General features: G+C 36.0%; 23 protein-coding genes and 1 long non-coding RNA gene across 48 annotated transcripts in view; 14 read left to right on the top strand and 10 right to left on the bottom strand.

Moving 5' to 3' along the window:
* The window catches only part of LOC117326103 (40S ribosomal protein S21-like), a 7,052-nt gene extending 3,002 nt beyond the window's left edge, over positions 1–4,050 (top strand). The window contains exons 4-6 of the mRNA XM_033882720.1: positions 2,366–2,437; positions 3,552–3,607; positions 3,973–4,050. Coding sequence (XP_033738611.1) covers positions 2,366–2,437; positions 3,552–3,607; positions 3,973–3,982 — 138 coding nt within the window. The 3' untranslated portion in view covers positions 3,983–4,050. The remainder of the gene's footprint in view (positions 1–2,365; positions 2,438–3,551; positions 3,608–3,972) is intronic.
* Positions 4,051–20,482: 16,432 nt separating this feature from the next.
* Positions 20,483–25,741, bottom strand: LOC117326540 (monocarboxylate transporter 9-like). The gene is made up of 4 exons (XM_033883296.1): positions 25,530–25,741; positions 23,971–24,171; positions 23,159–23,428; positions 20,483–20,562 (listed from the first exon to the last, which is right to left on the bottom strand). The coding sequence occupies exons 1-4, from the start codon at positions 25,729–25,731 to the stop codon at positions 20,483–20,485; spliced, it is 753 nt and encodes a 250-aa protein (XP_033739187.1). The 5' UTR covers positions 25,732–25,741.
* A 5,969-nt stretch (positions 25,742–31,710) lies between these two features.
* LOC117326094 (cell division cycle protein 20 homolog) lies at positions 31,711–38,195 on the top strand. Of its 2 annotated transcripts, XM_033882710.1 has the most exons (8): positions 31,711–32,102; positions 32,723–32,860; positions 33,557–33,759; positions 34,679–34,776; positions 35,083–35,296; positions 36,014–36,139; positions 36,826–37,021; positions 37,334–38,195. In XM_033882710.1, exons 1-8 carry the CDS (start codon positions 32,066–32,068, stop codon positions 37,450–37,452), a joined length of 1,131 nt encoding a protein of 376 aa, XP_033738601.1. In that variant the 5' UTR covers positions 31,711–32,065; the 3' UTR covers positions 37,453–38,195. The 2 variants fall into 2 exon arrangements, with proteins under 2 accessions (XP_033738601.1, XP_033738603.1); XM_033882712.1 differs by lacking the exon at positions 36,014–36,139.
* A 1,601-nt stretch (positions 38,196–39,796) lies between these two features.
* On the top strand, positions 39,797–44,139 carry LOC117326098 (apolipoprotein D-like). Its single transcript, XM_033882716.1, has 5 exons — positions 39,797–39,986; positions 41,367–41,503; positions 42,293–42,375; positions 42,935–43,030; positions 43,886–44,139. Exons 1-5 carry the CDS (start codon positions 39,837–39,839, stop codon positions 44,035–44,037), a joined length of 618 nt encoding a protein of 205 aa, XP_033738607.1. The 5' UTR covers positions 39,797–39,836; the 3' UTR covers positions 44,038–44,139.
* A 14,096-nt stretch (positions 44,140–58,235) lies between these two features.
* Positions 58,236–62,585, bottom strand: LOC117326099 (apolipoprotein D-like). The gene is made up of 5 exons (XM_033882717.1): positions 62,415–62,585; positions 61,859–61,989; positions 59,424–59,503; positions 59,120–59,227; positions 58,236–58,468 (listed from the first exon to the last, which is right to left on the bottom strand). Exons 1-5 carry the CDS (start codon positions 62,553–62,555, stop codon positions 58,332–58,334), a joined length of 597 nt encoding a protein of 198 aa, XP_033738608.1. The 5' UTR covers positions 62,556–62,585; the 3' UTR covers positions 58,236–58,331.
* Positions 62,586–73,588: 11,003 nt separating this feature from the next.
* Positions 73,589–80,834, top strand: LOC117326102 (apolipoprotein D-like). Its single transcript, XM_033882719.1, has 5 exons — positions 73,589–73,909; positions 76,748–76,878; positions 78,422–78,504; positions 79,464–79,556; positions 80,543–80,834. Exons 1-5 carry the CDS (start codon positions 73,790–73,792, stop codon positions 80,677–80,679), a joined length of 564 nt encoding a protein of 187 aa, XP_033738610.1. The 5' UTR covers positions 73,589–73,789; the 3' UTR covers positions 80,680–80,834.
* A 7,676-nt stretch (positions 80,835–88,510) lies between these two features.
* Positions 88,511–122,392, top strand: LOC117326093 (multiple epidermal growth factor-like domains protein 6). Of its 2 annotated transcripts, XM_033882708.1 has the most exons (44): positions 88,511–88,636; positions 91,052–91,282; positions 92,382–92,600; positions 93,875–94,015; positions 94,507–94,641; positions 94,900–95,034; positions 95,437–95,574; positions 96,127–96,261; positions 96,748–96,873; positions 97,314–97,451; positions 98,024–98,161; positions 98,483–98,620; positions 99,061–99,195; positions 99,748–99,882; positions 100,354–100,488; positions 101,007–101,141; positions 101,461–101,598; positions 102,091–102,225; positions 102,660–102,785; positions 103,470–103,604; positions 104,262–104,396; positions 105,083–105,217; positions 105,776–105,910; positions 106,557–106,688; positions 107,112–107,246; positions 107,615–107,761; positions 108,202–108,304; positions 108,707–108,777; positions 110,056–110,375; positions 110,835–110,922; positions 111,283–111,353; positions 111,803–111,839; positions 112,235–112,332; positions 112,658–112,786; positions 113,608–113,753; positions 114,850–114,985; positions 115,492–115,614; positions 116,233–116,332; positions 117,084–117,157; positions 117,599–117,724; positions 118,407–118,526; positions 119,502–119,644; positions 120,583–120,718; positions 121,125–122,392. In XM_033882708.1, exons 1-44 carry the CDS (start codon positions 88,576–88,578, stop codon positions 121,191–121,193), a joined length of 5,718 nt encoding a protein of 1,905 aa, XP_033738599.1. In that variant the 5' UTR covers positions 88,511–88,575; the 3' UTR covers positions 121,194–122,392. The 2 variants fall into 2 exon arrangements, with proteins under 2 accessions (XP_033738599.1, XP_033738600.1); XM_033882709.1 differs by lacking the exon at positions 120,583–120,718.
* On the bottom strand, positions 122,189–129,795 carry LOC117326097 (putative defense protein). Its single transcript, XM_033882715.1, has 5 exons — positions 129,668–129,795; positions 128,246–128,438; positions 126,717–126,886; positions 123,595–123,686; positions 122,189–123,457 (listed from the first exon to the last, which is right to left on the bottom strand). The coding sequence occupies exons 1-5, from the start codon at positions 129,668–129,670 to the stop codon at positions 123,181–123,183; spliced, it is 735 nt and encodes a 244-aa protein (XP_033738606.1). The 5' UTR covers positions 129,671–129,795; the 3' UTR covers positions 122,189–123,180.
* Positions 129,796–136,076: 6,281 nt separating this feature from the next.
* LOC117326091 (trafficking protein particle complex subunit 13-like) lies at positions 136,077–287,497 on the bottom strand. 7 transcript variants are annotated; one of them, XM_033882705.1, is made up of 12 exons: positions 287,439–287,497; positions 160,262–160,430; positions 159,405–159,489; positions 156,740–156,870; positions 156,142–156,214; positions 155,498–155,542; positions 153,452–153,460; positions 149,116–149,246; positions 146,232–146,433; positions 145,594–145,694; positions 141,046–141,199; positions 136,077–137,645 (listed from the first exon to the last, which is right to left on the bottom strand). In XM_033882705.1, exons 1-12 carry the CDS (start codon positions 287,479–287,481, stop codon positions 137,547–137,549), a joined length of 1,242 nt encoding a protein of 413 aa, XP_033738596.1. In that variant the 5' UTR covers positions 287,482–287,497; the 3' UTR covers positions 136,077–137,546. The 7 variants fall into 7 exon arrangements, with proteins under 7 accessions (XP_033738596.1, XP_033738594.1, XP_033738593.1 ...); XM_033882703.1 differs by lacking the exon at positions 153,452–153,460 and adding an exon at positions 152,466–152,486; XM_033882702.1 differs by lacking the exon at positions 287,439–287,497 and adding an exon at positions 177,860–178,062.
* Positions 239,144–267,606, top strand: LOC117326090. 2 transcript variants are annotated; one of them, XM_033882699.1, is made up of 4 exons: positions 239,144–239,290; positions 244,498–247,001; positions 260,690–260,861; positions 265,111–267,606. In XM_033882699.1, exons 2-4 carry the CDS (start codon positions 245,892–245,894, stop codon positions 265,803–265,805), a joined length of 1,977 nt encoding a protein of 658 aa, XP_033738590.1. In that variant the 5' UTR covers positions 239,144–239,290; positions 244,498–245,891; the 3' UTR covers positions 265,806–267,606. The 2 variants fall into 2 exon arrangements, with proteins under 2 accessions (XP_033738590.1, XP_033738591.1); XM_033882700.1 differs by lacking the exon at positions 239,144–239,290 and having other exon boundaries at positions 244,319–247,001.
* Positions 287,498–287,697: 200 nt separating the features above from the next.
* LOC117326089 (E3 ubiquitin-protein ligase TRIM23-like) lies at positions 287,698–301,191 on the top strand. Its single transcript, XM_033882698.1, has 10 exons — positions 287,698–287,775; positions 289,169–289,465; positions 290,423–290,701; positions 291,638–291,820; positions 292,376–292,591; positions 294,031–294,165; positions 295,352–295,481; positions 295,929–296,039; positions 297,006–297,130; positions 297,925–301,191. The coding sequence occupies exons 1-10, from the start codon at positions 287,698–287,700 to the stop codon at positions 298,102–298,104; spliced, it is 1,734 nt and encodes a 577-aa protein (XP_033738589.1). The 3' UTR covers positions 298,105–301,191.
* An 878-nt stretch (positions 301,192–302,069) lies between these two features.
* On the bottom strand, positions 302,070–316,180 carry LOC117326088 (ubiquitin-like-conjugating enzyme ATG10). Its single transcript, XM_033882696.1, has 6 exons — positions 316,037–316,180; positions 307,236–307,328; positions 306,564–306,747; positions 305,872–305,969; positions 302,940–303,040; positions 302,070–302,734 (listed from the first exon to the last, which is right to left on the bottom strand). The coding sequence occupies exons 1-6, from the start codon at positions 316,139–316,141 to the stop codon at positions 302,638–302,640; spliced, it is 678 nt and encodes a 225-aa protein (XP_033738587.1). The 5' UTR covers positions 316,142–316,180; the 3' UTR covers positions 302,070–302,637.
* Positions 316,181–317,188: 1,008 nt separating this feature from the next.
* On the top strand, positions 317,189–426,109 carry LOC117326085 (single-stranded DNA-binding protein 3-like). 6 transcript variants are annotated; one of them, XM_033882695.1, is made up of 21 exons: positions 317,189–317,343; positions 317,801–317,873; positions 318,186–318,224; positions 318,420–318,481; positions 326,172–326,256; positions 340,576–340,617; positions 364,973–365,059; positions 369,446–369,520; positions 387,790–387,867; positions 389,579–389,630; positions 408,558–408,628; positions 408,905–409,005; positions 409,307–409,358; positions 409,945–409,980; positions 412,679–412,730; positions 413,494–413,547; positions 414,290–414,322; positions 416,004–416,080; positions 416,294–416,369; positions 416,786–416,913; positions 423,033–426,109. In XM_033882695.1, exons 1-21 carry the CDS (start codon positions 317,288–317,290, stop codon positions 423,036–423,038), a joined length of 1,335 nt encoding a protein of 444 aa, XP_033738586.1. In that variant the 5' UTR covers positions 317,189–317,287; the 3' UTR covers positions 423,039–426,109. The 6 variants fall into 6 exon arrangements, with proteins under 6 accessions (XP_033738586.1, XP_033738581.1, XP_033738584.1 ...); XM_033882690.1 differs by having other exon boundaries at positions 418,608–426,109; XM_033882693.1 differs by lacking the exon at positions 318,186–318,224 and having other exon boundaries at positions 418,608–426,109.
* On the bottom strand, positions 367,359–406,045 carry LOC117326086. Of its 11 annotated transcripts, none has more exons than XR_004532420.1 (6): positions 399,412–400,666; positions 393,085–393,497; positions 392,799–392,881; positions 379,633–379,747; positions 372,122–372,369; positions 367,359–369,703 (listed from the first exon to the last, which is right to left on the bottom strand). It is a non-coding gene; the product is annotated as an uncharacterized LOC117326086 (long non-coding RNA). The 11 variants fall into 11 exon arrangements; XR_004532425.1 differs by having other exon boundaries at positions 367,359–368,215; positions 368,485–369,703; positions 392,799–393,497; positions 399,412–400,658; XR_004532416.1 differs by lacking the exon at positions 399,412–400,666 and adding an exon at positions 405,385–406,045 and having other exon boundaries at positions 392,799–393,497.
* A 12,352-nt stretch (positions 426,110–438,461) lies between the features above and the next one.
* LOC117326084 lies at positions 438,462–444,018 on the bottom strand. Its single transcript, XM_033882688.1, has 2 exons — positions 443,742–444,018; positions 438,462–440,023 (listed from the first exon to the last, which is right to left on the bottom strand). Exon 2 carries the CDS (start codon positions 440,010–440,012, stop codon positions 438,489–438,491), a length of 1,524 nt encoding a protein of 507 aa, XP_033738579.1. The 5' UTR covers positions 440,013–440,023; positions 443,742–444,018; the 3' UTR covers positions 438,462–438,488.
* A 1,153-nt stretch (positions 444,019–445,171) lies between these two features.
* On the top strand, positions 445,172–452,504 carry LOC117326083 (M-phase inducer phosphatase-like). The gene is made up of 9 exons (XM_033882687.1): positions 445,172–445,808; positions 448,260–448,397; positions 448,800–448,865; positions 449,266–449,410; positions 449,871–450,023; positions 450,477–450,575; positions 451,049–451,170; positions 451,524–451,641; positions 452,087–452,504. Exons 2-9 carry the CDS (start codon positions 448,363–448,365, stop codon positions 452,219–452,221), a joined length of 873 nt encoding a protein of 290 aa, XP_033738578.1. The 5' UTR covers positions 445,172–445,808; positions 448,260–448,362; the 3' UTR covers positions 452,222–452,504.
* Positions 452,505–458,006: 5,502 nt separating this feature from the next.
* On the top strand, positions 458,007–473,483 carry LOC117326082 (N-acetyltransferase ESCO2-like). Its single transcript, XM_033882686.1, has 11 exons — positions 458,007–458,091; positions 458,926–459,016; positions 460,547–460,873; positions 461,520–462,188; positions 463,441–463,525; positions 463,748–463,879; positions 464,261–464,356; positions 465,347–465,424; positions 467,572–467,637; positions 468,788–468,957; positions 470,557–473,483. Exons 2-11 carry the CDS (start codon positions 458,943–458,945, stop codon positions 470,684–470,686), a joined length of 1,827 nt encoding a protein of 608 aa, XP_033738577.1. The 5' UTR covers positions 458,007–458,091; positions 458,926–458,942; the 3' UTR covers positions 470,687–473,483.
* Positions 473,484–484,847: 11,364 nt separating this feature from the next.
* On the bottom strand, positions 484,848–487,347 carry LOC117326081. The gene has a single exon (XM_033882685.1). It carries the CDS (start codon positions 487,224–487,226, stop codon positions 486,459–486,461), a length of 768 nt encoding a protein of 255 aa, XP_033738576.1. The 5' UTR covers positions 487,227–487,347; the 3' UTR covers positions 484,848–486,458.
* A 13,317-nt stretch (positions 487,348–500,664) lies between these two features.
* On the bottom strand, positions 500,665–527,794 carry LOC117326539 (probable ATP-dependent RNA helicase DDX53). Its single transcript, XM_033883295.1, is given in 24 exon segments — positions 500,665–501,149; positions 501,473–501,560; positions 501,851–501,925; positions 503,458–503,565; positions 503,999–504,064; positions 504,218–504,288; positions 506,599–506,658; positions 507,829–507,916; positions 508,495–508,595; positions 510,016–510,157; positions 511,431–511,541; positions 511,810–511,874; positions 512,404–512,457; positions 516,462–516,517; positions 516,968–517,068; positions 517,512–517,593; positions 518,255–518,353; positions 518,609–518,741; positions 518,930–518,985; positions 519,478–519,564; positions 519,779–519,895; positions 520,758–520,872; positions 526,151–526,206; positions 527,268–527,794. Coding segments are annotated over 24 exon segments (2,559 nt in total). The 5' UTR covers positions 527,644–527,794; the 3' UTR covers positions 500,665–500,897.
* A 183-nt stretch (positions 527,795–527,977) lies between these two features.
* Positions 527,978–531,192, top strand: LOC117326080 (MRG/MORF4L-binding protein-like). Its single transcript, XM_033882683.1, has 4 exons — positions 527,978–528,068; positions 529,225–529,346; positions 529,753–529,930; positions 530,532–531,192. The coding sequence occupies exons 1-4, from the start codon at positions 527,999–528,001 to the stop codon at positions 530,705–530,707; spliced, it is 546 nt and encodes a 181-aa protein (XP_033738574.1). The 5' UTR covers positions 527,978–527,998; the 3' UTR covers positions 530,708–531,192.
* A 1,624-nt stretch (positions 531,193–532,816) lies between these two features.
* Positions 532,817–536,607, top strand: LOC117326079 (hydroxysteroid dehydrogenase-like protein 2). The gene is made up of 7 exons (XM_033882682.1): positions 532,817–532,940; positions 533,519–533,682; positions 534,436–534,649; positions 535,203–535,306; positions 535,590–535,691; positions 536,089–536,292; positions 536,506–536,607. The coding sequence occupies exons 1-7, from the start codon at positions 532,924–532,926 to the stop codon at positions 536,574–536,576; spliced, it is 876 nt and encodes a 291-aa protein (XP_033738573.1). The 5' UTR covers positions 532,817–532,923; the 3' UTR covers positions 536,577–536,607.
* Positions 536,608–542,929: 6,322 nt separating this feature from the next.
* Positions 542,930–548,365, top strand: LOC117326077 (phosphatidylinositol-glycan biosynthesis class W protein-like). The gene is given in 8 exon segments (XM_033882679.1): positions 542,930–543,149; positions 544,908–545,312; positions 545,807–545,960; positions 546,360–546,431; positions 546,433–546,614; positions 546,950–547,094; positions 547,654–547,729; positions 548,126–548,365. Coding segments are annotated over 8 exon segments (1,434 nt in total). The 5' UTR covers positions 542,930–542,979; the 3' UTR covers positions 548,356–548,365.
* A 3,561-nt stretch (positions 548,366–551,926) lies between these two features.
* On the top strand, positions 551,927–562,093 carry LOC117326078 (phosphatidylinositol-glycan biosynthesis class W protein-like). The gene is made up of 7 exons (XM_033882681.1): positions 551,927–552,221; positions 558,064–558,468; positions 559,011–559,164; positions 560,006–560,259; positions 560,838–560,982; positions 561,431–561,506; positions 561,860–562,093. The coding sequence occupies exons 1-7, from the start codon at positions 552,052–552,054 to the stop codon at positions 562,087–562,089; spliced, it is 1,434 nt and encodes a 477-aa protein (XP_033738572.1). The 5' UTR covers positions 551,927–552,051; the 3' UTR covers positions 562,090–562,093.
* A 2,930-nt stretch (positions 562,094–565,023) lies between these two features.
* LOC117326076 (hydroxysteroid dehydrogenase-like protein 2) lies at positions 565,024–573,366 on the bottom strand. The gene is made up of 8 exons (XM_033882678.1): positions 573,252–573,366; positions 572,413–572,576; positions 571,431–571,644; positions 569,595–569,698; positions 568,917–569,018; positions 568,185–568,385; positions 566,868–567,068; positions 565,024–566,467 (listed from the first exon to the last, which is right to left on the bottom strand). The coding sequence occupies exons 1-8, from the start codon at positions 573,266–573,268 to the stop codon at positions 566,226–566,228; spliced, it is 1,245 nt and encodes a 414-aa protein (XP_033738569.1). The 5' UTR covers positions 573,269–573,366; the 3' UTR covers positions 565,024–566,225.
* Between the last annotated feature and the right edge of the window lie 3,350 nt (positions 573,367–576,716).

The following is a 576,716-nucleotide window of genomic DNA, read 5'->3' as shown; positions in this document are numbered from 1 at the left end:
GAATTCTCCGACGCTGTTTGGTGTCGCTAAGATTTTGGTGCAAATACAATAAAATCGGGTGTGACATCACATCCAAATTGTGAATTTCATGACCCTGGGGTTTCAGGTTTGCTCCTGGGGAAGGGGTAAACTTAACTCTAGTTTTTTTAGGGAAATCACATTTTTTACTTGTAGTCTAATGTAGATTTGCAGGGATTTTCCTACAATTTTTCAACTGCGTCCAGGGTCCATTGAAATTTGAATTGGGAAATGTCTACACAGCAAAATGTGACATTGGGAAAAATGAAAAATTGGGAAATTCATACAAATGTCAGTTTTTCTTTGATAAATATTGCCTTTATATTATGTTTATTTCATTTTGTTTTTTATTTTCCAAAACTACCTTAATATAGGTCTTTATGCTTTCATGCTTAATCATTCAAAAGTGACTTCAAAATTGGGAATTTTTTCTGGCAAATTGGGAATTTTCACAAGATTTATTAAGGGAATGGGATCTTTTTAGGACCCTGTTTATATTTAAGGAAAATCCCTGATTGGTATTGGATTTCATTCTAACTTTGTTAACATTATCAGCATGGGATGACAGCTCGGTGGTATGCACATGTTGGCCCTGACTGATCCCAGATGGGCAGGGCCAAAAAGGGTTAATTAAATTAACTTAGATATTTCAAAACTCAGGTGACCGTTAAGGCCCATGGGCCTCTTGTATAATATACTACTTGTTTCCCTTCTTTATTTCAATCGCTATGAGTGGTCTTAGTACTTTGATTACTAGTTATGAACTTCTGATGATACATTTGAAATTTGAAAGGCAAAGGTTTTTCTTCCCTTTTAGATAAGGACTGCAATAGGTTAGTCGCAATCAGCTAGAGCACTAGTTACGTAACCTCAGGTGAAGATTTAAGGGGCATCTAAACAGCAAATCCAGTCAAAACATTGATATTTTACAGGCCTATAAATCCCTATTATGGTGCAATGTCACAGAAGTAACATGATGAACTTTTAGTATGTATCATGGCAAACCGTGGGACTTGCTGTTGACATGTAATTTGTTAAGCTGTTTGTAAATTTCAACAAAACGTAAGAAAAATGCATGTTTCAGGGGGACATAATTAACTCATTTGTATCCCATATATTACACAAACTTGCCATGTCGTTTTGCTCACAAGTGTCTAAAGCACAAAATAGAAGCATTGGTTTGACCAGCTTTGACGTTATTATATGTAAAAACGCTGTTTTTATTTTGACCTTGAATTGCAAATGGCGGTCCTGAATGATATCACACAAATATGGCCTATAAGGAGGTATTTAAAACATCAAAAATGCTCTTATTAGACAATATAAAGTATTCTTGAAGTGGCAAGAAGACTGCTTTTATGAAAAAATGTTCAACTGTTGAGTTTGGGGTAAAATATGCCTATTTCTGAAAAAGGCTGCAAACTCACCATTTTAACAAATTGACATTCAAATGTTCATGTTACTATGATGAGTTGTCTTAAAAGTACGATATAGGAGTTTTGTTATTAACTGAAATGCCTTCTTTAAGCCATATTTGTGTAATATTATTCTCAGCTGCCATTTGCATTTCAAGGTCAAAACAAAATAAGTGTTTATACGTACATACAGTAAAATCCAGTCAAACAAATGCTCCTACCCTGTGCTATAGACACTTGTGAACATAACAGCATGGCTGTTTTTCAGGTTTGATCATTTGCGTGACTAAGAATTATTCCATGCCCAATCTTACCACAAAGTTACTCTACAGAAGAAACTGGTAGCATCTATAGCATATTATTGGTGATTGTAAGAAGCTACATGTCCAAATAAACATTTTGGTATGTTACATGACATTTTTTGTGCAAATCTTAAGGTATTTCTTCGTGTTTGAAATTCAACACTATTCTGCTATATAGATGACCCTTAAGGAGCATGTTTCGACACTAACCACATCAGTTGTTTTTTCTCAGGGAGTTTAGAAACAAGTCGGTCTGCTGTCATGTTTTTCTACTTGGGCAAGACAAATTGCTCTGGATGTCATGTGACAGGCCTCTTATTTGTTCATTTAGGTAGTCACCAGCTACAGCAAGGACATGAAATGACACTGGCTGTTAAGGTGGCGATAAACCCATGCTTTTATATACAGACACAACAACAAACAGAAATCTATAATTAATTTAGTTCTTAGTTTGGATATTCACAGACCTGCCTTAAATTTTCCGTTAGATATTTTTATCCATCATCATGATATGATTGATAAAAAGCACTGGTTTTCAATACTATTCATAATGATTGGTCGGGATATGTCACGAATGTACCACCGCTTATAATTTACAAATTAAACATGTATTGATATTGTGGTTTTTAGGTTGATGAGAGCACTGGACGTATGACAGGTTCAAACACAACCTACGCCATCTGTGGCACGATCAGAAGGATGGTAAGTTGTTCCCTGGAAAAAGCACTCAGAACTTTTTTGGGCTGTTAGTGGGCCTCATTCCCAATTGAAATTGTTTCATATTTAAGCCAAATTCCCAAAATTTGCAGTTTACTCCTGAAAAAATCTTTCCCATTTCACAAATTTTCTTCCCAAAATGAGAAAAAAAAAGGCCCTTTCCTAAACCAGAGAGAAAAAGCCCTGGCGCCAGTAAATGAACTCTAGTTTCTGAAATGCAGGGATATACACAATTCAGCTCTGTTTTGGCTGTTACAATACAAAACAATATACATGTATATGTTTCTGTCTTGCACATGCTCCACTCGGATGTATTTTCATAATGATGTGAATTGAACAATGGTAATGTAAACTTTTAGCTCAATTTTTGAATTTGACTAGCCAGTGTGAAATAAATGGGTGTTTTAGCTACTCTCCATGCACATATATTGCTTTAACAGTGTTAAGCATCAGATGATAAGTATCTGATTGTTTCATGATGGTAGTTTGCTGGGCTAATATTAGAAAATAGCTTTGGGTCACTTACAATATATTACATAACAATGTATGGTATGTGTATATATATATACATAACTTGTAGTTAAATACTTCTAATACACATACCAGTCACTGTGAAAGGTGGGGAAGTTCCTATAGTAATTGATGTATGCATATTAATTTACACGGTATCATATTAAATTGATTTCATTTTAAATTGAACTAAGTATTGACTATTGTGTTGCTTGTGTAAACTCCTTTAGTACTTTATATAATTTGCCTTCAGAAAGGTGTAGAAATAAACGCTGATCTAATATGAAATCAAACAAAAATGTACTTGCTCCAGGCGTATAGCTTTAAGATTTTGCCGTTACAAATGAGGTAAATGGCATGGTCAGCTTGATGTGTTCAGGCATATCCTTGACAGGAAATACAAATATGATAAAGATGCTATGTTTCTGACAAAGTATACACTTCTCACAAAAACACTTAAGAAATATTCCTAATTTAAAAATGATTGTTTAAGACTGTCTTCACAATCGGTTTATTGCCAATATCTGGGATAACATTATACATTCACCTTACATTAATACATGCTCATTGAATGTTTTTTCCTTTACAGGGAGAGTCTGACGACTCACTCAACAGGTTGGCCAAGAGGGACAGCATTCTCGCTAAGTAAGTACATTCCAATCACATTCAGATTCTTCTATTTCCTTGTGTTACAATACACATTGGAGAGTAGACATCTTTCTACAGAAGATTACATCGCATGGTATGTCATTAAATAATAGCAGAATGCATTACAGTTACTTAAATGATGTCATTCATATTAAATGATAATCATAATCAACAAGAGAACAGAATTAATGATATGTTGATTCATATGGACTTCAAATATCTCAGATATGATTCTACAAATCAGATTTAAGGGTAGATTATTTTGAATACCTTTGCTTTATAATCCAAAAGTATTTTGAATATATATGATGTCTTCGTTATACGCTGTATTGATATAATGGTGTTTTTTTCTTTTATTACAGGAACTTCTGAGGGATTTGAGTTGTCTACATTTGACTTTTTTCCTGTAAAAACAACTGATTAAAGTCATGTAGGGAAAAGCTGTGTTGGTGTTGTGTATAATGAATATACATTTAAAGCTCTATTACATTAATGTATCACAGTTGCCACTAAAAAACACAACTGTATTTATTTTATAATAAGCCCATGCATCGAGAAAGCCCCTCCGCCATTCAAGTTAGCAGTTAACTAGAAATGCCTGTAAGTACATGTTATTCTATAGCCTATGCCATCTGGGTTTATTGCAAGATAATATGTTTACCAACAGTCAATAAGATCACTAGCGTTTAACAGTTATCAGTTTTCCTAGTCTGTTCCGATACCGTTACCAATTGCTAAAGATTGTTCAATTTATTGGTTGAAACTATTTCAATTTGAACTAATGAAGTGGTTTCGAAGACGCTTTTAAAGAATTTTTAAAGGGTCTTATTATCTACCTTAGAATGTATAATGGAACTCTAGTTCTATGAGGGCTTTCAATAAAATTGAGTTGATATTCCAGATGGCCATCATCAAAAAGTATTTTTAAACTTCCTCTCCAATTTTGCTGAAGCAGTTTGTTAAAAAAAAATGACATTGCTATTTTGAGCTCAAAATTTGCACCAAACCGATTTCATAGAGAATTTAGAAATGAGTGTTTGTCATTAATCAAAAAGCCCATTTTTAGCCCACCATCATCAGATGGTGGGCTGTTCAAATCGCCCTGCGTCCGTCGTCCGTCCCTCCGTCCGTAAACAACTTTTGTTATCGCTATTTCTCAGAAAGTACTGAAGGGATCTTTCTCAAATTTCATATGTAGGTTCCCCTTGGTGCCTAGTTATGCATATTGCGTTTTGAGACCAATCGGAAAACAAAATGGCAGACAGGCAGCCATCTTGGATTTTGACAATTGAAGTTTGTTATCGCTATTTCTGAGAAAGTACTGAAGGGATCTTTCTGAAATTTCATATGAAGGCTCCTCTTGGTGCCTAGTTATGCATATTGCGTTTTGAGACCAATCGGATAACAATATGGCCGACAGGCAGCCATCTTGGATTTTGACAATTGAAGTTTGTTATCGCTATTTCTGAGAAAGTGCTGAAGGGATCTTTCTCAAATTTCATATGAAGGTTTCCCTTGGTGCCTAGTTATGCATATTGCGTTTTGAGACCAATCGGATAACAACATGGCCGACAGGCAGCCATCTTGGATTTTGACAATTGAAGTTTGTTATCGCTATTTCTGAGAAAGTGCTGAAGGGATCTTTCTCAAATTTCATATGAAGGTTTCCCTTGGTGCCTAGTTATGCATATTGCGTTTTGAGACCAATCGGATAACAACATGGCCGACAGGCAGCCATCTTGGATTTTGACAATTTAAGTTTGTTATCGCTATTTCTGAGAAAGTACTGAAGGGATCTTTCTCAAATTTCATATGTAGGTTCCCCTTGGTGCCTAGTTATGCATATTGCGATTTGAGACCAATCGGAAAACAACATGGCCGACAGGCAGCCATCTTGGATTTTGACAATTGAAGTTTGTTATCACTATTTCTGAGAAAGTACTGAATGGATCTTTCTGAAATTTCATATATAGGTTCCCCTTAGTGCCTAGTTATGCATATTGCGATTTGAGACCAATCGGAAAACAACATGGCCGACAGGCAGCCATCTTGGATTTTGACAATTGAAGTTTGTTATCGCTATTTCTGAGAAAGTACTGAATGGATCTTTCTCAAATTTCATATGGAGGTTCCCCTTGGTGCCTCGTTATGCTAATTGCATTTTGAGATCAATTGGAAAACAATATGGCCGACAGGCAGCCATCTTGGATTTTGACAATTGAAGTTTGTTATCTCTATTTCTCAAAGTACTGAATGGATCTTTCTCAAATTTCATAAGTAGGTTCCCCTTGGTCCCTTGTATTGCATTTTTGGACCAGTCTGTCCTGAAAACAACCTGGCAAACAAACAGCCATTATCGTTAAATCTCAAATTTCTTATATAGCTAGGATTCCCTTGTTTGAAAAGTACTGGAGGGATGTCTCAATTTGCACAGATTAGTAAAATGAAGGGAAAAGTAGAGAAAAGATCAATCTGACATGGAACCTATGAAGATCATTCAATGGTGGGCGCCAAGATCCCTCTGGGATCTCTTGTCATGATATCTTGTCGGTTGCATGCTGATATGAAGTTTACTTAAATGAATGACCTTGACCCAATTTCAAAATCGCTGGGTAATATCTATTTAAATCACTAAACGACTTTACCAAAAGGTCCAGAGAGTCATGATATGAGGCCAGTAGAATGAATGACTGACCTAATTTGGATGAAATCTGTTAAAATTGGTATAAACGACTTCTCGTTTGGAATCAGTGGTGTGTCTGAATGTACTAGTATCACTATACAAAGCTAAGTTTGTTTGTACGAATGGTCTTTGCCTAAATTCAAATCCACAAGGGTTTAATTAGCCCGAGTTCCCTCTGGCCCTGACACTGTCTGGTGTCGGGGCCAGAAGAAACTCGGGCTAGGGTTTTTATGTGTTAAATCCTGAGACGATCTCTTCTCAATAACCTGTAACTACTGGAATGAAGAGGAGTCCTATATAGCATCCAAGTCAAATCTAAATTTTCATTAGTTGCAGATTAGTGATAATTAAAATCAAAGGAAAGGATTTCATGAAGAAAATAGTGTCAACATCTTTAGAAAACGTTTTACAAAAACGACATTTAAGCTTACGCCAGCTGCGACGTTCGCTTTTCCATTTCAATAATCAAGATTTTTAGGGTCATGATATTGGGCCAGTACTATTCTGGGGGGGAAGGACTTCCAAATTTGTTCAAATAAATGACCTTGACCTACTTCCAAAGCCATAGGGGTCCCCAACCCTGTGTGCCGAGTATAATGAATTTAATGTCGTTATTATCCTGTATTTGGCCCAAAGGGTCAACTTTGTTAACGGATGGCATTGCAGGATCATTGGTCTTATAAACTCATTTTAACCGAACGGCAATGGATCTATATGGGTGGGCTAATGGTCAAATAAATACTGGTATATCTTGTTATGTGCATCCAACAGTGTCTGAATATAATTTTGTGACCTGACCTTGACCTTTGCACTCTGAAACAAGAACTCGTTTGAGGTATTCTCTTAATTGACCAATGCGTGAAGCTTATTTTAATCCGATTAAAGTGAAGACGTTGTTGGCAAAGATTTCTCGTGGATAGTAAAGGTGACCTTGTGAATTCCACAAATGTCTAATGAAAACAACATGGCGGATTTGAACACGTGCATTTGATAAATTAATGCATAGTTCTGTCAATCTCCTAAGGTTGTATTTTTAAGAGCTTGGAACAGTAAAGTCATTGTTCTAACATTACGATTAATGACCCTAGCAGTATTCACCGACTCCTGAGGATTACAATGTGTTCATTTTGCTGAGACCAACTTTATTGTAAAAATATTGCCTAAAGACGAAAAAAGCCAAAACATAGAGTGGCAAATAATAGTTTAATTTCATCATCATTATTATCAACATCATCATCATCATCTTTTATCACCTTCCTCTCCATCATCATTATCAACGTCATCATCATCGAATTTTATCTTCCTCCGCTTCATCATCATCATTATTATCAAATTGTATCCTCCTTCGCTTTATCATCATCCCTACCACCACGTGACTATCATCATAAACATCATCGTCATTCACATTTAATATATCATTGTTTACATCTCTATTTTTGGTACAGACGCTGCGGGTGTATTTAACCTTCGACTCTTCTTGATTTCTTCATTTTTTTTCTCCTTCTTCTCCCACTTCTCTCTCATTCCTTCCAGCCGTTTTTCTCTATTCTGTCGAGCCCGCTCTAAGCTCTCGTCAGTAGATATCTTGGTGGTTTTTTCCGTCTTTGGAATTCTGGCCAATTTTTCGTTGACTCTTGATCGTTTTTCCGCTGCTTTTAAATCCCTTTTGAGACGCGCTTGTTCAATTCTCTCGTTGACATTCATCTTAATATTAATTTCCCCATTTTCTTGGATTGTCGTTTTCATCATCTTGGCTTCCAAGTGTTGGCGCTTTCGCTTTTCCTTTGCCTCCCTTTTGGCTGCTGCTAATTCACGTCTGCTTTCAGACAATCGCGCCATTTTGCCTTTTCCTCGTAATGCTTCATTCTTTAAGTATTCGGCATTCGCTTCGCGTTTCTGGGAAGGTAACTTAGAAACGCTTTTTGTGGTAAGAGGCGACAAGAGTCGTGGCTTTGAGGTAACTGGTTTTGTGTTGTCCCTTGTATATTGCGGAACCCCAGGCATTTGGCGATAGTCTTCAGAGGTTGACTCTTGTGGGGGTTCATCGTTAAATTTCACCGTGAAGGCCACGCCTCCGGATCCCGTATTAGGTATGATCCCTTCCTGCCTGAGCTGCATTAACACAGTCTGTTCTGTCTTGCGCCTAAGATTTATCATCGGAGTTCCTTCATTTCACGGCTACACCAACAGGGTCTCCGATACGGATTGTTTGTACCTGTATTTGCAGAGTGATGAATGATAGTTAGTTATTTTTTTCAATAAATAGCAAATCATTTAATGATAAAAAATGGCTATATAGAATACTAACTTGAAGTGAATATTGAAAGTAACCGTTTTATGGTATTTGATATAACGGAGTTCCGTCTTTTTCAATACAAGAATTAAGATGTACTGTAATGGTAAAATGTTGTCTTCCCACTTAGCCAACCTATCTTAGATTAGCATTGGGGTAGGAACAATAGAGAACAATAGGCACTAAGTACAGGTAAGACTAAATTCTGTTTTGGAGAAGTCATAGATTCTAAAGTTACCTGTATCACCTGTGCGACGTGTAGTTCACAGTTTTTACATCATACATACTTAAAACGTATATCACAGAAAATTACTTTATTGTCATTTTTTAACTTTAATAATTGAAAAAATAATTTTATTCATTTTTAGCTCATCACCTGGTCCAAAGGATCAAGGTGAGCTTATGTCAATACAGTGGCGTCCGCCGTCCGTCAATTAACACGATAACTTGATAATTTGAAATAAGTGTGGACCTTTTCAATGTCATTTGCCTTTGACGATCTCCATATCTCACAACCATAGCTTAAAATACTTTCAACATATATGCGAGATTCAAATATACTGATAAGTGTAGCTAAGCAAATGTATCTGTTCTATAGGACACTGTCTTGTTGGACTATAGGGCATGCTTTTTGAAGACTATCTTACTTATATTACCTTGGTACGTCTGTGATCCCGTCCGAACAGCGCCCTCAGTCGCCCTCTCTTTGGTTTCTGCTCATACTCGAGCGTCTTAGCGTATGAGCATCCCATGATTAGTCGAGATTAAGCTGCTTTCGTGAAATGGTTGAAACGTACATAGAAACAAGGTATTGTGACGTCATAGTACTTTTGACGTCATAATATACGTAGCAGAACTCTCTATTGCCAAATACTAGGCAGTTATTAAGAAGAAGTTAAAAGTTGACGGATGAACGACAGTTTTGTTCTGCATGTGATCAGCTAATGAATCATTTATACACAATTATCAGAAGATGAATAAGGGCAAATCACAATAGGCTATTTTATACATTTTTATGTTGCTCAGTTTAGACCATAAATGACACGAAATAACAATATCATATAGAGTTTAGACCATCAATGATACGAAATAACAATATTATATAGAGTTTAGACCATCAATGATACGAAATAACAATATTATATAGAGTTTAGACCATAGATGACACGAAATAACAATATTATATAGAGTTTAGACCATACATGACACGAAATAACAATATTATATAGAGTTTAGACCATAAGTGACACGAAATAACAATATTATATAGAGTTTAGACCATACATGATACGAAATAACAATATTATATAGAGTTTAGACCATAGATGATACGAAATAACAATATTATATAGAGTTTAGACCATAAAAGACACGAAATAACAATATTACAATGTATATAGAGTTTAGACCATAAATGACACGAAATAACAATATTATATAGAGTTTAGGCCATAAATGACACGAAATAACAATATTATATAGAGTTTAGGCCTGATATCGGGCTGGCCATTAAATATAAGGAGTCCCTGTAAACGGCCCCGTTCTATCAAGACTGACAAGCAAACTGCCTGTGCAGCTGTTTTTCACAGGGTACCGCAAAGATAAGGAAATGTATTTAGACCTTCTTTTGTTGCGATAAAACACAGTCTTAATTAATTAAACAACAGGAAACTTTGCACTTTCGCGACATCCTTTGCACGACTTGTCCCTATGATCAACGCCATGTCGACATTTGTCGTTCAAATAGGTAAAAGTCGATATCATGAACATCGACTTGTACATGTAATTGTTTTATTTTTATTGCTCTCTATATTGTAATATTTTCGAAATGTGTTTAAGAGCCCCCTCTCTACATATTATTGTTATAATGACATGCAACTTTCCTTCCACAGAGGTTTATTATAACTGATTAACAAACGCAAATATCAAATTCCAGGAACATACATGTGTAACGGAAAGCGAAAGTAGGTCTTTTGGCGGGAAATGGAAAACGAAAGTAGACCTCGTCCGGCAGAAGCTTCAACGTTTCGTCCCAGTAAAACATGTAAAAGACATAGATATCTGTAATCACGTGGTACTTTCGTTAGTATAAATACAGGTGAGCTGAGCAGCTCGGGTTTCATTCTGATTCTGATTTCGAGGAGAGAAGATCAAGCAACGCTGGTAGGTTTTCTGCTGTATAATTATATAGCATAACAATACATAGAAAACAGTGTGGGCCTGAATAAGGCTGGAATACTAACACACTGTGAGGTTAGCGGATTGACAGGGTTACGGTACTGTACTTATATTATCACAGCGGTGATAAGGAGCCTGACAGTTGACTGTTGGTAGTGCGCTGTTGGCAGGTCAGTGTACAGGTAACTCTGGGAGGCTGACCGATGTATAGCTATAGCGGTCGGGTTGTTGTGTATATATGTGCGCATACAGGAGCTCGCTGCAGACAGCAGTGAGAACGGCGGTCGGACGGACTGGTGCTGTATGCGTGGGTTAACATATACACAGACTCTAGCAGAGTGCGTATTGCAGCGGTTTTACTAGTAACGCGGTAGCGGCATTCAGAATCCCTGTTGTTAGTAGTATAGATAATTACGTAGTGGTCAGACAACCACTGGATACAATCATACTCATTGTTTTTACGCCCGGGCGGCGTTACGCTCTTATAGCAGAACACATATATGTATATATTGTACTTAGGGTAATATGTAGTAAATATGTCGAATCCCAAGACGTGACTTGGTAACGAACCCCTTACACGTCACAAGATTTTGGTGGCAGCAGGTGGGGATCCGATAATCTATGTATTTTTTTACCCTTGGCTTTAGATAAAAGCTGTACTTTATATATAATAACAGTGTTTTGCTGTATTGCTAATTGTTGTTAAAATGGCTGAAGGAGGGTACGATAGTAAAGCTGTTGAGGCTGAGATAGAGAAACTTCGTGGGGAGCTTTCTCAAATACTGGATAGCGGTGTAGCAACCAACACAGCGCTCACTACTTCTACACCTTATGGCCCCCGGACCGGAGATGGGTGTAGACAGGAGATGGATAACTCGGGCAGTGGTCGGAAGGACTATACCGACTATTATAGTAGCCCGAATTTCGGAAATTACGATAAGGATGGAGGGCGTGCTGGCCAGTATGATACGGAAATGTATCAAGGAGTTGGTCCTGCACCACAGGATGGCTATCGTAATAACAGTCCTAGCAGGGGCTACCGTGTAGAGCAGCGTACGGATACCGGGAGAAAAACTGTTAATATAAAACCCGCGACGTACGATGGCTCCGGCTCATGGCGCGATTACCAGTCACATTTTGAGGCGTGTGCCAGTATTAACCAATGGACTATGGAACAGAAAGGATTGTTCTTGGCAGTATCATTGAGAGGACAAGCACAGGGAGTACTGGGTAATTTGCCTGATGACCGGCAGCAACACTACTCTGTCCTGATTAAGTCTCTAGAGGACAGATTTGCGCCACCTCACCAGACTGAATTGTACCGTGCCCAATTACGGTCAAAAAGACAAAAAGCTGGGGAAACGTTGCCAGAGTTAGGACAGACAATACGCAGATTAACGACACTTGCGTATTCTACAGCACCAGCGGATGTGCTTGAAACACTGGCCAAAGAGCAGTTTATTGATGCTTTAAGTGACGGGGATTCGCGTATCAGAATAAAGCAATGCCGACCAAAGACCCTGAATGAAGCTGTACAGCTGGCGGTAGAGCTAGAGACATTTAAGCGAGCAGAAAAACGTAAGGATGACGGTACTGGTTTTCTGCGTCAAACTCTTACCGAAAATAACGAGAATGAGGACAGTACGGCTGGTAGCGAGCTGAAGTCCATGATAAAGACATTGACGGAACAGATGGAATCATTGCAGAAGGATGTCTCTAACCTGAAGTCTGGCACCGCTTCTGGAGAACGTAAGCGACCAAGGAAAGAGAACGGTGGTACTAAAGGCACCCAAACATTCCGTTGCTACTATTGCAACAAGGAGGGGCATATCAAGCGCAATTGTCCCAAGTTAAAGAAAAACTCCAACAAACAGGTCCCCGCCACGACCAGTGATAGCGATGATGCACGTCCAGTTGGAGCTGCCTCTTGTACTAAGGAGGCTGGTATGTTCATAAATGTGTCCATTCAAGGCAGTAAGGCTAACCTACTACTGGACACTGGGGCAACCGTTACGCTTATCTCGACCTCACTTTATGAGAAAATGATGGCTAGGCCAGCATTACACCAAGTTTCCCAGACAATCATTACAGCCAGCGGAGAGCCTTTAGATGTTAAAGGCAAAGGTAGATTCTCGCTGAACTTTGGCAACAACGAGAGGATGACAGATGCGGTTGTAGCCAAGATCAACGTTGATGGAATCCTGGGGTTGGATTTTCTCATGGATAATCGTTGCAGTGTAGACATGGACAAGAGTCAGATGATGATGGACGGCGTTATTGTGCCTACCCAATTTCGAGGAAAAGTAGGTTGTTACCGAGTGAGTGTGACTTCTAAAGTGGAACTCCCAGCGCGCAGCGAATTAATAATTCCTGGGCGTATCATAGTGCCCGATGGCACATTGGAACCAACAAATGATCTCGTTCTTGAGGCATCAGAAAGTTTCCTGAAGTCAGATAGAGCACTAGTAGCCAGGTCTCTGGTCAAATACCAGCCTACTGTGCCGATCCGTATATTGAATACGGCTGATACACCACAGACAATCTACCCGGGTACTTGTGTTGCTAAGGCGACAGAGGGAGAATGCTTACAACGGAAGACAGACCCGGAGGAAGTGGGTGAACAGCGACCAGACATTAAGCAGTTGCTGGAACGATCAAAGACTCATTTAAGCGCAGAGGAAACAAGCCAGGCGGAGGAATTATTATTCCGGTACAGAGGTGTTTTTGCCGCCACAAACGCTGACTTCGGACGTACTGACAAAGTCAAACACCAAATAGACACAGGTATCGCGCGGCCTCTCAAACAACCAATGAGGCGCATTCCTGTGCATCAGTCAGAGGAAGTAGACAAACATGTAGAGGATATGTTGGAAAAGGGAGTCATTGAACACTCAACCAGCCCATGGTACTCTGGTGTGGTATTGGTCAAAAAGAAAGATGGAACCACTCGTTTCTGCGTCGACTATCGTCGCCTTAACGATGTAACTGTCAAGGACGCATATCCGCTGCCGCGGATTGACGACTCGCTTGATAAGTTAGCAGGTTGCCATTGGTTCTCTACGCTTGATCTTTACTCAGGCTATTGGCAGGTTGCAATGGACCCTAGAGATAAGCCAAAAACAGCATTTACCACCAGAAAGGGCTTGTTTCAATTTCGGGTGATGCCTTTTGGCTTATGCTGCGCACCAGCCACGTTTGAAAGGCTGATGGAATCTGTCTTGGCCGGGTTACAATGGGACATATGTCTGGTTTATTTAGACGATGTGATTGTTTTAGGTAAAACATTCAATGAGATGCTGTTGAACCTGGAGAGAGTGTTTGATAGATTTCAGGCAGCAGGGCTAAAGTTGAAAACCAAGAAGTGTCATCTGTTTGCCAAACGGGTTGAGTTTCTTGGCCACATAATTTCCGACAAGGGGGTAGAGACAGACCCCAAGAAAACAGAGATCGTGAAGAAATGGCCAGAACCCTCAAGTGTAACGGAACTTCGGTCATTCCTGGGCCTGTGCAGTTACAATAGAAGGTTTATTGAAAACTTTGCGGGTATTGCCAAATGCTTGCATAAGCTCACTGAGAAGGGCAAGGCGTTTGACTGGAGCAAGGAATGCCAAGACGCATTTGATACCTTAAAGAACAGATTGGTGACAGCTCCGATTCTTGGACATCCACACTTTGACAAAGAATTTATTCTGGATACTGATGCCAGTAACAATGCTCTGGGAGCCGTTTTGTCACAGCGTGTTGATGGTAAGGAAATGGTCCTTGCATACGCCAGCCGCACATTGACCAAGAGCGAGAGACGGTACTGCGTCACCAGGAAAGAGCTTTTGGCAGTAGTACACTTCGTGAAGTATTTCAGACACTATCTGTACGGTCGAGCATTCCTTGTGCGCACGGACCATAGCTCTCTGCGGTGGCTGCTTAACTTCAAAGATCCGGAGGGCCAACTTGCCCGATGGCTAGAAGTGTTGAGCACCTACGACATGAGAATCGAACATCGGCGTGGAGTCCATCATGGCAATGCTGACGCCCTTAGCCGTATCCCATGCAAGCAGTGTGGGTATCGTTCGGATTGTGAGGAACAGTCCCGGGGTGTAGTTAATACCGCAGTAGCTGTCAGCAGCAAGAACATTGGACCTCATTCATCGGAAACATCTTCCGTCATACAACAGCGACAGGCAGCCGACAAAGACCTGTGTGTTGTAATAGAATGGCTTAAAGATGGCAAGAAACCATCCTTTGAGGATATCCAGAATCAGAACTTCGTGATCAAATCCCTGTGGTCACAATGGAATCAGCTCGTATTGGATAAAGGTGTTTTATACAGAAGATGGGTCTCAGACAAATCCAATACAACGTTACAAGCGGTAGTACCACTTGGTGAGAGAAGGGACATACTTCAACAATACCATGACGGTAGAACTGCAGGGCATTTAGGAGTTCGGAAGACTCTCTGTAAGATAAGGCAGGGGTATTACTGGCCCGGTCTGCAAGGGGATACTAGGAGGTATGTTGCCGGCTGTGAAATTTGCACCAGGCGCAAAAATCCAGTTCGGAAGAATAGAGCGCCAATGCAAATAGTCCAGTCAGGTTTCCCGATGGAGCGTATAGCCGTTGATATACTGACTGACTTACCTGAAACAGGAAACGGCAACCGGCATGTGTTAGTAGTTGGTGACTACTATACGAAATGGATGGAATGTTTCGCAATGCCTAACATGGAGACAACCACTATTGCGACTCTGATAGTGGAGGAGGTCATAACAAGGTTCGGCATGCCATACGCGATCCATTCTGACCGAGGCGCTCAGTTTGAGAGCAGGTTATTTGCAGAGATGTGCCAACTCCTTGGTACGAGAAAAACACGTACTTCACCGTATCATCCTCAGAGTGATGGTATGGTGGAAAGGTTCAATAAAACCTTGGTGACAATGCTTAGTGCATTTGTCAACGAACATCACACAGACTGGGATGAAATGCTGCCGTACGTGACCATGGCATATCGCTCGGTGGAACAAGAAACCACGGGTTGCACTCCAAATTACCTGATGTTGGGGCGAGAGGTAACAACACCACTCGACATACAATATGAGATGCCAGTAGACGACAAATCCATACCTCAGAATGAATGGGTGTGGACACTTCAAGAACGCATGGAAGAAGCACATCGTTTTGTGAGGTTGCATACCGATGGCGAAATGAGGAGGCAGAAGAAATATCATGACCAAAAGGCTTACTGGAACCAGTACAAGCCAAATGACAGTGTTTTTGTCTTCTTTCCAAGAGTCAAACCAGGCAAATCCAGGAAGCTAACGTCCATGTGGCAGGGACCATTCAAGGTGATTGGGAAATGCACAGACGTTACATGCAAGATACCTTGTGGGTACCGCGGAAAGCCACAGGTTATACATGTAGACCGTATGAGGCGTCATCGGTCACAAGTACTACGCGGCGAGGAGAAAGTTGAAACTTCAAAGCACCAGGCAGATGAGGCCGGGCTTGAGTTATCGGAACACAAAACCGTTCCAGAATGCCAGGACTTAGCGGAGGACACTGATGTCGATACTGTCGTTGACCCGGGACTAAGACCAGAACATGGTCGCCCGCGCCGCAGCAGACATCCTCCGAGCTGGCACCGCGACTTTGTAGTATAGTTAGGTCAATAGAATAGTGTACAAATCCAGTAACAGTTAACAAAAGACATTTGTTTAAGGAGCAAGTAGTCCTTATAGTTGTTTAATAAAATGTAATTCATGAAACTTTCACTTGTTCATAATTGGTATGTGGGGACACTTATACCCGGAGGCGTGGGTAATGTAACGGAAAGCGAAAGTAGGTCTTTTGGCGGGAAATGGAAAACTAAAGTAGACCTCGTCCGGCAGAAGCTTCAACGTTTCGTCCCAGTAAAACATGTAAAAGACATAGATATCTGTAATCACGTGGTACTTTCGTTAGTATAAATACAGGTGAGCTGAGCTGCTCGGGTTTCATTCTGATTCTGATTTCGAGGAGAGAAGATCAAGCAACGCTGGTAGGTTTTCTGCTGTATAATTATATAGCATAACAATACATAGAAAACAGTGTGGGCCTGAATAAGGCTGGAATACTAACACACTGTGAGGTTAGCGGATTGACAGGGTTACGGTACTGTACTTGTATTATCACAGCAGTGATAAGGAGCCTGACAGTTGACTGTTGGTAGTGCGCTGTTGGCAGTTCAGTGTACAGGTAACTCTGGGAGGCTGACCGATGTATAGCTAGCGGTCGGGTTGTTGTGTATATATGTGCGCATACAGGAGCTCGCTGCAGACAGCAGTGAGAACGGCGGTCGGACGGACTGGTGCTGTATGCGTGGGTTAACATATACACAGACTCTAGCAGAGTGCGTATTGCAGCGGTTTTACTAGTAACGCGGTAGCGGCATTCAGAATCCCTGTTGTTAGTAGTATAGATAATTACGTAGTGGTCAGACAACCACTGGATACAATCATACTCATTGTTTTTACGCCCGGGCGGCGTTACGCTCTTATAGCAGAACACATATATATATATATTGTACTTAGGGTAATATGTAGTAAATATCTCGAATCCCAAGACGTGACTTGGTAACGAACCCCTTACACGTCACACATGTATACTCTGGATATGGCCCTCCATATACATCTTCGCTAGCCAAGGCTTCTGATTACGTTACACTACACGAACGTAATCAGAAGCCTTGGCTAGCGAAGATGTCCATAGAGGGCTAACGGAAACCTGTGCTCTTTTTATACACAGGGACTTGATGATGTTGATAGTGAAGTTGATAGTGAAAAAATTGTGTATTGAGCACTGCCATGTATAGAACGAATATTCATACCCTGCCTACTCTGCTCTCCGGCAGACGACGACGACGACCATCTCTCAGAAAGTGTCCGTCCGTCGTCCAGAGCTACGTTATCGCATCTATGCCTTGTAGTTCTACGTTAACGTTATCGCCATTTCTTTATTTCCGGATTTCCAAGTGTGCGCGCTTTTGGTTCCTCTAGTTAGTATTTCTTTGTTGTTGCGGGTAAAAAAGTATTACTGTTGCACTCGTGTCACATGTAAAATTGACCACATACACGGTTAGTTATTCATTTCATGTGTTTATTCCGCATCACATTAGGCATTTGTCCTAAGAAAAGTTAGGCTTCACCATCACATTTTCTCGATGATACGATTTCAAAAGCAATTATCCGGAATCAATTTTTCGAAAAGATTGACCGAACTGACCGCTCAAAACCGATTGGTCGAAATAGAACGTAAGTTTCCTTGAATGAACTGTTTACACTCCTTCTAAATTCAAGCACATTTCAGTGATGTTCCAAACTGCATTAAAAATGGAGATACTAACTCGTATCAGTAGCACTAATATAGCGTCAACATTGATTACAAAACCCCAGATCACGTGATTATCATGTGATATACTACGTACTATATATAATACAAAGAATGTATCATTCACCTTGTTACCTTTCCACGAAACTGCAGCTGTAATATTATGGGAAACTAGCGATTTCTACACCAAGTCACCTTATAATTATAATGTCAATAATTTTTTTAACATAAATGAAACCTACATATATGTATCCGTGCCTCGTGGGTTATATCCTGAAGAACTCATAAACTATATATGGTATAACCAATACTAAATTATCTTGACCCGGTGTTAATTTGGAAATTGACCCTGGTGGAAGATTTCATCGTGAAAAAATTAACCAAAAATCATAAAATGATTTTGGAAATAGATTGCGACCCATTGAAAAATAGAAGTTTCTAGTACACCCTCTCAGATTGAGATTGGACATGTGCAATTCGCCTTTGGTTCGATGAATCCTTGCTTATTTCATAAAAAAAATTGGCCTCATAATCATAATTCCATATAAAAATATTTATCATTGAAAATGTAAAAAATGACATTGGTTTTCAACACAGTAATTAAGTAAAACCCCAAGCCCCCCATCCCCAACCCATATGGGGCGCCGTTTTACTATTTATTCCCATTTGGTGATATCACCTATTCAAATGAGTGATATCACCTATTCGAATGAGTGATATCACCTATTCGAATAAGTGATATCACCTATTCGTTTCATTAAGTGATATCACCCATTCGAATAGGTGATATCACTCATTCGAATAGGTGATATCACTTATTGAAACGAATAGGTGATATCACTCATTCGAATAGGTGATATCACTTAATGAAACGAATAGGTGATATCGCCAATTCGAATAGGTGATATCACTTATTTGAAAAATGAATTGGTGATATCACCTATTAGAATAGGTGATATCACTGATTGAATAGGTGATATCACCTATTCGAATAGGTGATATCACCAAATGGGAATAAATAGTAAAACGACACCCCATAGTATAGGTGATATCACCTATTCGAATATGTGATATCACTTAAGAATTTTATAGAGATATCATCTATTCGAATAGGTGATATCACTTAAGAATATTTTTAAGTGATATCACCTATTCGAATGAGTGATATCACCTATTCGTTTCATTAAGTGATATCACCTATTCGAATGGGTGATATCACCTATTCGAATAGGTGATATCACTTATTTGAAAAAGGAATAGGTGATATCACCAAATGGGAATAAATAGTAAAACGGCGCCCCATAAACCCATCCCACCATACGTACCATATTCCCGTCCGTCTACAGAGATGATTTCTCAGGTTGAGTTACCTCCCATTTTCTTAAAGTTACATTTTGTATTGTGTCCCTTTGGACACCCATTGATTTTCCCTCAATAACTGTAACTATCAACATATTAACATAACTTCACAGACATGTTTATTGTCATGGAGAGCTCAGACAAATTCATACTGAGGTTATTTACAGAGCTAGGACCCTTTGTAGCTTTGCTGGGACAGTTCAATAACTTGATGAATTTCTGACGAATTCAAAACTTCATAGGAATGTTTATTGCCATGAGAGATAAGACAATTGAGATAACACAACTTATTTTATTTATTTTCTATGGAGTTATAGCCTAATATGGTTGTCTGTGCCTTTAATGTTTCCATCTAATAATTACCCACCGAAGCGGAGGGTACTTACATGGGTTCGTCCGTCCGTCCGTCCAGCTGTCTGTCAGACACACTTCATTTCTAGAAGTTTTGTCGGACTATATTTTGCGAAGCTCTGGCCCCTTGTTTTCCGGAAACTTATTTTTTTAGCTGTTTCCGGCCAATAACTGCAACAAATGTTTGAACATTTTTCTCTTGCTTCATTTCGCGGAGCTATGGCCCCTTGGTTACTGGAAAAGCCTTTTTCTGCCGTTTCTGTGCAATAATTGCAACAAATGTTGGGCGATTTTCTTCAAATTTTGGTGACAAGGATAAATGCTTTTTAGTGTAGCCACTTTTGTTGTACTTCATTGTGCGAGGTAATGGCCCCTTGATTAGCAAAAAAGTTGTTTTATGTTTGCTTACACTATGTGGGGAAATCGGGACAGTTGCTATCTAACAAACTTTTGTTATTGTGATGCCATACATTTCCATATTGAAGTAATCGATTTCAGTGTTGTTGGCACTTGGTTTACGATTAAAAAATGTTCGAACTAACCAAATAAAACATCATTACTCTATCAAAATGTAGACATATGTGTTGGGTTTTAATTGTAAATAGTGTACGGAGTGATATGGTCACCTTCTAGCTTCTCTAAATTCTCTTCAGTTCAGTCGGTAGAACGGCTGACTAGTAAGCCGAGGGTTCTGGTTCGATCCCCGGTTAGGGCACACTTCTCTCTTTCCTGTTACACATAATTAATTAATATTTTAGCAAATTTTCAATGGCCCTTTAACACACATTGCTGACAAAGTTACATATGCTTAGATATGCATCTGCGCTTTGCATTGCAGAACACTTGGTTGTCACGGTGACGAGGTCACTATACACGGGTTTTTGTGTGATAGGTAATGTCCTTAGATAAATTTCCTTCAAACTTGATGAAGTGGTCATAATTTGGGTGCCATGGTAACCAAACGAAACCATATACATGGTACATGTATTTGGACGAATCTTGTGCAGACTACTCCTATTGTAAACCAATAACAATTAAATACACAGGTGCATGTATTATTAGGGGCCATATATAAATGGTTTTCACTATCAATTGCCTATTGTTCTGTAAAAGTTGTCTATGAGCTATACATATGTCATTGTGTATACATCCATCCGCATACAGTTTTAGTTTAAAATGCTTTTTGTATATTGACGATAATGTAGGATGATTCTTGTTTGCTTCCTCTTAGTATGGAATAACATCATATTACACCAGAGGGAATGTATTAATTACACTTTTTTATTTATTTATTTATTTATTTAACTTTTCACACCTGCATGGCTTTTCATTTGGTTTGCGTTTAATGATCATGACAACATTTGCATGATGACATGCTTCATTTTACAGGACATTGAATACTGATTTGAAGTGCATAGATCGATGGATACAAAATGGATTTGTTAATTCATTTTCCACAAGTTTTCAGTATCACACTACTTCCATTTCAAGAATAAATTACGACGGAAGACGAACAGCATTCATCATCGACTACGGTCACAGAAACGTTCATTTGACTTGCCTTGCAAATGCAGACACATAGAAATGCATGGTCAAATCACAACTCTACTCGCTGTATCAAACGATATATCTTTTTTTTTATATTGAACACTTTTTTATTCCATCAAACACTTTTCCCTTTTTTGTAATTTATTTTGTGCAATGATTTTCTTGCAAAGTTAGTTCGAAGCATCTTCTTTCCATCAAACTGGATTCAACTTTGGTGACACGGGTGTATCTGTCAAGTAAAATAAACACAAACTTGATAAAGAAGCTGGTACATTTTTCATACAAATAACTTAATGAGTAATATGACCACGAAAAAAAACTGTTGCCACTTCTTGTCAGAACGCTTAGGATGTTTTTGCAGCATTTATGAAAAAGTTATACAGTACATAATATCAAAAATTTATGACTGCCCATATAATACAAGGGCAAAACAAGGTTATACTATAAAACTATATCCCATCCGGCGTCTTCCAACGTTATTTTCGAAATAACTTACTGGTAAATATCAGCCTTCCTCTATGGTGTCTAGAGATGACCTCCTTGTATATAATAGCTCTTCATTTGTTGTTTCCTCTTCCGGATCAACACAAAATGTATCAGATATTTTGAAGTCGATCATCCTATGTCTTTCCCACTCTGAAATTCGTCTGAGTGGAAGGCAGATTAAGCCCCCCAGTACAAGAGAGACACCGCTAAAGTAGAAGGCTGGACTATCATTTCCACTCATGTCAGACAATGCTCCTGTAAGGAAATGCAACCAACGCTCCAGTCAGTAATGAGTACATTTTGTATGTTTAGGGACAATTGCTTGACAATTGGGATCTAATTTCCTTGCTGTCTTCGATATATGTCATGTCCTACTTAAATTTGATCATTTTATAAGAAAAGAAAAAAAGGAGCATGGCATATTGTGTTCGACAAGATTTGACTTTTGCACGTATAAACACCTATTTCGTTTAGACAATGACAGATGTTAATAATATTGAATCAGGGAATGCTTTCAATCAATAAAAATGCTCATATATCTTATTTTTAAGACATGTGATCATTGTAAGAATGACTTTTTTTTTAGACAAGCCGTTGAACTATAGATCTTACCACAAAGTAACTCTACAGAAGAAACTGTTTGTATCCACATCCAGTTATTGGTGATTTTAAGAAACTCTGTGTCCAACGAAACGTACAAGACTAATTTGTTTGCAAATTTGTAGACATTTATTGGTGTTTGAAATTCAATATTATTGTCATATAATGATATAACCCATAATGATTTCATTTATCATGATTCCTACCTGCAATAGGCGACCCAACAAATGAAGATATTGCCATGCTTAATCCCAGAATTCCAAATGAACTGCTGAGTCTGTGTACCCCCAATAGTTCGGCAATAAGTATGCTTCGCAGACAGGCAAATACTGCTGTTAGACATATATACAGTTACAGTGTTTCGAAATATGAACTTATTTCCATCATGCATCTCTTGTTTTCTTCAGTGCAATCACTATTAAACACTACAACGAATATATACATTGCAATTTATCTCAATTAAAATCAGTTAAGATGCAAATAATTGATACATGTTTTACAGGAAACATAAGAATGGGGCACAAATACAAGCGCTCATGATTTTTTTGATCTCCAGACTACAAATATCCAGAATAAAGTAAGGAATTTTGACCTAGGAAGATATAATGTTACCAAGGTCAGAATTGGGATAAAGTTTCACAAGTTGACTGAACGTGACCCATTTCTGGCATCCACGTGCACTTTGGCTTACCAATGACTGCTCCAAACAAGACTGCATAGATTGCAAGGGCAACAAAAGTGGTGTAGAATGGTACGAAACAGGTAAATACTCCACCTATTAACAGGGCAGAATTGATGATTATCAGAGTGTTAGCCCATGGTTTGTCCGTCACGTAGCCAACCAGAACACGTGTAACAGTGTTAGATATACCGACCAATGAAATCAGAAATGCCCTCTGATTGGCAGACATATTGAGATCGCCAGCTAAGGCAGGCAGGAAATTAAACGGAATGTAAAGACCTGCAACAAATCATAAAATATTTATGTATTATGCAAAACTGTCTTTTAGTAGTCATTTAAAAATTTTAAATACTCTTACACAGCCAATAATTAATTGTGTATATTTACTGCATGTTGTTAATGATGTCTGTCTAGTAAAGAAGGAATCACGGTAGCCATGGGTTTGTATATATCAACGTTGCACTTCAACCTCTTTTACCCATCTTTCGACCTATGATACAGAATATGCGTTGACCTATATTGGGAGGAGCGGTTTGGGGTCAGTAAAATACAGAATTGGAAGGAGGATTGAAACAAGACTGCATGTTTTGATATCTACATACCAAGCAGGATGACAAAATGTGATGTCGCATAAATCAGCATTGTTGGACTTTGAAAAAGCGAAAAGTCAAACATGTCTTTGATAGAAGACAATGTATGTTGACAGCACACATAGGAATTCTTTTCAGCTATCTTATCGTTTTGATGACTATTAGTTTGATAAGGTTGTCTGATGTTTCGCTCAGTTCCCAGTGGTCTGTAGGTAGAGGAGAGAATCACACCGTTGAGCATGATAGCAGAAATGACCCACATGGTTCCACGCCAGCCGTATTCTTCCAAAAGAAATTTACCAAGCGGAGCAAATACAAAGTTGCCAACTCCTGCTCCACAAACAGCCAGTCCCATGGCCATGGCACGTCGTCTTTCGAAGTATATACCGATCATTACGATCGACGGTAAGAACATCATACTAAATCCAATACCTGTAAAAATTGATCAAACGATTACACACCTTATATTATAAATGTGTTGTTTGGTATGTTTTCGTATTAAGTGTCCTCATGAACTGTTTTGTATCGATTATACATTCGTATTTTGGATACAAAACGTACCTAACAATGAACGTGTAATACTGTGCTGTATGCCAAGTAACAAAACAAAGGCATGTATTGTCGAAAAAGATCTTTAATCAAATGCCAGTAATTTGTGCTGTTTAATGCATGTATGTTTCTTGATTTTGATATAAATGGAATTACATTTATATTATGTTTCTGTATTTGAATATATATGCTTGACCTCATTAGTTTAATTGTCAAAATACTTTATAATTATTACCCAGCATGTAAATTAGTATATATATACCACATTTGTATTCTGCACAAACTTCAAAGTGTATGCTTACTTGTCATTTCAAATATTTTTAAGTTACGACACTACTGATTAACTTCAAATTTGTAGATACCCGCTATTATGCTGTAAAAGATTATCATGACGTCCAAGTTTTGTGAAAAGGATGAAAGAAAGAGCCCACTGCTAGCGATAACTGCGCCACTTGCTGCCACTCGCCGACTTCCGTATGTGTTGACCAAGCCACTGACAACTGGCCCTAACAAAATGCAATGTGGCGTATTATTTTGCTGCACTTGTGTAGACGTCCTCAAATCACTAAATATGCTGATAGGAAGTTAAACAATACAAACCAAACCAATCAATCAAGGTCCTTACCAGCAGTGTGAATATAATGTCTAATATAATGTTCTATATAATACTACTTTAACCAATGATGATGCGTACAATGTATGCAGTATTGAAAACAAATGTGCTGTAAACTTGGCATGAGACAAACCTATGAGTCGTGTATGTGATGCACTTGTTTTTTTTTACGTTTACACCACGCACAGAGAATAAAGACAACAAACGTAAATAGCATTTCGTGTCATTTTATGTACAGGGTTGACCGAAAGTGACCGGATATACAACTCGGACCAAATTTTAAAGCTAAATTCAGATTTGACATTTTTGTAGATAGTAAAATGTTTTCAAAGTATGGCAGCTTCATTTACTTTAGTTTAGGATTCTATTTAATTTCTTTTCAGATGGAAGGGAAATACATATTAGTATGCTTGAAATAGAACGCTGTCGTCAACATAAAAGGAAGTTGCTGTTAAAATGTACAAATCCACATCTCAAGGTTATCTGTTACTCGCTTTGCTAAAGTAACGTCACCCTCTTATCTTGAATGACACCATTGAAGAAAGACATTATTTATTGGTATATATATTGTAAAAGCTAAAATGAAGAAATGTTGTATGAGATCAAACAAAACAATTGTCATACTCACCAAAAACAAAATAGTTTCCAAGCATTATTGAGCTTAACAGTTGCGTTTTGGCTTTGCTTTCTCCGAAATATCTAAGGAACTCCGGAAAGAAAACTCCAAACGTATAACACACTCCATCAATCAAGAAATGTGACATGAAGGAGGAAAATGTAACCAACCATCCCCATCCACCGTCCGGCGCGTGAACAGTCACTTCTGACATCGCTGATGGACAGATTTCTCATCAAACCTGGTCAACATGATGTTAGATAGTGTACTATATTGGGCTAGAAAAGCACGGGATTAAGATTCGATCAAGAATTCGGCGAACAAAGAAAGAAAAATAAAACCCCCAAAAAACAACAATATGTGAGTTAGAATTAATGTTACCATTCAATAGGATTGTCATCAAACATGGTCAACATGATGTTAGATAACGTTTTGTATGGTATATGATATTGGGCTAGAAAAGTACGGGATTAAAATTCGATCACGAATTTGACGAAAAAAGAAAACAACAATATGTGTGTTGGAATTAATGTTATCATTCAATAATATTGTACAAAAGACATCAATGCTATCAATACTTTAATACTAATTGAGAGCATCATACAGCTGTTTTGTCTTTCTACGACGCGACGCTGATTCTGAACGCCTGAGTTACGTCCCTTTTTACTGTCATGGTGAACCCAGACAAAAAATGGCCGACGTTGTCAGGCCCTAAGGCGGTGATGCATAAACAAATACATAATGAAATTAGTCCATATTAAGGTGATTTGCGAAACCAATAATGGCCTTGTTAGGAGGGCTGATTGATAAGCTGTGAGCCTCATATTGAAGGATTTGAATTTTGCCTGACATCCCCTTCAGTATCTATACACTTTTGCCAGTGGTGTTTAAAGGCCCCAATGTCACTTTTATAGAACTCCTTTTCTTGACTGTTTAGAAAGTCATCCACTGCATGTTAGGGTTAGGGTTAAGGTGCCTGAAATATCTGTTTTCAGTTTTGGAAATAGGTGAAAGTCTGATGGAGCGAGATCAGGTGAATAAGGCGGATACTCAATCCATTTAAATCCACAATCGTGAATGGCAGCCATGGCAAGGACAGACTATTTCACCCTAGCCCTAACCGATTTTGTCCATTTTGAAAAAAAGCCGCTTGTTTTGTTTTGAGCTCTACCTCGTCGATATTACCTGGTAATTAACCAAATGAGACTAGTCCATGGGTACACGGCCCTATATAATCAGAGAATAGTAGGACTTAAAAAGAACATCCTTCAGTACTCTTTCAATACGAGGCTCACAACTTATCAATCAGCCCTCGTATGTTGAGAGGGAACCCTTGTTTCATATTATTGTGTTGTGATGGAAAAGTCCATTCCCGGGACAATTTCATGTATAGACAATGCTATAGTTCAAAGATCAAAGTATCTAATACATCATTATTAATTGAAATTGTTATGTACTTGCCTGTATTCCGTAAATTGATGAACAAATAGCTTCCTCGTGCAATGTGTTACCATGTAGATGTATATCTTCAGGATATTCGTATGTAGCTGTAGTGTGATGTTCCATAAATGTAAACAGTAAAAACGTTATGCGGATTCTCATCCATGCACCTGCATATCATATGACGGCTGTAGGTCAGCGACATGATAAATATCTTTAAAAGACCTTTGATTTTGGCATAGAGTGTCACATGGACGTTTTCATTGTCATAGTTAACATACATTTGTACATGTTAAAGCGGAAGTAAAATCTTAACGCACCTACATTGGAAAAGATCAAGCATATTGATGTGTTAGTCTTCTAACTCCTGCATGAAAGTTAAGCAATGCCGGGTATAGAAAAAGAACCGTGACACAACACAAATATCGTCCAGAGTTAAATTGAACATTTAAAACCAAAAGTATCGTTCTTTTTTGTTTGAAATGTAGACTATTATACAAAATATCAGTTATTTCCATAGACTAATTTTTAAGGCAAGACAAATGCTTGTTACAAGCAAGTTCAATTGTGTAAAAATTTAGTGCATGGCATTTGAAGGGGCACACTGAACGGCATTCATTTTATCAATATTTGAATAATTTTCAATGCCACTCATCAAACTGATTCCATTTTGTAATGCTTCAATACACACATCACAATGAAGTGTTATACTAACACCAATACCATATTTCTGTCTAGAAAATTCGTCATTATTCGCTTTATTCACGATCATTAAAGATTAATATTTACATTTGTCTGGCCTTGTCAGTATATAGTCTGTTTGAGAGCTCTGGCATTGATGTACGTTTAAATGCCATGCATCACGTGCTACACTTATCAGCGAATTAATACAACACGAACCGGAACTACAATATCCAGGATAATTAAGTTTAACGACTGATTATTTTGTCTACATTATTTGTTATAAAAAAATATGCCATTTGCGCAATACGTTGATAATAAAATGATTAACAAAATTGAGTTTTTTTTTTTTTATTTTCCATATACTATTTTGTTTGCCAAAAAGCACACGACGATGTTCCGGCTGTTCCAACGACTGACAAAAAATCTGCTGACTGTCGGTAAGGCGGGAATTATGAATTTTAGATATGAATTATAGCATTTAATTTTTCTTTAAAAAGCAAACAAATCATAATGTGCTATCGCACATTGTGTTGTTTGCTTGCAAAGCTCTGGCATTCAAATATATCATAAATACCATACAAAAACAGTTCAATGCTTAATTGAAACCGCGGAAATTTGTATGATATGTTCACAGAAATGTAAGATTGCAAGAAATTTAGTTCCTAAGAACTAGGTCCGACAACCGTGAAATCGCGAAATATTAGCCCCGTAAAATAAGAGGAATACCACAATACAATTTATTTTGTCTGTTCTACACTGCTATCATGCAGTGCCCACAAACTGAACAATGTATGAATTGTTATAAATGTTTGTATTGATGAGCTGTAAAGCTCAAGGTTAATAAACAAATTGAAAATTGAAATTGAAATTTCTTATGTAAAGCAAAACCCGTGATTGTTGGTTTTTTCCTGACATCCGTCCTCATATGACCCTGACTGTTGGTATCTCCTTGACATCCGTCCTCATATGACCCTGACTGTTGGTATCTCCCTGACATCCGTCCTCATATGACCCTGACTGTTGGTATCTCCTTGACATCCGTCCTCACATGACCCTGACTGTTGGTATCTCCCTGACATCCGTCCTCATATGACCCTGACTGTTGGTATCTCCTTGACATCGGTCCTCATATGACCCTGACTGTTGCTATCTCCCTGACATCCGTCCTCATATGACCCTGACTGTTGGTATCTCCTTGACATCCGTCCCCATATGACCCTGACTGTTGGTATCTCCTTGACATCCGTCCTCATATGACCCTGACTGTTGCTATCTCCATGACATCCGTCCTCACATGACCCTGACTGTTGGTATCTCCTTGACATCCGTTCCCATATGACCCTGACTGTTGGTATCTCCTTGACATCCGTCCCCATATGCACGTGGCTGGTAGTAGGACGGTAAAGCCCTCATTAATTATAGTGTACCCTGTGCCAGCATAATTAATTATAGTGTACCCTGTGTCAGCATAATTAATTATAGTGTACCCTGTGTCAGCATAATTAATTATAGTGTACCCTGTGTCAGCATCAGTAATAGTGTACCCTGTGCCAGCATCAGTAAATTAAAAAAGTGTACTCTGTGCCCCATGTCAACTTTAGTGATATGCACCATGTAACCTGTGCCAGCATGATTAATTATAGCGTACCCTGTGTCAGCATAATTAATTATAGTGTACCCTGTGTCAGCATAATTAATTATAGTGTACCCTGTGTCAGCATCAGTAATAGTGTACCCTGTGTCAACGTCATGAATTATTGTGTACCCTGTGCCAGCATAATTAATTATAGTGTACCCTGTGCCAGCATAATTAATTATAGTGTACCCTGTGTCAGCATAATTAATTATAGTGTACCCTGTGCCAGCATAATTAATTATAGTGTACCCTGTGTCAGCATAATTAATTATAGTGTACCCTGTGTCAGCATAATTAATTATTGTGTACCCTGTGTCAGCATAATTAATTATAGTGTACCCTGTGCCAGCATAATTAATTATAGTGTACCCTGTGTCAGCATCAGTAAATTAAAAAAGTGTACTCTGTGCCCCATGTCAATACTATTATACATACAATGCAGTGGCGTAGGAAGCGGGGGGGCAGGGGGGGGGGGGCAATTGCCCCCCCACTTTTTTCAGTGGGGGGGCAAACATATCTTTTTGCCCCCCCACTTTTTGACATCCAAAATCTAAAAAAGGGGATAAAACACGAATTTATATATTCATTTCGATAAATATCTGTATATTTCCGGACCGATAATGTTTTCTTGAAGGCAACGATAAAAACTTTATCTTGTACATCCGGAACATTCCGACTTTTATACTAGTATATCAATCCTCAGACCTGTGCAACAGCCTGGTAAGTCAATATTTATATCTTTATAAGAAATTTTGCTCAACTTCATCACATAGATTCAATAAGTTGATGATAATTTGTGAAGTTAATTGAGTTCATAATGAGAAAAAAAGACAGAAACACAACATGAAGAAGAATGCGCGGTTTTAACGTGAATAGAGTGATACTTATTACCGACAGGTTCGAGGAAATACAAAAAAAAAATCGGCTCGCGCCTACGGCGCTCGCTTTATCACTAAATTACTGGCCCCCCTTTCGATTGCAGATCTACAGGGGGGCTTCGCCACCCTGGGACCCGCTGGGCGGCCCCCAGACCTCTCGCAAAAAGGAAAAAAAATCGGCTCGCGCCTACGGCGCTCGCATTATTACTAAATTACTGGACCCCGCCCTGGGCGGGCCTGGTGATTCATGTTTTGCTATATTTAATATATATATTCTGATTTGCGTAAATAACTTATTTTGTACTACATAAATTATCAAAACTATCATGGGATGTTGAAATGATAATTATTGGCTAATTTTGCGGAGATGGCATACGATTTGTTTAGTGTGTAAAATTTAAGGTTAAACAAAATTTTGCCCCCCCCACTTTTTGACGACTTCCTACGCCACTGCAATGTATATGGACCGTAGATCAAATACCAAATCCCTGTGTTTAAACAATCTTGGGTGTAGTTTTATCTAATTTGTTGTGTTATTAAAAGTCACTGAGATATATGAGTCTCCAGTTGATCTGGAGAAACCGACTATATGTTAAATATCATTTTTTTATTTATTTTCTTTACGCTACATATAATACATTAATACACATATTCCCCACCCGCCGTACATGCTCTACCTTACATAGGGTACAAAAAATGTATATACAAATATCGGTACTTACCGTTGGTAGTACATGATTATATACAAAAAGTATACACATAGTTAGTTTAAACAATATTTATTCATTAATCAAAATAATCAATGCATATACAAATATTTTTTATGGAATGGGAAAACAAGCTTACCCACCGTTGGTAGTACATGATTATATACAAAAAGTATACACATAGTTAAAATTGTATCCAACTAAAACGTAAAACATTCAGTAGAAGTAATAACTTCACCGCAGTATAACATATACGATAGTTTGTTTAATAGATAGGTTTATATTAGTTAGTTTTTAATGAAAAAATGTAACCATTCCTTTTTTGTGTTGTTAATATGCCGGGATGTATTTCAGCCTCAATTGTGTTACCTTATTATTTTCAAACTCAAATAAATTAAAGTCAGCTATTCAATGGGATGTCAGGTTTATACGACGCAGCGCTTTGTCGTTATAAGCGATATAGAGTGACCGGCGCCATCGATTAGCGCTGTTTACATGTACATGTATCTTTATCATTCAACTTACCAAATTATAATTAGTGTTATGAAGTTATGCATATCAGCCCATCTGTGAATGTCGACGGAAGTCAAGTTTCCCTTTCTGAAGACCCAAACTACGATAGTAAACATATCGGGACTGACTTTTTCTTGTGTTATTTCGGATTCCGTATAATAAACAAAACCTGATATCCTGTCTCGATAAATATTGTTTTAGATGAAAAAAACATCTACTAATATTCGACGTATATGTACACAATACATATATAGTACAATTTGGAGTCTTGCACAGTCAACCTGACTTTGCACGTGCGAGTTGTATTCACTCATCCCACCACGGTATATTTTACCTGACAGGTAAGGACAGGTGAGGACAGGTGTTTTTGGTACAAACAAAATGTACGTGGTTATATTCATTGGTGGAGTATGTGTTTAAACATACAAAATCTATAAACTTGGATATTCATGGATGACAGTGGACTGTCTGTGACGGTTAGGACACGTCGGGTTACGGACGAAATATTCCGTATTCGACAGATTCATTCCATACAGGCCATGTTTAAATGCAGATGCGTCTTATGCCAAGATAATTGCACACCAGGATGGCACAGATATCGTCAGACAGCCGGCTCAACATCAAGATCCCCGTTCAAGATATTACAGAAAATTACTGGATGCTGTTTTTAAGAAGAGTGACCATCGGATAATGGCGATTGCACAACGACCTCGTTCCGGATATTCCAGTAAGTATTTATACAGGGTACAAACACAGGGGCCAGACACGTTCTATTATTATTTACACTTTTTGTATAATAGCATGTCATATATTTGAAAATAGGATATTGTAGTTCACTATCGTCTTAATCTGTATATACGGACCATATAACCACAGGGATTTGGCGTAAATCCCCAGCCTTCGGTCTATATAAACAAGTACAATAATGTATATATTTTTATTCGGGGTCGAGTGTCAAGCACCTGTGGTTAAATGTTCCACCTAATCTGAATGAAAGGCGTTAATAGATTACCAGGTCCTCGAGACTGTTGCATGTACAGTGTACTTGTATGTCGAGCTACAGGAAATGAAGTCCTACATTGATGACGCTATATAGATATTTTATATATCAGAGATCAGCATATTTGAATTTATACAATACTTGTCACAAAAATGCATAAAATGTCAGAATAAAATTTACAGAACACTGTTCAGGAAATATACTGCTCTGCCAAGGATGCCCAATACAGTGTATCATGCATTTACAAATAGTTTGGTTGATAAGCGCACAATGAAAGCAGAGTGCGTTTGTGTAATTAATGTCTCCAAATAAATATATCCGATAATATTCCAGTTTCCCGTTTTCAGGTCCTATGTCTCCAAACCGATCTTTTTTTACTGCCCAAATGGATGACTTATTTGCCACGCCCCCTAGACGGAAGAGGCGATACGTCCCGAAATCTCCAGTCTGTGTAATGGATCTCCCAAAGTTACGGAATAACTTCTGTAAGGGGTTTTCTTGTGTTAAGCTCAGTTTCTCAAAATGTATCAAGCGTTTTCCAACCAAACCTTAAATATAGTTGTAGCTATTGACATCTCAACACACCCTAAAGATTACGTGATTTGGGCAGAGATCTATATACATGTATATACTAACTTTCTGATTTGGGGTAACAAAATAACACTGAACTTAATTGCCTTTCCATTTAACTTACAAATTAGTTAATTGTCAAAAAGGAACAAGTTCTGTAATATTCATCTCGCTGTTCAGAGCGATTGTTTTTGGGGTTTTATTTTTTTTATTTTTTTTTTTTTTAGGGATTTATGAAATTTGCTTTTTGCTTTTTAAATGCAACCGTAGGGCTACAAGTACTTTATAAGCACGGCTTTTTGTACAAGCAAGGTATCTTCTTTTCGAAAAAAAGAAGAAGAAAGACATATATAGTAGATTTTGACTGAGAAAGGGACAGGCGAGATGTCAATTATCTAGTAATTCTCGTCTGATAGCGTTTTGAACCAATATATATTTATATATATACAGAACGTTTTGTATATTACCATTGATATATTTATAGATATTAGATTGTCCGTGGTTATACCGCCATATACGATCCAAGCACTCAAATATTTGAGATGGCTATTTTGATTTACACGTGAATCTAAAACTATATCTAAAACTGCAAATTCTTCTAATATCAACAGTTACAAACAACCTCGATTGGGGGAAATCCAACAAAATTGCTGTGGCACTCAACTTGACGACGTACGTGTGGGATGCCAAGTCCAAAGTCTGTCGAAAGATCCAGCTGACCACCCCTCGTCCCGACCACGACTATATCTCCTGTCTCGCCTGGGACCCTGAAGGGACGCAACTCGTCATAGCTGATAATCTTGGGGATATTACGGTTAGTCATCGATTTAATAACATATTAGGTTACGCGAGACACTGTCTACAATTAACTATTCTAATCGTTCGTTGTCCGTCGTCGTCCGCCGTGCATTTAAAATTTATAATTTCTTCTTAAGAACCCCTGAACCAATTTCATGATAGTGAAATTTTGCAGAAACCTTTCATGACCGAAGGTTAGCAAAAATTGTGAATCATAAGTTTTCCACCTCCAGGGGTCTGATGTGCCGAGGAAAAATAGTTTAAATTGACTGGAACTTCGAAAGACTCCAACTCAATACCTAGATATGCAAGAATCAAATAAGTTTCATAAGCAGAAAGGTCCAGAAAGGTCCCGAATGGAAAAGATACCGGTGATATTTTTCACTGTAGCAGATACGATATACCGTACGCATAATGCATGCATTTTAAGCGGCTTAAGTCCAGGAATTAAATCAAGGATATTTTATAACATTTTAGACGATACTTCTATCGATACTTATACACGGAATTGTCTTCTGTATTACTTAATCGCAACAACAAGGGACTATTTCCGGCAATCCTCGGAAATCATTTCCGAGAATTGCCGGAACTTTTCCCATGCGTATTACTCAGAGGATTTATTATACAGTATACGCATGTTGTTATTCGCTATTTTTTTAATTGCTCGTTAAAATCTCTTAAATTTCTTATAATGTATCTTTAATTTAAATGTAGGAACAGGTGTAATATAATACAGATATTCAGTAAGAAAGGGATGTAACTCATCTGATTTTGTCAAACAAGAAACTTTCGTCTCTATATATTCAGTTGGTAATACATTGTTATCTAGCATAAGGGCCGGACGGATACCCGTGGTAGAATTGTGGACCAGATGGTCAGATATTGTTCATAAGCGATCTATTTCGTCCTATTTATAACTTTGTACTCATACGTAGGTGTGTGACCCCGAATGTTCAGTCATCAACCACCAGACACACCTGAAGGAACGGACAACGGTCAACATCGTCCGGTGGACTGACCACGGGATATTCAGGTGACCAATTCAAAATGTCTGCCAAAATAACGTCACATATTACAGCCAGTGAAATGAATGAATCAAATGTTCTTAAATACAGATGTAAGTTGGTAATTTTGACTATTTCGAAAGCAGTCTCCATGTTTCTTGTTGTAAGTGAAGCAATTGACGAAAAAGAGGAAAAGACGGAAATATCGGTATTTGGAGTATACTTTCTTTATAAGCACCTCTAAAGTATATTTCCGCTTTTCACTATTTTATAAAAAAAAAAATCTCGAAACCCCTTGTTTGGTAGTATACCGAAAATAACTGGTTATGTTGTAGTGGAGATTGTCACGGCACAGTTTATAAACACGACCCCAGGGTGCGGACGGCCGTGGCCCGGCTTGGAGGTCATGACGTTATGGTTTGTGGACTGTCCCAGGGGGCGGGGACACCGTATTTGGCCAGTGGGAGCGGAGACGGACTAGTGTGTATTTGGGACGTCCGATCGTCAAAGGTTTATAAAAAGATTCAAGCTCACACTTTATTGGCAAAGGTAAACATTAGTATAATGTTTGTTATAATTTTATTTATTTCGTTTGTTTACGTAATCAGTTTATGACTCAGGGCGAACCGGAGAGTCAGTCGTCACAAAAAAGGCAAGGCATTCCGAGTGTATCAAAGGTTATCGCAGTTTTGCATTTGACTACATGTACAATCTAATATACTTCGGAATAAAGAACAATTAAAGGATGACATAAATCGTGACTTATTAGCAGTTCAAGCAACTAGATTGGACACCAGAGCCAGTATTTACTACATTCTCAAAAACTGGTTTTGAATGATAGGATTGTGTAGCCTAATGCTTGACTGCTATAAGGCTATACGGTTTTCCTACAATGTGAAAATCAGGGACTAGTTTTATCAATATTCCTTACCTAAGGGAACCCCTTAATCAACAATTTGATCAGAAGACTTTATTAAACGGGTAATATATCCTTTATTACTATAACTTAAAATTATCCAGATATGGATAGATATCTAAATATAGAATTTACCGTGTATAAAGCAATTCTGAACGGAGAACTTCTAGACTTAGGAATAGTTTGTTTGCAGGATTATATAGACAAAAACCTCTATATCAATCAGTTACAATTCGTTGGTTGTTTTTGACCAAGTTGTTACCATTGCATGCCGATTTCTTAAGACTGGTTTGGTTCCGAGTCTTAACGGAATTGGCCGAGCTGTTGCGAATGACCTTTTGACCTTATAGGCGTTAGCATGGTGTCCATGGCGAAAGAATGTGCTCGCCTCCGGTGGCGGCTGTGACGATGGCAATATCCGACTATGGAACATTTATACTGGAAATATGGTTGGTGAAATATCTACACAGTCGCAGGTAACTTGTTTGCAGAAGTGTGCATAAATCAAGAGGCCCAATTGGATTGTATCGCTCACCTACATGTACTACTAATGCAATATGTGGCTGCTAAGCTGAATACGACTTCATTTCAATATAGTTTTATGACAGTAGGCCAAATGTATTGTTTTCGGCAAACTTTGCAGCACTTCAAACCGGCACATTCCTGGCCAATATTATAAACCCATGACTTTGAAGGTCATTCAATTGAATAGACTTGGTATCACTTCATTCCAGCATTCTACAGACCCAATATTATGTTTATGGGGTTATTGGTTATTGCGAAGAAGGCAACAAAGTTTTACACATTTGACCCTAATACATCGACAGTAGGTCAAGGTCATTTATATTAATATATTTATAAGGTGTTCGTTTGATCAAACTAGGTCACCCTTCATGCTACTTTCCCTATATCAGGATCCTGGGTCTCTTGGTAAACGAAAAGAAATAGTTAAAAAAACCAGTTTATACATTTGACGCCTGTGACCTTAAAATTAGGCCAAGGTCATTCATTCGAACAAACTTGGTATAACTTCAAAAATAAGAAGAAATGAACAAGAAATCAATACAAAATAATGAAAAAAGAAAGAATAACGATAAGCTTCATTGAAAAGTACCGTTGAGATGTTATAATCAGCTGATCTTTACAATCTACGCCATGACAGATCTGTGGCTTGCTATGGTCCGAAGAGTACCACGAACTGGTGTCTAGTCATGGATTGACAAAGTCCGAAGGAACTGAAACTAATGACCTCATTCTGTGGGAGGAAACGGACTTTTACTTTGAGCCTGTTGTCAAACTCCAGCAGCACATTGGCCGACCTTTACACCTTGCCATGAGTCCCGACAAAACTCACATAGGTATGACTTGATGTTCTCGGTTTTTATGTAATTTTTTCTCGATACTCAGCTCACTGTCCATAAATATATATTACGATACACATGATGCGTACCTGTACATGAATGTGTAGTCCGTGGGTTGGGAAAGTCCCTGTGAGATTGAATGCTTACCAAAACCGTGACGTATTATAATTATGAAACGATCTACAAGTTCATGAATTGTTCTAAATTATATCTATCGCTAAATGAATTAATTTTGAAATATTTGTATCTTAATAGCTCATGAATAGAAATAGTTCATTTCTTCTTATTATTATTTTTTTTCAATTTCAGCCTCCGTTGGTGCGGACGAACACATCTGTCTGTGGAATTGTTTCCCATCTTCTTCAAAGGACAACCAGACACCCACTAATGTTGTGTCCCGGGTATCATTGGATGGATATATCCGATAGGAGGATTCGGAGACTGTTAATTTTTCTGAAGACTGTTACCTTGTATTACAATGAAGACTCACATAGAAATATATATAGGCGCGTTACAGTAGCTAGCCCAGTATTAATGAACAAAAATGTATTAACCTCTATCTAAATTTTGCAGGCGGCTTGCAGTTCAAATCATTTATTTCTTTCGTATTTCAGATAGTTGATGTATAGGTATTCGAGGATCCACTATACGTTCAGTACGATCAAAACATGCTATTTCGTTAAGTGGTGGACATGCTGTTATCTCGCGGCGGTTGTTAGCCTAATGTTATTGTTATCTCTAGTTGTAGATATATTTCAGTCTATTACTTATTAAAGACCCCGTGTGACTTTCAATGACGTCATTTTATTTATCTTTGCTTGTAGTAGTCCGAACATGTTAAGCTGCAAGAATAATGAATTTGAATTTCCTCCTGGACGCGTGTTTGCTTTGTCTATATTTAATCTAGTCGTCAGTGTATCAAATTATATAATATTATATCATAATTATGAAAACAAAAACTGTTTAAATTTTCAAAACGGAGAGAATAATATTTGCATTATTTGTGAACCTGATGGATATATGCCAGATTGTATGACCTTTCTACATTGTTTGTTAGTCCTGTTGTTGTATTGTTTCGACAGTATCTGTGTTGGTAGAATATTCCCACACGATACCATCTTCACTTTGTTATCATATAAAAGAAATTGCGACAAAATTATTGAGTGTTGTTATTTGTTTTCATCCCATCATCATTAGATTGAGCTTTTTAATTGCCTTTCGTCCTTGGTCCGGTCCGTACTTGATCAACATATACAAATATATGTATTTCAGTATGAGGTACATTCTTGACGTCGCCAGAGGAAACAAAAGTTAATCTTGAGTTTTGAGACAGATTAGGAAAACAAAATGGTCGACAGGCAACCATTCTTTACAGCTGAAGTGTTTTAATCACTATTTTTCGAAGTATTGGAGGAATATTTCTGAAAATTTCGCCTGTAGGTTCCTCTCGTCACTTGTTCTGCCTGTTAAGTCTGATCAGGAGAACAAAACGGCCGCCAGGTAGCCATCTTGGATTTTGACTGTTGAGATTGTTGAAGTACTGGATTGATATTTCTTTTACTTCAGATGTGGGTTCCCGTTGATACCTAATTGTGCCCATTTGATTTTAGGCCTGATCTGGAAAACAAAATGGCGGACAGGCAGTAATCTTAGAATTTGATAGTTGAAGTCATCAAGTTGTTATCAGAAATTTCTTCATAGATTCCATATAGGGTAACGTTTCCATTGTTACCAAATTATTAAGGAGAAGATGAAAACAGATCAGTCTGATATAAAACAAATAAAGACAATCCGGTGGTAGGCACCAAGATTTCTCTGGAATCTCCGAATTATTAGGAGTGGGCCTATACTAACCAGTAACAAAACATTTGTACAGACCGCCATCTTCGATCGCCCATTAGTAATAGTAAGAGAAGAGTCGGAAACCGCTATAAAAATCCGGGGGTTTTATATCGTGTTTAAACAGAGAGAGTTGATTAACGATCAATCAAAAGGAAAAGAAAAGAAAAATACAAATAGATAAAAATCTAAATAGATAAAATGATCACCAAATCTGAAGTTAGACCAAACAAAAATAAATAAATAAAAATGACTTAAGTAATTTCCTGTAATATATTAATTATAAGTACATGTACTGATATATATGTAACTGTTTTGGGTCATTGTTTAAATAAGGAGTTCTCAGTTAGCTTTAATTTTCCATTGATATTTTAAGATACAATGTAATTCACTGATCATTAAAAATGATTGTGTTTATCCCGGGGAAGGGTACATTGGAATAATCAGTCAATATATTTTAATCCGTTTCTGTTCATGTCTACTGTGACAGTCATAGGGACCCCGTCTTTAACATAGATAATCAACAACCAAAAAAAGATAACATACAAAAATGATATGCAAATAATTCAGCATTATTAATTATAGCATGGTTACGTTTTGCGATAGCGTTATTGAGTAAAAAGAACAAACAAAAAAACTTTTCACGTTTGATTTGATAATAAGAGACCGGTATTGCATGGATCATTACAATTTATAGTTTATGAAAACAAGCTTTATTGACCTAGAAATTTCTTTCCAATTCGTCGAATCATTTCATGCAGACGTCTATACATTGGGCCCAAGGAAAATTCCAACTGATGAATAATAATGATAATGGTAATATCACTATACACAATATATTACATAATATCTATTAGCATATTATCCAATTCAAGAAGTCGCGTAATTGATTTACTATATCTATATATGGCTGTACTGAGAGTGTATTTAAATCCTAGCCTTTACACAGTTGTCATTTGCAAGACGGTTGAAGATGGACGTCAAACTTCAGTTACTGGTTATACTAGGAACTGGGTTTTCTGCTACCACAGCAATAAACTTTCCGTCCATGCTTCCCAATCTATCGGATGATGGTCCAGAATGTCCGGATATTCCAGCAATTTCCGATTTCAATCTTAACCGGGTAAGTCACGATGATATATTTTGACTATTATCGCGTATATAACGAAAAAAAGGTATAAATATGTATCTATCCTCAATGTCCCTGAGCCAAAGACACCGTCCGTTCCAAGCATGCATTCGAGTTTAGCTCTTCATCAGGGATGAAACTGTACTTACTCTAGATAAAATTCATTAATAAGATTTCACTCAACCACACTTAGTGTAAAGATGTGGAACACAAGAGGTTAAATTATTAAGTATTAATTAATATATACCCCATTGGACAAAATCTACTACCGACAGGAATAGAGTATTTGTATCCTTAAACTATTTCAATAATATTCATTAACATCCAAATCAAAGTAACGCTTGTCAATATTCTTATACATGTATATATGCTTTTACTTCATTATATAGCCCGTCATATATTTGTGTAAACGTCTCATAGACAAAAGTACATTCATATTAATGAATATCTCATGCAAGCATAACACTTTTCATTATCAATAAACATTTCGGCAAGATTAAATATTCATAAATTATAGTAACATTTCAGTCAAATTCAACACTCATTCATATCAAATAACTATATGAACATTTGTGTCAAATATAATGCTATCAATATTTATATCCATCCTTGTAAAAGGTAACCTCATCAACATTCATTAACATCCAAGTCAAAATAACTCATCAATATTCATTAACATCCCAGTCAAAATAACTCATCAATATTCATTAACATCTCAGTCAAAATAACTCATCAATATTCATTAACATCCAAGTCAAAATAACTCATCAATATTCATTAACATCGCAGTCAAAATAACTCATCAATATTCATTAACATCGCAGTCAAAATAACTCATCAATATTCATTAACATCTCAGTCAAAACAGCCCCGTCAATATTCATATACCAGTCAATATAACATTCATCAATATGCATTATTATCCCGATCAATATAGCATTCATCAATATTCATTGATATACCAGTTACATAACATTCACCAATATTCATTAGCATCCCAGTCATTATAACGGTTATCAATATTCATTAACATCCTAGACAATATAACATTCATCAATATTCATTGATATGCCAGTCAATATAACATTATAACATTCATTAATATTCATTAGCATCCCAGTCAAAAGGACAACCATGCATATTAATTTTAAATTACGTGTATATATTAAGATACAACATTCATAAATATTCATGTTCATGTTCTATAATATTATTTTCATCAGTTATCATTAACATCCCAATAGCAATTAACACTAATTAATATTCATATAAGTCAAACTATATTAATAAATATCCATTTAATCTAATTAAGCTAATTGCTATAAACGCATTAGTCACGATGATATTTGTAATTAGTTTATTTTCTGTATACAGTATGCTGGAACATGGTACGAGGTACAAAAGTTCAACACCACAATGCTGAGTAACTCAAAATGTGCGTCGTATGTCCACGCTACGTCAGGTGATAACGGCCTTACTGTGGATTATAGAAGGGTCGTAACACTCATGGGGTATGTTTAAAATAAGTACAAAAATATCTTTTGTAGGCAACAACTTGGCCGTTCTCACGCCTGGACAGTTGTTAACGTGTATCTTTCAATTCAATTTATTTATTTCCAAATGCAACGCAGCATATATGATAACAAAATATTCATATATACATGTATGTATACATATTGCAAATTGAAAGACAAGGTGCCGGAGGACACAACACAAGCAATATAATTACGACACATAATAATGAATTACATATTGATTTTGAAAACTTGTAACTGATGCAGAAAAAATTAGCATTTACGTAATGGATGCTTATGACGTCATGACAGTATGACGTCATAATTTAATCATGAACTATTCATTATTAGTACATGTAACTACTTCTAAATATACACAAGAACACTATGTATGAAAACTGTGATCTTAATTTCCAAAAAAAACACATTTGATTTACTTACTTACGAGGAGAGGTTTTCTTTCTGCAGTGTATATGAACTGAATTCTCCTGTTGCTTGTGTAGACCCCATGGTCTATTCGGAGCATCTCTGCCAATTCCGAGCTGTTGTGATTGTATTGTGTTAGCTATCGATCGATTAATAATCGCAAATAAAGTAAGCGGAGGAAATATGAAATATTACCTATCACTGACAAATACCTTAAGTGATAATTAAGGCTGACCTGCTGACTTATGCAACACTTTGGACATCTTTATTAAACTTTTTTCTGGAATACTTCCCCAGACACACGTAAGAGTCATTGTCATTTCTCCACTACAAATTGACAATGTTTTTATGATATTTCAGGCGTACTTTTGACGTATCATCGCGAGGAACATTTTCTCGACACGACCTAGAGCGACCAAACCTTTTCAGTGTCGTCATACAAAGTGAGTTTAATGCTTATTTCATAGGCATAACAATGAACCAATTGCAGATTTGCACGTGAGAATCGACTATTCCCCGAATTTCACGCATGTCAACTGTGCCCTTTCTTAAAAAAAACATGATATGTGATATCCTCATTTTTACAATGTAATTGTCAATGGTTTGTGTTTAGATGAAAATATTACTGAACATCGTATCATTCTAATGTAAAGATTTTTAAGGATAATTACTACGTTGTAAAATCAGATACAATCCCTGATGTACATGCTGGAAAAATATTTATTTTCGCGGGGGTTGATTTTCGATGATCTCGTGGATTCTCATTGTTATAACGAGTTTATGTCCACGAATTACATGAACTATTTTATGGTTGAGGTACTACATGTATGGTACATACAGGTAGAGTCACAAAAGGAATTTAATTGGATTTTAAAATTCAAGAAATCAAATGCACTAAAACTAACATTTAATCGACAATAGCGAAATTCAAAACTAACGAAAAACCTGATTTTAAAGTATTTGAAAACTGACGATTTCTACTAAGAATATTCTTTGTTGCAGAGTTAAAGTTCCTGAATTATTTCATTGTCGAGACGGACTACGATCGGTACTCCGTCGTGTACACGTGCTCAAAGCTTCCGGGCCTCCCACGAGTTGGTACGTACATAACTGTAAGGGATAATAAACAAAAACAATGAGGAAACAATATTTGAAATCCGAACTCTCAAGGTTTTGAGAGATGCAGGTTGGTAAAGATAAGGTGAACATTTTATGGCCGACGTCATGATCGCATTTCCTTGTCCTATGCAGATATATCTAGTAGATCCGTTCTCACACTAGTTCTTATTTTGAGAGTATGACGTAGCCCATATTTGACATAGATTTGTTTTGTTCGTGTCGTCGATAAAGCAGAACTCGTTTACCATTGTAAAACACATGCGCCAAGTTGTTCAATATGTGATTAGCTTAATCACTTGATTAGTGAAAATTTCATTTCTCATTTATTGCAAAACCTGTGAGTATATCGTCTCTCAATTTTACCAGTTGGAGGAGAATTAAGAATTACAGAATTTCATAAGTTTTGCCAAGTTAGTTCTATCAGAATTTATTATATAAGAGCTTGAAAAATGTTGTTAAGATATGGTTAGTCTAATTACTTGTTGAACAACCTGGCCCTGGTAATATTTTCCTTGTAAATTTTCAATAGTCTTCGTGCAAATATATACATGTAAATGTTAATACTTTTTTGACCTCGTTTAATCGATTTTGAGTGAAAATAACATTTTTTTAATTACGTCGGCATTCCGTGTTGTTAATTTACAGATAAGAAATAATTGATATATTCTTTGCATAGACATTGAATAGTATATTTGAATTGCTGTCAAATATCTTTAAGATAGAACAGATACGGAAGGAAAGTTTGCATATATCCCTGTCTGTTTTATTCAACTGTTTAAATGCGAAGTTATCAAAATAGTTTTTATTTATTTATCTTCATTCCTTTATTTTCAGAAATGGGTTGGATTTTGTCACGGGATAAACAGTCTCTACTCTCAGCTGATGAAATGTCAAGCCTGTCAACACGGATAGCTGATGTTGGTATCGACACCTCTAGATTCATAACATCCAGCCAGACGTCTTGTGAAGCCAACTTTATATTCTAATCCCACTTTAGACATTATTATATCGAGTTTTGTGTCGTTATTGTGTGTTTTGCATCATATTTAATATATGTTAATGAAGGCATTAAAACCACCAAAAATGTTTGTTATTTTTACTTTTGAAGTTCAATGCACCTAGTCTACTCAGTGGTTGTCACCGACCTGGTTACCATTTTAGAAATGTAACATGACCTGGTTTAAGGCATTAAGTTGACCTAGATTTGCTTTATGGATGAGGTCGATGAAGCAGAACTACAGAAGACGCTTACTCTGCCGGACGACCTGGTCTTATTTTCGAGTATACATGCAAATCTGTATTCACATGTTGACATTTTTGCCTCGTTTTACCGAATTTGAATTAGACTTATGGTTCCGTTAAAGTGTCTCTACTTTCTCTGCTTGTTTTTATTGAAATGAACATTAAAATACTCTTATCACCTAAGGATGACAAACTAAACTATACATTCATTGATTTTTGATTAATTAAGGAAAATGATATGTTAAATCGTGCGTTACAAATTCAAAGAGCCACTTATGGACCAGTAAAATGTTGTTTATTTCCCATTTCGAAGTACCTCTAAAATGTTAGATTCTTTTAAGGTTTAAAATACTCATTTCATTGATATCACATAATACATTTTGAATGGCGTTTGTAAAACTTTCGAGGGAACGATGAAGCAAACAGCTATCTTGGGTTTTGAAGCCAAAGACATAATACCCCTCTTAAAAGTGGTTTTAGGAATAGAAGTCGAAAAATTTATTAAACATTCATTCGAGATGCTTTCGCCAAGAAGGCACACCTTGTCGTGTTCTTTTATCTTGGTAAGGGGACTAAGAAACTACTTAGCAGTATGGCATCATGAATGAATTTCATGGCCTTGGCGTACGTGGAAACCTCCCCAATTGTATATCTAGTTACCTATCAGATAGACAATTCAAAGTCCGTGACGGCTTAACTTTTTTCTGAAACGGCCAAACAGGAATTTGGAGTCCCACAGGGTGGACTCCTATCGGTTACACTGTTTAGTCTTAAGATCAATGATCGTTGAAGGATCAGTATTCATAGACGGCTTCTTGATCTAAGAACATTCATCTGATATAACTACAACTTTAACAGTGTTTAAATAAACTACAAAATTGGCCCGACGAAAACGGCTTCAAATTCTCTAATCTTAAAATGTACATGTATTTCTATCAAAAAACGATAATCACACTATTACATGAATTTAATAGAGTAACATATTAAATTAGGTTATCAAATGTAACTTCATTGCGATTCGGTTCCTGTCATTAGTATGCCGGCTATTTGGTTCCCGTCATTAGTGTGTCCCAAAATTTGTAAAGGAGTTCTCTCCCTTCGTTGTTTACACTTCCGGTGATCAGCCCGACATTTACAAAATTGAAAGTAATTTCAGGGAGTATTGAATTTGATTCCCACCCTCCCTCCCATATTAAATATGTTTTGAATTTAAGTATTACAGAGTACTGCTGTTGTTCTGTTTGTTTTTGCAGTGTCGCAGTCCTCTATGATTCTTCAATCGTCATGCATGGCTTCCTTCCTTACCAGTGCCGAATTGGTAAGCGGAATTTTAGGAACACCTCACATGTTTCCAATAGACTTTGGATTTTTCCTGACTAGCAACAGGTGACTGATCAATTTAATGTTGCACATATATATTTCTTTATTAATGCTATTACCCATATCAAGGGCTTCTGTTCCCAGAGCTCTTGAGGGTTTTTGGATCATAGTAAATCCATTTGGATAATTTTGCTATTACCCATATCATGGGCTTCTGCTCCCAGAGTTCATGAGGGTTATTGGAAGCCATGACCTTTATAGGCCAATTAAAAGTATTAAATTCTTTGATGTCGTTTGTTATTCTTTTACTATTTGATAACCAAATATTACCCTTGATGGCACTGGAATTTCTGTTGTTGAACAGACAAAATTTCAATGACAAAAAAGGTGGGTTTTCCAAGGCGTTGAGCATAGTACAAAACCTTTCCCATTCTGATTGAGGAGTAGGTTCTGAAATCCCTTTGCACATTTTGTGACCACTTATTTGAACAAAAAATGATTATGGTTCTATTGTATATATGCCAACCCCCAGCTCTGTACCTGCAGATGTTTGACCAATTCCATCACCATGGGATAAGTTTAGCCTTAGAAGCTTTCTGAACAACACCTGTACAATGTCTGTACGAGGAAGCAAATGAACTATTGAACTATCCCTTTTTGACAGAAGGAAAAACACTTTACCTTACGTTTTTCAAATTTCCTTCAAGGACTTAACATAACAACGACCGACCTAGCTGAATGTAACATATCCGTCGTTCCACTATGGATAATACAAACACGTGATTTTATCTTCAGGTTACATGAGAGAGGTAAATCAAGTTAAATACCTGAAGAACACAAATCCTCCATTCGGGAATACATTTCGGATTACCCTTCTCTCACACAAATTTACACCGACGTTTCTAAAGAAAGTGAGAAAATGGCTGCAACCTGCAGTAATGCTAGTTCTTGCCCTTCGGTACAACTACCAGACGACGCCTCCATCTTTTCTGCCGAAGCGTGTACCATAGGTTTAGGCCTTCAACCATATCGATGAACACCGTATTGAAAAGGCAACCATTTGCTATGACTCTTTATACGTCATTGAAATTTGACAGTTACGAATTCCTAAAACCACTCATACAAAACCTTGTTTTTAGAATATCTCGTATCATTAACAAAAAAGCCCAACTTAATTTGGATTCCAAGTCAGGTTTCTAGTACTGATATGAAGGTTCTCTGACATTCATAAACGGATATATAGTTAAGATGATATTCAATTATCGATATGATGAAAGATACTCTTTGATGACACTGATAAGCGACATATAAACACAACCATTTATCCGAACACCATAGCATAATCTCAGTGGAGCTGTTCAAATACAAGATTGCATTCAAAGAACAATTTTTGTTTATCAACATTTTCTGGTCCGTTTTAATATATGACTCATTTGTTTCACCTAGAGTTGAGATAACGTTTGCTCTTATGCGATTGCATTTACTTTTCCGAGATAACGTTTACTCTTCTGAGATAACGTTTACTCTTCTGAGATAACGTTTACTCTTCTGAGGTAACGTTTACTCTTCCGAGATAACGTTTACTCTTCTTAGATAACGTTTACTCTTCCGAGATAACGTTTACTCTTCTTAGATAACGTTTACTCTTCTCAGATAATGTTTACTCCTCCGAGATAACGTTTACTCTTCTGAGATAACGTTTACTCTTCCGAGATAACGTTTATTTTTCCGAGATAACGTTTACTCTTCTGAGATAACGTTTACTCTTCTTAGATAACGTTTACTCTTTCGAGATACATGTAACGTTTACTCTTCTGAGATAACGTTTACTCTTCCGAGATAACGTTTACTCTTCTTAGATAACGTTTACTCTTCTGAGATAACGTTTACTCTTCCGAGATAGCATTTACTCTTCCGAGATAGCGTTTACTCTTCCGAGATAACGTTTACTCTCCTTAGATAATTTTTACTCTTCCGAGATACCGTTTTCTCTTCTGAGGTAACGTTTACTCTTCTACGAAAACGATTACTCTTCCGAGATTGCTGGTGTCGTCGCTGAAACTGAAGACGCTATACCAAAACACATGGTCTTATTTATATAATAGATATCTTTTATTTGTCATTTTTTTAAACTTGGTAAAAGCTTTCAACTAGATTTTGTTGGATTCGTTCGAAACGATGTTTAAAAACAAAAGTCCCTGCGTAAATAAGTAATGGTATTGTCTTCACTCCCTGATGCTATTGTAGGTCCTTTTTAAGACAATGAAGCTGCAAATTGCGCATTTTGAAAATGTTTAATGTTACGAAATCATTATGACATTTCTCAATTGTTCTAAATCCATATCGAATTGGATAGCCGTGAACTTGGGTAAAATACTCTTACTGCTCTAGATGCCTTGCGACGGGTCTCATGATGTTGTTTATTGAGGTAGTCACCAGCGACAACAAGGATACCCCCGCCTCAAAATGGCTGTTTACGGGGCGATAAACCCAGCGAGCTAGCAAACAATTAAACAGTATTTTGAGTTTTTTTATTATATGTACTAGAAAAATATAGTCATGAACAGAAATACACACGTCACATGTCCAACACTTTGTATGCATAACATTTCTTATCCTTACTGTAGTATTCAATGTTGAAACTTCCGCATGTTCCTTGAAAGAATGTGATCGTTACACAATTCAAACTTTCCTTTAAGCTGAGCCTCTTGGTAAGTGCTCATTTACAATGATACCAAATAACAATGCAGTGTTATCCATTTGTTTTCGAAATAAAATGTCTAGCAAAATCAGATTAGTGTAAATGCCGAGAGGAAATTTGTCAAATGTAATGCTTGTCAAATGCCATATGCTGTTACATCTCTTTGACAATTAACTGTGTTGGTTTTCACACGAGGAAAGATGATCAAAATTTGAAAGAATTACATTCATTAGTAGGTATATAAATTACGTTCGATGCTATATACAAAACATTTTCATTTCATATATATTAGACCTTTATACATATAAAAATATGATTCAATATTTCAGAGTACTAGTATTACGTTTACAGAGGTATTGTTTGACATTTCTTTCTGTCGTGTGCTTCCAGGTGAATGTTCTTTGCTAAATAGACAAAGTCATGAGTTCTGTATCGACACTCGAGATATTCTAATCTGGCATGGAACTAATTGATTTCACTAATTGACACTGTACATGTGGGAATAATTGACAATAGAATTGTTAAGCGTACAATATACGTGCCTGAAGTCCAATCAACATTCAATTTATACTACCTTGATATTATCTAAAAGAAAACGACGATTCAATACATATCTGAAGTGCATCTATAATATAATGCCCTAATTGAATGCAATGGAGCAATATTTCCATTGCGAGACATTTCCAATTTACCAAACAAGAATTGCATTTCATCATATCATATCTTAAACCTTGGACACAACACCATTTGTGTGTGATGCTTTGTGTTTATTAAATATGATTTACAATTAGAAAAACGCCATTGGCCAATGCTGATAATTTTGATTATGTCTATTTTGATCGATCCTAGAATAGCTGTATGATGCAATCCAAATCCTTTTAGCTATACTGTATCTAAACCTAAATTTGTTTTGAAAGGTGCTTTTACACATCGTGTCTTTTGTCAAATCCTTTGCGATTGCAGGCGATAGACATTTTAATGAACCTCTCAGTCCCCGAGATTTACTTAACCTGCTTGTCACGTTTTAATTCATACATGTTTGTATAATGACACAGCTGATAATTTACAAACATACTTAACGCTTCTTTAAAATCCACTGTTGACAGTTATGAAATATGTTGAATTATCGTTCTTTTGCGCCTCCCCGTCAAAATTTTGACATTTACGTCTATTTTTTTTACGTATATCTCCCAAGTATAAACCCTATAGATCCTTGCCAACAGCAGTATGATTTAAGTTTTTATTTGTTCCATTGTATCTATCCCTAAATTTGTTTTGAAAAATACTAATATATTGTGTCTCTTTTGCACAATCCTCACGATATGCGACACTCTGTATGCTACCAGAAATAGAAAGCTCTGAACTACTGCGCAATAACGACATCCCCAAGAAAAAGGATGTCTCGATATTGCAGCGATGTTTTGACATGATCATGAAAGAGATGAGACCTTGATCGATTCATTGGATACTCTTAGTGTGTTGTTGATCCTGATGTTGAACATTTTAATCAGCTCTCGTAATTGTGCAATACGTACCTATATATGACTACATCAATGTACTTCGATCCAAGTTATGATATCACGTAACAGATCTATAGATCATGTCGGAGTATCGGGTTTTTCATATGACTAAAAAACCAAACTGGCCACAGACTACCCAGTCCGGTTTTGGATGACGAGTACATGTCCTTTCTAGAGACCTGTCTGGCCCCATGGACGTACAGGGTGGGTAGGGCAGTTTTCATCAGAAATACAGGTAAAGAAGGACTCGAACGCTGGTCCTATCACGTCGCCTGCACGCAGCCCATGGCAGCGTAATAGAAAATATAACACCTCTAACTAACCAATAATCGGGTTGTTACGCTCATCGAGGCATGTTGGCGCAGTGGCTAAATAGTTTGATATCTTTCTAGATAACATTTGCTTCCATATTTGTCTGTTTTTCAAATGTAACATTTGGCAGTAATTGCAATATATATATCGTTTTGTGTTGCATTTGCTTACAACAATTTGCAGTGATTCGGTCAGAGTAGGAATGCAGCTGGCGGTGTCCTAGGTAAACAAACATGGCCGCCGACTTCGTTCGTTTTAAATATAATGGCGGCATTCTATTTATCTATTATCCAACGTGTGTTCATACGTCATGTTAAATTCAGCATAATTTCACAAGATCGAAAAAGATGACGGTTCATCTGCAGCCAACAAGACAGTGAACGTGTTTGCAGCGTGTGAAACCGAGCGTTGGTATAGACATTCTATTACATTTTGTATGTTTTCATTTATGCAAGATTCTCTTGTTCTAACGAGTATCATCACACTCATAAAAATAAAATGAACGGCAGAATCCTTTTCATCTTTTGCTTTATTTTCTATGGATTCTTTATCATGTCGTTGATATATGATATGACATCCGGTCTAAAGTATGACATGTAATTTAACTTGATCCAGCGGAACTCGGTGGAGATTGGTGGGTGGCGTTAATGTAAACTTATTTAGGGTGTTGTTAGATACTCTTTGTCTTTGAAAAAACTGACTTCGTATTTGACCTTGCCATAGAGAATTCTATGTATCTCTCGGTTTCAAAAATAACAATTCGGTACATCACATTGATGATTTATACGTTTTATTGCATGAACCGAGATCTTCATTCATGGCAGCTCTGTCGTAGGTCTGCCCTGCAGGTAGGGCGTAAGAATTGTATCTGCTGCCCCCATTGCATGATCGTAAGAGGCGACTAAATTTGGGATCTTATCTTTTCTCTTCTTTCTTAATAACTTTCTTCTTCCTAATGTCTCCCTAGACAATGCCTCACTTTTGGCCTGGAGTTGAGCGTTCGCCCCTGCGAGGGAGGCTTTGGGTTCTGTCCCCTGGCTGAGGCATACCAGAGTCTTTAAAAATGATAGTTGCTGCTCCTGCTCAGCGCTCAGCATATTAGGAGTGGGACGACTGATTCGCCCGTTGTCAGTATAATGTGACCGGATGGGGTGTCCTGCTGGGTGTCTTCGGCGGTATGCTTCAGTGAGGTAGCACTATAAATCGGCAAAAGTTCCGGTCTATCATAAGAAGACTTAACACAAACATACCACAGCCTCCCAAAACACACATACTCACTCACCACACGCATGCATTTCGCACTCACGGGAGGTCGTCCTTAAATGACCTAAGCTGTTGATAGGATGTTAAACAAATAAAACCAAACCAAACCAAACTCTGTCGTAGGTAAAGAGACACTTCCATGGTATAACTAAATCTTTTGAATACAGTAGAATTAGTATTAACTCTCGGATGCCCTTAAGACAGGTATCCTTCTTGAAACAAAACCGGTATCTAATAATATTCCGTTGGAAATTTTGGATGTTACCAACGAGCTTCTGAAACGTGAAATATGTTTTACAAGAAGAAAATCAATGAATTTCATTAGTCTCTGTAAATACGTCTTTGAGTTCCCATGTAAAGTGCCCAGTACTTATTATTTTGACAAAGCGGTACAGGAGACAAAATATTACGCGTAATATTTTGTCTCCTGTACCGCTTTGTCAAAATAATAAGTAAGCAGAAATGCGAAAAAACAGATACAGGTATCACTTGCCCAAAATGCCGAGCAAGTGCTTATATATAGTCCTGCGAAACGAGAGTCACGTGATTATTCATGAATAAACTTCGAGACATTCCGAACATTCGATGTAACCGATTATAATTTACATATTGTTTTACTGTTGATACTGAAAGTTTACTTCGAGTTACGCAGAGTATTCGAGCTTTGAGAGTTCGAGATAGCGATAAAATATAATTATAGATATCTTGTTACAATGTATATAATGACTGTATGTTTCTATGTGATATCCTGTAGATGAAGTCTCTTCAGTATATAGTTTGGTTTGGTTTATTTTATTGAACGTCCTATTAACAGCTAAGGCCATTTAAGGACGGCATCCCGTGCGTGCGACATACATGCGTGTGGTGAGTGCGTATGTGTGTTTTGGGATGCTGCGGTATGTTCTTGTTAAGTCTCCTTGTGATAGTCGGAACTTTTGCCGATTTATAGTGCTACCTCACTGAAGCATACTGCCGAAGACACGCAGTACATAGTTACCGTTGGGATTTACCCAACATAGTAAAAAGCATATGACATATTTTCTTTTAAAGAGGACGATATTATTTCCCTTATCGACCAGTTCCTATTTTGTCTCCTGGAATGTACTTGAAAGGGTCGGTTAAAAACAAACAAGTGTGTCAAAATTTGAAGAAAAATAAGAAAGATAATGACCATGAATTTAATATAAAAGAAACTTTTAAGAAAAAAAAGGAATTTTAGGTAATTTGTGGTATAAAGTAAAATCTATAAATATAATAAACAAGAGGTTGTTTTTAATCTCTTGCATAGGAATTTGGTCGGATCAATATGGCTTGATCTTATGAATCTAATTTGACACCATTTAACCATTAAACCAATTACAGAATATGTTATTAGTTATTAAGGTTTAAGACAGGTGAATTTCATATTTCCAAAACCGAAGCATCGGGAAATATGAAATTCAGACAAGTAGCATGAGATCATATTTTCTGCCTAAAACCTAACTGATTTTATTTGTCATATTGTAGAGAACTATTCCTGAATAAAACTAATACAATTCAAGTAATCAACATTATCTTTTAAAAAAAAAAAAAAATATTTTTTAATGTTTACGCTATGCACAGGTTGCCGAAACGCGTGTTTCAAGCATCCAGAAACATTGGTGACACAGATATGTCCATTTAGTTTTTTGCTGGTTTTTTTTTTGGGGGGGGGGGGGGGGGGGGGGGGGGGGGGGGACAGGAAGAAGCGGTCAGTATTACCTTACTAGGTAAATATGTTATCTGCTTCCAACAATCAGAAATGGCAAAACAAAATTACTGTTGTATGTATCAGGAACGGTCACGTGACCTTGCATCGGATATTGCTCTGAAGAGATCAGTTGTAAGCGAAATTGACAAAAGCAGACTTAGATGAGCACGTGCATCAAGTGATGTACATGTATATATTTGATTCTCTGTGCCTTAATTTAACAATATCGATATGCAACAATGAAGTAGCATTCTGATTCAATATTATTTGAATGATGGCTTTGAATTGATTCCAATGGAACTAAAATACCATCGTGTTTGACTTTTAGCCGATAATTCTTGTACAGTGAGTGCAATTAGTGAATGTTTTGTGACTTACAAAATCTGAAATATTGAAAAACCGGATAACTTTCTGACCGATTAAAAAATCATGGACTAAAGTATCAATTATCCCTTCAGGTGCTGCAAGTAATGCTTTAGTTTATTGACAGGTCTTTATGTATACCGAGTGAATATTTTAAGCTTTTTTAATAAACCCGAACGCAAATAATAAAAAGTGGAACTAACTTATGGTTATTTTACCGAGTTTAAAACATTGCGTTTTTGCTCTCGTTTAATTTTAGTGACTGTCCAAAATTAGACTGATTACTTTAGCGGTTAAGATTTTAGAACCTGTATTTCATTAATGAGAAATAGATAAGTAGATATTTTTAATATACTGTTTCTTAATGAATTACAAAATAGCGGCGACTCTCAGAAGGATTCATTTCGTCTCTTCATTCACGCTTTCGGGACTGTTTTTTACAAGGCCTAAATTTTCTTTAAATATAGTAAATGTGGATAGATTTTTTTTTTTTTTTTTTTTTTTTACTTTTCATTGGCGACAACACCTGGTAGTAGTCGTAGGCGTTTCAGTAATTTCGTTTGCATGTACAATTGGTACGGCGGGTTTATCTTAAAGCGTCTATACATGTCCTCAGAAAGCATGATCAAACGTTAAATAAAACTCACCTGTCTTAAACCTAAATAACTAGTAAAATATTCTGTAAATGCTCATTTTTGCAATATACATTCGAGTAAAATGCTCCTTTAACAGCATTCATGCCAACATACCTTATCAGGAAAGAACAGGAAATACGAAAGCAGAACCACAAGGTATGTAAGCAAACACCTAGAATGCCTGACATTACGTCACACTAGGAAACAAAATTGTTCCAAATAAGGTAATGTCGAAGATATATATTCGCCATCCTCAACTACATCTCTCAGATCGTTATGATGTTAATTTTCTGTCATGAAAATCGTGATAATGGATACATGTCCCTGAATATCAAATCAACTGGGACATACATGCTACTATTCAGAAATGGAAAATTAACAGTAAAGAAATTGAAATCACTATGCTTGCGATTCAGCTTGCATTGTAGTTGTAGGTAAAGATTCGGGTTAGCGACTAACCTTGAAGATTCTCTAGTTTCCTTGAATCTACGTCCTACACTGTTTAACGACATGGAAGCGCTTAGTTATAAAGTTGACACATCGTGAACATGTATGTAAAATTGAAGGACATTGCGATGTCTCATAGAAGCTCTTTGATACAATAAGTAGTGTATGAAAACAAAACTTCATCCAACAGAGGATTGTGTTCCCGAACAAATATTCTCTTTCTTTCACTTTCTTATGTTCACATTTAATCTTTAAGGATAGGAAATTGTCAGCTTCGGCAATGCCAAAAATATCAAATAGTTGAGAAAAACAGGTTGGTAAATTGTTGAATCTCTTTGATAAGAATCATAGGGTAAATTATATTTACGTGACAAAATTTTCAGGGAAACGACTCATTCTTATCGTACCGATTATAATTACCTACAGCTTTTCAAGACATAGTTATTATATTCCTTGTGTAATATTTATGGTAAAATAATTTTTCATCCGTTTTTCTCATTTGTATTATACAGTTAAATCAATTAAAACAAGCAATGTCTTCATGGGAACATATTGTAGATCCTATGCGTTTCATTCAGCAAAGACTAAGAAAGAAAGTGTAAAAAAAATGTAACCGATGTCATTATTTGTATCGGACAGACATACAGGATGGATGAATAAATAGATTCTCCTACATGTGTTGCTATGGATTTTTTCTGTATACATTTAAAACTGAAATGTTACATTTACTAGGTCAGTATCGAACAGAAAATAATTCTGTAAGCTTTGAATTCCTAAATTGCAAAACTAGGTCCTGTGGTATTTAATATGTTGGTGAAACTACGGGACAGCTACCACTGGGAGACACGAATGCCCTAGTTTTTCATATTTTCTACTAATTTAGAATTTTTCACCAATTTACCAAATAAGCACTAATTTACATGTAGCACAGCAGATTATTTTTTCTGATACATACCTAATTATGAAATTCAAGCACTATATTTTTGCCTCAAGCCATAACTCCACACTGAGTACACCATACCATAGACAACCAGAGGAAGATGGTATGATGTTTATTGGCAGTATTGTGCCATATGGTTGCAAAGGCCGCTTGGATTCGGAAGGAACTAATCCTCCCCAGCATGTAAACTAATGTGATGTATGTGTTCACTTCTCAGAGACGATGTAGCCGTGGTCATTGATATAAACACTAGAAAATGACAACAGGATACATTGTTGAGCTCGTACATATAATGACGTTACAGAGTCCATTGGGTGTCCAGCATGTGAGATAATTTGTATTCGTCTACATTGTCAGTGTTACGTACAATGCAAACAACAGGGAGATTCAACTAAACCTGTTCCTGTTCATATTTGGAAATTGGTATGGAGAGGTCGTTAAACTGTTGATAGTATAGCACAAATAAGACATTTTAAACCTACCCGTATAAAAAAAACTACAATGCTTCAGGAACTCGGCAGTTTTTAGAGTTGACTTTGCCAACAACATTGAAGATGCTATTTACATCAGTTATATTCTTCACAATAAGTATGTCCTCGCAAACCTATCTGCGTACTTTCGATACAAAAGTACCGCTCTCATTTTTAACCGTTATTTCAAACCAGTTGCTTCCAAACGTTTCACTTACAAGAAACAGCTGAATTTGGACAACCTTCGAAAATCTACAACACATTCCTGTTATCAGTTCGTCTTTAGTCTAGTTGTGTATGTCGTAATTGGCGACCTTTGCATTATTTAAAATGATAAGCAGAATGCTGAGTCCGAATTACTGTGAGAATTCATGAAATGTTTGTGGTAGTGTCTGCATTTATTCATTTAATCCTGGTCTGTAAACACTACTCTTTTTGCAAAACTAGTTAAGCTTGCTTGATAACCAGGGTTACCCTACTTTTATTTTTCATTTTTCTATTTTTCTATTTTTAGGTTATTTGACCCAAGGGGCCTGAAGTTTGTTCAAATGGATGACCTTGACCTTCATTCAAGGTCACATGGGTCAAATAGGCTGAAATGATAATACAACTTCTTCTCAATAACCAAGAGGCCAAGGGACTTGATATTGGTCCTGTAGTATGCTTTGGTAAAGTGCTACTCAGTTTGTTCAAATGAATGACCTTGCCCTTCATTCAGGGTCAAAGGGGTCAAATAGGCTAAAATGTTTAATTGACATCTTCTCAATAACCAAGAATGCCAGGAACTTGATATTAGGTCTTTAGCATGCTGGGATGAAGGGCTACAAAGTTCAAGGTCACATGGGTCAAATAGGCTAAAATCTTTTAAACAACTTTTCCCCAATAACCAAGAGCCCAGGGAGTTGATATTGGGTCTGTAGGATGCTGGGGTGAAGGGCTACCAAGTTTGTTCAAATGAATGACCTTAACCTTCATTCAAGGTCACATGGATCAAATAGGCTTAAATCGTTTAAACAACTTCTTCTCAATAACCAAGAGTGCTAAGACTGACTTGATATTAGGCCTGTAGCATGCTGGGATGAAGGGCTACAAAGTTCAAGGTCACGTGGATCAAATAGGCTAAAATCTTTTAAACAACTTCTTCTCAATAACCAAGAGTGCTAAGGACTTGATAGTAGGCCTGTAGCATGCAAGGTTGAAGGGTTATCAAGTTTGTTCAAATGAATGACCTTGATCTTCATTCAAGGTCACATAGGTCAAATAGGCTGAAATGTTAAAACAACTTCTTGTCAATAACCAAGAGGCTCAGGGACTTGATATTAGACCTGTAGCATGCTGGGTTAAAGGGCTATCAAGTTTGTTCAAATGAATGACCTTGACCTTCATTCGAGGTCACATGGGTCAAATAGGCTGAAATGTTAAAACAACTTCTTGTCAATAACCAAGAGTGTCAAGGACTTGATATTAGGCCTGTAGCATGCTGGGTTGAAGAGCTATCAAGTTTGTTCAAATGAATAGCCTTGACCTTCTTTCAGGGTTAAAGGGGTCTAATAGGCTGAAATGTTAAACTGACCTCTTCTCAGTAACCAAAAGGCCCAGGGACTTGATATTTGGCCTGTACCATGCTGGGGCAAAGGACTTCCATGTTTGTTTAAATGAATGACCTTGACCTATATTCAAGGTCACAACGGTTAAATAGCCTTTAATGTTTAAACAACTTCTCAATAACCAAGAGTGCCAGGGAGTTGATATTGTATCTGTAGCATTCTAGGGTGAAGGGCTACCAAGTTTGTTCAAGTGAATAACCTTGACCTCCTTTTAAGATTACAGAACTTCAAACAACTTCTCAACATAAACTTCAATGCCAATCAGCGATTAAGGCACATATTGCCACTTTCTATTGGATATTCAATGAAGTACACAATCACTAATAATTTAGTCAGATGACCGTTAAGGCCCAGTTTTTTAAGACGAATTACGGACCAATCATTCACATGCTTGACAGTGAGAAGGATGATGATGTACAATGTTTATATTTATATTGCAACTCTCAGTTCAGAACTAATGCACATTGTCATTTTTATCTCAGAGCTTTGCAATCTTATTGTACCAAGGTTGAAATCGGGTTTCCTTTGGAGTTATATAGGCAAATACTTCCAAAGATTCCAAGTTCATCATTAAACCATATCTTCCTTAACTTGATAATATATGAATACTACTATTGAAAACATGAATAGAAAAATATATATCTATGAATTTTATTGCAAGTATGATAAAACATTTACAGGTTGTTTGTTTTGACTAAGACTGACGTTTAATCACGTGATTATCATACTGTTTAAGCAATACAATCGCTCTGGCTGGTACTCGAAAATTTGCTGAAGTTGATGCCTAATGACGTTGCTGTATTAGACAAGGAAGTCTCATCGGCTGAGGTCAATACCCCTCTGTCACGTGTCATAATCCATGCAGCCTCTGAAATATGGAATATGTTTTTGCAGTAACGTTCAACTACAGTGTAACCTGCTGCCGTAGTGTCCACTTGGCATATGTTAACCCCCCCCCCCTTCGAAAAATTTTATAAACGACAGATTTGACTGTATCAACTTTCGATACTATTAAGGTGCTGATTATCAAAAGTTGAAAAAGCAGCAAGATCTGTCTGTTATATTCAATAAAAAGGTTACTTACTTAACGTTATTGCCACCCTCCAAATGTTTGAGCTTCTAAATGTATTTATAAATCTAAAGTTGAAAACTGATGAACTGTATTACGAGAAAGTCTATAATGCATATGTCGTTTTAATGAGAAGCATTGAATATGCTGTCGGAGTTGTAGCATTTTTAATAATGACAGTGAGGAATTAGATTAGCCACATTTTGAATCCTATCCCGGAGAATAAATTTTGTGGGACTTCATCTTTAATGAATATCTTTCTTAATATTCTAACGTAAAGTGACACACAAATATACACACAAGAGAGATACCATCTAACCAAACACAATTTACACGCCTAGGTCGTATACATACATAAGCTGATCGCGGAATAAACACTAATTATGTGTGTTATTTTGAAAGCTTTTTAAAATGAAATGTATGATTTTTTATGTGAGTTTTTATACTTACCAAGTGCTGTCTCAAACCAAAGGTCTTGGCATGAATAAACCATTGTGGCGTCAGTATAACCAGCGACTACCACAACATAGGTCCCCGCATACACCCAGTTGTCGCCAACTGCATTGAAAATTATTGTCAAAATATTACATGATTTCATCGAAATTCCATAATAATTCAATTTTATAAAATGCCATGTATATTTTGAAACGAATACGTTTGCTTGTTTTGTACATTGCTTACAACTGCGTAAAAGATATTCTTTAAGAAATATCGACATCAAAGCTTTTGATTATAAATAAATCCAACTTAATACTTTTAGTTTTAGCGTCAAACGTCCCCGGTGATAAAGTAGGCTCAAGAACGAGCCTCGTTCTGATCTCCACTGGTCTTGGCCTGAAATATTTGATATTCCATTAAGAAAAGTGAAGATTAAAAAATCAAAAGACAGTATAGACAAAATATATTCATATGTGTTAAATGATCAACAATGAAGTTAGGTCAATTGATACAACCCGAAAGGAATAGAAAAAGCGGCCCACGGGGCCTTAACGGTCGATACAATACTGATACATCGATATTGATGATGTGCAATGTATGCACGATGTATGCACGATGTATGCACGATGTATACACTATGTATGCACGATGTATGCACGATGTATCCACGATGTATCCACGATGCATGTACGGTTTATGCTCGATAAAAATAAATGTGCGATTGTATCGTGCAGATGAATGTGCGGACGATGGAGGATTGAAAAGTGGTGTGTGGTATAGCTGTTCTGGTTGATATAATTTAGGAATTGCGAATAATGTTAAAACGTTCGGAAAGATTTTGATAACATCTTAGATTCTATTTTAGAAAATTAAATGTTTTTATTTTCATTTTATAGCTAGATGACAGCAGGTTTGTGACAAACTGGGCTTCGGTCCACGGTTTTATTCATTATCACTCTCAAGGCTTGAAATGTCGGGATTTATATAGAGAAACCATATCGAATATTGAATATATATACAAGTGCCAACATAATTAACTAGGAAGCAAACGACAAAATTATATAATGCAAACCTTGTTGTGTTGATATATAAATAATATAAGATTGAATTCGTTTACTCTGCGATTATTCCTTGAACCGCAGTAGGATTTAAACTTACGGAGAGGCCAGTTAGGGATGTTGGTGCAAGGATTATAATCTATTGTAAATGAACCTGAATTTACCTGTCTGTTTACCTGTTTTTACCTGTAGAAAGCAAGGAACTGACTTTAATTTGTTTTCTTCAGTCGTGCAAAAATCATTTTTGTTCTCCAAACGGAGGAAGGAAATACTTTCCTGCGACTACAGATATGTACATTCTTTAACACATACCGATGTTAAATATATACGTAAAGATAAAATAGACGCTGTGTAATATTTACCTGTATATGTATTGTAGATAACTAAAACTTCATTTTCCTTTTCATCCAAACACGTACTTAGATTTAATTCACAATCTAAATTGTGATTATAACCTATAAATTCGCCCTTGATACGAAACATTCCGTATTTTTGACATTTCGCTATAATGATCGTCCAATCTTAGGAAACCGCATAAATGTACGATGTGCGATTGTATCACACATTTGTGCGGACAATGTGTCATCAACACAGGTGCGACAACTTGATGAGGCAGTTGGTTGCGTTATACCAGGCTAATGGTTATACTGTTCCTATGTTTATTAAGGCACAAAATAGACTATATATTTGACATACAATATGTAATTGGCATTTATAAAATTCGGTCACTGTGACCTACTTTTTTACTAGAGGTCATTTTTTTCAGTTGGTTTTGTTTTCAATATATCAATACATCATAATAATATTCCAAACATATCATAACCTTTTGTCAAAATTGAGCCGATCTGGAAATTGAAACACACGAACACCCTACCCCCTGCCCCCCATTAAAGCAACATGGGCAATAAAATATTTTACATGTTTCCGTAAACTGTATGATCTTGATCAATTGTGGAATCCCGAAGGCGTCATTGACTCCACGGAATCATTGGTAAGTTACTGACTAACAATTAATCTAATTAGGTTAGACTTGTAATATCTGCTCCTCTACGAAAAAGAAGATGTAGCAATACCCCGCTGGAGGTCATCTCTGCAAGAGGAGCGGAAATTACAAGTCTAATTTTAATTAGATTGTATTAATAATCTAACTCTATTTTTAATGGAATATATATAACCAAAAAAAGAGCTTCCCATATTTTCCTTGCGTCAACATTCATGAAATCATGAAAAACATGAAAGTATCAAAGAATTATTTAAATCACCATGATAGGAAATTTGAAAAAGAACCGACCATGTTGTAGTAATATTTCTTGTCATGGAAGTAATCGGTTCTTTTCAAGAAATGACATTTATTAATACTGCGATATACAAACAAATGTGCCGGAAACACATAACCATAGAAAACTCTATTGTCCAAAATTCTGCTTAAAGAAATAAATATCGCAATTTATCATAGAAGCGGTATTCCAGTCAAATATACAAATTACAATGAAGAAATTAATCAGACTATCTTGTGTGAATATCTGGCAACTAAATCTTCACACGGCGGCTATAAGTGCGTTTTATTAAGTTTTAGTACGTTTAGTTCATAAGAAAATGAGGTCGATCATTTTGCCACTTTCAACACTTTTGTCCAATATATTAATATATGTAATTTGTAAGAAGAATTACAATATTGTACATAAATATTCACCATATCAATTGCCTGTAGAAGATGATATTGAATCCACCGTCATCTCTTTCAAAGAATTTGATCCTTACACATTTTGTATTCTCTTGGAAGGCGAACGTGAATCGTTTGTTCTCGTACCAAGTTCCAGCATACTGTGAATACAATGAAAGTGTGTGCATTTTTTCTGTTATCTTCAAATGTACCAATTTTTTATGATAATCTTATTTTAGCGATTTTAGCACTGAAAGCATTCGATTTAACAAATATGTATACTTTTTTTTATTTTAGGGAACGTATGCACTAAGTTTCCTTTGTGATAACCTGTTTCAATTCAGTTATGAGCTGAACTTTTAATGAAGCAAAGTAAAATATGTTTACAGAGTTTCTGAAATGGTATCGTTTACACGATGATGAGAAGAATATGAATATTTAGAAAACATATCGTAAGTTTAGATAGGCTAAGTCATAAAAGAGAATACAAATTTACCTCATTTGAGTCGATGGTGTTTGAGCTAAGATGAAGATAAAACGTTAGTGAAATTTATACTGTGTTAGAAAATGACCAAACATGACTTACCCTGGAAACATTGAAATCGCCAATGGCCGGGATGGATGGACATGGCGTATCTCGAGGTGTGAAAAAGGCCCTGGTAAGATCAGTTGCTATCGCCACTGACGCGGCCCCCAGGATGATCAGAACACACACGCGGACAGACATCTTCTTCGTCGTGTTTACAAATATCGGAATCTCACAACACGTTGTGTTTATATACTCACGCCAATCGCCTGAAGCAAAAATAGTTCCGTCATGTAAAATAAGGTATACAGCGCATTGGGAAAAGTTTCAAGATTCTGGCTGGGGTTTTAAAATTGAGGTATATTTCATGTTATAAGTAGTTAAATATTACATATGAACGCATGCTCGTAACAAAAAAAAACAGTGGAACTTTTGGTTTGTTTGGTTTGTTTTTGTTTAACGTCCTATTAACATCCAGGGTCATTTAAGGACGTGCCAGGTTTTGGAGGTGGAGGAAAGCCGGAGTACCCGAAGAAAAACCACACTGGAACTACTTTCTTGCTATTTTCGTTTAACAAAGATTAAGCCAAAACAGTGGAACTTGACATCCATAAATTGAACATCTGAATATTCATTAAAATCGTCTCAAATCATTAATCCCCATATATGAATCACACTTACATCAATAGAGTTACCTTTCCCGTAAAGTTAAAGACATTGTGACATATTAAAATCACGATTTTGATAATATCGTTAGACAGAGAAACTGACGAAGCTTTTTAACTTTATCATATAGCTTGTTGTCAGGTATGCCCACGTGACCCTATCGGTTAATTTGAGACAAGATAGTTTATATAAATTACATGGGTAGAGTTCAGCTATTACGTGACTAACATACTTTGCTAAAAGGCAATTATAGGAAACTAACAATTAAGTCAATACTTGTATTTGTAAGTAACGTTGACAATGGTAAACTGAAAGGAGAACGAACGATAGATCAAACACACTGATATTCTCAACTAGCTAATAGCATTAATAGAAATTGACAAGCAATAAGTACAGTATGCTGAAATAAATTAACTCAAATCATATAGCAAAATTACGTAAACAAAGCATTAGTGAAAATATTTGGTCCAGAAAGGACTTAAAAGCATCGTCTATTATATTTCTATCAGTGAAATGTCATGAATTAATAACTTTATATCGCCACTGATTATATCGTAACTGCTGAAGATGCCAATTAGTTTTTGACCAATCGGAACGGTGCTTTCGATTCAACGTATTGATTTTTTGGGATTTTTCGGTTAGCTAGCAAATGCTGCAAATGAAGAAGAACTGGAGCAGTTGTTCAAAGGTCTCACAAAAGGTGTATTAAAAGTTGATCGAGGATTAAAACTCCATCAAAACATCATTATCTTTCTGACATCATTTCCTGAAAATGTGACATTGCAAAAACGTTCATGGTCTTTAGGATTAAAAGATGGTTATTTATAATTCTTCAATGTACATTGAAAGTTTTGATAAAATACTCATTCGACAATGATTGCCTTGAGCAGCCTCTTCACAGTGGCGTAGTCCTGTTTTAAATCGGATCCGACGTCAACATTCTTGCGCTTTTTCGATGCACAGATTATCTCCTTCTTCTTCAGTAAAAGCCTGTTTATGTTAACATGTGTATGAGGAGTATTCCATAATAAAGCTGTATACTATGAAAGAGGTCAAAACGTTAATACAAATAGGTTTATAAATCTGATGGATAAATTGTCTCTTTTTTTATGATGAAATTTTTATTTGTTTTATGAATATCTGCTTCATGAATTAAAGTATTGTAGAATTTGTAAGGGAGAGCAAATTAAAGGGGTATATTCCGCACAAGTTAATTAGGATTTAATATATGTTTTTATAAAACTCGCACAAAAGTATTTACCTTTTCTTATGGTAATCGTACGTTTTAATTTAACATATAGAACTAACTTGTTTAATTTCTACATACATACAACGGCAGCATTTAAATTTGTGATATAATATAAAGATACATATATGTACACTACACAGTTTCGGATGTCATACGGGTACCCACAATTTACATACAAATTATTGATACCTTTTTTTTAATGAACATGATTGACATATAGTTATTAAAGTTTATATCATAGACAATATACACTGTAAGAAGTCAAATATTGGTATATTACTAAAGTTTTTGTTATATAATACATAGACTAAATATTGGTATATTACTAAAGTTGACATATTGGCATATAGTTATTAAAGTTTATATCATAGACAATATACACTGTAAGAAGTCAAATATTGGTATATTACTAAAGTTATTTAAGAAATAATTAACGATTGCGGCCTGAGTTATTAATTAAAATTGCAAAATATCCGAGTCCGAGTTGTATATCCTGCAACAATACACGAGTCAAAGTTGATTATTTCTATTCTACCATGTACTGTTTAGTTCTGAGATCGACCTCTTTCTAATAGAAAAACAGCAAAGAAACCCCGGGAAAACCTTATTTCTTGATTATTGTATTATTTGTTGATGAAATATACATGCAGGCAATACAGTACTACGATCAAGAGCATCAATCATATGGCATTGATTTTGAAAATTAAAAAAAAAAAGATAAAATACCCATTAGCCCACTTGGCTATAGTAACCTTTTAAGAAACGGGTGAATATTAGATATTTAAAATTGTGATAGCCGTGACTCACGCCCGTGTATTATTGGCACGAGCGTGGGTTATTGGAAAATAATACATGGTTTTAAACCAATCAAAACCGGCGTTACATAGCAAACATGGTAGAATGTTATATAATACATAGACATAGCCAGATCGATTTACAAACGTTTGAATAACCGAACAGAATTTTTTGTCTTTATTTCAAAATTGATAAGAAATGAGTCTAACGAAGCTATGGAGACGGTCTCATTTTAGAAAAACTTAAGGTACACAACAGTCAATATTTACAATTTATCCTGTTCAATGATTGATTAAATGATAGTTTATGTAGATATTAGATAGTTACTAACTACCGTAACAGTAAGAACGATACTATGATTTATGACCTAAATCCATGATTTTGTCTGATTGACTTAGAAACCAAAATGTACCTGGACATATTTATACACCAAGTGATGTGCATTCTTGTACTCTTTCTTGCATACTTGGGACTATGTCAAATATTCTACATATTTATGCTTATCTTAATGTTTTCATGTAATGTATTTGCGTGATGGAAGAGGGAGTCTCTAAGCTGAAAAAAACTAATCTAATGCTTTGTCTCCATTTGGCAATAAAATATGTTTCAAGCATACTAACTAGGTTAAAGGTTAAAAAGTATTTTACCGCTGTGGCCATTCGACCATACAACTTATAATCCGTAATTTTGTCTCTATTCTGGAGAAGAGAAACTTATATGCTGCTTATTGTAGTTATGTTACCTAAAACAAAGCCTTAGATAAAAGCTTCTGCAAACGTCCTAATTTTGACGTTCTTAAATTTTAGAGCAAAAGTTAATTAAAACGAAGTAGCGCCAATGCTTATAATGTAAAACACTAACTACCGTTACAGAACAGTAAATAAATGAACCTTCGTACATTTCTTAAATGATACAGTTGATCCGACCCTTTATCGTACTTTTTAATCAATGTATATTCACTTCCAGTATCTCAGTATATCGTGTAAAATGTCGATGAACCTTGATTTATTAAATTGGTTGTATTTAACATTTTTCTTCCCGGATTTGGTGTCAGGGAGACACCTGAATAAGTGATGTACCAGTTAGTGCATAGAATTAAGATGATTTTTATAGGCAAGTCTTATTACTATTTTCATGTTTGTTGTCAATGCTTCCTGGTGTCCATTTTGGTTTCTATTTAACTCCTTTTCCTTTCAGAATGTGGCATTACTTTGGATTGAGCTATATACTGTATAATTCGTAATACTCGCGGGCGATTCAATTCCGCTATATGAGCGGTCACCAAATGCAGCGCAAAAGAACTATGTAATGTATATAGATGTATATATGTATAGAAGTGTTTTCCGTATAATGATTGCAAGGAATGTTTGCGCGAGTTCCGACTGGAACAAGAGAGAAATATTATAACCGAGAAATGAAGTGACTGTCCTGTATTGTTGGTGTATTTGTCTGATGTGCATGTGAAGCTGCTATATAAATCAAAATAATAATGTTAATTCATTTATATAGTACCCTTTTTTTAATAGTTCCCTGAATTGATTCTAAACTAATATCCTCAATCTAAATTACTTGTACAGGCACATTTTCTTTTTAACGAATTTATTTTAACTCGATATATATCAAACTGATTGTCTTTTACTAAATTTGCATTTCCGTTGTTAAAATATTTATCATATTGACCACAAGAAAATGTTCCATCGAATGTTTGTGCGTTGTGTAAATGTCCAGTTAATGCATATTTTGGACCTATGCCAAATACGCGTTTAACTTTGAATGACAGATCTTACAATTGTATAATCAATTAATATATCATATATAGGCCATTATGCGAATCAATTACTGATCACATAACGTCACATACTTTGAAATATATATCCCATATGTCGGACATGTACCTGATTAGATTTTAAGGTCAAGAACACAATGCTGTATTGGTGCGCCTAACACATGAGGATGATCTTTTCTAAAACTAAGTATTCTCCTTTTTTGTTTTTTTGTTTTTGTTTTTGTTTCTCACACTTATCCTTCATCTACATGCGTAAAATAAATGCAAAATGAAACCGCAACCGTTAACGAAATAGCTGACTTTACGAAGCAATCAGAAAAAAAGAAATAGGGCCGTGTGGAGTAACTTTGTTCATTAATCATTGAACGTCAGATTTATATAGTATATATATTTATTTATTTGAGGAATAATGATTGTATTTTTATCGTTTAATGGTGTATAAACTGCATTTTTAGCAAATATTCTAATTAACGCACATTATGTTGAAATATATGTAAAACAAAATGCAGTTTACGTACCAGTAAACGACAAAAAAAGGAAATTATTCCTTATATTTACATTTTTGTAACAAGTGTTTTTTCATGTAATATTGTTAAAATTAAATCGGCATTCTTTTTCCGGCGTTATACGAATAGACGTAACAGCAGGACAATTAATGGAATTGCCAAACAGCTGATTCCAATTCGGCGGGAAAGGTTGTCATATACAGGAATGAACAAAATAGAGTTCCCCAGTAACATCGTTTTTTATTCAATTCTTGTAATCTGTTTCAAACGTTTTATTTCTTTATCGTTATATTTTTGTTAATTCTACCACATTCAATTCGTATTTTATTTGGGAAATCAAAACAGAAACGAAGTTTTTCTTTGCGCATTCACACCAATTCCGCATGTTTGCACCGGTCCGGCTTGTATTTCTACTCCTCAAAATTGACGTTTACACAATTGTAAACCATGTTTTCGTTAGTAAGGTTATGTAACGAACACACACCGGAAATGTAAATAAAAACATTTATATAATAGTTAAGAAAAACACTTTATTTGACAAAAAACAAACCACGACAACCTCGTTTCAACAACACATGGTGCATACGATACATGTATATTGTGCTAATGATGTGTATTGAAATTTTACTTTTATTGATATTCGCCAATTTCATGTTGGAAGCAACAGTGTGGCATTTGCAATGATAGATCAAAACGTCGCCCTTGTGGGTGACCATTGTTCATTAATAAGAATGGTTTCATGAATATCTTAATTTGCTGAATAGTTGATGCATAATTATTATGTATTTTGTCGTCATCGAATACAAAGCGATATAACGTACACAAGTATATCTGCCTGTCGCTTCAATGATTGCATTATCATTGTCAAATTATCTAAAAGATAAACATTTAATGGGTGATGGCAACGCAAAATGTAAACAAATGTCAGTTTGTCACTCAACTTACTTTGTTAGTATCATAAAGCGGGGAAGTGTTATATTAGTATTCAGTACCTTGTATGTCACTCTTAAATTCAATTGAATAGAGACACGGTTCAGAATTTAAACATATACCTAGCGTTGTTTTGAAACCTAACTAATGATTCTAATACATAGATATTAGGAAATTTATTGAATGTTTGGGCTATAGGACGTCTCCATCTAGATTGTTATATTTCTTTTTTTGATGTTTTGAGATTCTTTTGTCGTCTCCTATGATGCCTAAACGCTTGGTGTTTCATATATATGTACAGCATCCGTTAGGATGGTTAAACACTCGGTGTATCATATACAGCATCCGTTAGGATGGTAAAACGCTTGGTGTGTCATAAATAGTATCCGTTAGAATGGTAAAACGCTTGGTGTGTCATAAATAGTATCCGTTGGAATGGTAAAACGCTTGGTGTGTCATAAATAGTATCCATTGGAATCGTAAAACGCTTGGTGTGTCATAAATAGTATCCATTGGAATGATTAAACGCTTGGTGTGTCATAAATAGTATCCGTTGGAATGGTAAAACGCTCGGTGTGTCATAAATAGTATCCGTTGGAATGGTAAAACGCTTGGTGTGTCATAAATAGTATCCGTTGGAATGATTAAATGCTTGGTGTGTCATAAATAGTATCCGTTGGAATGGTACAATGCTGGGTGTGTCATAAATAGTATCCGTTGGAATGATTAAACGCTTGGTGTGTCATAAATAGTATCCGTTGGAATGGTAAAATGCTGGGTGTGTCATATACAGTATCCGTAGAATGGTTAAATGCCTGGTGTGTCATATACAGTACCATGAATAGTAGCAACCGATTCCGTAAGGAAGACAGATAATTCTATAAAAATATTTTGGTAACTGCTGGGCTGTTAGCTTCGCTCACGACGATTAACTAAATTTGACTTTACCGTATCTTACTCTCAATTCATCTTTTGTGTCCTGCACATGATCTCGTTGGCAATCCTCAAAATCTATACTTAATTCGGCATCAGTTCCGCGCTATTAAAGGGAGCCAGGCGTGAACAATTTGCAGCCTCACAAAACAATGAAGATGAGATCTAAACAAGCAAACCGCATCATTTATAATTCATACTTCGATTCAACATACAAACACTTTATTCAAGTTCACTCTTATATATATGTGACAAAGAAATAATTCCAACAGTGTAGACAATGGAAAATGACAATTTTTTGAGGCAATCCAACCCTTTATCAAGACACAAAGAATACAAATACAATCACGTGATATATAAACAGTACTAGAAAATACAATCAGATACAGTAACAGTAATATTGTGGTAGTAGTTGAAAAAACAACCATTAACCCTTCCGCTGGTGTGGGCCGATTGCGGATGCTAGTGTACAGAGCCATATTCTATGATGGAACACTAAGCGACCGACGGCAAAGACATTTGAAAATACCCGCGCGTAATGATGCAAAAATGTAAACAGACGTTTCGTCCCAAAATGATTATATATGGATACAACGTATAGAAACTATTGGACGATATGGCATAAATACTTGATTACAGAACATCATGATGCACTATCGTTCTTGAAATGGTAATGAATATAATATATTGCGTATAATGACTGGAGAACTCTCAAAATATCCTGTAGAGAATCAAATTAGCTAAACTTATATAGAATTTATTTGGACTGTACAAACAAAACAAAACATACATGTATGTAAGTTTGTGGTGGTATATGTGCGTATTTGTAGCTATATAGATTATCTGTCAGCTTTAAATGATTTGAATTCTATATTTTTCTATTGAATAAAATAAACATCATTTCCTTGTTAAGAAAATTGACGATACAACTTATGATGCAGTGGAATTAATTTTGGCTTTACTGAAGTTTTAATTTCTTCTGTAAAGGTGCTAATATCGCGCAGCAATCTTGATCATACATTATATTCTAATATTTAATAACATTCAGCATTTGCTATCAATAACGTAACGTACAAAAATATTTGAACTGATTTTCTCAGTGTTGTAATGTATTTAAATGCGTGTTTTATTTTTAAAAAGCTTCAAAAACAACAAAGAATATCAATATAATAAAAAAAAAGTATTCTTCAAACTCAAAGCCATCGATAAAACATGGAAATAAACATGAACAAATGTAGATTTGCTTAGACACTCATTAAAAGCTCAAGGAGAATAAGACCAGGTGCTCGAAAGAGTAAGCGTCTTTTGGTCCATTGACTACACACATCATAAAAATCTGGATAAAATCCGGATTGAGTCACAATCTAAAATGAGAGTGTGACCACTAGGCATGTCAACAAAGATAAAATATGTCTGACTGTATATCACATAAGGAAATAAGATTTAAAAAAGGATATAGGATGACTACAAAGGCGATTAAACATATTCTAGAACGGGTTCGTGTTAGATGAATAGCCATACATTTCTGTGAAGTCAAAATGTTCTTATTATGCCCATTACAATGGCCGAAGGCAAAAAAAATCCTTAATTGCTCTAAGTGCTGGTACAAAATGGACACATTTCAAGGTAATTAAACTTACATTAACTATTCTCTAAATGTGTTATAATTACATATTTATCATTTTCCTTGATTCATACATATCTAATTGAGCTATTACTATCGGATTAGGCACGTTTTATCACAAGTTATACGTAGTAATACATGTACATAGTACAATATAAAGATGGAGTAACTAGAGTAAGGAAGACAGGAAAAATGTAGAGAGAGAGAAACTAGAGTGAAAAAGAGAGAAAAAAATGTACAGAAAGAGAAAAAAGAGTAAGGAATACGAAAAAGATTAGCAGATAGAGGAAAAATAATAGAGTAAGGAAGACAGAAAAATGTACAGATAGAGAGAGTAGTGTAGGGAAGACAGATAAATGAACAGATAGAGAAAATAGAGGTAGGAAGACAGGAAAATGTACAGATATAGAAAATAGAGTAAAGAAGACAGAAAAATTGTACAGATAGAGAGAATAGAGCAAGGAAGACAGAAAAATTGTACAGATAAAAAAATCGAGTAAGGAAGAACAAAATATAGAAAAGAGACAATGAGAGAGGAAAGTCTCTTTACCACAGGCCTTCAAATCGCTTGCTTTCTTTGACATTGAATGATGTATCGCAATATCGTGAAATACTGGCAAACAAAACTTTCCATAGTCTTGATTACAATAAAAACAATAATGTTCGATATTTGTTGGGTCATTTATGATATCAACTTTGTATGTAAATCATAATTAAAACTTCTGCATGAATACCGTAGCCTTGTATGTAAAACATTTGATCTTTTTTTTCGCACAAAATAAAAATTGTGAAAAGAATCAATGTTACGTTGAATAAAATGTTTAAATCTACATACATATTCGCATACTTTGGGAAGATTCAATACGACGGGCTTAGTTATTATGGACTTTACACATAAGAAAGTTTTTTTTAATCGTTGTTCTTTCTGTTTACGGCCCAGTTGAGTTTCTTGGTAAGATGAGTCTTTAGTCGAAATAGCAGACAAGCCAGTAATAACTCTAGCTGCTTCAAGTGATCTTGTTTGAATTTGTTTACATCTGAGAAAGAGTAATCATCATTCACATGCATATTCTAACACAGGCAACACCACCGCTTTATAGGCCTACATCCTTCAACAATCTTCTTAACTAATTTTAACTTACTCAGCACTGATATTTTTTTCTTAAATGATTTTATTAATTTCTGAAATATACGCTGACAACTTTGTACATACATTAAATATCACACGGTAAGTGCCTATTGTCATTTTCATTTCTACAGATTTAATTGAAATGATGTTATGGTCAAATGGATTGAATAACAAGCAAGTATACATAAATCATTATGTCCTTAGGTAAGTACAAAAATACTATAGAACTTTAGCTAAACATGTTTATAGATATTTTGAGATAAAAATACATACAAAATTGAAATGATAAAGTATTAAAGGGGGTAATACACAATTGCTCACTTAATAAGATAAGCACAATACTACGACAAAGTTATGTAGACCAAAAGATTGATCTTTCAAGAATCGCCAACAGAAAGCTATAATGTGGAAGGCATGCCGGTCCAAAGACAATATATTTAGTATACCTTTATCTCTACTGAGATGCATTTCAATTAAAAAGGGACGAATAATACATCAAAGAAGTTTTATCAGCAAATATACTTAAATATATTCATTCAATTCCTTCAGCTATAAAAGATAACATCGAAATTGGTCGATAATTTGAATCTGAGTGTCTATTTCCCATTTCAAACGAGGGTAAAACAATGTTCTCTTTCCAAATTTCAATAAAAATATCACAGTTCAATGGCATATTACAAAGAAGAGCAATGATTTACATACAGAAGTAGCGATAATCTTTTAACATATGAAGACCTACATGTACATTATCGTGACTAAATACTTTTCGTAATTTAATAATTTTTAATATATCACATATTTCATCACTTCTAACTACAATGGAAAAAAAACTTTATTCATTTTACAACATTTGCGAAACAATGTATATCGACCTATGGCTATCACGTTTATTGACCCGTATTTAAGCCAAATAGAATACAATAGAACTCAATAGAACATGGTTAATTCAATGTTAGCAAGTCTAACTCCTTTTACAAGCAGGAAACGAAATATTGTTTGAAGACGAGGAAACAGTTCTTGGATTCCTTATCTGCAACACAACCACAAACCTGCCATGTATATTTTTAAGTGAGGCTCTGACATTTAGTCATGAAAAAACAGGGTTTTTTTCGTTCTGAATTTCAAACAGCTAGTTATTTAAAGTATAATGGACTTCATGGATGGAATACGCTTTGAAAGCGAAGCTAGTGCATTGATCTCGTTCATACATCCTCTGGAATATTCTTCAGCAAAAGTTATTCATATTTTGATCTTCAAATTTCTCTGGGCCCTCATGAAAATAGCTTATCATTTTCAGCAATGCAAAGATCACAAAAAGTACACAGGGACATTTTGGAGAAGTAACCCGTAGTCCATAGAAATTCAACTTTTGCTGTTTTTTCTTGTATTTGAAAAACAAATTGGAAGGAATGGGATAAGAAACATTCTAGGAAATGACAGTGGTGCCATTATATGAAGGTTTGGTGGTGTATTAGCTTAGATAGACTTACTACGGAGAAAAATAATGGTGTTAATAGCATATACTCCATTGTTAACAGGATACTGTAGGAACGGCAGATGGACTCCTGTAGGTACTTATTCCATCATAAAATATGCAGATGGACTCATGTAGGTACTTGCGTGTGGTCAGCTGAGTTCAAATACGTATTAATGAATAAATTAATATGTACTTGCCCCTAGCAAACGTACACCTATCACACGCCATATAGCAACGTCAGTCGTTCTGACATAGGCCATACAGTCAGGTTGCATTATCCCTCTGCAGTAGCTGGACAAGTTGGCAAAAATTCACAAACTAGCTGGAAAATTGGATCGCCATGAAGCAAATGTATCTCTTCCTGACCATCAGTTTTGCTGTTCTGGCTTTGACAACAGGACAACGTTTACGAGCTAGATGTCCAAATGTCGATACTAAACCAGATTTTAACATCAGCAGAGTGAGTATTCTATTCAATGATAAAATTTCGATTTTCATTTTATTGCGTTTAATCATATTTTATTTGCTTTTCGTCTGGTTTTGATTAGGGAATAATTTTTTATCGTTTGCTGGTGTATAAACTGCATTTTTACAGATATTTTAGATGACGCACGGTAATGCATCATGTTGAAATATTTCCCAAAGCAATGACGGACTCTGTACCATTTCCCACACGGCAGACGACATTTCTGCAAAAACAATCATATATGTTTTTATAATATAGTATTATACAGAAATATATCAATATATCTTATAAATTATTTATCGCATAAATATTTTCATTTCTTTAACTAGATTGATTCAATTTTAATCGCATATTTTGATTTATGACAGACTTGGGAACTGGCTATTATGTAAATATATGCGTATACAGTATATGTAGTTAATGTTATGTGGTCAAATATATATAACAGAATCATCCAAGAGAATATCGCTATCATGCTATCAAAAGTTCAGAACGGTCAGCATTTAACGTCGTTTTGGAATAAGGCCAACATGAATGTCGTCTTTACAACGTTTCCGTCCATGGACTGAGAACATTACTTTCAGTCAAATTTGGTAAGAGGGATCATGGGTATACTGGTAGAAATGCGGTTTCGCAGGGAACCAGCTATCTCCCTTACCACTTTAAGTTTATGTCCCGGTTTCATCAACGAAAATATTACGTCTTTTCTACTAATAATGTTTAATTCCAGAGAAGTTGTAGACGTTACAACGAGAACATTCCGTATATACATCATTAATATAAACCTTATTAAATTCCTTTTGAAGTTAAAAAATGTCCATATTGCATATATATTTGAATGAATGAAACAGCAATTTGACTTCTGTGTTCAGCGATCAGACACTTTCTTTCTTAAAGTAGAAAGGTGTTTATTCAAGTTTATGATATCATTTTAATAACACTGCTGTTCTTTCACTATTTTTTCTTAAAATTCAATGACACGTTCGGTCAGTGATTTCACCCTTTACCAATCCAAATGTATCCCTAGATGTTTAAAAAATATCATTCATTCATCCATTTAATAAAGCAACACTTTATTTTGAATTTAATAAAAACGTCTTTTATCCTGAACTTTAAACAGAACTTTTTAAACAACCCAAGGATGCTTGCTGATACTGCATCAACTGTGTATTGCACTATACGTGTTATGTCCGGTATTTCCAAACAATAAATAACTCATCATCCTTCTTGGATTCTTCAATGAATGTCAAAGGTATAGAAATTTTGAAAGGGGTTCCAAATATCAAGGTCCGTCAGTAATACAGAATAGAGGGGGGGAAATCAATAGATCTGGTCAAATTTGAATAATGCATCACTTTGAAATAACATCAAATAAAACTTGCAGGTATTGGAATGATCCTTCCTTGTATCATTTGTTACAAATTAATTTTGAAGTCTGATAAGGTTTCAACCTCTGAATAGACACTGCTAAACAGCATATATGTGTACTCCTATAACATAAGAGGCCGCTGGTAGCCTCTTATTTTTATCGGATATGATTTTGCCGACTGCGACCTCTTATTTCCGAAGCACTAATTCTTTAATGCAGCTTGCGCCCGAAATCCAAGCGCAACGAAATATGATTGAAAAAAACACATAAGTTGTTGACAGGTCATTACAATGATGTGTACGCATCATTTATGCAATATATATTCCATATGTATATCACTGACACAAATATATGGTGTAATCCGGTGGAACACACAAGATACATGTCCATGTCGTTGTAGCACTTTTCTAGCCGTTTTAAAAATGGCTGCCTAAAGGTTGATACAAAATAGTCCTGGGTATTTCAAACGGAACGAAATGATACGGATTTTGTTGCATTCCACTTGTAGGACATAACTTGTAATCCGTTTTTGTATTAACCGGCAAATCACGTGGTATTTCTACTTTCCCTACCGGCAGTATTGTCTGCTTGAGCTCTGCTTCGCTTCAGAAGAAGAAAACTTCTTAATTTGTGTGTTTGCTGTGAAATTCTTCTCATTTAATCATGGGATTATGGATAGGAATATATATAGGACCCTGTTGATCATTTAAATGTAAGTTGACACGCTATATTTTTTTCAAAATACGAACTTTGAAAATTTCATCGTCAGCATCGGGAAAATCAGCTATGGGCAGTTAGAGGTTACACGGCGCCTGTCAAAAGTATCTCGCCGTGTAAAACCTCTAACATTGTTGTATTACATATATGTGAAGCAGGCCGGGTTTTAATTGTAAATACTGTACATTTAAGCATTGAACGGCTTTCAGTTGGCATTCATAGTCAATATGAATGCCAACTGGACAGAGGCAAATTCCATGAAGCGCTAGCTTCATGTTGAATTTGCCTCTGTCCAGTTGGAATTCATATTGACTATGAATGCCAACTGAAAGCCGTTCAATTCTTATATTTACCATCTGCGATTTTTTATTTGTCATGTGATTTTTGTTTTGAAATTTTCAAATTCAAATTTCCCGCGCTTACCAGTAGCAGAGATCACTTCCTGTTGGCAGTTCATAGGCTGGTGAACACGCAACTGAATTGGTAGGGTAATATAGTGGCAGTGCCATACAATGGTAAATATAGTTGTATGGTCGCCTTCTAGCTTCCGCCTAGGGGGAATTTCCCTTTAGCGCAGTCGGTAGAGCGGCGGACCAGTAAGCCGAGGGTCGCAGGTTCGATCCCGGCTGGCTGCACACTACTACTCCTTAAACTTTTATATATGCATTTGTACCAATATTTTTCGGAATCCCAAAGGCTGCCATTTCCTAAACCACAATTTTGACCTGAATTACTTGAACTTACAGTACGAGGGTGACTGGTTTGAAGATAGGAGATCGGTAACCAGGTTTCAGTTCGGGCTCACATGTTCCAAGGCAAACTATGTCGTACTGGGAAATGGGGATATCCGAGTTACCAACACTGGAATAACTAAATGGTAAGTGTGACGTCACAGGGCTCAAGTAACATCTCAACTATACAATAATGTGAAGTAATTTGGTTTTTCTAACCATGAGCTGAAAATGATGCCATTTTATGTGTATCCTAAGATCGAACCAGGGATGGCATGTTCAAGACGAGAACAGGTTTATCACTAATATACTTAAACATTTGCTTGACCTGAAATCATATTATGACGTCCATAATATAAAATTGGTAAGTGTATCCGATTGAATGAAAATCCCCTGAACAGTCAGACAATGACAATAATGAATGATATCATACCTTATGTGTCACTTCTGTGGAAGGCAACGTCATAGGGTGTATCGCTTCCACAGTGAGACAATTAGTTCCGTCAATGCGCATCTGACTTCTATGGTCGAACTATGTGACGTCGTTAGGTCATGAGGTTCGATCACCTCCACGATTTGTACTCGTAAGGTAATAAAGTTAATCCTTTCCCCTGTAGATAAAAAATGAATTAAAATGATCAATTGCTGAAGTTTCTAGTATATCGGAGATGTTTGGAGATTCAATATATCATATTGTGGCTTTAGATACAATCATAACTTTGCCGACATCTAATGGGAAAATAGCAACTTCAGGATTCGGGAGAAGAGGTTTGAAATTATTCCTGTTCAACACCATTATTCCGTTTGGCAAAAGGATACTTCCTTATTTTATGGCCCTATTGGAAACGAGTTCAATGTATGTTCATATTCAATGTATTCCTACTATATACAACATTACAAAACCAGTTTTTAAACTACATGAACTTTTTATGGTTTGTATCGTTAGCAGAAAGCCCTCACACTTGCGAGATACGTTCAATTTCAAACACTTTTATTGACATTAAAAGTTATGACAAAAGGGATTGGACATCTGGCAGATCCAATTTAAGCCCTCTGTTTCCAAACATATACAGTAACATATTTAGCCTCAAGTTTACAGACGACAGTGTAGCGCAAGGGAGGTAACTCCTAACTTAAAACCTTGATAATCACAAAATATCTGTAGGTACAGAAAATTATTTAGGTTTAACGGACAATTTATTAAACAGAAAATTACGATAACAAGTACATCTCTATATTCACTGTTTTTTATGCAGTACGATTTAACATTAAAGCATAATAATAATAATATATCCATTCTAACTAAATGAATTATACAGGAAATAGGAGAATAGTCGTTTCCGTACATTACCCATACGTAAAAGATCTATCTTTTTTAAAATAATTTAAAATTGTCCTTTTCCAGCTTCTCCAAACCTTTTATTATTTAAAATATCTGTATACTTCTTATCTTCTTTTGTCAAACTATGAAAATATCAACATTAATTTCGCTTTGTGAAATGTATTAAATATATAATTCGACCGCTGTACCTATTATATTTTATCGCAATTAAATATCAAACTGCCAATTTATTTTTTTTTAAATCGAAATTTTCAAATATTCCTTTTCTATTATATATGATAATATAATGGTGTTTTCTATATTTTTCTTTATGAATGGCTGTAAATTAAGTTGATTTCACTTTGCAGGTTTCAATATGCGATCACTGTAACAGGGATAGCCACAGTCCCCGATTCTGGTAAACCAGGCCGACTATCTATCAGTTTCAATGGTAGGTAGAAATTGCTATCACGTTTGACGACTTTGTTGATTCAAGGTTTTCGCATCTTCTTGGGCAATTTGAAAATATCACCATTGTAAGCTTTCTGAGAAATAGACGGAAAACATTAATAGGTGTATTTGTTGTCAAAAATTAAAACGTCCATTACTTCCTTTATATCAACTTCTGGCGAGGTCGGAAAACAACAACTAAATTTACCGTCTAGGCCTAGGCCTACCGTCTTAGAAACATTATAAACAATGTTCGGTGCATTCGAATGAGACGACAATGTTTGTTGCATTCCAATGAGACGAAAACTAGTTTTGTCTCGCCTGCCACGTGTCAATATCAATATAGATAAACCGGATGCTAGTGTGATTTGTCAAGAGAAGGGAGTGAATAAATAGATAAATAAACATCGATTAAAAAAACACCTTTTATCATAGCGTAAAAAAATGGCGACATAGGTTATGTACAGAGTCACATATACAGCAACGACAAGAAATGATAAAATATTAAAATGTTAGCACAGTTACAACAGGTACATACAAATTGTATGTACATATGCCGTTGACAAACGATGAAAATTTAGTAGAACCTAACTTTAATGACACACTTTATGTTCGAGGCAATGTATCAGATTGACAGTGTGTCGGTAACATCAGTGTCGGATTTTTTTTTTTTTTTTTTTTTTGTGCAAAAGCTGCGAAAAAAATAAGATTTATTTTAGAATACTTACTTCAGTTTAGGTTACAAGTACATATGCCGCATTAAATTCTCTCCATTTGAGAATCTATCACCTTCAATTTACGCACTTTTCCAAAGGTTTGTAATATGTCCTAGTATGGTCAGTTGAAGTCACATGCACTCTTGAATGCAAGGTTAAATGAAGTATTTAATGCGGTATGGAATGTTTAATTGATACATTGGAGTGAAAAATATTTATTCTTATGAATTGTCTACACTTGTAGGAGGAGACCCTGGACCTTACTTAGTCTTAGACACGGATTACGATAATTTCGCTCTTGTCTACACGTGTAAATCCTATGGACTCTTCGCCACAGGTGAGACATTTTATTCACAGGTCGCCATCTTGAATATAGATCAATTTCTTCAAATATAATATACAGATTTATTCCCCTTACGGTTTCAAAGGAAGTGATAAATTATTTCACAAAATATTTCATCTTCATTTGTTAGCGATTTATTGAAACAAACTTCAAAAACTTTAATTTTTGAATAACAAGTTTAATTTTTGATATATTTATGATATATGTGTGTGTGTGTGTGTGTGTGTGTGTGTGTGTGTGTGTGTGTGTGTGTGTGTGTGTGTGTATCTTCTTTCGTCATTGGTATGTTTGTTAGATAATTTTGTCTTTACATGTTCATTTTTTGCGTCCCGAAAACTATTATACAAAGATGTTTTAGGACATGATCATGTGGGAGAAATCATTAAAACATCTTATGAGATTTATCTGAGTAGAAGACCGACACTTTAGTTAGGTACAATTTAGAACCACCTTCGTTTTCTTGGTTTTTACACTATCTCAAATAGATTTAGGACGGTCCAATCTGCAAAATTTTCCGAAGATTAAAACTAGCAAAAGGGTGCGTTTGATATATGTCACTAGGGTTTACATCACAATCTGAATCAATGATAATTTTAGGTAGTCAAAGAAAGGACAGTGATAAATACGTACATACCACACAAATAAAGAAATTAATAAGAATATCATAAGTTTATTAAAAGACATTTCAAATAATCATAAAATTAGACTTGATAAAAGATAAACTTTTGTTCTATTTTATACACCTTTTTCGTACTTTTTTCTCGTCTTATATCTTCTCCAGAATTATTTTAATGTTGTTTAAATCTCTTAGCACACCGTGTATGTTTGTGTTTAATGTTTTATTTAAACAATACATATATGCTACCAGATTGTATTTGCATATAGCGACTACATGTATTAAGCGGCCGATTCATATTGCCTCCATTCCCGAGCGTTCGCTATGTTGGGATTTTGAAATATGATATTAATTTTATTTTTAGAAACTTTGTGGGTTCTGAAACGCCGACGGAGCTTTGTATTGCAAGGCGCACTGCGAAGTAGAATCATCGCAAAACTGGATATGTATAACATTTCAATAAATCGCCTCATCACTACCGATGCTTCAGACTGTAGATAGTGACGTGTGCCATTGGGGTTTGGTCTAAAATGATGAAATGTCAGAGAGAGGAATGTTCGGTTCTCGCATGTTTCTAAATCGGAATTTGAATCAGTTTGAATGTTTACATGTATGCGAAAGTAAACAGTTGTAAAATAAAGCCAAGTTGTCATTTATTTATAGAACAATTTTGATCCAGTGATTAACCAAAGTACACAAGATGTACATGTACAATTGTATAAGATATCTTAAATGCTTTATATGTCTTACATCATAAATAAGATATATCTTAAATACTTTATCAGATGTCTTACATCAAAAATAAGGTATCTTAAATACGTTATGAGATGTCTTACATTATAAATATCTTAAATGCTTTTTGATATGTCTTACATCATAAATATCTTAAATACTTCATCAGATTTCTTACATCAAAAATAAGGTATCTTAATAGGCTATGCAATGTCTTACATTATAAATACTTTAGATACTCTATAAGATATCGTTTGCATGTATAAATGAAGGAGATATCTTAATACTTCTTAAGATATCTATAATATATACTTTTTCTGTATATTACATCAAACATCTAATGAAATAGTATATCTGATAAAGAAAAGTGAAAAGGTTATCTAATGATTTTAAAGATCCATAATGTCCTTTCTGAAATGTCTTATATAACAAATAAGATGTCTTTTAAAAAAGAGAAAAGTGAAACAAAAATCTGATATAATTCGTTTGTAATTGCGATTTCTATGATAAAAGATGTACCTTTTTTTTGAAGACACATGATTTGTTCAATGCATTGCATCACATACTAAACAAAATTTCTCGTAAAAGGAAATATTCTGTAGTAATCTTGTCTAATGTGTTAAGTTCTGGGTGAACTTTGCTAAGCATTGCTGTGTGGCACACAAACCGTCTCTAAGGAAACTTAAATTTTTTTCTAACTCTCTAACCTGAAATACACAGTGGTTGATATGGAAGTAAGGGACAGTCTCGAACTAAAAACCCAAAGAGCACTGGACTACAAGGCAAAAAAATTGGAAAACATATTAACAAATAAACAAATAAACATCAACCTCAAATGAAATCAATCGTGTTTGGCGATATTTTTTTTAATATTAATCAAACTGGTCCGACACAAAAAGGTCTTAGAATATCATAAAAAACACAATGACTTGAGAGTATTACCCTAATGAAGATTTACTTCGAGTAACGTACTGAACGTTAATTTCGTGTTTCGAAGATGAGGATAAGTGTGAGATATTATATTGAGAGTCGTTAACCTTGGAATTCGAAAATAAGGATAAAGGGGAGATAATTTATCGAGAGCGTAAACCTTGGAATTCGTAGATAAGGATATAGGGGAGATAACTTTTGGGTAGTTAAATCCTTGGAATTCGTTGATAAACATGAAGGGGAGATAACTTATCGTTAAAGATATAGGGAGATAAATTATTGATAGCGTAAAACTTGGAATTCAAAGGGGAGTATAAAAGGGGGAGGTATAGAAAATTTACTCAAGAAATAATTAACGATGATTCGTGTATTGTTGCTGGATATACAACTAGGAGGAGGATATTTTGCAATTAAATTAATAACGAATGCCGCAGGCCTAAGTTATTACTTAAAATTGCAAAATATCCGAGTCCGAGTTGTATATCCTGCAACAATACACGAGTCAAAGTTGATTATTTCTAATCTACCATGTACTTTTCTGAGATCTACCTCTTCCTAATAGAAAGACGGCAACGAAACCCCGGGACATGTGTCGCTACATGGCTGTTACAATTCACAAGAAACGATAAGGCGCGCGTGCTTATGAATATTCAAAAGCTGACGTCAATCCCAAGCCAGTTGACGCCAACTTTAGAAGAACTTTCGGGGATGTCGGCCAGCAATTCATGTAGAAATGCTCTCCAAAGGTTGCCTGTGGAAATTGACCTTACAACATATTGTTTAGCAAAGTCTGCTCTGGGTTGATAGAAATTAACAACCTGGCAAATTTCTCCGTTGTAAAATACACGGTCTCCGACGTTCAAACGTTTTGGCGCCGCCATGTTTGTTTACAAATGCACGATTTTGGAAAGGAAAGATTGTAACAGCAGTGACTCACGAGCGTGTATTATTGACACGAGAGTGTATTACTGGCAAATAATACACGGTTTTAAACCAAACAAAACTGGCGTTGCATAGCAAACGTGGTAGAATTTGGATATCGGAGATGATGGTAAGACAGAGATAAATTATCGAGAGCATAAACCTAGTATATCGAAGGTGGGTATAACGGGGAGATAACTAATCGAGAGTTTATCTTGTTATTCTTGGATTTCGACGGTGAGGATCGAGAGCATAAACCTTGGATTTCAAACATGAGGATAAAAGAGAAATATCAAGAGTGCATTCCCAAATAACTCTGAACGAACACTTTCGCCTGTGTGTTTTGTCGTACACTATCGCCCTAAGATGCTTAAAATATTTTTAAACATTTCGGCAGACGACCCGAGTAGAAATTGACGAATAAAGGCGGAAGATTCACGTAGAAAAGACGATGAACTGTAACAATCAATATGCTAATTCGTTAAGTAAAAAAGACAGAATGTAGAGTTTGATATTAGATGTAGCTTTTTTCACATTTCTACCTGGACAATTATAAGACTTATCGAACAGGACAAAATACATCCAAGTTGTATCAAAATGGGGTATTAAGAGGTCCTCGGTGCGAGAAATTCGTTATATGGTTTACTACCGACTTACTATTCCGAGCCTGCTATGCATTTGACTAACTCTCTGTTTCCATAGTAGGTCAGTAGTAACAAACCATACAATGTAACTAATGATGTACAGACTGCTACTGAAACTAGACCTATCATGGTGAACGAAACTGTTACGCTGCAAAAATATTCACGATCCATGTAACGAATTGTCTGACGCATATTCTCTTGATGATTTTGATATTGATGGCTCTATCTGATCAAAGGTAAACAATAAAAATACCGTTGATGTGAGGAAAGTCGAGATTTCAAAATGTCCTCGGAGAAAAGCAAACGACTGAATCAATATCTTTCCCACAAAATGCATTTTGGTTACTATTACGAGGTCCTATATACGGCTTCTTAACCCCGTCACAAAAAAACGTCCCAGTCCAAGGGGTGTCGAACTTCGACAGTGACAGCGATTAACCACATATTCGGCGGGAAACAGATGACACCACGGCACATGTGTAAGCGCACACGGTGCTCGAGTGTTCACTTTATTGATTAAAGAACGGAAGATATTAAAGTAAAAAAAACACGTCTAACTACCATCTTTATTTCTGTCGACATGGTGAAATACCATACGGGCTTCCAAATTTAAATGTCAGTTTTCTCGAATTTAACTATTCGGAGAGATGTACATCAAACTTGGTAACAAGTTGAAATGCCTTAACAGCTCGGCCATGTTCGATTTCCACTTTTGCCACCGGTGACCTTATGGTCCGTTTTTTGACAAGAGATACCATCTACCCTTTCCGTGGAATAACTTAATCGGAATATGGCGGGTTTCCCTCAAACATAGTAGAGCTCGACCAAGTTTTTTTTTATTCTTTCAGATTCAACTTGTCATAGAGTTGAGAGTCGGAGGAGTCTTATCACTAATACAATCTCGATACAATGACCTGGGGGTAAAACGCTTCAAAATGTTGCAGTGTCCGTCTGACATTCATTTCTTACATTGAAACTACTTCACAAAATCGAAAGGCCCTAAAATAGTTACATTTGACTGGTGCGTTCCTGTAATGGAACTCAACAAAGTTTGCTGGAACAAGTTATCATCAATCATATTCAATGTTACAACTGTGTAAACACATTCAAGTGGCTTTTGACTTACTTAAATGCATACAATGGACATGTGAGGTTGGTCAGGTCCAAAATTGTTATCTGTCAAAGTACCGTAATGAACCAATTGGAGAACTGAATATCAAAAATAAGGGAAATCCTGCTTGTGATACAATTCAAACATGAAAAAGGAATTGTACAACCATGTCAGCTGATAAAATTGCGCAAGTTTTCAAGCGTTTCAGTACTTTGATTATTATACAACATCCACATATATATTAACCTATATAAGAAAGACACAATTCAAAATATTTGCTGACGGTCAAGGCATTAATGGCATATGCCACTAGAATAAATACTGAGCATATCCATGCACGAAGTTTCAAGAAAAATCTTTCAATAGCTCCTGAGAAAAAGTGGTAAATAAATCTCAATGCCAAATCCAAAAATAATGACTGGCGGCCATCTTGGAAATACGATCACAAAAATTCATACAAAACATGTCCGTGATGTTCCAAGAAGTTTGTTGTTATAGTCACATTTGACTGCATCTGGTTTGTATTTTTAGAAATAAATAGCCCCTACTCTTACTACAGTAGTAGAAATATATAACTATTTTTTTTCTATAAATAATAACTTGAAGAAGCTTGTGGTTTATTCCCATAAACAAACTTCAAATGTCAAAATTCATAATTAAGGTTTGTGGTCATCTTGATAATCAAATCAAGAGAGAAATAGCGTAACAAAATTATTTACACGACTGACGAACTACGGACGAAATGTGATTTGATGATGATGGTTTGCTAAAATTCAGCCTGATCTTCCTTTCACTGCTGTTCTCATAACTGTTTGTCATTTTATTTCCCATGTAAGGTAATGTTTTAAATTTTCATATATTGGTGAAATAAAAATGCCCTAAAATAATATCTCTATTTTATTTACAGGTAAACTAATGTAGAATTCCCCTGTAAACACATAACATTTACTGATATTTGCCATCATTTCAACATTTAATAAATACTTGTTTTTTATTTATTTATTCATTTTTAACAACGCAAATGGTGATGCAAACATCACATGTCCACTTCCATGAAAAATTGGGTTCATCATTTTCTAGACCGTGTTATCTCCCCTTGATATACAATAATACCTTAACTAGGACATGTGGGATGTCTTAATCAATTTGTTTAAATGGTTAGTGGGCAACGTTTCATTGTTTGCTGGAAAGGTCCTTTGAAATGTATTTATATGTTAGTATTATTATTACTCCCAACCAAAACATATTTCAATTAGCCCGGGGGTGCCTAGGAACATCAAACTGAATAATTTTAAATAACATTGAACTTCAGATGAGCAAATGAAGGAATGGAGTCACTAGCAAATAACATATAGTGAACTATTTAGTTGTGTGATCCCTATGAGAAGTTCGGAGTGGTAATATGTTAGGAACTTATATAATTACTTATGGAACAGTTCGCGTATTCGGGAATTTTCGGTACTTTCCGTACTCGTTTACGGGAATCGATTTATATGGGTCGGATATATATCTATGTTCGTCAGACTTGTAGAAGGTCGCCCTCGGCGTGACTGGCCAACACATTATCTTTTTCTTATCGTAAAAATGTTTGGAATGACACGAGCGTGTGTTTCACCCCGGGTGAACAATAACCAGTTGGTATGATGCGGATAAGCTATTTAATTCACTGCTTCCAACGATTCGTCAGACGACAAAATTTTCTGGTTCTAAGAGAAAACAGTTTTCATTCAAACAACATTTATTGCATATATCAAATAATTTTTTTTTTTTTTTTTTTTCATTTCCTTTGGTAAGATTGATCGCCATTGATTTTTAAGTCCTACAGTACTGTTTTTTTGCAAAACAATACCCTAAAACCATATATCTTATGATGTTCTTCCTGCTGGAGTTATTTAATCTTTGAATTTGTGAATAGCATGGATTACCATGTAGATTAAGATACAGTGTAGAAGTCAACAGTTAGGTAGATGACGATATGTAGCAGTCGACAGTTAGGCAGATGATGATATAGTGTGATAGTCAACAGTTAGGCAGATGAGGACCTCATGTAAGGATAAACAGCTAGACAGATGATGATACAGTATGACAGTAAACGATATTTTATTCAGTATTCAACCATATTGCACATAAAAACATCAATGTTGGGTGGTTACCATGCTAAGTAGCTTATATTTATTCTTTTTCCAAAACGTAGATGAAAATACAGAACAAGCGTCAACAGTTAGGTAGAGGCGGATACAGTGTAGGATCAACAGTAAGGTAGATGAGGATACTGTGTAGGGATCAACAGTTAGGTAGATGAGGATACTGTGTACGGATTAACCGTAAGGTAGATGAGGATACTGTGTAGGGATCAACAGTTAGGTAGAGGAGGATATAATGTAGAGGTCAACAGTTAGGTAGATGAGGATACTGTGTAGGGATCAACATTTAGGTAGATGAGGATACTGTGTAGGGATCAACAGTTAGGTAGATGAAGATATTGTGTACTGATCAACAGTTAGGTAGATGAGGATACTGTGTACGGATCAACAGTTAGGTAGAGGAGGATACTGTGTACGGATTAACCGTAAGGTAGATGAGGATACAGTGTAGAGGTCAACAGTTAGGTAAATGAAGATACTGTGTACGGATCAACAGTTAGGTAGATGGGGATACTGTGTACGGATCAACAGTTAGGTAGATGAGGATACTGTGTACGGATCAACAGTTAGGTAGATGAGGATACTGTGTACGGATCAACAGTTAGGTAGATGAGGATACTGTATACGGATCAACAGTTAGGTAGATGAGGATACTGTGTACGGATCAACAGTTAGGTAGAGGAGGATACAGTGTAGAGGTCAACAGTTAGGTAGATGAGGATACTGTGTAGGGATCAACAGTTCGGTAGAGGGGGATACTGTGTAGGGATCAACAGTTAGGTAGATGAGGATACTGTTTAGGGATCAACAGTTAGGTAGAGGCGGATACTGTGTACGGATCACCAGTTAGGTAGATGAGGATACAGTGTACGGACCAACAGTTAGGTAGATGAGGATACTGTGTAGGGATCAACAGTTAGGTAGATGAGGATACTGTGTACGGACCAACAGTTAGGTAGAGGAGGATATAATGTAGAGGTCAACAGTTAGGTAGATGAGGATGAAGGTAGCAGTCAACAGTTAGGGACATGATGAAGCTGAGTAGCGGTCAACAGTTAGGTAGATGAGGATATAGTGCATGTAGATGTAAACAGTTAGGTAGATGAGGATATAGTGCATGTAGATGTAAACAGTTAGGTAGATGAGGATATAGTGCATGTAGATGTAAACAGTTAGGTAGATGAGGATTAAGTTTGGCAATAATTAGGTGGATGAAGGACTGTTATATTGGTCAACAGTTTAGTAGATATAGACAGATAAGGATAGTGTCGTCGTCAACAGTTAGGCAGATGATGGTACATAGTAGCTGTCAACAGTAAGGTAGACGAGGAAACCGTGTAAAAGTTGAAAGTTTAATGCGACTACACTAAAATCGCAAACAAACGAAATTTTGATTACATTTAATTTCCAATAAAACGAAATAGAGTTATTATTTCATTGCATTTTCAAAAGTTTACTCTTGTTTACAATGAAATTGATGATATTGGTAATCAGAATCGGTTTGACCAACTCTTAATGAAATACAATAGTTAGTATTACAACAAAAATAACAATAATAACAACAATAACAATTCGTTTTCTTGTTATCCTCAATTTCTTTAACACTGTTATTCGTATTTTATTTATTTATTTATTTATATATATTTTTTTTTTTTTAATTTTTATTTGTTAAAATTTTTGCTGTTGATCATGATATAAATTAAGATGAAAGGAATGTGTTAACATGATGAAGTGTTTTTCGATAAGGTGAAGGGTATTATAAAATCACAATAAAACTCTGTTTGTTACAAATGTCTCTCTTTATCTATGCAAGTGATCAACTGTAAGTCCTCCGGCCGTACAGGCATCATGACCACCTGTTGTCCGGAGACAACACCTCACTAAATACCCTTGACCAGTGGTCAGCGCGTGAGCGATGGACGCTTTCCCTTTCTTTGTATGTTTGGTGCTTTTATCCACAGTTTCTTCATCTTTCGGTAAGTACTTTTTATATATCTTAATTTCACTAGTATATTTTTAAAACCTGAAATATTTTATAAAATCAATTTTCGACGGGAAATTAGTGAAAGTCGTTTTAATGCATTGTATTGTTTTAGTTACTAACAAAGGGGTCGGTGACACCCTGACATAAAATTAATTTTATGACTGCCTTAGACTGTGAAAACCTTAACGTTACACCTCATGTACTTTTTTTTTTTATTAGCAATGCTTTCACTTATCGATATCTTTATTTCAAAATGTAAAAACGCAAGTCGTGTTTGTTTAAATGTCGATAAGTAATATCGAGTATGATACCTAAAAACGGTATACATAGAACTTTTATTTGTTACAATTTACTTATTATTTATTTATTTATTTATTTATTTATTTATATTGATAGTGAAATGCTAAAATTCATTAATATAGTCTTAATCCCGTCGAAAATATGCAACTTCGAATAAAACAAGGGTGATAACTGACTTGGAGTGTATAGACGATATATTTCCATTCATTCATTCATTCATTCATTCATTCATTCATTTGTTTTCCTTAATTGAACTACCACAGTTAAATGATCATTTCGAGTCAATCAACCGGATATATGTATTTTCGGATTCAGATCACAAACACGTAACGTATTAAGCGATAATATGAATTTCAAATATCTCTAGATAGTTCAAAAGAAGTTTATCATTTAGCACAACTTAGTCAGATAGATTGCGTTTATTAGAATTTGAAAATACAATGTTAACATTAGTGAGATGAATTTCTCAATATCACTATTCTGTTTAAGAGTATTACCGAGTATTACAGATCTAGAGAATGGATTATTACATAATGATATGAGGATATTACCCTGCAGTTTATAATATGTTATTCATATCCCAAATACTTGCATTATATTACACGCGAATATCATCCGAAAAATCTTTTGGTTTTATCTATAAAGATAAAAGTGGTTTCCTCAATATTCCGTAATTGTTGTTCTATTATAAAATGATAATAAACAAGATTTAGTACATTAAGATCATTACTTATGTGAGTATATTTATTTTGACTTGTTTAAAACAGGTAATACTAATTTTAGCAATTTTAATCCGCAATTATATACCCAGATTTTGGGTTTGGTTTGAGAACTATACAACTCCTTCCTAAACACGCGTATCCATGGAAACCTGTGTAAGGTGCGCGCAGACTTCAGAGACCGATGATCAACGATAACGGAAAATGACCGCTGGTCATGCTGGTCAAGTTGGTCAATGTGATCAGTATGGGAGATAGGCGGGTCTGTTAGTTGACCGCTGGCTATCGTTGACCATACGATGTGAATCAAAACTAACCGGGTCGACGTTCTTAGTAGCATTTCACTGAATTTAGATTGTTGTCAATTTACCCTGCAGATATTCTTCATTTCGACATATTACAATGCATATGTAGCTATGCACATTTGGTACAACGGTAATTGGTGTGATATTCTGTTTATCATAACTCAACCCGTCGAAAGCATGTTGAGATGTACATTTTTAATGCAATGGAAAATCAGAAGAAAAACATTACAAGCCTTGCCGACGGCGGGAAATTTGTTAAAACAAAACAATTGTTCCTAGTTACGTTAAAGTTGGAGACGTAACATGTTACCAAATACGTAGGTGTCATGTCAAAATATATATGTTGATTACAATGCATGACAGTCTGTGTATATTGCCAAGGCTATTCATGCGGCCAGGTGGTCCAGTGGTAAAACACTTGCCTTTCACCTAGGCGGCCGGGGTTCGATTCTTCGAATGGAAGTGGAAAGGTATGGGGTCACCTGCCCGACCACGTGGGTTTTTCCCGGGACCCCCTGTTTCCTCTCACAGTAGGATCCTCGCGCGCTTCCATCCTGGTCGACAAGCATGATTAATAAATGTTGATATAACTTGCTTCGATCAATTGTTTTGAAATAAATAAAAATACATAAATATATATAAATGTATATATACAACTTCGAAAAAAACAGGGGCGATAACTGACTTGTACTGTATAGACGATATATTTTCATTCGTTCATTCATTCATTCAGTAAAAATCTATGACAACACTACAACAAGCCTTGATTTCTACTTCCGAGAAGAGTACTTAAATCAAGGCTCTACCCAACCTTTACCCATAAAGTCATTACTAGTATAAACAACAAACGTTACAAACGAACAATAAGAATGGTTTAGTAATTTAGTCAGGGAATGTTACGTACCTGCCCTTGTGCGGATGATACTATAAATAAAGTGGCATTGCGATATTTCATTGTCATATAAGAGATATCCGGGAATATTTATGGTAAGCCTTTAAATTAGGTTATCGAAATTAATGTAATTTTGGAATCCTGTTTTTAGTTGTTTATTGAATGTACATGTCTCTGCCTTTTGTTCACAGTGAATATGGCCTTGAATAAACCAGCCTTTCAGAGCGCGCATGATGGTGTCATCGACCCAAAGTTTGGAACCTGCAATGAAAGCTTTGCCAATGACGGAACAAGATATACCCCCGGCGCTTTATTGAAGTGTGCATGTATAGCAAATGCAAGCAACACCTTCCCAATATGGCAGGTGGATCTAACAGAAGATTCCATAGTTACTCAAATCACCATAGACATTCTGACAAATGGTGAGTAACTTAAACGTCAAAATTACTCTGAATTACATTTCTGTTGCCTATTGTTTTTATCGAGAAGAGAAAAGGATGTTCCCAAAACACCACACGTGGTATCAATAAGGATATATTTACATTTGCTCCGCATTTACCCATTGACACAATGCTAAGAGGCAGTTGCCACCATACGCCTATAACACCCAGTGCCTCAGGCTATAACACCCAGTGGGTCATGTGACATTAAAAAAGGCGGGATTTCTTTGTGCTGGTTCAGTTTTTTTCAAAGTTGACGAAAATAGTGAGACAATGTAAATATAAGTATTGAACAGTAGTTTTAATGTTGTTATAGTCGATATGGCAGCAAGATGTATGGTGGCCAAATGGCATGGGAACCCGTTAGGGTATCCATGCTGCATTTCGACTATAACAACATTAAAACCACTGTTCATTGCTTAAATATCCTTTCACCATATGTGGTACCACCGGGATGGGAAGTTATCCGCATCAACCTTCGCAAAATGCTCACACTTCAGTTCCAGCTAATTATCACACTATTGGATACTTAATCTCGTGCATTGCCAAATCATCGTAAACTACAAATTATTTAAAGTAAAAACAAATTCAAAACTAATCCCAACAAATAGTTTGCAATACCTGACCCTCTTATGAATTATGTACCAAAAGGCAGGGGGCGGTTGACGTATGATAATAGTTTGGAATCCTTTCGGAAACTTACCCTCAAGCATTTTTGGGTGGGAAGCCGACGCCATCGCGGACTTCGGGGTAATATCATTAGCTTCCGACTGCCCCTTCCCTGATGGCGTATGAGCTTTGAATACACGGGCCAAATCGCCAAGCAATGGGGTAGGCAGGCACAACACTTTTTTGAGTCTTAAACGTGATTTAGTTTAATCTTACTAATTAATCATAATTAATGGACACCCCACTCACACGGCATCAGTATCAGATGTTTTCTGTAATGTTCGTTATAATGAAATCTTTTCGAAATAAGGTTAGTTTAATAGTATGGTATATCATGCATCCTTTATACCATTGGTGACATTTAAACTGTCGGCGATGTTGCAAGCAAACTTAAGTCATGTTTTTATTTCAGTTTTTCTGGAAGGCACAAAAGTGTATGTATCTAACTCAGCTGCTGGCTACGAACAGGGCAGGCTGTGCTTCCATCAGCAGACTGACCAGAACAAGAAAAGGACCGTCACTTTCGACTGTCTCACTAGAGGGCGCTACGTCACTTTCGAAGACCAGGTTTCGCACTTGCCCGGAAAGAAAGGCATAATAGCGATTATTTTGTGTGAACTAGAGGTTTATGGTTAGTATATAAATCTCTCATGGACATTGACCTGTCCGTTTTGGGCTGTGGAGTTACTTTAACAAGATGTAATATTCGCGTTTGATTTAATCATAAATATATATACAGTTCCGGTTGTTTTCATGATTTAACTGTATTTAATGTGTGTGTATTTATTTTATTTTTTTACCATTTTCCCTAAAATATAAGGGTCCACATACGTTTTGTTCATGTATACCTCTTAAAGACACCATGTTCATTGAACTCATATCATTCCACCCGAAGAGTTGCGAAGATGATTCTTTTGAATGTCAAACAATCATATATTCACATCCTTATAATATTATTATATTTCTTCACTGGTTTTTCAAATACGCTAGTCGATTTTTTAGTTAAGTTGACTTTCGCCCGATTGAAATTCTACCAATTTGGCCTAAACCATCAGCAATAATTAAGAGAAAAAATCGATTGGCTGTTTGACACCCTGGCTATCAGGGGTTAATGTCTTTAATAACATTTACTTAAAGGTGTCGTTTAATTGATTGTTTGGAAGACAACCACATTCCTTAACTTACATTGCGTAAGAGTACAATTACACAATTTTACCTTATTCCATATTCAAAGGCAAGATTTGTTTTCTATATATAACCCAAACATGAGTGTTTCCTTACAAATAACTTAGATTCAAATACATTTTTCTAGATTTTAAATGAATACTTTATCCCATTATAATGTAGTTTCTTCAGATAGGTCGATCGGTATCTGTGTTTCTTAAGTTTCGGAGGTCAATAGACCGAGCTCAGATGTTGCGTTATGCCAATAAAATAATTTCTGGGTCTGTATTTTTTTTTTTTTTTTTTTTAAATTTTAATTTTTTTTTAAGTGCTTCTATTTGGTTGCATAAAATTGAAATTTAATCCTCTATATTTTGTTAACACTTTTAATTAATTATTTATCAAAAGACAAGACTAAACAGTTGTTTACATAAAGTTGTTTATAAAATAACTCATTCAATAAGTCTACATACTTATGTTTTCACTGTTGTAATGATACCCCGACTGCCTAAATGCATTGACGTGGCAAAAATTCCTAATCTCCGTCATGATAATGTGGACCATCAATGGTGATATTTGTCAAGTTCCATGGTTTCTGTCTACAGCATTTCAATATGATGATATTTGGTCAAATTAAGTGACATCATAATCTAGATACACAATTCCTTTTATAATGGCGCAAGGACTAAAATAACCAACAGATAAGAATATTGTTGACATTTTTTCCTTTTTTTATACTAGGATGTGGCAATGGAACATGGGGAGATAACTGTGATCAACGCTGTCCCGACTACTGCAAAGACGGAATGTGCTTCCCCGAGAATGGCACCTGTTGGTCTGGCTGTGAGGAATTGGGCAAAACGTCAGAATTATGTAATGAAAGTAAGTAGTGTATATATTTTAAAGGCACTGATGTATTCACTTGAAAGTTATTTGAATGTCAAAGCTGAGGATGATTTGTTTATAAGTTGTTTGCTGGTTTTCATTATGACGATGTGACTTAATCCGGATTTGACATGGATTTGAATGCCTGGTGTCGCCACTGAAGCAGAAAATGCTTCCAAACTACCAGTTTCTTCCTGATATGCATTTTGTTAATATACTTCCTTACTTTTAATGATGATCGAATAGAAATTACGGTTTCGCTTGTTTAATGATATTCTAGATTTTCATGCTGTGTTTTGAGCATAATTTAAATTTCCGCAAGCGCCTTTGCCATGGAAGTCGGACCTCGGTCCTTGAAAAGAACATCGAGTTTCTTTCGACACTTCAGGTTTCAGCTTGTACCTATTGAACACTTTAATACAAACATGATCCATCTAAGTTTATGAAATATATTTGTTTTGATTTCATTTGTCGCTCTGAATTTTCAGCTTGTACGAATGAAACGTTTGGACAGGATTGTCAGGGAGTTTGCCATTGCGAGATTGGTACTTGTGACGTCGTTACCGGAGAGTGCCCTTTCGGCGCGTGCAGTGCGGGCTGGACCGGCAGCAACTGTAGCGTTGGTATGTAGAATTTACATGAGACCGTATAAAAGACTCACCGATGAATGAAAACACGTATACCCATATTCTTAGTATTAGTAATGGCGGATGAATACGAAAACTGCATCATAAGCTTTTTGTCCATCTAGAACTCGTCAATTCCAAGACCAAAAGTGTGAAAGGCAATTTTATCAATTAGTTTTAAAGGTGCTTTATTCGAAATTATCTTCCCTAGTTATTTCATGGGTATTGTATGATCTAAAATGGTCTTGTTATCAGTTTGTCCGGCGGGAACCTTTGGACCTTTGTGTACCCAAAGTTGTCGATGTGCTAACGGTACCTGTGACCCGGCCAATGGGACTTGTCCAGGAAACCTCTGTGGACGGGGACGCGTGGGACCTACGTGCAGTGAAGGTTGGTAGCTCTTTCTTCTGAGCAAATTTATATTGACAATATCATAATAGTTACATGACAGCAAAACAAGACTGAAATCAGTCATCATAAATGTTTGTAGATGAATCAAATAATTTCATTATACAAAACTTGTAAATTGTTCTTTACATATTTCCCTGTTTGTCAAATGCCGTTTTATTGAAAACAATATTCTTTTTTTTGCTAATAAAAAGAACACTTTCTGAACATACATACTTCTTCAACGAACTTACAACGATGTTTTGGTAAGATTTAGAGTTCAAGTTAAATTTAAATTAAGCGTTTACAAATCGGAAATAAATTATCGAATTTAAAATTTAGACCAGTGTCTATCCTTTTTGCACATAAACAATTTGATTGATCTGTTTTGAAATCCTTTTCCAGATTGTCTTAGCGGAACTTTCGGATTTGGATGTAGCCAAATTTGCCCCCATTGTGTACAGGAAAGTTGTGAAGCAGAATTTGGTGTCTGCTCATTGGGGAGGTGTAAGATCGGATGGGCCACACAGTTCTGTAATGAGAGTGAGTAGGGTTGTGATAACTTGTGTTCAGACTGACCCATGTTAGTGTTATCAGCGTCATTTAAAGCTTCATTCGACAGGACCTGTGGTGAAGGTTCACTCTAAGGAAACACGTGGGTTTAAGCCCCATGGTTTGAATTTCCTAGAGTTCATAAGGTCACTATTTAAACATTGCCGTAAAATAAGTATATACGCCATTGAAGTTTTGAAAGTGATATTCCTTCTGGTAAAATTGTAAAAAGTACTGATCTTGTGACGAATACACTTTCATTATTTCATTTGATTTTGGCTGCATTATCGCTCGAATTTTTAATTTGATATGAAATGTTTGAAATTCTTAAGACGTCTTCGTTCTGGTAGATCTGGTAGATGTAGAAATCAAATGTACATAGATTCATCTTAATTAAATCATAATATCAGTTTCCAATACACAAACACATTTCTGTTACATGTAAAACAATACAACTACAGTTCTGTAGATGTTATGTCAGTTTACAATGTTGATATTGAGAAGAAAGTGACTATTTGGTGACTTAGGGCCTTCCTATTGCAGGTTGTGCGGTCGATACTTTCGGACTGGATTGTTCTGCATCCTGTAACTGTAGGAACGGGACCTGCGATCCTATCACTGGTACCTGCCAGGATGATCTCTGTCGGGACGGCTGGTTAGGGCCTACCTGTGGTCAAGGTAAGATGAATAGTGTATTAGACAGAGTAAACCCAGATTACTGGAAATGAAACATTCCACAAAGAGCGCTGACGGTTGACAAATTCCGCGATTTGTGCATACGCTTCATATTAAATTATCAATATTTCTTAATAGTATTATAGGACATTGCAGAAGACAAACAAGATTAATTTATTAGCATCTGTCAATACAAATCAGAAGTCATACTAGAGCCAAAATGATTTAAATTGCAGCATACAGCTATTTCTAACTACCTGAAGTGATTAAACCTAGAAGGCGACGGTGAAAAAAATCAAAATAGGTCGAAACAAATGTCCAAAGCAAGAAGGGGAGGTGCAATATAGCAACATGGTTCAATTTTCAACATTGTATTTTAAAAGAAAGTCAAACACACGTGCTTAACCCTACCACTATTCAAGTTAATTTAAACATGGACTGAAGAAACAATAAGACGTTAATCAAATTTAACATGTGTTTTTATTGTAGCTTGTGATCCCGGAAAGTATGGGACAGACTGTTTGAACACTTGTGTTTGTACCAACAGTACATGTGATCCAGTCAATGGAACGTGCTTGTGTCCAGAAGGACGAACAGGACCGACATGTGATGATGGTAAGTACTCTCGTGACCTTTTGTATAAAAATATTGATTTCTTGAATTTTTTCTGTTGAAATATGTGAGACCTTGTCTTAGCCTAAGCCGACCGTTCGCTGTTGTAAGTTTCATGGGACTTTGTCCCAGTCGGACTAAATTCCAAGATATTTAATTTTGCATAACAAAGCCTTTCAAACATTCTGCAATAAACACTTCCATACATTTATTTGAATATATAAATATACACTAGGCATTTATTTTCGCGCTTTATCTTATGACCGCGAATCAAGCGATACAAAATTCCTCGCAGATACTGTTAATTAAACAGTATTCGTCCATGGAACTTTCAAACAGATTGTTTTCGAAATCTTAAATTGTGTTTAAGATACCACCTTTTCAAAACAAATTTATTCAAAACTGATTAATCTCATTTCGAATTTAACTTGTGATGTTTCCAGACTGCTCCAAAGGAACCTACGGGGTTGACTGTGAGGAGACATGTTACTGTCAGGGCCGGGACTGTGATCCTTACAGTGGACTTTGTTACTCGGACGGCCCATGTGAAGTTGGGTGGAAGGGACTGACTTGTAGTGAACGTAAGTATCAAGTGGAACTATCCAGTAAAAAATCATGCAAACACAAGGTGGCATTACGATGGAAGATATCATGATGTAGGTCATTAATTCATTTGTTTATATAAAAATAGCGAAATTGTAATCAAAACTCTCATGATGTCAGTATAGTTTAACTACCGCGTAATTTCCTCAGATGAAGTAAACTAGGAAAGATATCAGCAGACCTTTGTAATTGTTCCAAGTGTTTCACTGACAGTCCAATTCAATTAAGCCAGGTAGCAATTTTAGTGATTTTTTTACACATTTTTCGCTTATTTAAAGAAAAAGCCTACAGCCACTGCAAGTCATCTTGGAGGTTCTTCTTTCCCTTCTGCTTTGGAAGCGCTATCTCAATTGCAATGCTTTCTTTTCTCTCCCAACCTCTCTTCTTTTCCTTAAGTGAGTTTCGCTAGAATTTGTGTTCACTTTACCTTAGTTTGTGCATGAAAGCAAAGGTGAACGGAGCATAGTAAGTTTCTGAGTTTTAAACCCTATCACATGACACGTTTACGTTGTGTTATATAATTACGTTTCTTCATTATTGCATGTTTCAGCTTGCGGTGATGACCGTTTTGGTTTAAATTGCACCCAGGAGTGTTACTGTTTAAACGGCACGTGTGACCACGTGAACGGCACGTGCCCAGTGAGTGCCGAGTGTCGAGATGGCTGGACTGGACTTAACTGTAACCAAGGTACTGGCCTTCCCAAGACGTTACAGTCATTTCAGGAAAATATATCTCGATTTATCGTGTAGTCGATATGAATTGAAAATGTTATCACACTGCATGTGTACCTATGTCAGCATATGTAAGGAATACTCCATCGCAGAATAAATGGGGGAAATTATATTTGCTACAGTTGACTATATGACAATAAGCAGATGAAAAGAAAAAAAAGAATTTTTTTAGAATATACTTTGCATGCAAAGCATCAGTTAGAATATTATACATTCCCCTGTATTTTACTATGGTTAAGATCGGAAAAGTAAAACTCGTACAATTTTTTTTTCGCAGTATGTCCAAATGGAACATTTGGTAGTAATTGCAGTGAGACATGCTTTAACTGTCTCAACGGAAGTTGTGACCCGTACACCGGAAGTTGTATTTCCGGGGTATGTCAGGCCGGATGGCAAACAGAACTCTGCAATAAACGTAAGTTCATAAAGGAAACAAGAACGAAATTAAGCAAATCTGTCAAAATAGTTTATGTATACATGTGTCTTGTTTAAATAGATAATTATTGAACTGCTTTCTTGTTTTCGCGGGCGGATAACATATTGCCTTGAATCCCATGGCAACGGAAATATGACACACGGTTTTGTTGTTGTTTGTTTTGGGTTTTTTTATGCAAAAAATTGAATGAACTTACTTAATTGGGCATACCCATTTTTTATTGTAAACTCTAATTAGAACAGATAAGCGAAATGAATTGTTGCGCCAAAAATTGCAGAAAATTACTGAACACATGTCTATAAAGAGCGTGCTACTAACGCAATCGGAATGGTTTTACCACGAAAAGCACCAACATAAGATTACCGCTAAAATGTGCACGTTTGCAGAATATGGAGTTAATTTTTTTTTCTCATTCGCAGCCTGTGACAATGGTACATTTGGAAACAACTGTAGCGAGAGATGCTACTGTGAATCCAACGTCTGTGATCCTGTCAATGGAACGTGTGACAGTGGGATTTGTCAGAGTGGTTGGCAGGGTGCAACCTGTAGCGAAGGTCAGTTATCATACCGTTAATCACACCTGGTAAATCGTCTCACTTCTAATATTGTGAAATGGATATAATTATAAAGTTTCATTACCATTTTAGAAACATCAAATATAGCTGATTAAGATATTACCAGTTTCACCTTTGTAATTAATCATTCAGAATCAGTTTAGTGTTATTTATTTGATTATTTCATTTTAAAACATATCTTCTGAATGTTTAGTTTAGCGTAAATTAATTAGAGAATAAACTTTTAATCTATGAGCCATATATGCCCTTACATCATTAATCGAATTATCGCGTCTCTTTAAAAAGTAATCCATTAAGCTAAAATATAGTACAAAGCATACACGCATATCATAATTCAAAGAGACCTTCATGTACAATCGTGACTAATGTAATTTGACTTGTGTATTTCCCCAGAGACATTTATTTTTCCTATTTTTACAGAAAAGACAAAAAAAAGGTGTTTTCAATTGAATTTTAGGAACATATCGTGTCATCTATATTTCATTATTTTTATTGATTTATTTTTATTTACATTCCTCGTTCTGTTATTAGCCTGTCCGTCCGGTAAATATGGACCTAATTGTCAGATGGACTGTTTCTGCCGTAGTTTCACGTGTGACAGAATTAACGGGACGTGTCCTGCCGGAACTTGTCAGGACGGTTATCGAGGTGTCTCCTGTAATGAGGGTAAGTGATCTCAGTGTTGGTATTTAGACTACTCTACACGTTCATTTCCCTTTCCTGGCGAGACAGGGAATATGAAATGTGGACTACCCTTTGTTCTTAAAGATGAAAATATTGAATCGGAAAAGAATAAATCTAATATAGGAGCCACAAAATTGTTTGGCGAAATTTCCCTGTATATAGTATATATTTGTAGTATTTGTGCCTAGGTCGTATTTCATATAACAAAAAAAAACAACAAAATGCCCAAAGCTAGTTTACAAATCCTTGGACCAGTTAGTTTAAAACTTACGTTTCTTCCACTGATGCAAATGTAGTACTGTATGTCGTTGAAACAGAAATGGCAGTGCTTGATATTTATATTTTACATTTTCAAGTATATAATGCCCGTTGTATGCAGTGTACCAAGATTGTATATGCACAGTTCCTTGATATAATGCATGAAGATTAAATAACGATATGCTTGCTTTACAGTCTGCGATAATGGTACTTTCGGTGAGAACTGTTCGAGCAACTGTTATTGTGCCGTTGGGTTCTGTGAGCCTACCAACGGTAGCTGTCCTACTGTAAACTGCCAGATCGGCTGGCAGGGGCAGACTTGTAGTCAAGGTAGGTACGAAAGGAAAACAATCTTATGTATTTATCCGGCAAAAAACCCATCTGTATACATCTTTATCCATTGCAGTTCACGAGAAGTTAATACTGTTTACTGTCCGGCATTAAGCCAATACATCTCATGGGCCTATTGCAGGATAGCTACGGTATCTTATGTTTACTATTTCATATTCATGTAAGTTAAATTATAAAATACAGTTAGTACTGTAAACATCTCTATATTAAAAGGAATCTTATTTTAGCGGTTTTCGCATTGAAAGCATTTTTAGGAACTATCATCAAACATTGTTCATATGCCAATGTATGAACATGTAGTGTAAACGTATTTCTGTATTTGCCATTTGGATCACTTATTCGGCAATGTATCCCTCAACCTTGAGCTGGCGATGGAAAATATCTTTAATCTAAAATTTTGACTTCAAATATATTCAACGACTCCTTAATGAGAACTTTTGATTAAACAATCTGGTTATAAGACGCTGTCAATATTCCATTATTTTGTTTCCGTGAAGTTTGTGACAGTGGAAAATTCGGAGAAAAATGCACAGGTATTTGTAAATGCGAGACTGGCACGTGCAACCCGGTTAACGGCACTTGTAGGGATAATCGGTGTGAGGTCGGTTGGAAGGGCAGCACGTGTAGTGAAGGTAAATATCACTGTTATGTATACAATGTATTTGATTTTCTTATATATGATATTTCAATAATTTGAATTTACAATGATATAATACGTAGATCAAACTGTTAAACTCATACTTCAGTTTTCTTTCTTTATCTGGATTGGACGGATACACAATTTAAACAGATGACTGATTTCGAAATCACTGTATTTTTATACAAATATAGATCATTGAATAAAAGAAAATTAATCCAACGAATTTATAAAACCATTCCTACCTTTCTGTGAAGATGTCTATCATTGTATAATTGTCCATTTGATATTAATTTTTTCATCCTTTTCCCCAGTATGCCCCACCATGATGTTTGGTTTCAACTGCACGGAGCAGTGCGTTAACTGTCTAAAAGGGACATGTGACCCCAAGTCTGGTGTATGTACACAAGGACAGTGTCAGGCCGGCTGGCACACGGACAGATGTAACCAATGTAAGTAAAAATAAGTATAAGATATATACATATAAGGTACACATACAGTCGAACCTACCCTAAATGCCATTTGTATGTACAATACCAAAATATGTCCCTCAAAGCCATCCTTCCAAAACAGTCCTTAAAGGTGACAAACAACTGTCTTATATCCTCTGTATAAAGAAACCTGCCCATAAAGGTCACTCATTTGGGTTGTTTTCCAGTGAGCATTTTGTTTGTTCCTTTCTTTCTTGTTTTAATTGTTTGTTTTTGATAGTGTTCTCTTTCTTTATTTGTTTTCTTGAAACTTGAACTTGAACTCATTGAAAATTTAACCCTAAGATATTGGAATGAATTTCTTTGGTAAAATAATAGGACGGGCGTGAAATGGAATATTACGGCGACCTCCTTTCATTTACATTTGTATAGGACCTATTAAAGATTAACGGTAACTTTTCCTAATGCTGCAATATAATAGGAAACATGAGTATAATATAACCTTATCTACAGCTTGTGGGTTTGGAACTTTCGGAATCAACTGTCAATATTCCTGCAACTGTGACACGGGAACCTGTGACAGAATTAACGGCAAATGTCCCGGAAATATATGTAAACCTGGATGGACGGGACCGACATGTAGTTCAGGTAAACACGTCATTATATAAATTCAACAGAATGAACTTCGATCGCAACACATCGGCTAAATCCGTAGGGGTTCGGAGGACATTTATTGAATCGGCCGTGATTATATCAGCTCATATCACACGAAAATATTACAATAGGTTCACAAACAATTTTGTTAAGCATACTACTTTTACTTTGTCATTTTTTGAAAGAAAGGGAGGGATTTAACATTAATTTATGAACAAACATTTCTTTATCAAGTTGTAATTTTATGATAAAATCTGTATGTTGTCACTTTGATATAGCAATTCTTAATAACATCGTCAGCGGCAAATAAGAAAAGATAAAATCCGGATCTTGAAAGACGTATTATTATTAAACAAATATTGAATATTTTTATAATGTATTTATCGATATCATGGAATAAATTTTCTGCGACTGTTTTTATTTCTCAGCTTGTCCCAGTGGAACATTTGGATATAACTGTTCCAGAGCGTGTTTGTGTGTAAACGGAGCTTGTGATACTGCTAACGACTCGTGTATCTGTCAACCAGGATGGCAAGGACAGTTGTGTGACACAGGTATGCCTCTATAGGTGTAATGGGTTAATCTCTACGGAGTAACCTGTTACGACAGACTGTTCATAGTTGGCTTTTCCTGAATTATGTTAATTTTTAATGGAAATTTTCGAAGCCTGCCTTGAATTTTCCTGGTACCCTTTTATATATTGAGTACAAGGAATTCATGTCAAATTCGTTATTTTTTCCACTTTGGTTCTCATTTTCCGGAGCACTTGGTCTTTTCTCCTCTATGTCTATGCAAATATGTCTTTGTTTATATTTTGCTTTCGTTTAATCGATTTTGGGTTTGAATTATGGTTTCGTTACCATGTCGGTATTCTTAATTAACGTGGCATTGCCTGGATGTTACCTAGGTTAAGATGACTGGTGGTGTCAATGTTATAAAAGACGTTTATCCTTCCGGAACACACAGTTTTATTATCCTGTGCATTGTTAATGGTATCCTTGCCTGTAAATTTCTCATATTTCCCATTATTTTATCGACGCTGAGTTCGAGTGACGACTTCCTTTAAACAACGGTATTTGTTGTCTTTGGAAAGCATGTTCACTCAATTCTTCAAAAAAGTATTCATTGAAAGATTGAGTATAATAAGGAAACAAATCAGAAGTAAAAAGTTAAATTTGACGCATATCGGTTTCAAGAGACACGTTAGATTGCCACAATACATTTACATCGTCTTTCAGCTTGCGGCTTCGGCTCCTGGGGAAACAAATGCTTGTCTAATTGTTACTGTGCAACTGGAACGTGCGACCATGTGACTGGTGTTTGTCCCGGAGGTCGGTGCCGTCGTGGATGGAACGGGACTGCGTGTGATCAAGGTGAGTTTTTATAATTCCTACGCTTGTAAACGTTGGCAGGCAAGATGATTGTCGACTCAGTTCTTAAACGCGTAAGTCACATTGATATACATGAAATGTAGCGATTTAAAACTGTTTTTAGCCCCAGCATTAACATTTTTCGGTGGTTCGTCGTAACAAGAATGACCTCTCTTTTACATTTCATCTGTCGGCTGTCCTTGGTTCTTTCCCTAGTTGTACATATTCAATGTTGGGACTGATCAGAACGCAAGAGGACCAACAAATAGTCATTTTGGATTTTGTTAGTTTGAGTTTGTTATCAATATTTCTTACATGCATTCATAAATATCGTAAAATAATGGGCGCCAAAATCCTTCGGAGATTTTCTTGTTAAATTTATGCTGATATAAGAAAAATACAATTATTCCGATACACAACCGCATAATAATACTTCGGAGAATTGTTTCTGTCTTCTGTGCTTAGTAATATTGAAGATTGATCTGCTGCTTGCTTGCAACAAGTTTTTTTATCCGTTGTTGATGTTTTTGTCGTTCCTGTCATTTTTTAAGTTGGCATACTCCTTTACTATTCTAAAGTTTCATTTTTGGTTCAATTACATGACACCGGTTAAGGGTATCTTATAATTCTATCACTGAAAAATACCTTATTTCTATGTAGGCTGTACGCCAGGAACCTTTGGTCAAAACTGTGAGGAGCGCTGCTATTGTAAGGGAGGAGCTTGTGATGCTGTGTACGGAATTTGTCCAACTAATGCTTGTTTGCCCGGATGGAAAGGCATCTCCTGTAATGAGCGTAAGTATCACATCACATGCTCTTTAGAATTACATGTATATGCGAGGGCTTTGCAATATTATTGAACTCTAATACTGTGCAATGACATGAATCATAGCATAATTTATCTACCTGTGAATGTTCTGTTAATACTCTGGTCTGATAATTAGTTTGTTTGAAGATTTATTGTTCATTATTTTTGTTGTATATTTATCCTGGTTCAGCAATTTATGAACAAAGTAATAAGAATTAAGAGTTTCTTTGTAAATAACAAACTAGTTAGTTCTTCTACTATTAATGTTTATATAATCGGTGAACAAATAAATTTAATATGCAGATTATGTGACATTATGCTGTTATTCTCTACAAAACGAAAGTCATGATAAGGTTATCATACTCTCTGCAACAAAATTACGAATTATACTGAAATCAGGATGTCCGTCTGTTTTAAGGGAGCAATGCATCTTTCTTTTTTACCAACTTCAAAAACGTGGCAGTACTTAGGATGATAGAAATAAGCATGCGATTCAAATTTCATAACGACGATGACTTTTCTTAGTTACGTCACTTGAATTATTCACCGCATGTGTATTTATATATATAGGAGCGATAGTAATAAACAAGTGATGACTTGCAGTTTTAGCATGCATCACTTACTAAGGAAATCAATACCTTCAAAATGTTCTACATAACATTTGTCAATTTAGCTTGCTTGAGCGGCACATTTGGTGAAAACTGCATCCAGAGATGTTACTGTAACCAATCCAGTTGTAATATCATCAAGGGAACCTGTCCCGGGGACGTGTGTCAAGTAGGATACACCGGAAATACATGTAGTAGCTGTATGTATATTTAGAGAAACATCGCGTCAGCGATTATTTTGTTTATGTTTTAGTCGGAATATAAGTTTTGTTCGATTATAGAGTAAACAAAGTTTAATAGTCCCAATACATGTACGTTGATTCCTGAATTAAAATCAATCTTGCAAATCCGATTTCCATCTTTGTATGGAATTTTACAGACTTTAATAAATAACATATGATTGCAAGACAAATGATAATCATGGAAAAGGTGAGAATAAGGATATAGTAAGTTGTAGTTTTAGGCAAACCACCCTTTTTACATCACAGACAAAGAGCATATGTTACATTGTTCATAGTATACAATATATCCGTGTTCCGAGAACAACATTATCAATATAGCTTGGACAAGATGGACGCCTAAAGCCCTTTAATAATCAGCATTTTGAAAGTTCATATTTATAAATGGAAGTTAGAGTAATTATTCATTTACGATGGTTTTTCTAAACGTGTATTGACAAGGTGAATAATGTACATTTGAAAAATTAAAATAAAAGTTTTTAAAAGTTTGTTAAAAAGCGTATTCATTTTATTTTACAGTGTGCTCGTCCGGATACTTTGGAGCAAACTGTAGCAGTGAGTGTCACTGTGAGACCGGAACCTGTGACCCTATTACCGGGTTATGTCCGGGAAACAAGTGTCAACCCGGCTGGAGTCTCCCTACATGTAGCGAACGTAAATATTATAGTTTATATACATCTAGTTCGTTGTCTGATATAAAGTTGGGCGTGTTCGATGATCTTTAATATCCCTGGTGGCTCATGTACTCTGCCCTGACACTCATTTTAAGAACCAGGCATTACCTTGATAACAACAAAGACCTGCCATTTTCAAATATTTCTTAGCAGTCGGTATATATAGACCAACGTTTTGGAGAATGTCATTAAAATTCTTAAATTCAATCTGGCAATAATGGTTTATAATAAAAGTTTAGGATCTCATATTACACTTAATAAAAAAACTCAAACTTTTCCTAGTGTAGCTATTTTGAAAATGGGTGAATTTCGCAGTAAACATTCTCAAAAATCTTAAATGTTTACCTGTTAATTATTATGTCCTGAACGTTTGAAAAAGATTCAATCGGACTTACAAAAAGTATATCAACATTACTTATGGATAGTTATCTATCAGGCTACATATCTTCTTTGGATTTTTTTAATATACTGGCCAATCAGTGGCTACCAAACATTTTATCCCTGACTCAACTTTCTATACAAATGGGAAGTTTCAAAGTCTATTTTTCAATTGGATGGTTGTTCCCTAAAATCATAAATACAAGTAATTTTGTTTAAAACAAATACTTTGTGTATTTGTTATTTAGCCTGTCCTAACGGAACCTACGGTGAAAAGTGTAACGGGAAGTGTCACTGTCTGTTTAATACCTGTAACCCTATATCGGGCATTTGTCCTGGGATGTGTGAGGATGGATGGGCCTCGCGTAAATGCAACCAACGTAAGTAAATATCATACTATAAAAACTGAAAAAAATGATAAATGTTTTGAAGTGTGGAAGTGTTTTTTTATTTGTCGTTTACGTATGTAAATATCTACTCATATATGTGTGTATATATTCACTATATGGATATGTTATACACTTGGAATTGTAGCCTATTTTAAAAGTTTCGAAAGTGAAATTCGTAAATGCAACCAACGTAAGTAAAATATTATAAGATACAAACTGCAAAAACTGATAAATGTTTTTAAGTATGGAAGGGTTTTTTTATTTGTCGTTTACGTATGTAAATATCTACTCATATATGTGTGTATATATTCACTATATAGATATGTTATACACTTGGAATTGTAGCCTATTTCAAAAGTTTCAAAAGTGAAATTCATATATGACAATAAATAACAATTGTGTTGACATACACAGCGTGTCAGCCAGGGAAGTTTGGTTTTGAATGTGCCATAACTTGCCACTGTGCCACTGGTACCTGTGACCACGTGACTGGGAAGTGTTTGAGTGGAGGCTGTCTGCCAGGCTGGGAAACAGACACATGCAGCAAAGGTAAATAATCATTATATTTCTTATATTCATGTAAACGTTAACATTTTAATGGTCATCCTAGGCTGATCTTATGGGGCTTTTTTAAATTCAATTATGAACAAAATAATTTCTATGTTGAGATATTGAGAGTCAGTGATTTATATCAAATTGTACGAATTAAAACAAGATCTAAAATTGACTATAATGGATGGACACTTGTTATCGATGACTTTCATTTAGAATGATGTATTTTCAGTACCAGACCGATTTTGAACTAGTTAGTTTGCTAAATTGATCCTTTCACGTCTCTTCAATGTTTCCCGTACATAAACAAGGTCTTAGTTTGTTTATACTTTTTCTAAACCTCTTTCTGTTGTTGCATTTTCCAGTTTGTGACTCGGGTTTTTTCGGTGAAAACTGTGCCAGTGAATGTGGCGAGTGTTCCGGAAGTACCAACTGTCACCACGTGAATGGGACATGTCCTGCTGACCTGTGTGAATCTGGTTGGTCTGGAACACAGTGTCAGACGGCTTTGGGTAGGTAACCAGCTCTAGCTTAAACATAATGTATAATCAGAACTTGATATGAATAATTTATCGTACGAGTATATGTCATTTTTATCGTGAATTACCGTTTTTCAATCAACGCGCATGCTTGTAACGTTTAACTTTTTTCGATTTTGTTTCCTTTATTTATTTGTTTGGTTTGTTTGCTTGTTTTTATTACTATATGTATTTTTGTTTACTGCGCGGATTGCTATACTGCTCATTTAATACGCCGCTGTATCGGCCAACTAAAAGCGACGTTGCAAACGCCTACCTCATTCTTTACGTTAAGGGATATTTGTTTAAGCCAAAGGAAAATGCTTGTTACACTCAAGATAAAACATATAATGTTAAAGATATGTTAAAATGTCGAATTTCAGTTTTTCGCACTTATCGGGCTGTATATTTATAAATCATCTCTCCTTCCGCAGCTGCGAGTGCAGGCGTGAATGTGGCCGGTATCATCGGCGCTGCTGTTGGACTGTTGGTGTTGATGATTGTTGTACTACTAGTTGTACTGTTCGTAGCGCACAGGTAAATCCCTATACATTTTAGAAAGATTTGGTTATCCTGTACTGTGATAATGCGAAGTCATTGCTTAACTCAAAGTAAAAAAATATTTCCAGTAGTAAATATTCAATATCAAATATATTTGGTTACCTCAAATAGTGACTTCGAGATATCGAGATTTGACTTATGGTCTAACATTCTCGAGAAAAGGCGAAACTTTTACGAAAGGAATGGTGCGTTTCCGATTTCACGTTGAAAGGTGGAAATTTGATATGCATTAATGTATCGACATAATCCAAAATTATAATTTTAAGATTTATTTTGATCAATCAAAATGTATATATAAACATATATTTAGAAACATTTGTATTTATATATTATATTTCAATAGATGATAATTTGAATACTACTCTTTGTCTTTTTCAGAAGAGGACGAAATTCAGACCGGGAGAGAATGATGAACTCCATCGCAAATCTTTACGGTGATAATAGAAGCCGTAAGTGATCATTATAAGAGGTGCCATCACCAATCAAAGACATTTTTATCATTATAATATACCGCGAGTATGGACAGAACTTATGAAATGTGTTCTTATTGGTAGTTCTAATTGATTGGTTACATTGACAATATATTTGTGCCATGTGTGTATATATGTATCCTGACGAAGTCGCCTTGTTAGGAAAGAGTATTAGAACTAAAAAGTGATATCGGCATGACGTCACAAATACAAACAATATAATTGAGTTTAGCTTTTTTAAGCGTTTTTGATATGATCATTTTTAACTTATTTGTATGTAAATAAAGAGTTTTCCCCTCTGATCGCTGTTTTGTTATAATGACGAAAATGGAGACCGAAAATAACCAAATGATTGGCATCTCAACCCGATTTTACGTTATAGTTATCTTCAAACGTCAATTCATATAAAATCATAGTTCCACTTAAATCACATTTCATTCAAAAATAGTTTACAGAAAGTTTAATCAACATTACAGGATAGCCACATTAAGCGATTGTTTACGTTTAATGATAATTAAAACGATAGTTCACGTCAAATGACGCTCTGCATTACGTGACAGTTTTTAGAAGATACATTAATGGAGCGATCACATGAAGGAATAGTTCACATTAAATGATAGTTTACATGGAGCGATAGTTTACACTAAGCAAAAAGATTCACGGCAAATGATAGTTCACCTAAAATGATAATTCATATTAATAGTTTGCCTTAATTGTGATGATTAGCATTAAATGAAAGTTCTTTTAAGCGATAGATTACATTAAATGATAGCTTGTAGTAAATAACAATGAAGCGACAGTTGACATTAGATAACAAGTTACATAAAATGACAACGGCATTCAGTGGTAGTTAAGAATAATCTTATATCGATTTGTTTATGCCTGACTCCATTTCATTAATGACGTCAATGATTTTTTAAAGTTTTCATCAACTTACAAATATCTTTATTACAACCCTTACTGCAATAACATATTCTGTTCCCAAATGTTTTTGGGGGTAGCTTGGTTGACTTGTTTGCTCTTTATCTGTTTGGTATTGCGTATTTATTTATCTATTTATTTATTCATTTATCTATTTATTTATTTTATTATTTTAAACCAATCAGATAACTACATTTATAATGCAAGTGTAATTGACTGGCATAAGCTTTAGTTTTAATTCATTTCTATAATATGTAATTAATCATTCAGCAAAACCTTCGAGTACAGTATACTGTACATAAAAAAGACAATTTTGGTCTTTATTGACTTTTCCAGAATCGAGGAACATCTATTATCGTGGAGAAAGTATGGATAGCAATGCACCGTGCTCTAAGACATACCATGTGAACAGTTTGACGCGCAACTCGTTCGATAATGAACTTTTCGTAGACAGCTGTAATGACGCCGTTCCTCGGGAGTTTCGTTCCCTTAACAACTCCAATGAAATGTACGACTGGAGTAGCAACGCTAGTGTGAACGAGTACAATGACTCCACTTCCGGTCCCATTAAATACGATACCAAAATGAAATTACAAGGATTCGAAGATGCAGTTGCTACTAAGAAACAACGTGGGCGTCTTCGAGACGAATATAAGGTTGGTTTCATAGTTGGCCCTTTATTCGTAATTAAGAAGCTGCTACATGATTGTAAGCCCTGAATTTGGCTCAATATTATATATTTCAAAACCAAATTAACATTACAAATTTCGGATATAATGGAAAAAAATCCTCTGACCCTGTTGAATTCGTTATGAAGGTTTACTGTAGTATTCTTGTTTGAATTTTTATCTATTTATTCATTTTCTTTTCATATTTTTGTTGGCCTGTCTAACTAGCTTGCGAACACTTAACTGGTTTAAAAGTAAAAACTAATAGCAATACGCACGCTCTTTGTCCATATGTCACTTCTATGCAATTTCTTGGACATTGTCTGATGTAGATATATAAAACAAGCAATACTAACACTGTTGTGTACCATAACATGTTCACAGGGTTTTTAATCTAACGCATTTGAATTGTCTGAAAATCTATCAAAAAAGAATGTCTCTTTGCAGCATCTACCGACCGGTCAGCTGTTCGTTTGTGAAGTTGCAGAACGACCAGAAAATAGGCCGAAGAACAGATACAAAACAACACTTCCATGTATGTATTGCAGACCTTCAGAGACTTGTTCATGTGTAACTACCGCCCTGGATAATGCTCGCCCTTTGATTTTTCCGCTATGTGAACATGTGCGAGGTTCCAGTAGAGAGTAGTGAAAAAATCGCCACTTTATCAAACACACTCTTTTCTTGTTAGGCTAAAACGGCGGACTTTGCGCGACAGCGAAAATATTCCGTGTGCAGTATCTAACTTTTAAGACAGAAAATGAATGGCGTCAAATTAATTTTATAGAGGAAAGTCTACAAATGTGTGTTTCACCATTTTCTTTAATATAGTTATAGATGTTATGATATCAATTATATTTACATTGGGCAATTAATAGATGTTACTGTGTTACAGACGATCAGTCCAGGGTAATCCTGAGGAACCGACCAGATCAGACGGACTACATCAATGCCAGCTTTGTACAGGTCAGTTCTTCAGGGGAAGTTTGAAAAAAGCCATTATGTAAATTTATATACGCAAATATTGTTCGCTTGTTTAATTTTTTTTAAAACTTTTCCAGGATCTAAGATTTGATAAATTAGCCATCACTCTTTACAATTGGGAAGCAAAGATGTATGCATTGGTTAATAGGAAATGTTTTGAGTACGCTATTTTCTGTTTTGAACCATAATCTACATTAACACGAAAAGGGGCATAACTCGAACAATTTTAAGCAGAAATAAATTATACTAATAAAATAAGACATGAAAAGAAGGCGAAATTACGACAGACAGTGTAAATATTACAGGACGAATAATTCCTTTATGTTTACGAAAAAAATTAATAATATGGTCTCTTTTCTTGTCAGGCTTTAGATTGGTTTTCAATAATTCTATCTAAGATGGTGATTTAATAAACTAATTTTGTTTTACAGAGTGTCGGAGGAGACGAACGGTACATAGCGACGCAGGGTAAGTAAGAAATATTGACTTTGGGATATATATTGTTAATAGATCTGTGGTTTTATCTAAAAAAACACCTTTGATGTAGTCGTTAATTTTATGGATCAAATTATAAATTGATATATTGTGCCTGTAAAGATACTTCATTAGAGCTCATTGTCAAGTAGCTTAACAATTTCGTGATATATGTTTATTTATTTATCATTATTTATTTATTTATTTATTTATCATTATTTATTTAATTATTTATTTATCATTATTTATCTATTTATTTATTTATCAATAAACTATTTTTTAAACTATTTACCATAAATGATGAATGGGTATGCATATTAATTTGGGAAATAATTATCATTACCTATTGATCATTCCCGAAAAATAATTTGTCTTCACAAATTCCATAGGTCCTAAAGATAATACAGTCTGGGATTTCTGGGCCATGACGTGGGAACAACACTCCAATAAAATTGTCATGTTGACTGATCTACGGGAAAAAGGGAAGGTATGATACCTATTTCATTAAAATGTTGAAAATGTTTACTTGTTCAGCTGACAATTCCATGAAATATCTTATTTATTTATCATTCATTCATTATATCATTAGTAAGTTACTACTTTGATGTCTTCATTTACATATCATTCAAATGTTCATTTATTTGTAGAACTTTAAAGAATTCATTCAAAGTGCAAAACATAAAGTACAAAAATGGATCAATGTATTCGGTGCATTCAAAAACTTTTTTCATAACGTAAGAATTTCCTATCACTTAATTATAATTAAATGCATTTTTTTCTTGTCCTGTTTTATATCATCTATATGTTTACAGGACAAATGTTGTCGGTACTGGCCGAAACTTGGACAAGCCTTGACCAATAAGGAGCTGACCATCACAACTGTGGAGGAGAAGTGTGAACTCTACATCACAACGACAGTGATTAATATCAAAGAAGAGAAGGTAAGCTGTGAAGCACTTCATCTATTCTGGCTAATAATGTGGACCTCTGTTTGCCATACCTTACTTTTCCGGCGTTTCATCTATTCTGGCTAATTATGTGGACTTAATTTCGATGTACTTTACTTTTTCTGCATTTCATCTATTCTGGCTTATTATGTGGACTTTATTTCGATGTACTTTACTTTTTTGGCGTTTAAATCTATTCAGGCTTATTTGTGGAGCTCTTTTCGCTGTACCTTTCTTCTGTTATAGTTATTTTCCATATGATGTGTTACTCTGCATTTTACATTTATCTCTAGCGAATTAAGAGGAGTAATTAGAATATCTGTAACGCATCAACAACATTGTAGTATCTACGTCTTATGATCCACACTGTATACTACATCACGTGATATGAAGTCAGACGAGGCTTGTTGATATGCCTAGTGGTTCCGTTGTCACAACCCTAGTTCTCATTTTGAGAATGTGACTAAACCTTGGATTTGACTTTGATTAACATGCTGGGTGTCGTTTTTGTTTTCCTTGTATTTGTTTAAGGAACTGCAAATTTTATGTTAAATCGTGATGTAGAAAGATTGTACAAAAGAAACATATCAGGACCTTTTAAAACAAAATGAGGGTTAAATGCAACAGAACAAAGATTGTTCAAATTACATCTTACAGCTGTTTCGTCCTTCTAAAGAAAAAGTATGTGCATTTACATCATTTTCTTAAAAACCTGCAATCCTTTAACATAGCATATATCAGATAGTTAATTATACACACTTTGCTTGATGCAAAACATATATCTTAACAATACATAAATATATTGAGAACTTCAGACAAAAGAGAAAAGGACTATCCACATGTTCCACTTCCTGGCCTGGTCGGACCATGGCACGCCAAATCCATTCAGATTGGCCCTTTTCCAGCGTCAAGTGGACAAAGGTACTGGTCAACTGTCCGGACCGGTCATTGTCCATTGCAGGTTTGTTTTATTTTCCCTATCAAATATCAAATATGCGTTGTAATTTTGAAAATCTAAAATGCACTAATATAATCTAAAGCTAAATTAACAACGAAAGAATACTGAAATGCCAATAGGTTGCGACTAAATCTAAAGCAAAATGCCGTAAATGTATGTGAAATAGGAACAAGTAGATTACTTTTGAAATAAGCATATTGTTTGCTTTACAAACCGTATTATGATTGACTTGTAATGTCAGTCAAAATAATTTTTGTCAGTAACATTTATTGCGGACAAACATTGTTCATTTCATTGAATGGGATATTGGAATAATCGCAGGACTTTGTTTAAACGGTAATCTATTCATTATAAACAAATGTCAAAGTCGATAGTACATAAATAACAAGGATTCGAAAACAAGTATTGAGTGTTAATTATCTAAATCCATCTCATTATCAATCGTGAATTGGCGGTAGGACATCATTGCTACTTATTTTAGGATTACTTCATCGGTTTCCACAAGAAAATTCATTATAGTTTATTTAAGCATTGATGTCATTTTTATTTAGTTTCATCGGGGTATGAAACAAATTTTGTTTGCAAACTGTAGCGGATTCTTACAGAAGTTTGCAAACAAAATTTGTTTCATACCCCGATGAAACTAAAAAATAATTGACAGCAACGCTTATAATTAATTTTTGAAAATAATTTTCTAATTTAAAACATGTTTTATGTACAATTTTACTGGTTTTAAATGGGATTCTTTTTCTCAAATCAATACGCAACGTCAATTGTCGCATTGTGACGTCACATTTTTCGCGCCATTCTCGGAATTTCTTTCATAGAAGAATGAAAAGAATTTTTCGACCAATCAGATTTGAGTATTTACCATGAAAACAAAGAAAAATAATTATAAAGTTTTGCAATCAAATTGTACAAATGACACGCATGTAAGTAAAACTAAAAATGGATGCAGTTTTCAGTAAATGTCAAAGAATGAATATTAACTGTCCGGCACAGCTGCTTCGTCGGCCTCGGCATTTCATTATCAATCTGTTATCTCTTTTGACACTATGTGTATTATGATTTAACCTTGAAATATGTTTTTCACTTACAGCGCTGGAATCGGCCGTACAGGAACATTTATAGCATTAGATTCTCTACTAAAACATGGAAGGCACCATGGTGTGATTGATGTGTACGGATATGTTGTCAAAATGAGGTCATGTCGTATGGGAATGGTACAAACACAGGTATGGATCATATTAGATCTTTCAACAGAATGAAGCCATCTTGATCTCCGTAACCTTGTAGATAATTATATAATTAACGACTGATTTTGAGTTTAAATGTGTTGATCTTTCTAACTACACGCTAGGTCAATACATACAATATATAAGGTCACTGGTTCGAGTTCTGGTGTACGGTCTCCTTGTTGTATCGTTGAACAAGGTACTGTACATGTACCTCATTCATTATGTCGTGTTACTTTAAAAATTCGCATCTTGGAAGGTTTCAATTATCAAAAAAAAATCTTCCTCATTTAATTAATATATAGATTTATCTGTGTTATAGAAATTCTTGATTGGTATTCTACGAAATAACTAGAGAAAATAGCGGAAAATCAATCTTGTTGATATTTGAATATCCTTTACACATTTCCCATTGTCTTTAGGACCGGTACGTGTAATCTTCATTGTGTTGAAATCGAGAGAGAAGATGCATGTATTTATAATTGGACATTGTGTTTTTCTTTTAGGACCAATACGTCGCTCTGTATGATTCGTTGGTAGCAGCAATCATGTACCCAGATACATCCGTCCCACGGAGCCTCGTTCCAGACGTATCCGAAAATACATTGCGACTTAAACAGGAATTTGAGGTAAGTAACTATCGGTAAAATGAATGTCTGTTTTAATACACTGATTACGCAAAAAATGTTCTTATTAATGATAATAGATTTTTCTTCCTAATATATCTTTAGAAAATTATTGTTCTTTGGATTGAGGGGTAAGCTGTATCTAATATACACAGTAATGGAATGCAATAATTAAGAACAAATTAAAAATCAGTGGTATGCTTGATAATACATTATGGACTTTATTTTATTACATGGTGGCCACTTCGATTTGCAAATAAGCTAAATAACAATGGAACATTGTAACGACATCAAATGAAAATGATGTTGAAATGAGTCACAGTCTTATAGGTGATATTATGATATGTCAATATAAACATTAAGATGGCAGAAATTCAAACCTTGAACTTTCTTTTCGCAATATTCTAACTAGGTCTTTAAAATAATTAATATCATATGTCATCTGTATTTTCGGCAGTTGATTGATTAAACCAAATCATGCAAGATCCCAAATATAGCTTTGACTTTCTACGCCATACACACTTATATACTTATACAACACAGGTTAAAGCAATTACATATATATAGATTTTGTATTAATTATATATTTTGTTTTGTATTAATACGAAGTTGATTTTCCAGGTTTTGCGTAAAAATCGCCCCCAATATGAAAGTACGGAGTATGCGTCGGCATTATCTGTCCAAAATGTCTGCAAGAATAGAAGTATGAAAAGTTTACCAAGTAAGTTGTTTAAGAAATAATTAACGATGATTCGTGTATTGTTGCAGGATATACAACGAGGACGAGGATATTTTGCAATTAAATTAATAACGAAGGCCGCAGGCCTGAGTTATTAATTAGAATTGCAAATTATCCGAGTCCGAATTGTATATCCTGCAACAATACACGAGTCAAAGTTGATTATTTCTATTCTACCATGTACTGTTTAGTTCTGAGATCGACCTCTTTCTAATAGAAAAACAGCAAAGAAACCCGAGAAAACCTTGTAATTTATTTCTTGAGTATTGCATTATTTGTTGATGAAATATACAGGCAATACAGTACTACGATCAAGAGCATCTATCATATGGCATTGATTTTGAAAATTAAAAAAAAAATGGATAAAAAAAAGAAAAAGAAAAAAAGGCGGGCCTCCGTAGGATTCGAACTCGCGTCGTGATAAAAATTTATTGAAGGCTAACCCATTAGCCCACTCGGCTATAGTAACCTTTTATAAGGTGAATATTAGATATATAAAATAACAGCCGTGACTCGCGACCGTGTATTATTGGCACGAGCGTGGGTTATCGGAAAATAATACATGGTTTTAAACCAATCAAAACTGGCGTTGCATAGCCAACATGGTAGAATTATCGATAAAACAACTATTCAATACATTAAGATGTGTCCAGTTCAGCTGTTCCTCAATTAATGGAATGCTTCCCCGACCATTCCCGTGTTAGTATTTATTTCAATATCATATTATTTTCAGGTGATAAATACCGGGCACCCCTGCTTTCCAATGACACCGGAAATAGTGACTACATCAATGCAGTTCTTCTTCCGGTATGTAATTTCCTGCTAACATCTCAAAATAAATATATATATATATATATAAAAGACACATTATAAATGTCTTTGAGACCATTGACCAAGGGAATGCATAATATATTTTTATCTCACACCCTTCATTGACTGCAATTGATAACTGCCGATAGAGGTAACCTGGAATGGGTGTTCCAGCTGTCTATTAGTCATTTTGTCTATCTGTTGGCGAAGCTATGTCCGGCTAATCAGTTCTCTTCATCACATCAATTTTGCTGTGTCCCTCTTCTCATATCCAACATTAACTTTTTGCTGTAAGTATTGTATCGTGTATGTTCAATTATTTCTTACATTGGAGAAGGTTTATTTTAATTGGACTACATCTAAATTTCAAGTAACTGAATTAGGGATTTAATTCGATAAAATTAAGTCGTCATGCATGCACTGTATTTTGTTATCCAGACTTGTTTGGACATGGAAGGATATTTGGCGACACAAATCCCTTTGCGGCACACACTGGTGGACTTTTGGAGCATGGTACATGACTACAACTCAAGGACAATCATCATCCTTGATAAAGTTGAAGATGTACGTAGTTTAATGTTTCTCACTTTAGTATGTGAACGCGTACGGCGTTATATCAGACAAGGTACATGGAGGAAGAAGGCGATGTAATGACATTCGTGACATCCCCATACTCTTTAAATGTCATTGTTATATGACGGTGATTTTTGCCGTTTTCGAATTATTCGAGACCTGTCCTACAAATATTGACAAAATGTAATGTTCACCGTTAAAACAGCAACAGGAGGAAACGCCTGTTATTTTCAAAAACTCCTATATCACAAAATGAAGAAATGAAGGCAAAATCACATAACACTTATTTAATGATATTTCTGAATTAGTCATATATTAACACATTTTTTCTACTTTTGATATAGGTAAACACCAGGATTAATCAACTCTAGAAATTTGATTATCACATCAGCCTTTAGCCTCAGTGATCATGAGATGTCTAGGGTTGATAAATCCTGGTGTCAATCTTATGCGATGTCCATAAATGTATATTGTGATACGGATTTCAGAATTGTAATACGGGTTTCAATTTCAAAATAATGTTGTCTCTTTCGAGTGTTCTTCATATAGATGTATAGCGTCAAATTGCACGTGACAAATAATGACAAAAAACATGTTTTCATAAAGATAGAGGGTTTATTTAGAAAAGTAGTGTCCTTTTTAATAGTTTATGACTTTACATTTTGACCATCAGAACGTGGACATTGTGCCCCTTGGAGAGCCGTTAAGTATTGGGCCATTCATTCTCGAGTCACAAGGACTCCGTCCCTCTGACAGCGGCATCACGGAGATGACTGTATCACTTCAAAAGCAGGTAAGTACACCTTACACGTGTCTCTACATGTAATCAAACTGTCGCATATGATATACTGATATATATGATGAGTGTGGAATTGATCCGTGATGAGGAAGGAGAACTCACCTTTCGATCACTTCCTGTATTTTTTTCACACCTAAACTGGAGGACTGCGATGTTTTCCTTTGGTTTTTGTATCTTTTGTTTACTGATGTTGTATTTCCCAGACTTCTTTTAATTTAGTTAATTATTTACATTATTTCCATTGCCAATACCTATCATGTATTTATGCAGTTATAATTTTATAAAGTTATTAAGTACAATAGTTATTTGCTCCAAAATGGTTTGAAAGTAATTTAATTGCCGAAATAGTATACAGTTATCAAATGGGTATGAGGGCGATAGTAATTTTGTCAGCCCCGAAGCAACAACTGTTGCACGAGGGCTTTAAAATCCATTGTCGGTATCTCGTATAATGCTTTTATAGTGTGTTTGCTATCTCTGTCCGTTAAAAATGACCCGATCTCTACGTCTGTGGCGTTTTGAAAACGCATGTGTTGATCCATGTTTGACAGTTTTGTGAGAGAAAACAAAATGTTAGGCTACCGTCTGCAACAACAAACAATCTGTATCAATTAAGCGCTTGCATGTCGTTGTGTCTTGCAAACGTTCTGACGACGTTACAGCAGGGGTGTGACAGTTCGCCGTGTGACAGTTTGCCGTGTGACAGTTTTTTCGAACTGTCACACGGTGTGATAGTCCTGGAAACACATGCGCAATCCTCTCGAGGCTGATAGTCAAATTATCACATTACTTTTATATAGAGAGAAAAACGTAAAGGTATAATAATTGTAACTACGTTACAGATGTTCTACATGTAGTTTTAACAAAACAATAGTTTTTATTGTTAATTAATATCTATGACAACGTTTCCATTGCTAAACCAGTCTCATCATATCAATATATGGGAAACGGTACTCTTTTTGTTTCAAGGGAGAAAGAGAGCGAAAGGTCAAAGTGTATTTGTCATTTGGTACCGATGACAAAAAAGGCGTCACCTCAACACAAAAGCTGATAAGAGTAGCAGAACTGGCAAGAGAGGACGAAGATGATAGTCCCACCACTGTCGTCTGCAAGTAAGTCAACGCCAGATATTTATTTAGCATAGTTGATAATCTACATTGATCCTAAAGATAAAATATAAAATCAATGATGTGTGGCAATACAACGAGGGAATAGAGCGGTGTAACTCTAATTCAAAATCAATTAAACAAGGGCAAAACCTTCACAGAAACAGTTTGATCCTTGGACCAGGTGTTCCGATAGTGAAAGCGTCCATTGATTCATCATCGACATACGTCATGTAAATCCGGGTCTTATGGCTTCCATTAAATTGTAGGGCACGGGATACCTTGACAGCAGGCTTCCGTTAATTAAATGCAGAAGAGATAAACATATGTTTTAGAGACACTAAAACACGTGAACAAAATATGATAACGGAAAGGCTTACCGAGTATGGTTAAGCACCAGTTGGTATCGCCTTCGGATGTATTTCATGATTTGAAGTTTGTTGTTTAAAGAACTCTTCGTTCGTTGTGATGATCATAGAATAGATAGTGCCATTGTCGATCAAACAGAAACAAGAATTGACGCGGCACATCAAAAGAAAATAGTCAACATTAAACCTCAAAAGTTGCTTATCGCAAGTGATCTGAGAGTTGTTCGGTTATTCCGGTTTCCTCGAACAGTAAGATCATCCGCGCTTTAAAAATTTGAATTACTTTCATGTCCTTGCTTTTTAACACTTACAATAGTTAATTTCTTTAGTTAGACAAATATATCGCAAAAAATCTAAGCAAATGTATCTTTTTCTATCAGTAACCATATTTTATATACTAAATATAGCAACCTGGCTTTTGGCAACGCATATGAAATTTAAAATGAGCCATTCATTGAAAAAATAGTCATTCTTGATTAAATGACCTATTTATGTAACAAAGTCAAGAACATGTAATTAATGTTTTCCATATATGATGTTGCTGCTGAGTAAAGTATATCATTGTATATAATTCAGGGATGGACAAACCAAATGTGTACCATTCTGTGTAATAGCGTCCCTGATACAGAAAGTAGCACTGGACGATCTGGTGGACGTGTTTGATATAGTGAGGGAGATTCTAATTCGAAAACCGGGCGCAATTCAGTCCTTTGTGAGTACGAAATATGTAGATTTAGTTTTGTTTACATCCCTCCAAATACATCGGATCGAAGTGGATGATCTCCCTAAGTTAAATTTATCCAAACCGAATTTTGCTCCGTTATACAAAAATATGAAAATCGCTTTCATATCAAACTTTCTGGGTCAACAAAATCATATAGGTCAAAAAGGTCACAGAAGTCACGTGTCAGTGTAAATGACAAGTGTTACTTTTCGTCAAGGTTGAAATACCATACCATGTGATGGATGTTTTATTTGGCTCTTTTTGATTAATTACTTTGACACATTATATGTGTACGTTTTTAGAACGAAATATCATGAAGGCGATTTTATTTACAAGTTTTTAGTCATGAGTAATTTTCAAAATTTTCTTATATTCTTCTTTGTTTAAATTCCAGGAGCAGTATCAGTTCTGCTACAAGGTTTTGAGCCAGTATGTACAAACGAATAAGAAATCCACTGCCTGAAGGAGCTTTAAAGTATAATGTAAATCATCACATTTTCTTCAATATTGTTTTAAAGTTGTTTTTCGAGTGATATGTTTACGAAATGAATTTCAGAAAAAAACGAAGCTCGGGATATATTTGTTTATTGTTTACCCCGAGAAGACATATTTGTTTGCGGCAGTTCCTGTTGTGAGTCATCATTCGTTGTCAACCGATATGTTATATTTTTGGGGTTATTTAACTTTTTGTCATGATCATATGTCTGTGTGTGGTTTTATAAATGTTCTTTTTAACAGAATTACACTTCAGTTTTAATTGAGTATGAATCTACATCAATTAAATATTGAACAATAGAGATAGTTTTAAAGATACTAACTTACACACAACATTTATGTTACTGTCGTTTTGTTTCACCTTTATTGTGCATATAATTATTTCTGTATTTCATGTAAACATTATTCTGTTGTCCTGACATAAGTCTACACCTACTTTAAAAGTATGTGTGGGCCCCTGGGCTTATAACAAGATAACGTCGGTACCATATATGGTCATATACATATTTTTTAATGTACAACACACTAATTCTTGTTGATACATTTGTATATATACATATTTTTTTTTATTTTGAATGATTTTTTTGTTGATGAAAAATTAATAAAAGATTTGATTTTTAAACATGTATTTCATATGGGATTTATATATCGTGTATGGATATTCTACGATATGCTTTCCAAGAGCAACTCTTCAATTTACGAATAAAAAATGTCATCATATTAATCATGAAATCAGGTTTCATCAGTCATTGGGATTATCAAAAATAAAACTTGTTTTGCATGTTTGTATCAAACTTTTAAAATGCATAATTATGTAAATTTGATTATAATAATAATATATGTAATCAACATATCTTTCATAATAGATTGTTCATAATTTCATTTATCTATTGGAACATCAATATATATCGAAGGCTATCTCATGGTATGGTTCTTGGAGCATTAAAAACACAAATACAGTGACATTTTCCAGAAAGATTGTATTTCATATTTGTAAATACAGCAACACACCTGTATTATGAATTCATTTTTCATTCTCTGCATATCAAATATATACTGGTTGCGTTTATATTGCCTCCATAAACAATCAATTGTGCTGCGTTCATGAATGTAGTCATGTTAGTAACTTATAATGTAAGTAATCAAAAATAAAATGATGTAGTTATATAGGGATTGGATGGCTTTTTTTATTGCGTTAATGTTCATATGAACTTAAGAATACAATGGGACAGAAATATTACACGTCAAGTATTAGTTAATTTATATATGTGTACGTTCAGTTATACATTTTGAGAATAGACGATTCGAGTACACATGGGACTCACATATTTTGAAATCATGAGTACCATCTAATGGTCATGAGTCAAATATACATAATGTTAATGTTGATATATACAATAGCATTATTTCCAATACGACACAATGTATATTTTTTTTAATTTCGCGGGGCCAATGTATCGCGGTTGTCCCATTCTGAGCAATTTCGCGGGTATTAATTTTAGCGCAACACCATATTGCAAACTCTATACCCGGAAAATGTTATATGTCTGATATCGAATCTATAATTCAAGGTATAATTATTTTTCAATGACCGCAAATATAGTAAAATAAAATACCCGCGAATATAACTAACTAGACAGTACGTAAGTTCTTCATGGATGGATGTTTTGACAAATAGAAATGTGTATGTGAACCTGTTAAGCAATGAATAAAACTAACCAGTTGAGAGTTATAGTGTATATATATAAATGCGAAATTAAAATAAATGAACCATTACGATAGCTTATCATTGTGATCAATTTATGTAAGAGAATACATTAATCAAACAGTCTGTTTAGGCAGGATAGAAATATATCTACATCAATTACACTGTCTCAGTACTCTCTTACATGGGTATCCTCTACGTAAATCTCTCGATCTTATAAACTGCAATATCATCACACAATTACCCAAAATTAACAAGTTCCAAGATGATATGGCGAGTTACAGTCCAAGTTAGTATAAATTAACCACCCTTTATCTAGTTTAAATACTTGGATGTCCATATTATCATGGCGAAAATGATTAAACCACGTGACTGTTCCAAGAGCCTCGCTGAGTTTGTACACGTGTCGTCGGTCTGTTTGGTTTGTATCGGAACAGACCTGAGGAGACGATGATTCAGAGGCGTCCAGAATGAAGTTTGACGTCACTTTTGTCCAGAACGTCTTCTGACGTCTGGCAACTGTGGCTCTGTATAGAAGAGAGACAGATATAGTTTGATAGACATTTATATTGTATCTGACTTTGATCAAACCAATATGATATGAAACAAAAAATGTATATGGTTAACCACTATTAAAAGTTATAAAAAAGAATGTGATATTTACCGGAAGTAAATATGGCCAACGGAAGTAGCAGGAGCAGTCCACGTGAACGTTCTGTCTACAATATGTGCATGCGCAATGTGTCCTACAGCGCTCTGAAATAGAAAGTTTGAACTCTAAAGCAAACCTTAGAACAACTTATTTACAAATCATATATTTTAAACGTGTGAGACATACTGTGCTTTTACACAAAATCCCAAACATTGTCCATATATAATGTACCTATGTACAGTTATAGGCCGACGGATGGGAATGCAAATGTTCTACATAAATGTAATTATAATATATGAAACACAGCTAAATAATACTTAATTTAATTTTAAAAGTTACTGCATATTCATAAAGTCTACGCCCCCGCTTGTTCATGTAAGGCTAACGTCATCTGACGGTTGTGTGGTTATATTAAACGTTGGCGTTGACTCAACAACGTTAATATAGCGTTTTGCGAAATGTGTTACACAAGGTGTTAACGTTTGCTTGTTTAATGGTTGGTAGCAGACATAATTTATTCACAGTATCAATACATGTACCAAAGTTCTTGTTACAAACTCACAGTGCTCGCATAGAATCATCTGTTAATTAATACTCTTATGTCTATCATGACCGACCCCGTGGTTTTGTTTGTCCGGAGACCTTGTCATGTGCACTAATGACTTGCCCAATCAAACTCTGTCCCTTATCGCGAACTTTCTCTCTCTCTCTTTTTATGTCCCCATCCAATCACACGAAGACGTGACAATGCCCTATTGTTCGAGCTTCATATCAGGATGGACCTCAGATAATGAGTTTGTCTAACTCTCGAGAGTTTTATTTACTAGAGAGCATTATGTCATGGTTCTAATCTGTTCGAAGACAGTCTGCAACGCCAGATATTTATTGGTCAATAAACCTCTCTTTCTACCCATTATTTGTCTTAATTATCAACACTCTACCTGCAGAAATATTGCTTTATTACTTTAGGGCCAAACAATGTGAGATAACACACCTGTGACGTCACTCCTACCCAGTCCATTGTTACGGAACGTGAGCATACACGTTACTTAAACAAAATTATTTCTAAAACTAAACAACCGCAATAATTACTTACAAGTCAATCAATTGATTAAAAGCCCATGACTTGGTTACAAATGTTGCTAAAGTAATAAAGTAAAAGGTTTGTAATAAATGGTCTTTCTTCTGAAACTCAAAACACCAAAGCAGGTGTACCTCAAGGTTCAATCTTAGGTCCTCTTTTCTTCTTCATATACATAAGTATGATATAGTGAATGACATCCATTGTAAAATAAAAATATTTGCTGATGACACCGCCTTGAATATTATATTTGAAAACCCTACTCTTGCTATTAATTCTATCAAAAACAATCTTTCAAAAATGCGTATGAGGGCAAATAAGTGGTTAGTTAAATTCAATTCCGATAAGACAGAATCGTTATTAATAAGCAGGAAAACTATATCATTAATTTATGCTCATATAACTATGAACAATAGCAATGTATCTAGTGTAAAATTTATAAACATTAATATCTGATGATGGTACATGGCATAACCACGTTGATTATATGTTGAAAAAAATATCACAAAGACTAGCAATATTAAGAAATTAAAAAAAAACCTTGATATGAATTCTCTCCAAACAATACATTTTGCTTTTATTAGACCTATTTTAGAATATCATGATAATGTCTGGGATAATTAACCAAATTATCTATATCAAAATTAAGAAAATAATCAAATTGAAGCTGTAAGAATAGTTACAGGTGCTACAAAATCGTCAAGCCTAAATCTATTGTACATTTTTGTATAAAGATGTGGGCTTGAAAAACTATCCCAAAGACGAAAAAATCACAAAGTTGTACAGTTTCATAAAATGTACCACAAGAAAACTCTATTTTATCTGTCAGATATATTCCCAGGTAAAGTATCAGATAGCCATAGGTATAATATACTAAATTCAAATAATTTACTCTCAATTAATAGCAGGACTCAGTTTTACTTGACCCTCATTTTTAAATTCCTCAATACAGTTATGGAATGCATTACCAGTTGATATTCGAGACAATCCGTCTGTCAGTATAATTAAAGGCTTTTTACAAAAGGACAAACTAATAATCCCCAATTATTTTAACATTGGAAATAGAAATCTTCAAATTTTACAAACAAGATTAATGCATAAATGTAGTGAGCTTAAACAACATTTGTACATAAGAAATCTAGAGGAAAGTCCATTATGTTCATGTGGATTAGTAGAAAGTAGTTGCCATTTTTTACTATCTTGTGGCAATTGCAACATAATCAGACAAAATACCTTATTTCAGCTAGATATAACACGAACTGAAAAAACTTAGCTATGGGGAAATGATACTTACTCAAAACGGAAAACTTATCAAATATTCATGACAGTACAAAACTATATTAAACTAAGTAAACGTTTTAGCTAATATTTTTGAACCCATTAAGTCATCTATCAAATGTATGATTACATACATTTATACACGTATGTAGCTTTATATGGTAACTTTTATTTACAGGCGTCACTGTCGTTTATCTCAACTAACAATTCTATTCACCACATGTATATATGTCTATTGGTATTAATTATAACATGTAAATATTATTATTTCATTTGATACTGAAGTAAGGTGTTCCAGTTCGAAGATTTATATTTGCCTTTGTATGTACATGGGAAAGGAATTAATATAAGCTCTAAGCTTGTTTTCCCATCCCATAAAAATATTTGTATTTTGAGTAATGAATAAAATTATTGTTTAAACTAAAGTAAAGGTTGGTGTGTAAACACTACTTTCTGTGCATGTAGCAAACTTTAATGCTCCAAAACAAAGAAAAAGGTTCGAAAAAATGAAGTTTAATTTTTTTTCTGTTACACAGTCATAAAGAAAATACAGGAACCCAAACGAAATTATATTTCTAACACAAAATTGATAAAAATGAGCAAAAATCAAAAAAATATAGATTAAATTAGAATAAATTAAATGGAGAATGGTACACCAAGTAGAAACATTTGGTGACACGCAGCGACATAATGCTGCATTTTTGTCTTCAGTTTAAATTGTGAAAAATGCATCACCGTAAACCCTAAAACTGACAATATTGCTCGAGATACGTACGTTGCGTCCACCCTGGCAGTGAAGCAGACCAAGGAAGGTTTCACCCAATGGTAGGTCAAACGTCCCCACTGCCTCCTCAAAATGTTTGTGTAAACAGTTGGCTCGCCTCGCCTGCAGGATCATACCTTCAAAAAACTTGATGTCTTCGTTAATCGTTGTGTTTACCATCACTGCAAGATTTAAAACAGATTTTGATCAAGTTAACTGTATAATACGGAAGAGCATTAGGGCCATGAATCAAAAAAAAATAAATTCATTTTTTCGTGTTAATAACTCGAAATTTCGACTTAGTAACTCGAAATTTCGAGTTATTAACACGAAAAAATGAATTTATTTTTTTTTGATTCATGGCCCTAATGCTCTTCCGTATAAAAGCCTTGCGGGCTTATGCTGCCTTTTAACTATGTTTTGACTTGACTATTCGAAGTGCTAATGAGTTTCCTCCTCAACTGTTTTAAGATATATACTCACTACATTTTTGAGATGTTTATGCTTTAATTAGGATACGAATAATAGTATCATACAATGATTAAAACAGTTTCCTGTTTCTTTACTTTATTAGAATAAATGCCATCTGGGATCACTCCAAAAGTTCTTATTTATATTTAAAGCATTCTTTGAAACAGATTGAGAAGGGAAAGCGCCAACGCCGTATTGAATAACATCAAGTAAGTGCAGTGTATTATATATACAGCTTCGGCAAATCTAGGAATAAAAACCACTCTGTCAGTCAGAGTTACTTGTCTCAAAGTGTATATACTAAGTATTTATTGTTCACTGCCGTAAGAGTTTTAGACCTGTGTCGTCACGAAGTCAATTTAAACCCTTTCAACAAATTAACGACAAATCCTGGACGAATATTGTGGTCTTCATTATTAAAAACATACATGTAGCTTTTAAGGTCTATAGATGGATAGTGTATGATAATAGCATATATATATACCTGTGAGGGTATCCAAGGGGTTATTACATATGATTAAAATATATCTAACCTGTGAGGTTTCATGGGGGTATTACATATGATTAAAATATTTCTGTGGGGATCTCTACGGGGTAGTGTATGATAACAGCAAAGCTGTGAGGGTATCCACGGGGATATTACAAATGATTAAAATATATGTGTGGGGATCTCTACGGGGTAGTGTATGGTAACAGCACATCTGTGAGGTTCCATGGGGGTATTATTTGATTTGAACATACCTGTGAGGTTCCATGGGGGTAATATTTAATTTTAACATACCTGTGAGGTTCCATGGGGGTATTACATATGATTAAAATACAATGTATATCTGTGGGGATCTCCATGGGAATTGTATGGTAACAGCAAAGCTGTGAGGTTCCATGGGGGTATTATTTGATTTTAACGTACCTGTGAGGTTCCATGGGGGTATTATTTGATTTTAACATACCTGTGAGGTTCCACGGGGGTATTATTTGATTTCAACATACCTGTGAGGTTCCACGGGGGTATTATTTGATTTTAACATACCTGTGAGGTTCCATGGGGGTATTATTTGATTTTAACATACCTGTGAGGGTCTCCCCGGGGGTATACGTGTCCTTGCTGACAGTGATCGTGTAAGGCGGGTCTGATGTCTGGGCATCAGCTCCATGCACGGGCCACATATCCACGCATGCGCCCAGGGGTGGTCCCATCCCGAACCCTCGGGACGGCATAGGTAGGACACACATTAACATCACTAGGGCCTCGATTGTTATTGCCTGACAAGTCAATCACAAATCACCAATCAATCAATCAATAAATCGATCAACAAATCAGTTAAGTAATTATTGATAAATCAATTATATTCATTTAATATTACAAAATATCCCAATATTAAGAGAGAGAGAGAGAGAGAGAGAGAGAGAGAGAGAGAGAGAGAGAGAGAGAGAGAGCTTGGGATGGCCGTTTCATTTGTTCCTCCATACTAAAAATAAATATGGCGAAAAAGTTTATGTTAGAACACGGCCAGATGTTCTGTATAAAATATGTATCGCGTTGTCAGACCTTTCAAACAATAAATCTGATTTATTTTTGTCTCCTATCTCGTTTTACTCCGATGAGATGTGCACATACATATACTCAAAACCTGTAGTTAGAGTGAAATTATGACTTAGATATTTACTCATCCACGGTGCAATAGTGTCGTCATTAATCATTCTAGGATCGCCTAAGGCTTTACAAACGTACACAAAACGATCTATACAGTAGAAACACTGCCAAGTATAAATATTGTTTTTACCGCAAAATTAAAGGCCTGCGATGTAGGTAATTACTCACACGTTCAAGATATAATGTGTGATTCATTCACAGGTCGTTTGTTATGTCAGCTGTTGTCGTTTATATTTGTAATAATTTCTATTTGCCAAACTTTTACAAAATAACATGCAAATCCACTTTCTCAATTATTTCGATCGAATCGCTTATATTAAACAGTGACCTATATATCATTATGTGATATATATACGTCTCTGTTCTAAACATTCACAATAGCTGGATAAATAGCCATGCTACATTAATATTTACGTCTGTTAAAAGCTTTTTTTTTAAGTAGCCATGTTCCAAAACCAATAGATTCTTTAAAGTAGTTTCTAACTCTCATAGATAATACATGTACTGTACAAAATATATAACTTTTGTAAAGAAATTTCCCCTGTATAGTTGCATTGTAAAATGGTCAAAATAAAAAAAAAAACACATATTCAATAAAATTTATCCATTATAGTGTTTTAATTAATATAAGTACAGTATCAATAGTGAGAGTAGTTAAATTGATTATTTGATTTTAAAATGTTCAAAATCAATATTCATCTCCCGGTTGACACCAATCCCGCTTAAGCTGTCATGCTGAGGGCTGTGTGAGTATAACATCAAAATAACATCATTATGAGGTTAAATAATGTGTACAAAATTCACAAGGAATATACACTACATATAATTAATAACTTACCATTTTTGGATCAAAGTCTGTGTTCGTCGTTTGAAGCAGGACCCTCTGTCCGATATTTCTTAAATCTCAATTGTTTGTGCGCATGCGTACAAAATCTCTTAGAAAATACAGAAGCCCGCCAACACCGTATCCCTTACTATACATCAAACGTGGATTAGATTAAAATTTTGTCCTAAATCATACTATCGCCTGTTCTGTCACATATATATTTATATATATATTATATAAATAAATATATATATATAAATCATTCAATCAAAAATACACAGGTGGTTTTTTATATATAAAAACGCTGTTTTCTTCTTTGATCTGGCGACCGAGTTTCTGGTGACCTCGCCCGAATATTATCGATGGCATGCCCTGAGGGTGTGGTTTATAAATACACATAATGTTGTACCGGTAGGCTGGTTGATGGAAAAGACGGCCAAAACGAAATACACATTAATACACACGTAAACAGTTGTTTCAACTACAGTACCGTATACAGCGGAACCTGCGATTGTGGCTACCTGTCTTTAACGATTTCGTAGTATTTCGGCCATGCCAAATTTGTAGCGATTGAAGTATGTTATCAATATATGTGTTAACAGATTTATTTCCTAACTAAATTGTGTAAAAGCTGTATCACCTTATTCTAATTATACGATATTAAGGTCAAGGTCACAAGGTATTTTAGGAGTCATTTACATTGTAGCTGGTCAAACACACCGGTATACTGCCACCCAAATTTGGACACTTTATTTTACCTTTTATATCACCAGAAAATGTGATTTCTGTATGTTAAAAATCTGTAGGTGATCATTATTGGTACGATGGTAATGAGATGGCGAGAAACAATCGTTGATATCCCCTTAATTACGGTAGTCATGGAAACAAAATAAATGAAGGTATTTTTTAACTGATTTATTCAACTGTAGAATCGTTTCTCTGAAAAATGGACATATCTTTTGTTTATGTCAATATCGAAGGTCCTATCTTTAAAAATCTTTTTGCCATTTCTAAACTTTATCGGGCCTCTGAAATTGGCGTAAATGCAGGACGACATAATCTTTTCTCAAACACGAATATTTGTTCCGAAATTATTGTCACTAGACAGAAATATTCGGTCTATAATCAGTGAATAAAAACCAATTATGTTCGCTGATGTTATTACTGTGCATTGATCCGCGGATCTGTGTCTTGTTGATTTTAATTTGTTGGTAACTACAAGCCATAATTCCTTACACCTAAATATGTTTCCCATTACACAATAACCTAACAAGGGACATACATCACAGAGCTAGGTATTCTAAGTACTGCTGTGATATATTTTGAATTATGAGTGTCTCATTCCTTTTGAAGATGTCTTTAAATAACTACTCCATAGATTACGGCGTCAAATGACCCCGTGATAAATGTGCGAGGTGTAGACTGGTGTGGAATATTACTGTGTAAACGTACATTAAATGGCACTTGAGTGACATATTCATAAGTGAACTTTCTTTATTTAGTTTCCAGGAAATGAATAAATCTCTCACCTTCTACCCCCGCCCCCTACCAAATCACACACATACACTTGACTTCATCCATTGCCCATTCTATCAGTAATGTTGTTATACGAGAGAGAGAGAGAGAGAGAGAGAGAGAGAGAGAGAGAGAGAGAGAGAGAGAGAGAGAGAGAGAGAGAGAGAGAGAGAGAGAGAGAGAGAGAGAGAGAGAGAGAGAGAGAGAGTAGTTGGGTTGGGAGGTGGACAATTTCGTACCAGTATTTTATTTGTGTTATATTTCATTAGAGCATTGTTAAGTATAAGAAAATAAAACTGTTCTGGTTTCAGCCCTGGTCCGTTGGCCTCGGCACAAATCCCCTTCTGTCCTTGAAGTGAAGTTGTTGGAGGCTAACTGTTGGAGCCCCTATATCGCATCTGGCTTTGTAACTTAAAGTGTTCACCCAGGCTAAAATGAGAAACTATGGGACGGGTATTTAATTTCAAATGTGTCCAACTCCAAACTTATGTATTTTAGATTAAAAACTTGCGATTGACGGAATTTGTATGGATACAACCAGAATTTAATCGATGTATCACAATAAAAAATATCATTCAAAATTTGACTATTTGATTAAAATCTTGAAATTAACAATTTAGTTATTTTGGAGTCACATTTTAGTCACATTTCGAAATATTTTAGCTATTTTGGGGGGCATATTTTAGGCGGTTTGGGAGCAAATTTTAGCTACTTTGGGGCATTTCTATGCGGTTTGGGAGCATATTATAGCTACTTTGGGGGAATATTTTGGCTACTTTCGGGGTATATTTTAGCTACTTTGAGGACATTTGTATGCAGTTTGGGGGCATATTTTAGCTACCTTGGGGACATATTTTAGCCACTTTTTTGGGACATTTTAAGGCGGTTTTGAGGCATATTTTAGGCACTTTGGCGACAAATTTTAGGCAGTTTAGGGACAAATTTTAGGCACTTTGGGGATATAATTCAGGTGGTTTGGGAACATTTTTTAGGTACTTTTGGGACATAGTTTAGGAACTTTGGGGGTGTATTTTAGGTATTTTGGGGACATATTTTAGGTACTTTGGAGACAAATTTTAAGTACTTTGGAGACAAATTTTAGCTACTTTGGAGACAAATTTTAGACACTTTGGGGACTATTTTAGGTAATTTGGAGACATATTTTATGAATTTTTGGGGTGTGTATTAGCTATTTTTGGGGCATAATATGTTGGCTACTTTTGGGACACATTTTAGGCAGTTTGAGGACATATTTTAGTCTATTTGGTGATATATTTAAGCTACTTTATGGGCATATTTTTGGCTACATTGGGGGTATATTCTAGCTATTTTGAGGATATTTTTATGCGGTTTCGGGGCATATTTTAGCTACTTTGGGGGTGTATTTTAGCTAATTTGAGGACATTTTTATGCGTTTTGGGGTCATATTTTCGCTACCTAGGGGACAAATTTTAGCCACTTTGAGGACATATTTTAGTCACTTTGGAGACAAATTTTAGGCACTTTGGAGACAAATTTTAGCCACTTTGGGGACAAATTTTAGGCACTTTGAGGACATATTTTAGTCACTTTGGAGACAAATTTTAGGCACTTTGGGGACATATTTTAAGTACTTTGGAGACAAATTTTAGCCACTTTGGGGACATATTTTAGGCACTTTGGGGACATATTTTAGTCACTTTGGAGACAAATTTTAGGCACTTTGGGGACATATTTTAGGCACTTTGGAGACAAATTTTAGGCATTTTCGAAAATTATTTTAAGTACTTTGGGGGAAAATATTTTAGGCACTTTGGACACAAATTTTAGGCACTTTGGGGACATATTTTAGTCACTTTGGAGACAAATTTTAGCCACTTTGGGGACATATTTTAGGCATTTTCGGAAATTATTTTAAGTACTTTGGGGGAAAATATTTTAGGCACTTTGGACACAAATTTTAGCCACTTTGGGGACATACCAGGTATTATAAGTACTTTGGGGACTTCTTTTTAGGTACTTTGGGGATATATTTTAGGTAATTTGGAGACAAATTTCAGGTACTTTGAGGACATATGTTTGGTATTTTGGGGACATATTTTAGGTACTTTGGAGACATATTTTAGGTACTTTGGAGACAAATTTTACGCACTTTGGGGACATATTTTAAGTACTTTTGGGACAAATTTTAGGCACTTTGGGGACATATTTTAGGTACTTTGGAGACAAATTTTAGGCATTTTGGGGACATATTTTAAGTACTTTGGAGACAAATTTTAGGCATTTTCGAAAATTATTTTAAGTACTTTGGGGGAAAATATTTTAGGCACTTTGGACACAAATTTTAGGCACTTTGGGGACATATTTTAGTCACTTTGGAGACAAATTTTAGCCACTTTGGGGACATATTTTAGGCATTTTCGGAAATTATTTTAAGTACTTTGGGGGAAAATATTTTAGGCACTTTGGACACAAATTTTAGGCACTTTGGGGACATATTTAAGTCACTTTGGAGACAAATTTTAGCCACTTTGGGGACATATTTTAGTCACTTTGGAGACAAATTTTAGTCACTTTGGAGACAAATTTTAGGCACTTTGGGGACATATTTTAGGTACTTTGGAGACAAATTTTAGGCACTTTGGGGACATATTTTAGTCACTTTGGAGACAAATTTTAGCCACTTTGGGGACATATTTTAGGCACTTTGGAGACAAATTTTAGGCATTTTCGAAAATTATTTTAAGTACTTTGGGGGAAAATATTTTAGGCACTTTGGACACAAATTTTAGGCACTTTGGGGACATATTTTAGTCACTTTGGAGACAAATTTTAGCCACTTTGGGGACATATTTTAGGCATTTTCGGAAATTATTTTAAGTACTTTGGGGGAAAATATTTTAGGCACTTTGGACACAAATTTTAGCCACTTTGGGGACATACCAGGTATTATAAGTACTTTGGGGACTTCTTTTTAGGTACTTTGGGGATATATTTTAGGTAATTTGGAGACAAATTTCAGGTACTTTGAGGACATATGTTTGGTATTTTGGGGACATATTTTAGGTACTTTGGAGACATATTTTAGGTACTTTGGAGACATATTTTCAAGCACATTGGAAGTACTTTCTGAGCATGATTTTAGGTACTTTTGGGACATAATGTTGGGAAACTTTGGGGACATTCTTTTAGGTAATTTGGGCATATGTTTTTGGTACTTTGGAGTCTTTAAGCATCGTTAAAGGCACTTTTGGCACACTTTTGGGGACATTTTTTTAGGTTCTTTAGGTTGTATTGTAAGTACTTACGGAGCATGATTTTAGGTTCTTTTAATAAGATCACAGGATGACAGATATACCCCAAATATACCTCAAATTTTCCCAAAACGTTAAACCAGTCCTATTTTTTTGTTTCTTTTATCAACCAACCATTACCCAGGTCTCCTAGAGTGTGCCAGAGTAGACTTCCATGCAGGTATAACAATTTACAGCTTCTCAATAATACATCAATGTTGATGGATACTGGTACATTGTACCTCGCAAAGGGAGGTCAGTCTAAGAAAAACAGAATATATATATATCTCTGTACAATTAATATCTGTGGCACCAATGTATCTTTATTACCAATACACAAAGACACACAGACACAATAGATATGATAAATAAAATAACAAACAATCATTCAGCATGTAGTATATAATTTATTTTGTTAATTGTACATTTATCCATCTACAAATTTAATCAACAATTCCAGCCATGATCTTATCAACTTTATCATGGTATTAGGAATTCGTAACAGAAAACCTTGGAAGATATATCATTTTCAAAACAGCAACTGTATACAAATTAAGAGACTGCATACATCCATCATTGAACCTATATATAATGTGTCTGTACATGAATTTGAGCTTTCCTCTGACCTTCACCTTAAAATAAGTCTAGACCCAGGGGAGCTAATTATTATACATTTACAACATGCCAGCCAAATTCTAGTTGACTTTTGACAAACTAATATCTTAAAACTGCACACTTTAAACTGTTGACTTAATGAGCAATAATTTTCCTGATAATTTGTGTTTCAATTAAGAATCCTAAATCGGTTGCTTCTTTTCCAGATACAGAGGATCAGAATGCCTTTTAACATTAAAGTTGAGTATTAATGATGTTTATTTATACAATTATAATGATTCAATTGCACTGGAATCTCTCTGTTTGCTAGTTTGCTAGATTCCTGAAAACATTTACCATCAACTGTGGAATGCATTGTGCATAATCTTGTTTATTTCTCAAAAACAAAACAAACAAATATTTGATAATCATGACAAACATTTCCAATATTGTCATCATTATCTGAATTAAAATACATTTCATATGAAAAGACAAAAAAATGTTCTTAAATACATATAGACAAAACAAATATACATATAATTCAAATTGTACCTATATATTGCACATCTCATTGAAATAGCACAATCGTGTAGGAAATTAATTTTCAAGACTAAGAAAATGCACTTATAGACCTCTGTATGACATCATTATAACTAGATTATTGTATAAATATTTATTTCTTTTAGGTTGTCTGTCTGGATTTTTTTAAAACCCTTCTTAATGTTTAATTGCAGTTAAACTTTATTTTCTTTCTAAACCAAGATATTACCAGCAATTAGACCACTTAGGTTTTATTTGTACTGTTTCATGTCCTATCAACAGCTGTTGTCATTAAGGACCGCCGCCCATGTGTAAGCAGCATATACCTGCAGTGAATGTGTGTTTTGGAGGCTGTGTTATGTTTGTGTTCGTCTCCTGGTGATAGTGCAGAACTGACGCTGACTTTATAGTGCTATCTCACTGAATCATATACTATGGAAGGCCACCTCCAAAACAGGTTTTATTGTATACAGTATACAGTATTTATCATTTCTTGGGACTAAAAGAAAAAACTTACTTTTGAAATGCAGGATGATTATTGGAAGCTTAAATAAATGTCTCAAGGTGTAGCCCTGTGAACTTTCCACACAGAATATATAATTGTAGCATTCTATAGCATATTATCAAATAAATGTCTTTCACACTTATGATTACAATAAAACTTAAATAACTGCAGTTAGTATGCATATCATCTACTCATGATACAAACAAAATTTACACAGAACCTTCCTCACATTGCTTAAATTTACTCTCTCTCCAAAACACATATAGAGCATATTATCAACTTACACATTCTCACAGAAATAGAGTTTACAACAGTAAAATGTCAAAATTTCTACATTCACACGATGATTTCAGTGATTGAAATGAATGAATTGATGAGCAATCTATATACCCTTTATTAAAGGCCCATTGTTCAGATTATATTTCTACATGTACAGATGTGTATCAGAGGTCAAACCTGTCTTGGTACAACCACCTGAATTATACGACTCCCTCTCATATGTAAACCTATTTCCCCCTCCTGATGTTATTTTGCATACTAGTTGCCGTAACCTAGATGAAGAGACCACCTCTCAAATGTGAACCTATTTTTGCTCCAAATGTTATTTACTATATATGTACTAGTAACTTTTACCTGTATAAAGAGACCACCTGTCATATGTGACCTGCAGCCTTCCTAGGAAGGTCACATGACAGTTTTGATTGATATGGATAACTTAAATTCTTATTCAGCAGTGACATCAAGCTACAGGCATAACACAAGAATTGTAATAGGAAAGGAAAAATGTAATGCGAAGACCACAACTTGAACCTAGGGACCCCTAAACTTTAAACAGGCGATTTAACCACAGACCCCCTATTAACTATAGAGGGACGCTCTAACTACGTACCCCAAAAATTTAGACGGATGGTCTAACAATTTGAGCTACCTCCCATTCGGTGTGCAGCCCAGTTCAGTTACACTACATTTTTCCCTCCTTCAACAAAGTTTTTAACCCCAACGACACATGAGACCCTATATCGCCTTCCATGGGTAGTTTAGTTGGGTGTCAAATGAAAATAGGAGAGGAAATATGCAACACCCTAACTGGGATTTGAGCCCAGGACTTTAGATGAACGCTCTAGCCATTTTCGCTACAAGTACCTGGCCGATGATCTTCAACCCAGTCCACTTTCTGCAACAGAATCATACAACCTGATCCATACCACAAGCGAAAATGGCAATTAATATGAAAGAACACAGTGATCAAAGCAACTGCTTGATGTATTATCGGTCCAGTCCATCCAGAATTGTAACTTCCTTAAACACACTTAAATCAGGACACAGATATGGGACAAATCCTGATGTGTCATCATTAATGTATTTGTCAGTTTGTGTATGCCATATGGTGTCGACCCTCTACATCATGAGTGCTGCAGTCACATGTATGCCTTGTGGAACACCAAAGACGGCGGACGAGAAAATATCACTGATTACAATCATTGTACACAAATACTTGTGATAGTTCGTCATGTTCATACGTCCTCTTTAGGAAATTGTCTGTCAACCTCAGCCCAGATATTGTCTGAAAATATAAAACAAGTGTATTATTATGTATAATTACATTTCTAAAATATCTTGTTTTCATTTCATCATTGAACTTGTCCATATGCCAAATTATATCTGAGATTTGGTTTATTTTGATTAACATCCAGGGTCATTTAAGGATGTGCCAGGTTTTGGATGTGGAGAAAAGCCGGAGTACTCCCCCCCCCCCCCCCTCCAAAAAAACCCCACCAGCCTACGGTCAGTACAAGGCAACTGTCCCATGGGTTTCAAACTCGAAACCCTGAGGTGGAGGGCTAGTGATAAAGTGTTGGGACACCTATCTGAGATAACAAATTTGACAATTAAGTAGCAAAGTAAACTGTGACATCACACTGTCGTATGAGACAGTACCAATTATCGTCTACAATATAGTTGGTACAAGTCAACAAAAAGATTATGTTTGTTAGTTAATTTTTGTGTGACGATAAAGTAATATCTGAATTAAGCAAAACGTTTCAGACAACAAAAATTTCCCGTTAACAAATGAATTCTTCTCAAGTCAAATGACAGAAAATTAAGGAAAGAAGGGACACAACTCTAACAGCCTAGGCAAACAATATTGTAATCTCAGCTCTATGAAACTCCTACAGCACAGTGTAACATTTCTAAACTGACTCCTGTCTTATAAGTTTCTCTGTCTACAGCAGTTTGGTTTGGTTTATTTTGTTTAATGTCCTATTAACAGCCAAGGTCATTTAAGGAAGTGCCTGGTATTGGAGGTGGAGGAAAGGCGGAGTACCCGGAGAAAAACCATGGCCTGCGGTCAGTTACCAGGCAAATGCCCCATATAGGTTTCGAACTTGCAACCCAGAGGTGGAGGGCTAGTGATAAAGTGTCGGGACACCTTAACCACTCAGCTAACGTGGCCCAGTATGATTAAGTACTTAAACATATACCTATTGCTAAAGATGCATGTCATGAAATACAAAAACAGTTGAACCTTCATCTGTTTATGCATGACCATGTACCAGTGTGAATTTTGTCTTAAAATATTTTCTGCATAATAACAACTTCTTTTTATGGAACATTCAAAAAATCATCAACATATGTGCATGTATTGTGATTAATTTAATAACAAAAGAATAAAGAACAAAGGCACAGCTTAACATTATTTTTTCTAACATTTTCAAAACCTGCTTTAGATATTTTAGCATTACAACTATAAAGCTGATATCAAATACTCTCTGTTACAGCCTTTTACTGCGCTTTATTATATCTACTTATAACAGATGCAATATTTATGTCTTCAAAAAAGCCCTCCCTTATTGTAAAAGTCTGGTACAGGTAATTATCCTCAAATAAGCCCCCTCGCTTAGTGTAAAAATCTGGTACGGGTAATTATCCTCAAATAAGCCCCCTCGCTTAGTGTAAAAGTCTGGTACAGGTAATTATTCTTAAACAAGAGGCCCATGGGCCTTAACGGTCATCTGACTCAAAATTAAAGACCCTTATACTATTGTAGTATGCATTCTCTGTAGAGAGTAAAGTGGCACTGTTGGCCATGGCGGCCATCTTGGATTTCTGACCGACCTGAAAAATAACAACACTTGGTCAAGACCATCTCAGGATCATTTCTGGTAAGTTAGTCACTGATGGACTTTGAGAAGAAGTTTTAAATAGGTGTTGTTAAAGAAGAACCATGATTGCACAATCATGTTACAAAATGGCCACTGTGGCTGCCATGTCAAAGTTTTTACGAGGCCGAAAAATAAAAACACTTTGTTGGCTCTCCTTCCTTAACATCCACACCAATTTCCAGCTCAATGGCACCAGTAGAACTGGGGAAGAAGTTTAAAATGTGTTTTTCAAGATGGCTGCCATGGTGGCCATCTTGGATTTCTGACTGCCCCGATAAATAACACTTGGCCAGGACCATCTCAGGATCATTTCCGGTACGTAAGAGCAGAATCACACTGGTGGAATTTGAGAAGAAGTTTTAAATAGGTGTAGTTAAGGAAGAACCATGATTGTGCAATCATGTTACAAAATAGCCACCATGGCTGCCATGTTGAAGTTTTTATGGGGGCCGAAAAATAACAACACTTTGTTGCCTCTCCTTCCTTAACATCCTCACCAATTTCCAGTTCAATGGCACCAGTGGAACTGGAGAAGAAGTTTAAAATGTGTTTTTCAAGATGGCTGCCATGGCGGCCATCTTGAAATTTCTGACCGACCTGAAAAATAGCAACACTTGGTCAGGACCATCTCAGGATCATTTCTGGTAAGTTAGAGCTGAATCCCACTGATGGTATTCGAGAAGAAGTTTGAAATATGTGTTGTTCAGAAGAACCATGATTGCGCAATCATGTTACAAAATGGCTGCCGTGGCTGCCATGTCAAAGTTTTTACGAAGCCGAAAAATAACAACACTTTATTGACTCTCCCTCCTTAACATCCTCACCAACTTCCAGCTCAATCGCACCAGTGGAACTGGAGAAGAAGTTTAAAATGTGTTTTTCAAGATGGTTGCCATGGCGGCCATCTTGGATTTCTGAATGACCTGAAAAATAACAACACTTGGTCAGGACCATCTCAGGATCATTTTTGGTAAGTAAGAACTGAATCCCACTATTGGAATTTGAGAAGAAGTTTCAAATAGGTGTTGTTCAGAAGAACCGTGATTGCGCAATCATGTTACAAAATGGCCGACCTGGCTGCCATGTCAAAGTTTTTACGAGGCCGAAAAATAAAAACACTTTGTTGGCTCTCCCTCCTTAACATCCTAAACAATTTCCAACTCAATGGCACCAGTGGAACTGGAGAAGAAGTTTAAAATGTGTTTTTCAAGATGGTTGCCATGGCGGCCATCTTGAATATCTGACCGACCTGAAAAATAACAACACTTGGTCGGGATCATCTCAGGATCATTTCAGGCAAGTTTCAGCTCAATAGCACTGGTGGAACTCGAGAAGAAGTTTCAAATGTGTTTTCAAAATGGCGGCTGTGGCGGCCATCTTGGATTTCAGACCGACCCGAAAAATAACAACACTTGGTCGGGACCATCCCAGCATCATTTCAGGCAAGTTTCAGCTCAATCCCACTGGTGGAACTTGAGAAGAAGTTTGAAATGTGAAAAGTTTACGCACGGCGGACGGCGAACGGCGGACGGCGCACGACGACGGACGAAACATGATGACTATAGGTCATCCTGACCCTTCGGGTCAGATGACCTAATAAGCCCCCTCGCTTAGTGTAAAAGTTAAGCATTAAAGTTTGGGTTTGGGAAGGGCGTATTTCTGAACCACTTTTCAATTACTATTATAAAATTGATTAATTGATTCTGCAAAAATAGAGAAGGGGCTTATTTGAGGGCAGGGCTTTTTGCAGATAAATATGGTAATATGTATTGTAAATTCACAATAGTTTTGGGGTATTACCTGGAGACCTGGAATAGTGGCTATCAGTGTGAGAGTCAGGTCCATGTGTTCATTCTGAGGAAGTTTGCCAAGTTGTCGACCTGAAATTCCACACCAGACCAAGCCAGCCGACGAGTTGTTTTGTAGTACTAAGGTCAAGTCCATAGTCCTCTCACTGTAACAAGGGAGATAATCTAATTTGCTATATGGGCATGTAATGTACTTGTATTAAAAATCAAGTTAATTTTTGTCTCCAATGATTTTCTCCTACAAATCACATCCATATACAATGCATCACAACCTGCTGAGGGTCTTGAATTCTTAAATTCTCTAAAACATTTTATATTTAAACAAGAGGCCCAGGGGCCTTAACGGTCATCTGACTCTAAATTAAAACCCTTATATTATTGTAGTATGCATTCTCTGTAGCAAGTATATAGTGGCACTGTTGGCCATGGTGTCCATCTTGGATATCTGACCGACCCAATAAATAATAACACTTGGTCTGGACCATCTAAGGATCATTTCTGGTAAGTTAGAGCTGAATCCCACCGGTGGAATTTGAGAAGAAGTTTGAAATAGGTGTTGTTCAGGAAAACCATGATTGCGCAATCATGTTACAAAATGGCCGTCATTGCTGCCATGCCAAAGTTTTTACATGGCCGAAAAAATAACAACACTTTGTTGGCACTCCTTCCTTAACATCCTCACCAATTTCGAGCTCAATGGCACCAGTGGAACTGGAGAAGAAGTTTAAAATGTGTTTTTTAAGATGGCGGATATGGCGGCCATCTTGCATTTCAGACCAATCTAAAAAATAACAACACTTGGTCGGGATCATCTCAGGAACATTTCAGGCAAGTTTCAGCCCAACAGCACTGGTGGAATTTGAGAAGAAGTTTAAAATGTGTTTTTGAAGATGGTGGTTATGGTGGCCATCTTGGATTTCGGACCGACCCGAAAAATAACATCACTTGGTCGGGATCATATCAGGATCATTTCAGGCAAGTTTCAGCTCTATAGCACTGGTGGAGCCAGAGAAGAAGTTTAAAATGTGTTTTCAAAATGGCGGCTATGGGGGCCATCTTGGATTTCAGACCGACCCGAAAAATAACAACACTTGGTCGGCATCATATCAGGATCATTTCAGGCAAGTTTCAGCTCAATAGCACTGCTGGAACTTGAGAAGAAGTTTAAAATGTGTTTTTCAAGATGGCGGCTATGGCGGCCATCTTGGATTTCGGACCGACCCGAAAAATAACAACACTTGGTCACGATCATATCAGGATCATTTCAGGCAAGTTTCAGCTCAATAGCACTGTTGAAACCTGAGAAGAAGTTTAAAATGTGTTTTCGAAATGGCAGCTATGGCGGCCATCTTGGATTTCGGACCGACCCGAAAAATAACAACACTTGGTCGGGATCATATCAGGATCATTTCAGGCAAGTTTCAGCTCAATAGCACTGGTGGAACTTGAGAAGAAGTTTAAAATGTGTTTTTCAAGATGGCGGCTATTGCGGCCATCTTGGATTTAGGACCGACCCGAAAAATAACAACACCTGGTCGGGATCATCTCAGGATCATTTCTGGCAAGTTTCAGCCCAACAGCACTGGTGGAACTTGAGAAGAAGTTTAAAATAAGTTTTTCAAGATGGCGGCTATGGCGGCCATCTTGGATTTCGGACTGACCCGAAAAATAACAACACTTGGTCGGGATCATATCAGGATCATTTCAGGCCAGTTTCAGCTCAATAGCACTGGTGGAACTTGAGAAGAAGTTTAAAATGTGTTTTTCAAGATGGCGGCTATGGCGGCCATCTTGGATTTCGGACCGACCCAAAAAATAACAACACTTGGTCGGGATCATATCAGGATCATTTCAGGCAAGTTTCAGCTCAATAGCACTGGTGGAACTTGAGAAGAAGTTTAAAATGTGTTTTTCAAGATGGCGGCTATGGCGGCCATCTTGGATTTCGGACCGACCCGAAAAATAACAACACTTGGTCGGGATCATCTCAGGATCATTTCAGGCAAGTTTCAGCTCAAAAGCACTGGTGGAACTTGAGAAGAAGTTTAAAATGTGTTTTTCAAGATGGCGGCTATGGCGGCCATCTTGGATTTTGGACCGACCCGAAAAATAACAACACTTGGTCGGGATCATCTCAGGATCATTTCTGGCAAGTTTCAGCCCAACAGCACTGGTGGAACTTGAGAAGAAGTTTAAAATGTGTTTTCAAAATGGCGGCTATGGCGGCCATCTTGGATTTCGGACTGACCCGAAAAATAACAACACTTGGTCAGGACCATCTCAGGATCATTTCAGGCAAGTTTCAGCTTAATCCCACTGGTGGAACTTGAGAAGAAGATTGAAATGTGAAAAGTTTACGCACGGCGCACGGCGCACGGCGCACGACGCACAACGCACGGCGCACGGCGCACGACGATGGACGAAGCATGATGACTATAGGTCATCCTGACCCTTCGGGTCAGATGACCTAAAAAGAATGATCACAGTTTTTTGGGTTTTTTTTTTTTGTGGATAAGAAATTCCTTCCTTCTGTTCTGACACTCATGAATATCCATTTTAGAAAGGCCCTCAAAATCAAATTTCAAAATAATTCTTAACAATATTAATTGAAATATTTTAAGACAATTTGATGATGTATTTGGACATTTGAAATTTTCACAAGAACTGATGACAATGACACAGCTGACAGGTATATGTAAACAAGAATGGTACATGTTGTATTCAACAAATATTGATAAGTTTTTTTGTGATTTTGTAGATAAGAAATTTGATGCAAATTAGAATCAAAAAGCCTGCATATAAACATTTTTAGGTTAGAATGCTTTAAGACGATTGTCCCCCTCATAAAATAACAGCCATTTCCTACTGTTGGGAATATTTAATTCTCTTTAACTCGATTATTCTGTAGGGTGTTTACCTAGTGGCCTATAAGCCCGAGATCCATATCCAAAAAATTGTGCAAACAATTCACTAATTATGGCAAACAGCCCTAAGGTTTCAGAAATTTTCATGATTGAAATGACATATGACTTGGCCGAGGCAAAGACAACTGCAAATTATCCAAAAGCACACATAGCACGAAAAAACATCGCTGCAATAATTTTTTCCCCTTTTGAGAAAACCCAGATAATTCATAAATCAGTTTAAATTAACTTTAATCCTGATGAATGTGTGGTGATCTGCCAGACAAAACGAGTTAATGTCCCTGGTGACATTACTCAGTTGTTCGACCAGGTGTGCACACCCAAATAACTTCCAACGTGCATCCAGTTTGATTACCACGGTAGTTTTTCATTTACGCGGCCCACAGTACATGTGGGCTTCGATGACAGAGCTTTAGTGTGGCCATACAAGACACATAAAGTATGTTCCGTTTACACAGATTGAATTACCGCAACATAGATAAATGGCTACCGTGACTGAAACATTACAAATCAATAGTAATTGAAGATATCCTTCGATCAATACTGATTTCACCAAACACAAGTCACATAAACTAAATTACGGCCCGATACCCACATGGTGTACATGTTTTAAACACTTTCATAGTTGTTGTGAAGTTAGGTTAATTTAATTTCTTAAACTGATTTTCCAGCTTTGAAAGTAACTGGGAGATTTGAGATAAATGCCAAGACCAATGTGTCAACACATCGTAAAGCATGGAGGATATATGGACCTACAGTACCAACATATGAAATCTAAGAAAGAGATCTCGAAAGAACTTTCCGGGAAATAGCAATAACATTCTTCAACTGTCAAAATCCAAGATGGCTGCCTTATAATTGGCCATTTTGTTTTCCCTATCATACTTATAACTGAACAGGCATAACAAGAAACAAAGAGGAACATTAACTGAAGTTTGAGAAATTCAAATATCCTTCCAGGACTTTTCAAGAAATAATAACAAACTGTTAAAATCCAAGATGGCTGGCTTATAATCGGCCATTTTGTTTTTCCTGTCAGACTCAAAACTGATTGAGTACAACTAGGGACCTGAGGAGGAGTATGATGTAAAGTTAGAGAAATATTCCTCCAGTTCTTGTCGAGAAATAATGATAACAAGGTTTGTTCACAGACATACGACAGAAGAAGGGACATTCAAGGTATTGTTCACAGACATACGACAGAAGAAGGGACATTCAAGGTATGACAGAATGACAGAATAAGGACATAGGGTCATTTGAACAGCACACCATCAAACATCTCTCTCCATAAAATGATTATTAAAAACATTTTATAAAAATTATTTCCTTTTTTGTCATTAAAAAAAAATTATTTTTATTTCCTTTTTAGTCGTTAAACAAAATTTTTTTTTAGTTCAATTTTTGTAAAAAAAAATTTAACAATTTCTATCACTGAGGAAAAGGCCGAATAAGCCTGTTCTGTTCATTGAAAAATTTTGAAATAAGTAATGTTCACAAGATCTACATGTGGAATTAAAAGAAGGTATCTCAGATTGATAAGAAAAAGTACAGATGCTATAAAGATCATTATTATTTTAATCTACATTTGATTCTTGACAGTTCGTGTGTTTACTCACCAGCAATTGGTAATTCGACAAACGACATTAAATGTAACCTCAAGTTGTACGGTATCCGGCACTGACTCCACTGTCACCCGGATATCTCCGTAGCCTGGGGCCTAGAGATATACATAACATAATGTCTATAGCATCAGGCATATGACAACAAAATCATGCAAATTGAATCTAAATTTTTATCTTTTGATATTTCATATAAAGTTTTCAACTTAGGTTGAAAAGTACTTTGAAACATTAAATTATATATGGACTTATATAACGCAGTATGTTAGAATGAGTTAGCCATTTTAAGTATTTTACAACACATGAAAATCATTCATTAATTTCATAATGCAGGATTTAAAGGGGCTAACTAGAGTTTCAATGGCACCTGGTTTAGCCTGCATATGGACATCTCAAAATATATATGTCATCAGAATGTCTATCTGATGAATAATTTCTACTGACAAAATGATTGCAGCATTTCTGAATAAGTAATTGTCTTTTTTGTTTTTAGATATATGTGCATGATTTAAATACACATTCACATCCTTTATATGTAAAGAAATTCTTCTGTTTCAAAACAGCTAGGACACAATGCATACTTGATCTGGTTTTGAGATGCTCCCTAAACCTATCTGTTAGACTCCATGACTTACAACTCTCTGTAGCTGACTGGTTTGGAGACGACCCCTTTCTCCCATATTGGTTTTCCAGACAATGTCTAGTTTGCCGATATTTGTGACACCCTTGAGGATCTTGCTGTCTCGTGTTCCGTCCTGTTTCGGTGAGAGACAGTACAGGTATTGTCGCGTATCCATTGGATTGAGATAGTTTACCTTTCCAAACACTAGATCAGGGCTAGAATCACATACAAAAATAACAACATTAAACATTAGGGAATTTCTTCCTTCCTTCTGTTCCGACACCAATGAATATCTATTTTAGAATGGTTCTCAAAAATTAAATTTCAAAATACTTCTTAAGAATATTAATTGAAATATTTTAAGATAATCTGATGAAACATTTGGAAGTTTGAAATGTTCACAAGAAATGATGACAATGACACAGCTGACTGGTATATGTAAACAAGAGGCCCAAGGGCCTTAACGGTCATCTGACTCTAAATTAAAGACCCTTATACTATTGTAGTATGCGTTCTCTGTAGCAGGTATAGTGGCACTGTGGGCCATGATGGCCATCTTGGAATTTGGATCAAACCGAAAAAATAACAACAACACTTGATCAAGACTCAGGATCATTTCTGGTAAGTTAGAGCTGAATCCCACAGGTGGAATTTGAGAAGAAGTTTTAAATAGGTGTTGTTAAGGAAGAACCATGATTGCGCAATCATGTTACAAAATGGTCGCTGTGGCTGCCATGTCAAAGTTTTTACGAAGCCGAAAAATAACAACACTTTGTTGGCTGACCTGAAAAATAACAACACTTCCTCAGGACCATCCCAGGATCATTTCAGGCAAGTTTCAGCTCAATCTCACCAGTGGAACTTGAGAAGAAGTTTCAAATGTGTTTTCAAAATGGCGGCTGTGGCGGCCATCTTGGATTTCAGACTGACCCGAAAAATAACAACACTTGGTCAGGACCATCCCAGCATCATTTCAGGCAGGTTGCAGTTCAATCCCACTGATGGAATTTGAGAAGAAGTTTTAAATAGGTGTTGTTTAGAAGAACCATGATTGCGCAATCACTTTACAAAATGGCCGCCATGGCTGCCATGTCAAAGTTTTTACGGGGTCGAAAAATAACAACACTTTGTTGGCTTTCCTTCCTTAACATCCTCACCAATTTCCAGCTCAATGGCACCAGTGGAACTGGAGAAGAATTTTAAAATGTGTTTTTCAAGATGGTTGCCATGGCGGCCATCTTGGATTTCTGACCGACCCGAAAATTAACAACACTTGGTCAGGACCATCCCAGCATCATTTCAGGCAAGTTGCAGCTCAATCCCACTGATGGAATTTGAGAAGAAGTTTTAAATAGGTGTTGTTTAGAAGAACCATGATTGCGCAATCACTTTTCAAAATGGCCGCCATGGCTGCCATGTCAAAGTTTTTACGGGGTCGAAAAATAACAACACTTTGTTGGCTCTCCTTCCTTAACATCCTCACCAATTTCCAGCTCAATGGCACCAGTGGAACTGGAGAAGAAGTTTAAAATGTGTTTTTCAAGATGGTTGCTATGGCGGCCATCTTGGATTTCTGACCGACCCGAAAAATAACAACACTTGGTCAGGACCATCCCAGCATCATTTCAGGCAAGTTGCAGCTCAATCCCACTGATGGAATTTGAGAAGAAGTTTTAAATAGGTGTTGTTTAGAAGAACCATGATTGCGCAATCACTTTTCAAAATGGCCGCCATGGCTGCCATGTCAAAGTTTTTACGGGGCCAAAAAATAACAACACTTTGTTGGCTCTCCTTCTTTAACATCCTCACCAATTTCCAGCTCAATGGCACCAGTGGAACTGGAGCGGAAGTTTAAAATGTGTTTTTCAAGATGGTTGCCATGGCGGCCATCTTGGATTTCTGACCGACCTGAAAAATAACAACACTTCCTCAGGACCATCCCAGGATCATTTCAGGCAAGTTTCAGCTCAATCTCACCAGTGGAACTGGAGAAGAAGTTTAAAATGTGTTTTTCAAGATGGTTGCCATGGCGGCCATCTTGAATATCTGACCGACCTGAAAAATAACAACACTTCCTCAGGACCATCCCAGGATCATTTCAGGCAAGTTTCAGCTCAATCTCACCAGTGGAACTTGAGAAGAAGTTTCAAATGTGTTTTCAAAATGGCGGCTGTGGCGGCCATCTTGGATTTCAGACTGACCCGAAAAATAACAACACTTGGTCAGGACCATCCCAGCATCATTTCAGGCAAGTTTCAACTCAATCCCACTGATGGAACTTGAGAAGAAGTTTGAAATGTGAAAAGTTTACGCACGGCGGACGGCGGACGGCGCACAACGCACGGCGCACGGCGGACGGCGCACGGCGCACGACGACGGACGAAGCATGATGACTATAGGTCATCCTGACCCTTCGGGTCAGATGACCTAACAAGAAAGGTACACATGAATTGATGACTATGTGAAAGGTGCAATCGTATAAGGGAGACAACTTTTATAAACATCAACTACTGACTATATTACCATTCAGTTCACTATATAATCATCAAATTCATTAAGGCTCCCATCCCCCATAGTAAATGTTTAGTAATAAACTATAGGGAGTGCTTATTAACTTTTGTGAACCTTATTGAAAAAATTTATGATTCTGCCAAAATGAATAATGGTGCTATGTGGGGAGGGGCTTATTTGTGGATTTAAATATAGTATTTTTGGTAATTCAAATATTTAGCAACTGAATTAATAAATATGACTTTGGGTAAGTTAACAAAATCGATTTTATTTTAACCGACAAAATTGCACCAATTTTTTCCATGAAAATATGAGACTAATTTTTCATAACACATACAAAATTTTTAGATGAAGTTTATAAACATATGATATATTGTTCGACTTACCACTCCTTGCCGTCAAGATTGTTGAGTTCGTCGGCACTGTACTGTGTGGATGGATCAAGACTTACATGTTCCATGTAAATAGGCTGAGGGGTAATATTCTGAATCTGAGCCTCCAGGTACACTTCATCAGACTGTAAAAACAAGGCATGATCAGCTTGATTCAATAATTCTATAAATAACATAATTCTAAAAATAACATTTTTGGAAACCCCCCAGAGTTAAATATAGATATATGTTTATAAATATGTATTTTATCACAATTACCATTGTGGTTATGTACACTACAATATCATAAATAATTAACTATTTAAAAAAATCAATATTTCAATAATTCAAATTCATATTTTACAATATTTGCAACAAAATAATAGTTGTTAGAATAATCAGTGAAGTGGCTATAGCATGAGTACAGCTCAAAAAAAATCCTCAAAATTTTTCACATTTATGAAGTATGCAAGATAAACATTTAGTATTGTACTTCAAACTTATATTTATGTTTTTTGGAAATCAAAATACCCTGAATGACATCAAGAAAACAATTTAACATGTTATTATTTTCTTACATATTTTAAAAGATAATGATTCTCAAAAATATCTTTACAATGGTTTTAATAAACCTCCCTTTCAAGACTCAAATCTAAATACCGTTAAGTATTTCTGCCAACAGTTGACTTTTGATTTAATAAAACACCCCACATACATAAGTACTATATAATTCAAATGATTAAATTTGTAAATGAAAGCTTCCTTTATTAAATATACTGTATAGTTGTTAATTTTGGTGGTGAATTTATTATTCACTATATTTGTGGTCATTGAATACAGTGTGAAAATACTGCACAATGTTTACAAGGCATATGTTTGTCTGAAATTTTAATAACCGTATAGTAGGTCTAACTTGGACAATCATGAAATATCAGCCCCGCAAAATTAAACAACTTTACAGTATACTGAATATGTATAAAATTTAGGTTTCCTTCATTTATGGAGTACAGTGTATATATATATATATAAATATACTAGGAACTGAAGCGTGCAGAATAGGGACTCGGCGTGAGAAGGGCCACAAGGGCAGGCCTATGATAGGATTTAATTAGGCTGATTTTCCACCATCTTCATTGAGAAGGGCCACAGGGCAGGCCTATGACGGGAAATTAGGCTGGTTTTTCACCATCTTGATTGCTGACTTGCATATTTTGTAATCATTATAATAAATAAATATCCATTACACATTTTGGAAATTAAAGTCATCTTAGATTTTAATTCTCATGTCGAATTACTCCATGACTTTTTCTATTTGCAAAATATCGTATTTATCCCCAAATAAATAATCCCCTTCCCTTAGTGTAAAAAAGTTTAGTATTTAAGTTTGGGAGCAGGTTTATTTGGAAACCACTATTTAGCTATTTTAAAATCAATGATTCTGCAAAAATGAAGAAGGGGGTTTATTTGTGGTTAAAAACGGCAATGGAATAAAGTTGTAGATATTTTTTTCCTTCCTGAGGATGTTATACACTAACTTTACTCATCCTAGATACTCCAGGGGCTATGAGCCAACAATAAATTTTATTTCCTCTGTGACCTTTATGAAATGTATTTGTCTTCAGGATCAATTCCTATTTCATTAACTTTAAACAATTAAGTCCTTCAAACTTTCTACTAAGATTGAATTTCACAAAATTAAGCTTAAAGAAACTCAACAAAAACATAATTAAATGTTTAACTTTCATAATTAGAGTTATAATCCTCTTGTCCTACAGAGCCCACTGTGGCATCTCAAATTTTGCATTATTTAAATATCTTGTGTGATTAATGAGTTTATATATTCTTGTGACTTTTATTCAGAATTTGTTATGTGTAACAATTTAAAAAACAATTCAAAACAGTTTATTCATGATCTCATTTTTGTTTTAATATACAGTAAAACTCACTTGTGTCGAACACGGTTGAATCGAATACATCGGATGAGTCGAACGTTTCGTTCGGTCCCGATTTTTTCCCTTCTTTATCTTAGTAAATTAAGCACGGATGACTCGAACACTGTTGAATCGAATACTGCGGTTGTGTCGAATATATTTTGTGGTCCCTCCCTTCTAAACTATACCAAAATTTCCATTTTTGTGTCGAACATCGAGGCGTCATGCTGTCTCGGGTAAAATTTGCTGGCCTCGCCTGATTGACCGAGTGTGACCGATCAGCCGTAACGGTGTTACCAGAGCCTATTGTTAGTTTCCGGCTGTCGGTTACGCATCATCCCATTGTTTATACAGGTGCTCAGGTGAAGTAAAACATTCAGGTATACATAACTATGAATAAAATGTGCACGTTTTCGTCTACAAACCAATATGTGTTCTGTTTACTGTTTTGATGCACACGGCCGCCGAAAAAAATAAGGAAAAAGTAAACGATAAATTACATATCTTCCATCGAAAAATGCAAAGAAAAAATACCTGTCTGTCATTGATTTATTTATATATGCCTAAATTCTGAATACGACGATGAAATAGTAACAATGATATGCGGGATGTTTTTACTCTGTTCAAAAGATTGTGGCAATGCATGATTATGTAGCCGATAAACACTGACCGCGGCCTTCACCTTTGATACAAAATCAGCACGCGTACGGTCGATCAATTTTCCCGGACTGTTTATTGTTTAATATTGTTAAATTGGAGAACAATATAAACGGATTTTAAGATAAATAATATGAGTACAATATATACATGTACATTTATATTCTTATAATGTATGTAACGTTTCATAGAATATTAAGCTGCCATTTACGACTCCCGTGTGTAAATCGTGTCTATGTCAAAGACTATTTTACGCATGAAGTTTGTTTTTATCTGTAACTGTGCACAATATTGTTTATTAGATAAAGGAATAATTGTTATCATGTACAATTAATCAATTTCTTTGTTATTATTTATTGCTTATTTTCGACTTTGTTATCATGCAAGCACTTGTTCTGCATACAACCGATGATAGTCGGGTATTTTGTCTCCGTATACAAACACGGATAAGTCGAACCATCGGATAAGTCGAATATTTTGTTTGGTCCCGTTGACTTCGACTTATCCGAGTTTTACTGTATATAAAGGCTGACAGGACTGTGGGGTCTGGTTTCACCAAAGAAAATTCTGCTGAATATTCAATATCAAATTTTCATTGTTGAAACCTGTAGGGAACAAAGTGCAATATTTCATGATGGAGACCAGGGGAGATAATCCAGGACAAGTTGGTATGAATGGTGACACTGCTGGGTAGTGGATGGAGTAATTTAAGGAAGATTTTTTTTCTTTATGTAACATTGTGTGATACTGCAAGATTCATAAATTCAATTTACTTACATCTTCAAAACTCCACAGGTCCTTATAAACAATGAAGATTATTTACAAGCATTGGAACCTAATTATTTTTTGTTCATGTCTCAATTAAGTTCATTATATTCTTGAAATGAATTCTTGTAGACAGAACTCTAACTGTAGTCAGTAATATGAAATTTAGCTATAGGCTGTGTCATGTAGGCCATAAACCAACTAAACCTAACTGAAACTTATATTTATAAACAACTTCACAATTTCTGCAAAATGATGAGAGACAATAACTGTATTCCAACATGGTCTTGCATCTAGTAATTTCAGCTTGATTTTCCATTAATGTAGCAGTATATTACCCTTTTTCTTCGATAATCTTTTTTTTTTTTTTTTATAAATATATGCACTTTGAGTATGATTTTCTTCAAATTGGTTATTAAAATTATTCTCTGTGCAGTTTGATAAATGTTTAAAGCCTGATAAATAATGCGTAATATGTTTGAAACAGATCAGCTGGCCAGAATAAGATAAAGAATCTGAAAAAAAATCTTGCAAGAAAACCTACATTACATCTTTAAGTGATTTTTTAACGACTGGAACATGTATGTGAAGGCCATAGGCATAGAGAACTCCAATTATTAGTTGACCTAAAAACAAAATCATTTTTCTAGAATACGAGGACGAAAAACCTACATTGTAAGTGCACTCTACTGTACTTTAACTAGGAGTGTAATGAAAAAATATCTCTGTGGAAATCAGATATACAATTTCTATATGTTTTCCAATTAATGAAAAATATTTCTGTAGGAGATCACTTAAAAAAAAAAAAAAAAAAATTGACACCGGAAAAAATGAATACTGAAAGCACTATGTAAGCTTAATCTGAAAATGAAATGAAATGCATGCAATGTGATCTACAGGTATCAAAAATCAATTTCCTCTGCGACCAAGCATTAAGTAAAGTCAACACAAACAAAGCAAAACAAGAAATAACACAGGGTTAGGACTGAAACACTTACGACATAATCCTGAATGAATACAACATTCGAATGAAATCAGGAAATTAAAAAAAAAATATTTGGTTAATTCACAAGGAAAATATAATTAAATTCAGCTGCAAAACATCACTGTACAGATAAATACACAGCATAGAACAGATGATTAAATTTTTTGCCAACATCACTCAACAGACAAAAACAGCTGACATATATACCATCAAAGCATCTGACATAATGAATTGTATATATTGCAAGCTATAAGTTTTTAATTTCAAACTCAAACCATTTTATAAATTAATAGCATATACAATACAAAGTATATAGCAGGCAATCTTGTATTCTCCATCTTCAAACAAACATCGATATCAAAACATACAAAATGCTACAACTGTTTGAGATCAAAGGGCTATAGTTTTGTGTTTACAGAACAAAGGGCTATAACTCTGTTTTTAGAGAACAAAGGGCTATTACAATTTATTGAAAATAAAGGACGAAAATTCTATTTATACAAAATAAAGGGCTATCAATTTGTGCTTGCAGAGCAAAGGGCTATAACTCTATTTACAGAGAACAATGGGCTATAACTCTGTTTAAGGAGAACAGCGGACTATATCTTTGTTTAAGGAGAATAAAGGGCAATAGCTCTGTTTAAGGAGAATAAAGGGCTATAACTCTGTTTAAGGAGAAAAAAGGGCTATAACTCTGTTTCAGGAGAATAAAGGGCTATAGCTCTGTTGAAGGAGAATAAAGGGCTATTACTCAGTCTAAGGAGAATAAAGGGCTATAACTCTGTTTCAGGAGAGCAAAGGGCTATAACTCTATTTACAGAGAACAATGGGCTATAACTCTGTTTAGGAGAATAAAGGGCTATAACTCTGTTTCAGGAGAATAAAGGGCTATAGCACTGTTTAAGGAGAATAAAGGGCTATAACTCTGTTTCACGAGAATAAAGGGCTATAACTCTGTTTCACGAGAATAAAGGGCTATAACTCTGTCTAAGGAGAATAAAGGGCTATAACTTTGTTTATTGAGAACAAAGGGCTTTAACTCTGGTAACAGAACAATAAAAGCGGCAGGAGACCAGATTAAATTTAAGACTACAAAGAGGTTCTCATGATAATAAAAGATATAATATGCCCTGGACATCATGAAATAAAAAAATAATGCATGGAGTGTCTGTAGAATCTGCACTTTATCAATATCATTTTATCTAAATATATTCACTAGTTTTAAGCAATGAAGCAAGTCGATATACAAGTTCTACTGACCACAAACGGAACAACAGATGGGACATAGATTTCAAGTTTATTTATACAAATAATAGATATATTTATAAAGTAGTACAGGAAAACTAGATTACTACCTTACTAAAAAAATTACATGCTCTCTCTAAATCACTATACACATGAAATGGCATTCAAACTGCCATAAATGCAATACAATACTGTTCAATCTCTGTATAACTTGATGAATAAGTTTTTTTATTTTCAAACCATGCATTTATTCATGAATAATAACATTTACAATTATGTAAATGATATTTTAATTATTTAAAATTAATTAATAATTATCGTTCAGGGATAGTTATTATATATAGAAGGATATAAATTATATAGAAATTATGTAAGGAACAATTGTTAGTACATTTAAGTTTTGATACTCAAACTATAAGATCAGGAGAAGGTTTAGTTTCATGGGGATGATTTTTAGTTTTCTATAAAAAGACAAAAAACTAAACAAATAAATACATTTAACTGGTTAAACAATGGGAAAATATGTAATATTGCTCATATATATATTATATATAAAATAAAACAATTAAAACTAAATAATGATATTAATGTTCTAATCTCACTATTGTCTAGTGGTCCTTTTCATGTTTGAGGTGGGACCGATTAAAACAGACTTAAATGTTATCTTTATCTTGGTTTGAGGATTATTTTCTGAATATGAGGCCTGGGTTTGAATATATACAGGCCTCAGAACAAAATGATTAAAATTTCATAAATAAATCAAGGCAAAGAGAATTAAATAAAAGATATCTTGCTGAAATATTCTACTGCTCACCTCTGCATTGTAAAACTTGGTTTTCACATCTAGTGGTTTCAGCACCTAAACATGATAGCATAAAAGATTGATACATTTTTTACAATGAATTTTAAAATATATTTTTTTTATAAACACAAGGTGTATGTGTACATGAATTTTGCTATGAAAGTCAAAGCCTTTTAAGGGCCTTTATTGTCTGTGTAAATAAGGCACTCTACATTTTTGTGAAATCATACCAATATTAATGGATTAAAGTAAACTAAGAAGTTTTTTTGATAGGATTTGCACAAAGTACATGTACATGTACTTGAAAAAATGACTGTAGAAGCTTATTTGCTGTTCCAGTCTTTGAACAATCACCATTTCATCCTTGTTGCTTGTTCTCAAAGACAACTTGACTTTTCTACAGACAAATTCATTTAAAGAATAAAAATTCAAATCTATATAGTGTATAATTATTCAAGGCTCATTTTGACTCAAGACTTTCTTTAATTTAACATTTTATAAAAGATTTTTCATATTTTTTTTCTAGGCCAACTATTGTTTTTAGGGTTGTTTCAGGGCTTGCACTAACCCAGATATAATTTTAACCTTTTATAAAGTAGGATATCAGTAGATTGTTTTAAAGGATATTTCCAATAATTTCATTATCATCCTCTCACCTGGAACTTGAAGAATTTTCTAAAAGCATTTTTCTCCCCCTGGCTGGTGGTGTAACTAACTGCACATACCAATCTGAAATCAGAAGTAAAAATGACCAATGGATATTCACCTTATATACATGTACAGATTATGATTATGATTTTTATTTTTTTTTTGCTGTGTGATAAAATTCTGAATACAAAATATCTTGATACCATAGTTCAATAGATCTTGCCCAAGGAATTGTTTAAGATTAATTACAAAGTGATACATATTTTTCACATATATTTTAATTTTTTTTTTCTATGTTTGACCTTATAAACAGACATTCTGCTTACAAAAATATCAAAGGGGTTCACTTAATAACAATTTTTATGGACATGTTTCAATGTGAAATCGGGGTTGGATTTTTCTTTTCTTTTTAATTTTCTTTTAGAAAAAGACTGTTTCTATATCCATTATTTGATTTTTTTTCACAAAGAGTTCATTTGACATGTTAATGAAACATGCAATGTTTTTTTCTGTTCTGCCAAGAAAAAGGTGATTGTGTGCTAATAAAGGTATTATTGAGCTCTAAAGTCAATAAAGTAAATATATATAGCTGGTTGTCATACTTACATGTGTGTGCCCAGTTCTTTGACTTCGTGATGTATGACATCATCAATACTATAGTCAGGCGGGAGTTCCATCAGGGGCCGCGACTCTGATCCAGACAACATCAATCTCTGAGAACTGGTCTGGAGGTCGACCTGAAAAACAAGGCAATCAGTCATTAATAATTGAGTAGCCTATCATAAAATTGTATAGGTAGATATTCTACCCAAACATGTAGAATTTGGATTATAGAGTTATATATAAGGCCATTCATACAACAAATTCTGTAGGATTTACACAACTCAATATTTTACTATTATTTCTAGAGATTTCATCCCCTTTATTGCTCATAAAGTTCAAATAATGTAAAGTTGATATCAAATCAAAGTGTGAGGTTTTCTGAGAAATGATATTGTTGTATAGGTTTAATGGCAAATAAGAGCACGTATGGGTACTCAAATGTAACCACGAGATTTACAGTGCACTGGGGAACCCCCACCTGGGGAATTCCCTGCCTATTTTCACCTGTAGTCCTATGTCATTCTATTTTCAGTAGAAAGTGTATATTTTTGTTTTTCAAGTCTTAAGATATTACTATTGAATATTACCAAATATAGGAGGTACTTATTCCATATGTTAATTAGCCAAGGCAATAACTATGAACCTCAGAAACATATTTTCTTTATGTAGTGACTTGGTCCAGGTGAAGCCTTGGCTGATTTAGTCATGCAAGTCCTATACAGACTAAAATATGATTTATTTTTATCAAAACACACAAACGAAGACCATATTTGGAAATAGTATTGTTTACAATAGAATTATAACTCAAAATCAGGCCTCTTGTTGCATTCCCTCTTCTTAACCATTGTTACCAAGAACAATGAGAAATCTTATTTTAATTTCATATGTACTGGGTAGTTTGACCAAAGATCTTGTCTCATATTTGAAGAAGGATCCAAGACCTCAATGGTAAGTTTGTGTAAAAATCTAATGTTCATTACATAAAAATGTCAGTTGCTAGTGGCAAAGATTCCTCTATAACCAACATCTTTTTATCATTTATTTTCTTTGTTAATCCTTAGGCAGGTGATAGCTGATTAAGCATTTAATCGGTAACGCTTACAATTAAGTTCACCTTATTTAGGTACTTTTCCTGTTTTCAAGCACTTTAGGCTCGGATGTTTGAAAATCATGCACTCCTTAATGGCCTGGGAATGCAAGAATCTTGAATCTTTTATTTTTTATTTATTTTTTTTTTTATTTTTTATTTCTTTTTTTTATCAGAAAATTAAAGGACTGCACAATATTTGGAATCAATGCTACTGCAGAAAACAAACCTCTTAAGACAGAGTTGCTTAGGAAATTGATAACATTTATTTTAGGTTTATGATCAAATGCTGGAGATGGGCTGTCATACTGAAGTCGTTAGATGGAAATAGGGATATCCCTGTTGGTTTTTAAAATGCAATTACAAATCTCTTCAAGGGATTTTAAAACTTGACTTGTTGTTCGTTCATTTATCGTAATGAAAAAAAAAGTAATGAAAAAAAGTAATGTTAAAGAAAATTGAAAAAGATGCGTTTTGTTGAAGTTTATAGACAAGGGGAGGTATATGTTTGTTTTTTCTAAACAAATTCAGTGTTTAATTCTACATTATCGACACTATGTCATCTATTAGTGTATCAGAGAGCACATGATGAATTTATTTGAATGCCTATCCACAAGGAATCGAACCTGGGACCTCTGGTGTTCTAGTCTGACGCTCGATCAACCAATCAAGCTAAAATTAGCTAGAATTTAGTAGGGGTGCAAAAATAAATATGTTGCTTCTGTAATGCATTGATTGCTGTCGATTCAACATCACACGGCAGAGATGGAAAACTGTGCAGACAACCCGGAACCTGGGGAAGATGTCTAAAGAGACCAGGACACTGGATTAAGTCAGGTTATCACTCTTTTGCTTATTTTAGCAGTGGATTCACGTGTGTCGGCAGGTAAGGCCTGTGACCAGCAGCTCAGCTTTAGATTTCACACAACAAAGATCTATATCTTTAACAAAATTTGTTGTGACACAAGCGATTTAATGACACAGGTGGTTTAATGACACAGGTGGTTTTTCAATACTAAACCTGTCAATAACATGAGTGGTCTCTTAGATATAGTATCATACTAATCTAAAAAATCGACTGTATATTTGACGAATTAATGCAATCTGGGTGACAGATACATGTACATGGAATCAACATAACAGGCACCATTAATATCTCACTATCTCATTAATGTCACCCATATTGCAATTATATTGACAATAATTACAATCTAACAAGGATTTAATTTTTATATTTACATTTAATAAAATATGTGCTTTCTTTTAAATTTGAAACAATAGCATCTTTAAATCAAAATTCATTTTTGTGACTGATTCACAACTAATCAAATACAAATTACAATACAAATTAAGAATTGTCGTGACAATGATACACATATTGACAAAATGATGTCATAATTCTCAATCATAATCCTTGCTCCTTTTAATTCATCCATAGCTTAACAATGCCATATGTGATCTACTGACTGCATCTATGCACTCATAGATGCAACAACCCACATTAACATTGAGATAATGGGAGAGTATGGTCGCCAAATGTAAATATTCAATTATAAATCAATTTTGCAAATTATGACTCACCTTTAAGACAATATCTTTACAAACAGTTGTACTGTCGTTGTGGACGCTTATGTAACTGGAAAATGTCTCGCCCAGGAAAATATTTCTGTGAAGTACAGGGTATAAAATTTATTACACACTAATTAAATACAGATATCATATAGTTTGGATAATTTCATATATCAATGTAAAATAATTAAAATGATAGAATCTTTCCCTGATGTAAGGTACATATAAGCTGATTTAGACTCTAGGGAAGAAATATGGAGGAAGTGTGACGTCATATATTTCCTTGTTATTTTTCATTTTGAAAATTTTGAATTACCCTACTTTGAATTTTTTTTTTTTTTTTTTTTTTAAGATTTTAAAATTGTAATCAAAAATAAGTTCTTTAAAAGACCTATACATATATGTTTCAGTTGACACTGTTTTTTTTTTTCTAGCCTCGTCTGGACATCACAATTGCTGATTCACTGATACAAGACATCAAAAGATTTAGCATCTTAGACCCCTAGGTTTAGTGAGATGGTACCTTGGTCAGTTCGTTGGGCCAGAAAATAAAATCAAACCGATTGGAACTCAAATTGCTTCATGATATGTACTATGAGGGGTTATATCCTTAATATAACTTGTATATTACAGGGTTATTACTTAAAACATAAAAGGTTTTGTACCCACCCAAAGTTTTAACATAGGGTTATTACTGCAGGTTTATAACCTTGATATAAGTTGTATATCACAGGGTTATTTCTTAAATCATAAAAGGTTGTATACTCACCCAAAGTTTTGTCGTAGGGTTATTACTGCAGGTTTATAACCTTGATATAAGTTGCATATCACAGGGTTATTTCTTAAAACATAAAAGGTTGTATACTCACCCAAAGTTTTGTGGTAGGGTTAATAGGTCACCTAGTCCAAAGTAGGGCACTCCAGCTGGTCTGGCGATATCCGTGTCACTCATCTTGGCGAATATCTCGCCCTGTAAGTCACGCTCATCACTGACCAATGGGTGGTACGGCATCAGAGCCGGCTTGGTCAGCCTCATCACTGTCAATAAACAAACATTGTCATGATTAATAATTTACATACTTTTTTGCACAATTCGGAATAAGTACTAAAGAAATGATGTCCAACCTCATCTTATGCAAAAACTCATAGCATAGTCAAGGGGAATAATTTGATTTTTGAGGTGCTGCGATATAGGTGGCGCTCTAGCACCGCGACCAATTCAGTGTTATATTCTTGACAAGGTATTTGTAATTTGTTTATTTTACTAAAACAAATTGATTTGTTGTTTTCAGTTACTCCCTGTTAAATATATATATCAATATTCATGGAGTACAACTACAACAGCAAATTTGAATCTTTATCTTTGGATCACCAACACATAGTGTATATGATACATTGTGCCAAATATTTGATATAACATAGTAACACAAATGATGAAGGAAGACAACTTTATGACTCGTGCCCTGACCGGGCCTCGAACTCACGATCTACTGCACCCAATCGCCTAGCCAGAAATGCCCGCAGCTTATACCGCTGATACATATATACATTTGTATACAAACGATTCTTGACATGTACCAAACAGGTTGCTCTAAAGTAGGATTTGCATTTTATCGTTTTCTGTGGGAAGATATTGTTGGCATATACATCATTATGCATGATCAACTCTTTTAAACTTTGATAATGCACAAGAAATCCCAGAGGAATCTTGGCGCCCATCATCCATAATCTTTAATGTTTCTATGTAAGCTTTTTCTTCTATTCTCACCTTTCCTCTTAATTATATCTATTCTGTACATTCAAGTCTATATTTAATGAATTATGCGGTAAGATGTTCTAAAATCCATACTGTCGTTAAAAGTAAGAATGTCGTTCAATATATTGACTAAAATAGTAAAGTGGAACAAGCAGCTACGTCGAAATTTCAAATGGCAACAGAGAGCCATCTTGAATATTTAATCATGCAGGTTCAACATGTACATGGCTACTATTGGCCCAGGTAGGACCCGTATGCTTAACATGTCCCTAAAGTTTCAAGAACATCACTTCCACAGTTCGGTAGGAATAGTAGTACATGTATATATTCAAATGTCAAAATTCTAAATAGCAACAGACGGCCATTTTGAATATTTAATCAAGTTCAATACATACATTTAGGCACCTTCAGGCCCAAGTAGGACCGATCTGTAACATTTCCCTAAAGTTTCAAAAATATCACTAATCCACAGTTTTTGAGAATTAGCAGTACATTCAGATGTCAAAATTCTGAATGACACCTGGTGGCCATCTTGAATATTTAATCAGCATGAACATGGCAGCTATATAGGCCCAAGTAGAACTGATGCTTAACATTTTCCTGAAGTTTCAAGAATATCACTTACTTACAATTTGTGATGAAAAGCAGTATTCAGATGTCTCAACTGAAAATGGCACCTGGTGGCTATCTTGAATTAGATCATGCTCAAATGGACTCCATATTGAATATTTCCCTAATTTTCCAGGAAGATCTGTTTTGCTCCCAAGAACGAGTATTAGAATCAATGCATATCTTCAAAATGAAATAAAAATTCACAGCAATTTTGAACGTCTTATCAGATAGAAAATGGTATCTTATAACTAAAACTGTATATAACATGCCCTTTAAGTTTCAGTAAGGTTCTTAATGCTGAGTTGAGATATCCATTCTACAATGGAACAGCTTTTCAGTTCAAGACATAAAATTTCTTTTCAATCAATTTCAACTGTGTTACTCAAACCAATTAAGTTACTAATGACTTGAGGAAATCAATGCTCCAGGATTAAATCCTTAAATTGGAACTACATCTACTGAAACATGGGAGAATTTTTTTCTTTTTCGTTTTAATTGTTACACATTTTCTGTTTCATCATTTTTTAAAATCTGATTATCCCTTGGAACACCTTGGTACAATATACGCCTGTTGAATCCTATTTAGCTATCTTGCAGTGAATTAAAATACCCATCACCTTAAGAAACAAGCATGCTGGGTATTTGCTTAAGCAATAAATGTCCCCTACCAGCCCGCGCTAATAATAGTAACAGTGACCTTGACCTTGACCAAAAACACTGAAACTCTACCTTGATCTGTAGCTATTCATAATGAAGTTACATAACAACTTTCACCAACATACCTTGAAGCATTGATGAGTATAGTGCGGAAAACTGAAAGGACGGACGGGGAGGAAAACGAGGAGTCCCCTCGATTAAGAATCAATGGCAAATTGTTTAATTTTCAGTTTGAGGAATACAAGTGATCAGGACTTAGTCTCCAACTCATTTAACACAACTTGGTGTCATAAAATTCCTATTGAGACTCAAAGAAATCAGAAAACTCTATAGACAAGATTCAAGTAACGGGCACTAGAAATAAACAAAGGGCAACAACTTTTGCATAAACAGTCAAAATAAAACTTCGTCTCAGGGAAACACAACTACATACCATGAATATTCATATGCATACTTAGTTTCAAATAGATCCATCGAAACATGTAGGAGCTAGGAGATCTCCGGACAAACAAAAGTTTATGCCCGACAGATGGACAGACAATGCCATACCATTATACACCCATAAAATTTGATAGGTGCAGGAAACTAAGCTTGCACCAACAGTAACAAATGGTATTTTCTTGCATGCATCAGATAAAAAAAGTGTTTGTCTAACAATTTGAAACCAACCACTCTGGGTTTTGAACGGTGACGAAATAAAAGAAGGCCTTTTTATTGGGCTTTTCATGGATGGCCATAAAAGTTAAATGGTTTGTTTTTGGAAAACAGCGATAGATTTGTAATTTGATTACAGCTCAAATGGCAAATAATAAATGAAGTAAAGACTTTTGACAGCCAGAAAAGACTCTTGAGGCGTGATGTAGGTATGATGTAGATAGAGATTCAAGCGAGATAGCTGTAACATCCCTCAGGCTAACCTCATCACAATGACCATAAAGGAACTCCCTTCTGTGAAACATCACGATTCCATGTCGGGATTTTATCTTGAAGGAGGTGTGAAGTTTGAAACTCACCATTTATGCTTTTTTTTTTTTACACTTTTTCATATTTAATGTTGTTGTGTTTTTTTATGTGTTAAGTTTATCAGAAGAGAATCACAAGGCTCTACAAGACTCCACTGAACATGGGGTTTGAGGTTTATACAGAGACATATCTATATATTCAACACAGTATAGCACAGACCTATTTTTTGATAGAACCTGCATATACCCTACCCTGCATATACCCTACATAGCATATACCCTACCCTGCATATACCCTACATAGCATATACCCTACCCTGCATATACCCTACACTGGATATACCCTACCCTGCATATACCCTACACTGCATATACACTACCCTGGATATACCCTACACTGCATATACCCTACCCTGGATATACCCTACCCTGCATATACCCTACCCTGCATATACCCTACACTGCATATACTCTACCCTGCATATACCGTACCCTGCATTTACCCTAAATACGCAGTTCTTAAGTGTCAAGCAATGTAGGAGATAGAGCCCTGAAAAGATTATGTTTGGAAGGATGGGAGGACCGCGGAGCCTGGCGGAGGACACAATGAAAAACTATAACATCCCCTGAACCCCACCCCTAACCCACCCCCAATGGGAGACTTGAAAATTGCTTGATGCAGGTTAGCATTGTTTAAGGACCTATCAAAAGTTATTGCTTGATGCAGGAGACAAAATATACCTCACACAGAAAGTAGCAATGCACTAATGAACAGATGAACAAACAACAGTAAAACGCCTCTAGTCACCATTATACACAACTTCCTGATAAAGATGTATAAGGCCTAGATCCATATCGTCAAAAAAGTAACACAAAAATTTAAATTCCTAGTATTAAGGTTAAAGTTTGGTCCCTTTGAAGTATGATAAAGAAAAAATCAAAAAGGAAAAAAAATAAAAAATCTCTGTAATTTAAAAGACATTATCATTTCTTAAAAGCCAAAAAAAATGTGTTTCAAAGAGAATTTAATTATATCGTCAATGCAGTGAGTTTTGACGTCTGGCTATCAATTTCCTATAATTCCAGCATCATTACGTCAAAATAGCAATACAGAATCTATTTATATCTTAATCTACGATATTGGTTCTATAAAAGTATGTTAATTGTCTCCGTGACGTCAAAAAGGACTGGTTCTATATAGTGACACAACACAGTCGTTACATATCTTACATTATTTACGAACAGTTTTCGACAACAACACGAAAAAAGACTCCAGCTCCATTGAGCATCCCAAGTGTCATCAAATAGTACGTCACACAAAAACCAGGATCATAGCATCACAGGTTTGAGGTGCCTTTCCATCTGCGTCAGAAACACACAGAGGGTTAAGGCCAACGATATTGTGTGGGCAACAAACGAAGATTGGAACATGTACATAAGAATTTAGTCGATTTATTTAATTACAGCTAACATACTAGTTTAAGAAGCAATTACATAGTACTAAAAGAAACTAAAAACATCTGCTGTGAACGGTGAACATACCAGAATCAATACAAAGTACATATCACGAACAGTTAGCATGACACAGGAGCAGGGTATAGTACATTTGGCATGTGGTACCGGTTACAATGTGTATCGTATGTACTCTCCCCAAGGAGAGGGGACACCCCCACACTATCACGTACTGTTTGTGACAAACAACTTCTGACTAGAAACACAATTCCTGTCTCATAGCTGGGCTATAAACATCTTAGTTTTCTTTTCTATATCGTTAACAAACTTGATCGCTGTAAGCTGAAAATGTGTATTATCTATTAAGCACCTGATCCATTTAAATGTGAGTTACTTCCCTTTGTGCAAATATATTCAGTTTTGCTTCTCTATGCTCATTGCTATTTATCTTTAAATTAATTTGTATGAGAAAATTAGTTTCTTTTTGGTTCTACTTCAATTTAATTCAATTCTAATTCAATTTTGTAAGCAGGAGTTATTTTCTTTCCATTTTGTATTCAATGGATATTCATGTAAGTTATTTCCCTTTGATCCTGTATAAGTGTGACCTAACACGAAACATTTCCCTCAAGTTGGTACAAAAGTGTGTATGAATGTGCATAATACTTTAGTATAGCCCTACAAATTAAAATATACCTAATTATAAGTCTATTCTCATTAAGTGTGAGCTATTTTGTTTGATTCAGGGTGAGTCTGAGTTATTTCCCTTTAAATCTGTTTTTTTTTTTTATTGGAGTAACAGCCCCTGCTTGTGTGAAATGTTAAACGTCGTGTAATGAATATTTCAATGAAATATATAATACAACACATTTTATGATTATTTTCTTCATGCAATTTAAAAAGGAGACATATCTAGAGCACAGGGACTTGACAAGGTTTTTAATTCACACATTGTATACATGTATATGTATTTTGTGATAAAGGATCATGGGTTGAAATTTGAATCACTAGTCCCTGTGATTCAGATCTATATGATGGTACGCTGTACTAATGTTTTCATGCAGTAACTTCCTGCTGTAATTAAAAATTCAAACAATGCTTTATTATAGAAAGAATATGCTTTATATTACAAATAGGTTTCAGAAGAGCACAGGTCAAGGTCATTGCCATGCTAAGGGAATATTGGTTTCTGGGCAAAACCATGAATTCCTTTAAACTGATCAATATAAAACTTAATTCAATACTGAATAGTTCCTTACTAAACACTTCCTTTGTAAACATGCATGCTTATTGCTTTAGATTTCTAGGTGAAAAAAATATCTGTCTATAAATAAACGTGTCTCCATAATCATTTTGAAAAAAAAAAAAAAAAAAAAATCAATGCACATTCAAGAGTATTGTACTTTTCTTTGTGTTATTCAAATTCCTTTGAAACTTTATGTAAAACAGTTTTCATTTTTTTATCCACCCATTGAACCAGCTATTCAAAGCTTTAATGCATTAACATACATCAATAAAATGCTTTCAAATAAAATTCAAAATATCAACTAGCATTGTCCTTTTTATGATCCAAGCTTCACAAATCATTTTCAACATTCGGAAGCTTTAGAAAGAAAATTGTGTTTATAAAATCTGTACGTGACGGCTGCATTTGAGTTCCAAAGCTAAATATCGACAGAATTCTGTCAAAAAACTCCCTTACAAAATTTTGAATATTCAAAACACAGACTATCACCAATGTAAATGACAGTTCCTAGTCCCTAGAATCTAATTATAGTCTGCATGACAAAATCTCTTTCTCTCGGTGCCATATCTTTTATATAATAGACACACACAGAAGAACAGCCTAACTCTTATAAATGGCAAATTCAAGGAAGTAAATTAATGTTTAAATTTTAATTTCTTTTTTATTATTATAATTTTCTAACATTTGGCATTTCTATCAGAATATGAGAGTTTAGAGGAAGTGAGTTTCTCTGGGTGCTCGGACTGTTTCCTCCCACAGTAAGAATCCCTCGCATGCAAATCCATCGAAGCCAACAAGATTGATTGATATCAGTTCATATAACTTGTTTCTGTATTTGTTATAAAATGAATAAAGAATTATTATAAGATAAATAAAACTAGAAAATGTCTGTAAGACATAAATGCCTCCGCTGCCAATTGATACCTTGAAACACAAGGTCAGAAATACACTAATAATTGATTAGGCAATGCGATGGGTCGAGAAGGACATGGGTACATTATATGCCCCCCTTTTCGTGGTGGGGCATAAAAATATTGTAGAATAAATAAAGTTTACATTTTTAAGAAACCTTTTCAATAGAGAATATTCATACTATCAATATACATTTTGAGGATTTGCCAGAAACTGTCTTAGATGTGCTAATTACTTCAAAGTCCTATAAATTGGCATTTTGCTTAATTCCCTCACACCATATTGTATGTCTGTAGACGCTGAAGAAATATCTGTGATAAAGGTTTAGTACTCAAGTACAACCATACTTTCACATACCTTTTTTTTTATCTTATCTTAATATGTTTCACTGTATCTCCCAATCCAGACCAGCAAATTGTACTCTCTAAGCATGCATGGAAACCCAAAGTACTTTCTGGCCAGATAATTGCAACTGGGTGTTTTAAAATGCATTTTCAAAATGGATAAAGTTATTTACGCTACCTTTGAAGCATTTCTCCCAAGTGTAACCAACGTTCATGTAAGATGTTTGGTTTCTTCCACACCTTGTCGGTTTTATTTCCAGCAATACTTACCTTAGGTATGCCTCTCTACTGTCAATTTGTCAAGGCCAAAGTTCTTGTTTACAGCTGGTTGATTTAATTGTATCTTTTTAATATTAATATTGTTATCATCTCTAAACTAGTATGTAAATTACCAACAGCTTATTTATGAACCACTTTAAGCTGACTATTTTAAAAGTGATGATTCTGCAAAAATGAAGAATTAAGGGGGCTTAATACCTGAGACCATGAGCTTATATGTGCAGATTGTGATAGATAGTATTAATTAGTTTAATAGATAATTTACATAAATATCAAATAAATTTGGGTTGTTTGTTTGCTGGGTTTATTGCCCCGTGAACAACTAGGGTTATTTTGAAGCAGGGTCTCCTTGTAGCAGTTGGTGACTACCTCACTGAACAACATATGTGAGGCCTGACACATGCCATCCAGGGCAATAAGGGTAAAGTGTCTTGCCCAAGGACTCAACCACAACAGCACAGACTGGTCTGTTTCTCAGATTTCCAAGAAACACAAACTGACATTGGAAGGGAGCATCGAACCATGTACTTTGGATCTTCATCTGAGGTTACGTAGCCGACGCTCTAACCGACTGAGCTATTATGGTCCCCTTTGGTAAATCTGAACTTATAAACCTGTAAAGTATGAACATTTTTACCAGTAATGTTTCAAAGTCATTTGATTTGCATGCACCAATACTTTTGAAGTTGGACAGTCAAATGAGAAACACTTATCACAATTAAAGCCTTTTAGATATGCTATTAAAACTACTCTTATAACAGATATATATTCAAAGCATTTCTGGAGACAAACTCAGAAATCAAGGACAAAATTTGGAAGATCAACATAGTCTAAATATAGTAAAAAAGATCATGTGTTTGAAAATTATTTTATCTGCAGAAATATCACGACAGAGTCAGACAGTCTGAGCGTTTACTAGCAACAAAGCCATCAGAGTCCATTATCTTCTGTTTTTACTTATATTCTACATGAATTTTTAAGTTCTTCTCAGAATGATCAATGGCACCAAATACAGCTTAACGACTTCTGATACTGGTACTGCATCTTTCAATGTGGCACTGAGAATTTCCTTACTTTTGAAGTTGCATTATAAAAGTTGTCAGAATTATGCCTCACAGCTGATTTTAAAAGTGCATTTTTTTCTCTTTTCATTTAGATCGCTGCATCATTCAAGGGCAATAAGTAATTATAAGTTTTTTAAAGAGAATGTTAGCAAAATAAAAATAACCAAATGGATATTGAAGAATTTTTGACAGCAGTTTGATTGCATTTTGAATTTTTAACCTTCAAAGCTGTCCAAAATGAAATGAAAGCAGAATAAAAAATGATTTCTTGCAAATATTAACTTTTTTTATTAGAACCAGGCATTGAAGCTATGCACAGAATATTATATGCATTTAGAAGATTATTTGAACCATATGTTTGTTCATCAAAATCTGTGATAAAGTACATTAAATTATCATACCTTAGTCTACATAATTCTAGGCTCCAAAGAAGTCAAAAACATCTCAGCATGTACCTTTTGGTTTCAATATCCAACTGATTTTCTTTTGTTTACAATGTAAATTAATACTTATACAATACAGACATAAACATTACTCAGATTAAAAAAAAGTTGTTCAGATATATTTATGTTTAGGTTGTCCAGTGATGTAGCCACCAACTACTACATGGAGACCCAGACTGAAACGAACCTAGCTGATCACAGGGGCAATTAAAGAAACAGTAAAATCTATCTCTTTCATATGTTTATAGATCCAGTGAATAAAATTTTTGATATAGGTTTTCTAATTTTCTTTGAAAGGTCTTAAAAGATATGATAGTCATGTTAAAAATATATGTCCTTTTTCAAGGAATTGGCTCTCAAGTTGATTAAATGAATAAACACCTCCTTTTTTCACTCTAATAATTGTTATTTAAGGAGGCGATGAATTTTTTCTGCCGACTCATTATCATTGTACTGGTATAATTACCAAACGATTCTCAATATACGAAGATTGCATATCTCGGATAATATTCAAGGTAAAGGAAACTTTCATACATTTTTCTCATATATTATACACTATTAAGTTATATAAATTAAAACAGACAATGGTTTTGTGAGAATATATCTTAAATCCTATGCATATGATGGTATTTCTAAAATAACCTTTCTACCTTAACATCCGTATATAGGTAATGTACAAGTGTAATTCACAAATTATGTATTTAATTAATTAACAATAAATATGGCAATCAAACTATGTCTGGTAATAAGCCCATCCACATGATGTTAATGTATTATCCTATAATAGACCAATCTTCCTATATTTTTGTCATATTGTCAATCTGTAGGTATTTTAGAGGAAAGAATAAAGTTAAATTTGAAAAACCACTAAGATAATTTTCCAGCAATATGAATATGACCTAGGTATAGTAAATAATGATCTCCATGGAAATGAAAACTTATATTGTAATTTCAGAACAGCAAACTCATGGAGAAGCAGATCCAACTTACATGCTGCAGTGACTCGTTCGGACATCATGGTACCGGTTTTCAATTGAAGATACTAAAATTGTCTCCAACTAGTTAAAATTTGACATTGACATATATGTTTCGATCTTCATTTAGAACTGTCTATAAAGACATTTCCCAGGTCTTTACATCATTAACACAGAACTGGACTGGTAGAACAAATTCTTCTGCTTCCTTCAACGGTCACATCTGCTCCAGTCTGAACAGATTTGAAATCACTTCTTAGTTGTTTTTCCACAGTTTCACATGATGTCTCTGTTTTGAACAGACAAATTTTTTCCTGAGACGCTCAGTTTTTCACAGAATTATTCTTTGAAATATTGTCTGAGCACCTGACATTTTCAAAAGGTACTTGTGCCTTCTTAAATATGAAAAAGTTGCACACACAATGCTCATCAATCTATATGGCATAATATACATGTCTGGATTAATAAAACCTGCGTAAAGATCCACATCTCTATAGCTGATCCATTACATTGAAATAGCGAATCAACTGTTGTGATTCTAACAAGGTGACATTTCCTTACAGTATAAACGTAAGACACGACACAAAATCTGGATCATCTCCCGCAGGTTTTGCCTTATGTAACAGAGGTCAAAGGTGAACTCAGTACAGACTTGGTCTGAACACCCTTCCGACAAACAGATGGAGATTGATGTTTTATTCAGCGAATGACATATATGGAAGATACAATTGGTAGTATCTTCTCATGCATTTTGTATGAGTATGAGGGTGAATGTGTGTCTTTTTGTAATGAAAAGAAATAGCATACCGACTGCCCAAGAAGCATTTATCATTCTCTTAAGTGGTACTTACTGTCCAGTTCTTGAAATATTCAATAAAAAATATATCTATTGAAGTCAAAACACTTTCAATGCAGGATGAATTTTTTCGATTTGTATAAGATGTTGATGATTTCAAACAGGAAAAATAATTTACGGAGGCGCAATGTATCCCACAGGTCACCTCCTTGTAAATGCCCTCTCGTAATTGACAACCATAGAGTATTGTTTTATATAGATATTGCCCAGACAGAATACGACCTTGACCTTTTCCCACATACCAAAGTCTGTTTTAAGCGCGCTTTGATTTCTTGATCCTTGACAACACAATGAACATTGTCCTCACACAGACATGACAAAATTCAATATAAGCAATGTCCCCAAGACCTTTGTATCTGTCTACATAGAAATATCTCCTGTTTTAGTGCTATAGTTAGCATGATTAATGGCCGATCAATCTAGAGGAGTAGGCTTCTGTGTGTAGCCATCAGAGCTACAGGAAGCTCACCTGGGACCTCTGTGCTACACCAAGACAGCATGACTTACTACACTAGACAGATAATAAACACATATTTCTGTAGAAATGTCTTCAACACAGACTGTTGTCTATGGAATGACTATCATCAGGCTGTCAAAATCATAATTAACCTTTAAGTATTCTAAAATCCTACACATATTAGCAATCAATATCCCAATAGCAGATGACCTTTACTGTTTTGCATCTTATTTATCATTGATGACTAGCTCAATCCTCAATATTCAAACAAATTCCAATATTCCAAATGACCGCACTTCACATTGTCCAAATTCCTGATGTCCTCTAGCATATTTTGTACCAGTAAAAAAGAAACCACAATCCGCAATATTCCCACAAATTCCAATATTCGAAATGGCCACAATTTTCATTGTCTAAATCCCATATGACCGCTAACATGACGTTTCATACGGTATGTTGTGTATTTCTCAATGACAATATTTTTTAATACTCCATGTATGGTCTTTGTCTTCTTGGTCATAAATACCGAATGTCCACTTAAATATTTCACATGAACACTAGCTATCTGAAAGTTCTTATTACGTCAGATGGATAAATTCGATACATCCAAATTTTTTCTTCATTTTCGTTCATTCTTCTTTTTTTGCAGCAACATTCATTAGTCTAAACAAGTCAGACCTCCATGAGAATCTTGGAAATGATTTGATACAAAAGAAAAAATTGAGCAGTTTTTGAAGCACAGTGATATTTCTGTACATTTCAGAGGCAGCGTTCACTGTTTTCACACGGTTTGCATACAGAACTTTGAATGCATGGCTAGCCAAGAAATCACAAAGGTGATGTCTAGAGAAAGACCCGCCATCAAGCAATCCATAACTATCAACTCAACTCTAAAAAAGACGATCATTAATGGGATCAGAACTCGAGGAACTCTTTTCTCATTCATTATTTAGTAACCTGTTCCGACCTTAAGCTAAGAAAAGTGGCCTTTCCTTGCAAAATATCAGACATTGGAAGTGAACCTAAAATTAACCTGGGCATTAGAAAATGAATGTGTTTTATCCGATTCTAAATCAACCTATACTGGCCGTTAATTCTGTGTCTAATGAGTAGCAAAGAGCAATTGTGACATTGACAAAAATGTAATGGAAATGATGCTATCAAGCTGTCACTGAACTACAAAAAATTTATGAACGCAGGATTGCAATGAATGTAACTCAATGATGTGATAATAGTACTTGTTCTCTAAACAGTATGTAGATTAATACCGTATTTATCCGGCTATAAGCCCATGCCTGGTGATAAGCTGGCCATATGTCTATTGCTATTTAGTAAAACTGCAAACAAATGCTATTCAATTATCTAGAAATATATGCCAATGCCTGGTAATAAGCCCGCCGATGTCTATTATTGTTCAGGAAAACTGTGGACAAATGCTATTTATTGATAGGCCTGCCCATGTCTACAGCTGTTCAGTAAAATTGCAAACAAATGTTTTAAACGCTCCAGAAAAGCTTATGTGTTGGTCTTCTAGGATTATTATAGTTATTACAGATTATGTGACTGACATGTTTCCATTGCAGCAATTTTTATGATAAATCAAACTTTATTTATTTTAAAACAATTATTAAACATTACATCTTACATTTCATGTTTTCCTGAACTGGAAACATCCAGGGATTCTCATTGTGGGAGGAAACAGGTGTATACCAAAAGGAAATCCCTGTGATTATAGCCATGCATGTCTTTGATATTTGGCAGGTATTAAATAGGTGCATGGTGTTTAAAATGTGTTGCTACTACTGAAGACATTTACAGACAGGAATTGCACCTCCCCTTCCAGATTTGGACATTTCTTTCTGACTCCACCTGTTTGGGATTTCCTGCGTCACCCCCACGCTAGGTATCAACACTTTAGGCCCTTAGCAACACTGACGAGTCATAGATGGTTGAAACAGCAGTTATATTCATTTTTGCTCTACTGTATCTAACTCTAAAATTATATTGAACAGTGATATTATCATAAGTGTCTTTTGGACAACTCTTTGATTCTTTTTCCAAGAAGTTAAAAAATTATTCAAAATTTATCTGATAATACATCTGTAAATACAAGCCTGCTGGGTATTGCTAAAGCAATACATGTCCCCTACTGGCCCCAGCTAAAAATAGTAACGATGACCTTGACCTTGACTCAAAATCCCTGAAACTCAAACTTGATATGTAGCTTACTGATACTGAAGTTACATACTAACTTTCATCATACCTTGAAGCCTGGCTGAAAAAGGTGTGGAAAAAATTATTTATTGATTGATGAAATTTCCATAAAATTCAATAAGCCCACCTGGATCTATCTCTTTGTCGGATAAACACATTTATTATTTAAATAGAAAACTCAAAGCAAAATCTGAGAATTTGAAGTGTTAATATCTCATATCCTGTTTCAAGGTAAAGCAGTTGACACTTAGAAACTTTAACTCTCTTGAAAACATTTTTTTCCCTGTCATTTAAAATGTCACCCATGCAAGATGTTAAAACCAGGTAGAAACTATCATAATCAATGCATTGTCAAATTGTGCTCTTTTTGGTTGGAGAAAATGACAAAAGTTATATAAACAGGCACAAAAATTAAAGGGAAACAGTTCATACAAATAATTTTCCCTAAAAATTCAACTTTTTTTTAAACGTCTTTGATGCTTTTTAAATTTGATTTTTTTTTCCCGATAGTTTTTAACCTTTTTATAGTTTTCACCTCTTTAAAGCTTTCACCTTTTCATACTTTTTCCCCATATTTATAGTGTTTTTTTTACTGTTTTATAGCTTTTCAACTATCACTAGACATCTCTACACCTATATGATCACTAAGCATCAAAGTGAACACTCTTGTTGATGTCTATGGGAGCATATTGTTTACAATTCAAAACAACCAATCAGATCGATAACACGAAGACGATAGGTGAAGCCTCGATCGTCTTAATCATGCAATCACGGCACGATACAGCTCAATACCTGGTAATATTTCAGAAAACAAGAAACAGCACTTCGTCAATTCTGATTTTCATCATTAGCCTGTTGTAGTGATTGCGTTCAGCACGGCTCAGATTGTGCTATATATATACACTCTAGCATGTAATCAATATTGATTATCCAAGGCTTCATGAGTTGTAACGACCCAGGAACTGCAATCATGAAAATATACCTAATCATGTATCTATAAATTGATAGCCTAATCTTAACAGGTGAACCTCATTAGCCAAGTGCTTTTTACTTTTTAAATCAATATATTTCTGAGATTACTGTAACATCACTTTTCAGGTTGATTGATTCGTAAATATTGATTAGTATGCGAAAGGAAAACAAAGTCATTCAAGATGGAGTTGACTAATGGTTTGAATATCAAATTATCTACAACTTACATGAATAATATGTCTTTTATAGGTTTAATGTACCATAAATACAAAGTTTTTTATGAAGAGGCACAGCGGTCTAGTGGTAGGAGTTTCCCGACTGAAGGGTCGCTGGATCAAGTATATCTATATTCCCTGTGTGTGTATATCTATATATCCTGTGTGTATATCTATATACCCTGTGACAGTATATCTATATACCCTGTGTGTATATATCTATATACCCTGTGTGAGTATATCTATATACCCTGTGTGAGTATATCCATATACCCTGTGAGAGTATATCCATATACCCTGTGTGAGTATATCTATATACCCTGTGACAGTATATCTATATACCCTGTGACAGTATATCTATATACCCTGTGACAGTATATCTATATACCCTGTGTGAGTATATCTATATACCCTGTGACAGTATATCTATATACCCTGTGTGAGTATATCTATATACCCAGTGCGAGTATATCTATATACCCTGTGTGTGTATATCTATATACCCTGTTAGAGTATATCTATATACCCTGTGAGAGTATATCTATATGCCCTGTGAGAGTATATCTATATACCCTGTGAGAGTATATCTATATACCCTGTGACAGTATATCTATATACCCTGTGACAGTATATCTATATACCCTGTGTGAGTATATCTATATACCCTGTGAGAGTATATCTATATACCCTGTGAGAGTATATCTATATACCCTGTGTGAGTATATCTATATACCCTGTGAGAGTATATCTATATACCCTGTGACAGTATATCTATATACCCTGTGACAGTATATCTATATACCCTGTGTGTGTATATCTATATACCCTGTGAGAGTATATCTATATACCCTGTGAGAGTATATCTATATACCCTACCCTGTGAGTATATCTATATACCTTGTGAGAGTATATCTATATACCCTGTGTGAGTATATCTATATACCCTGTGAGAGTATATCTATATACCCTGTGTGAGTTTATCTATATACCCTGTGACAGTATATCTATATACCCTCTGTGAGTATATCTATATACCCTATGAGAGTATACCTATATACCCTGTGAGAGTATATCTATATAACCTGTGAGAGTATATCTATATACCCTGTGTGAGAATATCTATATACCCTGTGCGAGTATATCTATATACCCTGTGAGAGTATATCTATATACCCTGTGAGAGTATATCTATATACCATGTGACAGTATATCTATATACCCTGTGTGAGTATATCTATATACCCAGTGCGAGTATATCTATATACCCAGTGTGTGTATATCTATATACCCTGTGACAGTATATCTATATACCCTGTGACAGTATATCTATATACCCTACCCTGTGAGTATATCTATATACCTTGTGAGAGTATATCTATATACCCTGTGTGAGTACATTTATATCTATATACCCTGTGAGAGTATATCTATATACCCTGTGTGAGTTTATCTATATACCCTGTGACAGTATATCTATATACCCTGTGTGAGTATATCTATATACCCTATGAGAGTATACCTATATACCCTGTGACAGTATATCTATATACCCTGTGACAGTATATCTATATACCCTGTGTGAGTATATCTATATACCCTGTGTGTGTATATCTATATACCCTGTGAGGGTATATCTATATACCCTGTGAGGGTATATCTATATAACCTGTGAGAGTATATCTATATACCCTGTGTGTGTATATCTATATACCCTGTGTGAGTATATCTATATATCCTGTGACAGTATATCTATATACCCTGTGAGAGTATATCTATATACCCTGTGTGAGTATATCTATATATCCTGTGACAGTATATCTATATACCCTGTGAGAGTATATCTATATACCCTGTGAGAGTATATCTATATACCATGTGACAGTATATCTATATACCCTGTGTGAGTATATCTATATACCCTGTGTGAGTATATCTATATACCCTGTGAGAGTATATCTATATACCCTGTGAGAGTATATCTATATACCATGTGACAGTATATCTATATACCCTGTGACAGTATATCTATATACCCAGTGCGAGTATATCTATATACCCAGTGCGAGTATATCTATATACCATGTGACAGTATATCTATATACCCTGTGTGAGTATATCTATATACCCTGTGTGTGTATATCTATATACCCTGTGACAGTATATCATATATACCCTGTGAGAGTATATCTATATACCATGTGAAAGTATATCTATATACCCTGTGAGAGTATATCTATATACCCTGTGAGAGTATATCTATATACCCTGTGAGAGTATATCTATATACCCTGTGACAGTATATCTATATAACCTGTGTGAGTATAACTATATACCCTGTGTGAGTATATCTATATACCCTGTGAGAGTATATTTATATACCCTGTGTAAGTATATCTATATACCCTGTGTGAGTATATCTATATACCCTGTGACAGTATATCTATATACCCTGTGACAGTATATCTATATACCCTGTGACAGTATATCTATATACCCTGTGTGAGTATATCTATATACCCTGTGACAGTATATCTATATACCCTGTGTGAGCATATCTATATACCCTGTGACAGTATATCTATATACCCTGTGACGGTATATCTATATACCCTGTGTGTGTATATCTATATACCCTGTGTGAGTATATCTATATACCCTGTGTGAGTATATCTATATACCCTGTGAGAGTATATCTATATACCCTGTGTGAGTATATCTATATACCCTGTGACAGTATATCTATATACCCTGTGTGTGTATATCTATATACCCTGTGACAGTATATCTATATACCCTGTGACAGTATATCTATATACCCTGTGACAGTATATCTATATACCCTGTGTGTGTATATCTATATACCCTGTGACAGTATATCTATATACCCAGTGCGAGTATATATCTATATACCCTGTGTGAGTATATCCCAGGTCAGTATAATTAATTGACCCGTATCAGTACATTATCAACCCTTGAGACACTGTGAGTATACCCCAGGTCAGCATAATTAATTGACCCGTATCAGTACATTATTAACCCTTGAGACACCCACCTCTCAGTGTACAGGCCTGGTTTGAGTGAAGTTTAGATGGAGTATCTCCTAGAGTCTGCATGCTGTACTCCTCCCTCCCGACATGTAATACACTGCACTGATGGCTATATCCATATAAAGCAACACCAATGTTGTATGTCTATAAACCGCAGTACGGAACTTTCATAACAAACATTTGTTCAATATACACAAGTCCAGTTACAGGATGGCCCATCTGCCAGCATAATAATGATTTTGAAACCTACACTGCTGACAACATCAATATGTTTCAAATTAGGCCTGCTCATGATTATGAGAATGGTGCCGAAGCTGCCAATATAATTGGCACTTGTTTCATATTTAAGGTCATAGGTCAAGAGCTAAGGTCATAAAGTTGTGTGTATATATGTTAGTAAATATAACAAGGTCTTATAACTTGTGTATTCTGGAAAGTTGTACTTGTATTCTAAGCAGATCTACATTATAGTCTAGATGTGTTAGCATTTTAATTAAATTGTAAATTTAACCCTTACATTGTGGTATCAAATCATTTTATAATTGATAGATGTTATAACAGATAACAGCTACATAAATTTAATCAATATTTAATATGAAACAGCTCTGACTCAGAATTGATTTTGTGTAAAACAACCAGGCTTATGAGCCTTAACGGTCATCTGAGTTTTGATGTGAAGTAATTTGCCTACTACTTGCAATATAAATTATTGATTATACTTTATCATTACCCTTATGAACATAATGATGCAAGCCACAAAATTTGATCCCTAATTGTAGCTCCCTTTAGGGTCCAAGAGAGGCAATATTTGATCCTTAATTGCAGCTTCCTTTAGGGTCCAAGAGAGGAAATATTTGATCCCTAATTGCAGCTTCCTTTAGGGTCCAAGAGAGGAAATATTTGATCCCTAATTGCAGCTTCCTTTAGGGTCAAAGAGAGGAAATATTTTATCCCTAATTGCAGCTCCTTTTAGGGTCCAAGAGAGGTAATATAAATAACTTATATAGCAGACCATTTATACTACTATTTTCAGAACAATGATTTGTACAGTAAGGTGGAGGATGGGGTGGAGGTCGGGTTTGGTGATGGGTGTTTGGGGGATGGGTGTTTGGGGATGGGTGTTTGGGGGATGGTGTTTGGGAATGGGTGTTTGGGGATGGGTGTTTGGGGGTGGATGTTTGGGTATGGGTGTTGGGGATGGGTGTTTGCGGGATGGGTTTGGGGATGGGTGTTTGGGGGATGGGTGTTTGGGGACGGGTGTTTGGGGACGGGTGTTTGGGGGAGGGGTGTTTGGGGACGGGTGTTTGGGGGATGGGTGTTTGGGGAGGGGTGTTTGGGAGACAGGTGTTTGGGGGATGGGTGTTTGGGGATGGGTGTTTGGGATGACAGGGGGTTTGGGGAGATGGGTGTTGGGGATGGTGGTTTGGGGATGGGTGGTTGGGGGATGGGTGTTTGGGGATGGGTGTTTGGGGGATGGGTGTTTGGGGGATGGGTGTTTGGGGGATGGGTGTTTGGGGATGGGTGTTTGGGGATGGGTGTTTGGGGGATGGGTGTGTGGGATGGGTGTTGGGGATGGGTGTTTGGGGATGGGTGTTTGGGGGATGGGGTTTGGGGATGGGTGTTTTGGGGATGGGTGTTTGGGGGATGGGTGTTTGGGGGATGGGTGTTTGGGGATGGGTGTTTGGGGGATGGGTGTTTGGGGATGGGTGTTTGGGGGATGGGTTTTTGGGGATGGGTGTTTGGGGGATGGGTGTTTGGGGGATGGGTGTTTGGGGGATGGTGTTTTGGGGATGGGTGTTTGGGGGATGGGTGTTTGGGGATGGGTGTCTGGGAGATGGGGGCCTTTAATTTTCTTTCCATCCCTCCTGTATGTCTGTACATTTGTATGTACCTTACACCAAGCTTTGTCAGCACTCTAACAGCTTCATTCCTTGAGGAATTCTGATCAAACTTCACACAGTTACAAAGAACTATGATATCTAATGACTGATGTCACTAGAGTGCTGACAAGGATCTTCTAAACAGTGACCTTGACCTTGACCCAACAACCTTGAAACTCAAAGTTGTACAAGGTATTCTGGTGCTTTATCATTATGTGAAGTTTGATCAAAATTCCCCAAGGAATGAAGCCGCTAGAGGGCTGACAAATTTTGGTGTTATGTATGAACAAAATGGACAGGGAGGCAAATAATCATGTCGCATAAATATTTTTTATCTGTTTCTAATTTAATGCTGTTCTGTGTCATGAATCCACAATGTGTCATGAATCCAAAAAGAAACACATTTATCTTGCTTGTCCAGTTTTGGGAAGGGTAAATATGACTAATCTTGGTTTGGCATGAGAAGGCTGGAAATATCAGTCTTGGGTCAGTGTCCTCTGGCCTCTTGAGGTTTCAGATATCTTTATTAAACAGGAACCTCTCTAGTACTTGTATCAATAAGACATTTGTGACAATCCTCAAAAACACATACATGCATTATTGACAATTGAACATAAAGATAATGTTTTCCTCTAAATGCTTTTCAGGAGATATGAAACTTATCTATTGAGCATTTAGGTAAATTTGATATATATAAATTACTTCAAAAATTTGCCAAAGCCTTGAAAACTCTTGCACAAAGCATGATCAGCTTCAAACCAAGTAAATGAAACAATTCCAAATTAAAACTACATACATATAAGGTGATTACTATTTCAAAGAAAAACAAATAGTACATGTAAACGAAAATGGTGAACATTTTCAGATTTTTCTCTGCAGTAGCATCTTGAAATGTCCCATTATATACTACTCCATCTTCAAGCATTGCTGCAAACATTATTAGTTGTATTACAAGGGCAACCAGTGGCCGACTGTCACATTCTAGGAAAGCTAAATTAAGAAATTGCTTACTGGATATACTTAATCTGATATAAATCACTTTTTCAAAAAGCCTTTTTTTTTTTTTTTAATTTTCTTCTCAAAAAGATTCCTTTAAAAAACAATTACTGAAAATTAACATTTTTTCCCTTGTCATCACTATCCTTTATCTAAATGTGATGAGCTAGAAAGAATTAAAAGAATTTTCAAACAATTGCGTGTGAAAGGGCTTACAATTTTCATGCTTCCAAGACTCTGCTATTAAGTTGTCTTACATACAAACCTTTGAGAGTGGGTACCATTGTATCCATAGCAACAGTGTATCGGTGATGGCTACCTCTCCATGGCGATGGTGCCGCACGTATCTCTCATAGCAACCAATCTCTCCGAAACATCACTCTCTGGAGTGTTACAATATTGTCAAGTATCCGTGGAACGCTGAATTTGTAACAAGGACAATGTTTCATGCAGAAAGCATATCAGATCATTCAGCTATGGCTCGTTGACATCCTCTTTGACCCATGACTTATGATGGGAAAACGCAAAGAGAAAGTCTACGGTTGAGCACTCGCATACAACGCCCTACTATCACTATAGATATCTGCCATAGTGGTTTCCTTGGAACAATTGACAGGTATCTCCAATGATTTGTATCTCCAATGATTTGTGACTTCCCTATAGGGAACACTAAATTAACTGAAAGGGTTTGAAGCCCTACCTATACACTTTCCTCTGACAAATATTACATTTGTTCTGATAATGATGAATGACAGGTGTCACTGTTCCAATACAGTTTCAATATCAGGTAATATTTCTGTGACACAATTCCTATGAAAGAGGTGAAATGTCGCTGTGAAATTTTCAAGAGACATTGGAGCAGACGGCGTGTCACACACAGCCTAGCTTCTATCATCAACAGTGTAGTTCTGTCAGACGGCCGACCAGCCACCAGGGAGTAATGCATTGCAAATAAACTTCAATCATCTCCTTTTAAATGGGAATTTCAAACAAGATGCCAGCTACACTGGTTATTTAGATTTACCAGAGCATTATTCCAACCAGTATTAATGAGTTTGCTAAATACAATATGGACAGTAGTAATTTAAGATTTGAATGAACTTAAAAAAATATTAGGATTTATATGTATGTAAATGAATGTTGAATAAATACCTCTTATATAAATAGGATTGATAAAACCCACTGACAGTCGGGCTAGAGAAGTATAGAAAAACTGATCTGAAAACCCTTATCCCTTGTTCAAGATCTTTCAAGGAACAAATTCTCTTTAATACTCCTGAGAAAAAGCTGAAAATATCACTTTCAGGGAGTCTCGCTAAGGAAGCCATTTTCGTTCATCAAATAAATCAAACAAGGTAACTCCATCTCAAACTGACAAAAACATGATTTCCTTTGAGTCAGGGCAATCAGATTGTGGATGTATTCTTTACAGAACTGGACTGGGTCGATCCACTGTGAATGACCAGTATAGCTACATCTCTCTGTTACAGAATCGAATCCAGAGGTCCCCGACTTTTGATTTCCAGACTGACTATGGCGCATTTTCCAACTTCAATTACATTTATGTCCCGACAAATTACACCCATGAAAATGGTATGGTGTCTCATGTACCAACAAGTTCAAAAATTGTATTGATTATTGAAGGATTTTTAAGCTGTGGTCATTATGATGGATAATTGTTGATCAGGTCGTTTAAAAGTTTCTTGAATTCATCATCACAGTTTTTTTGATGTGTTAATTGACCTAGCTTCAATGCCAGTCTGATTGTTGAATATACTACCAATTAGTGAAATGTTTTTAGTAACTTAAGATTCTGCCACCTCAAAATCTAATATCCTAACAACAGGAACATTGAGTTGGAATCCATCATCAAAAAATCATCTAAAAACAGTATACTTTCTTCTGTAATTAGAAAAAAAGGAGATAAATTGATATCAGTATGATTAATGGTCACTTAAGTTAATTGCACATCAACAACAAGACTGCAAGGATGACTCTGGACGCATAGAACATCGGTCACTTAACAAATAGGCCACTGACCGGCTCTGGTCATCCCTTTGGTCACTCAGACGATGAATTATCACTAACATTCGTATCTTTCCCTTTTCCATAAAAAGTAGTAGTTGATTTAGCTGTCACTCAGTGAGACGGATCAGCCAAGACATTTAGACCATCTTGGCAAACTGATACGCACAGAAACATAATTCAATAGATCCTGGTGTACACTAAAACCTTTGTCTACGATGATAAACTTGACCAAACTGACCGATAGACAGGCACACACATTACTGAAAATTAATTCATGGTGAAGAAAAAGCAATCAGTCGTGGCGTTGGAAAGGTTATCCATTAATATAGACAGTGCCCGCCACTATAGCAATTTTGCAGCCATGTCCAAATTCGATGAAAACCAGTCCGTTCAACTACAAACAATGTGCTCGGTATTCTGTAATTCTTGAAACCTGGATATCGGGGATGAACAACCTTTCATCCAGAAGAGACAGTTCATGGCATTCCACCAAGATTTGCCAAGCTTGAATTATACGCTGGAATATATCAAACAGTAATTTGATAACATATATATATATGACCAAAACAGGGATTAATGCCTTTCTACCAGGATCTCTTGTTAACAAAGTTCATCCTTAGAGACAGGTCATGGTATTCCACCAAGATTTACTAAGCTTGAATTATATGCTGAAATAATTAATTTTCCATTATTTGAACGCAGAACGTGGCTTTCTGATTGGTTGAGTTTTTTTTTCATACCTCTATGAAAAAAAATCTAAAAATGGCGCGAAAATGTGACACCATAATACGGCCACTGACGTTGCATATTGATTTGTGAAAAAGAATTCATTATAAGATCAGTTAAATTGTACATGAAACATGTTTTGATTTTGAAAATCAATTTCAACAATTGATTATTAGCGTTGAGGTCAATTATTTTTTAGTTTCATACATGTAGGGCAGATTCATACAAAAATGTTTTCATACCCCAATGAAACTAAAAACAATTGACATCAATGCTTAAATATATCAAACAGTAATTTGATAACCTATATTTCTACCACAATACGCTGTGTTATTCCAACCTTAGGCCATAGGTTAAATGTGCTGACTGTTGGATATATGTCTTATATTCCACTAGTGGAATATAACTTTCCGGTCATTTGATTGGTCAAGAATGCGAACTTTGACCCAAACTGTAATTGTTATAAACGTCATTAATAATTGAGTGACTTCACATCACCGGGTCCCGCGAAATTAGACTTGGACAGGTTCTCCGTTGATTCAAGCCGATATATATCATTGTGGTAAGAAACAGGTCACACAACTCGTGATTTTCCTATATGGAATTTATTTCACACTCGATCATAAATTATTTTTTAAAAGTTACAAAAGACACTCAATTAACCTCGTGTCTTTTGTAACTTTAGAAAAATAACTTACTGAGTGAAATAAATTCCAAATCCAACAACTCATTGTGTAACCTCTATAAACGACCAAAACAAGGATTAATACCTTTCTACCAGGATCTCAATCTTGTCAACAAAACTGCTACCAGCTTTTTTAGGGAATTACACCAATATTTAAGGTATACTACATATAAATGAAAGCTTGAAAGTCCAAATGGACACATTTTAGACAAAACTTCAAAGAACTTGTGGAAATCAGTTTAAAAAGTACCTTGACTGAGAGGCACAATTAAGATAAATTTTGATTCAATATTCGAGGACAATTTTGGAATGGTTCCCATAAGCATGATTTCAGTGACACTCAGATTAAGATCTCCGACAAAAAAACTAACAATAAGGTTTTAAATGATGCTGGTTGATGAAGACTATGGGAATGTTTTATGGCATACATCATGATTCTTGAAACTTAATTTCTCAATTAAAACTATACATTAACTATACATAACTGTATAATCCATATTCTCAGTTAAAAAGAGGCCCACGGGCCTGAACGGTCACCTGACTCTAAAGACACTTCTACCATAATACATATTCAGTAGCAAGTGAAGTGGTACCGTTGGCCATGGCGACCATCTTGGATATCTGACCTGAGTCCGAAATAACAACATTTGGTCAGGACCATCTCAGTATCATTGTTATAGTAATAAGGCAAGTCTGAATTGAATCCGACTAGTGAAACAATGAGAAGTTTAGAAAAGGTGTTGTTTAGGAAAACCATGATTGTGCAATCATGTTACAAAATGGTTGCCATGTCAATGTTTTTACAGGGCCGAAAAATAACGGCACTTTCTTGACCTCCCTTCCTTAATTAATATTCCTACAAATTTTCAGCTCAATGGCATATCAGTGAAACTCTTGGTCAGATTATCTAAAATCTATATATATCACTCTTTCTCCAATTATTCCCCTTTAAAACCTAAATTAAATTTCAAAATTTCCGCATTTAAACTATATACAATGTAACTTTATTCTCTTCATTCTCTGTTCAAACTTTATTTACAAATTCTCCATGTTCCCTGTTTAAACCGATACACCATATTTGATCTATTTACGTACTGTGCAAGTTTCCAGACAGGTGATTTATGTTTGGCTGAAATAATAGTGTGCTGCCATAAAAGGAGATTTCCAGATTTGTATCAGTGCAGACGTACCAAAAAACTGTGTCTGGAATATATCTGGAAAAGCCAGAAGATTATAATTGAATCAAACAGTCCACCATATGGGTCCATCAATTTGAACGAAGAACAGTGCATGGTCAAGTCTGGGTTGACTAATAAGATCTTTATTTGAATTTTCTGATCTGAAATGTGTCGGCAGGGACACCCCAGATCTAAATCAAACTGCTGGTCGCTTGATTTGTTAGTCCCAAGGTTGCAGTTTCTCAAACACTTTAGTGTTTCCTAGTTTCACAATTTTACATCAGAAATGCTTTCTTGTGGATTTCTTCTCTCAAAACCAAAAATAACCCTATTCTAGTTCAGTAAAAATAACCGGTGAGATAAAATAGAGTCGGGCACTGCATCTCGCAACCTCAATCATTGAATGATCTGGATAAGAATTCTGTATCTCTTACCAATTGTTGAAGCATTGTTCATTATTGTTGCAACTAACACTCTCTAAATGAAAAGAATGAAAATATTGGACCGTTTCTTATGAACGGTTGAATCAGAAAAAATGATAAGAGTTTATTCTGTAATAGGTTGAATCTGGGAAGGGTTGAATCCGAAAAATGAATGTGATGTGTTGAATCTGATAATGATTTAATTTTATAATAGTTGAATCTGGGAGGGGTTGAATCCAATGTGAATGTGACATGTTGAATATGAAAATGATTGAATCTGATAATGAATCAGAGACGAGTTGAATTTGAGAAGGGCTGAATTGGATAAACCAGCTTATATTTCAATATGCTTCCACTGTTTTTGCCCTCAATGTTGCAAGGGCTTCTTTATGTTATTTTAAAGCTATTAAATTCTCAAGAAATATGTGTCCGGAAATGATACATTATCACTCAATGAAATCAGGAGCTGCGGTGGCCGAGTGGTAAAGGTGTCCTGACACTTTATCACTAGCCCTCCACCTCTGGGTTACGAGTTCGAAACCCACGTGGGGCAGTTGCCTGTGGTACTGGCCATAGGTCGGAGGTTTTTCCCCCGGGCACTCCAGCTTTCCTCCACCTCCAAAACCTGGCATGTCCTTAAATGACCCTGGCTGTTAATAGGACGTTAACCAAAATAGACCAAACATAGGCAAACTGGTAGTAGTGCACAAATATTTTAGCACAAAACATCACATCGGATCAACTGTATATGTTTGTTTGTTTGCTGGATTTATTATCGCCTTATAAACAGCCAGGTTCATTTTGAAGTTGGGTCTGGTTGTAGTAGTTGGTGACCACCTCAATGAACAACATACAGGAGGCCCTTCGTAAGCCATCCAGAGCAATTAGGGTAAAGTGTCTTGACCAAGTATGCAACCACAAGAGCACAGAACGGCCTTTTCTCAGCTTCCAGAGAAACACAAACCAACACGGGTATAAAACTTTGAACCACACACTTCATACCTTCACCTGAGGTTATGTAGCTGGTGCTCTAACCGACTGAACTATTGCGGCCCCCAACAACTGTATTTAGTGTAATTAAAAAATTTTCCAGCCATTTTCCCTTCATCCCTGAGTATGTCCTTTCATCCTCCAGTAAAACATCGTCAAGGACACAGTCCATACAACAAAACAGAGAAGTCAATCATGCTGGTCAGACATTGAGTAAGTTCATGCTAGGAGCAGAAGTAATAACAAGCAAGCAAATCTTCCGTGGAATTATCAAAGTCAGAGCATCTCTGACGCTGTCTCTGTCTTCCCGAGTTTGATTTGATTAACATCAGTTCAGGACAGTTAATTAATCAGTTTGATTAATTATCTGTGTCTGTGCCCTAGAACCTTGCTCTGGACTTTGTATGCACTACTTATGTCAAATTGTGATGAAGAATTGATTCGTTTATGGCCGAATGACAAATGAAATTATTATGATGATGAATTGTTTCGATAATGATTTGATGAACACGGTTTGGTGCGTGTTTGATCAGGATGCTAAATTATATCTAGGTGTTATATCTAACACATGTATGGAAATCTAGATATGGAAGATATGGGTAAATACACAGAGAGATCATTGCATTCCTTTTCAAATTTAAGGTCAAGGTCATGTAATCAAATAGAATCGATAACCTTTATCATTATTATGTTATAAGCTATGAATGATAACATAAAGCTTCTTGGTGATTCAGTGGAATATGTTTCAATAATTTAAGAAAATTAACTGATGCACAATGACTTTACAAGAGGGTCAAGGTCATTTCTTTGAGCAAACAGGATATCGGTCATCCTTCTAGACCTTTATGAACTTTGGAAGTTTTTTTAAAGAAACATATAATTACCTAACTATATAGATATAAACAGTGATATTGAGAAACCTGCCTTTAATGGAATAATTAAGTTGTAAGCATCTAATTCAATATGGAACCAAGATGGCCAATATTAAAACTAGAAAATGTCTTTAAGACATAAATGCCCCCAATGCCACTTGACATCCCGAACAGTTTGTTGAGGATTGCGCCAGCAATTCCCTTAGTTTAGCTAGTTATACATTGCATTGGGACGGGGGGACGGGACAGGACAGGGGGACGGGAAGGGGGGACGGGACGGGGGGACGGGACGGGACGGGACGGGACGGGACGGGACGGGACGGACATGGCTAACACCATATGCCCCCACATTTCATGGCAAGGCATAAAAAGCCATCCAGTAACACAAAAGTACACCAATACTTAAATTCTGCTAATCAAGCACACCCATATCATTCTGAAATCGTCTTCATGATCATAGTTATAGATTTATACAATAGAAAATGATTTTCTGTTTTCAACATTCTACTGGCCAGAGGCGAGGTAAAACTTAAACTTGTGTTGAAAATGCTTTTCAGCAATTTGTAAAAGTACATCTACTTGAGCTCAATTAACTGACTTGCTGAGTTATTTAATTATCTAATTAAAATAGGCATACTATATGTACCATGAATTCAATCAATCGAAAAGGCATCATTTCTATCAAAGACAGCCTTTACTGCAAGCGAAATCCAGAAAACTCAGTTACACCATAGATTGATCTGATTGTAACTCCACTGGCAGTTTCTTTGATTCTGATCCAAACCTCATCTCCAGTATTTAAGTAGACTACCACAAGTCCTCTGCCAGCTCCGGTATATTCTGAATTATTTCCTGCTAATAATGAACCTATTGCGGTACCATTACGGACAATTTCGGAGTACAAATATTTGGAGTATACAAGAACTGACCATGAAAAAACATAGAGTCCATCTTGATGACAGGTGAAAGTTCCGGTGTTTGCACTGTAGGAGCCACCTATGTTAGTGATAACCTTGTCGAAGTGCAATTCCGCTAGATTTCCAAGATTAACATAATCGTGTGAAAGTATAGCATGAAACGCGATGCTTTCAGAAACAGCTGGTAAGACACGTTTATAAGTTTTTTCTTCATGTGAATCAGCAACCTGGTGTTTGTCAGCCTGATGTTGGTTCTTCAGATAAGCAATCTGGTTCAAGTCAACATGCTGTTGTTTTTCATGAACAGAAAACTGATTCTGGTTGGCTTGCTGTTGTTTTGAATCTTCCACAATCTGCTGTTGGTCAACTTGCTGTTGTTTTTGGAGTTTCACAAGCTGTTGTTGGTCAACTTGCTGTTGTTTTTGGAGCTCCACAATCTGTTGTTGGTCAACATCTTGTTGTTTCTGGAATTCCACAATCTGTTGTTGGTCAACATCCTGTTGTTTCAAATCTTCCACTAGCTGTTGTTTCTGGAGTTCTGTAGTCTGCACTTGGTCAGCTTGCTGTTGTTTCTGGAGTTCTGTAGTCTGCACTTGGTCAGATTGCTGTTGTTTCTGGAGTTCTGCAATCTGGCATTGATCAACTTGCTGTTGTTTCCAGAGTTCTGCAATCTTGTGATGATCAACGTGCTGTTGTTTCTGGAGTTCTGTAATCTGCTCTTGGTCAGCTTGCTGTTGTTTCTGGAGTTCTGCAATCTGGCGATGATCAACTTGCTGTTGTTTCTGGAGTTCTGCAATCTCGCGATGATCAACTTGCTGTTGTTTCTGGAGTTCTGCAATCTCGCGATGATCAATATGCTGTTGTTTCTGGAGTTCTGCAATCTGGCGATGATCAACTTGCTGTTGTTCTTGGAGATCTGCAATTTGGTGCTGATCAACTAGCTGTTGTTTTGATAGTTTAACAATCTGCTCTTGGGCAACTTTCTGTTGTTTCTGTAGTTCTGCAATCAGTTTTTTAAGAGTAGCAAATAGAAGTTGGTCTTTATGAGATTGGCTTAACAATAGCTTCAGGATTTTAGCCATTTGTGATGCATCTTCTTTCAACTGATGTTCAAATTTTGGAAGATGTGTTAAATCCCCTAAGTTCTCACTAGGTACAAAGATGTCATGGTTGTGAATAATTTGCCCCAATGCAATAGAAACCAGAGAACAAGCCAAAACTGTAGCCAAAAACCTGACCATATCGCTACTGACCATCAAGTAGAACAGCCAAATATAAAATGTTAGATCATCAAAACAAATGTATATTTAAACAGAAGCTATTGTGTAACATATCTCAAAATGATAAGACATTCATTTGAACAGAAAGTTTTCAGATAAGAAATTACATAGCCCACTGTACGTTCACTGTTCCTAGGCTAGCTTAAACATTTAAAGTCCTTATCAATTGTTTTCACTTACTGACCTCTGTCAGTCAATCGATCTGGAGCATCTAAAAGTGTCTAAAATTATATATATTTAGATATGACATATGTTAAACTTGAAACAGCAGCAGATTAGATGCCTACAGGCAGATATCCGTAGCAAAAATTAACAAAGGGCAATAACTATGTAAATATTGATTGAGATATGATGACACTATCCTATATCAAAATATTCAAATATAAGACATGGCATGTAGTTTGTGATTAAGTTTAGAAGATATGAGGTTGAGAAAAAGTGATACATTGAAATGAAACAGGGCTCAAAGTGGCGTCTATTTTAGTGGCCATGGCACCTTAAATTCACCATTGGTGACCAGTTATTGACCTATAAGGTGCCTGCATGGCCACTGAAAAAAATTGTGTAAATTTGCAATTAGGTTAATCTTTCAAAAGTTTTAGTCAATACTAAAATGAACTAAAGAATTAAAGATTTTTTTTAATGTAAGACAACTAGGTGCGGCAACTAACTTTTCTGATTGGTGCCGAGATCTTATGACTTGGTAGCCAAATAGGCCACCTGGTAATGATATCCACTTTGAGCCCTGTGAAAGGGTGATAACTCTTTACAGTGTTTAATGGGGATGAGAGAAAATTCTATCACACACATGGAGTAGAAAATGCAGCTGGCATTATGGCAAACTAAATTATAGTGAATCGTGGATGTGATGTCATTGCATTTTTTCATCACATGATAAAATATTGTCTGAGTGGGGAATTCCCCAGCCTCTTTTAACATTACGGTTTTTACAGACAAATAAGACAGATGTTTTTTTCTGATTGGAATAAGTTTATTTGTAGTATGTGACAAAAATAATCAAACATCGGTCTGTTCTGTGGACACGGATATGCCAGATTGGCTGGCCTGAGTATGATCAGCAAGCCTTACGATGACCAGCTATACTCTTACATGAGATTTGAGATACATATATCCCTGTCTATGGAACAGACCCACATAAGATATACTCCATTAGTCCTCTTCTTCAGCATCAATGGGGAACTAAAACCACTCCCTTATCCACTACATACATACGTGACAAGAGACGCAAAACATTATTACCAGTTTTATAGACCAGAGCCTTGTCTGACAGTTATCATAATTACTATTATGTCCATCGCAAAAGAACAAATAAGAACAATAAATCTCTGCATCATGACCCAGACGAATTTCACTTCTGGAACGCCTAATGGCCAAAATCTAGGTCTGGTAGTGACCGATTTTGACCCTTTTCGGTCAAGCCAGTGTAGGTATAGGTATACGTATATATATATAAGATGGTCATTTATCATTCCTAAACCAATTACCTTATGTCTGGTAGACCAAAGAATTATGACCTGATGTTTAACGAGGTTTTAACGACTGGTCAAGATATTGTTGTCTAAAGGACCAAGAAAGAAAACATATTTTATTGTCGTATATATATATGTCAGAAATGTTCCGGTTGAAGATGAAGCCAGCAGAAAGGCATGAAGATTCATTTACAAAGGTCGTACAACCAGTTTTTCATTTGATCACTGATTATGTATATAATATTTTCATGATGTTTGTCATGCATTGCTGAGTTGCACCATGGGATTATTTTTTCAGGATGATGTTATTCTTGGGAGACATCTAGAAAATTCTACTACAAGCTTGTTTATGATATCACAATACCTACAAGGTAAGAAAATGTAGATAGAAAAATTTTGAAATTCAAAAATAGCATAAAAATGTTTTTTTTCGCAAATATCACAAAATTTCTTGATTACCATGAATTTGTTTACAAATGTAATTACAAAAATTTTTGATAATCACAGATTTGTTTTTGATTGATATCAAATTGATGAAACCCTTCACATTTTATTTTATTTAAGCTTATTAGCCGAATAAAGAGTTTGAAGACAATAATAAATCTTATATGAAATGAAATTCATTCATGTAAAATACCTTAAAAAATGAAAAATATTTGTCATTTTTTCAGTTGCTGCCAACTCATTATTATCGTATGGACACTTAACATACCTACCGATTCTCAACATGCAAGTGCATTATAATGAGTAATTCAAGGCAAAAGAAACTTTCCTACATTTTTCATTTATAGTTATATAAATTAAAACGGACGATGACTTTGTGAGGATAGATCTAAGATCCTACTAAAGTAAGCATATATTACACTGATAATAATTACCTTTTTTCAACCTAAAAAAATCGCATTTCTCCTGGATTTCAAGAAAGTTTCATTTCTTATGACACATTATACAGCTATATAATTAAACAAAGTTTCTTTGAGGATATACGTTTGATCCTAAGCATTAACCCTTTGTATGACATTCCTGCAATGATCAGCGGAAAATCGAGTCAATATAATGCGTGATTGGTTCACTATATAAGATACACTGTACCTAAATCACGCTACCATACAACCAACTCACACACATTTCTCGTGATGATCTAACAACAGAGCGGCTTTCAATTATATTTCCACACTTTCGACTCGGAGATCAACTGTGTTATGCTCTGTCTGTCATTTATGTATTGTAGTAGGTACTAAAACACGTAAAAATCCATTACTTTTCTATCAGTTCTGTATTTGTAAGACTTACATCTAACACCCAGGAGACATATCTCCATCACTTTGAAAATTAATTCTGTCAGGTATATGATATACCCTTCTCACCTACTAAATCTTTATCGTCAAGGCTCTGCTTTAGAAAACTTTATCATATATCTTAGACAGCATATAAACAACCTGATCTAGAAAAAATTGGGGGGGGGGGGGGGGGGGGGGGGGAGTGGAGGGGGGTAAAAATTGTAAAGGGGCTTCAAACCAATGACTATCAGTTCCTTGTTCCCCTGCGTTATAGCATCCATATTCTTGGACATTGCCCTGATGAGATCTAATTTGTTTGGTGGTAAAAATCTTTAAAGATATTTGTAATTGAACTTAGGTGAAGCAATTCTTGCTGCCAATTATTGTACCTCTTTCTCATAAAAAAGTGTAATTAAAAAAAAAAAATACATCCTAGAAAAGTAAGATGTAGATTATGTAATGTCAACATCGTCTCCTGCTGTCTTTATAGTACATACAACAAGGTATCCCAGATAATACTTATCCTCTCACAAGACTGATTCAAAATTCTATTTATAGTAACAATGACCTCATTTTTGACCCAAGGACTAAGGTTGGTACACAAACTCATACAAGATGTGACAGTTGAACATTTAGCCTCTAGAAGGTTCCTAAGAATTGAATAAAAAGTGAAGTCAGTATAGAGCTAGGACATCAAATTCTATTTATAGTAACAATTACCTTATTTTTTACCCATTGTTTGTTTTTGTTTAAAGTCCTAATAACAACCAGGGTCATTTAAGGATGTGCCAGGTTTTGGAGGTGGAGGAAAGCCAGAGTACCTGGAGAAAAACCACTGGCCTAGGGTCAGTACCTGGCAACTGCCCAATGTAGGTTTTGACCTCGCAATCCAGAGGTGGGGGGCTAGTGATAAAGTGTCGGGTCACCTTAATCACTCGGCCACTGTAGCCCCCTTTTTTATCCAAAGTGGTTGATATATGCACTGGTACACGTGATGGTGGCTGTGATCAAGTGTATATTTGCAGTCTGTAAAGCAAGAATAAAGTATGGTTGGGTTAAACTGTATGAATGCTTCCCAAAACTCACTGCGTATGGGGGGAAACTAATGCCAAAATTTTGCCATAGCAATTAATGATGACATTTATCATTGAGATGTTTTATAAATATTTCCATTAATTTATCTTCAGACTTTATTACCCTTCATTTAAAATAAATAAACTACTCACAGAATATCTTAGATATTCAGTTTTGTTTTTGTTTTTTCTTCCTTTCCAAATCTCATATCTTAAATGAGAAATAGTTTTCAGTCCTTTGTCTTTTCTGGACTCTATAAGTGTTTCAAGTCTGGTAGAATATATGTATATGTGTTAACTCTGCTATCGTAAGGATAGGCTTTTTACCTTCAGCTCTATCGCCATAATTACTTTTAGATATCTATAGTAATAAAACTATCAAGCCCCTCAGAACAAGATAAGATAAGCTCTTTGGAAGTTTTTATAAAGATTTAATGAAAACTAAGTAATGATTCTTACTGTTTTTAACATTGTTTTCGCCCATAAATCCTAAGGAATCGTGGACTTTAGACGCTGCTTTCCTCTTCAATGCCAATAAATGATTCTAAAAGAAAAAATACCCCATAACAAAAAATATACTCATCACGTTACCCAGATTTTTGCTGTTCATTACTGATTAGATATAAGATAGTAAAGATGATGTGTTATGATATAAAACAGGTGAAACTTTCAAATTTAACCTGTCAAGAGATAACTCTGCCAATCAGCCAGGTGGCAGCAGCAGTCAATGGCCTATCATGGCCTCACACCACAATTATACTTCCATTTTGTACGAGAATGTAGTATGTAAGGAAATTTCTGGACTGTTACTTAGTATTTTTTTCTGACTAAGCTGGTGCAGATATGTGAATAATTTTAACATAGATTTGTAGTGCAATATATAATCTAGTGAAAGAATTTTGTTTTGACACCATTTCCATGTTCGTTTGTGTGGCAGGACACAGGGAATTATCTTAGGCTTGAGTAGTAATATTTTGTAATTTTCCATATTTTCCCATAATATGATAGAGAGGTGACACTTAAATAGAAATATCTTCCTTAAATGCAGGTCATAAGATACTTTCCAGCTCACTGTAGGTTCAGCTTGAATATTTCTACAAAATGATATGAATACCAGATAATTTTTTGCAAAGTTTTAAAATATTTCAATTATAATTTTTCTTTGCTAGAATATAGACGGAATTTAATAGTGGTCTGAGGTCATCATGAGAATAGGGGCAGATAACTCCAGACAGAAAACTTACATCTATATCAAAAATATGTTATTTCCTCTACTTGTTATGTATTTTGTGTGTTTATTTCATTTTTCTCGGCAAAGCTGTTATAGGATCGGTTTGCATAATCTATTATGTCATACAGTATCAAAGTAAATGCAGAAATTTTTACGATTGATCAAAACTTTTATATTTCCGATGATGCAGTCAGACAAGCCAAGTGTTTTATATAAGTAATATGGTATTTAAATTAACAGACATTCCATATTTTTTTGTTAAAAACTTCATTTCAGACTAAACAAAATGGCATGACTTTAATTAAATCATGAATTATACCTGAGCCTGTTAATTTTTCTATTCTATCAAACAAAAGTAACCTACATGTTTATTATATAGTAATTTCCTCTAAACAATAACATAATCATGAACAATCGTTCAGGTTAAACTTCAAAATTGACACTACCAAATTGGAATGTCTTAAACACAATTGTAACAGTACTGATGCCTCAAACATGCCGCAACGTAAACAAATGCAATGACAAAGTGTTGAAATCCTGAACCACGTAACTCTTCCAGACCAATAAGAGAAGTTTCATGTTTTAGCACTAAATGTGAATATAGGAATTAGACAAGCAGGTCTAATATAATTACTGTCTTAAGTCCAGCAGTGAGATGATCATGCAATATGTTTTTGTCTAGACAGAAACAAACAGTACAAAATGACGCATCCCATAATGCTTCACATTCCCCCAATATCTTCGAAAAAATTACCAGCACACAACAAAAATTCTTCTGTAAACAACTGGACTAGTGATGGAGTATCCTAGAATTTCTTCAGCTTTACCTTGATATATTTAAAATCATGTGTAGAAAATATTTTTCCAGGTATATATTTATATAGAAAGCAGACTATTTGGCATTAGACACAGGTGGGAAACATATCAAGGAGTTTTTCACTAAAATTTACATGAAATAAAATGGGTTAGGGTTTAATGCAAACTCAATATTTATATACAGTCTGTAAATATGTGACTTAATAAACTTCTAGTCTCCAACAATAATACCTAAATATTGAAACGGAAAAACATATATAGAATATAGAATATTTTAAACAGCATACAATCATTTTACCAAAACCATTGGTCAAGCCACCTCAAGAATATCACAAAAATGCTTCATTATACAGCATACAATAATTTTATAAAAGTCATGGGTCAAGCCACCTTAATGAAATAAACCTACAACACAATGGTTCCTTGCAGGCTAAAATGAAATGATTTCAAATCAAAACAAATAATAGACCTTAATGTTGGAACTGAAAAGTTCACTGTTACTTTAATATTTTAAACAACCATCATGAAAAGACAAACCAAAACCAAGGACCAAGCCACCTTAAGGAAATATCACTACTTGTAATATAACGCTTCCTTATAGGCAATGGCCAAGATCAATGGATCGAGGACCTGAAATAGGCTTGTATAAAAATAGCTCTTGTTCTCAAATGAAACGAGATGAAATACAGGCTTTTCTGTGATCCAAGCATTCCCCATAAAGCCTGGTTACCTTCGCAACTATACACCCATGTATTTTTTTTCAAAATATTTCCAAAGAATAAACAAATATAGATTACAATTTAATGAAAATCATACCTTTAAAATACTGGAAATATGATATCAATTTTTTTTTTTTCAATTTGCTGCCAAAAATCTTATTCAGTTGTTATAGAAACTCACGAAGTCAGAGCTTTGAATGAGACCTGTTGGCTATAAGGATCAGTTGCCCTTTTGTATGGCAGATAATTACTACCAAACCTATATTCTTCATATAAAAATTGCAATTTGTACGCTATGAGAAAATTGGCCTGGTGTGATATCCTATATGAATTATATAAGCTATATGTCAGATACCAGGGACAATTTGTATTCAGATTGCAATATAAGGCCAAACCAACCATGGCTATTGTATATTAGGGTACTCATGTTTTCTTGTCAATGAGTCCGTTATTATATTTCCAGTTCGACCGGAAAGATTAATCGTACAAGATATTTTGTCATTTCCGAACATGTATATTCTACAATACAAAATCATAGTTTATTTGTATTTATTGTAAGAAATCACCATTGTTTTTTTATTACAATACTGGTGTTAATTCTCAGTCCTGATTGGAGGTCCGATATCATGTGACGAGTCTGTAAATCTGATACAGACCTTATTCTATAAATAGAAAAGTGTTACAGACCTCGATTGATGATGCTGATCATAATCAGTTGTTGTACATCACAATGCCCCAACGACATTAATTTCTACTTAAAGTAATCAAATATTATAATCCCGACAATAGTTACTTAACATTTTTCAACAAACAAAAATTTCATTGCTCATGTAATATTAAAGGTAAAGAAAGTTTCATACATATTTTTCATCTCATATTATATAGTTATTATAATAGAAAATGTTTTATGAGGAATTTTAATACCACAGATCATATGTGTTCCACAAAGCAAATTTTTTGTTTTTTTATTTTCTGGTATAATAGAATTTAATTTGGCATTTTTCAGACAGCTGCCATGGTACTCCAATTACCATGGCAATGTCATTGTGTTGTCTTCTGACAATATTGCTAAGAAATACAGAGCCATTTTCCCCATGTTGTGGCTACTTTTAAATAATTAAGAGTTGATCATGTTTATATTGATTTCAAGGCCAATTCTTTGAGAAAAGAAATTAAAAAATGATCACTCATTACAATTAAGGATGACTTCCAAAACGATAAGAAAATTAACATTAGGATGTTCAGATTTACAAGCTTTTTGATTGTATTAACTCCAGCTAACAAATAGAATTAAGTTTAAATTACAGTTCTTCCTTGAAGCCAGAAAAATGTTCAAAAACACAGCATCAATCTTGTGATTCAGAATTACAAAATCAAATGTACAAGACTGAGTGTAACACATAGTAGGACACTATCACAGACTGCATGGGTGTAACAGACAGTAGGACACTATCACAGACTGGGTGTAACAGACAGCAGGACACTATCACAGACTGGGTGTAACAGACAGCAGGACACTATCACAGACTGGGTGTAACAGACAGTAGGACACTATCACAGACTGGGTGTAACAGACAGCAGGACACTATCACAGACTGGGTGTAACAGACAGCAGGACACTATCACAGACTGGGTGTAACAGACATCAGGACACTATCACAGACTGGGTGTAACAGACAGTAGGACACTATCACAGACTGGGTGTAACAGACAGTAGGACACTACCACAGACTGGGTGTAACAGACAGTAGGACACTATCATAGACTGGGTGTAACGGACAGTAGGACACTATCACAGACTGGGTGTAACAGACAGTAGGACACTATCACAGACTAGGTGTAACAGACAGTAGGACACTATCACAGACTGGGTGTAACAGACAGTAGGACACTACCACAGACTGGGTGTAACAGACAGTAGGACACTATCACAGACTGGGTGTAACGAACAGTAGGACACTATCACAGACTGGGTGTAACAGACAGCAGGACACTATCACAGACTGGGTGTAACAGACAGTAGGACACTATCACAGACTGGGTGTAACAGACAGTAGGACACTATCACAGACTGGGTGTAATGGACAGTAGGACACTATCACAGACTGGGTGTAACAGACAGTAGGACACTATCACAGACTGGGTGTAACAGACAGTAGGACACTATCACAGACTGGGTGTAACAGACAGTAGGACACTATCACAGACTGGGTGTAACAGACAGTAGGACACTATCACAGACTGGGTGTAACAGACAGTAGGACACTATCACAGACTGGGTGTAACGGACAGTAGGACACTATCACAGACTGGGTGTAACAGACAGTAGGACACTACCACAGACTGGGTGTAACAGACAGTAGGTCACACTATCACAGACTGGGTGTAACAGACAGTAGGTCACACTATCACAGACTGGGTGTAACAGACAGTAGGACACTATCACAGACTGTGTGTAACGGACAGTAGGACACTATCACAGACTGGGTGTAACAGACAGTAGGACACTATCACAGACTGGGTGTAACAGACAGTAGGACACTATCACAGACTGGGTGTAACGGACAGTAGGACACTATCACAGACTGGGTGTAACAGACAGTAGGACACTATCACAGACTGGGTGTAACGGACAGTAGGACACTATCACAGACTGGGTGTAACAGACAGTAGGACACTATCACAGACTGGGTGTAACGGACAGTAGGACACTATCACAGACTGGGTGTAACAGACAGTAGGACACTACCACAGACTGGGTGTAACAGACAGTAGGTCACACTATCACAGACTGGGTGTAACAGACAGTAGGTCACACTATCACAGACTGGGTGTAACAGACAGTAGGACAGCAAGATACAATGTAGGTGTAACCAACATCATAACTGGTCAATTCTACATCAGATAGGATATTAAACATCAATTATTAACTATGATGAGAACCTTTGATGCAATATAACTGTTATCTGGAGACATCCAGTAATTGTTTTTCTTCAGAAATCAAATTTATGGTACATTGCACTTGTATAGTAAATATACTTTAGTGGGAAATGCACTGAAAATGAACCATTTATGTAGCTTTCTATACTGTATTTATCCTCAAATAAACCCTGTCTTGAGTTTAAATGTTTAGTACCATATTTAACCTCTAACAAACCCTGTCCCTAGTGTAAATGTTAAGCACCATATTTATCCTCAAATAAGCCCCATTCCTTAGTGTAAAAGTTTAGTACCATATTTATCCTCAATTAAGCCCCCTCCCCTAGAGTAAAAGTTTAGTACCATATTTATCCTAAAATAAGCCCCTCCCCTAGTGTAAAATTTCAGTACTTAAGTCTAGGGAGGGCTTATTGATGAACCACTTTTATAGTTTACTATTTCAAATTTGATGATTCTGCAAAAATGAAGAAAGGGAGTATTTGTGGGCAGGGGCTTATCTGTGGATAAATTTGGCATACAAATGATTATATTATAAAAGCTTAAGAATGATTAAATATGTGTTTACAGTGTCAAAGACTAATTTTCTATTGATGTTTTGTCTTAGTGTTCCTGTAAGTTTTTGGGTTTTTTTTTCTTCTAAACTTGCATTTGCCAATTTACCAAAACATGAAGGAAGTGTTGATGTTTTTGATGCTAATCACAGACAATGCTGACAGAAGTTAAACTGCAGGCCTACAGCTGGTAAACAGCTAAGTATAAGATACAACTTTTGACTAAATATCAAGCAAAACTGACGATAATTTTAAACAGATTGTCAAATTATCTACAGAATTAAAAAAAAAAATTTAAAAAAATTGTTATTATGACAAGGAAAGGTAATTATTACTATATTAATCTACAGTTTCAATTTTTTTCATAATTGTGTTTTCCCTTTGTCAAAATATAGTTATAAATCATATGAGTACTTCAGACTAAAATGGTGGTGAGCTTCCTTTAGTAATGATCCGTTCACCCCTATAATTACACAGAAGTTAAAGTACTCCATCAGGGTGGCATTACAATTACAGGCTTCGGTCTAGACGAGGTGCTGATGCTGACAAATGCCAAGACTGGCAGAATAAGACACAAGACTACTCTCCAATCCTTACTTAAGGACGTAAAAATACTACAAATTATTTTTTAGTGTCCATTGTACAAGAACTTGAAGAAGTGATATTTCTTTAAGGTGGCTTTGTACTTGGTTTTGGTTTGCTGTTATATCATGGTTGCTTAAATTATATGTGAACTTTTCATTTCTGATATTTAGGTCTATTTGCTATTATATTAGCCAAGCAGAATAAAAATTCTCCAATCCTTATTTAAGTATTTAAAACATTTTGAATCATATTTTAGTTTGCACTAACCAAAGTATTAGAAATACAGCTGTTCACACTCATATCAAGCTTCATTAATTAATCACTTAATGGTTCTGACACGTGAAAATACTTGTATATTCATTACAAGTAATTAATTTTTTAATACTTCAATGCTACTTGATCAGTGAAATGTTACCAGGTGCTACTATACAAGGCAATAGGAATACAATTTGGCTGACAGATAGATAAAATGTTAGCCGAATGGGTTTCATCAAGGTATTGCATGCTCTTTTAAAGTAATTTGAGAAGGTATGTTTCATTTCTAGTCGATAAATTGAAGCAATTAAGAAACAAATATGCTTCCTAGTATTCCTTCCAAGGACTGCCATGGTGAACAACCTGTTTGGGTTCTTGAAGTAAGACCATTATCTAATATCCTTGGAATCCTTTTCAGGAGAGAGACCAACGTTTGGTTAAGGATCCTTGCAGAGCCAATACCAATACAACTTGTTTGCATCTTGCCAGATATCACAAGAAACCTCAAAACATGTTTGTAAAGGAGACAGTGGTACACAATTATGTTAACTATATACTTTATTTATATTACAGTAATGGTAGAACAAAGCTTTAACAAGCAAACTTGGTATTGCTAAACAAACACAATGTCCCCTACAGGTCTCTGCTAAAATTGAGAGACCTTGACCCAAACACCATGAAACTCAAACTTGATCTGTAGCTACTTATGCTAAAGTTATCAACATTACTTGTAGCATGGCTGAGAAAAGGGCAGAAAACTGAGCTGAGGGACTGACAGACATTTTGGCTTGGTTTGGTTTATTTTGTTTATACACATACGTCCTATTAACAGCCAGGATCATTTAATTAAGGACATGCCTGGTTTTGGATGTGGACGAAAGCCGAGAGTACCCGGAGAAAAACCACCAACCTACGGTCAGTATCAGGCAACTGCCCCTCTTGGGTTTAGAACTCGCTGATAGACAGACGAGGAGGAAACCTATAGTCCTCCTGGTTTCACTGGTAGGGGACTGATAAAGACTATGTTTTTGTTTATAGATATAAAACTTCATAATCCCTTATGGATCGATCTTCTTTTAAATCACTTCAAATCTGCTCAGTTACACCAACAATTCAAAAGTAAAGTATGCAATAAATATCTTAAAATAGAATGTGAATCAACCCTGCGCACGCTTTAAGTTACATCCCCGAATGATAAACAGAAAAGCACGGGTTTGTTTATCAAATGCTGAAAAAATCTCTCTGCCAATCAATGGTGATTTTTCATAGTTGACTCATCTTTTATTTTTGTCCAACAGACTCACGTTGATTATTTTTGTCCAACAGACTCACGTTGATTATTGTTGTCCAACAGACTCACGTTGATTCTGTAAGTCGTAGATGATGTGATTTTGTCTTGTTATTTTCTTTGCTTTCACGGCAGCCACCAGTACATCTGATCGACTTTGAGCTTCTGATGAGTGGTCTTGATCACCAGTCCGACATTCTTCGAAACAAACCAGTTTGCGCATGTGTGTATGACATATTTTCCTCTGCTCATCTACAGGTGTAGCATGGTATTTTGAATCATGGTGAAATGACCCCGGGGTCAAAATACCATTATGGTGAAATGACCCCCCCCCCCCCCCTTCCAAAAAAAAAAAAAAATCCTAACTTGTTTTTCATATATCATTTAACATATTTTTTAATGAAAGCTATATTGTATCAGATAAGTGATTTTGATGCATGTCCTGGGGGGGGGGGGGGGGGGGGGGGGGGTTCACTTTACCATGTCCATTTTTGTGATTGACTTTTTTTTCACAAAATATAAAAAAAAAAAACTTAATTCCTTAATCTATACATTATAACAAATCTAAATTGGCCTGAGATAATTGATATTGATGTGAGTTATGTAAGAAAGGGGGGGTCGCTTTCCCCCACTCCTCACATGACTCACATTAACATCACTTGTTGTTGTTATAATGTTAACATCCAAACATTTTGTAGATGCTTTATGTTCTCACATATAGATAACTGATTGATTAATTAATTGAAATAAATTAATGAAAATTTTGGTAAAATAAGTATCATTCTATACATCAGATCATGAAGTATCAACAGAATTGTATTGGGGTAGATCATTTCAAGTTGTGACAGGTCTATACATTAACAGCAACATGATTTGGATTGGCTTTGGTAAAGTGACCCCCTCCCCCTCCATCAAGAAATAGTTTTTTGCCAAATCTTTCAGTAGTTTACTTCAATTGATTAACTGAATTAATTTTTAATTTAAAAAATAAAAATTCAACACAATATAAAAAATTGTTAACTTAACTTTGTAGGTGTGTGTGGAGGGGCGGACCCCCCCCCCCCCCCCCCCCCCCCCCCCCTCCCCTCCCTCTTCCCCCTCATTACATGACTCACATTAAATTCACTGATAACAATTCAATTCAATTTTTTTAAATGTATAGATTTTTGAATTGAGGTTTATTGGAAAATATTAAGTGAAAAAAATTAAATCCACAAAAAAAAAAGTGACTCCCCTCTCCCAACCTCTCTACAATAACTCACATCAAAATCACCTACCCAAGACCAATTTTCTTGACTTTATTTATGTATATTATAATGAATGGAAGTAAAACAAATAAAATATTGTTAACTTTGTAGGTGTGTATGGAGGGGTGGGAGCGGGGGTGGGGGGTCACTTTACCATGGCCATGGTAAAGTGACCCCTCCCCAAGCATAAACGACTCATCAAAGTCAGACCAATTTTGTTGTTGTTGGAATTTATAGAATTTATATTGATGTCTACTGATAAAGGTTTTGTGAAAATAAGTCACTTACCATTACCAAAATTAATGATAAAAAAGCTTTATCTCTCCATTTATGTTCTCCATCAACTATTCACCTATATTTCACTCTATAGTCACCCTACCCATCGAAATTTGTTCTGTTTATAATGATACAATATTGTTTTAATGAAGATATGTTAAATGATACATGAAAATCATGTTTTTAGTGACTCTAATATGGGGGGGTCACTTTACCATAGGGGGGGTCATTTTACCATAATGGTATTTTGACCCCGGGGTCAATTTACCATGGGGGTCAAAATACCATACTACACCGGTACATATAGAGAGTGGAGCACCGCATTAGAGATTCCACATATGATCATTAGGAAGTTTCCTGGTTTCAATTACAATTGTAAAGACCTACGATATTGATTCTCATACTAGATAACCGATTCTCATATTAGATAACCATTAGAGTATTCTCATACTAGATAACCATTAGAGTATATATTCTATCATTTAACATATTCATGTAATTTTGTAAAAAATTATGTTACTAAAACATAGATAGGCTTTAACTTAATCTCTGTTGTTAGCCTCCCATTGAAGTACATGAGGGGTCTGGCTTAAAGGAGGAAAAAGGAGAACCCACAGAAAATTTGTGTGTCATGGCGCGGGTGATCAATTAACTTTCTGATCAGGGAATCGGACTCCAACCGCCTAGGTAAAAGGCATTACCACTATAATACCTCCCAGCCATCCTTGGATTCTTTCTAGGTTTACAATTCTTTCTAGAACTTTAAAATGTGTCTGTTTATCTCTAGACACATGTAACGGAAATGTATATTTTAAGAATTACCGCCATTGTTGCAAACATGTACAGGTGATGACCTTTGAGTAGTTAATGTTTTAGGAGACCAGAAATTGATACCATAATCCTTTAGGATCGAGACATGCCCCGGAATGTAAAGCATGAAAGGTCAGGCGGATGGGCTTCTAGTCACTGTCGAAAACAAATGTATGCCTTCCATCAATGTCCGCTTACAATGTAGTTTTCTATGTACAACAAGACTACAGAAAGGTCAAAGGTCAAGTGTTGACGCAGTGATCGAAATATTGAATGGATTCCATGTGTGGTAGAAGGTAACAGAAATAGCCTGGTATCTATTTCCAGATTGCAACAATGTAATCAGATCAGAAAACAGATTCAATCTTCATTGACATGTAAAACCTGGTCTCCATGGTAACGTCTGATAGGATCACGACAACGTTTTCATACTTCCTGTTAAACAATATATATATTGTGACGCCTTATATCAGTATTTCACATCACTTTCTTTCTGGATTCTATTTCGATTTTTACATCCAGCGGCAAAATTAATTTCTGAGTATGACAGACCATGCAATCTTCAATTTGGAAGGAAACTAGTTTTAACGCTGATTTTTGACAAAAAGCATATATATATATGCAAAACATATTTGATATCCATAATTTCAATATTCTAAACCAAAGTCCATTAAAAACAGCAACTTAAAATATTGAGTTTTAAGGTACTTTATTTTGTCACATGGAGGTCTAATGAGTCTCCACCATGGCAATTCACAATTGAAAATACGCTAAAATACCCTTCAATTCATGTAGAAAAAACTTCAGTTTTATACTTCACAAGTATCAGAAACTATGCTGCCGTTTTCTCCTGAAAATCATAATGAATATAGTGTTGGAAGACCAATTAACTGTTTCAGTAATTTATCCATAATGAATAAGCTACAGTTGACTGGTCTAATGTTCCAATCAGCTATTACAATGAGTTGGAATATTACAATATATCACATGTGTGTTCAGTGAAAACAGAGTCTGCCGAATTATGACCAGCACATAGGTGCCACCAGAACACTGATTGCTTCATGAACTGTATGTTAGGTGATGCTTGTGTGTATGTGTGATATCAAACAAGTGTAACATTGCTGAAAGACAGAGAAAAAAATCTGCATTGCAATCTGCGTTACTGTCAGGCAAGCCACACAGTATATACATATATACTGTCGCCGTTTTTTTGGTATGCCCCCCTCCTTGACTGGGTAATGTCTGACACGTGTGTTAGGAGCAGCTCCGTAACTCTGAGTGACGAGACTATAATATGAGTGTCCTCCTGCGAAGCTGACAAACTTTTCATTGTCGGAGATTGTGATGCTATTTCTCCGTTCTCTTGTCAACACTCCTTGTGGAAAGTGTGTCATTTGAACTTGGGCCTGGTTTTGATGTCAGAAGGTATATATATGGTATGTATTCGTAATCCATGTTGAAATACTGAAATTTTGACAGATATTCATGTTGAAATATTGAAATTTTGACAGATATTTAGAATCTGTAAGAGAAATGGAGTGTAAATTTTTTAGATTTTTCTCCACTCAACACCATCTTTAGCTAGTGTCAACAGAAATGGTGAATTCAAATCACGAGAAATGTCTTAGAAATGGTTATAATACTCAAACAAGTAATTTAACAGTCAAATGTCAATGATATACTCAAATCATGAGGAATGGTGATAGATAGACACACATACTTCAAGTGACAATAGTGAGAATTGTAAACATCAATAAGTATTTATAAAACATGCCAAATCATATATTAAAAAATATTGATCTACATATTGATTCTTTCATTAAAATGAATAATTTCAGGTTTTTCAAAATCAAACTTTAGATATTTCCATCACAGCATGAAACAGTCTATGAAAACACAGTGATGACAATCATTTTCGAGATATTTTTAAATGCCATTATTTCAGTTTTAATGTTATAAATACAGTTTGTCTACCATCAATTAAAACAAACTTGATATATGTCAAAGTCTATAAAGGTATATAGTTTATGGAGGCCAGACATTTGAACATATGCTTTATTTAAATGGAAGTGGAAACATTTTGGTAAGCACAACTAAAATTATTAGCCATGTACTAGTAAAGCACTTATAACATCTCTAAGTTGTCCATTTGAATAATGAACCTGCAAAGCCCAGCGAAGGGTGAAAAGTGCGATTAAGTCATTTGTATTAGTTTCTATATAACTGACAACAAATGATACACTGACTTTGTGCTGTCATGAATAAATGAATTAATATTTTATAACGTAAAACAATTTTTTTCATAAATAAATACATATTTTTGAATTATCACAGATTGTCATGAAATCAATATTTATACTTAATTTATAAAAGGCCAGTTAGTGCATTGTCAAACTTCGTGACTAAATGAAATGTAAAAAATTATGTACCCAATTAAATAATGCAAAAAAGGAGAAAAGAACAACTACATTTTCCTTTCAGGGCTTTTAAATGAAAGGCTATTCACTAATTTAGCTATAAATAAAAATAATTTTTAATGGGTATAAATTGACCATTATGTTATAAGAACAACAACACATTTTGTGTATGTGTATAGTAATGTATTTCTGCCATGGCTGATGATGAGGGCTGTAGCCAACAGTGAATACCAAAGGCTAGCCAAGTGTCCCCATAGCACACATTGTACCTATTGGAGATTGTTCCAGCTACTTACATCAAAGACAGATTTACGGTGACATAGTAATTGGGAACACACTCATTTGCCTCTCTAAGACAACAGACCCATGTATAGTAAACAGTTCTTCAACATTTTCTACAGATATACCAAGTTTATTGCATGACAACTGTTGTCAACATTTTGTATAGATCTGTAATGAAGACTTTGTAATTTACTGATGGAAGCTAGCATTAAATATTGTCCACCAAAGAATAGTTCTTGACAGGGCAGCTTTCTACAATATGGTCTTTTAAAGCAGCTTTCATTGCATGGCGTCAGTTAATTGTATTGCATGGACAAATATTCCCTGGAAATAATGTCTTTGAGAGACGGCAGTATCACAATTGTCTTTTAAAGCAATGAACAGCAAATCAAACTTAGAGGACTTTCAAGACCAGCTAGTTGACCCTGATCGCAAAGCGTCTCGTATTGCACTGACAGACATCCCCTGGAAATTGTCTGTGAGTGAGGGCAGAGTCTCTTGGTTGTCTTCGAAAGCATTGTACAGTAAATCAAACCTAGAGGACTTTCAACACTGATTGACCTCCTGATTTGTATTTATCTAAGATTGGCAGTCTTCCAATCTCCAAAATATTCAGAATCTCACTACAAGTGATCTTTCATGAAATGTATCAACAAAATATACAAGGTGATCACGCAAGGTACCTGGCAGGTCACTAAACCTTTGGGTGGAGAAAAGCCATGTGGTCATGTAGGCAGGTGACCCTCACACTTTTTCATATCTGATCGTGGAATTGACTCCTGGCCTCCTGGGTGAGCGCTGGTAATTAGCACTATGCAACCCAAACAAAGCGCTAGTTTGATTAGTACTATGCCACCAAACCAAAGCACTAGTGTAATTAGCACTGTGCCACCCAAACAAAGCGCTAGTGTGCTTAGCACTGTGCCACCCAACCAAAGCACCAGTGTAATTAGCACTGTGCCACCCAACCAAAGCGCTAGTGCAATTAGCACTGGGCCACCCAACCAAAGCACTAGTGTAATTAGCACTGTGCTAGCCAACCAAAGCACTAGAGTAATTAGCACTGTGCTAGCCAACCAAAGCGCTAGTGTAATTAGCACTGTGCCACCCAACCAAAGCGCTAGTGTAATTAGCACTGTGCCACCCAACCAAAGCGCTAGTGTAATTAGCACTGTGCCACCCAACCAAAGCGCTAGTGTAATTAGCACTGTGCTACCCAACCAAAGCACTAGAGTAATTAGCACTGTGCTAGCCAACCAAAGTGCTAGTGTGCTTAGCACTGTGCTTATCAAACAAAGCACCAGTGTAATTAGCACTGTGCCACCCAACCAAAGTGCTAGTGTAATTAGCACTGTGCCACCCAACCAAAGTGCTAGTGTAATTAACACTGTGCTACTCAACCAAAGCGCTAGTGTAATTAGCACTGTGCTACCCAACCAAAGCAATAGTGTAATTAGCACTGTGCCACCCAACCAAAGCACCAGTGTAATTATCACTGTGCTACCCAAACAAAGCAATAGTGTAATTAGAACTGTGCTACCCAACCAAAGCAATAGTGTAATTAGCACTATGCCACCCAACCAAAGCACTAGTGTAATTATCACTGTGCCGCCCAACCAAAGTGCTAGTGTGCTTAGCAATGTGCCACCCAACCAAAGTGCTAGTGTGCTTAGCAATGTGCCACCCAACCAAAGCACTAGAGTAATTAGCACTGTGCCACCCAACCAAAGCGCTAGTGTAATTAGCACTGTGCTACCCAACCAAAGCACTAGGGTAATTAGCACTGTGCCACCCAACCAAAGCACTAGTGTGATTAGCACTGTGCCACCCAACCAAAGCGCTAGTGTGCTTAGCACTGTGCCACCCAACCAACACTGGGCCACCCAACCAAAGCACTAGTGTGATTAGCACTGTGCTACCCAACCACCCATGACAGCTGGCAGACAGCCTGTCCTAAAACAAGTTGTTATATACCACCGCAGCTTCAAAAAAGAGTACAAATCAGTGATGATATGGTATCTATTAGAGTAGGGAACAACATAGGTTAACATGCAGCAGTTATGTAGCTTACTCGGCTGTGTATGTCCCCTGTCATGTGTTAGCAGACAAACATATGTGTACAATGTCTGACTGACAAGGACTGACGGGAACACACATGGTCTCCCTCAGGGCTCCCATATCCAACTCTGTTTCCAATATACAGAAGATTCAGAGACACAATGGTTGACTTAGTGTAAACCACTAATATGAAGTATTCCATGGTCTACAATGGATATATATTATAAATCGAGGGCTGGAGACAATGAACGTAATATTCTCTTTAATACATATAGTATTAAACAGCAAGCCTGTAGATGACTCTGATAGCATGATCACTGCATGTAAAGTGTCTTAGAGCAAAAACATGAACGTGTCAATCTTGCAATTATCTTCCCCCACATATAGACTGCAAGCCTCTGGCTGACTCTGAATGCAGTAAGTATTTTACTGTCTTGAACCAACAAGAGGCTTGGCTGATGTAAATAGTAACTTCATAATTGTCTCCAAAGCTTCTTTATGACACTGACTATATGCAACAATCAGAATGTCTTGGTACAAACGAAGAAGCTAGCCCAATGAAACTAAGAGATAATCATTTTGTAATTGTCTACTCCCTGTGCATCATCACAGTACAGCAAGCCTCAGGCTGATTAGTTTATGTAGTGGAGGACAAGTGACGTTATCAAGTGCTTACCACTTGTTGAACAGAATATATACCAGATGAAAGAATTCTTTGATCTTCACACAGGTAGTCCTACAATGACACAACCTATATCCTAGAGTTATCTCCCCCTGATTCGACAACAAGTCTGACATAGTGATTATGAGTGACACTTCATGATTTTGTGCTGGATGTGAGAGAATCTATTATCATTGTTTTATTTTCATTGCACCCTTCACGTCTAGTATTCTATCTTTAATGTCATATGACCCCGTTTTGCTCCTAAATAAGCCCCCTTCTTCATTTTTTACAGAAGCATCAATTTAAAATAGTTAGCTGAATTTAAAGTGTTTCACAAATAAGCCCCAAAACTTTAATTCAAAACTTTTACACTAGGGGATTATGGGGGCCTTATTTGAGGATAACGATACTTTAACTTTTACACTAGGGGAGGGTATTTATTTGAGGATAAATACGGTAATTTAATCAATGTGGTGATAACAGGACAAAAGGCCCATTGGTCTGTATTGCCCACCTAGATTTTAAATTGATCATAAGAAAACTATTCCCATTATTAACCATTTTGATGGCATGGAACCACTGTAGGAACAGGATAAACCTGAGAATTAATCTTGGTTGTCTTTTCAAGTCCAGCAAATCTAGTTTTGAAAAAACATGATTTTCACGGTATGTCCTTTTCTACAGATGAGCTATAAAAATTGATATTTTGTAGGATTTTCTAGAAATATATACCTTCATATCGGCTTAAAGCTTTTTCAATATTTTGGGATTCAGAATAAACAGTTTATTGAAAGAGAAATTATATTTATAAAGAGGTCAAGGTTGTTCATTTGTACAAATTCCACCTCCTGGCCATCCTAATATGCAATATGCCAAATAACATGAGTTAGCTGGGGCACTTGGTTATATTTTGAAGGAAGAAGTCATTTAAAGCTGTTGAAAATGCCTTTGAAATTGTTAAACAGTTAGATATATAATCTTGAATATAAGTCTTAAGAAATCCATCTTATTTCTAATAGCTACATGTAATATGTAAAGGGCCAGTTGTGTGTTCCTCAGAGTTCAAATCTTTTAGATAAAAAATGAATGAATGCAAACATTGATTATTTGTCTTAAAATTATCAGTTCTTTAATGTTAAGCCTGAACTGCAGTCTGTAAAAAAGTCATAAAGCTGAGCCGGAATTTTTGTCCTAATAGACAAATGGATGGGCCTGATTGAAGTCCTGGTTGATGAACTTCATATTGCTTTAACTTGAGACATTCGTCTTTCAAATGCTGGTCAATATAATTTACAGTAGATTTTTGAACCTTTAAGAGTGAGTCAATGATTTTAGTGAATTCCTATATACTTACATACAATATTTGACCTAATGAGCATGCCGTCCACTATAAGTAATTCCTATCTGTTTTCTTATGCCTAAACACCTTATCCAATAGATATAACCAGCCTTTTAAACTATACAACACACAAAAAGATGTTTTTGAATAAGTTTTTCTACTTCTGCAACCCCTGTGATTTCTGTCAAGATATTTTTATCTTATGCCTAGGGCAGTTATTTTGTTAAATATGTTAAAGAAAAACAAAAACAAAAAAAGTACCAGTCAAAGATTTATATTTGGACTCTAAATGGTATCTAAAGAAAATTAAAGACTAATTTATAAGAGTTTCTTCACAGATAAAAAAAAGTGTACTTTAATACAAATGTGTACAGCTCAAGAAAATATAAACAATGATAGTTAAAGAAGATTTATAATACTCTAAACAGTAATTGGACATTGAACTGTCCGCTAATACTTGGACTATAAAGAAACAGCTAAGAGGCAAGACTGCAGAATTGCAGGATTTGAGACACCATCACGGCTTTTTCTGAAAATTAATTACAGTGACCAGTTCCTCAGTACAGTTTTTTTATGCTGAGATCCGTAAGATTTTGCATTAATCAATGAATTTCACAGAAACACAAAGATGTTAACTTGACACAGAGGGCAAGCTAAGTGGTATTTAACTCTTTGCCTGGTGCAGGCAGAAAAACCTTCCTGTGTCAATCTTCCTTGCTGCTGCAGCAGCGGGAGATTCAACTTCATCAAAATATCAAAAGTACACACTTTTTTCTTCTAAATACACAGGTAGTTTTTTTAATTTTTTGCTTACGCAAATTACACATTTTCGAGCCAAAGCCAAGATATTTTATTTTCCACAGGTTATATTTTCACCAACGATGAACAGCCGTACCTTGAACAAAGTTGAACTATAAGAGACAAAGGGACTTGACATGATTGGTTCTAGTGGATTCTTATTACACATCAGTATCCTAGTCTATTGTTATAACTTATACCTGGATATGGTTAAATCTGTATTTCTGAAACTCACTGAGGAATTGAACTACAAACCTCACTGATCTTCACCTGACTGGTTGCATTAGTCCAATCAGATTGGACTTGGGGTTGCATTAGTCCAATCAGATTGGAGCTGAGGTTGCATTAGTCCAATCAGATTGGAGCAAAGGTTGCATTATAGTCAAATCAGATTGGAATGGAGGTAAATGGTTTAGTTCAACCCAATGGGATTGGAGGTTGTATTGTCCAATCAGATTGGACCTAAGGTTGTATTTGTCAAATTAGATTGAAATGATGGTTGTATTGGTCCAATCAGATTGGACCTGAGGTTATATTAGTCCAATCAGGTTGGACCTGTCTCAGGTTGTATTGGTCCAATCAGGTTGGACCTGAGGTTGTATCAGTCCAATCAGATTGGACCTGAGGTTGCATAAGTAGTCCAATCAGATTGGACCTGGGGTTGCATTATTCCAGTCAGATTGGACCTGAGGTTGTATTAGTACACTGCTTGAGCGAGTCCATGGCCCTGAAGTAAGTGGCTCATGTGAAATTCACTGAAATGAGTTATTAGCTATTCAGAAGTGGGAGACATGGATAATAAGACTCCAAAAAAAGGATAATTTTGTAAGAATTCTTATGAATATTTTGATATGATATGAACACCAATATACAAAGAACTATTTATTTAATCACCTTTTCATTATTTCACAAATTATTTCAAAATGATTTCCTAATCATCTATAGCTATGTTGTCTTGTAGACAGACAGAATGTCACCTTGCATGCTGTGATACTCCCAGCCATACTAACTTACAGTATTTAAACCAAAAATAGAATTCATTAGAGATTTTTCTATGGTTAAGCAAAAACATAGCATATAGATACAAAGAGGTCTGTGATATATAATTCCAGCCTTATATATACTGTATATATAACATCACAAATTCAACCATACCATGTCTAGAAAGCTTCTAGATCTATATTTGCATGCTTCTCTTTGCATGCATCGTAATGAAATGAAAAACTGTGGCACCATAACCTTAAATTGTTAAAGACCTTTACTAAAACATGTGGTCTCTGTAAGGCTTCTTGGCACAGACATTCCTACCGCAAATTTGATTTTTATACATTTTAATGGTACGTGCAGTCAAGTCTGTAGTTAAAATTCCACCTTAAGGAAATCCATACCATGCATGGTCTTTCTAAAATTTGTTGGGTGGGTTTGTAACACCAAGGTTATCTTCATTACTTCAAAGAAGGAAATTAACGTGAAGGGGACATTTACGCTAGATTACACGATGGCCATTCTTCCACTAAAATGAAGTAATAAAAGAGGTTTTTATACAAGTTCAGTAAACAACAATTGAAGCTGAAATGAAGAATTTTACAGCAGCTAGACTTTTTAAATAAACTGTGTTATCAACATAAAGTACAAAATGAAAGCAATTTTTTTTAGATTTAAAACTCGAGTAAATGATTGAACAAAAACTTGATATTTTTGGTAATATTGCTTTTAATGATAAAAAAAAACGTTCAATAAGGGTAAATGATACATCTTATTTTCTAAATTCTCCACTTTGGAACATCAAAAAGAATTTGCAAATCTATTGAAATAATTTGGAGGCTTCAGCCCCAATTTAAACCTGAAGACTTAATTGACAGAAACGTTATAGATCGACGCTTATCTCACTTGCTGGCTCTCTGCTTTTGATAAGAAGAAACATTTCTCTTACACAATGGTTCCAGAATCTTAACTAACCACATTCAAATTTCACCCTGAAACAATTTATGTTCCATTCCTGAAATTTAAAACCCAGAAAGTCCTAAATTGAATACAATTTTCTGAACTTTGAGGAGATAGGACAAAACTTTTCTGTCTACAGTTCATGGACCAATTCATTATCTTGAGAGATGTACCGTATTTATCTGCAAATCAACTGATGCCCAGAAAACAGCCATCTTAACTTTGCAGAATCATCAATTTTAAAACAGTAGCCTAAAATTTATTCACAAGTAAGTCCAAACTTTCGTGCTAAACTTTCACACAAGGGGAGGGGGCTTATTTGAGGATAAATATGTAATACAGAACTTAATTTTTACACTAGGGAAGGGATTATTTGAGGATAAATACAGTACTAAACTTTCACACAAGGGGAGGGGGCTTATTTGAGGATAAATATGTAATACAGAACTTAATTTTTACACTACGGAAGGGCTTATTTGAGGAGAAATACAGTACTAAACTTTCATACTAGGGGAGAAGGCTTATTTGAGGCTAAATACAGTACTAAACTTTTACACTAGGTGAGGGGCCATATTTGAGGATAAATATGGTACTAAACTTTCACACTAGGGGAGGGGGCCTATTTGAGGATAAATACAGTACTAAATTTCATACTAGGTGGGAAGGCCTATTTGAGGATAAATACGGTACTAAACTTTCACACTAGGGGAGGGGGGCATATTTGAGGATAAACACGGTACTAAACTTTCACACTCGGGGGAGGGGGCATATTTTAGGATAAATATGGTAATGATTTTTGTACCAAATACGGAATCTGTGTACATTCACACAAGATCACACAACCTAGAAAACATTAGTCACCTCAAATGAGAGACTCCAATATTTGGAAGCTATGGAATATCCATAGTTATAGGGCTGGGAATATTGGTTACGACAAAGGTTAGAATTATCCATGCCTTATAATGATGTGGTATACCTTAATCAATTTTTATAGCTCTGACACAAAACTGGCAGTAAATTTGAAGCGAATATCAGAGTAGAAGCTTCCTCTTTCATTTATCAAAGTGTATGGTTCCCAGATAGTCTCGAAGGAACAAGAGTCGATAAGGTAGACATACAGGCAACATAATATTAACAATTTTATGAAACTGTTTAAATTTGTTTTTCAAGCCAAAAAAAAATCGATATATATTCTGAAAACAATACCTCACAATTAAAATATGCAGGGCTCTACAATATTATTTTTTCACACTTGTCCGTTTGGGCAAGTGATTCTAAAATCTACTTGTCCGACAGCCAAATGCACTAACTTGCAGAAAAATGTTTGCCATTATGATAATCATATTATAATAATGAAATAAATTAAGTTAACTCTTTAAAACTGTGTCAGTTGTCTTTATTTATTATTACAATGATTTTTTCATTATAATATTGCACTTCACTGTAAATGTCATTGCGAAGCTTACTGCTTAATAAGTTCTTTCAGCCAGTGTTCCTGAAAAACACGTACCCTTTTCAACTCATATCCCTTCCGGACCTCTTTCTTTTTTTCGTCAGATTCATGATCAAGTTTTTGTCTCCGAGTTTCCTGCAACGCTGAACCCAAATTTCGTCAAATCCATATTACACCTGTCAGCGTGTTTCCAATATAAACAGTCAGATCAATCTTTGTCATGTTAACGCTTATATATAGGGCGATCTCTTAAATACAAACGCAACAGCGATTCAGATTTTCATGTTCGGAACACATCTGGGTTTACCGCGACCTCTTTGATACAAACGCAACAGCGATTCAGATGATCATATTCGGAACACATCTGGGTTTTTACATAACATACCAATAGCTTACCTCCGTGAATCCAGAATGTGGCCATCGTAGTTCAATCGATCTCTTTGAAGTCACATTTTATTGAAAAACGAAATGAACAACTCTTGAATTTTGTAAGAAAGACATTTTAATCTTTTTTGCCATTTCTAAAAACATAGTTTCTGCTAAAAATCATTTGTCCGAGCGGGCAAGTGAGTATCCTAATGTACTTGTCAGACAGAGATTTGTACTGGTACGGACAAGTCGGACAAGCGTAATTGTCGAGCCCTGGCATAGAACTCTTACATGATCAAACTTAACATAGTAAGATAAATTATCGTACCTCCAGAATGATTATTACTGATTTTCTTCCAATCAGTCTTATTCCTTTATATACTATTGACACTGTGGTAAAAAGGTCACTGAGGTTTGAAATGAGTTTTGGTTACTATCATGAATACAATAAAATATCTCCATCTTTTAGAACTACCCAGGTTGAACATGATGGGCTGGTAAGTCCTGGAATGACGTGTCTAATGCATGGACAGTTTTACACCCCTAGGAGTTATATATTTTCTAAGTTGTAAACATTCCTCACATTTTTCCTTATTTGAGTTACATATTTTCTAACTTGACAACATTCCTCACATTTTTCCTTATTTGAGTTACATATTTTCTAAATTGAAAACATTCCTCACATTTTTCCTTATTTAAGCATACAAATTTTCCTCACCCAAAAAACCGAAAGATAAAGAAAACAATGTTTACGTTTTGTTTTACCGTATAATTCATTATGTTGATAGATAATAACCCCACTCTCTTCTCCAATTACCTTCAAAAATTAAATAGCACTCCCATGAGGATGATGTGGACTTGGTTAACGACTGTAACAAGCCAATATATAGATGCAGCTTATGAAAAATTCACGTTTCATTATCGGTAAAACTCTTGAGAGCTCTATGGAAGACAGCATGACATCAAACTCGTAACATGCAAGGATGGCTATAAGTATCAACCACTGGATAGACTCATTGGCCAAACGCTTTTTCACCTGTAATATTGGTCTCACAGGTGTTTGATACACAGGTATGTGAAAGGCTCCCCATCTATTGCAGTTGTACAGATACCTCACCTGCACTGGAGACTTTATGCATGTAACGATTTGTACAGGTAAGTGAACATCATCATATTGCTGTCCTGTAATATGATTTTATGCAAAAAAAGGTTAATATACTTTGTGTGTACAGCCAAATTTAAATCTGCGACCTATCTTCAGGAAGGTTAAGTTATTATTACCGTAACTACCTCAGCATCAAAACTTCAATTGTGTTATGAACAGTTGTTCAGTAATACCAAGAAAGCTGTGATTGGATCTGGGCTTCCATCGTTTCATTTGTGATGTCAGAACTTCATGACTTTTTTTGTATATATTGTGACATAACAAAAGGTATATATATAAGTGTTAAGTGAAATTATATATTTCATATCAACATCAGCAGAAAAATGACAATTTCTCAGTTTTTAGTTTACAAAGGTGAAATATTTTAGGCTCTTTTCATAAACCTATTAGGTTTAGTTAATATGAAAACGACTACAAGTTAAGTATCTTAGTCTCTTATCACAGATGGTCTCTTAGTACAGGTGGTCTCTTAGTGCAGGTGGTCTCTTAGTGCAGGTGATCTCTTAGTACAGGTGGTCTCTTTAACACATGTGGTCTCTTAGTGCAGGTGATCTCTTATCACAGGTGATCTTTTAGTACAGGTGATCTCTTAGTACAGGTGATCTCTGAGTACAGGTGATCTCTTAGTACATGTGATCTATTGGTACAGGTAGTCCCTTAATAAAGGTGGACCCTTATCACAGGTGGTCTCTTATCAAAGGTGGTGTCTTAGTACAAGTAGTCTCCTAGTACAGGAAATGATGACTCTTTGCACAGGTTGTCTCTTTACACAGGTAAGTCTCTTAACACAGGTAGTCTCTTATCACAGGTGGTCTCTTTAATTCATGTGATGTTTCTTGATAAGCATGGTTTCTTAATACAAGTGGTCTCTCAGTATGCATACAGGTCTCTTAAGACAGGTAGCTTTGTATAGCACTGGTGGTCTCAATATAGAGGTGGTCTTTAAAGTAAGATTTACTAAAACGTCAAATAAAGTGTCCTCGATTGATTATTCCTTGACTGATGATGATTGTACGCAGCCTTTATTTGTAAATGTTAAATGTAAATCATGTCTGTCTTTCCAAATGAGAATTAAAGTATAACATGTTCAAAGGTTGAGAAACTTCACAGAAAAGTTATTCAAATTTACCTAATTTTACGTCAATACCATGTAAACAATGAACATCTGGAGGAGAGTGACGCACAGTTAATTAAAATCTGATATGTATGTTTAACCACAGAGTTTGTTCTGTGTTAGACTGTTATAATAACTACCTGTACAAGTATGTACATGCTAAGTCAGTCAACATTAACATTGGTGATTATACCAGTCAAGTCTCAGTAAACACACTGTAGATCAATGGTCCAGAATCCCCATCAATATATGATAAAGTCATCTCCACAACCAGTCAACCAACTAGAGATCTATATGATAACACATGCTAAACTCGTTAAACTTTGACACAGCTTTTAATTATTCATAATTTTTCTTTATGTTAGAGGACACTGTTAAATAGACGGTTTCATTTCAAATATTGATTTATATGAACATTTGTAGTAAATTTATAATATTTTACTGAAATGTAATTCTTAATCAGATATGAGTATGTGTAATTTCCCCCACAGAAATTCCAGAAGATGGAAAGTGTACACAAAGCAATTTTTTCTCCCCAGATGCAATGTTGAAAATTCAGCATCGCAAAAAAAGTTTAATATTCAAAAGTTACGGAATTTAGTTCATGAAATCACGCTCTGTGTTAGTAGACTTGATCTTTTTATCACAAACCTTAAAGCTTAATGAAAATTTCATGAATACATGAATTAATATGGTAACGACATCATAAGATACAAAATGGAAAATGTCAAAACACCGCATAATGTTTATACACATTCTTATATTTACATGACAGAGAAAATAAACTACAAACGTTAAGTTTAAATTTATTTTCTTTAAAGCTATTCAAAGTGCACTGAAGTAAAAAAATCTCTCATTTCATTTAAATAAAAAAATAAACAACAACAATAAAAGAATAAAAGAGCAAGTGTACCTACAGCTTCATATACTGGGGCAGTATTCAAATATTTTCTCAATAACCTCTTTGTGCTGAAGAAAGCACAATAATTACTGAATGATATTATGTAAGTAATGACTTAGCCAGGTCAGACGAGAAAATTAGTTCAAAAAGTAAAAATTCTAATGAATTTTTGTTAAAGGCATCATCAAGCTGTGAAAATTACATTTCTTTAACCCAATCTGACACTTATGCTCAACAGGTTTTCAAACTTATGGAAGGAAATATTCTAAATATTGATAGCGGAGTTTCGTTGGACTTCCAAATACTGACAGGAAATATGTAAAGAATGCAAGTATGAAATGTAATATCATTTTTTATCTCAGAGAAATAATTGGACATGACATTTGAAGCAAGAGGTCCCCAAGACATGTATTGATTATTATGCAGGTAAAGTAGGTCATAATGTCTCTATGGAAAGGCCTAAAGTTAGGGATCAACATCAGTTATCAAACATACTGACAAATGAAGCCTTTGTGAAGGGTCATAGACAAGGTCAACAGAGTAGGTCATAGACAAGGTCAACAGAGTAGGTCATAGACAAGGTCAACACAGTAGGTCATAGACAAGGTCATCAGAATAGGTCATAGACAAGGTCAACACAGTAGGTCATAGACAAGGTCAATAAAGTAGGTCATAGATAAGGTCAACAGAGTAGGTCATAGACAAGATCAACACAGTAGGTCATAGATAAGGTCAATACAGTAGGTCATAGACAAGGTCAACAGAGTAGGTCATAGACAAGGTCAACACAGTAGGTCATAGACAAGGTCAACACAGTAGGTCATAGATAAGGTTATCACAGTAGATCAGACAAGGTCAACAGAGTAGGTCATAGACAAGGTCAATACAGTAGGTCATATACAAGGTCAACACAGTAGGTCATAGACAACTGGTCAATACAGTAGGTCATAGACAAGGTCAACAGAGTAGGTCATAGACAAGGTCAATAGAGTAGGTCATAGACAAGGTCAACAGAGTAGGTCATAGACAAGGTCAACAGAGTAGGTCATAGACAAACTGGTCAACACAGTAGGTCATGGCCAAGGTCAACAGAACAGGTTATAGACATGTCAACACAGTACTAGGTCATGGCCAAAGTCAACAAAGTACTAGGTCATGGCCAATGTCAACAAAGCAGGTCATAAAATAGGTCACCAGTGAAGGTCATAGACGAGGTGAACTTGAGTTATACCAAAGTCTGCATTCATTATTTGTGACACTCATTAACTGAGAATAGGCTTTTAATGATTATGAAGTGCTTTATAAAATGTAATATGCCACAAATTACTTAAGGTTCAATGATTGCCCAGCCATTAGGATAATCTACCATACACGTACCTGGACATGCTATTAGAGACAAATATGTTGTCAAGTATCAGCTTTCAAGCTTTCAAACTCTATGGATGAAATATTGCTTGATATTATGATATCATAAATTGGATATTTTGTCTGTGGTTATATTTTGGTTTATTTGCCAATGGGCATGAAATGTAGACACACCGAAATAAAACTTCCTTGATTTGACAAAAAAAAACCATAATTTTCTGACACAAAAATATCACAATTTATTGTATAAAGGTAATTTTCCAACTGATTCAGTCTTTGATTCATCACTTTTACATCCTTTTGGATGAGATGGACTATCCTGACCCGATATGGACAGATTTTCAAGCTGACAAATATATACAGAAACATTTCTTTTTGTCTTTGAAGGATGGAGCAGGAATCAAACAAACACTGTCACAATTAACCTAATTTTATCTCTTTTTTTATGGTAACTCTCCTTTATGGGAGACAGATTTAGTACAATGACTAAATATGACAAAAACCAAACCAAGTGTTTCAGTTCCTGGGAACAATTGTGTAGGAGGAAAAACTAGACTGACAGTTATGATGCATTGTTCAATATTGTATATCTTTTGAAACCTTGTCGGGCTAAAAGTGATGTATTGTGGAAAATCGTTCTGACAATTCAATCCATTAGCAAGAAAAAGGTTAGCTGTACTATGCCTAATATAACTTGTTTTTTGTTAAATGTGATCATCTATTTAGATGAAGTATAGCATGCAGTATTAATTTGGATAATGAAGTGTACAATATCAGAGAAGAGAGTGACATGTAGAAGGGCATGGATGGATGTATCAGTGTAGAGTGAGTGAGTGGGTGGAAAAGTGTGGGAATTGGTGGAGAATGAGTGAGAGGTAGTGGGGAGTTGGTGGAGAATGAGTGAGAGTTAGTGGGGAATTGGTGGAGAATGTGTGAGAGGTAGTGGGGAGTTGATGGGGAGTGTGTGGGAGTTTGTGGGGAGTTGGTGGGGAGTGTGTGAGAGGTAGTGGGGAGTTGATGGGGAGTGTGTGGGAGGTAGTGGGGAATTGGTGGAGAATGAGTGAGAGGTAGTGGGGAGTTGGTGGAGAATGAGTGAGAGTTAGTGGGGAGTTGATGGGGAGTGTGTGAGAGGTAGTGGGGAGTTGGTGGGGAATGTGTGAGAGGTAGTGGGGAGTTGGTGGAGAATGAGTGAGAGGTAGTGGGGAGTTGGTGGAGAATGTGTGAGAGGTAGTGGGGAATTGATGGGGAGTGTGTGGGAGTTGGTGGGGAGTGTGTGGGAGTTGGTGGGGAGTGTGTGGGAGGTAGTGGGGAATTGGTGGAGAATGAGTGAGAGGTAGTGGGGAGTTGATGGAGAATGAGTGAGAGGTAGTGGGAGTTGGTGGGGAGTGTGTGGGAGTTGGTGGGGAGTGTGTGGGAGGTAGTGGGGAATTGGTGGAGAATGAGTGAGAGGTAGTGGGGAGTTGATGGAGAATGAGTGAGAGGTAGTGGGGAGTTGGTGGGGAGTGTGTGGGAGTTGATGGGGAGTGTGTGGGAGGGTAGTGGGGAATTGGTGGAGAATGAGTGAGAGGTAGTGGGGAGTTGGTGGAGAATGAGTGAGAGTTAGTGGGGAGTTGATGGGGAGTGTGTGAGAGGTAGTGGGGAGTTGATGGGGAGTGTGTGAGAGGTAGTGGGGAGTTGGTGGGGAGTGTGTGAGAGGTAGTGGGGAGTTGGTGGGAATGAGTGAGAGGTAGTGGGGAGTTGATGGGGAGAATGTAGTGAGAGGGGTAGTGGGGAGTTGCATGGGGAGTGTGTGGGAGTTGGTGGGAGTGTGTGGGAGTGTAGTGGGGGGAATTGGTGTGGAGAATGAGTAGAGGTAGGGTGGGGAGTTGATGGAGAATGAGTGAGAGGAGTGGGGAGGGTGGTGGGGAGTGTTGGGAGTTGGTGGGGAGTGGTGGGAGGGTAGTGGGAATTGGGGCGCATGAGTGAAGAGTATTGGGGAGTTGGTGGAGAATGAGTGAGAGGTAGTGGGGAGTTGGTGGAGAATGAGTGAGAGTTAGTGGGGAGTTGATGGGGAGTGTGTGGGAGTGTGTTGGGAGTTGATGGGGAGTGAGTGGGAGTTTGTTGGGAGTTGATGGGAGTGTGTGGGAGTTGTTGGATTTAAGTGGGGGGGGGGGGGGGGTTGTTTGTTGGGATTTTTTGTAGATTTTTGGGTTGTGGGATTGTGTGGTTGTGGGGTTTTTTGTTTGTTTTCTTTGGTTGTTTTTTTATTTTTTTTTTTTTTTTTTTGGAAGTGTGGGGGTTTGTGTGTTTTTGGGGGAGTTGAGTGTGGGTTGTGGGAGTTGTGGGGTGTGGGGTGGTTTGGGGATGTGGGAATGGTGAGGATGGATTGTGGGTTGGTGATGGTAGTTGTGGGAGTTGTGGGATTTGTGGGGATGAGTTGTTGGGGTTGGGTGGGAGTGTGTGGGGATTTGGTGGGAGATGTAGTGAGGTTGTTGGGGTGTTGGGTTGTGGGGCTTTGGTTGGGTGTGGTGTGTTGGAGGTTGTGGGGATTGGTGGATGATGAGTGAGAGGTGTGGGGGTTTTGGTGGGACTTGTTCGTTGGAGGTGTGGGGAGTTGGTGGAGTGGGAGGTTTGGTGGGGTGGTGGTTGATGTGAGTTTGGGGGTGTTGGGGGTGTGGGAGTGTGGGAGTTTGTGGGAGTGTGGGGGGGGGTTGTTGGGAGTTGATGGGAGTGAGTGGGAGTTTGTTGGGAGTTGATGGAGAGTGTGTGAAAGTTTGTTGGGAGTTGATGGGGAATGAGTGGGAGTTAATGGGAAGTCGATTGAGAATGAGTGAGCAGGAAAGTTAGTAGAAAATAAGTGGAAGCTAATGAGAATGAGTGGGTGTTTGTGGGGGCTTGGTAGATAATGCTTGTTGGGAGTTGATGGGGAGCAAGTGGGAGTTTGTTGGGAGTTGATGGGGAGTGAGTGGGAGTTTGTTGGGAGTTGATGGGGAGTGTGTGGGAGTTTGTTGGGAGTTGATGGGGAGTGTGTGGGAGTTTGTTGGGAGTTGATGGGGAGTGTGTGGGAGTTTGTTGGGAGTTGATGGGGAGTGTGTGGGAGTTTGTTGGGAGTTGATGGGGAATGAGTGGGAGTTAATGGGAAGTCGATTGAGAATGAGTGAGCAGGAAAGTTAGTAGAAAATAAGTGGAAGCTAATGAGAATGAGTGGGTGTTTGTGGGGGCTTGGTAGATAATGCTTGTTGGGAGTTGATGGGGAGCGAGTGGGAGTTTGTTGGGAGTTGATGGGGAGTGAGTGGGAGTTTGTTGGGAGTTGATGGGGAGTGTGTGGGAGTTTGTTGGGAGTTGATGGGGAGTGTGTGGGAGTTTGTTGGGAGTTGATGGGGAGTGTGTGGGAGTTTGTTGGGAGTGATGGGGAGTGTGTGGGAGTTTGTTGGGAGTTGATGGGGAATGAGTGGGAGTTAATGGGAAGTCGATTGAGAATGAGTGAGCAGGAAAGTTAGTAGAAAATAAGTGGAAGCTAATGAGAATGAGTGGGTGTTTGTTGGGGCTTGGTAGATAATGAATGGATTAGGGCTGGGAATGGAGTTGGGTTGGGTTGGGTTGGGGGTTGGGGGTTGGGGGGTTGGGGGTTGGGGGTTGGGGGGGGGGGGGGGGAGTGGAATTGATTTGATAGTGAGTGGAGAGTTGGTAGATAATGAGTTTGGCTGGGAAAGATAGAAGGTTGATCACAAGGTAATGGTAATCCCCTAGATGATGGAGACATGACTGGATGTGGGAGATACTTGATGATGATGGGGACATGACTGGATGTTGGAGATACTTGATGATGATGGGGACAGGGCTGGATGTGGGAGATACTTGATTCTGGTAAAGTGGTTTAAGGGCTCTAGACAGATAAAATCCCAGGGTGGATTGGGAGGGCAAGAGGGGGCCAGGTGAGAAGTGGGGGACTGGACAAGTGGGTGTAATAAAGGATAGACACTGCTGTCTCGATCCATGGGATAAAGACTGGGTATATCCAGGGAGGGGTTGGAAGGATTAGAGAGTATATGGAGTCACAGGCAAGTAGGCCCCTTGATAATGAGGAAAGGATTGTAACCCTGAATTTGGAAGATTTACTACTAAGTTGATCCCTGAATTAGAGGGTGAGGAATCTAAAGGAGAAGATCACATGATGGATGGGGAGCTCGAGGGGTGTGGTGTTAAACTGAAAATTAATCCCTGAAGGATGGGAGAAAACCATAAAACTGATTTACAATGAAAATATAGTGTATATGCTTTACTTTACCAAAACTAACGCCATATTCATCAAGAAAGTCTGCTGCTATAAAGCTTGATGAATTGGTAACAATATAAATGATTATAAATTAATATGTCACAACTAATTGATGACCACTCAGCCAATTTTAAAGAAATAACACTAATATACAGAGAATTAGAAGACATAGAAGAATTTACTGATAAATCGTTACCCAGTCTATTGAAATATTTGTAATATCTATGCCTATTAAAAAACAGTAAAACTATTCATTTCTCTGCCAACTTATAATGATTCAGGCAGTGTTGAAATTGAAGAACTGACTACATATTTAAGATTTTTATCATTCTTCAATGGAAAGTAATATGTGCATATGAATATAATGAAGCCATTGACATATTTGCATATGCATCTTCTTTTTAGACTTTTTGGTGGAAAGTTGTGTACAATATAGGGGCCGCAGTGGCCGAGTGGTTAAGGTGTCCCGACACTTTCACACTATAGCCCTCCACCTCTGGGTTGCGAGTTCGAAACCTACGTGGGGCAGTTGCCAGGTACTGACCGTAGGCCGGTGGTTTTTCTCTAGGTACTCCGGCTTTCCTCCACCTCCAAAACCTGGCATATCCTTAAATGACCCTGGCTGTTAATAGGACGTTAAACAAAAACAAACAAGTGTACAATATAAATATGACTGAGAAGCTGACATCTTAATCAACACATTACATTGTCTATGCTAATACTACATCTCTAATCAACACATTACATTGTCTATACTATTGATTTGCTGAAAATTGTCAATGTAGATAGAAATGTATCAGAACCAGCTGGTTATTTGTAAAATCTGGATATTGATCAGAAACTATCATCAAGGACACAGTAACAGTATATAGGGCTAAGCTTGACAGTTTTATTTTAAAATCTAAATCATATGGCATAAATCATGTTCATTATATATAAACCATCTTTCTCTAGTAGAGTCATCCATTGATTGAGAAGGTGAGAAAGAATTTCTATGATTTAAAATATTTGAAATGTATACTTATGTGATTTGGAAGGGCCTTTTCATAGCTAACAGGTGATTATTGGTGATGGCCTGATGGGGTGTCTCATTGTCTTACGAGCGGCTTGCTGATGGAGAATATTGGAGGAAAACTGATAAGGTATACGGTTTACAGAATGACAAGATCGATGAGTTTGTCAATGAAATCATGGATGAATCCTCTTTGCCCCACCTCTTGGTAACCTCAAATGTTCACGCTGGTTCTGTGATGGATGTAGATATCAATGCCCCTTGACTAAGTGAATCTCAGCCGCGATTCCTTAAATTACAGGAATCCATACTCTCCCTAATCAAATTTTACAACCGTTTAAGAGTTTGAAACCTTATTAGATCAATCGGATTTCATAAAAATTCACAAAACAGTTTGTTACTGATGATTTCGTCTCTTGGGGTTATGTAATTTGAGATACAATGTACTAGGTCTTTGTCTATGCTTCAAACTCTTCCTCTATAGACAAATAGAAGGGAATATAGATGAATCAGAAATTTGCATGCTTTGAAGCAATATTTACTTATAACTACAGACCCTGTGTACAGAAAATCAGATTATAAAGTATAAGAATAATTCACATATCAGAAACTAGGCCTCTTTGACAATCACAAAAAAAATCATTTCACAAACTGAACATGCATTGCTTTTTACTGTTCATTTATTTTACAATAAAAGTAACGAAGATGAAGTAATTTGTTTAATTCAAACATTTAAATACATTTTTCATACACTTAATTACAGCAGCGATCCTTATATTCTAATTGTGACACATGTTAGAGTTATCTCCCTTTAGAAATCTACACAAATTAATATGAGTGGGTTGTCGGTAATTATGCAATAGATTCAATCATCTAAGAATAGTCACTAGTATCAACATATTGTCAACCATCCCAAAAAGTTTAATGATATATTATGTAACTGTTTGTGGAACTCTTATGTGAATATATATATATATGTTACAAAAAACATATTGTAGCATACATCCTTAAAAAAAATCTGCAAATTCAAATTCCAGCATTGTATTAGTGTATCAAAATGTGAAAGAATCTGAAATATTTTGACTGCTACTGAACCTTCTTTTCCTTTAAAAGAATCATTTTTACTTTATTTTTCTGTTTCCAGCTTGGAATAGCCTACATAATGTTTTAAACTTTTACCTTGTCATGGGCCTAAATTCCCATTTTTTTTTCTTTTCAAAGTTTAAACGAAATATAAACATTATATTTTGTCAGGCGATAGAAGTTTATATTTTCTTTAATGACAAGAAATCTGGTCATTTTTTATGCTTCCATTTGGAATTTTTAACATGAAGAATAAGATATTTGTATACAGAGAAATAACAACTATATTAGATCGTATGAAGCTAACCAGGCTTTGTAGAATAGATGTAGAAGTTTCAATAACACCTGACAGCAGTCAGTGATAGAGCTGGGAAACAACAAACTACACTCAATGTGGTAGAGAGCTCTCCCAGGCAGATTTCTCTACATCAATGTCTTGACAATTAGGCATATTCCTCGGCCATTTGTGATACAATATGGCACACAAAAAACACTCGCATATCACAACTAACATCAACCCTATAATCAACTCCAGAAACCACAACAAAACAAGTTCTCCAAAACAATAGATCCTAGCTGTGTATTCAAATGATTGTTGTGCCACATTTTTCATGCTTTGTAAACAAAAGTCTTCTAAAGAAACAACAAACTTTATGGAGGCTGCATACACAAAGTGTGAAACCAAAGTCAAGGCTGTTTTAAGGAACTATATAATTCCACACAGAATAAAATACCTTTTTACACCAACAATTTTTCGCAACACATCTGGCCTCAGACTTTAAATTTTCTTTAAGCGATTTTGATGCCGATTAGTCCACAATTACTTTGACATATATCAGATTATGACACAAAACACAACTTTCATTTAAAATCAATTTTGAATTCATAGATCCAGGATTTCAATGAAGAGTTTTTTTTCCAATTTTTTCCAATTTGGAATAAATGTTGATTTGTTTTCTTTCAATTTCGAATGAAGTACATTTTCCCATATTTTATGTGTCTGTGTAGGAACATTGGATACCCTATGTCAAATTCACAGACTTTCCAAGGCCATTGATTAGAATTCAAGAGCTGTTAATGTCTCTATAGTAAATCTAAGAAATCTCAAGGACATACAGCAAAATTCAAGGGCTGAAATTTCAATTCTATAATATGCACCCTGATATTCATTTCTTTAAGTTTTATTTTCAAAATGACACTAATTTTTGTTATTTAAAATCTTCCAACACTTGAGGGAGGTAGAATTTTCAATTCATTTGTTTGGAATGATTAAAAGTTCCCAACCTCACCTACACCCATCCATTCTTGGTACAATTTTGTGTACTTTATATCAAACCCTTCACACTTTTTGGCCCATCAGACTTCATTCATGGTCATCAATATTTTTGAACTTCATAGTCAGCCAAGCCCTTGTCTTTATTTGTGCTTGTCAAACGCTCACGAGACCACACAGTTCACCAATCTACTTGTCATCAAACTGTCACTGTTTCATGGTCGATCTGTCTCTGGTTATCTTTGTGATCAAATAATCATGAATCCCTTTGAATAGTTTGAAACAATCAACCAGGAACTTCTATCTCTACTTCTATAATTGACCAAAAAACCAGATTGTGAAATTATATACAAGTACTTTTCTGGCACAAAAATCAAAGCTTTTTAACACTCCTTTATCATGTTTTAAGCCCTGTTTTACTCATCAATCAAACTCTATTGAAAACCCAATGCTCCCCAATAGTCTCTAATGTTACACAAACATTCGGATAATAAACAGATAACTTCCTATAATGTAACTCTAGGTTCGTTCCATAGCTGTCAAGCGGTAATACAAATATGACATAAGAACATTCTCTATGTAACCCATGCATTAAGGCTTAGCCCTCACTTGACAGACATTCTCTCGCATTTTCCCTCTCAATCACCCAAGTTTTAGAGTACACGAGTCACAAAACCAAACACCACAGTCCTTGTATAAGTCACACACACACAGAGACCAGTGTAACCATGTGCAGATCTTTGTCTTTTGTTACAATTGGTGCTGGAATCTTTTTGGAAGTTGGGTTCATGATTCATGACTCGGTAACTGTTACTCCACTTGCCCCGACGATGTCGAGCACTCGTGTGTGATAGGCTCATGGTGTGGAACTGCACACGTCACTGTTGGTTGGTTTGATGGGTTATCAGTACAAGGACACAGTGTCATCATTCCACAGTGTCTGCCAGTGTCCCCCTTCACCGTGACAATCAAGCGAGGGGTGTCTCCACTCACCGTGACAACCGAGCGAGGGGTGTCTCCCCAAGCCTGTGAGTGCCCCAGACCATACGTCTACCTGCAGTCTGAAGGATGGGTCGCACTATTGATTACTTGTACAATTAGAGGGCAACGTTTAATCACAGGCTATAGGCCACATCAATATCGGCACTAAACACATGTGCTGAGAAGCAATGACAGCACTGTGACCAGGTTATCTTCTAAGATGTCCTCCGCAGGGAATGACCACGGTACAGCAGGTATGTCGTCAGGCACAAATAGTGATCCATACAACCGATTTAATTAACACAAGATTTTATAGATTAGATACAAATCTCTTAAACAACGAAAATTCTTTTGATTGATTTTGCATTTTTTTTATTTAGATCAAATGGTTTTCTTTCAGCACTGATTTCTATCACTGATATGAAGAGCCAAATATTGATATAGCATTTGCTCTGTTAAAAAGAAGTCATGAACCTGATTTGTTCCTTGAAAAATGATATAAATCCAGTTCCATTTTGTTTTATACAAAAGACTATACATCCACATATGAGATGTTACTAAACATCAATCATTTATAAGACTAGGTTTTATGTGACAATTCATAAACCATGTTTGCAAACAAAAATGCTTGGATTGGAAATTTTTGTGATAGCTGTATTTGTTTTGAATGCTGGATATACCATGTATACAGTTTAATGTATCATTTACACACATTATGCACTGTAGTTATTGACAATATTTACATGGCCACACCAGATTGAATCCTGCTCCGGCTGCTGAGGAGGTAATGTTTAGCCAACTCTACTGTTGTTTAAAAATAATTCTGAGAAGAAAATTGTCAAAATTGTTGCATAACTATTAACTATACCCTCATCCTGCAGAATCATAATGTGTCTATTCGATGAAACAAACTGGTTTAGTCCATTTAAACGTATACTGTACTCACCATATATAAAGGATAATAACAATATTTCATAACTGTCAATTTTTTTCAGAGCAACGTATCACAGCTTTCCTAGTCAGAACTAGAACTGTGATATCAAGTTCTGTGCAACATTGCTTGTAAACCTGCTGCAGTAAACATTTCCATACATGGGTTGGTTTTGTTTCAAATTTATGTTTGACAGTTTTACAACCTAACACAATAGCTAAGCTATAGGCCAATGTACTATGATTGTATGAACCTTTATCTTGGCCCCTTCCTCCCAATCTTGTCCATAACTCCTCCAGACTATGCATCCCTATTTCTTCTCCTTCCTCCCTTTCTTGTCTTATCCCCTATCCATGCCCTATTTCTGCTTCTTTCCCCCATTCCTGTCCAGTTCCCTATCCCCTCCCTTTTCTTCTCCATTCATCCCAACCCCGTCCAATTGCCCCCATCCCCTTCCCTATTTCTGGCCCTTTCTCCCAACCCTGTCCGATCGCCCCCATCCCCTTCTCTATTTATGACCCTTCCTCCCAACCCTGTCTGATCGCCCCCATCCCATTCCCTATTTCTGGCCCTTTCTCCCAACCCTGTCCGATCGCCCCCATCCCTTTCCCTATTTTTGGCCCTTCCTCCCAACACTGTCCAATCGCCCCCATCTCATTCCCTATTTCTGGCCCTTTCTCCCAACCCTGTCCGATCGCCCCCATCCCATTCCCTATTTCTGGCCCTTTCTCCCAACCCTGTTCGATCGCCCCCATCCCATTCCCTATTTCTGACCCTTCCTCCCAACCCTGTCCGATTGCCCCCATCCTACTTCCTATTTCTGGCCCTTTCTCCCAACCCTGTCCGATCGCCCCCATCCCATTCCCTATTTCTGGCCCTTTCTCCCAACCCTGTCCGATCGCCCCCATCCCATTCCCTATTTCTGACCCTTCCTCCCAACCCTGTCCGATCGCCCCCATCCCATTCCCTATTTCTGACCCTTCCTCCCAACCCTGTCCGATTGCCCCCATCCTACTTCCTTTTTCTGGCCCTTTCTCCCAACCCTGTCCGATCGCCCCCATCCCATTCCCTATTTCTGGCCCTTTTTTAATTTTCTATCTCAATTTTGAAACTTACAGGAAGTATATATTTCTATTCTGTAAAGAACATTCCACAACCAATCAAAAATATATCACTCAGTCGTACGGAAAACCAATTCCCCAGATGTAAATTGTTTTCCCTATAATCACATGCATGAACCAGTATAATCTCAGTTTTCATTACAAGGGATGGCACCCACATTGTTATTAATGAGTATCTGCATACCAAACCGATTCTGATAAAAACTTCATAATTCCTTGTCATCTATACCTAGGTAACATAATAATCCCTCGATATCCGTTAAAAAAATATCATACAGACATTTTAATATTACCGTCACCAAACAAATTTATCGTATTGGCTTTATGTCACGATTATATATTTCCAGCGGTACACATCTATTAACGATTTTTTGCAGATTTAATTTGCTCAAGTGGTACATCCAGTTAAGTAAACCAGACTACCTATTGATTAAATGCGGCTTAGCCCAAACAGTATTTCCTGAAAATGATATTTTCTTATTGATCTTCCAAAACATGATATGTTTTAGTAGCACCACATGCGGTGATGCTAAACTTAACACACTTAATGGTTTTCAGAACAAATTTATTTACATTTGTACAGTTTATACAAATTAGAATTTTCCCATCTATAAATAAATCTTATATGCAAATATAGGAATTTCTAAATTATAAAGAAACATTAGCGATCTCTTAGAGTATGAATATTGATTTGTTATCCATGTTATGCCTCCGTGCCAAATAACGGGTTTATTTTTCAGGATTCTTTCAAACCTGGAATTAAGCCCCACTATCATTTCGTCCCTTTCATTTTCTGATTATAAAATTGATTTTTTTTTTGACATCTTTAATGCAGAAAGTTAAACATATAAGGAACTACATGCTTCTGATCCATAACATCCCGCAAAAAAACATTTTTCAGTATTCAATTTAATATGTATATCATGAAAAGTATTCAATGAAAAGCAAGCCCCTTTACTTCCTGGGTGGTTGGGGATGGCACAGTGGTAATACACTTGCCTTTCACCTAGGTGGCAGAGGTTTGATTCCGTAGTCGGACGTGAAAAGGTATGGGGTCGTGATTGCTCAACCATGTGGGTTTCCCCGGGTACTCTGGTCTCCTCCAACAGAAAGACCCCTCACATTCTGCCATCCGGGCCAAAAAGCGTGAGTAATATAAGTTTGTATTACATGTTTCGCAATTATGTAAAATAAAAAAAGTTTACATTTACATTTAATTTCCTGTATTCATTAGAGAAGATGTCCGTCAGTATTCGTATCAGTAGTAAATCAGGACAGCAGGTGAAGGGCTAAAGCTCAAAAACACAAGGCTTCGAGAGATGCAGGTTGATGAAGAAAAAGATGTGAAAATTTTATGGTTGACATCTTGATCTCATTAAGAAATATTTAATCCTTGTGTGAAATGAAGTCAGCCATGTTTGATATTTGATGATATGCCCCGTGCTTCCATTGTCAACAACCGCGGTGGCCGAGTGGTTAAGGTGTCCCGACAATTTAACACTAGCCCTCCACCACTGGGTTGCAAGTTCGAAACCTACGTGGGGCAGTTGCCAGGTACTGACCGTAGGCCGGTGGTTTTTCTCCGGGTACTCCGGCTTTCCTCCACCTCCAAAACCTGGCACATCCTTAAATGACCCTGGCTGTTAATAGGACGTTAAACAAAAACAAACCAAACAAACCAAATCCATTGTCAACAACACTGTTATCAACAACGCTGTTATCAACAATGTTGTTCTCATTTGAAGTATATGACTTGACTCCAATTTTTCCCTATATTTACGTATAAGGCCGTTGTCGATGAAGCAGAAGACATTTATACCCTTCTAGAACAACTAAGCTTCATTATCATGTCGGTATTCTTTGTTGTTTTTGTTGTTTCTTTAAAGATGCTTGGGAAATGGAAAGGTAGAATTTTGTAGGTGACTGAGAAGTTGGTCATGTGTGAAAAGTTTACACACTTGTCCTACACCTTGATGACTACCGACTGGGTGTTTGATTCTGAAATCGGATGTGACAAGATCTGCGTATCATGCCCGATGACAGGGGATTTCTCAGGACCATTTTCCTCTAACAGTAAAAGCCCATCCAGGCTAACAACAGTGATTAATATTAATTGATGTAAATGTTCCATAATTATCTATCTATTTTCTTTTTTATAGAAGGTAGGAAATGAGACCAAGTGTCTCACTGACCAAGTGTCTCACTGACCAAGTGTCTCAATGACCATTAGTGTCTTAATCCAAAGACAATCTTGGCTTGATAGACAGGTTTGAGGTGAAAACTGTTTGAGGAATACAGCTGCTGATTTTCTATAGAAAACTAACTAAGCATGAATTTGTCCAGTTTTTAAATTTTCATGAAAAATGTCCACTCTTGTCCATAGAAAGCAGACATCTGGACTTTTATATTAATGTTCCAAATTTCTCTTATCAATTTCCGCTGTAAGTAAACAATGTCTATGGATATTGGAGTCAGAAAAGTTTAGAGCAAATGAACTTAGAACAAATGTCAGCATTGACATTTGTCCTGAAATGAGTCCAAATTCATAAAAAAAAAATTGTGGAAAATATGTACAACTAGGTACAAACGAAGAGGACTGCCTGTGTACAAGATATAAAGTAGGCACAATGCCCTGGCAATATGCAACATAGAGCCAGTATAATCCTATACCCTTGCCAGTAACAACCAGCATCAACCACACCGACACACTTAATGAGTATTCATCTAAAACTAAAGGAAACAGATTTACGGCATTTAGTGTCACTCTGATTCAGAACTTTGGGGCGTTTTAGGCGACAGTTCAGCATCTCCATGTACCGATACAAGCATCTTTTACTCCCATTCACATGTGGGTAATTCAACTCCTTGAAGTCTTGCCCAAAACATCAGTAATATGGAATTCTGAAAAATGTTTTTGAATTTTAAATATGTTTGGCATTGACTTGTAAGACACAAGCATGGGGTTACATCATTTTATTAGTCAATGACGCAACCAGAATTGTTCATATAAACACCCAACTAGACTAAACATTTAATATAAAGTTGTGAAAAACTCTTTTAGAACGAGCATTTTTTTTTCTTATTGATCTTTTCCTTTAATCAATTATCTATGTTCTGATATGTCTTTCCCTTCAGTCAATTATCTAGGTCACCATGTATTGTTCTGATCTGTCTTTCTCTTCAGTCAATTATCTAGGTCACCATCTATTGTTCCGGTCAGTCTTTCCCTTCAGTCAATTATCTAGGTCACCATGCATTGTTACAGATCTGTCTTTCCCTTCAGTCAATTATCTAGGACACCATGCATTGTTACTGATCTGTCTTTCCCTTCAGTCAATTATCTAGGTCACCATGCATTGTTACTGATCTGTCTTTCCCTTCAGTCAATTATCTAGGTCACCATCTATTGTTCTGATCTGTCTTTTCCTTCAGTCAATTATCTAGGTCACCATCTATTGTTCTGATCTGTCTTTCCCTTCAGTCAATTATCTAGGTCACCATGTATTGTTCTACTCAGTCTTTCCCTTAAGTCAATTATCTAGGTCACCATGTATTGTTCTGATCTGTCTTTCCCTTCAGTCAATTATCTAGGTCACCATCTATTGTTCTGGTCCGTCTTTCCCTTCAGTCACCAAATGTCAGACCTCTCTATTTGATACCGTGAGCTATTTTAAACAGACGACATCGACGGGAAGACCTAATTGGTTAATTTCTAAAATCAACTTACTTTGATTCAATATCAACCAGCTGAAATTCACATATTGTCATGGACAAAGTAAATCACAGACAATTCACCAATTACAAATTGAGGACTTTATAACATTTGTAGAACTCCTACAAGTTGATGAGACAATCTTATTTACTTAGCCAGTTCTTAATGTAATTGTAATGCTACGAAAGAATGTCAAATATACAGACATCAGACAAAAGTTTTTGCATGATTATGTGGGTTAACAACAATATAATCATGCAAATACTTTTATTCCTGGTAGTTCTGCAAGTGCCCTAGTTCCTACCACGATAGAACTGGCAGTAATAAGTTTTCATCCTGCAATAAGCCCACTCATTTCTAACTGAAATTCCATTAAAATGCTATTTCATAATGACCTGCAATAAGCTTCCCACTCGCTATCAACTTGAGGTCAAAAGTTTATATGTCATAAATTTGTTAACCTTTGATAAAAAAGACCCCATCTAGGCTAACAATGAGCCCCAAGACCCCATCTGGGCCAACAGAAGTCATTAAGGTTTGATAAAACAGTGAGCCCCTCGACCCCACTAAGCCAACAGGAGTCATTAAGGTTTAATTGATAAAACAGTGAGCCCCTCGGCCCCTTCTGGGCCAACAGGAGTCATTTAGGTTTGATAAAACAATGAGCCCCTCGACCCCTTCTGGGCCAACAGGAGTCATTTAGGTTTGATAAAACAGTGAGCCCCTTGACCCCTTCTGGGCCAACAGGAGTCATTTAGGTTTGATAAAACAGTGAGCCCCTCGACCCCTTTTGGGCCAACAGGAGTCATTAAGGTTTGATAAAACAGTGAGCCCCTCGGCCCCTTCTGGGCCAACAGGAGTCATTCAGGTTCGATAAAACAATGAGTCCCCAGACTCCATCTGGGCCAACAGGAGTCATTTAGGTTTGATAAAACAGGGATTCTTTAGACCCAATCTTGACCAATAGGAGTCGTTATAGTAATGTTTTGCTTAAAATGTATTGGTCTGATGTCATTTTCAGTATACCGTAATTATCCTCAAATGAGCCCCCTCCCCTCATGTAAAAATTTAGTATTAACAATTGGAGAGGACTTACTTGTGAACCAATCTTAGATTTAGTATTATTTAAAAAAAATAATGATTCTGCAAAAATAAAAAGGGGGGCAGGAGTTTGATTGTGGAAAAAAACGGGTAAGGATTGATAAAAGTTTGGTGCCTAATTGTCTATGTAAATATTTACCATCATGTTTATCAGAGTAATACTACAATTATTATACAATAAGTAATTACGCTAAACCTAATTACAAGTTATGTTAAACGATAATGTAAGGTTAAAAACATTATCCAAGTATGCGTAAAAATGCTGAGATAATAGGCCAGACACGAAACCCTTTGATCCACTGCCTTGCATCAGGAATGCTTGATGAGGGGTATGGAACGGTATATGCAATCTTTTGTAGTATATGTGATCACAAATATTCTGTCCATTTCATGACTATATTGGTATCATTATGGTAAAAGCTATCGTAAAAATGTCATTTTCACCATTCTTAGTTGTCAGGGATACTCAATCACATGTTACTGTGGAAATGGAATCCATTGACCTGGGTTCATAGGTGCATGCTTCTACATGTACCCAGTAATTGGATGGCAAGATCAACAATCTTCATCAATTCATTATCTTAATTCAAAATTTGTATCTCTTTTACATTAACATGTTGTGCTCAAGATGTCGATTTCTTTTTTATATTTTTGTTTTTTGTGGGTTTTTTTTTCTTTTTTTTTTTCCTTTTGGGAGGGGTAATGAAAAAGTTTTGTACATGTATTTTTTTCTCCGTTTTTGTTTTATTTATTTTATTTCATTTATATTTCTCTTTTTTTTAAACATTGAAGTTCATATCTCTCCTCGCAATGACATAGATTATATCTCGATCCTGTCATATCATTAGGAGCTTGCAGGGTCAATGTATTTAGCCAGAAACAATATCATCATGAAAACAGACAAACCCAAGTGTATGGAGGGCGGAGATTTCCCTTTACGGGACAATGTTGGATCTTCCTTGGATCTATACAGATCATGTTGTATCCTTGATTTTTGTTTTTGATGTATATGACCTGTCTTTAATAGGAACATTAAAACAAATTCAGTAAATTACAATGGTGACAGTAGGGAGGGCGGAATTTTTTAATCTTGTTTTTTGGGGCTACAAAGATGGGTGTAAGTGATGAATATGCATACTAACGTTATAGTAATTATTACTGAAATGAAAAATATTCGTAAATTATTTTGTACATCCATCTTAATATTAGTCCCAGTATACCAAGAAATATTCTAATAACAGTTTGTCAGATTGATGAAACACCTGTCGAAATGATGAAAACAAAAAGGTTAATGAAATGAGAACTACAGGTTCTGAACGGCATTTGTATAAACCATAAGAACACAGAATTACAGTCCTAAAAGATCAGATCATCACTGCTTTGATTTCATACTTTGATCTCAATGCGGGCGACGACAAAACGTGTGAGTTATACGTATTGATTAGCTGTATACGATTCATAAAACATCTCTGGAGTAGTCTTTAATTGTTTGATCGTAGAGGTGACACCATCCGCCATTCATCCAACACTGTTTGAACAACAGTTATGCATTAATCGTCCGACAAAAAACATTGGCACATCACTTCGGGCTTCGGTGGTTATGCATTAAAGAGACTCGTTAATGAATGTCTTGGAACACTAATGGTATTTTTGTGATGTTGTTAATTCACCTCGGAAAATTAACAGTGACATTGGTACATAAATTGACTAAATATTACCGGGGTGGAGCCGCGGTGTTTTACTGCATCTATGGTCGTGTGTTTTGCATAAAATATGAAGAAAGAATGATAAGTTAATGGAAAAATAAACAGACTGTGTAAAATAAGAATGGGAAAATTAGATTGTTTGTGGCCAGCTAACGTTCAAGCTACAGTAACTACGTATACCCTGCAGGCTTGACAGTCCGCCATGATGTCGACTCGGATAGTTCGAACGTTCGTCATTTTAACGATTTAGACTCGGATAGTTCGAACTTAGGTTTAATTTCTCAGCATATAATTTCGAACAGTTCGAACAGGACCGACAATATTTATTTAATTTTGTTCGAACTAACCGGAGGTTTACCGTATTTCAAGTGTAATGGTTAAAACTCATTATGAAATTATAATATGTCGGTGGAACTGATCCAAAATTGATGAGCTTTTGTTTCCTGTATAACATTAGATGATAAAGGACATGTCAGGAAAGTTCCATGTTAGATTTTATCAATGCAAGCAGTAATAAAAATATGAGGCATTACTTTTCGTAACCAGTTTTCCACAAAAAACATCAAATTTTATGTGGTATGTGAATTGTTCAATCCGTACCTGGGGTAGATTATGTCTCTCAGTAATTTGTGATCACAAACCATTCTTTGTGGCTGTGTCCATGGGAACAATATTTTGTCCAAAATGCTCTAGATCTCATAGAATGTGACAGGCATGTTGTGTAGTGAGGTAGCCACCAGCTACTACAAGGAGATCCTACCTCAAATTGACCCTTGCTATTCATGAGGCGATAAACCCAGCCATCAACCAAACTTAAAAGTGTAAACAGCATTCAAGCTAACTACACAGGCTTAAGAGCAAGTGTTGTGTGTGGCAAGGAGTATTCTCTTTAACATCTAACCAATAATTCTAAGTGTGCAGCCTCGTGTAGTGAAGGGTTCACTTATAAACTAACCAGACATCCAAACAGCCAGAACTAGTGTGTGTGGGGGTGAGGATTCAGCGACTTAAGATGAAAAAGATTCTACTCAATGCTCATGACTGACGAAGAAAATGTAAATTCATCCCAGTCATACGAAGTATCATATATACTACATATACCACATGGCAAAATAAACATGGCCTGTCCCTGTCCACACTCCCGCTTTGATGATATCTTGCTGACAAATAATGTAAGCCTAAGGATTTTGGTTTCTATTAACAGTTTTTTTTTCTCCCCTCAAAAAGTACATAATTAATGTTCCATATGTGTCTAATCAACACGTTTAGAGGTCGTTTGTAAAATGTGTCGGAGAGTTATCAGAACAGCGCCCCCTGGTGGAAAGGGTGTCCTTTAGAGCCTGTCCAGACAACCTGTATTGCTTCTGAGATGTGCTGCATTTTAAACACCTGGTCAGAACAAAACTATATCCTGCTGGCATGAAACTAATATCCAATTATTACCACAGCTATTCTTGAATTTCGATAGACACTTTCTAAAAACTTGTACATACCAAAAAATAATCAGATATATAATGGACCTAATAACGAGATTTTAATTTCAATCTTACAAAATAAGTAAAGCACATTTAGTTTGTAAGAAAGTATAGCTGTATGATTTTGTATCGAATGTGATCGGGTAAATCAATATTGGCTAGGCAAAATTTTGGAACATTTACCACTTGTACTAGTCTTGACTGAGCAGCCCCAAGTTCCCCCATTACACCAAAGGTTCGGCCAACAGATTCCAACATAGTCTTACTACCATGGTGTGCTTCAGTGCAGCCCAGGACTGGCTTACTTTTAATCTTGTTATAGGAGATAAAACTGGTTTACCTGGACATCTATTTACAGGTGATATTTACAACGCTGGCACAGGTAGGTCTTCTACATCTAATCATTTAATCTATAATTTACACTTAGGAATCCTGATCGATATCTACGAGGTATTTAACACATAGCTTTTTATGATAGTTAGCATATAAATTAACTATAGTTCAATAGTTCTAGGTTGTTTTCCTGGAAAGTTCATCAAGTCATCATTCAAAATAACCATATCATTAATAATAGTAAAATACAAATAGTTAAAACCGAACCTTTCATAGAAATCAGAGTAGAGACATTAGTTGTTCTAGAAAAAAAAAAAAAATTGAATAAAAGAAAAAAAATATTGCTCAAAATTTTTAGCCAACTTTTTTCTTGACTCCAAAACATGTCTCAACATGCAAGTTTGTGGTGTAGAAATAGTCTTTGTCAGTATATGACAACTTTACAGGAAGAATATATTTTCCTATTTTCTATAGTGTATTTGAAATTCTGATTTTGTATTACATTCCCATCAATTTAGTATGTAAAACTGAGCTCAACCCAATTTGTCGTAGACTCGGAGAGGAACTCAAAACGCTGACACTGTGATCAATTCAATGTGATGTTTTATAATTTTAGAACAATGATTTTCTAATTGGTTTTAAAAATAATTAGTTAAAATTTGAATACCAACAAAAAATCTGTGACTATTTATATCAAGTTGTAATATGAATTTTGAAAATGAGCCGCTATAATTCAAAATTCTTAGTGAGTTGTAAAACCATTTCACTAATCTGATACAGACCCATTCTAAAAATAGAATAGGTGTTGTACTAGACTGTACATAAAAATAGAATAGGTATTTCCAGTTAGCAAGTTTTTTAAACCTCATAATCTCAGATTTAATTTTGAAGGCCAGAACATTCACACTCTTTAACTTTGATTGGAAGGAAGACAACAAGTAACATACACCATGTTTATAATCCCATTCATATCTATATATTGGGATTGTGTTTGTTCCACTGTCCTATAATTAGCCCAATGAATGACTGTCCTTTCCAATTGAGACAGACATAATATTATATGGTGGCCCCTGGTCTTCTTGCAGGATAGATATGGTAATCAAAAGATCATAAAATACTATTAAGCCTCATTTTTTACAGAAAAAAAAGAGATTTTGTATTTTTTATACATTTTGTGCAATTACTACTAGCCCAGCTTTGATAATTAGAGATTGGTTTAAATCCCAAATACTATTACCCAGTGAACGGTAATCTGTGATCAATGATGGTTGATAGGGGTATGCAGTATAAAACCCAAAAAAGTTCATTGCAATTTTTTGCTGCGAATACAATTAACCTGTTCTCAAATCCAAAAATTGATCTTTTCCTTTTTTTTAATTTTTTTATTTATTTTTCTTTTTGAAATATATAAATTTTGCTTGAATATACAATATTTGCACAAATACTTAAAATGAACATTCTCACATGTAGGCTCAATTAAAATCAAATGCATGTAACATGAACATTATATCAATATATGTCCCATTATTTGTTTAAACATCGGTGCTTATATTTAAAGTGTTTTAACAACCCAAATTAAAAACCCACGTGGGACAGTTGCCTGGTACTGACCTACGGTTTTTCTCCGGTTTTCCTCCACCTCCAAAACTAGGCATGTCCTTAAATGACCCTAGCTGTTAATAGGACATTAAACAAAATTAACCAAACCAACCTGGGGAAAACCCACATGGTCAGGCAGGTGACCCATACATATTTTTTCACCTCCGATTGAGGAGTCAAATCCCTAGGTGAAAGGCAAGTGTGTTACCACTGTGCTAGGGGCCGTGGTGGCCGAGAGGTTAAGGTGTCCCGACACTTTATCACTAGCCCTCCACCTCTGGGTTGCGAGTTCGAAACCTACGTGGGGCAGTTACCTGGTACTGACTGTAGGCCAGTGGCTTTTCTCCGGGTTCTCCGGCTTTCCTCCACCTCCAAAACCTGGCACGTCCTTAAATGACCCTGGCTGTTAATAGGACGTTAAACAAAAACAAACCAAACAAACCAAACCACTGTGCTACCCGACCACCCAATCACTATCTGATCACATTCAAAGGTACAAATATGCAATGTGTTGTGCTCAATATATGTATATATATATATAATTAAAAGTATATTATGTCCTTGTGATGGATATACATAGTAATAATAATAAAAAACACAAACCAGAAAATCACAAGCGCTTTCACATGCTTTGAGAGCAAGCTCTTCAGGTGTAATGCATATATAGAAATGCCATGGCACACAGTGATGACGTCACAAATAAACCCTTTCATTACACCTGAAGAGTCGCCATGACGCGACGAAAGCGCTAACGGAGAGTTGGTTTTTTTATTTTACTTATATATATATATATATATATACATAGTTCACCTGTAATACCTGCCCAATGCACAGCAACATCAACTCTAAGGCCGACATAAGTACTGGATATATACAGGAGTGGGGGAGGCTCTTGGAATGTTATAAATAGAGTCTTTGAAGATTACTAAAGAATGGTATTATTGTTAAGGCAATATATACCTATACAAAGGAAGCAGGAGACAGCCTTTCTAGAGGCGTGGGTTAGCAATAATACTTTCTAGAGTAATTCTGACGTTGACATAAAGTCTCATTCGATCTGAGCTGTTTATATAAGATAATGGTTTACTGCAATAGAAATGGTTTATGTTTATTCTAGGAAGAATGTCTTTGGAAGCCTTCAATTCAGTATCGCTTTTCATTGTATATTAAAGTGTGTCCTCGTATCTCAAATAACATCTGATTCCTTTTGAAGTTTTAATATTTCAGGAAAATTCCAACTCCTTTGGGACCTTAAATACTTGTGTCTGATAGGTATGACTCCTTTGGGACCTTAAATACAGGAACAGTCAACATTTCATTTCAGGGAAGTCTTTTGGAAGTGCATTAACAGGTGATAAGATTCCATTCCTTTGGAATTGTTGAGTTTAAGGAAAGTTCCTACTCCTCTGGAAGTGTATTTTTTCAGATAATATTAAATTCAATTTGAATTGTTGAATTTCTGGAAAGTTAAATTCCTTTGGAAGTGTAAGTTAAATTCCTTTGGAAGTGTATTTCTTCAGATAAAATTCTTTTAGAAGTGCTGATGTTTCATGGAAGTTCCAACTCCTTTGGAAGTGTATATTTCAGATAAGGCCCAGTTGCTTTGGAAGTGTATATTTCAGATAAGGCCCAGTTGCTTTGGAAGTGTATATTTCAGATAAGGCCCAGTTCCTTTGGAAGCTTATGAATAGGTATTTCTGATATGGTAAAATTCTTTTCAAAGTGTCCACTTCAGGTAAGCCTTCAGCTTAAATGTTTGTTTCAGATTCCTTTATAGCTTCCATAGCTTAGGTAATATAAAACAAAGTTTTGGAAGCATTTATATCAGAAAAGACCACTGCAGATCTGTTTCTTTTAAACAGTAAAGTCTATCATTCTTCTGAAAGTTTATTTTCAGATCAAAATAGCCATTATGTTGAATTCCTTTAGAAGAAAGATATATATTTTTTTCAAATAGAGTTCTATTCCTTAAGAAATCTCTCTTTAAGGAAAAGTAAAACTTCTTAGGAAGGGTAAAATATTTCATATAAGGTTCGAACCCCGGTCTGGCCGTGCATTTTTCCACTCCTACTACATACAGACAAAGAGTTATAGGTACATTCTGGCTGAGTGATAGTTGTATATTGTAGGAGTATTGTATACATAACCAGGTAGCCTTTGAATGTGGAGTACACTAAGCACTACTAGACAGAAAGGAATGTCTAACAGCCTGATAAAACACGGAAACATAAGAAACGGGGAAAAAAGTATATTCTCTGATCAGGCTAATGATTGGTGTACAGGCAGCCAGACGGAGTATCCATCACCTCATACCTCTGGTTTATAGGTCAGGGAGAGAAGATGTAGTAATACGCTGATCAAGGACAGCCTTCATTGTGTCTAGGTGGGGCAGATTCGGGTTCAGCCATCATACTACTCACCAAAATTTATTTGAACCAAGCATGTGGTACAGATATTCTAATACAACACATAGTGTTACGATTCGTGGCCACCTGTTGTGTTAAAGGTGTTCTAATGGAAAAGGAATTTAATGATAATGGAATCACAATATCAATTTGATAAAATAATGTTAATTTCTAATATATATTTATATTAAACATACATTTTTTTCAAGATATATTTTAAATCCCCCCTTTGAGAAAACAACAGTATTGGATCATAATTAAGGACCATGCAGTTGTATAAAGATGACATAAAATTATTTCTCCTGAAATCAAAAACTTTATTTGTTATTGAAATGTTTATCACATTATATTCTATAATAATTTGTGACTGATTCTTTCTTCCAGTTTCAGATGATCAAAAGTGTTTCAAATTAAAGTTTAGCAAATTAGTATCAAGTGAAATATAATCAGTAAATATATCACTTATACAGTTTCTCAGGACCTACCATCAGCTGAAAAGAATTACACCATCAAATCAGAGTCAAATCACCATGAAATCAGTGTAAAATTAATAAACCATCAAATCAGTGTAAAATCATTACACCATAAAATCAATGTAAAATTATTACACCATAAAATCAGAGTCAAGTCAATACACCATCAAATCAGTGTAAAATTAATACACCATCAAATCAGTGTAAAATTATTACACCATCAAATCAGTGTAAAATCATTACACCATAAAATCAATGTAAAGGTTTAGACCATCAAAGCAGTGTAAAAGTATTACACCATCAATTCTGAGACAAGTTACACCCTATCAACTCTAGTATAAAAAATATTTTGAAGAGTCAAAATCAGATCCAATAACATTTGCACACTACTTTACAGTGCACTTCATTTATTCAAGGGAAGTAACTCTAACACAGATATAATTCCAAGGTAGCATACCTCCTTAAGTGGCTGATGAAAGCCTGTGGTATGGCCGATAGACTGAGTCAATGACTTGATCCAACCCCAAAGACAGGTTCCCCATCGAGATCTCACAGGAATCAATAATACAAACACACAACCTCAGAGGTATAACTATTTACCAATAATGAGGTGGTATAGGGTATCGCTAGCTAATTCTACCTTCAACATTTTAAACAATTATGTGTAGCAGTTTATATCTCTTGTTAACCGTTTAAAGTGTCTACCTTAGGTCTGTATTTGCAGATCAGAAGTTTTACAAACAAAGTATCCTTTAAAATGTGATTTTGTTTCATTGCAGACTCTGACCTGAGTCCAGGAATTTACATACTCCATTGGATGTAAGGCTGTGATGCTTCATTCTGACCATGGACCATTGGACATCGCAAACATGTCAACCAACGAGGACAAAACAACTGATTACATGCAAAATACAGTTATATGTCAACAGAAATGTCAACAAATAGTGTGTGTGATTTAAAAGGAATGTACCAATCTCATACTGGAATGAAAGCATATTGTTTGTATGAAATGATTTAAGCAGTAGGTATGAGGCATACTATGGCCCAAATGTATGGAACAACGAAAGTCTTTCAGCTACTGGACTACATTCATTTCATTCAAGTCTGACAACTTTCTCAGCTACTTTCTCAAGGAATATCTGAATGTGACTTGAGCACACGCCCAGGATATTTTTCCTTATAATTAATTGACAGTTTTTTCAATTTGCTGTAGGTCATATATGTAGCCTCAATTCAACTGATTACAAGATTTTTTTCTTTAATGAATCTTTGAGCCTACAGCAAATTAATGATTATCTTACCAATATATGCAACATGCTGGAAGGAAATTACTTTTAATATATTTACGCAAAATTCGGGAAGTCTTCATTATAATGGATGAAACTGTGCGTGCAACGACAATATTTTTCCATGGATTAAACAAAGAGAATGGAATGAACATCAAGTTATATTCTTAAAAGAAATTTTTACGGAGTGATTTAATACAAACCAGTGCTAAAGGAATACAACGTTTATGGATGAATTATGCAAAGTTGAAACCAATGTGATGAATTACTGTGATACAAACTGGAAATGGCAAGCAAATACCTCTGTGATAGCTAGTCAAGTATTGCCACGGAACCATGGTGTGAACAAATGAAATTAATGCAATTTTGTGAATTAATGACCAGCCCGGTTACTTACAAGGATAAAGAGTGTGTATCAAGTCAATAATTGGATATAACGGTGTCAGAGCCCTGCCATTTAATACCTTCGTATGTCCCGACAAGTGCTTATAAATAAATTGATTATAGATTGCTGCAGATAACTTGGGGATACATTACGACATTTTCTAAGTCTACGCCTGTGATTTTATTTATTATACGATGGTTATACATAGTGCCAACCACTGATTTTATCAGTGATCACTAAAGGGAGATAACACACTGTCACGACTTCCCCGCTACATGTAATTCCCTGTTACCGGTGGTATTGAATTGACTACAGAGTTCTCCCATGAGAGAGATTAAAACTGGCCATTATTGATGCGAGTTGACAGGGAGTAACGGAGAGTGTATAGACAAGTTCTAATTGGAGCTAGTGGAGCGGATTGCCAGCAGCCGCAGCAGCAGTATTGATACTGAGGACCAGACTTTAGTCAACCTGTGACTGACAGCTAGTCGTCAGCATAGACATGTCGACTAAACATCTGACTATCATTGCGCTAGTCCACACTGTTTTCATATTCCCAAATTTTCCAAATTTAGTCAATTCAAACCCAGGTATTACTGCAATCACACCTAAACCCCTGGGGGTTGGGGAGAGTGATAAAACGAATGGAAGCGAGTCCCTCCCAGAAACAACAAAATTACAGTCCAATCTGTCAAGTGTACAGGCAGCAAAGCCAATATCTGTGTCCAGTTCCAACGAGTCCTCAAGTAACACAATGACCTCACAGATCCCCTATTCGCTGCTATCTACTCTGCTGCCTGTATCGGCAGCACTGAAGAGTCCTAGCAATTTTACTACAGGCACATTCCAGTCACAACAGCCATTCCTCAATGTGTCCCCAACTCCGGCGGCCAGCCTCTCCCCTCGTGCTGTCAATGAAACCTTCCAGATCTTCCTTAACCCACCATCAATCAATGAACTGCGAGTGAATTCTAATCAGACCATCATCTTCAACTGTACAACTACATCAGGCCGGAGTGCGACGACACGTCAATATGATGATAATAATAATGCTAATACTAGTGCGACGAACAATGGGTCTTCTTTGCCACCAAACCATGCGGACTCTGTCCAGAACGCTGCCACTAACGGCAATGGCAGTGCCCCTGTAACAAGACGTAGGTACCAGGCGGTCATTCAAACCAGCAATGGCAAAGTGGCCAAGTTATACAAATGGGATAAAAATAAGAAACGGAGAAATTTCTATGACAACAGTGATTATCTATATGACAAAATTCGTATGCATGTTCGTCTCAATGAGGAGTACAACTTTACCGTAGAGGCAATGCATATAGGTTATGTGACTATGTCCATAACTCTTCTAGATCTCGACAGTGAACAAACCGCTAAGGAGGGGGCATACAGGGCTTTATCCCATGCCAAACTCGCCATGACTGCTATACGGCCAGAAAAAACGGCAGACTTTGTTTTTGATTGTTCAGCCGCCGCGGTGGCCATTCTCATCAGCTTCGGAATTGGATGTGTTACAGACACAGAGAGTCTAAAACGTCAACTCAAATACCCAATGTCCATTCTCATTGGTGTGTGTTGTCAATTCCTTCTGATGCCTGTGGTAAGTATATATATAGATATAAGTAGCATGACAAAACATAAATCTCGGGGTTATATCATATATAGATAAAAATCAGAATATCATATCAGTGCTCAATTGTATCTAAAGGCCATGATTATATATATATATATTGGTAACAATTCATCAACATATATATAAATCTAAGTCTCATAATATATGATTATACCATATAAAGACAAAAATCAGAAAATCAATTATATCTAAAGCCCATGATTATATATATATAAGTAAGAAATCATCTACATACATATAAATCCGAGTCTCATCACATATGATTATACAGCACGAATACCTGTCGACTGGGCCTCGTAATATAAGGAAATTACATACATACATGATATATAGATAGGGTGCAAGTATGTAATAGCCGATGAAGGGTATGGTTAAGTATAGGGACTATAAGTATATGTTTTGTTTAAGTGTTTCTATTGTAAGGGCATTGGGTATATAAAGGGCATAACAGCCGGACAATATTAATATTGAATATTGGATTCAACATAATGTTTGTTAGAGTATTGTATCATATCTATATTTTGTACCTATTAGTAATTATCAATCGTAACGAGAGTCGGGTCCAAATTTATCAAAAAACTCTTTCGTTGATTACGGACAGGGAGTATCATTAATGAGTAATATTACACAGGTGTGTATGATAGCATTAGCAACAAATACAGTATAGTTTGCTACCAACAAGGTCAGAAAACGACAAGTCAACACATCACTTGGAAAGTTTATACATAAAAATCAATAAAATATTGAATATTTCTATTCTTGTATATCAATGAAATCACCGCCATTACGGATTCTTCGTGAAAACAGATGATATAACCATTTAACTTATTAGCATAACGGGTCATTTAACACTCATTTCAATCCAACGATAAATGATTCTCTATTGTTTACTTATTACATATACTTAACCAATCGACCAGCGGCATACGTTATCATGTCGCATATCCATTCAATCATAAAACCGGTTTTTTAAGCAATGCACTTCCTTAGAACAGATTCATTTTTGTAGAGAAAATCAATTCATATTCTTTAAGTATCATCCTGCAACATTGCCCAATATTTCTTTTAAAAATTTCTTTTGTCCTTTGAAAAATTGATTTCTGAAAATGTACTAACCTAGTCTCATATAGGACCATGATAAAAAAAATATGGCAGACAGCCGTAGCCAGTAATTCTCGATCACAGCTTTACCATCAATTTGCTGGAGACATGAATCAACGATGGCTATATTGTTGACATCAAATTATCAAAACAGGGGAAAAGATGACACCAAGTCAGAATTATGAAGATAAGCGACTGTGGCGGAGTTTTAATTAACCCAAGCACTATTTTTCATGCACGAAGACATATGCTTAACATTCGAAGGGAAAATCACAACAAAATCCAGTAGTAATGTCTGCGATACAGGTATAGTTGTCACTGCTCGAAGTTCCCTTGCATACGTCTGTGTAGCACGATTTCTTCTCTCTAATCGGAATCATATAATCAATAAGTGGTAGGTTGTACAGCTCTGTTAAACCTGCATTGGTAAACAACCTGTCTTATAGAAAAATCGTCACAGAAAATACCTTCAGTGTCACCAAATTTTAGCATAAATTGACACAATTCACAAAAACAAAATGGCCACCAATTATGGATCCACTAGCAGACATTATATACCCTGACAAAATGTTATACGAGTTTACAGAGGAGAGTATAATGTCTGTGTTGAACAGTACGTACAATATAAAACCTCTCTAATCTGACACCCTGTGGAATACAATATCATTGGTCAGGCAGAACACAACGACACACTGACTAAACACTGGCTATCGTCGGTGAGACAAAACTGAAAAAGGGGCGGACTGTCATGCAGGTGCATTGTTAACCAGTAACTAATTAGCTTAAGAACAAAAATATTAATAAGTTATCAGATTAGACAGGATATCATGATGTCAGAATACAATGAGGTCAGATAAGACAGGATATCAGAATACTCAGGGCTCAGTTTAGACAGAATGTCAGAATAGGATGTCAGAATACTCAGGGCTCAGATTAGACAGAATGTTACAATTGGGGGCTCAGTTTAGATAGGATAAGAATAATCTGGGGTAAGATTTGACAGGATGTCAGATTACTCGGGGGTCAGGTTAGACAGGATGTCAGAATAGTCAGGGCAAAATTATACTTCAAAATGATGATACATCTTATAAGGATCTAGGCATTCAGGACCCTGCCTCATTTGGGAATCATCAGATACAAGGATATAGGAAATTTGGCCAGGACAGGAGATGTCAATACTTCTATATTTTACATGATCCTCTGGTTTTCAGAGTTCAAGATTACAAAGTGTGTATAATCTCTTTCCACCATTACTCAACAGTTTTTTGTTTTTTTTTTCTGGAATAAAGATTGAATCAGGAAAGCTCAAGCTTCCTCTTAGAAGATAGAAAGTGAACTTTTCCAGCTCAGTTACTTCCTGAATGAGGAGAAACAGAGTACAATTCGAGTGATGTTCCTATTTTACCGTACCACTGAGGACCAGTGTTCTGAAACCTTCAGTGCAACAAAATTGGATGTCTAAAGGTTAACAGTAGCAACATCCATGCTGAACGATTCATTTACTAATTACCGTATACCTTTCAAAAAGTTTTGAAGTTGCCATGTTAAAAAACTTTTTCAAGAAAGTGAAAAAAAAATTGACATGATAAATTCTTTCCTGTTGTTTATATTTCCGCTGATTAATCCATCCGTCTAATGCCTTCAACAGACAAGGGCTTCATCAACTCTTCTCTACCCTTAGAATTGAAATGAACTGTTCTAAAACAATTAAAATCCAGTCCATAATGAAGTTTGGAGGAGCTACCAAGATTTATACTGACAGATGCACTGTAAATATGTTTCTTTGTTGATCATTTATCTTGAGATTTCCAAAGAACCTTATTGACAGACATATATTCTGACATCTTACATAAATCTGAAGAGCCAACAGGAGATTATTATTAAACTTTTTTTAATATCTATATTAAGACAAAGAAATTGTGCAAACTTTTGATTCATTTCAATTAAGTAAATTGCTAATATCGAAAGTGGAATCATAAAAAAAAAAAAAAATTTCAAGCATTAACTTAAATATATCATACAAATCACTCGTATTTGCAATAATCTATTTATAAAAAAATCCTTTTAATTTGGAATATTTTCCTAATGATATATATCATAGTCATCTTGCATGCATAATGCATTGCAGTAATCAGCTGGCCTATAAATATCACACCTCAGCACCTAATATCATAATATCAAAATACTATGATAACTGTAGGACCAATTACAACAAGTGTCCACTAGACGAAACCCTCACATCATCATAATCACAAACCTATCCCTCTACACCTTTTAGTTCACTGACATTCAAATGCCATCATCACGGCCATAAATGCCAAGGCAGCACTTCCATACAGTAGACTCTCTCTCCTAATCAACAGGTCCTTGAAGCCAAAATTTCCTCTATTCATGCAGTTTCAGCACTTCTTCTTCCGCCTTTGAAACTGGGACAGGTTACTGGATGCATTCGCAATGTAATTAGGATATTTCTTTCCAACACGGACTTGACATTTCTAATCAGTTAAAAAAAAAGTCACCCCTACAGCAGTGCCATAATTATGAAATATTATAGGAGAAAATGATATTTCTGAAAGCCTTTTGATGGATTTTATGACACTATGAATTCCATGTGAATGTACTTTGGTTGTAGAGTGTGATATTTTGGTGACTTTACTGTCACCAACGTACAGACAAATCACTGTATCACTGATGTAGATGAAAAAGACCTGTTGATCTGTTTAGGATCTTGTACATCTACGGGTAACACCTCTGTGTTACATTGCTGTACTGGACAGTGGTCATTTGTCTGCTGAAGGTGTCAGACATTATATAGTGAGGTCACCAAAACATCATGTTCAAGTCCTCCACTGGTTGTGATCATACCGAAGACCATTCACATTCATACTGGACTGGTTTGGCTTGGTTTGTTTTGTTTAAATATCTTATTAACAGCCAGGGTCATTTAAGGACATTCCAGGTTTCGGAGGTGGAGGAAAGCCAGAGTACCCGGAGAAAAACCACCGGCCTAACGGTCGATCAGTACCTGGCAACTGCCCCATGTAGGTTTCGAACTCGCAGCCCAGAGGTGGAGGGCTAGTGGTAAAGTGTCGGGACACCTTAATCACTCGGCCACCGCGGCCCCCCCCGACACATTCACACCCCATTATGAATTTGAACATTATGAACATTTGATGGTTTTCATAATCTTTATAAAATATATTGGACAAGTGAATATTTTTCAAAAGCAGCTAATAGTTTTTACAACACAGTGCCTTGGCCATATGTCATATTGCAGAGAAGAATCTTCTATGCATGGAATCAACTCTATAACGGTGCTTAGTAAAAACACATTTGTCTTTCACCCAGGGCAGCTGGGGTTTGATTCCCCAATTGGACGTGAAAAAGTATGGGGGCTCACCTCCCTGACCATACAAGTTTTCTCCAGGTACTCCAGTTTCCTCCCACAGTTAAACACTTCACACCGCTCCCATCCGGGCCGACAATCGTGATTAATATAAATTGGTATAACTTGTTGTGCAATTATGATAAAATAATAGAATTTACATTTATATGGTTTTCACATATAACCCTCACACTGGGAAAGCTAGACCTAACATTTGGCAAATCTACAAACTTTTCAAATTCCCTTACTCTGAATACTGAGTTAGTCATAAAATTAACAAAATATGATTTCTATAGGTCCCTTGTTGAATTGTTCACTTTTTAATTCAAAGCTGAATGAAAATCAAATAACCTTAGAATCGAGAAACATTTCAATGTTCAAAGACAAGTCAACAAAAATATTTGTTAGCCACTTTCATACCTAGGACTTATAATGGCTCAATTCTTTTCATGACTATTTGCTTAATAGAATTTACCTGAATGACAACAAACAATACGTTGTTTAAATTCATAAGGTTCACATCAGCAAATAAAAGTACACAAAGATATACGGACTTATTTACAAAAGACATTCAATAGTTATTTAAACTCGGTTCTCTTATATATTCAATGCGGCCTTTCAACCATAAATGTAATGTGCCTAACAGGTTAAATTCTTCTTACAAAAGTATATAAATTCAATCAATTATGCTCGACTTCTTCTTTCACATTTTAATTCATTTGAATAGTGACAGTTCAGAATATATACATGTGCTTAAACACTCTTTTGAAATTCAATATTGGAAATTTGGAAATTTATTGAACTATGGGTCCACTTTCCATCCAGATCTTGACATTTTTTTCCGACCTAATTGACTTATCTCAGCTTCCTCCTAGATATGAACACTTCGTGAGGCCCTTAGCATCACTGACGAGTCCAGTAAGAAGGTTGAAACAAACATTCAATTTGTTTTGAGAGGAGCTGACATATCTTGCTTGTCTTTTCTTTAAATCCTTTCAACAAACTACCAATACTAATTGACAGTTATTTACTGTTTAGATACCTGACATAAAGACTTACTTAACTTACACGTCAAGTTTTACTGGTGTAAAGAATCTAAAGATATACACATACATAATAGTGAATGGCACAACAAAATGGCTGACTCCGATCGATTTTGTCCTCCACATATTGACTTAAAACCTGTCAAAATGTAAGTTTTCTGAGTTATGAGATAAGAATTAAGGCTAGGAAAAATATAACTTTTAAGGCTTGTTTTATGAAATTTCATATGAAGTGAAAACTTTTCAGATCCTATATCAGCTATTTCACATGTAAGTGACTAGTATTATTAAGTAAGATAATTTTTCATTTCTGGACATTTTTTTTAACACTATATTTGATCATTATAATACCTACCGAACAATATGATAATAAGCCATGCCTATCAATAAGTCTACTTCTATCAATAAGCCTACATCTCTCAATAAGCCTGTCCATATCAATAAGCCTACATATACCAATAAGCCTTTGTATATCAATAAGCATATGTCAAGCAATAAGTCTATGTCTATCAATAAGTCTACATCTATCAATAAGCCTACATCTATCAATAAGACTACGTCTATCAATAAGACTACGTCTATCAATAAGCCTACGTATATCAATTAGCATATGTCTATCAATAAGCCTACATCTATCAATAAGTCTATACATATATCAACATATATGTATATATATATATATCAATAAGCCTTATACTTATATCAATAAGCCTATGCCTATCAATAAGTCTACTTCTATTAATATAGGTCTACATTTATCAATAAGCCTATGTTTATCAATAAGCCTACATCTATCAATAAGCCTACATATATCAATAAGCCTACATCTATCAATAAGCCTACATCTATCAATAAGCCTACATCTATCAATAAGCCTACATCTTTCAATAAGCCTACATCTATCAATAAGCCCACCTAATATATCTATTACTGTTCTGTAGGCATTATCATTGTTATTTATCTAATTACTTTATGATACAATAATAATGATGATATTTATAATCGGTCTATGACATTCATCAACTGATATTATCTGAACTCGGTGGGACTATACACCAACATTTGATTGCCATGCCACAACAAATATTTAGCAATGCTAGAACAATCAAATGAAATCTGCTGATACAAGACCCTTGAGAAAATAAAATCAGCGCCTGTACATCAGAATTAGAGGCTTTATACAAGGGATGTTTGCTTTTTTCATTGTTCTTGGCAACATTTCTTCAGAGCGTTTACTTGAAGCCAGAGAATGGTGTCAACGACTTTTCTATTGATGATTGAAGGCCAATGCCCCCAGATAAGATTCCGGAGCCTCCAGACAAATCAGCTGGAAACAATGACAATTAATTCCTTGTTCCCACAATTCTTACTAATGTCTGATAAAATTGAGTATTACATCATAACAAGGAGAGTGTTCCCAAAGAAATAGAAAAGTAGTGCACCTGACAACAGAACAGAATTTTTTTATCTTGCATGAAAAATGGTAAGAATATGAAAATTAAAGACTGACTTAAAATTACGTAGTTCAACTGAACATCCCAGAACCTTGAAAATATGTACATCAAATAAAATGATTAAGGCTCAATGCTTAATTTGCCCGATTCTTCTGATTACTGTTGTTATTTTTATTTTACAATTTGTGATTAAATAAAATATACCAGGAAGTACTAAATTGCAAAACATGAGAAAATAAAATACCACAAAAATTGCTGAATTTACTAAAAAAAAAGTAGTTCTGATATGGCTGTCTCAGCCTCCGCAACATACACAATGTACATGAAGGTATTCTATCATTTCATTGGAGCTTCCAGAAGTATCCAGGCAATTGAAAAACATGGTGAAATGCTTTATATAGAAATGGCTCGTAGAATAGCTTCCATGGACAAATCCATACTAGATCAATGAATAAAAACAGCTGAGAGATTTTTTTTCTGGTAATTTTGTGCACATTTCTTTGTGAGATCCTGCATGAGATGAATCAACTCTTCTCATGCACTTAAGTTAATAGCTACCCAGGAACATTAAAGACGTTATACCTAACTGTTTCTCCACAACTTGATGGGGATGAAAATAATTGTACAGTCGCCAGTTTGGTCATAATAGTATACAATACTGCCACCATTAGCTGGGTTGTCTGGCCACCGTTTATGGTGATTCAATCACAATTTTATTGGCATTTTCATCAACGGGACTGCAGATAGAAAAAAAAATCCAATGTAGGAACCAAATAATAGAAGATCAATTTATACCAAATTATTTTCCCATTGATACACAGTAGTATCAGTATAAACTGGGTTTTTTTTTCATCTTCTTTCTCCCACTGACCGATCAAGAGTCCACTGACCCTGAGTCTGTACCATATATCTATATACCATCTATGTTATCTCTCTCACTTGACAGAATTTTGCATCTTGTTTACAGATATCAATAAAAGTAAAACATTAATCTATTAAAATCAGAACAATGTCCAATTGTTCCCTTAACAATGTCCAATTGTTCCTGTACACAAGTTATTGTACTGAATTCCTTTAAGACAACAAATACTTTTTTATGCTACACTACACAGTTAAAACTAATATTTTAGGGGATAATGTACAATTTTGTTTCCCTGAGAACATTTCCAAAGACAAAATTTAGAAAAATAGTTCTGGTCCAGGGAAACCAGAACATTTCTGTAACTCTACATAGGAAAACCATTAATGAACTGTTTTGCATCATGCATTCATTTAAAAAAAAAGTATTTTCACAAAATTTCTGGAGATCAATCGTTACTATTCTAATATTTTTTGTGCATCTGTCACTTCCATTGACCTGTCACTTCCATCTCTAACCTGATTGGCCAGTATCAGTTCCATCTTTCACCTGATTGGCCTATCAGTTTAATCTCTCACCTGATTGGCCAGTGTCAGTTCCATCTCTCATCTGATTAGCCAGTGCCATTGCTATCTCTCACCTGATTGGCCAGTGTCAGTTCTATCTCTCATCTAATTGGCCAGTGTCAGTTCCATCTCTCATCTGATTGGCCTATCAGTTCAATCTCTCATCTGATTGACCAATCAATTTCACCTCTTGCCTGATTAGCCTGTCCATTCCATCTCTTACCTAATTTGTCTTTCAGTTTCACCTATCATCAGATTCACAAATAATTCTTTTTGTTTCCCAAGTGAGTTTTATGATTGTTCCTTGCCTTTCAAATATTCATTTAGCTTAATATTTCACAGGAAAACATTTTATTATAGCTAATGAACATGTCTCAATCTTGAGACCTTTTAACTTCCATCTTTGTTTAAAGGAAATTAGTTAAACTTAGAACCAAGATTCTACAATGAAATATGTGAATGATTTGATTGGAATAAATCAATTTTGTAATATTCATTAGATTCTCTATTCTGTTGTTTATTTACAATGTCTAAAAACTGTAAATCAGGCAAAGTTTACGTGATGTGTGAGTTGTTCACGCCACGAAGGAGTAAAAAGAATTCCGATGTTTCATTTGTGACCTAAATATAGTGTTAGAATCAATAAGAGGCAATCAGTGGTCAGAGAATACGCCTTTCCGCAGTGAGGTGTCAGTACTGATCAGCCTTAAATAAAACATTCATACTCCATCATGAGATGTCCATTATCCTTCGACAGTTGACCCGGCATGCAAGCCCGCGCGAACGAAATCCCGGAGTGACAAACACTGCTGAAACGCTACACTGTAACAATGCCGTCAATAAACATTTCCTGACGATTCTGATTGCCATGAATAAATTTATACCAGAGTTCACCACCTGTGGGTAATAGATCCATCTGGCAGCTATAACATTTTTCTCACCAATAAAACGCTTCATATGACTTGTGCATATTTATAATTCTAAAATGGTTATAGTCCTTGAAGATACATGTACTACATTTTTCGACAAAAAGAGTAATTCTGATCAACTGAAAACAAAAATACACAGGTTTTTATTTTCAAAGAATACCCAAGATTTTTGTATCTCTCTTTTTGTAAATTTGACTTTCAGTCTTATCAGTAATCATTTAAGGACGTTATTATAAAACAATTTCATTTGTTAGTGTTAATTAGATACATTTCTATACAATGAGTGCCCTTTTATACATTTATGTTACAAGCAATGTATACGCAGCTTGCAGTGTAGCATTTGAAAAAAAAGTCCACATGTACTCAGAGTTGTTTGGATACCTATTGTAACAACATAGCCATTTTCTTTTCTTTCTTTTTTTTCTGAAAGCGAATACTGATACTGTCTTCTCAATATAATGCACTTTTGCCATTAGAGAAATACCAAAGGCCAAAACAACAATCAACAGTGCTATAGTAACATTTAGCAGCAGCGAGGGACGTTCTTTGAGAGACCAGATAATGTCAATGTCAAGGACACTGCAACTGATGTTGAATTCAGTCACAAACATAAATAATTACAAAAAAAATGATAAAAACTCTTAACATGAAAACTTCAAGGCCGCAGCCAATCAGATAATTGTAAACATCTTGCTGTATGATGCTTCACAGTGAATCTTAAAATACATCACCGCCCTCCATTATAAAATGTATAATATCATTGATCAATAATATTTTTGATGTAACAAAGTATCAACGTTGGCCTAAATGTTCATTTCAATATTCATGATCAAAATTCAGTAAAAATATTAAATTTTGTAAAATTTGTTCTTTCCTTCATCATGAAAATTCATATGACTGCATGGTTCCTACACAATTCTTGTACATTCTCCCTTCTTGGCTAGCTGACTTAATTCCATCAACAAATTCTTCGCGTTTAACAGTTCATAATTTCTTATCGTGACAATAAAAATATTCTCACTTCAAATACCAATGGGACTTATTGATTATTATATCAAGATTTTACTTTGTAGATTTAGATTCAAATAATTGCTGATCCGAGCAATCATAGCAATAACTACAATTTCTGTATCATTTTTCATATAAAAAACAACGGTCTACCAGGCGAAGTGTCTTCTATAACCAGTAGTATGACTCTAGTTTTACAATCTTATCTGACAACAGAAATCCACAGCGAAGCTTGAGGATTTGTGGCTAGATGAATCAATAAGGAAAGGAACACCGAAGCCTCGGCCATGAGACAACAACGATTTGTTATCTTATCAACTTCTTCAACATTTAATGCTAAAACCGGCCTTACAAGAAATGTGATGATTTTAGCACTTAAACAAAATAATCTTTCCTGAAGTGATGTCTTTATTGTATTTATAAAGCTGACTGATATTGTCTCCATCTTTGAAATCACAGTGTAAAGCCCGTGACTAAGCTCCAAGCAGGACTGTGTACAAGAAGACAAAATTGGAAACTGAAACCATATGATACGTATATACATGTAATGAGATTCGGAACTTTGAATTCAGATGTGTAATGAGAAATATTAGTAACTGTGTATGATATAATTATATATTAACAGTAAGCCTGGAGTGTTTATGTAGAATCTGTGATAAACCTTGATACTTTTACATATTGTATTTCAAGCAAGGATTAAGACATCACAGATTGCATTGACAACATAAGTGCCCTTTCTGACATTGTGAAGAAGGGACGTAATTTCCCTTTCTGACATTGTGAAGAAGGGACGTAATTTCCCTTTCTGACATTGTGAAGAAGGGACGTAATTTCCCTTTCTGACGTTGTGAAGAAGGGACGTAATTTCCCTTTCTGACATCTTGAAGAAGGGACGTAATTTCCCTTTCTGACATTGTGAAGAAGGGACGTAGTTTAAGTTAACTGTGACAATTCAATTTACTCACAGCTTTTATTTTCAATTTGTAAAATATTACAAGGATCGGACATTATTCCAGGGTACCCCAGTACAGGAAGTTGCCATTTTAGTTTGGTGTTTAGGGTGTAAAAAATGTGTAATAGTTCTTGCTTTTGTTTGTTTGTTTATTTTCAAACATTTTGGAGATAAACATTATCTAAGGGCTTCATCTATAAATTTAAATAACAACTTTAAATCCACCTAATATTCAGTTACACAAAATATTCATATTTAATATTCGGTAACACTAAAAAGATTCATATTTATGTAATACAGGCATAAATACTTTTTGTACAAGGCCAAAACCTAATGGTGAATGTGAATAGCTGAAAATGAAAAAAGACAAATTGCCTGTCTTTGCTGTTAGGCATTATAATATGACATAAACGCATACATCACTAATATCCCCAGAGTAAAGAACCATTTCCTACAGCTAATAAATATTTGTAGCCGTGAAATAATGCAGTATCAACATCTGGCATTGCATCAGTTCATTAGAACTCTGCGAATCATCTGTGGCCATTTGTCATATCACTATCATAAACGCTTTATTCTGATTGGTCACATGATGTCACCTGACCAGTTAATACAATTACACTAGTACTACTCATTCGAAATTATGCAGTAAATACTTATGACATTTCGATGCAGCGTATCGCATCTTAAGTCTATTTCATTATATGTTCACATGGACATTTGGTATCGGAAATATCATCAAACATTTAAAAGCTTAAGGTAATTCCCAATAAACATTACCCATGAGTATTGGTACAGAAACGAACCAGAACACTCCATCTATTATTGAAACATTCACTTTATATAACAGAGTTACAAATCATATTTGGTTAATTGCAATACGAAAGTATTTTAGCTTGTTCACCATATTTTTATTACACAATTCAAAATATGATTTAGTATTAATCAACCTTCTGACGTGATGCATTGTAGAATTGAATTAAGATTACATGTAGCTCTTAATAAATATTATTTTCTACAGATCTTCGATAACTGATGTCCTAGCTCAACAATATTAAGTTTTATTACAATTTTTCTTTTTGATAATATAATTGATGGCCACCAAACAAGAGGTCCCAGTTTTACAAGACTTCTTTTATGAGGTCAGTGTTTGGTATTCCTTCACAGAAACGGAAGAAATGCATTTTGTGAAATTGAGGGTATAACCCTTAAATTAACCTTATAAAGGCACAAACAATGTTTTTTACATTTAAGTCTAGAATCTAGTTCATGCCTCTCAGATAAAATTTGAACTCCTCAACAGTGATCTCGTTTGAATCTACAACATATAATTAAGGTGTCTACATGCAGATTCTTCTCAGAAATCTTCCATTACCTCACCGAGACAGCGGGAGCTACAAACACCCTAGCATTGTAGTAATATACATGATAAACGTATTATTGATTTATAACTTTGTCTGCGACATCGGATTAAAATCATATCCTGTCATATAGAACATCTGACTAACACTGGTATTTTCGTTGTGGTACCAGAGGTCAATGTCCAATGTAAAACTGCTACCGTATTTATTCTGCAATAAGTCAAGGGTATGCACACCTAACTTTTGACTCAATAGGGTACACACACTTAACTTTTAACTAGAGACAAAACATGTAAAGAACAGTCTGGAATAAACAACCGATATACGAACAAACTCCTGTGTTGGGCTCCCTGTCCTTATACTTTTAACTTCTAGCTTATTACCTGGGTTTTTCAGTCAGACCTCTTTTATACCATCGTATCTACTGCAGGTTCATCAGGATTCTTACCCCACCCACCCCACCCCCGCCCCACCCCCACCCCTCTACCACCACCACCCCCACAATACACAGGACACACACACACGTACACTTTTAGTGATTCTTGTGATTTTGAATCAGTCAGCAGTTGAGCACGTATAACAGGACAATTAAATAAAATTGTTGATTATTTTGCAGAAGAGCAATGTATATGAGTGGACTTAAATACCATGCAGACAAGCTTGGCTTAATTGTCAGAAAATATGATACCTATAGCTGGTACAGATAAATAAGAATTTACATCTAAATAATAATCATACAATACATCTTCCATAAAACATTGTGTACATCCATACACACTGTGAAACATAATTATTTTTGTGTAGTCAAATATTAGCCTTTCTTCAAATTTGACGAGGATGAAGAGAGCCACCTTCATAGTTTTCTATACAAGACTGTATAGAGGAAATTGGTTTTTCTACGTTACAGACAAAAAGCATGAAAATACGATGTCCACTGATATTTACATCTATTTATTTTCTTAATTTTAGTACCAATCTGTATTTTTTTCTTTTGCAGCTAGCCTTCGGTATAGCCATGATGCTGCCTCTAGAACTAAGCATTCGATTCGGTCTGCTGTGTGTGGCATGCGTTCCAGGAGGTGGGCTTGGCCATGTCGCAGTCGTGGTCAGTCAAGCTGACCTTCCGCTCAGCCTCGCTATGAATCTTCTCAGCATCATTGTCATGCTAGGTAAGATACTCTATATATCTGGCTGGCATCTTAATCATAAAGATGCCAGATAATTCCAAATCAAATATACCATTTTGGCATTTTGGAATCTTTCTAGGCACAAATATCGAAGAAAATACTTTCAGAGAAAACTTTCAGAGAAAGGAGTGACATAAAAGTTTCAAGTCAACAAAGATTCGTTCATCATAGAAGGGATCACTATTTTTAAACATACCGTAATTCATTCATCATGAAAAGAGGAACATTAATTTAAACATAAAATTCAGAAACTTCTTTTTTATACATCATACATCAATTCAAAGTGTTTTCCTCAGTATTTCAGCAGAATCTAACCAGGTCTCAAAAACACAAATCAAAATATGTTTATTGTTTATACACTTTGTCTAGCCAATTCACTACAAATGACTAGATGATTCACATTATGTGATCAATTTAATCCAAGAGACATTTTCCCCTTAAATAAAAATCTTTCTAAAAAAATAAGTCCTTTAAGACAGCCAAAAATGCAACAATGTTTTTTAAATGCCTCTCAAACAGAGGTATATTGGGATCGAACCCAAGATCAATTTGCAAATTCAACTCATGATGGTCTACAGATACTGAGATAAAAACAAATTGTCTCTAGCCAAGTCTAGGAATCAGCTAGCATTTTACCAGGGTGACAAAACTATTTGTTCATACACATCATTAATGGCACAAATTAGAATGCAGGGCTTTTGCACAGATTGCTTGGAGGCTGAGGCAGAATCATACACCACTTGGGGCTCGAAACAGATCACAGCATAAGCTATGCACAATTACAAATTGAAAATGTACATGCAACTTGTCAGATGTGGACAGTTTTGCAATTAGTACTGTATGAGCATGAAGCTATGTGGCTTAGATCATAGAGGAACTATCACCATCTAACGCCCACCTTCCTATCACCGTCAGCATCTGTATCCCATGTACACTATATACATAACACACTTAATTGTGTTAGAAGCTTCATCCACTGACACAAATTACCTCTACAATATATTTGTAGAAAAATAGTTGTCACAAGTAACTTTGTCTGAGTTCTCTGTTGGAAGCATGTACTGTATAGATGTATCCGGAGTTTGATATTACATATACTCCCGACTCTCAGTTTGTGTGATTAAGGTCTTTAGAGACAACTTAATATGCCAAGAAATGTCACAGTCAACAGGAATTATCTCAAAACTATTCGCAGCATTTTGTGTATTAGTTACTGGCATACCACATTACATCCATGACTACATGTTGTCTGTACTTGTAAATATAAATCAATCTGAAACACAGAAGTCTGTGTCGCCATAGTGTTTGTAATTATCCGCCAATATGCAACTGTGTCATCACGATGCTTATAATTTCCATTTTAAAGAAACAAATTCGCATCACTATGATGCTTGTGATCTCCATTAAAACTTACAGAAATCTGTGTCATCACGATGCTTATATTCTCCGTTAAAACATACAGAAATCTGTGTTATCATGATGCTTATGATTTCCATTTTAAAGGAACAAATCTGCATCACTATGATCCCTGTAAGTAATCTCCATTAAAACTTACAGAAATCTGTGTCATCATGATGCTTATGATTTCCAAAGAAACAAATCTGCATCACTATTAGGGGCCACGGTGGCCGAGTGGTTAAGGTGTCCTGACACTTTATCACTAGCCCTCCACCTCTGGGTTGCGAGTTCGAAACCTACGTGGTGCAGTTGCCAGGTACTGACCGCAGGCTGGTGGTTTTTCTCCGGGTACTCCGGCTTTCCTCCACCTCCAAAACCTTGCACGTCCTTAAATGACCCTGGCTGTTAATAGGACGTTAAACAAAAACAAAACCAAGCATTACTATGATGCTTGTGATCTCCATTAAAACTTACAGAAATCTGTGTCATCACGATGCTTATATTCTCCATTAAAACATACAGAAAACTGGGTCATAATTATACTTATTTTCTCCATTAAATCATACCCAAATTTCTGTCACTGTCAATATTGCTTCTGCATCACTCTGATCTATTAAAACTTAAATAAATCTGTCAAAATGATGGTATACATTTTCAGATAATATTTGTAAGTAACCTCAAATAAGCCCCCTCACCTTGAAAATTGGGGACGGTTTATCTTTATTTGATACTTATTCTTTTCAAAAAGACGATTCGGCAAAAATGAAGAAGGTGCCTCAGCCAGGCTTTTTGTAGGCAGGGTCATATTTATTGATAAATATAGTTTAGTATTCAGTAAACAAATAAACACTGCAAACCCCTGTCATTGTGAGTTATTCTCTCCATGAAACATTACTAAATCCTTGTCATTCTAAATCAGAAAGCGGAAGTAGATTTATTAATTTCATTCTATCCTCACTTCCAATGGTAGATTTCAAATTTTACCATCCAGGAGCACTATAAATAATCAATAACATGTTTTACTGTTTCAAAAATGAAATCTTCTAATACTCAGTTGATTACCGGAAAATAATTAGCCACCATGCATATAAAACTACTCCAAGATGGCCATATGTTTTAGCCTGATGTAGAATTACCCAGCCGTCCAGTGTCCACCATGAGTGCCTCACTCTGAAGGTCACTTCAGTCACCTAAACAATAAACAATGCCAGATGGGAGTCGTAGGAAACATCATCCAAAGGCGTAGAGAATGTCAATATTTACAAGTTAATTCTATATTGAGGTTACTAATGATAAGTTTTTATACCAAGGTGTGATCTAAACCTGATGAAGCAAGCTAGCTGGTACGGAAACTGTATTCTACGTCTGTAATACAATATCAAGGTCAATTAATGTCCACTCCTTAATTGCGAGATACTGACCTAAATTTGATATCTTCCAAGCATTCATTTTATATATATATACCCAGATGTCTCATAAAGTTTGAAAATATATCGCAATTTATTAATGGTAGTTATTTAATAATTAAATGAAAAACAATTGTTTTTAATGTGTCCAAAATATTTCAAGGTCAAAGAATACTTTTCAGGAAGTGAACTCATCATGTCCAAATACAAAAAAAGGACCTAATACAGCATTTTTGATTAGCTCATCCTATTTATGGCTTAGTTTTGGTCACTGATGAATCTTGACCATCAATGGAAGAGAGTGTCACACTCATCATTTCATCATATTTATCCACAAGTCCTTGCCAACAAACACGCTCTCTTCTTCATATTTGCAGAATATCAAAAACAGTCAGCTAAAAGAGTTTCAGAAATAAGCCTTCTAGCTGACACTCGTTTTGCTCATGATAGGATTATTTTTTAAGCGTTGATATGAATCCATTTATTTATGCAGAACAGCCACTAATACCCTACATTTAACAGCCAGCTTTTTCTTATTGAATACACATTTGCAGCACATATGTTTTATTTTATTTACTTAATGGATTTTGCATCTTTGAGCATAATAACATGCCTGTAAGTTGGATTTCAACACCTTGCCAGGATCAAGGTCAATGTATTTATATAATATAAAAAGACAGTTACAGTAGTTCATCCAAAAAAATGCCCTTTAGCTTGGTATTTGACAAATGAGAATGATTACTATAAAACTGTCTGAAATTCTCAAAATAGAGTCATAATATGTTTTTGACATAATGGAATTACGATAAAAGGATTGGATGCGCTGACTGCAAAAAGGATGCAAAGCTCTTAAAAGGAGGTGCAGTTATGAGGAAGAATAAGGTAGTATGCTAAATGAGGCCATTCCAACTAGTATACAGATCAAATGTGGAGGTTATATTTCACCATTCCGATATCTCTTATACAGGCTCGGTAAAATAACAAATATTATTCACAGATAAAACCTTGTTACTTTTCTAAAAGGTTTATATAGTTTATCTTTGACATATGTACCCCAGCATTGTCAGCTCAATCTACAAACACATTACAGATTTTATTTACAGTATGACTTCAGACATTTACGGTAGCATAGATCTCTGAAATGAAAAGTTTTAGACTATAAATTACTTAATTAAGAAATAGTCAGGAATAGTAATACCAATGATGTTATAATTTCAATAGGTAAATAAAACATTTATCTAAGATTAATTTTCTGAGCGTCAAGTGCCAATAAGTTATGACACAATATCAATGATTCATATCTTAACTTAAATTGACTTAAATTAAGCAGAATTAAGGGAAGATAATAGAGATTTCTAGCTTTTTATACATCATATTTATCTCAAGTGCAAGATTCTGTTTCTCATGAAAAACTAATTTCACTTTAGGTACAGCTCCAATGTGGATATCTGTGTTGGGACAATACTTTGGACAGAAAAGTATATCAAAGGTTATTTACAACTTTGAGATCTGGCTGGCCTCCACGTTCTTTGCTTACACTGCCGGACTTGTGATAAACCGTTTTAAACCAGGAATGGCGGACGCCCTACTGACCTGGATCATCAAGCCATTCCTTCTTCTCGCAACGATATTATACATTACCTTAGGAGTGTATATAAACATGTACATGTTCGATGATATCAAAATTTACGCTGTGTTAGCGGCACTTCTACTTCCAATTACAGCTTTCGCCATAACCTTTGGTCTTTCAAAAGTGTTTCGCCAAAAACCGAAATTTTGTCAATCTGCTGCACTAGAAACTTCTAGTTTCAACTGCCTAATAGTGCTAGCTGCAATACGGTTTACACTTCCGAAACCTGACGCCGATTTAGCGTCGGAAATACCTATATGGATCATGTTCACAATTCCCGGGATGTATGTGATTCTTTCCGTGATTCGAGTGATCAAAAATTTTATTTCCAATTTTTTGGAAAGTCGAAAGCAACAACAATTTCGCCATTTTAGCATTGCATCAGGAATAGTAAACCAGGCCAACATGGCTGCCTTATCAGCACCGCTATTTGTGACTGAGGTAACGGACGATGAGCAAGGCTCTGTGAGTGAAAAAATCACTGTGTTATAGCATACAAAGTTATATAATGGAGCAGCAGAAAATAGTACGTGATAATGTATCATCTTAGATGAGTATAGACTCAGTGTACAATATTATTAATATATATATATATAAATTCATGAGTGTGTGGATTGGAAACAGATTGTTATAATTTATTCAAATTCCAGGAATAGACGTTGCCATGAATGACCATATTTGGAATAAGTGGTTGGCATGTGATTTTTTTTTTTTTTTTTTTTATCATTTGTTAATGGTATATATGTGCATTTTGATTTCATCAGTATCTTAGTTGAAAACGGGAAAGTTTCCCCTACTATTCCAATGACTGTCAATGTGTATACAACAGATCTGTTATACCTGTTTCAAGCTTCCCAAATACCATGATGATCATGACCTCATTCATAAATGCTCATTATACATGTCATATATATGTCAGAAACCAAAAATTAATGATTCCTCAATGGGCTTGAATTCCTTTTAATTGATTTCTGTAATTAATTAATTTAATTAATGTTATTATGTAATTTCATGTAATTATAAGAGAACGATGCAAAGAAAACTTTATTTTGCCAATAATGTTACCATTTTGTCCATCAGTTTCTATTCAATTTTTCATTTTCTAAAATAAAAAAATTCATTTAAGAGTCGATATGAAAACTCTGTATGTGTGTATCCACTAGTAAAATAAGAAGATTGCCTGTACCATATTTATCCTGCAATAAGCCCAGGGGCCAACACACAATTTTTGACTCAAAGTTCTTAAGAGTTGGCTTATCACAAGCAGAAGATCTATATTACTATATTATAAGCTACCATAAATAGGGATGGGCTTATTACCAGGCATGGGCTTATTATCTTCAGATAAATGTGGTACATGCTATTATATGAAATTGTCCGTTAAATATATAGGTTCATCATGAATTTGTACACATGGAGTAAGTAAATACTATAAAAGTGATATTAGTGTAGAAAATCCTTAGCTTGTAAGCTGTATGTATTTAAATATCTATTTAAATATTTATAGCTTTTTCCTATACAACTGTTTTGTTACATCAATATAAACCACAAAACACAGTGATAATATATCAAGAGGAAGCAATAACAGAAATTTCTTGGCAAATGAAGTAAATCTAATAACAGAATATAATATAATGAGTCCTTAGCCTTGGGTAAATGGTCGGCCCAGAATCGCAACATCAATTAGGTAGAACCCCAGTGCTCTCATACAGATGCTATACCGCCAAAGATGAATATGTTTGAAAGTCTTCAGACTTACTTGGTCACCTGTTATAGCAAAAAGTAGTATAATAACGACACACATTCCCCATTCTTTTGATGAACTACGTGTACCGTAGTTACAACACAAGTTAATGAAACATTTAAATGGCACAAACAAAATACAAGGGATATTTACAGTACATCTGAACTGATGGCATACCCAAAAGGTACACAAGTATTGATGACATAAGACCACAGTACACATAAATTGATGAAACATTAAACAAGTATTGATGACAAAAGACCATGGTACACACAAATTGATAAAACATTTAACAGGCCCACAAAAAAATACTAGGGTATACAGTACACCTGAACTTATGACACACTTGAAAGGTACACAAGTATTTATGACATAAAATCACAGTACACAAAAAATAAAAGGGTATATACAGTACACCTGAACTGATGACACACTTGAAAGGTACACAAGTATTGATGACATAAAATCACAGTACACAAAAAATAAAAGGGTATATACAGTACACCTGAACTGATGACACACTTAAAAGGTACACAAGTATTGATGACAGCACACATCACAAATATGTGAGGCATTTTCCAATGTACACATGGATAATATATTTATAACAATCTAATAAAAGTTGATCAATTTTACATACATATTTTAATTTAGTAATGCACAATTTCTTAAAAATTTGGAAACACAAAATGACTGCAGTCCCACAAAATTAAGTTGATTTTCAAAGGAAAAAATAATTATTTCCTAAAATTAGTAAGAACTACAGCTATGTCAAAATGGGTTCAATATTAACTAATTTTATGGTACTTTACAAACATTTCTGGAAACTTTAAATATCACAACATATCCATATTATATAATGCATCAGTTTACCAAGAGACAAGAACAGCGGAGAATCAATATGTATGCTGTAGATATGGCAGGTAACTGATGTTGTCAATGTAATTAACGTTACACATACAGGCAAACCTTTTCCTTTAAGGACTTGGTATAATGATGTAATTTCTGAAAAAAATCAATATTGGCTATACATTGTAATCAATTTGGGTAATGCCTCTGGTTGGTCTTATCTACTGCAACCATAGGCGAGCAACATGTCTTTTACATGCCGAGAACGATCTATCACTGTAGACACAGACACACAACACCAAGCAACCACTGTCTTTGATAGCATTCAAAATGGCATCTTTTTCTTTACAAATCTGTTCATTTTCATCAGCCATTAGTTTGGTTTTCCAATTTTCCAGATATATTTTTTTTTATCACACAACTACCATAAAATTTATTTCAAGAATAGTCGAAAGCATTTTCATAAAACCACAACCAATCTGGTGTTTGAGTTCAGGATCGACTTCAAAAAGCTTTAGGTGTGAAGATTGGATTCATTTGGGGGGAAAATAGATACAACAGTGACTCAGAAAATTGATTTTTGTCATCAAGAACTCTTCGTTTATGTTGTCTGAAAATTATGATTTCACACAATTGGTGTATTAAATACAGAATGTATAACAAATACAGAATCATGTTCTCTAAGACGTTGACATGACAAGAAATTAAAGGAAGTTAAAAGACAATAATCAGGAGTTTCTCTCCTAAGACTGTTGGTTTAAGTGACCTTAATGGACATGTTTGACTGTACTTAATGCTTAGGCAGGGACTCTTAAGCTTATAACAGGTTATTTTTATCATGTCACAATTAAATGATATCGGTGAAAAAATCTTCCATTTTGTGCCAGTTTTGTTAATGGCTTTTGAAGAATTAATCTACAATGGATTTGGTTCTGAGATGTTCTCTACATGCCAATAACTTTATGGTAAAGGTAAAAATAAAGCTATTGCTCCAAGAAATAGAGAACAGATAAATTGAATCAAGAGTTTGATAAAATGTCTTATAAGTACATGACGAACATGAAATAGGTAAAATTTCGGAAAACATGTGAACATTAGCGAACCTTGTACGGACAGTCTTATGCTGTTGGGACCAAAATTTCACTTCTTCAAGCTTTTAGAGTTTAGAATAAGGAAGCTTTTTGGTTGTGACTGAGAAAATTATTAACTACCCATCCTTCAGGGGACTATATAAATATGAAAACAGAAAATATGTCAATAATTCTGGTCAAGACTAGCGGAAGAATGGCTACTGGCCTTATATGGACTATAGCACAATTTTCAGAACTGTCCACCCTGTTATATACTTCTCACATGACTGCCCAAAATCAACATAACATATATATAATATATTTTTTCTTCTAGTTTGTTTAATTTTATAGTTCAATTTAACTAATTTTGTTTTTGTTTTTTGTAACTTTTCTTTAGTGTTTTTTTTTCTTCACATTAAGGATTGAAAATTGCATGAAATGTAGTTGTCTCCCTTAGCGGAACTCTTCTTAATGCAGCTGTATCATGTTCCTTTTCATATAAAGATTCCTTTGTACTGAGTATTCTACCTGCCTCTGGTTTTAACACAAATCTATGTCCATTGTTTCCTGGGCAGTGTTAGATGCCATAGGCAAAAATTTCCACCATGTGATTTTAGCATGAGGAACAGACCATCACAACCTCTTTTTCACCTTCAGGAAAAATGGCTCAGTCTTGGTAATTTCCCATCAAGGCAAGTCAGTCTGACACCCCAGACTTTCTGATCATGTGAATTTTTCATATGGTAACAACTTTTTCTAGAAACTGCCATATTATGTATTCACTGGATATGTATGCCTATTCAAAATTTGACCATATATTAATTTGTATCATCATATCATATACAAAAAGCTTGCTGGGATGCTAGTTATGTAAAATGTTGCTATATATATAGGTATGTATAATTGAAAACTGAAATAAAATTCATATATTAAAGAGATAAAAAAAAATATACGTAAACCATTTTTTTTTTTTTACTTTCAAAATTGACATAAAATTTAAGAATTGAATGAAAAGAAAAACCAATAAAGGCTAGCTTTTCAAAATACTATGATATGCTTTTCTTTTTTTTAAAGAATTCATTTTTCATGAATGATGCTCGGTTATTGAAATATGAATGATATTTTTAACATTACATCCTCTCATGAGTGCTATAAAACTTGGAGATTTTAAAAGCCAGTCCTTTTTGTTGCATTCCATCATTGACTGTTTGTATAGTGAAACCTGTCTAATTATACTCTTGTATCTGACATCCTGTCTAATCTGACCCCTTCCATTACTTCCTATCTAATCAAAGTGTCGTAATTCTATAAATAGATATCACATAAACCTGTCTTATCTGACAAAATGTTGTATCCTACAGGGTATTGGATGAGACAAGTTTCACTCCAGTAGAATACCATATGTATCATTGTATTATATATATAATATATTATTATACATACAATGTATATACATTAATTATGTATATTATTTAGATGTAAATAACAAAACTGATCTATAGCAACTGTTGAAGGTATTATAATAGTAATAAGAAGTATATCTAGTTCTATATATTAAAATGTTCTTATCCTCCGTGTCCGGTACCTATATATATAAAAATAGCTTATATGTAAATATATATGATCAATGACATAATATTCAGAGTACAGACAAGTGATTTGTCAAATCTTTAAGGTAATCCGCCTGGGCCTTTATCAAGACACAAATATATTACAAAAGCGAACATCACCGACACAGAACAGGAACACATAGTTCTATATATAGGTATACTCAGACAGAAAAACTAATGGTCAGAAAGACTGACTTTATCAATTATCAACATTGTCAATCAACTATATATAGACATGGATGGGCTTATTGTCAGACATGAGCGTATTAATTGAATCAATATGATGACTGGAAAAAAATATTATTATTATTAAAACAGCTTTTCAGATAGATGAGAATAATGATCGATGTACGACCAATGGATGAAGAAGCCCACCCATATATATATATATATTTATATATAAATTACACTTCATTAAAAAAAATGCCACAAATAATATTTGATTGTCCAAGCCACACCACTATGTATTAGCTTTACATATACTGTCTGAAAAATAGGGATATGATATACAGGATGCTCTGTCTAAAACGGACTCTGTCCAATCCAGATATTGTCCAAACTGGCAAACCAGTGTGGCTGATTTATATTATAATATACAACTGTCAACAAACTGGCTAAACTAAATGATCCCAGGAAAGATCAGTTAAGTCAGAAAACACTGTACATGTATATAAATTTATTAAGAGATGATAAGATTACATCGTTATTTGTTTTGTTACATAGCACTGTACTATATTTGTTGAATTAGCAAATTGTGATTGGAGAAATGATTATTAACTGTTGTTATGAAGATGATGAAATGCCATCCATTTGATGCGTGAGCCCACAATGTATGTCAGAGGAGTTTAATACCATATACAAGGATGTGATTTAATCATAAAACTTCTACAATGACTTAACCAGCTCCCCCTCTCCTCCCAAACTCTGTTTCCCCTGTCACCCTGAACTTTCCAAGTTTGTTAAGGATGTATGCATCCATGACTTTTTCTATAAGAGTTCCCTACAAATTGTACTAAACGGTTCAACATCTTTAACAGCAGTAATTTTCTATATAAATAATATTAAGGTATAGAAGTATGCATTGTTATGGATAATGTTTCTGAACAGGTAAGGGGGATAACTCTGCAATGTTATGGGAGATAACTCTTACACAAATCGATGAAAAACAAGATTTAAGGACGACTTTTAGATCCTCTCCCGCTCTACAATCAGATATGTTATATACATAGCAGAATTAAGGAAAACACCCTTTGATACTACTTGTGTTTAACAGAATAAACCAGGGCTGCAAATAGCAACAATTCTATTTAATATAAAAAATTCACTTTTACAGAAATTTAAACTAATTTTACTGATGGTCTTTATCAATCAAATTTCACAGCGATATGGGGACTAAATTATTTTTTCTCGAAAGATAAGGCAAATTAGAAAATTGAATTTGAATTTTTATATACATCTACAACATAAATAAATAAACCAGTTACATGTTGCAGAGCTAAAGTTACCATAAGTTCAGACGTACTGAACAGCGGTAGTATGAATGGTTTGGCCTATATCCACTCTCTTGCCCAGCTTTGCTCCACCCCATCCTATCCCACCACCTCACCTTTATATGACCTTGAGAATAAGAGTCTTTGTTATATATTTATTGATATATCAACGAAAATAACTTGTCGAAAATTAATATAAATGATTATATGTTACTATATTCATGAAGTTTGAAGTAAAGATTCTTATCAAATCATAATCAGTAACTCCCTCGGCAGCCTCGCTAATTACTTTGCCATCCCCTCTCTCATTTAGACCCTAACCTTGCCAGGTATTACATGGTAGTGTGACCTTGACTTCATTGTGGCCATTTTGTTTGTGTATGGATCCTGTGGTCACACAAGACCTTCGTGTTTTAAGTAATGGTCGATTGATCACATCCATTTTTCCTTGTTGAATTATTTGATACAAATGAAATAAAAACCGTAAACAGACAAAACTGTGTTCCTTTTCATTCAGCAAATCAGCATCTAAATAGAGTCTTATTAAATGAACCATGTTCTTCACTTATCAGTTTTTTAAATTTTGTTTTCCTTGTGTTCCTTTGGGATTCATGAATTGTCAAGAAAAGTATCTGAATAGATAAAATTAGGTATTCCAATTCAAATTGATATACCTATCTTACAAAGTCTGAAAGGCTGAAACACATTTATTTTATAAAAAAGATAAATTTCACATGATATTTTGCATGGGCATTGAAATATATGCTTAAAATAAAAAAAAACCACAAAGTTATTTTATTATTTTTTTTCTTTTTAAATCATCAAATTTGGGGAAAGCACTTTAGAATTCTGCATTGGTATATTGGTTTTCGGGGCGGAAATATGGCCCAAATAGGTTTCATGAAGATAATTACAGGTAGATATATATATATTCATCAACAACAAAAGTCCTACTATGCACTCCTGTATAGGGTTCATACCAGTCGTATGAATCTGCTGTACTCATAATGGAGTGCACTGTACCAGCTGAACCAAACCGTTCTCATAGATCCTTTTGTTTTTAAAGTACCTTTCAAATCCAAGATGGCTTACTGAAACTGTGATCTTTCATTTGTCATGCAAAAGTACTTTTTGTTGAAAACGAGATGGGGGACTCCCCATTTGCAGTGAAACTTTATAAATTATATAAGTCAATGTTTCACAGAACTATTCAGGTATTGATCTTACATTTGTTACGTAAAAAAGCAAAATAATCGTTTTTTTTTATGTTTGAAGTGAGCGACGGCTTCCATCTTTGGAACTCGCTTGAATTGTTCAATTGTGTTCCATTATATGATACCGTACCTATTCAATACAATTGGTCCGACCTGATAAAGGAACATACGGCTTTATAAGATATAGGAAATCCATTGTTTCTACATTACTCAATCACTGACTTTGATTGTTAAACAGGCTGTCCCACTGGAGTTCCCTGTCAGAGACAATTAATTTATCAAAGTCGAACATTCATAAATTCCATTTGAAGATACAATTTTATCACAAACCTATGATATTTTTTGCAACATTGATTTTGGGACTGATATGAAATTGAAATGACCTATGTCTTCATTCCCCCCCCAAGTCTCTTTTTGGTGATTGTAAATTAAATGGCATGTGACACCATGAAGCTATGATGTCACAACTGAAACAAAGGGGACCTACAGCCAATCACAGCCCTGCTGGGTTATATATATTACATGCATGTCCACGGAATAATTCATGTCATGGATACTAATGATGTCCCACTGACAACAGAGTAGATACATTGTATGTGACAAATCACGTTTGGAATAAGAATTCATCATTTCAGCTTACCGATGGTCTGATACCTAACATACCCTATCGACACTCAGGTATCACACTTCTCTACCATTTATGTTGACAAATGGACAGAAGAAAGTGATGAGCATTACTAGATGGAATCCTGAATTCAAGTTGTAGTAAGTCATTAAACCTTAAAAACTTTATTTGACACAATTGCGAAACAAGTTATACCAACTTCTATTAATCTTGTTGGCCGGGATGGAAGTGAGAAACTTCCTGGTCAAGTGGTGTCTTACTCAGGGAAAACCCACATGGTCAGACAGGTGGCCCCCATACCTTTCATGTTGATCAGAAAATCAGACCATGCCCCCTCCCCCCTCCCATCCGACCATACTTGGGGATATACATGTGGGAGAAATGTTATAATGGTAGTGTAGAAATTGTGATCCATTATCAAAATGTATATTAAAACACCCAGTTGCAATGACAGTAGTTTAGCTCAGACCTTAACTTTTAAATCTAAAATTGTTATAGACTAGTGTTTCTCCAGGCTGTATCCACGATCCTTCAGTTAAGGGAATTTCTTTCAACTAAAGCTTTCCAATGAGGAAGGCATTATAGGAATTTAGGAACCTCTTTAATACAGTTCACTGCCTGCCTACTGGAAAAATTTAAAGTTAATGAAATCCCTTAATGATTCAGGGACTGTTGGAAGATTTTTATAATTTAATTTTTACAATTGGCCCAGTCAGCTGATAACTCTAAGCATATAGCACAAACTAGATATGGAAGATACATTTTGATACAAGATTGGATGGTCACCTAGGGACTACAGGGTCCCTGTCAGACCCTAACATCACTGAGTAAACCACACGGAATATAATCGAAAGGGTAAATCTGATGACACAGTCTAAGGTTTAGAAGCATGCTCTGGGTACTGACCAATTTTGAGGATTTAATCCAAGATGTTCGGTTGACTAATTTTCTTTGGAAGCAAACACTCTAGTGATATGTGTAGAACATTTTTCATTAATCATTAATTTAATCAAACATGTCTTCTTGCAATCAACATCCAGACTTTTAATACATTTTTTTTCCAATTTTTTAATCAAGAAACAAATTGCATTTTGCAATTTGCGGCTCTCATGACAGTAGAAATGTCCTTGACTGTAAATTCTCGATGGGTTGATGTAATCCAAGATTAGCTTTGCTGAAAATATGTCCTTGACAGTACCTGCAGAAAAAAGGAGACTCTAAAAACACTATTAGTTCTATTGTATTCAATCAAATCCCATTCTTGGTGAATGTTAAATTATCTCTTCATTTATGACCCTCATTCCCCTCCACTTTTAGTCGACCAACATTGTGATTTTCTCTATAAATATATGCAAACATTACAAAGATTATACATTTTGTGGGTGTATACCCGTTTATCAAATATCAAATTTATAAAAAAAAAAAAATTCAATTACAATTGACTATTAGTTTGAATATGAAATTTCTCCTTACATTCTGCTCTTCTTTGAACTGAACAGTATCTAATGATTTCAACTTATAAATTGTAAGGTTTTCAATGTACCACTAACTTGTAAGGTTTCCAGACAGTTTGAAAGGCTTTAAAAATCAATAACCATTGAAAGGTTAAAAAAATCAATGAACAAATTGTAAAGTTTATTTCAGCACACATTGATGTTTAAAGTTTTTAGCACATATTTTGTAAAGGGTTTCAATGAAGATATCATTTATTTTAAGGGAGCACATTAGCATCACTGGTCTCCATCAAATATATTGTGTTAAAATATTTTCATGCAAACAAAAATAATGCAAGGGGCCATTAGTGTATTAGTGTACAGGAAAACGTAAGTGTTCTTTGAAAAAAACATTCTGTATTTATACAGCTTCAATCACAGAACTTCACCTTAGTATTCTGTCATATATCTTTTTTTACATGATTTCTCCATTCCTGAAGGTTCTGACATCTGAGAAACAGCACTTAGAGACCTTCTCACACTTTATTGACAGGGAAGGTGAACTATGTTGTTATAGGTACTCCATACAAAAGCACGAACTGGAAAAAAAGCATACTACAGTATCTTGAGTTACAAATGAACCAAGTTGTTCCACAAAACTGCCTTCCAACATATCATTAGAACGTTACATTCTATATTACATAATTACTGTAATTTTAGAACATAACATGGCTGTTTGTCATGAATCACCAAAAGTAAATAATTACTGGTGAAAAAGGTTACTGATGATAATTACTGTATTAGACCTAATGAGTATAACCTGCCCCCTGTAAAGGCCCACCCCCACGTTTTGTTCAGAAAAAAGAGGATGGGTACACTAAATGAAACATAGAAAGTTCCTGACCTAACTTGGATCTGCCAGTATGATCTTCAGACTTTTAACCAAAGATTCTGGTTGTTTTCGCTACATAATGGTATGCATAAAGGAAAAATAGAATTGTTATTTTTTCCACCCAGATTTCACATCGAAACTTTTCCTTGTACATGGCTTTATAAATTTCACCCCTTTTGTATTTTTGTAAGTGCAGTGAGGTTATTTGGATGTCAAACAAAATATGTTTCAAGTCAAAAAAACTTGTCAAAATAATATCAAAATATAATGATATCTAGGATGAGAAATTTTAAAATTTCAGCCTCAATGGTCCTACGGACAAGTTCATGTTTAAAAGTACTAGTCTGTAGTTAAAACATAGTGGTCCAATTATATATACTGAAATGGTGGCATCTTAAAACATTTAAATGAAAACTGGTAAAGATTACAAGAAAATTTGCACTTTATTGCCTATCAGGTAAGCAAGTCAACAATATCAAATCACCCAGATATCAAATCTATTGGTAAGGCCATCGGACCACTGTTTTTCCTTGCTCCGTTATCAATTCTAGAAAATTCAATATTTTTGTAGCATCTTTTAACATGCACTGGATCCTCAGTCATCCTGTACTACTATTCTGAGGTGAGATTACAAAAGAGCACTTTAGGAACACTTCAGCAGAAGGAGCCTTACTAAATCTTTTTTCAGAACAGTACGTTCACCGATACATAATACATGTATTTTCTGAAGCCTGTGTTGTTTTTTTCTCTCTCTACCAGACAAACAAGCCATTTTTTCTGACATACGTTATCCATCAACTTCACCAACAGACAAATAACTGCATTCACACAAACAAAGAGCTACAACTCCGAACAGGTGACTTAGCAAATAAGTTACTTACATGTTAAGTGTTCATATCATATACACTGAAAAAACAATGCATGTTTGTATATATTTAACTGTAAACTCAATATGAAATTACCGTAATAAAAAACTACACCCAATCGATCAACTTCGCCTGAGAATCTATCATCCAATATAACCATGGAAATGGTACTTGATATTTAAGAGACACTTTCACGTCACTGACTGATCAATCCAACAAACAGGCTAGACAGCTAAAATGTACAAATGTTAAATTAGTTGTACATGTAAATTTTCTTCTTTGGTGCATGTGGCCAATCCTGAATCAGAGGATATTTGGCATAAAAAAACAATTCCTTTCTGCTGCAAATACAGCAAACTTAGACGATCTATTTTCATGTCTTCGGAATACATCTCAGTTTTGGGTGCCTTGCCCTTCAATGAATGATCTAGTATGAAGAATAGGTAATTTGTATGCTATTCATTTATTTTACAACAATTGCAAAACAAGTTATATAAAAATGTTAACTTATGGTGATATGCTTTTGTTGGTCCGGACGGAAGCGTGCAAAAAAATAAGGGAGCGGCATTCATAACACAATTATTTGCAAGTACCAATAAATAAAAAGGGCTGCATTAGATATTCAGTAAAAATATTTTCTTGTTTTTATTTGTTCAATTTGGGTACTTGTAATTGGGTAGTGTTGCGCACCAGTTGATTGGTTCAATTTAGTCACTGGGTCATTGGATTTAGGCTCAATGTGGACGCCAGTTAGTTTTGGCTATACCGTCTGATAAAATTTGCCTTCTGTAATAAGACCTAAAATGGCAGCATCTCTTCATGAAAAGAAAGCGAAATGCTTTCTAAACTAGACCACAGAATTCTTAAGTCCACTCCAAAATTTATTTATAACCCTCTGTAGAAGACGGTGTATATTTCCATAAGTCAATTTGCTAAACTTGATCACGAGAGATTTACATAGCATGCAGGATACCATACAAGGAACTAAAGCCGTAGCATCGGGTAGATTCTCTAAATGAATCCTGAAATCACTAGACAGTCTAAGCTTGCATGCCAATATGGTTTCCGCTCTCAACGAACACAGAAAAATCGTAACAGTGTGGACTGCTCGCTCCTCAATACTGTTAACAAGTCGGCTAAAAATACACCAAATTTGTCTATACAAGCTTAGTTTGGAACGTATTGATCTGAGATCTGTGGTCTGTTGAGATCCCTGGTTCTGACTTGTGTGAATTTGAATGGCCCAGTTGATGATGAGCATTCAAAATACTACAGCGTTATTAACAGATTTTATCGCAATCCAGACATGTATTACAGTTTCAATGACATTTTATTTCTTCTTTAATAACATTTAGATTCCTTCACCAATTTTTTCAACCTTTTTTATGACGATCACTTTCTGAATTGTTATGTAAATATATCATCTGATACTAATTTACTATATGCTTACAGAAACACAACCAAGTCTGTACACCTTGCTAGTCCACCTGCATTAAAAGACCAATTGCATTTAAGAGACCATATGCATAAAAAAAAAACCTTTATTCAAGAGACCACCTGCATTGATTAAAAGATGACCAATGAGTAGATTAAGAGACATGTATTTTACTGCCTATATTAAGATACCTCCTAACATTAAGAAACTCTATATAACGAGACCATCTGCATTAAAAGACTGCCTATATTTATAGACCACCTGCATTAAAAGACCCTATATTTATAGACCATCTGCATTAAAAGACTGCCTATATTTATAGATCACCTGCATTAAAAGACTGCCTATATTTATAGACCACCTGCATTAAAAGACTCTATATTGAGAGACCACCTGCATTAAAAGACTGCCTATATTTATAGACCACCTGCATTAAAAGACTGCCTATATTTATAGACCACCTGCATTAAAAGACCCGATATTTATAGACCATCTGCATTAAAAGACTCTATATTTAGAGACCATCTGCATTAAAAGACTCTATATTTAGAGACCACCTGCATTAAAAGACTCTATATTTATAGACCACCTGCATTAAGAGACGGCCTATATTTATAGCGGCCTGCATTAAAAGACTTCCAATATCAAGAGACCAGGTTAAAAGACTGACATATATTTAGAGACCACCTGCATTGAGAGACTCCATGTATTAAGGAACCATTTGTATTTAGAGTATTTAGAGACTGCATGCATGAAGAGACTGCCTACATAAGAAAACACCTGCATTAATAGACTGCTATATATTTAGAGACCACCTGCATTAACAGACTGCCATATATTTAGAGACCACATACATTAACAGACTGCCCATATATTTAGAGACCACATGCATTAAGAGACTGCCCATATATTTAGAGACCACCTGCATTAACAGACTGCCCATATATTTAGAGACCATCTGCATTAAGAGACTGCCCATATATTTAGAGACCATCTGCATTAAGAGACTGCCCATATATTTAGAGACCACCTGCATTAACAGACTGCCTATGTTAAGAGACCATCTGCATTAAGAGACTGCCCATATATTTAGAGACCATCTGCATTAAGAGACTGCCCATATATTTAGAGACCACCTGCATTAACAGACTGCCTATGTTAAGAGACCATCTGCATTAAGAGACCGCCTATAATTAGAGACATCTCCATAAAGAAACCATCTTAAAACTCTACATTACATTTGTCTTGAATGTTATTGTCTAATGAACCTATATTAAGATATAACAGTGTACTACTGATAGACCTCTATCTCAATTCTTGATTGCTGTTTGTTCATTTTAACTGAACCTGTATAAAGTGACCACCTGTAATATCAGACCACTTTCTGGAATCTTGAAGGTGACCTCTAAATAGAACCAAATGGACTAATACAGTAAACAATAATTTAGGAGCTACAATGAGTGGGTCGATCATCACCGTGGTGTACATTTGTACGTTTAACATTTTATTTCAAGTTTTGTTGAACTGTATCATTTCTTCATATAATTGTACTAATACATTAGTTCGCTGCAAATACTTTGTTCATTGCCTTTGGCACCAAAACAAGATTATACTAAGATATAATATATCACTGTAAATTAGATTTATAAAGGCTGTCAGTGTTAGCAGTAGCCATTGTTTACATGTTGGTCTGCACGAACTATTGACTGTGGGGATGCTGTTACATAAAGCCAGTTTCATCATGGGATGACATGTTTTCATGCATGCAACATCAAAATGCTTTGTAACGTACAACATGCAATATATCAATACAAGCCTAATGGCATTTAAACAAAATACCCCTTTAATCGCTTTTTACTGCTAAAAGCAGTTTTCTGCATGCAAATCTAATCCGTAGTGATTTAATTAGAAAAATTGTTGTAACGTAAATTGTAGTTCTATATTTATTTATCTATTTTATTTGCATAGTCATTTGCGTTAATTTTTTTTTCTTTTGTTGTTGGATTCAGATGATTCTGTCTTATAAATGATTCAATTTCCTCTGTGATTTTGTTCTTAATAAAAAGACTTCAGGTCTGCGTTCAAATTCCACTCTCAACTAAAACATTACTGCATAGTAAATAAGAACACTAAAAGAACTGATACTTGTGGAGACAAAAAGAAAGTTACCAATTCCAACAATTAAAAATTTGATTCATGTATGCTGCTTAACTAACACAAAAATGTCTCCAACAAAAAGCCAGGTATTTGCTGAGAGACAGAAACAAGAAATGATGCATTTTAAGAATTTTCTACCATGACCAAGGACTTAAAAAACTGGAGTTAAAATGATTCCTCAATCAGACATAAAAGGTAAATGGCCCAACCACACAGGGTTTCCTTCAACTATACTCCAGTTTCGTTCCACATTAAGACCCCTTGTGTGCATCGTCCCAGGCCAACAAGAGTGATTAGTGCAAGTTTATATAATTAATTATTACTATATTAATTGCAAAATAATTAAGTTTATAGTATTGAAATAAGATCTATGTAACCCAAGTCTGTTCCACAACATGCAGTTTTGCTTTCTAAGCAGCATGAAATTTGACACTTCTTCTTGTTACATTTCCTTATTTTAATGCTTTTTGATAGAAGAGCATGTTTCACATTGGCTGCATTATTTTACCAAGTGGGAAGTTTGGAACCAGGAAAACAGTCTGTTCCTCGATCTTCATTGAATTGTGAGTGATTTGTGGTTATAGAAAAGTTGGTAGATGACTATTCAGCAGTATAATCTGTCTAAAAATGATCTAACTCAATTCCTTTCGAATCAACTCAATACTTTATGGGGGCCACGATAGCTCAGTCAGTTAGAATGCCAGCCACTTAGCCTCAGGTGAAGAACCAAGGTGCGTGGTCCAATGCTCCCTACCCATGTAGGTATTTTTTGCTTGGGAAGTGGAGAAACAGGCCTATCTGTGCTGTTGTGGCATGACACTAAATTACCCAAATTGCTCTGGATGGCATGCGAAGGGCCTCCAATATGTTGTTCATTGAGGTAGTCACCAACTACTACAAGAAGACACTGCCTCAAAATGACCCTGGTTGTTCAGGAGGCAATAAACCCAAAAAAGAAACAAATAATTCTCTAAGATTTATTCTAAATCTCAATAAATTCTGTTTATCAAATTTTTAACAATTATAGCTGATTCAACAAAAAACATCTGCATGTGCAAATAAACTACTACATTGTAATAACCTAACTTTGATCTAACTTTACATGTTCAGGAGAGGAGACAATAAACAAAAGCCACTGATTTCAATTAAAAATCAATTTTCCTATTTTATTCTAATTATCTTACAGCATCTGCATCTCTAAAAATGCCAATTTATAAGCAACATCATTCCTTTTCATTAATGTATTGTTTTTACTCTCAACTTTTTCACATCAATTTCTAAAAAACAAAATAGTGAATCTTTAAATAACTTAATTGTTTTATTGAATGAGAGTATCATTCTGGGAAGAAATGTATTTAAGTATTTTTTTAAGAACAGAACAGATAAACTTTGTGTTTTTCTCTGAAAACTTTCTACATAATGTAAGGATTTTTTTTACGAATGAAGCTACGTACTTTCCTGACATTAGATTTAACCAAATTGATATTAAGCTGGAAAAGTCTGATAACAACCACATGACATTCTCGATGCAGTATAGACATTTGTCTTCCCCAAATGGTTATATACATTGTAGTGACATTTGACCCAAGATTTACTTCAACACATGATACCGTGTAAAAGTTCAAGGAGTAGTAGTGTGCAGCCAGCCGGGATCGAACCCGCGGCCCTCGGCTTACTGGTCCACCGCTCTACCGACTGAGCTAAAGGGAAATTCCCCCTAGCCGGAAGCTAGAAGGCGACCATCCAACTATGTACAGTATCTACAATTAAAACCGGCCTGCTACACTACTCTCTCCTTCAAACGTGTTCGCCCCCGAACACACCAACCCAGGTTCTATCTCCAAGAAAGTCTCAGTTCATTGAATGGTATGGGTAGATGGCTTAATTTGTTTTCACAAAATACTAGTTATAATGTGGTATATGTCATACTTGTATTGCTATAAATTGTACATGTATCGTGAGTAGTTGTTCACTAGCTATTCGACTGTATCCATCGGCATTTAAACCGACATTTGCCAGGCAACAACCAACGTTACGCATCACTCGTTACTCTCAGGAGTTATCAAAGGTAAAAGATGGTCGGTACGGATACAATCGGCAAAATGGAAATTTTCGCATCTTTTTAATTGGCAATGTTAAAATTTGACAGGTTAAATTTTGGCATTCTATATACGGACCCGCCAAATCGCCAAATTAAAGCCCAGCTAAAATTTCCCGCTAATACGGTACATGTATAAGATAAGAATTCGCAATGTAGATCTAAAATACCATTACTTGTCTTATAGTTCATATGATCTGTAATCTAGCTATGGCATCTTAAAAATATTTTTGAAAGTAGGTTACAGTGATTTACATGGAAAAATTTAAGTGATGCTTTCAAGGTGCTACAGGTGACACCGTTAATCCATCTGAATCCATTCAATGGAGATGACTGCAACACAACTCGAGGAAAAGATGGTCACTATTGGGGATATATAAAGTACCTAAGTATCATGTCCCAGACAATGAAATTTTTTAAATACAGTTCCGTAAGATTTTTTCCCCCTTCATTGATGTTTCAGTTATGTTTTACATGAAACTACCTACTGACCAATTATTATGACAGGAAAGTCAAAAAAAATAAAAATACAAAAGTTTTATTTATTTTCTTTTTTATCTATAATGTATGAAATCAACTCATCATCATTTTTTTCTGTCTACATTTTAATAGATACAAACAAAAGTTTAACCAATATGCAGTCTTCATCAAACTGAATCATATCCATATTGATATAAATGAGTCATGTTTATTCTATCAATATCGAATAAAACTGATGAACAACCACCAAAATATATCTCTTTGAAACAAGCAGCATCCATATCTGCCAAACTTTGGTGTAATATTTGGTCACCTGGCAATATTTTTAGCAACATGAACAAGAAAAATTAAGAATTAATGGGATATGAAACACTAAAACAATATTACCTCCAGAGAAAAAGATTTCAAATTGACGTCAGACCTACGACTTAATATAGCTTGCAAGAGTTATCACCCTTGTGGGCCCTCACGGAGCAATGTTGGTCTGACATCAGGAAAACAACCTAGCAACGCAATGAAATATAAAGGGGAGATAACTCCTCTTTATGTGATAATGAGAACATTTTTAATTTCATGGTAAGGTAATATTTGTCTTCCATTAATCATTCACCTATCACTGCAAGAAAGATAAATGTATATGCCATCACTGCAACAAAGCAAATGGTGTTGGAAAATCACTCATGTCAAATTTCATGATAATCTGTTCATTATTTCCTGACCATGTCATGTCCCCTTAACTAGTTATCTTTGCTCGTCAAAACTGCATGTATGTATACATGGCAACATAAGCTTAACATGTCCAAAATGTGTAGTTTTAAACGAGGGTATGTACAAGTTACCTCCCCTCACAGAAACCAAGCAGAAAATACCAGGCAACAAGCCTAATAATTTGTGCAGAGACAAGTTTGGAACATGTACTTATTGATAAAGCAAGCCATTGTCTATGATTATAACATTTTTTCTATAATGGATTTATCTCAAACAGGTTTTTCTGTCAATATAAAAAAGCATAATCAGGTAACAAATACTACAAGGAAGGAGATAGTGTGTTGTTTGGCTTTTTTGAAGAAATTATTCGGTCCCAAAATTCCTGAACTCATCAGCATTTGTCGTAGAAATAAGCAATAGTTGATTCTCCCAGGAGTTCAGAATGCTTTGGTCCTCACCAAGATTGGCGATGACTGGTAGAGGTAGCTATGCAAAGCACATGGAGCGCCTAAAAAATCTGGTTGTGTTTAGTCATGTTTCCAAATATCCAATAAGAACAATGGCCAGGCTATAATAGTTATCTGGTTATGAACTGATTAATATTTCTGACTAAGTTGAGAAAACTGCGAGGCACTGTGCATGGTGTACAGAGAATGTTCTTTACTCAAGGAAAGATAACTCTTACAATCAGAAATCATAGCATCTAATTTGTACACAGTAAACCATCATAACGATTACTTTGATTTTCTGAATTTACACTGAATACTAAACCTAAAGGTGTATTTTAGCCAATTATACGTCTGAGACTGTAAAATGTATACTTTTACAGTCTACTTTGTCAGACGGCTCTTTCAATAAATGTATTTGCCTTAATTTTTACAATTAAAGGCTTATATTTTGATCAGTCATTCAAACCACACATATATAGCTAGTAAAAATGTATTCAATTCTTTATTTTCATAATATCAATTTAGGAACTTTTGAATAGAATTACTAATTTGGAACAAACCCAATAATTTCATGATGCCAAATAAGACAAAATCTTAGCAACAAAACAAACAGCTTATACTGCGGTATTATAAATTTATGCAGGTAATGCAAATAACATCTCTAAAGATACAAATTCAGTAAAAAAAAAAACAGGTATATGTCAAATAAAGTCTATAACTTTAAAGAGCATTGACTGATGTCAAACTATATACCATAGGGCCAATAGTTAAACAGTTCAAAAGGAGCATTGCAGTTAAAAGTCAGATAAAGTAAATACATTGATACCCTGTGATCAATTGGTGGGGCTCTGATAACTCAGTCAGTTAGTGTGCTGGCCATGTAGCTTAGGGTGAAGATCGAAGATACATGGTTCGACACTCTCTACCCTAATTTCTCTGGATGGCATGTGATGGGCCTCTCATATGGTTTTCAGGAAGTCATCAACTACCACAAGGAGACCCTGCCTCAAAATGGCCCTGGCTGTTCGCAGGGTGATAAACCCACCAAACAAACAAACTAATTACTCTCCTCCGATTCTCCACTAACACCCCACTAACTACCACTCAATCTCCACTAACTCCCTCCCAATCTCCACTAACACCCCACTAACTACCACTCAATCTCCACTAACTCCCTCCCAATCTCCACTAACACCCCACTAACTACCACTCAATCTCCACTAACTCCCTCCCAATCTCCACTAACACCCCACTAACTACCACTCAATCTCCACTAACTCCCTCCCAATCTCCACTAACACCCCACTAACTACCACTCAATCTCCACTAACTCCCTCCCAATCTCCACTAACACCCCACTCAATCTCCACTAACTCCCTCCCAATCTCCACTAACACCCCACTAACTACCACTCAATCTCCACTAACTCCCTCCCAATCTCCACTAACACCCCACTAACTACCACTCAACCTCCACTAACTCCCCACTAACTCCCAGGTGAATGTGATAGGATACAACGAAGGCTTGATATTACACACTGTATAGGTGACAGTATTAGTCTACCTCCATATTATAGACAGGTAACCTACATGACCAATGATGTTTGATAAACATGTTTGACCAATGGTTGTGGCAGGGATGTAATGTTAGCCTAGGTTTTGATTAAAGGACTTGTATGACATCCAAAAAGTGTCATTGGAAAAATCATTTCCAGGTCATGCAGAACAACTATCAAAATGCAGGTTTAATTTTTTTTTATATGATCTGTGCATCATGAAGAATGATAACACCCAGTTACATAATATATGAACACATCATACCATATCTCAATTTTTCTAAACCAAAAGGAATTTATCTCTTCATGTTGCTGAACTGGACTAGGCTGAATATTGATGGCCAAGCCAAGAAGCCAAAATGGTTAGAATGTCTGTCTAAGAGTTTAGAGGTCTGTGAGTTTAAATCCCAACCTGGTTATTATATTTTCCCTGCCCTGTTACATATGGCAATCAACTAGATAACCAAGGAAGGAAGTATAGTGTCACATGTTGGTCTTCAGAGTCAAAGATTTTGTTAAAGGATATAGATAGAGACATAGCAGAACTGGACTGGGCTGAAAGCCAGTGGCTCAAATTGTTAGGGTTCGAGTCCATGCAAATCTAATCATTCTGTATTTATATCCGATATGTTATATTATCAGTTTCTAGAATTAATACAACAGTAGAGAGTGAGGGGGGGATTATTGGTCTATAATTGCTCTGAAAGCCTCTAATGTTGGGACACACATTATTTTATCATCCAGATGATACTAGTCTATAACTGTACATACAAAGAATGAGTTCTTGTATTGGTCACAGTTGCATTTTATAGTATTCCTCTGGTTACATTCTTATAAGAACTAGGATATTGAAACTAAAGGTAAAAGCAGTTTGAGTATCAAGGAGACAAGATAAGTGGTGTTTTCAATTTTTCATAAATTTACACTGTAGATTAATAAATTAGATGACAATATTATGACAAATTACTTTAAGCTTACCAAAAATTGTTACAAGAAACTCAGCTAAGTTAGAATCAAGATTAAGATCTTATCAATATTATCTAAATACTAACTTTCTGTTTCAAATATTTGACATTTGAACAGAATATCTGAAGACCTCTACACATTTGGTGATGCATTTGATTATTAAATACAGATCTCTGGATCCATGCATCACAGACATACATTGTAAAACAATATTGGTCTGTGTGTATCCATACAAGCACAGTTTCAATTAACATATAACAATGTCGATTTAACTGTCAAAACACAGATATTACACACAGTCACATTTTGACAGATGAAAATTTAGCAGACGAAAACTCCCCCGTCAACACAAAAAGACCTTACTGTGGAAAACTGTGGCAGTATATATACCGCCATTGTCCATGTTTGTTGTGGTATATACTGGAAAAACCGCATACTAAATAATCATAAATATACATGAAAAGATAGTAATGAAATCGCCTACCTTTCAATGCTAGTAGGTGCTCTTTTTCTCTTGTGCCTTCCATGATGTCGCATATGATTAGCCCGCATTAAATGACACTTCCGGTTTAAAAACCATTAATAAGAACAAGGATAAAATATTGAATCACCAAAGACTGTATATCGATTATTTTGTGATTTCATTATATACCTTGGTGAACCATTTATTGTTTCTCTTTTACGCTACAAAGATTTTTTCAAATAATAAAATATTTTCTGCTGAAGATGTAAATGTTGATGTGATGGCTTCCGGTGGATTGCAGTCTGTCACTTTTTCCAACTCATCAACATCCTTGCAAAGTAACGAAGAAACAGACAATGTTCGTATATAGCACTTGTGATGCGTTTAAGTAAATACTCTCAGTTATAATGCATAAGTCCTTGCCGAAATTAATTAAATGATAAAAGCATCAATGGTGTGGGAGGCTGGGGCTTGACTCCTCAGTCTTAGCTACAGCGCTGTACAACAAAACAAATATTGGACTATATTTAATTGATAAGGGAGCATTCTATATATATATATATATATATATAATATGTATCAGCATACAGTTATCTGTGTTGATTTTCTTATTTACGTCTCTGATTTTGGTTCCTTTAAATCATCTCTTGCGCACGAGCAGGAAAAGACAAGATAATGTTTATTTTAATTTGTGGAACATAAAATTTTCATTTTCAACCATTATCAACGCAGCCAGGGTTTTTTCTCAGTGGTTTGGGAAGGGGCCATCTTGTCTCAATTTGGGAAATAAATTTGTGAATTGGAAAAGATTTTTCAAGATTAAACTGCAATTTTGGGGAATTTGGCTTAACTATGAAATATTTTCAATTACCGGCCCCAAAAAACATTAGAAAAATGACACCGGACTGATAATCAGCTATTTTGTATGTTGAAGCATCCCATTTTCAATATTTCGTAGGGACAAATGTCACTTTGTTGTATTGTGTATTCTGATGTATGTCCGTTTAATTTCGTCCCTGTTTACAGGGAGTGTTCTCTGTTTACCTGTACAGTCAGTCCATGTGCGTCCAGTATAGTTAAGTCACATGATGTCTATATTTATCTGTAACCTGTTTGTTCGGTTGTATACAGGTATGCTAGGATGTGTAATGCATGCAGGTGTGTCTGTATGTGGAAACGGCATTTTCGCAAGTAGTTTATAAGAGATGTACATGAAGGGAGCGGGGTACTAGAGCCAGACCGAGTAAGACGGTTTACCTTACGAGGCCCAGACTCGACCTCTACTGTATATCCCACTACATGTAACCATGTTAATGAAAGGGGTTTTCCTGTAACACGTCTTGTGTGGCGACGCTCCCGTTGAATAAATGGTAGAAACGATACAAGTCTTGGATTATGATTTGCATCCTACCACATCTGGCGCCCATTTGGGGACTTGGAAATGATATTCATCTCTGCTTGCAAATGTATCCCTGTTACCCCTGGAAAACTCGCGGACGAGATCTTTCCTAAAAGGGGAGTATGTTACCCTGGTAAATACATGTACTAGCCGCAATATATACCGCTCAGCTAGAGAGATCTTCTCTTTGGCTCGATCAGTTGAGCGTAAGACAAAGTAAGCCAAAGGTCCCTGGTTCGATCCCTAGCAGAGGCAGTGATTTGAATTAAATTAATCATGCGCTCTGTTACAAATATTTACTGAATTGTAAGTGAACAAAACGTTTATATTCCTCTTATTTTCTCCTTTTCAGACAATTTTAGAATGTAGGGTGTGTGACGAGGTATTCCGTTTCCAAGGAGACAAAGTGCCACGTCTACTAGTGTGTGGCCACACTGTATGCCACCAATGTCTGACAAGGCTACCTATACATGGATATAACATCCTGTGTCCGTTTGATCGACAACCAACAGAGATTGGTGACTCAGGAGTATGGGGATTAAAGAAAAACTTTGCACTGCTAGAACTGTTGGAAAAACTACAACAAACCAAACAGATTTCTACTAGTAGAAATTTGTTCACAGATGAATGTCTAGCAAGAGAAAAGCAGGTAAAATATATCTATTAGTACTAGTATAACAATTCTTTAATCAGAACTGTATCAAATATATCAGATTTTCCTAAGATTTTATAGATTGACAGAAAAAAATCAAAAGTTCTAAAAACACAACAAAACTGCAATCACAAATCCTATGCTACTTCTAAATATGTTCAGAAACCTGATGGTCAAAATGTTAGCAAAAACCTGTCATCACTAAATGTGTTCAGAAACCTGATGTCATCACTAAATGTGTTCAGAAATCTGATGTCATCACTAAATGTGTTCAGAAACCTGATGTCATCACTAAATGTGTTCAGAAATCTGATGTCATCACTAAATGTGTTCAGAAACCTGATGTCATCAGCAAATGTTTACAAAAACCTGATGTCTTCACTAAATGGGCACAAAAACCTGATGTCTTCACTAAATGGGCACAAAAACCTGATGTCTTCACTAAAATGGGCACAAAAACCTGATGTCTTCACTAAATGGGCACAAAAACCTGATGTCTTCACTAAATGGGCACAAAAACCTGATGTCTTCACTAAATGGGCACAAAAACCTGATGTCTTCACTAAATGGGCACAAAAACCTGATGTCTTCACTAAATGGGCACAAAAACCTGATGTCTTCACTAAATGGGCACAAAAACCTGATGTCTTCACTAAATGTTTACAAAAACCTGATGTCTTCACTAAATGTTTACAAAAACCTGATGTCTTCACTAAATGGGCACAAAAACCTGATGTCTTCACTAAATGGGTACATAAACCTAGTGTCTTCACCAAACGGGTACAAAAATCTGATGTCTTCACAAAACCCGATACCACTAAATGTGTATGACAAACCTGTTGCCATCACAAAATTAAATAAAATTTGTAAAAAAGATAGACGATCTCTTAAATAATAAGACTGTGCATCCACATTAAAGCTAATTAACTTTTTCTTGATGTGGTTTCTTCACAGCATGATATTGGATGTGACGAGGATGAATCCCACACAGCAGTCCTGTACTGTACCGTGTGTAGTACACATCTGTGTGTAGAATGCTCTTTGCTCACACATTCTACACGAACTCTTGCCCGCCACAAACGTGTTCTCATCTCAGAGAAGCCGAAGGAGAATCCCAAATGTGTGTACCATCCCATGCACCTGGTGGAGTTTGCCTGTATGGAGGATGAATGTAGAAACAGTCCACTGATGTGTTATATATGTAAGGACTATAGTCGCCACGTCAAACACAGGGTAAGTATTGAGGAGCCATGCTACAAGGGGAATTCATCTAATATGTCAAATCTACAGATATGTCAAATCTACAGATATAAAGTTAGGGTAAAATATGGTAATGTTACAGAGGGTTAGGTAAATTACGGAAAATTTTTGTAATTTACCCTCTGTAACATTACCATAATTTACCCTAACTTGGTGTCTGTAGATTTGACATATCAGATGAATTCCACCGAAACATTACCGTAATTTACCCTAACTTGGTATCTGCAGATTTGACATATTTGCTAAATTTCCCCTGTAACATTTACCCTAACTTGGTATCTGCAGATTTGACATATTTGCTAAATTTCCCCTGTAACATTTGAAATGTTACAGGGGAAATTTGACATATTTGCTAAATTTCCCCTGTAACATTTGAAATGTTACAGGGGAAATTTAGCAAATATGTCAAATCTGCAGATACCAAGTTAGGGTAAATTACGGTAATGTTTCGGAGGAATTCATCTGATATGTCAAATCTACAGACACCAAGTTAGGGTAAATTATGGTAAGGTTTCAGGGGAATTCAAATATGTCAAATCAACAGACACCAACTAAGGGTTAAATACAGTAATTTAACAGAAGAACTTCAAAAGAATTTGCCCTTGTATTTGGAAAGGGTCGACATTTAGTTTTAAATCTTTTACAAAGTTTACTTTAAACGTTGCAAAGGATGCAAAAGCTTGACTCCTTTACTAAGGAAACCAGTGCTTACAACAAAATATTTAGAAATGAAACATAATATTGTTACAAATTTTCTATCTTCATTGAAAGAAATCTGTACAAAATTCTATAAGTAATGATGTATTTTCTTGTTAATTTTGATGTATTGATTTAATGTGATTTCTATACCATGATGTAAACATTCAGTATAAAATAATTTTCAAGATTTCTACGCAAATATTATTTTAGCATGCATTACTGGAGACCGAAGCTGAGAAAGTGCGATCCTCCATCTCCAATGCTGTTCAACAGACACGCCTGTTTGGGGAGGAGGTTGCAGATACAGTAAGGAAACTACAGACTTGTATACAACACGTGGAGGGGGACACACAGCATATGGTGACTGGGGACGGATCTAATTTGTCAAATAGGGTACGAATTAATTTTTATTGGTGTATTGCTCAAAGTTTGATATGTCTGTTCTCAATCAAAAAAATATGTAATAAGGTAATTCAAACATTAGATCAATACCAGTTTTCTGATTTCCTGTCCGATGTTTAAAAGGAATTTTACACACTAGAAAATATTTTCAATTTAGATATGCTTTGTTAAATGTTTTTCATGAAATCAAAATTTGGAAATTATTATATTAAGGTGAACATTTCTTAATAACAAAAATCACACATGTATATCATTTATAACCAAATTTAAAAAATCTTTAGTTTCTCAACTAGTTGAAAATAATAACATTTCGATAAGTTAAGTAGAAAATATAAATATTGAATATGAATATATTATTTTTATGTCAAAGGTCTGTAAAATCTAGGACTTTGACATTGCTGTCATTAGTCGTATGGTTTTAGTTTTCATTTACGTAACAAAATGTAATGAAGACATAAAGTCATCAGAAGTACTTGAGAAACTAAAAATTTAATTTACTTGGCCTGGCATTAGTTTATGACTAAATAACAATTATTTCTATTTAAGGCACCAGGTACTGCTGACCTATCCCGGACAAAAATAAAGCAATACTTTAGTGAATTACGTGATAACCTCAACCGCCAGGAGGTGGCAGCACTAACCACAGTCGACACACACATTCGCGAAAAACTGTGTATGTTGCGTCAACAACAGGAGGATATGGCGGTTTTACTGTCCCAGATATCGGCTGTGTGTCATCAGTGTGAGGCCACACTTCAACAGGTCAGTGATTTGTTTATCAGTTTTTAAAATTTCCTTAATCACTATACCATTTTTATAGGTAAATAAGTCTTTGTCCACAATTAAGCCACATTCTTCATTTTTGCATCATCTTCTATTTATTTTAGAATACATGTAGTAATTTTAAAGTTGTTCATAAATAAGACTTCCCAAAACTTAGATTCTAAAATTTTATGCTTGGGGAGGGGGCTTCTTTATTTGAGGATACAGTAAAAATTCATACCTGTTCATGTATTTGATTTCTGTTGAGAGTTTCTTTTTATGCATTCTGATACAGAACATAATTTGTTTTAAAATGCCAAGCCCGGATTGAGAAAGTTCCAATTTGACTTCAAACTGTGTTTCAATAATTTTGCAGTTTTGAATAAAATTCTGAAAAAATCTGTATTACGTTTTTCACTTGATAGTACCTATATGTCCTAAATGGATTTTTTATCCAGTGAATTTAAGGTTACAGCTAAGATTGAGTTGATGTTTTTTTCTTCTCTGACTTCCAACGAAATAAAAAACAAATAATAATTTTCATTGATATCTTCACGCTAAACCAGCCTATCGGAGAGCAAAGTTTATTGTGAAACATAAAAAACAATCAACATTAAATATCACTTATGAAATCATCATGTTTTGCCAAGAGATGGTCAATCTGTTCATTGGAAGCTTATTTGTTTAAAAGAAAATTCATAAATGCTCTTGTGAAAAATTTCAAAATTTTCACACCACCCATGAAATATAACATATTCATCAAGAAAACAAAAATATCACCTACAATTTATCAGTTGATGCTGTCAGATTTGGTATTAAAAGGAAATTAGCCTATAAAATAGTATAATATTAAGATTATATAATCTAGGAAAGGTACCACTGTTGTATTCTGCTTATCCCATCCAGTTCTATTACAGTTTTGTGAAAATGATAATATTCCCCCTCTTTGAGTCAAAGATTATTTGTAGATCCCCTGAGCTTTTTACAATGTATCTGATACCGTTTTCATCCACAAATAAACCCCTGCCCCCAAAAATCCCCTTCATTTTTGCATAACCATCAATTTTAAGATAGTAAGCTAAAAGTTGTTCACAAGCTTTAGTGGTTAACTCTGATATGGGGCTTATTTGAGGATAAATACAGTACTAAACTTTTACACAAGGAGATGGGGCATATTTGAGGTTAAATACAGTACTATACTTTTACACAAGGAGATGGGGCTTATTTGAGGACAAATATGGAATTAATCTTTTACACTTGGGGATGGGGCTAATTTGAGGATAAATACAGTACTAAACTTGCACACAAGGACATGGGGCTTATTTGAGGACAAATATGAAATTGATTCTTTTACACTTGGGGATGGGGCTTATTTGAGGGTAAATACGGTAAATTCAGTATGTTGTTGAACGTTTATGATTAGAGATTTTCGGTTACAGGATGACACCAGAGTATTACTGGCCAAGTCAGAGGTGAAGACGCTACTCGATACAATACAAAAACAACAACAACAATTCTCAGAGGTACCCGACCAACTGCCACTGGATCCAACCATTCCAATCACATTTACCAAGGTGAGAGACACACATGTTATCATCTTTCTTAATGTAATATTGTTTATGTTTCTGATAATGTTTACCAAAAATAGTGACCTCTAACACAGCTGGCTTCTAAATAGAGCCTAAGCGGTAGCCCCATAACAGTAGTTTTCATACCCCCGCAACGAAGTTAGAGGGTATACTGGAATCAGGTTGTCTGTCCGTCCGTCAGTCTGTCTGTAGACACATTTTGTCCGGACAACTCTTCCTAAACTGATGGGCTGATTCCAATGAAACTTCACACAAATATTAATGACCATGTGCATGTGCATGTTACTTTCTTTTTCTCAAAATTATGGTTGCTATGGCAACTGGTCACTATAAACAGGTTTTCCGATAAGAACCATAACTTTAAGTTTGTCCGGACAACTCTTCCTAAACCGATAGGCTGAATCCAATGAAACTTCACACAAATATTAATGACCATGTGTAGATGTGCATGTTACTTTCTTTTTCTCAAAATTATGGTTTTTATGGCAACTGGTCACTATATTACTGGGTTATCTTAGTTAGCCTTTAATTAACAGTTCTAATTCACCATTGACTCGTGCAGATTGTGGGGGTATTAGTCAGCCATCCTGGCAACAGTTCTAGTTCAGAATTGATTCTGTGTTACATAGCTTACAACTAGTCAACAACTCTTACTGAGTAGAGGTTATTTAGATTTTTAGTGGCAATGATGTCATAAAAGTTGATGACATTACAAAATAGCAGTCTCTGTTAATGGCATTTGCCCTTGCAGTTTTCCATGGAGTTAAATGATTTGATTTACTTGGTGTAGACTAGTGCTCACTAAGGTGTTTTCACTTTTACATTTCATTTTATACTGCTTTATGTGTGAATAAGATAATAGTGGTCTCTTAACAGAGGCATGATTCAACCTATATAAAGTGTTTTGTGTGGATGCCTTTGTCATATATGGCTGTTGTTTAATATGTGAAAATCGTCAAAAATGAAAGATTTAAAAAAAAAAAAGTTCCAATATATAGCAAATTGTTTCAAAATAAAATTACTGTAAACATCTAGAGGTTCTCAAGTCAATTTCCCTAAATTTTTATCTAGAATAGCTGAGACACATTAAGTCACTCGACAAGTTTTAACTGAATGTACAAGAGTTGTATGGTGTGACACTATGTTTATATTGTGTTTTTTTTAACCCCAGGATAATCGAGTCCATATCGGTCCCAAGATTGAAATGCGCGTTGTTATACTCGGCCTGGATGGAGCGGGCAAGACCAGTATACTGTTTAAACTGAAACAGAATGAGTTTATACAGACCATTCCAACTATTGGTAAGACTACCTTGGATAGAAAACTTAATAAGAACCAGCCTGTACATACTTTGATTTGTTTTCATCAATATCTGTATGCATTTAATTCATTTCATGATGGATGATTTTTACATTTTGCAACCATGTTCATATTAGGTAATTTGATGTTGAGTATTATTTTCAAATGTTTTTAAAAATACAATAAAGCCGGGACGAAGTTGAGGTCAAGGGGACCAGTAAAGTATTAGAGATTTATATGACATACCAGTAAAGAAAACAAACGTTTTATAATTTTTACCATAACAATTATTTTTTTCAATTAAATGAAAATCTTTTTTGCACAGAATTTAGAATAAGAATACAATGCAAAACATTGTGTAATAAACATTGGTCATGCCACACTAATTGTTTTTAAAGTAATGTTGGCTTTTCATTGTCACTAATTTTAACATATTTTCTTTGATGCAGGTTTTAATGTGGAAACTGTTGAATACAAGAATGTCAAATTTACTATATGGGATGTTGGTGGACAGCATAAGATCAGACCTCTGTGGAGACATTATTATTTTAATACTCAAGGTAAACTGTAATACTCTTTCATAATTGCTAATTGGTTGGATGTTAATTTCTAATCATAATTATGCGGGATTATAATCCGTCTGCCATCTTCTTTATCTTCATCACTGTATATAAATCCAATAGTCATCAAACTTGATTCGGATATTTCCTCGTCACCTGAAATAGCGTACGTAAAACCGGTTAAATAAATAAATAAAAAAACTTGATAAATTCTGATTATGCTAGTATACAGGTTCCTGATCAGTAAGGCCAACAAGCTAACTATATCAGTTTTACAATATAAAGTCTACCCTCCATGAAACACTAAATTTTAGATTATTTGTTAGGAACAAACTGAGCTAATGCTGTTTCTCTGGCATTGGTGTCAGGATTGGTGTCCACCCCCAAAAAGCTTAAAAGTTTTTGGAGTAAGTTTTCCATAGACTTAATTCCATGACCATCCAACCTATCATTATGCATATGTGTGATAAAATGAGAATTGAATATTTAAAAAGTGTTTCAAATTTTTCTTAATACTCTGTTTTGAATTTAAGCCATGGGCATCAAATTTAAATTTGTTCGAATTACTTTTAGATGTTATTTCAACTCCACATAATTATCAAATCTTTGTGAATAATTAATTTGACATTGAGATCTTATATCCTGAGATTATAGTCTTTATACATTTTAAAATTGCTGCTGGTGAGCGTCACAATATATGTTCCACTATTAGTTTAACATAGATCCAAAGAAATCCAATATTGAGTCAGTAACAGTCTACCCCATAACAAAACCTAATTAGAATACATATTGTATACCAGTACAATAATTCCATTTCATTAACCAAATGTTACATTCAGAAATTTGAAATGAAAATAGAATTTTCTATTATAACAGAATTTTGGAATAACAATAATTCTGAGAAAATACCTTGTATTATCTCCCTTGGGGTTTAGATTTCTTCATGATTTTGTATCATTTCTCCAGCTGTGATATTTGTGGTTGACGGGAGCAACAAAGGGAGGTTATCCGAGTCCCACAATGAGCTAGCCAAGCTGGTACAAGAAAAGGAACTGAGAGAGGCATCACTATTAATCCTCACTAACAGACAGGTAAGTCAGAAATCAACAAATCAGCATCATGGTAACATTTGTATTGACCAATCAAAACCAAGATTATACTTGTGTCCACTGCCAATTAAAATAAAGATACAATTTTGTGTCTACCAATCAGATTTACTCTTTTGTCAGCGGAGCCGATCTTGTACCTTATTCTACTCCATTTGCAAATATTAAAGTATGATCAGGAACCCAATCAATCTATAAATGGCTTCCTGTGTTTTTTAGTCCCCTACTGGTGAAACCAGGGGACTATAGGTTTCCTCTCTGTCTGTCTTAAACATATAATTGATGTGCATCTGTACATAACGCCAAAGTTTGTCAGCGCTCTAGGAGGTACATTCCTTGAGGGATTATGACCATCCAATGATAAAGGAACATAATATTTCTGTCAAGTTTGAGTTTCAGGGTTTTTGGATCAAGGTCAGGTTCACTGTTACTATTAATAGCAGGGAGTCAGTAGGGGGCATTTATTGCATTAGCAATGCTAGTATGCTTGTTTCTCCTGGTATGACTGGAAGTTTAATTGTATGATATTGTCGGTCTAGCTATTTCTTTCTAATTAAAACACTCTGAACTAGACAAAAAAAATAGCAACTTGTTAAGAATGTTTTAATAAGAAATTTGATATTAAAAATTGATATCTTAGATACCAAAAAGTTATATTGGACTGTTAGCGCTGGAGATTCTAAATAGCCTCATCAGCCAAAAAATGAATCCAATGTCATTATTTCTATGTATTATTATTTATTTATTTTTTTTTTATATTTGTTATTTCTATAACATAGGATATACAGCCAAGTGCGACCATCGAGGAGATCACGGAGACATTTGGACTCTTCAAACTCTGCTGTAACCGAAGTTGGCATATCCAGGCTTGTGATGCTAAGACCGGCAATGGATTACACGATGGCCTCGAATGGCTGTCACGGCAAATGGTGGCTGCTGGTGCCCCGGAGCTGGTATAGTATCAGTGTGGTCATAAATAGGAGTCGGAAAGAAATCTCACTGCTGGTTACAGATGGTTTCAAGTGGGCCGCGTAGCTGAAAGGATACATGCTCAAGAGACATTCTTGCTTGTGAATGAACATAACAACAGGGACAAAATTTGTGAGTTGTTTTTAAAGCGAGTCATACCAACCGGATCAACCCACACTCAAAAGTTTTGTGTAGCCAGTTGCCAGATTTCAATTTTGAAAATTTATCCAATTTTTCAAGACAAGGGTTGATTTAGAAACAAAAATTGTAAAATGCAATAGATATTTCATATCAACTTTGAGGAGAGAGGGCAAGGAACCTGTGAGTTCTGCTGTTAAAAAGCCATCTACCTGCACCTCAAAACATAGTAATCTGTTTCTGCAATATTTTCAATATATCTAAGTTAGAAGGCTGATTTTACCATAGAAATCACAGATACCTTCTATCCTATACATCCAAGTCATGCTTGTTGATTGCAGTTCATAATCTTTGTTGTTTCATCTGGTAAATATATTTATAACAACTGTATCAGCTTGTTTAGTCTAAAATTGTGAGACAATTTTCAAATACTCATGTATAAGGATGAAATATCAACAGCTCTTTTGAAACAGGAGTTCAAAAGATTTACAATTCTGGGGCTAGGTTGTTTTTTTTGTTTTGTTTTTTTTTCTTCCTTTTTCTTTCTACCATTAGAGGCCACTGGCTTACACAAATTCATATCTTGTGTAGACCATCTGTGAAAAGCAGCCCGATGTATTTATTTCATGCTTCAAGAAAACTATTTTCTTGTGATATTTATTTTTTAATTTGGTAAGTGCCAAGATTTTTTTCTGTTAATTTTTGTTTCATAAATGCAATTTTGAGAATTTATTTATTTTGTCATTGTATTTATTAAAGTGATCTTAAGGAAAAGGATCTGGTAGGTGTTTAAGTGAAAGCAAGTTATCTCCAGGACCTGAAATTACAATTAAACAATCATTGAACAATAAATAAAACACTAAAATATTGATGATTTTTCAAACAGAATAACATACTTCGGCTTCTATCTAGGAAGAGGAGTGTAACTAGAGACTACTTCTGAAAATATACTTCTGTAATAGGAAGGATTGATAAAAAGCATATCATTCCAAAGCTAGGCTCAAAGTAGTGAACTAACGCTTTAAGCAAACATCCTACAACAAGGGTTAAGGGAGATTCCCATCACCCTGAGCTAGTAGGGTAACCTTGTACTGAAATTTTATACTGCAATATTTGGAAATTCCAAGTATATATTTAGCAGTAGTTATAAATGAAAGTTCTATAGAAAACTGATCAACACGAAGCAACTTGTCACAAATTTGAAATTAGGGTTCATGCCTGTAGATATGTAGATCTCAGTTTTCAACAGATCTTTCTGAGGCATGTTGGGCTTCATGATACAAATGTATTGATATTATTTTCAAAGTATTCTTGTGAAGAGCAAGTTTCATTAAACAATTTTTGGTACAGTTATTGCCCTTTATATAGCAATACATTGTATTCCAATACTTAATTCATTTCCGGAGATCTTCCACTGGTGTAAAACGCATTTCTATGAAACATGGTATGATTTGTTACCATGACATTAAGTTGTGGTTTCGTTAACAGGATTTTAATTATAAGAATTCCTACTGTTGCATTTCGGTATTGTTAATGCATTTTGGCACAAGAATCTGTCATTTTAGCATTAGAGTGGGTCCATATTGTACCACCCCTCGATAAATCTTGTTTCTATTATGTAACAATAAATATAGTTATACCCTATAGCTACCTGGTACTTTATTAATTATTAATAGACATCAATTATTATTTCATTAATTCATTATTGACTAATAATTAAAGATAAGACATAAAGACAATATTTGTAACTGCTGATGTGATATTAGTTATCTTGTCATCAAAAATACTTTTTAATTAAATTATAAATTAATTTCATCTCAAAATAACTTTTAATAGGAAATCTGCATGGAAGTTTTCATTTTAGATCAGAACATCATGAAAATGAAATTTCCTTGTCTTGTGTTATAAATTTTATATCGATTAGAGACTGATTAAGATTCTTTGCAACAAGGATAACTTTGTTGAAAATTGATTAAAAAATAATTGAAGAATTATTCACAGAGTTAAATTATATACAATTTATCAATGTATTATTCCATTATAGTTACGCTGCAGACTTGCCAATCTTGGAACTGCACACATATTTACTATTGAATTGTACATCAAAACATATTTATTTAAATCAAAAGCTGAACACATAGAATTAATAGTTTTATCTATGTTGTCACTTTGTTTTAGTAGTTTAACTTAGTCAAGCACTGGTAACAATTAAAGCCTGTCTATGTTTTTACGCAATATAAGTTATGACAAAATTACAAAAATATGTTGAACGATAGAATATAAACCCTAATGATGTTAAAATGGAAAGTAGTCACAATCATGTGCAAACTGCTTTGTTTTGAAGAATGGTGGACTGGAGATCAACGCCATGCATCAGAAGCCCAAAGTCGATCAGACATACTGGTTGCTGACCCGAAGGCGAGCACGAGTCTGTTAGATAAAAATTCAAGATGGGTTAAATGTGAAAGGTCACCATCAATTGGTAGTGAATCTTTTGGTATTTGATAAACAAACCAATGCTTTTGTGTTTTATCATCTGGGGATATTACTTGGCACACGCAGGAATGGTTCACGTTCTAGATCTAGGTGTCTATTACTTAACTGATATTTTTACTTATGAATTGTTCATGTATCTGAGCAGATTCTCTAGAGATTATGAAGTTTTAACGTATGAAGTTCAATCTCTATAAACAAAAACATGGAGAGGCTTTAATGGAAATGGATGCAGTTCTAAGACTGAAGTGAAAATAGCTATAATTTCTAGATAGAATGAAGAGATCTTGTTTCGAAATTGAAAATAAAGATCTAATATTTTAGTTAAGAGATGAAGCCTGATTGTTGATGATTGTAAACTTTGTGTAGAAAATATACACTTAGTTGCTAGTTATTGTGTAACTGTTATGTTTGCCTAAATTGTTTTAATAAAATGTTATAGGGAAGAATTGTGTTGTGTTGTTGATTTGTAAAATGCTGATAGCATTACCAAATCCAATGGACTCTAGATGTGACATAGAACAAAGTAAATATACTCTCTATTTTCTCTGCTCCTCTCTCAATGTCCTCCGACATTCAAATATTTCCTCTGCCCCCTCTCCTTGTGTCCACTTCCTCTGCCCCCTCTCCTTGTGTCCACTTCCTCTGCCCCCTCTCCTTGTGTCCACTTCCTCTGCCCCCTCTCCTTGTGTCCACTTCCTCTGCCCCCTCTCCTTGTGTCCACTTCCTCTGCCCCCTCTACCCATGTCCTCTAACATTTAAATATTTCCTCTGCCATTTCAAACAAAGGTGGCAAACTAAGGTGTATGATTAAATTCAACCCAGAGCATTTTATTGAACATGGGCCTGTCTGTCATAAAGGGTTGTTGGAAACATGTCAACAGAGTCTGTAATACTGGGAAGTTGACACCTGCACATCTCTCATTAATGGAGTCTCCATCACCAAGTTAGTCAGCACTACAGTTAACTAACAGACTTTCAATACAAGCTTAGGTTATTTATTTGAAAATTTTATGATACTCACTATTTGGACTTTAAGGGTGTTTTTTCGTTAAATTCCTTCTTGTAAAACTAGAGTAACATGGCTTTTGTTACAAGACATTCTATGAAATCAGAAAAAAAACAACGTAATTCTCAGAAGGTATCTTTGGAAGATTTGTGTAAAGACATTTGCCTGTCAGCTGCCTTGGTGAGGTAATCAGCTCATTCTCAAATCTAGATTCTGACCCTTATCATGTAAGGATTATCTAAATAGAATTTATCTAAATACCTAGCTGGTAATTCAAGAGAAAAGAAACAATGTGCAATTTTAATACTAGCATCCTTTATATAATATTTTGTAAATATAAGACATGAACACAATCCAACAATAACAATACTTAGGAAAAAACAAACGTATATATCACAGCTATATAATATTGAAAATCTTAACGATGTGAAAAATATTTATTAATGCAATCTGAAATGGCACAACAATAGAACCTTATACTGATCCAGTGATTTTCACATTTTACCTACAGGTAACAGGGCTGTGTTAGTGATGGATCTAAAAATAATTGAAATTTTGGCAACAATTTCATTGGAGGCGATTATGAAATGCCATAATAGTTAGGTAAAAATTTTGCCTCGCCTATTCCTGATGCAATATTTTCAGAAACAGTTAAAATTCATCATGCATTTCTTATAATAAGGTGAATTCAAGCCAAATTAATTGAAAATTGATTGGTTAGCACTTTCAAATCAAACTGAACGTTGATGATAAAATTTTGACACCTTTCCAACACTGATGTCCTTTTTGACCATGTTCAAAGTCCATGTATGGTTAGATCACATCTGTTACTGGTCATAATATCAATTACTTCAATTATGGGTCATCAATTAAAAAGACAGGTTCATGGCGGTTTCTCCACGGTCATTTGAGCATAGGTCAAGGGTAGGTCAAGGCCAACTACAGGTCCGACAGCACTCAGCCAGGCAACAATGTAGTTACTGTGGAGACAAAACAACAATACAGAGATTATTTCACTCCATATTTATGTTGTATATCTTTAAGAGTTGTAGCGAATGTTTAACTAGTACATAAAGGGGTATAAAAGTTTGAAATTATGAAATGACAATTTGGAATAGTATAGGCGTCAATCTAAACACTTGTGTAAAGCCAATGAAGAGAGATTGTGAGCTCGTCTCTACTTACCTGTTCTGTCCTGGAGAAGATAGACCTGTCACCTGTTCCATTAGATCTGCAGTGTGACATGGATGGAGCTGGAAGTATGGTCTCCCCAAGATTGGATGTTCCTATTCCAAGTAGAGTGGAACCAAGTTAAAAAGAATATCGCAAAAAGTTTGAGAAGTCTTTTGTAGGGTTAAGAAACAATGGAACAATGGGGTCAACATTTGAATATTATATCACAAAAAGTTTGAGAAGTCTTTTGTATTAAATGTAAAGAAACAATGGGGTCAACATTTGAATAATATATATCACAAAAAGTTTGAGAAGTCATTTGTAGTGTAAAGAAACAATGGAACAATGGGGTCAACATTTGAATAATATATCACAAAAGTTTTGAGAAGTCTTTTGTATTAAATGTAAAGAAACAATGGGGTCAACATTTGAATAATATATATCACAAAAAGTTTGAGAAGTCATTTGTAGTGTAAAGAAACAATGGAACAATGGGGTCAACATTTGAATATTATTTCACAAAAAGTTTGAGAAGTCTTTTGTAATGTAAAGAAACAATGGAACAATGGGGTCAACATTTGAATATTATATCACAAAAAGTTTGAGAAGTCTTTTGTAATGTAAAGAAACAATGGGGTCAGCTTTTAATAATATATATCACAAAAAGTTTGAGAAGTCATTTGTAGTGTAAAGAAACAATGGAACAATGGGGTCAACATTTGCATGTATATATAGTACAGTAAAGTACAGTCAGAGACGTATATAGTACAGTAAACTGCTGTTTGTACTACAGTAAGATTTCCCTACATGGGGGTTTATACTTTCTTTGCTGACATAAAATGTACATATTAACCACAATATATATTACTTTACTGAAAGTAATATTTCCTTTTGTGTGAGCATTGTCCTCTTTCACCATGTTAGCCAGGATTTTATTCCCTGGCTACATAAAAAGGTATCGTCGGCCATGTACAGTTTTGTCTGGGTACTCCTATATACCTTACCTGTGGTAGTTAGTCAAGGACACACCTGGCCAGTTATGATTATGTAACAATGTTAAATGGGGGTGTACCAGGTGTAACTATGAAGTACCTGGTGTTATGGAGGATCAAAGGATTCCCAAGCATCCTGTTTACCTGGAACCAAACACACAGGTATGGACTCACCTGGGCATCCCATAATAGCAATTAACAGTTAGTTCGGCTGAAATGTATTATCTATGTTTCTAATTTTTTCATTTTTAATTTCAAGTACAAGGACATGTAATATTAGTGTTTTACTTTGCTTGCTGATTGAAATGTATGTTTTGAGGTTTTAACAGAGAATTGCTTCCCCACATTTTCACAGGTAAGAGGTACATGTATATACATCTCTGTTTCCCCTCTTTCTACCTGTAGCACAGGGAAATGACTACAGGTAAACCACAGGTAAAATTAATATGGGACAGACTATAATTGGTTTCCCTTTGTTTTCCTATACCAACACTTTTCTTTGAACTTTAAAATGTGGGCAAATGGAGAACACCCCGTTAGTTCTGTGGCCTAGTTTGAGAACACAGATTAACCTGCATCATGTGATTAGTCACAGGTGAGGAGAATATACAAATTTACCTGGAGCATCATTAGATTAGCCACAGGTGAGGAGAATATACAAAGTTACCTGGGGCATCATTAGATTAGTCAAAGGTGAGGAGAATATACAAAGTTACCTGGAGCATCATGTGATTAGCCACAGGTGAGGAGAATATACAGATTTACCTGGAGCATCATTAGATTAGCCACAGGTAATGAGATAGTCTAACTGTAACTCTTAGTTACATGTAGTTGTTAGTTGTAATAATGATTTACTGCCTACATGGCACCTCCTGCTAGGTTTCATTTCACTAACTATATAAGTGAGAAAAAAAAAATATATATATATATATAAGTCAGCGTTCTGTTTGTAATGTAACACCTAGTCCATAGATGTCAATGGACTTCTGATAAAAGTATGGATTGGGTTCAACTTATGGCTAGGTTGGAACGAGGGGTGCTATACCCTTTCTGACAAAGTAGATCAATGTTACGTACAGGTATATATAATGAATAGTATTCTAGCAGGTCAATAATCTGGACACTATATATTTATGTTGACTAATATACGGTGGATATATATAAGTCTCCAGTGGGTGAAATGGGTACAGGACTTCTATAATTTCTGTAGAATATTTCAAAATTTATAGAAAGAATCATGAAAAAAAAAATAATAAAGTGGCCTTTCAAACTAATTATTGGTCATTCTTTGACATCCCTCCAAGTTTTAATGTTCTTTCTCTAATATAAAAAAATATCTGCAAATTGTAGTCTCCTTGTGAAAGGAGGCTGGCAATAGTGAGGGTGGTTAAGTACATTAAGAGGTCCATGGGGCTGTGTTCTCAGAAACATCTGATAAGGATTTCGCAACCAAAACTGGTGTCTGTAATCTCAACTACTTTTAGGTTTTTCCTATAAAACATTATAATGGGAGATACAAAACGTCCTGAAAATCTATCATATACCAAATTCTCATCCACTGGAAATACTGTAAACCTATCTTGACTGATTCTGTTACATTGTTAAAGATAGAAATTTAATTCAATTTTCATTTTCTGAAAATCATTAATAATATCCTGCATACATGTATATAGTTGAGGTAAATGAGGATATTTATTGACCTGAACATTGTGATATCATTCACAGAGGTTAATATGTTAATATACGAGTTAATAAACATTCATTTTCAGTAAAGGTATCATTGTTCAAATAATCATCATTGAAATTAATAATGAAAGCACAGTTCGTTGGAGTATGGACTTGAAAACGCGCATCCCATAATTCCCATTTCTTATTGTGTGCGATGTTTTTGTAGCGAAGAAATACTATAATAATTCATTTTGATTTTGCCGGAGTTCAGTAAATGTGTTAACCTGTTGTGTAAGGAAGGTCCATCTGTCGTGTTGTAGTCGATCCCGGTACACGTCTGGTACACGATCCCATACCTCCTCTAGGCTCAGTAAACTGCCATCTGATTGGACAAGAAATATCACATGATAGGTTAATAAATCTGAATATTAACCTCATAAAGACTTATCAACTTAAAAGTCGAAAGGCTGTAGTAGTAGATGTACAAATTCTCATAGAGTCAATATGTATGTATGTATATTAATAGTTGACATTGTGAAACCGGTTTCTTTATCATGGCAAATATGCTATATTTTAACTTAAGTTAAGTTTTACTTAAGTTTTGCCAAAATTTCCTTTATATTTGGCACCTCATGGATTAATTGACTTAATCTGTTAAAACTAGAAATTTTGAAATGAAAACACATTGGTACATAATTATATGTAACATATTAATATAATTGACATGATGGACAGTGGAGATTGACCTCAGATGTTGTATTAATGTGACGTACATCATTGGAATGTATACATTGTAACAATGTATCTTTTGTTAGAATACACTGCAGTGTAGTGGACTATTGTACAACATTTACTCTCAGACAGTATAGCCAACGGCAGTCACTAGAGCATGAATACAAACAGGTAGAGTGAAATGCATGTACATATTTCGTTTGGAACAAGATATTTTGTATAGTGAGTAGGAAATTAAAATCACCAGCTTTATATACGTTGAAATAAAGGACAGGTACGTTGTAACTTTGGCTGTATACCACATGATACTCGTAGGCTAAGTGAACAGGTACTGTGATGTCACTAGTAGTCTCCCCGCTGGGAGATAAGGTAGAGCTATCTGTCCCTGATTCTAGACGGCCACTATCTTCCTCCTCTACTGTAGTAATCTGGTGTTAGAAAATAAAAGTATAATAAACAAATTTCCACAGAGTTTATACATATTATTTCAGAATAGAGTAAAACTTGTTCAAAAAAAAATCCAAAGGACCAGGGGAAATTTTTCTCTATATCCAAAATTTGTTATATGTTTTTGAAATAAATAAGGTTGAGTCAAATTCTGGATTTTAATTTTAAACATGCTTAATGATTGACAGAATCACCATTTATAGGCTTATTAACAGAATTACCAGGCATGGGCTTATTAACAGAAACACCAGGCATGGGCTTATTAACAGAATCGCCAGGCATTAACAGAAATATCAACACTACCGTCCATTCATACACACTAATGTCCATTCATAAAGACATTACTACAACCATAAATATAACTGTTTTGTATAGACAAACCCATCAACATCACATGAAGTTACATTTTTGTGTTTTATGAAATCTCTTTAACTTGCATTGTCTCTGTCCACAAGTGAGTTGTACTGACCTCATCAGGAATAAATGGCCTACATGATTGGTCAGTTCCAGGTTTGTCCACAACACTGACCCGCTTGTACAGGTAAACCTTCTTCTTGTCACCCTGGAATGGTAAAAAACATAAAATACCAACAAAGATAAGACATAGTAAATTGTTCTCTCTGTAATGTTTAGTTCCTACTGTATTTATCCTGTAATGAGCCCCCTCCCTTAGTGTAATAGTTTAGTACTGTATTTATCCTGTAATGAGCCCCCTCCCTGAGTGTAATAGTTTAGTACTGCATTTATCCTCAAATAAGCCCCTTCCTCTGGTGTAAAAGTTGTGTACCATATTTATCTTCAAATGAGCCCCTTCCTTTAATGTAAAAGTAAGTCCCATATTTATCTTTAAATGAGCCCCCTCCCTTAGTGTAAATGTAAGTAACATATTTATTTTCAAATGAGCCTCCTTCCTTAGTGTAAATCTTCAAATAAGCTCCCCCCATAATGTAAAAGTTTAGGGCAAAAGTTAATCCATGCATTTAAAGCTTAATATTTAGTTAATTGTACCTGTCTAAGGGTATTTGTTTGGTTTATATTTTACTTTTTATGACTCATGAGTAAACTTGAGCTTTTTTGTTTGTTTTTTGGGGTTTTATTTACCATTGACTAATAGAAACATTCGTCCAACATGGAAACAATTACTACACATAAGTATATCTTTACTAGCTGTCAGTATAGTAAGTTTTAAACAAACTCCAAAATTCACTAAAATTTCAGTATTTGTTCCAAAAATGACCAAAACATTTCCACAAAATACTATGGAAGTAGCCTGTATACATTATAGACATTACCATCTGTCAGAAATTGTCCGTCCGTCGTCCAGAGCTACGTTATCGCAGCTATATATACATGTGTAAATATTGATTCATTGCTAAACAATTATCAAATTTTACAAAATCACCAATTTTCAAAATTCATCTAAATGACATTTTACTCAAGAAATCATTTTTTCTGAAAAGTGAAATGAAAATACATCTTTGGATTGATAGAATTTGTTCCGATCGAACTATTTTGTAATCAATTTGAGAAGCCATTAAGATTTAATTTATATCAATTTCTCAAAAATCCCTACATTCCCAGCATCCCTAATTTCCAGAGTCATTGGACCGTAAATTCTGGATAATATTCCCTAAATGAAGGATATGTTGAGATGTCGACTATGTGACCTTACTACAAAAAAAAATGCTTAAATTTAAACTTATCATTTTGGAGTAACTGATCTAAACACAAAACTTTAAAGGAAAATGCACACAAGTAGCCGTCGCCACTGCTGGAAAAGTAAACCATATATAGTCTTGCTTTATGACCCTGTTAAGGGCAAAACAAAAAGAGGGGTATCAAAGAGGTAGAATTTAATTAATTTCAAGTGGTTATTCTAAATTTTTTTTTTTTTTGGTGCATTGAAATAGGTTGTTTTGTTTCCTCAAAGAACCGGCACATTAAAATCGGGGGGGGTAGTATACATGTAAATACAAATATATTTTATCTGAAATTGGTTTTTATATATCTGGATTTTCAGTTGTTTCTTGTCTAGAAAACAAAAAATTGCTGTACTGTACACATTATTTGTTTTCAAGGGGAATAACTCCATCAGACTTAACTATGAAATTAGCCTTCTTGGTACTTTACAGTTAACCATTGCCTTCTGAACAGTTTGATGATAAAAAAATAACCACTTTTTTCTGAGGAATATAAACTGATAATATAAAAAGATATAATGCTATAATATATACAGTATAATAATTATGTAATACATATGCATCTCTGCTAGTATTTTATTGAGCATGACAGATTCTTGCACAAGAAATTACATAAAACTGGTAAAAATGGTGTTTGATCCACAAACTATAAACTTTATTGATTTTACAGCAACTGCAAAACAAGTTACATCAACTTATATTAGTCACTCAGATGGGAGCATGTGTGGGGTGTTACTGTGGAAGGAAGCTGGATTATCAAGGGAAAACCAAGTGGTCGAGCATGGTGACCACTTAATGCTATCAGTGGGTCACCAGTGTGCCCCTTAACCACCCGACATTTGATTCAATGATTTGATGATAACCAGGAGCTAATCGATTACCAACAACTATTTCCATTCCATCAGTACTATGCGACCCCCCCAACATTATATGACCTCCTGAGTACTTTAGATGTAATAATGCTACTATTTTTATTTATTGAAGCTAAATTACATACAAGATCTGTTGATAATATTTCCTCATTTAGCCAAAAACACACGTATTTTCTCCAAAAGAAATATAACAGGCCTGTGTAAAATAACAGCAAGAAAATCACTGCATATTGATCATGATAGTCTCACTTTCATGACTTTCATCGCAGGTGAGAACAGACATGTTTGACCTACACGTAACATGGATTTCATAACTATTTGACATTACTGAAGGGTTTATTCCTGTTTTTCACTAGTGTGTTAATCATGTTGCTTAGTTACTCCATAATAAGCTCACCTGGTCCAAAGGACCAAGGTGATAACTTGAGTTAATATCTGATTATCAACCAAGTTTGAAGAATCTTTTTATGTAGTCTGATATCATCAAGATATCAGTAACTTACAGAGTTATTGCCCTTGGTTGTAACATTATTATTATACATTGTGAACACACAATAATTGGAGTAAAATATCAACCAAGTTTGATGAAACTTTTAATGTAGCCATATATCGTCAAGATCTCAAACGAGTTTGAAAATGGGAATTATTCAACAGTGAAGAGTTATTGCCCTTTGTAATAATATCATTAACAATTTTTTGGTTCACCTGGGCAGAAAGGTAAATCTGTTTAAAATGCTTCTAATCCTGAACTACTAGGTGGATTTTGATGAAATTTGGCCTGGAGAATTATTTAGCAGTGTTTTATGTTGTATAAATGAAGGATGTGACATCCTTAGGGTGACCCAATAGGGTAAATGTAGCAAACAAAATAAAAACTCTTTCTCCTACAAGAATGACAGGATTAAGTCCACCTGTAGTTTGAGAGGCAGTTGAAAAATAGGGAAGTGTTTGTAATATAACTTAAATTAGCATATTTTTCCATAATTTCTTAAATATCCAGGTGAGCGATACCTCTTGTATAGCATAAATATCTGTCAAATATAAACACTTAATTTCCATAAACAGTCTTAAAATATGACATTATGACATGGACAGTTCAGAAACCAAGATGTCATCATAGATTTTGATAGCTATGAAACTAAAAGATATTGACATAAATATCAATATGTCTGTCTGTCAGCCTTTATGATCATATATAATTATTTGGTCTTAATTTAATTGGGTAAACTATTTCAGAAAGATCTTCATATCCTGAGAAATACCAACAACAAATTTCATTTGTCTTAATTCATAATGCCAGTCTATTTGCCAATCCCTCCATCCCCCCGAAAAACATGACTTTACAATACAATACGCCCACTGACATTGCATATTGATTTGTTCGAAAGAAATAAGTAAAATTGTACATAAAACATGTTTCAGATTTTTACAGTTTCAAAAATCAATTATACGCATTGATGTCAATATTTTTTAGTTTCATAGGGGTATAAATGTTTGCAAACTTTTGTAAGAATCCCTACACAGATTCATATAGTTTCCAAAACAGCTTTTTTTTCATACCCCTATGAAACTAAAAGATATTGACATCAATGCTTAAACGAGCATTTCATGTTATACAGTAGATGAGAGACCAGGAACAAAGGGCGATTTGAAAATGAACAAAACATCATCATCATTATCATCTGGAGATTCCAAGTACTTTGAGTCACTGCGAAAATAGCCTTCAAACTTCAAAATCCATGGTGGATGCTTGTTGTTATAGTAATCTTATTCTTCAAATTTATTAAAAAAAGCTACTACTAGAAAAAATTTGTTCTGTATTTAATTTCCATAAAACAGTGATAGCATTTGTAAAGGTGCTACATCTCAGACAAAGAGTATGTATGCTTTATTGAAAAAAATATTAGGCAGTTGTACTCTTATTATATACACTAGCAAAAGTTTTAAACTCCACACCGAGCTTCTAATTTTTTCTTTTATATGTGTCTATATATAATTAGTTGCATATTCTGAAGAAATTCTTTCTTGCTCAGCCTTTATATTTTGTATCTAGCCTCTGGACCAACTTTTAGCGATCATTATTGGAGTGTTTTATTTTGGTGCCGAGATATATTTCTATATTGGTACTGTGGATACCATTTTATGCATTTTTGTGAGAAGAACTGTATACACATCTTCGCTAGCCAAGGCTTCTGATTACGTTACACTCCACGAACCCTTGGCAGATATAGGCGTCAGTTCTGGCCCTCTAGCGGTGATTCGAAATTACCACCCTTCACGCATGAAATTTTTGACCAATCAAAACAAGCGTTACCGATTTACTTCATCGGTGATGTTTACAAACACACATCGAGGTTTGGTGTCATTTCGATGAGATATGTGATCAATGACTTATATGAATTGATCAAACACTGCGAATGTTCCCCCAAAGATTGTGATTTTTGTATTTAGGTAAAATGCCATGACATAGTCGGCAATGTAGCTCTGTACTGGGTGCCGCATTTTTTGTTTACTACGAAACCAAGCCAGAATGTAAAACGCGATTTGATTGGGTGCCCTGGGATTCCAGGGCGCGACGGTTTGAACACGACTATATCCGCCAAGGGTTCGTGGAGTGTAACGTAATCAGAAGCCTTGGCTAGCGAAGATGCTGTATACTGTCCGTGATGTAGTATCAGTGTCAGTGTAACACTGGAGTATCCAAGTTATTTAAAATACATATGTATATTGAAAATCATAAAATTGTTACAGCAAGTGCGAAATTCGAAAAGTTAATATTTATTGAGATATTTTATGTTGTTAAAAAACACACCTGTACGGACTGAGCACTCACAACCTTCTTATAACAAGAAATCTGTGATGTCACAAAGTGAACATTACAGCTGATCGGTACACGTAGTCAGCTATATTGAAATTTCACTTGGGTCTCAAAATCTAGTTGTAGGATGCAGGGCTACATGACTGATATAAGTCGCTAGTTCAAATCCCAGCAAATGAACCATGCTGTATCTTCTTGAACAAGATACTTTACTATATTGTGCTCTATAGTTGTCTAAATGAGTAAGTACATGATAAGGCAGTGCAAGAAATTTTGTAAGCTGTTTGCCTTTGGCAGCCCCATCCCTCGGAGGCCCCAGGAGGGACAGCCGCCACTTTTGTCAAAATCCATTCAGTCATTCATGACTAGTAGCAATAAAAATAGCTTTCCTCTATTTCCCCTGATTTGACCATGCCATACCCCTTTAGTCCCAGGGAGACCTGAGTCACCATTAATGCAAAATCTGTTTCCCTTCCAGGATGCCTCTAACCAAATTTGGTCAAAATCCAGTCCTTTACAACTGTAGAACAATTTAAACCTTTTTACCTATATTATCCCTAATGGACCCCCTTATTTGTTTCCCTTTCCTCAAGGACGCACCTGACGAAATTTGGTTATGAATAATAGCAATTTGAAGAACCTATCTCTATAATCCCTATTAGGGCCCCACCCCTCCAGCCCCAGGAGTCACCATTTATGCAGAATTTGTTCCGCTTCCCCTAGTTTGGTTTTGACCAAATTTGGTCAAAATCTATCCAGTCATTTAATGTGTAGACCTAAAACCAAAAATGCTTCCTCATTGAAATGCAAGACTGGCATGGCATCCAGCCTGCAAGGTTTTAAAAAGAATATAGCACAGCTGGATTCTTCAACTAGATTATCTCCCCCTAGTTGTTTGAATTAACTATCTCTATGAGATCAAAATTATAAGTTTCAATTTGATTTTTGATTTTAATACTCTAGGGATAGGGCAAGTTTAAGTGATTGGTGTAAAGTTCACCTCTGTCTTCCGTCTTTAATACATTGACAGACAAATTATCATATTTCCAATATTTTCAATTTTAACATTTTAGGGATGGGTCGAGTCATTAAACTGCTTTTGTCATCACATTCATAAACGAATGATCATCTTGTCAATCCTTATAATTCAATTTTGAATTTATTTTCAAATGAAATGAAAACTTCTTCCATGAAACATCAAGAGATGTGATGTTTCATGTAAGATAGTAATGGATAATTGATAGAAAATTTGTCAAAAAAAAAAAAGATTTTTTTTTGTAGAGAACTACAATAATACATTTGTGTATGATGTCATCAAACCACAAACCATAAATGGTAAATTTTTCGGCATAGCCGTATAATTTTCTTTTTGTTCCCAGATATGACGCGACAGGTGGCATTACTGGTCAAGATGAAGTATGTGATTGGTCAATGTACCGGTAAATGCAAAATGCAGACATGCAGTTAAAGACGAAACAAAATTAAGATTGAATGCAAGCTGAATCAGTGGATGTATCTATTCAAATGATAATTAATAAAATTAAATTCCTGATTCAAATGCAGTCTTATTATCACCAAAAATTATTCAAACTGATATAATTTTGTTATCCATGCTGAAACTGCATTTATTAATTAGCTTGTTAATTTATTTCACCAGCAGTTTTACATTATAACCACCAGCATTAAAACTATGCTGTTTATAGATATTTCTTGTTAAGTACTAACATCGACAAAATATTTATAATCAATCAAAGGAAAAGCTTCTTAAAAACTAAAAGATTAAAATTTTCAATAGTTTCCATATTTGTTTATTAGGTGCTAAATGTCCGCACAACAGTCTGGATCATAAACTGAGTACCTATGTGTGGGTGTCTATGGAAACTCCAGCCACAAAAACTAAAACACAGGAAGAACAAGTATACAGAAATGAATGAAATACTTGGTAGATAAAGATCCTAAGTGTTGCAATGAGGCAGCATATCAGCTATCATCATTGTCCCCTAAATAATACACTAAAAACTCTCCGGTTTTCCAGGAAGTCGTATATTAGTTGCCTCCTACCACCAAATTGCACCACCAAATGGGTCGTTCTGTGCTGACAGTCATGGTTGTATCCCAGGACAACTCACTTTACCCTGAATGCTCTGGATGGCATGCCATGGGCCTCAAGTATATTGTTCAGTGAGGTAGTCACCAACTACTACAAGGAGACCCCACCCCAAAATGACTTTGGCTATTCACAGGGCAATAAACCCAGCAAACAAACCACCAAATAGCAGTGGGATACTGCAGTCGATCTTCTTCTTTGGCTTTCCGACATCCCCTCAATCGAACATGTCGGAGAAGCCACCCCTGATCCTGTGAGTGGGAAATTCCCCATTTCACATTTCACTGACCAAGTGTATTATTCTATAATTTATCCTAAAAATAGCCCCTTTCCCTAGTTTAAAAGTTTAGTTAAAATTTGGGAAGGTTTATTTGTGAACCACTTACAATTCTAAAATTAATGATTCTGCCAAAAAAAAAGGGGGGGGGGGCTTATTTATGAAGTTTAGTTAAAATTTGGGAAGGTTTATTTGTGAACCACTTACAATTCTAAAATTAATGATTCTGCCAAAAAAAGGGGGGGGGGGGGGGCTTATTTATGAACTGGGGTTTATTTGCAGATACATATGGTAAGCCTATCTTGGGAGAGGAAAGGCATGAATTTAAATTTAAATTGCTAATTCCGCAATAGTCACAATCCATATTATGCACATGTAGTGGTTTAACTGCAGGTGTAATCTTCCATCAATCATATGTTTATTATGTTATCAGAATATTCCTTAAAAACACAATGGCATGTTGTGATCATAAGGCATTCCAAGTTCTAAAGAGATTAGTTGAAAATTAAGAAAGGAGAGAAGAGATAAGTTAAACAAAGGGCAATAACTGTTTAAAACAGTCAAATTGTCGCAGAGACTGCGGTCAAAAACTGACAAAGGAATTTTCCAGACAATAAAGGCGAAGAAAGACAGATGGATGGACACTATAAAAAACAGTTCCCCTGGACAAACACCAGATATTAAGCCTAACATCTATGATAGAGATGTCAATATATTTGCAATAAAAATGTGCATGTCTAATATGCAATTCATCATTGATATGCAGTGTGGTTTGCTTACACCGATTAGTGATTAGGAATTCAAAAAAGGAAAATGTATTATTAATATTATACAAGATTTCAATTTATACTACAATTTTTAATTCATACTAACTCTGAGTTAGTGATAATCATAAAAGTACTACTTTGTATGAATGTTACATTGTTTGTGTTATACATTTTATAGGATTTAATTCAGCATTATAGTCAATATTACATTTGAAATAAGCAACATGGTACAATAAACTGTCAAAACCTGCTAAGCAGAATATATCACTAAATATTTTTGGTAGAAACCTGGATAACAAGCTGTCTGTGTATATTCTGTCCCAGACAATAAACATAAAAATTGGTGGAAAAAAATCTTAAGTCTTGCCTATCGAGTAAGGTACAATGAAAGAAATGAGAATTTATACAATAAAATACGACTAGAACGTGTCCATATCTGCATTGTGATCATCAGCAGAAATGAGAACAATGATGTGCATTGGACCGTGAGTTCCTCTACCGTCACCGCGGGTAAACCACGGTTCTTTTGTTTTTGAGACATTCCCCAAAAAACGTGATGCAGTTCGGAATCTCGAATTTTAAAGGTTATCAAAAGGTTCATCTAGAGAAGTTCCGAAGGAGTGACAAGAGGGTGAAAAGCAGGTACTTCTTTCTCTACCTTGGCGATGGAAAACATCGTCATACAATAGGGAAAAAGTTTATATGGTGAAAAATTGGGTTCAGACATACTATAGATTCTCTTAGTTCCCAGGTATCTCGATTCTTTGCATTCAAAGACAAGAAATGTTGGGTAAAGTACAGGAATTCATCTTCAGAAATCAAACCTGCCGCCATGATGTTAGGAATGGTGTACGTGGGAGGTGTAATGAACAGCGAATTTTGTTCGTTCTGGGGGTCAATCAATGTATCAGTCATCTGCTATGGGCACAACTCTTTAAATATAGTCTAACAACATTTTTAACCACCTCTTATGGTTGTATTTGAACAAAATATAAACATTATATCCCAAATTTTAAATGAAATAAAATAATCTCGGCGCTAATATAATTTTTATATGCGTGAACTGTAAATACGTTTTCCTGTTGGGAGCCTCCCTGACCTGAACAAGTTTCTAGATCCCCATATCTATTGAGCTAAGCCTTGGGTATGTAGGTCACCACTATATCGCTTTATTATTTAAAAATTTTGTTTTAGGCATGTTGGTACGAAATTGTTGAAAATAAACAGTATGTAAGCAAAATATTGTATTTGATATACAATGGAAGAGACCATATCTCCCCAGGATATTCTGGTGTCACTTTTCTCGACGGCAGCGAAAATTTAATTATTGATCGTACTGGAGTCGCAGATCGATGAAGATGCTGAAATGGTTTCGCTCTTCCCTCGAATAACATCCATCTAAAGCTTAATCTGAACAAATCACCTCCTAAAATGACCCGTGAAAGGGGGAAAGAAGCACCAACATCAATATATATAAAAGATCCAAAAATAATTTCCGTTTTTTAATCTGTAACTCTTCATTTCATTATTATGAAATTGTGTAAATATGTGTAATATATATATAAGTATACAAATTATTTACTGATTTTATAACTTTTTTTTCTATTGATGACCATTTTATATATCTCTGTCCAATATCTATTTAAATCGTATAGCATCAGTCTGTTCATGTAAACAACATCAGCATACACCTATGTTCGCGGGGTCAAACAATGCTATCCACGTCCCGAATATTTCTTACTCGAACTTCGTCGGTTGGAAATAAATATATCAGCCTGGTAATATTGGCAGAGAGCCAACCAGTCTTTGTCGCTGTAACGCACAATGTTTCAGTAGACGGTTTCCAGATACCCCAGTGCTACTATAATTAACTAACTAATCGGCGTGCGCCTTTCGACAGCCCTACTTCACGTTTCCACGACTACGGGGTCAGTGTCGCCCTTGATGACTTGACAGGTGCATGGCAGTTCAGCTCCCAGCATGTACGCCAAAGGGAAAGGATCGACTGTACCCTCCGATGCACAAGCAAGAGAAAAGTAAGTGAACTAAAATTATTTTTCGAATTTATGGCTTCGATGGAACCTGTCAATGGCTCCTTTTTATTTTTTTCGGTGAAAAATGGCTGATTTGAGTTTATTTCTGCAGTATTATCCACCTGCGCTTAGAGGGATGCCCCATTCAAATAGAGCTAGAATGGCTGTTCCCGTTATTAAACGTACCCAATCAATGGCGGTGAAATCGCATGTGGAACTGCCCAAATGTAACGTGTTTTTGCTGTATTTATGACCATTTAGAATAATAAAACTACACAGTTATGTAAAATAAACTTGATATAAGCTATATATTACATTTGTTTACCTAAAATGACTTTCTAATGCCTGTAAACTGTTCGAGCCGGACGCATGTGTCGAGCACTTGTCCAGTATGTCCATTGTGTCCGATTGTAAATAAACAATCTGCTCATGCATTTCCTTGTCTGTCTCGTCTTTGCAGGTTAGCCCTTTATGTATACGAATACCTACTCCATGTCGGAGCACAGAAAAGTGCACAGACGTTTCTATCTGAAGTAAGTATCAACATTGTGTCGGTGATATTCACCTGTATGCGCGTGTATACATGTGTGTTTAACCAGCTGATGACTTGTGTATTGTGAAACCGGACTCCAGTGCATGTGTCAATCACATATCAATATGTTTTTCGTGAAAGTGACACACAAGTCATCAGCGTCGTCGGATGTTTTGAATACATTCATTCACATTATAATTTGATTTTGTAATTTAACATCATATCTAACAGTAGAATATGTGTAAATTAAAAATAAACTGGTGTAAGCTAACATACATACTATGATAAAAAGATATTCTGACTTTCGTTTTAGGTTAGGAGTGGAATAATTAGCAAAGACAATGACATGTGGGTATGTAGATTAAACCATCCCACACGACATACCCATTATCTCAATTTGTTAATTCTGATTTTTCAAAAATTTATTCAGTAAAATAAAAAAAAATTGACAGAATGTCTTTACATTTTAACAGTCCATTGTATTTGAATAGATTGAAGTGTTTTACATGCTGAACGTTATTCTGAATATTTGATTTCTTTATTTCAGATACGATGGGAAAAGAATATAACGTTAGGGGAACCGCCTGGGTTTCTACACTCTTGGTGGTGGTGAGTTAATCTTCATTGTTTCTTTACAAACAAAAGATGGGACAATTTAATATCAGGACTCCCAATCATTTTTGTACTTTTAAGATATTTCCTGGCTTTGATTGATAAAACCTAGGACATACAAGACTGGTTTTGATAATCTAAACTTTACTAATTTGTATGTAAACATTTTCCTAATTTGTATGTAAAAATCATACGAATGGTTGGCATTTCATTAAATTATTTTAATCCCCTATATTTTTTACTTCTCTTAAACTCTCTTTTTGAAAATGGAAAATTGTCTTCCTGACACACCACTAGGTCTCAAATCCAGTCCACAACCACATAATGTAATGAGAAATAACACGGTATGAAATGTTGTCATCTTCATTGAGTTTTGAACAGTACGAATCCTAGGCCTGGATATTACGAGTATTATGAGTTTCTTATTGGTTTATGGCCAATTCCCCATCCTACCTGAGTAATGTGTCCATTCACTCAAAATATGGCTAGGTAGGCATGACATCTTGTCGGCGTTGATAGTAAACCTTGGTGCTACAACCCTCTCTTGCCTAAAATATTTTTTTCATTATTGATGACTGTGTACTCTACCCATATCAGTTTTACCCGGTTGACCTAAATAATCCACTCCTGTCATAATTCCTGTTATTCTATAAATATCCCACCTACACTGCTTATCTGTCGGGTTTGACATTTACTTTTCTGTTTCATAAGTCAGAATTTTAGATTTTTCTGTTTCATAAGTGAGAATTTCCCTGAAATCTGAAGGATCATAAAGCATGTGTCACTCAGTCTTTTGGACATGCCCTTGTAAACAACCAAAATGAATTCTTGGGTGACCAAAAATACTCCCAAGGGTCAACTAAAGTCTTGCCTGTTGCTTACCCCCAGCCATGTCAAATGTTTTAATATAAATACATACACTACAATATGTATTTGACGTCAACATAATATACCCTAAATAAACGTTTTTATCTGTCCAGATTATATTGAAATATATATATTGATAGATGCTAATCTATCTTATTGATAGATGCTAAGATATAAATATTATATTGTATGACAACTACTGGTCACTAGATAATAAAATTGGTTAGAACACTCCTTGACAGTTTGGAGGTCCCACATTATGGACCCCGGTGTTGCCATATCACATTTCCATTTCCTGTTCCAATGGTATTCATGTGACCAACCCATGTTTCAAGTAGTATGTGTGCTCCTTGCAAGGGATACCCAGGGCTCCGATAAACCACTCGTCCACTCGTCTTGCCCGGGTCAAAACAGTCAAGTGCCGAGTGAACTGTTGGGTCAGACTCGTCCTAGTGCCGAGCAAAAGTTTAGAACACACAGTAATAACACTGTGTCGAATTGTTACTAATCCAAAGACATTTTTTAAAAAGATTTTAATATCATAATATGTCGATAAGATGAACCATACACATACCTTAGGCTAACGTGACATGTGTTTACAAATGACTTCACTAGTACGGGCCGGGTCGTTCAAACGCTTGTAATTTACTAAAGCATGCGTCTGATAATAAAGCATCAAAGAGATGCTGTTAACAAACCAGTGCGCATGCGGGCGTTTCTTCACAACTTCCTTTACAACAACGAGCGAGCGGCTTGTTGATTTCTTTTTCAAAACAAACACTGACGAACGTTAAATGACGGTAATGAGGAAGTCCGACAAACTAGAGATCGAAAATGACGGTAATGAGGAAGTCCGACAAACTAGAGATCGAAAATGACGGTAATGAGGAAGTCCGACAAACTAGAGATCGAAATGACACAAGTGTTTGGTTTAGGTTGGTTTGATTCATTTAACAGATGGACTGCCTCCTGTGCGTGCGATATGCACGATTGTGTGTGGCGAGTGCGTATGTGTTTTTTGAGGTTGCAGCGTATTCCTGTTTAGTTTCTTTACGACTCAAGTGAGGGTGAAAGGTGAAGGGTAATTCCATAAAGAATGAATGACGAAATCCGACATTTAAGATATCATGAACTGTACTTCTATAATATAAGAGGCTGCTGGTCGGCCCTTTTTCTATCGGAAATGATTTTGCCGACTGCGCTGTGTACATGTAAAACCTATAACATTGTTGGAGTATCACGAACTGTTAATATTGTACAGAGTGCCCCAATCTTGCAGATACTTAGTTGACACTTTTTATAGGTACTGGTTCTATGAGATTAAAAACTAACAAAAGATAATTTTGTGATGTTTTCTTTCTTCTATAACTAAATATATTATTAAGACATGATAAGATGTATGCACTCACACAAGGACATACAATATAAAAGTCTTAACTTAAAACAAGATGAAATCACAAGTTAGCTATTTGGTGCCAAGTGGATTTCAAATAGTGCCGAGTGCTTGTACTATTGTTACTAGGCACAGTGCCTAGTTGTTCTAAAAATTCTATCTGAGCCCTGGATACCTTAATCTTTATGTACATGCATATGAATACCTTCTCCAGTTCTGAACACAGTAAAGTTTATGAATCTAGGTTTCATAATAATATTGTCTTCAGAGGAGAGGGATGAAGGAAATTTGGCTTGGAAAATGAAAACATGTGGTGGACACTAGCTTGTAGTTGTTTGTAACCTGATACCTTACTTGCTTAGAGCATCCATGTAAAGTAAGGAGGCTCTGGGTTGGAATCCTGGCCTGTCCACCATTTCATTTGATGATTAACCAGACGGTTTGCTTTCGTCCACGATCTTGTTAAAGTATGCTGCTCCTGGTTGAATAGCTCTGTCTCACTACATTGAATATATATGCATGTCAGACTTTGAATATTATGAGGAAACCAAGTACTTAAGTCTTGTATAAGGTGAACTTGCATAGTTGAGACCCATTTGTGTAAGTACCACCAACCTCAGCCCAATGGATGGTGTTTGCTTAGCTCAGTTCATGACATATGCCCAAATTACAATGAAGTCCCAACAACAGTTCATATCTATGGTCAGGCATAATCATGGTATTTGTTTTATCCAAGTGACATTTTAAGCTTGTCCTGATCAGTGATTCTTGCTTCATTAAGAGGATGTCATGATTTACAGTCAAGGAAGTTACTTGTTAAGGTTGAAGTAAAAAAAAATCTGGTCTTCTTTTTCCCTCTGTATGATGGTAGAAGAAAACTAATGTTGGTCCTCTGCTGAATAATTTTGTTCTGCCTTATTACAATACTACACACCTATATTTTCCTTTCTGCTTATATGCTTTCTTCCAGATCTGTATAAAGTGTTATTCTGTCTTGTTTAGTTCATGGCATTTCAGTTTGACAACACTTTAAAAGATATCATTGAGTGGCCCCAAAATCTTTAAACAGCTGTTATGGATATTCAAACCTCTGCACACTTTTAAAAAAGTCTTGATGTATGCTATGTAGTTGGTGGTGTATACCTTGAATTCCTGATGTCCAAAACTGATTGTATTCCTGTTGCATTACCATATTTATCCAACATAAGTCCATGTCTGGGATTATTTCAGGATCTAAGACCTTTAAGTAGATGTTGTATACTCATTAATCAGAGTTGGGTACTCTGTATTCCCATCTTAGTCGGTAAGAGCTTGTGCCACATAATCCCAGGTGAAGATCTGAAGTGCGTAGTTCGACACTCCCTTCCTGTGTCAGTTTGTGTTTTTTGGGAGGCTAAGAAACAGGTCAGTTTGTGCTGTTGTGGTTGTTCTTGGACATGAAACTTTATGAAATTGCTCTGGATGGCATGCAAAGGGCCTATCCGCATGATGTTCAGTGAGGTAGTCACCAACTACTACAAGGAGACCCAACCTCAAAATGACCCTGGCTGTTCACAGGGCGATGAACCAAGCAATCAAACAAATATCACTGACATTTACTTGTTAACCTATTTAATGATTTATGCTTAACCAATAAGTAGTATGCTTTGAAGAATCGGTCCCATTCATGTTGTAATTTGCTCAAACTTATTAATGGTTTATGCATTTGTCCATTGGTGGTTATTTTACTTGGTTCACTAAAGAGTACCTGTTGAAGTTTTTAAGGATACATTTAACATGTTTTGTGTCCCATTCCATAATCATGAGGTTGCAAGTGGCCACAACATCATCTGTGAGCATCTTTATTTGTCCAAATTAGCTGTTGTGAAAGGATGTGACATCTTGAACAAACAAATGCCAAAAGTAATAGTGTATCTTCAGTCGAAGTATTTGATGGATTGTGAATGCAGTTGATAAGTGATTGTTTAATGCTCATCCTGGAAGACAAGTCATGCTTTCATCAATTAGCAGGATTTGTTTAAATTTATATAAATGACAGTATTTTCCTCTGTTTACTTGATGGTGCTCACATGGCAGTTTAAAGAATATTGGACTAGTAACATCCCACTACATGATCATATGAGGTGACTTAATATTGGTTACTTTAGAGTAAAAGGACTTTTCTTCTGTATAGAGGACATCAGCAAAGCCCAAATTGATCTGGTGTCTCGAATACACAGAGATCTTTTTTATTTCCTTCCTGCACTAACCTGATTACAATTGGTCCCATCATTTGTGTAAACTTCTTAATTGTTTGTAATGCATGCGTATATGCAGTAAGAGATACATTTGTAGGAGGGTAAATTTACTGGGTATTTTTTAACCCATAGGTCCTCGTGTAACTCCCCAACCCAGTTGATATACATCTTTCAGGTAATGTCTCGGACATGTGTTGAGGACAATGTTCATTTGTAGGTCCTTTGGTATCATCTCGGTCCAGTCATGATTCAGGATGGCATGTGTTTAACTTAAATGGTGCATGCTTAAAGTCAATGGGGTCTGCAAGAAACATGTCTGACATGTCCAGTAAGATCTCATTGTGTCCTGTATAAAGTCCCCAAAAGTTTGATGGAAATAATTATTAGTTGATCCCATGCTCAGTCTTGATGATGTAATCTCTGCTCAGTTGATGGTGTTCAACTCTACTGCATCGATGCTTACAGTGGTACTATCTGGTGACAATCATATCAACCAGCTTTTGGAATTCCATTACTCAGAGCACAGATTTATTGAGAGGAGTTCCGATCTGAAATTAACTGAGGTATATAGATTGTGAAAATTGGTATTCTCAAAATATGGATGAATACAGGACTGCAGTATATGTCACAAAATTAGATTATTTATAACTGTTGGCTCGCACCATTTAACAGCTTTTGACAGCCTTCGAGCTCATGGATGAGTACATCATTGACAGAAATCTAGGATCTGGCATAAGCACTGGAGTTACATCCTTTAGATGCTTTAGATTAGTCAAACTAATATGTCATAGTTTCTGCACTTCGCTCATGTTCGGATTTTGATCTAAGTTTAGATTCCTTCAAGCTGCTGTTATGTCTTATAGACAATCCGGCTTTACATGAATGGATCAGAAATCATCATTTATCTGTTTGGACCAGATCCTTAGGTATCATGATTTAAAAAAGATTGGTCAAGGACTTGAACAGAAACCCCACTAATGGATCAATCTGAATCAAACGTATGACTCAACTGAATATATGACCATTTCTTACCCGAAATCATGATGTTGCCGACTAAATTTTGGCCAGATGCCCAAAATCTTCTGTAGCTTTAAGAACCTAGACAGATGTATCGCTACTGGCCAGCCCAGTCAACCACCAGATCTCTACCTGCTGCAAAGTCAATGTTACACCAAGAAGAAATGTCACAAACTTGATTCCACACCTCAATATTCAGCTCGTTAGCTCACCTGGTCAGAGAGCAAGTGATCTTATGCCATGATGTGTCACCCCTCAGCCTACTTTCCATTTTGAAAATCCAACTCCAAAAAATAAAGCAATATGGCCACCAAGACTCTGACTGATGACAGTTCAGTCGTGTGATGCTGTAGAATAAGACAATATTTCTTAGAAATGAATGTTATAGAGACTGATAGTGGTTCATTTCCAGCTCGAGATCTGCAGATTCTATAAATCCAGAATTAAGCACCGATTTGTGACCAGTGTAGACAACTTCTCAAATATGGTCTACCATTGCCTCAGCAGTGCTACAAAAAGGCCATCTATATTTTTGAGTGTTTCAGCAAAGCAATCTCGAAACTGGCTTGAAGAAAATTTGTCCTGAGTTTCACCTATTTATAGCCTAAAATAATTGCCCAATTGAAAAAAAAATATTGAACCACCTTAAATATGTATGGATATTAATGCGTTTTTGTCCAATTCTTTATTTACACATGTAGCTTAAAGATGATTTAAATAATAGTATATCATTGTTTTTTGTGAAATCATTGTTTTGGTGAAAATTACTTTCCTGAAACAGCTGAAAATCATCTTGATATCTGTTTTCATGGTTGTAATCTGTTATGCAGGATGGGAGGAAAGGCCCATAAAAGCATCAACTGATTTTGATGTAATTTTTCTATTTATTTCAAGAGTATTGTCATTATGATAATCATTTGAGGAAAAATGTGCATATTTGACGTTTGCAGAAAGTGTGCTTAATCAAGTTTTTATTTTTGAAATGTTGTGCAATGTCTTCGACTAGTTTACTTGCCTAGATGCATGTCATTTTGAAGGTACAAGGCACATATTTTGATCACATACCCATCCATTCTCATGATAGAAAGAAACTGTTACTTGCCTGCTAGTATGTCCTATATCATTCCTTCAAGATCCAGCATGAGCATGGTTAAATTAAATGCCTTAGTTGTAAGTCAAGATGTCCCCATCTTGTCTTAACTGAAATGTTTTCAAGCAAATGCTTCAAGTAAATGCCACTTGTTTACTCCCTCAGCAATACTAGACTACACCATGAAGGAAGAATTATTGGTTTGCACTTCAATATGCTCATGCATTACTTTATACAGAGTATATATCTTGTGCTCTGATAGCTACAATTGTCAAATTTTTCTAGGCTAATACCTCTTGGGATGACCAAATGTTACATTCTGAATTTTAGTTTATGATGATGGTCGTTTTATTTCCATGTGTCCCTGTGTTTGGGGCATATTTGGTGTACTATATCTCTTTCAATGACTTCATTTTCCCCTGACAGCAAAGACAAAAATGAAAGTTTAACAACTGTTTTGCCTAATATAGTTGTACAAGAAAGACTTGTCCAAATTTGCAATTTACTCATGAAAATTTCAAAAGTCATCAATTTCTTCCTAAAATGAGACAAAAATGTCCCATTCCAAACCAGTGAATAAAAGCCCTGACAGCGTTTGTTTTCTTAGTCTCTGATCCTGTAATCACCTGAGCTTTTAGACCTGATGTCATGACATGGAGCCCCTCTGATATCTTGAGTATACCAATCCTAAATGGCTGGGTGAATTTTGACCAAAATTGGTCTTGACCATCCTACAATAGTGATGAGGAATCTTTGTTTGTATGAAAGTGCAAGCTCTATCTGTTGAACTATTTTTTATTTAAATTTCTTTGCCAACTGGAGCACCCAGTCTTATTATTAAGATGTTTATGATTTCTTCATGCTTTGCTCTTGTTTTATTGATTTGAAGTTCTTTGTCTTTTTTTACCATATTTAGAATTTTACACTGAAAAAAAATGGCTCCTTGTTTAGTAAAAAAAAATGCTTTCTATACAATTGTCGCAGTAAAACACTGCTGCCGGGATAAAGAAGAAAAGACTTAGTTTTTGTCCCATAAAACTGGTTATTTGAAGAATTCATGCATTTTTTGCTTTTGTTTTGCAGTGTGTTTTGGGATTTATATTGTGCAGCACCAGAGAGGCGAGAAACATGTGATCACTCAAGTGAAGCTAAAGCATTTCATGATTATGTAAGTAATAACTCTCTACTCCCTTGATCTTTGCTTGTCCCCATTCTTCTGAATGAGATAGTAGTGATGAGATATTGGTCACAGGTCACAAATCTGTAGTCGATTATATACTTGTAACATATTAAGCAATTAAACAATTGGCAGTATTCATTGAAAACGATGTCTCTCTCTATTGCATTATTTGTATTATATTTCCTAAGCCAAAAATTTCTTAATTACTTGGAATTTGCGTAGGAATATCAATGAAAATCTTAATAATGCATTTTATGTATCATCAAATAAGCCTCTGGTATAAAATCCAGCATTTAATTAAGTTTGGCAAGGGCTTATTTGTGAACCAGTTTTATGCTACTATTTTAAAATTGATGAATCTGCAAATACGAAGAAGGGGGCTTATTCGCGCATAAATACGGTCGGCTATGAAATCTAAAACACAGGAAAATGTATTGATGATTAGTTATGAAATGTATAATTGATTATTGATGTATGTGATCACTATCTCATCACTATGAATTATTGTATACAAACTTCTGTGTCGTCATAGATCACCTAGAGCGGGATGTTTACATAGTGATGAATGTTTCGCTATATTGTTGATTTTGCCTGCTTTTATTGCGTGAAAATGGCAACAGTTTCTCTATAGTCTAACACTCCCAATAAATATTGAGACCATGTCAATCTATAGGGGATTGGAGAGAAAATGTTGCAAAAATGAAGCAGATGATATGAAAACCAAATTCCCTTGTATTTGCTGCTTTGGTAAAGGTTTAAGTTCAAGTAGCCCATTATAGGCTATGTGAGTGAGCTTATGCAATGTCCATCCTTCCCATCTGCTTCTTTAACATAATATTAATCCACAATGGCAAGGTTGTTGTTTTACCAAAGATGTTTAAATCAAAGTCTTAGGAACAAGACCGAATAGGAGAGGTTTTACCTTCCTTATGGTTGAAGGGATTGTAACCAAATTTGATCAAGGACTTTCGTACATCCGTTGACCAGCGGATTCCATGTTGAAATCCTTCATGGAAAATAGATATAGATCTTTAAAAGCTTAATCTTCCAGCCTTATTAAAGGATCTTGTTTACCTATCACAAAATGGAGTGGTCGGGGTGTGTAGCAAACTGCATACAGCATTCAAATGCCTGGTTATAAAACTACGGACATAGACATTCATGCTACTAATGTTGGTCCTAGGTTCAAGCTCTACTTAGGAGACCCTTGCATCATATCTTTGAAATGTGCATATTTTTGCAAGGCACTGCGAGATAAATCTTATGCCTATAGAATCAGCTTCCTGGTCTCTACAAACATAGCAATTCATATTACGCTGATTAAGACTCAGAACTAGTCTCTTATATATTACATAGAAAATATGCAAGATCCCCACTAAATAGTCAAGATCTCCAATGTTAACATATGCATCCAAGTTGTGAAGACACTGACACAATTGTGGTCAGAATTCAGGTCCATCAGCTCAGCCCCTGCATTGATGTCATAGTCACTGGGTTGTAGCATACATAGTTGGTCCCTAACTAAACCATTTGCTGGGAATGCAAGCTTTAATACACTCATGTTGCCATGGGTCTAAGAGTTTGCACTCTATCCTTTGGAACTAATGCTGAAGTCATTGCGTTTACACTTTTACAAATAATTACCAACATGATTTCCTACAGTCGGTAGTGTCCATTTTGAGAAACAGAGCCCAAAACTGGAGAAGTCTTATTATCAATTCTTGAATGTATTTTGTCAATGATTGTGTACATTTTCAGGTGAGTAATATCTGTAGGCACTTTGGACCTCTTGTTATAAACCATTAGCATATTTTTGAGCATTTGTGGTTAGAATTTAAAAACTGGAGATAGATAGTACAATATGCCTGCAGGTATGATGTAGTGATATTCAGTCTCTAAGTCTTACTGACAGGCAAGAGGATAAGCTTATCCAAGGTCAAATGTGATAACTTCATGGAAATTATGATTTCATTGATATTATTTATTATGGAAATGGGTTATTAATATAACTTTTCCCAAATAACCAGCTAGTCTAAGACTATAGGTCTATTAATGATGCTCTGCCTTTTCAGCTGTCTATTGAGACCACAGGTCTATTTCGGTAATTTACCTGCCTTTTGACAGGTGTGTAACATTAACACAGCAAAGATTGTGAACTAAGAAATCACACTTATAAAGCAAATTGTCAGTTTAAACCGAGTGATAAAAATTGAGACTTTATAGTAAAAGGTTGCCTCCAAGATTGAATGTTGTATCCATGATCACATGTTGTCTCTTGGGTAACTGTGGTGTCTAAGGTAACGGTGTTGTCTCTTGGGTAACTGTGGTGTCTAAGGTAACGGTGTTGTATCTAGGGTTACTGTGTTGTATCTAGGGTTACTGTGTTGTATCTAGGGTTACTGTGTTGTCTCTAGGGTTACTGTGTTGTATCTAGGGTTACTGTGTTGTCTCTAGGGTTACTGTGTTGTCTCTAGGGTTACTGTGTTGTATCTAGGGTAACTGTGTTGTCTCAATATTTAAATTTGTATCTAGGGTTACCAATGTTGTCTCCAAGGCCTCTAGGCTTTCATGAGTACATCTTGTCTCCAGATAGAGTAACATGTAAAATGAAAGTTAATACTTCACATTCGAGTCCTTGTATCAAACAATTCTTGAAATATCCCGACACTTGTATTATGATATTTAAAAGAGGGAAGCTTTATGACATACACTTATAAGGTGACTTCTTAATGAACTAGCTCCTACATGATATTTGGAAAACTCTACACATCCTGATGATACACCAGAACAAGAAGTGCAGAGTTAAGGACAGTCTAGGGACAAAATGGCACAGTGACCAATAGGACAGTCTAGGGACAAAATGGCACAGTGACCAATAGGACAGTCTAGGGACAAAATGGCACAGTGACCAATAGGACAGTCTAGGGACAAAATGGCACAGTGACCAATAGGACAGTCTAGGGAATGTGTAGATTTTCCTCACTAACAGTGATTTCAATCCTTATAAAGGGTTAAAGGGTTTATAAATACTTGTCTTAATCTTCTACAGACAAGCTTCAAAAGTAGGCCAATTTAAGCCAATTACGTATACTGATGCACAGGATCTTTTCAAATAATTGTCATTTGATGAAATGCTTAATTACACCTTGACTAAGACAAAATAATATGACAACAGTCATGGTTACCATGGGTAAAATGTAAGACAAGAAAAGAGTGTTTCAAGAATAAGTACCGTATCGTGATATGACTGGCTTTGAAATATGACTGACACATTCTAAGATCAAACCCTGAAAAAATGGACATCTCAACATTGGTTTTTTATCCTCATTTGGCCGGCATAAATTAATATCCACATGGCAGTTTTGATAAGCCTGTCAAGATGTGTTAATTGTGACCTATATGTATTGTAAAATAATTATCAAAAATGTTCCATTATTATCTATTCTAGAATTTTCTTACCTTTTACACAGACAATCACGGCATTGCAGTATAAAATGAATACTAGGAATTTCTTAACCTAACTATATAGCTACTGTTCAAATAATAAGAATGAATTTTAAAAATGATTATTAACCGTAACAATATCAGCCAGCACCAATCAACGGTGACCATTCCTGGGGAAGTTTATTTGCAAATGGCAAAGGGTAGTCTGGGGTTGCAAATGGTGAAGGACAATCTGTGACAAGATGGCAAACTTTGGAGGCTGGTTGCATTGAACAGGACCTGGTTGATTCTTTTAATTTTATTGTTATAAAACAAATGGATTGGACAACAGATAAGCCTATATAAGTCCTCTCCAATTCTTTTAATTTAATTGTTTGCTGCATACAAATACAAGCATTTCTAAACGTAAACATCTGCAAGTTGTCGGAAGTACAGCAAGCACTGACATCATGGCATACAGGATAATGGGAACTAGTCTTGGATGAGATTCGCTGGTAGTTGCAATAAAACTTAGGACAAACAGGCTTGATACATATTTCTGCTTAAAAGTCCCCTACCGTGGGACTACAGGTTTTCTTCATGTCTGTCTGTCTGTTAGTCCTCCCTCCTTGTTTTCTGCACTTTTCTCACCCATGCTTCAAAGTAGGTTGGTGAAAGTTGATAACTTAAGTATGAGTAGCTACAGATCAAGTTTGTGTTTCAGGGTTTTTGGGTCAAGATCACTGTAACTATTTTTACCTGTGGCCACTAGAAGACATTTTAGCAATACCTAGCATGCTTGTTACTAAGTAAATTAAGATCACTGAATTTGGCTCAAACTGAATATTTCAAAACCGTATAGCAAATTTTGGATATTAAGAAGTATTTCATCTTATCTTTTTGAATTCAATATAAACAAATTTTACTGTATTATAAGAGACTATACTTATCTGAAATTCATGGTGATTTTGTGGTCTACCTCTACAGAATTGAGTTCACCAAATTTGTCAAAGAAATAATTTAAAAGTGTTGATTCGAACCATTTGGTCATGTGTACCAATGCATTGCTATAATGCAAAGACATTTTCTTTTAAAGGACAGTAACATGTTGCAAATCCAATGGTGTGTGTTGTGCATATGCTGCTAAAGCACTTGGTGACCAATAGCGAACCAGTCACCAATCAAGGACTGGCTTATCCTGCTCTGATCATCACTGATCAATCACAGATACCCAGCAAGTACATTGCAAAGAACAAGTACTAGATGACATCAATTGTCACTTGGTTGCAGCAAAAAAAATCATTTTAGATGCCAGAGCCAGTCTTTTTGTACATTCCCAAAAACTGGTTTTGACTGATAGGTTTCATGTCCAATTTTAGACTGCTTTGGTATGACTGCTTCGCTTTTCCTACAAATCAGGGGCCTGTTGGATCAGTTTTCTTCTCTTCAAGTTTCTAACTTGAAATTTTTCATAGGAAAACTTTTAAGAATTCAAGGATGATTCCTGAACTGAGATTTTTTTCCTTGAAATCTGTAATGCAAGAGTTTTTTAAATAACAAATTTCCTGAAGTTAAGGTTCATCAATGAAACCGGAGCCTGAAACCTTGTATCAACTCAAAGGAAATCCGAGATCACTGAAGCCACTTGGTCATTGTTTGTCGTATTCAGCAGCTTTTCCATTGTCTTGTAACTGTCTCAAAGAAATATAGGGATTATAAATTTAAAGAAATATTTTTAAAACTGATTTTAGTGAATTAACTTTATGGGGGGGGGGGGGGGGGGGTATAAAATAGTTCCCCTCTCCCTCCTCACTTATATGTCATTGATTATGTATTTTGTGGATACCAATTCAAAGTCAAATCAATTGTTTTAGTCATAAAGCAGTTATTCACTTCACTGTTTGATTTGAAGCAAGTATCTAGTTTCTACTGTTATGAACCCACGTTGCTGACACATGATCCGTGACACAAAATGAGGGGACAGGTTTATACAGGAATGGCAGTGGAAAGCATTTGTAGGGATTTCTCTGAAATTCCCATAGAATATGGATGGGTATGTAACAGGGATGTGTTATTTGATCATATGTGTTGTATAATCAACCTTTTTCTGGACAAATGGGAGAAAGTATTACAACATTTGTTTAAAAGAGTGAACATTTGGAAAATAAACATAGTAGGAGGGAGGGGGGGGGGGGGGGGGGGGACATGGTGACAGCCAATTCACTGTAGCTCTTTTGGAGTTACAAACACTTCCTGAATTGTAAAAGGTTCTTTTAAAGAGCTAGAAAAGGCTCATAAAGGTTTCAAAATCTTTGAAGGTTTGAAGGCAATATGAACATCGTAGTTTCTTGGGCTTTCCTGAACTTTTGTCACCAATGAATTCTTGTAGTAAGTTATAGGAACGTATTGGGGAAAATGCATTTTAACAGTTTAAATTTAGGTTAGACTTTGATTCTAGAAAATATTGTCAACTTACTAAAATCTCAACAACCTTTCAGATGTTTACCAATCCATCTTGATATCCCAAACAAAACATTGTAGATTCCTTATCCAAGAAAAGTTAAGCATTTTGTCTTGATTGTCTCTAGATTGAATTAATGGTCTTTTGATTTTATAATTGTAACCTAACTGTGACCTTGATAGTACTTTATATATATGAAATCTTTGTTTCTGAGTAGCTTCTCATCAGGTATAGTAAGCTATAGTATATGTACTGCCAAATCTTTGCCTGCTGTGGGTAGGAAATCCTGCCTTTGCTGATTTTTCCGTCTGCCACAGACCATGGGACATCCCACCTCACCTGGATAATTTTGTTTTCTGAATTTCTAAGTATGAAATGTGTTATATTACAACCCATAATTCCTATGGTAGCACTGGCAATGGTCATTCACATTTATTTTTTATAAATCAAAATGTTACCAATTTAAAAGTTAGACAATTTTACTTCACGGACTATAACTTTACAGCATTTCCATAAATTGGACAACAGGGATTGATGCAGCCATTTGAAGGAAAGATACATCATGTCGAGACATTAATATTTGAAGAAAACTTATTTTTATTTTGTAATTAAAAACTGGTGAAATACAGCAATATTTGCTTAGTAGCTAGTGACAGGGAATTACACAGCAGGCAAAGAGTTGATGAAAACAATCTTCTGCACTTCACAATATCATAGCTGATATGATGACATGATCATGTAAATCATTAAAATTTCAGGGTCAAGGGTCAAAGTTCAAGGTCACAGTTCCACAGGTACTTTTATTTGAAGCACGTTTAATAAGACCCTTTTTTTTCTCAAATTTTTCAATAAAAACCAATGGTGGCAGAAATGTCCAACATAATTTTTATTTTTTTTTTATAGAAACATTATTTGCTGCTGCACATCTTTATCAAACATAGCTTTACACCACATTATTAGTGTACGTTATTGTGATGTGATGTCTGTATTTTATCCAAAATATGTGTTAAAATGTCTTTTTTTCAATGTTTCTTATCACCTTCGTTCATGAAATAAATAAATAAAATTCAAAACTTAGTAATACATGTCTTGTAAAAATCTCTTTGGTCTTATAAATATCCTTAATTTTTGTTGAGACAAAAAATGAAAATTTAAGAAATTTCCGTTTTGGTCTGGTAACACTCGAACAGTTTTGCACACACTTAATTGCCATTATCGTATTATACAGTTCATTGATTTATTTATCAAGTTTTCATTCAATCAGTCAGTAAATGTTTTCATATTCGAATTTTGAAAAAAAGGAAATAGTTTGAATAGCAGAAGATGAATAAATACAAATCTGTTCTCCCTCATGTCGATCGTATTCGTGTAACTTCCAAAAAGGAACAACGAATTGGAGTTTTATTTGTTGGTTTAAATGTATGTGTTTGTAAAGTTTCTTGCACAGTGCAGTTTGTGAGCTTAGAAATCTTTGGAGTAGCCTTGTTTATGGACGGCTGCAGTAAGCCACAAACACTTCAATACGTTCATTTAGGGACAGAATATTCCATCCACAACACTATCGGTTTGAAATTTGACATGGATGATCAACCCACCTGTCTGAATTTAATTCTAGTCTGAAGAAGCAATTAAAACGAGGAATTGGGAGACCATGCTACAGCATTGATATACATTTGCTATAATTATTGATTTTTCACCTTTCCAAGTCATTTCATCAATTAAAATGATAAAAAAATTTGGATAGTTCCGAAACAGAAAGAATTCTAGGTCCTACAGGGGTCGACTGGACATTTGAATATAGAATATCATGAGGGAGTGACAAAATCAGTCGGCCGAAAACCACAGGTGGAAACCAGGTGTCAAGATAACCATTGCTTGCTAAAGAGCCAGGGATGGGATGGCTACCTTGTGGGGTGGGGACAGAATATGTCCCAGGGGATGGGCTTTGGGGCTTGGTGTTATATCAAAGTCTGCTCCTACTGTTCCTCCTCCTATTGTCATGGTGTTTGGTTGGAGATGTGTTCTACTGACTGAGGGAAAAAAACTTCTGCACAAGATAACTTGAAAATCAATACAAGGCACTGTAAAGCTGCTGCTAGTTAACACACTGCCAGCGCTGAAGGTTAAACCTCTGGTAGGCAACCACCGGCAACCAGTCCAACCAGGCCACACCAACCTAACATTGTGGCTTCACCATATAATAAAGGACTAATATTTACCGCCAGTTACCTGATCATTTATTGGGTAACCACCAGCAACCAGGCCACAACCACCTTAGACTGGCTTCACCACGTACACAATATAGGGTCAATATACCAGCAGTGCTGATAATTTGGTAGGCAACCACCAGTAACCAGTCCAACCAGGCCACAACCATCTTAGACTGGCTTCACCATTTGATATCAGGGTCAATATACCAGCAGTGCTGATAATTTGGTAGGCAACCAGGCCACAGGTTGGTTGACACAGTAGTAACACACACACCGTTCATTTTGGGGTTCAATTCTCCAATCGGATGAGGAAAGGTACAGTTTTTCTCCTACCCCACCCACCTTGGGTTTTCATCTAGTACTCTGGTTTCCCCCACAATAAGAACCCTCTCACACTTTCAAACAGGCCAACAAATGTGATTAACATAAGTTGATACAACTTGTTTTGCAATTGTTCTGAGATAAACATTATATTCTAACATCACACAAACATTGTAAGGAAGTTTTCTAGACAATGCTTAACTTTACAAGTATACAGGGGCCATATTTTTAAAACTTTTTGAAATGAATCATCTTCATTACAAGATAGGCAATTTATCCCAATTTGACTGAAACACTATTATCATGAGTTACTGTTCCTAAGTATCATAGATAATCTACCATCAACAAGTTGCTGTAACCACAAATTCATTGTTCAGTTCTAGTATGTTTTTGATGCCCAATCAAACTGGACGTACATTCCAGGGTAGCATCACAAAAGGGAGAGCATCCTTGAGGAATTTCCTGTCAATTTTGTGACTGAGTTACTAAAATATCATCTCCATATATAAATGATCGGTGTTATATACCCAATAAGTAATAGTATTTGTAACTTCAGTTTATTACGTCAAATTTATGTTATATACCCAATAAGTAATAGTTTTGTAACTTCAGTTTGTTACGTCAAATTTATGTTATATACCCAATAAGTAATAGTATTTGTAACTTCAGTTTATTACGTCAAATTTATGTTATATGCCCAATAAGTACCGGGTAATAGTATTTGTAACTTCAGTTTATTACGTCAAATTTATGTTATATACCCAATAAGTAAAAGTATTTGTAACTTCAGTTTATTACGTCAAATTTATGTTATATACCCAATAAGTAATAGTATTTGTAACTTCAGTTTATTACGTCAAATTTATGTTATATACCCAATAAGTAATAGTATTTGTAACTTCAGTTTATTACGTCAAATTTATTTTATCAAAATATAATGGAGGTATAAATTTTGGATTACTTTCCGAGTTGATAAAAGTTGTAGATTGTTTTGAAATATTTACATAATTGTTATAGCATTTATTACAATTTCCTTTATAATTGAACATACACAAACATCTTTTACAGTCAAACCTGTCATATGTGACCTTCCAACAGAGGGAATGGAAAAAGTCACATGACAGGTGGTCTCTTAATCCAGGTTAAGGTAGCTTTGTATGGTAATTAGCATTCATGTGAGAAGATATGGTCATATGAGAGGGAGCCACTTAGTTTAGGTGGTCACTAAGGCAGGTTTGACCGTAATTTCATTGAATTATCACTTTGTAATTTCACAGAAATATGTATCTGTTTAGTGAATATATTAAAGTTGATAATTCTGGTCACATTAGTATTAAATAAGATTACAAATACTTTGAATTAGTAAGACTTATCTCTCAACAAGTTGTTTTATCCAACCTAACTCAAAAGGATTACCAGGTCTCAATGTCAACCCGATTCAGTTGTACAAGTTTATATGGGTTAGGTGGTTGGAGCCTGATTTGACCTATTGAGGTACTGCTCATTGAAAAAAAGAAATAATGTTATCAGCATAATCATTCTAATAGGGATTCTGGGCAAATAAGTGTGATACTTGAATCTGTGTTGATCAATGTGACGGATATGTTGTATTAAGATAAAAAGTGTATATATACGCACGAAAACCCCATCGTCTGACACTTTAGAGAATTATATAAATGTGTTATATTTCCTTTGTTCTCGGAAAAAGTTTAAGTAGAATTTAACATGTAGATGCAGCTTTGATCAAATAGGTTTACTAGAAATACAAGGAGAACATTTTGGTTTCTTTATTTTTTCAAATGAATTTATACTAAAAAGTAAAAACCTGATAACATAATCACTAGAAGTTATATTGTAAAACGGAATTTCTTGAAATTATAACTTCAAAAAAGGAAGAAGATTTACAAAGATAGGCTTGGAAAAACAGCTGGTTTCTAATTTTTAAAAGTGACTTAATATAGGTCTTTTTATATAAACATACTTAATCATTTAAAAGTGACTTCAAAATTGGGAATTTTTCGGTGACAAATTGGGAATTTTCACAAGATTTTTTTAGGGGAATGAGTCCTTTAACGGACCCTGCTTCTATTATAGGAAAATCCCTGATACTGAATTTTTGTATAGTGAATAGAAGAAATGTATCTTATACTATATAGTTCTGAAAAACTTCAATTTGAAGTTTTAAGTGATATTTTCTTTATTTTTCAAAGTTTCTTGATTTTATTCTATCTCATTGATTCAGTGTTTACCATATATTACTGTTAGATTTGAAGCAGGCCCCTGTCCCCATGTTGTCAGTGGTATATTGATGCTACAAAAGTAGAAAGTTGTAATTGTGTGTTAGTCATAGTTTGTCAGCTTACAGATGCTACTGCTATGGTTATTAATGCAATTATTATATAGGGGGGGCTCCATATGGGGGATCCTTCTACGTGGGCTCCCCAGTGGGAGGAGAATGGAGAAATTAGGGCACTGCTCTGAGGTACCACAGGAAATGTTGCCATCAATACCAGGATCCAAGGAGGACTAATAAAGGATTCTGTGCTGTTTATTTGGGGGGGGGGGGGGGGCACGCAGGATTCAGATTACATACTATACGGATGTGTCACACAAAGGTCAAGGTCAGGTATCCAAGAGCAAATTCATTTATACCATATTGTGTATGAATATACTTTAGAAACCAGTATTAATCTCAGTTGTTATGTACATAGCTACATTCAATATGAGGTAATTTTCACTATTTGCCGCATATTTTAAATACAGGTCTATCTGAAGGTGAAAGTGCTCATTATCATTAGCAGATTTTGAATAAGTTAATATTTGAATTGCATTACCTACTTGTCAAAATATGTTAAAATTTGATAGAAAACAAAAAACCATATCAGATAAATTTTCTATTTATAGAATTTCCCCCCCTTCTCCATCCAGCACATGTACAATTGATCCGTGACCCTCCCCCTCTCCCTCCATTATTGTCTTGTGTTATATCAAAAGTTCTCATCCTTTTCTCATCATCCATTTCCATTTTTTACCTTTTTGATATCTGCAGATTTCAGAATGAAAATTTATCACAGAATTAAAGATATTTTGAGATGGACAGATAATTATGTGGGAAAGTTTTCAAAAACAGCAATGTCCGACAACTAGTCCAAATGAGCTTGAATAAGCTCTTTGATGGAGGTCAATAAATAGCAGCATGGTGTCTTGTCTTCGGTTTGGTTTTTGTACCAATAGTTGATATCACATTGGCTTCAATGTAAACATGGGACTGCCTGCTCCCTGCTGGGCGGCCATGTCGCTCTGGTGTGTGTGTGAGTGTGTGTGTGTACAGCGTACATACAGCTCAACAGAGCTGCAGGCTTGGTGTTCTTTGTCAGAAGGTTTACAGTAATCAGGGCTACAGTGTGTTATGCCTAGGCCTAGTCAGCATATATATGTATATATATATATATATATATACCTGGTTTCCCTGTTGGGGAGTGCTGTAAGAGAAATCACCAACGACTTTCCCTATTGTCAGAGTTTACCTACAGAGTAAATAAAAGCATTCCTTTGTGATAGGGATCTCGGTCCTTTTATTTATAATTTCAACTGCAAATCAGTATCGGACTAGGATGGTAGAGATTCACCCATGATACTTCTGCTACCAACAGAATTCACCCTTTTCCTGACAAGAGTTTTATGAAACGGTCTATAGTCATTTAGCTTGGGTAGACTTCAGAAAATGCATATAATTATCTGTAGGGCGATGGTGGTCACATGATCATATAAAAATTCATCTTCAAGTCTGTAGTCTTTTTCTGAAGTTCCAATCTTGCTGTATACACTGAAGCTTTGTAAATGGACTGGAGATTTGTCGATGTTTTGGATATTTACACATTCTTCTTCCATTGTCTTACATAACATGCCTTAGCTGGTTTTGTATAAAAATATTTTAAAAAATAAGATTAAAAAATAGTTCAGACTAAGAAAAGTGATTTGAAAACTGAGAAAAAAAATATCAAAGCTGACAATAAAAGATTGATATTTTATGATAAACACAAAATTTTAAAACAGATTTCTTAAAAGATCGTAAAAACAAGTCCTATTCAGAAAGGTTTCCAAGCCATACTTAATGTCTCTGAATGTTTAATAGGTGTGTTACACAAGCCAGGACCCACCATTGTTTACAACCTTCTCCATATGGGCAATGATTGGAGATGAAATATTTAAGATATATGCAGAGAATATCAGACAAAATCAATTCTATTTTCTGCTCTGCTGCCTACGGACTGGTTGTGTAGTTCTATTAATAGACGGTCACCTCTGAATTCATGTCACCTTCCCAAGAACCTGGCCAAACCTTTAATCTGACTACTGTTAAAACCACATAATCAGAAACCCTTTGAATCTGACAGCTGTTATAAAATACTATAACCCTTTTAATCTGACCAATTTTGACTGTCTCTGAATTCTTCATCCTGGTCAAACCTTGTATTATCCAACCACTGTCTAAGACAATCCTCATTTTAATTTTAACAGTTAAGATACAGATTATAATGTTGGAAGTCCATTTTATACAGGTTCTGAGATTGGAAGGTTTTTATGAAAACTAACTGAAGGTCCATTCTACACAGGTTCTGAGGTTTGAAGGTTCTTATGAAAACAAGCTGAAGATCCATTTTATACAGGTTCTGATATTGGAAGGTTATTATGACAACTAACTGAAGGTCCATTCTACACAGGTTCTGAGGTTGGAAGGTTCTTATGAAAACAAGCTAAAGATCCATTCTATACAGGTTCTGAGGTTTGAAGGTTCCTATGAAAATAAGCCGAAGGTCCATTTTATACAGGCTCTGAGGTTGGAAGGTTCCTATGGAAACTAGTCAAAAGGTCCATTTTATACAGGTTCTAAGGTTTGAAGGTTCATACTAAGATGTGGGAAGAAAAGCAATGGATTCACAATGACCCCCAGCATAAAAAATCAACCATTATCACCTCTGTATAAATCTTTAAGAGGTCAAAGTTCACCAGAAGAGAACCTGCAGAACTTTATCTCTGTGGAATAAGGTATAAAAAAAATTACCTCTGTATAATGGACTCTTGTTTTAAGATGGAGGCAGCAAGAAGCATGTTCTAACCTCTGATGAACGATCAAATTTATGTAGGACCAGGAAATTGTCCATTTGATACAATATCTTTTCCATACCTGTGGTCCAGTATGCACTGGTCTGCGTGGGATTTTACAATGCTGACTCAGAGTTTACCAATAATGGTGCAGTTTTTGCAGGGTTTTTGCTTCTACTGTGAATTGTGTGTAAATTTCATAATTCATGCATATCATGTCTGTCTCCAATATGATTCACACCACGCAGTCTTCCATCGGATGTATGTGTCGTTATTACAAAGACTAGGTAAACATCAAGTGACAATACCATTAATTGGAATGTACGAAAAAATTAAACTTGGGAAAAGCATCAATTGATGTCATTGAAAAAGAAATGGAGCATGTGTTTACAAGGAAACATTCTAATAAATGTTAAGGACATAATTTGTCGATTTTGTGTTCTTAAAACTGTAGCATGTCTGTTCTGTCAATATTGTAATCAGTGGAATGAAATTTTTTAAATGAGATGTTATCTTTTCTGAAATCTAAAAATGATTTGTGGTTTAGTAGTTCAGTTAATCGTGAATTATTTGTTTACTTAGTATATTAATATTACATAGGCTTGTTTACTTAGTATATTAATATTACATAGGCTTTGATCACTGTACGTTGAACAATTAAGTTTTTTTATTGAAATGAAATGACAAAATTAACCAGAAGTATATACAATCTACAAATCACTTGAAATACCTTTAACACTATATGACAATATATATGATGCTAATTCTGTGCTTTGTGTTTTTCAGGGTTTTGTTAATTCAGGGTATGGGGTAAACGGTATAGCACATGTAAGTATGACTACACGTACACCACACTCAACACAACACCTGTGTCTTACACACCTGTGTCTAGCAGTACACCTGTACTACATACCTGTATATATCAAAATTGTCTGGCACATGTATACATTGGATCCCAACAGTGAAAACAGGTCTTAACTATCCTACCATCCATCAGTTTCCATGTATGAACTGATATGTGTGTAGATCTTAAACAAGGGTTCATTATATAGAGGTTTACCTGTCTAAAAGGGAGGCTCTTTATACAGAATTTGTTTTAACAATGTCCACTATATAGAGGTTTTCCTGTCGAAAAGGGAGGTTCTTTATACAGAGTTTATCTGTCTGTAACAATGTCCACTATATAGAGGTTTGCCTGTCTAAAAGGGAGGTTCTTTATACAGAGTTTATCTGTCTGTAACAATGTCCACTATATAGAGGTTTTCCTGTCGAAAAGAGAGGTTCTTTATACAGAGTTTATCTGTCGTTAACAATGTCCACTAGGCAGCGATTTACCTGTCTATAACAGATGTCCAGTTTATGAAGGTTTGCCTGTCTTAAATAGGCATCTTGGATTCATAGCTTTTACCTGTCTAAAACAGAGTTTTATCTGTCTTTACCAGGGGTCCAGTATACATATGTTTACCTGTAGAGCAGATGTCCAATATATATACAGAACTTTTACCTGTCTAAAACAGACATCCATTATACAGAAGTTTATCTGTCTGTAACAATGTCCACTATTTAGAGGTTTGCCTGTCTAAAAGGGAGGTTCTTTATACAGAGTTTATCTGTCTGTAACAATGTCCACTATTTAGAGGTTTGCCTGTCTAAAAGGGAGGTTCTTTATACAGAGTTTATCTGTCGTTAACAATGTCCACTAGGCAGAGATTTACCTGTCTATAACAGATGTCCAGTTTATGAAGGTTTGCCTGTCTTAAATAGGCATCTTGGATTCATAGCTTTTACCTGTCTAAAACAGAGTTTTATCTGTCTTTACCAGGGGTCCAGTATACATATGTTTACCTGTAGAGCAGATGTCCAATATATATACAGAGCTTTTACCTGTCTAAAACAGACATCCATTATACAGAAGTTTATCTGTACATATAGCAGAGGCTTAGTAAACAAAAGTTTATCTGTATATAGCAGAGGCTTAGTAAACAAAAGTTTATCTGTATATAGCAGAGGCTTAGTATACAAAGGTTTATTTGTCTATAGCAGTGGTCCAGTATACAGAGGTTCACCTGTCTATATCAGAGGTCAGTATACAGAGGTTTATTTGTCTATAGCAGTGGTCCAGTATACAAAGGTTTACCTGTCTATAGCAGAGGTCAGTATACAGAGGTTTATTTGTCTATAGCAGAGGTCAGTATACAGAGGTTTATCTGTCTATAGCAGAGGTCAGTATACAGAGGTTTACATGTCTATGACAGATGCAGTTTACAGAGGTTTTACCTGGCTAAAACTGTGATCCAGTATACAGAGGTTTTACCTGGCTATAGCTGTCATCCAGTATACAGAGGTTTTACCTGGCTATAACTGTGATCCAGTATACAGAGGTTTTACCTGGCTATAGCTGTCATCCAGTATACAGAGGTTTTACCTGGCTATAACTGATCCAGTATACAGATGTTTTACTTGGCTATAACTGTGATCCAGTATACAGAGGTTTACCTGGCTATAACTGGTCCAGTATACAGAGGTTTTACCTGGCTATAACTGTGATCCAGTATACAGAGGTTTACCTGGCTATAACTGATCCAGTATACAGAGGTTTACCTGGCTATAACTGATCCAGTATACAGAGGTTTACCTGGCTATAACTGTGGTCCAGTATACAGAGGTTTTACCTGGCTATAACTGTGGTCTAGTATACAGAGGTTTTACCTGGCTATAACTGTGATCCAGTATACAGAGGTTTTACCTGGCTATAACTGATCCAGTATACAGAGGTTTACCTGGCTATAACTGTGGTCCAGTATACAGAGGTTTTACCTGGCTATAACTGTGGTCTAGTATACAGTGGTTTACCTGGCTATAACTGTGATCCAGTATACAGAGGTTTTACCTGGCTATAACTGATCCAGTATACAGAGGTTTACCTGGCTATAACTGTGGTCCAGTATACAGAAGTTTTACCTGGCTATAACTGTGGTCCAGTATACAGAGGTTTTACCTGGCTATAACTGTGATCCAGTATACAGAGGTTTTACCTGGCTATAACTGATCCAGTATACAGAGGTTTACCTGGCTATAACTGTGGTCCAGTATACAGAGGTTTTACCTGGCTATAACTGTGGTCCAGTATACAGAGGTTTTACCTGGCTATAACTGATCCAGTATACAGAGGCTTACCTGGCTATAACTGTGATTCAGTATACAGAGGCTTTACATGGCTATAACTGTGATTCAGTATACAGAGGCTTTATCTGGCTATAACTGTGATCCAGTATACAGAGGTTTTACCTGGCTATAATGTGATCCAGTATACAGAGGTTTTACCTGGCTATAACTGTGATCCAGTATACAGAGGTTTACCTGGCTATAAATGTGGTCCAGTATACAGAGGTTTACCTGGCTATAACTGTTGTCCAGTATACAGAGGTTTTACCTGGCTATAACTGTGATCCAGTATACAGAGGTTTTACCTGGCTATAAGAGATTCATTTAACTCTTTACGTACTCATTCAAATTTCGCGGTCGCTACCGGAAGTGAATGCTGGGTAGGTCCTTTGTGTATTGGAGCATATGGCTATCACATCAGACGTCGATAAAACGATCTTTTACTGATCTTTTACTGTTGTATAATGCTTAATATTAAATGAAGTTTATCATATGGAACAAGTACTGAGTACGGAAACTCTTTTACCCAATTTTTCCTTTAAAATACGGCGAAATCACCAGGCAGAATCGCGGGAAATGACATGTTAATCGGCACATGTGTCACACATGTGCAAGAAATCACGCAGCCAAAACATCGTTTTTTCGGTGTGTAAAAATATTTTACGTATTTCTTACTTATTTTGATGATAAACGTTACTCAATTATATATATATTATCGTTTTTAATTGTTTTATTGTGTTTAACACCTCAACAATCTCGCAGAAAACGAAAGTAAATTTGAGGCCGCCATTTTGTAGCTATGTAAACAGCTCGGCATGAACCGGCGGAATTCTTTGAAATAGACAATCTTAACGAATGAATTATGCTTCTGGTACGTAAAACATACCATCAATACAATATTTACATTGCTTTTTATTTCTTAAAAACATCATTTCCGTGTCAATTCCTTCGTATGACTATGCTAAACCAGCAAGTAATATCAACATCTTTCGCGATGTTTTACGACGATTTGAGTCGTCACAAAGGATGGAAGGCATGTTAATTGTGACGTGTGTAGTCGTCATGAAGGATACAAGAGCACATTTTTGTGACGTCTGTAGTCGTCGTGAGTACGGAAAGAGTTAAAAGAAGGTGGAGTCTACATCTTGCTTAAAGGTTTGCTGTTAGTTATGCATAGCTCTACCTGTGACCAGTGTACATCATGGGTCCAGTATACACAAGTTTATCAAATAGAACTACTGTTTCAAAGATGTCTTTGTCTACCAAGTACCTGTGACCTATGCTTCTAGTCCAGGTCTATGAAACAACCAGTCCTTTCCTGAATAGATCTCAGGAACACAAATGTGATCCTATTAAAGCTGTCCTTTAAAGCTTTAAAATGAAAATGAACCAATACATTGGAAGGATACTGGAAATTGGTATTTTAGAATCTGCAGAATATTGGGGGTGCGTATAGGCTGGTTTAAATAGCAGTATCGCCAAGGTATATAGTCGGTTTTATAGTAGAGGAACAATTTAGGTTGTCCAATTGATTTGAAATTTCCTGTACAAGTTCGGCAACGCATGGCTGGATCTCGGATGTCTTGTTATCAACTAGAATATGCTAATGATAGAAAGTACAATTTTTAAATTTCATTTAAAAAACTCCTGGAATATGGTAATTAACTGAAATTGATTCAGGTGACTAGACTTTGGATTTTTGACTTGACCAATTATTGGATGTAAAAAAAAATTATTTTACAAACGAGAAATTTGGATCAAGGCCAGCCCAGGTGTGAGATTCCAGAAATGGCTAGGGTGTTGCCCAATCTGAACTCTGAAAAGAAGTCTGTTGGATCCGAAATAATTGATTTACTTTAAGATGAGGATGTGGTGCTAACCATCATTGCCTGTTGATAGGTCTGTAAACTGGTACAGAGATTTAGAAACAGACTGGTTTATGCAGATGAGGTCATGTTCTTTGTCAAGACACTTTGCCATAATTCAGTAATGGCTCTGAATGGGGGGGGGGGGGGGGGGGAGATGGACCTCCTGTATGTTATTCAGTGAGGTAGCCACCAGCTGCTACATTGACACTGGCTGCTCCTGGGGCAATAAACATATAAAAAAACAATTGTTCTCCAAGAATGACATGTTCTAGGGACCAGAATTGGCTTTGAGATTAAAAAGGGTTACTTGAGCAAGCGACTTGGCCACGGCCATTGTAACAGAAAACTCTTTGTTTCTATGATTTCCTAAAGAAAAATTCTTCTAGGATCATAATCTTTGTAAAGGAGAGTTTTAAAGATTTAAAGGGAGACAACCTTGTAATCTTCCCTGATGGAACCAAAATGTTTGCTGTAAATAATTAAACAAGGCCTGATGATTCTACAATAAGCAGCACGAATGTTTGCTGAAATTGGTTTCGTTTAAAATTTAAACATCTGTGAGCTGCTTATGGTGTTACAGTACAAATAGAACCTAATCAGGCATTGGTGGAGTTGATAGTTCCTAGTGGTCCAGTTTTGTAGGTCATAATAATCAAGTGTTATAGGTCAAAATGGTCAAGTTTTCAAAATGGTCAAGTTATCATAATAGTATTAAGTACTATATTCACATGCTTGGCTTTGTAGGTCCTCAATAAGTTTATGCTTTCAAATAAAGTTTCCAAACCAGTGAAGAATTAATCCCCTTTTGACAATGCATCTCTCCCTCACATCTTCAACACTGTTGGACTGTATAGCTAAATCAATTTAGGACAATTCTAGATTCAGTTTAAACTGTATATTTATAGCAAGGGTTGAGATATGGAACAGTGTTGGGTCCTGTTTCATTTGTAACATTACAGACTGGTAAAATCTGTTAGTTATGTGGTCCTGTTTCATCAGCTTACTGAATACGAAATGGAGTAATATATATTGGTGAAGCCTGATGATACGAGACTAAATGGGCCGGTTAATCCAGGAGTCTATATGGACAGGTTTCTGTATACAAATTTCTTCACTAGTTAAAGATGTGGTAGAAGACAGAGATCAGGTCCATTCTGTGTATCCAGAGGTCTGTTTCGAAAGATTGCATACCTTCAGTTCAGTAACATAGTTTTGGTATGGTGTAAGATAAAGAATGGTCTTTTTGGACAGGAGTCTCTGTAGACAGGTATCTTACACACCTATAGTTCAGTAACACAGGTGTGGTGGGGTGGGGTGCTGAGTAAGACTCTTTAGACAGGTAACTTAAACACCTATAGTTCAGTAACACAGGTGTGGTGGGGTGGGGTGGGGTGGGGTGAGGTGCGGAGTAAGAATCTTTAGACAGGAGTCTCTGTAGACAGGTAACTTAAACACCTATAGCTCAGTAACACAGGTGTGGTGGGGTGGGGTGGGGTGGGGTGAGGTGCGGAGTAAGAATCTTTAGACAGGAGTCTCTGTAGACAGGTATCTTACACACCTCTAGTTCAGTAACACAGGTGGGGTGGGGTGGGGTGCCGAGTAAGACTCTTTAGACAGGTAACTTAAACACCTATAGTTCAGTAACACAGGTGTAGTGGGGTGGGGTGTGGTGCTGAGTAAGACAAAGAATGGCCTCTTTAGAAAACAGCCATCTCGCACATCTTCAAATCTGTAAAAAAAAAAAACAGGTTTAGTATATGGTGTAAGACAAAATATGTTCTGTTTAGACAGGTATCTTACTTGTAATTCAGTAACACTTGTCTTTGGTCTGTTAAGACAGGGGTCCCTTTAGACAGGTATCTTTAATACTTGTAATTCAAAAACACTTGTCTTTGGTCTGTTTAGACAGGGGTCCCTTTAGACAGGTATCTTACTTTTAATTCAGTAACACTTGTCTTTGGTGTGTTTTGACTGGTATCTCATCAAACATCTTCAGTTCAGTAACACTGGTTTGGTGTGATGTAAGACAAAGACTGGGCCGAGTGGTTTCCTGGACACCTGTGACTGTCTATAGGACTCTAACAGGATGTTGTAGCTTCAGGCCCTGTATGGATTCATTGACAAGTTTAGTACAGACTTTATCTCAGGGCTCTCATACAATGTTTTATGCTTTCATTTGACCAGCACAAGACCTCAATAGATATTTCTTTGAAAGGTATGTTTAAATGTAGGGGGTTTTAAACCATAGATCCTTCCCTATCTCCCTGATTCCTTCACTCGATGTTAATTTGTAAGTGTAACGGGAAGGCATGACTTATTCACTGACTGGGAAGTTTAAACAGCTCGCAATGACTGTGTTGTATATATATATAATGTACACAGATTTTGACTTGAAAAACAAGAGGAAGTTATCTTGTCTTATTTTCAAATATTTAAGAAGGTCAATTTCGTCTTCCCAAACGTTGTTGTTTGTAATAAACAATAAACCAATAAAAGAGTTTGATTAGGCTGATGTTCTTGTCCATGTTAATAAAAATTCAAGTTGTAGTACACAAAACATATTCCTGTATACTGAATGTATTCCTGTATGATTTCCTGTATACCGAATGTATTCCTGTATACTGATTTTGTTCCTGTATATAAATGCCTCTGAAAAACGGTTGGTAATCTCAGGCACAAAAACAAACAATGATTTTCATAATAAATACTGAAGAATTTATTGTATCGGTCTTCCTAGCTTAAACACTTAAGGCATAATTTGATTCCATAAATTTTCATACTGCTAGAAAAAAAATTACAAAGTGAAACGTCTTATGTTATGGTACACTATTTGTAAGTAAAAAAAAAGAAATACATTTTCAAGCTTGAATTTAAAAAAAAAAAAAAAAACCTGGTTTGACAATCTTATGAAATATATTGTGACATTTAAGTGGTATCTTTACACCATTCACCAAGTCATGGACAGCTACTTCACATGTGCCTTAAACAATCAATAATTTGTGAGATAGGCAGAGTGGAAATTAAGATTCAATCTCCACAGTGTGTATTAAGTTTTTTTGTTGTTTTTTTCCTGTGGATGTGCCCACAAAGTCCTTCCTTATGTTACAGTGATAATTTGGTTGGGAAAAAATCTTTGTTATTTGCCAGTCAATAGTTCTTCTAGGAATAGTGGTCAATGATATTGAGGCATTGTACTGTTTATAGCAGATTTACCTTATTGGGACATCATCATACATGATACTAAATAGCTCTGGGCTGGAGTTCTGGCCAGTTCATTGAAAGGTCAAAATGGGTTTTGAGATGACCCCTGATGTACACATAGGGTTTGAGCATGCAAAGCAGAGAGTTCAGAGTGCTGGACTTTCACTTGTTTACTACCAGAGCTATATTTAGACCCTGGTGTTCTCCTGAACACTTTGAATGGGATTTAGTACACTGTGGGGTACTATGGGGGTAATCACATGTAAATATATGGGAGTCATATATTTACATGGCACTGTTTTACATACAGATGAATAACCTTTTCCCCCTAGAATACCCCTCTACTTACACTGAGGGGCACATGATGGGGGAAACAAAGGTTGAGATTATAAATGAAAGGAAGGTTACTGATAGGTAAAATTTACTTAAGCCCCTGTTAGGCACCTCTGTACCCATAAAGGTCAAAGTTGAATGTGTATCCTGTATTAATTCTACTGTAGGTATGTTATGTATATATTCATATATATATATTTTTTTTTTTTTTTTAGATTTATATGAACATAAGGTATATTTTTATCATTACTTCCTCTATAGGTTTGATTTAGTAATTTTAAGAAAATCCTAATTATCCTGTGTACATGAGATATAACTTTGAAGAGCTGATTACTTTACATGTGTACCAAATTCCTGGGTCAAGACAGAGAAATTACTCATGAAAAATGTACACATAGTTCAATATTCACACAGGAGCTAGTTGTCTGCTGCATATGTGTATATGTGTGTGTAGGCCTGGTACAGAGGCAGTTTCCAGTTAAGGGGACCTAACCCATGTTTCAACTGTGGCTTCTCTCATTATCATACGCAAGCCATAGCTTACATAAGCTACTGTCAAAAAAAGAAAAGAAAAAAAGTGAGAACTTGTAATTATATATATATAAAAAAAAAGAGATACAATTTCAAACATGGTTTCTTCAAATCAAATCTGTGAAGTCAGAGGCTTGACAATGATATAGACAAATAAAAACACTTCATTCTTGGGGGGAAAATATTCTGACAGGTATGTCAAAATATTGAACTTTATATAAATTTTTGATATACTCATCAGTTGTTTGTCAAAAACAGAAGAAAAGGACAATTAAAACAGAAGAAAAGGACAGTTAATGAAATATACGGTAACAAGATGTCCAGACATGGATATTTTCCTCTGGTGAAGAACGACTTGTCTGTAGTCTGCAACACTGTGTATTGGATGATTTACGGACATCATTCTTTGTTACCACAACAACCATGTGGCCTGAAATGGCAGAATAGGGACTCAAGACAGAAGACAGAGATTTTGTCAAGCCAAAAATAACCCAAAGTTACAGTTTTCTGGTTATCGGGATATGACTTAATAAGTGTCTGTATAAGCTTGGCTTGGGAGGATAGCCTGATAGGTTTGGTATTTGTCGGTATTGTTTGGTGGGGTGGTGTCGAGAGAGGGGGAGGGGTTGTTGTGCTGAACAAGAGGGAGAGGGCTGTGTATTGATTTTAGGGACAGTGACTGGTTGTTGGGAGTTTGCTTTATTTAGCTATAGTCCTCCCTCCTCTCCTCTGTGTTGTGGTGTAGGCCTGGCCAGCCCAGAGAATTATCACATGCTAGAGTAGAAATCAATAGCACAGCTATAGAACCATGAGGGGCCCCGGGGGAGATACCAGAACTCTCTACAAAATACCCCCAGTCCAATGTCAAAAATTATTAGAAAGTCTGTTAAAAATGTACCAAGGTGTCGCTGATATTGGCGCAGGGCCATTGGCCAGGTGTTGATGATTCCTGGTGATGGTGATCAGTGATTGAGGTGGCAGACCGCTTCAGTCCCAACTATAGAGGGAAATATTGATCAGGTAGATGATGGAATCCCCAGGGGTGCCTCTCAAGCTGCTCAGTTTGTTAGCTGCAGGTGAAAAGGAAAGCAACTGGTTGTCTATGTAGGTCACCTTAAAACTAACTAGGAGACTATGATCACATTTAAACATTGCCACCATGCCAGACAATAGCTTGAAAAAAAGCCATGATCAGGTACATCAAGACTAGGTGTGTGTATATGTGTACCTGCTTGTTGTGCCCAGGTAGATCAGTAGTAAGGACAGGTAACAAACACGGCTGTAGTATAGTATACAAATATATGACTCCCAGCCGTAAAGCTTATACTCTGTTTTACCATTAGATATATTATCGCACATCCCTTAATCAGTTTATTCTTTCTACTCGCAAACATTATGAATAAAGAATTATTTTTTTAAGTAAATGAAAAAAATATCTGTTCAATTTAAATATTTTCAGTTATCGAAAATATAGCCATTATTGTGTTTTGTATAGGTTGGGATTGAATTTATCAAGGTAGAGTATTGTCAGATGAATTTCCCCTCAAAATTCCCTTTCCATCCCCCATATCATCATACCTACATGGTTCACCACGCCCCAGCATACTAACACTGCCATGGAGTATTTCTGTGAGCAGCCCCGCACCAGGAAAAACTGTAGCACCAACCCTGGGAATGTACCCAACATTCTCTAACACTCCTCTGTATCAAAGACAGAAGGAGCCACTACAACTTCATCCTCAACTACACACACCAACAGTGTTAGCCACATAGAGCATTGTGTAACAGTTGCAGCGTCACCATCCCTGGCAGTGGAAGGTGTGCAAACACACTAGAATTGGTCGGGGATAGTTTACACATATGTACAGTTGACTTGTGAATATCCGAGAAGTAAATTTAATTATACAGAGACGGTGTAAGGCTGGGACTTCCAGGATGCATTTTGGCCTAATTATATCTGATGAAACATCAATATTCTTATACAACATTTTTCACTAAAAAAATTGTATTCTTTCTTCATCCAGCTGAATTATTTTGTTAAAATCTGTGCGTTTATTTTTTACTCTTAAATGTGTTTCTTTTGAATGTCTTTTACTAGATATATAGCCTTACATACAAAATTTAAACAATTCTTTTTAGTGTTGACGATTAAAATTTTAAAGTAGCCCTAGCAGCTCAATTATCATGTAGACATATATATTGACTTGGATATTTTAGCCCTGTTTCCCGTTCAGCTTGTGATCACAAGAGATTCAATAGTTTCCTAATGAACATCGGCCATTTAAACTGCCTCCATGAGTCACGATCAAATATTTCACACAAGTGATAAAATGCTTAAAAATTTTGTTTCAATATGTCATCTAGAGTACTGATCACTGTGATTACCAATGGTTAGGAATGTGTGCGACGTTTATAACAGGTCAACAGAGCCACTGATTTACTTGTGACGTAAGCGACAGTGGTGCTTGGGACAGTTTGGTCCAAGTTTGAATGTTTTTGTCCCGCGTTTGAGGTGTGTATTGTACTTGGCTTGAATGCACCAGGAGTCGGAGGTTTATATATGTAGCATTGAAGACAGGTACACAACAAGTCATAAGGAAGAGGTCACACACGGTGAGCGACAAAAAGCTACTGGTGTCACGCTTCAGATCTCTAGCTGGTGTGCGCCACAGTCGAGCGAACGCCAAGTACCTTAAGATAGACTGGTGGGCGCAGGGACACGCAGCCAGGCATGGCCACATATGTGTTCAACACTTCATTTCCAACCAAAAAAATGATGCCCAATACTTATTAGTGATATTATACATAAACCTACATAGACAATTGTATGTGGGTTTCAACTTTGATTTACATGGTCACATCTTACATGGGGCACCAGAAGCCTGCCGGCAGTGTTACGATATTGATTGTTGAATAGTAAATGGCCGTGCAAGTCTGGGGCTTAGTGTATAGACATCCAGCCACCTACTGGGCTTCCATAGAGCACACCCTTATCCTGACTGCCTGTACAGCACCCCTGTTCTTCCGCACTGGGCCCCTCTTTGTATACAGCGCCCCTTTGTTCACCCTGGCCCATCTCCATTCTGACTCCTATGGAAAATAAGCTACCAATGGTGAGCTTTCTTGTCTTGTCACCATCCTTTCCAAAACAAAAAAGTAGTTTCTGGTATGACCCTTGACCCCTCCTGATGCTATTCTCCTACCCTATATTGTTGATGGTAGAACTTTGTTCATGTTATGACCCCATGACCTTTTCCTCTGTCATGCTATTTCTATCCTTTCCCCATTCAATCTGGTATAGAAGGTTCCGGGGGATGTGACAAATCCGGCATCCCCTTGCTTGGTACATTGGCGGCGCCGTGTTGACATTGACGATTTACTGATTCATTGATCTGCTGTTACTGCTATTGATTTTTGATGTGTTTGCACAACTGGGAATGCTGCTGTGCTTGAAACAAGGCGGTTTGAATGCGAGTTTTACCTTGCCTTAGCTTGGAATGTTGACTCCTGCCCGTTCACGCATACTGCTCTCGCTTGTTACACAATGCCAGGGTATCGGCTGGTTTGATGTTGTGTAAGAACTAATGTTTTCCCCACAGAAGATTCAGAAAATTGAAGTGATTAAAAAAAAAACAGATATGGAATCATTGTTCCTTTGAAATTTTAAATTCTGTTGGAATTTTAATTTTGAATGAAGGATTTTCTGTTGAAGTTATTTATTTGGTAGCTCACACTAGATAATGTCATTTCACGAATAAAATGTATCACAAAATACAAAAAGTTGTGAATTATCATGCTCTCATATATATAGAAAAATTCCTCACTGATTCATATGGCCATTAATGTACGATACAGAAGTATGATAAATGTACCATGACTCTGAGCAGGGAGAGTGACAGATTTACCAAAATCTCAGATGAGGGCTGACCAGTGTTAGCCAAGATTTTTGGGTATGGAGGGAGGTTGTCCTTGAATCTTGGGTGGCCGTTGATCATTTGATGCAAACATCCAACAGACTCTGATCCATTCTTTCCATTAGATGTGACAGATGGCCATATTGAGATGCATTGCTTGGTCCTCATGTCGATCAGGAAGTACCACTACCAGCTCACACATGGTCACCATGGCGATGAATAGAAAAATGCCAAACATTTATATTATGGAGTAGAAAATAAAAAGATTTATCATATTTGTCAAATTAACTCTTTTCTTTTGGGGGGGGGGGGGGGGGGGGAGAGGGGATATCTTTTCTTGGGGGGGAGGGAGGGAGGGGGATATCTTTGCATGTTTCATAATAGTTTTCAATTAGATGCGAAGAATATTGAGTTTGATTTAGATACCTATGTTTTTTGGCTAATTGACGTATGGCAATAACAGTGCGGGAGTTAGAGATGATCCCTGGGGACCGAACAGCTCTGTTGTTGAATGTAACCATCAAGGATATGGAAGTCCTTGGTTCAAATCCTGGCCTGCCTATTAAAATTTTCCATTCCTGTTACAGAAGGATATATTTGTCAAGAGACACAGACTTAATATAGACCTGGTAGACCCACCAGGTGAATGACACGCGTACCTGCTGAACTGACAGGTAGATATTGTTATGTAATTTTGGAAGGTGCTAGCTATGGTACAGGCCTACATACATAGAGATAAATGTTCGGCGAGGACCTGGGTGTAGTGAGGTCCTGTGTTAGGGTGAGCATACTAGAGGTGTAGTGTTAAACTTCTACAAACATTCAGGTCTGTAACTAAATGTTAAAAACAATACCATTCATAGTGAAGATTCCATGGTTGTCTTCCAAAATTTACGTTAAGGCTATATAGTACAAGAGGTCCTTAGACTTTAATGACATCACCAGGTATCGTCCCTCCCCGCCGGCTAAAAATGAATTGTTAGTTTGTCATTGGCTATATCATAACAATTCTCTTACTGTCACACAAGGAGATTTGATCAATCTTTATTGTCTGGTCAAGTTACGTTATAAGATCATGTAAGCAACTTAATATTAAAATGTTTATCATGAACAGGTGAAACACTTAACCCTTTCCTGTCAAATTCTTCAGATCCATCAGTAGGAGCCTAATTACATATAGCTGTTGGGAGTGATGTTAACTGTTGGGGGTTCCTCTCTGTCCGTCTTGTACATATGTATTTAATGCCAACCATTGTCAGCACTCTAGCAGTTTCATTTCTTGAAGAATTTTTATCAAACTTCACACGATGATAAAAGGACCATAATATACAAGACAAGTTGGAGTTGGAGGAAGCTAAGAAACAGTCTGGTCTTTGGTGTCGTAGTTGTGACCTTGGGCAAGACACTTGACCTTAATTGCTCTGGATGGTATGAGATTGGCCTCCTGTATGTTGTGAGGTAGTCACAAGCTACAACAAGGAGACCCCGCCCCAAAATGACCCTTACTGTTCATGGTGCAGTAAACCCATCAAACAAACGAACAAACTCCAAATGGTAGTGCACAAGGTGTCTAGTTTGTATCGGATAATTAATCTGATTTTACTTTTCCATAGTATAATGAACACTTGAGCTACACAACATGGGTTTATCCATGAGCAAAGAGTAAAAAATAAATAATTCTTGACCTACACAAGCATTCCACTCACATCAATTATTACATATATAGGACTGATTTAACCATATAGGATTGGGTTGACTAGTATTATGCTAAGCTTATCCTAAGGACAACATTGACAGTAAAAAAAGATGTTAACGCTATATATGGGAATTCATACAGTTGTATATAGATTTAGGACTTGAGTTGTTGCTATAGTTAACCAGGAAAGGACTGAATATGATGTAGTTTTGCATGAAGTTCCAAGAATATATTAGATAAAAGTGAATGAATAGCTGACAACTCAAAGTATTGCTATATTACCAGACCTGAGTATTTGTACGATTCTGGCGTATTAAATACGCAAATTTAGGTCCAAAATACGCAATACGCATTGACCTGATAAAAACTTACCATCATTTTCAATTCATCTTCATTTATGTTGCTCTCTGCTGCTTCAAATAAAGCGCTACATCGGAACACCCTGTATGGCGCCAAGCGAAAAAATGGTGAGGAGTTCCGCATATTATGAAGCGTCTATTGAACACCTGAATCTTAAACGATCATTACATCAAATATTAAAGTGTCAGAATGATGCAGATCTGATCTCTTTGAATAAAAAATGTCTAAACGGCAAAGGAAAGTCGACAAAACTGATGATGAAAATCTTGATCCTTCGCCTTGTAGTAAACCTCCTTAAAAGGTCTCGCGAATTCAACAATATAAAGGTCAATACAGTGAAGAGTGCCCTTTCCTTGAACAATCTCAAAGAGGAGACAACTATGTATTCTGTTCCATATGTAACAGACACTTCTCTTGTGGGCATGCTGGTAAATACAACATTTACTGTTCAAAATATCCATTGAGACAATGGAAATACACACTTTCTTGAGAATGTATACCCAGGTCGGCATTACTGACAACTTAAGGTATTGCTACATTACTGACAACTCAAGGTATGGGTACATTACTGACAACTCAAGGTATGGCTACATTACTGACAACTCTAGGTATTGTACATTACTGACAACTCGAGGTATTGCTACATTACTGACAACTCCAGGTATTGCTACATTACTGACAACTCAAGGTATGGCTACATTACTGACAACTCTAGGTATTGTACATTACTGACAACTCGAGGTATTGCTACATTACTGACAACTCCAGGTATTGTTACATTACTGACAACTCAAGGTATAGGTACATTACTGACAACTCGAGGTATGAGTACATTACTGACAACTCGAGGTATTGCTACATTACTGACAACTCGAGGTATTGCTACATTACTGACAACTCAAGGTATAGGTACATTACTGACAACTCGAGGTATGAGTACATTACTGACAACTCGAGGTATTGCTACATAACTGACAACTCAAGATATTGTTACATTACTGACAACTCGAGGTATTGCTACAATACTGACAACTCAAGGTATTGCTACATTACTGACAACTCAAGGTATTGCTACATTACTGACAACTCGAGGTATTGCTACATTACTGACAACTCCAGGTATTGCTACATTACTGACAACTCAAGGTATTTGGACATGACTAGACAACTCCAGGTTTTGTTTCCATTACTATACAACAAAGGATATAGGTAGAAATGACAGAGGACTAGAGGTACCTGTATTGATAATTACATTACAATCTGTATGTTTAAACACATTTCTACTTGTGGATATATTGAAATATACAGTAGACAAAAGATGTTGAGTTCCTAGTGTATTGAGGTAAGGAGTTGTAAGGTCGGTGATCCATGTTGGGGCCAGGAAAGATAAGGCCGCTGTGTATAAACATGTTGACACATGTGTCACGGCTGGGTGATCAGATAGGAGGCCACCCCTGTATTGTGTGGCAGCAGGGTACGTGTTTACTATATATACACACAAACTCACACACACAATGCTGATCAGCACCCAGCTATTGTGGCGGGCTGGTCAGCACTCGATGGATCAATAATGTTGGTACTGACAGTGCTAGGGGTTGCCCTGGATTTAAAGGGACAGTGTGTGTGATGGGCTTGGTGTTAGGGGCCGAAATGGGAGTTGTTAGGAACAAGTTCCCACACCATCCGCTACAAACTGTCTTCACTCAGACACAGTTTTATCATAAATACTTGTCTTATGAAAAATTCATTGTATCATAATTTACACCATACACATATGTGTAGATAATATACAGACAAAAAATCAATCCTTTCAAAATGAAAAATGAAAAGAATATACAGGAATGAGGTGGATTTCACACTTGGCAAATTTAGTTTTAGTTGAAAATTTCAACCTGGAATAAATTTAACAATCAGTATTAAAGCTTATAGGTGAATTATTTATCACAGTTTGAAAGGAAGGCTGAGCTTTATCTACTAGGCAGCCATTCCATATTGTATCAGTTTCTAGCATGACAAAGACGTATTTGGCAAGATACGCAATAACAATTGAATATCCCATAATAGACTTTAATCTGACTACATGACATGTTGATAACTTCCTCTTCATTATTCTGGCACCCAGGATTGTAAAAAGGTGTTCGTTTATCGTGGTTGTGTCTCCTGAGTTGTATGGGATATGTGTAAAAAGTTTTTGTTTTTCGTGGTTGTCACCGGAGTTGTATAGGGCATGTTGTACCCATGACTGTGAAAACGTGTCAATTTTTCATGGTTGAGTCACCTGAGTTGTTTAGGGTATATTGCACCCAGGACTGTGAAAAGGTGTTTGTTTGTGGTTTTGCCACCCGAGTCATATGGGTTGTGTGTAGAAAGGTGTTAGTTTTTGTGTGGTTGTGTTTCCCGAGTTGTACGGGGCATGTGGTTGTGTTTCCCGAGTTGTACAGGGCATGTTGTTGTGTTTCCCGAGTTGTACAGGGCATGTTGTTGTGTTTCCCGAGTTGTACAGGGCATGTTGTTGTGTTTCCCGAGTTGTACAGGGCATGTTGTTGTGTTTCCCGAGTTGTACAGGGCATGTTGTTGTGTTTCCCGAGTTGTACAGGGCATGTGGTTGTGTTTCCCGAGTTGTACAGGGCATGTTGTTGTGTTTCCCGAGTTGTACAGGGCATGTGGTTGTGTTTCCCGAGTTGTACAGGGCATGTTGTTGTGTTTCCCGAGTTGTACAGGGCATGTTGCACCCAAGACTAGATGTACAATGTATCCGTTTTTCGTGGTTGAGTCAGCTGAGTTGTGTGGGGTATATTGCACCAAGGGTTCTGAAAAGGTGTTCGTTTTTCATGGTTGAGTCACCCAAGTTATATGGGGCATTTGAACCCTTGATTGTTTTGGGTAAACAGGTGTTGATTTTCGTGGATCATCTGACTTGTGACTCTACACATAACAAGCCAATTTTATATAAGTTGTTTCATGCTCAAATTACCATTTACTCCCAAATAAACAAAACATACTGCACCCCCTGCCTGAATGGTAAACCTAATTTCCAAGTCCAGAAATCTTCAGAGGGAATGCCAAAATTCAAGATGGGAAATTCTTTGCAAGGGAGGAAGTTAAGTTTGATGAAAGTTTACAGATTGTACAGTGTATATGGTTTGTACAAGTTAACTGAAGATTGTACAGTGATTGGTTTGTACAGGTTAACTACAGATTGTACAGTGATTGGTTTGCACAGGTTAACTACAGATTGTACAGTGATTGGTTTGTACAGGTTAACTACAGATTGTACAGTGATTGGTTTGTACAGTGATTGGTTTGTACAAGTTAACTACCGATTGTACAGTGACAGGTTAACTACAGATTGTACAGTGATTGGTTTGTATAGGTTAATTACAGATTGTACAGTGGTTGGTTTGTACAGGTTTACTACAGATTGTACAGTGGTTGGTTTGTACAGGTTAACAACAGATTGTACAGTGATCGGTTTGTACAGGTTTACTACAGATTGTACAGTGATTGGTTTGTACATGTTAACTACAGATTGTACAGTGATTGGTTTGTACAGGTTTACTACAGATTGTACAGTGGTTGGTTTGTACAGGTTAACTACAGATTGTACAGTGGTTGGTTTGTACAGGTTAACTACAGATTGTACAGTGGTTGGTTTGTACAGGTTAACTACAGATTGTACAGTGATTGGTTTGTACCGGTTAACTACAGATTGTACAGTGATTGGTTTGTACAGGTTAACTACAGATTGTACAGTGGTTGGTTTGTACAGGTTTACCACAGATTGTACAGTGGTTGGTTTGTACAGGTTAACTACAGATCGTACAGTGATTGGTTTGTACAGGTTAACTACAGATTGTACAGTGATTGGTTTGTACAGGTTAACTACAGATTGTACAGTGATTGGTTTGTACCGGTTAACTACAGATTGTACAGTGATTGGTTTGTACAGGTTAACTACAGATTGTACAGTGGTTGGTTTGTACAGGTTAACTACAGATTGTACAGTGATTGGTCTGTACAGGTTTACTACAGATTGTACAGTGATTGGTTTGTACAGGTTTATTGTACAGTGATTGGTTTGTACAGGTTTACTATAGATTGTACAGTGATTGGTTTGTACAGGTTTACTATAGATTGTACAGTGGTTGGTTTGTACAGGTTAACTACAGATTATACAGTGATTGGTTTGTACCGGTTAACTACAGATTGTACAGTGATTGGTTTGTACAGGTTTTCTACAGACTGTACAGTGATTGGTTTGTATAGGTTAACTACAGATTGTACAGTGATCGGTTTGTACAGGTTTATTGTAGTGATTGGTTTGTACAGGTTAACTACAGATTGTACAGTGATTGGTTTGTACAGGTTAACTACAGATTGTACAGTGATTGGTTTGTACAGGTTAACTACAGATTGTACAGTGATTGGTTTGTACAGGTTAATTACAGATTGTACAGTGGTTGGTTTGTACAGGTTTACTACAGATTGTACAGTGATTGGTTTGTACCGGTTAACTACAGATTGTACAGTGATTGGTTTGTACAGGTTAACTACAGATTGTACAGTGATTGGTTTGTACAGGTTAACTACAGATTGTACAGTGACTGGTTTGTACAGGTTAACTACAGATTGTACAGTGATTGGTTTGTACAGGTTTACTACAGATTGTACAGTGACTGGTTTGTACAGGTTAACTACAGATTCTACAGTGGTTGGTTTGTACAGTGATTGGTTTGTACAGGTTTACTATAGATTGTACAGTGGTTGGTTTGTACAGGTTAACTACATACTGTACAGTGATTGGTTTGTACAGGTTAACTACATATTGTACAGTGATTGGTTTGTACAGTGATTGGTTTGTATAGGTTAACTACAGATTGTACAGTGGTTGGTTTGTACAGTGATTGGTTTGTACAGTGATTGGTTTGTACAGTGATTGGTTTGTATAGGTTAACTACAGATTGTGCAGTGATTGGTTTGTACAGGTTAACTACAGATTGTACAGTGACTGGTTTGTACAGTGATTGGTTTGTACAGTGATTGGTTTGTACAGGTTTACCACAGATTGTACAGTGGTTAGTTTGTACATGTTAACTACAGATTGTACAGTGATCGGTTTGTATAGGTTAACTACAGATTGTACAGTGATTGGTTTGTACAGTGATCGGTTTGTACAGGTTAACTACAGATTGTACAGTGGTTGGTTTGTACAGGTTAACTACAGATCGTACAGTGATTGGTTTGTACATGTTAACTACAGATTGTACAGTGATCGGTTTGTACAGGTTTACTACAGATTGTACAGTGATCGGTTTGTACAGGTTAACTACAGATTGTACAGTGATTGGTTTGTACAGGTTTACTACAGATTGTACAGTGATTGGTTTGTACAGGTTAACTACAGATTGTACAGTGATTGGTTTGTACAGGTTAACTACAGATTGTACAGTGATTGGTTTGTACAGGTTAACTACAGATTGTACAGTGATTGGTTTGTACAGGTTAACTACAGATTGTACAGTGATCGGTTTGTACAGGTTTACTACAGATTGTACAGTGATTGGTTTGTACAGGTTAACTACAGATTGTACAGTGATTGGTTTGTACAGGTTTACTACAGATTGTACAGTGATTGGTTTGTACAGGTTTACTACAGATTGTACAGTGATTGGTTTGTACAGGTTTACTACAGATTGTACAGTGATCGGTTTGTACAGGTTTACTACAGATTGTACAGTGATTGGTTTGTACAGGTTTACTACAGATTGTACAGTGATTGGTTTGTACAGGTTTACTACAGATTGTACAGTGATTGGTTTGTACAGGTTTACTACAGATTGTACAGTGATTGGTTTGTACAGGTTTACTACAGATTGTACAGTGATTGGTTTGTACAGGTTTACTACAGATTGTACAGTGATTGGTTTGTACAGGTTTACTACAGATTGTACAGTGATTGGTTTGTACAGGTTAACTACAGATTGTACAGTGATTGGTTTGTACAGGTTTTCTACAGATTGTACAGTGATTGGTTTATACAGGTTTATTGTACAGTGGTTGGTTTGTACAGGTTTACTACAGATTGTACAGTGATTGGTTTGTACAGGTTTACTACAGATTGTACAGTGATTGGTTTGTACAGGTTAACTACAGATTGTACAGTGATTGGTTTGTACAGGTGTTACTACAGATTGTACCGTGATTGGTTTGATACAGGTTTATGCTACAGATTGTACGTGATTGGTTTGTACAGGTTTACTACAGATTGTACAGTGATTGGTTTGTACAGGTTTACTACAGATTGTACAGTGATTGGTTTGTACAGGTTACTACAGATTGTACAGTGATGGTTGTACAGGTTAACTACAGATTGTACAGTGATTGGTTTGTACAGGTTTAACTACAGATTGTACAGTGATTGGTTTGTACAGGTTAACTACAGATTGTACAGTGATTGGTTTGTACAGGTTAACTACAGATTGTACAGTGATTGGTTTGTACAGGTTAACTACAGATTGTACAGTGATTGGTTTGTACAGGTTTACTACAGATTGTACAGTGATTGGTTTGTACAGGTTTTCTACAGATGTACAGTGATTGGTTTGTATAGGTTAACTACAGATTGTACAGTGATCGGTTTGTACAGGTTTATTGTACAGTGATTGGTTTGTACAGGTTAACTACAGATTGTACAGTGGTTGGTTTGTACAGGTTAACTACAGATTGTACAGTGGTTGGTTTGTACAGGTTTACTACAGATTGTACAGTGATTGGTTTGTACAGGTTAACTACAGATTGTACAGTGGTTGGTTTGTACAGGTTAACTACAGATTGTACAGTGGTTGGTTTGTACAGGTTAACTACAGATTGTACAGTGATTGGTTTGTACAGGTTAACTACATATTGTACAGTGGTTGGTTTGTACAGGTTAACTACAGATTGTACAGTGGTTGGTTTGTACAGGTTTACTACATTCTCTTTAGTTAATCGTTTCATTTAGCATTTCATCTAGTTCAGTCTCAATAGACAGGTTCTATGTGGCAGAGAGACTTCTGAAGATCGTATTGTCTGTTATCTACGGAGTATACACTAGATCATGGCTCCAGCCTTTAAATCCAACCCTTTGGTTTTACCATCTCGTCTAAAATATAACGCTAAAAATATAATTATATATGGTACAGTTTTTCATGAAATAGATATCTTGTTTGGAATATCTGGGGTTGTGTGGTACTTTTATTGAAATAAAATGTATCTGCTCTTGGGAGTTCAAAGAACAGCACATCAGAAAGAAAATTTCTAACTGTTGCAGTAATTGTACAGAACATAGGTAAAATGAAAAAGGAATTTTCATCAGTATGAACCAAGAAGTGTCTATGAATTTAATATTTATTAAATTCACAGGTTTTCTATTTTAACAATGTAAAAAAAAAATATATGAAAGCTAATGTCAATAATTATGAAAAGTAATCCTTTCCCGAGACTTAGTTGGTGTAAGTTACCATTGTATGATAAGGCATGAGATCTCTGGAAAGATTAGTCTTATGTCTGATACTTTCCTAGTGACTGGTGCTCAATTCTGCAGCTGGGTAGACTAGAATATTCAAATATTTGTGGTGAGGGCCCTGTTTTGGTCAATGACACCACTACAGTAGCCAGCAGCTATAACAAGTTGTAAGATGGCTCAATTCAGTAGAAATGATACCAGATGGCTGGTATCCATGATCAGTGTGGGATCATGTGTACTTCATGCCGTTTATAATGTGGCATATTGGTGATTGGTCATCAGGTAGTTATGTCTGTGGCTTACCCAGGACACACTGGTAAATCAATGGCTGGCTATTCCTATCTCCAGGTTGGCTAATCTGCAGATGTTCATCGTTAATAATTCTATATATGAACCTGTTACAAATGACTGGATGTATAATTTAATGGTGGTGACTTGTTGGTGACACTTGTACTGTGGATTCACTGACTGATTCTGACTTACAGTTGTTTATCGAGACTTGTAACTGCTATTGACAACCCTAGCCTATCTGGTAATACTTGATATGCCAAAGCTTAAATGGTATTTTGTTTTAATATACTGTTGCACACACTTGTTATGATAAATATCATAGCTTTTACACAAGTTAAAGATTTTTTTAATGATTGAATTCATAATTGACCCATGTCATCTTTTACATAAGTAAAAGTTATTTTAATGATTGAATTCATAATTGACCCCTGCCAGTAACCAAATTCGGGTGGAAATACATTTCGCAGGCCAGTTGTTCAAAAGAATTGGCTGAATCAGCTGATTAGTGAAAATCTCATTTCTTCTTTACTTCAAAATCTATATATGTATATTCCTTAAAAATACAGGAAGGAATAGGCTGTAAGAGTGCTACAAAATTTGTAAAGATAGTTTTGCTAGGAATTGTTTTATCAGGTTTTAAAATTGTTAAAACCATGATTAGCCCAATCATCTTTTGAACAACTGGGTCCTGGCCTGAAGTTTGAATGCAGTATATGCATCATAATCCTAGCTTCAACTCAGTGTTTCTATCATTAATGTTGGGACTATTTATTTATTTATTTATTTTTGTTGATTATGAAGTGTGGATTTCTGTTTTGCTGGAACTGACACCATGTGACACCATGCTTGGTCATATTAGGACAGGCCTCTTGACATAATAAAAAAGATGTAACTTTTCCCTGTTGGTGTTAAATTTCCTATAAAAATGTAATTTTGAAGAACTAGGAGGTTTGAAGTGTGTTTCTACTTAAGACCGTAGTTAGGACTGAAACCATAGTAACTAGGATGTGGTATGGCTGTTGTGATGAGTTGGAATCTACAACTGTTCGGTGGATAGACCACATACAAGTGTTTTGTTTCCTGTTGTGCTATGAACTATTGACGTGTATGTTAGGTAATCAGTCGTATATTTACAACACGGATCCTGGCTGTTTTACTAGGTCAGGTTGCCCTAAAAGTTTAATGAGGAATGATTAATCCATAATTGCAAAATTTTGCATAAGATGTGTTGAACAAGATTGCAGCTTTATTATTAAATTGATCACAATTCAAATTTAAATACCTGTTTTCAATTATTGATTTACATAAATTTTATAAGATTAATTCTTTACTAAGTCTGTTGAACTCGTATAACAGCGAGCTTTTACTCCATAATGGTAATTGTTAAGATCTGATTTTACATCATCAAGTTGGTGATAGATAGTACATAGTGATGAAATTGTTTCTCTTCATTCTACAATTATTGAATTGATATTTATTGGTCATCCATCCTGGATTTTAACCATGTGACAAAATTTTGCTGATGTATGTCTACACAAATGGTTCTCGTGTTCCCATCTGTGTATACGTGTGACGGAATGTAGCAGTATTTTTTTCATGTGTTTGGTTACTGGTTTTACATCTTCTTTCAAGGCCGTACACATGTGTTCAGGCAACTCGAGGGGGTTGGCTGTATCACCCTCTAGTTGTATCCCCCTTTAGTGATACAAAGTGTATTTGGTATGTTTTCATGGCCAGAAATCTCCCTGGGATAGACATGGGCACAACATCTAGGGGTGGGTTGGGTCATCTGAAGTCAGTCTTCTTAAGTCCATGACAAACATTTCGTTTCATGTGTCGACATCCTGTATAAGCCAGAAGCTGGCACAGTGAATCAGGGGAGATAACTCCCACTGATAGTTTTGCCAGGTGTGTTGAGACTGAATTTTATTATGGGCAGGTGTTTGAGGATTTTTAGGGTTGAGACAGGGGATTAACATAAATTCATATCATTTTGGTAAGGTGTTTTAATCAGGGGTCTTGTATACATCATCAATCCTTGATTTCACAGAATAAAAAGGCAGTAAAATTGTTTTATCTGACGAGTTCTCAGGTTTTGTTATCACACTTAATAAATTTATAGCAGCATGTCCGTCAACTTAGTTTGATAGACTGCGACAAAAAAAAGCTATGTTTTTAGAGGGGAAAATAAATAAAGGGAGAGTGTAACAAAAAACTAACAAAAAAACTATATTTTTAGAGGGAAAATAAATGTGATGTTCATTTTGATCTTATCTTTTTACTTACATATGACCTATATATTGACCTCTATATGTTACAGAATGCAGGCCCAGCACCTAGTCCGCTGGGACAGATGCCCCCTCAGGATGGGATGCCCGGAGGACCAATGCCCCCAGGTTTTTTTCCGGTAAGTTTAAAATCATTTTCTTTCATCTGAAACCTTTTTTTGTTCTTCTTTAAATGTTTTAGCCTTGTGAAGGTTCTCCGAAAGGTGACGTTTACACAAACAGGAGCAGGCCTGCCTTGTACATTCAGGATGTGTTACAGATTCTACGGGAACAGTGAAGAATTCTTACGACAATTACAAAATAACAGATTCACTAAATTTTCTCCATAAAAAAATAGATAGATAACTGTACCATTGCTTCATTAGACTATTTTGCTATCAAAATTTTAGTTTTGAGATAATGTTTGAAATTTTTCAAGAAATTGTGTGATTCTTGGTTAAACAAAGATTTTGTGAGATTATACAGTGATTAGGGTTCCATATCTGTGAGCGCCCCTTGGTGTCTGTCCTTCAATGAATTCCTTTCTGAGCGTAATCTTTAAGCGTCTACTGAAGTTCATATAATTAGACATGTATTATGGATTTTAAAAACATGTTTAAGTAGAATTGAGATATTGTTAAGTTTAGGTTGAAAACGTTCAGGCTGACAATATTATGTACTACTGCAAACCTTTCACTGCTCAAGTTGCTGTTAGCTCCCCTGGCCCAGCCCAGCAATTGTTTTCAGTTTTTCTGAAAAAATCACCAGTAAGTCGTGAATGGGTCCGAGGGGCATGGCTCAATATGACAAATATAGCGAATTCTTTGATCTCCTTCCTCTCCTGTAGAAATATTGAGTGTTTTGCCATAATCACTGTAATATCCAGATGAGCAATACAAACCCACTGGGCCTCTTGTTTGTTTCTTAGTGATTCTTTCAAACTTCAGAAGTTCATATTATATTCAATGATCCTTTTATAGTTTATATACAGTTGTCTGTACAAATGATATTGGATGAATGTATGTGTCGATCGGCCAATCAATGGACTGTACTGCAGTAGGTTTAACAGTTGGGGCAGAGGTTAAGCATTTTGCTCGATTAATTATGTCAGCGTTGTTCAATTTTGATGTTTTCTTACTTAAGCAGTGGTACAGTTATCCAAATTTTCTATGAAGGAAGTGCATGTAACAGGGGAGACTACTCCTGGTGTAAACTAGTGTTTTCTGCTTCCATTGTATATATCCGTTACATGTTAATATTACATTACTTTAGAAGTGATCTATCCAGACTAATACATGTAGATTTAACATTCATAGTATGTAGATATCTTTTCATTAATTAAATAAAAAACATTCTTTTTTTCTATCCTGTAGTGAATTTGTCTATATTGTTTTTTCTCTAACATATATAGCACTATTAAGTTTAAGCATTGATGTGGGGTCTTTGTACCAATTTCTTTTACTCTAGATGTCACTTTTTACAGCTTATTTTTTGCACATGCCTTTTTTCCAATGTTGTATTTATAAACTAACTTCAGAATTGTGATAGAAATCAAGAAGCGAGCAAGTGAACCATGCAGCATATTAATGTGTTTGGCTTATTACTGCCGGCCATATCGCTATCAGCTATATTAATGTCCCAGATAGATACTCTGTTAACTGTCGATATATATATATTCATAAATTGTGAAATTTACTTAATGCATACAAGTTGAAATTATTTAACCTCTTATTACATATCAACCTCATCAAGGTTTGATCCAATTATGTAAAGAGAGGTAACTCTTGTTGAAATATCTCCAGTTTGCAGTTAGTCTTGGAAGAGTTACTTCCCTTGGCACAGGTGTTGTGCTCTCATCATCATGACTTTTTTTTTTTTTTTTTTTGCTCTTTCAATTCTGTGTCCAGAGTTCTTTTTATCCTCTTCTATCTTCATTTGACCTTCATCATCATTCTGTTGAGAGCCCCCACCATCCTCAATCATTACCATTGTCGGACTTGCATTATCATCTTTTGTCCCTGCCACAAACACCTGCGACTTACTAACATGTCTGCTTCTGCACTGTATAATTATATGTTTACCTATACTGTAGCTGATAGATTCCAAAGCTTCCTGACCACCTTCCCTAGCTCCTGCTTTCAATTTGCACAACCATTATACACAAGTAGCTAGTAATGTAGATGTACACTTCAAAGTGTAATTTAGCGACTATATCTCTACAAAAATATATATACTTATTCTGATTTAAATGAAGCACTTTTTATTTGTATTTTTTCTTTGTTTTTTCCCTTTCTTATTCTGTCTTTTTAGTTTGCAAAAAAAATATGTTGTAATCCTCCTAGTTAATTTCAAATATATCAATATTACTGTACTTTACTTTCACTGTCTCTGCATTTTGTATAGTAGATTTATTAGTGTAAATAAAACAATAATTCTGAGTACATTTTGTTATAGAATTTATTTCCATTTTTTGACTGAAATAAATTTAATGCAAGAATATTTTTCCTTAATTTCTTGAAACAGCTTTATTGAGACAAAAATACATGTTTTGTTAAATTGCATACATGAGCTTAATCAAAAAATGCAAAAATGTGATTGTGATGTAGATAACATATTTTATTTGTTCAGATAACTGAGAATTTCAGTCAAAATTTGTCATGTACAAAAAATATTTGAACTATGTATGCACATTTATATAGCAACACTATAAAACTTGACATCTGAAAACACACAGCCTGCAGACACTTATAGGCGACGCATGATGACTTCTGTCTACTTTAGGAGGCGCATGGTGGCGTTCTCCTCTATCCTGTCTTAAAGTGTTGGCTTGCCCTGTGTAAACTACTGCTACAAGTCAGTGTGTTATTCTGTGGGTTAATTTTGTGATGTCAGTATTGTGACTGATTCAGCTTATGGGGAACAGTAGCACTTTGTATTAACACACAAAATAACGCATTGCTTGATAGCGACTTGCATGTACATAACTTGCCCACAATAAGACAGGACAGATATAAGTTGTATACAGTGCTATCTACTTGTTTCACTGGAGTCTTTTGTCATTTAGTGACTTGGCAGACAAATAGACCTTGACACTAGTTACAAACATTTTGGTGACATTGATAATACAGACAGTTTTAAACGTCGGTAGTGTTGAGAGACATTAGTTAATATCGTATATAAGGCTGTCGCACCTGTTGTATGTTAATGACAGTTGTCATGGTCACAACTGTTGTATATTCATGACAGTTGTCATGATCGCACCTGTTGTATGTTAATGACTGTTGTCTTGGTCACACCTGTTGTATGTTAATGACTTGTCTTGGTCACACCTGTTGTATGTTAATGACTGTTGTCATGGTCACAACTGTTGTTTGTTACAGTTGTCATGGTCACACCTGTTGTATGTTGATGACTGTTGTCATGGTCACACCTGTTGTATGTTAATGACAGTTGCATAGTCACACCTGTTGTATGTTAATGACTGTTGTCACGGTCACTACTGCTGTGTGTTAATGACTGTTGTCATGGTCACAACTGTTGTTTGTTACAGTTGTCATGGTCACACCTGTTGTATGTTAATGACTGTTATCATGGTCAGACCTGTTGTATGTTAATGACTGTTGTCATGGTCACAACTGTTGTATGTTAATGACTGTTGTCATGGTCACAACTGTTGTATGTTAATGACTGTTGTCATGGTCACACCTGTTGTATGTTAATGACTGTTGTCTTGGTCACACCTGTTGTATGTTAATGACAGTAGTCATGGTCACAACTGTTGTTTGTTACAGTTGTCATGGTCACAACTGTTGTATGTTAATGACTGTTATCATGGTCACAACTGTTGTATGTTAATGACTGTTGTCTTGGTCACACCTGTTGTATGTTAATGACAGTAGTCATGGTCACAACTGTTGTTTGTTACAGTTGTCATGGTCACACCTGTTGTATGTTAATGACTGTTGTCATGGTCACAACTGTTGTATGTTAATGACAGTTGTCATAATCACACCTGTTGTATGTTAATGACAGTTGTCATGGTCACACCTGTTGTATGTTAATGACTGTTGTCTTGGTTACACCTGTTGTATATTAATGACTGTTGTCATGGTCACACCTGTTGTATATTAATGACAGTTGTCATTGTCACACCTGTTCTATGTTAATGACAGTTGTCTTGGTCACACCTGTTGCATGTTAATGACGGTGGTCTTGGTAACAGTTACACTTCAAAGCTCATTAATTGTTAGTCCATTTTATTTGACATTTATGTCGGGCAAAATAAAATAAAGATTGATTAAAATTTGTCAATGACATAGAGACATGATACTGCTACTCTGGGTACATTTTGTATTGTATCAGTGACTGTTGGACCATACTGACACTGCTATGAAAACACCTTATTTAGGTCCTGTTGTCTGTCTGACAAACTATTGACATGTTGATCCCTCGTATATGTTATGACACATTAACAACAATACTGTTGTCTTGTCGACACGTTAATGACGCGCCCGTTGTCTTGCTAGCCTCCAGCTTCCCAGCCGTCCCCTCATTCACAGCCTCAACACAACCCCGGGATGATGCAGGGCCAACCCAATCAAGTGAGTACCACTCATATCCTTAGTCGTCGTGGTAACTGTTGTACTTTGACCTGTGTCCTGTGCTGCTGCTGCTGTAAATGCTTCCTGCTATTGGCCACGCCTCCCAGCTGTCAATCATCCTCTACCATCTTTCTCTTCCTCATCAGTTTTGCTTCCTGCCCAATCCACATGTACTTTCTTTTCCTACAGGTGGAAAGATACAAATAAATATCCCAACATTAGTAACCTACCATTATTGCAGTGTTAAAGATAATTTCAAAACGTTTTATAATGAAAAGTTGCGTCATCTGAAGATAAATGTTATGATTTGTAGTATTTATCTAGTTTTTTTTCACACCAGCTGCTTCTACATTGTATAACCTGTACCCCAGGACAGATACGTATAATTCATACAGACAAGTATTTCAAAAGCTTTTCACCCAAGTACACTTTAATGATATAACCCAGCAAACTTTTTCATTTCAATATGTTCTAACATTTTTTTCCTTCAATTTTGATGTTGTGTACATATTTATCAAAATACCAAGAAAAATAAAACTAATATAACATGATACATCAATTACTAACACTTCATTCTTATCTTAGGGAGTTTATTTATTTATTTATTTATTTATTTATTTTTATTATTATTGATGTATATATATGTAATCTTTTCAGCTTTCATATCATGCTTTGAGTGGATTTTAAATTTTTACCAATTTCATTGTTTTGAATGTTTCAAATTTAAGTTAGATTTAAATAAATGATCGCCCACATTTTGAGCAGTATCGTGTTTGAGTCTCCGATTCAGGGGAAGTAACTGCTATCAATTTAACATGTTGACGTGTGCATGACAGATGGGAAACTTTAAAGGTACAATTTTATGTTTGATTTCTTTTCAGTTTTAAAAGTGAATAAATTTGTCTAAACTACTGACATTGTGTCTGTTGTATATGTTTAATGACTAGCACAGCAGGTTGTGTACAAATCTAATCAAAATGCTGTGGCCTATATCTCAAAGACCGAGGCCAGTATATTGTCAAGTGATGAATTATAGCTGAGTTCTAAGCCATAGTGTCTGTATTAAACAGAAGAGATGTTTCAGTGGAATGCAGATGTGTCTGAAGGCATCAAATATTTACGATGGACAGAATTTCTACGTAAAAAGGAGGGGGAAAAAACGACGAAATACATGGAAAATAATACTGTATTGAAGTGATACTTGATAGACTTTCATTTTGATCGTTTGGAGGAGAAAGGTGTGTTTTATAGAAATGGAAAAACCTACAGAAAGAACACACTTTACAAAAGGATTAACAAAGAAGTATTACAAAAGATATCATGTTTGAGGCCAGAGTGTGCCAGAATGACACATGGGAGGCAACTTGTACAGTCTTGCATGCACTTGGTCCTCCCATTATAAGCAAGGGGACATAACTCTTCCTTGCTTAATTGAGCTTTGGACCAAACCAACAACTGACTAACAAGAAACTTGATATTTTGATCAGTGTGCACAAGTTTTAAATACTTACGACTTCAAAGATATCATTTAGTGGATGTGGACTCTACTTCTTTTCAACTTTGGCTATTCAAGATAATTATCAGCAAGGATTTATGATCCCAAGGGAGGTAACTCATGACGTCTTGACAAACAAGACTGATGTGTTTGGGCTGATACAGCAAGAAACAATGCTATATAGAAGGAAATATTACAGAGGCTGAATACAAATGATTTACAAAAAGCCCTACAGGGGACAATTGTACAAGATATTCACAGATTTTGTGGTGACATTACTGTGAGTTGGCCTAGAGGAGGGAAAAAATCAATACCATTCCCCATCATTTTCACAGTTTTAATGTTATAAATGAAACAAGTTTTCTGAAATTTTGTCCTTCATAAGCTGGCAATTGCATACACTTGATTTTATGACATCAAAATGAGGTTTTCATGAATTGTTTCCCATTAAAGTTAAAAGCACTAACAGAACCAAGCATAACTGTGCTGTGGTAGGGACAATTAATATGATGTTATCTACCTGCTAGCCCTGTAGTGAGGAAAAGATTGAGGCACTCCACAGATTTATAAACGATTTATGTCTCTCTACTGGTAGTTAGTAATCTGTTTCTTTGATACAGAGACATTTGATGAACATGTCTCTTTTGAAGAAATCTGGAAAACTTCTGAGGAATGTTGTAGCACTGCCAACATGGGAAGTAATCCATACAGCCAAAGAAAGCTCACACCAGAGGGGGCTATGTCTGTTCCCGAGAATTTGAAGGTGAAATCAGCTATCATAACAGCTGTTGAATGTCTGCCACTGATAGAAAAAAGGCTTAGAGGAAAACCTATCCATCTGCAATCGACTCATATTCCTTTTATTTTGCTATTGGTGTCAAAAAGGTGAAGTACAGAAAATGAATGGTCCTTGGAGGAGAATGGCATTTTATCAAACAGACACACAAGTAGATATCATTGTCTGTTTTTCAGATCTACGTAATGTCCCTTTGTGACGGTTTATGTTACGTTTTGATATTTGTTATCGGCGAAGTGCTCCTCGGTAGTATAACAGAGTAATGGCTGCTATTAGATGTCTCGAACATAAATGTAAAAGTCTCACTCACCTTACGTTTGTGAACCCTGGTAGCCAGCATGCGAGACCATTTGTGGACCCCTGGTCTCCTCTTCATCACTGGTTGCTATCAATGCTCTGAGTCTGTAACAGCTGCACACCCCATTGCCATGGTTATTGCAATCAATGTCATTTGAACGTCTGCTCTTTCATCTCCTTTGAAAACAATGTGTATTTTCTTGAGCCATCGTTAATGCTGGATTCCATTCCCTGACACTTCATAAGCCTTATGGTAATAGCCTTTAACAAAAAAGAGAGAGAAAAAAATCAAAAATATTGTGTTTCAAGTAGCAATTACCAACCAGATTGAATAAACAGGCAGGATTTGCATTTTCATTTAGTGCCTTTGAAGCTGGCACTTTTTGCTGCTATTGGATTCTGTTTCAAAGGGGACAGAGTCATTATCGACTTTACCTGCACCTAAGTACTATCTGCTGGGCCGTTCCAGGTACTTATCAGAGATCCATAGTAAATTCAGTCAAGTGATACATCCACCATCCAGGATTCAATGGCGAAGTGGAGAAGTGATACTCATACCTTCCCAGGGTTCCACAGTAATCTCTGTGGGGAAGAGATACTCTTACCTTCCCAGGGTTCCACAGTAATCTCTGTGGGGAAGTGATACTCGTACCTTCCCAGGGTTCCACAGTAATCTCTGTGGGGAAGAGATACTCTACCTTCCCAGGTTTCCACAGTAATCTCTGTGGTACCCGTACCTTCCCAGGGTTCCACAGTAATCTCTGTGGGGAAGTGATACTCGTACCTTCCCAGGGTTCCACAGTAATGATAACCTTCCCACCTAGGGTTCCTTGTAAACCCATTTAGGGAGATTTTGCCTTGTCCCAGGAATCCACATTGAAAAGATAATCAAGCCAGCACCATCAATAACAAAAACCTAACATCTGATAAAAAACGAAGGTGAAACTTTGATTGAATTTTCATACAATTCCCCTTGGATGTTTGGTGGAAATGTGTTGTGTTCTACAAAAGAAGATATCTGACAGCGATACCAATGGGAAAAGCAATCCCCTATATATTTCATTTTTATCTCTGCCATGATTTTTATGCATTATCTTGAAGTGAATGACTATATCTGGAAAAGCAGGAAGAGGTTTAAGAAGTTGAGACTTGAGGGTGGGCTGGTTTTGTGTGTGGTAGTAACTCTCTGCTGTAGCAGATGCTCAGTATATATTAGAGTTGTTGTAATTAGCATACAACTCCTGCAACTTTGTTGGAAATCTGGAAAGTATTTTGCAACAGTTAATGATTCTTAACAAATATCAACCTAGTCTATATTTAATTAAAATCTGTGAAAACTAATTACATATACTGATACTGACAAGACATCAACATTTTCCCCTAGGAGAACACTTTGTAGTTGACTGAATATTATCTAAAATTCTATTGATAATTAACATGTAAGAATGACTTCATAGCTTAAAAGCGAACATTGCTTCTAATGTTTGTTTACTGTTAATTTTGAGGAAGGGGAAAAATCGGATGACTTTAATGACTTGACAACTGTCCTATAGTGACAAAACTAAATATAGACTTAGCACAGCCACACAGCAGATTATTCTGTTGATGGGTCCAACTCTAAAGAGATATCCGATAAAATTTATTGATAAAATTTATTGTAAAAACCGGAAACAATTCCAGCCATAGGGATACACTGTTATGATAACTGATGTGTTTTTGGGTTTTTTTATTGCACAGCAACTTCCTGTCCTAACTGGCAGGGATGTGATTTGTCATCATCCAGAGGACATTTCCAGCCCAAAACCAAACTCCTTTATTCTGAATAGATAGAGAGGACTTTATGACTCCACTGTTTGGAGTTTGATGGAAGAAAATGTGTATGTGCTCAGAATATCTGCTCCTGGATAATTGTCTGTGCCCTGGAATCAAGAATCCTGTGTAGTTAAAGCATGAAAAGTAATCAGAATGGTAAATCAGATTTATGCCAAGCTTTACTATGCAGGATTACACAGCCACAATCGCATACCAAGATGGTTTGAGATGCAGCCCAAATGTTTTGTATGCCATCATTGTTCATCAGGATCTTGGGAATCAATTTCCTGCTACATGGTGTGCATGTCAACCCGGGAAGCCATTTGGATATCGGTATACTATAAACACATGGCAGACACTCTGTCAGACGTGGCAAACATTTACCTCGCCAACAGCTAGTCCATCAGCAACTCTCCTAGGGATTCCAAACATTTGCAAATTATGTTTTCATTTTGACCTGTAAATCTCTACAAATGAGCCCAGGCAGTCCCAACAGTCAAAAAAATTGTGAAAATACCAAAGCGTTACTGGTTTGTTTCAAGGAAGTTCAAAAAAATACTCATTAAAAAAAAAACAGCTGAAAATTTCAGACAAAAATAATGCCATGCATATTGCAATCATCTGTTTGTCAGAACATTTAGTTTTTTTTTTTTCAGTGTATTAAATAGCAGCTTCAGAAGTCAATAACATTAGTCCCTAGGTTACATAAACCAATACAATTTGTTTGACATTTGAGAGAAAAAGCGTCCTGAATTCTAAATTTGAAAAGTGAAACCAGAAATTCATGAAACAAGGTCTGCAGTAACTCTATTGGCTGACTCATGAATTCTGTCTCCATGGCCAAAGCGAGAACTCTTCTAACTAGAGGTACATAACAGTGTACAGGTGACCAGTTGTAACGTATTGACCCCGGTGTCTAAAGTTGATACAGATGGAGGACTTGGCTAGGTTACCTGTATTGGGAGAGAGTGAGAGACTTCAGGGAGGACTTGTTTATCAGCTTTACTTGGGCCTAGGTTACCTGTATTTGGGGGAGAGTGAGAGATTCTACAGGGAGAACTTGTTTATCAGCTTTACTTGGGCCTAGGTTACCTGTATTGGGGGAGAGTGAGAGACTACAGGGAGAACTTGTTTATCAGCTTTACTTGGGCCTAGGTTACCTGTATTGGGGGAGAGTGAGAGACTCTAGGGAGAACTTGTTTATCAGCTTTACTTGGGCCTAGGTTACCTGTATTGGGGGAGAGTGAGAGACTTCAGGGAGAACTTGTTTATCAGCTTTACTTGGGCCTAGGTTACCTGTATTTGGGGAGAGTGAGAGACTTCAGGGAGAACTTGTTTATCAGCTTTACTTGGGCCTAGGTTACCTGTATTGGGGGGAGAGTGAGAGACTTCTAGGGAGAACTTGTTTATCAGCTTTACTTGGGCCTAGGTTACCTGTATTGGGGGAGAGTGAGAGACTTCAGGGAGAACTTGTTTATCAGCTTTAGTTGGGCCTAGGTGATATTTATCACCTGTACCTGTGAAAAGTTCTAGCTTGTTAGAGAATCGGGAAAAGTATGGCTAATCTCACAACAGATATCTTAAAGTACAAAAAAGTTTTCTGAAATACTGTACACATTTCCTTTATTGCACCAACAGATGGAGCTGTACACAAAATCCCGTTTCAACCTTAGAAATCAGTTTTCAGTCAAATGTAATTTTTTGTGCTCAAGTAATTCAGAGTGAATCTCAAAAGTCATTCACAAAAATTAAAAAAAAAAAAATTTAAAAAAAAAATCCTATTTAATAATATGTACTTTTGATATTGATTATATCTTAAATAAGGTTTGTTCAGATACCATCTTGAACATCTGTATACCATACATCAATTGATATTTAATCTCGGACATATGCATCATGTTTCAAACACAATGTGTCTGAAAACTTATAAACCATGAAGCCGTGGCAAGCAAAAAAAGAGTTCATTAAAAACAAATATCAACCTCAGAAACGCATAACTATAGGGTAATTTTACGTTAGAAGTGTTTTGAAAGATGTCCATGAAATCCCCAGTATCGTGTTTGCCCTGCAAATCATTCAATTGCAAAATTGCACATGTCATTATAAAGTTGTAAACACTTTTTTAACCAGAAACCCTATAATATCTCGACAGATTCAGGGCACTCGCAGAACAATTAGTGACATTTAATGAACTGATTACAGGAACAGGTTTTATAAAATAACAGAATTGATGATTCATCTTAGCACCCATTACATCTTCCATTAACTACGGCTTCTCAGAACACATTGAAGATGAAAGCTGTACACGTGTGGCCTGTCTTGTATGAATTTCTGGTATTTTTTAGATTTATTGATGCCGAAATTAAAAATAATAATAATAATAATTTCTAGTTTTCATTCTGACTCCTACATCACTATCAAATTTACATTAAATTTATCATTTTGATTTTTTAGTCGAATTTTACTGTGAAGTTTTACAGTTGTGTATCATAGAGCACTGCTGAGTAAATGAACTTGACACTCATCTGTAAACACAGCATAATACATCACAGTCACGTTGTTTGTATTGACATTAAAGACATTTTTATTGGTTATGTAAAGCCCATATGTAATATCTTAAACACCCCCATCTTCTGTTCCATCCAGAATCCTCCTCCATCTTAACCTCTTTCATTCTACATACCCTCATTTCCACCACTCACTCATCATGGTGGGGGGGGGGGGGGGGGGGGGGGGGACTATTCCCACATGAAGCCTAGAGATACACAATAACATTGAAGTTTTAATAGACGATGGCTTGTTCGTAGCTCTCTTCACAACCAATTTATAAAAGTTGACTTTAAATGTTTTGGTTTCTCAGCACAAATAGGTCCAGAGTTGCCAATGTCCTTAAGGCACTTTTTAATGAAATTGATGGTTAACATACAGAGGAAACATGATGTGGCAGTGCTACTGTAGTCAGTGTTGATCGACTCTGAAGTCTAGATAAATTTAGACATGATTTTCTGTTTCATCAATTCCGGTACGTGAACATAGGTAATTGATTGTGAGTCTTATAACAAGGAATTATGGAATTGGCTGCCAGAGGCTCATTTCATTATTAGCTGGGTTTTTTTCTCCCATTGACATTTGCTGGTGATGTGATGAAATGTTGAATGCAAGAGAGCTGGAAATTAGTTTGCTAATCAGTCATGTAAATTTGGAAATATTTATGTTTTGACCTGTAACACAACCATACTTGGATATAAGGTGATGTTTCTGCTATCAAAGAATGTAGGCCTATGTTCAAACTATATGGATACATGAATTGTTCCAGTCCACAAAATTGCATAAATGGGTAGCAGTAAGTTGGGAAGTATTTTTTTGAAGAAATGCTTTTTAGGGAGTGCAAGCTCATAAATGAGCACTCCCTATGCCTTCATTTAAACTTCCCCATGTTACATACTACCTAATGTTTACCATGTCCCCACCTTACAAGTCTGTATTGCCTGCTAGACAACACCAAACTTTTAATGCAATCTGAGACTCGCGCATCATTCCCCTTTCCACCTAAAATATCTCTTTCTCCTATCACATCAGATCATTTTCACACCATAACAAGGAGATATTGAAACATATACATGTATCAACAAAACACAAATTTGCCTTCTCCAGACAATGTTTTTTCTGTATATCCCAGAAATTACTAAAATATCATATTTCCCAAGAGTTTCATGGCACCTGTATGTGATATTAGCCACCAGAGATCAAAGAACAGAGGGAGGGTCCATTATAGAGAGAAAGGCATGCTAATGAGAATACTATGAGGGGGTCTATAACAGAGAAATGGATGTCAGATTTAGTAATGGAAGTGAGAGATATCGTCATTAAAATGTGAGGTTCTTATAAGAGGGTGTCGATGTCAGTAATGGAAGGTAAAGGTGAGGGTCTATTAGAGAGAGAAATTGGTATCAATATAGATATTGGAGGGTAAAAAGTGGGGGTCTATTAGAGAGAGAAATTGGTATCAATATAAATATTGGAGGGTAAAATGTGAGGGTCTATTAGAGAGAGAAATGGGTATCAATATGAATATTGGAGGGTAAAATGTGAGGGTCTATTAAAGAGAGAAATGGGTATCAATATGAATATTGGAGGGTAAAATGTGAGGGTCTATTAAAGAGAGAAATGGGTATCAATATGAATATTGGAGGGTAAAATGTGAGGGTCTATTAGAGTGTCGACATCAGTAATGGAAGGTAAAGGTGAGGGTCTATTAGAGAGAGAAATGGGTATCAATATGAATATTGGAGGGTAAAAAGTGGGGGTCTATCTGAGGGAGGAAATGGTTTCAACATCAGCAATGGAGGGTAAAAAGTAAGGGTCTGTTAGAGGGAGGAAATCACATGTATAAATAGAGGATCTAGTATAGGGAAAACTTGGAATCAATCATTTCTTAAAATTTTACAAGAAGTAAACGACAACTAAAACATGCATCATCTAACCAAAAAAATGTCTGGTCATTTAAGTGGCCTGTGTATGTAACAAAGTGAAATGTGATTTTACCATAGTGACAATATGAAAAGGCCTCAGGAATACTTATTTAGTGTTACAATAGCTACCATCAATCTTCAACTTCTAAAAACATATTTGACATGTAAATTGAGAAGAAGATATACAATTTGATAACACTTACCTTAATTATCACTTGTCATATCAAGGCTATGTTCCAAATTACTAGTGCCTGGCTATATGATAGGGAAGCTAGATCACTGCCAAGCACATACTAGCTCTAGTTGGGCCTGACAATCTCTTGAAAGTGTTTGTTGAAAGGGTACAACTCGAGTGCAAATTTCATTAGACTTTAAAGTAATGGTAGCCCGCCTCACAAGAGATTGTAAAATATTTATGTTCATTTCCTATTACATTATTAGGTTGTCTTTTGAACATGCCGGATATTAAGAGTAGACTCGCTCCCGGAGGTTTTTCATCCAAGGCCCGACATCTGAAAGGTTTCTAAATTAAAATAGATTCACGAGTGCTCCTCTAACCTGCGTTATTTGCATTTGAGCTAATCTTAAACTAGAGTATTGATTATATTGCCTGGCCCCTGGTAAAGAAAAGGACAACATTACAATTAGTAGCGCCAGGGGAAAAAATGGCCTGCCATTTTATTGTAACGTGCTTAAGGTCGGTAGCATCTCGGCTTAACCCTGTAATCAACGTCTTTCGATGAAACGTAATTACGTTCTGACCATGTGTGTGATGTTTTGATAACTCAACAAAGATGGATTGTTGAGAATTTCCTCTCAAGGCGCTGATTTTGTTACATAATCAATGACCAATTTGAAAAAAAAAAATGATAATAATATTCATCTCATCCTCCCTATTCTTCCCTCGCCAGTCCATTTTCCGCATTTGAGATTTTGTTAATTTCTGTTGTGATAACATTCAGGCCTCAGTTATTTTTTGTGAAACTACACCGCTGGCTGTTAGGCTTGACGGAATTAACATTTTAAGTGGATTGTACACGACAGGAATTATTACAATATTGTCAAATTAAATGCCATTATAATGATAAATTCTCGGATATAATGTTACACCAGGGTAAATATATACTGTATTTTTCCAATTACTTGGACAGGTAGTGGCTGGCTATTGTAACATGTACTCAATAATGGCTATGTATAGGTTACATTGCTTCCCATATCGGGCCATATTATTTCCTCTTACCTATGAAGTTCCTTTGTGGTAGGTGATAGGTAGTCTAGCCGAAGTAGTTGTATCCCCTTAAGGATCTGCCTCCTCACCAGTATATCATTCCTACGACCAGAAAAGTCACCATCAGCTGGAATGAAAGTTACAGAATTAAAATGAGCTTTAATGTGAAGGCTTATGGGCAGTGCAAAGTTCTATTATGACTTTTAGTGTAATAGGTTAGCATAAGTTATGTAAGGGTCAAACCGCATCACAGTTAACATGGGGTCAAAATATCCACACAGTTAATGAAAGGGTCAATCCATCAACACAGTTAACACAGGGGTAAAAATATCATCTCAATTAACAAAAAGGTGCCACTATTATGGCTAATGCCAAGGTATGACATCTTGGTTAATATAACGGTTAATGTTAGGGTCCAACATCTTGGGAAACTTCAGGGTCTGACATCACGGTTAATGTTCGGGTCTGACATCACGGTTAATGTTAGGTTCTGACATCTAAACAGAGTACCCAAAAATATGGTCTGCACGATAGGTGACCAATCCCATGTAAAAAAAAAAAAAAAAAAGGTTCTAGCTATCTCCCCATTGATGATCACAAATTATCTCCCCTTGATAAAGTAGGCTCAGTAGGTTACCTTCCATTGCAAAGCAGGGTCCAGCAAGTTACCTCCCCTTAACTAGCTCAAGTTATTCGCAACTGGCACTGATTACCTTCCCTTTGTGACCGCTAGTTGTATAGTTATCTCCCAAGGCAAAAGAGCTCCGCAAATTATCTCCCTTGGCAAAACGGGTTTAGTTGCACAATAAAACAAATCAAATACCCCCACGACCTTGCAAATCCAATCCTAATGCTACAATATAACCATAGTATGTGATATATACCATTTATTGCCATAAGCCATTAATACAACCAAATACAAATCACCTGCTCCGTTCATGTCAAATATTTTAATTAACATCCATAATCACTGAAATCACCCGATACCTTCCTAATGGGAAAAGGTTTTAATGTGTAAGATTACACAGTATTTGGTAAGCCTCCTTTGGAAAATGATGGATGATATTGGGAATGTGATATTTAGCAATCTTTAGGGTTATTGTTGTGAGGAGGATTTTTACATTGTAATTGAAATTCATCAGCCAAGTCAGATCTGTCTTAAGTTATCGCTTCAAGATGATTAATTCATGATCAGCCTACACTACATCCACCTAATCTGGTTTCCTTTCAAACATAACCACATTTAGAATGTATTGGATTTCTGAGAACTACACCAAGCTCTCCTGTATTTGAAATGATATAGGTTTTGCTTTCCATTGACATTGGAGTAGTTTTAATTACGCACTGGTAATCAAACGGGCTTCAAGAAATGAGACTGCATAAATGAAAAGATAACTTGTTCTATAGGTAGGCTGATGGGAACAGGTGCTGACACAAACCATCAGTTTTAACATGTGCAGTTGAAGGTAGCAGTGGTTAAAATGCTGCTATCTTAATGTAGTTCTAAAATTGAGAATTTTACATGCAATTTTCACTTGTCATGCACAGGACGTAGTGTTATAGACGATTAGTTTTGTTCAAACAAAACGTGAGCACTCACAAACATGAGGGGTTGAGACCCAGTGCTTTTGTTGTAGTTTTCGTTCCCTTAATGTGCCAAATTACAGTGTGGCTCAAATTATTCACAGAGAGGAAATGGGAAATGTATTTATTGGTGGAGTGCGTTACATGTGAAGCTAAATTAAAATGAAGGATATTAGCATGTTCAAAGAAAATCAACATCAACTCGGATGTTCCTCGATCCATTGACTTGATAAACCTCTTGGAAATAGTTTTCAATAGATGAAAAGAGTATGTTCTTTTACTCACAGCTAGGGGAAACTGTAGGCTCGATAGCAGGACACATGCAATTGCTCGGCTCAAATACTGGTTTAATGTACTATGCACTAGGGTTTTCAAAGAAACGAATTGCCTAACTGGTGTTACTTTGAACTATAATCAAATTCCATGAGATCCCTGTAAATCAGGCAGCCTTTGGCAAGAGAAAACCTGCAAGTCTCCTTCAGAGACTTCCAACATTTCTATAAATGACAAAACCATCAAGTTTTCTAAAGGAGAATGATAAGATTCCTTCTAAGACCCCTTAGTGGTTACCAATTAAAAAGCCATACTTTAAAAAAAAAAAAAAAAAAGGAAAAAAAAGAGGTAATGAAAATTTTCTTACCATTTTCTCAATTAGAAAGCCATATACAGAGTTAAGGTTATTCAAATACAGTAACATTCAGCTGTAAAAACTATCTAGTTTTTTCCCCTCTGAAAGAATGCATGAAAGTTACCTCAATGGACTGACTTCTGACGTTCAATCCTGGCGAAACTTTTTGACGTTCAATCCTGGCGGAACTATCCTCACAGAATAGCTTGTTCTGTAAGTAGTATATTTCCATTCGATCGTAATTGAATTGGCCAAAAAAAACTGAATTGTGTGTGGCTAACACAAATGGTCGTGTTCTCCCTGGGGAACGGGAGCGGGATAATTGGTCATCGACAAACATGCAATTGACCATTTAGTCCTGTCTTCTTAAACTACCCCCTTGAAATACTGGTTATGAATTTTATTCATGAGTTGAGAGCCAGCTACCTTGGTCCTGGTGTGTGTGGAGTAGTAGTGTTGTGTGATGGTTTGAGACTTTCACAGCCCATTAGCAGTGCCCCTGAGCGATAGAAAGAAAGGCAAGAATTACGCTATTGAAGTTGTCAGTTTACCCCCTAGCTTCATTAATCACAAAGAGTAGTAGTGTGCTTAGAATTTCAAGACTTTTCTCTCTTCTACTTAAATTTCATATGTGAGTGGCCACTCTTGTGTTTAGGTTGAGAAGTTGGATACCAAACTGCTGATATTACTGATAGTTCTGGTTACATAGTGAGACGAATATTTACTAAAGGGGGAAAATATAGCGATGTCAAGTATTTGGCCACCCTAAGCTGTGAAGGTTTTATGGATTTGAATTAAGTAATTTATTATTGCGATTACTTTGCTTTTAATGGAGAAATTTATTGGGGCTTGTGCAATTTGATACTTGACACCCAACTAGGGGCTTTCCCAACCAAGTTGACACGACAGGTTAGTCATCTACACTACAGAATTAATCTGTATCCTGATTTTCAATTTCACAAAGCCATGAATAGTAGCCATGTTTTTAGATTACTTTTATCTCTTCCCCTACGTTGAAAATTTGTAAGACATTTACTTCATGGCAAATTAACTTATCGGCTTCTCTAATGGAGTTATGGAGCACAGATAAACTAAATGAAGGTTAAAATTATTTCCATTGGAGAAACGTAAATCATTTAACGCACTTATCGTTTTGCCAGTAATGCAATGATTTCTGATTAGACTTCGCCCCAAGTTCTGTGTATACTGGATTTGATTAATGTCAGCATTGAGCTCAAATGAAATATTCCATCTACGTTCCAACTGGGCATTCAGTGCCAGTGTTTACAATCACTGCACGAAGCCTAATAGTGTAACCTGTATCTCAATGAGAACTTAAATGATTTTGAATTTCAGTCAGAATCTATTCCTTCCCATTAATGTCTTCTTTGCTCAGAACTCGTCTCACCTTTAGCGATTGCACCTGTTTGTGTTCTAGAGACCCACTAATAGAATTGGGTATGAAGTATCCAGCTCTGCCTATAGAGGTAACTAACATGAATTGAATATTTAACACTACCTGGCTACTCACAGGAATAGCATGATATCAAAGACTTGTATTTGTGGAACGGTATACATTTGAATAAACATTTACTGATAAATCAAACAAAGTGCTTTTCTGAACTGGTCGGAGATTTAGCTGATGATGGAACAATTATCCCAACCATTACATGTAGGGGATAATACTGCAAATTGCTTTGTATTCCATCAAAGCATCCAAGCTGGGGTCGCTGCCACCACACTGCAAGCAATTAATTGGTAGAAAATGTGGGGGGAAACTCTGAGTGGCATGCATAGTAAGGAATCAAAGTCGTGAAGGCTTGAGCAATTTTCTAAAGAGGCTGGCCATCAATCAGAATACCAACACTTGTTAGACACAGGCAGAGTCCTATAGGATACAAACGCACTGGCGATAGATTTACATATGTCAAATTCATACACACTGCCTAGAAATGTATTTCTCACAAGAGAAAATACCTCTTCTCTTTGGATTGAAGAATCGAGACAAAAAGCCTCTTAAGAATGCTTTCAGATTTATCACTATTTTACAGATTGGTAATGAAGAAAATATCAGGCTTCAGAATTGAAAGGCAGCTGCAGTGTATTAGCCTGTATCCACAAAATACTGATTCCTGGGATGTTCTATTAATTGAGTTTGAGAACAACAAGACTGATATTGGATTCCTGATTGCAAAATCTGAAGGAAACAACAGCTCACAACATTCATATATCACCAAAGTGGATCTGGGTAGACTGCTAACTCGGAAATCTCAACAGGATCTCCATGTCCTGGCATATGTTATCCTGATAATATCTCCACTAAGAATCACACCCTGTTTTAAAGGCTGCCATTGCATTGATGTCTTATAAACAGTTTAATCTTGTGTTAAATTACCATACAAAATAAATCGGGGAATTTTCATTGGCACACTTCATAGTGGAAAGGTAAAAATCATGGTTCATATGGAAGTACATGTATTATTATATTATTGTAACAGGAGAGGAGAAAATGTAGCGGCCAGACCGGGGTTCGAACCCGGGACCTCCGAACACTAGCCGGATGCTCTACCAATTGAGCTACCTGGTCACCGATGATCGACCCAGTCCAGTCCCGCTACATTATAATTGGAACATACGGAAGAAAAAAGTAGTTATATAACTGATGAGAATGAAGAAAAAATAGTTCCCCAAGCTATACGAGTAGGAAGAAAAAATAGTTCCCTCAGCTGTATGATGAGTAGGAAGAAAAACATATTTCCTGAAGCTGTATTACAACTGGAAATAGTTAACACAGTAATGCTACTGCTAATAATTTCATATAGTTCAAACAGAAGTATTACAACTAATAAAGAATGAGAAAATGTAGTTCCCATAGCAGTTTAACAGCAAATGAATTAAGTGAAAAAGTGTTTCCCACAGCAGTGTTACAACTGACAAGTTGAGGTAAAGAAATTGTTCCAACGGCAATGCTGTACTTGATTTAAATAGGGTGCAGTGTTCGTTTCCGATGAAAGTGTTTTTAGGCTTGTATTTAACCCAAAGTTGATGGGAAACACTTGATCAAACAAACCATTCTGTGTTGTATGCACTTGGAATTTCCCTGAGTTTCCCTTGGGAGTTCAGTGTTTAGTGTGTGTTTGCTCATAATTACATGTGCATGTTGCTGGTACTACTTTTAAAGCTTTTACATATCTGGATGGTAATGATCTCCATTTTTGAGAAAACATTTAGTTTTACTAGCTTTTAATCAGAGCCCTCCACATTTCCTGTGAAGTTGTTTCTCCCCTCTTGTTTCCACTGCTGCGCTTTTAATGAATTATTGAAGGTAGTATTGCAAAATGGGGGACTCATTGGAAGCTATTTGGCTGCATAGTAAATCTGATGAATATGTCATTCACTCAACCTTCATGAGATGATGCTAATAGAATTGCAAGCTCACTTCGTACAGTAGATATACTCATTCACATTGTTAGCAAAATGAAATTTCAAATGAATTTTTTTTTTTTTTTTTTTTTCGAATTTAGTTAGTTGATCACACATGGTATGGAGTTGTATGGGGAAGGTAATTAGAACATGCATTATCAGGGCCCATGCATTATCAGGGCCAGTTATAAGTGGGAGAAGGAGAAAAGCATGCATGATAGATTCATGGAGAAAAGCTTCCTGCGTCCTGTTGAATATTTTATATATATTGATATGCAGCACCTGTAACTTAATGTTGAAGTCATAATTTGATTCCAAACATGACAGTACATGTGTTTACGTTTGGGCCATCGGCTATGATAAAGGCTGGACGAGACAAACGCATAAAAAACGACACCCTTTAAATGATTTCTGGATCATATACACTGTGGGCCAATAAATAATGACAATGAGTGCGGTAATAATGGCAAGACTCCATTGTGTGGTTGGAGACAAAGCAGAAACAAAAAGGGAAAATTAGTTGATCATATGTGACTACCCTTGGCACTTGAGAGCTCAGATAAGAACTCTCTTCCCCTGGGAGACAATAAAGTCCTGGTGATGTCTACAGCACATGGCAGGAAAGTGGACTATTTAATGCTTCAATGACAGAAAAGTTACATAGGACAAAGTTTGGACTGGCTTATTTTCATGGCTAGGAAAGTGCTACTAGCGGCCATGATAGTTTGGGTTATGGCCACCTCACAGGTTACGCCATACAGACAAGCCTAGTGAGGGGAAACATGGCAAATAGACAGCCAATAGCTTCCTGACAGGAAACCAAGATGACAGCAGCACTTTCTGAAAACTACTTTATGTTCTTTGTTTTACTGGTACATAGAGTGGAAAGTGGAGCAATAAAATGATATAGTAGAGAATGGTTGTCGTGTGGATAAGTAGGTCAAAGGTCATGTCGTCATGAGAGCAAATGGCTACCTTGCATTTTCATCCCTGGAGAATGGCTGACTACCATTAGAGGAAATGTTCTGGTATATAGACATGATGAGATACTTCCCATCCAAAGTTCAAATCATTATGTGTTGGCAAAGTGTTTCCTTGTACAGGATGAAAGGTAGTCGTCCCTTCAAAAAGTCATAAAATCTATGATCAAGATTTGACAGCTTGCAAGAATGATAGGAATTACAATTTCTTGCAAGATTTCCCAATGAGAAAAAATTCTCTGCATCTGGTATCTTTCAAAATTTCAAGAGTCACTGTGACAGAGATTGAAAACAAATTTAATCTTCAAGAGTCCATGTGACAAAGATTAATCAAATGGCAAATTGAAAGCGAGCCATGTGAAAAGGATTAAATTGGGGCGACTTCTGTCACTGACAGCCGATTCTTGTAGAGAAAGAAAAATTCAAGTGTGCTGTTAGAAAAAACCTATGTAATTACTGTCAGAATGTTCCGAGGTAATTACAGAGTAATTGTATTTATTTTCCATTAGTGTGCCAACTCTATTATCATTATATTTCTGCAGAGCAAAATTTTTAAGAAAAATACTCCTTACGGGTGAATTTATTAAGTTCACTATCTTATGGAATGGTATTCAAGGCATTCATACTTAAAATTGTTGGCCCATGAAAAATGCATGTTTTTGATTAGATTTTTCCAAGTTAACTATTTCCATACAAAATCATGAAAGACATGGTTACGGAATCTTAAAATAGAGATTTTATATTCATAGACTGTTTCCGTAAGGTATTAAAATCTAAATTGAGTGATTATAGACCATTATATAAAACATGTGTATTGTGTTTAACGATTATTGATTCAAGCCAGTTAGAGAAAAGAGGGAGGTTGGAAAAAATATTAGAATTTGTAAATACGGTTATTTTCATGTATTTGTATGATTAGGTTGACTTGCTGGCAATCTGTATGCAGTTGAGTAGAACAACGAAAAAATTAGGAGGATGTGGGTTTAGTATGCATACCAATGCACACCAATTTCAGACACGACAAAATACTTAATTAGTCAATAGAGTTACGTGTTTGTTCACAGACCTGTCACAGAGATATGATTGATGCGTTATTTATATATATTTTGAACTTTTTAATGTCATTGATGTATTCATATTTCATGGTGATCAGTTTTTGGGTTGTTTTGTCGGGACCAAAACCCTGACACTCCGTAAAAAAAATTGTTATGTTATTTTTATGTGAGGGCATGTCATATGATTTATATGTTGATGAGCTGCTTTTGTCAGTGATTTCATTATGAGCATTTGTATGCTAATGCTTAAAAAATGCTAATTCTTTTTTTTGTCATATTCTTTGTTCATCATTTACAGTAGAATATCATCGTTTTATGTCTTATTTCCTTGTAGAAGGTTCCAACATCTATCAACCAGAATTAACATTTGTGTGATTTACAATGCAGGTTAATGATTTTTTCTAGCTTCCGAAATGCCAGATGGATTTTTCCCCCCAGAGTCATATTTGTAATGCATGTCACTGAAAGGTATTTTTATGAAGTCGTTTTATATTTTCAGCCATTTATGTCACCGCGATATCCAGGTGGTCCGCGAGGTCCTGGGTCAGTACGATTACCTAATCAAGTAGACTTCAATGTAAGTACAGCTCAAAAGATCACCTTCATTAAAATAATACCAAGATTTAATTAGATGATAAAAAATGTGCATGATTTCATATAAGATACCTCGTAATATATTTAAAGGAAACATTAAAATAGAATTAATCTTGAATTGAAAGTGTTTCTTTAAAAAAAGGCAAGTATATCTTTCTTTTAGCCCATGTATTTATACACATTACTCGGTCTCTCATCCACCTTCTACCCTCTAACATTATCTCTCTCTCATCCACCCTCTATCATAATCTCTCTCTCACCCACCATCAGTGCACATTTACTTTGAAAAGAAACGAAAAAGAAAATAGTTACTCAGATGAATCAAAAGTATAAACTAGATGAGAAAATACTAGGAACAGGTGCACACAGAAATAATACTGAGTAATACAGTCAGCCTATAACAGTATAATCACTATTAAATCAGGATCAAAAAGTGCCCAATTATCCTGTGACTAAACTTCAAACGTCTGTTGATCATAACGATCTTGTCTTTGAAAATCTCAGTGTAATAAGTAGCCTACCCATGGAAGCACCAATACTACAAACAGGGACGACTCGGTGACACCGTTTATTTACCTGAAAAGTTTGATTGATCTGATGACAAAGAGCTAATCGTAGACTGAGTAGCGACACAGACATCCTAGCTGATTTGCCTGTGTACAAATTGATATAGGTGAGCTTGTAACAGTCCTATCCAATACCACATTTAATGGTCAATTAGATCCCATGTACAAACACGACATGACAGATGGCTTTGTATGACATTCAAATAAAATTACATGAAAACTGAATTATGTATTTTACATATAATTTAGAGTAATATATCAAGTGTTGAATCTTGGGACACCCTTAACCAGCCTGTGATGATATAATAGAAAGATAATGTGATACTACTACTACTATGTATTGACATTTTCCATTTCCCCCGGTATAATATATGACATCTTCTCTGTGATGTATGACATTTACCTGTATCAGGTATGACATCTTCTCTGTGATGTATGACATTTACCTGTATCAGGTATGACATTTACCTGTACCAGGTAGGACATCTTCTCTGTGATGTATGACATTTACCTGTATCAGGTATGACATCTCTGTGATGTATGACATTTACCTGTACCAGGTAGGACATCTTCTCTGTGATGTATGACATTTACCTGTATCAGGTATGACATTTACCGGTATCGGGTATGACATTTACCGGTATCAGGTATGACATCCTCTCTGTGATGTATGACATTTACCTGTACCAGGTAGGACATTCAAAAATATATATCTTGTTCCAACAATTCCTCTCACTCTGTGCATATGAACATGTAGAGATAAAATTGATGTCATAAGTTGATACATCTCCCATCCCAACTAGTCTGGACAACTTAACCACCCTGGACAAACAGGTGCTGCTGATTACAACAGAAATATCTCAAACATGCTGGGTGTCTCTCCATATCAAAGTATATTACAGCACCCTGTCAAAGATTTAACATATTATCTCTGTCAAGCACATACATCACAGTTATGTTAAAAATAAATAAAACATATGTTATGTAAGTATTTCAAATGGATGCCTTACCGTGCAAATGTAGAATGTTGGAAAGAAAAGTTCCTCAGATCTCCAGTTGCTATTTGACCACAGAGTCTCCCATTTACATTGTCAGTTTTGGGACTAACTTTATATTTGTACATTACAGAACAGCGGCACAGGCCAGATGCCAATGGGGAACAGCATGGAACCCAGACCAGGTAAGTGACCTTAATGTGACCTCTGACCTCCGTAAATTTTCATTCAATAGTGACCTCATTGCTATGGCCAATAAGGACCTAACTTGACACTTAGTGCAACACACGCTGATGGTGCCAGCCATTGATATTCAGCAATGTATCGGAAAACCTTTACAACAGACTTGTACAACTTCCTGTCGGATTAGGGTAAAGCCCCAATATTGATAGTAGTGATCTGCTAGGATCCTCAAGGTCACCATAGCAAGGTCAAATAACCCCCATACGGCTTTGTGACTGTTGTTGTGTGTTTTCTCAGCAAGTTAAATTGTACACAAGGAGCTTAGTAAATATTGTTGGGAGAAATTTGTGGCCTGCTAATGGACTTTCACAGAAAAACTTCAAACACATTTCTTCAAGGGACACTTGCAAAGAGTAATGAAGCATTCCTAAACCTCTGAGCTACTTTCTTGAATGGCAGAGGTTGTTGGCTGTTTTAGGCTTCAGGTTGTCGTACCAGGAATGTTAATGGAGTGTGTTGCACAGTAGGGATTTCACCGGTAATTCTCCCAGAATGGTGAGCCACACTGGGTGTCCTCAGGTAGATAAGACCATGAAGATTAATACAGCCGAGATATTAATGATGAATATCAGTAAGAGATTTAATGACGGGGGAATTGGCATTTGGTGTTAAGAACATATCTGCTGAACTTTTTATCAAAGCTGAATAATATTCATTAACAAACAAACAAGAAATGGGATTGGGTGACACAATTTACCCACAATGCAAATTTTGGTAAAATACTCTCCAAAAATAAACAAGATGAAAATAAATTGTACAAGAGTTCCTACCTTGAGAATCGTTTCTAGCTAGCTCTTTCCAGCCCTTGGTTGATGGAAATACCACCAGCTATCTGGTGGAGAACCGTATGGCCTGACAATGTTTTATCCTGACATACAGCAGGCTGGTTACCAGAGGGATTGAAGTACCACACTCAACAAATGATGACATTCTGCACATCATCTAACTACCACAGAACGTTTTGTATAACATCATCAGCAGCTGTGCCAGACTCCATCCTCCTTCCCAAATGGTTAAAGCAATCTTCAGTCCTCCCTCCCAGTAGGTCTGGCTGTATCTCCCTGCCCGGAGCCACAGCAAGTGTATAGATAACAGAGCAAATCCCCCATTATTTTTACATATCTACTGTTGATTCTTTGGAGCAACCATTATTGAAAGCATTTATTGCCGATCAGGCTTGAAATAGGGCTGTCAGGAGGAAAATAGAGCGTTCATTAATCAAAACGATTGCTAGCTCCCTCTACATGCTGCCCTGTATGGAAACCCAATAGATTTTCCTTGGAAGAGGAATTGGACTGTCGATGGAGGGGGTCTGGCCCGGTGACAGCTTCCAGTCACAAGACAATATCAGTATCCTGTAATCAGGCTCAATTCTGCCTTCTGGCATGTCCAAGGATTATAAAAGCAATTGATAATTTAAAAATGACAGTCTCTAGTATACTAAGGAATGCAAGGGACACCAAGAACAGATCAATTGATCTCTATATATACAGGAGGCACGGCTTTGAAGACAGGCACTTGTCCTTGTATATTGATTATACAGCTTTCCAATTTAGTCTTTGAGACAATTTGTCATTTTCAAATTTCATGAATTCATTAAAAGAAATCTACTTGTGATTTGAGTCTTGTGTAGAACACTGATTGCACTTTTGCTTCAGGATTGAAATTGATACTGCTACCCAGTGTTTTCATACAAGAACAGCTTATCACCTAGATATGGACATAAAGATCAATAAAGCTGAGAAAGTGTGGGTACTTGGTATTCAGTAGTGAGATAAATACTTACGGGGCCCACACTTGATAGATATGGAATCGTATGACATTTTTGTGGGGTAAATATGAATAATTGAACTGACTAACCCCCTACGCAAGTCATTGTAATTAATTATTCTGTATAATTGGGGACCTAAAGATACTGTATTCACCCAGCAAAGGAAAGCATTCTCATATTATACAAGCAGTCCACAATTTATTTCCAATATTGCATTCCCAGTAAGGCAGATATATATCGGCTTAATTTGGATGGATATATTAGTAAGGGAAATGAATGGCTGAAAATGTATATATGGTTATCAAGTTGAAACACCATAAGAGGAGATTTTCGATCTCCTTTCATGGTAAAATTTGACATGGAATGGATTTACATTGCATGTTACACAATACATGTCGGGCATGCATGTATCTTTATATAGTAAGGAGCCAAAGTTATATTGATGATGAGGCTGAAAACGATACCAATGTCTGTACAAGTGCCGAGACTAAAGCTAATTACTTGTGCAGATAAAATCTCGTCTAATTTGCAGAAGCAAAAGAGAAAAGTGAAGAAAAATGCAAAAGCACTATCAAGTACATGAGCTGTCGCACGATAATGAAGCTAAGAACGTAATCTGTTGTCGTACCTGTATCATGACTGGCATAACAACACCGTAGCCGCGCCATACTCATTGTGGGCAAAGCAATTATTGTGGAATAAATCTTAACAACTTGATATTAAAATGATCATTATTGAATTTTATCGTTGGCATGGAACGTGTGCCAACTTCCTATAGAAGACAGTAAGAAGCCTAGCCGAGTGTGATGGCCTGTAGTTGCGGTATATTGTTTCTCTTGTACTATCTGCATATCGGTAGTTCCTTTTCTTTTGATCATTGGAGACGGTAGAGTATATCTGTAGCTGTATAAGAATCCAATAGGTCGCATGTAAAACCTTCCTTTGATATGTTTCCCAATGTATTGACTAGCAAGTTGGTAAATGGTTGATTAATGTGGTGTACGTGCTTTGATGGTGTGCTGAATGAAGTGATATAGTGGCAATAAGCAAAGAATCGAGCCTTTTAGTCACAGCAACTACTAGGCTAACATCTTGTATCGCTAATGTCATCTAGGCCGAGTGTTATGGACTTTCTGTGTTGTGTTGTCCAAGACATTACATGTGTGATTGTTGCAGTTACTTGACAAGCTCCAAGGGAGAAGAATGGGGAAAAGAAGCCCCAGGGAAAAAATGTTGGCAACACCACTGTCTAGAATTTATAACTATTTTATTGGAAACAAAAAAAAAAATTGTAGAACTGGGCCATAATTTTTATTTTAATGAAAAAATTCATGCTTACCTTATTGAGATTGTGTATGTTGCTGATGTGATGTTGGCCTAAAGCCTATTTTAATCCAAAGGTATAAATCCCACATTTCTCTCCTGTTGGAATACAAAGCAACAAGGAAATGAATCCCACATTTATCCTGTTGGAATACAGAACTATATTTAATACACAACACACGAAATCACATATCGTGTATACCTCCACAAAAGACATTCATAGGAATGTATAACACACTTTCCTCAGACACTAATTACTGGCAAAATATATCCATCAACAGGTATAGAGACAGGTATTGTACCTGTCAGAGGTTATCCGTTAACGGTGAATCGTTGATAAGAGTACACATCCTCTGGGTGTATCTCCAGGTATATTTCCGGGTGTGACTCCATGGGTCCAGGTGTGCATCTCCACAGCTAGGTATCCTGGTGTATCATCACAGGTTTACTTCCACAGGTGTATCAACACTTATCCCTGTTACTGTCCACAGGTAAAACTATTATCATGGTATCCATTTGTAGGGACTCTTGAACAGGTGTATAAGCTCCTAGCCAGGTGAATCCCTCCACTGTACCTTTAGGACAACATGATAGTGGGATAATGTACCATACTCCCGGGAGCCTTATGTATTGCAATGTCATTCATGGTCCTATGGTGTCAGCCTGTAGTATTGTTGACCTGTCTGGTTGTTCTTTATGGAATGATATTCATTTCCTGAAAATATATAAAAGATGGTGAGATAATATGTGGTCCAAATCCTTCATTAGTACGTGTAGGAATGATTGACCCTGTTTGTGTGTCTATGCAATTTGGAATTCGACAGCAAACCCAGGCAGCCTGTCAAGAAACCGCACCATGACCATCGACAGCAGCGTCTGCTTGTCAGTCCACTAGTAGTACAGCTAACCTTGGACTCGTTAACACGACCTACACTTTCTGGGTCAAAGGAGATGTAACGCAAGAAAGAACAGAGAGAAAATCTACATAAGGAAAAGAAATAAATACACACACGGAAGAAAAACATCTACATTCTTTACATACAAAAAAACTACATACTCTATCACCAAAATGAATTACACACTGGCACAAGGCAAAAATATAAATGAAGCGTAAACCTATCTAGGTTGTGGAGCAAAACCAATTGCAGGCAAACAGGGGAAAAAATATTGTAATTACAGAGGAAACCAAATAACATGTGATTTCTATGTAGGCCCTGCCTGGGTTCCACTGTCTTGATTTGACTGACAAAAAACAGGAGAGATAATATCACAATGCTATTATACATAGCGATATCTTACTGAAGCCCCAGACAGCCCATCCACTCTCTTTTATACAGTTATGAATATTAACTACACAGATAATTACCTTCCCAATGAAAATAAACTGATTTTGTGTGCCCCATTCATAGACAGTAAATGTATCGGTATTTGATAAGCTCCTTGCTTTTCCATTGGGAGAAATTCCAGTTATTGTTGGTAACAGACACCCACATATATTATATATAAATTACACTTATTAGAATACAATTATACTTAACATATTATATAATACTTCAGCTTAATGAAACTGCTAGAACATAAAATTGAAGTTTTACCTAATACAGTGAAACCTGACTTCACCGACACAGCATGGGACCGAGTCAATGTGTTGGATATGACAGTGTAAAATCAGTGTCGGCAATGACAGTAGAGCATGTCACTGTTCCGGTAGATTTGATTGGATGTTTTTAAAGTTGTTTGTCAGTAAAAGCTGGTTTCACTATATATGTTAAATTTACATTTTAAATTGCTACTAAATGCATGCCATACATATTGAGGAGTTTTTAAAAGTAACAGGCCACTTTTGTAAAATGTCAGAATGTTTGTTAATGAATTTACTGGATAAAATGCGTAATGTTTAATACATTCAACTTAAATATTGTAATAGTAGACGATAAGGACACTACATTCACTGGACTCCTGAACTGGGTTTCTGTATACAATTGACAAAATCTAGAATGTAGCCTTAATTGAAAGCGATACATGGTGATCTCTCAAAAATATAATTAGCCATGTCATGTGTGTTAATGATGGCTACGGGACTCTTCAACAGCAGTTTTGTGCTGGTTTTACGTTTGTGGCCCACTTTAAAGACGGCTATTTAAACCAATATAAATGTAAATACCCTCATTGCTAGGTTCTTTCATCCATAACCAAGGGGATCGCTTCTGTCTGTTTTCCCACATCTTCGATTTGAGTGATAACTTTAACTGATGCACCAGAATAGCATTGGGTGTATCACTCACAGCACTGCTTCCATCAATTTGACAGTCTTAAGATGTGGATAATCCTATTTCGTGATAAGCATATTTTATATATATGTTATTTCCTGGTTTCAGATTGCTTTTAAATGTTGTTTATCATTGGCTGGCTCTGTCCTGACAACAGGCAATGAGTACAGTAACAGATGGCCAGCATATGTCCAATATATCAAATTGTAATCAGGCATACCTCTTTGTATCTTCAAATATCACATGCCATTAAGCAAAATATCTGCATGTTTTGTGAGTAAAATGCCTTGAAAGCTTTGCACTAATATTCTGCTTCTCGTGAGTGGTTTGTGTTTAAATGGTGTAAGCCGTACATAACTTGTGTACAAAAACATTTAGTAATAGCAAATAAGAGGCAGTTACCTTGGAATCCTGTTGGTCATGATACAGTTTCCAGGAATGACCTTCGTTTGCTGTAAGGTGCCCTCATTTCTGTTTACTATAGGTTAATTTCAAACCTAAACTCTTCTCATCGGCCATATTCTGTTTACTATAGGTTAATTTCAAACCTAAACTCTTCTCATCAACGAGGACATCTGTTAACTTGACAAGTGTCCACAGCAGGCAAACCTGATTGATTTAGTTCTCACAGTCTATGACAAGTCTTTAGAATCTCTTTAGTCTAAATTAGTATTGATATTGTTAAGTACACTGACCTTGTTTACCGATAGTTTCCACCAAAACCCTCCATGAAATGTTTTTTGTCGAACAAATTACATAGCCACAGCTATCTGTCTCTGCATCGTATCATAGTATGAGGCTAGCCTACCCCCTCTTGAGAACTCTTCAGTGGAGGAGGCCAATAAAAACATCAGCTATGTTGACATTGGATTCCTTTCAGTGGCTGTCAATGCTTGTAACTCTGTGACAAGTTTTCTGTACGTTTTCCTGGTGAAAATTACCGGAGACAAATGGAAATGTTGGCATAGTGTAACCAAGGCATTAGAAACGGTATTTATCACTGACCAGATCTGTATAGAAGTCTTCTGTGAACCTTATAGTCAGAGTTGTCTTGCTGCTATGATGGCTCCCTGTGTCCAGTACCAAGCCAGTGTCGATGGCTTCTCTGTGGATATCCCCATCTGCAGGTTTCACAAGTCATACATCATGTTGTATCCAGCACAGGTCGGGAATATTGGAGGAAGTTCCTAGGCAGTTTGTCACTGGAGACTGCTGAGGAGAGAGGGCCTTGTATCCAATCACTGGCCACTCCAGATTTGTTATGGCCCTCCTACAGGCCCTCCCACAGAACAGGTGCTTGTACAAGTCTATATTATTCCCCTCTCCACTGCCTGCAGGGCTACAAAGACGGACTCAATAAGTGCTGCTCCATTTCTGTCCAACACATCACATATCCTCCGTAGGTTAAAAACAACTCTATCAACCCGTGGCAGTTTAATGCATTAGAGCCCTTCAGGTGTACAAGCTGCTGATTTTTGCCGCCTGCCACTTTCCAGCGTAATCAGTTTTACTGTAGTGTTATCTACGGGATAATACAAACCATTCAATATTGCGGGTTTTTGTAAGGCGACATGTGATCAGCTCCCCATCCATAGCAGGCTCTGTTGGATTTCGTTCTCTACATTTTGTGTAGTAGCTGTCAGATATCCACATTTCAGCATGCAAAACACCAGCACTAAATCTCATTCATTACACATTTGAACGATATTCCCCTGTGTCACTGTGATTATTTGGCTTTTCATTGCTAGTGATTCCTGCTGACTGAAGGACTGAAGTTATATGTGTTTCATGACACTTGACACTTACACATTATCAGGGCCTCTCAGGCATGGCTATACATGATTGGGGCCTGCACAATACTAATCATACTTGGCAATGTCTTTGAAGTTTTATCTGTTAGACGTTTAATGACACCGGCTCAAAAACATATGATGATTTTGCCACGGTTAATAAGATTGTCAGTAGTCCCCACTTAACAGTTTCCCCAATTATTAAGTCTGGCCAGCTTGGTAATTGCCAGAACAACACAGCAATTTATAAAAATAGGTTACCACTGATTTTCATAGAGGTTAAAACCTGGTTAAGATTTAGAAATTTAGCCGGGAGTATTGGACAACATGAAGTAGCTATAGCTACAACTAATTGTTTTTGCCTAACTGCTTCTCCAGCTGTGCATGGAAGAATGTTCAATTTGTGTGCCAAGTAAATTACTAGAACAAATTATGCTATAGAACTAAACAAAATTTACCACAATTGTATTTCAGAGAGAGCTCAAGCCTTGTTAGTCTTAAATATAGAAAGTTTTGAAAGGAAACTATGTAGAAAATATACATCTATAAAAATATAGATATATTAGTCAATAATGGTTTGTAAAGGAACACAAATTGTATCTCAACTCATCAGGTATCTTACAGAATGTGATATACATCTGTCTATTATTAAATGAAAAGTGACTTTGACAATGCATTACCTGGTAGTCTGCTTAAAATAGCTTCCCACAGAAAGAAAAAAAGTATAGATCCATTAGCGAAGTATTATGGAACTGTAGTCTGATCCTCAAACATGACACTTTGTTTGGATCTAACCATGGACTTCTTTTCTATAATGCTTTTTCAGCTAATGACATATTTTTAGGATGACATGAAGGATTCGTACCATTGCCAGACATGCGTGTAGTTTTCCGCTCATAGAGGTCACATTCAAGCTTCAATACATCTGTCAGGGGAAATGTATTTGAACTGTATCTTTGAAAACGGAATCGTGTATAGAAAAATCCAATACCGTGGTCAGTGGTGTATAGAAAAATCCAATACCGTGGTCATACCGTCGAAAAAATGGTGACATATTGTACAGGATTTGTCAGCTGTAGAACTGGGGATCGGTATTTCTCTCACTGGTACATGCCATTAGAAAGTTTGTGCTGGAGCCTGGGGTATCTTAGCAGGCCTCTATCCTGGAAGGGGGCTTACCCAGTTCTGAAAGCCAAGTTTTGCCTCAGCTATCCTAATGCTGTTGCGTGATAATTGCTTGCACTCAGTTAAATTGGATCAATTTACATTTTGAAAATAATCGATACCATAATACATAAACAAGAGTCATTACAACAGGAAGCTGTAAGAGAGAAAGTAGCCCGGGGAGCTTGTTATATGGCCAATGCACACACTACATGGAACTTTTACACAAGAGGGGTGCTAAATGGAGAGGGACACGTTTAGAGATGTTTTCATCAGTTAGTAGAATGGCCTCATCTCGGAATTCAATTATGTGTTTGAATCAGGTCCAGAGGGCTAGTAGGGTTAGATAGCTTTCTTTTATTATCTCCTGAACCTGGTAATTTTGTTTGTCTCCGAAAGAGACGCATTAATTGCCGCAACTCTTTGACAGAATTGGATGGCTATGTTATAATGATGGATACCACAATTGTAATTGATTTGGTGCCGTATAGTATATTGCAATTTATCTGCCCTTGAGTAGTAAGACAGCATAACTTGTCCTTAAGTATGGCAGTCTGTTTGTGCTGGAAGGATGACAATTGTTTGCCTGTGTACGACAGAAATGTCGGCCCCCATTTAAACATGACTCGATTGTATGCCCCAAAGTAGGACTGAATTGTCTGCCCTTAAGTAGGACTGGCTACCAGCCTATGAATGCAACAGGTTTACTGCCCCTGAATTTAATGATGGAAAGGACATACAGGTCAGTTTACAGTACATAACACCCAAAGCTTAATCTGTATATCTCTTTAAGTTATGGCCTATCTACAGTTGATAAATACACCCAAATCTCCTGATAGCTGCTGCCACAGTTTATGATTGATGTTCAGAACCCCCTTTGCTCTCCAACTTGAAATGTTAAAAGTGTCCATCATCTGTATTCTAAGGCCACAAAGATCAAGTTTTATTTCTGTTAGCCAATAAAAACTCTTTTTATTATACAAGTCCCCACCAAACTTCGTCTTTAAATTCCCACATTGATTATTCCACGGTGAATGTATAATAAAAAAAAATATCCCAGTATTTTGGTGAGATTGTGAAATTTTATGTCTAAAATTCTGAAACTGTTCTCTGAAATATGCAAGACTAAACTTATATGAACTCTCTGCTGTGCTGTTAATTTGGTTATAAACTATCAGTAGTTTCCTGCATCATTACGGATTCCTCAGAGATTACATAATTCAATAGGTTACGTGAAAATTAATGATAGGAAATATTGTTAGAGAACTGTGCAGCATTTGATGAAGGAGAAATATAGCCAACTCACTACAGAATGTTAATTTTTGTGAGAGGGATTCCATCATGACAACTGTAGCTAGTAAATGTAATTCACATCAAAGTAGACAGCTTTAAATATCATACATACCTAGAGAATCGTACTATAACTCCATATTTCCGACAGCTCCATTTATACACACAAACCAACACACTGAATGTGAAACCTCTCCATTGGCGACCTGTCACAGATAATTCCTGTCTGTTGATCAACTGGATAGAAGGAACACTGAACATTCTCGGAAATGCATGCTGACACCATGTTGGCTAGTTTCATGAGGGTAGTCTTCTTCAGGTATGAAGCTTGTATTCAGATGTAGCATGTCCATCTTGCGCTGCAATTTTCACTGTTTCGAAAGCCATGAGTGTAGTAATATCATTCCAGTAGAGACTCTCTGTCTTTACACATACAAGCCCATAATTGTCTTAATCGATGGCTTTCGTAATCTTTCTCTTCTGTTTTGAACCTCATTTATGGCACTCAATTTCCTTATCGGAGAGTTTTCAATCAGTTGTGAACTTGTAAGTTGTGAGTCTCCAAAGATTTATGTCTGATCAGCACAGAGCCTTTCAGTTTTGAGTCTGGTAACACTTACGTCTGATCAGCTGAGATCCTCTCAGTTTTGAGTCTGGCAACACTTATGTCTGATCAGCTGAGATCCTCTCAGTTTTGAGTCTGGTAACATTTATGTCTGATCAGCTCAGAGCTTTTCACTCAATCTTCGTGGGGTCAGCTGTGATCTTCCTTCCTCTGATATAGATCTGTGTGAGTGTTTGTTTTACTGATGATCAAGTTAAAGGCTTATCACTCAGTATGTCACAATCCGGTGTGAAATTGACATTTATAGAATCAACATCAACGTGTTGGCTCACACCTCTCCCCTACACTGTGTACATCCTTGTAATGGTCGAGGCACACTGCACCTGTTCTCAAGAATTTCACCACTTAATCACTCTACTCCTCTCTCCCAGTTTTAACCACACAACACACCCATATCTCAGGCACGACAGAATATATTTAATATCTTCAAAAAAATTGTCGTCATTCATCATTCATAGAGTTTCTGGAAGATTAAACAAGGTATAGTGTTCATGCTGACGTTTATGAAGACATGAAATATGTTTCTGTCACCGATATCAAAGGTATGTCTCTGCAATGATCCGAAGGGACCTCAGCTGAGCTTAGTTCTCCTGGCTGGTATTTATATCACGGAATTGATAATTATTATCTAAGGAGCCTTTATCAGATAAGGTAGTGTTCCCAGGTCGATCACACAGTACTCTGTCTCCCTTGGCCCAGACTCTATAATGCTGAGAAATCTAGCAGTGCTGCATATTCCCTTGCAAATATAAGCCTATTACCGTCATGAAATTTATCTGATGTTTATCTTGTTTATTTCTTTGAAAAACTGAGGTGTTTTTTTTCAGTGTCCATAGTCTATCTGAACAACTTGAGATGCAGGATTGTTGAATGGGGTTTTATGTCAAAGTGTAATTCATACTACAGATTTTTTTCACACTGGGTGATTTAGAATCACTAACTCGGTAAAAAATGTTTTTGATTTGATATTAGGTATGCACTAGATTGCCGTCACACAAACCAGACGCTTGGTACAAAAAACTCATTGTTGCTTTAAATGAGAAAATATATTACAGTTGTAAAGAAAGCATTTGAGAGCACTTAGGAAATCTAATAACTGCAGTGAATATTAGTTTCAGCTCTAGTTATACACAGGTTGAAGTCTCTTAGATCACGTTTATGTTTGCGTTACATACACGTCTGGCTTAAGGACAGAGAGTTTCCTTAAACGATTTTACACAGATATAAATATTTAAAATATATTAATGTTTATTGGAGAGGAAATAGATATCATGGCAACAGTGTAGCATAAAGAATCACATGGTCATCTTAAGGAGAAGAAGCTTGTATAGTAAGTTTAGACCCCTTAGAGAGTTTCACAAGGGGAAACAACTCTTGGGTTATTAAGTTCTCCTCATGCCTCCTTTATCAGGCACTTATTATACAGAAGATAATTGAAGCTTCGACACAGCTAAATTCCTTCAGGGTTTGTGGAAATTACATCTGTGTTCCAATAGGTCTTTGATGTGGGTCTAAATGGCCCTATTTCTAAATGGAGATTTAAATTATTGATCTACAAAGTGTTGACTATATTTATATCTCATTGGTAAGCAGCAGATTGTCTCACAAAGAGCAATTTGTGTGTATTTGATGATCAGGCAAGATCAGCACTGAACTAGTGTGCAGATCAGAATCTGTGTTGATAGATCAACATTTTCTCGTACAAAAGCTGATCTGGGTCACCAGAATGTTTGTAGTCATGTAAACTCAATTTGTTTAACCTCCCACTGATGAACTGGTTACCTCAGGTCTGTTATGCCTAACTAATAAAGAAATCTGTCCTTATCTCCGCCCTCAAGAGTTTTATTGTGAGCAACGGAGCATTGTCATATCCATCATATTGCTTCGCTTTAAAAGGTCATCTCATGATGGAAGTAATTATTATATAAAGCTTAACTTATTAATTGTCAATTTTTTATAGCAATGCATTGTATCATCAAATTTGACCCAGGCAATTTCAGCTGCAGCTTGTGGAGTGGAAATAATTTGACTATAAAGGCTGTAAATTGTGTTTTCCTCTGTGTGTGCCGAATGCCATTACCTTCTTCAGTACACCAATAAGGAAAGCCTCCCCTAGATCTGACCTGGGGAGACAGGCTAGCATTTGCTCAAATATTAGTAGTACTGGAATATCAGTCTCTGGAATAGTAAAGTTTTAAGTGAAATCCAGTTTTATATAATTGTACTCAGCTACAATATATCTTGAAGTTTCAAATTAAAGGGAGATAATCTAGTTAGACTTCAGCTGAACAATTCTTGACCAAACCCTTAGAAGCTGGTGGCCAGTCTATAGTACTGGTGATTGGACATTGTATTTCACATCCTCCATTCTCAACAAGTGTTTTTTTAAACAAAATATAATAATAAAAAATTTAAAAAAATATTCCATCTAATGAAAGTTTTACAGTCTTACGATCTGTGATATTGAGTACTTACGCAATTTGGTGTGATGCAAGTCCGATATAATTATCAGCTGTCGATTGTTGTTTGCGGAATAACAGAATCCATGGAGAATTAATGATGGACATGATGAATACAGAGCATTGGGAAACGTTGAAGAGAATCATCAGCTCTGTACTGTCACATGAAAAAGCAGGTTTGATTTATGCCGCCCCTATACCCATTAGGCTATGAGGACATGACGGATATTCTCCATGTTTGCCATTCGTCTTGCAAACAGTACTCCTCTAATGTCTGGTATGCCGGGTAAAGGATCGGCTCACAAAGAATGACAAGTGTAGCTCATCAGGCGGCCGGCTTTCTCCCAATTGTTGTTTCGTTGTTGATCAAAGAGCTACTCGTGTCTTGCAGGAATGTTAAATTTATCAGATTGCGGCTCAAAGCTCTGGCAATGAAGGTAATACAAAGTTAGATTACTGGGGCCAGGTTTCCTACTTCAGGCTGATCAAGGCCTAATTATCATATAAATTATTTCAGAAAATCCAATTTCAAGCTTTTTTTATAAATTCCAGTTGTCATTAATGCCTGTTCAGTTTGGGATCATTTCTTAATAATTGCGTTTGATGATAAGGTTGAGATTCCTCGGAGCTACGAGAATGCCTATGCAACAAGGTGTTTAGAGATAGGAGCTTCGGCTTTGAATGTTATTACACAGGGATAGAAACTTTTATGCCTTGTTTACAGACAGCAGTTACCAGGCGGGAATTGAAAACCATATTAAAATATGTGGAGTTTGATTTACATGTTGGTCATGAAATGGAAACTCTGTAGATGACAGTTGCTGGGGGGAAAAAAAACAAAAAATCTTCTGTTTCCTGAAATGAGTTTTCAGAGTGATACAAACAAAAAATGAAATCTGTGGTCTTTGTTTTTAGTTGACGTTGATGATATCAGGGAAATTCAGAAGAAGAAAAAAATTATTTTGTTTGTAATGATAATACCAATCTCTGGAAATTTCTATAAATAATTCAAGTCTGACATATACTATATCTAGAATTACTTCCTCTAAAATCAGAACTAATTGATCCCAATGACAACATTATTGGCACCAAAGTTATCAAACAGGAGGAAATTTCTTTTCTTTTTTTTATTTCAATTGACAGGGCCTGAATGGCGAATGCTCAGCTGCATTGTGGGTAGTTCAGCAATCAAGGGAGTTATGGCGATCGTCAGGAGTGACAGGGGAAAATTGCTTATGAAAATATTGGCTTTCAGGCAACACAAAGTCATTTACGTTCTAACTTGTGTTGGGAACAGATAAAACAAAGCTGGTCCCATGGAGAATTATAGCCTGATATTGTGTATTTAGATCACTTCATCACCGGGGACTATGACAGCAAAGTATTGCGTGTCTTTAGACTTGAGAGGGGGAAGGCCAGGGGCTCCAGTCCACAAGGACCAGGCATCACAGTCAATTTGCGGAATTAAGATTAAAGCAGAATTATTTGTTATACTTCCAAAATAGGATTTGTGCCTGTCTAAGACTGCTGCCCAGTGACTAGAGGGCCGGGAGATATTTGGCTTGCCCAACGACACTGGCGGGTTCTAGTGTTAATGGAGTAGACTTCAATAGCAAGTGTTTGTGACAAGACAGAATAAAAAGTTTATCTGTATGTGTGCGTACGGAGATTGGTGGGGATATACCATAAACTTCCCTCCTGAAGACCTGGCCTACTGGGGTGTTATTGACAACTCGCAAATGCTAGTCGCCCTGCTGCTAAAAGCTTTTGTGTGCCGGCCATCATTATTTATTGGATTGAATGTTGAATCTTCACCATAAAGATGTAAGCGATATACATCTCATTTTAAATAGACTGATAATGTCTGGTTCATCCACTGCAAAAAAAAAAAAGTTGTAATGCAATCCGGGATGAATTCCAGATGACAATGGACCAGAGCAAACGTTTAAGAGATCTACGTTTTATGGCGTTCAACAGAGCGGCACCTCGTGTGTGATGAGTCGAGATTGTGTCGCCTGTCGCCTAACTCATATAACACAGCTGACTTTTAATAACCATAAACATTTTCATATTATACTTGGATATATGACATATTACATTAGCAAATCTGTGAAATAGATATTTCAACCCTGAAATATTTTTAACCAAGCTAGCTAATGTGCATCATCAATGCATGGCAAATAAATTTCTGAGCTAAAATATTGCATTAAATTAAAAACTGATTTGAGATAAATACACAGGAAGGGATAAGTAAGTTGATACATGTAGCTAACTATAGTATTGTATTACCTTCTGTGCAATTTCAAACTAGGGAGTGTATTTGGGCAGATGGTCCCTAATCATAATGCAAATTTTCAGTCTGAAATTGCTTGGTTGATTCAGCTAAATAACTAGAAAATGTTGTAAAGAAGTCAATTCCTGAGCCAGGTACAATGTCAACACAGTAGAACACCATTGGCTATTCAATTTAAAGACCTGCATTTCAATTGGTGGTAATTCTCAATGTCGGTGGTTACGGCAGGTCTCGTGTCATAAGTGTCAACACATACTAAGATCATAGAACACAATCACATCAATGCTTTATGGCTTATAGAACTGATGTGTTGGAGTCATGCTTTATATCTATGAGGTTCGTGGGTCACCTGTGTCATTGAATGTAGCTACATCCTTGATAGATAATGTTTTTTCTCGTGTAGATAAAAAAAAAAAATTTCCTACTCAAGATGTTTAACTTAATAGGCTAGGCGCTTTTGAGGCATGTGCTTGATGTAGAATTAAACTACCATTAATTTAGAATAGAGTTTATTAACTTTATATGCTTGGTGCTTTTGAGACATATACTTGTATAGAGTTAAACTGGCATTAATTTAGAATAGAGTTTACTTAAGAAATGGATAAAAAAAACCTTTAAACATATGATTGTGTGTTGAAGACAAGCTATTTCTGTCGGAGAAATCCAATCACCAGTGATTGTATATTAGCCAGATAGTTAGATATACCTTACCTTGTTTTCCCGGGTTTAATGGGAGTTGTTCCTCAAGTTAAATACATTAAAATCCTCTCCGACTACATTGTTAAGCGAATCCTTCTAGCTGCTGTGGAATATTGCCTCTCTCTCGGCCTGCCTCTGTTTTGAAAGTGTGTGTACATTAGATGAAGCTGCTGTTACATACTAATGCAGATATCTGCTATATACAACTTAATCCTGGCTCCAAGTGAATTATACACAATTTACATGGCATGAAATAGGGCATTGTAGTGAGGAAAGGAAGCGCAGGTTCATCTGCTGGTGTAGCTCCAGAAAATTAGTAATGGCTCTATAGTCATTGCATTCCTTTTCTATTGGTGCAACACCTTGTATATAAATCGACAGTGTTTTATTTCCTTCACGTTTTGCGTGCTAATGTACGTACATGCTCCTATTGTGGCGTAATGAAATATTTACATCACATTTATACATTCTGCTTCCCACAGTGTCAAAACAACAAAGTACAGAAACGCACCAACATATCGTAGCAATGACTGACTACGAATGGAAACATGTCGCAATCCGTTACTCCTAGTCCCTGTAATGGAATAGACGTGTCCTAAGTATCCGCTGCTCGTCCACACCACTCGTTACCAAGCACTCCTCACACGGGAAATGGAACACGCTATTCCAATTTAAATGCATAATGGATGACATTTTCATGTGATCATCAAAAAAAAAAAATTTTATTTAAAGATTTAATGAGAATATTTTTTATGACTTCACTGTAGAAAACTGACAGGAGAATTCTCCTTTCAGTTGTTAACAGTGAATGATGAAGTGGTCGAGTTAGGGATAGCTTTTCATATAAAATATCATCACAGAGATTGTAAACGTATTCCCGATTACCCTGACGTTTGATAGGCAGTTCCAACATATATGTACATACAATCCTGACGAGCAGTATCAACTGGAACCATTCACATATTTAGACTTCACGATTACACATGACCATATGGGTTGAAGTGGATTGAGAATGATTACGGTTTACTGGATAACACTGCCGCCCATTAGAGAGTCATCCTGTCCTTGCTTATCTCGGTAGAGTTGTGTCATCTTGTTACGATATATAGAAAGTTGAATGCCAACCTTTAAAATTACTTCTGTATGATGGGTAAGTGCTTTTCTGACCTATACTACATGAGATAACCTTGGAAGCAAACAAGCCCATTTAGAAGCTGATTGTTGGAGGAGAATTGATTTCCTTCATCTATTATTGGATCTTGTATAGAGGAAATTGAAGGTAATTTCATTTCAACTTAAAGTACTTACTTGAAGTATTTCTGTCGCTTTGGTAACCGAATATGTTTGGCCCTCCAAGCCATCAGGCCATGCATATTTGTTGGCTTTGTGTCGCTACAGTCCTTAAATATATAGCATCTTTAAAATATCTTGTACAACTCCAACACTATCCATCTCATTTTCTTGTTTCTGTGTTAAATTTGAAGTTCATCGTCATGCCTATCATGTTGAGAGGAAGAAGCTTGCTCGAGGGTCTGTAGAATGGTTTGCCAGAAATGGACTGATTTTCCTGACCATGTTCTTTGTGAGAGACACGGCCCATGTGTGATGTATATTCCAAATGTTTCCCTGGTGTTAGGATTCAGAGACTTGTTTTGATGACAAAAACACACTCGTCTAACAACTAAATTCACTAACAGTTCTCGCCTCTGTAGAAACACAGAGATGTTGGGCTGTATATTTGTGTACAAGCATTAAAACATTACCCTGTGGTGATGAGGCATTTATTTGTATTGTGTTCAGCTGTACACAGCTGGTCCAATACAGCCATTTACAGCAAAGATATAGTGTCGTACTGCATTATTGATACGTAAATTGATATGTTTTAAAATGGAATTGCCTCTCAAAAACCTAGATTTTATTCAGAATTTTACTACAAGATCTTATCTCTGAATTAAATTACCAATTCAACAACAGTGAAAAAGTTCAAGCTTGGTATACGAATAGTAGTTAAAGGCTATTAGAAGGACGCAATAGTTACAAAAACAACTCACCTACCCTGTATGTGTACATCTCCCAACCCTATGGGATGCCGTTCATCTTCCCTTGTTTGAGAGTGAATGTTCTCTCTATGACGACCAAACTTCTACAATGTTCTGTGACACATGACAGAGAATTTAAATGATGTAATTCTAGATCTGCTGGATTGGATAAGCAGGAATACAAAATTCTATTGAAAGCTTAAATATCACAATAAAAAAAACCACAGGTCATGTTAGGCAGCATGATTTGGAATAATGTGCAGTATGTGGCACGCCTTTCAACGGCAGCTTTTTACAAGTCCTTGTTTTGTTTACAATAATTGCTTAAGCTTTCAGTAGCGATATGTCGGCCCGAGGCCAGGAAAAATATCTGTCGATGGCAGGAATTACATGCAGTGTTTGATAATAGTTATCCGATTACACCCAGGACTCGTTGGTTGCGAGAAAAAAAAGATGTGCTGTAATTAAACTATAAAATCGGTAATGGATTTTCAAAATTTAATCAGTAGCTTTCATGATCAAAGCTGAGTGTAGATTGACAAACACACACAGTCATAAAATAATGGTGATGGCTTTGTCTTTATTTCATTCTCACCTATCTTCCCGACATCGCACTGCATCAACAAATCGCATTTGGAAATTCATGGCTGTGTGAAATCAAAGAATTGTTTCCCTTAGTAAAAGAGTTGTGTGATCTTTGATATGAGTCTTGCATTTTACTTATATATGTACAGTATATATATATATATCGGTTTGTACTGGAGTTGGGAGTTAGTTCCTGATACTTCAAGCATTAGTAGATGAAATGTAATGCCGACCTGAACTGCTTTGACAAATATTGTTGGAGATGAAAGTGATGGTGTAGCGTTACAGTGAATGAAGTCTTGATTACACTTAGCTCTACTAATTAAAAACAGTTACGAGAATTTTCCACCTACTGATCAAAGCCATGGATAGTCATCGTTCTGTTTACTGCTTCTCAGCACACAATAGTTTCTAAGATTGGTACTTTCTATGTCGGTCTTGATGAAGAAACATACATAAATATGTCGCTTTTGAATTTGACGGTAGAATGTATTATATATATTTGTATAGCACTGCTTGCATGACAATGAAATGAGAATTTTTGTTTTCAATATTTTCCAGGACATCCTGGTATGGGGCCAATGCCAAGGATGGGACCCGGGGGACCACGTATGCCCGGGCCTATGAACCCGGTAAGGACCATTTCTCATTTTCGAATACCATTGATAGATACAAAGTAAAGTTGTTTCAATTTTGGAGACCATGTATCATTGAATTTTGCAGTTGTTTTTTCCTACTGAATCCAATTTCAGTTTAAATTGATGCTTTATTTCTAAATACTTTGAAGGATTTTACAGTTAAATATATATATTCTCATTGAAGGATTTTACAGTTAGATATATATATTCTCATTAATCTAAAATTTTGTTCTATTTATAGTGCACACGTTTGTTTATTTTGTGTTTCAGTACGACTCATTACCTAACTATGCGGGTAGTATGAGGGGGCCTCCCCCTAACAGTATGGGCCCAGGAGGACCGGGACCCGGGGGCATGCCACCCATGTCTATGTAAGTATGGACTCAACATCCTAGTACTGTATAGGATTAAATATTTCACATGAATCTTCAGGATATCCAAGAAATAATTAAGATTACCTTAACAAATAGATCAAATATCACTAACTGTATAAATGTGATGCTTCATCTTCCCTAAAAGACAATATTCTCTAATGTGTGTAAAAAATAAGTGTTGGTGTAGCATGGTATGAAAAATGTAGAAATAATTGGGCTGGATATTGCTGTATACATAAAGTAGTTTGAATGTGACCTTGACTTGATGACCTTTGAACTCTGTCAATGATATTTACAGGCCAGGGCCAGGAGGACAAGCAAACAGACCGTGGCCACCCACAACATCATCTGTAAGTAAATAAAAACAAAAGTTTTCACTATTTATGTTATATAACTGTATTTATCCTGCAAAAAGCCCTGACACATTGTCAACTCCAAGTAGGATGTGCTTATTACAGGAAAGTAAAGTAACATATACATGTATTGGCATTTCTACTAACATGCAATATATACAGGTGATCTCATCACCTGGCATGGGCTTATTGTTGGATAAATACAACAAACCTTCATTGCATACCAGTCAACTTCAATACAATACTTAAATTCAGTTAAATTTGGATTGAATTTTAATTATATTGGAGCCTCAAGAAACAAAATTTGTGCTAAAAAATTAGAACACTCCTAAAAATTAGGAGATTTTGACATGTATGCATTGAAATTCATGGAATGATCTTTCCTGTTGTTTATTTTGAATTTTTCGTGTTTAGATTCAACTTCAATTAAGATGATTGAAAAAAAAAAGACACGGAAAACATTTGTTTTAGGGTAATTCAATTTACCCTTTGTTTCATTAAAATTAACAAACGCTCAAATGTTGGAACTATCGTGTGAAAATGGAAAGGTCATTGATTGTGAAAACTGTTCTTTACTTTGCAGATCAACTATTCATCAGCATCCCCAGGTAGCTATAATGTAAGTATATATATCTTAGGTTATCATTTCCTACATCCTCATTGGTTAGTTTACATGGAGGTCAGTGATTGTGATAGGTTATCATTTCCTACATCCTCATTGGTTAGTTCACACGGAGGTCAGTGATTGTGATAGGTTATCATTTCCTGCATCCTCATTGGTTAGTTTACATGGAGGTCAGAGGTTGTGATAGGTTATCATTTCCTACATCCTCATTGGTTAGTTTACATGGAGGTCAGTGATTGTGATAGGTTATCATTTCCTACATCCTCATTGGTTAGTTTACATGGAGGTCAGTGATTGTGATAGGTTATCATTTCCTGCATCCTCATTGGTTAGTTCACACGGAGGTGAGTGATTGTGATAGGTTGTCATTTCCTACATTGTCATTGGTTAGTTCACACGGAGGTCAGTGATTGTGATAGGTTGTCATTTCCTACATTGTCATTGGTTAGTTCACACGGAGGTCAGTGATTGTGATAGGTTGTCATTTCCTACATTGTCATTGGTTAGTTCACACGGAGGTCAGTGATTGTGATAGGTTATCATTTCCTGCATCCTCATTGGTTAGTTCACAAGGAGGTCAGTGATTGTGATAGGTTACAATTTCCTACCTTCTTATTGGTTAGTTTACCATGAGGTTAGTGTTGTTAACTTAATTCTATTTTTAGTAACAACAGGTTCATATTCTCGTTATGATATCCTGTCAGCTGTAACATCACAAATTCTCTCTGCCATATGCAGTACTAATTTTCCTTTCTTAAAAACTTAATTTCATGTTCTATTTGGTAAATGTTACTTAATTTCATTTCTAACATCTGTACCAATTTCATTGAAGAAATATTACCTTAATTGAAAATTATTGTCAACAAGGTGACTGCATTATACAACTTATCTGATTTCCTGAGGTGAAAATAAGGGTTTGTTTTAAAGTTTCTGAAAAGATCTGTTGACCCACGAAGTTTCTTAAAAGTTCAGCTGACCCCCGTTAGTGGTCAAGTATTTGTCTGGCAGATTTTTTTCCGCTGGAACTAAATTGTCCTAATTGGCTGTTGACCTTTGTTGTGGTCGAGTGTCCAGGCTCTTCAGTACTTACTGTGTCAGTTTATGTTGAAAAGTGAACAAATTTGAGCTAACGATGGACTTGGCTTATGGTTGTGGTCACACGGAAGAGCTACATTAAGATTTGTGTAGGTAATTGACACCTTGTTTTGGTTGGTGTCTGGTCAGCTTGGACATGTTCGATTCTGTGGTACGGTGACATTTTTGTGTCCCCCAACCAACTAAGTGCCACTAAAGTAATAAGCTGAATTAGTGGGTCTTTTTTCGTCCTAAATGATGGGTGAACGGTATGAGTAGTGACAGTTGTCATAGCAGCGGTTGTTATGTAGTAAGTGTCACATTGTCTGCCACACTGTAGTTCAGAATGATTTGAAGGTCATATTTATAGCATAAAGGTTATACATAACAATTCATTTGAAAGAGAAATAACAGTTTTATAGATATGAATGTCAGTTATTGAAATTCTGTAAAAAATAAATTGAGATTTTTTTGGAACATGACGACAGTTAATGTAAGTCACACATGCCCAGCAGACATAAACTTTTTCCTGACAGTGTTAAAACGAATTCACTTAAATGTCGGTACTCTCGAGGCATTGGTGATAAAAATTGACAAATTACATATCACTGCTTTTAAATAACTATAGGATGTAGACGTTATTGAGTTGTTGAACCTCCATTGATTTTTTTTTCTCCCAAGCCTAGGCCTATATAATATTTAGGTAATATATTGCATTCATATGTGTTTCGTGGCCTGTATCCCTGCCTCAGGTTTTTATTTCGAACTTGTGTTCCCGATGTTCATGTTGACTAGTACGATCACCCTGTCCTTGTCAATCACATCATATTCCCAATGGTTGTAATAAATGGTAATCTTCAGGGAGTGGTGAGTGAGAGGTGCTTGAAACCACTTGAGGTGATATGCAATTATTATATACCATTGTTGTCTGATGTTAACACCAGAACGTTGAATAGGTAGGGACACACGAGGATAATTGTGGCGGAGAACTCTCATGTGATAGCTGTATACAGCTAGTAATGCAAGTGATCAGTCATGACAGCCTCAGCATCCAAAATACAGTGTTTCATCTTCCTTTAAAGTTCCTCGCTAATGTAGCAAGCTATCCCTTTGAACCCAATAGCTTTGTGAAGAAAGTTCAAGGGAGATAATTTGGTCTTAACGTTATAAATATTGTGTACTGAAGAGTTTCTGCATCATAATATTGTGATTATTTGTTCGTATCATAAACCCAGATACAAAAAAAACATTCCATTTCAGCCTGTTACTGACTATTTGACATTTAACTTAACAGCATATTTATATTTAAACAACTTATCAGCATACAGTTAAACCTCAATGTAATCTTTCTCCTTGCTAACAGAATCATATTTCTATGTCTCTTGAGATGATGCTCCTAGCTGCTCACAGAGGTTATAGTTCAACATCTCATTTTCCCCTTTTTCTAAACATTACCTGCGAGAGTCTCACGCAATTTATTGCTAAATAAAGTCCCAGCATTGAGGTTTTTCTGCATCCGTATAAAATTAAACCATTACATTTTATTTTCTTCCTGTATTCAGGAACTTGGTATGTGTTTGTATGAGTTTTCTGACCTTGAGTTTGTTGTGTACTTCAGGGTCCCACAGGAGGAGGGCCACCCGGTACACCTATAATGCCAAGCCCACAAGGTAAGTTATGACACTAACATTCCTCCCAAGGGTCCATCCTCCATTCTACAGATATCTTAACCTTCCTCCCAAGGAAGAGTCCATCCTCCGTTCTACAAAATTTCTTAACCTTCCTCCCAAGAAAGAGTCAATGCTCTGTTCTACAGATATCTTAAACCTTCCTCCCAAGGAAGAGTCCATCCTCCATTCTACAGATATCTTAACCTTCTCCTCAAGGAAGAGTCCATCCTCCATTCTACAGATATCTTAACCTTCCCCCCAAGGAAGAGTCCATGCTCCATTCGACAGATATCTTTCATCCTGTTACGGACACTTGTACTTGCAGAAGATATATCACTCACACAAAAAATTTCAAAACTAATCTCAGTATGCTGTAGACTTTTAGTGAAGCTTCAATTTGTGTTTTATGTAGAGTTACTTCCCCCTGACCTGTAAATGGATTGTTGTAGTTTGACAGTATATCATGTACTCAGATGTATTTCTAATCAACAGCTTCCAATAACAACTGCAGGGTATTTTGCCTTTGTAGTGATAGAACCTCCAATATTAACAGACAGAGCCAGTTGAGGAAACCATTTTGTATGTAACTGGCCAGGTTAGATTACAAAATGATGAGATATAGCGTGTGGGTGTTTTGGGAATTGTTGTAATATGCTTTGCCCTAAGCAAAGAAAAATCCATTATCAGCCGGTAATTTTCTTTGGTGATGGTAGTGTAAAACATGATTAAAAATTGTAATGCTAAAATGATTTCTCCTCGGTAGGATCACAAGGACCATTTTCACCAGCAAGCCATCAACGAATCGGGTCACGGCCAGGTGAGAATTGTACCCCAACATTCAGGGGCGAGGCATGCTCAGACCCTGTCTCTCTACCTTAATTGTAAATAACATTCCCAGCTGGTGGGTTGGTTAGGCTTCGGCCAGCAGTTGTTAATCCTGTGGAGAGATGCCATATGTTTACGAGCCCTCAAATTGCTACAATTCAAATTCGTTGCTTTATCCAAGATTTCTGGGTGAATCTAATTATTGTGCAAGGCTTTTCTTGTCAATGTTAAACAGATGCTTAAGCCACAAAATTTTTAATTGTCATATCAGTGAAATAAAAAAAAACTAACTGTCAGTTCGGGTCCCGGATCTGCGATGATGTTCCATCAGTGATATGACTAGCCTCTATCCTGATTCACCTGCAGATTAGAGTTGTACGGCACCAAGGTCCAGTTTGATGGCCATATTGTGTACAATTACGGGTGTGTGTTGCAATGAAAGGGAGACAACCCAGTCCTTGTTTCACAGACTTGCAAATTTCAGTTAATTTGTTGAAGACATATGCATTGGAAGTTACAGACTAGATATCTTGTTGGAGTGGGGGGGGGGGGGGAACTACAGTTTTTATGAAAATTAAACTCCAATTTAAGTCTTAAATTCTTCTAAAAAAAAAAGAAAAAAAAAAAGATTTTTTCAAATTCTTAAATCCGGTGATATAGGGCATTGCTTGAGATATGTTTGGAGACCTGTTTGTCATGCACTGTTTCTGTTGTTTCTCCTCATCTGTATACAGATGATGTAGAGCCACAGAAGATGCTGTGTTTAGGTAAGGTGCTATATAACCAGACCACTTGTGGCAGACAGCTGGTGTTTTGTGTGGTGCCGTCAGTGTTCATGTTTTTCTTTTCTTTCCATTTAGTATTTTAGTGAAAACGAGTTTTAAAAGAGCCTTGTTTTACGCAGACGAGCACACATAACATCATTGGATCGTTTTTTATTTGGCCTTTGTCACCTGCATGCGTATCCAGTGCTTTGGTGGAGTAGTGAGACCATGTCTTTAAAATGCTTCCACTGTACACTCAAGCTTAACCCTGTGGTGGTCTCAGAAATGTTAGACATCAACTGGCCAAAATCAACATGATCAACTCAGTCACACTTAAATTTAGTACAGCAGAAATCGGTGTGGCCTTCAAATAGTTCTATTGGTCCTTGTCAGTGTGGGATGCGAGTAGTTTTGAAAAGTGAAGCGATCTTTCAAAGTCATAATATGCCAAGACATGTGTAACTTGGGGGTGTGATTTGAATTTCAAAACTTTCCGTACTTATTTTATATTCCAGCAATCATGATTACAAAACAAAGTGCAATTTCTTTGAAGATTTCGTGACTAGAGCAAACATTCTTGCAGTCGGTAACTAATCTAAAACATAAAAGAAACACAATTCTTACATACTACCAAAAACTTTTCTGTAAAGGTTGTTTAAGTTTGTATTCAACTTAACTGCTCAACTTTACATTTAACTTAACTGCTCAAGAAATCAGGTTTCTCCAAAAATGCTAGTACTTTCAGAGTCTCCTATAAAATTTGTTACTGGAAACAAAGTACATCCGAGATGGGAGACTCAAAATTTCGGTCTAGTTTGAGAATAATTCAAATGTTATGAAAAACTTAAACCAATGAAAATAGTGAGTGACACTAAAAGAGGGAACAGAAACATTGCACCTGCTTCAACATTTTCCCTTTTTATGAATTTTTTAGCAATGCATGTTGGGTAATATTAATTGAATTTAAACATTGCATGATGGGAGATTTAGAATGGGGTTACTGCATGTTTTTCGAAATTTTATTTTGACAAACTTGATCCTACATGAAATGTGTAAAACAAAGAATATTATATGCTCTAGGTTCATTGGTCTCCACATGCTCATGTTATATGGTCAGTTTTGGTGATGAGGAAGCAAGCCATAGGATTCTTGTCATACAAGGCAGCTGTATTTGTAATTAGATTTTGAGACCTCTCCATTTCGATTATTATTCAGACATTCACAATACGGTACCAGAAGGAAAAGAGTTACCTTATGACTGTCACTAGTGTAAATCTATCTTACACTAAGATTGTTTCAGAATATGTATGGCTGTTTTTAGAACAGGCCCTTGGTCTGAACAGGTATTAGTGAAGCGAGGAATGACAAAATATTCAAATATGAAACTGAAGACATTATATATGGTTTAGTTGAAATGTGTCTGTTGTGATAAATAACATATATCATGTCGTATATTATAGAAGTTGTGTTTTCTGCAGAATGTGATTTTATCTTGGCAAACTTTTTTTTTTAATTACTGAAATGGGTTTATTAGGCCTGAAAATGGGGTGGGGGTAAATTCTTATTTCGTTGTGTATTATAGAAATCATACATAGAAACGGTGATCAGTATGGCAGGGTTTTAAATATTGCAGGCATAGTAAGGAATGGTTAAGGCAAATTTCATCTTTCGTTGGTTTTTGCAGATTCTACGAATTCAGGGGACGGAATGTATGGAATGATGAAGGGACCTGGGCCTGGAGGAATGCCGGGAATGCCAGGGGTAAGTCATGTGACCTACTCCCACTCACAAACATTTTCCTGTATTTCTTACTTATCTTCTGTATCAGCAATAATGAAAAATAGAGGACCGACCATATTGATGTGATGAGTTTTTGTGGTAATAATTCCAAGTCAAAAGAATGTTGACAACCTATTAGTTAGCTATATTTATCATATTGTTTTCACAAATTTTACGTATCTTGGTTGTTTGCAGCAATTTCCTAATATACCAGGCGGGCCAGACGGACAAATGGGGATGGGGCCAGAAATGGGATCGGTTATGAATGGTGGTAAGTGGTGTTGCATGGAAATTGCATGGGTACAAAGCAGCAAATGAGTACTGTCAAAATATGTACAGGTCGCGTTCTGTTAGAACTTTGAAATTATGGCCAAGAACTGATATGAAAGACTTTCTTAGACATGAAGTTTAGCTAACACAACTTTATTCTGCTAAGCTCCTTTCATCTGTGACTGATAAATTATCAGAAAAATGGCATCGTTTTGGAATCTGACCCTTCTACATATTTCTATTCTGTTTTCTATTTTGTTACATTTTGGGGTAAAAAAAGAAAGCAACCTTTCATACATTCTACACTGTTTCGATCACAAAGAAACTTTTAAAATTTTGGGCCATTTGAGTTAATGAACTCGAGCAACAAGTCGTGGCCTAGCTTGTGATGCATATTGCGGGGTTTTGCTCTTGCAGGTGATATAGACGGTATGAAGAACTCTCCAGCGAACGGTCCCGGGACTCCAAGGGACGATCTGCCGCCTGTGAGCGGGGCTGTGTCAGGGGATATGGGTGGCTACCCCAGCCTAGGCTACCAAGATAATGTAAGTCAGATGAACATGTGAGGGGTCATACAGGCCCCTTCTTCCTCGCCCATTGATGCTCAACTCTCCTCCACCACCTAATGGGCAGTCCCATATATATATACATGTATTTTGTCAACAGGAAGTCCTCATGCATACAATGGTGGCTTCCCCATCTTTTCAGTCAAACTCTCTGCTAGGACCAGCAGGGAACACTTTCAATGAACTTTTTTGTGGAAAAAAATGTTAATTATATAAATTTACAGAAGAAATTTAATTTGAATTTAAATCAAAAATTTTTTTATTTTTTTTTTCAATTGGTGATATACTGGAATAGATTTTGATAGGTTGGTTGTGAGATCAATAGGCCAATCACTCGGAGAGAATGCAGAGTCCCGTGCTCCGTCACTCAAACTCACTTACTCACTTTTTACGTATTCACTCACTTGCTCACTCACTTCAGTACAATGATGACGTAGATTGTATATGCTTGACTCACTACTGTATCTTCTCCGTCACTCTTGAGCCAGCTCCTAGCTCGTCTGTGGCTGGTGGATCCTCTCTCTGCATGCTATGTATGTACACTTCTCAGTCTCTATTGCTTAACCTTTGCGTGAACTCTCTCGCTTGAGTTTTTTCATTTTCATTTTACTTATTTTTTTTATTATTTTTATTTCCTTGTTTTGTGTTTCGTCTCATGAAAAAAAAGGTTTCTTCAGTATTATATATATATATATATTACCATGTGTATTCTGCATATTGCTTATATATTCTGTGTGACTATATAGTCAAACTGTCAAACAATCTTGATGGTTACTGGAGTGTAAAATATTAAAAAAAAAAAACATTCTCAAATACAATTTTGGATTAGATGCATTCTGCAATTATTTATATAATCCAAATCACTGTTGCCATGGCAATGTTTCCACGGGTGAATGAATGTCTTTTACTATTACGGCCTAAGTATGACTCCCTTTAAATCTCCCAGTCACTGCAGCATGTGAAACTATTTATATCTATACTCAACAATGCCTCAATATAAAATGGGAAAAGGACAAAAAAGCTGGAGCCCAATTTCCACTATTCTATGAATGAACATAGCTATAACATGTATACAACATACGCAACTCTGTACAGTTTTTGCATCCTTCTCTCACCCTAACCTTTGAACTATGACCCTTCTCTCTATCGAGAGCATGTCGAAATCAACACTTGTATTGTCACTACCTCGTTATCACTGTGCGGACAGTCTGTCTGGCCCCTCACAAATAACTCTCACTTCCTTCCATAGTCTAAGAGCAAAATTGCCAAAAAATGACCCCCGTGTTCCGAAAGTCATCAGGGTCATTCATGTGCTTGTAATGGTAAAAGAGCTATTCAAGGACTTCTGGAAATGTGTGACTTAAAACACTCAGTGTGGATAGATAGTGTTTGGGTTTTTTTTTATCATTTGCAAAAAAAATAATGTTTTTTTGTTCAATTAATATCTGAAGCAAAATGATTTCTTAACTAATTTGGTTCAGTTTGAGTTAACTGAATAATGAGTTCTAGAAATTAAATGGAAATAATATTAGGATCATTACACTTACAGTATTTGAAGCATCAAAGGGCATTTTGGAAATATTGGTATTTATGGGGAGTAGGTTTAACGGTATGTTGGGTGGGGGTGCACGCACGCTTCTGTACTGATGGATCTTGTATATATCGTTTCACAGGACCAAACGGAGTCTGCAGCAATCCTAAAGATTAAAGAATCTATGCAGGAGGAGGCAAAACGGTTCGAAAAAGACACTGATCACCCCGACTATTTCATGTCACAATGAAGCGCGATTCACCCTTGTTTATAAGATAGAGTCTATTGTAAATTATTATCCTGTTATTTATAAGGTTTTGTACGTACACATCTTTGATAACTACTGTTAGAAAGTAAGGGAGAAAGAAAGAAAGATAGCGCAAGGGTACCTGACCTCCATTGCAAACATACACAATGACTATTTTTCCTATGTCATTCATGAGTTATATGAGGGTTGTTTTTTTTATATATTTTTTTGTTTTGTTTTTTTTTTTTTTTCGGAGAAGCAAACAATTTTTTTTTAATACACAAACTGGTGCTGATACTATGGTCATCTGTAGCAAGTAGCTAAGACTTTGGGTCACAGTGGTCGACAATAGAACTGGGGCAAACTGAGCATATATGTCCATCCATTTTTATGTCATTTTTGTTTTTGCTTATTGTGTTCTCCACAAACCTGTCTCAGGAGAATGTATATCATCTTGTCTGCCAACTAACATCACCACATCAAGTTTCAGCAAAAAAAATGTACAAAAAAATATTAAGTTTTCATGTTTGAAGATTTCTTCAGTTATTCCAAAAGGCATCTAATCTAAAATGGATAGACCTTTTTTTCGAGATTTCCATTCAAAATTTAGTGCTTATTTTTGTGCTGTAGGAGACGAAACATTGACCGTGTTACCTCATCCAAGCAAAGTCAAAATATGGTGAATTTACTGAAAATGAAAAGAGATTTTTCTTGGACCAAATTTTTTTTTCTGTTAAGGGGAGATAACTCCACCAACTAATAACTTTTGTTTAGTTAACATGAGATAACACGGTATTGCCAAGTTTCCTAGAGATGAACATTGGTGCTGCTTGTATTTAGTTGATGGCGTAGGATTGGGTGGCCCATGGTTCTCGTATCCATGGTGACGACCCAAAAATCATTTAACATTGCTTTGACATAGTTTCTTCCTAACAAATCATAGAGTGTCTGTTCAATATGCATGTTAACTGCCATGTCACCATTTTCTTTTGCCAAAGAGAAACAAAAGGAAAATAGAATTAAGGTGCTTTTTTTGTTTTTATTTTTCTCGCATTTGGACATGCATCATATGTTAATTTCATTTCATCATTCGTATATTTATTTCATCAAATTTGGTGCCAGTTTACATGTTTGAAGCGGCATATGTGATTCTAGAAAAATCGTAATGCTATAATGAAGAGAAACCTTTTTTTTGTTGACCGTATTTTTTTTTTTTTTTACATTTTAAGTTTGCAAGATATTTTTTTGTTGTTTTTCCCAAGCAATGGCAGTTTACATGATCCTACTGTGTATATATGTGGTTAACACCAGTTTTTGCCTCAGTTCGTTCGACACACTACAACCCCGAGTCCCTCCTCATTCCCCCTCTCCAGTGGGGGCATGGCACATTGGTCACCGCTGTCATGGCGATGGGCTCCATCCCACGACCGCGTTGAAGTTGTCATCAGGATTGTTTGAACAAGAAATAGTCTTGAAGCCAAAGCAGAGTCCCACCTTTTATTTATTGTTAGCTTATAGGAGCCTTTTTATCTCTCGCTTTTGTATTAACAAGTTAACAAACCTACTCATTATGCCTCTCTTTAGTTTGATCTGCATGGAACAACTAAGCTGTAATGATGAAGAAGTGACAGGCGTAGCCTCGTTGTGGAATATCGTTAGAACATCTTTCACATTACAAGTGGTACATTTAGTATGTGTTACTATGGAAACCCACGCAAACGATATATATCGTCGTTGATTTCTGTGTCCATTTTTTTCCTTCTGTGTTGAGCGTTGGCTTGAAGATTATTTCTTCAGTACACATCCCACTTTATCTTTTGCACACATTGTTCAAAAAATCATTTTCAAGGACCAAAAAAAAAAAAGCCAAAAACCAAAAGAAGAACAAAATCACTTGAACTGTTGTGATTTTATTTTGTGAACTTTCTTTTTGAACAAAACTTTTTTTTGTTTTCGTTATCCTATAAATTTGCTCTAGTGTAAGTGGTATAGCCAGACGGCCACCGTGAAAGATATTGTGAACACAACCACTGTATTGTGACCATTTTTTTTTTTTTTTTTTTTCATTTTATACAAATTCCCATCTCTTCATGGTACATCTATTATTAGACTTGTTTCTCCTCCCCAAATACTTTTTTGTCAATATAAATATATTTTTCTTAAATTTGTATTCCTGGATATGATTTCATGCTAATTTCCATAGGAATATGGACACTTGTTTTTGCTGTTTATTCATTCATAGAGGTCGTCTTAGTTTTCCTCTGAGCGGTCTGGGTTTCTTCTAACTTGGCCACAAGCCATCACTAATTTTAAGTGTCATTCATTCAATCATTAATTGCCATGAAATTCATACAATCTAGAAGGGAAACAAATTTGCTAAAAGACATATGCTTATTTTGAGCGTTAAGCCCTACCCATGCACCCCTATTCATTTGATAATTACTGAGTAGATTTCATTTGGAGCAAAGTTACCTGCCCTTTCCTTTATCAGAAAATAAAATGTTTGGTCCTTTGCCTTCAGCTTTACCAAGGGATGATGGTTTTATATATAATTACACTTTTCTCAATGAAAATTTAAAGTCCCTCCATCTCAATGAAAATTTAACATCCCTCTATCTCCAATCCCAACACCTTCATTTGAGAATTTGATGTCAGTGGGTTAAGAGTTGCCTGCCCTTCCCTAAATAGGAGAAGTTGACGCTAGTGGGTTGCCATACAATGTTTGTGTAAAATATTAACACTGTATACAAGCTTCTATCCAACCACCATGCAACTGGTTACCACTTTAGACTTTGCACAATGAGGATGTGCCAGCTTCATTGATTGGTTACTTTTCCTAAGAATCAAGTGATCTGATTGGTCACATTTACTCACTGGTCACATATCTCTTTGTCATTCTTTACCCCTCGGAACTCAGCTTAAGACCTCACTGCTGAGTAGATTTCACAGCTTCAGTAGCTCACTGTTTCATTTTATTGCAATTTGGCCTCAAATGAATTTCTATGAAAGTATTTTTAGCAAATTCTTTTGTGAAACAACCAGACATAATGTTACTTTTGACTAATTAAGGCAAATATTAAACTATTTTGATCATAAAAAATACTGAAATTTAACTATATTTCTGTGAAGATGAAAAAATATATCAAAATATTTAATCAAAAAGGAGTACAATTGAAAAGTAGTAAGAATTATCAAGATTTTTGTTTCCTTGGTTACCAAATTCAGCTGATCTAATTGACTAGATGCATTGTGGTGGCTTGTACTAGAAATATTTCTTTATTTCTCTCATTAAATCATAGTCTTTGTATAACACATAGAATTAGCTCGCCGTAACCTGGCGACTGTTTTGTGTAAAGTTTACCATGGTAGGCACTGGTCAAAGTATGAATGATTGTATGCATGAATGATTGAGCACGGCGAGCAGTTGAGCGAGACCGAGTGGAATTTGGTTGTGGACGATTGGTTGAGCATTGTTACGTAAGAAAATGTGACAGAGCTATTTTTCAGTATGTGTCTGGGTTATCATATAAATATATATATATATATAAATAATTATTATTAACATGTAAATTGTATCATAAGTGTTCCCTTTCCTCTCCCAATTGTGTTTCATAGAATTCTCCACTTTTCATGTATTTATGTTGAAATGATCAAAATGTCGACATTTAATGGGCAAGTAGATTCCTTTACCAGCGTTTTGCACAGATTCTTTTAAATAAGTGTTTTATTATAGGGTAGATCTATATAGCTGTCTCATTCTTTGAGAATTTATGCAAAATAGATGTTTCTATAGATTCTTTGGTATTAGCTCGTCTTTACACCTTGAAAAGTCTGAAGAATTCTATGAGTTTTCAAGCAAGAAATTTTCATAAATATTTTTTTTCAAACATTGACGTCGCACCCAGAAAACGTCCACACTTTTCATTCACTTGTCTGGTTGCTTGTCAAAATATGTTAATAAGTTAAAATTTAAAAAAAAAAAATATAATTTTGAAGTACTATAGCAATATTTTGTCCAGCAGAGGACAAATAAGATACTCGGAAGAGAAATGCTTGTAGCAATACAGGTTTCGGGTGAGATAATTATCCTATCCCTTCTACAAGTTCTCATTTCATTATGTCTGATTTTAAAAAGTAAAAGAAAGAAGTAAAAATTTCAAGCTTGACAACTTTTTATTCAAATAATTGAAATCTTTCAACAAAATTGATACAAATATTGATTAATTTTCAAGGTGATTAAGTTTTAAATACATTTTAACATGCTGATGATTTTCCTGAACAACCATTTTCTAAACTGATCCTGTCCCTTGGTTTACGCAGTGGTGAATGCCTTCTTGTTAGGAGCATTTCAAAGTTCGGTTATCAAGGGACACAACTCACCTGGCAGCCATATTGAAAAACGATTGCTCAACCGGCTCGGGATTAAGACAAGTGGAGAAGATGTGGATATTTGTGGGAGTGACCGAGGGCGGGCCACTCACTGACCACGATACCAGCTGTGTAAGCCTATACATTCCCATCACTTTCTTTGCTGAGTGTTCTAATGTCCCAGAAGGAATCTGTGTCTGCTGTCAGCTTACTACCCTTGAATAGCAGTGGACTGGTCCACATCAACGCAATGGGTCTGTCGATTGCAGATTTAAGAGGGAGTCAGGTTGACAAATTGTCTATAGTCAACTTCTCTTCCTCTTTCCTGCAGTGGGCTGGTCCATATCAATCATTGGATTTGTCTGTTGCAGGTTTTAAGGGGGAGTCAGGTTGGTAAATTGTCTACATTCAACTCCCCATCCTCTGAACTGCAGTGGTCTGGTCCACATTGATTGTTGGACCTGTCAATTGCAGGTTTATGGGGGTGTTGGGTTGACCTGAAGTTATCCCAAACACTGATGTCTCAATTTGTATAAATTATGTGCTAGTAGAATAACACTGTTGTGGTTCAATGAGTTGCTCTAGTTTAACTAATTCTTTGATATATTTGAACTAAAGTAAAACTCCATGAACGTTTTCAGTGGATAATTTAATGAAAGGGATTTTGTACTAGATTTTTGTCCTATTTAGGTTTCGGACAGACACAGGTTCCACACTAGGGACTTCCTGGAAAAAAAAAAACATGTGTTCAACGAAAACCAAAAACATGCTGGAATTCCATGTTAAGGTTCTTTTATAATCATCTAAATCTCTATTGATTGTGAAAAGCTATGATAATACCACTGACAGGTTGTTGTTGTTTACAAATGTTTTATTGATGTGTTCATGTACCTCTTGTTTCTATAGCTACCATGTGTCGCTATGGATACAGTACATTATGTTTTTTGACGACACAGTTGGATCCGAGTTGTCAGTGTCAATGTCCAGCAATTCTGGCGGTCAGTTTGTTATACTTAGGGGGGTGGACAATCTGCATGTTTTACTTAATTGTACGACTGGTGATACTTAAAGCCAGCACCATTTAATTTGTAGGTTGTTTGTAGTTGTACATGTGTTTGAGAGAAAATTATAATTTCTCAGAAAAATCTTCAGCTCATTATTTTTTTACAACATAATTAGACATTCATACTGTTTCTGTAGAACAAACAATATCTGATAACGAGTTTCCTATAATGTCAAATGTCCATATCATTCAAAAACTTCTTTTTGGAATATTTTTCTGAGAATGTTATAATTTCTTCAAAATATTGTTTCAAATACGCAAATATTATTTACAGAATATTTTTTCAATTGTTAGGTAAAAGATGTGTTGTTTTTACAGAATATAGGTTTAGAGTTGTCTCCCTTCTCATTTTCAATCTCATTGTTATTTTTGTCCAAACTTAAGAATGCTCATAGGGGAGATTCCTTATATTCATGATTGTATTTTGTATGATAATTTAAGATGCAAGAATCCAAATGTCATAGGACATTTGGTCATAAGAATATCATTATGTTGCAGTAGATACGTGTAATGATACGACAAAGAATGAATAGCATACCGAAGATTATTGTGTCCTTCATTATATAAAAAGTCACATAAAGACATCCATTCATAGTGAGTCATTTTGATCAAACTGTAATATTATTATTATTATTATGTGATGTTGGTGTTGTGTTTACTTTGACTGTTAATGTTTCCACCCAACAAAACACTGATAGTGGGAGACTCGCATACTAAAATTAAACACGATTTGCCACGATCTCAGTGCCCATGTTCCGATTCGTTGATGATATTAATGATGATGATAATAATGATGATGATGTTTCTATATTTGTAACAGAAATTTGCATGTGAATATTAGGGGTGAAAGTCACTTTATATTTTGCTGGGAGTCCACAGATGAAGATGTTCAAAATCATTCATTTTCTGGGTACAGTAAAGTGTTAATATTATATATACATAGCAAATATATATATATGTGTATGTGTGAATATGATATTTGTATACATACATACATATATATATGTTGTTGAGCATTCTGGGTATTTATTACACATATATGATGCTCCTGGGAATATCAGGGGTCTATAATGATCATTGAAGTTTTTCCAACTTTCTTTTTTTGCTTTGTAAATTGCTAAAGCAACCTTTTCCTTTATTTTAATACATTCTTCATCAGTGTATATTGATCATTTACTCGTACCATCAACTGATTTTTTTTTTTTTTTTTTTTTTGACACAAATCATGGTATTTATCTTTTATCATTAGGATTCCCGTAGAATGACTCCCTCTCTTGGGCCTCATTGATAATATAAGATTGTAACTGCCCCGCCCAGAGCCTCATATTACAACACACTGCCCCAGCAATCGGTTGTGACTGGGAACACCAGCCTGCCTTGGGCCCCTGTATGTTGAAACCATATTTTTTAAATTCCCCACATGGAGCATCAGAGGATAGAAAACATATGCCATAGAGATACATTATTATTAGTGGGGGTGTTGGGGTTAATATATCGTAGTCATTGGGGGGGAACAACAATCAAAATTTGGGAATATCATGATAGCATTGATCACTACATCACAATTTTTTGAAGAAGTCATTTTATATTGAAAATATATATATGTGTACATGATGTGAAATGGAAAAGAAGCAACACTTTTAATTTGTTTTTTGTTTTTTTTTAACGTGGTCTCATTGTTTACAATTTGCACAACACAAACACATTGGACACGCCCACATTCTTCTGTTCACATGCCATATGTACAGACATCCCATAATATGTACAAACATCCCATAATATGTACAGTCTCTCCTTGTCTACCTGTGTATGTGACTATGAATGTGTTAGTTTTCATGGTGTCCACTTTTAGTTGGGTATATCCATGATCCTTGTATGTTGCGATATTGTATATGATTCTTCTGTAGTCAACAAACATGAGGGCTATGATTACAATTAAACATCTGTGAGACCATTGGAAATTGAACATGTCTTTTGTTGTTTGTATTCACACACTCGAGGAATAATTCATCTAAATATATCGCATTTTCGACTTAAAAGTCATTCCCAGCATTTATCAATTAACTACGAGATTCTGATCATGGAAAGACATTTTCTTCAAATTCTTTTCAACCCTGAATTTACCAGCTAACTGTCCATGTGGACCAGGGACATACTTGACCAAAACTTTTATTGAATGTTATTCATTCTCTGGACTTGACACAAGGTTTCCAGTGTTTGGCTTTGTTACTTGACCACATATATTGTCAGAACAGGAACTATTCTCATAGATTTGACCAGAGACATTTACTATTTGACCGAAAGTTTTATGTTAAACCTTTTCCATGTTCTTCACATTTTCAACTTAGTTATTAAAGTTAGTTATTAAATTGCTGTTCAGTACAAATCTTTATGATACATGCTACCTTATATCTTGTACGTTAAATCTTATGTTTCTGTCGAAGCTATGTCAGTTTGTATTTCTCAGGAAGCTGAGAAACAGGCAGGTCTGTGACTCGAAATGACCCTGGCTCTTCACAAACTGTTGGAGCAATTTCTATCACTTACCTGATATTAAGCATCCAGTCATTTTCAATTCAGTTATTTTTGACAACAGTGTATAATATATATATATGTATGCTTTCAGTCATCTGAACCAAAGGTGAAGGTCACAGTTATTATAAATAGCATTCAACTTGTGGTTATCATACAACATATGCATTAATGAATTTGATGAAGCATGGTATCCTGGTAATATTGGTCAGATTAAAATGTGGCATGAAAAAAGGTCAAGGGCACTAGGTCAAATGTCGATCAAAATGTGTATCTTAACCGATAGATAGTGGTATTGATTTTTAAAGCTATTCATAGTAAAAAATGAAACTTCATAGGGAAATAGTCAAATGTTACTCTTTACCGAAAGGGTCAAAGGTGAAGAAAGTCAAATGTTACTTTTTACCAAAAGGGTCAAAGGTGAAGAAAGTCAAGTGTTACTTTTTACAAAAAGGGTCAAAGTTGGAAAAGTCAAGTGTTACTTTTTACCAAAAGGGTCAAAGGTGAAGAAAGTCCAATGTTACTTTATACCAAAAGGGTCAAAGACCAGGATAACAAATTTGTTTTAGCTCCCTTTGCACACACTGCCACTGAGCTAGTACTATGCTGTAGAATACTTTGTCCATCAGCTTTTGACCTCTGAAAACTAGAAGCAAATATGTGCTTGAACATGAGGATAGAGTATAATAGAATTTCTTGAGGAATGACCTTGACACATTCTAAAGGTCACAGCAATGAAATATGTAAAAAAAAATCATTTGAGAATCCCAATTCCATCCAATTCAAAATGATATTTGAGGGGTAGATACCAATCTAATGAAGCTTGGATGTAGTGTTATGAATTTTCCTCAAATTAGTGACCCATCTATTTTCAGGGTCATGGGTCAAATTTTCTGTCCTAAAGACTGGAGTACTGATATTTGGCTAATAAGTTCTCGGGGTGGAGTACTATAAATTTTCCTCAAAACAATTTGGAGATCATTGGTCAAATATGTAGGCTGTCGGTAGGTAACGAGGACGGAGACCTGTTTTCAAGGTGGTCGGATATGTTTTAGCAGTTTAAACGTTTCTGAAAGATTAAGAGTCTTGACATGCCAATAGGTATCGGGAATAAATGCTGAACATTTCTTCTAACAAACAACTGTTATCCGGGTACTTATCTCAAGGCCACAGGGGTCGAATGGCAAAACTTGCCAATAGACAGTCAATATTCCCCAAAACTGGATCGGATGCCTATCTGACCGAATATGGGATGTGATCAGTATTGACCATTACCGACCTACCCTAGAAAACGAGAATCTTGTAGTTTTCACATATCAAGGAAATCGGCCTTCAAGTTCACATGTGTCGAACAGGCTTAAATATTGGTATGAGGTTGTATTCAGGTATAACAGGTGCTCGATACAGCTTTATTGTAACTTACCGCCCTCAAAGAACTGCCGGTTGGTTGTACCTCCTAAATACTCGTTCTCATATGACCCTGGTTGTTGGACCTCCTAAATACTTGTTCTCATATGACCCTGGTTGTTTGTACCCCCTAAATACTCGTTCTCATATGACCCTGGTTGTTGGACCTCCTAAATACTCGTTCTCATATGACCCTGGTTGTTGAACCTCCTAAATACTCGTTCTCATATGACCCTGGTTGTTCGTACTTCCTGAACTCTCATTCTCATATGACCCTGGTTGTTGGACCTCCTAAATACTCGTTCTCATATGACCCTGGTTGTTGGACCTCCTAAATACTCGTTCTCATATGACCCTGGTTGTTGGTACCTCCTGAACTCTCGTTCTCATATGACCCTGGTTGTTGGACCTCCTGAACTCTCGTTCTCATATGACTCTGGTTGTTTGTACCCCCTAAATACTCGTTCTCATATGACCCCGGTTAGTTGTACCCCCTAAATACTCGTTCTCATATGACCCTGGTTGGTTGTACCCCCTAAATACTCGTTCTCATATGACCCTGGTTGTTGGACCTCCTAAATACTCGTTCTCATATGGCCCTGGTTGTTGGACCTCCTTAATACTCGTTCTCATATGACCCTGATTATTGGACCTCCTAAATACTCGTTCTCATATGGCCCTGGTTGTTTGACCTCCTAAATACTCGTTCTCATATGGCCCTGGTTGGTTGTACCCCCTAAATACTCGTTCTCATATGACCCTGGTTGTTTGTACCCCCTAAATACTCGTTCTCATATGACCCTGGTTGTTGGACCTCCTAAATACTCGTTCTCATATGGCCCTGGTTGTTGGACCTCCTTAATACTCGTTCTCATATGACCCTGATTATTGGACCTCCTAAATACTCGTTCTCATATGGCCCTGGTTGTTTGACCTCCTAAATACTCGTTCTCATATGGCCCTGGTTGTTGGTACCTCCTGAACTCTCATTCTCATATGATCCTGGCTGTTTTTGCCTTTTAAACATTGGTTCAAAAAAAATAACTACCCGATGCTGATAATACTTTTGAACTTGTCTTTTTTAAATTGTCGTTCCGAAGTTAAACTTACCTTCATCTTAAATCAAACCAATTGTTCACAGGAGATTCAGCGTTATGTAAATGTTAGACACCAAAGGTGCGATGTTCTTTGTAGGAAATAAGATTTAGGCTTTGGTAGACTACCATTTCAATACAATTAACCTTCAGATAATTTTGGTACAAAGCGCTCATGTGCCAACAACGTTGACTCCCGCAGAAGAAAAAAATGACGTCTATTTTGGGGGGATTTTGTATGTCGTGTTTTGGTCGCTTGCTTGAGTAAAGGGTTATCATGTAGGCGTCGGAGTTTTCCAAGACTTTGTATATTTGACGGTGTTGTGGACGTAGACCTGTGTTTTGTCGGGACTGTATATTTGACGGTGTTGTGGACGTCTGTGTTTTGTCAGGACTTTGTATATATGACGGTGTTGTGGACGTCTGTGTTTTGTCGGGACTATATTTGACGGTGTTGTGGACGTCTGTGTTTAGTCAGGACTTGGTATATATGACGGTGTTGTGGACGTCTGTGTTTTGTCGGGACTTTGTATATTTGACGGTGTTGTGGACGTCTGTGTTTTGTCGGGACTATATTTGACGGTGTTGTGGACGTCTGTGTTTTGTCGGGACTGTATATTTGACGGTGTTGTGGACGTCTGTGTTTTGTCGGGACTGTATATTTGACGGTGTTGTGGACGTCTGTGTTTTGTCGGGACTTTGTATATTTGACGGTGTTGTGGACGTCTGTATTTTGTCGGGACTGTATATTTGACGGTGTTGTGGACGTCTGTGTTTTGTCGGGACTATATTTGACGGTGTTGTGGACGTCTGTGTTTTGTCGGGACTTTGTATATTTGACGGTGTTGTGGACGTCTGTGTTTTGTCGAGACTTTGTATATTTGACGGTGTTGTGGACGTCTGTGTTTTGTCGAGACTGTATATTTGACGGTGTTGTGGACGTCTGTATTTTGTCGAGAGTGTATATTTGACGGTGTTGTGGACGTCTGTGTTTTGTCGGGACTATATTTGACGGTGTTGTGGAGGTTTGTGTTTTGTCGGGACTATATTTGACGGTGTTGTGGACGTCTGTGTTTTGTCGGGACTGTATAGTTGACGGTGTTGTGGACGTTTGTGTTTTGTCGAGACTGTATATGTGACGGTGTTGTGGACGTCTGTGTTTTGTCGAGACTGTATATTTGACGGTGTTGTGGACGTCTGTGTTTTGTCGAGACTGTATAGTTGACGGTGTTGTGGACGTCTGTGTTTTGTCGGGACTATATTTGACGGTGTTATGGACGTCTGTATTTTGTCGGGGACTGTATATTTGACGGTGTTGTGGACGTCTGTGTTTTGTCGGGACTATATTTGACGGTGTTGTGGACGTCTGTGTTTTGTCAAGACTGTATATTTGACGGTGTTATGGACGTCTGTGTTTTGTCGAGACTGTATATTTGACGGTGTTGTGGACGTCTGTGTTTTGTCAAGACTGTATATTTGACGGTGTTGTGGACGTCTGTGTTTTGTCGAGACTATATATTTGACGGTGTTGTGGACGTCTGTGTTTTGTCGAGACTATGTATATATGACGGTGTTGTGGACGTCTGTGTTTTGTCGAGACTATATTTGACGGTGTTGTGGACGTCTGTTTTGTCGAGACTGTATATTTGACGGTGTTGTGGACGTCTGTGTTTTGTAGGGACTGTATATTTGACGGTTTTTGGACGTCTGTGTTTTGTCGAGACTATATTTGACGGTGTTGTGGACGTCTGTTTTGTCGGGACTGTATATTTGACGGTGTTGGGGACGCCTGTGTTTTGTCGAGACTGTATATTTGACGGTTTGTGGACGTCTGTGTTTTGTCGAGACTTTGTATATTTGACGGTGTTGTGGACGTCTGTGTTTTGTCGAGACTTTGTATATTTGACGGTTTGTGGACGTCTTTGTTTTGTCGAGACTGTATATTTGACGGTTTGTGGACGTCTGTGTTTTGTCGAGACTGTATATTTGACGGTGTTGTGGACGTCTGTGTTTTGTCGGGACTATATTTGACGGTGTTGTGGACGTCTGTGTTTTGTAGGGACTGTATATTTGACGGTGTTGTGGACGTCTGTATTTTGTCAGGACTGTATATTTGACGGTGTTGTGGACGTCTGTGTTTTGTCGGGACTGTATATTTGACGGTGTTGTGGACCTCTGTGTTTTGTCGAGACTGTATATTTGACGGTGTTGTGGACGTCTGTTTTGTCGAGACTATATTTGACGGTGTTGTGGACGTCTGTGTTTTGTCGAGACTGTATATTTGACGGTGTTGTGGACGTCTGTGTTTTGTCGAGACTATATTTGACGATGTTGTCGACGTCTGTGTTTTGTCGAGACTGTATATTTGACGGTGTTGTCGACGTCTGTGTTTTGTAGGGACTGTATATTTGACGGTGTTGTGGACGTCTGTGTTTTGTCGAGACTGTATATTTGACGGTGTTGTGGACGTCTGTGTTTTGTCGGGACTATATTTGACGGTGTTGTGGACGTCTGTGTTTTGTCGAGACTGTATATTTGACGGTGTTGTGGACGTCTGTGTTTTGTCGAGACTGTATATTTGACGGTGTTGTGGACGTCTGTGTTTTGTCGGGACTGTATATTTGACGGTGTTGTGGACGTCTGTGTTTTGTAGGGACTGTATATTTGACGGTGTTGTGGACGTCTGTGTTTTGTAGGGACTGTATATTTGACGGTGTTGTGGACGTCTGTGTTTTGTAGGGACTGTATATTTGACGGTGTTGTGGACGTCTGTGTTTTGTCAGTACTTTGTATATTTGACGGTGTTGTGGACGTCTGTGTTTTGTCGGGACTGTATACATGACGGTGTTGTGGACGTCTGTGTTTTGTCGAGACTGTATATTTGACGGTGTTGTGGTCGTCTGTGTTTTGTCGGGACTATATTTGACGGTGTTGTGGACGTCTGTGTTTTGTCAAGACTGTATATTTGACGGTTTGTGGACGTCTGTGTTTTTTCGAGACTGTATATTTGACGGTGTTGTGGACGTCTGTATTTTGTCGAGACTTTGTATATTTGACGGTGTTGTGGACGTCTGTGTTTTGTCGGGGACTGTATATTTGACGGTGTTGTGGACGTCTGTGTTTTGTCAGGACTGTATATTTGACGTTGTTGTGGACGTCTGTGTTTTGTCGAGACTGTATATTTGACGGTGTTGTGGACGTCTGTATTTTGTCGGGGACTGTATACATGACTGTGTTTTGTCGAGACTGTATATTTGACGGTGTTGTGGACGTCTGTGTTTTGCCGAGACTTTGTGTGGACGTCTGTATTTTGTCATGTGATATATGTGACTGACGAGTGAAAGACAAAACCAGTTATTTCGCTTTCGGTAGAAGACAAACCACTCCTTCAAACGTTTCAGAACAATTCTTTTTTGTTTCAGAATGAACTCGTTACGTGATTTTACTAGCAGAATTTTTCGTCATATCAGTTTTAAAAAATCGCCAATGATTTACTCAAGCCAGTCACCAAATGTTACATTTTCTTGTTTGAAACGAAATTTTCAAGTTGTGATTTGCTGAAAGGCTCTCGTTTTCCTAATCGTCAACACTCCTCTTCAGACATATCGATATCAAGACTGATAACCATGACCTCTGACCTTAATCAAGATTGATACAAACGAATCGTAATATAGTATCTAAAATCTGGGTTGTCGTATTCTAGGATAAAGAGTTTCCAATCATGTGAACTTAAATAACTTTGACTAACTATCAAGGACACAAGGTAAAATGCTTTAAACTATTTCACCTTCCGTGTTAAACCAGAACGCCCATATATTTTGTCGGTCGACCATTTACTAGGATAAGGGGCTATCATGATTAAATAACTAACTTTTAAACTGTTTTCAATGTCACGTAAATATGTTCAAATATTTTCGATTTCTTTTAGGATGATCGTGGAGCTTAGAGTAATTAGACTGTGTACTTAAATGGGATATCAAAATGAATTATTAAGAATATTTAATATTATCTTCAAAATGTACATGGCAGCTTAATACCAACTTCAACAGGGGCTTTGCACAAATTTCCAACCCCCACGGTCCATTGATTTGCATTGATGCATAACGTATACGGCCCGTTGAGTAAGAATGAGAGTCAAATCCCTGTGCGCACAGAAGAGAACCGAGTAACAGGTGAGTGATACATGCCCATCGGACCTCTTGTCTAGTGTCTACTTACATAAATAAAAGAAATCTATGAAATGAAAGAGAATTTTTGTTTAATGAATCAAACAAGATCATGTACAACAGATGCCTGCTGGTATAACTTGTTCTGATATTCCCAGACTTCTTGGCCAAGCAGACGACAGTGATATGACAATTGACTGATCTCGTACATACAAGTATTATATCATAATGTATATCGTGTACAAATATTGAGATTAACTTCACATAATATTCATTGTTAAACTTGTAAATGCATACATTATACACATATATATAGACATCATTCTAACACAAAATGAAATTAACCAAAGCAAAAATTCAAACGAAATACTTCGGTCCCATAATACAACAGGCGTATCAATAGGGCAAAGTAGGGTATGAAAGACGTCATCAAATTGTCACTCCCGACCCCCGGAATAAACCAGAGAAGGTCGATCGTCATCCACACAGAGATTTTCGCCTCGTAATCTTAGGGCGTGAGTAGCGAAAACTAATGTTTCCGGAAAAAATCGACAGCGGACAAGTGAGAAATGTATAGAAACAAAAAACGTATAGCTACAAAGCAAGATTGGCTCGGATTCCCAACCCCAACCCGTCTTATTCTAGACAAATTTCCCAAATTTATATAATCAATTCATTTCAATATTTATACTAAAAATGATGTATTAAATTTGGTCAGCATGTGTTTTATAAAGCATTTTTTTTTCCAAATTGATATAACCATGTTAGAACTATTTTCATTTTCGAGTGAGAGAAAATAATAACCCCATCACGTGAAAAATTGATATGTTTAAATTATAAATTAAAGAATTATTTATAATTTATATCATACTAATGAAGTGAGCATATATAACCTTTTAAAAAGAGGGACATGACACAGTGTACAACGTCTTTGGTTAACGCAGTACCCAAATCAGGGTTTGTGATAAAAGGATTGTCGTACCAAAATAAAGTTTTCAAAATATGCGAGTTGGCTCCCTTGAATTATTGGTAATCCACGGGATATATGCGTGGTTTTAATCTGGTGGGAATACTAGGTTGCAAACTGTCTGTTTAGACCTATAAATGTTCATATATGTAATATATTTAGTGTAAATAATGTTTATAAAAATGCAGGGCAAGTATATACTGTTTTCGGGCCGGTGAATTCCCGACTTGTATAATATCAACGCTTACTAGGATAACATATACCCCCTAGATGCTCTGAAGCACAGGGACTTGAAACCCAAAGTCACAACCCACGGTCCATATCATTATATGTACATATATAAGAAAATAATTATATTATGTGATTCGTGGGTTGAAAATTTGTGCCAGGTCCCTGTGATTCGACAGAATCAACACTAAGACCAATATCGTTACTGGTATCATAATTAGATTTGAAATCTGTAAATATCATAATGTAGTAATTAGATAATCGTGAAGATATCGTTTTACGCCACACCAAGGTTAGACGGTTTAACAGCCACAGGGACTTGATAATTAGGTACATACATTTCACGTAGCTGGTACGTAGAGGAAAACAGAAAATTTAATAATATCGATCTACACATTGTACGTATGTCCAACATACGTGACTGTTCCGACCCCCTTAATGTGTAGCGGTTAAATGTCATCTAGAAGTTCAACACAAAGTCCCCATTTACGTCAGCGTTAAACCTGATTCTCATGTCCCTGTGATAATTGTAGTAAACACGGCACGAAAGTTTGTTATGTAACAACCCGGACTAATCGTGCCAATTTCTATTTAATACACAGACACACGCACTCGTCCAATACAATATCTCAATCTCTTACAAAAGGGTCGTCTTTGTGTTACAATTGTAAAGCCACAGATTATTCCAAATTTTACATCCGGGCTCCCACAATTTAACGTACTTCAGTTACTGTTAGCACCGTATAATACGTACTCTTAATGTATATAATAAAAAAAACGTGTGTCGGTGACAAAAAGGTGCAGCGCTGATACCCATCACGGACTAAGTATGAATGCGATGATTCATGCCAAGTCCCTGTGACGGATTATGCAAAAATTCTTCCATTTTTTCATACCTATTTGTTTAGAAACTTTGTAGTTCCTTAAAATGTACCCCAAAATACTTCTACTTGTTAAACTACTATGCTAGGAAAACGGAAGCATTTTTGACATCAGGACACAGTTACAAGTCAATACATCAACAAAAATTAGTACGTAAACATTAAAACAAATTAACTTTTCAGAGGGACATGGCAACTATTGTATGACTGCAAGATCATGAATGCTATCACCAATAACATACCAGCAACGTAATTATTTAACTTCGAGATAAATACACAGTTACCGGTCATAATTTAATTATTGCCCTCTGGGTTGGCTATACTACACAGACATAATAAATTATTTCTATATATAGCACTCAACCGGCCCCGTAGAAAATTAAATTGTCATCGGCATATAAGACATGTATATATTATAAGAGATCCATAAGTATCATGTTAAACTTCCGTCACTCCTTCCAATTTGAGTACACGTGAGTTGTACACGTGAGCTGTACACGTGAGCTACACACATGTGGTAGATATATACTATACAGGCGTGCACAATAACGCGTGTTGTTGTAACATGTTAATTTACACACGGACACACTCTCCCAGTTTCCTCTTCACAACGTCTGATAGGCCCATGGTTCAACAATATTATCAAACGCCGAGCGAGGCATGTTATTACCCAGATGTAATATAAAAATTAGCATAATCCCCCACGCATACACGGGGTAACTACACGGGCCGGTAGATTAAATGTCCGCCTCGAGCACCCTCTTAACTCCAATATCTGACCCTGTCAATATTAGCATGAGAAACACGTTTAATTAAATGCAGTTTGAAATCGTAATTGTACACATATATATAATTATGTATATTAGACTTTAAAGGTTTCGGGTACTTATGAAAGTCTGCTGAATCATCAAAACGAGAAGAGGAGTCATCCTATGAAGGCTGATAAATCCATTCTTGATCGAACTTCGCGAGCAAATGTCCAAACCTCTGCTAGACATGACACATTGGATTCCTCATGCATATCCGAAAATGCGAAAATCACTACATCGTCACACATATGTGCAACGAAAAAAGCTGTTTTCGTTAGTCCAATAACAGTTGTCTTATCAGCCCGGAAACAGATAAATCTGTCCTCCCCGAAGAAAAGTCCGAAATGGGGTTTGTTTAGGGACACAAATTCCGCGTCAAGACACCTGACGACGGATATAACTTCATCTTGGGGGATTTTCAGATCGGGACTGGTTGACATACACTTTCCCTTCCTGTCAAAAATGGCTGCCTTGTTTATTCTCCCTTTCGCTACAAACGCCAAAATCATTTCGCCCCAATCCATGGCAACAGACTTCCTGACCGCTCCGGGACCGGGCCCTTTGGTTGGCGGGTTCTTGATGGCTGCGACAGGGGCCTTAGGTGGCGGGGCGACTTGTACATCCATTTTGTTTAGTGAAATATTTTCAACTCCGTGGCACGCCCTTTCTTATACCACACTGTATTTCTCTTCAGAGTCACGGCTCGCTGATCTTGTTGTGCCTCTTCAAGGCTGACTACACACACACAAACTCGACAGGTACACACGAAGTCTGACTATTACCTATACATGTGAGTGCAATTGCTTATGTGTATTCGATACAAGTTGGTGTGTTACTTATGCGCACTATACACAAATGTCGGTCCGTTTTGGCCTGCGGCCGAATTTCTAAATACTTTTACATGTACACAATATTTGTGGCTCAATGTTTACATTAGCGTACAACGCAGACGAATTTTTGAACAGTAAGATAAAAACCAAGCTTTGTCGGCGCACACAAAACGTGTGTACCGAACTGACTCAACTTCCGCTTTCCCGAGATATCACAAGTACATGTAATTGTTTTACCTCGTATATGTGTAATGACTTGCGCAGAGATTAACCACCGCGTGGCTTTGTGAAAACTGATAAATATTTTACCAATCAAACAGTTTTTTTTTTCGGAATAAAAAGGGTTTCGTAAACCACAGGTTTTATGCGACTTCCAGTTTATCAGCACAAATATCAATAATAGCTCCTCTACCCAGGAGTCTATATTTCCAATTTATTATCGCCGAATCCTGTACTTACGAAAGCTACTGCATGAGAATAGTCGTGAAAAACAAACAAAAACCGGAAGTGAATACCGACATTGAAATGAAACCGTAATTCTAACTCAATCGACAAAACGATGGGAAAATACGGATAATATAGATTTGTACGAAACCGCTGAAAAGGGACGTGTTCCGGGGGAAGAAGCGTCTTCTGTGATGCTTCATCGACGACACACGTCATACAAATCTAGGTCACGGCGACACCTGCCATACAAATCTAAGTCACGGCGACACCCGCCATACAAATCTAGGTTAAATCTGGATTAAGTCACATTCTGAAAATGTCATTAAACAAATTTACATTAATGTACAAATTCTGTTTTAGTTCGGTTATCATCGTATTTGTATTGTATGTAAAGGATATAAATCAAGTGAACAGGATTTCGGAGGGGGGAGTGGAGTGGGGGGGGGGGGGGGGTCCCTTTACGCTGACGGGTATGATAGCTTACAATACGAAAACCTCAAAAACTCATATGTCGCCCAACATTGCGAGATGAACGAATGAAAAGATAACTCAAATGAGGAACATTATATCGATAATTTACTGAATGAGTGGCATTATATATAGATTTATTGTGCATTAACGAAGGCAATTACGCCGAGATTTTAAACGAGTGACAATTTTAATATCGACATTTGCCTACAAAACTTTCACATTGCATTTTTTGTCCCAAGTATTTTCAAATAATTACAAATGGACGAGTACTGCAAGTGGTAATTGAAGAATGAAATCCCATTTTATACCTAACTCGCTATAATGGTCAACTTAGCAAAATCTGTTTAGTTTACTATAGCAGTGATTTACAGGCTTGTAAAATATTACTGGATTTGATGGCGATGCTGATGGTGTATGGACATTGTCGTGATTATTGTGGATAAAAGAGCAATGATCAAATGATGAAATTTTGATGATGATGATGATGAGGAGGAGGAGGAGGAGGAGGAGGAGTTATTTGTCATCGAGCTCTTCTGTTAGGCTTGGGAGCCTCTCTGGGCCATTTGGTTGTCCTTGATTTGTGTGAAAACAAGCCCAGCCTATCTGTAGGTTAGCGATGGCTTGCATGTGATAGGTCATCACCACGTTGCCACGGAAACAATGAAAATGACCAAATTGACCATCAGTTGGTGCTTTATAACTGTGTACATCTCCACCCACTCCACCATACGGCCCGAGTTGTCGCCCTTCGCTGGTGTAAAAGGTAAGTTTATTGATACACCACCCGAACGTCAAGTCGATGGCGTCAATGAGTTCCCCTCTGTTAAGTTTAACAGTATAAGTTTTAATCGATTGCTTTAATCTGGTTTGATTTGGGTTCAAGCCGTGACATATTTCGAGATCATTGTCATAGATCAGCTTCATACCTCCAAGAACGTCGGTCTTTTCTTCCGTTGTATTCCACCACGGCCGGAAGTAAAGTTTGATCACGGTCACCAAAACGGAAGGATCAGTAAGGAGCTCGTCGTTGAAATGACTGCATTTGGGACACTGGGTTTCAGTAACTGCGTGTTTCGTAGGTTTATCCATGACAATACTCCATTTCACCCTCGGAACAGTGTCCCAGAGCGGAGGTGAGTGCTCATGACGTCTTCCTTGACGATGCATGTCGGAGAGTTCCAACAGATATTGGACCAGCGCGTTACCTAAAAGCTGTTCATGGGGACGAAGGATGGATTTCCATTGTGTGGCTGGAAGAACAGGAAGGTTGACAGACTTGATTAGCTCTGCAAATAATTCGTTTGTGTTGGAACCAGACGTAAAATTCTTTAAAAATTTGAGAAAGTAAGTCTCGTGCAATATCAACGAAATGGGAAGTCCATTTCTTGTCATTAGTTGAGTTCTGTTGTTGAAAAAATCCAAAACAGACTCAACAGAGTTCATGCATATTTCGGATTTGATGAAGAGTTTGTCTTGATTTCGAATTACAAATTCCATTGCTTTTTCATATAATGTTTGAATTCCTATCAAATTTGCAAAGGTCATGACCTCAAAACAATTCTGTGCATCAATATGCCAACCAGCACATTCAACACACACCACAATCAGTGATGGTATTTCTAGAAAGCTACAAACAAAAATGACCTCGAAAACGTTTGAGTACGTAATCGCGATACTTCCGGTGTATGCAAATTTCAGAATGTCTTCAAAAATTTTGTTCCTGATATTACGTATCCGAAAAACATGTCTTCTGGTCTGGCGAAATATCCGCCGGAAGTAAGTTGAAATCGAGGCTAGCACAATGCGGTGACATTTGTAGCTGCTGGAGTTTACTTCAAACGTTACGTCACAAAACATTTTTCTTTCCCACAAAGAAGCAAGTTCATCAAACAATACATTGCTGTAGGCATCTATCCGACAATTCACAATGTCTGGTGCGTTGGCGGTATCATCATCGTCGTCGTCGTCGTCGTCGTCGTCAGCAGTGGGGTCACGTGACTGTATTTTGTCGGGAAGGCATGTTTCTACCTCGTCCATTTCCACTGAAACTGATTAAAGAGACGTTTTCATTATTGATAAATCTACGAAATATGAGCCTAGGTGTAATTGGGCATATCCTAGTTTGCATAGCACAATTTTGGACGTTAGTTATATAAGTAAATTAACATTCCCGGTGTAATAAACCTTTTCTAAATAATTTGTAGGTTCATGCAAAACCATGAATTTATTAGAGATGAGTTGCGAGTATTATCGCTCAATTATTGTTCTCCGTTAAAATGTGTATTGATTTTTTTCTTGTATGACGATGTGGTATACTTGTATGACGATGTGGTATACTTGTATGACGATGTGGTATGCTTGTATGACGATGTGGTATACTTGTATGACGATGTGGTATAAGGTATGACGATGTGGTATACTTGTATGACGATGTGGTATACTTGTATGACGACCCCAGCCCGCCTCTACTCCATCCTCTCCTAACCATCACCCCCCACCCATCCCCCAACCAACCCGCCGCGCCAGACAGCATCCACACACAACCTCGCCGGGCCTCAAACCAGCACCACCCACCCAGGCCCCTGCAGTCGTTCCCAACCATCACACCCCAAACAACCATCACCATCCCACCAACCATCACCACCACTCCTCTCCCAACCATCACCACCACACCAACCATCACACCCCACCAACCATCACCACCCACCCAACCAGCACACCCCACCAACCATCACCACCACTCCTCTCCCAACCATCACCACCCCACCAACCATCACACCCAACCAACCATCACACCCCACCAACTATCACACCCCACTAACCATCACCACCACTCCCCCCCACCATCACCACCCACCAACCACCACCACCCCACCAACCATCACCACCACCCCACTAATCATCACCACCACCCCACCAACCACCACCACCCCACCCCCCCACCACCCCCCCACCAACACCACCCCCCCACCAACCACCACCACCCCCCTCCCCACCACACCACCACCCCCCCCAACCCCCCACCACCGCCGCCCACCCTCCAAAACCGCACCCCCAACCCCACCACCCCACCCCCACCACACCACCACCCCGCCCCCCCCCAACCACCACCACCGCCCCCACCACCACCACCACGCCCCCCAAACCACACCACCCCACCAACCAAAACACCAACCCCCAAACCAACACCACCCCTCCCAACCCCCACCACCCACAAAAAACCCAACCACCCCCCCCCCACCACCCCCCAACTCCAAAACCAACCACCCCCCACCCCACCACACCACCCCAACCCCCCCCAACACACCAAAACCCCCCAACATCACCACCCCCCAACATCACCCCACCCCCCAAACCACACCCACCTCTCCCACACACCAAACCCAACAACCACACCACCCCTCCCAAAAACACACCCCAAAACCCCCCCCAAAAACACACCCACCACCAAAACAAAAACGCCACCAAACAACCCCCCCCACACCAAAACCACCCCTCCCCAAAAAATCACCACCCAACCCAAACCCCCAACCCCCCACCGCCCAACACACCACCACCCCCCAAAAACCACCAAACCCCCCAAAAACCACACGACGCCAAACCACACCACCGCCCCAACACACACCACGGCAAAAACCAACCCCCCAACAAACAGCACCCACCCGCCCCCAACCAAAACCACAAACCAACCCAAAACCCAGCCTCAACCACACCCCTCCAACCACACACCCACATGCCCCCCAGCACCACCCCCCGCCCAAACCACACACCCCCCCATCACACCACCCACCAACCAAAAACCCCCTCTCCCAACCATCACCACCCCCCTCCCCAAAATCACCAACCACCCACCCCCAATCACACACCCACCAACATCAACCAACCCTCTTAACCATACCCAAACAACCACCTAAACCCCCCTCCCAACCATCACCACCCCCCCAACCATCACCACCACTCCTCTCCCAACCATCACCACCCCACCATCCCCACCACACCCCCCACCCCCCACCAACCATCACCACCCTCCTCTCCCAACCATCACCACCTCACCTCTTCCAACCATCACCACCACTCCTCTCCCAACCATCACCCCCCCACCAACACACAACCCCTTTCTCCAACACCCACAAAACTCCCCCAACCATCACCAACAACCCCCCAACCATCACAAACACCCACCCCTTCCCAACCATCCCACACCCCTCTCAAACCATCACCACCCCCAACCCACAACCTCACCAACCTCCCCCACCCACCCCTCCTTCCAACCATCACCAAACCCCCCTCCACACCACCACCAACCTCACCCACCACCACCCCACCACACCACCACCACACCCACCAACCAGCACACCCCACCAACCCACCCACCCCCCAACCCTCACCACCCGCGCCCAACCATCACACCACCCTCCCAACCAACCATCACCACCACTCCTCTCCCAACCATCACCACCACTCCTCTCCCAACCATCACCACCACCCCCCAACCATCACCACCCCCCCAACCACACACCCCACCTCCCAACCATCACCACCCCACCAACCACCACCACCCCCCCAACCATCACCACCTCTCCTCCCCCAACCATCACCACCTCTCCCAACCATCACCACCCCTCCTCTCCCAACCATCACCACCACCCCCCAACACACCCCCACCACCACCACCCCCCCCACCACCACCACCCTCCCAACCATCACCACCACCCCCCCACCAACCAGCACACCCAACCAACCAGCACACCACGCCGCGCCCAACCAGCCACCACCCCACCAACCAGCACACCCCACCAACCATCACCACCACACCTCTCCCAACCATCACCACCCCACGCAACCAGCACACCCCACCACCCAGCACCACCGCCCGCCCACACCAGCACACCACCCGCACCAACCTAGCACCACCCACCAACCAGCACACCCCACCAACAGCACACCCCACCAACAGCCCCACAACCAGCACACCACACCACCAACCATCCCACCCCCGACCAACCATCACACACCACCTCCCCAACCACACCACCCCCCCAACCACCCTCACCACCACACATCCCCAACCAGCACACACCACCAACCTCACCACCCCCTCCAAACCATCACACACCCACCAACATCACCACACCCCCCTAACCATCACACCCCACCACAACCACACACCACACCCACCCACCATCACACCCACCAACCACACACTCTTCCAAACCAGCACACCCCACCAACCATCACACCCCACCAACCATCACACCCCACCAACCATCACACCCCACCAACCATCACCACCACTCCTCTCCCAACCATCACACCCCACCAACCATCACCACCCCACCAACCATCACACCCTACCAACCATCACCACCACTCCTCTCCCAACCATCACCACCCCACCAACCATCACACCCTACCAACCATCACCACCACTCTGCGGCCATAAGTTCCGCAGGATAAACACAAATTCCTAAGTACTTTTCATATCCAAGTAACCAAGTAACTTAATTAACTTGAACAAATCATTTAAACTATTTCAGCGTCAAAATGCACACCACGATGGTGTTTTTGAAAGCCTTGTAGAACAACATAATTATGTTCCTCAGTGAAATACTAAACAATACGCTGAATATGTTTATGTTGATGTATTGGGGTCAATTGATTCAACCACCTGTTGATGTGAAGGAATAAGATATCAACAACTTTCATCTACAACATGGACTTCATATGACAACAGACATGCAGGTATCTTGGTCAGTTGTCACTTACCTGAGAGTACAATGCTAAAAACTGCTGTTTGATGTCAGCTACGTTTCTTAAATCCTGATCTAAAACACGCGTATGGGTTTTCCTGTCGCACTCATACGGAAATTAAGCAGGTTTTTTTTACGTCAACTGTCCGACGATTGTTTGCATAAGTGCTACAGGGAAAACGAAACTGGGTTATGAGCAAACTGAAAGCTCACTTTGTTGTAAGTGGATAAGGAAGTAAATATACGGTATTGTACTATAGGGAGACCCTCGTGTACACTGTTTTCCTGTAGTGTAGGTCGCGTATACATTGAGGTAAAGGTCCTTTTTGGAATTATTAGCAGTTTTATTTAGAAAGGGTGTTTTTTTTCTTCTTCCTTTTAACACCAAGAAAAAAGTTATGGAGATGCATTTTATTGTATCTTTCAAAACAAATAAAAAGAGGAAATTTCAGGCCAGAACAAGAAAAACAATCTGTCGGTCAATTATATGAATCAGTGATCTATGAGAAAGATGATCTAAATAAAACGACACTAAAAATCGGGGAAGGGAGATAACTCGGAGAAGTATGATTTTGTTTTGTTTGTTTGGTGTTTATTTTTGTTTTGTTTTGTTTTGTTAGGGGTTTTTTTTGGGGGGGGGGGGGGGGGTCCGGAAATTATTTGAATGTAATATTACTGATATTCTCATGCTTTTCTCTCGTTATCTTAATTGATTAGAGATCGGTTATAATTTGATCTATATCACCGATAAACCTGTCAGACTAGAATACATCTAAAGCTGTGTTAACAGTCTGGTAGCTTGTACTACTGACCAGTGCCGGTGACACGTATGACAGGTACATGTTCAAACTGGCCACATACGTGTTTATTAAATCCTTTTAAAAAATAAAAGGAAAATATAACATATTGTAGGTACTGCGAAAAAATCTCATCAATTAGCGACAACGTCGATGATGACGACGACGACGACGACGACGACGACATGATGATGATGATGATGATGATGATGATGATGATGATGATGATGATGATGATTAAAAATCAATGAAATCAGATCTTTAAGCAATTTATATTTAATAGTTTTGGGTGGTTCTTAGTAAGTAAAGATGTGGAGATTTTGTGTGGTTGTTTTTGTTTAACAATAATTAGAGTGACAAAGAGGATGTATGTCAATCCCTTTCTAAAGAATATAATTTTTTTAGAATATGTATATTATGCAAATGGCATGCAAATAGGTATGTAAATAGATTTCTGCATTATTCCCAGTGTTGGACAAAGGATCACACACGTAAATATACAATAAAATGCAATTACTAATAAAAGAAATGCTGCATATATGTAAATACTAATGTATGCATCAAAGAATTATCATAATTAATTATAAGAATGGTTATTATTATTTTTTGTTTTCATTATTTTTTATCTGAGAATAACCGTACCATTACATATTGAATTATCCTGTAAGAAATAAATTTGAGAGAAATGTTTATGTTTAAGTTGACATATATGAAATCACAAAGACTGGCTTCTTGATCACCTTTGGATGGTCAATAAACTTCGACATTTAATTAAAGCTATTATGTCAGGCCAGAATCCCGTTAAGGAAGTAGTGTTCACGACCAGCAGACCTCTCGACGTCCCGCGACCGTGATTTGTATTGTGTATTAATCAAGTGCCACTGTGAGGTGCTACCTGTGTGTATTAATTACTTACCCTAATGCCAGCGGTTACCTGTGTTCACGACCCTCGCCTTTGACCCCACCTTGCCGCCACACCCCATCTGATGTTTACCTGTGTGTACCAATCAACTGTCAATGTCATCGTTGATTAAGTTCGATCGATCTCATCGACTTGTCACAGGTAAGCGATAGAAAGTTGATCGTTCGTTGATTGAGTCGATCAAGCCCTGGCTTCAGTCAGGGATACGCCAAGGTGAACACTTTTTACCATGCTAATTAGCAGGAACTTTCAGCAAAAGTAAACGCTATATATAAATGAGGGTGGCATCTGGGTACGACATTCGGGATAACTACGGACTACTAGCAACACTCTTTTTTTACAGACGAAGATTCTACACGCAAAGGTAAGGCATAACATTAAATATCAAATCTTTTTTTTTTTTTACATCTTTGATCGAAATATTCTTAATCAAATGTTTAAACTACATAATTTTCCGCCTTTTTGTTCCTGTTCATTATTTTCTTAGATAACATTGTTGTTTTCTTATCTATTTATTTCAATTGATGGGCAGTTTTGCTTTCCATTACTAACCGTAATATTTATTCCCTATTAATAATATCAGGAATTGGAACAGCTAATCTATGCATTGTGATTCATTTTTATATACTGACATTATCTTCTATATGATAGGTATCCCATTTAATATTTTATTTCATTGAATATAAAGTATTTGTAACTTACTATCATATCCAGAGTCAATGATATTGATAGAAATAGAAGTGTTTATTTATTTATTTTTGTATACTTTTTTATTGTCGTTGTTTATACACAAATATTATTTCATTATATATCTATGATTTATGTCCGGGACGTCTACAGTAGTAGACTCAGTATAAACCCTTGTTATCTTTATTGTCTTTTTGTTTACTTATATTTTTTCCTGCTTTTTTATTTATTTATTTATTTATTCTTATTTTTCTTCTTCATTTTCTTTCATTCATCCTGAAACATTGTCAAATATACTGTCAATATATCAACATGCGCGGCAGGGTTTATCATCCCACGATCCGTAAATCGTGTGGTTGTGTCTGACTCTATCAATCTACACGTTCATTTTCAAACGATTATGTGTAAATTTCAGTTTACCCATATGTAATTATATACAACTCCTACATTATAGACGAGTTTCATTGTGATTCAGTTAAAAGTTTAAGATTGAAGTAAATATCAATATATTTAAATTATATATACATGTATATATTAGTAAGTTACAATAAAACAATAAATTACAAATGGAAAACGGAAGAACATTTCTTTCCTGATAACGCTAAAAGTCTCAGACATGTAATTTAATAGAAAAAATATATGTTGTACGGAATAATACCAAAAATGTTGGGCATATATCATGTTATTACAACTGCTTGTACACTAGTCGTGAAAAGGTGAAAATAAAACCAAAATTATTGCATAAATTTCGCATCATATCACAGAAGCACAGCACAACACTTATTCTAAAGAGTTTAAATATATAAAGTTTGCTAATCGATTATTTAAAGTTTTTGAAGACTTGATTTGATGTAAGTTTGTACAGTTTTGCATTTTTTTTGTAGTAAGTTCTATATACAGTTTTTTAAGAGCATTGTCTAACTTTTTCTTATTGAATATCGACACCCTTATGATCGGTAGAAGAATCAGTAGTTTCGTCATTCATGCATAATGAATTATTCTACAAATTAATTCCAACATCTTAACCAAACAATGACAATGACAATGACAATGACAATATTTTATTCTCATAAACATATAAAGTGTAGAGAATTATATACATACAAAATTTGTACAGGACATATGATATAATACATCGATACATTTGTTAAGCAAGAGATTATCTTAAATATTGTTGAGTCGTATACTTATTTCTTTAATTAATTTCACAAGTGATTTCAATTCATCGTCTACTACAAAATTAAAAAGTGTATTAAATTTGAGTGTACTTGGTCTTTCATAATAGTATCTAGATATATATTTTTTTCTGTTTAATGCTATTTGATGATCGCTGCAATTAAATAGATAATGGAATTCGTCTCCTATTTCATTCAGGTTACACAGATCAATATAAGTCCGTGATTTAACAGACGTTTTGTCACAGTGTTCATACGTGTAAGAGTGTTATGTGACTTACACAGCTTGGACCGCTGACCGCTACTTTGACCAGTAAACTGTCCAGAACTCTGACATATCTCGTATACGTGTGATTGACCAAGGGCACGCTTCTAGTGGTCATAGTGAAACTGGCATTGTAGATATCGTCATTATTGTGTATAGGTAACATATATGGAAATTTTTAAACATCTAAACGGACTATTTCTATCTTGGTGAGTAAGTTGAGGTAAAAATATTACTTACTAATAAGAGAAAGAACAGTCTAGTCTTTAAATTTAAGTAATTAGTTTTTATTTTTTTAACGAACAGGTTAAAAATGCGACAGTGTCATCACTCTATAAATCGTCAGAACATTCGTGATTTTTTCAAATGCTGAGAACATATTTTAATTGATATAATTCTATATTTGACCATTTTCTCGATCGTAAAACGAACGGAAGTACTGTTTTGAACCATATAAAATATTTGTAAATTCCCACAACTGGAAGCAAAAAGCTGAAAAGTAAATAAATAACAATAATTCCTATTAAAAGATTACATTTATTTAAATCATTTTTTTATGATTTGCTACATTTGCATGGAGAAAATGTCGACTGTCTCTAGACCGGCTACTGTTGAAAGTAACATTGGTCGAAATACATGCTTATGATTAATATATACATTTGTACATATAGATTTATTTCATATTTAGATGCACACTACGATCTTTGACCAGGAAATGACCTCTGATCAGGATATGACCTTTGACCAGGAGATGCTGACCCCGAAGACGACGAAGAACTTGGACGGTTTCCATGACGACGATTCTGGCCTTGGCTTTGAAGATGAGGTAGGTTTCGAGATATGTCCAGGAAAATTTTAAAAAGTGCAATATGGCAATCGTATGTTTTATGATGGTACACCAGTAAGTTCTGATAATATATGGCGTTTTAAAAGAACAATCGTTTAAAATAATTATTTATTTATGAATGAAGCAAATATTTTAGGAGATATTTCTACAACACATTTATATGTCATAAAATTGATGTGTATGTTATTGACTTTCTGCTTGCCAAATATAACAACATCTAAACCAGAATTTTTTATAAAGATTATGTAATATATCTTTGAATTTTTTATTTCCTTCCACCAAAAAACCAGTATTTTAGTCATGAAAACAGAATAAAAAAAAATATCAAAATACACATAAAAAGATACTTTTAATGAACTTGTTTTGTTGTTGTTTTTGTAGGACTACATGGCTGTTTTCGGAGGAGAGTTTTCTCCTCGAAAAGACACAACGGACAATTCCAATGAGGTGAGCATACGTATGGTATTGGTACTGAATTTAATGCGATTTGATTTGAATTTGTATTGTTTAACGTCATATATCAACAAACACCTATGGGGATATATGGATGGAAATATACGTTCAATGACATTAATTATTGCTTATCGTGCCAAAATAGTAAAGCTCATTTTTTTTCATTTCAAAAATGTTCTATTGTCAGCACAACACGAATAAGACAATGCTTACATGGACAATTATCAAATTTGGTATTGACAAAAGAGATTGGATAACAGACACAGCCTATATTAGCTCTTCTAATGGCTAAATTGCCATTTAAGTTTACTACATATGCTACGTTCGCAAGCGATTCGTCATTTTATGATTTCTTCTGTGTATTAAAATGGCGACAATGCTCCTATTTAATCAGTTTCAGTTCCACCGTCCATCCAAAGGTCCTATGGCTCGCCGGGACCTGTTTTCCAGGAAAAGCCTCATGCAAGACGAATGTGACGACTATCCCGCCCCTAGCTGTAGATCCCCTGACTCAAAAGTCGGTTTCGTTTGCGATGGGGGTAAGTAACATCATAGATAGAACCATAATTATTAAGCTAGGTATTTTGTTGATCATTTCGTCGAAAAGAGCAACAAAATTATATGCTAGTGCTGTTTAAAGCCTCTCTATGATTTTGTATCATATCAATTATGACAAAATTACCTAAAAAATGATAGAATATATTCCCTAATGATGATATCATGTGAGAATCAATAACATTGTTCTTCATAATTACAATTAAAACGGGAAAATACACATAGATAACGTGGAACCTCTAATGGAAAATATATTTTATTTGCAAATTGTCTAGATAATAATTTCCGGTAATCGAAAAAACCATTCGGGACATTCCGTTATATTCCGGAGAAACAGACAATGAACAACATGTCGATCATATTATAACTTCTCATTAATTATTTGAAACACAATGAAATATATATATATATATATCTACATGTATATATTGCATTTCTTCTTAGGACCATAACAATGCGTGTCTTAGTGCTGATGTCAAGATGGCCGTGGATTTGATGGCAGAAACTGAGGACTTAGTAGCTGACGGAAGCCGACAGTATTGTCTACCCACCATTAAAGGGAAGCATCAGGATTTAAAGAGCATTTCACCGCAAACGGTAATTGTCGATTCAAAATTTTCAAAATCAAGATTGTTTGGTTGTAATTTTATCAAGGCCAATTTTGAAAACTATATCAATGATCCCAGTACACCAATTCTGTATTTAATATCTTCTAATTTATGTTTATGCTTACTAAACCTTGCTAATTTGGTCAAAATTGTGACGTCTTATTCACGAGTCTAAATTAATTGCTTTGTGCTGGCGACGAATGGGTACAATATTAAACAAATATACAATTACTACAGTTTATTTTACCAATGTCATTAGTTTTGTCTGAGCTGTCGAGGACATTTGAGGAGATTTGCCAAAATCAGCAGACATATATTTCGATATCACGACAAAATTTCGTTACAAGATAGATTAAAATACTGAATCGTGATGATCATACAGTTTTACAATTACGCCATAAATTGTACTTTTTACACGACTCTTACTTCTATCCTTCAACAGATGTGTGACGTATTGCGTGGCGGATACGATGACGTCATCGCTAGCTGCAGAATCGTCGACTGTCGGTACCCGTACGAGTTTGAAGGAGGACACATACAGGTAATTATTACATAGAAAGCTTTATTTATTTATCTATTTACTGATTTATTTATTTATTTATCTTTTTATTTACATAACAACATGCTCCTTTTGATTATTTCGATAATTTCGATATTTTCTCACGCGACATTATTTCATATTAATGAAACATTTAAAGAACGATCATCATTGAACACAATAATTGACTATTGCTGTAATACATAAATATGTAAATCTAAATTCAACATAGATGTGTAAATATCGGGTCGATTTTCACCGATCATTTCAAACCTATGGGCATGTTGCGATATGTTCGACCAGTCTACTTATAGTCCTCAACTTTTTGATTTACCTGTTATGTGGTCAATATGTACTATGCATGAAACAACAAACTTTCCCTATAGAAAAAGCCACATTTAACATTCGTAAAATGTCAAAGCGCGGGTTGAATGAAACTTGCCATATTTATTAATATATACTTTTAAATGTTTCAGGGGGCAGAGAACCTCTACACGCATGACGCCATCAAGGAACTTCTTCAGACCGGAAGTCGTGACAATAAGAGACATATTGTTATTTTCCACTGCGAGTTTTCGTCAGAAAGGGGACCAAAAATGTAAGTTATACCTACATGCTTATCTTTCTTGGAATAGGAATAATGAACTTTGTAGAAATATTAATCAAAGAAATACACGTAAATGTCGAGCGCCTGAGTATCTCTCGCGAGATTTGCTAAACTGACGATAATTAACTACAGAAGCACTCAACGGTCCTCTTTCCACAAATAAAAAGTTTACCAAGTAGACGTAAAAAATATTGTATAATGGTATGGTATAAGATTTTTTTAAAGAGGGGTTTTGGATGTCTTTTCCTAACCACTTAATTGCCTCATTTTCATAAAATGAAACTTAAACTTTAATTCGTGTTTTTACGGTTTATTTCAAAATATTTTAATTCTCATTTTCACAGGTATAGATTTCTACGAGCTCAGGATCGTGCGCTGAACAAGTCGAGTTATCCGTCCTTGAACTACCCGGAAGTGTACCTGCTTGACGGAGGCTACAAAGCGTTCTACGAAAATGATAAGGTCAGTGAATATCTCATGATCATTAACTAAATGCCAGGTGGTAGAGCAAGTTCTGTATATATGTCTTTGCTCTATCTATTTCGTTTCCACACTACATAGGTGTAATTACTGAGGTTTACTCGCATCTTCCGCCCATACCAATGAAGGTCAAGGCCACAATGAATTACTAAGGACTGTGCAAAAGTCAATTTGAATACGAATTTACTTGTAGTATTGCTGAAAAAAGATGCATACGTATGACTTACGTGCTGCTTGTACTTGAATACAAATTACTTTAAATGGTAGGTCAAGGTCATGATCGTTGGCTGAAAGACAGTAGACTAGAATAATATATTTCACACATCAGAATTTCGGTAGACATAGTTCTAAACCAACTTCTCGTAATTTACATGTTTTAAATTTTTAAGTACGTGTGTTTTTAAATTCCATTTTTTTTTCTCAACAGAACCACTGCAGTCCAATGTCTTATTTGCCAATGCTTCACAAGAGCCACACAGACGATTTGCGTCACTTCCGTTCGCGGTCAAAGTCCTGGGCGGCTGGCGAGAAGAGGAAAAGATCCATGCGATTGCAGTTTTGAGACTTTAACGGAAAACAAAATATGGACATACATTAAGGAGACAAGATAGTGATCTGTGAGCTACTGTGACGTCATTGACAAACGGAGTTGTGATGATATTTCTGTGATATTAATTAGTAGTGCTATATTGACATGTGATAAAGAAACTGGCGATAGCTCCATTATAGTGATCTATTGGACTACATCAGTTTTGAAAGATGTCGAATTTTCTTTCTTTCTTTCTTTTTTTTTCTGTTTCTTTCTTTCTTACTTTCTTTCTTTCTTTCTGTTTCTTTCTTTCTTTCTTTCTTTCTTTCTTTCTTTCTTTCTCATTGATGTTGATGTTGTTGATTTATATTAAAACATAATTATTCAAGAGAAAGTTGTGTTTAATTATTTGTTGAATCTTTCCAATTAAAAAATTATACATACACAAAAAATAAGATGTAAGCCCGTATTCCTAATATATAGTACGAGTTGGGGCTAATATTGTTTGCTCACGCAGACGCCTGTGTTAACGCTCATAAACCAAGGTCAACCGACACTCGTCATATCTCGGTTACTTTCATAACTATATTATAAGGTATTGGAATCAACCGATGTCTACCTATTTAATCGGAATCAAACAGTGTCTCGGCCAATTCCTTCAAGGCTCGAAATCTTGGAAGAGATTCGGAGCCTTGGCGGGGATTGGCCAAGATATCGTTTGATTCGGAGCCTTGGTGGAATTGGCCGAGATAAATCATTGGAAAATTTTAATTTTGGAGAATCAATAAAGATGGTTTCAAACTTTATATAAAAATTCAAAAAGTTGTATTATTAATAATGGACATATGTCTTCAGTCTTCACCGTGGTTGTCGTCAAGGCGACCCATTATCTCCCTACATTTTTATCATAGGTGTAGAAATTCTATCATTAGCTCTAAAAGCCAACCCAGATGTAAAACCACTTAAAATCTTAGGAAAAACCTTCCTTTTAGGACAATACGCAGATGATGCCTATATGCTGTTAGATGGATGTAGTCAATCTTTAGATGCCACAGTTTAAACATTAAAGCTTTTCTCTACCATATCAGGTCTGAAAATAAATACTACGAAGTCTAATGTTTACTGGCTAGGGAGCAAAATGTTTTCAGAAGAAAGAATTTGTGAGGATTTAAACTTATCATAGTCTACACAGAACTTCAAATTACTAGGAATCATCTTCTCTTTGAACTTGGAGGATATGGAAAGACTAAATTATACTACTAGATTAAAAGACACAGAACGAAAACTTAGATTTTGGGCTAAAAGAGATGTCTCATTACTTGGTAGAGTAACAGTGATTAAATCCATCATTATTCCAACATATATTCATTTATTCAGTTCTATTCCAAACCCTTCACCAAATACTATTAAACAGCTCAACGGCATATTATATAAATTCATTTGGAATTACAAAGTTGAAAAAATCAAAAGATACAGGTTGATTGGTCTATTAGAGGATGGATGGCTTAAAATGATTCATATAACTTCTTTTATCAAATATTTGAAATTAAAAAGGTTGAAAAGACTACTTGACACTGGAGAGGCACCCTGGAAATCACTAGTATCTTACATTTTGCCTATAGATCCAAATATCACAGTTCAACTGAATTCAGATGCACTAAAAAAAAGAAGGAAAACAGATAAAGAATAAGTTCCGGAAAGAAGTTATTTTTGCACTAGTAGATGTTCAAAACAAACCACAAACCTTAGAGGAATATCCAAATGAAGATTTGATCAACTTTCTTCCTTACAATGAAATCAATCAATGTATTAGATGGAAACAATTTGGGCTTAATAAGGTTGTAGATCTTTTTCAAAATGGGATTGTAAAGAAATGGCCGGAGGTACATCATATCCAAGGATTAGGATTTTTATAGTTTTACGCACTAGTTAATAAAATCAAACGAGAATGGAAAGAGGAATACAGAATAAGAATTACACAGGGGGAAAATATAGAGGTTTGTGAAACTAATAGTATAATTCATCAAATAAAATTCACTGATAACTTGAAATTCCTATATGAAAAACTTGTGAAGTTAGTGTTTAAAAAAGCTATTAAAAGTCAAGAAAATTGGAATTAGATTTAAGGGATAATTTTGACTTTGACACATATTCATCTGTATTTAATAACATACGAGAAACCAAAATACAAGCTTTTTAATTTAAGATTCATCATAGAATATTTTTAAAATAAACATCGAAAATGATAATTTGTGTTATTTCTGTAGTAGAGAAGAAGAATCACTGGAACACATCCTATATAGCTGTTATTTCTCGAATGAATTATTGCAAGAATTTATTGTATGGTATTGTGAGAATGATGATGTTGAAAATCACTTAGTCTTAAGTACAACTGGTGTTATATTTGTAAATATAAGATTTAAGCAAATGTTAAATCACTTTTTGTTATTACTAAAATACCATATTTATGCAAGTAAATGGAAAAACACCCATCCATCATTCCAGATATGCAAATTGTATTTTATTCAAGACATCAGATTAGAGAAATATATTGCAGCAAAACAAAAAAGAAATCAAACATTTCAGGAAAAGTGGGGAACATTTGTTTGTATATCATGTAAGAGTACTCTCCCTTTATGCATTTTAAACACTTTGTACTGTTTATTCTCAAGTAGATAATCACATTTATCATTTGTTTTGTGGCATTGTTACCTCTGTGTGGGCATATTTTCATGTAAACAATATTTTTTACATATCCATTTAATGAACATACTAACAGGTTGCAAAAGTGACTTCTAAATTTAGCCTTATACTCAAGTGACTGATGGTCAATGCCAGGGGGGGAACCAATCCTAACCATTTGTATACTTTGCCCATGTGTATCATTTACATGTATTTATTTACCTGTCTATTAATTCAAAATATTTATAATATGAAATTTGTTTATGAAATAGATAGAACTGAATGGATAAATGATGGAGGTATAGAATGAATGTGTGATGAATGCAGTATAGGACGAGTCTATAATTTACATAATGAATGAGTGGATTACTGAATGAATAAACGATTTCAAAATAATTGAATGTGAATGGATGAAGAATGAATGGATTGATGAATGACGAATGAATGAATGGTACATTGTAAAATATTGTATGATGATGATGATGATGTATAGAGAAAAACATATTTACAATATATGATATATACAATTATAGAATGAGAGCCCTCTTGCACGAGGACATATTTGTTCGGTCACCGATCCCAGGGTCCCAACCCTGGCAGTGGACTTCATGCATGGATGTCTGGGCAATAAAAGTATTTTGTACCCTATAAAAAGGAATTTGCCGAGATATGTTATTTGATTCGGAGCCTTGGTAGGAATTGGCCGCGATGTCGTTTGATTCGGTGCCTTGGGGGAACTGGCCAAGATGTTCGACACTTGTCGATTAGTTTATATTCACATGACTAAAGCATCAAGGTTTTGTTTCACATTGTGTTGCTTTTTATTTAGTTATCATATCACTAATGACACTTAACGAATTCAATTTATATGGTATCACAACATTGAGTTGATGGTATCATCTAATGGCAGATGGGTGGTCGGGTGGCACAGTGGTAACACACTTGCCTTTCACCTAGGCGGCCGGGGTTCGATTCCCCGATCGGACGTGAAAAGGTATGGGATAACCTGCCCGACCACGTGGGTATTCTCCGGGTACTCCATTTCCCTTCCACAGTAAGACTCATTGCTCGCTTCCATCCAGGCCAACAAGAGTGATTAATATAAGTTGATATAACTTGTTTCGCAATTCTTGTAAAATAAATGAAGTTTATATATTTTCAATAGCAGATTATCAAAATTAACAAGATTGAAATATTTTGGATCTTTAACTTTGACATTGCATGAAAAATACAAAGGAAATATAAAGATGTGGTGTCCAGAGTACAGGGAAAGGCCGGTGCAGTAGGACTTTCTCAAAATGTAATAAAAAATTGTACAGGATTCTCCTTGGTGGGTTCATAATGCATCTGGGTATCAAGTAACATTGTATAAGAGTGGTTATAGTGAATTTATTGTTCGTGTGTTTCCTTCTTTGTCATTATTATAAAACAATACCTGCTATTAAGTATTGATACTGAGTATATAAAGAGAGGTATATATAGCAAGTGTGTTGTTGAAGTGAAAAACCACCCATATAAGCATGATTTCGTTTTTCTGCATGCATAACTAATTTCTATAAAAGCACTGAATATTTATTGTCGTATTTCGTTCGTATTTGTTTTAATGAATCGTTTTCGATATGAAGTGGGATTTTTTTTGTTTATTGGCAACAGGTGCTTCAAACTATAATACCTTTAAGCTTGCGTTCCGTTGAACTAAGGGCATTTGCATGCGTATTTTATCCTTTTTTTACATAACAAATAACAGTAACCCATAATCACAAACTGTGAAGTATAATCAAAGTCAACAAGCGATGTACTCAGTATTTGTGTTTCCAAAGTAATTGATAGTGTTCTATCTTATTTCATGGATATCACAACAAACTGTTGTATATATATATGTACATATGTCTATGTTGTATGACTGTCATCAACTAACTCTTCCGTTTTACCTTCTACACTTCGTTGTTGGAAAGGGTGATAATTTAAGTTGCATAACGTGTGCCCAATCCTTTTGTTAAACTTTGTGCAATAAAATATGTTTAAACTAATATATGTACATAATTATTGGTCCATTGTATCACAACAAACTCTGTTGTATATATCTGTACATAATTAACGTGGTATCACAACAAACTCTGTTTTATATCATACATGTACATACTTATTAGTCCTCGGATACCTACTGGCCCAGGTTCAGGCGAGAACTGCATTACATTAGAACAATGGTCTAGCTACAATACATGATACAGGACCTAAATATTAATTGTTCTGATATCAAATACCAGTCCAAAAGGGTAACGGGTCGTTTTGCGCTAAACCCCGTTCGCCTCGCTTACAAGTAGAATTAATGCTGATAGTGACTTCATGCGGTTTAAAGACATACACAATTCATATAGCAAACCATATGTTATGCTAAATACGCCGAATATTCATAATTCAACCAGACTGTATATATGTAAAATGTTGACGTGTGTGCCAAATGAACAGGGACAAATCTGTAGAATTTGTGAGCGGCCCATGGTTGATACAATAAGACACTTCACCAATAATTGTACGTCTACTTTTCTTCTACTTTGGCGTCCAAACATATGTTGTTCTTGAAAATTTGTCGGAACAGGATTTCGTCAAGACCCTTTTAAGGGCAACCATGAAAAACTATATTTTGAAAATGAAACGATTCATCAAGAGTTCATATTAGTCTGTGCATTTTACCTCCGAAAAGCTGCAAACGTATACTTCAATATTGATAACTAAATATATTTCCATGAAATAAGAGACATTGTAGTTACGACTACCAAAACAACATAATTTCTTTCTAAATACTATTATTATATACATGTACTCTCATTTTTGAGGAATGAAGAATGATGATGATTTCATTTCAAAATATTAATAATTTTTGTGGTATAGTTGTAAATATAATTATGTAGAGAAAAAGTAAAATGGAATGCTTATTATCAATTTATGGAAAAGAAAGATGATGATGATGATGATGATGGTTATCAATTATCAATTTCATTTGATCCTTGGCTCCAAAGTGGGCGAAGAATATAAGTAAATCCGGAACAGCCCGTCCGTCCCGAATCTTCCGGTTCTGATTAGAGTTCACGCTTTTATTTATATCGTCCAATCAAAATAGATTATTCCGGCAACCGCGCCAAGTTCGCCCTTCTTAATTTTACCGGGAATGATATGTCAGCATTTACGATCTGCTAAACTCAGTTTTGTGTTGTGAAAAGGTGAGCTCTGTCTTTATATTATCAATTAATACAATACTTAAAGTTTTGCCATTTCTGAAACCAATCATTGCATCCTGTTTGCATGGTTTAACTTAGGCCTACTAGATTTCTATTTCATGTTTATTTACATCGCGGCGGTGTGTGACGTTAGGCGGGCAGTAACATATCGCACTTACATAAGTCAGTCAAGGCGGCTAACGGCATTAAGTTTATGAATTATATTGATATAGAAACCAGGCCAATATAGTATTCTTCAATATCACCAACTTATTTGAAGGCAATACATTAATTGCACTGTCGAATTATAAAGTGTATCTGACCACTGGACCCCCCCCCCCCCCCCCCCCCCCCGTATCTGACCACTGGACACCCCCCACACATCGTATACTTCCCCAAATATAAATCAGACGTCGTTGACGTTTAACATTTTAACGAAGTTGTCTGGGTGTAAACAAGAACAAGAAGAAACTGGCAGATATACTTATGCGGAATCCCATATACAGCACGCAGGAATTCGGTTTTGGGATTTTTAATGACATGTATATGACATCAGTTATCACTTATCAAACAGCATAAATTAATTTTCAGAATATGTTTATGGATACTTCATTTATAGTGTTGTGAACTGATGTCATATATTACTCAAAATCCCGAGCCCCTGTGATACAGCAAAACAATTGTGTACTGTTTATGTGAACTAATTCCTATGAGCTCAACAAAATTAAGTTCAAGGTAATTATAATTAGTCCTTTATTTAAAACTTGCACCTTTTTATGTTTGCATTTCTACAGTATATCATAATCTACAAGTGTGCGATTAATTTTGTTATTTCAGTGGACTGCTTTGTCTAGATGGTCACTCTAAGCATGGCTACAAGGACCAGAAAGCGGCGCTGGCAATCTTCCCCCGACAAGAAATCTGCAAGGTTGATTGATAAATTAATACAGAATTTTCTGTTGGTGTTTTAAAACGAAATGTTTAAAAGAAAATTTTTTTATGATCATTGTTACCCTTGTAAATACTAGATACAATATACTGATCGACTAGACTAGAAAACTTCTCTTTAGCTCAATCTGCTGAATATATATAAGACTGATAAGTCAGAGGCCCAAGGTTCAATCCCTAGCAGATGCATTGAAATAGATAAAATAATTCTCTCAGTTACATTGGTGCCCATGTAAAATTTCTTAGTGTTCCTTTCACATGCATCAGTTACTCCTATACATATATGAGGTCTTATTCCACCTGATTACATTGGTGGATATTGCGACCTCATATCCCCTCAGCGTGTTTTTCTTGTAGCTGCCAGCGCCCTGATTCTGGGGCGCGACAAAAAAAGTGTCATAAACCATCTAAAACGATAATTCATGTTAACAAATATGTGTACGCTTACTTGTTGATGAAGTATCAATCCATTTATGCACAAACTGTTGATGGACACCTCTTAAATATAATTATATCCACAATAATTCACTTGCAACCTACTGTGTTCAAATATTAGGTCACTAAAACAACTTTGCTGTTCCGGTTATTATAAAATACGGAATTCAAATAAAACGGATAGCGTAACGTAATATTTTCACAGCGTTTCGTTTGTTTCGTCTATTTCAACTCCAAATTTGGATAAACCGGAAATAACCTTGAGAGGTCACAATCAAAACAAGTATGGCGGTATATACAAATGGGACCTACGCTTAAACTACAAAAGAGGCTAATAATCACTGATCTTGGATATAGATATGGACACATGTTGTGTAACTTTGTGTATTTATGATAGATAAATAGAATAAGGTAATTCAGATCATATGAAATGTGAGTAAAGATAACTTTTAAACGACTTTAATTAGGTGGGTCACAGCAACAGGTTTTACGTGCGGTGGTGATTAGAGGTTACATGACAGCCTGTCAAAAGTTTCCTGTCGTGTAAACCTCTAATAGTATTGGAGTAAATATAATGCATCAGTGTAACCCTTGGAAAATCTAGGACAGGTTCTTTTCTGGAAATTGAGTATGTCTCCTTGATAAATTTAAATAGTGCTAAACACTAGCCACAATATTAATGTTATTGATTAGAGAGAACTCTTCTTTGTCCAGATCATGATCATTTGAGTGTAAAACTAGTAAACACTAGGTCAGGTCACAGGCTCTATCAGAAGCATTAGAATTGACATAATTGATAATGACCAGGTTTTTGTGCAAATTTTGTATATAGCGTGTCATCTTCAATTTATTGTCCTGTCATCTTGTCATTATCTGTTGTGAAAATTTGTTGCAGAAATTTTTTTATGAAGTCTGTCTGGTTGCTGATGTTATGTTGAATCCTTTACCACTTTGAAAATAACAAAACCCCGAAAATTCTGAAGTACTTTTCACGATCTTTGAAAGCTTAATAATTTTTTTTAATCATTTGCAATTTGACAAACAACTTTTTACTGTTTTGTATGTTACCTTGTAGAGCAAGTCTGAATTTTTGTCAGCTAGAAAATACACCTCCCAGAAAACGAAGAGCAACAGCAATTGATGATTCACCTTCGATCACTGATGAAACATCAGACAATGAGTCTGAACCAACCGAGGAATCTTTTACCACCAAATCCTTCTATGGTGGTAGACAGAAGAAAAACTTCCCTCATTCACCAGGTAGAAGAAAGGCAGCTCAAAAGGTTCGGTCAAAACTCTCGGAGGATAATTCAGTCTCTGAAGATGATGTGATGACTTTCAAATCTAGTAACGAGGACAGCAGTCCCCATTCTGATGTCTCTATGGCTGTATTGAGGACCAGGTCAGACACCATATTATTTAATCTTTAAAACATACGGCAAATGAAAAGTGAGATTTTGAAAATATTTGTTTCCTTTGTCAGACTGCAAACGGCAGTCTAGACAACAGCATTTGAAAATGGGTTATTAGAGTGTTAAGACAGCTGACAGATTGTTAAAATTGTACACATTTTCTAGGAACTTTTAACATGCTGCCAATGATGTAAATAAACAATAACATATTTGCATATCACTTTTCAGCTTTCATGCAAAAAGATATTTATAAACATAATTAAATAAGATCCAGTTCTATTTGTCTGACGTGTGACGTTTTATTAATTTATCATGTAACAATGACCAGAGTCATCTGTAAATAAACACAAGTACAATTATTAATGTTGACATGCAATGGACATTTACATAATTAAGAGTTAAAACGTGTCTATATTGTCACATAACAATACGACATACCTACGAGTCTCGCTGAATAAGCCAGATGTTATCTCACATCTCCTAGAAACCAAAACGGCACACTAATAAATTCCAGAATTAACTGGTCGCTCAGTCTGAGGGTGATAATCCTCTAATTATCTCTCATGAAATCTATGTGACTTTAACTTCTTACATTCATTTAAAAGCAAAATATATTGTACTGATTTTTTGTTACAGAAAAACATCAAATACCAACGGGAAAATCTTCCAGAAAAAAATAACAAAAACTACAACTACAACTGTGAAATCTCTTGCTGTCAATGAAACATCCAACACATGCAATACACCTCAAAATGGCAGGAAATTTTTCAAGCACAAAAGTCCAGCTTCTGCTAGCAAGGTGGTTGGTAGCAGTGTCATTATCCGGAAAGGTTTCAACTTGAAATTTGTTCCTTCAAGGAATTCAAAAAGTGCTGGACTGATGAAAAAGAAGAAATCCAAGAAACTGGTAAAGGAATCCAAAATTAGTAAATCTGTTGAAGGCAAACTCTCAAAAACTTCGATAAATATAGACACACCAACAACGGATTCTGCCTGTCACAGTACTATGTCGGAAGTGTCGACTGCAGAACCAGAATGTCTGACATCTGTCCAGCCAGAACAGTTTGGGGCCTCAGAGGACCTGTTTCCAGATAGCTCTGAGGTGTGCTCAGATATGACAAAAGATAACAGCAACTCTGCCTCAAACTGTTCTTCACTCGCCAGCAGTATGACTGACCTCACGTCCGTAGTCTCTGGTCCAAGTCTACGCAACAGAGGAAAGGATCCAGTTACAGGAAAGACATTCTTTCCCATTTTCAATTCCTCTCAAAATTCACCACGGTCATCACCATTGCTAAGCAGGAGGTTTGTTTTTTCTAAAATTGGTACATTTTTTTATCATTAGAAGTGACAATGTCAGCAGAAATTCTAGTTTTGAATAATTTTGGATAATGCAATTCAATTGATACCAAACATTATATTTTTAGCCCACCATCATCAAATGGTGGGCTTTTCAAATCGCCCTGCTTCCGTGGTCCGTCCGTCCCTCCCTCCGTCCCTCCGGCCGTCCCTCCGTCCGTAAACAATTCTTGTTATCGCTATTTCTCAGAAAGTACTGAAGGGATCTTTCTCAAATTTCATATGTAGGTTCCCCTTGATGCCTAGTTATGCATATTGCGTTTTGAGACCAGTCAGAAAACAACATGGCCGACAGGCAGCCATCTTGGATTTTGACAATTGAAGTTTGTTATCGCTATTTCTGAGAAAGTACTGAAGGAATCTTTCTCAAATTTCATATGAAGGTTCCCCTTGGTGCCTAGTTATGCATATTGCGATTTGAGACCAATCGGAAAACAACATGGCCGACAGGCAGCCATCTTGGATTTTGACATTTGAAGTTTGTTATCACTATTTCTGAGAAAGTACTGAATGGATCTTTCTGAAATTTCATATGTAGGTTTCCCTTGGTGCCTAGTTATTCATATTGTGTTTTGAGACCAATCCGAAAACAACATGGCCGACAGGCAGCCATCTTGGATTTTGACAATTGAAGTTTGTTATCGCTATTTCTGAGAAAGTACTGAAGGGATCTTTCTGAAATTTCATATGTAGGTTTCCCTTGTTGCCTAGTTATGCATATTGCGTTTTGAGACCAATCTGAAAACAACATGGCCGACAGGTAGCCATCTTGGATTTTGACAATTGAAGTTTGTTATCTCTATTTCTCAAAGTACTGAATGGATCTTTCTCAAATTTCATAAGTAGGTTCCCCTTGGTCCCATGTATTGCATTTTTGGACCAGACTGTCCTGAAAACAACCTGGCAAACAAACATGTACAGCCATTATCGTTAAATCTCAAATTTCTTACATAGCTAGGATTCCCTTGTTTGAAAAGTACTGGAGGGATGTCTCAATTTGCACAGATTAGTAAAATGAAGGGAAAAGTAGAGAAAAAATCAATCTGACATGGAACCTATGAAGATCATTCAATGGTGGGTGCCAAGATCCCTCTGGGATCTCTTGTTTCAAGTATTCTTGATTTTGTTGGACATATACAAGTCAGAATATCATATTAAATCAGACTTTACTATAAATCTATATTTTATTTTTTGCCAGTAAGTCCAACTTGCGTTTGTCACCGAGAGTGTCGCCACGACATCGTTTACGTCCTGACAAAGATACCCAGGAACAGATGATACTGGTAAGGTTAAGTTATAATTAAAGCTGGTTGAATTAATTAAGCTTACACAGTTAAATATATCCCATGGCCATGTATACGTACATGTAGTATATTTAAGAGAGATTGAAATTTTTTTTTATGAATGTATGACCTGTAAATATGAAAGTGTAGAAAACAGAAATTGTAATTCAATACTGGTCTATTTGTCATTGAAAAATAAGGAGGTTGCATTGGTTTGTACAGGATGCTGGCCAGAAGAAATTTGGTGCGATCCAATGTGATGTCTGCAGTATGGTGTACACTCCAGGTGATCCGACGGACGATACCACTCACAACAAATTCCACCAGAGTCTTCTAACAGCACTCCGCTTCCCTGTAAGTCCCAACATTCAACAATATTTTGGCATGCTAATGACCGAGAATGGTTGGTAAAAGTGACATGCTTTTGAATTGCGTATTGGCTGTAAAAAATTATAAAATACACTATCATGTTTTAACAAAATGTTTTTTTTACAAAAAAAATAGGAAGGTTTGAAACTTCAACTTCATTAAAGGATATTAGCATTAGCTGGTATAAGACATCTTGCATGCTCTGGTAAGAACTTAATTCAAATAGAAATTCATAGCTTATAACACAAAAAAGTCAATTCCTACATATTAATTAAAAAATGTGTAGAAGTGGCAATTAAACTCTTTACTCTTGAATTTCTCAACAACAGTAATAGGTACTGATCTCATATATAACTGTATTTTTAGGGATGGAAGAAGGAGAGAGTAGTCCAAGAATATCCAGACCTAGGTAGCCGGATTATCATGGTCCTGCATGACGACCCCAAGTATGCTATCAAAAAGGTGAGACATGTGACTCGGCTCTCAAAAATGAACAATCATCCATTTGATTATACTCCTTCATGATGTGGAATTACCTCCCCTTGTTTTAAGAACTTTATCTGATGCAAGTTAAGTATTATGAAAGTGAATTGTTACCTATCAGGGACCACGGTGGCTGAGTGGTTAAGGTGTCCCGACATTTTATCACTAGCCCTCCACCTCTGGGTTGCGAGGTTGAAACCTACGTGGGGCAGTTGCCAGGTACTGACCGTAGGCCGATGGTTTTTCTCCGGGTACTCCGGCTTTCCTCCACCTCCAAACCTGGCACGTCCTTAAATGACCCTGGCTGTTAATAGGACGTTAAACAAAACAAACCAAAACAACCAAAGTTACCTATCTTATTGGTATACTCTAAATATATTCCGACTGAAGACTGGTGTATTCTTCAAATCTAACAGAAAATGAATTCATCAAATACATTAACAAATAGTTATGATTCAAATATTACACATATTTCTTGGCACAAATATAACTAATTTAAGGAGGGATGTGCATTTAACAGATAAACTTAATGAGCATACCTTTTAAATACACTTAAAACTTTTAATGAAATAGGGAGTATATAATTGGCATTTTATTTCCATTCGTGAAAAACCCTTGCCAAAGCATTGTAATGCTGTTTAATAATTTGTAGCTTCATAATTTGTATATATGATATAGAATAAAAGTCACTGTGTCATGAAACAAAATAGTTGCAAATTAACCTTTCAACTTGATCACAACTCTACCACAGGCTTCCTGATCATACTTTCAGACTTGTGTGTTGTTTTCAGACTGTGTAGCTACTTCACGAGAAGGTGGTGTGATATATGTTGAATGCAAATAATAAAAAAAGGACACTCTGGCCTCTAATAGACTCTAATGATCCTGCATATTTCATATGTCTGTTCAATATTGTATAACCGTAAATACATTTTAATTAAGATTAAATTAAATTTCATGACATTGCAGGTGGACGACATCAATAAGATCATGGGACAAGAACTGGGCTTTCCTGAGGCATCCCTTGCTTTCAAGTATGGATACAAGGTAATGTTCTACACTGGGTATATGGTGTCATAAGATGAGGTATGCTGGTAAATTTTGGTAGTTATATGTCGTAATGGCAAGTTTTAGTGTCCTGGAGCAGAACTGGTAAAAAAGTCTTGACAGTAAACAAAAAAGTTGATTTTTAGGTCATCTGACCCAAAGGGTCGGGATGACCTATAGTCATATGCATTGTGCTTCGTCCATCGTCGTCTGCTGTGCGAAACTTTTAACATTTCAAACTCCTTCTCAAGTCTTATTAGTGGGATTCAGCTCTAACTTGCCTGAAATGATCCTGGGATGGTCTTGACTAAGTGTTTTTGTTTTTCAATAACAAAACAATAACAGCGGCAGCCATTTTGTAACATGATTGCACAATCATGGTTTTCCTGAACGAAACCTATTTCAACATTCTTCTTTAGTGCCACCTGTGGTATTCAGCTCTAACTTACTTGAAATGATCCTGAGATGGTCCTGAGCAAGTGTTATTTTTCGGGTACTGTAGGTCCCAAAATCCAAGATGGCTGCCATGGCCAACAGTGCCACTATACTTGCTACTGAGTATATATACTGTACTACGTAACAATAGTACATGGGTCTTGTAGTCAGATGACCATTAAAGCCCATGGGCCTCTTGTTGAGTTTAGAACTTACTGAATTCCATTACCATAGTTCGGTGAGTTACACATTGTGTCATAAGTTCATAACTGTGCTTGCGCTAGCCATAAGCCATAGCCATGTTGCCAGTGGCTAATCTTAAGATGGTTTGGCTAAAGACAATCGCTATTTTCACCAGATTTTTAGCCAATGTAGCAAAGCACAATAAAGCATGTCATGTGTGTTGGTTTATATTCACAAAAATGACTACAAGAAATTTTCTCCAATCATTATCGCTAGCACAGGCATTAATATGATTATGGTACCTTACTCCATAACACAGATTGGCTTATATCTCTCTTGTTGAGATCAGCAAGCTACAGTTGACAAAATTTTTAGATTGAGATTTATATAGAAGGACTTAGTGGTTATGTAGTATAGGTATAGTTTGTATTCTCATTTGTAGAGATTGCAGCTGCCTTGATAGATCAAGTATATAGAATTATAAAGATGTATGGAAAGTTCTTGCCTTGTTTGTTTTAGAGATTTGATGTGTCATAGTATAATTGGTGCTTTTATTATAGATATAGTATAGTTATTTTAAAATTACACTTGTCTATTTTAAAATTACATTTGTCCATTTTCTGTTCCTCTTGCTTGGTTTTGATTTGTAACAAAAAAAAAACTGTTCTAAATCATTAATAATATCGAAAGCCATAATTGATTTAATATCTATTAAAGTAAGTTTCCAGTTTTAGGCAAGTTTCTAATTATTTTTGAAATTCAAATATTTTTTAGTGTTTTTTGCCTCAAGCCCCATTGCCATAAAATTCCTGCTGTGAAAATGTAAAATGGATTCTCCTAGTGTTTCAGACACTGAATTGTAATGTAATAACATTGCTAAAGAATTTTCATGATATGTGCTATGGTAAAAAAAGGAATAAATGAAGAAACTACCATGAAATACCTTCGTAACATGTTGATGTCTTATATAGTGTGAACTTAATTGAGAATAAAAATGATGTGATACTTTCTGGAAGTAACGGTGTCGGAAATACTATGAAGAACAGCAGAACTGACAATAAATATTTTATGTTTATTTTTGGTTCATTCATATATTATAATACATTCATGTTTTAATCAATCAGCAGATGATATAGGTAAGCCTGAATGGATGTAATAACTGTATTTTAGACACCATGTTACTTCCATAATTTTCCATGTCACTCATCTTGCCATTCAATTTCTGAGAAGAAAAAAAAGTAAGTTGAACAATCTTTACTGGCATTTCTGTATTATAGCATAATGAAAGGTTATAAATCTATGAACATAATTCTGATTATAATAACTGAAAATTATAATGAAGAAATAACACTTTGAGCCGAATACTGGAAACTTGCTCATCTACAATTGGATATGAGAGTGTATTAGGTTTTGTACCAAGCACACATTTGTGTCAATGCAAAACTATTAAAATATCTGATTTACTGTCAGATGAACATGATGTTTAATTCCTTCTGAACAGTGTTAGGTATGATCATTACATTTTACAGGTGTTCTTGTATATCTCGGATGACAAAGCGGTAGAGGGTTGCTGTGTAGCAGAGCAAGTCAGCCAGGTAAAAATCAAACCCTTACACTTCTAATCCTGTTACACATGTATGTATTGTACCTTGACTTAAGTAGCTTGACAGTTGGGTAGACCAACTTTCTAGAATTCTAAGATACCAGGGTTTAATTACATTTCTGAACATATAACCCTGGTATATATGAAGTAAGTTGTGTATTTGTTGTGATACCCAAGTCTGGTTCAGACACTTGTGTTTTTAGTTTGTGCCTTTTGAAGAAGTGGGGAGGGTGTTGCATGTGTTGTCACGTGTCCCGGAATATGTGTCCAAGTCTACATCCGAATCCATGTAAGGATTTGGTGCAAGTGTTGAATCGCTTCAATATATTGATAATTTGTTTGTAATTGGATTGGATGCCAATATCTGGTAGAGGGACTTGGGTCTATTCCATTAAAATATCTACCTGGCCCCAGGACTCCAAAATAGATAACTTCTATCCTTGGTTAAATTGCCTTCCTATTACTTCTATGTAATTTATTAAATAAATTATATTGTTGGTAATCCTAAACAAAACCTGGAGTCCTTGTAATTGGGTAGGGTAGATGTTTTACTGGAAAAGCCCTTGGTTTTCCAAGATTGACCTGTTGAAAGTTCAACCTAAGAAAAGCTTTGACATATAATATAATGTATTCGGTCTACTATTGTCCCTGCATCTCTATTTGTTGAAGTTTCCGCAGCAATTTCATGTATGATTTTCAAATCAATTTTTATCTTTTAAGTTCAAGTTATGAATTACCCAAACTTGAACTGCTTGATCTCTATTTGATTTTCTACCTTGACCATAGTACAGAAATACAAGCTCTTGGATAAAATTTTGACAGTACTAAGTATAAATATGAATCACTGAAAATCACTTTCTAGAACTGTTACTGGTATGAAATTTTTGTCATGTGTTTCCATCCTCTGTTTTTCGAAGTCATTCGAAGAATTCGCTCAGAAATTAAAAGATGACATGTATGATAAATTGAAACTGCAAAGTTTATTTTCTATCCATTTACTGTATTTAATTTTGTTCATTTGCTTTAATGAAAATATGTTCAGGTTGGCACCAAGGTATTGGAAATTAATTATTAGATTCACTGTTTATAGCTTTAGCATTTCTATGAAAAAGAGTTATGATTGAGATGTGTTTGTGATCCAGGGTTATGCTGTGATCGGAGACAGTCAGTCGAGTCAGACCTCTCAGCCTGGACATCGCCCATGGTGCTGTCAGTCTGAACCACAGCCAGCCTTAGTAGGGATCAGCCGTATCTGGGTACACTGTCAGCAAAGACAAAAGGGTATTGGTTCCAAACTGCTGGACTGTGTCAGGTGAGCAAATCTGTCCGTTTAATATCAGTTTTAAATGATTTGGCCATTCCGACAGGAGTTGTGTGTCTTTGTGATCTGATAATGCTCTCTGGAGACTTTCAGAATATCTATAACCGGTCTTTACCCTGAAAATATTGCATTTAAAATTTGATCTGTCTGCCTCTTAAACTAGAAGGCCCCAAAATGTGACATGATAAACACAGGCTTATTAGTTACCCACTGGGAACTTTGTAGGGAGGGAGAGGGGTATATTTTTATGTTGTGTCTATCCATCCGTCGGTCTATCTTGTCCAGACTCTTGTCATTGGGACTTCATTTTTGAAGCATGGAGGCAGTGCGTCATGTAATAGGTCACGGTGACCTACATTTTGACCTATTTCAAAGGAAAAATTTCAGGGTTAGCACGGGCCTTGAGAAAGTCTTGAATTTCACCTTGGGCCTTGAAAAGCCTTGAATTTCACCTTGGGCATTGAAAAGCCTTGAAAATTGGTTTACAGCCTTGAAAAAGCCTTGAATATTAAGGTTTCATTAGGATAAGTGAAACCCTGGCCACTGATTATTTGGATTCAACTTTGTCTATGCCACCTCCCATACAGACGTTAATAATTACCATGTCAAGTTGTATTTTGATCAAGTGGATAATTATAAGTTGCCTTTTTGTTCTCTTGTTCCCTCTCAAGATGTCTTAGATGATAGGTAAAATGGGCCTTGAATATTTAATTAAGACATTGAAAAAGCCTTGAAAAGGCCTTGAATTTGGTTTGACAAAATCCGTATGAACCCTGAATTTGTCTTACTGTGTCTCCTGCAGTTCTTGTCACTGAAACTGCATACTTCGGACTTGGGTTCACCTATGTAAGTCTGTATCAAATGTAGGTCACATTTCGACTATTGACCTATAAAAAAAGTTGCTTCTGCCTGATCTCCTGCACTACATAGATTCACTTGAACTTCTGACATCACATACTAAAATTACTTTAGTGATATTCTTTTGTTTATTCGCATTAATACCTTCAAATGCAATTCTTGAATTTTTAGTTCATACACAAATACATCATCTTAGCATTCTTGGCATATATTTTCACATACGGTGGGGTATCAATTAACCGCATTGTCTTGTTTAAATGTATCGTTTGGTACAAAGATTAAAATTGTCTTACCATACTGTGTATTTGTTTGTTATAATGAGTCCATCATTTTAAAAATACATTAGTATGATTCAGGAAACTAGAGGAAGTAATATTTAAGAATATTTGTAGATTGCAGGTGACAATAATTTGTCTTATCATTATGATGATATTGCTTGCATTAAATTCTTTTGTTGGTTCTTTTACCCTGGATTTAGATTTTAATAGAATTGGGGACAGTATGAATTTTGATGCCCCGTCATGAAATTTTTGGGGGGGAGGGGGAGTATATAGTGGTACCCATGTCCATCCCGATGCAACGTAAGTAGTTAATCTCAGGAAACTGCTGATGCGAGCATTTATGCCTTACAGACATTTCTAGTTAATTTATACAAAATGAATATATCACTAACTGTAAGTAATTCATGTACATTATGGATACATCTGATAGCTCTCACTTACTTTCCTCTAGGCAATGGTTTGAGTATGGTGTTTTCATCGAGAAGAAGCAGATGGCATTCTCGGATCCGACACCGGATGGAAAACAGCTGGCAACTAAATACACTGGAACACCAAACTTCCTTGTGTACAAGTACGGGTAGTCCTGCAGTTGTGGGCAAAATGTAGTGGACACTGATCAGTACCTAGTCAGTCGCAGTGATGTCAACCTTGAACTCTAGATAGGAAAGGAATTGAATGAAGTGTTTGGTTAAATAACAGTCATACTCGTTAACAATTTGTCGTCAGGGAAGATATCCCATTTTAAAATGATTGACTTGTCAAGAAAATAGGTCAAGAAAATACGACCATATCAATAATCTGACCGGTTGTGAGGAGGATTTGTTGGCAGTTTTCAAAGGAAGATATCCCATGTGACTGTGATTGACAAAGTGGAAGAAGACCTGTTTTTGGTATTACAGATAAATTTAGCTGGAATGTTGACTTGTTATATTGAAATATACTTTTGTTTGACCTGAATGTCTAATAGTATTGGTATGCTTCTGATATATATATTATTAGTGATATTTTACTATAAGCTGCAAGGTTCATATGTCATACATGATGGTATCATAGTCAACTCATGATAAAGGGTTATATATATATATATTATGTCATCAAACCAAAAGCAAAAAGTCATAGACAAAATGAAATTACTTTACGTACATAGTGTTGCATTTTCCTGTTATCATGATCAGTATTTTAAACAAAGTAGTAAAAAAGACTTGTGCAATATTTATTAACCATATATGTTATCCAAATAAAGCAGTAATATTTCCACTTATATGTCCTACTTTCCTCTTGCACTATTTTTCATCCAATTTTTTTTTTCTGCAGCTTACTATGTCCTCACCAGAAGGTGGTCAGTAGCATTAAGTTTTACCCTTCATCTCTATATCCAACAGTTCTGTTTTTTTTTTTACCGATATTGTCATGAATTCACAGATAGCAATATGGTTGCACCGTTTTTTGTAAAGTTAATAAGGAGTCCAGGATCAATTCTGTACAGGTAAATTAGACCCTTACTCATTAATGACACTATGATATGATGCTACAATTATTTCAATGATGACACAGATTGATGAGATCAGAATGTCGAAATAGGATATTCGCGAATTCTGTGACAGTGCTAAAGTGATTAAAGTGATATATATAATGCAATTTAAGTCATTTTTGTCGTGATTTTCTTTTTGACCTCCAATTGGAAAGTCTAGATATTTCTATTGGTTTGGCAATATGGTGTCATTAATTCTATTAAAATCAAAAAAACAAAATGAGTTTTTGTTTGTTTTGAAAGAGTATATACTTTATAAAATTACTGCAAATATAACATATATGAGTACTCAGAAGTATTACGAATTCAGTTAATATTCTTGTACAGGTGTACGAGAAAATCATGATATCAGTGGTTCAAAACACAGGAACTGACAATACATATTTTTTTATGTTTAAGGAGTCACTATGGATAACACAAAAGGACAATTTATAAATCTGGTCAGTAACAAAAACATCTTCTGGTTCTGAGAACAACTAATGAACATATTTCTAGTTTGAAGATAATATTCGGATATTCCTAGTTTAATTTAAATGATAAATCAAACTTTATTTTATGTTGGCTTCTTGTGGTTTTGTTAATTGGTCCATCCTCTGATTGCTTGTTCTGTAGTTCCTCTCGATCACAGGTGATAAGGTGTAGTTTTGAATTAAAGTTCAATAGATATGATTATTTTTGTTGGTTCGTGCCTTTGTTTTAAGGAATATGTAACTTATATATTAAGCGGTATGCTTATGTGTATCTTGAGATTCTGTGTGACAAGTGAAATTCAATATTAAGAAAATACCGTTTTTCCTCTTTTTTGTCAGGTTATGAATCTTCAGCAACAAAGTATTTTCTCTCATATTAACTTGTGTGTGTATATTGTAATGTTTTGACCTTTTATTATGATCCTAAGATTTACATATAGAGGTCAAGACTTGAAAATAAAGTTGTAGAATCATTAGGTGTTGTAGCTATATCAAATGAAACCTGATGAATAGAGGGGTCGTTATCTGGCTTGAGAATTTACTAAAACACTATCCTGAATCAAAACTGTTTAGTTTTCATTTATACTGGTGAATATGCTTCAGCAATTATTCCAGACTTGTCCACTTTTTGTTATGATTTAGGTTCATATATACCAGTTAATAAGATTTATTTTGAAGATATATTTGAAAGAGTACAAATTTGTTTAGAAAACTGGTTTCTATGTTTATGTTTGATTTCATAGGAAATGTTTACTATCATTTAGCAACTCCCTCTTGAAGTTTGTTTACTTATTTGTTTTACAAGGACTATGTCATGTTTTTATACCCCCGCAACGAAGTAAGGGGGGGAATACTGGAATCAGGTTCTCTGTCCGTCCGTCTGTCTTTTGACGCATTTTGTCCGGACAACTCCTCCTAAACCGAAGGGCCGATTTCAATGAAACTTCACACAAATATAGAGAACCAGGTGTAGATGTGCATGCCACTTTCTTTTTCTCAAAATTATGGTTGCTATGGCAACTGGTCACTATATTACTGGGTTATCTTAGTTAGCCTCTAATTAAGAGTTCCAATTCACCATTGACTCATGTAGATTGCGGGGGTATTAGTCAGCCATCCTGGCGACAGTTCTAGTTTTGTTATGATTTCGCACAAGCTGGGTTGACCTCTCCATCACCAGTGGAATAGCTAATGATGTGATGGAGTAATGTATGTTGTTCAGTTGAAGACATCAACAATTACATGTTAAGTGGTCAGAGATTTGGATTCATTAATACTTGTAGTTTAATTTTAGAGTATAGCATTGTTGATTTCTTTCCTCATTTTAAAGTTGTTACATTAAATGGATCATGTAATAAATTTCCTTTATGTAATCGATAAATGATATTTGTCTTTTGTCAATGTTGCCGTTTGGGCACCTTCTCTAGCAGTGAATGTTTTGAGCTTCAAAGATTGTACAAACGATCCACAATCAAATACCACTACATGAATATAGGATAGATTTGATCACATGGCCTGAAGGGCTGGTTAGGCTTTGCCTTGGCATCAGTCTGACACCTCACCGACTTCAGTCTCAAGTGACCAACATATTCTAATCACCTTTTGTTCGTTTTGTTCGTTGTGCACCCGTAAACAATTTACAAATTTCGACTTCTTCTGAGAAACCCCTGTACCGATAAGAATGAAATTTAGCAGAAACATTTCATGGCAAAGGTTAACCAAAACTGAATTATATGGTCCTCGCCCCCCAAGATACTGAGGGGAGGGGCCCAAAGGGGTCAAATTGACTGAAATTTCAAAATTCTTCTCAAGACCCAAATGAGGTAGAAACAAATGCTAATCATAGATGGAATGGTCTTGCACTAAAATTATAAATTTCATGACCCTTGGTCTCTCATTTGCACCTGGGGACGCGTAAACTTTACTATAGTTTATATAGAGAAATCACATTCTTGACTATCATTTGTTTGATTCCTGTTGGAATTCGTTTTAACTTGGTCAACATTATCAGCAATGAATGACATATTTATGGTATGCATATGTTGGCCTTGACTGACCTCCAGGGCCTTTCGACGGGGTCAAAAAGGGTAAAATTAACTGAAATTTCTGAATACCCAAATAAGGTAGAATTAAATACTCTTGATAGATTGAAGGGTCAGAAGATGCTTTTTCAAATTTGTGAATTTCGTTGCCCTGGGGTCTCGTGATTGTCCCTGGGGAGGGGGTTCACTTTACTATAGTTTTTATAGGGAAATCATATTTTTGGCTATCACTTGTTTGATTTCTATTGGATTCATTCTAACTTGATTAACATTATCAGCATTGGATGATAGCTTGATAGTATGCACATGTTGGCTCTGGCTGACCCCTGGGCTGATTGGCATGGTCAAAAAGGATCAAATTAACTGAAATATTTCAAAACTCGGGTGACCGTTAAGGCCCATGGGCCTCTTATTAGCTCACCTGGTCCGAAGGACCAAGGTGAGCTTATGCTATACCCTGGCGTCCTTGGGGTAGGGATTCAAAATTGTACAAATGGTAGGGCTGACCCCCTGGGGTCTGAGGGTCGGGGTCAACAGAAGTCAATTTGGCTTAATTGATATAGACGGCCTTTTCTCTGAAACTGAGCAATTGATATCGCTCATATTTGACTGGTAGCTTCCTCATGGGGTAGGGATTCAAAATTGTACAAATGGTGGGGCTGAGGGGCAGGGCCAAAAGTGGGCAATTTGGCTTAATTGATAAAACAACTTATTCTCTGGAACTAAACAATGTATATCGCTCATATTTGTCTGGTAGCATCTTTATGGGGTACCGTTGGGGATCCAAAGTTGTACAAATGGTGGGACTGATCTTGGGGCTTGAGGGGCTGGGCCAAAAGGGGTCAATTTGGCTAAATTACTATAAACAATTAATTGTCTGGAAGTAAGCGATGAATATCTATCATATTTGACTGGTAGCCTCCCTAGGGGTGGGGATTAAAAAAACTAAATGGTCCAGCTGTCCCCCAGGAGGCTGGGGGTTAGACTAAAAGGGGTCAATTTGGCGAAAGATATATAAACAACTTCTTTAAAATTAAGTTATGTACATCGCTCTTGTTTGATTGGTAGCATCTTTAATGGGTAGGGATTCAATATTGTACAAATGGTGGGGCCTGAGGGGTTTCACTTTGGCTGATAGGTCAATTTGGCTTAATTGATATAGATGGCCTCTTCTTTGAAACTAAGCAATGGATATCACTCATATTTGACTTGTAGCATCGTTATGGGGTAGGGCTTCAAAACTTTAGAAATGGTGGGTCTGACTCTCTAGGCGCCTGAGGGGGCCAAAAGTGGGTATTTTGGCTTAATTGATATAAACAACTTATTCTCTGGAACCAAGCAATAGATATCGCTCATATTTGTCTGGTAGCATTGTTATGGGGTGGGGATCCAAAATTGTACAAATGGTGGGACTGACGGCAGGACCAAAAGGGGTCGATTTGGCTAAATTGCTATAAACAATTAATTGTCTGGAAGTAAGCGATGAATATCTATCATATTTGACTGGTATCATCCCTAGGGCTGGGGATTAAAAAAAAAACTATAAATGGCCCAGCTGACCCCCAGGGGGCTGAGGGGTGAGTCTTAAGTGATATATAACGATATATAAACAAGTTCTCTAGAACTAAGTGATATTCATTGCTCATGTTTGATTGGAAGCATCCTTAAGGGGTAGGGGTTCAAAATTGTACAAAATGGTGGGGATAAGGAGCGGGCCAAAAGGGGTTCATTTGGCAATATTGATGTTAATGACTTCTACAAATAATGGGGCTGACACACTCCTTGGTGTTTGAATTCTTTCCCCACCCTTGAAGACTTTATATCTTTTGTTTTATCTGTGAAACCATTCAGATCCCCACCCCATAATCATATATAGCCTTGCTTGGCATCAAGAGATGAGCACAATCCTGATGTAAAAATAGGCCCAGCGTTCTTTCCCTACCCCAAGGGACTTGTAGTTTCTATAAATACAATCATGTTGAATCTTGACTTTGTTTCTGGGTTATATCTTTGAAGCAGTTGTGATCCCCACAACATAATCATTACATCAACAAATAAAGCTATTAGCAAATGGAACGAACATTATTAGCTCACCTGCCCGAAGGGCAAGTGAGCTTATGCCGTGGCGCGGCGTCCGTCGTCCGGCCGTCCGTCCGGCGTCAACTTTCCATTCAAGCAACTTCTTCTCAATAACCAAAAGGCCTAGAGACCTAATATTGGGCCTGTAGCATGCTGGGGTGAAGGGCTACCAAGTTTGTTCAAATGAATAACGTTGACCTTCATTCAAGGTCACAGGGGTCAAAAAGGCTAAAATCTTTAAACAACTTCTTCTCAATAACCAAGAGTCCCAGGGAGTTGATATTGGGTCTGTAGCATGCTGGGGTGAAGGGCTACCAAGTTTGTTCAAATGAATGACCTTGACTTTCATTCAAGGTCACAGGAGTCAAATATGCTAAAAAAAAATTAGACGACTTCTTCTAAATAGCCAAAAGACCCAGGGACTTGATATTGGGTCTGTAGCATGCTGGGGTGAAGGGCTACCAAGTTTGTTCAAATGAATGACCTTGACCTTCATTCAAGGTCACAGGAGTCAAAAAGGCTAAAATCTTTAAACGACTTCTTCTCAATAACCAAGAGTCCCAGGGATTTGATATTGGGTCTGTAGCATGCTGGGGTGGAGGGCTACCAAGTTTGTTCAAATGAATGACCTTGACCTTCATTCAAGGTCACAGGAGTCAAAAAGGCTAAAATCTTTAAACGACTTCTTCTCAATAACCAAGAGTCCCAGGGAGTTGGTATTGGGTCTGTAGCATGCTGGGGTGAAGGGCTACCAAGTTTGTTCAAATGAATGACCTTGACTTTCATTCAAGGTCACAGGGATCAAAAAGGCTAAAATCTTTAAACGACTTCTTCTCAATAACCAAGAGTCCCAGGGAGTTGATATTGGGTCTGTAGCATGCTGCGGTGAAGGGCTACCTAGTTTGTTCAAATGAATGGCCTTGACCTTCATTCAAGGTCACAGGGGCCAAAAAGGCTAAAATCTTTAAACGACTTCTTCTCGATAACCCACAGTCCCAGAGACCTAATATTTGGCCTGTAGCATGCTGGGGTAAAGGGCTACCAAGTTTGTTCAAATGAATGACCTTGACTTTCATTCAAGGTCACAGGAGTCAAAAAGGCTAAAATCTTTAAACGACTTCTTCTCAATAACCAAGAGTCCCAGAGACCTAATATTTGGCCTGTAGCATGCTGGGGTGAAGGGCTACCAAGTTTGTTCAAATGAATGACCTTGACTTTCATTCAAGGTCACAGGAGTCAAAAAGGCTAAAATCTTTAAACGACTTCTTCTCAATAACCAAGAGTCTCAGGGAGTTGATATTGGGTCTGTAGCATGCTGGGGTAAAGGGCTACCAAGTTTGTTCAAATGAATGACCTTGACCTTCATTCAAGGTCACAGGGGTCAAAAAGGCTAAAATCTTTAAACAACTTCTTCTCAATAACCAAGAGTCCCAGGGAGTTGATATTGGGTCTGTAGCATGCTGGGATGAAGGGCTACCTACTTTGTTCAAATGAATGGCCTTGACCTTCATTCAAGGTCACAGGGGCCAAAAAGGCTAAAATCTTTAAACGACTTCTTCTCGATAACCAAGAGTCCCAGAGACCTAATATTTGGCCTGTAGCATGCTGGGGTGAAGGGCTACCAAGTTTGTTCAAATGAATGACCTTGACTTTCATTCAAGGTCACAGGGGTCAAAAGGCTAAAATCTTTAAACGACTTCTCAATAACCAAGAGTCCCAGGGAGTTGATATTGGGACTGTAGCATGCTGCGGTAAAGGGCTACCAAGTTTGTTCAAATGAATGACCTTGACTCACATTCAAGGTCACGTCGATCAAGTATGCTTAAATCTTTAAATGACTTTTAGTGAAAAGCCAAAGTGCAGAGAGACATTATATTGGTCCTGTAGCATGCTTTCAAATAACTGCAGGATCCATATATGAAAAGATCACTGCATTGCAGGTGAGCGATTTGGGCCCATTGGGCCCTTGTTTTGATGTTTGCTCAACTGAACCAGATGAGCGATACAGGCCCTCCGGACCTCTTGTTTCTAAAAACTGCTGCTATTCGTGATATATCTTTGTGAATGATTTCGACTGCTTTCCAACTTAATTGGCTTTGAATCTTAAGTAAATGTGTTCACTGCATTGCATGGTACCAAGACGCTGATTCCAAACTCATCCCCGTGAGTTGTGCAAGCCCGATGGACCTCTTGTTCATACTAGCATACCCAAGAATTTTCAATGGACACTGTGCAGCTTGGTCACTAGTGATGGACACTAGGTGGCAAATATCACATTTAAATATGAAAACGTAGTGTAAACTGTATTGTGTATGCCAAATCACAAAATAGGACTGCTTGCATCACAGCTGTTTATAGTTTTACACCAGATGCATCATGCTGATCAATAAGCTTTCTGCTTGCATTAGCTGTCAAGCTTGTCCTTATTATGCTCACATTCTAATTTTATTAAGATATGTTACCTAATATAAAGGTATGATATTTTGTTACGACCTTAAATATTTAGTCTCGACGAAGTCTCGAGCTACACATGCAATTTGCCTATTGTCCGTCGAGCGTCTGTAAACAAGGTGCTTAAAATCGAAAAAATATTTTAGAAAATGCCCAAATGTGAATTGTGTGTCGCATGCGTGGTATGTTGGTGGATCTTCTTGTTTTAACAGGAACGAATGAGTAGGAGATGTGTGTCCGGTACGGAGCCAACTTCCTCTCTACGATCTTTCCGACTAGGAATGGATGTTTAGGTTGTACTTTTAAAAAGTTGTTGCTCGTTTCGAGAGACCAGAATTGCTACCATTTACTTTGAATGGCAGAATAAATGACACGTTAGAAATCTGTATATGGTAATTTGATATTTGTCAGTTGGAGATTAAAAGCCTTTAATTCCGACATGACTCGGAATCCAAATTAAAATTGAATCGAAAGACAAGGTTTTGTACGAGTGTGTTTTAGGATCTCGTAATTGTAATCTCTGAAGGACAGACAGAGAGTCAGAACAATTAAATTATTGCCTTTTAGTGTGGTATTCGACCATCGGTATAGTCAAGGGCCAAACCGATGGCACATGCTTCGGGGGAAAAGATTGATGCGTCGTCTGGTAGTCGAACTGAAATGTAAGAATTATCAGTAAAGTATAGACTGCAGCCATTTTCTCATCTTCTTGGGAACCATCGGTGTAAAGTTGTGTATGGGAAGCGTAATTCGGAAAGAATTCCCCAAAGGAGGATATTGTTCTTCGGGGATTACGCTGGATTACCTCTCTCAAGTAATGGGGAACATCAGATATGCTAAATTCAGCTATGTCGGTCAATTTGATGTTAGTTCTTGAAGGAGATTTGAAAGTTGGATATCAATTGTTGGCAATAGTTTTTGGTTTTACGTAAATATGTTTTGGTATTTTGGGTTGAATAGTTGGTCAAAAGCAGGATTTTTAGGGTTTGATGTCAATTAGGCTGAAAACTCTAATGCAAGGTTTTTCCTTCTGTCATAAACAGGTGATTGATTTGCCTCCACGTACAAGCTTTTCACAGGTGTTGTCCGAAAGGCTCCAAGGGCTAGACGTAATCCCTGGTTATTGATTAGGTCTAGCATCGGCAGGTATGATCTGCGCACTGATCCGTTTACCATAGAACCGGAATCCAGGTTTGTTCGAATAAGTGATCTGTAGATGCGTAAAAGCAATTCACGGTTCGCTCCCCAATCGGTACGAGAAAGGACTCGTATAATGTTCAACGCTTTGGAAAAAATATCCTTTAGATACTTTGTGAGGTATGAAAGAGAGTAATCAATCGAAAAAGAGGCCTAGAAATTTTGTCTGTTCGACAACATAAATTCTGGTGCCTTCAAGTGTAAGATTTGGATCATTGTGTGCTTTTTGTTTTGAACAGAAATGCATGCATATAGTTTTGGATTTGGATAATTTGAAGCCGTTTTCGTCGGACCAAGTTTTTAGTTTGTTTAAAGAATGTTAAAGTTGTCATTTTATCGTGTGCATGTTCTTATATCTGAAACAAGATGTCATCCACGAATAATGACCCTTCGGTTGACTGACGAAGACATTTGACTATATTGTTGTTTTTGCGACCAAACAGGGTAACTGATAGGATTTCACCCTGTAGGACTCCCATTTCCTGTTTGGCCGGTTCAGGAAAATGTTGAGCCGACACGGACTTTGAGGAAGTGTCTATCTGATAGGTAATTAGGGGATGTTTCCACGTACGCTAAGTTCAAGAAGATCTCTCATGATCGCATACTGCCAGGTAGTATTATATGCCTCTCAAGATCGAACACCACGGTAAAAAGGTGTTTCTTCTTGGCGAAGGCCTCTTTAATAAATGTCTTGAGTCTGATTAGGTTATTTGTCCCTCTTCTGTCATAAACCCACTATGAAGACGGGATATTATATCGAAAGCCTCAAGAAACCAAACTAGTCTTTGGATTATCATTCGTTCTAAAGTTTTACATACACAACTACTCGGAGAGATAGAGCGATAATTGTTTGGGTCAGTGGCATCCTTTCTCGGTTTTGGTATATGTACAACTTTGGAGCTCTTCCACAAATCTGGAATACATGTATATAAAGAAGGCATTATGGTGACGAGTTCGACATGTGCTTGAGAAATTAAAATGGAATATAACCTGTGCCTGAGGCAGAGTCCTGTGCATTTCCAAGCGAATCTAAAAGTTCTGGTAGGGCAAATGGGTCATTGGAACTTTCCTGGTTTGTTGAATTTGAATGAAACTTTTTCTTTTCTATCTTTTTTTTTCTTTAGAGGCTAAAACAATTTTTGGGAGTGGCTTTATGTGCATGAGTTTTTAGCTCGTCTCTTCGAAGAAGAGGGAGAGCTTATGTTGTCACTCCGGCGCCGGCGTTGGTTTTTCAAACGTTAAGTTTTTGGTGCAAGTGTTGTGGTGAAAGGCATAGTAATTTATTGTAATATGGTCCCTGTGAGGGTTAAACTGTCCCTTGCCGCAGTCAAACTAAAAGAATTTTTGGGGAAGAAGCAGATTTTTTGAATTTTTTTGGACTTGAATATTTAAGTTTTTGGTGCAATCGTTGAAAGGTATTAATACATCACTTTATAATTGTACTAGGGTTCTGATAATTTGCATTAGAGTCCCTCTAGAGTTAAACTATCTCCTGCTGGAGTTAAACTAATGATTTTTTTTGGAAAAACACCAGATTTTCAAATTTTTGGACTTAAGATATTTATGCGTTAAGTTTTTGTTGCAAGTGTTGAAAAAAGGTATTGATACTTCACTTTATAATTGTACTAGGGTGCTGATATTTGGCAATAGAGTCCCTTTGGAGTAAGACTATGCCTTCCTGGAGTAAAACTTAACAAAAATGATTTTTTCTTTTTAAATCTGTTTTTTTTAATGTTTGGACTTAGTTTTTGCTGCAAGTGTTGAAAGGCATAGTAATACATGGTATTAGGGGTTAAACTTTCCCTTGTCGGAGTAAAACTGTAAGATTTAAAAGATTAATATTTTTTTGGGGGGAGGGGGGGGGGGGGGCTGATATTTAATTTTTTTTTTGTTCAAGTGTTGAAAGCTATTAAGACATCACTTTATGATTGTACTAAGGTGCTGATATTTGGTTAAAAAAGTCTCTCTAAAGTTACACTATCCCTTCTTTGAGTGAAACTGAAAAAAAACAATGCTCACGTTAGACAATTGATACTGTTCCTCATTTTTCAAGGGAGACAACTCTCATTAGGATAAGTTTTTATCAAAAATTAAACGAAATAGGTCTTAAAAAATTGTCTCCCGTTGTTTGTCATTAAATAATTTACATATACATATATATATACAATACACAAACTGATCAAGTAAACAATATAGATATTATTAATGCAAATTTGCGAAACCATACCAATTACATGTGTAATATATTTTAATTATTTATTTGCGAGACGAGCTATGCTGTTCTCCAACAGCTCTTGTTTTGTTATGTTGTTTAGAAAATGCATTCGCAATTTCAGACTTGGACGAATACATTTTGTGTTTATTAAGGTGGGAGGATGTTGAATTTTTGTTTTTTTCCCCACTTATTTTCCTAATCATATCCCATACTTTCTTGGAGGGCTTCTTTGATGATATCTTTGATAGAATTCTCCCCAGCTGTTTCTTTTGTCAGTTTTAACTGATCGCCGAGCCTTTGTCCAACAATTTTTTAGAATTACTAAAGTTTGAAGCGATTCAAGTAGCGTCTTAAAGCAGATGCCCCATTACTGCGTGTTTGGAAAGATTCTTTTGATAAATTGCCCTGCAGGTAGGGCGTAAGAATTGTACCTGCTGCCCCCATTGCATGATCGTAAGAGGCGACTAAATTTGGGATCTTATCTTTTCTATTCTTTGTTCTTTTCAACCTTCTTCTTCCTAACGTCTCCTTTGACAATGCCTCACTTTTGGCCTTTAGTTGAGCGTTCGCCCCTATGAGGAAGGCTTTGGGTTCTGTCCCCTGGCTGAGACATACCAGATTCTTTTAAAACAAATGGTAGTAACTACTCCCGCTTAGCGCTCAGCATATTAGGAGTGGACGACTGGTTCGCCCGTTGTCAGTATGATGTGTCCGGGTGGAGTGTACTTGTTTTGCGTCTTTGGCAGTATGGTTCAAAGAGGTGGCACTTTAAATCGGCAAAAGTTCCGGACTATCTCATGAAAACTTAACACGAGCATACCGCAGCCTCCTAAAACACATAAGCATTCACAACACGCATGCATGTCGCACGCACGGACGGCCGTCCTTAAATGGCCTTAGCTAACAATTATAAACTAAACAAAACAAAACCAAACCATTAAGGGTAAAGATTTCAATTCTATTTATTTTTAAAAGCATGGCCTTTACTATAGCCATGGAACGGCTTTTGTGTAATTATAGAACACTTGGCCCGAGGGGTCGGCGAGCTTATGGCATGGCGCAGCGTCCGTGGTCCGTCTATCAGTCCGGCGTCCGTCAACATTTCCTTCAAGTACCTACCAGTCCAGAACGCCTAATAGGTTTTGATGAAATTTGATCTGGAGCATTATTGGGAAAATGAAATCTAACGTTATATAAATGGAGGGTGTTGTTCCCAAGGGGCTGGAGGGGAGGGGCCCAATGGAAAATTGGGTAAATCTTTTCAATCCCCTATTAGGTCTGAACGCCAAAATGGATTTTGATGAAATTTGGCCCGGAGCGTTATTGGGAAAATGAAATCTAACGTTATACATGTATAAACGAAAGGTGAGGCTCCCCTAGGGCTAGAGGGGTGGGCCCAGAAGAAGAAATTGACGAAAATTATTTTAATCCCAAGTAGTCCTTAACGACTGAATTGATTTTGATGGGATTTGGGCTGGGGCATTTTTGGGCAAAGGATATTTAACGTTGTATAAACGAAGGGAGTGGCTCTCATGGGGCTGGAGGGATGGAGCCCAATAGGGGAAATTGGTGTTTATAATTTAAATCCCTAGTAATCCTTAACGCCCGAATGTATTTTGATGAAATGTTTGGAGTATTACTGGGCAAATGAGATTTAATGTTGTATAAACACATGGATGTGGCACTCTTGGGGTTGGAGAAAGGGGGCCCCAATAGGGGAAATATAGCAAAAAATAACTTTATAATCCTTTTTCTTTTTCAAGGATGACAGGATTTGGTCAACCTGTGTTTCGATCCATTGTTGCTAGAGGCAGTTTAAAAGAAGGAAAATAGTGGAAATATTACTAAATTAGAGTATTTTGCCATAATTACTGAAATATCAAGGTGTGTGATGCAGGCCCTCTGACCCTCTTGTCTAGAGTTGCCCCTGGTATTTTGATTTTCTCGGTCGTATAAGACTTTGTTGTTATATAACCTCCTGTCATGTCTGCCCTTTATTTTATACAACTATGTGCACTAGATTTAACTGCACTACGGTTTTACTAGCTGTGTATGAATGTGGTATTTCTTTTTGAGTATAGCCTTATATCGTAAATTTTCGATATTCAGAAATGCATTGTTGTTAGGTTCATAATGATAACAATAACGAATTTTAGTTGATTTGATATTTACATTACCTGTGTAAAGAAAATTGTTGTATGTGTTAACATCAAACACAACAGGTAAATACTTACATCGTACTTGTAAAATTTGAGAGTCTATTGCAACGTTACGCATCATTGCGCTTACTATATTTAGAATTCTTGGCATTTGTAAACAAGATACAGTGACACAAGCAAAAGCAAAGATTAATACTTTGAAAATATTAGTATTTATTTAACGTTTAACATTTCAGGTCATATCAAGTATGGAGAGCGACATTTTATGAGTAAAGAAGGGGAAAAGTGTTACTAAACACATTCAAAGCATCAAATCGTATCATCTAGTCTGGCAAGAAATTCATCCCGTTCCCTCTCCAAATTTGTCCCGATCTGACAATTAGCAAATTTTGGAATTGAATATTTAAAGGAGGAATCAAAACATTGAGAATTTTTTTTTTTTGGGGGGGGGGGGGGAAGATGTTTTACTTGCCTGGTGTAAGACTCTTAATGCAAGCAATATATATAAAACGAAACATTCTTGAAAATTCAATATGGTATAATAGTGAAATCAAAATAGATAAAAAAAAACAATTTTCAATAATGCATGGTTTAAAAAGGTATATACTTTATTCATAACATCATGAAAACAGATAAATCTCTATACAATTTTGTTGAATTTTGTGAAAAATTTAACATTCCTATCAATTTTTTAAACTATCAGAGCATAAAAACCTTTTAACACCTGTACTAGTTCCAAACTTCAATGGCTGCAATTTGGAATTAATCAACAGAATTCTGACAGCAAAAACATTTTTATTCAAAATTTAAAAAAATATACAATAACTTATGTACATTTTGTAATTCTCACCCTGAAACAATTACACATTTATTATGGGATTATGAATATATATCAAATTTGATAGAACAATTAAGGATCACTATTATCACGAAAAACCGGAGTCTTAGATTCGATAAACAGGAATTCATCTTTGGCAAGCAAATTAATAAACTAAGTTCAATCTAGATAACCTAATATTACTCATTACAAAACAATATATTTACAAATCTGAATGCCTGGAATTAGGACCTAATGTAAACAGTCTAAAAAATCATATTAATTTTGAGTTAAAAGCGCATCAAATTTTAATAACAGTGGCTACAAATTTAAAACAATAATACAAATATACAACATCTCTGACCTAGGTTTATTATTGTCCTTTCTGTGTCTGTTTTCAGTTGTTTTTGTATACTCTTTTGTTTGTCTATTCCTTCCATTTCTCTCTCTCTCTCTCTCTCTCTGACAAAGGGTGATGTCATAACATAACATAACTTGCAATTTAACGATTGGCATTCATTTAAAAGGAGAAAACTGATTGTTGTGATTTTTTATATATAAAGTAGCATGTGTAAATCTGGCGATAGAATTACTTGTATAATCAAATAATATCGTTTAACCTTCGGATTATAATTAATGTAAGAGTAGAATTTAATGTATCTTTTAAATTTCAGTTCAACATGATAATACCATTTACTGTGGACTAACCTGACTCATTGTCTCATATCGTTTCTGCAATAAATATCTTATATAGAAATATAGAAAAACAAAGAATTGGATCAGTCATCAACAAAAAGGCACAACGGATTCATGTACAGTTTTAAAAATGGCGACTGCAAAATGTCAAAGAGTTTGAAACAGCTGTGTCGCGCTATTTATAGACTTCTCAGAACTTTAAAGGTCTCGGTAAGAGACAACGTTGGTGAGCGATTCCGAGAAATATGTCATGAATTATCAAAATGTCCTCACTAAATGAAGAAACCTGGTCCCTCTATGAATTCACGAAAACAGAAAATCCTGCAATGTATTATAGCATAATCACGAGGAGAAATGTTTTTAAAATCCTCTCATAAATATGCATAAAAAAGTCTACGCATACCTTTTTGTTTTCCGAGCTGTCGGTTGACAACAGGGCAAACAATTCAATTGTAGGAGGCATATATACATTCCGCTTTAGCAAACCATTTCCCCAAATAGAACTTACGTCACTGCATTATGAACTTCTCTTTCGTCTGGAAATTATCTTGATGTAAAACAACACACAGAAACACAATCATAATACAATTGACATCACTGCAATATTTCCTTCACTTTGGAAATTATCTTGTAAAAACACCAAAACACAATCAATAAAATATACTTAGTCTTCCAAATCAAAAATATATTCAGATATCAATCAGGTGTAAATTGACCAACTATTTCACCCATAAATTCATTTCTTTCATTCTCCAATTTTGACGCGATCTCACGTATTTGAGCAGCTGTTTTGTGTGTCGACCCCTTGTGTTTCTTGATGGAGGTGTCCACAAGGATATAGATGTCTAGTGGTAACAGTAGAATGTCGAAAGCAAACACAACAGTACCTGCCACCTTTGATACTGTACGAGCTGTCGCCCTGGCTCCACTATTGACGACACCTACTGCATCAGCTCCAAAGTCTATGCCGCGAGCTAAAAATCTTAAACCACTTATACCTCTACGTGTTAATTTGGAAACGTTTGTGTCACTTGTACTTGCGAGTGCTGCGTTCAATCTCGTAGAATTGCGTCTATCATTGTCCAAACATGCCTGGACTTGCTTTAATAAATCCTTCTGATGGAAATGTTTACCAAGAGTTGCTCCTATTGAGGTTGCTGCACCTGCTCCACCAATAGATGCGAATACGACTCCCGGAATGATGCTTATTCCTGCTGTCGCAAATGCCAGTCCAAAACAGACGGTAGAACCTATCCCAGACACGATTGATGCTGACGTTCCAGTAATCTGGGAAATGTTGACCCTCTTTTGCATCATGTCCAGTTCATCTGCTAGTTCTTGTAGCTTTTCATTTCTAGCTTTCAGCCATTCTTGATGCATAATGTCTGGTGATCTCTCAGTCATTTCCTCCTTATCTTCTTTCAGCAATATTTGAGACAGATCGTCTGGTGTATTCTCAGCCATTTTCTCCTTGCCTTGTATAAACACAAATTACGTCATTAACCTTGCCACTGAATTTTACCCACTGTATACAACCTAGCTACTCCTATTCGAAATGTCTTGTCTCACTTTCGTTAAAAACTCCTAATCGCTTCAGCTCACAACCAATCGACAAGTAATTATACATATTCTACCTGTTGTGGAAAATCTGTATCAATGATTTAATATCTGCTGTAGCAAGTATGTGGTAATAAGAAAATAAGAAAGAAATGAATACATACGAAGCGAAATAATCCAACAAGCTTTGACAGACGTATTCTGTTGTCAAACAAGGGACGGCTATGCATTATGACTGCATTGGTATATAATTGTAGAAAATGTTTTATATCACCTTCGAGGTTTATCCGTTTGTAATGGCGTGCGGTGCGGTTAGTTCAATAGCCCATACCGTACTGTAGTATGGTCCAGTATGTTATACTGAAGGCTGAAATATGTCGTTTTGTCGTATTCGGACTTTGCTCGGATAAGCTTCGAATCGGACAATTCAGAGATGAATGAGCCAGCCCATCTGTCAATCGAATGACATACAGATGCTGCTCGACTTCTTCGGATGAAACTAATACCGGTATTCTAACGTCAGTCAATCGAGTGAAGTGTCCGATTAGCCGTTCTCTCCGCCCTTCGGGTGAGACTAGGATGTCTTGCCTCTCGTTAATGTTAACAGTCTGATCGGAATTACCTTACGTGTTCATATTTTTCTCCATATTGATCAGAGACGAATTTAAGTTCAGTAATCATTATATACACTGTACTGTGGAAGCACTCTTGACGAAGACACAGACAAAGGCGAAATGAATACGAACTTGGATGTCATCATATTACAAGAAATTGACCTAATCATATAAAAAGATAATTTATCAAGAGGAGGCTAAATATGTACCTATCTGTCGAGCACGGTTCTTATCGGAAGCAAGATCAACCATTTAAACTCGGTGTAGATGGTATACAGTGATACTAGTCTAATATGTTAAATGACGTCATAAGCTGGAGAAATACTAAGAAAAACGATAACTCGACACAAAACAAGATTTATAGGTATGGAACCCACGTCAAACACAGTGATCATTGACCCCATGCTGTGTTGTGCACGTTATTTATTGGCATTGTATATATATCTATAATGGGCTTTTGCCATGGCCACGGCTCCTGAAGGTTTCAACCTTTAACTATACACATATTCTTCTTTTGAGATTTAGTTTCGCATTGTGTATTGGGAATTCGAATCTTGAAATGTATGCTACAGTAAAGGTTTAACAAATACTCTTCATTGAAAGAGCACGACTATGGAAATTTCATCAAAAATGTGAGATGTCTAGAAAATGTTAGCACAACTTTTGATTTAGATGCATAGCTAGAATTACAGACCTACAAACTGAAAATTTAGCCGAGGACTACACAACCAACAAAGTAAAATCAAAATAGAGTAAAAGAGTCAGCAAGGACCCGAGAAGTTGCTACCATATGAAACTGGGCATACTTATCCTGAAATGTAAACAAGAGGTCCAATGGGCCTGTATCGCTCACCTGGCTCTACAGCAAATTTGCAGTTGATTGAGGCCATTTCTACAGATATTATGCTGATAAAAAAGGTCGGGTCTTGGTGACTCTTGGCTCTTAGCATGCTACAGACAGCCCCAACATCAAGTACATGGGCTCTTGGTGTTTCAGAAGACGTTGTTTGAAGGTAATAGCCTATTTGACCCATGTGACCTTGAATGAAGGCCAAGGCCATTTATTTGAACAAACTTGGTAGCCCTTCACCCCGGCATGCTACAGGCCCAATATCAAGTCCCTGGGCCTCTTGGTTATTGAGAAGAAGTCGTTTGAAGATTATAGCCTAATTGACCCATGTGACCTTGAATGAAGGTCAAGGTCATTTATTTGAACAAACTTTGTAGCCATTTATTCCCAGCATGCTACAGGCCAAATATCAAGTCCCTGGGCCTCTTGGTTATTGAGAAGAAGTCGTTTGAAGATTACAGCCTATTTGACCCATGTGACCTTGAATGAAGGTCAAGGTCATTTATTTTAACAAACTATGTAGCCCTTCACCCCAGCATGCTACAGGCCCAATACCAAGTCCCTGGGCCTCTTGGTTATTGAGAAGAAGTTGTTTAAATGAAAAAGTTGATGCTGGACTGCCGGAGCGACCGAAGGACTGACGCCGCACCACGGCATAAGCTCACTTGCCCTTCGGGCAGGTGAGCTAAAACAAGAGGTCCAATAAGCCTGTATCGCTCACCTGGCTCTAGAGCAACTTTGAAGTTGATTGAGGTCATTTCTACAGATACTATGCTGATAACCTCTTTATTCAAATATCATAGTAAGCTAGGTTTATTCATATTAATAAATGTTCTAGTCCTTCATTCCAGCATTCTATTGGCCTAATATCAGGTCTCGGAGGCTCTTGGCTATCGCAAAATTATTGTTTACAGATTGAAGCCGATTTCACCCCTGTGACCTTAAATGTAGGTCAACGTCATTTATTTGAACAAACTTTGTAGCCCTTCAACCCAGCCTGCTACAGGCCAAATATCAAGTCCCTGGGCCTCTTGGTTATTGAGAAGAAGTCGTTTGTAGATTATAACCTATTTGACCCATGTGTCTTGAATGAAGGTCAAGGTCATTTATTTCAACAAACTTTGTAGCCCTTCACCCCAGCATGCTACAGGCCCAATATCAAGTCCCTGGACCTCTTGGTTATTGAGAAGAAGTCATTTGAAGATTATAGCCTAATTGACCCATGTGACCTTGAATGAAGGTCAAGGTCATTTATTTTAACAAACTTTGTAGCCCTTCACCCCAACATGCTACAGGCCCAATATCAAGTCCCTGGGCCTCTTGGTTATTGAGAAGTCGTTTGAAGATTACATCCTATTTGACCCATGTGACCTCAAACGAAGGTCAAGGTCATATATTTGAACAAACTTGGTAGCCCTTCACGCCAGCATGCTACAGGCCCAATATCAAGTCCCTGGGCCTCTTGGTTTTTGAGAAGAAGTTGTTTGAAGATTAATGCCTATTTGACCCAGGTGACCTTAAATGAAGGCCAAGGCCATTTATTTGAACAAACTTGGTAGCCCTTCAACCCAGCATGCTACAGGCCCAATATCAAGTCCCTGGGCCTCTTGGTTATAGAAAAGAAGTCGTTTGAAGAGTATAGCCTATTTGGCCCATGTGACCTTGAATGAAGGTCAAAGTCATTTATTTGAACAAACTTTGTAGCCCTTCATCCCAGCATGCTACAGGCCCAATATCAAGTCCCTGGGCCTCTTGGTTATTGAGAAGAAGTCGTTTGAAGATTACAGCCTATTTGACCCATGTGACCTTGAATGAAGGTCAAGGTCATTTATTTTAACAAACTTTGTAGCCCTTCACCCCCCCATCGGGCAGATGAGCTAACTAGACAATATTGGAAGTTTGAAAAACATAATTTTTATTCGAAGGGGTCGAAGGCGGAAAACAGATACAAATGACTGGACGGATTATGAATTGTATTTTCGCAAACAATTTCACTTCCCAAAAATACATTAGATTTTAACCAAATTGTGGCAGTAGCCTTTGAGAATTGTTTCTTTATTCCATGAAGGATTTGGATTAAACTTTATACAATTGCAAAGGATTATACACTCTTCCGGGTAATTCTGTTCCATTTTATACCCTTCTGGGATCATCTGTTCTACTTCTTACTCTTCTGGAAATCATCTATCACTCTTCTTACTTTTCTATTAGTCTTTTCATTCTTCTGGGGCCTTATGGTCCTCTTTCTATCTTGAGAACTGCTAATTCTTACTCTTCTGGGGTCCCATGTCACATCTCTTAATATTTTGGAGCTTCTTTTAGCTTCTCGTCACTATTCTGGAGCTTTCTTTTCCTATTCTTACTCTTCTGAAGCCTACCCTCCCACTTCTTACTCTTGTGGAGCTTTCTTTCCCTCTCCTTACTCTTCTAGAGCCTTCAGTACCTCTGTTTACTATTTTGGAACCTTATTTCCCTCTTCTTACCCTTTTGGGACCTCCTATCCCTCCTCTTACAATTCGAGTCCTTATTTCCCCCTTCTTACCCTTTTGTGACCTCCTATCACTCCTCTTTCTATTCTATAACTTTCTTTCTCAACTTTCTTCTTGGACCTCCTATCACTCACCTTGCAATTCGAGCCTTATTTCCCTCTTCTAAACCTTTTGTGACCTCCTTTCACTCCTCTTACAATTCGAGCCTTATTTCCCTCTTCTTACCCTTTTGTGACCTATCATTCCTCTTACAATTCAAGCCTTATTTCCATTTTCTTACCCTTTGGGACATCCTATCATTCCTCTTACAATTCAAGCCTTATTTCCCTCTTCTTACCCTTTGGGACATCCTATCATTCCTCTTACAATTCAAGCCTTATTTCCCTCTTCTTACCCTTTGGGACATCCTATCATTCCTCTTACAATTCGAGCCTTATTTCTCTCTTCTTACCCTTTGGGACATCCTATCATTCCTCTTACAATTCGAGCCTTATTTCCCTCTTCTAAAACTTTTATGACATCCTATCATTCCTCTTACAATTCGAGCCTTATTTCCCTCTTCTTACCCTTTTGTGACCTCCTATCATTCCTCTTACAATTCGAGCCTTATTTCCCTCTTCTTACCCTTTTGTGACCTCCTATCATTCCTCTTACAATTCGAGCCTTATTTCCCTCTTCTTACCCTTTTGTGACCTATCATTCCTCTTACAATTCAAGCCTTATTTCCCTCTTCTTACCCTTTTGTGACCTATCATTCCTCTTACAATTCAAGCCTTATTTCCCTCTTCTTACCCTTTGGGACATCCTATCATTCCTCTTACAATTCGAGCCTTATTTCCCTCTTCTTACCCTTTTGTGACCTCCTATCATTCCTCTTACAATTCGAGCCTTATTTCCCTCTTCTTACCCTTTTGTGACCTATCATTCCTCTTACAATTCAAGCCTTATTTCCCTCTTCTTACCCTTTGGGACATCCTTTCACTCCTCTTACAATTCGAGCCTTATTTCCCTCTTCTTACCCTTTTGTGACCTATCATTCCTCTTACAATTCAAGCCTTATTTCCCTCTTCTTACCCTTTGGGACATCCTATCATTCCTCTTACAATTCGAGCCTTATTTCCCTCTTCTTACCCTTTGGGACATCCTATCATTCCTCTTACAATCCGAGCCTTATTTCCCTCTTCTTACCCTTTTGTGACCTCCTATCATTCCTCTTACAATTCGAGCCTTATTTCCCCCTTCTTACCCTTTGTGACCTCCTATCATTCCTCTTACAATTCAAGCCTTATTTCCCTCTTCTTACCCTTTTGTGACCTATCATTCCTCTTACAATTCAAGCCTTATTTCCCTCTTCTTACCCTTTGGGACATCCTATCATTCCTCTTACAATTCGAGCCTTATTTCCCTCTTCTTACCCTTTTGTGACCTATCATTCCTCTTACAATTCGAGCCTTATTTCCCTCTTCTTACCCTTTTGTGACCTCCTATCATTCCTCTTACAATTCAAGCCTTATTTCCCTCTTCTAAACCTTTTGTGACCTCCTTTCACTCCTCTTACAATTCGAGCCTTATTTCCCTCTTCTTACCCTTTTGTGACCTATCATTCCTCTTACAATTCAAGCCTTATTTCCCTCTTCTTACCCTTTGGGACATCCTATCATTCCTCTTACAATTCAAGCCTTATTTCCCTCTTCTTACCCTTTTGTGACCTCCTATCATTCCTCTTACAATTCGAGCCTTATTTCCCTCTTCTTACCCTTTTGTGACCTCCTATCATTCCTCTTACAATTCAAGCCTTATTTCCCTCTTCTTACCCTTTTGTGACCTCCTTTCACTCCTCTTACAATTCGAGCCTTATTTCCCTCTTCTTACCCTTTTGTGACCTATCATTCCTCTTACAATTCAAGCCTTATTTCCCTCTTCTTACCCTTTGGGACATCCTATCATTCCTCTTACAATTCGAGCCTTATTTCCCTCTTCTTACCCTTTGGGACATCCTATCATTCCTCTTACAATTCGAGCCTTATTTCCCTCTTCTAAAACTTTTATGACCTCCTATCATTCCTCTTACAATTTGAGCCTTATTTCCCCCTTCTTACCCTTTTGAGACCTCATACAATTCGAGCCTTATTTCCCTCTTCTTACTCTTTCGGGACATCCTATCACTCATTTTCCTATTTTAGAATCTTCTATCCCTTTTTTCCTATTTCTATCTTCTTCTGGAGCCTTTTATCCCTCTTCTTACTATTATCAAGCTTTTTTCCTCTTCTTATTTTTCTGGTAACGTCTATCCTATGTTTAATGTTTCTATCAGTGTCCGATATCAGAACGTTAGACTTTAACTAGCAAATCAATTATCAGGAAATATTTTCTAAGAAATGGAAATATTGAAGTTTCAACTTCATTTTTACCAACTGTGGTGAATGCAATTCAAGGTATGATGTTTATTCCCGCCGTTACGACTGCTTGTCCAAAGTAGACGACAGAACCGATCTATTGATGCTGACATTCCAACAATCTGGGGATTATCAACCCTCCTTTGCATCAGTTCCAGTTCACCTCCTAGTTGTAGCTTCTACATGGTTCTCCATGGCTTAATTTCTAGTTCATTTCGAAGTATTAATGTTATCATGGAACACCACTGTCCCTTTGTTTCCTTCTTTACAATTCTTTTGGCTAGAACATTTGTCATTGGATACCAGTTTGTCAACAGCATGCAATGTAAAGAGGCCGCCAGTTGATGAACAGATGTCATAACTCCCCATCGAGATTTTGACATTTCTCTGACCTATTTTGAGTTCTTTGGTTGCCTCCTAAAATCAACACTTTAGCAGCACCGACAAGTTCAAAGTTCAAGAAACAGCTGTATGATGACAGTTTAATTCATTTTGATGCTACCGTCTGCAACTCTGTTTGGTTTCTTGTGTGCCTTTTCTACAGCTCCCCGAGTAAAATCGGACATCAAACAACGTTCTGTCTAATCTAGACAGCAAGTACAAGGATACCCGGCCTCCGTCGTCAACTCTTTTACATAATAGATATTCGAATCTATACATTCTAGTTAATAATTGAGATGTTCGTCCCAGGAAATGATTCATTAGGTGCATATTTGCAAATTTGGTTTATGTGATAAATCCACCTTACATTTTAGATTTCAAACCAAAATACACACATGAGACAAGTTTGTATTTAATATTTATTAATAAAGTATTACAACAGAACATTTTAACAAATACTGCAAGTATTATAATCTATTTCTCCCATAACATGAAAGGAATATCCTTTTGTGTTCTAGGAGAGGCTAGATATCCAACCATCAAGGGACTGTTAGGCATTACATGTATTTGTAAAGTGATTACTTTAAATCAAAAATTCAATATCGTGTTGAATGAAGTCATATCTCAGTTTTTAAGTCTTGTTTATAAATCTATCTTGATACCCTACTATAAATAACGATGATCAGTCAGTACCTGGCCAAAATAAACTAAATATAATTTCGAGACCTTTTCAAGTTCAATATATTTTGAATGATTTTTCATTATGACATTTTCCATGATAATTCATTTTTGTAATGCCTATACTGCACACTTTAATTTGATGTTGATTTGCATAATTTCTTTGTATTCATTATCTTGCATCACAAAATGTTTTCAGTGACCTTTGAACTGTGACCTTTGAATTCACAGACCCAATATTAATTCAATGAGTTTTTAAAAATAATTTTGGATTGAAACCATATTTCCCCATAATCAGTATCCACGTACAAATATGTAATATAGATCAATGATTGGCATATTCAACGTCACAAGGCAGGAAACAAATACTTTTCAAGGTCAAAAGTAAATTCTTGGCTTTACAAGACAACATAGCAAAACTGAAAAAAAAACATTTCATGAATGTACGCAATCTGAGTTTGACTGCAAAAAATACTGAACAACAAATGTGCTGTATGCATGTGTGATACGACTTCAACTAAACTGAGTATTTTTTCTTGCACAGAAAATAAAGTTTGTGTTTAAAAATTAATGTAATTACCGCCCATTTCATATTTACCCCCACAACTAAAATTATGGATAATATACTCTCTGCCTTAGCAGCAATTCTAAAGTGTAGAATGCTTGCATTTATACATGAAAATTAGCTCAGAAGAGTATATCAAATGTACAGTCAATTGAAAGTTGGATATCAATATACACATTCTAAAATATAATCTCTCTCTCAAACATTGGTAGTCTACCCTCTTGATCCACTTTCCACATATCAAAATTAAACAAAAAGTTTACTGAAACATATATATAAAACGTGATAGCATTATTCCTACTGCAATTTGTAATTCTCCTACAGTTTACCCAACACTGTCTTAAATATAGAGACATTGACAAATGACGATGATACTGTCGTAAATCTGATGATATCGTCGTAAATCTGATGATACTGTCGTAAATCTGATGATAGCGTCGTAAATCTGATGATACTGTCGTAAATCTGATGATAGCGTCGTAAATCTGATGATACCGTCGTAAATCTGATGATACTGTCGTATATCTGATACTGTCGTAAATCTGATGATACTGTCGTATATCTGATACTGTCGTAAATCTGATGATATCGTCGTAAATCTGATGATACTGTCGTAAATCTGATGATACCGTCGTATATCTGATACTGTCGTAAATCTGATAGCGTCGTAAATCTGATGATATCGTCGTAAATCTGATGATACTGTCGTAAATCTGATGATACCGTCGTATATCTGATACTGTCGTAAATCTGATAGCGTCGTAAATCTGATGATATCGTCGTAAATCTGATGATACCGTCGTATATCTGATACTGTCGTAAATCTGATGATACTGTCGTAAATCTGATGATACTGTCGTATATCTGATACTGTCGTAAATCTGATGATAGCGTCGTAAATCTGATGATACTGTCGTAAATCTGATGATAGCGTCGTAAATCTGATGATACTGTCGTATATCTGATACTGTGGTAAATCTGATGATACTGTCGTATATCTGATACTGTCGTAAATCTGATGATACTGTCGTATATCTGATACTGTCGTAAATCTGATGATAGCGTCGTAAATCTGATGATATCGTCGTAAATCTGATGATACTGTCGTAAATCTGATGATACCGTCGTATATCTGATACTGTCGTAAATCTGATGATACCGTCGTATATCTGATACTGTCGTAAATCTGATGATAGCGTCGTAAATCTGATGATACTGTCGTAAATCTGATGATAGCGTGGTAAATCTGATGATACTGTCGTATATCTGATGATACTGTCGTATATCTGATACTATCGTAAATCTGATGATACTGTCGTATATCTGATACTGTCGTAAATCTGATGATAGCGTCGTAAATCTGATGATACTGTCGTATATCTGATAATGTCGTAAATCTGATGATACTGTCGTAAATCTGATGATACCGTCGTAAATCTGATGATACCGTCGTAAATCTGATGATACTGTCGTATATCTGATACTGTCGTAAATCTGATGATAGCGTCGTAAATCTGATGATACCGTCGTAAATCTGATGATACCGTCGTATATCTGATACTGTCGTAAATCTGATGATAGCGTCGTAAATCTGATGATACCATCGTAAATCTGATGATAGCGTCGTAAATCTGATGATACTGTCGTAAATCTGATGATACTGTCATAAATCTAAAATATTGACAACTGACATACTGTCATAAATCTGGAGACATATCCGATAAAGTATACTTATAGAGATGAGGAGAAGAGTCTGCATTCAGGAGGTTATTTTGATATTTTTAATACAATTCTTCCCATTTATATGAATGATGCAAACAACTCTTCGTACATACAAGGGGTACCCCACATCTTACAAAGAATGAGAAACTAGAACTGTCGCCAGGATGGCTGACTAATACCCCCGCAATCTGCACAAGTCAATGGTGAATTGGAACTCTTAATTAGAGGCTAACTAAGATAACCCAGTAATATAGTGACCAGTTGTCATAGCAACCATAATTTTGAGAAAAAGAAAGTGGCATGCACATCTACACATGGTCCTCTATATTTGTGTGAAGTTTCATTGAAATCGGCCCTTCGATTTAGGAGGAGTTGTCCAGACAAACTTAAAGTTATGGTTCTTATCGGAAAACCTGTTTATAGTGACCAGTTGCCATAGCAACCATAATTTTGAGAAAAATAAAGTGGCATGCACATCTACACATGGTCCTCTATATTTGTGTGAAGTTTCATTGAAATCGGCCATTTCCGATTTAGGAGGAGTTGTCCGGACAATCTTAAAGTTATGGTTCTTATTGGAAAACCTGTTTATAGTGACCAGTTGCCATAGCAACCATAATTTTGAGAAAAAGAAAGTGGCATGCACATCTACACATGGTCCTCTATATTTGTGTGAAGTTTCATTGAAATCGGCCCTTCGATTTAGGAGGAGTTGTCCGGACAATCTTAAAGTTATGGTTCTTATTGGAAAACCTGTTTATAGTGACCAGTTGCCATAGCAACCATAATTTTGAGAAAAAGAAAGTGGCATGCACATCTACACATGATCATTAATATGTGTGTGAAGTTTCATTGGAATTGGCCCATCAGTTTAGGAGGAGTTGTCCGACAAAACGTGTCTACAGACAGACGGACGGACGGACGGACGGACAGACAACCTGATTCCAGTATACCCCCCTAACTTCGTTGCGGGGGTATAATTAACAAAGAGTTATGGTTGTTAGGGATCCACACTACCAATAGGGAGGTTTGTGATCTTGGCATGAGAGCTTACTTCTTAGAAACACATTTTTGCCATTCTTATGAGTAAAGTCCCTTCTCGGTGAAGAACATATACATGCTGCAAGAACAGAGGTCTCAAATATAGTTATTCGCTGTCGGATGTAGTTCAAATGTCAAAATAACACACTCACCTAGGTGATGCTCTAAGGATGAAGTTTTGCCAACAGGAAATGTATGAGATAGAGCTTGGACAATATAAACAGAGGAAGGACAGACAGATAAAACACAGTCCTATTGTCCCCTCTGGTTCCCTGTGAGTGTACTAATAACTACGGGGAGAGGTGTCAAACAGAAAGTGCAATTATTTCAAACTAAAATAAAACCTTTCATCACTTTTAAGATAATTAATAATTGAAGAACTTAACAAAATAAAAACAATTTGCAAAACATAATATATACATAAAACATAAGAAGAAAATCAAAGGAACAGGGATGAAATATACTGGTAGCATTATGATTCACTGCAGAACATTCATATTTACCATATCAAATGTATAATGCATAGCAATGAATATCGAAGGATTTCACTTTAACAAGGATGGATAGTATTGCAACAGCAATACAAAGTCCCCTGCCTGAGCTAGAAGTGCACCTATTCATTTCCCATTTTTTTTTTTGAAAAATGTTTTTTCGAAAAAAACAAATGTGGGATGCACAACTACATGTTATACTGATCATGTATACAAAGTTTCGTTAAAATCGGAGTAGTACTTTAGGAGGAATTGTCCGGACAACTATTGCGTGACAGACAGACAGACGGACGGAGGGTAAACCTATTGTCACCCCCGTTTTTCAAACGGCAGGGGACTAAAAACTTTATGAGATGTTATAGAGCCCTAAACACAAAAATAATTCATATTTACACAGGATTTAAGCAAAGCAAACAAGGACTCAATTTTTAGCCAATGAGGTGATAGCATGAATCCAGAAAGAGTCAACAAGTATGGAAACATCGTTGTTGGTTTATGAAACATGATTCAGATATATGGGACAGATTTAACATATCTAAGGGCATTTAATATATAACAGATTCCTTGGATCAAATTTTAAGGATCAACATGTCAGTAGTCATCTAAAAAAAAAAAAAAAAAAAAAAACACTTTTCAAAGAGACCTATTGCAATAGAAAAACAAAAAAACATGGAAAATATTTCAGATCTTTTTATAATAACCTAGAAAATGATATTTTATTGATAACCTGCTTGATAATCGATGCAATCACAGACAAAACAACAATACTGAACTCCAGAATTATTCTATCATAGCACCACTTCTGACACCAAGTCTTGACGCTATTACATTTATTCCTCTACCCCATGCCCCTCCCACAACCCCTACACACCCCTTCCCTTCTCTACAGTTTAGTCACAACCACAGCATTGTTCATATCCTAACAAAAATACCCCCAGGTAATATAAAATAACAAATATCAAACAAAAAGCTTCAAAAAAAATATCAACATCTGTCATCGCTAAAATTCTCATAATTCTCATAACAATTTGTCACAAATCAACATAAACAACAATATGGCCAACAATATTTTGATATGATTACAACAAATTGTTTCTCAAGAAAATGTATTAAATTTCAGCTTGATCAATACAGTACATTTCATTGCAATATCTAATGCACAAAAAAAAATCTAATGACAGCCCTCCCTGTGGTCAGGTTCTTGAATTTACAATTGTGGTCAAGTTCTAGAATTTACAATTGTGGTAATATTCTAGAACTTGACCACAATTGTAAATTTTGTTTTCAATCTTCAAGGGAGGGCAGTCCTTAGATTTTTCTGGCCACTTTTGCATTACACATAATTAACACGGTCCACTTAGCACAAAAATGTTCGACAGCAATTTTAAGCACTTGTACTGAATGAGGGCTGTTGCAGTTAAAAAAATGTCCAAGATTTGGGCTGAAGATGATATCTTGGTTTTTTTCTCAAGTGATAATTTTGATAACATTTCCGAACAATTGTTAAGCTCAATGACCTTGTTCTATTAAGAAATTCTAAGAAGCAGCCATTAAGTTCTGGCGGTGGTTAAGCTGGTCCCCTCAATCTGGACATGCTGAATATTTTGTAAGGTCAACAACCTCTGTCGAAATTTGTGGGTAAAATTTTCTTTTATGTACAATCCTTGAACCAGTTATGTGAAAGCAGCCTAATTCATGTACTAATAGTTCAAGAACTGTAATCATGTTATCATAAGAATATATATTTTCTTCAATAGTTGTCAACCAGACACTGACTGTTGTAGGGACAATCACTTCCACAAATTCCCTGATCATGACGACTACTACAAATGTATTATGTATTGCACACATGACTAGCCTACAGAAGGTAGGGTTAAAGACGGGACGCCACAGTTATTGTAGTCCACATTCTGACCCTCGACAGAAGGGACAACTCAGTTATGGGAGTCCATATTCTGACCCTCGACAGAAGGGACAACTCAGTTATGGGAGTCCACATTCTGACCCTCGACAGAAGGGATGCCACAATTATGGGAGTCCACATTCTGACCATTTACAGAAGGGATGCCATATTTATTGGAGTTCACATTCTGACCCTCGACAGAAGGGACAACTCCGTTATGGGAGTCCACACTGTCACCAAGGTCCCCATTCCCACCAGTGTTCAAACATCTACTTAACACACAATATCCATGTAAGAGAAACATTAAAATAACATCAACCTTCAGTATGGATATGCATTGAATCACGAGGACCCTTCTGACTTGTGTGAATCACATAAGCTGTCCATGGTCTCATGAATCCCTCAAGAAACTTTGTGATGTAAAGAAAACTTGTTACACTAGGACAAACTAAGCAATTCCATATGTATTCATGATAACTCCACATCTGTCATCGCGTCTGCGTCCTCCTCCTCCTCCTCGTCTTCCTCCTCCACCAAATCCTCCATACCCACCCATAAAGTCATCGTCGCCACCCCCAAACCTATCCCTTCCCCGGTCACCTCCAAACCGACTTCCCCCACCACTTGCTCTCTCTTCTTCCCGTTTCTTCTTCATCCTTTCGTACCTCTCGGCCATCTCATACAGCTCTTGAGGGATTTCCTGCAGAAGAGAAACACATGTTCTTTTCTCTTACAAATACATGTACTTCACCCTGCTGATCTGCCAGTATCACCCTTAGACTCTCAAAAGAAGCAGATGACACGACAATAGGGGAATCCACCCTCCCATTATACCCTTATATATAGCTACTGGATATTTGGCGAAATACAAAATTTATAGTATTTCTGGGATTAAATTCCATATCACTTACCCTTTATTATTAATGCATGATTTCAAAAAAAGTTCTGCTTTAAAGCAGTTTCATTGTCAGGTACTAGGTATGATATCCTTCTGAGTCAATAAGATGTTTAACAAAGTTTTACCTGGTTAGCTTCTTCCATGATGTCAATCAAGAGTTGTGCTGATCTCCAATCGTTCCGTGTCATCAGAGTCAGTGAAGTACCAGATTTACTGTAAAATTTATCACAATAAGGTTCATAATAAAGAGTCTGCCGTTTAGACAAGACAACATTTCATAAAAAAACTGACTTGCATAAATAACTATAACATGAAGATATATACAATTCACTGGTGAACAACAAACAATTTTTGAGATAAACATGTATTTTCAAGTTTTTAATTGGCTCTATTTTAAATGTTAAGATATAGTGCACATATTGAAAATTGTACCTTATATTGTACTATTCTTTTATTTTGCCTTGTGACATTTTTAAGCTAAACTGTCCCAAACTTGATCTTACCCTGCTCTTCCAGTGCGGCCAATTCGGTGGACGTACTCTTCTATGTTACGGGGAAAATCGTAATTGAAGACATGCCTGAAGAGATGAATGTCCATAGTTAACAATATCAGTTACACAGATCTTATCCTGTCTCTATAAACCTCAGGTCAAATTAAATCGTATATATTTATGACTCTTATAGCTTGCACATTCTTTCTGTTTTGAAAATTTAGCTATGCTTGAATAATTATGTGTCTCTATAAACCTCAGGTCAAATTAAATCGTATACATTTATGACTCTTGTAGCTTGCACATTCTTTCTGTTTTGAAAATTTAGCTATGCTTGAATAATTATGTTGCAAATTCTGTACAAAAAGGACAACAAATGTAATTCTAATTTAAATACCCATTCAGTATTCTACAACATACCATCATTGATATTTTCCAATCTATCGAACCTAACATAAAGCTGACTAACAATTTTACAATTTTAGCTGAACATACACTGCCCTCCAAAAGTCCTGTTACAATTATTACGTAAAATACAGCGAAGTTAATCTCCAAGTCTTTATTACAATTTGTTAGAATCATAACTTCTGAGTATGTTTTTGTTCATGATTTCAAATATTTGTGTTCATTTTTCAACAGTGCATATGATTTGTTACAATGGAAATCCTGAAAATGCAACATTCTGGAAATTTCCCTCTTTGTTAATATAGATTTCAAAAATGCATTTCTTACATTTATTTTACTGTTAATCAAACGATTACTTTTATTTGTGTCAGTAAAAAAAAACCACCAATATCTTCATTCATTTTTGAACATTATGGAAAATAGGACCCTCCATTCCCTCTCCCTACAACTTCAAAGAAGTGAGGTATTTTTCAAATAATTTCCAATTGTCACTTACAAATTGACTATCTTACGGATATTACAACACTTTTTCTCAAATTTCGTTGGCTATCCATTTGCTTTAAACATTCCAAGTGTAACAGAACTTTGAAGGGCAGTGTATTTGTGGCAGAAAAACCTACCTATACTTATTGCTTAAAATAACTGACCCCAAAATTGTTGAACTCCTGACAATATTTGTCCACCTAATCACTCTCACATTTAAAACATATTAACTCTTGATTTATTTTCAAACAATTGTTATCAACTTCACCCTTGATGAAGGTGAAAGGAGTGTTTCACTATAGTGCTCCCTGACCACATTTAAGTCTACCTTACCATAGTTTTACACCTACTGACACAAAAACTTTCCTGTATTTTTATGTTAAAATCAATATGAGACTGATGGGCCTTAACAGTCGTCTGATATATATATATATATATAGTTCTGATATGTACATGGATAGTTGATGTTTTGTTTTTAATTCAAGATTTTAACATATCTGACCCTTTGACCTTGAAAATAGGTCAAGTTGTTCATTTGAGCATGCTTGATAGCTCTTCTTCCCAACTTTCTACTGGCCAAATATCGTGACTTTATGCATCATGGTTATTAAGAAATCATAAGTGCAGATTGTTTACAGACGAATGATGCAAGATGATGAACAAATGTGTTTTCGACAGCTCTCTTAACTCAAGTGACCTAAAAAGAAAAAAAAAAAAATGTATACACATACGTGATGTCTTTGACATCCAAACCTCTCGAGGCCACATCTGTGGCTACAAGGATCTTGACATATCCGGTTTTGAAATCCTCCAGGGCCTGTTCACGATCACACTGTTCCCTGTAGAACAAGGTAGCCATTACATCTAAATTCATTCACATTTCATCATTCAACAGGGAGTTAAAAGATCTTTGTGTTCATTTTTTATTAATAATTTCTGTATAACAGCCAATTTAGCAGAAAATAATGGTATTCAAAAAAATATTCATAGGACAGATTTCAATAAAATGCATTCCAAAGTTCTTGCTGTTTCTTAATCAACTTAGAACTGCTAGATAAACAAACTCTCACTGAATGGAAAATTGCTTAGTTCTGAACGATTTTTTTTTTTTTTGCTTTGAAAGAGCAACATTGGACAGATCACTTTAAAAGAATACATTTGAAATTTGTTATTTCTAATATTCAAAAGTTATGAGGCATGAGAAAGTTGAGTAACAAATGACTAGATGATTCACTAATGATAAGAGTGAAGTATCAAAAGGAGCCAACTAACCTATCACCATGGATACACTGGCAGTCAATGCCGTTGAGAGAAAAGTCACTTGACAAGTCATCGGCCCTGAAATACGTTATGAAATGCGAATCAAATACCTGAATATGCTCCACATTTCCAGTCATTAGGAACACAGAGTAGGGCATTTTGATTGTCACAAGATTGCTATTTTTATTTTCAGATACATGAAAATTACCAATGACGAAAACTAATACTTACAGTACTTTTCTTCCCACAAATATGATGACTTTGTCATCTGGTTCCATCTCGTGCCTAACAAACGACAAAACCTAAGAAGAACAACAATTACAACAAGTTTACAACCCCAAGAGTAGAACTGTGTTATCTTGAAGTCAGTTGAGTTAAGAAACAAGAGATCCCAGAGGGATCTTGGCGCCCACCATTGAATGATCTTTATAGGTTCCATGTCAGATTGATCTTTTCTCTACTTATCCCTTCTAAGTCTTACTAATCTGTGTAAATTCAGAAACAGCCCTCTAGTACTTTTCAAACAAGGGGTACCTATATATAAAATTTAAGATTTAGCGATAATGGCTGTCTGTCCGCCATGTTGCTTTCGGATTGGTCGCAAAATGCAACATCAGGGACCAAGGGGAACCTACATATGAAATTCGAGAAAGATCCCTTCAGCACTTTCTTAGAAATAGCGATAACAAGTTTCAATTGTCAAAATCTAAGATGGCTGCCTATCGGCCATGTTGTTTTCCGATTAGTCTCAAAATGCAATATGCATAACTAGGCACCAAGGGGAACCTACATATGAAATTTGAGAAAGATCCCTTCATTACTTTCTGAGAAATAGCGATAACAAACTTCAATTGTCAAAATCCAAGATAGCTGCCTGTCGGCCATGTTGTTTTCCGATAGGTCTCAAAATGCTTATTGCATAACTAGGCACCAAGGGGAACCTACATATGAAATTTGAGAAAGATCTCGTCAGTACATTCTGAGAAATAGCGATAACAAACTTCAATTGTCAAAATCCAAGATGGCTGCCTGTCGGCCATGTTGTTTTCCGATTGGTCTCAAAATGCAATATGCATAACTAGGCACCAAGGGGAACCTACATATGAAATTTGAGAAAGATCCCTTCAGTACCTTCTGAGAATTAGCAATAACAAACTTCAATTGTCAAAATCCAAGATGGCTGCCTGTCGGCCATGTTGTTTTGCGATTGGTCTCAAAATGCGTTATGCATAACTAGGCAGCAAGGGGAACCTACATATGAAATTTGAGGAAGATCCCTTCAGTACCTTCTGAGAATTAGCAATAACAAACTTCAATTGTCAAAATCCAAGATGGCTGCCTGTCGGCCATGTTGTTTTGCGATTGGTCTCAAAATGCGTTATGCATAACTAGGCAGCAAGGGGAACCTACATATGAAATTTGAGGAAGATCTCTTCGGTACATTCTGAGAAATAGCGATAACAAACTTCAATTGTCAAAATCCAAGATGGCTGCCTGTCGGCCATGTTGTTTTCCGATAGGTCTCAAAATGCTTTAAGCATAACTAGGCACCAAGGGGAACCTACATATGAAATTTGAGAAAGATCCCTTCAATACTTTCTGAGAAATAGCAATAACAAACTTCAATTGTCAAAATCCAAGATGGCTGCCTGTCGGCCATGTTGTTTTCCGATTGGTCTCAAAATGGAATATGCATAACTAGGCAGCAAGGGGAACATACATATGAAATTTGAGAAAGATCCCTTCAGTGCTTTCTGAGAAATAGCGATAACAAACTTCAATTGTCAAAATCCAAGATGGCTGCCTGTCGGCCATGTTGTTTTCCGATAGGTCTCAAAATGCAATATGCATAACTAGGCAGCAAGGGGAACCTACATATGAAATTTGAGAAAGATCCCTTCCGCACTTTCTCAGGAAATAGCGATAACAATTTTCAATTGTCAAAATCCAAGATGGCTGCCTGTCGGCCATGTTGTTTTCCGATTGGTCTCAAAATGCAATATGCATAACTAGGCAGCAACGGAAACCTACATATGAAATTTGAGAAAGATCCCTTCAGTACTTTCTCAGAAATAGCGATAACAAACCTCAATTGTCAAAATCCAAGATGGCTGCCTGTCGGCCATGTTGTTTTCCGTTAGGTCTCAAAATGCGATATGCATAACTAGGCACCAAGGGGAACCTACATAAGAAATCTGAGAAAGATCCCTTCAGTACTTTCGGAGAAATAGCGATAACAAGAATTGTTTACGGACGGACGGAGGGACGGAGGGACGGACGGAGGGACGGACGGACAGACGGACGACGGACCACGGACGCAGGGCGATTTGAATAGCCCACCATCTGATGATGGTGGGCTAAAAACTCTTTTAACAAATTCTGAAGTAACTGAGCATATTTCACATAAAATTTTACTTTCAAGGCTGACTTTTTACTTCAAGTCAAGTAGAGTATTTGAATTATCAGAGTTTCAGATATAAACAAGGTTTCTCCATCTATTCTGTCATTTCTATCCTATTTCAAACTTAAATTTAAATCAAAATTATCTTCAGGCTAGGACAGGACAGATATTAAATACAAATTTCTGTATTTGTAATAATTCGAGATCTTACCCGATCTTTCTTATCCTCGTCATCGATAATTTCCACCAATTGTGTGACACTGTGGACAGCCTACAACATAAAGGAAAATTGTTACCTCCCTTGATACGAAAAAAAATCCTGTCTTATAAAGTCAAACCAGAATGACCTGTTGCATTGACCTTTTCGTGGAATATTCAAAGTGGTTAGTTCCATTTGTGCACAGGTGTGTTAACAAAACATATTGATTAGGAATACTACTGTGTCCAGCAGGGTGCTGTTTTGGACCATTTGTTTTTGTTACAATTTTTTATTGACAGCACATGGATTGTATCATTTATTTTTGATGCATGGTTTACACATATTCAAGTAGCTATGTGATCAATTGTTTACATGTTAACAGTTTTGTAGCTAAATCTACACCAGTATAAATACGATCATGCAGCTGATGATAAGGTTTGTTAAATTATAAACAACTAACAATTATACATGTATATATACAAAGTACCTATTTCCTATAAATCACTAAGACTTGTCTGTAATCAATATGCTAATCAAAGTTCCACAGGACAGGTCATTCTGGTCTGACTATACTAGATATGATTTGTTGTGGTGCAGATGTCTAAGGCAAACATTAATATCATACTGAGTTTCACAGCAGCAAGACATAAACTCAAGCATTTCAATTCAATCCCATGAATAATTCAATACCTACGTAAGTTGGGGTTCAATCAAAGTTTTAATCAATTACAAATGTATATTTATTTGTTGACAACAATTGCAAAACAGGTTTTACCAACTTATATTAACCACTCCTGTTAGTCCAGATGGAAGTGCACTAGGGTCTTATTGTTGAGTACCCCATGAATACCCACATTGCTTGGCAGGTGACCTGTTAGCTTTTCAGGTCACCGCAGGCGAGTGGGTTACTATACTGTGCCAACGACCACCGTTGGATTCAACTGGTCAAAGTATTTGATTTTCAATGAAAGACTGATTTTTTTTTTAAAACAAATTCAATGAAGGATTGATTTTTTAAAATTTTCAATAAAGGTTATTTTTTTAATGAAGATTTGTGCAAATTCCCATATCTAGTTATTAATGATAGAAATGCTACAGGTAACAATTTGTTTTTAAACATATGGAATAGACTTTACTTCAATCCATCTCCTGGGGCTTAAGACAAGTTCAACATTATTCATTTTAATTTGTTTGAACTACTCTATACTCACTTCTTACCGAGAACTATTGGTGTTTACTTACCGCTAAATCTAATGATCCTACAAATACTTGGAATGGATCTTTGAGGTAGGCATCAGCCATGCGTCGTACTCCTTCAGGCCAGGTAGCACTGTGTATATAACATCACTTAGTTAATATATTTCATTACAATAATTTTTTGAATATTTAAATGCCTTAACTAGGAATCAAACCTAAAACCCTGCTGTATTAGTCTTAAGCTCAACTTATCAAACTGAAGAAAGTTCTATTTAGCCAAGCAGTTTATAATTTATTACAGCCTAGTATTTGCCAGGGTTACATACTCTCCCTCCAGGAAAGAACATGTCCTTGAGTTTCCAGCTGTTAAAAAGATGCTTCAATAGAAGTATAATTTCTGAGTCCCTAGATGGGTGCCAATGTAACAGAAGTCAGGTTAATTATACTTATTTAAATGCCTCATCTTAGGATTGAATTCTGGACCTCTGACTGCATCACTAGTCTTAAGCTCAACCAATTGAGCTAAAGAGAGTCAGATTAATACTAATTAGGCCGAGGATCAGGATTGGCTTTTGAAGACCTGGGGTAAAACTATTGAAATTTCAAGGCTGTCTTACACATCACATCCTTTGTGAATGAGAAACACTACATTGCTTTCAAATAAAATCCCTATAATTATACTTTCGATTAAGTAACCCATCTTAACCTCACCTGGTCATGACGGTTTGTCTATCTGGACGAATATCTAAAAGAATCTTTTTGATTTCTGGCTCAAAACCCATATCTAACATTCGGTCTGCCTCATCCAAAATCTGCAACAAAAACATGTTTCTTTGACATGAGTTTAAACCATCAAAAATAAGCTTCCATACTTATTTGCAAATAAGGCCCTTTTTCCCATGTTTTTGCAAAATCATCAATTTTAGAATAGTAAGCTAAAACTGGTTCACAAATAAGCCCTCCCAAAACTTAAATTCTTTACTTTCACACCGGGGAAAGGCTTATTTGAGGATATAGATACAGCAAATAAAATTTGACTGGAAAGAAATTTAAATGGGATCACCAATCAACGAAGATATCAAATTAATATATAATATGAAAACTAAACAGAAACCAAATTTGAAATAGAAAGCATCCTCAGCCAGTAGCAAATTCTTATAAAAGAAACATACCTGGTAAAGACACTTAAAAACTCAAAATGTTAATTAAGTTGAAGGGCCGGCATGCTGAGATAAGAAAGTGATAAGAGGTATTTAAAAGTAATCGAGTACATATACATAATATCATTAAAATAAGATTTTTTGAAATCAACAAGATCAATATTTTACCTACCCAAAATTAAAATGGCTAAAATTTTTATTTTCTGTAGCATCATTAAAATGCAGTGAAATTTTTTCCAAAGAAAAAACAGTTCATTTTCTTTTCACTGTTCAACTTAGCTGACTTCTTGTAATGGCAAAAACTGTTACTTATTCATAGAAAAATATGGAGAAAATATTGACCTCAAATTATCTCCTCTTTGTAAAATGTACTCCTGTTCATATAGACTAACACACTAGATATCTTCTTATTGTATACCTTATACCTTATACAATTTGGGCAGATTGCCTCGAAAATTCGATAATTTACTTGTCTGTACTGTCGTTATTACTATATGTACTTGACAATTATCTATTTCTAGTAATACACATCCAACGAACATTTGTTTGTTAGGATCCAGTACCTATATTGGATTATACCGTTGACAGTCGTTAGTACTTACTAGACCCTACTTACACCGTATACATATTTATCCTGCAACTGCCACCGCATTGTCGGAATACACCCACCATATATATTTTTGCTGTATACGGCAGTGACGGAAAACAGCTGTATTTTGGAATCTTAGCACGTGCGTCAGTTCGACTGACCTACTTCAAAGTGAAACTACGTTTAAAAGGCGAACATATTTCTATCATTTTTGACACTGTTTCACTTCAAAATGATTACTTTTGATGATTATTTTTATGATTGTTGCAGGATAAATAGAATACATGGTCAGTGTCTTAAAATATAAGCTGTATTTTTGGCTCGGGACAGAAAGACAAAAGTGGCTCGCCAAGGCTCGCCACTTTTGTCTTTCTTTACCCTCGCCAAAATACAGCTTATATTTTAAGACACTGACCATGAATTCTCTATGTACATAGGTTGATTATCAACCTTCCAGTACGTGATTAAACTTTAACAACTTACCAGGAATGTGACTGATCTGACCGACACAATGTTGTTCATGATGAGATCATTAAGACGTCCAGGTGTTGCTACAATGATTTCCACACCTTTTGTAATAACGTTTATTTGTTCCCGGCGATTGCCACCTCCATACACACACACACTGCAAGTAAACATGAAATACATGTACAGTCGAACCTGCTCTAACGACCGCCTGTCTATAAAGACCGATTTTAAGAATCCCCCATGAGATTTTACTATATATCGACATGTACATGTACATCACATAAATATACCTTCAACACTAAATTGTGTTCTAAAATGGTGGAGTGTGACCATGGACATTTTCACCTTGACCATCAAAATCTATCATTACAGGTGTAGAACGTGATGCTACAACAGCATGGTGTATATATAGATATGAACCAATCGTTTAAGGGGTTCATGAGATAATCCAGAGATATCTTGTACACAGTACACAAGCTTAAGCTTGTTGTGCTACAGACTCGTGCACAGACAGTGATTACTAGATATTTACCCCCCCCCCCCCCCCCCAGACTCGTGCACAGACAGTGATTACTAGATATTTACACCCCCCCCCCCCCCCCCCCCCCCCCCCATCTTTATTTATTTTACAACAATTACCAAACAAGTTTTATCAACTTCTATTTATCATGCTTATTTGCCAGGATGGAAATGCACCAGGGATTTCACTGTGGGAGGAAAACCGGAGTACCTGGGAAAACCCACGTGGTTGGGCAAGTGACAACCTTATCATAGCAAGTAAAGGGAGGGTACAATTATCCTGTTCTATTGAAGAATATTCCTTCATATACAGTAATAGTGGTATCAATATTCAATACACTACACACAAGACTTGGCTGATTTTACCAAAATGCAAAGAGCTTACCACATGATTCAGTCATAATGAGTGTCATGATTGTGACAGATCTCAGAGTTAAATTGTATACCTGTTTATTTTTAGGGGCCCAGAGGGGCCCAGGGATGCCCTGGTCTGACATCTATGAGTCACACTTAGTTCCATCAAATCATACTACAGAATTTTAGGTACTGGCATATAGCAATGCATGGTTACAATATGAATAGTTTATGATCACAATCCATCCCATGTTTTCTGACATCAACTTACTATTTTGGTTTGTTTTAAACTCTGGAAAGATTTAGATAAGACTCCCACGATACTCATAGAAATGATCACACTTAATTATGCCATAGCTGACTCACATACAAGTAATGCTGAAATACTGTATTTATGTCGATTTGTCTCAGTAATTTTTATTTAATTTCCATTATGTCTGACAATGCGGACACAAAACTAATTTACGTCCTACAAGTCCACAGTAATTTGAGTCAGAGATGCAGGAAACCTGTATCAAGGAAAACTCTGAATCAATTTATACAGGTATCACACAAACCTCTTGATGCCCTTGTAGTGGAACTTTTTCACCTCTGACTCAATCTGAAGGGCAAGTTCCCTGGTCGGAGATAGTACCAGAACATTGGGTCCACCTCTCTCTGCACGAGGTCTAAAATGAATGATAATGATAAAACCTCATAAGTATGCACTTTGCTTCTCTGATACAATGAACTATTGTTTTTATTCAAATATGAAAATACAGTATTACTTTATACCCGGGATATCCAAAAACAATTTCAATTATTTGAGCTTCTGTGTCCCCACTTAATGAAGTGTTGATGTCATGAAATCAATTTATCTGAAAACCTGCAACGTCAAACAAATCATATGAGCCCTGAGCCCACATACATCATTCTTTACTATGACTATATACTTACAAGGATTGTTGGTCAATATGTATGAAGGCTGGTAACAGGAATGCCAGAGTTTTCCCCGTTCCTGTCTAATAACACAAAATTCAGTATGTGATCACTTATAACAAGTCATTAGAATGAGGTTTGCCTTTATTAAATTGAAAATTGTGTTCGCGAGCTTTTGAAAATGTGCGCTTCCTTTGTCAAGTAAAGAATTCACCGAGATGAAAATTTTCACAGCTGAATAATCCTCCAGTATCTGATTATACATGTATTTATATAAAAAAATTCTCATTTTTTCCCAGATTTTTTAACCAATGTGAGTAGAATGGCTGATACATTGTCTCTTTGAATTGGTCATTGATTTAAACATTAATACAATCTAACAGATACTGGGTATTATACATGCATTACCAGCAGGAAATACCAAATTCAAGAGGATGTAAGTTTTGATCAAATTTCAGTGTCAAACAAAGGCAGGAAAATTAAAAAGAATGCAGTTCTTTAGTAGAATCTAAAAAGAATCTAATCAAATGTGAAATATATAATTTGCAGAAGTCTGTATATAACAAATATCAGATGACTAAAGAGAAACTGAATGTTAAATTGATACATTACCTGAGCGATTCCTATCATGTCCATCCCCTGTAGTAGAACTGGCCAGGCCTGGGACTGTTAATGACAAGATATGGACTGTCACTTATCTCTTTAGGCTATCTGGTGAAGTTATTTCTACATGTCTATTATCTTAACGGTAGTAAATAACATAGAATAGAGTGATACAACAGTTTTATCCTCCATGTTTTATACATAGATTCTCTTACTTATAATTTCATTTATTTTACAACATTTGCAAAACAAGTTATATCAAGTTATATTAATCCCGCTTGTTTGCCAAGATTGAAGCGCACAGGGGATCTTTCTGTGGGTTTGTTTGTTTTTGGTTTAACGTCCTATTAACAGCCAGGGTCATTTAAGGACGTGCCAGGTTTTAGAGGTGGAGGAAAGCCGGAGTACCCGGAGAAAAACCACCGGCCTGCGGTCAGTACCTGGCAACTGCCCCACGTAGGTTTCGAACTCGCAACCCATAGGCGGATGGCTAGTGTTAAAGTGTCGGGACACCTTAACCACTCGGCCACCGCGGCCCCTCTTTCTGTGGGAGGAAACCGAAGTACAGTGGACCCTCGATAATCCGAACACCTTCGTTCCCAGCCCAAACCGTCCGGATTACGAGTTTTCCGGACTACCGAATTTCGTCTACCAGGTCAAAAAAAATTGTTGTGTAAGAGTTATCTCCCTTGACTCTATACAATACGGGACGTTTTAATGACGTTTCATAAACACGTCTAATTGTCAGTCTTTTTAAAAAATAAATATACTTATGTTCTTGATATGATTCTTGTTTTCTTTTATTTTGTAGAAACTAAAAAATAAACAATGTTTTTAAAAGAACATGTGAAGTGAAAGTTGTTTTATTTATAGCGGGCATATGTGACCTACAAACAACACACATGGGTTACGTCCCAGAGGTTCACAAACGAGTAGAAATTACATACGTTAAATACCTGAAATGAAAGACCCACTATGTACAATGTACGTTTTTTTACGTAAATAATATGCATCTTTCAATGAGTCGTCATTACACGTAACGGTGTTAATAAATGAATTTATTACATGCATTTGTGATTGATTAAGTATCGTATCACATACTGTATGTTAGTGAATTAATTATTGCTAACTACGAAATAGCACTATGTAAAATAACTATAATAGATATTGTACGTCAAGTTGATAAAAGCAAGACCAGTCTACACTATAAAACCCTTTAATTGTAGCATTTAGGTCGATCGTAAAGAAAAGCAATGTACCGTTATAACAAGGGCCCAATGGGCCCAAATCGCTCACCTGCAATGCAGTGATCTTTTCATATATGGATCCTGCAGTTATTTGAAAGCATGCTACAGGACCAATATAATAATGTCTCTCTGCACTTTGGCTTTTCACTAAAAGTCATTCAAAGATTTAAGCATACTTGATCGACGTGACCTTGAATGCAAGTCAGGGTCATTCATTTGAACAAACTTGGTAGCCCTTTACCCCAGCATGCTACAGACCCAATATTAACTCCATAGGACTCTTGGTTATTGAGAAGAAGTCATTTCAAGATTTTAGCCTTTTTGACTCCTGTGACCTTGAATGAAGGTCAAGGTCATTCATTTCAACAAACTTGGTAGCCCTTTACCCAAGCATGCTACAGACCTAATATCAACTCCCTGGGACTCTTGGTTATTGAGAAGAAGTCGTTTAAAGATTTTAGCCTTTTTGACATCTGTGACCTTGAATGAAGATCAAGGTCATTCATTTGAACAAACTTGCGAGCCCTTCACCCCAGCATGCTACAGGCCAAATATTAGGTCTCTGGGACTGTTGGTAATTGAGAAGAAGTTGTTAAAATTTTTAGCCTTTTTGACCGCTGTGACCTTGAATGAAGGTCAAGGTCATTCAATTGAACAAACTTGGTAACCCTTTACTGCAGCATGCTACAGACCCAATATAAACTCCCTGGAACTCTTGGTTATTGAGAAGAAGTCGTTTTAAAATGTTAGCCTTTTTGACTCCAGTGACCTTGAATGAAGGTCATGGTCATTCATTTGAACAAACTTGGGAGACCCTTCACCCCAGCATGCTACAGGCCAAATATTAGGTCTCTGGGACTGTTGGTTATTGAGAAGAAGTCGTTTAAATATTTTAGCCTTTTTGACTCCTGTGACCTTGAATGAAGGTCAAAGTCATTCACTTGAACAAATTTGGTAGCCCTTTACCGCAGCATGCTACAAACCCAATATCAACTCCCTGGGACTCTTGGTTATTGAGAAGAAGTCGTTTAAAGATTTTAGCCTGTTTGGTCCCTGTGACATTGAATGAAGGTCAAGGTCATTCATTTGAACAAACTAGGTAGCCCTTCACCTCAGCATGCTACAGACCCAATATCAACTCCCTGGGACTGTTGGTTATTGAGAAGAATTCGTTTGAAGATTATAGTCTATTTGACTCCTGTGACCTTGAATAAAGATCAAGGTCATTCATTTGAACAAACTTGGTAGCCCTTTACCCCAGCATGCTACAGACCCAATATCAACTCCCTGGGCCTCTTGGTTATTGAGAAGAAGTCGTTTAAAGATTTCAGCCTTTTTGACTCCTGTGACCTTGAATGAAGATCAAGGTCATTCATTTGAACAAACTTGGGAGCCCTTCACCCCAGCATGCTACAGGCCAAATATTAGTTCTCTGGGACTCTTGGTTATTGAGAAGAAGTTGTTTAAAGATTTTAGCCTTTTTGACTCCTGTGACCTTGAATGAAGGTCAAGGTCATTCATTTGAACAAACTTGGGAGCCCTTCACCCTAGCATGCTGCAGGCCAAATATTAGGTCTCTGGGTCTGTTGGTTATTGAGAAGAAGTCGTTTAAAGATTTTAGCCTTTTTGACTCCTGTGACCTTGAATGAAGGTCAAGGTCATTCATTTGAACAAACTTGGGAGCCCTTCACCCTAGCATGCTGCAGGCCAAATATTAGGTCTCTGGATCTGTTGGTTATTGAGAAGAAGTCGTTTAAAGATTTTAGCCTTTTTGACTCCTGTGACCTTGAATGAAGGTCAAGGTCATTCATTTGAACAAACTTGGTAGCCCTTCACCCCAGCATGCTTCAGACCCAATATCAAGTCCCTGGGTCTTTTGGCTATTTAGAAGAAGTCGTTTAATTTTTTTTTAGCATATTTGACCCCTGTGACCTTGAATGAAAGTCAAGGTCATTCATTTGAACAAACTTGGTAGCCCTTCACCCCAGCATGCTACAGACCTAATATCAACTCCCTGGGACTCTTGGTTATTGAGAAGAAGTCGTTTAAAGATTTTAGCCTTTTTGACCCCTGTGACCTTGAATGAAGGTCAACGTTATTCATTTGAACAAACTTGGTAGCCCTTCACCCCAGCATGCTACAGGCCCAATATTAGGTCTCTGGGCCTTTTGGTTATTGAGAAGAAGTTGCTTGAATGGAAAAGTTGACGCCGGACGGACGGCCGGACGGCCAGATGACGGACGGACGACGGACGCCGCGCCACGGCATAAGCTCACTAGCCCTTCGGGCAGGTGAGCTAAAAACAGAGCTACATTTGTAACACAGGTAAACACCCGGGGCTATGACCTGGCAGCGGTCATAGCGACCGCTGCCAGGTCAAAGCCCCAGGTTATCGCGGGACTACGCACAGTGTCAAGCGATAGTCTGTACAGCTGTCGACACGGGTGACTTGCCCGACATTTTTCTCTCCTCGTGGTGAAAAAATCGTCCGGATTATCGGGGGAAATTTACTAATGAAAAGTACTTTCCGTTCCCAAAATGGGCTTCCGGAATCGGAAACCGAATTTCCGGACTGGTGAGTACAAATAACGTTACGGAAATCCGTTCCCGTGCTATTCCGTCCGGACTGCGAGTTTTCCGGACTATCGGCGTCCGGATTATCGCGGGTCCACTGTACCTGGGCAAAAACCCATGTGGTCGGGCAGGTGACCCCATACCTTTTCACATCCGATCGTTATCTCAAAACTTCAACAAAATAATCCTGATAATTTATATGGTTACCCGGTAGTTAATGAAGTTCTTCAATACATCTGTACCTACCTGAATGGGAGATGGTTTTGAGAATTTTTGAGCATATATAGTGTCCAGAATTTCAGCTGAAAATAAATAAAATAATGTAAGATAAAAAAAAAAAGAAGATAATAATAAACAACTTATGGTACCTGTTTTGCTAGACCTACTCTTATACATCAGTTTTCACAATTTTAACTAAGTATCATAAATAATTTTGTCTTGAATGATGGATCAGAAGCAATCTGTAGAAAAAAATATTTTTTCCTCAGTGATACTATTGAGTACCTGTCTACCACATAAGTGATCCTTAGAGGATTATCTCCAAACTAGGCCCCAAGATAGGACTGAAAGGCAAAGGTCATATGTTTAAAAGATGCCTCTGTTGGGTTAAAACAAGAACTGTGCCACTAATGCTTCACTAAATACCTCCTGCATGAAAATTTATATTTCTGTAACGATTTCACTGGTGGTGTATAACCCCCCTATGCTAACAGGAGATTATCGGAATACATGTTGATAGCACCATGACTTACGATAATGCTGGAACGCATGTTCAAATGTCTGTACTGGGTTAGGAACCCGTCGGTCTCCTTCCTTGCTCAGGTCCATCACAATGATGTTGTTGTTATCTTTCCTGTAAAGATATTATAAACTAGAAACTTCTCGGAGACATCAGAATCTAGACTTTTGGTTTTATATATTTCTAACTGGGAAAAAATACAGGTCTGATTTTGAATTGAGAATTTGGCCTTAAACTAGACCCTACAGACATCTGACAAAATCCATGATCAATGGTTCTTACAAAACTGTAATTCAATTGTAGATAATTAACTTCAAATTTTGAAAAAATTCCTAAAATTACGGTAAAATCTACCTGTCTTGAACATAAGTTTAGAAGCATTTTGTTTTTGGATGCAGCAGCATGGTGTAGCCTGAGTATCTTACACCCTCACTGCCAAACTCAAGATAAATTGGCATGAAGATACCAGAAGCAATATAGTTACAAGCATTCAATATATATTTGATTCTCTGAACTATTGACAAAGAGGACAACTTGATTATCCCAGAGAGATTTACCTGAATTTCTCTACATCTTCCGGGTACATATTTGACACGGTGGGGTCCTCGATGTAAAATTCTTTTCTTAAATCTGGTAAACCTAGACAACAATAGAAGGTATGTTTATAAAAGAATACATTCCAAGTACTGGTTGAATGTTAATCTGAAAAAAATATGTGATTTTATATAATTGTTTCTGTATCTGTAAAAAGTTTAAACCATTTTCCTGAGGTGCCTTTGCCAAGGTCACTTGAAGGGAGAGACTGCTCATCATGCTGGCCCCAATACAGAGCAAAATTATTTTAGTTTTAATTTGATGTCTAATCAAGTAAAAATAAATTCCTTCTGATATTAAAGCAATATTTGTTTCGTCAAACTAACATATAATGATTTTGTAATCTTAATCAAATTTCAATGTTGAATTCTATCAATCTGAATCAAATTTCAATGTTGAATTCTATCAATAGAAATCAAATTTCAATGTTGAATTCTATCAATACAAATCAAATTTTAATGTTGAAATTTTGTCAGACTAGATTTCATTGGCATTGTGTGATGCTATAAGCATGATAGTGACAGTGCAATTGTTTTGTGTGTGTCTTTATCAAGAGTCAGATAGGAAATTTTGAAAATATTTTGAAAAAGATGGTGAACAGTTTTTACTTTATTTCCTAAACCCATGTAAAAGCAATATCTGTTATAGAGTATTTTGACCAGAAAAAGAGGGGGATTTTTTTTTTTACAAATGTCTGTCAATTTACCTAGAAATTTGGTGCGAGCATGTTCCTCTTGCTGTGATCGAATCATCCCCCAGTTGATCTTTGGTGGAGGTTCTGGTGCTGTTCCAACACTGGAATTACCTAGTTATCATAGAAAACAACTCTCACAAAATGTATCAGGATTGTAAATTTTATCTTGATTCAATATTTGTTCCTTTGTTTTTACATTTTTATTGAGAAACTATTAAAAATGATTCTATAATCAGGTCAAATGTTGAAATGACCAGGTACCAAATAAACGTCTGCAGCCAATAATTGATTGTACAACATTTTCAGGTAGCCATCTGAGCAAGCTCTTTGCCTATGTCCATATCATTTGAAGGCTATAATACTCACTGCTGTAATTTGAAGTCATCGAGCTGAAAGGCTTGACGAGTTCTTCAATTTTCTCCTTAGCCTTGTTTCGAGCTTCCTCAGAACCTTGGATATCCACCTTGTTTTCGCCATCATCATTCTCCTCTCTGGAAACCTAGAGACACAACAAAATAAAACTTTTTTACCTGACCAATGACAAATCTACAGAGTAAATCCCTAATAAATGATATGAATTACAATCATTTTTACAAGTATAAGTATATATGAAAATAAAATCTTGCTTTGATTTTTTTTCAGATAAGAAAAGGTCATGCTACATTTCTCCACTGTAGATATTCTTACCTTGATTCTGGCTCCAGTTTCTTCCTGTAGCTCTCAAATCTTTGACCCGCCTTTACCTATATATATGTAAAACAAGTCAGGATTAGGATGATCACATCATTTCTACAATATTTCAGACCGCGAAACGCACTTTTAAAATCTTCTTCTTTAAAAAGTTCTGCTCACAAAATATCCATTTTTTCTTGACACCCTTGCAATTACATTTATAATACATCCTAATAAAAAGAATGCTCTGTATGATAAGGATGAAGAATCTGGAAACTGTTACATTGTCAAGCATAACCAAAGGTTGAGGAATCTGGAAACAGTTACATTGTCAAGAATAACCATGATCTCCTTCTTAAAGAGCTAAAAATAATACTACACACCAGATGATGACTTTTGAAAGTATTGGTAGCTTAACAATATTCTAATTTTAATTTAATTTAATTTGTTTAATTTAAAAAAAAATCTAACCTTGTACAGTTTTTCAGAAAAAAATAAACTTAATAAGGCCTTCATCTGATTATGAACTACTCTCCCAATTAATAATCTTATACAATCTTTACCTATTATTTTCCCAACATCATTATTTTGGACAAACATGCTGATTGTATCATCCCTGGATCCACCAAAACGCTGTCCATTGGAGGATTCTACAAATCAAACAGAAAATTCATCATGGATTAGCCCCCTTTTTCTGTAAATAAGAACAATCTCTAGCATCCATACATATCTGTAAAATCTGACAATACAATTTCATATAAATATAACGAATCATGTTTATGAATAATTATAATTTTCAATTACTAATTCTATAGTAATATTCTGATCAAAATATTCTTAATATGTACAGTATTTGAATCGTACCAGATGGACAGTCCCTAGATATATGGCCCTGCTCTCCACATTTGTAGCAAGATCGATCACCACCACCACCTCCACCACCAAATCCTCCTCCACCACCAAAACCTCCTCCTCCACCACCTGTAAGTAGATATTCAAACAGTTAAAATCTATTAAGGAAGTCATTTGCTAGTTACTGTACATTGTTTACAATCCTTAACCAAATATTTAAATTATAAAATCATTATCACTTACTTATAATTAGTCAGTGACAATTTGCAATACAGTGTATATTAAGATCAAGACAAAATTATAATTTTGATGCTGCATCAATTTGATCTTCAAAGTAAAATTCTAAAATTTAAAATGACAACATATCAGTCAATTGATATTCGTGGGATCATGCTCTCCTTTCCTTTTACTGTGATAAGTACAAAGTAACGACTAATGTATTTGTATAAAATGGTCAATTATCATTGATAATAAGATCAATATTGTTTCCTCATTATTAAAGGGAAAGTGAAGTCATTTGAAACATTTGAAATAGGCCAGATATATACTGCAAATGATTATTATTGCCCCTAAGAAATGCTATCCATATTTAGCAATAAGCCCATTCTCAAAGTCAAAGATGATGTGTCAATGTTTGGCAATAAGCAGATTCCCGAAAAACTAAATTGATGGTCACTGTTTGACAATAAGCCGATTCCCAAAGTCAATGTTTGGCAATAAGCCGATTCCCAAAGTCAATGTTTGGCAATAAGCTGATTCCCAAAGTCAAAGTTGATGTGTCAATGTTTGGCAATAAGCTGATTCCTAAAGTCAAAGTTGATGTGTCAATGTTTGGCAATAAGCCCATTTCCAAAGTCAAAGTCAATGTGTAGGCTCCTTAGGCTTATCAAAGTATAAATACATATATTATTGTATGGTAATTGATGAGACAAACTTCAGCTGAGTCATATCTACTGATAAATATAACAGTTTATATCATTAAGTAACTGACCTCGAAACGAACCACTGATTAGATCATCTATCTTTGCCTTAGCTGTATTTCGCTCTTCCTCGGAACCTGAAATCTCCACCTGATTCTCACCACTTCCGTTATCTTCTCTGGAGACCTGTAATAAAATTGACAAAACTAGAACCATAATTTTTGTATATAAGTGATGTAGAAAATTTAATGAAGCAATTCAATATTTTTCGAAACAAAATTTTTGGCACTTATTTTCAGTCATGTAGCAATTCAAATGAGGGCTATTTTATTGGCGATTTAGAATATAGAATTATTAACTTTACCATTATTTACAATAGTTGGTCTATTATGTTTAAAATATTTCATTCGTGATTAACAGGATAATTAGTATTTACCAATTGTTCATAAACAGTAGTATGTTCTTATTGAAATAAAGATAATTAAAAATTAAATCAAAGTACTGGAAGTACTGTAGGAGGCGTTAGTCAGATGTAAAAGGAGATATTTGAAATAAAGCAAGAATACAAATTAAACTGATATCAACATGACTAAACATTTCCACTTAAGTGTGTCAAACCAACCCGACATAATGGTTTTCACAGTCCTGATGAATGTAATGGTTTAGACTGTTCCGATATACATAATGGTTTTAACCATCTTACAGTTTCAAACCTACTTCTAAAAGTAGTTAAACATTTCTGATTTCAATCAAACCTTTACTTAAGAAGTCAAACATTTTAAATTTTTTTCAAATCAACTTCTACTTAGGTACATGTCATTAACATTCATACTTTAAACCATCTTTTATACTTAAGTATTTCAAAATTTGCATTTATGTGTTTAAAACAAACTTATATTTTATAGGCCTGGGTATTAGAAATGTCGAAACAATATGATATGCATTTCGATAAGTTATAACAATACACGATATGTATTGAAAATACAGGGAGTGTCTGCTACTTTTTTTGTTGAAAGTGTGCAATGTCTTTCAATATCTTGTAAACAAAATTGTTTATTCCTTTCTATTTTGATCTTAGAATAATATCAAAATTAGATTGACGGCTTTTAAAAGTTATTACACTTTTTTTTCAACAAAGACCTCATTTGTTAAGGACAATTATTTTTAAATTAGATATCAATTCCATCTATTTTAATAGATCCAATGTCAATATTAACAATAAACTGTGATTTGTGATTTGTTGCTTTTTAATTTACCACCAAGATGTAGATAATAGCCTAGTAGCTATAGGTACTTATATAAATATACAGCGTTTTACATGCAAAATATTGAAGAAAACTTTCATATTTGATATCAATTCAATATGATTGTATAAGTCCCTTGGGGTGGGGAAAGAACCCTGGGCCTATTTTTACATCAGGATTGTGTTCATCTCTTGGTCACTTTGGCTTAATTGACATAAATAACTTCTTCTCTGAAACTAAGCAATCGATATAGCTCATACTTGACTGGTAGCATCATTTTGGGTAGGGATTCAAAATTGTAAAAATGGTGGGGTTGACCCCTGGGGGCAGGGTCAAAAGGGGTCAATTGGTTTCTCTGAAACTAAGTTATGGATATAACTCACATTGGTGTGGTAGCAATCCCTATGGGGTTGTACCCAAAGTCAATTTCATTTCATGGATTAATTGCACAATTTGGTATAAAACCTACATTTGTATGGTAGCATGGTTATGAGGTGGGTATTCAAAATTGTACGAATGTTGGGGCTAACCTCCCGGGGGCTGAAGGATGGGACCAAAATAGGTCTGACATTTTTAGAATAACAATAAACCAATGTGCATGTACCCATATAAAATGCTTATGATATATTGACATAGAAATACCAGCGACAAATAAACTTAAGCATCATTCTTGTTTCATATCTCATAAAACCAGGTGAGCGTCACAGGCCCTCTGGGCCTCTTGTTTTATCTGTGAAACCATTCAGATCCCAACTCCATAATCTTGCTGGACACCCCTTTTGAGCCAACAATTGAATTGCAATTTATGGATAATTTTTAATTTTGGCAAGAAAACATTCTTTAAAGGGCATGTCTGCATCATTTTTAATAATTTGCCCTTGAAACTTCGCACACACCTTCATAAGAGCCGGTTCTTTAAAATGTGAATGAAGGTCAAGTTCAGAGAGATAAACTCAATATTTGTAGCCAGTCACACATGTTACATGTATCTGTTTGCCAAATATACAGCCTTCATGTGTATGTGCAGTTTTGGGTCATTTTTTCATTTTGGTAGGAATTTCTTTTTAAAAGTGCCATATCTGCGTCATTTTGATTATTTGACCTTGATACATTGCACACACCTTTAAAAGGGCCGATTATTTAAAATGTGACCCAAATTAATAATTTTGAAAGAACTTTGAATTTTTTTCATCATTTGACCCCCGTGACCTTGAATGAAGGTCAAGGTCAAATATAAGTATAACATTTGTAGCCAGCCATACGTTATCGATGCGCCAAACATCAAGCCTTCATGTGTATATAGATAAAAGAGCAGAAACCTTTATTCTGCAATTTTGGATTATTTTTTTAATTTTGGCTGGAGAAAATAGCTTTATGATTCTTTTCCAAGTGCCATATCTTTCTGCCTTATTTTTATCTGATGACAATAAAATATGCACATTCTGTTTCAGTGGACTATGTTCTTTCATATGAAATGAAAAAAATAATCAATTTGAGATTTTTATTTTTGACATTCGAACCCATAACAAGTCGTTGGCCTTGACATTCTCTGACAATATGTCATTGAGAAAAGTTTGCCCTAACCACGTGCTAACCAATTTCCAATGAAAATGAAACAAATTATGCTAAAATATGTGTGATGAGTTTCCTATATAAACTATAGTAAAATGTATCCTCTCCCCAGGGAGAATGCGACACATAGGGGGCCAAGAAATTAACAATTTTGATAAAACAGCTTAAGAACCTTTTGTACACCATTCTGCGATATCTTGGTCTTAAGAAGAAGACCGACGCATGACGACAGATCAAATTATAATGGTGAATATTATGAGCTGAATGTCAAAGGATTGTAAACTCTGTACAAATTGTATTATATTATCAGGCAGTCAGCCTAAATATATGTTTCATATCTACCATATTAGAAGTTTGATGTTTTGTACGATATATATATATACTTAATTTTTACACATACATTAAATGAGTTAGCTACTTTCATAAATTAAGATGTTTTTTCTAGAGTTTACTAGGCCGGATGAAATATGATCATGAGCAATCAGTATGGTCAATATGAGATTTGATAAAATGCCTCTCGTAGGTCAACCACTCATGATCACTCAACTTCTTTTTGTAGGAGTCAATATTATATGTACGAGAATTAAACTCTCGCGATGTCTGTTGCACATAAGTACAAAGAAATACATTATCACTTAAGCCTAAAAAATTCACACTGAAGTAGCAATAACACATAATAGTCGAAAACCCAATATATGTGATCAGTGATAAGAAACAGTACTTATAAGCATTTTTGGCAATTTATCCTGAAACAGCTATAGCCTTCCATATTTGACATCTCACAGATTGTTGCTTGTATATATATATAGTTTTAAAGGTCAACATTGGAAAAAACCTAAATGGTTATACATGAATTCATAATAAATAGAATTATTTACAAAAAAGTTTCATTTATTTTCACACTTTCTGGAGACCAATAAGGAGATTGATGATTATTTTAAGGGATATGTTCGCGACATGAAAATCAAACATTTTTAATTAAATTTCAAAAGCAAATAGAGATTTATTTTGAAAGTTATGAGGAATATTGATATTTGAGAAAGTCTTATATTATATGGATTTGATATCGATTGCCAATAGATATACATGTATTTATCATTTTACATGAAAACAACAAAAAGTTATATTACATGAAAACAACAAAAAGTTGTACTAATAGGTTAAAATACAATTGGTATACATTTTGTTAATCTACAATTACTTTGTATTGTTTAAATATTCTATGTAATACAAACATTTCACAGCTTGGTGCATACAAATGTTTATATATATTACATGAAAACATTTGAAAAGGTTGAATCGTGAGCTGAATAATATATAAATAAGACAAGCTGGTTCAATAATAATTTAGCATTTTCATATATATTACGAGTGCGAGTAGCTACTGCAGTAAACCTTATCACAGAAATCCAGATTCTGTATATTGTCTCTGTCGGGGAAGGTACAGCACAAATGACCACCACGACAGATATGTGCCAGTTTTCTTAGTTTTAAAAAATAAACGATCGAATTCCATCACGCCATCACGTAGGTCTACCGATTCATGGATTTGAAACACAGGGACTTCGATCAGTTATCGCAGTAATCCGAAGGGTTCTGGGGTTGATATCGCCTTAAAGCTGATTAAAGTTTGCATATAGTATATAGCAAGATCGTCACAAAATTCGGACTATAATCGCAGTAGATATTGTGATTTTGTGGTCTGGCCAGGCTTGAACAACTTATCGTAAACAGTTCCGTCCTAAATAAACAAACACTTATTTCAGTGGGTCAACAAACAGATTTAAACTTTATAAGCAACTTGCCTTTAATTCATGTTGATAGATATTAATTTCTAGCGACAAACATCATTTTAATGCTTCGCGTGAAGCCCGTGTCCACGTGCCTCCATTTTGACAGAGTGCTCACTCACGTAAACAGACGAAACACGTGATCGCTAAATATCGGACTAAATCTCAAAAAATCTCGTGAACAAACTACCAAGTTGTAAACAAAAGAAATGTTGTTAGCCAAAACCTGGAGGGTATTATGAAAATCAGGAATTTGTTTGCGCTTGGTTGTTATGCCATCTTTATTTCTAGTAGTTAAACAAGTGTCCTCTGTAAGGTAACGTCAGAATCTCGCAGTTATCTCCCTTCAAACAGTATTTTCAATATAGATTTGCAAAAATCGATGCAGGTGTAGATATTTACAAGACATTATTCTTATTGTTTATTTAAAATAGTTCCTGAAATGTTCAAAACATTATCAGCATAGTTAATACATTTCTGTGCACATCTACTTTGAATGACGGACTACAATGACGTGCCTCATACTTGGAACTAATTATAAGCGAATCATTACCCCTAGTTACAGAAACTACCACCAGAGGTCTCAAATTCCGGGCTTCCGCCGAAGAGAAATTTATACTGAATATACCTTTTTTCATGTAATAGCACTTTATTTGTAGTCTTGATAGTTTTCATAAATGTATATATAGTTCAACTACATCATATATGAACTGAAAGAAACTACAAAATGAACTGTGAAAGGAAATATAACGAAAATGAAAGTGAGAGATTGTGACGTCACAACTCGTAGGTGATTGTAATATGGCAGGCGTAAACGCCTCCATAAAAACAAATGGAATTAATAAATCTTAATCTAACCGTGATTCTTGCTCCAGATTCATCTTGTAACTCTCTGATCTTTGATCCTTGTTTCCCTAGAAACAAAATTATGGAAATTTAATTATTTAAAATAGAAATGTAAAATAAATGTCCATGCTGCTTACCCACTTTTAAAATACTGGTCAAAATGATGCAACATATATCAAATAAGATTTACAATTTAATGAGATAAAAAGTATCTGTTTCAAAGAGTCTCCTATCAGTGTTTTTCCTGGTTATTTTGGGAAAACCTATAGCTATTGACCGAATCTTACAGGTAAATTATGTTAAAAATTTACATGATTTTAATTGTTTGACAGTTTCACAAATGCAATGCATATGCTTTACCAGTTTTATAATGTTAAATGCAGTGTAAATTCTAGTTGTATACATGATGGCACACACAAATTTTGATCCTTGACAGTCCTTTTTTTCTGATCTATTTTGTGCAATATTTGCCATTATATTTTTCTGTGTTTTTAGGAAGTTAATTATAAACTGTATGTAATATATACAATGATACAATCTTAATTAAATAATAAATTAGGAGTTTTGAATATTTTTTTTTGGAGAAGATCAGGCTTTGATGCATAGGGAATAGGACCATTTTTTTGCATCAAGCATCCCAGTTATAAAGTCTGGAAAACACTGTCTTTAAGCAACATGTACAGTAACAAGTAGATAAAGATCACATTGTTTTCTTAGGATTTTTCAGGTGAACCCAGAAATCCTTTTCTAAACTTTGCTGTCTCACTATGCATTTACATCAAGTTATGATGCATATGAGATAAAATGTGTTACAATAGGATGATATGCCTCCTAAATTAATGTTTTTTAGGAAGGAATCTTGAAATTGATTTTTATGTTGGATCTGAATTCGAAGCCAGAGATTACATCTGAAAAACTGCTGGGTCCGAAGCAAATTATTTATTTTACATTTAAAATTAGGGAAAAGGATCAAAGAATGGACATGATCATTTTCATATGATGAAATAGTTCTACAAGTGTGATTGTATACATGGAATTCAATAAAAACATTATAAAAATATCAATATTAAATCAAATATAATTTAGATCTTACATTCATATGCGTCTCAAATAAAAAGCACAATATTACCAATTATTCTTCCAACTTGAGATTTTTGGACGAAAAAGACCAATGTATCCCCTGAAGACTCGTCATTTCTCGCTCCACGATTTTGCCTTGCATTGTCATCATTCTGTCCCCTGGAACCCCAGCCGCCTCCCCCTCCCCTTCCAAATCCTCCACTAGAATTCGAGTTTCTCCAGTTATTATTGTCAGATCTTGACTGGAAACCTCTTCCACCCGACCTTCCACTATCATCAGAACCGCCCGGATTTTTGTTTTCCCACGCATCCCATTGTTTCGGCTGTGCCCTGTTGGAGTTTGTCCACACTTTAGTTGGTTGGTGGTACGCTGTGTGCGAGCTCTCTTCACCGTCGATCTCAGCATCCCAGTCCTCGTCACACATGTTTACAACTGACAATGATCCGTGCAAAAAATTGCCAGTACTAAAAACCGTATTAAAAACTTGTTACTATTCAAATATAATAAGAAAATACTGTCTTATTACTTTTTCATCATGTTTGTGTAGTTTCCTAGTTTTCTATTTTTCCGCACATGCAGCCTGAAACAAAGCTGATAACATTAGTTTCGAAAAACAAGTATTATCAGTTCTCGGACACATCATATATCAAATTAAGCTTAATTCGATTAAAACTATGATGTTGACTAGAGAACTTAACATTTTGTTTATATACATTAATCTTTATTTTAAAGTGAAAGTAGGATACGAAACTACAGTACCCAGTTTTTATGAAATAAATATGGCGGACGCAGAAACAGTAGAGATGGAAGTAAGCCTATTCCATGCAATGAGAGGACACAAGCCTGTTGGTGAGCAATTATATCGAAGTGATTAACTGATAAGTAGTCTTAAATTTTCATTTCTCATTGTTATCCTGGTTCAGATAGTATGTAGAATGTAAGGTTTTTAATAAATGTGGACCAAACGCTGAAACGGTCGCCGGCGAATGAAGTTCTCGAATGCCAATCATTTCGCTAAAGGAATTTCCAGTTATTTTATTTCCATCACACGTCACATGCAAATACTTTACCAAATATACTTTTCAATCGGATTGGTTGCACCAGTACAGAGTACTGGAATTATAATGCCTGGTCACATATATTCACAACATAAACACTGCTGTCTGTTCACCTATAATTTCTGCTTGGATCACAATTTCAATGCTTCATTGGACTTATTTTTTCATTTTTCAATGTACACAAATATTTCACACTGTTCAGCTAGCTGCAATAACATGGCTCTGGAGGACAGAAATTAATTTGTGACAGACTGGACATGAGAATCAGATCAGTGTATACAGGCAGGGTATAAATATTCGTTTTAACTGTTAGGCTAATGTTTTGTGACAAGATCAGGGCCACATGAACATTTGCAAATGGGTCTAGCTAGATCTATATAGAATCGCTGCAAAGTTAATATTGTATTTTTGTTTATATGATAAATTGAGGCATACAATTTCTATAAAAAAAAAACAAGTACCGGTAGATGTTTTTGTACATTTCTTTTTGTAAAAAGCATCATATGATACCCCAACTTATGTAGAATAACCCTTTTAAGCTGTCCAGGTTGGACCAATCTGAATCATAAGAGTCAAACTAAAACCTGTAAAGTGTGGTGGAGTGAATCATATGGTCAGTGGTAAAGGAAGTAAAAACAAATGCTTCGGAAAGAATACAGTTAAATGCAATGTCCTTTTTTTGGGTAAAATACTGTATGCATAGACTCAAGTGTGTTGAAGTGTCCCTATTCATCATTCAGAGTGAGTCTGAACATTTTCACAATCAGTTGGGGAGCGGGGCTAACATCAGTTTGTTATATTCAAATCACAATGATCTACCCATGACTACTACACCCATGTTACTAAGCAAACATTAGGTTTGAATGATGAATCGAGAAACTTCACTCAGCGCACTTGATTGTATTTAAGTTATTGCCAAGTTAAAAGTATCTTTTGATTAATTTCAGGTGTAAATCGACATTTCCAGATGCTTGTCATCCATGACAAACTTAATAACTCCTTTAGCAGAAAAGTTACATCCAAGCAGATTTGGAATCGACTGATCACAATGTATGACCTGACAGCGCTGGTGAGTAGGCCGACTGAAGGAATTATGCTACATCACCTTAGCATCCTTTGTTAGACGAGACTTAAGGATGTATGCATCATATAGATCACATCCAAAAGAAATCAATTATTGTTCAAATTTTAGATATGAAATTTGAAAAGAATTGGTCAACAGGCAATGTTGCAAATTAGCAATGCCATGTGAAATCCATAGCCTATCGAGAAGAAATCGACAATTGCATAAGCAACCTCATATATAGTAACTTTCTAGTGTTCTAGTGTTTATTAATTAATTCTTTTTTCTGATGTTTTCTAGCTAAATAATTGCAGCATGTAGTAAATAGCATTGTAAAGTCCAAGTCACAAATGCAATTCTGGCTACTTGAATGAAATAGTGAGTTTTCATAGTTTAAAATGTACTTTTTCAGAATGAATCGGAGATCTTGCCATTTCCCAACAAAGAGATAGACTTTGTCCTGCCAGAGGAAGATTTCTCAGACGTTGTACAGAAGGAGTTTCCACGATCACAATCTACCGCACAGAAGTCCCAGGACGACAGTAAAAGTGACAAGTCTGATGCTTCATCTAAGGACACTCACACATCAGGTATTTTGTAACTCCAATAACTGTCATTGTCTCACAAGTTTAAAATACATCTGATCCTGCCCTAAAGGCCACCTGTATATTACAAAAATGTTACACAACTATTGAATATAAATCGGGTAGGTTGTGACTCCAATTACTGACATTGTCTCACAGATTTAAAATAAAGTTAATCCTGCCTTAAAGGCCACCTGTATATTACAAAAATGTTACACAACTATTGAATACGAATCTCTATGAAAAGGCCACCTGTCTATAAAGTTAGCCTTGAGTGGTCTTAATAGACAAGTTTGATTGTACTGTATATATAGCAGGTAAATTCATGATTATAGAAGTAATGGCTCAAGAGTATAGCATGTATATTGTTTCATCAAAGTTCATTTCCTTTAGAAAGTTCCTTAACTTCATAAATTTTTCCATTGGAATGATAGATTGGATTTAAAGGAACTTCGTGTAAACAATACAATACTTTCTTATGGAAAATTGAATCCTGAACATAAACATTGAAGTGCCTGTTGAAACATGTGAAGAAAGTATGAAGAAGATGTATTATATTACTCCATAATGGATATTGATATTATAAATGGATTTACTTTATTTTCAGTTTCCAAGCAAACAAAAGCAGAAAAAAATGAATCCAAGCCAGAAAACAAACATACCAGTAACTTAATACATGGAAACACGCCTGAAAATTCTCCAAAACGGAAACGTACGAGGCAGACCCATTCTACACATACCAGCCCTGCAACTCCGGAGGTTCCCAGTAAACGTAGACGATGACAGGGAATATTAACTGTGTAAATGAGACTATCTGTATAAGAGTATTGTAAATAAAAGATACGAATGATTGTATGATTGGGTGATGAGAATATGGTTTGTGATGAGAATTGGGCATTGATGAACGCCATGTGAATGTTGAGAAAAAGTGGTATGATATAATGAGACATGAGAAAAGTGAACACTTCGTGTGAGAAAAATAAAAAAGAATATGAGTGATTGTAAGTGTGGGTGATTAGTGAGAATGGTACAGTGAGCATGTTTATGTGATGAGAATATGGTTTGATAAAAATTGAGGTGTGAGATGTGCATAATGATGACAATATGTTGAAACATAAGAGATGTGAGATGGAAATAGCGGAATCTGAGAGGTGTGTGAAATGTTAATATCTTGGCCTTCATTAAAAAGAATACCTCTTCCTTCTTGGAAGAGAAAAAGACAACTTTTTCAGTTATTTTCAGAAAAAAATGAATAAAAAATACTGAAATGAAATAACATGTTTTTGATCACTTCTGGTAACAAATGTTGGTTCAAGATCACTCATATCATATAATTAATGTATCATATAATTAATGGTGAATCTGGTGGTCTTTAACTCAATGGTAGGCATTGATATGTCACGCTCTAGTGACCTTTACTTCAGTTGAAATCCTGGTGCTTTCCAATAGGTTATGCTCTGGTGACCTTTACTGTTGCTAGATAATCATTGATATGTCACGCTCTAGTGACCTTTACTTCAGTTGTAATCTTGCTACCCTCCTAAGGTCATGACCTTTCTTCAGTTGTACTATTGGTACTCTCAAATAGGTCATGCTCTGGTGACCCTTACTTCAGCTCTGAGATACTACTGAAAAGTAACACGCTGGTGATCTTACTAACCTGAATTTACCCTTTCCATAAGACATTCTGCCGGGCAGATATCATTTAAACTCATTCATTACTTTAACCCTTGGGGTTTACCGGTACAGCACAGTTCGGTACAATAAACACTAAATGTCCTGTCAGGTGTTGAGGCCAGAGGAAACACTGACACGGTACTTTGATGGATAGGAATTTATGTCCTGGTAACATGGTATATATGATCCCTTGAACAAGGAATCCTCCATAAAACTTCAACATTTTGTTTTAAGATCAGTCGTAAAATTAACTGTATACAATAAGGGATTAAAGAGAATTTACAAGTACCTATCAACAAATAGCGATAACAAAATCGAAGATGGCTGCCCGTCGGCCATCTTGTTTGGGCACAACTAGGGGCCAAGGGATGCCTACATTTGAAGTTTCAGAAACTTTTCTAGAGATGGTGATGACAATTTTCCACTGCAAAAGTCCAAGATGGCTGCATATCGACTATCTTATATTTTCGATCAGACTCCAAATTGAATGGGCACACCTAGGAACAAGTAGCGTAGCTGGACCATATTTGATGTGTAAGAATTGGTAACCAGACATTAAGAGCGTTCTAGGGGGTTCCGGGGGCATCCAAAAAGCTTTGATCTCGAATGGTGCCATTTTGACTATTTTAATACCAGACGCAAAATTATACCAGATAAGTAACTGTTTAGCATAAAAGTAAAACTTGAAACGTACTAGTCAGTAAGTTAAATGACACAAAGGGTTTAAAGTGTTCAGAACAAACGTCAAATGTTAACATTTCTTGTCTTAAAAAATGTGTAGGGAAATGATATGCAAGCACGGGCTTATATGGTAGCTACGCGCAGGGGAACCAAATGAAACCTACATTTCAAGTTTCAGAAAGATCCGCCTTGTAGATTATTTACGGACGGCGACAGAGGAAGGGAATTTGTCACAATCATGGGTGATCTAAGAGACTGTCTGAATTCAAATTAAAACAGGAGAATCGTAATCAGTCTATATATATCAAGTGTGTAGATTGCAAAGCAACATGTGTTGGTCTATTTTGGATATCAAAAACAAAGAAAAAGCTACAATTCTTTAGATTCCATTAATAATCGTATTAATATAAAGGGACATCATACATGAACCACGGGCATTCGCCTTGTTGCATTACACCAAATATACAGTATATCGGGTGTATTGACAGACGAGGCGAGTGCCTGTGCATGAACACGGATCATTATTCGATGAACCAGCGCACGTGCCACACGAGTTACTGATTTATAAGAGTACACCCGACCAGACGTACGTAGTCCATTCAAGTTGGAGCTGTCTGCACCGGTCGTCACAACTGTCTACAATGTCTACACAGTCCAGGTTTTTATCAATATTTGTATGAATATAAGTCTTTATGCTTACAGCCGGTAATGACTTCAACTACCAGATATTTATAGATCTACTCACAGGGACTTGGCATAATTTCCATGGCCCATACATATCTTAATAATAGACAGAGATCGTGGGTTGCTAACTAAGTCCCTGTGTCCTTCCTTACCAGTCAGAGATTAGTCTTTGCCTACATGTATACTCACTGGGTGATTTTCTTAGAGAAAAAAGATAAAAAAAAAATTCTACGGAATGGTTATAATTTTGACCGCTATTTCCTCATATATCCCAACGCAAGGGATTCAAACCGCCCTCGGTTTAGTAGTTAAAGCACTTATTTTGGAGTCCTATTTTTAACCGCTTCACATAGACGAACTTCTGCGCCCGTAATATACAGAAATGGCATTTATTTGTTTTTTTATTTAAACATATCAATTGCCCCAAAGTTGAGCATGGAGTTCAATTCGCTAAAATAAGATTATCGCACAAACTGAACATTTACAGTATCTGTTATTGTACAGCTACATGTAGCCATACTGTAACCTGTGATTTAAATTGCCTATTGACAGTACCTTGGCAGGGAAGACTTTATTCATCACAGGAGCGAGTCGTGGTATTGGTAAAGCTATAGCCTTGAAAGCTGCAAGGGGTGGAGCTAATGTTGTCATAGCAGCCAAAACCACAGAGCCACACCCCAAGTTACCTGGTACCATCTATACAGCTGCCAAGGAAGGCAAGTATTATAAACCATATCATGATGAAATAACATGATTATCTAAATACGGGGATTTGGGTAAAGGGGCGTGTCCTGATTAGCTAAATACTAGGATGTGGGAAGGGGGACGTATCCTGATTAGCTAAATACTAGGATGTGGGAAGGGAGGCGTGTCCTGATTAGCTAAATGCTAGGATGTGGGAAGGGGGACGTGTCCTGATTAGCTAAATGCTAGGATGTGGGAAGGGGGGCGTGTCCTGATTAGCTAAATGCTAGGATGTGGGAAGGGGGACGTGTCCTGATTAGCTAAATGCTAGGATGTGGGAAGGGGGACGTGTCCTGATTAGCTAAATGCTAGGATGTGGAAAGAGGGGCGTGTCCTGATTAGCTAAATGCTAGGATGTGGGAAGGGGGACGTGTCCTGAATAGCTAAATGCTAGGATGTAGGAAGGGGGACGTGTCCTGATTAGCTTAATGCTAGGATGTGGGAAGGGGGACGTGTCCTCATTAGCTAAATGCTAGGATGTGGGAAGGGGGACGTGTCCTGATTAGCTAAATGCTAGGATGTGGGAAGGGGGACGTGTCCTGATTGATTAGCTAAATACTAGGATGTGGGAAGGGGGCGTGTCCTGATTAGCTAAATACTAGGATGTGGGAAGGGGGACGTGTCACATTAATAGCCAAATTTGAGTAGAGGGGTGTGCCATACTCACCTCAATACTTTGTGGTGAATAGGAGGCGTTATGTAGATTACTGTTTTTGTGACGATAGTGGAGGAGGCTGGAGGGGCGTGTCTGCCGTGTCAGGTGGACATTCGATATGAGGATCAAATAAAGGCCGCTGTGGAGGAAGCGGTGGCTAAATTTGGCGGGATCGACATACTGGTCAATAATGCTAGCGCCATCAGCATGACCGGAACACTGGACACTGAGGTGAAGAAGTTTGACCTCATGATGGGAGTCAACGGACGGGGCGCGTTCCTATGGTAACAACTTACAATTCTATAGTGTATAGTCATGGAAAATGTATATTTCGTGTTGCATTTTACGTGGAATATTGATATCGGGGTATTATAATTATCTATATGTATAATTGCCATATGTGTCCTTGTCTATGTGCTAACAACGGAAAAACTCCGTGATTCTGCTCCTCATCCAGCTCAAACAGGCAAAAATGTTGCTGGTCTAAAACTAAATAGATGCATGTATTCTACAGAATTTTTTTGTTAGTCAGTCGCAGAACTTCAGCATCCAGTCTAAACCGTATGATGCGGGGTTTGCTAATAAACGGTTAAATAATGATAAAGGTCTTTAATTAAAACTGTTTCGGACACAAGAGTATATATACTAGTAATGGAAATTAAGCGGAGTTAAGACTGTGTTCGCATTTGAATATAAAATATGTTTATATAGTAAATTAAGAGTTATGATTTCCATAAGAACACAAATTAATTATCTTACGAAATCCTGACGTGTTTGGAATATCTCTTTAAATTAAACATTTATTTATTTATCTATCTATTTTTTCATTTATTTCAGTTCAAAAATATGTCTCCCCTACCTAATGAAAAGCAGCAACCCACACATCCTCAGTATCAGCCCCCCTCTCAACCTGAACAGTCGTTGGTTCAAAGATCATGTTGGTAAGTTCGCTTGACGACAAAATAAGTATAGTCCAGACGTCCCATATCCCAATCAACTACGATGTAAAATAATAATAATAAAAAAAATCCAGTTTGTAATACCGGAACAATACAATAACAGACATCTGACAAAAGATGTTTTAAGAGTACAATGGGCCGAGATTCGTCGTGTTATGAGTAGAATTTCGGATGTTTCTCGATTCGATAACAATATTGAAAACTGCATTCATATCGAAACTGACACCATATATTGCTCAGATTGGTTTTGAAATATACTTTCCAGCCTACACGATGGCCAAATACGGGATGTCCATGTGTGTGCTAGGGATGGCGGAGGAGTTCCGGTCAAAGAACGTAGCCGTAAATGCCCTTTGGCCACGGACTGGTCAGTAGGCTGTTTATTGGTTTTTCCACCTAAACCACAAATGTCTCGGTTTTTGCACTTCGAAATTAGTGTAAATTTTGTCTAATGTTAATAGTTAAATGTACATAGGACAGGAATTCATTTAAGCTCTTATTTTGTTTTCTAATCCAAATGAATGGTTGTAATTGTAAACTATTGAAATCATGCAGCTTATATACATTGTATACAGTATATATAAACATAAATTTTGTCATTATTATAGTTGTTGTATATACAATGTATTATAATTCTGGTCATTTTCCTATTCTTTTCATGAATGGAAGTGTGTGTTGGTTATGCTTTCATATTTTAAGTAGCGGCACGTCCCCTGTATTAACAAATATTGCAATTGATTCCCAATGTTTATTTCGCTACTAAGCTATATACACGGCGGCCGTCCAGATGATTTGCGCGGACAACAAAGAAATCATCAACGAGTGTCGCAAACCTGAAATAATGGCGGACGCGGCCTACACCATCCTGACAAAGGACAGCAAAACTTACACAGGGAACTTCGCAATTGATGACGAGATCCTTCGTGATGCGGGTGTGACGGATCTCAGCAAGTATTCCTGTGTAGAAGGTAGGTTTATTCGGGACCCTCTCCAGTGTTCCAACAAAACGTGTAATGATTTTTTCTAATTTCTTTAAAAGCATGTTTTTGTCCATTTCTCTCTAAGAATGGCATTACACACGCTCACCATGTCTTTCTTCACACTTTGTATTCATGGACGTATTGTAATTTAAAGTTATTGCTTCTCCAAAAAATCATTAATGCTGCCTTTTCTTCATACAGGTGGAAAACTATCCCTGGACTTTTTTCTGGAGGGAGACGTTCCGGGTCAGGAGCTGATACAGCCTGCTTAGAGATATAATTCTGCTGGTTGTATCTCCGCGGAAAAAAAATAAAGTGCCAAGTTCAAGACATTTAAATGATTTTCCTCCCATTTGTAAAAGAAATCCTCGAAAATATGAATCTCCGCGTAGAAAATAAAGCGGAAATATCAATTTATGACGAGGCCAGCATAACATTGTATGTGGTAGTAGATTACTGCGACCTAGTTTTCACGCTTTGGTAACTTATACAATTCTTAGTGCACAGTAGCACAGGGGCATTTCTAGTATTATATTTAAAAATAACTAGTCAGAAATACCTATATAATACATCATATATACAATATTGTTTATTAGATAAACAAATAATTATTATCATGTACAATTAATTTCTTTATTAATTATAGCTTATTTTCTACCATGTTATCAATCAATCATTTTATTCCGTATGCAAATAGCATATAGGATCACAATATACATACACATGACAACAATTTACATTTGCGCAAGACGGCGGAGAACACAGCCAATGTAACACCAAGTATTATACATTTCAATAAAGCATGTGTTAATATATATATATATATATATTTTTTTTTGCCATCACAAAAAGTGTATATCATACAATTACAATATTACAATTGCAATTTTAAACTACACGATTTTTTAAGACATAAAAAGACAATCACATACTTGAAATTATATTCCTAGACATATTTTCTCTAGGAGGTTCTGATAAAGAAAAAACTATTGTGCAATTACTAATTAATTTACTATTAATCAAACATATAAATACTTATTAACTAAGTAACAGTGACTTCCTTTTGGCCGTCGCCTGAATTAAATATTTTCCAAAATTTCTTAAAGTTTTTATATTGGTACTACAGAACAATTCAGTCATTTTGAAAACAGATGGACGGCGATAAAAATATGGTTTTAAATACTTCACCCTTAAATCCAAATACTTTGGACATAACAAAATAAAATGGACTTCATCCTCAACTTCATGATTATCACACAGAGTACACAGCCTTTGGTGTCTAGGGATACCACTGTACCTACCAATTTCAATATATATATATATATTCAACGAATGAGCATTTAATCTGTATTTGGATATTATTCGTTTTATTTTGAAAGTTAATGGTTTACTGAGATAGTCCTGTATGATAAACGTATCAACGATGTGTTTATATATGGTGCACTTAGAAGAGCTTTCTAAACTAGCTCTCGTTTCTTGGATAAAAATATCTTGTAACCGTTGTTTATACAATAACAAAAATATGTTTTTATTTGGTACGTTCTGTGCATATCATACATCGCCAAAACCAAGTGAACATAAGTCATTTTTCAAATTATGAACCCAATTTGCTTTGCTATTAGGCTTTTTAATGTTAAGTTCGAATAACTCATTATAGCAAGCCCTCAATATACAGTTTTCAGTATTCAATAGTTGTAGCCAATATTTAACAATAAACATCTTTCTCGTTATATAAAAAGGAAAACGTCCTAGTTCAAAATACACCATAGAATTGTTAACAGATCTTTTAACGCCCAAAATCGACTTTAAAACCGTCAAGTGTAGTTTTTCAACCTGTGGCGCAGTGTTATAGCCCCACACTTCACAAGCGTAATTCAGAATACAGGATACGTATGTATCAAACAATGACAGATTTGTATTTTCATTTAATATAAACTTTTTCATTTTACGATTAAGAAGATAATATGATTTTCTGCCTTGTATAGCAATATTATTTTGTGCTATTGTAAACTTACCATTGTAATTAAAAACTAAACCCATATTTTGAATACAAATCGAAATGGACAGGCAAATTTCATTACTGTGTACTTTATATCGACCGGAAGGTTCATGTCATCCTTTTTGGGAAAATTTTAAATATTCTATTGAGAAGGCCTTAGAAATTACAACGAATGTGGTAATTGTTGGAGATATAAATGTTGATTTTTTAACCATATCGCATAACCATATTTTAAATCAAATTATGTTGGAAATGGACTTAACCAATGTTATTAATGAACCCACTAGACACGGATTGACGAGACATAGTTTATTGGACCCTATTTTATTGAGTGATAATTCTAGATGTACAGATTCTCATGTTATTAAGATAGATCGTAATATAAGTGATCATGACGGATGTGTAGTATTTCTGTCTATACCCATTAGTCTATCCCGTAACTATACCCGTCAAGTTTGGTCATATAAAAATGCAGATTTTAATAAGTTAAATAATTTGATTAATACTTTTGATTGGGAAACATTTTTCCAAAATTTTGATTCTGTTGATATCGCCAGTGTTAGATTCACTGAACAGTTTTTATCATATGCTTCGGAATGTATACCAAAAAAATCAGTTGTTATTAGACCACAAGATAAACTATGGATGAATTCAGAACTCAGGAAAGCTATGCGGCTACGAGATAGACTCCGGAAAGTATTCAAGCGTGTTAAGTCCATTTCCAATCTAACAAAATATAAACAACAAAGAAATAAGGTCAATAATATGAAAAAGCATGCAAGGGAGTTGTTTTATGATAAAGTTGGGGACATTATTGATAAGCTTGACACTAGTAACCCTAAATCTTATTGGAGACTTGTTCGTAAATTATATAAACAATCTGAGTCGCTGGAAGTTATTCCACCACTTACGAACCCAGATAGTGGAAATATTGAACTTGGTGATATCGAAAAAGCCAATATTTTGAATAACTATTTTTGTTCTATTTCAACAATTAATGATAGGGAGGTTCCATTACCAAATTTTAATCTTAGAACTAATTCTTTCCTTGACTCCGTTGTAGTCAGATCCGACGAAGTTTGCGATATTCTGAAAATTCTTAAACTAGGGAAAGCATCTGGTCATGATACCATAAGTCACCATATGTTAAAATTTACTGCAAATTCCATATGTAAACCTTTGTCAATTTTGTTTAATATGTCTTTTAATCAAAAAAGTTTTCCTGAAATCTGGAAGAAAGGCGTTGTACTTCCCCTTTTCAAAAAGGGTGATAGACATTTAGTGTCCAATTATCGACCAATTACTCTTCTGTCTTGTATCGGTAAAGTTTTTGAAAGAGTTGTTTTTAAACACATTTACAATTATTTTCATGAAAACTCCCTTTTCTATGAAAAACAGTCTGGTTTCATGTCATGTCACTCTACAGTGCACCAACTTATCGAAATTTACCACAATATTTGTTGTTCACTAGAGGAAAAAAAACACGCATGTCTTATCTTTTGCGACATCTCCAAAGCGTTTGACCGTGTATGGCACAAGGGTTTGTTAATTAAATTAGAAGCATATGGTATTAGGGGTGATCTTCTAGAGTGGTTAAAAAATTATATTTCTGATCGTCAGCAACAAGTTATAGTTAAAAATGTGTACTCCAATACAGGTTACACGACTGCTGGCGTACCACAGGGAAGCGTTTTGGGACCCCTTTTGTTTTTAATATATATAAATGATATTGTTGATAATATGAATAGTATATCTCGTTTATTTGCTGATGACACTTCGTTAATGTATTCTTCATCATCTCTTTTAGACATTCAAAGATCTCTTAATAATGACTTGCAAAAACTCAATAAATGGTCTCAAGACTGGCTCACTAAATTTAACCCACAAAAAACTGATGTATTGCTAATAACAAATTCAAAAAATATTCCACCCTTGAACCTTACTTTTGGAGAAGAAACTTTGAAACTAGTTAGTAACCATAGACATTTAGGTGTGACTTTCAGTTCGGATGCAAAGTGGTCCCTGCACATAGCAGAAATAATAAAAACATGTATGAAAAAAGTATCGGTGTTAAGGAAATTCAAATTTTTGTTGAGTAGAAAAACTTTATTACGAATTTATAGAGTATTTGTGTTGCCTGTATTGGAATATGCTTGTGAGGTATGGGATGGTTGTTCTCTGGCAGATGTAAATAAACTAGAACAAGTTCAACTTGAGGCAGCAAGAATCATTACCGGCATGCCATCTTTCTCTAGCAAACAATCTCTATATAAAGAATCCCAGCTCCAACCTTTATCTGAAAGAAGAAAGTTCCGTAAACTTTCAATGATGTATAAACTCCACAATGATTTAACTCCTTCCTATTTCAGCAATCTTCTTCCTCCAAGAGTAGGTGAACGTAATTCGTATAATGTTAGAAATAAAGAAAACTATACCGTTCCAAATTTTCGATTGTCTACTTCTTATGAATCCTTTATCCCATCTTCTGTTAGGTTATGGAATAATTTACCTATTGATATCAGAGAACAGCCATCCATTAGTAGATTTAAATCCAAAATAGAAAACAATCGTGATATATTACCTATTTATTATCTAACTGGAAATAGAAAATTAAATGTTTTACACACAAGGTTAAGACATGTTTGTAGTAGCTTAAACTATGATTTGTATAGAGTAAATATAATTAATGATACAACCTGTGCATGTGGTAATGAGTGTGAAAACGTGTATCATTATTTTTTTGATTGTATATTATACAGAAGAGAGCGTGAAACTTTATTTGATAATCTCTCCCGCTATTGTAATGTGACTCTTAATGTTATTCTCTGGGGTTCTCCTAAACTATCTGATGAACAAAATGGCTATATTTTTCAATATGTTCAAAATTTTATTAAATCCAGTAATCGATTTTAGGTCATCTCTCTCTCTCTCTCTCTCTCTCTCTCTCTCTCTCTCTCTTAAATTAACTGGCATTAACATATTTACTTTTCATTCTGTCCCTCATCTCTGTCTTTTCTTACATCATATACAAATTTTATATACTGTATTATATTGTAAATTCATATTATGTACATAATGATTATTGGAAGAAGGCGTTTTAAGTTGCGATAACTTGTGTCCTATTCCTGTTGTTATATTTAACAATAAAACTATGTTTAAATCGAAAAAAATCGAACTAAACCCAAATAACAAAACTGGTCTACTATCTCAATAACTTTACCATCATATATCCATTGTTCATTCGGAAACAAACGCTTATTTTTTCTAAATACCACAATCTTTGTTTTATCTACATTGACGGACAAATTCCATCGATCAGAATATCGTTTCAAGAAGTCAAGCATATTTTGAAGGTCATCAATATCCTCAGAGAACAAAATAGTATCGTCTGCGTACATGATCAAGAAAAGGTTAAGCATCTGTATTTGATAACTTTGACAATTAGATTCAATAAGTTCTGATTCCATATCGTTTACAAACAGGGAAAACATTATCGGCGACAAAGATTCTCCTTGTAATAAACCGACCTCTAGGTCATACATAGGAGATATCTCGCCATGTAATTTTACACAAGATTTTATACTATTATATACAGATTTAATAACATTTAACAAACGTCCTCTCACCCCAGATTTCCAAAGCTTTAGCCATAAATTACCATGTGATATACTATCAAACGCTTTTTTGTAATCAACGAATACACAATACAATCTTTTATTGCTCTGTAATGTTTTAGTTATTAAACTATTAAGGACAAAAATGGCGTCTCTGGTACCACTTCCTGGCTTAAACCCGAATTGAGCATCATATATGACGCACTCACTCTTACTCCACTCTAACAGACGCTTATTCAAAAGTGATGTAAATAGTTAGCAAGCACTTGTTCGGCATACAGCCGATGGTACTCCGGTATTTTGTCTCCGTATACAATCGGACACGGATAAGTCGAACCATCGGATAAGTCGAATATTTGGCTTGGTCCCGTCGACTTCGACTTATCCGAGTTTTACTGTAGGTATTTATGACTTTTTTTTAAATTATAAGACTAGACATGCCCCTGTTGTTGTAGTCGTCGAAGAGTAGAAGAAGGCCATAGTCAAACTTGGGGAGTGGTGTTGTCATAAGGTCAACATTAATTGCATATGTACAAAAGTAGGTCACTATGACTTTCGGTGTTCATTTACTTTATCTTTGCTTAATAGTTCAAATAACAGATACATACACATTTTATAGGAATTAGAATACTCTACATAGCCTACACACTCACACTCGCCAGAATTATGTAGTATACCATTTCTGAATGCATTCAATCGTATAGATAAAAAGGCCTTAAAGGCGCAATAAATGACCATTTGCAAAAGGCTGGTACTTCTAAGATTAGATAATACTGCAGTTTCCAGTTTTAGAATCTAATGATTCTTGAATAACATGTCTCCGAGAAAAATACAGCATCGCGTAATTTCTTTCTGGTCCTGAAGAATATCATAGATGATTAGTACAGTGTATCAACAAATCAACTCACAGTGTTTTAAGGCAAATCATGATATCTTTAAGTTCTGTCGCCACGTGCGTGATTAAGACGTTCAAATTTCCCGCCACATAAAATAAAATTCCAAGCGTCTGTGAGACCACGATCATAACAAAAACATGTCAGCCCCCAGAAGAATGTAATCGAGATGTCTGCTAGAAACGCGTCATATAAAGAACTGCATGAACAGTTTGTGAGCGATCATGTTGGCACAACATCGGCAGAAGTCAGTGCTATTCTATGTGCAACAGGTATCGCGGTGTTTTCTCGAGTCTGCGTACAGACGTTCCTGTGGAAAACGACGCCTCGTTTCACATGGTAAATATAAGCTTATACTGGACTGACGCAACGTCCTGCTCGTTTTATTGTAATGTTTCAGGCATAAGTCTTAGTGGACCTGCAGACGTTGATACATGCCATTAAAATCATAACCAAGGATCCTCCGAAAGTATCCCGAGCTTCCTCTAGCCCTGACACCTGTCTTGGACAGAAGGTTCAAGTCTGGTGCTGCGGAACAGTAGAAACTAGAAACTCGGACTATTTCCGAAGCAACATAAAACTACTACGTCCGTCCTTACTTCATTTATAACCTCTGACCTCTAGACGGACGCTATAACCATTTGAGTTACGTGGGCCACTGACATTCAGCCCATTCCACTTCAGATCCACATGTACTATACAATAATGTACAATGTAATACTGCATATGATTTAAAATAACTCAGGACTCCAAAGAGGGAAATGAAGTACTTTCACTTTGGTACATCAACTGAACACCGAGTTACCTTATTATAAAAGTTGATGATAAGGCAAATTCTCACCCTGTTTCTTTTGTTCTGACCATGTCGGACAGACAGGTACAATACACAAAACATCTGTTGGTAAAGCTAAGTTATTGCAGCTAGCCAGAATCTACTCCAATAATATTAGAGGTTTACACGACAGGAAACTTTTGACAGGCTGTCGCAATATCCACCAATGTAATCAGGTGGAATAAGACCTCATATACGTATAGGAGTAGCCAGAATCCTGAATTTGAGAAGGAGTGGGAGTAGCCAGAATCCTGAATTTGAGAAGGAGTGGGAGATAACCATATGGTATTAGAATATTACTCGATCTCCTTTTTTTGAACAGCACATTGGGCTGAAGGACTTAAGATAAACATTAAAGATGTGGTTTTGATCTCTACCATGGCCATGGTCTTGCCGTGTTTTTCAGAAGCAGATATCATTGACTGTCCCAAGCCTATTTGTGTACCTCAGCAAAACACTTTTCTCTGGTTGCTTTGGAAAACAGTTAGGTAGTCACCAGCTACTACAAGGAGACCCTAGTCTCAAAATGACCCCGGCTATTCATGGTTAAAAAAAAAAACAGCACACAAATAACTTGAGTTCAGTCACTGACTTTCTCTCTATGGTATGTTTGGGTGACCTACATATTTTATCCTGTAAGACTGTTTGTCAACATAGTCATAGTGAAAAATCTATAAACTAAATTTCTGTAAAAACAATTGCAAAACAAGTAATGTCAACTTTAATTATTCATATTTGTTTGCTTGAATGAAAGGTTGCGAGGGGTCTTGTTGTGGGAGGACATTAGAGGTCATGGAGAAAACCCTCATATCTTTTAAGGTTCTATGGCATTATGTAGAACTGTATTAATGTCTGTAGGTCTGGTAAGATTTATGCTGAAGATGTTACATTTGAACAAATTGACAATCCTGTTTATAACAAAAAGGCCATCTGCCTATTCTGGCCTGTCTCAATCTGTTCAGGATGTTATTTAAATGGTTTTTTTTCAGGGTTTAATATAAATTTTAACACTTTGTAGTATCAATATAGAATATAGTTCCTCCAAAAACAAGTAATTTCAGCACATTTCTTGACATTAGGAATCAGTCGAATTCATTGCAATTTATGAAATGATGTAGATTACTAATATTATTGCTTATAAATACAAAATGTGTGATCATTGGTAAAATTTATGTCTGACCTATTAATATTTCATATAATGATATATAAATAAGTAACTATGGTGGTTTCTGTCTTTATTCATGATTCAAGTGATTCTGTTTCAGGTACACGGTGGCCATTGATCATGTTTGCCTGGTGCTTCCCCTTCAGCTCATTCTGACAGTCTGGAGTGAATACATAACTCTTTGCCTACTTTGCATCCTTGTATTATCCCTAACTGGTGTCATATTAAAGCTCAACTCGAGGCGTTTCAAAACCCAATGGCTCAGCTGGAGCGAGATACGAGACAGACATATAGATCCTCAATTATCTTTTATCAATAATTTCCGAGCATATGTGCTCGTTTACACTGCTATATCCATTCTTGGTGTGGACTTTTCAATATTTCCGCGGCGGTTCTGTAAAGCGGAAACCTATGGCACGGGTGTCATGGACACAGGAGTGGGGCTGTTTGTGATCTCCAATGCCATTGTGTCACCAGAAGCTCGTGGCAAGTACAGAAATCCAGGGTAAGTTTTCTATGGCCTTTTGTTTATTTATATAAATTTAAAAAATTGAAATTACATTTCATTTAAGATCAATAAAAATCAAATCTTTGCAGTGTTAAAGTTTTCTTCTGAGGAAGTTAATGGTTAAATCTAGATCTGCGTGTTGCATGATGACATGTATATGGTATCATTTATCGACAACAAAAATGTTGTGAGCAACTTTCACCAGAAAAATGTTAAAATGTGTTGAGAAGCCCAAAAACTTCAAAAACATAATAAATAAATTTCAAGTCAATTGTTACATTTTCTTTTTTTTGTCATACTGGTGAAATATGATATTAAACGCAAAACTATTAAACATTTTCATTGAGTATATTGACAACACAATTCAAGGTCCCCTTAATTATCATGTTACCACTCTGAATCGTAACGGCCCATTTATAATGCACTAATTCAGTTATATTGGCAGTATGATTGGGAATTTCTCTTTATTAGAGGTATTTTATGTTTGACAGGATTCGTTGCCTTGTGAACTGTCTCATCTCCTGTTTACCGCTACTGTTGCTGGGACTAGTGCGATTTGCCGTTACAAAGGGAGCTAACTACCATGAACATGTCTCTGAATATGGTGTACACTGGAATTTCTTCATCACACTTGCTGCTTTGAAGGTCTATATTGTGTTCAATATTGAATTAACTGTGAGGTCTGAAGGGTTTGAATTCATATTTGTCCCATTAGCACCATTTATCGGTAGCATAACATCCGTGGTTTGCTGAAAAAAATCTATTTGACTTGTTTCATCAATCTCATATCAATTAGAAAGTCATGCAAGATGGATCCTCTACAAATGTTGAAGGATTTGTACAATATGCTGATAATGTTTATCATGAATATTCTTCAGTTGTTCCAATAGTGATACAGAGAAAAGTAAGAAAACTTTGATCAGTGGCATTTACTGAATAGTTTTAGGAATTAGAATTGATAGGGATACTTAGTATCTGAATTTTTCAAGGTAAATACAAAATTTCAATTCCAATATGTACATTTGTGTAAATATTTTGTTACAGATCATGTCAACACTATTCTACATCTATGTACCTGAGTTTCTGTGGAGCCTGTGTGCCTTAGGTGTGGTGGTAGGTCTATCAGTACAGTCTTGACTATGGAGGAGTGAGGGACTACCTGTTACTTGGGGAGGATGGACAGGGTGGCCGTGAGGGATTAATTAACGCCAATAGAGAGGGCATCTTCTCTTGTCTAGGGTACTTTGCACTGTACGTTTTTGGTACAGAAATAGGAAAAATGATCTTCAGATATGAAAGGTAAGAATTATCACTAAAAGACGTCATTTAGGTTAAGGTATTTTCTGGGCAAAATTTTGTATATATATATATGAACGAGTGAAAAAATCAGGTTGATAGGGGAGATAAATCATGGAAGTTTCCAATATTTGAAAAAAAACCCGGCTAAAACAGCACTTTTCTATTGCGTATTATAAACAATTAATGTAACCTTCTCAGTACTATTTGGTTGATATTTCTTGTTCCTAGTTCTAAATTTGATTGCATGTCCATTTTTCTAAAGATGTGTATTGCAGATTCAACATTGTGCGTATCAAAGGCAGGTAAAATAGATGTATCCATATTTGTACTTGTAGATTTACCATGTCGGCTTGGAGAACTCTGTTGATTGTCATGGCTGTCACATCCATGTTTTTCTGGGGAATTTATAGTATATCAGCACTGGCTTACGGAGAATCAGTGTCTCGAAGATTTGCCAACCTCACCTATGTTTTGTGGATTGTGAGTAACCAAATGTAACAGCTAGTTGGGTCAAACTAGTCCATAGTAAAATAGCTATAAAAAAGCATGTCTTAATGTTCTTTATATATTTACTAACGCAGCAAGATGGTATATTGTCCCTCATGCATCCAAGAGGTACATTTTCAATACACTGATTCACCAATGGATTTGCTCACAGGGGCTTGGCACGATTTTCCAAATGATGGTCCATATATATATGTATTATAGTGACACTATAATACATACATATATATATATATATGGACCATCATTTGGAAAATTGTGCCAAGCCCCTGTGGATTTGCTCATGACAGAATCAAGATATTTTGTGCTACCTTGTGAATGATACAAATGAGTGACTTTAATATCGAGTGTAGGTCTTTGTCAGTCAGATGATTGGTCAATTTGTGCTGGCTAGAACCACACCAACAAGAATCAAGGGAGACAATAATGTTGTTATTTACAGAGATATTGTTACTTTTTTTTCTCTGAAATATGCTTATTTGACAGTATATGTGATATTATTTGTGCTGACAGTCAACTATAATGTGTTTTCCAGTTGGCACTTTCTACACAGACCATGTCTGTTCTGTTGTTGGTGGACCTCATAGTGGAGTACCTCAGAATATCAGCAGGTCAGTACTGCATCTGTAGAACTGATTCGTGGACATTTTCTTGCTAAAGTTTAAGAATTACTTCTTTTGGTATGATACACTGAACTGTTATATTTTGAATTGACTAGAGCAATATATAAATTCATACATTTGTCGCAGCAATAATATCCAGTCATACATTCTTTTGAAGCTTGTCACATACCTACTTACCTAGCTGGTTGTGTTATATCTACAAAATGCATTTACAAACGAACTCAAAGTCCGAAAAAACTTTCTAAAAAGCAGATTTATATATCACTGTAACTGTTAAAAGCTACTTAAACTGAAAAATAGCAGCTATATAAAACCCCTTCAACCTGTTTTAATTTTGTTTTTTTTACTTACAAGTGTCATGATTTATCATAATTTGTATTACAGGGGTGACAATTCAGACATTGCCAACTAAAGGTCTCCTCAATGCTATCAACTATAATGGTCTCTTTTATTTCCTGCTGTCCAATGTCCTGACTGGATTGGTGAACATCTCCATGGCAACCATCCACATGCCTCCGTTGCCAAGCTTACTTATACTCACACTGTACATGTCTAGTCTCTCTGCCATATCTGTGCATTTGTTTGTAAGGAGAGTGAGATTAAAGTTCTGGTAGTTTGTTTAAAGATTTAGTTTGTTATTTATTCTCCCACCAGCTCAGCAGAGCAAACCTCAGAGAAAGATCTGAGGGGTGCTGTTTGATCTGTACTCCAAGGCATTTTGACCATCCTGTATGTAATGTTCTTGGGCACTTCACCACAGTTTATCTTGATATAAGCATGCGGTTGACCTGTTTTGTGGTGTAGCCACCAGCTACTACAAGGAGATCCTACCTCAAAATGACCCTTGCTGTTTAAGGGATGATAAACCCAGCAAAAACCAAACATTGGTTATATACCTAACAACTACCACACAAGACAATTCAGCTTATGATGGTCCCGCACATGATATGAAGTTATGCCGTGGTATGCCAAGATTGCATTTGGTGGCATGAATTTTAGTAATAGATTTTTTATATCGGGATTCAGAATTGAAAACGAAATTTTCAAAGAGGCCATGTAAGTAATTCTAGAATGTAAGATCAACGATGCTGAATTGAACTGATAATAAAACTTATTTGATTTGGGTATTTTACCTATGCTGTATAAACATAGGTAGTGCTGCCTGAATTAGAAATGTTTGAGAGGATACCGATGTATCATTATCATACTGTATGGAAGCTGAATATCAAAGTAAATAAGAACCAAAAATTAGCCCTTTAGCTAGCTGAAGTAACCTGGGTATTAATTGGTCCTTAATTATTACTGAATTATGATCGTTTCAATTTATGGGCATATTTTGTTACCTATAATAGCAAAATTCTGTATGTGAGATCTTGGGATTGTGGAGTATTGTAAAGGGTAATTTGGTTATGTGCCTCACTGCATAGAGTTGGGCCTACATCCCTTTGTTAATTTTTGATACGAAATGAAGTACCAGAGATGAGGCAATGAATTGCAAACGAGGCAACCTTATTTTATCTCAAACTTTGAACTTGAAAGGTTCGTTTTTGGTAAGACTGGCTGTTTCTTTTGGTCAATACATTCTCGAACAGATAGACATTTCCTTATCCTAAGTTACATTTGCGGTGGTCATACCGATCGTCCGGTGATACGCGTGATTAATATTGTAGCTGTCGGCAAAGGTTTGTAATTTCTTAACATATTCGTAGTTTCCCTTTGCGGGAAATATTTGTAAAGTCTAGATGGTATGGTATTGATGACATGCTCGACTATGGTTTCGTTTTGGGCATATACTGTTGTATACCATATCCATTTAGGAGCGCATTCACCTCTTTTGATATTAATTCTTGGCCCTTATCGGTACGGATCCGACCGGGTTGTCTCCCCTCGTATAAAATGTCCTGCAATGCCCTTGATACAGGTGCGCCTTTCTTGTCTGTTAGCGGTTTAATCCATAAATACTTGGAGAACACGTCTTTGACTACGAATACGCTGGAATGACCGTTATTGTCACTAGATCTGCAGACCATTGGTCGTCGATTCCATTAACGAGTATCTTGTCTCATCGGAGGGATCGCTGAAGGCAGTATGGCTCTTGGCTCTGTAACTATTTTCTTTTTTTTTTGTATTTACTGATGAAGTATTTTCCGTCTTTCCGTACGTATTTAAACAATTTGTCGAGTTCCGAGAAACTCCCCTCATTTGCAGGATTGGAGTAGATATCTAAAATAATCCTACCAGGAAATCATTTCCTTGTCGAGTGTTCGACGTGGAAATGAAGCCTTGAACAAGATACCCTATGTACAACAAATATATCAGTTTTCGTCTGCTTTGGAGTTATCGTCCGATTCTTCATCTTCGGAGTCATTGTCATCGTCCCACAATTCTTCGAAAACACCTCGATTCTTTTTGAGTGCTACCTTGATCGCTTTACGATCCTCATAACCATCGTCTCTGAATTCTGTGACATCTTCCATGACCTTTTCGTGGATCATATCGTTTCTAAGCTGAAGAATATACTGGATAATGGATTTATTACCCTGGAAGATTTGCTCCATGTCAGATATAGTTTCATCTTCTCTTTCGTTTCTCTCTTTTTTTCTTTGGCGGACTCAATATCTTCATATGAGATCCACCTTTTTGGTCTATGGATTCTCGTTTCCTTTTACTGGAATCATTTGCTTTACACCAACTTTGAACACGCTTCTGTAAATCACGCATGTCTTGGTACATAATATCACAATCGTCACAGACAGGCATTTCGTCTGACTCTTGTTGCTGCAGAGCTTCGTTTTGCTGCTGCTACTGCTGCTGGGAATACGTCCTCTGGGTTGCAGTGTCGGTCTCGAAATGATCCTTGGTTTGGTCTTTCTGTCCTTTTATAGGCTTTCCAGACACGACGAGAAGATATCCGTATGGTTTATGGATAACTTCTTTAAAGTGTGTCATCTAGTGTGGAACATTTTCAGAGTACATCAGTCTGGCTAAAGTCATGATATGTTGTTTATCGATGGGGTTACAAAAAGTGACAATTTTTTCTCGGTGTGGGGTCTTTACTGTAGTAGGGAATCTGATTTATTGCAATGATAGACTGGTTCCTATGGTGGCTTCCTAATCCGTAAACAATTCGTTAATGCGAAGGTCCTCGCTCGCCGTCGATATCAGTTCGTCCAAGACGATAAGCTTTCTTACTCTGAAATGCAGAAAGGAACATCTGTCATTTTAAGCGCTGTTTGCCGTGCCAATCCAGGGACGATGTAAAAATAAGCTGCATCGATCCCATATGATTCCAGACAGATTTAGGAAGTTTTAGAATACCTAATTGTTTCCAGACTTTACATGCGTGATGGTAATTTTCATCTGTTACACCCTCCCGGGTCAGACTGCTGTAATTTTAATTCTTTTTAAGGGAGAAGAGCCGCCAGAAACCTATGGTGCCATCGAAGTAGTCGTAGTGTTATACTTGATTTTTAAGGAGAAGTTCGATTTTCTTATCACCACAATGTTGCTTCATGTGTGGGAACTTGTCCTTTCCTTCCACAGATAAATCTGCGATCAGTTTTTTTTCCAATGACGTTCCCATCAACTGGAAACTGTCGATAAAGTCCATACTGCCCATGGAGAGAAATATATACATTCGATTTCTTCATTAGACACCTTTCGTATTACTGGCATGATAAGATGGGAATCATAGCCCCTTGTGGAAGACGACCGGCATGCGTCCTGTAGAATTGTATTTTATGTTGTATTTGTTGTGAGTTACTGCCCTGAATGTACCCGTCACGTGGCAATGATCGCGTACTCTGGCATCCTCGTATTCCTCCCCACAAATATGGTAGTCTACTGCCGTTTTGAATGAGTGCAAATCACTACCCATAATGACCAACGGTTCGACATTTTTGAATTTGTGTTCTATTTTCTCCCGCTCCCTCAGAATGCATTCTACGAAATGCCCCGTCACATTTTGTCCTCTATTTTGGAAGCCTACTGCATCGAAAAGGAAACTAGAAGGAATACGTTGTGTAGTCTTCTCTGTGTTTTGGGTCAACCTCACATCCGTATATTGGCACGTTGAATGGCTCGTGTATTTTTTCTATCTGGTCCTGGAGAGTATCATCTCACACAGTGCATTAGGACAATAAAAGATAATAAAGCTAATTGAGCGTATCATTATCAAGGTTCACTCGTCACGTTCAATTTCCCGCCACTGAAAAATAAAATTTCAAGTATCTGCGAGACAGCGATCATACTTAAAACATCTCATCTCCGAATGTAGAATATCCTCGAGCGGTGCCACGTCTTTAATAGAGATGTCAGCTGGAAACGCATCATATAGAGAACTGCATGAACAGTTTGTGAGCGATCATGTTGGCACAACATCGGCAGAAGTCAGTGCTATTCTATGTGCAACAGGTATAGCGGTGTTTTCTCGAGCCTGTGTACAGATGTTCCTTTGGAAAATAACGCCTCGTTTCACATGGTAACTATACTACTGTATCGTTATACTGTAGCTGACGCAACGAATAGGTCCTGTTCGTTTTAATGTAACATTTCAGGCATAAGTCTTGACGGATCTGCAGACGTTGATACAGCCCTTGAAATATTTGCCAAGGCTTCTCCAAAAGTAGCCTGAGCTTCCTCTGGTCCTGACACCAGTCTTGGGTATTCTGACCGATGCATATATCAGTATATGTACTAGGACATGGCCCTTTAACCAGACACCTATCTGTTAGAATGTCCAAGTCTGATGTTTGGACCAGAGGGACTAGGGCCCGTACTTATTTAAACGGCCAAGGCTCAATTTAGCCTATATGATCAGGTTTGCTGGTTGTCTAGTCCGTAACCATTGTCCGTCACCATAGCATGTTATTTTCCTTCCTCGATATTTCGATGTTATAGCATAGGTATAATTTTTTTATGTAATATGTAACTTAACACACAGTAATACATATCATAAGACTTATAATTGATATACAGGAGTTTGTGCTAGTACTCTGATCACCTTATGTTACCTTATGTAGTTTCCGCCTGCAGGACATGTTGGTTGGTCCCCTATAGGCAGCTCAGAGTTTTTGATTTAACGCTGGGTAACTGATCGTCATTCCAGTATGTGGCTGTGTGATCATAACCGAGTGGTTCTCAAATAGCGTGTCAAGTCTGTTTTTGAACGGGTTTGTTGATTTGGCAGAGATAATATGCTCCAGTAGGCTGTTCCATATAAAATCTGTCCACAATCCTGTGGGAAAAATTGTATTTTCTGATGTCTTTGTTTCAGTGCTGCTTGGATATCAGTGGGGTTTCCCTGACCATATTCCTCTCAGTCACTTCCTGGTCATATATCCCCTTCAATGTTTCTATTATATCTCCCCTCAATCGCCCGAATTTCAGTGTTGGCAACTTTAGACGTTCATAACCCATGATTTCCATTTATAATAACATTGCTCGTCTCTGTACATTCTCTATCGTTTCCATATCCCTTTGTACCTTTTTGACCAGACAGAACTCGCATACTTTACATATGGGCGAACAGAGACGTACATATAGGGATTGGAAATAGTCTCACCTTGTTGTCAACCACTTTTCTCAGAAAAATCCCGTCAAATCGTTTCAATTTCTAAATCTGTAAAAAGCTGAATAAATTCCACGGGCACTGATAAAGTTTTGAAGCAAATGATTTTGAGCAAACTGATACAATTTTGCATAAATGCTCGCTGATTTTACGTAATGGCCGCTACATATTCGTAGTAAATACGTGCACTGATTAAGGTTTTAAAACATATTTTGTTATGACATTATTAACAGGTTGCATCAAATGTAGTTTATTATTCAGCAAGTTTTCTCGAAAAGTACGATTTTTTTCGTTAATGAATCAATTAAAAGCTGAATACATTTACATTGTTTGATCAAGTTAGCAAACGATTTTGCGAAAAGTTAATCAAATAGCAGACCCATTTGAGACCTCTGATAAAATATATCTAATTTTACCTATTGTTTGCTGGCATACTGTAGTAGAAATGATATAGTGGTACTCACAACTCATTGCACAAATACAAAAGCTATGTCAGTCTCCAATGTAGTGGAATCTCTAATCCCTCTATATATGTATTCCCTAAGGCGAATCAATGCTTTTAAATAATAAACAGAATGTCCTGTTATCTAGATGAATAAATGTCCATTTCACAAGCCCAACGATCTGATTTGCATTGTTCACTTGAAGCTGTATCTTTCTCAAATGTGATGTGTCTCTCAATGGTAACTCCAATATCTTCACTTTCAATGTTCTCTAGGACTTTCCCACACACTGCATTTTTTTTCCCCTTTATTCTGGATAATTAAAACCTTGTACTTATCTGAATAAAACTATTTTCACTCCACTGGTAGAGTTAATCAAGATCCTACTGAAGAAGTGTCATTGACATCTTTTAACCTCCGTTGACCTCCATCCTAAAAATCCAAATTGATTTTCACTAAGCGAATTCTTCTTATCAATGTAATTCATTATTCTTGATCTGATCAACTTTTACATTATTTTACATACAATACTTGTTTAGCTGACTGGTCTGTAATTTGAAGCTAGCCTTTTGTCTCCTTTCTTGAATATGGCTGTAATATTGGCAGTGTTCCAACGCGCTGGTATGGTCTCTGTTTCTTTTACCTTTCCAATAGTCTGCGTTTCTTTATGCTTGACACAGTCTCCTTGCGAAGTTGATTGTAGGCCTTGGTGTTTCTTTATATACTTCCAGGAACATGTTTCTTCTTAGTCATTTTTCAATGTGTTTAATTTCTTAAACGTATTTTCCCAGTCTATGTCTAACTCCCGCATGGCAATAAAGTCGCCTTTGTAGTAATTAAATAGTTCTGGATTTCATATCTCATCGTTGAAGAAATAGTTGTATTCAAATTTAATAATATTGTGATCAATGATCCTAGTGAGTCTAAATAGTCACTCATAACAATATTGTTAATGGCATTGATCAAGAACAGGCTTAATAACATGTCTGTGTCTAGTGGTTTTATTAACAGCGTTGACATAAAAATTATCTCTGAGGCACTCTATAAATTTAACACTATTTTCATTCTTTGAAGTTTCCATTAATGATTGTGTATATCTTTCTGCATGAACAAACTTTATTCAGAAGTTCATTTAAGGGTCATCTATATAGGAGAATTGTGTTGAATTTCAAACATGAATTGATACCTAAGAATTTGTACAAAACTAGTCATGTAATATACAAAAATGTTTGTTTCTCAAAATCACTAATAATTTGCTGTAGGTGCTAACTTTTTTTCTTAAGAGTTACTTTGTGGTAGGATGTAGCATGGAATAATTCTAAGTCACCAAAATAATCAAACCTGAAAAATAGCCAAGCTGTTATGCTCACAAGTGTCTATAGCACAGGGTAGGAACATTTGTTTGACTGTATTTGACTTTATGTACGTATAAACAGTTATTTTGTTTTGACCTTGAAATGCAAATGGAGGTTGTGAATAAAAATACACAAACATGACATAAAAGGAGGCATTTCAAGCAATAAAAATGATCCTATATCATACCTTTAAGACAACAGAAAGAATGAACTTTTTAAGACAAATTGTTAAACTGATGAGCTTTGGGTCTTTTTCAGAAATATGCATATTTTACCCCAAACTCAACGGTCGAACATTTTTTCTAAATGCAGTCTTCTTGTCGTGTCGAGCTCTTTATAGTGTCTAATATGGACATTTTTGATGTTTGAAATACCTCCTTATATGGCATATTTTAGAGATATTATTCCCAACCGCCATTTGCATTTTAAGGTCAAAATAAAAAAAAGTGTTTATACATATTATAAATATAGTCAAATTTGGTCAAACATCACTGTTTTGACTAGATTTGCTGTTTAGATGCCCCTTAAGGCCTTGCGATTCTGCTCATTTGATAAGGGGTTTTTATAGATACAAACAAATAACAGTTTATCTTCCTATGGTTTGCCATTATACATACCAAGAGTTTATCAAGTTACTTTGTTGAATTGCACAATAGTAGAAATTTTTAGGCTTGTAAAACATCACTGTTTTGACTGGATTTACTGTTTAGATGCCCCGTAGGGCCTTGCGATTCTGCGCATTTGATAAGGGGCTTTTATAAATACAAACAGATAACAGTTTATCTTCCTATGGTTTGCCATGATACATACTAAGAGTTTATCAAGTTACTTCTGTTTAATTGCACAATAGCAGAAATTTTTAGGCTTGTAAAACATCACTGTTTTGACTGGATTTGCTGTTTAGATGCCCCTTAAGGCCTCGAGATTCTGCTCATTTGATAAGGGGCTTTTATAAATACAACCAAATAACAGTTTATCTTCCTTTTTGAGTCGTATTTGCACTTTTGTTTTTGGAAAACTTCCTCTAGTTGTATTGCACTCGGTCTTTTTGCAACATAGACAATTACGCTCTTTTACATTTGCTTGGGATTTCACTAGGAAATAAATCATAGATTGGAAGCTCCAATTGCGCTGTATTTAAAGTGTACCTCATATTCGTTGGTAGAACTTCTGTGATTGCAATTATATCTGGTTCATTTCTTGTTAAAAATCTCTTCTTGAATTCCTCCATCTTGTTTTAGAAACTGTCAGCATTTGTACTACAGAGTATTTACCAATATTTGAGATGAATTATTATTATGAACTGCAACAAATTTAACCTTATTTTACATATTTACATCTGGTACATATTTGTTTTTGCTTCCAGTCGCACGTAATATATAGTTTTCCTTGGCGGAGGTACTTTCACAACTTTTCCTGCTCTAGAATCTGGAACCTGGCTTTCCAAGAATATTCTGTTTCTTTCTTTCTTGTTTCCTCCTCCAGCTGTCTCTCTTGTTCTCCCTCAGCTTTAGTGGGGTCATTGGATATCTTTATACTGTATATTTATATTCCCTTTCTCCATCTAGATGCCTTATTTTTCTTTAAAAGCTCAGCTTTGAAATCATTTCTGTTAAATGACATAAGTATTATTTTTCCTCAGCTTCTTTTCGTGCATTTTTGTCTTTCATTCTACATATCTGGTTCATGGTATTTACCAAGCTTGGTTACCTTTACGATACTGTTTTCCTTTACATCCATTTTCTTAACTTTTCAGTATGTTGTTGCATAATTCAACTATCCCGTGAACAACAATGTTGTTTTCCCTTGACTCCATCTCATTCATCTCTGTGATGACTGTATCCATGGTTATACAGTCCACATCTTCATCATTCTTCATGTTTTCTTTCCTCCACTTCCTTTGATTTTCCCGACTTGAAATCTTCCCTTGTTTCCCTTTTAACGATTTCATAATCTCTTTGTCATATGTGTATCCAGTTTCGATTCAATTGCGGATGCCCTACCCTTATAAGCTTTTATGGTTATCCTGCATCACTCATCAATCTTGTGGTCTGTTATAATGTCATTTTCAATGAGTTCATCGCAGTTCAAAAAAAGCCACATTGAGTCAGAAGATTGTAGGAATTTGTATTCTTCCTCCGTCTTATTCAAACGCTGAGTGCAGAAATGATGTTTGCATCTTTGATACTCCAGCATCTTCGACATTGGGTCTGTGACTGATTTGTCGCGTTTTCATACTTCCATTACATCCCCGTTGGAATCCTAATGTTCAATCGACCTGGGATTGCGTCCTTGAACTAGACCTCGATGCTCCTTTTGATTTCTTCCCTATATTTACTTTCTTTTTTGTATGCTCGCCGGAGGCTGGATCGCCATCTCGTTTACTTCTGCTTGCCATACCTTCATGACTTAAGATTGTTATTCTCCAAAATTAACCAGAAAATAACATTCTAATTACCTAAAAATGTCAGCGAATGGATTCATTCCTCTTAATTAACGAAAATGTTCATTTTCTCTGGCGCAGCTACAAAAAAAAAAGCAGCTTAACTGGTCAACCGGAAGTGACCACGGGAGCTTGTCTCTATTTATCATTGAAAATAATGTTAAGAGTCCAGCATGAAGGATCATTATAGAGCATATAGATTATATGGACATTCTGCTCTGAAGTAATTAATCTTTTGTACGTCTACTGTACATTGAGTGACATACTCATGTTCTGATCATATCTCTTTCGTTCTGACCGAGTCTATTCTAGCCTGTCGCAATCTGTTCAGTCTGTTCCGGCAAATGGGAATCAATCAAATTTATAGAATGTAGTAACATTATTGCTTACACAAAATTTATGATAATTGGTATAAGTCATGTCTGAAACTGTATCAATATTTCATATCGTGATGCATAAATGAGAAATGATATGGTTGCTGCCTATTCAAGTTTCAAATGATTCTGTTACAGGTACACGGTGGCCATTGATCACGTTTGCCTGGTGCTTCCCCTTCAGCTCATTCTGACAGTCTGGAGTGAATACATATCTCTTTGCCTACTTTGCATCCTTGTATTGTCCCTGGCGGTTGTCATATTAAAGCTCAACTCAAGGCGTTTCAAAACCAAATGGCTCAGCTGGAGTGAGATCCGAGACAGACATATAGATCCCCAATTATCTTTTATCAATAATTTCCGAGGGTATGTGCTCGTTTATACTGCTATATCCATTCTTGGTGTGGATTTTTCAATATTTCCGCGGCGGTTCTGTAAAGCGGAAACCTATGGCACGGGTGTCATGGACACTGGAGTGGGGCTGTTTGTGATCTCGAATGCCATTGTGTCACCAGAAGCTCGTGGCAAGCACATAAATCGAGGGTAAGTTTTCTATGGCCTTTCGCCTATTTATATCATTTAAAAAAATAAATTTCATTTAAGATGAATAAAAATCCTTTGCAGTGTTAAAGTTTAGTTTGGTCAATCTAGATCTGCGTGTACCTGGTATTGTTTATTGATTTGACAACAGTTTTGTGAGCAATTTTCGCCGAGAAATGGCCAATTAAAAACAGGAAATTCTTGCCTAGTGTAATTTAAAAAAATTAACGACTTTTTAGATGCATTCTTTTTTATTTTCTTAAAATCTTGATTGAAAATGTATAATCAAATGAAACTTGACATTTTCCCTGTTAATTATCATATGTTCTTCTGTTTTACTGGTGAAATATGATATTTGATAAAAAAAAAAACTATTAAACATTCTCAATAAATAGCGAAAGCATACATTTGCATTTCAAGATCCCCAATCTTTTCATGTTTCGCCTCGCATCGCCACATCATGTTATAATGCCACAATTTCACTGTTATATTGGCAGTATAATTGAAGATGTACGTTTTATAAAGAGGTATTTTATGTTTGACAGGATTCGTTGCCTAGTGAAGAATCTCATCTCCTGTTTACCATTGCTGATCCTGGGACTACTGCGATGTGCCCTTACAAAGGGAGCTAACTACAATGTGCATGTCTCTGAATATGGTGTACACTGGAATTTCTTCATCACACTTGCTGCTTTGAAGGTCTTTATTGTGTTCAATATTTAATAAACTGTGAGGTCTGAAGGGTTTGAATTCATATTAGTCTCATTACCACCATTTATCGGTATCATAACACTCTGTAGGCTTGCTGAAAGAAAAATATATAAGACTTGTTTCATCAATCTCACATGAATTGCAAAGTCATATAGATACTCTACCTATCCAGAAGGTTTTGCAAAAGTGATTCCAATAGTGATACAGCATAAAACTTTAATCATTCACATTTGCTGAATAGTTTTAGGAATCAGAATTGATAGGTATATCTAATTTTTTCAAGGTAAATACAATTCCATGTTCATTCTAATATATTTACATTCTAAGTGTTGATTCTTTTGACCATGAATACATTATGAAGACATTATGAATACAGTATGAATACATCGTTTCACAATACCTCAGTTAAATATTAATAAGCTAGAAAGATGGTCCGCGTTTCAATCCCGTAAATTGTGTTTACTTTGCAATCATCTATTCACATAAAATAAATCTAATTTAACCTGAATTATTGTATTTGATGTTATTTGATGCGCAATGGCGGGATCACTGGCTGTTTAATCAATTTTGCATCTTTTCGTATAGCTATCAAAAGCTTAAAATTAAAAAATGACTCTGTTCTTTATCTTTTTATTCTTAATCACCTAATGTAAATATATGAATTGAATGGATTTTTTTTTCATTTTCATTGCGGCTATAAGTAGCAGTAGCTATCTTCATATCTTCCCATGTACGCGTAAGGGCAGAAATGTAGATAGCTACTGTTAATCATAGCCTTAGTGAAAATGAAAAAATACATTCAATCAATTTATATATTTTTGTGTTATAGATCATGTCCACACTTTTCTACATCTCTGTACCTGAGTTTCTGTGGAGCCTGTGTGCCTTAGGTGTGGTGGTAGGCTATCAGTACAGTCTTGACTATTGGGGAGTGAGGGACTACCTGTTACATGGGGAGGATGGACAGGGTGGCCGTGAGGGATTAATTAACGCCAATAGAGAGGGCATCTTCTCCTGTCTAGGGTTCTTTGCACTGTACGTTTTTGGTACAGAAATAGGAAAAATGATCTTCAGATATGAAAGGTAAGAATAAAAAAAGACGTCATTTTGGTTAAGGTATTTTCTGTGCAAAATTTTGTATATATGTTCGAGTAAGAATTGTCACAAAAAGACGTTTTGGCATTGTCTGTGGAAAATTGTTATACAGATGTGCAAGAAGTAAATCCTGAAAGTTTCCACATTTGAAAAAACGCTAAAACAGCACGATTCCATCCTGTGTTATAAACATTTGATCTATCTCAGTACTATTTGTTTGATATTTTTTGTTCGGAGTTCTAAATTTGATCACAGTTCCATTTGCATGTTTATAGAGGAATGATGTAGATTCTCTCCCTCATTGTGCATATAACGGTACATTAGTGCATCGGGCCTTTTCCGGAAAAAAATAATGTCCTGTTTCAAACTAGTGGGTCCCTTTTTAAATTAGGTGATACATGCTTTTCTTATTGAACTTTTTCCTTGCCTATTTTAAGAAGTATAATTGCGGATAGAAATGTTATTATATTTATGAAGCGTTTACCAATGCTTGACAAAAAAAAAGACATTTCATCCTAAAACTTCTCTGTAAGACAAATGTTCTGCACCTATATCTGTACTTACAGATCTACCATGTCGGCCTGGAGAACTCTGTTGGTTGTCATGGCTGTCACATCCATGTTTTTCTGGGCAATTTACAATATATCGGCACTGGCCTATGGAGAATCAGTATCTCGAAGATTTGCCAACCTCACCTATGTTTTGTGGATTGTGAGTAACCAAATGGAACAGCTATATGGTTGGGCCAAACTAGTCCATAGGAAACAACAAAAACTTTTAAAAAGTTCTTTATTTATAAATCCACTAATACAGTAAGATGGGATTTTGTCCCTCGTGCATCCAAGAAGTACATTTTCAATACACTTCTTCGCCCATGGATTTTCTCATGACAGATCAAGATATTTGTATGCTTTTTGTATGATATAATTTACAGGCTTTAAGCTAAATCTTTTAAAATTTTCTTCACAGTTATCATTGTCAATCAGTCAGGTGATTGGTCAATTTTTTATGGCTAAAACCAACCACAAATAGGAAACCCAACAAGGATCAAGGGAGACAATAATAATGTTCTTAACACAAATATTGTTTTTCTTTGAAATACATTTTTTATACAGTATGTGATATTTTTGTGCTGAAACTCATCTACAATGTTTTCCAGTTGGCACTTTCTACACAGACCATGTCTGTTCTGTTGTTGGTGGACCTCATAGTGGAGTACCTCAGACTATCAGCAGGTCAGTAGCTGCATCTTGAGAGACTGATTCGTGGACATTTTCTTGATAATGTTTAAGAATTACTTCTTTTGGTGTGATATACTAATCTTTGATATTTTCAACTAAGTAGAGTAATATATACATTTGTCGGGGCAATAGTCACCAATCTCACATTCTAATGAATGTGTTGTCGTAACTACAATTGTACATAGCTAGCTGGTTGTATTATATATACTATAATGTATTAATATACCAAATCAAAGTCCGAAAATGTTTCTTAAAAGGAAATGTAGATATCGGTGTTGAAAGAAACTTAAGCTGAATAATTAGCAGCTATATAAAGTCCCTTCATCCTGTTTTAACTTGTATTACAGGAGTGACGATTCAGACGAAGCCAACTACAGGTCTTCTCAATGCTATCAACTATAATGGTCTATTTTATTTTCTGCTGTCCAATCTCCTGACTGGATTGGTGAACGTCTCCATGGCAACCATCCACATGCCTCCATTGCCAAGCTTACTTATACTCACACTGTACATGTCTAGTCTCTCTGCCATATTCGTGCATTTGTTTGTAAGGAGAGTGACATTAAAGTTCTGGTAATTTGTTTAAAGATTAAGTTTGTTATTTTCCCACCCGCTCGATCAGCTGTTACAGCGTCGGACAGTCCGACCTCAGAGAAAGATCAGAGGGGTATTGTTTGATCTGTAGTCCGAGGAATTTGGGCAAGGCATCTCAACACAATTGCTCTTTATATACGCCTGCGACTGGCCTGTTGCTGTATGTTGTTTGGTGAAGTAGCCACCAGTTACTACAAGGAGATCCTGCCTCAAAATGACCGATGGATATTAACTGGCTGTTGTCCTTTTTGAATCTGGTGACACCTATTCATCATTTGATTGCATTTTGTGTTATGAATTTAAGTAATATCACTAATTTTATATCAGGATTCAGACGTGAAAAACAAAAATGTCTAAGAGGCAGTATGACTAATTTGATCAATGATATCGCCCATTTTAGGGTGTAAAATCAACGGTGCTTATTTGAACTATTAATATAACTTATATTCATAACCGTTGATTGGAATTAAAGAAATTTTGACTGGAAGCATGCATCAGTGGTGGGTGATTGACATTTAAAGTTGTACAAATGGTAGGGTTGACTCCACAGGAGCCTAAGAGGCGGGGCCAAAAGGGGGTAAATTTCGCTAAATTGATATGAACGACTTCTTCTCTGAAACACAGCAATGGATATCGCTCATATTTGACTGGAAAGTATCCCTTTGAGGGTAGGGATTCAAAATTGAAAATAATTGCGGGGCTATATATAACCTCTCGGGGGCCTGAGATGTGGGACCAAAAGGGGTCAATTGGCTAAATTGATATAAAGGACTTCTTCTCTGTAAACATGATATCGGTCATATATTTCTGGTAGCATCGTTATGGGATGGAGGATTCAAAATTGTACAAATAGTGGGGGCGACCCCCCGGGGACCTGAGGGGTCAATTTGGCTATATTTATGCAAACAACTCTGAAACAAAGCAACGAATAAAGCTTATATTTGTCTGGAAGTATATCTCTATTAGATGGCGATTCAAAACTGTACAATTGGTGGAGTTGACACCCAAATGGCCTGAGGGGCGGGGCCAAAAGAGGTTGATTTGGCTAAATCAATATAAACGACTTCCTCTTTGAAACTAAGAAATGGATATTAATAATATTTGACAGGTAGCATCCCTATGGAGTGGGATTCAAAATTGTACAAATGGTTGGCGGGGACAAAAAGTGACAATTTCTTTTCATGGATTGACGGGGCCCAATAGGGGAAATATAGGTGATTCCTTCAAGTCGCTTCTTGTCAAAAAGTCCTATAATGGGTTGAACCAAACTTGGTCAGTAAGATCCTTGGGGGAAGGGGAACAGATTTTGCACAAATGGTGACTCTGACCCCCCTATGGTCAGAGCCCAATAGGGAAATGGGAAGGAAATCTTTTAAATCGCTACTTGTCACAACGTACTAAATGTATTTGAAACACATTTGGTCAGAAACATCTTAGTGAAAGGGAACAGATTTTGCATAAATGGTGGCACTGAACCCCTGGGACCAGCGGGATGGCGCCCAATCGGGGAAATATGAGCAAGTCATTCAAATAGCTATTTGTCTCAAAGTACTGAATGGATTCGAACCAAATTTGGTCAGAAACATACGTAAGGGAAGGGGAAACAATTTGGCATAAATGGGGCGACTGAATCCCCTGGGGCGAGGCCAAACAGGGGAAAGTCCTTTAAATCGCTACTTGTCATAAAGAACTGAATGGATTCGAATCAAATTTGGTCAGAAACGTCCTTAGAAGGAGAACATATCTTACATAAATGGTGAGTCTGAGCCCTTGTGACCAGAGGGGCGGGGCCCACTTGGGGAAATAGAAGTAAGCCCTTTAAATCACCAATTACTGAATAATACTTCTGGGCATCAAAAGACAAACACAACACTTGTAAAAATGGACCCTTTGGTCTTTCATCACATCTAGGGACTTAGTTCGTTTGATATATCCTTGAAAACATTAAGATCTCCGCCCCATTACCTTATAAAGCATTACTGGGCATCAGGAGATAAACACAATCCTGATGCAAAAATAGGTCCAATGAACTTAGTTTCTTTAAACACAATCATGTTGTAAAAACAACGCATGAGGCTTTTCACACCCTTAGGCGGTCTGGATTTTGTTTCTGTTACATCTTTGAAGCAGTTGAGATTTCTACCCCATAACCATATTCTGTATAGCATTGTTTGCATCAACAAATAAAGCTACTAACAAATTAACATGAACATTATTTTGATGTTTAGTAAAATCCAATCAGGTGAGCAATATTATTATTTTTTGTGTTCCTGTGCTTCATCACAGTCTGAAGTCCGTCTTTGACCTAGTTCAAATGAAAAGCCAGTGCTAAGTAGAGTTCTTTGATGTATGTCAAAGGTTACAAAGTAAGTGACAGTGACCTACTTTTGGTATGCGACACACCACCTCACTTAGTTAAACCAATGTCCCAAGTATGAAGTGCCAGTGTGGAAAAGTGTAAGAGATAGAGGCCAAACAATATTATGTGTGGAAGGCTGGAAACAATGCAAAACTATATAGTCCCCTGATCTCCGGTGGGGGACTTGTTGTTGGAGCAGACTAGCTATATATAGGTCTGCACCCAGTTTTTCTGTTGATTGACAATGCAACATGTCATCAAACATGTAATGTATGTGTCATGCATGTGAAATTGTGGTTACACTTACTACCCCTATACAAACAGAATTATGACTCATTGCTTACCAGGTCAATTTTGTGTGTATTATGTTACGAGTGTCAAGAGATGATTGAATGTCACTAAAATCATATATCTTTTCTACAAACTTCATGTGAGAACAGCTTTCGATGGTGGAGTGTTGTGTAATACCAGTTACATTAAATCTGTAAAGTATTATCATTGTACAGGGACTTATGAAACATTACAATGCATCCAAACAAAATTAACAAAGATTAAAAAGTAAATTCATACCAAACTTTTATTGTGATTTATTTGTACTAAATGTACAATAATCATCCAATATATAATTTATATATCAATGAAATTGCTATCATTATCAGCATAATCAGTGATTTGATCACAAATTTCATAACACATCTAACTTTCAAATGTACAGTATCAGGAACCCTAATACTGAATGATCACATATAAAAAGATTCAAAGCAATGATTGATAAAAACCTTTTAAATCATGAACTCTAACATATAAATACAACTCTTCAACTCATTTGTTAAATATAATTCTGATAAATACACCAGCGTTCAGCACTAAACTCCAGACACATTAGTACACACTTATCACAAATTCAGAAATATAATGGCTCTCACACTTCAAACAAATTTACACAAAACTTTGTTCATGCACTTCACATTTGTAGACAACCAAAATTTTCAAATAGCACATTGAAAGAAAAATAATAATACACCCATTCATTTCTTATAATATGGTCAAATATATTCTGTAAAATCTGGTTTTTTGATGGATATAAAGCTGTGGTCAAATCTTACGGTCATGCGCATATTTGACCATAGTTCATTCGAAAATGTGATTCACAGAAGTCAACTCGGTTTAAGTAGGGTCCAGTAGACTCTATTATAATAGTGTTCTAGCTTGGAATATGGTTAAAAATGTCGACACTTAATATCTTTAACTAAGACCAACCATGGTCTACTACAGTCATCCTCAACTGGATTTGCATGACTTAAGATGTGATCTTAATCTTTGTGTTTGTACAAAAAAAATTGGCTGCAAGAAATTTATCTTCTGTGAGAATGATCAAATTGGCTATAATTTTCTCTATAATTATATTTTTACTCCAAGGATATGTATTGTATTTTTCACAATGTACATATTATCCTCCAAAATGGGACACTACACTACTATATACCTATCCTCTGTAACACGTATACAAATTTATAAGATGAACTCTAAATACATGTCATCACTATTTCATGTTTTTGACATTTAACTGGAATTATACATCTATTCGTCAATGACCCACTTATATTACCTGGTATCCATGTTGTATCTGACACCACACTTATATATAAATGAGTTCCCTCGCACTAACAATTTATTTGGTCAACTTCCCTGAATTTGATTTTTGATGTCATTCCGCAAAGGTATGTGTGAATCATTGCTTTCAGTGAAAAAAGAGCATTTTACAATTTTGGAGACATTTTGTTCATGAGTTTTTCCAGCTTCATGGCCATCGCCATGTCTCCTTTGATCTTCAGCTTGCCAGACATAAAGGCTGCGACAGGTTTTAGCTCGCCTCCGAACATCTTCTCAAAGTCGGCAGTGTCCATGCTCATAGTACAGTCAGCTCCCATTGGGGGCTCACCAGGTCCTAGACTTCCAGCACCAGATTTCAAGTCTATGAACCAAGTACTTTCATCTGTCCCTACAATAATAAATAGGCTCGGTTACATTGTCCTAAAATACCTTGAGGATAATGTTACATATACACAACATACAGAGAAATTATCCTCTTATCACTAATTTATTGAGATATGTTATTCATCATAAGATTTTATTGTTCTCTGGGCCTTGGATACAAAAATGCTTTGATTTGTAACCAAGATGAAAAATGGTAAACTAAAAATCGTTTTGAAGTTTAGTAAAACCATTGTCAAGAAAGATTATTCAAAACTTACAGTGACTATAGTACAAACTGTATTACTGTAGTATATTGATTATAATACTTAAAATGAAGCCTTGTACAAGACTTCCACTGTATGCATCTATATCATTTATATCTGGGTAGTATAGATTGTAACATTTTGGTGGAAGTGAATATTTACCTGATAGATTGAACTGGAAGACACCTCCTACACTGCCTACTAAATCCTCACTAAGCATGGATTGTATGGCCTCAAATGTCTTGGCTGGTCCGGCACCACCTGCGGTTCCACCAAAGGCTGGTGTGGCACCACCTTCAGACATCTGCTCCCTCAGTGTGTTGGCATCAACATCCAGGAAGAAGTCGGGAAGAAGTTTGCTGCCTAAAATACGATATAGATAATTATCATATCAAAAAAAAAAGAAAAAGAAAAAAAGAAGAGCTATAATTACCATATCTATCCTCAAATAAGATTAAGTAATCCATATATATATATATAATGTAATTATAGCGGTGTAAAGAAAAGCCTTTCTCTGACAACAATCAAAGGTGATGATGCAGTGGCAATAACCATGAACCAATCACCGATACCTAGGATTTCTTGCCTGAGATTGTTTAAATTGCTATTATACTCCCTATGGCAGGACCACAGTTACTCATAATCAAGTAATAAGGATGGACCAAGTATTGCACATGGTATTCTGGAAAATAGTGTCAAGGGCGTTTGACTGTGTTCATTTCTTGGGAATGAAATGAAATGGAATGCTGTTGCAAGCATCCGTGGTTCATCAAAAGATGACAGGCTACGTCTTTCTTCTTTCTTTGGGCATTCTGAACATCCAAAATCTAATCTTCAATATTTGATAAAATAACATGAAATGAATCCAAATGTAACCCCGGTATTTGATGTAACTCATACCTTTGAATATAACTTGAACAGTGGAAATATTTTGCAATTTTGATGCAAACATACAAGGGTACAATATCTTTTTCTAACATAGTTTAATTGGAGTTGTTCAGAAATAAAGTTTAAATAGAGGACACGAGTATTTTGGCTTTGAAAAAAGATTTAAAACATTTCAGACTTTTAGCAGTCTTTGTTATATCAGGTTATATTACTCATGTGCTGAGGTAGTTTTATGTCCCAGGTCTAGATCAACCCAAGTAATAACAAAAATATAAACCTTTATCTGAGACTTCAAGAATCAAGGTGGATTAATTCAAAGGACATTTCCCCATACATCTGTCAAAATGTTACATGAAACATTGAATCTCATATTAAAAATATTTCAAGGCCTTCTAAAAGGACAAACATTAACTTTAAGCTTTTCAAGACCATACAGCTTCAAGGAGTTTTGTATGTGTCCTGAGAATCAAATTCTAACACAGCAGCAAAGTATACTATAGGGCTAAAAAACACCTAACCAGGTTATCTTTTGGGCCTATATATGGTACATGATGTATTACACTAGTTGGAGACAATAATAAAATTCTGTACCTTTTACCCAACTGTACTGTTCCATGTCCTTGATCCCTTCAGCGGAGAGCACTTCATCATCAATAGCAAAATGACCAGTGTATGACTTGCTGTCTTTGGTTAACATCACATAGGCAGCATCTGACATGATTTCAGGCTTACGGCATTGCTTAGAAACCTCGTCTCCTCCTCCTAACATCTCCATGGCAGCAGTGTAGATGGCTGTTCAAAATACATGAACATTTTCAAAACAATGGACTTGCTCAAGGCAGTGGCAGCCATGTAAGATATCAATAAACAGGTTGGGAGTTGAGAGGTGGTTTGTACTTCATTTCATAATTTATCATGTGGCCTAAAAAATTGAATATCGGTAAGATTTGTGTAATAATCTGATGTACACTATAGAAAATATTTTACAGAAAGTAATGATGTCAACTGGACAGGTCTGAGTTTTTCTTTAAGTGAACTCCTTTAAAACAGGAAATCCTTGGAAAGTTTGGTCCATATTATTTAGTCAATATGCAAAGAGTTCATGATGTATAACAATTAGAATAGCAACACATTGCATTAAAATATAAATCAACAAACTCTTCGAAAAAAATTAAAACAAGGAAAATATAGCTTAAATAGCTAAATAGAAATAGTACTCCAAATAATGATGCAGGTACATACATGTATGATCTATAATACATGAACACTTGTGTAGTTCTTGTGGTCTAAAACCTTGTAAGATGTTAGCAGCTATTCATTTACCTGTTCTTGGCCAGAGAGCATTCACAGCAACACCTTCTGGTTTGAATTCTTCTGCCATCCCCAAGACACACATGGACATCCCATATTTGGCCATGGTGTAGGCTGGAAAGTATGACCAACAGTGTGATGTGTATGTATACTTTGAAGCAGAGAAAATCTTGGGAGTTAAAGAGTAAATGACAGTTTTCATCAATATTGTCAATGTTTAAGAATGAAAGGGTCCATTTTGTGTAAAATTACTAGACAGAAACAGGAAGTTATAACCATTGTTATAGTTTAACAATAACATCCTCTCAACACATTTTTATCTCTTTCAGGACAGTAGGATCTATTTTCAGTTTTGAAAGGTCCATGATAAGCTTCAGGATAATTTCTAAATTCAGGTCAGAGTATTGGTACCAGCTTCACATAATAAATTATACATGGAATCAGGACTCTACTTTAATTTGTCATCTCAAGAAACAAATATGCTGACAGGATAACACAATCATTAAATCTAACTGAGTCAGATTGTTCGCTACTCGATTTCCTCTGTCATATAACTATTTCAGATTTACCCCTCTTCATTTATTCTGAAAGAAATCTTTTTGGCATGTATGAGGCACTTAAACTTTTCTTGTGTATTTTCAAATGTCTTTTGAGTAGATTAAATGTAACATTCAAATTAACTGTGCTCACCCACATGGCCTTTGAACCAATCTTTGTTCATGTTGAGCGGAGGACTGATGTTCAAAATGTGTGGATTAGAGCTCTTCAGGAGGTAGGGCAAACAGACATGAGAACTGAAATCAAAGAAAACATTTGATTTAATGAAATGTTTACATCACAACATGTATGTCTTGGTGTATTATGATACTAATTTGTTAATACCGTATAGGCTTCATTTTACGGCTGATTTAGAGTCTAGAATTTACTCACCAGGTTTGAAGAATTGATACAACAATGCAAATCATCTATTATTATTATTAACAACTCTAGAATTATGCTGTATGAACTTTAAATGGCACATTCCTATACCATTCTGATCAAGGAATCATTGACAGGATTGAAGATTGACATTTCATAATAAGTATTTAGAGAAAAATATTGATACCCTTCACACACTATACCGCCATATTGAGATCTATATATATGTACATTTACAAAGAATAACAACCCATGTATTTCGTATTTACTCTTATATTTTAAATAATGTTGTTTTTTTAAAAATATATTTTTAATGCAAATAACGTAAACAATCATAAAGCGCCCATTTTGAGTACCGACCTGACGATCTACAAAATGTATAAGAGGGGCAAAAACCCAACTCCGCCTATACGAATACTCCGGTTATTTGCATATTTTGTCGTGGAAAAAGGGGTATGCAAATAAGCGGGTTGCTCTGTACTTGCATTCATGTTATGCAAGTACTTATACCTGCATATTGAGATCTATATACTTGCATTCATGTTATGCAAGTAGATAAGTCAAAATACAGAGACACATTCAAGCAATCTCCCCAATACTGTGAGAAATCCCACACTGTTACATCTACAATTACAGAAAATCAAAATTCAAAATACATATCAACTAGAGTCCCTTGAAGAGGTGATTTCATGGAAATAATACTCAGGAGAAAATCCATAGATATAGCTGTGAACAGGATTGAGTACCTAGACCACAAAAAAGTATTACACCTCCCACGAGTTATGTCCCTTTACAACAGATTATTTATAAACAAACACCGACCAGAGATAAATGCCTCTGTAACATGGATAGATGACCGATCCGAGATGAGTACCCCTATATCATGGATAGATGACCCACAAGAGATGAGTACCCCTGTAACATGGACAGATGACCCACAAGAGCTGAGTACCCCTGTAACATGGACAGATGACCCACAAGAGATGAGTGCCCCTGTAACATGGACAGATGACCCACAAGAGCTGAGTACCCCTGTAACATGGACATATGACCCACAAGATATGAGTACCCCTGTAACATGGACAGATGACCCACCATAGATGAGTGCCCTTGTATCATGGACAGATGACCCACAAGAAATGAGTGGCCCTGTATCATGGACAGATGACCCACAAGATATGAGTACCCCTGTAACATGGACAGATGACCCACAAGATATGAGTTCCCCTGTAACATGGACAGATGACCCACAAGAAATGAGTGGCCCTGTATCATGGACAGATGACCCAAAAGAGATGAGTGCCCCTGTAACATGAACAGATAACCCACAAGATATGAGTGCCCCTGTGACATTGGCAGATGACCCACCAGAGTTATGTGCCCCTGTTATCATGGACACATGACTCACCAGAGTTATGTGCCCCTGTTATCATGGACAGATGACTCATCAGAGTTATGTGCCCCTGTTATCATGGACAGATGACTCATCAGAGTTATGTGCCCCTGTTTTCATGGACAGATGACTCATCAGAGTTATGTGCCCCTGTTATCATGGACAGATGACTCATCAGAGTTATGTGCCCCTGTTATCATAGACAGCTGACTTACCAGAGATAGGTGCCTCTGCCATTGATGTTCATCATCAGGTCATATTTCTTCATGCCTGTAGACTGTGTACCAGTGAGGGAGATGGCACTAGCATTGTTGATAAGGATGTCAATCCCTCCAAACTTGTCCACTGCCTCCTCGACTGCTTTACGAACCTGGTCTTCGGATCGGATATCTACCACACAGGGCAGACATTTCCCTCCAGCATCCTCAACTGTAACGATCAAGCAACAGATTAATATAACATCCAAATAAAAAACCCACAAAATTACACAAAACTTGTTGAAAGAATCAAGTTTAAATCAAACCACAATTTTATTGACGATTAGGATAAGTGTTGTATCGAAAATTGGTCATATACATGTAATATTCATATTATTGTCAATTAGAATGTCAATCTGACAGTTACTATAATGGAAAATAAATAAAGGTTACATTAAACCATTCCTAATAAAGTTACAAATATTAATGGTTTAAGTCAGGGCTTTTGAATTTGGAAACAAATCTTATATTGCAGGGCTTTTTCTGAAGACTTTTTGGGGCTGCTAATGGGTCCCATTTCCAATTGAAATTATTTCATATTGAAGCCAAATTCCCCAAATTTGCCGTTTACTCATGAAATAATCTTTCCCAACATTAATTCATCAATTTTCTTCCCAAAATTAGACAAGAAGGCCCCTTCTAAAACAAGTGAGAAAAGGCCCTCATAATTGATAGATTTATGGTCTTTCCAGTGTAGCTCACATACTGTGCTGCACCAAGCTCACAGCCATCTGAACCAAGAATTGATTGACTGTCAACAAATTGTACTTTTGATGACATCACCAGAATTTTCAGCAATAAATGCTACACTGGTACAAATGTTATGGAACTTTTAAGGATTGTTCTTAGAAAATTAAAGGCATTATAAAATTTATCAGTCGGATCCATATTTGACCCAAAGTACTGCAGAAAACAAAAATCTAGAAATTATATAACACACCTTCCTTGGCAGCTGTATAGATGGTACCAGGTAACTTGGGGTGTGGCTCTGTGGTTTTGGCTGCTATGACAACATTAGCTCCATCCCTTGCAGCTTTCAAGGCTATGGCTTTTCCAATACCACGACTCGCTCCTGTGATGAATAAAGTCTTCCCAGCTAAAACACTAAAACAAAGAAGCATTTAATTATGATGTATTCTACTAAAAATCATTTATGAATACGAACACGGACCTCTCGACTCCCAAATAAGGGAATAAGAATGTTCCCTGTATTCTGTATTACTTTAAATAGTATGTAGTTCACTGAGCCAAATACTATCCAACTATTTATTTATCTGGCCAGTTGGTGTGAAATTAATGCATTTTCCACTTGAAAATATGACTACGGTTTCTTTCACTGGTTGTGACGGGCATTTTTTGCCCCGAAAACTTAGCTTTAAGAAAATTACACAGCATTGTACTAGCTTTATATTGCATGTTGTCTTATATTACTAACTAGAGTAATTTCTATGATTATGCTATCAAGATGACAAAGGGATACATAGCATTTCGATATGATCCGTTGATCGTACACAAATGTATATTATATATATATATTTATATATATACACACACACTACTTTTTAATATGGGCCTACTAAAGACTACTCTCCTACATACTATAAATTCAATATCTGTCGCCAATGCAACTCATGCCAACTGTCATTTATGACTGTCCCCTTTGCAAGCAACGTTTCCTTCCAAACTGCTTGTAGACTACTGTTTTGACAAATAATGGCAGCAACATATCTGAGAATACATTCACATACTCCTCTTTGACCATCTCTGACGCTATCCTACCCAGTGTTTGCAGCCATGTTTTAGTGTCCAATGTCCTAGTTCGCAGAAACACAAGTTCCAAGTTCAGTACACAACCGACCGGCAAGTGAAGGAACGGACTTTGTATCTCGATGACTTAATTTAGGGCTATTCATAAAAAGCGAAAAGAAGCAGTAAAGAATTGCTCAAATTATCTTAATAGACATTTCCTGTAAAACAATATAACTATTAAAAAATAATTAACAATATGTATTAATATGAAAGAATTACAGAAAATAAAAGATAAAAATTAAATCAAATGTTTTGAAACAAAAGATGAAAAGTCAGGCTTTGCAAATTATACTAACCAGATTTTATCAAGGGAGATAACTTGGTCTCCGTGATTTCGTGTACGCCGTACCCGGCCCCGATCCCCGTACCAGGAATATTGATATTATTTTTTTTCTGAACAACAAGGGCATGATTTTGTGTACGCCGCACTCAACCGTGAAAATTGATATTTTCGATTACACTCTTCATACAAATATAGGTTTTAATAAAAAAAAAAAAAAAAAAAAAAATTCATTTCAAATCTTACCTTTTTGAGGATCGCGGCGATGCTCGCGGGGTTTTGTTTATATAGTTAACTAATACACGTTATAACAGGCAAAGTGTCTGTCATCATACGGTTTCATATATGTTGACCGTGACGAAGTGTTTGGAAACAAAAAGAAATCATACGTGAAAGGAAATAAAGCTAAAATTATGATCGTAGAATCACTGACAGAGAGGAGCCAACAGGTAGTAATTATAAGCGAACTCAATAAACTGAGACATGAACGCAAAAATTATTCCTTCTAGACACGTGATGGGCGGATATTCATAAAAAAAAAAATCTGAAAATGCGAGAGAAAAAAAACAAGGTAAACTCGATTCAAGAGTTTATGATTGTCTAATATACAATTCCCAAAATAACAAAATATTAAAGAATAAAAAATAAGTTGAACATGTGTGTATCTATATACATGTACTTACCAGGCAGTCATATTAATCTTGTCTCAATGAGAATGTCTGTCTATATGTTGTTTGCAGACAAGTTCCAAACTATTTGAATTTTTGTAGATACAAATGTAAAATTGATTATGAATGTAAACAAATGTTGCTAAATTTAGTCTTGTTCACTTTAAAATTTAATTACGATGTATGAATAGCGTACGTGTTTATAGTTAGCAAACCATGCTTGATACTCACCTCTGTCCATTAGTCCTGATTCATACCGACTACATAGTTAGCAGGGCAAATGATATATATAATGGGAATATATATCCACTATGAAATGTTGTGGACTGTAAATAAACAGTAACTTGAAGTCTATGTACTCGTCTCACCACCTCCAGCTCTGAGTCTGTAGACTCTCCTCTTCGTCTTCTTACACAGGGGTTTGTTTTTAGATGTTGGTGCCCAGTGTTGATAGGTATACAAGAGTATTTAAATTTTTTATTTTATTCATTTTTTTTCATAATCTAAGGAATAAAATGTCAAGACAAATATTAATATTTCAGCTATAAATTCTTATCAAGTTTTCATATAAGCCCGTTCCATTGGTTGTGATTTGCTACACGTCCGCCAAATGGCCACATAGACCTATGAACTATCCGGATATGTCTCTCTCTAAAATCACACCCGTTTTATATATAAATTCAAGTAATTAATTTTGTTTTAAATAGGTCCCGTTTTATTTCGAAATGATTTATCTAAGTTAAGCCCCGTTCTACTCAACAATTTTGGTATATTTCTCCCGTTGTATATAGAAATTCCTTAATTCGTTTTGTTTTATATGAGTCCCGTTATATTTCGAAATGTCATATAATACAACCAAACACTATACTATCATCACTGCCGTTAAGTTACGATATACATAAAATACAGCCAACGCTATACACATATTACTGTCGTTATGTTACAATATATCATTGTCATATATATAGAGAATATGTTTTTGTACATATTTTAATACAAATTAATATATTTACTGTATCTTTTATATGTTTGTATTGTAAACATTGAAATTGCCTTTTAAACAATGTATTTACTTTTTAAAGGGACGTATGAATCAAGTTTTGGTCGTCAAAATTAAACTTACTGGAAAATGTATTTTTTTTTCCAAGTAGTAAAAGTTATAATCTTTACATTAACAAGACAGTTTTACTCTCAAGATAAACCAAATTCTTCGATAATTAAGTCCTGAATTTGTTTTAATTCGATCCGCAGTATCACTATTTACTGCAGACATACGGTGTTTGTATACGATAATCCTTTCCCCTCTACATTTCGACGTTAATTTCATTACACGTAGGCACAAACACTCATATTATCATCGTTCGGACATAGATTTCATCGATAGAAATTGTGCATGTTTCTGACGTCCGAACGAAGGAATGCCCCTTTAATCTATGCGTTTAATCAATATAATTTTGAATAGTTTCCCCCTGCCGTACTTCATGGAGTCAAGAAAGATATAAACAGCTATTGCAATCAATGTATTGTTTTATCTTATCTACAAATAACGTTACGGAAATCCGTTTCTGTGCATTTCCGTCTGGACTGTGAGTTTTCCGGGCTATCGGCGTCCGGATTATCGCGGGTCCACTGTATTTTATGATTTGTGTTTATCATATTTTAATGCAAGTTATTATATTGAATATGTTTTCTGTTAATTGCAACCATTGCCTTTTAAACAACGTAGACGCCTATATTTACTTTTTAATCAATGTGTGTTAATTCATATAATTATATATTTTCGGTCTCCTTTCCACGAGTTCGGAGCCGTACGTCATGGTATTTAAGAGAAATATGTACATCTAAATATTAATATTTGTAATCATTTAAACAAAATAATCATTAATTGTTGTATAGTAAATCAGAGACGTGATATACACGTCTCTGAGTAAATCAATTATAATTCATATTTCATATAGAATTATATAAATACTTTTGTATTTGTATTTCAATGTAGACGTATTTTAAATCTTACGACTGAATACACGGTAATGAAATCCACACGATTTATTTGTTTCGCTTATTATACACAGAACACAAGTCGGCACTGAAGTTTTAATTCGCAATAAATACTTGGAGTTGTGCCCCTTCACACGTGGTTAACATGCTAGTCAAGGGAATAATAAAAATAAAATATTTATATATGAAAACGGTGGTATTTCAGTTGTTCTCAACTATATATGATAACAAGGGATGTGTTGGAGGTGTTTTGGGGTGTTTTGGGGTATTCATCGCGCCCTTTCAAGCCTATATGTTATTACACCTTTTTCTGCGTTATAACGTCTATTGGCGGTTTTATTTCCGTTAAATTATAACATTTTTTTTTCGCGTTATAACGTGTATCAAGTAACTATTTTTTTTTTATCTTATTGACACTAATAGGCTTTACATGGCATACAAAGTGACGGTCTATCATATGAAGGATCGGGAGTAGTCTGCCCTTGGTAC

Source organism: Pecten maximus, chromosome 4 (assembly GCF_902652985.1).
Source record: "Pecten maximus chromosome 4, xPecMax1.1, whole genome shotgun sequence".
NCBI classification, from domain to species: Eukaryota; Metazoa; Mollusca; class Bivalvia; order Pectinida; family Pectinidae; genus Pecten; species Pecten maximus.
The sequence above is the reverse complement of the archived record's forward strand: the minus strand, read 5'-3'. Positions and strand labels throughout refer to the sequence as shown.

Coding starts and splice junctions, on each gene's coding strand:
- LOC117326079 (XM_033882682.1), top strand. Junction 535,307..535,589: donor TTGGTTCAAAGATCATGTTG/GTAAGTTCGCTT, acceptor TATACTTTCCAG/CCTACACGATGGCCAAATAC. Junction 536,293..536,505: donor CAAGTATTCCTGTGTAGAAG/GTAGGTTTATTC, acceptor TTCTTCATACAG/GTGGAAAACTATCCCTGGAC.
- LOC117326076 (XM_033882678.1), bottom strand. Junction 569,699..571,430: donor GGCAGAGGCACCTATCTCTG/GTAAGTCAGCTG, acceptor CTTTGATTTCAG/TTCTCATGTCTGTTTGCCCT. Junction 567,069..568,184: donor ACAGTACAGTTGGGTAAAAG/GTACAGAATTTT, acceptor ATCGTATTTTAG/GCAGCAAACTTCTTCCCGAC.
- LOC117326099 (XM_033882717.1), bottom strand. CDS start 62,555: ATGTCTGTCCGCGTGTGTGTTCTGATCATCCTGGGGGCCGCGTCAGTG. Junction 61,990..62,414: donor GCGATTTCAATGTTTCCAGG/GTAAGTCATGTT, acceptor TTGTATTCACAG/TATGCTGGAACTTGGTACGA. Junction 58,469..59,119: donor TTGGTTTGAGACAGCACTTG/GTAAGTATAAAA, acceptor TCCATATTTCAG/AGGCTGCATGGATTATGACA.
- LOC117326090 (XM_033882699.1), top strand. CDS start 245,892: ATGTCGACTAAACATCTGACTATCATTGCGCTAGTCCACACTGTTTTC. Junction 247,002..260,689: donor AATTCCTTCTGATGCCTGTG/GTAAGTATATAT, acceptor TTTCTTTTGCAG/CTAGCCTTCGGTATAGCCAT. Junction 260,862..265,110: donor CAGCATCATTGTCATGCTAG/GTAAGATACTCT, acceptor ATTTCACTTTAG/GTACAGCTCCAATGTGGATA.
- LOC117326094 (XM_033882710.1), top strand. CDS start 32,066: ATGGCGATTGCACAACGACCTCGTTCCGGATATTCCA. Junction 33,760..34,678: donor ATAATCTTGGGGATATTACG/GTTAGTCATCGA, acceptor ACTCATACGTAG/GTGTGTGACCCCGAATGTTC. Junction 34,777..35,082: donor ACTGACCACGGGATATTCAG/GTGACCAATTCA, acceptor GTTATGTTGTAG/TGGAGATTGTCACGGCACAG.
- LOC117326098 (XM_033882716.1), top strand. CDS start 39,837: ATGGACGTCAAACTTCAGTTACTGGTTATACTAGGAACTGGGTTTTCT. Junction 42,376..42,934: donor TTTCAGTGTCGTCATACAAA/GTGAGTTTAATG, acceptor TCTTTGTTGCAG/AGTTAAAGTTCCTGAATTAT. Junction 43,031..43,885: donor TCCGGGCCTCCCACGAGTTG/GTACGTACATAA, acceptor CTTTATTTTCAG/AAATGGGTTGGATTTTGTCA.
- LOC117326083 (XM_033882687.1), top strand. CDS start 448,363: ATGACGACGATTCTGGCCTTGGCTTTGAAGATGAG. Junction 448,866..449,265: donor CAACGGACAATTCCAATGAG/GTGAGCATACGT, acceptor CTATTTAATCAG/TTTCAGTTCCACCGTCCATC. Junction 450,024..450,476: donor AGAGCATTTCACCGCAAACG/GTAATTGTCGAT, acceptor ATCCTTCAACAG/ATGTGTGACGTATTGCGTGG.
- LOC117326088 (XM_033882696.1), bottom strand. CDS start 316,141: ATGGCGGCAGGTTTGATTTCTGAAGATGAATTCCTGTACTTTACCCAA. Junction 306,748..307,235: donor GGCCATTTATTCCTGATGAG/GTCAGTACAACT, acceptor TTCTAACACCAG/ATTACTACAGTAGAGGAGGA. Junction 305,970..306,563: donor TTTCAACGTATATAAAGCTG/GTGATTTTAATT, acceptor TTGTCCAATCAG/ATGGCAGTTTACTGAGCCTA.
- LOC117326540 (XM_033883296.1), bottom strand. CDS start 25,731: ATGTCAGAAGTGACTGTTCACGCGCCGGACGGTGGATGGGGATGGTTG. Junction 23,429..23,970: donor TTCTGCTATCATGCTCAACG/GTGTGATTCTCT, acceptor GATTTGTTGCAG/GTCTTTACATTCCGTTTAAT. Junction 20,563..23,158: donor CTTGTTTGGAGCAGTCATTG/GTAAGCCAAAGT, acceptor TATGTGTAACAG/GAAAGAGAGAAGTGTGCCCT.
- LOC117326089 (XM_033882698.1), top strand. CDS start 287,698: ATGGCTTCCGGTGGATTGCAGTCTGTCACTTTTTCCAACTCATCAACA. Junction 289,466..290,422: donor GTCTAGCAAGAGAAAAGCAG/GTAAAATATATC, acceptor GTTTCTTCACAG/CATGATATTGGATGTGACGA. Junction 297,131..297,924: donor TAATCCTCACTAACAGACAG/GTAAGTCAGAAA, acceptor TCTATAACATAG/GATATACAGCCAAGTGCGAC.
- LOC117326091 (XM_033882701.1), bottom strand. CDS start 177,920: ATGCAGACTCTAGGAGATACTCCATCTAAACTTCACTCAAACCAGGCC. Junction 160,431..177,859: donor CCAGGCCTGTACACTGAGAG/GTGGGTGTCTCA, acceptor GTTTATTGACAG/TGATGAGGCTGACCAAGCCG. Junction 141,200..145,593: donor TGTCGAATTACCAATTGCTG/GTGAGTAAACAC, acceptor CCCTTGTTACAG/TGAGAGGACTATGGACTTGA.
- LOC117326081 (XM_033882685.1), bottom strand. CDS start 487,226: ATGGCTGAGAATACACCAGACGATCTGTCTCAAATATTGCTGAAAGAA.
- LOC117326097 (XM_033882715.1), bottom strand. Junction 123,687..126,716: donor ACTGCCAGGGTGGACGCAAC/GTACGTATCTCG, acceptor TTTCTATTTCAG/AGCGCTGTAGGACACATTGC. Junction 123,458..123,594: donor GTTGGCCATATTTACTTCCG/GTAAATATCACA, acceptor TCTTCTATACAG/AGCCACAGTTGCCAGACGTC.
- LOC117326085 (XM_033882690.1), top strand. CDS start 317,288: ATGTACGCCAAAGGGAAAGGATCGACTGTACCCTCCGATGCACAAGCA. Junction 340,618..364,972: donor GGGTAAACGGTATAGCACAT/GTAAGTATGACT, acceptor TATATGTTACAG/AATGCAGGCCCAGCACCTAG. Junction 413,548..414,289: donor ACGAATCGGGTCACGGCCAG/GTGAGAATTGTA, acceptor ATCTGTATACAG/ATGATGTAGAGCCACAGAAG.
- LOC117326080 (XM_033882683.1), top strand. CDS start 527,999: ATGGCGGACGCAGAAACAGTAGAGATGGAAGTAAGCCTATTCCATGCA. Junction 528,069..529,224: donor GAGAGGACACAAGCCTGTTG/GTGAGCAATTAT, acceptor GATTAATTTCAG/GTGTAAATCGACATTTCCAG. Junction 529,347..529,752: donor TGTATGACCTGACAGCGCTG/GTGAGTAGGCCG, acceptor GTACTTTTTCAG/AATGAATCGGAGATCTTGCC.
- LOC117326078 (XM_033882681.1), top strand. CDS start 552,052: ATGTCAGCTGGAAACGCATCATATAGAGAACTGCATGAACAGTTTGTG. Junction 558,469..559,010: donor GGCAAGCACATAAATCGAGG/GTAAGTTTTCTA, acceptor TATGTTTGACAG/GATTCGTTGCCTAGTGAAGA. Junction 560,983..561,430: donor TCACCTATGTTTTGTGGATT/GTGAGTAACCAA, acceptor AATGTTTTCCAG/TTGGCACTTTCTACACAGAC.
- LOC117326102 (XM_033882719.1), top strand. CDS start 73,790: ATGAAGCAAATGTATCTCTTCCTGACCATCAGTTTTGCTGTTCTGGCT. Junction 76,879..78,421: donor AACACTGGAATAACTAAATG/GTAAGTGTGACG, acceptor TTCACTTTGCAG/GTTTCAATATGCGATCACTG. Junction 78,505..79,463: donor ACTATCTATCAGTTTCAATG/GTAGGTAGAAAT, acceptor CTACACTTGTAG/GAGGAGACCCTGGACCTTAC.
- LOC117326082 (XM_033882686.1), top strand. CDS start 458,943: ATGGTCACTCTAAGCATGGCTACAAGGACCAGAAAGCGGCGCTGGCAA. Junction 460,874..461,519: donor ATGGCTGTATTGAGGACCAG/GTCAGACACCAT, acceptor TTTTTGTTACAG/AAAAACATCAAATACCAACG. Junction 463,880..464,260: donor TAACAGCACTCCGCTTCCCT/GTAAGTCCCAAC, acceptor CTGTATTTTTAG/GGATGGAAGAAGGAGAGAGT.
- LOC117326084 (XM_033882688.1), bottom strand. CDS start 440,012: ATGGACGAGGTAGAAACATGCCTTCCCGACAAAATACAGTCACGTGAC.
- LOC117326093 (XM_033882708.1), top strand. CDS start 88,576: ATGGACGCTTTCCCTTTCTTTGTATGTTTGGTGCTTTTATCCACAGTT. Junction 91,283..92,381: donor CATAGACATTCTGACAAATG/GTGAGTAACTTA, acceptor TTTTTATTTCAG/TTTTTCTGGAAGGCACAAAA. Junction 101,142..101,460: donor GGGCAGCACGTGTAGTGAAG/GTAAATATCACT, acceptor CCTTTTCCCCAG/TATGCCCCACCATGATGTTT.